This window comes from Cydia pomonella, chromosome 1 (genome assembly GCF_033807575.1).
Source record: "Cydia pomonella isolate Wapato2018A chromosome 1, ilCydPomo1, whole genome shotgun sequence".
NCBI lineage: Eukaryota > Metazoa > Arthropoda > Insecta > Lepidoptera > Tortricidae > Cydia > Cydia pomonella.
Window position 1 is genome coordinate 45,882,390 of NC_084703.1, and position 530,012 is coordinate 46,412,401.

A 530,012-nucleotide genomic window follows, 5' to 3' on the forward strand; every position below is an offset into this window, starting at 1 on the left:
TATTTGTTAGAACGTGACAAGCATGGTGACAAATGATAAACAGCCGACCATCTTAGCCCTACTGGTGTGGTGAAATAAGTTATTTGTTTTACAAGGGGGCAAAGTTGTTGTTTAACTGCTCGTGCTAATATTGATACCCGAGCAAGCGAAACATTCCAGGATTGAACCACGAAGTAGCGAGTAGTTTGAGAAGTGGAATCTTGAGCGTTGGAGGGTTAAACAAACTTTGCCTCCAAGTGAAACACGAAATTTTTCACTACACCAACGCGAGGAAAATACCTACTGACTATGCAATACCATAAAAATCAAACAATATCAAATGAATCCAAATGAACTTAATAAAAAACGTAAGCATCATTCAAAATAATCATTTGGAAGTCAATTCTAAGAGGCTAAGATAAGGAAACAACTCAATATTTGCATCTGATTACTTTGCCCACATGTGGATAAAATGCAACTTTCTCATTAGTTATTGAACAATCAAGAAGGCCTTTACCAGTTGGTGTAGTGAAAAATCATTTAGAAATCACAAATACAAGAATTTGCATTGTGTTTTTTTTTAATATGTGACACTCAACAATGGTAATGCGCTAAAAAAAAGCCATAGATTTCTGCGCGGTCATGCGGAGTTGAATGACATCGTCATTATGTCCGATTTTGGACTTTTCGAACTCGGTGACGTGCAATGACAGCCCCACCCTAACAGTGTACCTGTCAAATGGGAAACAAAATGTTGAATGAGAGTAAGATTATTTGTTACACAATTAAAATTGAAGCTACGAATACCACTCGTCGGATAATCGAGTGAACACGCCATAAAAAAAAAAACAAAAAGGAAAATTCAAAGTGGCCAGATTTTTATTTTGATGTTTTTTTGCTTTTTTCGTTAATTTTAAATACCATTCGGCTGGTTCGATTAAGCAAAGTTTAAAGAGCTCCTATTCTGGCTGGAACAAATATATTCATTTTCTAACTATTATGAAGTTTTTTTAACAGTAAAATTGCGATTATATTGATACAGAGTAGGGAACTCCATCTGTCTATTTATCCTCCAATTTATTTTTCGAACTTTACCAAATAAAAATTTGACAACAGAATAAAAATCGGACGTAAAACTGTATGTTTAGCAGGATTGTGGGTGTACTTATAAATTGTCTTGAAACTATCACAACGCTCAAGATTCCACTAATGTGACCTTCATTGAATTTGCATATTATCGATTTTGAAAATAAAATTTTTTTTAGCATTTGCAAATTGTTTAAATCAGTTCAAATCAAAATCATAACAATAAATTATCGCATAGCTCGCGTGACATGCGTATACGCACGGCTGCCCAACGGCCTTATGCTAATTCGAGTCAATCAATGTTTCAGAGTCGCATAATGCACCGACAAACTTAACACGAAACTAAAAAACAAACTTACTTGCGAACTTTCAAACAAATCGTTCGCTGACGCGCGGCAAAAATGCCCCTTGCAACGGTAAAGATAAGTTTGTATATTCGAATAGCCCACCAAAATTATTCGGGAAGTGGGAAAATTCGGAACTAATGTTTCGTCATACTAGGTGCTTAGAAGCTTGCGACATTAGCGCCTTTAACAACCGCAAGATTAAGTTTGTAAATAACGCCTACGAAACGGTTACATTTGACATAGGTACGTCAGGGGTTTTTAGTATACTTACACTTTTTAAAATGGGAATGATGAAATCTGTTGACCCCAAAATTGGGGTGAAATCAAATTATATTCATTTAGTAACTAATTTTGAGTTGATTTAAATAATAGGGTACATGGAGGTCAAAGGTCGAATGTGAGGAAATGTGCAATATGTGCATTATGATGTGTTAAAACTGTTTTAAAAAACATTTTTTATCAAGCGATACTGCGAGCGAACAAATTTTATATTGTGAAACTAGCTAACTTTGCCCACTTTTTTAGAAAAAAACACGAATTTCTAAAAATAAATTACATCTTATGACTTTTTTTGCGAAGAAACGGTAGTAAAAACACAATTTAAAAATAATATAAACTGATGTCTTTGATGATTTTATAAAATTGTTTTTACCCACTTTTTTGACATTTTAGAGGGCGGGCAAAGATATCAGGAGTTTTCGGCTACATTTTTCACGTCAATTTGGTGCTCAAATACAGCTCGTATGATGATGTTGTCCAAGGAGCTCAAAAAGTTTTTCCATTCACAGTTACAGTCCTACCATTCTTTGTTAATAGCTTAGCGATAAGTGTATAAACTTTTGAATAAAGGGTGGGCAATGTTACCTACGGTAATCAACTTTTTCTTCCAAAATGCTAGGGTTCATATGATCTAATACGTATTGCGGTACAATAATAATGTAAACGACACTAAAATTCAGTGCATAATAGTTACTCAAATATAATTTTGGAGGAAAAGTTACCAATACTTTTGAGGTTATAAAATTACTACACTGGAAAAAAATTAGGTATAAGCTCCTTCCAGCACATTTCGAGGTATTGTCGACTTAAATGACGTGATGGACAAACGTAGATCGTAGTTATTTTTGTATTTTCATAAATGTATCAAAACATTTGGAGTGGAACTGCTGATGTCCAGAACGGAATCCAACGACGCGTATTTCTCGTTTAGCGATTTATTCTCTTCGCATTTGTTAAGAGAGTTTAGTTTTTTTTTAGTCATAGTCCAGGTCAGATAATGAGTTCCATGAGGATTTGAGGGAACATCTCAAATCTTGATGGATTCAGATCCAGACCTTGAAACTTGAAACCTAGCCGAAGCACAAGCCAGTTTGGCCACACAGGAACGAGTCTTGCTCAGTCATTACTTATAACAAAAACTTAAGAGGGAAGTATACCACGTCCACAAAAAAAATCACTTTTAAATATTTTCTATTCTCAATGATTTTTTATTATGTTATTGACACAATGAAACACTACGTTTATAGGTTTTCCTTTTTTTTTTTTCAAAATTTTCATTACAATTATTTTTTATAAAACCGGAACCTATGAACCTAGAATATATTATGCTGAAGCGATCGACATCAAAATCAAAGTGATATGTTAAGATTTAGTTAGAGGAAGACGTTTTCTCCAGAAATGGAATTTCATTAGAAAAAGTACCGTTACTTCGCAAAGCTATAATGTTAAATAAAATATACCTACTGTAAAATAAAAAACTGACTTCGAAAAGGACACACCTCGTTAACTAGAGTTTTTTGACTACAGATAATCGTGAGAAGTAAAAATTAATGAAAAATATATAACCTACTGACATAACATAATTTTTTTTAATTCCTCTTGTTGTCTGGAAGAGATCGCTTTTTAGCGATAAGACCGCCTGTTGTTTACCTCTTCTTTATGTGTTGTATTATTTGTACTGTTTCTGTATTGAGGTGTGCAATAAAGATTATTTGTATTGTATTGTATAACTAAAAATGTTATTTCGAACCATTATATGTATAATTCCAGTCTTTGTCAAAAACAAGTTACACGATTTTCCAAAATTTTAAACGAGAGATCTAAACATAGAGTTAAACAAAAACGAGTTTAAAATTAAAAAAAAAAAATCTTTGAGATTTTCGAAAAGACAATCCTGACGTAAGATTCCACATGAAGCAAGATCAGCTGCTGGCACACAATGTTATGCTCTCGTTCCAACTCTATTGTCATATATACCTTACCTATTGTCATACTCATATTGTTACCAGAACTTGCACTTCCGTATGCGAAACAGACAATGCTCCCCTTTGCTCGCAAACCAGTTTTTTTAAATGTAAATTTTGATTTATTTTCGCCAACAATAACCATGAGAACTTGAACACTTGAGCATCTTAGCGAACAGCGTATGTCTGTCGACTTAAGCATTGCGCCATTTTGAATCTTTTTTTGCCCTCGTACTGATATTACGAGTATACACCATTCCATTACGGTCCTTCGTGGCTTTATATTAAAGATGATTTTAGCTTGATATTTAAGATTTGGAGATTTAAAACCAGGTTCTTATAATACGCTTGGGCTACAATGCTTTCAAATGAACTGAAAATTAGTATTACCGAAGAACGGGAATGGTTTGTTTGGATTTTGAAATACTACTGTTGGTTTTAGAAATACTGTTCAAATTATAATACGGCTAAGTATTTTTACAAGCTTTTATTTACGAGTAACTTGCCCTATTAGTATAGTAGTTTGTTTCTTAGTTAGTTTGGGTCAAATATTGGAAGCTAAATTTTACACACTTCCCCGTTTCCCAGTGAACTGAATTATTGCATACGTAAGTCGGGTGACAATGCAATATTATGGTAACATCGAGATGATTTGGCCATAGGAACTATGTGATAAAACAACGCCACCTAATAGTGTTTGGGGTTTTTAGAATTAAAGAAAATGAATTTAATGGAGAAATTCAAGAAGCCTTTTTAGTCACGTATTGTACCGCAGTTTGTTTTCCGATCTTGGTAGTGGTGTTCCTTAGGCTTCCAGAAATTCAATGTTGCCAACTTGCCAGGCTGAACAGTGGTGCCGTTTCCACTTAGTGTAGATTGATAACAAACAATATTTATTAAAGTAGTGAAATCAGGTACGCTTTGTGTAAAAGGTGTGATTTTTTTATAGTACTTAAATGTAAGAGAATTTTAAAGGGGAAATTCAAGGGGCTGGTGATGGAAATGACACCATATTTTAACCGGCAGCTTCGAGTTTTTTAAAGCCTATGAATTCTTCTGTAAGGATCAAAACACTAACTGTAATCTAATAATTATGCTACGAGACAATTTGATAGATCTTGGTCTACCTATTTCCTGTTTTTATGAGTGTCGCCAAGGGGGGGCAGCTGCCCTCTCCTAGAGAACAATATATGTATGCCCCTCCCCTTGGCCATCGGGCATAATGAACTGGGCTATATAAAATCGAAGTTGGTCAATTGCGGGCATTTTTCTCCCTCCCCCCCACCCTAAGCCCATCAGCTGGCAACGCCCTTGTCTGTTTTTTTGCTCCAGATTCGAAAATTCTCGTTGCGTGTATGATTTTTGCAATACCGTTTAGATGTGTACTGTTTCCAATTCAGTGTGGCTGTCTGTGTCTGACATTACTGCTTATTGAAAAACATTTCGGCCTCGCTTTCCCAGAAATAATATTCCGAATGCAATAGGTAGTTATTTGTGCAACATGAGAGGAAAGTTGGTTTTACTTGCAAGTGTTGATTTTGAGTCCCGAGTGAGCGAAAGATGCTTTAATTGAATCACGAGCAAAGCGAGTGATTCTAAGTTAGAATCTTGAGCGTAGCGAGGGACTCTAAAACACGAGATCGAGGCAACTCTCATCGCGTATGTGTTTTATTGTCCGTTTTCGGGCCAAGTCTTGAAACATGTTGAATATTTCATTTCATTTACTTTACATAAAATATATTTTCCGTATGTCTAATAGTTATATTATATGTAAAGATTCTATGAGTACAGAATGGAGATAAGATATAGGTACAGTCAGCTGTAACTAGATTTTTTATGATATACAAGGCAAATAAATAAAATAATAATAATAAATAATAAATATTATAGGACATTATTACACAAATTGACTAAGTCCCACAGTAAGCACAACAAGGCTTGTGTTGAGGGTACTTAGACAACGATATATATAATACATATATAAATATTTATAAATACTTAAATACATAGAAAACACCCATGACTCAGGAACAAATATCCATGCTCATCACACGAATAAATGCCCTTACCAGGATTTGAACCCGGAACCATCGGCTTCGTAGGCAGGGTCACTACCCACTAGGCCAGACCGGTCGTCAAATATGCATATGTATGTATGTTGCTCATGATATTCTAAATACGATATCTGTTTAGTGTACCTAATAAAGTAAATTCACACATTCTCAAAACGGGTTAGAGGCCCAATCGTACTCTACAAATACCTTACAAAAGTCCTAATAAATTACAAGAAATTATAGAGAAAGTACGTTCCGGGCCCTAAATTATTACCTGTTACAGGCATTGTAAGTCGTAAAACCTGCCCAACTTCATTACACACCACACGGCTAGTTTCAATAAATCATTAACTATAACTAAACACACTTGATAATGCATTTAAAATAGATTTATATGAATTAATAAAACTACCTAGTCATACCCAAGTCGTTACAATAATTCAAACTTAAGTTTGCGGACGGATAAATTAGTAAACTACCACAGCTAAGTGTAACGTGTGTTTGTGTAGTTACATTTATAAGTTTGTATTGAATTCGATGACAAACTTAAATATGTAGACGGTGAAATGACAAACTAAGGACATTTACGAGTTGAAGTTAAATATAGAACTGCAGTGGCGCACCAATCAACTGCAAAGATAACTTTGTAAATGTTAAATATGGGGAAGATACCCCAACCGTAGGAGGTCATAGGTTAAAGTAAGGTTGGTTTTTAGTCCATGAAACCGCTTTTGAAAAAGGAAACTAGTTTATACCGGTAACGGGATCTTGATTTTGTATGCGTGTCAAAATCACGATTTAGTTTGGCGTCACGCATTGTTAGGAATAATAAAAATTATTGCAAGCTGGTCGAAATAAATAAAATAATAATTGGCCAGTGTCCTACCCCTTATAACTGGACACTTGTAAAAAATTGCTATAATTCCAAAAGCAAAATGTTTCACGATATTTTGTCTTGGCATATAAGTTGTAGTATACTATATGTAGTGTCTTTTTATAAGCTTTTATTTATCAAGCTTTGCCTGTTAGTATGTATGTATGTTAATTTGATGGTGTGTAGTAGACTTTTATAATTAATTTATTTTTCAAAACAAATAGAACTCTTAGACAAGACCACGTGGATGGTGGGGTGCTCCGGCACCCCACCTTAACGGCACTATGCCAATTTCCGCCATTTTGAACATTTTCCCAAAATTAAATGACAGAAAATTTATATCTAACTACTGACCTACTCACAAAATTTAACGAGAATCGGTTGAGAATTGGGACCTGAACCAATAGTGTAAATTTGATAGCGTGACGTGACGTATGCGTTTGTAGTCTCATTTTGTACGGGATTTAGAGACAGCGCGCCAAGCGGACGTTTTGGAAACTCAAAATCCCATACTGAATGAGACTTAACGCAAACGCGTCTATCACGTCTCGCTATCGAATAAATTTACACTAGGGGTACTGTAGAGGAAAACATTCGGACATACGAAAGCAGGTAATCACTACTGTCAAACAAATAGAAGGAACACAGCTAGATTTTTCTCAAATGCCGCCATATTGCCCGCCAAAACAATCCTTGTGATTAACATTTTTGGTGTAACAACTACTTATCAAAGATTACATTTATTACCACTTTGAAACGTTTGTAAATTCGTTTATTATTGTTTTATTAATTATGATATTGTTTATCTTACATAAAGTTATTTATTAAGTTAATTAGTATTGTAACAAAATATGGAATATTTCACCGGATGCCTCAATGAAATACCTACTGTGGTAAAAAGGAATCAATGACAGTATTTTTATTTAATATTTAACAACTAGTATTACAATAGAAATCGTTTGATCGCAAAAGGTGTTTTGCCTGTTATAAATTATATTGCATTTCTAACAAGTAAAAACCAACATAAAAAGAAGTCACATTTCACAAAGCAGTTGAAATTAGCTGTTTAATATTTCAACGAAACAAAAAACATATGTGTGCTTGAATCTTTTAGATAAGACATATTGTCGCCTGAGAACCATGTTGTTAATTATTAACTATAGGGACCGTGCGCGTTGGAGGGTATGCCATCTTGTGGCCTGAATCGGAACCATAAACATGCACATGTACACGTCACGTGTTTTCTTGTGCATAGTAGGTTCTGCCATCTTGTGGGCTACATCGGAACAATAAACATCACATTTACGCATCGCGCCAAAAATCTGACGGCTCCTGTGCTGCCTCCTACAGTTCATGCACGCTCCCTATAGTGAATTACTGCGAAAGTTTTTATATCCACAAACAAAACGTTAGAAAAAGGACCTAGGATTAGGTGAAAAATCCGGAAATGTGGCTCTGTGACTCCCGTCCGTACTATATCCATCTTTCTAGTATTGTAGGTATTATACAGCGTGTTTTTATTGAACTCCGTTAACTTCAGGCTATAAATAAAAAAAAATATTTTTATTATTTTTTTATTCTTATTAAAATTAATTAAATGTTGCATATAGCGTTGTTGTAACTTCAACTTCAACATTTATTCAGCAAATAGGCCACAAGGGCACTTTTACACGTCAACATGGAATTTACATACAAACAAAACAAGCACATCAACAATTAAGTATAAAATACAATTACATAAAAATAAAACTAAAATAATAATAATAAAAAAACAAACAGATACAAAAAAATCTAAAATTATTTAGAGGTGTAAATATCTCTAAATGTCAGAACTAAATGACTTTTATCAAGATATCAAGATATTTAACACGGACATTACATTTAACTCAACCAAACAAATGAAAACTGTGACATATCAATGTCATTTTGGACATCAATCCTCCGAGATAGTATTGAAATTTAGTAGTAACTCACACTTAACACTAATAAATATGTAAACAGGCCCTAAGCCAAGTGTACACGCTCGTAACGGCCTTATAAGATAAAAATTAAATATTGATTATTTCCGAAATGGAGTTAATTAGAATACCGGTCTTTGAGAAAGTTACTTAATTTAAGCTTAGGGATGCACCCATGAAATTAACGGAAATAAAAAAAAACACGGTGTAGATCGTGTCATTCACGAAGACGCGTGTCTTGACTCGTATTGTCATGTTATTAAAGGTTAGATTTGACAAATCTGCGCGTCATCGTGGATATACTGTCCATCATAGCTCCGCTGTAAGCATAAGTTTGTCACGCAGTCACGGTTTTATCTTTTATCATTTGTCGTCAGGCATCTGATTCGTCACTCGGACAACTGATTTGGTTGTCCTTGGGACATTTTGGTTGTCCGTTAGACAAAAACGATGTGATAAGATTTTTAATAGGGTAAATACATGTGATAAGATGTGAAATAGGGTAAATACCCAGTCTTTGACCTTTCGCTTTGACATAAGGTTAATTTTAATATATCAACAATTACATTTTTTTTCAATCACGGGGATCTTTACCTTAATTAAATAACTTGCTTACACGTATTTCATGTAAATAAAACTGTTTGTATAAAACGATTTTTATTTTAGGGGTTTAACAACAACTGTTGGTCTCCATTAGTCTAAGATTTTTTAAAGATTAGTCTCTGAATATGACTCGTATTGTGATCTTTAATTATAAGAAAGAGACTGTCAAAGACTGCACTAAGTATAAAAAATGTTAACTAGTTGATTTATGAAGCAAATCTTATATTTTTTATAAAGTTGTTGATTATTAAGAATTGTGATAATATTTCTGTTGTTCGGTGTGCTGAAATATTAAAACTGCTTTCTAATACTTCAATAAATTTGTTTTATTTAGTACCTTCCTTAAGATTATAGGCTGCCAAATGTCCTTTGGACAACCAGATATGTCCTTGGGACGACTACGTTGTCCCTGAATTGAAAACCACTTATTGTTATTTTTTTCGTTTTAACATCAAGAATAATTCATATTGTTTTAAAAATACAATAGCATAATACAAAACCAAGTAGCAGGAGGAATTTTGTTACATTACTATTACTATATAGCGTTTTAATTGAAAAGTTCCGATCCTGTGAAGCCACAGTTGTCCTGGGGACATGATAAGGGGAAATATTGTGAAATTCAGGGCGATATTGCCATATTTATAGATAAAACATGAAACTATATTGTTTAATCAATGTAGGTAAAATAACTGTTTTCACAATAATTGATGTCTGGTTTGTTAAAAAAATAATTTTAAATAGTTGACCAGGAGACAGCAGATTTAGGGTGGTGAACTTTTTTTAAGTAAAATTCACTGAATTCGCAAAAAAAGTGCTCTGCTCTACACATAATCATAAATTATAGAAAATTATCTTTTAAATAAAATAATGAAATATGGAATATTAGAAAAAAAAAATTAAGTCCATAATTTCATCATGTGGATATTTAAAAGTTGATTCACCCTCGTCCTCTTGACCGCGGCGAGCTGTGATTGGCCCATTTCATTATAGTCGACTAAACCGTTTCGAAATGAATATTATAGTTGAGTTGGGAGCCCATACATGAAAAGTACCCAATTACAGTTTGTTATACGAAATCTTAATTCAAACATTACAGTCTACGAGTAGAAAAAAGCTATATAAACTACAGTTATTTCCACCGTTGAACTTTGCCTGTACGTATCACACTTTAATTAATAGCTATTTTTTTACTAAAAGGTCAGACACGGCACGCGTCTCTGTAAATATAGCTCGCATCTGCCAACGGATGCGAGGCACCTTGTCGTTGGCATTTTAGAACTTGTTGCAATTACTAGAAAACACCCCTATAATGGAACAGGCACCAGGAGGCCTACCGCGAAAATCGAAGTTCGTCAATTGCGGGCATTTTTCTTTGTCACTCTAATTACGTCGTAGTGAGAGTAAAAGAGAAAGATCCCCGCAATTTGCGAATTTCGATTTTCCCGGTAGGCCCCCAGTAATGGGATAGTATAGACAATCATCAGTTTTTAAACACTGATAACATTTTACCATAAACAAGAGCCATAGGGCTGTTTAAGTTTGATGTTTCATTGATTTTTCTTTTTCTTAAAATGAATGGCGCCGTACATCCCATGTCTGGAGGAAAAAGATATAGTTTTTATTTGTTAATAATATTGAAATCTTTCATTAAATACATTGAAAATATCACTGTCAGAAGAAAAGGTTATTCTCGATTCCCAACAGTAGAACGTGTTATGCACAAAATATATTCATAAGACGTGCCTGCAAACTATTTAACGAAAATGACAAGCTCTCTAACATAGATATATTTACTTGTTCCATTAATACTTTAAAGCGTGCTTTTCTTTAGGTAATAAATGTAATTATGCATGTTTTCTTTTCTTTACGCTCTCAAATGTTTAGTTTTGGGTAACATTTAAAATTGTAATCATAGAGAAAAAAAAAAACAGACTGTGATTTTATGTAAAAAATGAAACTCTAGGTCTAAAATTAAAAATTAAAAATTAAATTAAATTATCATTTATTTCAGATCTTTACAATCCATCTCCATCCATCTAAACTTAAGCAATTTTGTATAAGTACTGTTTGTAGACGACTGTATGTTTCTAAAATATAATAAATAAAATAAATAAAAAATATAAAGGCCGAATAGGAAATGAAACGTTTAAGGTATAAAGCGGTAGAAAGGGTCTAGCAGGCTAAGCGAACAAGAAGTGCCCCCAACGACGGATTTTGTCGATATTTCTGGTAGTGTACTGTTAGGTCCTAAGGACCCTCCATGCTTAACATCAGACCTCGATTCTCTTTTGTTTGCGAGTTATTCAGGATAACGTAAAATAATTAGGGTATCATTGAAAGTGTCATATTTTATAAACGATTCAAGTTACATGAACCAAACAAAATTATATTTGATAACAATAAAAAAAACTACAAAATGCATATTTTTTACCAGCATCCTGTCCTTAAACTTCATTGCAAAAAATAAAAATATTTTTTTCCTTCCAATTTTTTTTTTACTTTTCGCGGAGGTACACCTCCAAAAAAAATATGCATGAGTAGCCACTAATTCCCACTACATACACATATAAAAATATTTGCACAAATGTTCGTGCTTCATGTAAAAAAACGATTCTCCAATAAGTAGTCACTGGCATTATATGTGCAGATAGAAGTACCAGTGCAGTTTGAAGATTAGTGTGTAGGTATACAAACTCTTCTAATAAACCTATTTGGAGTGCATCAACGATGACGTGTCAGCTTTGATAACATACAGCACTGATATTTTTTTGGAGTTGTACTTCCACGAAAAGTAAAAAAAAAATTGAAAGGAAAAAATATTTTTATTTTTTGTAATGAAGTTTAAGGACAGGATGCTGGTAAAAAATATGCATTTTGTAGTTTTTTTTATTGTTATCAAATATAATTTTGTTTGGTTCACGTAACTTGAATCGTTTATAAAATATGACACTTTCAATGATACCCTAATTATTTTACGTTATCCTGAATAACTCGCAAACAAAAGAGAATCGAGGTCTGATGTTAAGCATGGAGGGTCCTTAGGACCTAACAGTACACTACCAGAAATATCGACAAAATCCGTCGTTGGGGGCACTTCTTGTTCGCTTAGCCTGCTTTTACAGGTGTCGAGAAAATATCAAAATACTCCAAATTTTCTCTTAAATGTCCCATAAATGGTACTAACGGTTAACATATCTAACGGCAAATTTTGATGATAACATTGATAACACATGTCTAATTTTATAACAGAATTTAACTGTATAACTATTTACCAAAAAAAAAAATATTCAACATAATATTTTCAAGATTATTTTTTATAATTATTCGTAATTTTTCTTCTTTCAATGCTGCTACAGTGTACAGATTTCTAATTTAAACACAGTAGCTCCTGTACCCCTAGTGTAACTTTGATCGACATCATAACGTGACGAACGCGTTTGCGTCATTTTGTATAGGATTTTGAGGTTCCAAAACGTCCCGCTTGGCGCGCTCTTCCTAAATCCAATACAAAATGAGACTAAACGCAAACGCGTACGTCAAGTTTCAAAATCGAATTTAGTTACACTAGGGGTACAGATCACCAAAATATTACTCTAACGATCTTCTGCGTCATTAAATCTTGTTATAATATACTGATATACATAAAGAATACCTAATAAGCATGTTTTTCTAAATAATTAAAAACACCTTTGCTTGTTATTAAGCTTAAATTTCATATGACTTTGAAGTTCACTTTTCTTTTTAGATGTTAATCACTTGAACTTTATGTAGACACGGTCACAGATATTTGTTCAAGAGGGAAGAATAGCTTTGCGATAGCGAAGTAACGGTATTTTTTCTATGAAATTCCATTTCGGGAGAAAACGTTTTTCACTAACTAAATATTAACAAATCACTTTGATTTTGATGTCGATCGCTTCAGCATAATATATTCTAAGTTACGTTATATTTCAAATATTTTTTTTTTGTTTTGCAAATTAAAAAGAAAACTTATATATCTAGATTTCATTGTGCCAATAACGTACTAAAAAATAATGGGGAATGGGAAATATTTAGAATTGGAAAAACATTTTCTCCTTTGTTTGGGCGACCACGTGGCACGTGGTATACTTCCCTTTTCACTTTTATATATTTTTCTTTATTTAATTAATACTGAAATACGTGACAGCAAATAAACTTTACATACATGTAAAAATACTTATAATAATATTAAACACTAGTCGAAATTTAAAATACATCTAAATAAAGGCCTCCGCGGCAATAATGGCAATATTTATGCGCTGCAAAAGAAAGCTGCCAGCTCTCTGGTTACCGGCAGTTAACTACCGATCGGCTTTTTGTTTAAACTATTGTCAAAATTGTTTGCATTTATAAAACGACAGATTTTAAACATTTTATAGATTATTAACAAATTGAACAAATTATCTTGCAATTATCTGACCCCGACTTTTACCAAAGTAACTGGGAATTTTGTACTCGTACCGATTTAAATAAATTATCGAAATGACTTCGATTACACAGCGGTTTTTGTACACACAAATAAAATCAGTACAACAAAATTTACGACTAGTAAACCAATTACTACATAATTATGCACATAATATATTATAGTTCAATTTACCATATCAATGAAACTTAGCAGGAAACGTCAAAAAGTTACATTTTAGAGTCTTCAACTTATTACATTGAAAATTAGGGTCAATTTTGTGTGAGAGACTGTTCAAGAACTTTTTTTTAATGTTGTTATAGATTCAAACTTTATCGCCAGGGCGTTCTCCCAGATTTAAAATTAACAAAAGATTTCTGCTCCTAATACATCCAACTGTCATATTAATTCATTTAAAAAACTCACCCCTACTTTATTTTTTTTTATTAAAAAAACGTGGGTAAGACGAAGACGGGCGGATAAAAAAAGAATTCGCTTCGCTGAATTTCTTGTTTATAGTTTCTGAAACGAGTTTATGATTTATTTTTTCCTGTTTAGGTTTCTGTGCCCAAAGGGACGGGGATGGGGTACTAAGACCCACTGTCCGTCTGTCTGTCTGTCTGTTTGTCACCAGGCTGTATCTCATAAACTGCGATAGCTAGACAGTTGAAATTCTCACTGATTATGTATTTCTGTTGACACCAAATACCGAAAAAATAGAATAAAATAAATATTTAAGTGGGGGGTCCTATACGAAAACCTTCTTTTTAGGGTTCCGTACCTCGAAAGGAAAAAATGGAACCCTTATAGGATCACTTTGTTGCCCGTCCGTCCGTCCGTCTGTCTGTCAAGACCCTTTTTCTCAGGAACGCGTGGAGGTATCAAGCTGGAATTTATATCAAATACTCAAGTCTACTGTCCCTTGGAGCTGTTAAAAAATCAAACTTCTAAGCCAACGCAACCAAACGGTACAGCCGTTTATGCCGCAAATTTTCGACACTCGCAAGGGAATCAAATCCTACAGGATACTTCCCGTGAACTCAGAATCTTGAAATTTGGTACGAAGCAACTTCTTATAGCACAGATAAAGGAAAAATTACGAAAACCGTAATTTTTTGTTTACATCATGAATAAGGGGGTACTCTTTCTCTGCTTATTCTTCTACCTGTATTCCTCAGGCATCCTATCCTAAGGCCCATACAAACAAACACATTGGAATCTGAACTCTATTCCAATTGAAAATGATTCAAATTACATTGAAGCATTAGTACAACGGGTAGGACCGTGGGCCTTACAAGGTCTAATGTCGTTTACGCCCTTTTTGATACCAATTGAATGTAACGATTGTGACCTTTTGCGCCAAAGCAGTTTTTTTTTCTATAAATTGATACTCGTAACTAGCTCCTTTTATTATGACGTTAAAGTTCAATTTAGATTTGCCCGGTCATGCAACTTTAATGAGTTCTATGACGATTCATAATTTGAAACGGTTAACAACTGATGAAAGTATTATGTATACATTTTTAACCGACTTTGAAAAAGGATGGTTATTCCTACAATTCGATTATAATCGCTATCAGTACCCCTAGTGTAACTAAATTCGATTTTGAAACGTGACGTACGCGTTTGCGTTTAGTCTCATTTTGTATGGGTTTTTGAACACCGCGCCAAGCGGGACGTTTTGGAAAGTCAAAAATCTCATACAAAATGACACTTTTTAACGCAAACGCGTTCGTCACGTTATGATGTCGATCAAAGTTACACTAGGGGTGCAGATATATTACATAGGTTTAGTATATTAGGCAATAAGTTACTAAAATATGCAAATTTCTTCTTCCTCGCGTTGTCCTAGCATTTTGCCAAGACTTGTGGGAGCCTGGGGTCCGCATTGACAACTAATACCAAGATATGGCGTAGGCACGAGTTTTTACGAAAACGACTGCCATCTGACATTCCAACCCAGAGGGTAAACTAGGCCTTGTTGGGATTAGTCCGGTTTTCTTCGCGATGTTTTCCTTCACCGAAAAGCGACTGGTAAATATCAAATGATATTACGTACGTAACTTCCGAAAAACTCATTGGTACGAGCCAGGGTTTGAACCCGCGACCTCAGGATAGCTAGGCCACCAGCGCTTTTTTAATATGGAAATTTAATTGTGCAATAACGAAAAGGATTTCGTTTCCGTTTGCGGTTACCGGTTAAAGAACTGTTCTTTTAGGATAACGGAACAAAATTAACCAGTTAAATTGAGTAACCGTTGTTACATCGCTCTAGAAAACGCGAACTATAAAATTCCGTTCCCTCTTTATACCAGTTAGGAGAAGTGATGGGCAGCTTGTAAGTTTCCACAGAGAAACTTACACTTAAATTTCATGTAAGTTTCAAATGGAAAATTTCGCTTATATTTATTTAAATTTTTCTTGGTTTTCGAGTTTTTAACGAACAAACATAGACGCTGCGGGGCGCCTTTGATATTATAATATGTTTATATATATAATTAAAGCTCTGCCTCTGTCTCTAAACTGTTCCACAATTTTTTGATATCCGAATTACAGCATGTCAAATAGAATGAAACGCCAAGCGGAGAATATGGGAGATTAAAATGTAAGTTCATAATATGTTTAATATACCTATGCATACGAAGCAAAACCATAGCAGATGTGAAAAAAACAGAAAGGAAATAGGACGCAGCGTAACGTGGTTTTGAACTTCCATCAATCGTATAACAGCCGGGTACGATTACCCCTAAGCCACGCGGCTACTGTCATCTAATATCGAATTTTTCGATGACAATCCGTTCTACTGACGTCTGAAGTAGCAGATAGGTTACATGAAATTTAAGTTAAATTTATTCGGTAACATTTCTATCAGAAACATTTCCTGTCAAATATGTAATTTTCAACAGTTGAAATATGTCACCGTTAAGGAAATATGTGTTTCAGAAATTGCCCATCGCTAGTTAGGAGTTAGAACGCATTTTTTTAGTTCGCGATCCATCAATTAACCGGTTTCTAAGGAATGAAATAATATAACGGTTTTCGAACGATATTAACAGGTATTTCAATACCGGTTCCGAGGTTGAGGCGTTCGCATCGTGCATCGATAATAGAAGCGGACACAGCTCTTCGCACGACCTCCCGCCATCTCTCCCTGTTAGTAAACTGTCTGACACAGTCAGATACGCGGTTCTTAACTGTGAAACAGCAGAATAACTAAATAAGCCTGCGGCGACAAAACAAGAAACCCTACAGATGTAAACACTGTACAAAATGATCTAATGTTTAGTATAGAAAAATAGCCTAAGGCGTCAAACGTGGCGCCCCGCCGCTAGCTGCACGCGAATACGCGTGGTCAACATTGACACTAGCGACCAGTCGAAAGGGTAGATTTATACAAGTATTTATAAAGAGTCTTGCATTTTTGAAACATACGATTTTTTTTAATACAGGAAGCGTTTGTCTCAGGCCATCTGACTACGTGGGAAACATATGCCTTCAACCTAGTCCTTGACGGCCCCCGACCTCACGGCAGACCAAAAAAGCGATGGCTTGATGTCGTGAAAGCAGATATGAGCGTAAACGGGACACGTGAGGAAGAAAAGCGAACCTAAGCGGAGTAAAGGCCGGGATAACGCTAGGTAGAAGATGATATAGGAAGCAAACGAGCCAACCAATCGCCTGATGGTAAGCAATTCCAGTCGCACATGGACACCTGGAACACCAGAGTGTACGTTACCGGAGTACGCTCTTTTCTTGAAGGTTTGAAGGTCGTATCGGTCCAAAAATGCCGCGGGCGATATTTCACTTAACAGCGAAAACACGTTTAAATCTTGTCAGCAAATTTGTCTCATAAACACGTTGTTTTATTTGTTTGATTTGTAGTTCGTACTTTGGAAAACATCATAATAAGTTAAAAAAAACTGAGTAGGTATCAGTATAAATCTACCAAACCCCCATCCTCATTACGTTTCACTTCATGCCCACGCGCACCACTGTGCAAACCCCCGCTGCGCACAGTGGGCATTCCACCCCCGACCGGACAAAAGGGTTAATGCAAATAATTATACAACAAAAAAATCAGTCAATTTTCACCTAGTTCGAAACTACAATAGAGTCGAAACTTGTACACTTCATGTTTTGCAGACAATAACGTTATTTTTTCTGTTTACAACTTTATTACGTTTGATTTAAAGTTGAAATTTGAAGTTTACACAAAAAAAAGGATTGCAAGCATGTTCATTACGGGGTAGTGTTAATCGTTTAATGATTTCTGATTGAATGGAAATGAAACTATTGTGTTGGTAACATATGCTTACTATTGTGAGGATTTTTAATGAAAACTTCATTTTGTTAATTGGCAAGCAGCTTTAATGGTGTAGGATAGTGTGTTGAGAGCTTAAGAGTAGGCTAGACCAAGACGACTCGCATCACAGAGCGAAATGGATCAGATGAAAAAAAAATAGGACGCTATTACACAAATTGGCTAAGTCCCACAATAAGCTCAATAAGGCTTGTGTTGTGGGTACTCAGGCAACGACATATATAATATATAAATTTTTTGAACTTTTACCATAAACGAGAGAGAGCTGCTTAAATTTAATTTTCCATTGATATTACTTTGAAAATTAATGGCGCCATCATCAAAATTCTTTATTATTTGCTTGAAGTTCTATTTCATTCGTTGATCAGCTAGATGATTGTGCATGGTTTTATCTGCCTTTAATCTCTAACTGCCTAGAGGAGAATACCTGGAGAGGTTTCTCCTGTAGCTGAGTCCACTGCTGGTGTAATTTCTGAAGTCTAGCGCCGATCTCATCTCTATTTGTCATCTATATTTAAGAAATGTTTGATTTGAAATGATTACCTATTAGAAATTGACAACATTTCATATTTTTAAGTGCTACTTTTTATTGTCTACATCGAAAGAACGCACTAATTTATGGTACCCGTATTTTTTTTATTTTGCGTAAGTCCTATATTTTGGTCATAAAATCTATTTATATTGTTACTTGAAACAAAAGGGCGTATGTAACTGTTTCATACACTGGAAAAAACGTTGAATTAATTTACGTTTGAGCATAGACAACAGTGCGACTGACATAACCTCAAACGTTAAAAATAAAATCACAAATTAACAAGTGTCACAAACGTCAAAACTCAAGTCAAACGATGGTTTTCATCCCGTTTTCAATGACAATGACAATGTCAACCCAATCGGAAGTCATTTTTTTTGCTTGTAGTGGCAGAACTGAAGGAGCTGGGTGACGTCAATTTCCGTTTTAACTATTTTTAGAGATTTTGAATACAAAAATTCGTAAAAAATATATAAAATTTATTTTTTTGTAATCTACAGGAGCCCCTCTCGAAATGGTTTTCGATTTAGGGATATTGAAAATTTTGAAATGTTGTCAATTGCTATCAATAAAGCTTGTACGGAATGGACAATGTGTAAAATTGATTTAATTAATTTTAAAATATGTTCCAACATTTTCATAAATTCCGAGCCTTTTGTACATCTTTTAACACCTGCAGCCTGTGGATGAACTACACGCAAATACAATACAGTGCCCTGCGTTGCGTTTAGGGTGCTGATGGGGCTCCCTCGCTGCTGCAGCGCGTCAACAATGTTTGCGGAGGCGCGCATGGATAGTTTTGCTGCTTTTATGCGCGAAAAAGCCGCTTTGTTGCAATGCAGGGTGAGGCACAGCACCAACAGCATCCTCGCCATGTTTGCTGACAGGTTCGATGGGGGCCTACCTCAACCACTGCAGTGCACTCCATATTACGTGTAAATAAATAAAATTAAATATGTAGAGAATGTGGCCGCGGGACGCGCACCACAAACGAGCTGAAGTGCACGTGATGCCGCGATCGCAGGTGGAACACTTTTAGCTCGTAAAGGATCTTCTTGCGGATATATTCCACCACATCGTCAGCCGCGGCGGAAACATGCAGGCGCGACGCGGTACATATAGCGCCGTATTCGGTGTGGCAGTCCTCAGACCAGAAGCAACATCTGGCTCCGCCGTGCCACACTGGCTTTTGTGAGGCGCCTTGCGCCTTGCGCTGCTTTCTTTCCTTCGACGCTCGTGGGAATTATTTTTAATTAAAATAGGATTTGATTAGATTAATTCAGATCCTAACGCCGCGCCACAAGGTATAAACTAGGTACTACCAAAACGAATTCGAAATAGAGGTGGATTGAAAAAGAAAACTTTGTAGCCACGTAAATTTACTGCCATCTTTCGACACATTATTAAAACTTTTAGATCTCCATTTGACTCGTTCACTGATATGTGCTAAATTTGTTCAATATCAAAAAGTGGCCATCTTACCGGGCATAAACCTTTGATCTTTTTTTAAATGGCGCCACTTTTAAATATTTAACACATATCAGGGAAAACATACAAATCAAAGTCAAATGGTGTTCTAAAAGTTTGAATCATATGTCGAATGATGACAGTAATTTTACTGTGGCTACATAGTTTTCTTTGACAATCCACCTCTATTTCAATTTTCTTTGGTGATACTAGCCATGTCCCAATCGCACATCTGAATAAAATAAATAAATAAATAAATATTATAGGACATTATTATACAAATTGACTAAGTCCCACAGTAAGCTCAATAAGGCTTGTGTTGTAGGTACCTAGACAACGATATATATAATATTTATAAATATAAATACTTAAATGCACATAAAACACCCATAACTCAGAAACAAATATCCGTGTTCATCACACAAATATATGCTTTTACCAGGATTTGAACCCGGGACCATCAGCGTCATAGGCAGGGTCATTACCCACTAGGCCAGATCGGTCGTCAATCGCCTGAATCGTATAACAGCGCGGCTTACGTGGACGATGACTCGCGAATGCGAGATTGCCCACGTAGGACATTTCCATTGGTATCAAAGGATTGAATTCACCCGCGCCGCGCCGCGCCGCTTCGCGTTCGCGAGTTATTCGCTCAGGTAAGACAATGCCTAAAACGATTTCCGAACTACGGACTAACTATGGCTCGCCTTAAATATGTTCGGCCCTATAACGAACCCAATAGGACAACAGGTGTCGTGGTAAAACTGTAAATTGGACGATTTCTCACGTGGCCGGTAATTAATCGAATTACTCACCTGCGTGCGCGCACGCTGCGTGACGGTGACATTCGGGTTGGGATTTATAGTTATGAAAAAATACTTTGTATCCAAATGGTTCACAACATATTGTAGCCAGTACCTTCTGGTAACGGCCCGATTCGAAGAATGAAGTTCTGGTTTAGATAAGTTCTCATTTAGATATCGTTTGTATGTCGTATAATTGACAGAAGCAGCTCGATTCGGGCAACCAATGTCACATTGACGTTAGAAATATCGTAGATAGATCTTATTGGGATCACAGCGGAATCGAAGTCGTTTAGTTATATATCTTTTAAAGATCTTTCCAAGATCTTAAACGGGGTTTAGTCATTCTCCGAATCGGGCCGTAAGTAAAAAACAGGTCTATACTGACTATCAGTGGATCTGACGTCTTCGCATTAAGCGATACCCGCCGGTGCTTCGCTCGGATAGTAAAAGCTCGACAATGGACCCGGGTACGTCCTTAAACTACGTCCAAAAGAGAGGTATGGTCATTGTGAATTTCATCTCGCTTTGTGTGGTAGGGCACAGCCAGTGGATGTGATTCCAGATCTAGAGCAGAGCCCAACTGGGGAAGTAGGTACCTCCACCTTACAGAAAACCGCAGCCAAATAACACTAGACCCTATACTCATAGTGTTGTGTTCCTGCCGGTGAGTAAGGTTGCCAGAGCTCAACGAGGGGGGGGGGGGGCGGGTTTAGGGTCGGCAACGCGCATTTAACTCCTCTGGAGTTGGAGGCGTACATAGGCTACGGAGACTGCTTACCATCAGGCGGGCCGTATGCTTGTTTGCCACCGACGTAGTATAAAAAAAAAAAGCTCCTGGACAGCGTGATTTTTTGCGACACCATTAGCAAATATCGTCATATTTCAGCCAACTCATACAAAACCTTAACAAGAACACTTAAACCTTCCTCAAGAATCACTCTGTTGATAGATGAAAACTGCGTGAAAATCCGTTTAATTGTTTTTGAGTTTATCACGAATATAAAGAGGAACGCCGTCCTCCACTTTGTTTTATAAAATGTATTGACATCATGGGAGAAAGTAAAGCCCACAGACTCCGTTGGTTGGGCCACCCTGAGAGAATGGACGAAGATCGGAACGTAAAAAGAGCGTACCTGGGTCGCCTAGCAGGAGGACGTCCTATCGGACGCCCTAGGTATCGCTGGAGCGACATGGTGGAGGCGGATCTGCGCGAGCTTCGAGTCGACAATTGGCGACAACAGGACCGAGAAAAGTTGCTCTGTCTTGTGTCGGAGGCCAAGTCTCATTTTGGGTCGCTGAGCCAACGGAGTAAGTAAGTGTATTGACATTTTGCTTCGAGTGCACCCTGGTGGAAAATTTGAATATTTTCGGCACGTTCCCAAATGTACGTAGTATAAACGTAGTAAATATTATTTATTTCGTAGTATATAGATCGTGTCATTCACGAAGACGCCTGCCTTGATTCGTATTGTAATGTAATTAAACGTTAGATCTGACAAATCTGCGCGCCATCGTGGGTGACACGAACTTATACCTACTAAATTTTAAATGATGTTGATGGGCAAGGGAACCCAACCGAAATACCTCTCAATTCTACATCGTAACAGACAAATATATAATGGGCGTAATATTATTTATTTTTATAGGTTTAAAGCCGTTTCCTTAAATTGGATTAGCAACAGATGTTTGAGTTCCACAACTGTTGTTTGATAACAAATGCTTGTTAACTGATCTTTTGTAGACTTTATTACCAAGGCCAAAGGTCTATCTAACGTCAGTTGTATTGCTGTTGGTATTGACGAATCAATCCAATCCGTGCTGACCACCTGTCGCACTGTTGTCTCTAAATGTGTTCTATTTGAGTATAATTTTGGCAAATAAAATGGGCCCGAATGCATAACCTGGCAGCACAGACCACCTCAACTATACAAGGTGCCCACGAGAATCCCGAGAGATTTTATTCACGCTGTTTTAGGTTAAAACGGTTTCAGTTATAAATTGTAGGATTTTATATGTAATAAAAGCTTGTAAAACAGCTAAGTGTGACCTCGCGCTGTTAGTAAGAACCACCCCACACTAGCGTCTCCCGAGCGTCGGCGTCTAGTCAACTATATGGCTGCTGCTCGACGCAACGTTGGCGCAACTGCGCAGCGACGCCATTTTCCATGGCTCTGACTAGACACCGACGCTCAAAAGATAAAATAAATATATAAAATAAATAAATATTATAGGACATTATTACACAAATTGACTAAGTCCCACAGTAAGCTCAATAAGGCTTGTGTTGAGGGTGCTTAGACAACGATATATATAATGTATAAATATTTATAAATACTTAAATACATAGAAAACACCCATGACTCAGGAACAAATATCCATGCTCATCACACGAATAAATGCCCTTACCAGGATTTGAACCCGGGACCATCAGCTTCGTAGGCAGGGTCACTACCCACTAGACCAAACCGGTCGTCAAAAGATGCTAGTGTGGAATGACCTTAAAAGCTTCATATTGAAGTTACTGTTTAGTCGTAGGTCCATCGGACCTCTGACCTTTCCTTGTCAGCCGGGAGCAGAGCTACGACCCCTGCCATTTGCAACTTCAATTTATAGTTAAAATCCTATTTTCTCCAACATACTGACCACATAGCAATTTCAGTTTACTTAGAGTGAATCTAGTCTTAATAAATATTAAAGGAATTTCTAATACAAATTGACTAAGGCTTCATTAAGCTCAATATCTGTATAGTTCGCGTCGTTCACGATGACGTGCAGATTAGTCGAATCTAACCTTTATTAACATGACAATAAGTAGGTAAGGTAAGGCCCGCGTCTTCGTGAATGACACGATTTATTATAAGGCTTGTGGGTAAGTTATTAGACAGTCATGGTTTTCGTTGGCCGCATTATCACCAGAGCCCTAAGCAAGCAAACAGATCAAGTAGTTGTTCAAATATCAAAAACAAATGCCGAATGATTGACCATTAGTATGTACACTGTGTGAGTAAAATCGTTTTATGGAAAAGTGGCATGGCTGGATATAGGTGTGGTGTAGATACAGTTCATCTTATACCTTTAATTAAACGAGCAATTCTTGTATATATATATATATTTCTGTGATCTCGGAAACGGCTCTAACGATTTCGCTGAAATTTGGTATATGGGGGTTTTTGGGGGCATACAATCGATCTAGATTAGTCTTATGTTTGGGAAAACGCGTGTTTTTGAGTTTTCATGCGTTTTTCTTTCGACGCAGAATATGGTCGCTAATTTCGTGTTGCCGGCCACTGTCCGTCTGGTCCAGCGGGTTAAGACGCGAACGGATAGAAACGAGTGTTACGGGTTCGAATCTCGCCCGGTGACTGATTTTTTTTTATATATGTTCAAGTTTATATGTATTTTTAAAATTTTCAGAATAGTTATGTAAGTCGTCGCTTAGTAAAAAGTACAAGCTCGATCTTTGTAAGATTGACTCCAATTTTTTTTTTTCACGAATAAATCACGCAGGTGTAGGATTTGTTTTTTCACTTAGCTGCTCACTAACATTATAGGATATTAAGTAGTAACCATAATATTAATCTAATTAACATATTAATTATATTAACCGCCATATAGTCCAACAGGTGCGTATAATATGTACCAACCTTATCTCGATCTTGATGAAGGGTTGATCTATTCCACCGAAACGATACGGTCAAATTATTTTTCACCACACCAACTGGTAAAGGTCTGCTTGATTATTCATAAACTAATGAGAAGAGATTAGTGGTTTTAAGAAAGTGCCAATTAAAATATATGCAAAATTAAACAGATTTAAAAAACGGCATATTTATATATAATATTAGAACGTAATGATCTGTTTAAATAAGTATCGCAGTATTTTGAGATCTGTTTTTCTGGATCTCACTCTACAGTGCCGCCATACTGGTAAGCACAAAATGGTAGCCCTCATTGCACCTATGTGTATTGACCTCGAGCTCTCAGTAAACGCAGAGGCGTATTTAAAATTTAAATATCTGGCGCCCCGGGCCAATTAGATTCTCCGCCCCATACAGTGAATTTTTTGTGTAAAAAAAATTATATAGTACTAACACAATTTGATAGCCACCTGAGAGCTCACGATGTCGCTCTTAATACGTAGTTTATACACACCCAGTCGCCGTGGCCGAAATGAGCCGTGGCCAGGACAGATGATATTATGTATGACCGCCCCAGGCCATAGCCCACTTGGCCCTAGGGTAAATACGCTCCTGAGTAAACGCGTCTTAATGCGGTATCTGTTTAGACTGCGTTTTAATCAGATTGTCAGAACAAGGATCTAAAAAAAAAGTTTTTTTCTGAGAACAATTAAAAGTGCAAAAAACTTGTATGACAGAACAATTTCACCTGTCGGCCCTGTATAATTAGGATTGAACTGACGTACATTAGTTACCGGCGACAGCGGTTCTCAAATTGTACCTTATACTACATTTGCAGTGGATAACGCAACATTATTTTGACTAAAAACATGCGTCACTGGGCTTTCAATTTTTTTTGCGTCAATTATTAAACATTAAAAATACCAAAAAATCATGTTCTAAATACAAAAAAAGCCTTTAATTTTTAATTCATGTGATAATTTTGTTGGAATGTTTTTTTATAAACATACTACTTAAGAACCAAATTATTTACCTAAAAATTACTTTTTAACGGGCATATAAATACTATAATTTAGTTTAATTTTTAGAGGTTATTTATAAAAGTACATCCGGTACTTATTCTTGTTTATTTATGTTTTAAGATCGACAACCGACTAAACTGGTTGTCCTATATTTTAGTTTATTTTGACTACTCGCAACTGCGTCGCATAGAAACTGTTGATTTTATACATCCGCTTTAAATAAATAAATAAATAAAATCACTTTAATTCAGAAAAAAGTCCATAATAATAGAATAAGGTAAAAATAAGAACTAAAATACAAGAAAATTAAAACTTATACTAATAGTTGCTTCAGTCGATAGGTCTGACTAGTCTCAATTTGCATTTGTGCAATTTTGCATTCCCTTGAGATTGACCGTAACTTCGGACTGCATTTTAACTGCATAAAAGTATTGTTTTTGTAGTGCACGAATGACCAGTTCAGTTCAGTTCAGTGAATTACGTGTCTGGATTTTTACAACAAATATAATATTTTTACGCGATGATGTATATTAACGACAGCTATGCCTTTTCGTTTGACTTTCTTTCGATTTATTGATTATTATGATTTAAATGCTTCTAAGCCTGATAAAAAATTTTTTAATAAATCAATCGAAGGGGTTACTTTTCATTAAATTGTGTAAAAATTCCATAATGTTAACATCCAGAGAGGAAAATGAGGACCACAATTGTATCGAAAGGGGAAGGCGTTTGTAAACATATATACTCCAATTACATCAGTAGAGCACCAGATAAGTTCTTCCATTGTCACTGTGTCTGAGCAACTTACCTACGTATAAAAATATGAGAGTTTTTTGTCTATGACAGTCTTCCCTGCAATCAATAAATCGCAATGATAACGTCCTGCATTAGCAATCTACTGCATCATATTTCTATACGAAAGCACCTACTGTATGTTATTTTATGTAAAAAAAAATTTTAATTCCATATTAATTAAAATTGTATTTTTTATGCATGTTAGTTATAAAATATTATGTTTTGAAAAGATGTGTCCTGCCGAGTTTTTTGCCGATCCCATATTGGGATACTTTCCTACAATTTAGGAGTATTTTAAATCTTCTCGGGTCAGAGGTGTAGTTTATTTGACGTCCATACGCGTAATACGCCTACTTGAAAAATAAACTATCTTTATCTTTATCTTAATAATTTGCGTTCTCGTGCGATCGTCCATTTTCGTCAGAGATATGAGGCGCGACAAGTTTGAGAACCGTAATGTTATTAAAGGCAGGTGCGTAACGTGCGCACACGCCGATATCCGGACCATTTCGAGTGTTTTCCTTTTTCGACTAACATCGGCCCGGGCACGCCTTCCAAGACATGTGGCCGATTAAACACATGTGAAAACAATGTGTTTATATGTAGTTTATCTAACTGAGTTCAGCTATTGTTCGTGTCATTCACGATGACGCGCGAATTTGACAAATCTAACTTTTAAAGGCATGACAAAAGAAGCTTGGCTCTACAAGAGATATGATAATTTTTTGACAGTGCGAGCTTTATAATCTCGTTTTGGCTACATTTTACAAAATGTTTTTGTCGGACCCAGGTACGTCCTTAAACTACGTCCAAAAGAGAGGTATGGGCATTGTGAATTTCATCTCGCTTTGTGTGGTAGGGCACAGCCATTGGATGTCATTCCAGATCTAGAGCAGAGCCCAACTGGGGAAGTGCCTCCACCTTACAGAAAACCGCAGCCAAATAACACTAGACCCTATTCATAGTGTTGTGTTCCTGCCGGTGAGTAAGGTTGCCAGAGCTCAACGAGGGGGGGCGGGTTTAGGGTCGGCAACGCACATGTAATTCCTCTGCTTACGATCAGGCGGGCCGTATGCTTGTTTGCCACCGACGTAGTATTAAAAAAAAAGGGATTAACTGTTCCACGTACCCCGAGAAAATATAAATTATACCCTTACTTTTGTAGAAAAAAATAGGTATAGTTCACCGAAAACTTAACTACGAACTACGACTATAACCAATGTTAAGCTTATTTTAAACAAAAAAATAACATCGCATCGACTCAAAAAATAAATAATCTACCGTATATTTTTAATTTACTGTTCATTCGTTCGTCACGGTTTTTATTGTGAACCATTCGTTCAATTCAATGAAATCCGAATTTACGCGAATGCAATAAAAAAAGTTTTTTTATTTCAAATGGCGTGTAGTCTGTCCAAGCTATGTTGGCACCGATTTTGATAGCCCAGCCTGTGCTAGTGTTAAGTAAACGTCATAATTTCATAGAAGTTTGACGTTTGACGTTTAAAATAACACTTGCACTGTCTGGGCTGTCAAAATCGCCGCATCGCTGACAACTTATCTTGGTTTGACTTTAGAATCTTTCAAAATTACTTTTGGCTACTCATTACATTACTTATCTTGTGAATAAATATGAAATTACATTTAAATATATTTTATAGATACTTATAGCATGTGTCACCAGACTTTTATGATCTACCCTTACTAATTTCAATAGTATCTCATATGAAAAATCGGCACTAGAGACAATAAAAAACATCGTGACCGTTCCACCTTCACAATACCGACTGCATTCTCCCTCACACCTATACAAAATACAAAAGCGTAAGTGGGATAAGAGAACATGTGGCATGTCACATCCCCAGTTATAGTTCCAATTGCATATTGAGTCGAACACGAAACTAACCAGTACAAATACGTGCTATTATCACGAAGACTTGTTTAGGATCTAAAGGCCACTCAAACACTGGTCTTTGAAGCGTTCGACTCGCTTGCGCATAATATGCAATACAACACGCAGCCAGGTAAGTTCTGTTCTGTATTTGAATTATTCGAGCGCGGGCATTGCGCGCGTAAGCACGGTACGCATGCGCGGATAATTTTTTAATTTTTACTTTTAATTTCAACGTGCGGCTAGTTTCGAATATCGAATGTTGCGTGTGTGTTTATATAAGGATTGTTATTGTGGAAAGTGCGAGTTTTTGGTAAGTTTTATTTTAGTGAATAAGCTATATTTTTTGTAATACGAATAGTTGGCTGTTGTCTTGCACTTTGGCGGTTCGAATAATCTTTTAAGTATAAAGTGATTATTTAAAGAGACGGACGTTTTTTTTATTCATTTTGCTTAGAATGTATCGATAGTAAGTAATTAGGTTATTTACTTTCGTAGCTGCACATTAAAAATTAAAAAGTAAAACTTGATTTAAATAACAATTAAAATTTGTGCTTAAAATAGGAAGCCATTGCTTAAATCGTCGCATGAGATTAAATGGAATCTTAAATCATCTCAAAGCATTCTAATGTAAAATTGACGCATAATAATGTCATAAATTATTTTTTTAATGGTACTAGAGGGGGTTCATGTGTGGTTTTATAAGATTATACTAAGTTTACCACGTGTTAAGTTTATATATATAGTATTACAATATTAGGGAAGAATTAAGTACCTAAGTAGTTGTTCAAACTAAGAACTCATGTTCAGGTAGCGTACAGTCAAATAATGTCAGTAACATTTCGCTAGGAATATGTATAATTTTTTTTTGTTTTTCTATTTATTCATAATTTAGTCGTATTTATGTAGAATTGTAGATTGTAGTTTTAATGTTATTGTATTTTTCTTTAATTTTAATGTGTCATGTTATCTCTTAATTAATAAACCTTTGTGGTCAAGGTTGAAAGAATTCACTATTTTAAACGATTTTAATGGACTACCGCAAAGAAATATTTGACATCTATTTTGATAAAGTTTTTTTTTTCAAGTAGGCATATTACAATATGCTTATGAACGTCAAATAAAGCTACACCATCTCTAACCCTACACCTCTGACCCGAGATTTAAATCCCTCCTAAATTGTAGAAGAGTATCCCAATATGGGATCGGCAAGAAACTCGGCGGGACACATCTTTTCAAAACATTACATCTTATAACTAACATGCATTTAATTAAAAATACGATTCATATTAATATAGAATTATAAATATATATAGGTATGTACATAGGTATATATTTATATTTTTCGTTAAAGTATGGTACACTTCATAGTTTCGCCAAACGATAAGTTTAACGGCGTAATGAGGCTCTCATTTTCTCTAGCAGCACACGTAGTGCCGACCTATGTCATAACCATTTTTTTTTACTTTTAATTTAATTCCAATTGGCCTAATATGCCAACAGATAATACCGCTATATACGATCACGCTTAATTCTACGACTTCCGTTATAAGCAGGGATCGGAACTATGGGAGTAAAACTTTAACAAAACTTATCAAGCGGACGTAAAAAGAGTGCTTATAGCCTTAAAAATATTCGAATATCTATGAATGTAAATATTTTTATGGCTGTAAGTACTATACTATTCCTATCCCTATGGACATGAATATTTTTAGGGCTGTATGCACTATTTTATGTCCGCTTAACAAGTTTTGTTAAAGTTTTACTCCCATAGTTCCGATCACTGGTTATAAGACGTCATTAAAATTGTATAACTTGTTTTCATACATTTTTTACGATTAATACGCGTTTTTGTCGTGATAACCTACATCACTAGGTACTTCCTTATAGACATTTGATGCACTAGATTGCTAATGGACGACATCATTGGCAAACGTCTCATTTCCAAACGTCTGATTAATGATGACGTTGCTAGAATTTTCATTGCAAATTCCATGCAGACTTTCATCATGATAGAAATTCTTATATTTTTGACATAAATGCAAATTTATTATGTAATTGTCTTTCATGAAATAAATCATCTAATCACCTAATCTAATCTTTGCTCGGTCCGACACTACCAGTGTAGCAAAAGAACAGAAATATAGCTCGTGTCATCCACGATGGCGCGCAGATTTGTCAAATCTAACCTGTAATAACATGACAATACGAATCAAGGCACACGCCAACATGAACGACACGATCTATACTATAAAAGCCATTTTCTTTGACTTTTGTTTCAAACGATTCTGTTTTACAGGCCGGTTGACATTAGAGACATATTTAGTCAAGTTAAAAAAAAAAAAAACATTTTTCGTACAAGCTTTTATCCCTGACTGTACTTTTCTTCCCGCAGGCATCTAAGGCCCGACCAGATATATATGATCATTGTCAAGAGGGCGCTGTTATTCTCATGTATAGGGTGACAGTTCAGTTTAGTATGAAAAATTTAGTTCCAATGAAATTCCGCAATATGGCGCGTGATCATATATTACTGGTCAGGCTTTAATACTCATCGAGACAATTCTAAGACCCCGAACACAATTAGGTTGCGTTGTTTCATCACAGAGTTATGGCCACCTCCTGTATCCATCATCAGATCAGCTCCATGTCATGATAATATTGCAGCTCAATCAGAAATCGGAATAAAAGAAATACCCACATTAACAAACTAACATACGAACGGGGCAAGTTAAACAAAAGCTTACAAATAGGAGCCTAGTAGATTGTCTTAAAAATCAAATTGGTATATATCTTTGTGCGCGTGCGCTATAAAAAAAATGTTTGTCATAAGCATACGTTTCTTATCTCTGAAACCATCGGAGTCCAGACTTTACCCATAATGTTCATATGTTCACGGAATATTGGTATAAGATAAGACCATAATATATTGTAATATTTTTCGAGCAAATAATCATCGGGCGAACTTGAAGGGCAGTTGCACGAAACTGTTTGCCTCCTCTTTTTTGGTACGCACGGCTAAAGAATGGAATGCGCTGCCGCCATCTGTATTCCATGAAATATATGACCTCGGTCTCTTTAAAGCAAGAGTGAATAGGCTACTACTGAACCGGTGAGCTCCATCTTAGGCCCTTCCTTCACGGCCTAACAGGGCCAATCGCCGAGAAGAAAAAAAAAACACACACACGCGCACGACTTAAATTGACTTGAAATTCTGTGGTTCCTGTTTTTAGTTGGGGACTTGGAGAAGACCGTCTATAAGCTCATCCTCTTAATCCACACAGAAGGTCGGTAGAGCAGGAGTAAAGCTCTTCCTTTCTGTATGAGCAACGTACGAATATAAATACGAGAATTCTTGCCACAAGACCGTCTTCCCAGCAATCAATTGTATACGACGGTCATTTCCACATTGACCGAATCTGTAGACAATTAAGATATTGAAATAAGTACCTACGAAGAAGTCGGTAGAATGTAAAACGGGCTTACAAATTTCTATATATCTGTATAAAGTTTGGGATTTCGGGGTCCCATAGTAAAAGTTGCTCAGTACGAGTATGACCTAAAAATTAATGGGTCTCTTTCTTTGCCTTCCGTTCTGTGAGATACTGTATATTCACCCCATATTATTACAGGCGACTAAAAAACACCTTGTATATTTAATTATCTATGCCTTTATACGATTAATGTTTGATATTTTCCGTATAATATAATTAAATGTAAAATGTCAACATGTCGACGAGCCAAGCGATATTTTTATCTACAGCACAGCGATTTTGCTCAGCGATTATTTTTGCATGACCATGTTTGCTTTGAATTTGATTAACTGCGTAATTATTGATATTTATTTTGTTTGCCATATTATGATGAAAATATTACATTAAATATATAGGTACTTTATTGCTTATGACATATAAATGAATTAACATTAAAATAAATCGCATAAAATTCATCTAGGTACAATGAGACTATGAATTTTACTAGAAAATCTAAAAATGACTAAGTAATATGGCAGGTTGTCTTTATGCAGTGCGTATTTTTGATATAACCACCAAAAAATTAAACTAGACGTAGGTTTTAGTGCTATAAAACCATTCTGAAAGTTTTTTTTTATTTAAACTCAAATATCAAAGTATTAAGTATTAGTATGTTGACGACCGGTTTGGCCTAGTGGGTAGTGACCCTGCCTACGAAGCTGATGGTCCCGGGTTCAAATCCTGGTAAGGGCATGTATTCGTGTGATGAGCTGATGAGCATGGATATTTGTTCCTGAGTCATGGGTGTTTTCTATGTATTTAAGTATTTATAAATATTTATATATTATATATATCGTAGCCTAAGTACCCTCAACACAAGCCTTATTGAGCTTACTGTGGGACTTAGTCAATTTGTGTAATAATGTCCTATAATATTTATTTATTTATACCTATAATAAAAAAACCCTACTCTCAAAACTGTGCAAACAACAAACACGGTTCGTTGTCTGCAAAGGGTGATTTACTAAAATTTATCGCGGTTCTTTTCCTGCTCGAAAATTCTATTTCTAAAATATATTCGATTTTTATTTATAATTTTATAATTTTTTTCGAGCGGCAATGTATTTCGTACATCATGGTCACTTGTGACAGCTGTGACGTCGCGTCATTAATGAGACGTTTTGAGTTATAACAAAGTAGTGATATATTGCTTGCTGAATTATTTTATATGGAAAATAAAAAAAAAAATAGAAGAAAGTGTGTTCATGAAGCCTAAAATAACAAACGTTTGGTAATGTAATCAACAATTCAATAATATGATATGATATATATACATTACTAGGGTTGATTTAATCTTTTCAATTAAATATTACACTGTTATAGATCCCCGCAAAACAAAGGACGCAAAAGGGCCATTGTTAACCCGATCATACAAAACACGTCGCAAAAGTCAAGCTATCAACCGCAACCACCATAAGAGCCCTTTAATGCATTTAACGGGGAATAAAAGTAAAACAAAGGATCATGCCTTCTCACGAGTTCTTACCTTCACGGGTCACCGGGGCCCTTAATTAGTGGGAAAGGGAGAAGACATACGCAAAAAGCGCGAGCGGGAAAAGAACCGCGATGGATTTTAATAAGGCACCCTTTGCAGTCAACGAACCGTGTTGATTTTTTGCACAGTTTTGAAAGTAGGTTTTTTATTGTGAGAATTCTCCTTTACAGTCTAGTGGGTCTGAGACTCATTAGGTTTTTTATAGTCGCGTTTAGTAATTTCGCAATGGATATGTTTTTCTATGGGGATGTTAGCTTTATATGGTCTGCATAAGGTCTATAATAATAATTAAAAATTGATATGAGCGATATAATATAACGCTTGTTAGATAAGCTGTCTAGAAGTCGACATAACATAACTAACTGTAAAATATTTTTCGAACAAGTAAATATATCATTATATTTTTAGGGTCAGAATCAGCAGAAGTGTTAATAAGTTTTTAATTTCAACAGACAAAACAAGCACACACCTCAAATAAAAGTACAAAGTAACTCAGGCACTCCCTTCAAATAAACAATTAGACAACTGTCACTCCATAAAAAAATAAAAATAAATCGTTCTACATTCAAAACAAGAACATCACTTTATGACACTTCCTTGCGTCAAGCAAATCGTAAAATCTCATTGTCATTGAAATTTTATTTCTTTTAATAAGCCTACAAAATTATTTATACGAGTGGCAAAATATGGAATTAACTTTATCCCATAAAAGTTTCAAAGTGGTTGTAAGATAAAGCGCCTTTTTGAAACGCAAACTTTAATTTGTCAAGAATAAAAGTTTAAATAGTCTAGACAAATTAACATATGCTGCTGGAAAAGGCGCTGCATCATTTGAAATTGTTAAGGAATCAAGGTAGTTCCATATTTCGCCACACGCATAAGTAATGTTGTTGTCTTGTAATTTATTTGTTTAATATTCAAAAACAGAACGCGCTTCTGATTAGAAGATTACTTGGGAGTTGGCGCGCAAAAAAATAAATTGTCTTTGGAACAAACGTTTAAAAAAAACATACAGAGCTTCAATTCATACATAGGTGTATGAAGTCACGGATGGAAGCGGCTATTTGAATGCAAATTCTTAATCCTTTTTCGGAACCAACATATTAAAAAAAAAAAAATCTTAACAAATTGTCAAGCCAAATTCACTCAGAAATACGTAAATTATTACCTATTTTAACGTGTAAATGGAAAAAAAGTTTTTCAAATGAGCTAAGGTAGGAACGCTTTGCGACAAACTATTTTTTTAAATGCCAGCTTGAATTTCGACAATAATGTTTAAAGTTGTACACTTTTTTTAACATTGTTTTTTTATGTTATTTCTACTCAGAATTACGAGCTGTTTTTATCTTAATAGGATAAAAAAATTGTCCCAAGATTTTAATACTCATTTTTCATAGACTTTGTATTGAACGGCGTTAACGGAATCGAAAATAAAAAGATGCACGAAAATTTAGAGATTTTGTCTTCTGATAACAATTCCCAAATCTTAAAAAAGTTACGTGTACTTACAATTTTAAATCAAATCATACTTATCTGTCAACTGTCCCTTTTCACCCATACCTCAGCCATACTAGCTAAAGCCCAGGTGTCAATGCCATTGGTCATTGTACCAACATCGCCACACTTACCACAGGTACACCTTACGTCGCTGCAATAAGACTCATGTTTGGTCAGCTAACTGTCTTCTATGGTCACTGTACTATAGTAGACGCCAACCAAACTGACGACCGGGATCATATCTCTATCTCTCTCACCCTATCTACGACCACGCGAGCGCGAATAAGAAGATTTACGATGCCGGTCGTCAGTTCGGTTTGTGGACTTTACCTGCCCATCGCTCGATCTTAAGTCGTCGCAATAAGACTCACCTTTGGTCAGCTGTCTGTACAGGGCCCCCTTAACCTCTGACCGTATCGTGGGACCCTGGTTCCCAGAGTTATTTGTTTTGGATTAAGTCTTCGGGATTACTTTGGAAATGTGACATAATTCCTTACAGTTCAGTGGTTTAGGTAAACTTGAGGCGAAATTCGAAACAATAAGAATGGGCTTGATATTTCTAGAAAAATACAAAAAAAAGAATTTTTAGTTTTTAGAGAAATATTACTTCAAGGTTACTACAGTGTCATTCACGAAGACGCGTACCTTCACTCGTAATGTCATGTTATTAAAGGTTAGAATTGATAAATCTTAGAGTGTTCGTGGACACCAACGATACATTAAAATGACAAAACAGTCGCTATCAGGGGGGCGATTTTTGAATTTCTAGTGCTCGATTTCGTGTAATTCCCTTCAATATACTCGTATCTGCACTACTAGGCATTTAAATTCTACCATAAATTAAAATAAATTTTAATTATATAATTGAAAACGAGTAGTCAAACCACTAGAAGCCCAATTTCTATTACTCGTATTTCTAAAATATCAATTCGCCGTTTTCCACAGATTTTCGAGTGACGAATTCGAGCGCTCGAAATTCAAAAATCAGTCCCAAAGTCGATATCATATATGTTAACGGCACCAATCATGGAACATTTAAGAGAAAATTTGGAGTGTTTTTGATATTTCACCGACACCTGTAAAATTTCTACCGCTTTACGCTTTAAAAGTTGAATGTCCAATTCGGCCTTTATGTTTTCTGTGTATTTAATGAAAGCTACTGCTATTTGTTTTAATGTTATTAACCAATTAAAACTGGTTTTTTGCTCCAGTCATGGAATGTATTTTATCGTGTAAAATTATGATGAATTCACATCAACTTTGTGTATCTGTAAATATATTTTACAGATAAGTACACATAGTAATTTTAATATAGTTAGGAAATAAAGGTAGTGGACCCCATAGTAATTCCTCTGCCAGAAAACTTTACAGTATGATAAAGTATCAATAAATTCAAAGTACTTATTGTATAAATTTCCAAAGAATAATGATAGGATTTAAGTAAATACCTAAAGTCTTAAATCGTTAATAGTTTTTACGGAAAAATGCTCCGTTCAAATTTTCTTCACCAAACATATGCATGTAACGTGTTGCAACAATATATGAAATAAAAAAAATATATCCCAGCAGAAATACCAATATTAATGAAATACAATTTTTTGGGGTGTCTTGGACCGGAAAATTGCTCCGTCTAATTTTTTCACTGGAATACCATTTTATTACCGTTTTATACCTACAAAATGAAAATCTAAAAAAATTACCATACTATTTTCAGAAATTGCATTTTACTCGCTGTGAAAAATTTCTCTATCAATTTTATTTATTGAATTAAGTTCCCAGTTTTTTTTTCCATTCAACTATAAAAACATCCACAAAATAACAAGCGTATTAAAAAAACTATATCGGGAGCAGTATGTAGGGAGCGGGGTCGTACTAACAGCACAAGGATACTAATCTGCACTTAACTGCTAAAGGAAGACGGTACATTATTGCGTAACCGCGGGATGGATTTATCTTCACTTCCGAAAAGTCGGTGTTCTGAGTGACATTTCTTTTGGATATTTTGGGTTTACGTGTATACGTGACTACTTAGTATATATTTAAAAACAAATCAGGCTGAGAAATTTTCCACTCTCAGTTTTTAATAGTTCTAAAATACATCAATTTGGGTACGCATTTTGCTTGGAATTTTTTTTACCACCAAATTATATTCTAAGATCATATAAGAAGAAAAAAATGACAAAGCAATTGATAATGAGCGTTTATGAGCATTATTTAAAAAAATCTTTTAATTTTTTTTCAACTATCATATACTGATACAAATAACTTATTTGATAAAATAATTTTGGACCGAAGAATTACTTGGTTTAATATATAAACAGATTTGTATTTTTACGTATAAATACCTAACTTAGGAGTGTTTTTTTTTTACATTTGTATGTTAGTTTCGACTCATACTATACAATAACTATTTTCATTGACTGAGAAATGAATGAATGGAATCTACATACAACAACTCGCTTCATTTCCTACTCTATTATGGGAGCTACACAAATCATATAACCAATATAAGTAAAAACCAATATCACCCAAATAAGTACATTAATGTTCTCCCACCACTCGAAAAAACAATATTACAAGCTAAAAATTATACAGTTATAAAAAAATGTCTGATTGCTTCTATATGCACAGAAATGGCTGTTATTTTTATCCAAAACATTCGAAATTCAAACAGCCTAAATTAATTTACCTCTGCCTCGCAAATAAAACCTGGAAAAACACTAACAAACCAATCCGGATTGTTTTGAACCAGGTCACGCTCTCCCATTCGCGTAGTCAATATTTTGAAATAACAATTCCTATTTTAAACACAATAACAAATACCGGTCAACCCTTTTTCAGAAAAAAAAGTTGAAAAATCGCACCACGCCGGAACGAGTTCTTATTTCAAAAACGACAATAGACAAACTTTTTCTTTTGCGTAATAAATGACTTAGGAACAGGGGCATACAGCCAACAATAAATCGATCTTAAGGGGAGTTTAGGAAAAAAAACATTGCGTTTCGATCGCGGCTGTGGACTAAAAACGGTTGTAAAATATTTTACTGTTATATTATTGAGTTACTGTACTCAGTTTGCTTTCGGCATGATGAAGTCGTAAAATTTTATGGCGTTATAACAATAATAAAATTATAACATCTTTAAATGTCTTTAACTGCTTTTTATTACATTTTAGAACTTTTATTCTATTACCGACTCGTGGCCTACTGAAGCAATTCCATTATTTTAATTTCCATTTTTTTGTTAAGTATGCGGCAGGTATTGCTTTTTTGGACCATTATTAGACGGATTAAATATAGTATTTAGTAGCTTAGTTACTTTATAACCCTCATCGATAAGTATACCGTTATAGACTCAAAATATAAAAAAAGACAAATATATTTTAGGCGTAGGCGAGTTGCAGGCGTGCATCTACGTAGTATATATTAAAAAAAAAAAAACAGCAAACTGAACTAAGCGTTTCTAAGAAAAATGCCACTTTCATTAATTTCATGTTTTTTCATAAATTTTGTGTTATTTCTACCCAGAAACACAAGTTGAAAAATGTCCGAGAGTTTTTTTCCTATTGTGTTAGGTACCATTTCCTCATATTCTTTGTATGGCGGTAACAAAAAGGAAAGTTTGAAAAATGTATGGAAATATTGGGATACGTTTTTTCTCTGACTAGAAATAACACAAAAGTGGTTAAAAAGTTAGATAAAAATGACAGAAAAGTAACGCTGAACTACAAGTAATATACCTATGTATTCTACAATATCCAGTCTTCAATATACCTGGCCTAAAGGTCAGCGCGCCAACGCCCAGCGGACTGTAAAAAAAGTCGTTTAGCTTTTTAAATTATTGCTAGACTACGATCGGCAATCAAACAGCCAAGACAACCGAGCCCCATCGGGCCGAACTTATAAATATCAATAAGTAATCAGCCACCCCTTAGCCTCAGTTTCCCACGTAAATATAAATCAAGTCATACAAGGCATTAAAAAAAAATAGATCAGGAATATTCGCGCGCGCTCATTCAAAAGCCAACTCTGTGCGTTAGTGACAAGGTGTATTTTAGCTTGTAGTTTTATTAAGGGATAATTTCGCACACTTCCTTATCGTTATAAGGTTAACAATATACCTTCTTCGGCGTGTACAACAATTGTTCGGCCTACTCCAATTCTGATGCCAGCGATCGTCTCAACAATGGCTTAATTTAGAGAGGGTGCTGTATCTTTGACATCTGCCGGTTTTTTCTGGAGAATTTAAAAATAAATCAGCTTCCTTTATTATTAACCGATATTATTATTGGGAAAATAACATTGGGAATGTACATGACCCCCAGTTGCAACATCGCTAAAACTTCGAGAAATCTCGTCATGCCCAGCGCGAATCAGCTATAGGTTCGGTCAGAGGTTTTTAATTTTAATGGGTCGGCAACGCGCATGTAACAACTCTGGAGTTGCAGGCGTCTATAGGTTACGGTGACTGCTTACCATCAGGCGGGCCAAACGCTTGTTTTCCACCGACGTCGTATTAAAAAAAAAATGTTTGATCCGTCCAAGGTTCAAATTAATTTGGTTGTCAAAACTAATTGTCAATTACAGTCCGTGACGGTCTGAAAGTTAGCTTAGACGGGCTGTAGTTTATTTGATAATAAACTACAGCCCGTCTAAGCTAACTTTGCACCAATTTGAATCATGAGGACTAACGATTTTGAAACCAAAAAAATGTATAAAAAAAATTGACAGTTCTATGACGCATTTTCGCATACACTTTATATGGCCGTCACAAAACTGACACCCGAAATATAAATGAAAAACTGGGGACACTTTTTTCTTTGTTTTAATCAATAGACCTCGTCATTTTCAGTCGAAATAATTTCGAAAAAGAAAGTATTTGATACCATATTTTCTAAAAACCCCCTTAAACACATAGTTTATCGTATGTTTTTAGATAAAATACCGAAAACACAACACGGCGGCAAGCTGCCAACGACGATGCATGGTTACCGCGGGCACCGCGGCCATATGTCATAGATTAAACCATAGATAAAGAGAGACGCTCCCCCTATTGGAAACTAGGGAACCATGGCGATAGACTATAAAATACCTTCTAATACATATTTCAACAGGGTTTATCGCGAATTTATTTTGTTTGCGTAACATGGTGCTACTTTGCTCCAATATTTGCCTGACTTTTGAAAATTTTAAATATTCAGACGAATTGATATTAAGGAGGGAAGAATAGCTTTGCGATCCTAGCGAAATAACGGTACTTTTTCTATAAAATTCCATTTCGGGAGAACGTTTTCCACCGACTAATCCTTAACAAATCCCTTTGATTTTCATGTCGATCTCTTCAGCGTAATATATTCTAGGTTTATAAGATTCGCTTTTTTGAAAAAAAAAATTGTTTTTTTTTATATTGCAAATTTTGAAAAAAAAGGAAAAAAAAACTTTAAACCTAGTTTCTCATCCTGTTAATAACATACTAAAAAATCATGGAGAATAGAAAATATTTAAAAATGGATAAACATTTTGGTAGTGGAACTCCTTTAGTACCTATAGATGAATATGTGGTATATACTTCCCTCTTAAGCAGAACATCTTATCTAACATATTTTTATTGGTATATTTTAATCTACGTCATGAAATCTAATTAAATTGTAATTATCTGAATAAAAAAAAATCTCCAATATGCTTGGAAATGTTCACCTTATTGTACCAAAAATAGTACGGGAAATTTTTCATTATGGTTAAACTGAAATTAAAAAAATTCAAACCATTACTGTCGTGTTTCAGCGGACGGGATATTATAACCGTATTATTTTTTACTTTTTAAAAACACGTATCCACCAAGAAAAACGTAAACAGCCAATTAATATAGCCGCGGGCCGCGTCTACACGACCCGGTCAGCATCATTTCAAGCTACAGGATAGTCGTGTAAGATCGTGCGAATACTGCTTATTAAAATTTAAGACTGTATCACTTTTTTAAGAATCTCATGCGTGCACATACAGTCAACCAATTTGATTCCTAGGCCACTATAGAACCATGCCATAATGACTTCTACGACAGCGCTTATTGAGTGATGCGTGTCAAGTATCTAGTAGTTAAAGCGACAAGGTTCTATAGTGGCCTAGGATTCAAATTGGTTGACTGTACAGCTTATATTGCACAATTAAATTGAATGATCGAATATCGAATGGTTCTGAATGGCAGAATAGTTGTGCCTTTAACTTTTAAAAAATAATTACAGAAGGAAATTGGGTCTCTAATAAGTTGATCAGAACTCGACTTTCGTCTTAATTATAAGTCTGAAAAACTGAGTCTAGTTTTAAAGCAGATGACTGAAAGGACTCGAGTCTTAACTTAACCAACATATGCTGCCTGTCCATTTACAGTAGTTGCTTCTGTTGGTTCCACGTATTTAAAACAATAATGTCAAACAACGTTTCCCACGTTCATTAGCACGTATTGCTCATTAATTTTATGCTTCATGTCCTAATTAGCCGAATGCCGCGCGGTCAGCCGCCGTGAGCTTACTGGGTCTAACTTTGTAAGCAAGGGGGTTAAAAAAACCCAGTAGTATTTTTTAGTTCGCTCTCGTTCAAGCTCAAGTCAAACAAGAAAACATTTCAAATCTATAAATTGTTTATTGTGTATGTTAGACAAAAAAAAACGGCGATATTGATTTCACAATATTTTGTTTATGCATAAAATTTAAGGAATCGAATGGTACCATTTATTCTTCATTTTGGAAGTGAAAAAAAAAAACCCAAAATGTTGTTATTTTTTTCACATTTTTTGTGATTAATTTATTGTGATAAATAGCTCATTTTCGATATATTTAACTAGATTTCATTTTAAAATATAACATACTGTGCAATCTATCCCTATTGACTCAGTGTAACCATATATCGCAGTAAGAGTCTTTTCGAGCATCACGCATGGATAGTTTACTGATAAGCTAATTGTCGCAGAAAATGTGATAATTTGTCAAATACAAAACTTCTCAGTAAATAAATTAATAGTTTTAAAACTCTAGAAAAACACGCTTTCGTGTTCAAAGTCCATTACGTAATCTTTCCGGCCTCTTCATCAGACCTTGAAACATAATCGTGGTCAAAGTTTTTTAACAAATCCAAACACAGCTACGATACGATGTTCCATGAAGTTCCAGTTCATATCTTCCGGCTCCATCATCAGATCAGTTCGACAGTACCATATTATTGTATTCTCATCAGAACTACATACAGCTGCCAATTTTCATGACGCTACGATCCTCGGAAGATGGTTAAATTAGTTACCTTAGATTCCATTACATAGTTAGTTACATACAGGTCGACCTAATAAAAGCGTGTTAAATAATTTTTTGCCAAAAATTTCATTTTTGGTACAAGCTTTTATCGCTGACTGTACTTTTCTTTCCACAGGCAACTAATACTCATCGAGAAAATTCTAAAAACCCCAAACACAATTAGGTTGCGTTGTTTTATCACAGAGTTCCTATGTCCACCTCTTGTCTCTATCATCAGATCAGCTCGATGGTACCATAATATTGCATTGTCACCCGACTTACATATGGATGCAAATTTTCAGCTCAATCGGAAACCGGGAAGTGGGTCAAATTTAACTTGCAAGATTTGATTACAAACAGACAACGGTCAGGTGAAAGTAAATAAAAGCTTGTAAAAAAAGCCAAAAAGGGCGTTTGAGTCAAAGTAATACATACAACTATACTAAGGTAAAAGTACAAGTGCTCGACGCTGCACTAGTACTCGACATGGGCACTTTATGTCAAAGTGACAAGGATTAAGTTCGAATACAGAAAAATCTTCGTTGTTCAAATTTAACCTATATTGCCATGAAATAAAGTGCCCATGTCGGTGACTAGTGCAGCGTCGAGCACTAGTACTTCTACCTTACCAAGTTTTTTCTTTATTCCGTTACCATTCTTCATGACCCTGCGGTGGCAGCATGGTTCCATTTTTATCACTTGTCACTATGCCCGTCACTTTCGCGCTTACATACTTGTTAGAACGTGACAGGCATGGCGACAAATGATAAAGAGCCGACCATCTTAGCCCTACTATATAACAGAAACGAATTGAAATTTTGGGACATAATTTGCTCCTATTAGTATTAGAGAGCTCATGATTTTTAGGGTTCCGTACCCAAAGGGTCAAACGGGACCCTATTACTGAGACTTCCGTCCGTCCGTCCGTCCGTTCGTCCGTCCGTCTGTCACCAGCTGTATCTCATGAACCGTGATAGCTAGATAGTTGAAATTTTCACAAATGATGTATTTCTGTTGCCGCTATAACAACAAATACTAAAAACAGAATAAAATAAATATTTAAGGGGGACTCCCATACAACAAACATAATTTTATTGCCGTTTTTATAAATAATGGCACGGAACCCTTCGTGCGCGAGTCCGAATCGTACTTGCCCGGTTTTCAGCAGAAATTACATACCTAATATAATATTTAAAAAGGTGGTTATTATCACAACAAGCGATTATTTAAATGGTTACACGATAACGGCAACAAGGCTATGATTTTAACAGCAAGGACTACCCCATGAATCACTGTGCAATAAAGACTCCGAAATTTTCGTATAAAGTGTCCCGTTTCAATTTACCTCAAGTGTATTTACCCAGGAAATTGCGAAATGCAAACCTGCACCCAGTTTACAGCTTATAAGGACTTCCCACTTAAAAGTTAGACATTGGGGGATTAATTCAAAGTGGGGGGCTAAACGCGGAAAAGCGGATCAAACAAGTTATAACTAGTGTAACAACTGAGGGCCTGCTGCGAACGTTCGACGTTTTGCCCCTGTCACACTTACGTACGAATTTACAAGTGCGACAGAGATGCAACACGTCGAACGTGGATCGCAGGAGGCCTTCTGTGTTGCTGTCGCTAGGCGAACACCTGAGAGCCTACCGCGAACCACGTTCGACGTGTTACCTCCCTATTACGCTTACGTACGAATTTATAAGTGCGACAGAGATGCAACATATCGAACGTGGTTCGCGGTAGACCTTCTGTGTTGCTGTCGCTAGGCGAACACCTGAGGGCCTACCGCGAACCACGTTCGACGTGTTACCTCCCTATCAAGCTTAAGTACGAATTTACAAGTGCGACAGAGATTCAACATGTCGAACGTGGTTCGCGGTAGGCCTCCTGGACAGCGAAGCAGCAACTCGCTCTCAAAAGCCAAGCTATCGAAATGACGAATGATACCGCTGCGGGAGCTATAGAAATATCTAACGGGTTTGCATGATATTTCTATATCATGAGAATGAAATAGTTATTTGTGCAACAAGAGAGGAAAGTTGGTTTTTCTCGCGAGTGTTGATTTTGAGTATATCATATTGAAGGTTTAAAAAATTAAACATCAAGTAAAGTTAACTACATTTATTTACTTACATTCATGAATGAAAGGCATCATCATTATGACGAAGGCTTCTAGTAATATTCCTTCATTAAATTAAAAAGCTACTTTGTCTCACTCCCTGGAGTGACGAAAGTAGGCTTGTTCGAGCTGCTGAGGTGAATTTTTTTTTAATTATCATGCTCGTAAAATTGACACATCTAAGCTTCAATTACTTAATCACTATTTAGTTGTAAGTAGTCCTGTTGTACAGCGCTTATCGATATATACTTAACATGATTAAAATCGACCAGTCCGCATCCCTAAAAACCATTTTTACACACACATACAGAGCAGTGTAAACACCAAAATGGCTACGGCTACAACGTTGATAACTGCAAATCTGCAATGCCAAATAAAATCTGGTCAGGATATAAAAAAATATTCCGATAAAAATTCAAATCATAATTAAACCCGTTTAATTCCAATTAAATTCACAAACACTCCAATTTCCAAACAAAAAAAAATTAACATACTTAACAAATTGCGAACTAATCATCCATACACCAAAATTCATTCTAAAACTCATTATACGCCAATCTCACATTATTATGTTAAACATAATACCCGATTTCACTCTGGTTATTCGCTTTAATACGAGAATTCGCCGAGCCAAATTGACTGTATGATTATACGTACGAGCGCAATGAAAGACGCATGCTGTGCTAAACCAATGTTTAATACAATATGCAGAAATCGCGTATACGTCGCCATTTTCTATTCAATTTGAGATGGGGTGCAGGCTTCTTAATAATACGGTCAAGTGCGAGTCGAACCCGGGAAACGGAGGTACCGTACACATTTTTATAATAGATTTGAAATGTCAAAGAAAATTTTGTAGCCACAATACATTTACTGCCATCTTTAGACACATGATTAACACTTTTAGAACGCCATTTGACTTTGATCCCTATTGTTTCACCGATATATGTTAAATTTGTTAATTATTTAAAAGTGGCGCCATCTTACCGGGCACTACCCAAAACTTGTGATGATCTTTGATCTATTAGATGGCTGTCCCATAGCTGCCGAGGCGGTTGTGGTGTTAAATGTTATATAACATCGTGTGACAGGGACAACATAATAAATTACTATCAATACTATCATGATATCCCTGTCACACGATGTTGTATAACATTTTATAAAACCCAATATGTGAGTACCGTTAAATTAAACTGTCATGTGGGTCAAAATTCTTTTTTTTCCTTGTTTTTTCTTTTCACAAATGTGACAGAGTGGAGCTTATTGTATGAGATGAAACTTTTTTTAAACTGTTCTCATGTAAAATATAGTCTACAGCTAGGAAAACATAGAATAGCACTCGATTTTTTTTATTTGATAGAAGACGAGAAGCGTGACAGAGTGATCAGAAACAAGCCAACGAAAAGCATTTTGACCCATGTTTAAAAACCAATACAAGCTTTTTGAATACCTGACAGCAATATATTTTTGGCGTTAAAAAAAGACACGGAACCCCAAAAACTAACCTCTTCCGAGGGCCCATTAAAAAGCTCCACAATTTCATTGCGAGCAAATCTCAGACATCAACGTTTTTTTATTGTCAGGAACTGGTCTAGGGGACCTGAATTCCAGTTCTTATTGTTAGTGCTCTTTAGAAATTGGTACCTATAAAGATTATACGTACTAAATGGATTCGAATGACTCGTGTAGCACGCGATTCAATAAGGAGCGTCACACCGTGGAGTTAGGGAATTACATTGAATCAAAAGTCAACCTTATTTTTATGCTGGAAGGATACAAATTGCAACGACATTTTTTGGTTTTTGTATACTTAATTTGACGACGATTTTACAGGTAATGATATATCCAAATAGCGACCTCACTGCTTAGTTGACCGAGCGTTAACGATACAATACAATACAAATCCTCTTTATTGCATAACCTAAGAATAAATGTACATAAAAACACATGGGAGCGTGCACGACTGTCACGCAACCTAGTATCCGCAAGTCTAGGGGAAAACGTCAATTCACTACATCTTATAAAACTACTCCAAAACTAAAAACTACTGAACGGATTTTCAAACGACTTTCATCTATCAATAGAGTGATTCTTGAGGAAGGCTTAAGTATATAACTTGTTAAGATTTTGTGTAAATTGTTTGAAATATAACGATGTTGTCGGAAAAAATCACGCTGGCTAGGAGCTTTAATCGAAAACGCTGCCTAATCCGTTTAAGCTATAACACTCAATGTATGGTGGGGTTGTTTCTCATTCATAGGTCCGCGATGTTAAATGTTTATCTTTTAAGGATAACTTACTATACGTATTCGTAACTTCTAGAAAAAGATCACGTAATACGTGGCATTTGCAAAGCTATTTACATGGATACATTATTAACAATTATCAAAATAAATACGTTAGTTATATTAAGCATTTCATACAGATTACAATGGTCCCTTACACCATACAATTTAAATGAATATTTCAGGAGTAATCATAAATCAAAGTTTCATTTCGAGCCATATAATTGTACGAAATGTTAAAGACGCTATCCGCAGCTAGTTCAAATTTTTACCACCTTATGCGCTGGGATCGCTTTACTTACCCCCACCATGCACTTCACACGGTCCCAATAATACATGAAGATAAGCAACAGCTTGGGCAAAAATGGATTCGTATGTCCGGATATTGTCTACATGAGACCAATTTTTGAATTTCGAACGCTCGATTTAGTATTCTCCCTTTAATCAAAGAGAATTGATTGTAATAGAGAAATAAAGTAAGAAACGTGCCCCTTAGTTTGACATCCAAAACAGATGGCGCTGTACTGTGTCATATGTTTTGCGGTCACTGAACTGTCAATCGTCAACTTTTGACAATTAGAGTTACCGCAAAGCAGGGATCGGAACCGGTTTTTTGTAAAAAACATCGAAATAACCATATATTTCGGTTTATTTTATACTCTAAATGTAGGACTCAGTTGTGTTTTCAGATAACGACTTCGTATTATTAGATTGCCTAATAAGAAATGAAGTAATTAACAAACAACGAAAAAATACCGTTTTCGTTCCCATACAAAAAATACCGGTTTCCGATCCCTGCCGCAAAGTGTATGGAGCTGTACAGCGACATCTCGTTTACCAGTCAAATTCGAAGCATGAAATTGTCTTAGATTTTACGCATCCTAATCAATGTATATTTGCTTTAATACTATATCCACTACTAGGTATTTAAATTATTCAAATTGCCATCTATTCGAGCATACATTTTTACTTGACAAAAACGTGACGGAAAAAAAATACGGGACGCGATACTTAAATACGGGACGTATGGCAACCATAGTAACAGGGAAACGTGTATAATCGAATTCCTAATACGGCAGGTGGCTTCATGAATAATTTAGTTTCTTTTAGCTGTTTGTTTGGCCCCTGTTACCACGGTTTGGCCATAATTATAAGCCTTTATTGACATTTACCACACTTTGCCATAGCATGGAGAAATAAGTAATAATAAGTTTTCTTACCAAAACGCTTATTATTTTCGTAGTCGGCATCTAGCGTCAAATAGCGCATTTATCAGTACTGCTATTCTGATGTCGTGATGTCGCGACGAACGAAATGTCTAATGCGCAACAATTTTCGACTAATATTATAACCGGATTAACCGGAACTCTATTTTCAACTTCCGCTTGTAATATTAGTTGGAAATTGTTGAGACATACACTTTTCGTCAGTCGCGATACTTGTTTTTTTTTATACTACGTCGGTGGCAAACAAGCATACGGCCTGCCTGATGGTAAGCAGTATCCGTAGCCTATGTACGCCTGCAACTCCAGAGGAGTTACATGCGCGTTGCCGACCCTAACCCCCTCCCACCCTCGTTGAGCTCTGGCAACCTTACTCACCGGCAGGAACACAACACTATGAGTAGGGTCTAGTGTTATTTGGCTGCGATTTTCTGTAAGGTGGATGTACTTCCCCAGTTGGGCTCTGCTCTAGATCTGGAATGACATCCGCTGTGCTGTGCCCTACCACACAGAGCGAGATGACATTCACAATGCCCATACCTCTCTTGTGGACGTTGTCGGAAAAGTGATTTATTACATCTAGTGTTAAATAGCGGTACTGAAAAAAAACCACTATGAGAATAATAAGCGTTTTGGTAAGAAAACTGATGTATGGAGTGAGCACTCTATGCTTACTTTTTTCTCTATGGCCATAGTTAAAGGAGGACGGTAAAAGCTAATATAGATAGCCATCCTGTGAATTTTCTACGCATAAATTACTTAACTTACAATATCTTCCATAGTTTGTGTCATCCACGATGACGCGCATATTTGTCAAATCCAACCTTTAAGGACATGACGATACGAGTCAAGGCAGGCGTCTTCGTTAATGACACGATAACCTTTCATATGTGTGTGCTGGTCAAAATTCATGTGTTCAGGGCGTCCGCTAGGGGGCGCGGTTGTACGGAGCGGGTGATCGGGTTTACGGATAATAGTATGAGCAACGCTAACAGGCGCGGACGGGGGCGTCGGATTTTACATACAATGGCACCCGCGTGCGTGCGCCCGCTCCGTGCAATAGTTAGTGCCTGCAATAGTTAGTGCCTGCAATAGTTAGTGCCTGCAATAGTTAGTGCCTGCAATAGTTATTGCCTGCAATAGTTATTGCCTGCAATAGTTATTGCCTGCAATAGTTAGTGCCTGCAATAGTTAAAGAGTTCCCTCGATTCCTAAAGATTCCATCATTATATTCCGATCTAATTTTGCCTTCAGAAAGTTTGTGGATATTGTCTATTTCAAGAGACACAAAGAAATAGAAAACTAAACTGAGGAGCTTATATTCCAAGAGTGATTTGTCCCAGAAAAATCAAAATTTATTTAATATTACCAGTCTATAGAAAATTAAAAATAGCCCTATATAAAATGTTTCGTCACTGGATAAATGTTATTTTTCCATAGTATTTTGATTTTGTATAGCGGAAACATATGCAAAATTTGTCCAAAAGAATTTCTCATGCAAAAAGTGATTTATCACTTCAGCCAGCTAGCGGTCTTTTGCCACCATTGTGCGTATGGAAAAAACTCTTTGTTTGGTTTGATATAAACTTTTTCAAAGTACCCGTACGTCAATCTGAAAAATAGATTTAGTGTTATGAACAAAATATGATTTCTCCTTATAACATTTGTGCATAAAAGGTTTGTCCAAAATTTACAAGCGATCCCGATTTTTCAATTTTTAAATCGCAAAATTCAAGTCTTTTTTATGGGTATTTTGAATAATTTAAAAATTGTATTCGGTTGCAATATTCTTTATACCCCTTGGAAGGCCGTCGAGTCCCAACCGATTATGTCGTTTAAATTTCTAATTGGAATAAAATCAAAATTTCAATAACTCAAAAACGACATATGCCACTTTAAGAGTTAATTAACAACGCAAACTTTCAGTACCCCTAGTGTAAATTTTATCGACATCATAACGTGACGAACGCGTTTGCGTTAAGTCTCATTTTGTATAGGATTTTGAGTTTCCAAAACGTCCCGCTTGGCGCGCTCTTTCTAAATCCAATACAAAATTAGACTAAACGCAAACGCGTACGTCACGTTTCAAAATCGAATTTATTTACACTAGGGGTACAGTTGTGTCAATGTAATACTAAATAATACTCGTATTTTTTTTTTCATTTATCTCGTTTTGATATCACGGTGACAAATCAGGTTTCAAAAACAAGCTCCAAAACTATCCTCTTTTAGAATATCTTACTCTTATAATATTATATACAGGGTGGGCAAATAAGAAGTATACATTTTGTTTTTAAATTTTAACTGTATTAAGTTCAAAAATTATTAAGTATTGTTTTAAAAATATATTCTTCAGGGTTGGCAAATTCATGCGAAACATAATGTCTGACATATGTCCACCTCTAACAGCAGGCAAATGTAAGCTCTTATCATCCCAATGTTCAGCATCTATTCGCACATTTTGGGCATTATCTTAGTACATTTGTGTCGAATAGTCGGTTTTAACTGTTTAAATTTCATCAGCTCGTTAGCATAGACACGTAATTTTATATAGCCCCACAAAAATAAGTCAAGAGCTGCAAAATTTGGGGAATTTGGGTGCCAATCTCTGTCACTTTTTTTCAAAATTAATCGAGCAAACAACGTGTTTTAAACAACAGAAACATTTGAGATAAAATTGCTTGCTGCTTTTAATTTGGCAGAAATTATCTTCCGTATACAATTGCCAACCCTGAATAATATATTTATGAAAAAATATTTAGTAAAATTTCCACTTAATGTAATTAAAATTTAAAAACAAAGTGTATCAATCTTATTTGTCCACCCTGTATTATCTCTTTTATAATAGCTGTGGCTGTTGGATAATTTCATCTTCTTCGCGTAACCGCCCCTTTGAGGTTTCTTTACAAAATCTCGCATCAAACTTTTGACAAAATTTCACGAAGTTTTCACCTTTATTAAACTTTAATAATAAATATAAACAACGTGCTTGTGATACACGAAGAGAAACAATGTTTTTTTTTTGTTTATATAAATATTTTTGGACAATTTTATATAAATGAACCTATTCCTACAGTAAGCCTAATAAGTCTAATAACTTTTCGAGCGTTAATCCTTACTAAGGGCGCGAGCACATTGGCACACAAGCGAGTTGAAAGCGAGGGGTTGCGCAACGATATCGCCGCGAGCGCGCAACGAGTCCGCCGCGAGTGCGCAACGAGTCCACCGCGAGTGCGCAACGATATCGCCGCGAGCGCGCAACGAGTCCGCCGCGAGTGCGCAACGATATCGCCACGAGCGCGCAACGAGTCCACCGCGAGTGCGCAACGATATCGCCGCGAGCGCGCAACGAGTCCGCCGCGAGTGCGCAACGATATCGCCGCGAGCGCGCAATGATTTCGCTGCGTACTGACATACTAGGATGGGAGCGTAATCTACTCTGTCTGCCTGTTACCTCTTTTCGCTTAAACTGCTGAAAAAAATATGATGAAACTTGTTATCGAGATAGATTAAGGGTTGGGAAAAGACAGGATATTTTTTATTAATAATATTTACAGACGGAGTCGCGGGAAGCAACTAGTTGACTATATAAAATATAATAGAAAACACTTGAATTCATAGAAGATATGATAAACTTTTGAACAAATATCCGTGCTCCTCACACAAATGCCCTTACCGGGATCCGAACTTTAAGAATTTTCACAATTGGAAGAAATGCTTTGGCACCAAAAAGTAGAATACTTAGTTACGGTTTTAACTCATCGATTTAAGTTAGAGTACGAGTAATGAAAGTTATTCTTGTTTCATGATGTAGAAATCAAGTCCTAAGAGAGTTCCTTTCTTCAGTGCCATCTAGCGTGATATTTGGCTAACATTTTTGTATGAATTTACTATACGGACGGGGAAATTTAAGAGCCTCAAATTTCCCCTAATATGCCTTAAGATTTACTATAAAGGCATATGTACAAAAGTAACAATGTAATTTTTTGTTAATTTCGTTCAATGATGTAGAAATCAAGCCCCATTTTAGCTCCTTGCGGTACTCCAAATTTCACCTACACTCAGCAACTATCGAAACTGATCATTTGTGTATCTTATGTCATTGACATAAGGTTAAATAATCGTCAGTCACCAATGTGAACGGTAACGGCATATATAGCACCGTGTCATAGGCTTTCGACAGGCGTGTCATCATCAAATCGACACGTTTCACGACTCAGCTACCGTTAGGAGTGGATTGCAAGTGGCTATCGACCGTTTAAAGTAGATTTGAGAAAAGAATAGCCTACTTGTTAAGGAATTAGCGGGTCAAATAGGTATATGCTGGTAATTAAGGTATTCAGAAAACAGTGAACCATTTACTTTGTTTTTAAGTACAAACTTTTATGTTATTTCGACTGAAAATCACGAGGAATATTGATTAACCTTTCGAGACCCGGACAAATATAGCGAGATTCAGTCATTGGTTTTTGAAGCTGGCTACCCAGGGAGCCCACGGGTCTCGAAAGGTTAAACAATTAAAAAAAGTGTCCGCAGTTTTTCATACAAATTTTTTGTGTCAGTTTTGTGACGGTCTATACAAAATGGACCTATATGTAAAACAATTTTTTGGACACGTTTTTACTTTTTAAATTGATAGTCCTCGTAATTATAATTAGAAATAATCGAAATAAATAAATGGTACACTTAATATCAACCGAAAATACCCAAATAAGTTCGTCATCCTCCCGAGTCCCAGACACCCTATAAAGGCTTTATTCCAAAACGTAATTTTAACTTTGATTAGATAAGTCAAGGTTCCAAATTCAAAAACGAAACTTATGATTCTGGGACTTAAGCGGATATCATTACTGTGTGATACAGCATTACATAGGTACAGTCAGTGCCAATAATATCGCATAGAATGCCATAGAAGAACGTGCCAAAAATATCTGAAACCGCTGTAACCGTCATATTTTACAATTAGAGATGTAACTTATTAAAAGTTCCCGTTCAAAAGCATTTACCACATTCAAAAGTTGCTAAGGTGGATCCGTTTGCACAATGAACCTACATAGGTACATAAACTACTATCTGAAAATTACCAAAATGGCGAAATTTCCACGTGAAAAAGCGTCGGAAGTTTCTCATATTTTTGTATGCGAATTGAAATATTCCATTTTCAAAATGAAAGTTTCCTCTGTTTTCCATGTCCCTCTCAGTAGTAGCTACATATTTGCGGCGTTTGAAGTTGGGCCTTGGGGGCCTAGCGCGCGTCATCTCTATTTCATATGTTATATAAACTGGAGCTATATAAACTAATTACAGGACTGCAAAGTTTCATAACAATCTAACACGTAGGTGAAATTTGGTCTAGCTTGCCGGACTTTTCAAATCTCGAATTTTTGAAGCCATGTTTCTGTCGCGCTGTTGTGGGCGGGTGTGCGTGCGAGCGATAAGGACAACTGCAGCTCGGACTAAAATTCCCACGCAAAAAACTCAAAAATCGCTTCGCTCTCGACTGTTTCCTCCTCAAAAATGCAATCAATCATTATGAAATTTTGGAAATTGCAAGAGGAAGGAATAATCTATGCCGCTATGTTTCGATTTTTTGGATATTTGCAGTTTTTTTGCAGCCAATTCAATTAAGCCGTTTTTGCGAATTACGAGGCGCTACAAGTTTCTTCAAAATAAAATAATCCAAAAAAGCAAAAGATAGCGGCACAGATATTAATGATGTTGGTCTTATTTGAAAAAATCATTACTCTAGGTTAAAAATCCAGGGAGGAAACAGTCGAGAGCGTTTGTATGGAAAAATCGCAACTAGGAATAGGGTAGTTTCCATCTACAAATCTTAGGGCAGAATTGTAGCCCAATAAATTCTTTTGGATTATAAGAACATGTTAAACTACTTTTAGGGGACCTGTAATGACCATATTTTTGTAAATATTGAATTTAAAATAGCTTTTGGCACACGTCACGTGACCAAACTCGAAACGTCATTGAAGATTCTGATGACGTCACAACTCTCTGATTGACACTGTTGACGGTTAGGCGATAAACAACAAATGACAAATGTCAGTTCACAGTTCGTATCTTCTACGTGTGTATGTAGTTATGTGTCAAACCGTAAACTGTGACGTCACACCATTTTCAAAGAGCGTTTTGAGCGCGAAAGCATCTGTCAAAATATATTTTGTTAATTTAACATATTTAAAGCCGTCTTTAGTATAAAAGTTGAATCTTAGGGCAACTTTTAGTTAATGTAGAACGTACTAAAAGCGTTTCAAAAAATCAATTATAAATTTTAATACTCATAAAGCTCAGTCATCATATTAGAAACGCGTTCCATTTTAACTAGTGTGAAACTTGACCGTTTGGCTACAAGACATCTACCGTTGGTAGCCTACATACCCGATTATCCACATAACATGGCCAGTCATAATGTACACGAGGCATTGGAGGTGGCTTTTGTGTTATGAGTAACACTTGGATACAATTCAAATCGTGACTGTTATACTAGTACTGGAAAGACTATTTAAAATGACCATACTGAGATATTAATCGATTCTTCTTCCCGTGATATTCACAGGCGTTTAATAAATAAAAACGAGTAAAAACGCCCCATGCAGAAAGCTCGCGCCCTGTCACGTCAAGCACACACGACTGTGCGTTAATCAAAATAATCATGAAAAATAAGATATTCGTTATACACCGTAAAAAAAATGCATTTAAGTACAGTTCCCCTACATTTTTTTCATTGAACAATAAATCTAATAAAACTGTTAAATACAATAAAACATATTTTAAAATTTTACGTTTTTAAACTCGAATACGTTTAAAAAGTAAAAAAAAATGGGGATTTCACTTTTTTGGATTGATTTCTTATTGTTGAACGTGTTTATTGAGCAAACATTATAATAGTTTAATATTTTACAGTACATATGGTGTTACTTTACCGCACTAGTGCAACAATTAGCACATTACGTGATTAGAAAATTTAAAGGGTCAAAAACGTTGCACGATACATGTGCGAATAAGTAATTCGCAACTCGTGTTGATTCAAAACACTCCCTCCGGCCGTGTCTTAATTTATGCAGGACCGAAGGGAGTGTTTTAATTTATCGCCACTCGTTGCGAATTTCCTACTTTCCGCACTTGTATCGTAAATAACTATTTGATGCATGTATCCCATTGCAGGCGTGTTTTTCACGAGATTACTGCCTTAAACTAACTTTCGTTTATATTGCCACATTCCGTAATCGGAATTGTACGTAGATATGCCTAAATATTTTTTTATCTTTATTAATATATTTATTATGAGATCTGTACCCCTAGTGTAAATTTAATGGACATCATAACGTGACGAACGCGTTTGCGTTAAGTCTCATTTTGTATAGGATTTTGAGTTTCCAAAACGTCCCGCTTGGCGCGCTCTTTCTAAATCCAATACAAAATGAGACAAAACGCAAACGCGTACGTCACGTTTCGAAATCGAATTTATTTACACTAGGGGTACAGATCACTTACCCATCAAAGCTGCACTCGTTAAATACCAGTCGCATATTCGCAAGAAACGAGAAAATTATGGCGTCTGTAAATTTATATCGCACTAATGACACTTTTCATCACCATCATTATCACCACGAGCCTTTTAACGTCCCAACACACGTCCCACTAGTGGGCACAGGACACCGTATTGAACAACTATTTGGGCTATTATCCCGCGCTAGCTTAATAAGGGTTGGGGTCTTCACACGCACCTTTGAATTACTTTGCAAACGTAAGGACATAGTATGTAATTTTTTTTAATGTACCAAAAAACTGAAAAATAATCGTAATCCGACTGCTAAATAAAATGCTAAATTAAACGAAAACTATATGATACATAAGACATAGTAAGTAGACTTTTAGTTTGTCAGTTCTGATAACATCCTTTTTTTCAATCGAGTAAAGAGGTTAGCAATATTATACAAATTAGCAACATAATTCTACACATAAAGTTACTTTACTCTTTGTTCTACACTCAGTAGAAATAAGCCTGAAAGATTTATTTTTACTTGTAATACGCTTTCCCTCATCAATATTTAAACAATACCTTAAATCATCGATTGCATCATTTCTGGTCAAATACTAACCTGTCTTCTACTATTTGTCAGTGAAAAATTGTCAATGGAAGTAGTTGACGATACTCGTATTAATGAGAATGCCAAATATTGATTTACTGCGATATTTTGTAAAGGCAATTTGATATAATTCTCAACAGGATTGTCTGTTCACAATATTGATTTAATCCTTAACACGGAGCAATTGAAGTAAGTGTTGTTAATAGTTAAATTATTTGTTGCAGATTAAAAATGCTTAAATGGGCGGTTTACAAAAAGAACCAAGACGTGAAAAGCGACGCCGAATCAGAAGAAAAAGAATACGATGAACCTTACAATAATAAAGCCAGACGTTCTCTCGACGCCCAGTCCATCAAGAAAAGCAAAAAACCCAGCCGATACCAGAGGCGATCGCTAGGACCTTCCGCAGTTAGGAAAAACATCAAAACTGTCGACAAAGAAAATCTCAATTATATAGGAAATACCCCTAACTATTTCAAAGAAGGCTTTGTCAAGAAAACAGAAATACTAGCTCTAAAAGACGTCAGCAACATAACCCCGACCAATGGAACACCAGTCAAAAATTTCGAAAGAAGACGTTACTATGTGAACGGCTCTAAAGATGACATCCCACCCAATTTACCTCCCACTCCTCCTACATACAGTAGGAGAGTAAGAGAAGCGAAAAAGAGGAAATTAGAGATGTCCCAAGAAAACTTCAGAAGAGACAGTAGCGTGTACAAATCAGAAAGGAGGATCAGAGCTATTGACAGAAGCCTACTAAGTTCAGGATTATCCCAGAGCTGCTCAGAACCTTCTCTTAACGAACTTTCTGATAGACTTAGTTTGACAAGTAGTAGGTTTTCCTTCGCAGCCAATAAACTGCCGAAAAACAGTGGACCTATCAGTACAACGAAAGCTGCCAGTGAAGGTATAGTTGAAATCGTATACGATGAAGATTTAATCCTCAACTGTGTAGAAAAACCTATCGAAAATAAGGTTATAGAAAAAACAACGCTACCGATTTTCGGTCATCACATATTCACAGATAATCCTCTTTATTTTAACAAAAACGATAATGGCTTTAGTAATATTATACCTTTGAAACGCACGAGAAAGAAATCAAACGAATTCGAAAGCTCCTTCAAATCGCCATGTGTGGATAAAAGAGACACGCATACACTCATAAGAGATGCATGCTCACCTGTCTCAGTTACTCCTTTGTCAATGAAATTAGCCGCTTTAAGGTTTAGCGCGTTAAGCACCCATAGCAAGTCAAAAAGGGTTCCTTTTACAAATGACGATACGGAGTATTTTCCTAAAGTAGAAAATCCGTTCCCTATTGCACTAAAAGACGAAGAGAGCGCAACTGAAATGGAATATAAATTTTTATTAGGCAAAGAATCTATAACAAATAACACAGAGTCGACTGTATCTACAACGCAAATGGGAGACGTGACTCTAGAAAGAATGATCGAAGATATTATAAAGAGTACTAAAATTATTAAATCTAAGAGAAGAGTATTAAATAAAGATATACAAGTATCTATCGAAGAAGAGATTCCACCATTAGAGTGCGTAAAAGACCTATTCGTGAATCCTCAAGCTGAAAACAAGGCTAATTTAATAAAAGAGGCAAGATACGTGAATCTGTCACGGGAAAACTCAGTGTCACCAAAAAGTACACCCACTAAGAAAATAATGCCCATACATAGGGTAAACGAGAAACTACTCAAAAACCTTCCTATTGGGTGCTTCATTCTTGATGATGGTGATGGTTACAATGAAAGAGAAGTATGTACACCAGACAACGCTATAGAATCTAAGTCAAGGATACGGACTAGTGAACATTTTAGCAGAACGCTATGCAGGTCACAATCCATGAACGCAGCATCACTAGATACTGCAAAATTACATCGAACAAATTCTGAATCAACGCCAGATATATCCAGAGAAAGTTCGAAGCTGAGATTAAAGAGGCAAAGGTGCATTCGTAGAAAAAAATCAACAGTCAGTAACGACAGCCAATGGAAACCAAAGGATTCTAGATCAGTGTTAACACATTTAGACATACCTAGTCCAGCGCTAGATCTTCACAGCGTATCTACAGAATCCTTTAGCTTAGACTTTGCACCTAATAAATCAATAAGGTCCAACGTATCGCATAGTAGTCTAAAATCTACAGTTGAGCCTAGAAGATCACAAGAAATGTTCGGACTTACGCTTGAAAATGGAATACCAAGTCCAATCACTCCAGTACCTAATTTAAAACGGCCAAGCAATGTTTTAAGTGAAGAAAGGGCACATAAAACTAGTAAACTAGATGAGCCGCTTGACGCGTTCACTCCAGTCATAGAACACAAGTCTTCTAGGAGATGTTTAACGTATTCTCCTGAAGAGGGCAGTATAAACAGCAGTGAAGAAAAGAGAAGGAGTGTGGCCAGCAATCCCATGGAGAGTAGTAGTCAAAGGTTGAACGCGCCTAAAGGGACAATTGATTTGGAAATTATTACAAAGGATGACGTTATTGACGTCCACGGTGAGTGGTGACTATCGAAACTGCAATTTTTTTTTGCTTTATTAATTTTTCATTGAGTGTGCTTGTATCGCCGTCGGTACGAAGTCACACGAAGTTTTATCTTATTTATCAGACAGCGGCGAAATGAGCTGAATAATGTATATCTTAAACAATTCAGATGAACATTCATTTAACATGATACTTTACTAGATTTTCACAATAAAATTTAGATTTATACCATTAACCCGTTGGCTGCCATAGACTTCAATTTTCTTCCGACGAAGATTATGATGATGCGACACACTTGGTAGGGAAGATGTTCATAGGGTTAAATCTGGTTAAGCATAATTTCATAAATTAGAGCCTCTTTGAATAAAAAGAAAATATTACAAACGAGAACATCGTCCAATAAGTAAAACAGTAAAAATTTATCTCTATTTTAACAAGTTCAAATTCATTGTGCAAAACGCATTGGACGGGAATAAGCACATTTATGTTATAAGAATGAATGAATGAATGAATGAATGAAATACTTTATTGCGATAAACATGGTATACATAAGATGGTAGGTGAATAAGTGAACTTCTTTCTTTTCTTCACTAACAAAGAGAGTGTACAAGGGAAGAGAGATCTGGAAGGGTTAGACCTCAGCGGACATTCTCTGAATCGAGGAAATCTTGAAGAAAGGCCAGGTCAAGAGCATCCTAAACTGGCGAGCGTGTATGAGGAATGTTATGAAAGTGAAGAAAGCAAAAGAGTTACGTCAGGATCGTAGCAAGTGGAAATCTGTGGTCTCTGTCTACCCCTCCGGGAAATAGGCGTGATTATATATGTATAAAAATGAACGACTTTTTAGATTTGATTTTAATATTATGCTATATTTCCAGTTATTCGTTGCCGAGACCTCCGCAGAGCGTGCGGGAGCACTGAACACATAAATGCATATGCAAAGGTAAGTTCAGCATTTCATTTTAATTAAAAGAGAAACGAATGTGTGGTTTTAATATCCAAGCTCAATTAAAACTATGAGTAGGCTCCAAGTTTTGAAAAGAGATAATGCTATTTTAGTCATTTATTTGGCCCAGCATAGTACGAATGGTACAGTCACGTCTGAAAATATAGATACGGAATAAGTGCCAATAATATGTATACACGACCTTATTCTCCATATATATTAAGGTAGTGTATACATATTTATGGCACTTTGTCCGTATCGATATTTTTAGGCGTGACTGTACGATCAGAGTTTCCTAACTTTCAGTGATATTTAGGCTTCGCAATTTATTAAGACAAACGATGAAAAACTTTGTATTTCTAAATTCATATTCGGTGGAATTTACTGTGTAAGTGTATATGCGTCGGCGGCCGATCGTAAAATCAGGCAGATCATGAAATTTCTAGGCATATCGTGAATCGTGAAAATCATTGTCTCGTTCCTTGAGGCTCATATTTCTGGGCAGTGTGCCGTTTGGGCATCTGAAGCAAGATAATGAATCTATCGTACCTACGAGTATCTATTGGTTTAATATGACTATCGTCAAAAAATTACACAGGAACATTACAACACATCGGCTTTCTTATTGCGCACTCGCTTGCAGCTCGCGCGCACACTATTGCCTCGTGTGTAATGACCAACTTAGCACACTTGTATCACAATGTACTATAATATACTTACATAATAAATAATTCACCATCAATATCATCAGGTATTTCATAAAAATAGCAATTTCTAAGGGTAATTTCCGAGATATTTAATGGATCTCACGGATCTAATGAATAATTCAGTGTTGAATTGTGTTTTGCTGCAAAATGTATTCAGTAGTTCCTGTGTAAACTTTCCATTAGTTATTATTAAAGAAATTCTAAGTGTCGCCCCCCTGACTACGTCCCATAATGGGATCATCGCAATCAAAAAGGCGTTTTGCACTAAGTTACAATAAGATGTTTTTAATAGGTATTACTCAGAAACTAGGCGAAATCCAGAAAAGTTTATATAATAATGTAGTCTCTAGATGTGATCAGGAATCGTGTACAGCAAGTCTCGTACCTCTAGTTTATGATTAACAGATGAATTTCATTATTAAACTCAGGAACAAATATCCATGCTCATCAGTCTCATATCTAGTCATCACACAAATATTTAAATGCCCTTGCCGGGATTTGAACCCATGAAATCCGGCTTCATAGGCAGGGTTACTATACCGAACTGACAATCACAAACTACAAGTTATTAACTGCATAAATATGTGTTTTTAGTTTTGGCTCCGCTTGTATACGATTAACTATTTAAATACATTACATTCTCACTTTTGTATAGGTGGTCATCGGGGGAGCTTCAGAGAGCCAATCCGTCCCATCGCAGAGGTCAATTTTCCAACGAACGTCGGTACTATATGGAAAAAGAGAGCCCGAATTCCAGAGGCACTTAAAACTGCCCCTTCCTTCCTCGGTCTACGACAATCAGATGCTTCACGTCTCCGTGTGGCATAGAGACAAGAAATATCGGTAAGTTTTTTTAACACTCAGGCATCCTGATTCTTGTCGGTCTCCGAACGCTTTAAGGTATTTGAAATTGCCTCTCCCTGCCTTTGTCTACGACAACCAGATGCTACACACTCCGTGTGGCATAGAGACAAGAAAAATCGGTAAGCTGCTCATTTTAAAATACTCGAAAAAATAGTCTTTTCAGTCCTCCTCCACTTTGACTCGACTCAATTTTCCATATTCTTATAATTTAGTCAAAATATAAGTACGTTATAACTTGTTAGGGACCCGAGTCTTTTGTAGAGACTTGACTTATTTTCATGTAAAATTACGTGTAAGAAACATAAATCATACAATAACACCTATTTTCGTTACTATCATTTTGTTTTGTCTTTTTTCCGAAACTCAAGTTTTTTCAGTTGCGCTTAAAGAAGACTTGAATGGACTCGATCCGGGACTTTAAAGACTTGGAAATGTTTTAATCCCTTTGTTTCGTACAAAACGAGTCGAATTCTTCAAATTTAGACTCAAAAAAGACTCGCCCTACCAACACTAATAACATTCGTCTACACACGTCTTGATTCTTATCGGTCCCTGTCTGCTTTTAGGTTGGACGGTCATGTTTTGTTATGATTTTCTAAGCATACATATGCAGGTCGCTTGTAAATCAAACTTTCAAGTCTAACAACCTACATAGAGAGTATTGCCGTGTCAATCATTTGCATACGTCTGAGAAGAAAAAGTCAGAAACCAGAAACTTACGTTACATTTTAATTTAATGTGAAATATTTGACAATAAATAGGTATACATGATGAAGTACTTAAGTAGTATAAAAACATAAAATAAAAGCAAAATTATATTTCAGTATATTTAGGTATATTTAGACTTCGGAAAAGGTATAAAGTAACCTTCGGCAGATATCCCAAATGGAATTCTGCAGTTATATAATAATCAAAAGTAGTACCAATCTATGAACTATTGAAAATCTGGGAAATGCGTAAAAATCGTACTAAGGTGTCATTCAGGAACAGAATGGCCAAGTAATTAAACCTATTGTATGTGCTGGAGAGCACAATATCCTAGATGACGAAAAGGCTAACAGTACTGATGCAAGTAAACAATAGACCTCCATTTTTCAACACCCCGTCAAATTCAAAAAGAAAAAGTTAAAAGTCCCGCGAACATTTTAACCTAGCAATCATAACGTCGGCCCGTCAAAAATAGGGTTTATTGTGCAGAATTTTTGGTCCTCTTGGGGATTTTAGGAAAAAGAGAAGCTGGCTAAGCATGCTCATACATAAGATATCGGTACCGACGCGCCGAATTGCACATGCGCAAATGGATCGATTCACCGCAAATCCAGGCAGTGTGGCACCGTTGCTCCCGTGGCAAGCGTCTGTGCGTAAAACATTCAAAAGTAAAAATACGCATTGATTTCGTTTCTGTTGTGCCAGTGTCAGACCAAACCGAACGGTAAGGTTATAATTTAAGGATTGTGTGTTTAATTATTTTCCATCACATTTAAACGTTTCACGATTTTTTTTAACTAATTACGATTTATTGCAGTTTAAAACGTGGTCATAGTTTAAACTGAACGTTGTGACCTATTTAAAGGAAAGTAAAATTTGACCTACAACCGTTCTGTAAATTAATTACACTTTTTAATGTTTTACTGAGAAGTTATGTGAATAAATTAATAACCTCACACGTCTGGTATTACAACGCAAGCGATTCTCGACTATTTAAACTTAGAATGCTAATTTTATTAAATTGATAGAGTATAGAAGGAACTTTCGTTTTTTTCCGTTGTGCTGAAGACGTTTTTTTTTCTAAGTGGCCAGTGATCAATATACGATGTAACCTACTTTTCGGTGTTCATAGACAAATATTCTCTTTTTTTGGAGCTTATTATGTGGTCTACACACATTTATTATTATATCCTTGGCATTAAGTCTTTGTTTCGTGTGTTATCTTAAAAAGATGTAGATATTACTCGTAGAAAATATATTGTAAAAACGATACATTGTATAATCCAAGTAATTAAAATGTGTTAAAGGCTTAGCCAAAGACATCTAGCTTAGAGTAATCTAAAATATGAGTAAATTTAATTAACGTAATAAATGCTTATAATATGTAAATAAAACCTACGTAGTAGCTCGTAGGGTAATATTAAGTTTTTATGACAAAAAATCTATTAGGCTTTACAAACCTAGCCACCAAGACCATAAATATGTATACACTCAAATGTCGTCCCGCATCTGAAAGCTTTATGGGCGTAGAGAATAATACTTACGTACGGTTCACGGAACCCGCAAAGCGGGTTCATTCTCGAAAGGAAAATGAAACTGGAAGTGGGCGCTACTTAACGTGATTTTTACGGTACAGTCAGCGTCAAATACTTTGTAGCAGTCAAAGTGGCCAAATAGTTCGGTACACCATACTAAATATATGGTCTACCGAACTATTTGGCTACTTTGGTTGCTACAAAGTATTTGACGCTGACTGTACGAAACTGAGACGAAAATTTTATTAATTTGACTTCTTTTTTTTGTCTCGATATTAAGCATTCACATCATCTGAATACCTACAACCACCTCCTATAATATCTTTGCTTTGCCTTAGGCCGCAATTAGACTATCATAGATCATAATATAAGGGATAATGTCTGACAGTAATCCTATAATTATGATCATATACGTCGAATTTGTTTAATTACACCATCGTAGGTTCGTCATTTTTAGGGTCCCAAAGGGTCAAACGGGACCCTATTACTGAGACTTCGCTGTCCGTCCGTCCGTCTGTCACCAGGCTGTATCTCATGAACCGTGATAGCTAGACAGTTGAAATTTTCACAGATGATGTATTTCTGCTGCCGCTATAACAACGAATACTAAAAACAAATAAAAGAAATATTGAAGGGGGGCTCCCATACAACAAACATAATTTTTTTCCAGTTTTTATAACCCTTCGTGCGCGAGTCCGACTCACACTTGCCCGGTTTTTCAATGACTCCTATAATGGAGATAACTCCATGGTCACATTTCTACGATAATGTAATTGCAGCCTTAACTTGTATGATATAAAGTCATTTTTTTACTTAAAAAGCTGTCTAGCAAGGTTTATAGCGATTTATCCAAGATACTACAGAATCAATGGGATTTTAGAAAACGAAGTTACGGTTTTAGAGGGGCAATCCGGATATAACACTATATATAAGGTAAGATGGGACAAGACGATCATATAGTAAACACCCCTATAATGGACCAGGCAGCAGTAATGGGATGGTATAGACAAGTTTCGTTAAGTATTTACCATGAGTTTTTCATCGCTGGCAACATTTTACCAGGACAAGAGCCAAAGAGCTGCTTAAGTTTAGTTTTTCGTTGATATTTGTTACATTGAAAATTAATTGCGCCATACATACCATGACTGGAGCAAAAGACCATGCTTTTAATTGGTTAATAAATTTAATAATATTGGAGTAGCTTTCATTAAATACATAGAAAACATAAAGTACGAATTGGACATTCAACTTTTAAAGCATAAAGCAGTAGAAATTTTACAGATGGCGGTGAAATATCAAAAATACTCAATTTTTTTCCTCAATGTCCCATGATTGGTGCCGTTAACATAGTTTATTATTTTATTATCATATTTTATTTTGCTCTGGGCAAGACAAACTGTATGTATGAGGATTCCATACAAGTGTTCGTCTTGCCCCGGTGATCTTATCCCACCTTACCTTAGATACTGAATTTAGTTTATTTGAAACATAGTAATCATATTTTATTTATGACTTTTTTTTTAATTTTGACATGTTTCCTATAAGTGTGTTAATATTTAAATAATGTTTTAATTTTAAGTCACTGAGAAAATTTTAAGTAGAGCGCACACGGAAAATACATGGAAAAATGATACAGCATGACGTTTGTAGCCGACACAATGTTGCGCTACTACGTACGGCTACCTACGTAATTTTACCACTGGCACGTTTTGCTACATACAATAAGTAGGTAGGGTGTTTGCTACTTACAGTAAGTAGCTGTCGATACGCCCAAAGCTGTTTGTCGTTTCAAAGCTTAAGTATATGAGCCATGTTGCTTGAATTAAATAAATACAACAAAATCGGCGCGAAATATGACGTCGAGTTGCGGAAACCTAGCCCGCGACACCTACAATTTACATTTCGACCGACCATAGGCTACGTTAACTGCTAACCGCTTATCATCAGACAACCTTTATATATTACTAAAATTCTAATAAAAAGTATTTGCTTTTCAAAATAATGTTGAGTCCTACAAGTACTGTAAACTCAAACCAAAGTCCAGTACTACAACTATTATTCACAAGTACAACACATTTCCATTTCTCATACTCTGAAAGTGGGTCATTGTTGATCTATGAAGTGTTTAGAAAGTGATACGTTTCTGCACTAGAGCCTTTTACATTCCGAGTATTAACCTTTTTTTTTTTTACGAAAAGCAATTAAAAATTAGTTTTTGAATGGATTTCTTGTACGCGTCAAATCTTGCAAATTAAATTTGACCCACTTTCCGGTTTCCTAGCAAAAATTTGCACACATATGGAAGTCGTGTGACATAGCAATATTATGGTACCATCAAGCTGATCTGATGATGGAGACAGGAGGTGGCCATAGGAACTCTGTGATACATGTGTTTATGTATGGTCTACCACAATATGGCATGCAAAAATCCTAAACTAACTTAAAATAAAAATAATAATTTAAATACAATTAACGTGTCAATTTATTAGAAAAAACAATTCGATGGCTTCTTAGCATTTAGGAGTTCATAATTTTATTTACGGATGTTTTATATATATTTAAGTATTATACATTGTCATTTAATACCACAACAAAAGCCATATTGAGCTTACTATAGGGTTAAGTCAATTTGTGTATAGTTGTCCCATAATATATTATTTTATATAGGTAAATCATAGTTTTATTCTCATTCCCCTGGAATCTCATTCTCCTCGCTATACCTAGTACCAAGTTCCTAGAAGAATTCGCTTAGCTGTTTTTGTTTTAAATGGAACTTGGTACGAGTTGCACAGTCACCAGAAATAAGATGCTAATAAAGCAGATTTTCCTTAAAATTCGCGAATAGTTATAGGCAGCGGAATGAGTTTTTTGTCGGGCCTTGCGTGTTTGCGCAAGGCTATTCTGTGAAAAATGAGATATTCAGTGATTTTAGGTCCCTTTCGGTTTCCTTTTTGTATTTTTATATCGCGTATGAGGTTAATAATACATTACATTGTTGTGAGCTTTGTCGGGACATAAAACATAATAAATCTGTAAAATTATGAAAGCTCTTATCTCCATACAATTAATAACTTTAGTCTTTAGCGGAATCATACAAGAAGAAATGGCATTTAAATTTAAATCAATGTAGAAAATCAAATTGAATTTGTTTCGTTTTTAAATCGAATCAAACAAAACATATGCATAGAGTTGCATATGTTTTGTTTAATTCAACAACTTACACATTACAACTGAAAATTTATTGAACTACAAAACTACCCAACTTCTGCTAATTCAAATTAAATAATTATAAGGTGCATTAAGATTACTTCGAAAGCGGGGTAATTGTGAAAATACCTAACCAATATCTACTAAACTAGAAAATCTTACTAAACGCCTTTTTCTCGATGTCCAAATAATGTCGTTAATAAGCTACTTGCCACTTATCTGACGAATAATGTCATCGTTGGCGCTTCATAATCTATAAATAACCTTAACTGTTAGATAAATACCTTTAAAACGTAAGACAGTTTTATCTGGCAGTTAATTTAATTGTTCATTAGTTATCTAATACCAAAGGAAATTGAGTATGTGAAAGTAAATTTTGTAGTCAACTTTTACTGCCATCTTTCGATACAGGACTAAAACTCTTATAATGACATATAACTATTTGACCCATGTTCTTTTATGTGTCGCCATCTTCTCGAGTATAGGCCAAAGATATATCGCCATCTATTCGAGCATAAAATTTTCATAGTTTTCGAGGCACGTATTTTTCTTAGTATTTATTTATTTTATACGGATATATATCTTTGCTAATACTTTAATTGGACGTTGTGGAACCGACCCTCAGCGTTGTAGTAGCGTAGGTAAGTATTGCGAAAGTATTAATGATGTTCGAAATTATCCGCATTACGAAGTTATCCCAATGCACTGACAAAGATGCAGAACAAATTAATGTTGGAACCATTTTCTTGGAAATGCTGCTAAGAGCTTCGGTCTACTCTTAATGATCTATTAAATAACAAATAAAGTTTCTTAGAATTCGCAATGGATTAAAAAAGAAGATGTAACTGTCCTTCCTCGAACTTTAATTGTTAAAATATGTTTTTATTTATATCAGACATTTTATTGCTTTAGTATTCAGTAACCAACTACCTACACACATATCATAAACCCTCTATGAAGATAATTATTTAAAAAATCCTGGCCAAGTGCGAGGACTCACGCAAAAAACGGCAAAAATCACGTTTGTTGTATGGGAAATATTTATTTTATTCTGTTTTTAGTGTTTGTTGTTATAGCGGCAGCAAAAATACATCATCTGTGAAAATTTCAACTGTCTAACTATCACGGTTCATGAGATACAGCCTGGTGACAGACAGACAGACGGACAGTGAAGTAATAGGGTCCCGTACCCTAAAAGAAAGGAATTTTATTTAACCTCATTTCGTGTATCAGTCGATATGAAGTTTTAACGTGTGATCAAATACCGCAATTAAAATCGTTACATGCGGTTTCTGAAGGTACATATGTATATCATAGAGAGCTTAAAATATCTATGTATATTAATTTAGGGTTCTCAAGGGTCGGCAGGGCCGGATTTAGGGGAGGGCAACCGGGGCTACAGCCCCGGGGCCTCCACAAAAGAGGGGCCCCCACAATAGAGACTTCGAAAATTTTACTATTTTATTTGGAAAATAATTTGGGGCCAGGGGGCCTCCACTCCTTTATTGCCCGAGGCCTCCAGACCTCTAAATCCGGCATTGAGGGTCGGCAATGCTTAAGTGGCTCCTATGGTGTTGCTTATGTCCATGGGCGGCGATGACCGCTTCCCATCAGGCGGCTCGTTTGCTATACTAGGTAACATAAAAAAATGTATATAGAATACATATAAGGCTGTTCAAACCCCGGCTCGTACCAATGAGTTTTTCGGAACTTGTACGAAATATCATTTGATATTTACCAGTCGCTTTTCGGTGAAGGAAAACATCGTGAGGAAACCGGACTAATCCTAACAAGGCCTAGTTTACCCTCTGGGTTGTAAGGTCAGATGGCAGTCGTCGTAAAAACTAGTGCCTACGCCAAATCTTGGGATTAGTTGTCAAGCGGACCCCAGGCTCCCATGAGCCGTGGCAAAATGCCGGGACAACGCGAGGAAGAATATAAAGCTATTTACTAAATAAGTTACGTGGTTCTGAATGCCCTTTACTTCACCTTTTATCTTTTTTGCCTTTCAAATATCCTAAAAATAAATAATCTTTTCATTATGAGTATAATGAATGTCTAGAGAAGCCTTATAACATACTTAGCTTAAATGAGTGGGTGTATTGATTGATTGATATTTTTGGCTCCCGTCTACAATATTATTAACATCTCCACAGTTTTTGATACTATGTAGTTGAACTGCCAATACAATGAAATATCATGTATATCACCTTTATGCTTTTTACAATCTTTTATTTAACTTGCTGTATCGTCGAATTTTTATTACTTGTCACTATGCCTGTCACTTTTGCACTTACTTGTTAGAATGTGACAGGCATAGTGACAAGTGATAAATTGCGACTATGATGCAGCCGCTGTTAGTATGTGTTTTTGTGGGTTTGACGCATTTCCCGGTTTCCGATTGAGATGAAATTTTGCATACATATATAAGTTGGGTGACAATCCGATATTATGGTACCACCGAGCTGATCTGATGATGGAGACAGGATGTGGCCATGGGAACACTGTGATCATTTGATAAAACAACGCAACTTAATTGTGTATGACTTTTTAGAATTGTATCGATGAGTATTAGTTGCCTGTGGAAAGTATCAGTTAGCGATAAAAGCTTGTACCAAAAATTATTTTGCCAAAAACTTCTCTGTATTTAACCTGCAATGATTACGTCCCGGTCAAATTTTGCAAGCTAAATTAGACTCACTTTCCATGATTAAATTAAAATGCAATATTATGGTACCATCGAGCTGATCTGGTGATAGAGACAGGAGGCGAGGCAGGAGGGTTAGGGACGAGTATTAGATGCCTGTTGACAGAAAAGTACAGGTTGTATCTAAAATGTCTTTTTTCCAAAAAAAAATTCAAATATTTTTTTACCTGAAATAGTTTCATATCATGGAACAAAGACGCAGGAACAAATAATGAATTAATGTACCGCTAGAAATAGTTAAAAGGAGGCTAAAGATAGGGAATTAGAAGTAAATTTTGCATGGAATTTGCCCTTGATTAAAAACGTTTGAAAATTCATTATGAAGCCTACTAGTTTGCTTAAAGGCGTCCGCTAGCTTACGCGGTTGCACGGAGCGGGTGAGCAGGTTAACAAACAATAGTATGAGCGTTGCTAGTGTCACACCCAGCTAATATAGCAGCGATTTTGATAACCCAGCCTGTGCAAGTGTTAAGTAAACGTCATAATTTCATAGAAGTTCGTTTAAAATAACACTTGAACTGCCTGGGCTGTCAAAATCGCTGCCAACTTATATTGGTATGACTAACTGGCGCGGATGCGTGCGATGGATTTTACCTACAATGGCACCCGCGTGCGTGTGCCCGCTCCTTGCACCCGCGCGAGCTAGCGAACGCCCTAAGCCCCCTCTTAATTTAATGAATTGCATTTCATTCCCTGGAATCACACCTTGCCATCCGATCAGGTCGGATTACCAACTGCTTTTAGTTCAAACTTTGGGATACATTGTTAACAAGACGAACAAAGTTGGAGAACTAGTTGTTCTCAGCGCTTAGTTCGTCTTTTGTTTCGAGTTTCACATACAAAACTAGAATTGATCGAATAGATACTAATCTGATGCTGTTAAATAATGAAATTTCCATTGACAAAATACATAGGATTTGAATAATTCAGCCCTTAGAACATTTAGACCATGGTTGCCATTCTGCATAAAACACTCTTTTTACGATTTTTGCGTGGAAGGGGCACGTCAAATGTATAGCTATTTGTACGTAACGTAAAAATAGCCATGTCAGATAAACGTGTGCAAGGTTTTCGTCAGAGGGGTAAGCTCTTAAAGGCGACTCCTGTCTAGCTCTAAGATTCAGCCAAATTAAACTTACATAAATGGCGTAACTGTTAATTATAAAGCCTCTATTACAAATAGAAACATACCTCAGGGCGGCCGCTAACTCCCGCGGGTGCACAGTGTGGGCGCAAGCACGCTGGTGCCATTGTAGGTAAAATCCGTCGCAGTTAGCGTTGCTCCAACTAATTTTCGTTAATCCGCTCACCCGCGCCATCTAGCGGATGCCCTAACGTAGACGTCATAGTGTTCGTCTCTGTTCCAGTAAATGTCATCTTTAAGTTTAAGTTATATGTCAATATAGGTGACATAAAGGTGTCATCTATTGGGCATTATCGAGCACTGGGACGTTTATTATGTACTATAGTCTATGGCTGGATTATGTGAATAATACGTATTTAAGATTTTAAGCTACGCGAATGTTTTACTTTAGCTGCCATGCGATATTTTAAGAATTGTATCGTTTAAATTTTCTACGAAACCGCTGTTGCAAACTGCTTCGTATGACTTATACAATTGAAACTCACACAATATTTAATCATATTTCGTGATTTTAATTTTATAATAGCTGTGCTTTTTATTATCACATTACCATCCAAAAACTTAAGGAGTGCCCCTAGTTAATGTAGTGTTTTTTACACTATTTAAATGTTTTCTTTGAAATTCATGTCAGTTTTGGAAGTGCTTTCGAGGACTCCTTAAGTTTTTTTTTTACTGATAACTCTCCATTATATGTTGACTATTTATCAAAAACTGTGGACTTTCTTCGGTATGTTTAATAGATAAGTTGATAAAAGTTGGCATTTGTCCAGTGCCTCATTTTGTGCCAGCTGCCAAAAATTCTTTAACCCAAGGTATCCGTAACAGCCGGCGCCAACACCACATCTCAAACGCGTTGATACGTTTGATCAAATATGCTTTAGTCCATGTCTCACAACCATAGAGAAAGATTGGGAACACCAGAGAACGCCACAAGTTTAACCTTCGTCTGTTTTAATATACCTCGATCTTTCCAGATCTTTTCTAAACGAGCCATGGCTCCCTTTGCCATTTGAATCCTCCGAATAATTTCCCCGTCACAGTTACCGTGCGCCGAGGAGTAGTAGTAAATAATTATGAGAATTACTAAACCCAAATAAACTACGACAATCAAAAAATTTACGCCTTCCCCCTACACACTTACTTTAACTAGTAGTTCATTGTTCGGTCATAAAAGTTACTGCCGAATTTCGTTCAAGCCAATTTGGACTCGTAGTTGTACTGCTAAGGTCGGATATCGCTTAGCACATCTCCCCCTTATTTGCTGGTGACCGCTAGGTAAACCTATCAGAGTGTTGGGATACTAAACTCGTGTTTGTGGGCTTTGGCTTCTACGGGGACCTTTAGCCTTAGAACCGCAAATAAAGTCCTCAAACTGTAATGTACAGAAAGCTGCAGAGTTAAGTACCCCCCCCCCCCCCCCCCACTTCCCGTTTTCCGATGAAGCTGATAATTTGCACACATAATGTAAGTGCACACAATGCAATATGGTACCATCGAGCTGATCAGATGATGGAGATAGGAGGTGGCCATATACTCTGTGGTAAAGTTTTTATCGATGCAAGCCAAGATTATAGGACTTAACACATTGAGTACCGGGAACCCGCTCTTCAAAGCGGGAAAACGCTGGGATCGGCTACGAGCGTAGCGCTACGAAAACGTTGGTAGCGAATGTGTTAATTGTTACTTGAGTAGCACTTGTACTAGTTTCTTTCGAAAAACCTAGCTATGACTATCAATACAATTGATGGACTGCCGCCAGTGCTCTGAAATTGTTGTAAACAGCCAATCACCTCTTTCCCAAGACTAATATGCAATAATAATCGTCGAGAACACTACGTTAAAAACAACGCCATCTACCCCGCACTCAGTTATTGCCCAAGTTCCATGCAGGGCGTTCCCTGCGCCCTCCTAAATTATACAAATAGTGGTCGGAACTCATTTGACCTACTTTATGCGCGTAAACAACGTTGTTCTTTGTCTGTTGTTGTGTTTCTAGTGTTTTTTTTTTATATAAGTTTTTATTGTACTTGGAATGTTAGTAGTAAGAGAGAGGATGATACATGTTGAATATCTGTATATTGGACACAAAAAATATATACGGAAATGAGAAAATAACAACACCGCAATTCAAATTTTAAGTTTCTTTTAAGGGTAAAAACGGGACCCTATTACTAAGACTCCTCTGTCTGTCTGTCTGTCTGTCATCAGGCTGTGTGATTTTTATTGCCGCAATAACAAATACTCAAAACATAATAAAATTAATATTTAAGGGGGCTCCCATACAACAAACGTGACTTTTCGCCGTATTTTGCTTATTGGTACGGAACCCGTCGCGCGCGAGTCTGACTCTTTTTAACTTCCAGAGGTTTGACGACCTGTCTGACCTAGTGGGTAGTGACCTGCCTGTGAAGCCGATGGTCCTGGGTTCGATACCGGTAAGGGCATTTATCAGCGCTGGTGGCCTAGCGGTAAGAGCGTGCGACTTGCTATCCGGAGGTCGCGGGTTCAAACCCCGGCTCGTACCAATGAGTTTTTCCGAACTTATGTACGAAATATCATTTGTTATTTACCAGTCGCTTTTCGGTGAAGGAAAACATCGTGAGGAAACCGGACTAATCCCAACAAGGCCTAGTTTACCCTCTGGGTTGGAAGGTCAGATGGCAGTCGCTTTCGTAAAAACTAGTGCCTACGCCAAATCTTGGGATTACTTGTCAAGCGGACCCCGGGCTCCTATGAGCCGTGGCAAAATGCCGGGACAACGCGAGGAAGAAGAAGGAAGGGCATTTATTAGTCTGATTAGCACAAATAGTTCTTGAGTCATGGGTGTTTTCTGTGTATCTAAGTATGTATTTGTCTTTATAAGTATGTATATCGTCGTCCAGTATCTGTAATCGTCATAAAATGTCACGTGACAGTTGCGAAATGGTTAATGGTCAAAAACACGTAAGTTTAGTTTCTTTCGGTTTTTTTTATTTAGTCTAGTTTTGTATGTAAAACTTATTCCCGATTTCTTGTACCTATTACAATTTCTAGCAATGAAAATTAGAACCTCAATTTTATTTACATAATAGATATATACGGAGGTATTACTATTAATTACTAGCTTAAATCTAGACCCTTGACGCATTGTACCAAGGATGCTGGCGGCATTTCTTCGTTGTATCGCAATGATGATACGTTTTGCGAGGAAGCCGCCAGCTCTTCGGTCACCAAATATGTCCACCAGACGCTTCGTAGAGCGTAACTTCAATTGTATGGGTGAGACTCTATAGCGGCGAGTTTATAAATCATAAATCTTATAAATATATAATTTATTTCGTGATAAACTAACATACAAAATTAATATTATAGAAACATTTAAAACATATTGTTTACCACGAAATGGGTTCGCCTCAGCATAATGCTGACCCGAGAATCTGCGCTGATCTTCCGGCGCGGCGAGTTGCGAGGATCTTTCTCTTTTACTCTCACTAAGACGTAATTAGAGTGACAGAGAAAAATGCCCGCCATTGACGAACTTAGATTTTCGCGGTTATAGCCCTGTACGGTGCCTCGTAAAACTGAACGCATCCACTTGCGGTGTCCGCCAGCGCCATCTGGCCTACTGGTATGACACATAACCCAAAAGGCTATGACGTACAAGGCGCTAAAAATTACAACTGAGAATATCAGAACATTTTAAGCATAAAACATGAAATAACCGTGAAACTTTACCGTTGATGTGGTAAGAAATGTTAATGTTTTTAATTTCATCATAAATCTAACTTTTGAAATGAAAAATGCTCGCGTCAAAGCCCGGATTAAACTAGAAGTTCAGAACTTTTCACGAGGACAAACGGTGTGCACAAAAAAAAAGAGAAAAGCCGTATAAAAGGAAACCTCGCCTCAAAGCTGGGAGTTAAATAACAAGTCTCATAATAAACTGTTCTTTAAATAACCACTGGGGCAATAATAGGTTTTTGGCAAATACCTACATAATAATATGTGAGAATCCAAATTAAAAGGCACCTTATAGTGGTCGGCGCTTACTGCATTTATTATTGGCCGACCGCCATAAGGTACCTTTTGTTTTAGATTGTGTTTATACACCGTGTTTTTTTTTTGCTTTCCGTTAATTTCAAGGATGCATCCCTGAGATTAAATTAAGTTACTTTCTCAAAGACACCGGTATTCTAATTAACTCCATTTCGGAACTCGTAACAAATAACTCATTAATATTTTTTTATCTAATAAGCCCCTTACGAGCGTGACCATTTGAATTAGGGCCTGTTTACATATTGATTAGTGTTTAGTACGAGTTTATACATTTGCTACTAAACGTAAGTACTATCGGACGATCGTTGTTAGAAATGACATTGATATGAATGATATGTCACAGTTTTCAATTGTTTGGTTGGGTTGAATGTAATGCCCGTATTACAAAACGCTATATGCAACATTTAATTACTTTTTATAAAAAAAAAAATAGTAAAAAATTTTTTTTTTTTTTCTGAAAATTAACTATGCTTTTTAGTTTCCTTAAACGTTCTTACCGATACCCCGAAGTTAACAGAATTCAATAAAAACACGGTGTATAGCTATGTAAATACTCCCATGATTTTCCATAATATCTGTCTTCCCAATACTTTTCTTCGGTGTTTGTCGATGATCGATTGTCATCTTGGCTTCAGTACCAGTAAATTTATTCGATAGCGAAACGTTACGTACGCGTTTGCGTTAAGTCTCATTTTATATGGGATTTTGAGTTTCCGAGAGAAACGTCCCGCTTGGCGCGCTGTTTCTAAATCCTATACAAAATGAGACTTAACGCAGACGCGTAAGTCACTTCACGCTATCGAATAAATTTACACTAGGGGTTCTGTGCGTACAAAGTTATGGACCGAAGCTAGTTTAAGAAAAAAGGACGGCCGTTTCTTCATACAAACGTAGTCCCCATTTTCCTTTCTGGATATTGACATTATGGGAAATACTTTTATTTTACTTTATTTGAGCTTAAATAATAGTTTGCGCACCTCACTCGGTATAGTCATTATTAACATTATTTACAATATACCCCTTATAAACCGCGAACAATTTGAATGAATACCATAAATTTACAACAGACTGAGCTTTTTTAAATCATAGACAATTGGTGATACAACATGGAAATATCTGTCAACAATATTTGGCTAGCCAGACTAGTTACAATTTTGGCGAGCCGTTGCATCAGGCCGTTTAATCGAAGCAAATTCCTAATAAGCGATATGCCCGAAAATTCCAGCGTCGAAAACGTCGATACATACTAACAGCAATACTCACTAACCTGAAGTAGACCTTATGTTAATGTAATAAGGTTTCATGTCTGTTATGGAGTCCATGAGCTAGCACTAGCTACACGGACATCCTGCACTTGTCATTCGATCGTAAACCTTGTACTCTTGCAATAAAGCGCATGTTTGAACGCTAATTGAGTGCCCTAAATTAGGTTAAACGTCAGACCACTGAATTCTAGTTGCGTTGAAATGTAGCTGTGTTTTGGTAAAGTTGCAGTTGTATTTTTTGCTTTACGTATGTAAAACCCATATGTAACTGGGGCAAAAAATACTTCATTATGAAATTTAATACCGCGTTTAATGTTTTTTTTTTTATTAAATGATGAGGTAATTTAGGACATGGCGCGGCGCGTCGGTTCCTCTCTCTGCGGCCCTGACCACCGACAGCTTGGGCCCTGCCCCGCTGCTGGCAGCACCCTAGGTTAGGTTTATATGTGTCTATTATTTTACGAGTATTATGTGTTGTTTTTTTACGTGTTTTTATATGAAACTTTTAAATGCATATTGTAAAAATCCTAACCTAAGAAGGAAAGTAAATAAATCAACTTATTAATTAATGGTTATTATAGGACATTATTACATAAATTGACTAAGTCCCACAGTAAGCTCAATAAGATTTGTGTTGTGGCGACAACACTCACAACAACTCGGGAACAAATATTCGTGCTCAAAACACACAATGATAATGAAAAGAAAAAACTAAATTTCCACTCGAAAATATTACGCAAACTTCTCATATTTAAATAATAAATAATTTATTTCGAGGAAGTTACACTAAAAAATATTTATCAAACTAACAACAAGCCAACCTACCTAACCAACCTTACCTAAACAACAAACAATAAAATTAGGCCTTAAAATAAAAATTACAAACTAAACTTAAAAGAGAAAATTCTATTATTTTTGTACAGGAATCAAAATATTCCACTTCAAAAATGTGTTTCCTATGAGATTTTCGAGATGTTTTCCAATTTCTTGAAATTTTTCCGCAACTTGCACATATGACAATCAAACGACAGGATCTTGCTGTGTTCGGTGAAATGGAAAAGAACTGGAAAAATACTGGAAAAGAATACGATTTTGTGAAGTCGGTCCTTTTTGTTAAGAAATATTGGAATATTACATCACAACCACCTTATAAGAAAAGTCGCTCACCGTGTCTGTCTTTGTATATGTTCGCTCAAAAACGAATGAATGGATTTTCATGCAGTTTTCACCTACAGTCAGCGTCAAATACTTCGCAGCAGTCAAAGTGGCCAAATAATTCGGTTCACCATACTAAATATATGGTGTACCGAACTATTTGGCTACTTTGGTTGCTACAAAGTATTTTGACGCTGACTGTACCAATAGAATAGAGGAATTTTGATGTGTATACTGCATAATAAGTTAACCTGTGCGAAGCGGGTCTCTTGTCAAATCTATAATACAGCGTTATTGTTTGTTGTAAATACTGAACAGGCGTTCATCAAAGGTTAATTAACTGCTGATTGGCCACACATTTCGACGTGCATGTACTAATTAGCCCGTGTTCCACGGCGTAGAGTTCATGGAACTGACTCGATTCGGAACTTCACATGATATTATTAAAATCTTGTTCACTATTCTTTTTAAGACACAATTACTTAGTTAACATAATAATGAAAGATATTATTTTCTTTTCGTCGAATAGCATAGTTCCATACTTAATACAGTTTTCCATTTTTTTAATTTATCAATATACATTTGCTCCTATGTCTATCCTAATACTATATCATATATTATATAATTTATAATAATCAATTCGCTATTTTGATCGGTCACTGTGATATTGCTAGTGCTGAGCGACGTCTGTCAAAGGTTAATTAATTGACTGCAAATTGGCTCAAACGTTTCGGTATGCATGTATTAATTAGCCCGTGTCCCAAAGCGTAAAGTTCATGAAACTGACTTGAGTCGGGACTTTCGGCCTTTCACTAACTTATTAATCATAATTGATCTATTCCTTGCAGATTTCTATTTTTTAAATCTTTAAATGCATTTTAACTAATATCCAGAATTGATCTCGTAGATCTTAAGAGCAAAATCATATCATATAGGTATATTATATGGTTTCTGAGTTCGCCTTAAAGTGTTGTCTGCGTTTGATAAGAATCCTCACCGAATTACTAGTCATTTTTTTGCATTTATTTCGATAATGAAGGTTTCTACTATATACAGCACAACCTAAGTTTAATTATTATTTTTGACCACCACACACTTGTATAAAAGCTTGATTTCCTATTGGGATCGGTCGTGACCTTGCTGTAGTGCTGAGCGACGTCTGTCAAAGCTTAATTATGTATTCGCAAATTGGCCCAAACGTTTCGGTATGCATATTAATCTGTGTCCCTTAGCGTAGAGTTGCTTTAATGATATTAAATACTTAGTAAATAATATTTCAGAGACAAAATTACTTAGTTAACATTATACCGAAATATGTTATAAGTTTGTTTGCATCGGCAACACATAGTTCAATAAGTACCTACTGCTTTCCATTTTTTTTTAAATCATCAAAATGTATTTGTTCCTTATAATTGATCTCGTGGATCCTAAGTAATCGAAAGGTAGATATTATATATCGTAAAATTTCTGCCCAAACGCTTCGATATGCATGTTCCCGTGTTACATATGGAAGAGTTCGTTTAATGAAATTAAATATTTATAATTATTATTTCAGCTATAAAAATACTCAGTTAATCATAATAACGAAATATGTTTTTTCTTTTCGTCGAAGACACACAGTTCCATAATACAGTTTTCCATTTTTTTGAAAATCATTGTTCCATTGTTCCTATTTCTAAAATCTTCATCATGGATCGTAAAAGCAATGCCATATCATATATGTATTGTATAATTTTGCCGTAATTCCCTATTTTGGTCGGTCACTGTGTTGCTTGATTGCTGAGTGAGGTTTGTCAACGGTTAATTAATTAAATGCTAATTGGAACGTTTCGGTGTGCATGTATTAATCAGTCGGTGTTCCATTGCATTAAATTCATGGAACTGGTACAGTACCTGCAATATTTTTGCGGCTACAATATAACCAGAGAGGGAAACTTAGAATTAAGTTTGTATGGAGAAGAGGTGGTCAATTTTCCTCTTAAACACTTACTTTTTAAAGTCAGATACAATTATTCTTAGAGCTTTTTTTTTATTTGAATTCAAAGCGGGGGAAGTTCCATCAAAAGCTAGTTAGGAAGTAACTAAGTCCGTTGTTCTAATGAATAACGCATTCATGCCAGCGACCCGCTAGGCGAGCTCTCTGTTCGTAGGAGCTGTTCGCTACAAAGCGGGAAAATGCGTTATCGGCTACAAGAGTAGCGCCAACAAAAGCTGCCCGGAGAAGATTAAAATCTTACTTTTGAACTATAATTATATTTTCACCACACCAACTGGTAAAGGCCCTCGTAATTGTTCAAACACTGATGAGAAAGTTGCATTTTACCCACATGTGGGGCAAAGTCTGATGCAAATTTTGAATTCCTTATGTTAGAAGGCAGATTAAAACTTTAAATGTTTTATTAAAACAAAAAACACATTTAATAAAAATTAATGATGTTTGATTTATGGTGCTTTACGCACACTAACGTTTAGGCAAATGCCGGAATTGCAGAGGACGCTGGTTTGATTGGAATCAATTGGTCACTTTTTCAGTTCAGTTAATAAGAAAATAAAAATCTCATTTTGGAACTATCAATTTCCCTTCGTTGAGAATTCAACTTGAATTGCTTTAAACTTTTAAAGAATGACCTCTGCATGGTGACACTAATCATAACTTTTCAACCGAACTGTCACAGATCACCTCGATAAGATAGGACAGTTTAAATTTTCTTGTCTATATTTTTTGAAGTGAAAACTTCTTTAGCGGCGCTGTGCACTTTTTTGTGATGGGGGAAAAATTTTAAACTCGCGACAGGTCACGTGACCGACAGATTCGTCAGATTGAAAATTCGTGACGGACACGTGACCTGATCGAAAAACTCCATGGTGGTTAGTAATGATGATGGTGTAAGAGTCGATGAAATTATGGATGGAAGTTGATTTTTCTGAGAGATAAACTATTTAATGTTAAATATTTGTAATTGTTCTGAAGTGTTAAATGTTTAATGACAATTTATATGTCATGTTTGTGTATGCGCAATAAATGAATACTGTATTTTACCACATAAATGATAATACTTTTATACTGAAAATTAAAGCAATTCGTGCAGAATTATTCCCTAGCCATTCCAAAATATCAAAAATGCACAACGTTAATATTCAAGTTTTCGCTTCTGCCGGCACTCCCGGAGTGCAACCCGTTGTTTTTTTCGTTTCATTTTTTTCGTTTTTTTCGTTTCAAATTTGGTAGATAGATAGAATTCTCTATTCTGTATATAAGTGCAATTTCACCGTATGTGCTAAAAGATCTTCTACTGAGTTACGAAAACGTATAGACTATTTGTAAAAAGATCGCGATACAAACTGGCGGGTCAATGTACGAAATTCCTTGTCCTAAGCGTCCTTTCCTTAGTACCTACTGTTCATAGCGTACCGTTTTACGGGTTTAAACCTACCTATGTATAGTGACCTCTTCCTAATTAGTTAAAATGCGGTGTCTATATCTGTGTCCAGTAATCTAAAATTGCAGACCGTATTGTCGATTAATTCTTTAATATTATATCAGGCTCGTGAGAAACAAGTGCTGACTTTAAGTAACTATCGATCGTTTTTCATTTGATTCGAAGACGTGTGTGGAAAGCACGCGGCTAAAAAAGAATTGGAAGTAAAATATAAAAAAAATCCGATCCAACGAATCAAGACTTTTTTTCTGTTAAAAATTCGTTTTAACACTAGTAAAACTACTGCAAAAACGTTAATTAGCGACTGAAAGAAAATTAACAAGAAATGAAACAACACCGAATAAAAATAACGAACAAAACTGTTTCAATTAAGCGGAACAAAAAAGAGCGCGCCGAGCTAACGCCTCCAATTTAAATTTCGAACGCCATCTGGCTTCGATTTTTAAAAAGTCGCATGGACGGGCGCCATTGCACATTCGCTTTTTAAAATTGGAACAGAAAATCTTAATCAACATCGACCCGGCTGTGGCACAGCCGTATTTTTATCGCCTGCCACGTTCTAACAAGTAAGTAAGTGCGAAAGTGACAGGCATAGTGACAGGCGATACGAACCATGCTGCTACCGCTGCAGTTTATGTAGCGTTGAGAGTTTTCGTTTGACAAACCAATCTAAAGCTAGGCGTAGACTAGGAAGAAGTTGCATGCAGTTTACGTTACATTGCCGTCTACTTAAGGTAAACATTGAAAAGTTTGATCAGACACCGCAATTTAATGAAAATTGCATGCGAATTCTTGCTAGTGTAAACCTCGCTTAAGAATCTGACCAAACTAGAGTCAGACCAAGCTAATTTGGCAGCGATTTTGATAGCCCAGCCTGTGCAGGTGTTAAGTAAACGTGATAATTTCATAGAATTTTGACATTGAAAATAACACTTGCACTGTCTAGGTTGTCCAAATCGCTGCCAACTTATCTTGGTCTGACTCTAACTCACCTACCACTTTGTAATAACGAAGTATAAGCACGTCAGTGTGTGTCTTTGTCAACATAAGAGTCGACTTTCTAAGAACCTATGTTAATAATGGCACTAATACATTTTGTTTGGTGCAAAATTTGCTTATGGCTTCTCTACACGATGGCCCAGCGTCGGCCAGTCCAAGGGACGCATTTATGCGTTAGAGGGAGCAAGTGACATTGCTATCTCCTTCCACTGCATAGCTGCGTCCCTTAGGCTGGCCTACGTTGGGCCATCATGTAGAGGAGCCCTTAGACGGACTCAACAACTTGTAATCTAGAGTCGGACCACGCTAACTTTTCACGCCAAGTGCTACGTCAAGCATGGCGCTTATAGGGACATGTATGTGTTGTAATCAACTTGTAAGAATCTTCCCTTTACATCACTGACATAAATGTACTAGAAATAACTATTACAAAATGCGGATATTTTACAGTTTGCCTTCGGCAATTTTACAATTTTACTGTGAAATGCATTCTTACTGCAAAGTTTGTGCATAGTTAATCTGGTTAGAGTCTATGTGTGATCTAATATCACACTTGATCACACTAACATTGGTTCATTTAGGGAAAGCGCTCGTCTATTAGGAATCACGTTCGTATTTCAAAACGCTGCGGGGTCGATGTTGCCAAGGATTAAAATTTGAATTGCAAATCGTAATGTTGGCACAATGACAAGTCAGTTGGTTTTTCTCCGATATTTGCCCGCGCTAATGCAGTCCGTTGTGGGTCGTCTAACTGTATTCGTTTATGTAAATTGGAATGAGTTTGGAATTATGGCGAGACTATTTGCGTTTCTCGCGCTAGCTTGTCATGTTGTCCCGTACATTTTGAGAATATTGTCTGAACCAGTGGGGAGACACTCCTTTCGGCTTTTCCCGGCTACATTCGGCTCAGCATTGCTCCGAGTAATTATTAAGGTTGGCACAACTTGACGTCCCTATACGTGCACGACCACAGATAAGATAATGACTTGAATTTTACAACCCTAAATGGCCGAAAGGGATAGTGCCAGATAGAAAGGGACAGCATAATTCGTCCCTGAATCGCTGTCAAACTTCGGTTTTGTAGGAATTGTCATTTCTGTACGATATTACTATTATTTATTCTGTGCCTGAAATTAATGATGCCGGACAATTTTAATAACTTGCTTAAAAAAATTAAAATGTAGATATACTGTAATATTTTTTTAAATACATGTTTGCTCTTGCATATAGCATTTAAAATAAAGCCTGACTAAAGACTGATAGTAATATATGATCACGCGCCATATTGCGGAATTTCATTGGAACTAATTTTTCATACTAAACTGAACTGTCACTCTATACATGAGAATATCATATATTTTTGGTCGAGCTTTACATATATTTTAAATGTCTGAAAAATTACATTATTAATTAAAGTCCAGTAGGTTCAAGTTATTTTCTCGCTCTCGCTGAGCATAAGCGAGAGCGAGATGGCAGATTGTGCCCGGAATAGCGATTTCACAAAGAGAAGCGCTGGTGGCCTAGCGGAAAAAGCGTGGGACTTGTACCAATGAGTTTCTCGGAACTTATGTACGAAATATCATTTGATATTTACCAGTCGCTTTTCGGTGAAGGAATACATCGTGAGGCAATCGGATTAATCCTAATAAGGCCTAGTTAACACTGTATGTCGGAAGGTAAGATGGCAGTCGCTTTCGTAAAAACTAGTGCCTAAGTTCTTGGGATTAGTTGCCAAGCGGACCCCAGGATCCCATGAGCGGTGGCAAAATGTCGGGACAACGCGAGAAAGGTGATGACTATTTAACCTTGGTGGCTAGTCTGAATAGGGAAATAAGGCCAGGTCTGTTTAATTTTTATGTCATTATCTGCGATGGCAGCATGGTTCCATTTTTATCACCTGTCACTATGCCCGTCACTTTCGCACTTACATACTTGTTAGAACGTGACAGGCATGGTGACAAATGATAAAGAGCCGACCATCTTAGCCCTACTGTTGTAGTAAAATCACAAATCGCTTATTTTTATTTTTTAAATTGATTAACTAACTTTTTATATATTAAATTTCATTATAAACTGTAAAAATCTTCTTGCGAGTTACAAAAACAGGTACGGTACTTTTATAATTCTACTGAAAATGACATTACGTTTTTTCAGGACAAGTTTTGGATTGGAATTTATTCTACCCGGAATCAGGAGCTTTTCAAGCTAACTAAAATTATCCAAATTAACAAAAATCGGCATAATTTAAAAATGAGACTAGGTATAAAATGAAAAAAAAACTCAAAAAATCTTTATTTTCATGCAGCTATTGGCATGTACATACATATTTTAAACTAGCATACATCGTAGAAAATATATCTTAAAAACTAATATATTTATGGCAAAAAAAAAATTAGTACACGTTTTTATCCCTGACTGTATTTTTCTTTCCACAGACAACTACTACTCATCGAGACGATTCTAAAAACCCCAAACACATTTAGATTGCGTTTTTTTATCACAGAGTTCCCGTGGCCACCTCCTGTCTCCATCATCGGACCAGCTCGATGGTACCATAATATTGCATAGTCACCCGACTTTCATTCTAATGCAAAATTTCAGCTCAATCGGAAACCGGGTCAAATTTAGCTTCCGAGATTTGACCCACACATACATACAAACTAACAGGGCAAAAAAAAAGCTTTTCAAAACACACATTATAGGTGCGAAGCATTTCGCAACCCCGCTGTGTGCAACCCCGCAAAACAAATTCTCCTAGACTGCAAACAGGTAGAACTACATAGGAGCTAATACCTAGGGACTCCGTGCACACTAAAGAAGGCAGTTAGCAACAACTTGCTAGGCTTCGTAGAGGAGCTGGCGTGACTAGAGTAGCGCTACCTCGTTTCACGCAAAATAGGCACAATGGTTGTCGATTTGCGGAAAATGCCCAGAAGCACTAACCCACCCCGCTGTGTCAGGGAGCCGGCCTCGAGCCATGTACTCAAATAAGCATACATAAAACATGTACGCAAAAATTTCGGTAGGACACAAGTTGTATACTGCGCTAAACCTGTCATGAAGTTGAACGGACAATGAACATTTTCCTTTTTGTTACCGATGTTGATACAAACATGCACTAAAGCGGGAAACCAACATTTCCGTGTAAACGGTTTTGCTATAGAGATAGCAGAGGTTTGTGATAATATTTAGTTTTGCTGTCGTATAAAATAAATAGTACTGTTCACTTTGTAACTACGTGAAGTTCTACATTTAATAGGGAAAAATTAAATTAAATTAAAAACTACTACGCATTGTGCCAAAAAAATCTATTTATTACACGATTCTGGAAAAGAGCTAATACCCTTCATACTAGTGGATTGATTTTTATTAAACATAGCTAAAAACATTGACATATATCTAATCACGGGCCTTACGGGCAATAAGAATGGGGCCAGTACAGCGGTGTCACGCACACGAATTCGAGCCAATCGTACAGTCTAACGCCGCAACGCGATTGGTTGATGAGTTCACATCACGCGCGCGATTGGTCGCAACTAGTTCCGTTAGACTGGACGATTGGCTCGAATTCGTGAGTGACACCACTGAACTAGCACCATTCTTAGTGCCCGTAACGCCTGTTTTTAGATATATGCCAACTAAGAACCACTGCAAGGAAACTCACTTTCACGAAAAATACGCATCGGAAATGGTTCATCCGTTTGAGAGCTACGATGCCACAGACAAACATTGGCATCAAACTTATAACACTCCTCTTTTGCGTCGGGGGTTAAATAATGTTTAGAATAGAATAGAATAGAAGAAATTTATTCAGTAAACGCTTAAGTTTAGGTAAGACATGAGACGACAGAATCAATTTCTTATTACGAGTAAGCGTCACTGAAAAGGTCTCCACTCAGCTTAATGTCAAGATACCACCTAAGGATCTCGACGCTGGTCTTCCGTGGAAACATTTCGGAGTTTCACCTAGCATTCCAAATTTTTCGTGATTAAAAATTAAAGATAGCGTTAATCTCATAAAGTACTGTTAGCTGTATTTGGGTAACTTGTAAGTCAGTTTCTCGATCGATCGGTCGACTCGCATACAAATTTCTTGATCGACCGATCGGTTCGCATACAAGTTTTAAATTTCGCCTTTTCTACTGATTATTTAGTTTGCCATGCATTCACATTCCGGCTTGCTCCTAAAACTCATGAAATGTATGCTTCTCTATAATAATTCCGTGTAAGATAAATAAAGTCTACAAAAAAATGGTGATATACGTTTGGCCTATACTCGAGTAGATGACGACAACGTTTGATATTTAACACATATCAGTCAAAGAACATGGGTCAAATAGCCATAAGTCATTCCAAAAGTTTTAGTTCTCTGACGAAAGATGGCAGTAAATTTAACTGACTACAAAATTAACTTTACGCCTCTATAGTTACTAAATTCTCTTTGTTTATACAAATAGCACTCGTAGGATAAATTATTTACAATTAGTAGAAATAAGAGTGTGTATACTTACTCAAAAAAAACCTATTAGCAAGAATTAGATAATTGTGAAAGCACAAGTTATTAAAAACCGAAGCATCTTTTTCAGCCATCCAAAAGGGATGTCATTCGTGTCCCAAACAGTCGCGGGACTAAGTAAGCCACGGCGGGAAGAGCCCCCCGCACCCCCCCGCCAATACTGTCCCCAGGCCAAGTTACAGCTGTCCAGGAAAAACAGCCTTCCCGAATGGGACCCCCCCACACGCGCCAGAAAGAACAGCCTACCCACTAACATCCTGGAAACGGTGGCTGAAGACCACTGACAGTCGCCGCCGTAAGTGATGTTGGTGTACCCTCTGGCATGGCCCCGCACTTGAAGAGACCTTGATACGGTCTTGCATGTTAGCTTAGGAGACCTGCACGTTTCCTAGTTGTATGTTTTGTATATAATTGTTATTAGGGTGATGCGTGGGAACATATGGAAGAACGTCATATGAAGAAAGCCAAAATTCTGGTATATTTAAATATTTTCAAACACATAAAGGAAGACTACAAAAATAATTATTCGACACAAAATGATGCTTCAGAAATTCAACTGAGAATAATCAAACAATATGAAGTAATGTATGACGAAGGCGAATAAAAAAGATTAAAGATTTTGAAAGAAATCAAAAACCAAGTACAGTTCATCGATTGTTAAGAATGTCAACTATTATTATATTTATTGTTAAATTTATTTATTGAACTTATACATCAAAATCCGTCAAACTGCTATGAAAAAGATTAGGACACATTTATATATTATACAAAAACATTGCCTCTTTTTCCCAGTCGATCAAATCCGAGAAACCAACACGTGCTAAAAGTATATGATCCTAATTATGTCGATTGCGTTAGATATATCTCACTCAGCAACTGGGACACACTTATAAGGAGAACCACAGCAAAGTTGTCCAAAGACATATCGACATTTTCTAAATGCCGCTACAATTATTCTTAATGATCATCGATTTGCTAATAAATAAAAATGCTTGAAATACCAAGAAATAAATGTTAAAGGAAGTTTAATTTCTCAATCGCACAGCAACTGTAAATATATAGACGAAGTTCTTGATGAAGTCATGATTGACTACGAAAAACGGTCAACATGGCTGATACTTATCTGATCATATCACTGAAATGTATCCCTTAAATAAATGCAGTTCTGTAGACCTGTATGACAAACCTCTTGCGCGGAATTCCATGCGCGCTTTACAGTCGCTCGCAATACCTTCCCGTGGGATCATCTCTGAGCTCAGTCAGTCAAATCAGACTTCTATAGAGGTTCCAGTTCGGAGGCTATTGGAAACAAACACATCAAGACCTAAAGAGTAAAAAGTTGTGGAAAAAATTTCTTGTTCTATTTATAAATTACAGAGATTGCGGCCCTGCCTTTGGTAATCGCGTGTGTGCTCGCGTGACTTCGTTTAGCATACAGGTAAAACGGCGAGGGTTGTCTTAGATAAACTGAAAGAACTACAAATACCTTGACCCCATGACTTGGATATCTTGCGATGTAGGTACAACGAGCTACAAGATTGCATGATGGATAGAGAGATTATGAAAGGAATTTGATTAATAAAGTGGGAGCTCTTTTACACGAGACAATGATGGCAACAACTTGCTATTACATACTGGACCAATCGTCTTATGTACCAGTCAAAAGAAGCAGTCGGAACCCAAAAATTAAGTTACTACTGCGGATTTCTTGAGAAATATGGAGGATAGTGGTGTTTAGTGGTCAATTTGAAGATGCATTATGGAAAAAAGCATCAAACGAGGAGGACTAATCATCTCATGGATTGATTTGATAAGGACGTCACAACAGACGACTCACCATTTTAAAGATTTTTGAGGAAGAATTTTGTACATCGGCATTATGATGTTGATGATGAGTCGATGACAAACGCGTTGTTTTATGATTTACCTTTTAAAATATGTATTGCCTTATTTTGGCTTACTATTTGGTCTTTAGAATCAAATGTTATGTAGACGTGAACCTTCATGTCAACTAATACTTAGAACATTGATGTGTCATTCGCGTATATCATCGTGTGCGGCAGACTCGCCTCTTTCGAAAAGTATGGGACGGAGACAGTGGTACACACCGTCCTGATATTATGTCCCACTTGATACTGTACGCTGCATACAACGTCACATATATCCTCTATCCGATCAGATACCTATAAAAAGGTTTCTCATTCCATATTACTTTGGATCTTTATTTAGACAAATCAAAATCTAATTTGTGTGGGTAAGTTTTGATTTGTCAGCGAATAGGATATATGGGGACGGGACGTTTCACGCAGTGTATGGCAAAAGGAAGACCAATGCCTAAGTCAGACTGGCTAACATGAGCGCGAGTCTCCTTGAAGGCGCGCTAAAGATGTATGGAGAACGCAATTCATGCTAGCAGCTCAGAAGTAATTATTTTGGTAAGTTTCGTATCTGTACATATGCTTCTAATGAAGGTTCCAAGTCAATGGACATTGACTGGACATATTGAGTCTTAAGGTCGTAGAGATGAGACCCGTTTAGACTAACGACAATTTTCAAATGACTTACGCCAAGATTGTTGAAGATAACGGGCAATAACAGAATCTTCTTCTTCGAGACGTGCTCAGCAATGTTACTAAATTTAAAGACATTGAAAGGCATCGTGTGCTTTGCGGTGATCGAGTTCTTTAAATTTAGTGTTTACTTTGATTATCAGTTATCTTCTTATAGACCTTATAAGCTAGAAGAAAGAAATAGTTCTGACTATTTTGCTGCAATTTTATTTATGAACTGGGAGATTAAAAGAATACAGAAAACCTTATGCAATTCTTAAAAGTTCAAGCAGATTTGTTTCCTATTTCTCCGATTTTTAGACTCAGGTATATATCATAATTTATATCCAATACCTAAAGCAATGTATCAACCAAGCTTAAACCACAATAAAAATCTCAATGTTTAGTTGTGACACCCAATCACTTATAGATATGAACCTGTATATAAAATAAATTATGCTAGTATAAACGACAAACCTAAGCACCGTTGTAATTTCTTCGTTGCCTTCTTTTATTTGAGCCTCTTATTGTATGTTTTAATAATAAGTTATTAAATAAATATTTATGCTTATGATTGATACGAGATAACGACCGTTTTGAACCAAAACTCACAGAAAAAATAAAAGCCTGACCAGTAATATATGATCACGCGCCATATTGCGGAATTTCATTGGAACAATTTTTTTCATACTAACTGAACTGTCACTCTATACATGAGAACAACCGCGCCCTCTTCACAATGATCATATATGTATCTTAAAATAATGCTTCAGTTTCTAAGATAAATAACAGAATTTCTGGTAAGTTTTGGTTTTCAATTTAATCTACTACTGTTAAAGATGAAGTAATAATCTCCGTTCAATAAAATAACTTATTCTAAAGTAAATAGAGTTTATCCATTGTCACCCTGCAGTGGCAGCATGGTTCCATTTTTATCACTTGTCACTATGCCCGTCACTTTCGCGCTTACATACTTGTTAGAACGTGACAGACATGGTGACAAATGATAAAAGCCGACCATCTTAGCCCTACTGATCACTTCAATTTTGTGAAATTCCAATGTAGCAAATCACTTATATGTGTCAATCGCCGATAATATTTGTCAAATTACAACCGAAACATATTGTTTTACCAATGACCGATCGAACAAAGCAACTCAGTCGCTAATCGGTACTTTGATACTAAGTATCTAAAACTAATGATATTATACTGAGTTTTAGTTGTCGACTGACGTTATAACATTCAATCTACCTTTACTTCTAAAATTAGCTAAAGGTCTTAGAATCAACAATACGAAAGACCAGGTAGAAACCCGGGATATTGAAACAGTACACATTCGGGTACCTTTTTATTATTTGTGCCACCCAATGTTCGCTTCCCTCCCTTATTTCCGAGTTACACCTACTATGAAACTAACAATCAACGTAATTCCGTACCTTATTGCTATAGATATTGCAACCAGATTGCAACTGAAGTAAGAGCTATGAATCTACATCTTGAAAGGTGTTCTTCGTTACAATACTCAATCTTCCCATTCAACAATTGACTTTAAGCTAGTCGGCTTAAAGTTCAAAATCGAATCTGTGTCTAAGGCATTATTCTTTGTCTCATAACCATTAAGATATCGAGATCAATATCAGATTGAATTGAAATTAATTCGGGATTGAATGTGAAAGTACAGACTAGATACCTTCAATGCGCAACCACAAACTGTAGGTATTTGATCGGTTATCGATTCCTGCCTTATTAAATGGCAGGAATAGATCAAATAACGAGTTTATTTCATGGAAATGATAAATATCAAGCAAAAAGTAACTTAACTTACGTGGGTTTCCAAAAAGGCGCCACCATTCTTGGTGTTATCTGAATTTTTCTTCTATGTATGAAAATGATGTGCCTTGAAATACGAGATTCAAATAATAATCACATCTGCACGAAGATATTCAAGTTCATAGCATCTTTTGGATTATAAGTTAGGTGGATTTTCAGACTATGTCGTCCCTGCAAATATGTTTGCCGCTGCCTCACTGGTCCTATTTGAAAACAATATAGGTAACCGTTCATCGGGCTGGCCTGGATATGTCCACACCAGGCAAATGATCCTCAAAATCCGCAATGCAATTCTTGAGGTCTGTTCACGTTTGCCGGATGCGCATGAGTAGATGTTCACGTGCAATACAGTTCCTAATGAAAGACGGCACACTTGCGTGAAGCGTGTTTGCACGGCTTCAACATTTTAGCGCACGTATACGTCTATAGAGGCGCAGCCGATATGCTCTGCCCGTGACACTGGATCTTCTAAGTACATGATACCTGCACACGTTCTAACCTGAATTTTCTGTCTTGTTCCAGCCGGAGCGAGTTCCTAGGATGTGTCTCGTTCCCGCTAAAAGATGCTGCTAAGGCCGACGTGTCCGGGTCCTTCTACCTGCAGCGGCCGGCGCCCGCGCCTCCGTGCGCTAGAGAACTGAGCAAAATGGCGACCGACAACATTGATACCAGCACTGAAGAGAAGGAGAATTGCAATGATAAAGGTGAGGATGATTTATCCGTCAGTATAAGTTATGCAGTCGAAGGTGAAACTAAACAGAAATTATCGCTAACTGCTCACGTGCATATCGTAATTTGATATACAGTGAGCGTGAAGTGCGCGAGTGGTTTGCGAATAGTGCTAGCGGTGTGATTGCCAGATCTGGACGCACCTTATTGTTTTCTAAATTAGAACGTCTTTGGTTAGAATCAAGTGCTCATACCAATATAATTTTCTCGTTTTTGCGCTGTGATTGGTCAAAATATATTAATATACCTACTTTTAAAATTGTGTTGCAAAATTTTCTATTTATTTATCATAATACAAAAGACTAAGTAAAACTTGATGATTCCGTCTATGGCTCATGTTGCGCGAGCCGAATTAATGGTAAATGCACACTAGAAAATGTAAATAATGGCGATTTCCGATAGATCACGATTCGCACCCTCACACTTCTGTATTTTGACCAATTTGGCGAGATAATAGATTATGTCCTACAATGTTTTAAAGATGACTCGTTTTCTATGGAAAGTGTCACGTGATCACCGGTCACCGTCATAGAACATTAAGGACCGGTAGCTCCAGCCCGGCCCCGGCCCGGTCTAACGCGTGTTCTTTATGTGCATTTTTACCAATAATTTGACTGACGGCCCGATTCGAAGAATGATTAAGACACGTTTAAGATCTTGGAAAGATCTTTAAACGATCGATAATAAACGACATGTCTAAATTGACGTTTATTTCGATTTCGCTGTGATCCCAGTAAGATCTATCTACGATATTTCTAACGTCAAAGTGACATTGGTTGCCCGAATCGAGCTGCTTCTGTCAATTAAACGATATCTAAATGAGAACTTATCTAAACCAGAACTTATCATTATCGTATTTCATTCTTCGAATCGGGCCCTATATCTGTGTTTTCAAATGCCTCGCATTTTAGTTATTTTTTTACTGAACACTGCAAGAGCTTGGCTGACTTATGCTACCGCGATTGTATACATATTTTAGATAAGTGCATTGCAGTTATTGTATTTCTTGATTACATCAATTCTACAGATGCGTCCACACAGTTTGCTTTTGTGGAGCAACACTGTACGTAACTGTTGCACAGCGTTCTCCACAAAATTAACTGGGATATGGATGGACTATTAATAGACATCATACGACACAATTATACATGAACCTCCGCATTATATAGGTACTAAGCAAAACATTCAATACAAAAAACTGTTTAATTATCTGACAATTACACTACTAATGGTGACTTTAATAATGCGGTGCGTCCAGATCTGACGAATGCGAATGCGAATAATTCGCGAAAGGGTCGCTAAGTGTTCACATGTCTTTCGTACAATTTTAATAATATTTTAATAACTTGCGTAATAGTATACCCATTTGTATATGGCAAACCTTAATAAATAAATGCAAGCGAGTAAGCAGAACTAGATCTGGATACCTTAATCCGTTAATCTATAATTACAACAGACTGACGACTTCCATGTTTTCAATGATTTAAACAGCTTTATTTTGTACAGGAGCCCTTAACGGCCCGTCCGGGCAGACGGCGGTGGCGGCCGCCCTCCAGCGCGAGGCAGACGAGCACCTGTTCCTCAGATACTTGGAGCTGGACCCTCCGGAGGATGCTGCCGCGCCGAGAAGGGCCCAGAGGAACGGCAGGACTCCCTTCACCACATCTAGGAAGTAAGTACAGGACCAAAAGCAACCAAACAAGCATTTGTCAAGGCAGACGCTTTCAATCGTCCTATTGTACAGATGGCGGAAATAAAAGAGTACCTATCTGAGAATATGAGAAATATGTATTCTTGAACTTGGACTTCGCCGCGCCCAAGTACCAATAGGAATTGGCCTCTCGTCTCAATACCCTGAATAACTTAATAGCAAAGCACTTTAGGGAAGATTAGAAAATTTTGATCCTTCCCGTATACTTGTTTATTTTTCTTTCACAAGTCGCTTTCTCCTTTATTAAATCATGATTACTTATCAAAATCAAAATGGCGGTTGGTCGTAAATGTAAGCTATCACATCTTAACCTTTTTCCAGGCCGCACAAATCTACAAGGTTTTCCCAAAAAATCTTAATAGGTATATTCCAATTAATCCAGCTTTGATGATTCATTTGAAGACAAGTAACATTTCCTGAAAGTGTAATCTAATTTAAACCTTAAATCGGAATGCTAAAGTTGAAATTCTATTGGCACGTATGTGGTTAAATAAACAAACTCCTTCTTCAGACTGACCCGCGGTACAAACGGCGGCTTCGGCTTCACCGTGGTGTGGACGCGACCGCCGCGCGTCGAGCGCGTTGCCGCCGGCGGCTCAGCAGAACGCGCTGGTCTGCGAGCGGGAGATTACATCGTGTTCGTCGGAAATAAGAACGTTGTCACGTCGAGTGAAGACGAGGTTCGGGGGCTGGTCAAGTGAGTACAATCTAACAGTCAGCTCTAGTGTGTACGGTTTTATGGTGGTATGGATGCACCAGGCAGCGAACAACGTTGAGTGAGAATGAGGTGTATGGACTGCTCAAAGTATCTCTTAAGATTAACTATAAGCAGCAAGAGATGTTAGGTAAACCAGAGGTCATATCTACTCCAAACGATGGCGGTTTCCATGTCAAATTAGTGACTAACTATTACCAGTTACTTTGCCATTATAATCCTCGATATAGTTATAGCTGAACCAAAATGTCTATTGGTGTTTTAACAAAATGCTGATACAGATATTTGATCACTCTTTGTCAATCAATCAGTATAAAGAAATGCTGACATAACCAATTGATTCAGCTAGCGCAAAACACACACTTAGATCAAACGCTTAGTGCAAAGACTTCTCTGCGTCGCTTTTTACGATTTTAAACTTTATTTTTTGCCATCCAGATCGGCCGGACAGACTCTCCAACTCGAAACCTTCCGAAGAGTTCCCCAGAACGGCGTAGGGGCGCGACCTCGCTTAGCACAAGTGACGATCCCGTTCCCGGAGTCCACGCCCCCGCCCGCCCCGCGCTCCCCCCGTGTCGCCCCCGCGTCGCCCGCGCCTGTCGCCCGACCACCGACCGCCTGCTCGTCTACCAGTCAGAGTCTAGACCGACGCAAACTACAGCTACCGCAAGTCACGTTCTCGAAAGAGGTTGGTAGTGGGATCATTGTTTGAAAGGTTTGAAGATAGAACTGACACTATATCTGGTATAGAAATAAGTAATAAGAGTCGTTGCAGAACATTCTGGTTGCAAATTTTTGACAGTAGGTGGCGCTGTACTGCGTCATTGTCAAACGTTAGCGCTTGACGATATAGTTAAGGCATAAACAGCATGGCCGTACAGCAAACTTATAATTATATAATTTTATAGTCCAGGCGAATAGTTTCTCATAGAGAATATACGTCGGTATTCATATTATTCGTATTTACTAATAATGAATACAACGCTTTATATAAAAGTAATTTAATTAATAATTTAATGCCCATGTAGATAAGGTACTTACTCGTATTTAAAATGAACTAACGTACTTTCAAATATTTTATACCAAATGCGAAAGTGTGCTTAGTTTTTTAACTATTTTATTAGTTTAGAAACAATTATAACTTCTGCAAATCTGCACTCACAAATTAGACCAATCCATTTCATGATGTTGTTTTATCTCTAAATTTTTCTGTAACGTGATAAATTTAATTTGATTTTGTGGCATACTAGTCAGATGTTAGTAAAATTTCTGAACGAATTTATAGGGGTAATTTTGGAAATGATTTTTTTTTTATAATTATGACAAATACTTTTTTAAATATTCTAATTCTAATGGAAGGTGCTAGTGTAGTTTCGATTTTGTGTGCATTGTGTTTTTTTTTAATTTATTTAATTATTATGTTACTTTTGTACAGTAATTGTAATTATAATTTATTTGTATTTGTATAAATTAGAAGTAATCTTCATACATTCCATTAAACAATAGTAATTTTGTAGATTTTAAGGGTGTGTTTTGTATAGGTGTTTTAGTTAGGTTATTATGACTATGTCTTGTCATTATTTCTTGCAAACAAAACAGTGTATTCTTTTTAGTTGTTTTTTTTTCTGTTTTTGATATCCTAGTATTGCGGATATTTGATGTATATTTTTGTTCGTAGCAAACTTGTGTTTGTATGAAATAATGACAAAAATAAATTAAATTATTATTAGTTTTTAACTTATTAAAATGGGGAATCGTTACGTTTACGCCTTAAGCACCTTTTTTGTTATTTATTTGTTTTATTTTCTGCATTCTATGATTTGTGTGTTAATTTTGTATGGAAACTATAGATAATACTATAGATACTTTTATGTGTGTTACAGTAAATATACACAAGACATTTTAACATGTGTCTTGGTTATGTACAGGCATTACGTTATGCGTTGCACTGACGAGAATTTTTCGAGAATCTTATTATAAATATTATTTCCAAATTAAAGAACTTTATAAACAAATATGCTCCGTTTTTTTAAATAAGCATTTTTTAACCTCAAAATTAGTGGTAATAATACGTAAACGACACTTTAATTGAGTGCATAGCTACTCAAATTAATTTTGGAGAAAGAAAGTTATCATTACTCTGAGGTTATAAAATTTCTAATCTAAAAAAACGAGGTATAACAACATGTTGCTTTTTGCCTGTAAATATTTACAGTCCATAAACTGTCATTTCTACCAGTGATAAGTAATGCTCAGAAATGGTCGATTGGGTACTATTTTAATCGATTTTTTTTAATCAGATGTCCTTAAAATTCGATTGATCGAAAGAGTTCATGCACAATTTCACTTAAAAAATATCTTCTGACTGACGCAAACGTATGGTATAACAAGACGTTTTTTTAATATTTATTTCGCCTATAATGAGCTCTTTGATCAGCCAAATTTTATCCAAATCTAAGGAAACAAAAATTTGCCAAAATATCTAAAAACATGCCTAATATTTTTCTCGAAGATTCTCGAATAGCTTCGCGTAAAAACAGTTTTTTATCATCTTCATTTAGTTGTGTACATTACGTAGTGAACATTTTTTAATTTAATTTATTTTACTTTTGTATTTAAAGAATTTGGTTCCTGTTAATTTTATTTTGTTTCTGATTTATGTTCCTTTGTGTTAGTGCAAATAAATTTATTGCTTTTATTTACTTTCTTATTTTTACACCTCATCAATTTTTTTCACACCTTACCTGAGGTCATTGCGCTAATTTCCGTCCACTTGAATAATAAACTTAAAATTTGAATATAAACCTTTGCTGCACATAGACCTTTTGAAATCTTTAATGTCTAAACATAGATATATCAACAAAAAAATGATATTTCCCAAGTAGCTAATTAAAAATGAAACATATTATTCGCTATCCCGCCGACTATACTTGACACGGCCAATGATAATCCGTATGACAGATCCTCCAATTCGCTTTTGGATTGACTTAATTTAAGAAATAATTGTTGAAATAGGATTCTACGGTATTTTAATTACTTAATTGTTATATTTCTGAATAATAGAATGTGTTATAGTAGAGAAAAAAGTCCAAAAACATTTGATGTTGACAGTTACGCCATACAAAAATGAACTGTCATAAGGATCATCATTGGCCGCGTCAAGTATAGACGATAACTAGAGCCTAGAAGGAAACTAGCGCAATGACCCTTCTACCACGCATATTTATAACAGCCATTGAAAAAGAAGGGGGGCAATTTTCGACTTTCGCTTCGAGCGTTCGATTTCATCATAGAGAAATAAGAAGTAATAGAGTGCTCACTCCATACATCAGTTTTGGTACCAAAATGATTATTATTTTCGCAGTCGACATCTAGCATCGAGCAGCGGAACTCTCAGTACTGCTACTCGACAATAGATATCGCGGCAAACAAAAAGTCTAATGCTCAACGATTTTCTCCTAATATTATAACCAGAGTAACCGGAACTCTATTTTCAACTACGTTTACTCTGGTTATAATTATAATATTAGCTGACAATCGTTAAACATTAGACTTTTTGTTTGCCGCGACATCTATTGTCGAGTAGCAGTACTGAGAGTTCCGCTACTCGATGCTAGATGTCGACTGCGAATATAATAAGCATTTTGGTACCAAAACTGATGCAGGGAGTGAGGACTTCACTTCTTATTTCTCTATGGTTACATGTAATTTCAAATGTCATGCGAATATAGCCAAGCCGTGATAATATCGTATTGTTTTCGATTTTAAGCCCTCAAATCTGAAAAATTGGCCTTAGTTTGAATTTGGGATTTGTTGTGCCAAAATGCGATAAACAACTGAATGGGTTTTCTAATAAGATAAATGAGATAGGCAACAATTTGTATGGCGATACCAATGGCTGTCACGACTGGTTTGCGTGGTGGAAGAGAATGTAAATCGATCATCGAAACTGAAGACGAATAGAATTGTAATAGAGATCTAAGAAAACAAACGTGCTCCTTATTTTGACATCCAAGACAGATGGCGCTGTACTGTACAGTAATTTAAATTACCAAAGGAATCGATTACTAAGGAATCATGATTACTGTAATGAAATATGTATTTAATTTCATAAGTAATTGATTACGCCCAACTCTGGTATACCTACATCAATGCACTATCACAATAATCATCTATCCTCAGTGACAGAAAAATACAGTAGGCGACAAAAACATAAGAGTACGGAGATAAGGAACGCAATCTTCATGTACCAAAAAGTGTCATCAAAAAACTTTAAATAGGTGGCAATACAATACCTAGAGTACTTGAACAAAAAAATCATAGACAGCGCAATTCACTCCGTCAATAACGCCTAGGTTCTTAGCTACTCTAGCGCTACGCTGGAGAGATTTGGAACTATTATTTATAGCTGACAGCTGGACACTTTTGCAACAGTTCTACCATAAGAGATGCCACTCCATACATAAGAGGCTATCGACTGTCCAGTGGCGCCCTCTTTAGTAGAAATTTTCTTAAAACCAATCCATTTCTGTACAACCTAGCATATTAATTTTCTAGTCGTACCTTCCCAACTTTTCGTCTTTGTCACATAGTTTTAAATAAATAAATAAAATAAAATAAAATATTTTTATTTCAGAACTTCTAGAATTCCATAATAAATTGTTAGTACCATCGTTATAGCTAGGGGTTAGTAAGTACATTAAAATCAAATAATAAGAATAATAAATAATTAATAATCTTGACATAATAACAATGAAATCATGATTCATAGTAAAATAAAAATTAGTTGAAATAATAAATACAAAAATAATTAATATATTAACATGTCAAATTCAAAATAAAATAGACTAGAATAATAATTACAACGTCAAAATTTACTACTTTTATTCATATTCCCATAAATAATGATTTCATATCAAAAGAGCAATAGGTACAAGTATAAAAATGTCGTAATATTTTAATTAATAATTTTGACCCATGTATACAGGATGGAACTGTCTGGTCTGTCGGCAATTACCTTCAGTATCCTGTTGTCGCTGCCTCGGATGCGGTTTAGAATAGATGCGACCCGCTTTCGCCTGATCGCATAAAAGTCGTCAGTACGCGCCTCGGCAAACGGTTTTATATTGTTTATTTTTCTTAACTAAAATCATTAACAAAGCGGCAAATGTCGGCAATTTTTTCCGTTTAGGTGATACTGATAGTCAAAAAGTAAGTAATATAAATCATTGTGGATAAGTAGTACAACATTAATATACTGGATTATACAGAAACGGATTGGTTTATTAGAAAACACAATTCCACTATTGAGGTCGCCACTGGACGGACGTTCCAATGTTAATTTGTGAGTTTTATCCAAAGAATCCTTCCCAATCCTTACGCAGCCATAGAGAAATAAGAAGTAGTAGAGTGCTTACTTCATACATTAGTTTTAGTACCAAAATGCATATTATTTTCGCAGTCGACATCTAACATCGAGTATCGGAACTCTCAGTACTGCTACTCGACGATAGATATCGCGGCAAACAAAAAATTCTAATGCTCAACGATTTTCCGCTAATATTATAGGGACCGTGCGCATTGGAGGGTCTGCCATCTTGTGGCCTGAATCGGAACCATAAACATGTACATTTACACGTCACGTGTTTTCTTGTGCATAGTAGGTTCTGCCATCTTTTGGGCTACATCGGAACAATAAACATGACATTTACACCTCGCGCCAAAAATCTGACGGCTCCTGTGCTGCCTCCTACAGTTCATGCACGCTCCCTATAACTAAAGTAACCGGAACTCTATTTTCAACTCCTACACTTACTCCGGTTATAATATTAGCCGAAAATCGTTGAGCATTAGACTTTTTGTTTGCCGCGATATCTATTGTCGAGTAGCAGTACTGAGAGTTCCGCTACTCGATGCTAGATGTCGACTGCGAAAATTATAAGCATTTTGGTACCAAAACGGATGTATGGAGTGAGCACTCTATTAGTTCTTATTTCTCTATGGCAAACCAGCAATATATTAATCTTTAAAAGATGAGTGTTCAGAGAAAATTCAATAATAATACTGTACAAGTCTTTCCAATCTCATGTGGGACGACTTATCGTATTGTGTAAACTAAAGGGCAGCCTATAATGACAACAGGCCCTCTACCCCCAGGCCCCCACGGCAGACAGCAGGAAACGCGCCCTCCTAGCTGTGGTGGCCCGTGAACAGCATTATGCCACATGTCTTCAATTCGGCTTGGTTCGCTTCGTGTCACCTTTGGCTGAGAGAGCGGACCTCATAGCACCAAACGACCATCAGTTGTTATTTCAAAATATAGAAGAGGTAATTTTAGTCTCAGAGGTAATCTCGCTCACTGTTGTATTCCTTTTTTTAGTTATGTTCAATAAGGAATAAAATAACTTTTCCACCTTCCAGATTCTAAGGCTTTCCGAGGACATCCTAGACCAAGTGGTTCAGGATGACGGCGAGATCCAAACGTCGACGGTGGTGGCGGTCTACCTGCAGAAGGCGCCTGTGTTCCTTAGCCTGTACAAAAAGTACTGCCTTGGGTTGAAGCGGGCGGACTGTGTACTTGTAAGTCCTTATCTACGAATTCGTACATTTGATTTCGGTTTCTGCTTTTGCGAATAACAAGCCCATATCGTCCAGCGCACTGGTAATGAGTGGGCCCCTTAAGATAAGTATCCGAAACCATGACGTGCGCTCTGTCTGATCCTGGATTTCCCGGAGCGTTTAAGGCAATTTGCAGCTCCTATATTATTTTTGGGGGTTTACGAAAAGGAACACAATCTATCTATATCATTTATTATCAAATTATTTATTGCTTTTTTCGCCCCTTTATTAATAACAAATAATAAATAAATATTATAGGACATTATAAGTAATTCTTTACCGTATTTTTAATTTAATTTAATTCATATTTTTATTTTATTTTTTGTAATTTATATGTAAATATTTTGATTGTTTTACCTATGGATATTGTCCGAAATAAATGCTTTTTATTTTTTTTATTTTTTTTTAAACGGAATAAACATTTTTTTTTTCATTTTTTTTTTTCATTTTTTTTTTAATTTTTTCATTATTACACAAATTGACTAAGTCCCACAGTAAGCTCAATAGAGAGTGAGAAACATAACTATAAAGAGTAGGTAACTTGACCGTGACGCCATAGTGAAATGTTATATATAACATCCATAGATAGTGACTAATCGTTTTGACATTTCGAAAAAAGAAACTGATTTGACTAGTATTCAAATACCCTATTGTTCGAATTGAGCCGTAAGATATACGTCAGTAAAACCGTTATGAACATAAATTCGATTATGCTCTGTATTTTTTAGGTAAAAAAATCAAAAGACCCCAGCGGCGCCTTCTCGCGCTTCTGCACCAGCCCCCCGATCCCCCGCCGGAGGCCCGACATCACCTCCCTGGTCCACAAGCCACTGGAGCAGTTCCGAGAGCTGCTGAGGTTGATGAGGGCGGCTGCCGCGTCGGCGGGAGCGGGGCCGTACGATCAGCTTGAGAAAAAACAGTTGCAAGTCATTGTGGACCAGCTGCAGGTGTGTTATTTTTGATAGTCCACATATTTGTAATTTTGTGATTGAAATTTGCAAATCAAAGTGCGTCATAAATATGTTTGATGTGTCATCTACGGGTATTTGAAACCCATCGCGGTCACCATACATCGCTTCTCTTATATTTAGCTTCATTCAAGTTTATGATATAATATTCCGACAAGCATTTATAGTGCTACAGGTAATCATGGGTTGTTGTAAATACCCTCCATGTATTAACCTCACGGTCTTTGTAAATGATTCGTAAATCCTTATCTGCACATGGCAATTGGCAATCCTTGCCTCAAACTCATTCTAAATGGATGAATCAATGTATCAAAATAGTATGAAAACTGAGGAACTTGAATGCAGTCTTACAATTGTATTTCCACAGAGTGCCTACCAAGATGTAACAGCGGGCTCAGGGCTCATGGGATTGGCTGGCGATGGCAAGCCATTGCTCTCCGTTGCCGATCTTGAGAGCAGACTCGTCTTCACTAGGTGTAAGGTAAGACAAAGTGACTTATGGCCTCTAAAATGAACAAAGAATACGTAGTAAAATATAGAATATGACGCGGTAAAACAGGTAAACTTATTTAGCTGCCTTGCTGTATAAAATTGTTAGCTGCCAATTTACCTAGTCTTATTGAATTTAATCCTAAAGTCTTATTGATATTTTTGTAATTAGAGTGTTTTAAAATGTTCAGAGTTTAACTTTCATCGTTTTTTTATGATTTCACAATCGTTGCTTCTTTCTTTATTTGCTCCGAGTCCGACATCTACAATTCACCCGTACGATGTTTAATAATCATAACACAAACTTTTTCACGTTACTTATCATTTGCGACAAAAATTAATCAGGGCTTTCTCAAGATTTTTCCACCTGCAACAATATCATCATCAACCTGTGTTAGACCTCTCTAATAGCACGCGTATATACACAGCGAGCTTACACAGAGGTTAAATACTTAGATGAGAGGGCTGCGAGGATCTAGCTCAGAGGGGTGCCATAAGAGAGGCCTATATGCAACAGGAAGCTCAAAAATCGAAAGGAGTTACTTGATTTATCCTTTTACTTCCAGCCCTTCATCTTAAGCACAACCGGCCGGCAATGGATCTTTGGTGGCGAGCTATCCAGGGTGGAAGGGCGCGCCGTCCGTCCGTACTGGGCCTTACTGTTCAGCGACCTTCTACTCTTCGCCACTGTCTCCAGAGACCGGGTTCTTTTCGTCACGGAGGAACCGGTGCTGCTGGCCACTGTGTCTGATGCTCAGTTCAATCTTAGGAAAAAAGGTATACCTGTAGTATCTTTGGAAACTTATCAAACTTTTTTGCTTTGCATAAGGGCACCGCGACAAATTCTCGTGCGCGACGACTACCGGTCTATCTCTAACTGTTTTTATTATACATTCATTAAGGGTTATCTATCTCGCGCACGGAATACTGACGAGGCGTATTTGTGCTTAGCCGTTGGCATACGAAATGTTTCCAAAGTAGCGAAACCTCATAATTCCTTTCAAAATACTGAAGTTCAGTAACTGAACTTTCCAAGAACTTTATCAGCTTTTTAGGAAGTTTCTGCAAGTACAGATATTGCGTATTTAAAGTTGAAGGATAGATTTATACAGAGTGTCTCCCACCATAGGGCTTTAAATGCAGGGTGGATCGGGCATCGATTCTACTCGCTAAATTGAGCTACTTTTACAATTTGTCTTTTCCATAGAAAACATCAACATCTGATCAGCAAAAATGTATGAAAAAGCCAAATATTTATTTGCGATTTCGGGGTTGGTCCCAATAAAAGTAGCTCATTATAGTGAGTAGAATTTAAATCCCCACTGTAAAATTTCCTAATGAAATTAAGCTGATGTGTGATGAGCTTAATGAGTGCTTAACTAAAGAGTCCAACGAAAAATGAGACACTTCAATATTTGCCCCATACTATCACTTTTATTTCTGAACTGTCTCTTTGTTACAGCGACAGAATTCAGGCTGATCCTCGGAAGAACGGGAGGTGAAAGCCCTCTAGTCTCCTGCGCTCCTCGCACGCCCGGCCGAACCAGGACAGTGGTGCTACGGGCTCCTTCGATAGACCTCAAGGCGGTGTGGCAGAGTCTCCTTCAACGTCAGATGTGAGTACTTAACTGGTTGTAATAGAACAACGTAAACAGTTTTTTCAAATGCTACCAGGCCTAGCCAAGACAGAGGAATGAGAAGTAAGCACTCCATACACAAAGAGAATTTGAAATACAGGTGGATTGTCGAAGAAAATTTTGTAGCCACAGTAAATTTAGTGCCATCTTTCGACACATGATTAAAACTTTCTGATATTTAACAAATTTAACACCTATAAGTGAAAGAATAAGGAGCAAAGTTAAATGGCGTTCTAAAAGTGTAAACTGTGACTACAAAGTTTAATTTGACAATGTGCCTCTATTTCAAATTCTCTTTGTCCATACATCAGTTTTGGTACCAAAACGCTTATTATTTTCGTAGTCGAAATCTAGCATCGAGTAGCGGAATTATTAGTACCGCTACTTAACATTAGATGTCGCGATTGACGAAATTTGTATTACTCAACAGTTCCATAGAGGAATGAGAAGTAATAGAGTGCTCACTCCATACGTCAGTTTTGGTACCAAAATGCTTATTATATTCTCAGTCGACATCTAGCATCAAGTAGCGGAACTCTCAGTACTGCTACTCGGCAATAGATATCGCGGCAAACAAAAAGTCTAATGCTCAACGATTTTCAGCTAATATTATAACCAGAGTAAGCGTAGGAGTTGAAAATAGAGTTCCGGTTATTAATTACAGTGATCGGAACTATGGGAGTAAAACTTTAACAAAACTTATCAAGCGGACGTAAAAAGAGTGCTCCTAGCCTTAAACATATTCGAATATCTATGAATGTAAATATTTTTATGGATGTAAGTACTATACTATTCTTATCCCTATGGACATGAATATTTTTAGGGCTGTATGCACTATTTCCTGTCCGCTTAACAAGTTTTGTTAAAGTTTTACTCCCATAGTTCCGATCACTACTAATTATGAAGACCACGGGCGATATGGGGAACTTACCTGTTATAATTGGGTGTATTTTTTGTTGTAATAATAGTGATTTATATAAGTATTTTTTTTTAATAATTTTTGTTATCATTTAAGTTGTATATGATCTTCTTCTTCTTCTTCTTCTTCACTGGCTCAGTGACCCAAACAGGATCTTGGCCTCTGACACAAGAGAGCGCCACTCTGCCCTATCCTGCGCCACTTCACGCCAGTTGGGTATTCCGAGGGCGAACAGGTCTTTTAGGACTTCGTCGCTCCAGCGGTATCTGGGACGCCCAGACGGACGTTTATGAGTTGTATATGATAATATAAATAAATGTAATGGGTGTATCATGATTTTTGATGTAGGAAGTGTTGGAAATAAGAGGTGAGGGACAGGTGTGAGAGGTATGTGAGGTAGACGGTGGTGGTGAAGGTAGACGGGGGTCTGAGGTTGGGGTTTGAGGGGTTTGGACTTGACGAGTCCGGCTTTGAGAGGTTAAAGGGTCGAGGGGGTAGTGAATTGATGGGTCGGAGACTAAGGGGTTGGGAGTTGAGGAATCGGGGGTTAGGATTAGGAGTTAAAGGGTCTAGGGTTGAGGGGTCGGGGAATAGTGGTTGAAGGTTTGGTGTTGGTGATTCAAGGTCAAGGGTTGATATGCTGTGACGTTGAGTGATCGAACGGTTGAGGGATTGGGCCAGTAGCGGGGCGGAGGATAGATTTAGAGTAGTGGCAGGAATGATTTCTCAAACGCACTCCGACACCGACTCCAAACATCACAAACATCACAAACATCAGTTGGTAACACATATACTTAAAAAAATATGATATTTTATTTTATCCTTTTTGAAGTCGGTTTAATTTTTTTAGTAAAAAGTTTTTATATTGTATGCAATACTTTAAAATTTACTTTGTATAGTCAACATTGTATGCTTAAACTAGACCCTGACAGGAAATTTCGGTATACTCTTAATTCATTTTAGTGTCATAATAACATTTAAAAATGAATACCGACCAGAGAATACCCTCTCAGTTACTTGTGTATCCAAATAACATTGTTTTATCTCTTTCAGATACCGAGCAAACACGATGTCCGGCACTCCCCTCGGTTCACCGCTGGATTCGCCGGACCCACAACTCACCTTCTCCCTGGCCACGCTGGACTCGCAGCAGCGCCAGGTATCCGCATCCAGCTTCCAGCGAGTCTCCAGCCTAGCGCTCCTGCCCGCCAGCAGCTACCGATCTCACCTCAACATGCTCGTCGAAGAGCGCCCCGAGAAAGAAGTTAGGGTCAGCTTCGATGTCCGGACCAATTCCATGTCGCCTGTTCCCCAACCCGCTAGAGGACCATTAAGCTCAGTCTGGCGAACGGCACCCACGCCAGAAACCCCGTCAGCCAATCTTTCCCCAGCTGATTCACAAACTTTCTCGTCCCATTTCGTCTCCACTTCTTCCATGGAGAAGAATGGCGAAGCCACTTCTCCTAGTGCTCAATTGACGCCGGATGCCGGTGAAAATTATTCCGACTTGTCACCCTGCAGATGGGAGTCTTTCGAAGCTGATCTAGCAATGGCGGATTTGGACGTAGACCCGTCTTATAAGCACGCGGTTGAAGAGCGTATATTCCTACCCGACGACCCGCTTTTCCCTTGTATGATGTTGCCGGAGCGGCCTACCCCGCCAGCGTACCTAGAGCTTTGATCCCCCAACTCCGATACGGAGGCGAAGGCCTTGGATAGCTGCTTGCCCCGGAAGTGTGATAGCGACTGAGGTAGCTTTGTTTCAGCGTCGTTCCCGATAGATGGTGTTGGTTGGTGTAGAAGGCTTTCGTCGTGTAGACCCGAGCGTTTGTTGGATTGTTATAAAATTTGCTTATAGTTGAGAATAAGGTTGTGGTACATTTTTGAGAGACATATTTTCGATTAGCAGTATTGAAGTGATTTAGTATTTTCATCAATACTATAAGTCTGACCTATTTTAGTTCGGTGTCCGATCTCTATCTTCTAGGGTATGACAATCTGGTAGTAATCGTAAATTTTACAGAACTGATAAACCCTTGTACAATGCTTAAAAGATGTTGAAAGGTGTCTAGATATGCCAATATATTTTACCGGGTAGCCTAAGTGTCAAAGATGTAACAATAGGGTACCAACAGTAGCAAATATTTATATACGAACTCATTCCTAGGGGTTTTCAGGAGTTTAATTTGGCTTCGTAAGTCTTCCGTCCTTTTCTTATGATGTATTTCGACGTTGTTAGACTCGACTGTCCCTCGATTTTGTGACATATGGGATGTTTTAATGAATGTTTACGTAATAGCCCCAAATTTATCGTGTTGTTAATATTAGAAAGATATATTGTGCATAAATTATAGGTCTTTGTAATGTGTAACTTATCTGTACATAGCCTTACAGTCATTGTACAGGTCATGTGGATATTTGGCGATTTGCGTCGCGACACTAACTTCACTAGCCTTATATTTTGTTGGCATTTTTGTTTCGAAAGCTTTTTGTTTTAACTGTTTTATTTGAATTACTAAACGTTTCAACTCCTAGTTCAACTATTCGTTGCTTTCTGATGTCTTATGACTTATAAAATAAGATAAAATCGAGCTTCAAATTTAGACTTTTCCCTTTTGGACTTTTAACTAATGTTATAAAATGTTGTATGTTCAACTGTTGTTTCGAACGACGAGGGCGTAACTCAGTTATTTCTCTTAAAGGAGACGTTTTTTTTGTTATTTGTAAAACTGACAGTTTGTATATAGTAACGATTGAATTTGAACTACGAGTGAAACGAAATTCATATAAAACTGTAGAAGTTAATGTAAAGCACTGTCGCCTTTATACGTAGAATAAATGTGTTTACAACGAAAAATGGTAGTCGATTGTACAAATATAGTTATAGTTTTTTTGTTAGTAGCTAATTGTATTGTAATAAAGTATTTTGAGTTCCTCAATACCCGAAATATCGATGGCATCGCAAAAGCAAAATGTTCACATAACCTCCTTTACCCCGGTCCTGTTACGTATAAGCTAAAAAGAAATTTTTACAAAACGAAACCTAGCTAGAAATCTTTCGGTGTTTTCGGCTGTGTGTAAATTTTTAATAATTATAAAAGAAAATGCAAATAATTTTGAGAAAAAAAGTTTTTGACTGGGTCCCCTGTAGCGCAGATGTATCTTTGTGTTTAGACCGGATGTCATAAATAAAGACGTTTGTCAACGGTGAGAGATAATTTTATTTCTTTGACACCCATTTTGCGAAGCTAACGAATTATTTGTACCGACTTACCATTTTTCTGTGTAACACTGGTCGTTCTGTACCTATGCGGTCTAAGTGTCAGGTAGTTCTGTGTTACACTGGCGGTTCTGTACCTAAGCGGTCTGAGTGATAGGTAGTTCTGTGTAGCACTGGTGGTTCTGAACTTATGCGGTCTAAGTGTCAAGTAGTTCTGTGTAGCACTGGAGGTTCTGTACCTGTATAGGTACAGACACTACAGACCGTATAGTCTAAGTGATAGGTAGTTATGTGCAGCACTTTCGGCTCTAACCCTATGCGGTCTAAGTGTCAGGTAATTCTGTGTAACACTGGCGATTGTGTACCTATGCGGTCTAAGTGTCAGGTTGTTCTGTGTAACAATAGCAGTTCTGTACCTATGCGGTCTAAGTGTCAGGAAGTTCGGTGTAGCACTGGCGGTTCTGTACCTATGCGGTCTAAGTGTCAGGTAATTCTGTGTAGCACTGGCGGTCCTGTACCTATGCGGTCTAAGTGCCAGGTAGTTACGTGTAGAGTGCCATTCAGAAAAGCGCGTACCGGTGCATGTGTAGGTATTTCGTTTTTCTTTTTGGCCCGTCGTCTCCATAGCGTACTCAAGAATACAAAACAATAGGGAATAATACACGAATCTCTGCGTAGGGGGCGCCACTACCACAATCCATCACAATCTGAGGTTCTATCACGAAACAAGTAAATCGAAATTTCGTGATCTAACCTCTCTATCACTCTTGCATATTCGAGCGATGAAGAGGCAGATAACTAAATTTTGATTTTTGCGTTTACCGGTAAGCCCTTTGTAGACAAACCGCCTTGATGCATCAATGTCATATTTTATTATCTGTGGAAACTTATCAAAAACAGTTTAAAGTAATGTATCACTACTTTGTTTTAACTCATAACGTCGCATAGTTCGGGCGGGGACCGTATGATCTACTACGTCATCTGATGGCAACAGATAGGAATTTATATGTAGATTCAGAAAATACTCGTCTGTCAGCTCTCAAATGGCCGAAAGTGCGTCTGCCGAGCATGTAAAGGATAGGAAGGAACTGATTGCTTATACCTATTGCGATTGCCCGGTTACAAAAAAAAGGGAAATTGACGTCATCCGACACGAAGATGAGACTTGTGGCAACAGATAGGAATTTATATGTAGCGTCAGAAACCACTCGTCTAGTCTGCCAGTTCTTATATGGCCGTAAGTGCGTCTGCCGGGCACATTAGAGGTACCAAAAAGAGTGGAATTTACATCATCTGATACAAAGATGACACTGGTGGCAACTTATAGGAATTTATATTGAAGTTCCGAAAAAACTTGTCTGCCAGCTCCCAAATAGCCGAAAGTGCGTCTGCCGGGCACTTAAACGTACGAAAAAAGTATGAAATTTACGTCATGTGATACAAAGATCAGACTTGTGGCAACATATAGCAATTTATATGTAGGTTCAAAAAATACTCGTCTGCCAGCTCCCAAATTGCCGAAGTGCGTCTACCCTAAGTATAGTTTAATTTTCAGCCCCGATGCAATATTAGGGAGATTTGAATACTGCAAGTAGATAAAAGTAATTCACTCTATAAAGGAATTAAGTGAACCAATTTTATAAGATTTGTTTTCGATATTAATAGCAATTATTAAAAAGATATCCATAATAAAGCATTTTGGACCTTTTGACCGCTTTAGAGGCCCGCAATCGACTACTAGGGCCAAATGTGGGAAAACCAGCTTATAAATTTTGTTGGAGGGAAGACCGACATAGGGTAAAGAAACTCGTAGTATTAGTACGTGGTTCGAAATTATTTTCGTTGTTTAGGTTTGGACCACTGTGCCACGCTTGTATGTCTGTATTTTATCAAATAAAAAAGACGAATGCTATTTAGTTGTAAATTACATTTACTATGAGAAAAATTAAAAACTAAATTTCATCTCATATAAAAAGGAACAATCCGTCACATTTTTGGGGATAAAAAATAAGAGAACGAAAGAATTTTGACCCACGTACGTCGCTCAGAAAGGAAAAGCTTCACTCCTTCTGTTCTACCGACCTTCTGGAAGTGGAGTATAAGGTACAAACGCAAGAGTTAAAAGCAACGAAAGATCTAGTTGCTATTAGGAACAGTTCCACTCTCAATGAATGCTGAACCTCTTAAGCCTGGGATCCGTTTGGCGACTTCCCATGGGCCTGAACGTGGGCTGTGGCATTGGGTTGGGCGTCCGCGGGCCGGATTGGAACACCTCGCGGGCCGGGGTTTGGAGACCCCTGTCTTACACGAACTGTTTACAACTGGACTAGGTTCGATTATAATGACATTAATAACTGACCGCTCATCGCATACGGGCGTATGATCGACCATACGCTTGTGAACTAAGTAATGATCATGTATAATATGGAAGGTAGAGGCCAGGAACAGAATCTCCATATATCAAAAAGTGTCCGACGAAAAATCGTACATAGGTGGCGCTACAATACTTAAAATACATAGAAAAAAATCTAATCATAGACAGCGCACTTCACTCCGTCAATAACGCCTAGGTTCTTAGCTACTCTAGCGCTACTCTGGAGAGATTTGGAACTATTATTTATAGCTGACAGCTGGACACTTTTGCAACAGTTCTGCCAAAGGAGATTCTGTTCCTTGCCTCTACCTTCCATAATGTATAAGGAGAATTTGAAATAGAGATGGATTGTCAAAGAAACTGATATGTGTTAAGGTTAAATATCAAAAAGCGGCGCCATCTTACCGGGCATAGGCCAAACTTTGTGGCGCCATCGCTCGAAACGATCCCGCCATACCTTTGGCCTTTGAGAAGATGCCACTTTTTGATATTTAACAAATTTAACACATATCAGTGAAAGAATAAGGACCAAAGTCAAATGGCGTTCTTAAAGTTTTAATCACGTGTCGAAAGATGGCAGTAAATGTATTGAGGCTACAAAGTTTTCTCTTTCTTACTTGACAATTCACGTCTATTTAAAATTTTCTTTGAAAATACATACAAGAATCTGAACTCTATTGTCAAGGTGTAAGCATGTTGAGATATTTTCGAGCGTTACTTCTCTGATATAATATATACTTCATACCTAGTAGGTGCACATAATTATTTAAGACATACAATACTGTGTATATGAACCTCAAGAATAATTAATAATAGTAACAATCTCTTTATACCTGAGAGTGTGTCTAGTCTAGTTCCTAAACACAAGCACTATAGTCGCTATGTATCGGAGCATAAACAAAATATAGACACAACCTTTTTTTTATACTACGTCGGTGGCAAACAAGCATACGGCCCGCCTGATGGTAAGCAGTCTCCGTAGCCTATATACGCCTGCAACTCCAGAGGAGTCACACGCGCGTTGCTGACCCTAACACCCACCCTCGTTGAGCTCTGGCAACCTTATTCACCGGCAGAAACACAACACTATGAGTAGGGTCTAGTGTTTCGTCCACCGTACTTCCGTCACAGCGTAAAAAATATTATTTTATTCAATTTAATTAAATTCATTTATTTAATCAAGTAATATGACTCGCAATTTGTTAGTATACAATACAATATTAATTCTTATATCTAATGTTAGTATATAATTAATAAATTAAACATAATATGGGCTACAAAGACACATGCATCTCACAGCAACGCCTCAAGTATGAACAGTCAACCTGTCCGCAATTGAGCGCAGGATGGGGTTGGGGCTGTCCCGCACCCGGCGCACCAGGGATGAGCATGGCTTGCGTGTGGTCGCATGAAATCAATCCATACGCGCCTCCGCAAACATCCCAGATGCGCTACAGAAGCGGGGCAGCCCCACCAACACCCGAAACTGTGTTGAAACTTTATAGTCTGTGCGGAAAGAGAAGAACCGTGGAATGTACGGAACCTAATACATTCCAAGACTCTTCTCTTTCCGAATAGACTCTAGACTTTTTTGGTCAGAATTTTGATGGCATTTTCATTTCTCAGTCATTTGAAACCAGACTGGAAATGCCATAAAAATCTACTGTCACTGCTGAATGTCCTATAATTTTGAAATACATAATATCTATTGAGAAAGGTGTACTTCTGACTCAAAATACTTGAGCCTTGATCAAGCTGGCTACTTGTATAGACTCGCCGCAGCTCAGCTGAGACGCAAACTGGTGCCGCGAGCGCCACAGAAGGCGCCCGTAGCTCCCGCAGTCGGGGCTCCACGCTGCACCTTCAGAAGTGGATGACGCAGCTGCCAGAGGCGGAAGAGTTAGACCCACCTGAGCCTGACATGGAGGTAATCATACTCATACAAAACTTTGACTAAGCCCGTCTAGACGGACAGCTCCTTTGGGGTTTGACGCTGCACCTTTAAAAGTGGATGACGCAACTGCCAACGGCTGAAGAGTTGGACCCATTTGAGCCTGATATGGAATGAGGTGATATGAAGGTTAGCTGAAAGTATCCGCTTAAGTCGATTAGACAACAGTCTGTACTCTGTAGTGACCCTGCCTATGAAGCCGATGGTCCTGCTTCATAGGTAAGGACATTTACCTATATTTGTATTTCATCACACAGATAGTTTATTCCTAAGTCATGGGTGTTTTCTATGTGTATATCGTGGCCTAGTATCCATAGTACAATCTTTGCTTAGTTTGGGGCTACGTCGATCTGTGTAAGACGCCCCCTAATATTTATTTATTTATTCTCTTAGGTAGGTATGTCTATTCACCTCATAGATAGACCGTCTTTCCACCTACTACTTCATATTTGTAGTGGACTATACGAATAGGTACATTAAAGAATCAAACACAATTGACAGCTAACATTATATAGACGACCTGGCTATGTACCTATCAAATACAGGGCCATACAACGCTATCCACTTCAGCTGTCTGTTTGTGGCTGCAAAAGAATCCAAATACGATAACAAAACGTTCCTGTTCAATAAATAAGACAATTATTTACTATCCAGATGTGGAGCGTAGAAGAACTGAGGAAGCGGTCAAAAGAGCTGAACCTTCTAGAAGTGGCCGAGGTGATCACCATGAACGGAGACAAGAGTTCACCTAGCGAGAAGAAGGATGCAGACCGCAGCCCCTCCAAGAGCAGTAACTCTGGGAGTCAAGTGAGAATTATTTTGTCTAAGTTCGACCACGCCTGCTTGCTTGTTTGTTATTTTCGGCGAAAGAAAACATTGTGAGGAAACCTACATACATCTGCGAAGAAATTCAAAGGTGTATGTGAAGTCACCATCCCGCATTGGGACAGCGCGAGAGGAGGCCTGCAGGCGGGCCCAGGAGTGGGACGTATATAGGCTGAATTATTATTTTTATGTCTTACACATCACGGAGCAATGGAGTTCCGGAGATTTTGAAGTTGTGCGTGGAGCCGAAGCCAACAAGTAGAGACCCCCGTGACACTTTAATGAGATGTAAGGGGTACACATCGAGCGGACGCTGCCCCTGCCCGTGTCATGTGATACGTCACAAAGAGCACTGCGTACGCGTAGAGGCAGCACCCGCCAGGGTGTAAGGACTATTGAGAGTTGATGGGATCTTAAATGAACATGTTGGATGAAAGCGATCGAATATTATAAAAATTGGACGTCCTTAATATTTTCAACTGACTCCTCAAACCCTTCTACTTCAGATCACAGTTCGCACAAGTCCAGTGGTCGTAGACACGATCCCGGTCTGCCGGCAGTGCCACAAGAAGTGCCTCTCGAAGCCCAACAGCCCCCTCATATCCCAGAAGGAGCCTCCGAAGCCCAAGGAGGCACCCTCACCGCAGACCTCGTCGAGTAAAAGCCCAACGTGCAGTGCCAACTGCGGTAACAGGTAAATATTTTTTTTTTTTAAGTCAAAATTGAAAGTTAATCTTTTATACTGACCCTTCTTATATTCTTTTACAGTGAGTCTTAACAACCTACATTTTGATTTCAGAAAGCCGAAAACCTTCTCCATGCATTTAGAGCGTAAAGGTGCTATCAAGATACGTCCAGAAGATGCTCCTAAAGCAGCCATGAGAGTCATAGACTCTATAGAGCAAAGTCAAAGAATGCTCAAATCTACGTCCTATGACCTAAAAACTGAATCCCCCCTACTTAGCAGAAGTATACACTCAACAAATAAGAGTCAACTAGAGTTAAGAAAAGATACTTCTATTAGATCCCCTAGTCCCTCCTCTGGCTCTAGGAATAATAGTCCTTTATCCACTAGCCATACTACTTGTAGCTCGATGGTGTTCAATTCTAGCTCTAATGATTTAAGAATGTCTAACTCTAACATTTCTAACCAAGTCCAATGCGTTATAGCTCAAGAGAGATACCTGAACGAAGTAAAATGCGTTGAAAGCGTAACATTGTCAAAGACAAAAAACAACAACGCAAACTATCCATCCCCAGCAAGCATAAGAAAAGAACAAATAACAAGACAAAAGGCTGAAAATGTGCTTAATAAAGTATTAGGTATGAACATTTTAACTAAGAGAGAAAACGTTGGAACATGTCTAAAAACGTCATCGGTGTTCTTAGATGATGATTCAGTGCATGAAGATGATGATTTTAAAATTGAAAGGGGATTAAGACGGTCTCCTAGGATGGGTATATCAGCGGTTACGAAAATGAACGGTGATATTAATAAAAAGACTGAAGATGTTAACGCTAATACGTGTAATGATGCGTCAGATGATGATTTGGAACTAGGTCCTCTCATGTTGATGGGGCTGTCGGCGATCAATCCAGCGGCGCATCTCATGCGAGTTGAGCCTTTCAAGAAGGCGTCTGTGGCTAGCTTAAACGCTAACTCAAGGCCGGAAAGCCTGGGCTCCATAAAATGTGAATCCCCCGTCAACATTTCGGTGGTGCCGCCGACGCCTGACTACAATTCTGTTGATAAGACTGTAAGTTGATCAAGAAGTCTTCTTGCTCTAGGTTAAGGTCTGTCTTAATAAATGATTTTTGTTCAAATTTACACATTAAAGGGCGGCATGGATTCAGCTTTTAAATTTTCTTCTTTGTTCATAACATAAACCTCTTTAATTCAAGTCACAATCCTCCAACTTTAAATTTTGGTTGGCTTATAAATACGTTTTATGTTATCTTCCGAGCTTAACTACGTTTTGTTTTATCAATTTCGATGCAAAAATTGATTAAATAAAATAGTTAAAAATCATGTTAACCAAAAACTCACAGAAATATGATTGTTGTGAAAAATCAATTGTTGTTTCCAAAATGTTTCGCCTCTACTCGTAGCTCCATTTTATTTCCTATTACCTACTACATTCAAATACTATTCCAGGATACCCTAATAGACGAATCTCCCGAATCGCCGGACGCACCAGAAGACCTGCCGTACGTGTCACTCAAGAGGTCTGTTGTATCCAATATTGAAAGCCATTACGCACTGCTCAATCCTTAGTCACGGAGAACCATGTAGAACCATGCTTTCAACACAAAGCTTTTGAAAAATCGTTTACCGTAAAATGGTCATTCTCCGAGAATATGTCTGCGCTTGCATCTAATTGCCACGACATATTGAGAATGACCCAAAACCACCCAAAAGCTCCCATTTATGGTCCAAAACTAACTCGAATACTTTGAATCTTCGTTTAGGGGCCCATTTCTCGAACGGTATTAGACTAATATTATTAGTCCACGAACTGTCAAGTCGTATGGGTTACCATGGCAACACACTAACAATATTAGACTTCTACGTAGTCTGATACCGTTCGAACAATGGGCCCCAGTTTGTGGACTAATAAAATTAGTCTAATACCGTTCGAGAAATGGGCCTGTGAAGTATTTTCACCGGTAACATTTTCGACTTTTCGACAGGACCTTTCGACTGGAGGCATATGTTAAACTGATTGTTTTTGTTTGTTGTTCCTTCTTATCAATTTTACAACCTATATTGGTTAATTGATAGACATCGGGCATATGGAGCAAAATTAAATGAGGGAGTTCCTAAATCGATAAACTCAACTATCGATGATTTGCCATGTACTAGTGATCGCTTCATTTGCTTGTAAAATATGATTTGATTAAAAGTTTATTATAATTCAATAAAACCTATAGTTAAGATGAAACCCGCTAGTGATCAATATTCCTGAATAAAATTCTGCTATCGTTACCATTTGCAATGCCAATGTCACTTGCTAGTACATATAGCCTACTCCACACCACCCATAACACCAGTAACAGGAAGATGTTACAAACTCAGAGCTTAATGCGGATTCTTAGGACGCTACATTAACCCTTTGAACGCCAAGAACCCCTAAAGTCGTCGTTACTACTCGTGCCCACAGCGCCAAGGACAACTATTGGTGTTATGGCGGCCGCTGTCAAAGTAACCTTCACACTTCACACAAGTAAGGTTTACATTAGCTCTCTAGGAGCTTGGCGTTTGAGTGATGTTTGTGTTTATGACAGAAAGCGTTCAAAAGGTTAAGGATGACTCGTGCCAGTCCTGTCCGGATACGGGCCGAAACGTCCAACACAACGTTTTTTGGTTATATATAGAAAACATCACGTGATCACCTATAATAGAAAGCGAACTGTCGGACATCGCGGCCCGGACTCGAACCGTTCTAACGTGAATATGACTCATCCTTTACCCTGGCCGCATACATTCGGAATTTTCACCCGGTTCCCGTACGGAATGACATGTGTGAACGGGACGTCGCTATACATCGCTATGGCGCTGGCGCTATCTCGCTTGGGAAAAAAATCCGTAAAGTCTGACCAGTAATATATGATCATGCTCCATATTGCGGAAGTTCATTAGAACTACATTTTTCATACTAAACTGAACTGTCACCCTATACATGAGAATAACAGCGCCCTCTTGACAATGACCATATATTTCTGGTCGGGCTTTATGTATGCGGCCCGGGGTTAATGTACAGACAAAAAATCTGCGTATGTTTAAGTGTAAGGTGTGAGGGGACGCTCCAAACGGAGGGTTCGGCGGAGGTGCAGCGTGGCGTCGGGCTCACAAGTGCTGTGAGCAGCGTGCACTGAGGCCGCTCCTATACGTTTGCATTTGTTCAACATGCACGCCGCACGCCCCACCCCGCTGCACGCCCAACTCGAGCGTCCACTCAGGCCTTACACTAAGACCGCAGTCTGGACGCACTCAACCGGCAAATCAAAGCTGTTCATACATTTGATCGAGCACAATGTATTGGTCAAGGAGCGAAGTCGGTGGAAGGAGAAGTGGCGCTGATTGTCACAAACACACGTAAATAAACAAATATTATAGGGACAAAATGATTAAGTTCCTCAGTAAGCTCAAGAAGGCATGTGTTGTGTGTACTCAGACAATGATATATATAATATACAAATACTTAGATACATAGAAAACATCCATGACTCAGGAACAAATCTCTGTGCTTATCACACAAAAATGAGTAAAAGTAACTTTTTATGTTGTATTTGCACAGTAATCAATACGTAATAGCTATAAAACCATGTTAAGAGCGCACCGCCAACAAACTGTTATGCAGTTTGGCGAAATTTTGATTGTTGTTCATGTATGTTTTTTTTATTTTATAAACAATAAATTAAAAAAAAAAACAACAAATAAATGCCCTTACCGGGATTCGAACCCTGGACCATACCAAATATCAGCGCATCGATAACAACATTTGAAATGTAAAAAAAATGGTTCATATATGCAAAAATATCAACCATTGAACATTTTTGGCAATTAGAGACAAAGTATTATTTACATCAAATATTGCTAACGATGTGGTGATATTCCGTGAATGAAAAACGATTATTAGGTCCATATCGGGACTGATTTCGGGCCCGAAATCGTTAAGGGAGGATGTAATTGGCGCTTTACCACTTACTGCGCCACCGGTCGCGTGCGTCCAGGCAGCGGCCGTACAGAAATAGATTTTAACCTCAGTACACCCACTCATCTAGCTACCACTGTGCGTAATGGCGACCTCTGTTTCCCCACATAACTAACCTACGTTTGATTTAGATCCGGCAACATTGATTTCAGATACGGCACGATGTCGAGTCTGGAACGGTTGCCGTCCGACGAGACGGATGACGGAAACGTCAGAACAGAGCCGGAGCCGACAAAGGCGTATAACACGGGTAAAACCAATACGTAAACCTATCTTCATATTTCGTGTAGGTCCCATTAAAGAGTGGATGTCTAGAAAGCAGTGGTGCTGACAGCCCTGATCGTCTCGTCCCTGAGGTCAGGAGGCTTACCGCGAAAACCTGAATACGCAAATCTTTCTCTTTTACTCCAATGAAGGCGTAATTAGAGTAAGAGAGAAAGATGCCCGGAATTCCGAACTTCGATTTTCGCGGTTATGGCCCAGATTCCGAGCAGGAGTACGGGCACGCGGGGCATGCCAACAGGTGCCAAAAGAAGAACCCTTTTATATATTGTATCAGAGAGAATTTGAAATAGAGGTGTATTGTCAAAGAGGCCACATAATTTTTTTTGTCATTTTTCGGCACATGATTAAACCTTTAAGAATCTATTCTCTAATTCAAATTCTCCTTGCTATTATATATAATATTATAAATAAGAATTTAACTCTGTATGTCTGTTCACACTTAAACCCTGGACCGATTTATTTGTATTATCGGTTAGTATAGTACCAGGTACCACTGCCAAAATGTACAGGCAGCTGCAGAGATAGTTGACCGCCCTTTGCAAACAAATGTCTATGCAGGGAGGATCAGTTATCTCTACAAATGCCCAAGATATCCATGAATCCGAGCAAACGCCTTGTTTTAGTGTCAGGAGCGGCAGGAGGCATAATGGGCTGGACGGCCAGAGCGGGCTCCTTCGTGGTGGAGAAGATGAACATCTTCAGCTACACGGAGAGCGTTCCCAGCACAGCGCTTGCTCACAAGCAGCCATCTTTCTTAGAAAGGTATGAAGGATCTTTTAGAAAGTTCAAGACTAAGTCGACCGTCCAGTGGCGCCCTCATTACTGTATAAATGAGTATATTAATATTGTTATCCTACTTATTCCCCAATTTTGTTTGTTATCATAATGTTTATGATCTAAGGGATGATGCCTCCCGGTAAGCAAATTGTTGCCTGTGTTGGGAGACACCACTCTTCCTTGGGTTGGGTTGGGTTTTATTTACAGGCTATTATAACAGGTTATTATTGTTTACTATCTTTGTGATATAGATTTATAATACCTTTGGCTTCACATTTTACCTTTTAGTTAAAGCAAAAAATAAGCAAAATAAAACGTGACAAAACCCTAAGGTTAGGGCATCAGTAGGACAGCAATATAAATGTACTGATTATACAGAAATTAATTGAATTATTAGAAAATACAATTCCCTCATGAGGGCGCCACTGGACGGTCGGTAGCACGTCATTGTGAAGCTTGTCGGGATCCACGAATGATATTGAGCTATTGCCGCGCGGGTCAAGTTCACGTCTTTGGCGGTCAAATGGTTAAAAGGCTTTCTGTTGTTTTTCTGTTCTAAGTTATTTAAAGGGTAAGTACCTATAAGAAGAAGAACTTGTATAAATACTATGGTACTGGGGTCAATAAGGCCTGTAATATAATAAGGCCTAAGTACTTGAAAAATAATGAACTTACAACAGTGTTAGCGTCTTGGTTATTAAAGTAAGATATATATAATGATATAATTAAAAGCTAACAGCAGTCAAGTACATAATCCATATCTTAAGTAATAACTTACTTATGACATAGTTTTATAAAAGTTACGGTTATTAAGGCCTAGGTACATCACGCAATAAAACCTATGACATTTAACGGAACGATTTTGATTATAATACTCGTATTGTTTCTACATTACATAGGTAGGTAATATCGAATAAAAGTAAACAGCGGTAACTTCTAATTAAAGGTAATTATTGAATCATTTCTCATTATTTAACACTTTTTCGACATCTAAAAAATGGGTAAGGCCTTAATAAACTACTAGGCCAGTTTACAGGAAACTTTGGTCGGGGTTTAAGTAAAACATATTATGTTTAATTAATAATTAATAACGATATAAAGCGATTTGAAGGCAAGTAGGCCTTATTACCCTCAGGTACTTTGTTCACAGTATTAACACTAAGCAGCGTGGTTGTTTAAAAACATGTTTAAAATATATTATAAATTAAAATTACTAAAAAATGGGAGCTTACGGTTGTTTTAGAGCAGCCACGCTGTATATCCCCCGTTTTTGCACTTCCTTACTAACCTTATTTTTCCTTTAACTACTAGGTGGAATGATGCAGAAGCAGAAATGATGAGTATGTGTAAAACTAAACGTTTATGAGTGATACCGTTTTCTATTGTAGCTATTTTGTAGAAAAGATATTTATATGACGGCCTGTCACGAATAATTGTAGAGAAATTATTTCATAATATTTTAACTGTTTTTTAGTGATAACGTTTTTTTGATGTAGCTATTTTGTAGCGACGAAGATATTTATATGACGGCCAGCCACCAATAAATGTAGAGAAATCAAATCATAATATTTTTACAACCCTTTTTTGTGATACCGTTTTATAATATAGCTATATAGTAGAGAAGATATTTATGATGGACAGCCAGGAATAATAGTAGAGAAAATATTGTGCTAGTATTTGTCAAATATTAAAATATATATATATTAATTTATAAGTAATTCAAAAATAAATATATTATATTTAAAAAATAAATGTGAAGCCAGGTTAGTTTAATAAATTTTATTAAAAGTTAGTTTAATACACTATTCAAGGATTTAGCTAAAAAAATAGCAGACGCCACCGGTGATCGTAGAGCTGGCAGCTTCCTCGCACAGAGAATAAGTATTGCGATACAACGAGGAAATGCTGCTAGCATCTACGGCACCATGCCGCAGGGGGATAGTTTTTAGTTATTCATTTTAAGATTAGTTTTATTTATTTTTAGATTTAGATTTTAAGTTTTACGTTGTAGGTATTTGTTTCATAGTAGTTATGGGTGTTTTTTATTATTAAATATTAAATTTAATTCAAAATGTTGAGTTATCATTCGTTAAATACTTATCGCTGAATAATTATTAGTCTTAGAATTTAAATATATTTTTAAACATTGTGATTTATGATAATATTTATTTTCTAATGAAACTTAGAATAAAGTTATTATAATCATAGAGAAATAATAAGTAATAGAGTGCTCACTCCATACATCAGTTTTGGTACCAAAATGCTTATTATATTCGCAGTCGACATCTAGCATCGAGAAGCGGAACTCTCAGTACTGCTACTCGACAATAGATGTCGCGGCAAACAAAAAGTCTAATGCTCAACGATTTTCAGCTAATATTATAACCAGAGTAAGCGTTGGAATAGAGTTACGGTTACTCTGGTTATAATATTAGCGGAAAATCGTTGAGCATTAGACTTTTTGTTTGCCGCGATATCTATTGTCGAGTAGCAGTACTGAGTTCCGCTCTCGATGCTAGATGTCGAATGCGATAATAATAAGCGTTTTGGTACCAAAACTGATGTATGGAGTGAGCACTCTATTACTTCTTATTTCTCTATGGTCTAACATAGACAGGTACCACATTATGATATAAAAAAATATCTAGGGCTAGACAGCCTTGAAACTTCTTGTAGATGTATATCTAAAAAATGTTCAATTATGTAGATACTTAGTCCTATTCCAATTTACATATTTTATAATTACTTAATTATACAATAAGTATTTGAAACTGGCAGCGTTCTTACAAAACTATAATTTTAGGTATTTAATATATTTTAGATAATACCTTAGCCAGTTCTTTTGTGTTTGTTTATATCAATAATATCAATATTATTTAGTATGTACCTAATACACTTGTTACATATATTATTACCAGTAGTATAAGAATAATTAGTTATTACAAACAAAAACTAATTGTCTTCGCTGAGTTCGCGTTCCCCTAATCTAAACAGAGGGCCTACCGCGGATATCGTTAATTAAAATTTTATCTGTCCCACCGCCAGACAAATCTGAACGTACACCTGGGCTCCTACCGGGAAAATCGAAGTTCGTCAATTGCGGGTATTTTTCTCTGTCACTCTAATTACGTCTTAGTAAGAGTAAAAGAGAAAGATCCCCGCAATTTGCGAATTTCGGTTTTCGCTGTAAGCCCCCTGGGGCCTATTTCTCGAACGGTATGGTATTAGTCTAATATTATTAGTGTGTTGCCATGGTAACCCATACGACTGGACAGTTCGTGGACTAAATATTAGTCTAATATCGTTCGAGAAATGGGCCCCTGACTTCAAACCGATATTTGAATAATATTGGAATCATATAAGTCATAGCATGAATTTTCTGAAATGATTTCTGCGCCTCAGACTCTAGTCTGTTAAGAAAAGCCTTTGTTTATTTTATGCAGATTCGTCTTAGGCGCGTACCAAAGCAAGCATGTCGTTAAAAAGCAACTATCGTAATAGTATTAAGGTTCAAATTTATGTAACAGCTCATTCTCAGATAAGGAGTTTGGGTAATGTAGGACGATCGGTCGCCTGTGTGTGACAAGGAAGGTAACAATATAAGTTGTTACATGAGTTTGAACCATATAAATAGGACTGTAAAATTGTTTTTTTAACGAGTTTGTTCCCGTTCAGTCAGTAGCGGTAGCATTGGTAATCGCTGCATAAAAGAAACAAAGCCTTTTGTTTTACAGATTAGGGCCCTAACCGAAAAAGTCATTTCATAAAAATCATAATATAGCTGTTATTCGCGCGTTCATTTAGTTCTGACTTGTCCGTACATGTATTAGTGCACACGAGACGCCGGCGCGAATTACAGCTAAATGTTCTGATACTAATATGATTCAAATATCGGTTTGATATTATGTCATCATATCAAAAGTTTCACATTCGGATTGGCCTGCCAGTCTATGGTTTCTATAGCTACGCATCCAGTCGAACGCTGGGCTATAACCGTGAAATTCTAAGTTCGTCGAGCAACTATCTCTGTCACTCTAATTACGCCTTAATTGAAGTAAAAGAGATAGATGCCCGAAAATTGCGAACTTCGGTGTTCGCGGTAGGCCTTCTGATTAGCTTCAATTTTACTTACGTGCTGCTCGTAACATAAATATTATAATTAGTAAAGTTACAAGGAAAACTACAAAGTTTTAAAATGTTTCGTCCCTTATCGTTGTATTTTCTTCAATTGTACCTTTAAACGAATTATTTAGTTGCTCTCAATAGAAGAAATATTGCAAAATTTGCTCCAAAGTTTTATTTGAATATAAAACACGACTTTATCCCATTTACTGTGTCTTGCACCCAGTCTACAAAATTAAACATCTCAGTTTAATCAAGAACTAAAGAGACCTCAAACCGCAGATGCTTGGGCGTCAGCGAGTGGAAGACAGCGGTGGAGGACGGCACGGCGGAGACGGGCGACGGCAGCGGGGCGAGCGGGGAGGAGGCGTGGGGGACGCCCTCGTCTGGTGACCTGTCTGATAATCTACCGGACTCCGAGCACGGCACGCTCTCTGTAAGTGTCAGCAGTGGATGACGATGGTATTTATGAGGCGTGGGGGACACCCTCGTGGGCGAATTTTTGGACTCCGAGCTTTGACCCGCTCTCTGTAAGGAGACGGCAGCGCGGAGTGGGCGACGGCGTCGTCGTGCAACCTGTCTGGTATTCTGCCGGACTCCGAGCACGGCACGCTCTCTGTAAGGGGACGGCAGCGGGAAGGAGACGTGGGGGGCGCCGTCGTCGGGCAAATTTTCGGACTCCGAGCTTGACCCGTCCTAAGGGGACAGCAGCGGGAAGGAGGCGTGGCGGACACTCTCGTCGGGCGAATTTTTAAACTCCGAACTTGGACATGCAGCGGGCAGGCGGCGTGAGGGACGTCGTCGTCGGGCGACCTGTCCGTTACGTTACCTAAATGGTGCATATAGCATGGTACATATTGACTTGTGTAAGAGCTCTTTAGGTCTACTAATATAATATATTTTTGAATCTTGAGGGTATAGAACAACCCACCACTTATGTAACAGTGACACGTAAGCCTTTTGAACAGAAAGCTCTTCACCTTCACAGTCACCCACAAAGTCCTCATCCTCGTACGCTGGTGACGACGACACGGAGCTGATGATGGACGAGCTCCTCATGGCGCCCACCATCACTGGCCCCACAACGCTGAGGCCGCTCTTACCCAGGTAAATATACAAGACTCCTTTGGTTCTTAATGTGCCCCGTGTTTTTGTTTGAACTCTTAATTTTAAGGGTGCATTCCTGACATATATACACAAAATTCCTAAGATCTTAATTTAATACGCTGTGTTATTTTTTTAGTTCCGTTTATTTCAAGGCATTCTTGAGCTTAAATTAAGCTGATTTTTCAAACAAACCGGTATTCACAAATTGATAAGTAGTGTGTACATAATTTTAACACATTTTCCGTGTCTATATTTAATACCTTGACTGTAAGAGTTCATGCATTTGCTACTAAACGCAAGTACTAAATATCTAGGACTATCGATATTCGAAACGAAATTCTAATTCAACCATTATAGATGACGAGTAGAAAAAACTATTAAATATTTCACATAAAGTTTCAGAATTTCAATAAAGACGGAACATAGCTATTAGTCCCTAATATTGTATCGTTGGGACACTAATAACTTAATACAACATTTAACATGTACTAAACACAAAAAAAATACTTTAAAAAAACCAAACCTAAGATTAACTTAAGTCTAGTCAAAAAGACCCCCTCGAGTTGTCCCCGGCGCAAAGGTACCCATAACGCATTGCCACGTTGAATGGCGATGGATAACCTTTGCACCAGGTACGAACCCGCGCGGGCGTCAGACCCCCTTTCCCTCATTCGACTTCCCACTTCCCTAACGAAGGCAATAGCCTCCGACCTCCAGCACCCAGTCGTCTCGAACGCAAGGGGTACAAAATAATCGTTACCGCCCAGGGCCGCATATTTATCCCGTTTCTTGACCGCGGCAAAGTCTGCAGCGGCACCAGCTGTCCGCACAGTTCGGCCGAGGTGTGAGGCCGCGAACGTACTCACGCACGTGTGGCGTCCCACAGAAGGCACTTTCCCCTCTGCCACGGCACCAAAGTCAAGCCGTCCGGCTTTTACCATCGGCGCGGCAGAGACCCGGAGGCTCCAAGACACAGGGGACAGGGGATGTTGGCGGATATTAGAGCCCTCCTCACGATGTCATTGAGAGCGTGGTGACGCGGAAACCTTCCCGAACAACGACAACTCAATGCGTGATGGCCATTCGCCACTACCATCCATGGAACCGCAGATGCATTTATGAGGCACACAAACATCGCAGCCCAAGCGGAGAGCTACTGCCACCCGCAATGAGTCGTTGTCCAGGAGTGTTCCCAGATGAGGAGCAGGCAAAGCCTGCAACCACGCTCCCGCTTCGACTCTTGACACCGACTTCAACCTGGCCAAATTCACCCCCGAGGCTACCCCCATAAGCCGTGCAAGAGAGTCCTTGGCCCCCACATCGTCCCAGAGTCGCTGTATTTGTGGAGCCTCGGGCAGCGACGCCGTTGGGTAACGAGCTGTCCACCTTGCCAGTGCATCATCGACAAACGGAATGGCAACCCTGTCTCCATGACAATGTAACATTTTAAAGACTAGGTCACCAACTCCATGTGCCGACGCTAGGAAGGCTGGCAAGCCCACATCCCCCGCACACCGCAAACCGAGACCACCGTGACGTATCGGCAGAGACGCTTGAGTCCACTGTTCATTTGAAAAAGATACATTCAAGATAGTCTCTGCCGTGACCCTTAACGTGCCGTCAAATGAAGATACGTCACCCGGACACAGCCATGTTGGAGTAGTTCTCAACAGGTACGTAATCTTGGGAACTGCGAAACACATGCGCAATAGAGTCAGGGCTACATGGGCATTAATATATTTTAGGCGTTCTTGGGCGAGTAAAAGTAGACGCTTTCTGGTCTCTATTGCGCTAGAAATGGCTTCCTGGAAAATAGGAGAACCCAGAGAAAGAAGAAGAGGTAGGTACACAGCAGTAACCCTCGCACTTCTCCGCATTTACCTCCAGTCCCATATCCTTAAGACGGGGGATAAGAAAAGCCAAGTCTCGCTCTACGACTCCAGGATGCCAGTCGTCCAAATACCAGATATTAAGAGGAGATTTTAGATACGACACCGCTTCATGAATGGCAAGACTGAAAGCAAACGGTCCAAGTGGATCTCCCTGCTGCGCATCCACCTGCGAAAGAATTATAGAATCATCGTAGACCAGGTTAGATGGAGAATGATACACCTGGTGCAAGAAAGGGTATAAGGTAGGAGTATATTTTTCCACTGCGCCCAACAGAACATCCCTCTCCACAGTATTGAATGCGTTCTTGAGGTCCAATTTCAAAACGACGCAGTTTGCATTCTCAGGATCCATGACAAAAGTGCGTGTGGCATGGATTGCGGCCTCACACCCCCTTTGTGTGCCAAAACCTAACTGATATGGCTGAAGAAACCCAGCCATGCGCTCCTTAACCTCATAACACCCCAGCTTGGCCACCAAACGACGAAACGTGCTACCCACGGCAATTGGCCGTATACCCCCCTCTTTTTTCGTCAAAGCACACAGGGACGCTCCGTATAAATATGGACATACTTCGCGGTTTAATTGTCCACTGAGTAAAAAATTGCAGAGTTTGACCAGGGACTCGAGCAGCCGCTGCCCGCTGTCACCAGCAGAACTCGAGGTCAACTCCTTTAGATGAGCTGGGCGAATTCCATCTAAGCCTGCGGCTGACCCGCTATGGAACGTTCCCAGTGCTCGGACCACGTCCTCTACGCTTACCGTCGTAACTTGAAAAGACCGATCCGGCTCCCGAGGGAAAGTTAACGTTCGGGACGGGGGCGGGTGCTTCGTCCGCAAGGAAGCAAGCGTCTCAAGGCCCAGAGGTGCAATTGAGTCATCTGACATCAACACGCGAACGGCCCCTCTCACATCACCCTCATGAACTTTGGACTCGATTGTCTTCAAGACAGAGGGCGACCTGGGGCAGGCCTCCCCGCCACTATCGAGTTCAACTGTACTAGACCAACAATCGGCCGCGACTATGTTGGATTTCACCTTAGTGGTCAGATTGCCCTGGCCCTGCACCTCTGGTGCTTTTAGAGCCGAATACGCGAAAGTAAGTAAAGCATACCAATCAGCGGTATCGTTGGTCTCAATACACTTACATATAACGGTGCATAATTTGTCTGCCGCCAGGATCCTCGCCCCCCTTGAAATGTGTCTAAGCACCCGTACCGATTTCTTAAGAGCTCCGGGGCTCTCGAGAGCGACTCTGGGTGGTGGCGAGCTGATTGGCGGCGGACTGGCGAAGCATGGCTGGTCGAGGCTGGGAGACACCTGGGCGGCTGCCAGATGCGGGCGTAGAGCCACGTCCTTGTGTTTTTTACCCACGTGAATTTTAAGGTACGGGAAGGGGAACTCATCACGTTAACAGTTATAATAAACTTACTTTGATACAAAAAAAAAAACTTAATACTAATACAAAATCAGTCTAATAAATAAAAGTCATGAAATCATACCAAGGTACATTGAACAAAGGTGAAAGACTCAAAAGATTATCAAATTTTTAAATAAGAAAAAATGTCAGATTAACAAAATTAAAACAGTTACAATTCTTCAATTGAAACATGAAATACACAACAAAAAAAATACTAAAAAATATAAATAATTATAATTCATTCATTAAAAAAAAACAAATTCAGAATAAATAAATAAATAAAAATGTATGTAAAAAAATGTTTATGCGATCTAATAAACAATTAAACAATAAGAGCGCTCCACTACTTAGTTCACCGAAAAATAAAAGGGAACACAAAAAAAAGCTTATAAAGTTATAATTAAATATAAAAACTGTAAATTAAAGCTTCTCGTTCAAGCACCTATGTAGCTATAGTAAACATACCAAGGGTAAGATCTTGTAGTCTCACTAAGGTATAATATTTTACTAAAAGTCACTAAACACTTAAGTCGGACTGCCGAGTCAGCATCAGCGCAACAGGTTCCCGGACCCCCTCGTCCAAGGCCGTGAGCAGCGATGACGGACCGAGATGCAAACGCAAAGATGGGAGCGTGCACGACTGTCACGCAACCTAGTGTCCGCAAGCCAAGGGGAAAACGTCAATTCACTACATCTTATAAAACTACTCTAAAACTAAAAACTACTGAACGGATTTTCATACGACTTTCATCTATCAATAGAGTGATTCTTGAGGAAGGCTTAAGTATATAACTTGTTAAGGTTTTGTGTAAATTGTTTGAAATATAACGATGTTGTCGGAAAAAATCACGCTGGCTAGGAGCTTTAATCGAAAACGCTGCCTAATCCGTTTGAGCTATAACAACACAATGTATGGTGGGGTTGTTTCTCATTCATAGGTCTACAAAAAAGTCCGCGATGTGCAATATGTATCTTTTAAGGATAACTTACTATATTCTTAACTTCTAGAAAAAGATCACGTAATATGTGGCATTTGCAAAGCTATTTACATGGATACATTATTAACAATTATCAAAATAAATACGTTAGTTATATTAAGCATTTCATACAGATTACAATGGTCCCTTACACCATTCAATTTAAATGAATATTTTAGGAGTAATCGTAAATTAAACTTTCATTACGAGCCATATAATTGTACGAAATGTTAAAGACGCTATCCGCAGTTAGTTCAAATTTTTACCACCTTATGCGCTGGGATCGCTTTACTTACCCCCACCATGCACTCCTAACGAACGGTTACGACTTGTAGTGAAACGGAACGCAAACGTCATCGGTAGAGAAGTGATAGCCGACAAGTGTCATTACAAAACAGTTGATGTTGCCGCGCCGAACAGCTGATTACCTTCTTATTTTTAATATATTTTGTCAATTTTCGGCTGTTATCTTGAATATATCCCCTGTGCGTGCAGTTTATAGTCCACCAGTTGTCATTAACATTTTCACAAAGTTATCTTCAAATATGCGGTGGTTGTGTGGTTTTCCAACACTTTTAAGGAGGATATGCAGGTATTTATATTTTTAAAACAATAATATTAAGAGCAGTAGCTATATACACATCTTTATACCACTGGGCCAAGCTACCTTCTTTTATTGATATCTCATAGTTTTCAATTATTTAGTTGAGTTAAATATTATACCTGTATCAAAACAACGCTATGTGGTATTTAATTAACTTGTATGAAAAAAGAAACTAGTTTCTTTTAAATGTACTATACGCCGAAATAAACGGAATTCAATAAAAACACCGTGTAGACAAAAAGTTAAAAAAATTGTCCCCACCCACCAACAGAAACAAAATATGTCTCATTCAATAGGTCTTGGCAATCTGATGACTTGTTACTATGACTAGGATCACCCTATGCATGGGGTTTTCTTGGAAAACTGTATTTGGTTTTTATATATTTTTCGCTAATTTCATTGAAAGTTGCAGGCAGAAGGTTATAGCAATAATGTTCCTACTATACATACATATATTTAGGCCATACATCTTCGATTTTCCATAACATATCGAGAAAAAAAAACCCGCCAAATGAAAAAAAAACCGCCAAATGAAAAAAAAACCCGCCAAATGAAAAAAACAAACCACCAAATGCAAATGAAAGTCAAACCTAACTTTTATTCTAAATAGTGCCCGAACGACATCTATTTCTGAATTTTCCTTATCAGAGTATCATTAGGCATACTGATGTTATTCTGCCAGCAGAACTCTTAAGTAATGTAATATTAGATGAATTTTGAGTTAACAATGTGATACTTAAGTGATAATATGTCTAATATGTAAAGTAGTATTAGGTATTGTAGATATAAAAAAGCGGCCAAGTGCGAGTCGGACTCGCCCATGAAGGGTTCCGTACCATTTATGACGTATTAAAAAAAACTACTTACTAGATCTGGTTCAAACCAATTTTCGGTGGAAGTTTGCATGGTAATGTATATCATATATTTTTTTTAGATTTTTCATTCTGTTATTTTAGAAGTTACAGGGGGGGGGGACACATTTTTTCACTTTGGAAATGTCTCTCGCGCAAACTATTCAGTTTAGAAAAAAATGATATTAGAAACCTAAATATCATTTTTGAAGACCTATCCCTAGATACCCCACACGTATGGGTTTGATGAAAAAAATTTTTTTTAATTTTTATGACGTATTAAAAAAAACTACTTACTAGATCTCGGTCGAATCAATTTTCGGTGGAAGTTTGCATGGCAATGTATATCATATATTTTTTTAGATTTTTTATTCTGTTATTTTAGAAGTTACGGGGGGGGGGGGGGACACACTTTTTACCACTTTGGAAGTGTCTCTCGCGCAAACTATTCAGTTTAGAAAAGAATGATATTAGAAACCTCAATATCATTTTTAAAGACCTAGATCCATAGATACCCCACACGTATGGGTTTGATGAAAAAAGATTTTTTGAGTTTCAGTTCTAAGTATGGGGAACCCCCAAAATGCATTGTTTTTTTTTTTCTATTTTTGTGTAAACATCATAATGCGGTTCCATAGAATACATCTACTTACCAAGTTTGAACAGTATAGCTTTTATAGTTTCGGAAAAAAGTGGCTGTGACAGAATCGGACAGACAGACGGACATGACGAATCTATAAGGGTTCCGTTTTTTGCCATTTGGCTACGGAACCCTAAAAATATACAGCTCTAAGCGAATTTTTGTTTTTCTTTTTTTAAGACACATAGTTTGTTTATTATTGCCAGTAACATAATGTTTCTATAACCTTCTGCGTACAACTTTCAATGAAATGAGCGAAAAATACATAAAAAGAAAATACAGTTTTCCAAGAAAACCCCATGCATAGGGCGATCCTCGTCATAGTAACAAATCATCAGGTTGCCAAGACCTATTGAATGAGACATGTTTCGTTTCTGTTGGTGGGTGGGGACAGTGCCCATACAAATTTGCCCATAGTCCTTTGACAGAGGAAGTAGAATCCACTGTACCATCTTTGGTAGAAATTGGATAGTGAATTGTCAACTTTTGACAACCAGAGTTTCTTACCACTTAATGTACGGAGCTGTACGCTATCTAGGTACGTCAGCTGTCAAATTAAAAGCGCCAGTTTCTTAGACTTTACATGTGTTCCATTTTTTTGGAACAGGCAAAATAATATTAAGTGCAAAGTATTGCAGCCTTATTTACATGAGGCATATTGTAAATTTTATGACTACCGTTAAGAAAACGTACGATGTAGTTCTAGGAGTAAATTGTTACTCATTTTAATCATGAACAAATGCCAGAACACTTCAAATGATTAATGTTTTTAAAGTATCGTTGAAGCTCGATGACCCAGAGCCTACCGCGAAAATAAAAACGAAATTTCGTTATTTACATCTCTATCGATCTTGCGATAGGGCCTCAGGGTGCCTAGCCAACGTGCCGATCGTTTACGTGGTCGCACTAATAAGGAAGAGTGATAGAAAGAGATGACTGCTCTATGCTACGGAGCGTATACGATTGGCACGTTGGCTAGGCACCCAAGTTACTACATAATGCAATTCGCTGCCTTTTCGACTACAATATTTTGCATATTCTTTTGTCTAAGATATTTAGTATTTAAGGGTACCACGGAATTCCCCTTCGGTTCTTAGAATGGTAATTTAGGGGCTGGTATAATTCTCAAAAAAATTACCGGTGGTTCGGTAATTATTGAGAATAGAATGGAATTTTCCACACGTAAAATGTTTGGGATAAAACTGACAATGGTTCACCAAAAAGTTATGGTAAACCAAAAAAAAATTAGATCAATATATAGGTAAGATAATAAGAAATTGGTGTGAAGAAATATGCAAAATTAAAAAAAAATGTCGTTTTTTTTTATTTCAGTAGGTCAATTTTATCCTTGTAAAACTTATTCAACACATTAAAGAATAATTTCAAATGGTCATAGGTACTTGTTTCCTAATCAGTCATTAAGATATCAACAGTACAGTACTGATATTGATATCCATACCGATATATAACTTATGAGAGTTATGAGTATGGTCATAAGCGAAATTTGGGGTTAAGAGGGCCTGAAACCAAGAAATTAGAAAGCACAAAAAGATATGGCGCACCGCGCGAAATTTGCGACGGATGCTTTGGTCGTCGTGCGGGTTTTAACTTTTCGCTCATCAGATCCTACCGAAACCGACACCGATGTATAAAATAACGCTGCCTCTTTACCGGTATTTTCAATTATACCGGTATTATTTCGGTACCGAAAAAATCTATTTTCGCCAAGGCGACGCCGAACGAAATCCACTCATAGGTGACGTTACTGTCAAAAAGCTAAAACAATAACCTTTAAACAGTCCCTGCTCCCAAGTTATTTTTAAGTGAATTGTTTTTGGTAGAAATACCAAGCTAGAACTTCTACCAATTTTGACATTTGTCCGTTCTTGTCCCCACTTTGAATCACGTTTTATGAAACACTTTAGCTGCATGCCCACTTATGTGTTAGATTAGCATATTTACTAAGAGATAATATCTTTCAGTACTACAAGTGTCCTCATGTTTATCAGAAAAGCTTATACCTATATTAAACTTTGCGTTTTTGTTGTTTATACCTATATTAAATTCAATAGTGGGAAGCGATCGATCGACCCCTTCAAAAATCGTTTTAGACCTTGGAGGATAACAACCGGATTCACTTTTAAGTGCTTACCCCTCTTTCGAAAACCTCGGCCAATGGTCATATGTATTGTATGGACTGACGTTTATCTGACATAGCTGTTTGTACGTTACGAAAAATAGCCATACATTTGACGTGCCCTTCCCCCACACAACAGACGGTTTTGCACAGAAATTTACAGACAAGGCGTCACAAATTGTTTAATTCTCCAAGTTTTACACTATTTCTTGAGATCTACTTCTCTTATAAGGTGATTTAAAAAAAGAGAAAATATATAGGGCCCGATAAATATAGCAGTCAAAAACGGGTATAAAACAACTCGTAGTACTGGAAGACCCATTGTTACTTTACTCACTCCCAATTGGCAGATAAACAAAATTTTACACATGATACTAACCTTGAAACGTAACTTAGGGATATTTTTAGGAGAAGACTGGAACCCTTGATGGAGGAAGAGGGCTCGGACAGTGGAAGTGAAGATAACAAGCAGACACCCACCAATTCGGAAGACCAGGTGAATATCTTAGTAGTTAAGACACTTAAAAACGGGGCTATAACCGCGAAAATCGAAGTTCGTTAATTGCGGGCATTTTTCTATGTCACTCTAATTACGTTTTAGTGAGAGTAAAAGAGAAAGATCCTCGCAATTTGCGAACTTTGATTTTCCCGGTAGGCCCCCGGGTCATACACAGTTTTCAAACAAACGTTTCTTGGCTCTAGTGGAAAGGTGCACAAGTCTTGCGCAGCCCGGGGCCCATTTCCCAAACGGTATTAGTCTGATATTATTAGTGTGTTGCCATGGCAACCCATACGACTTGACAGTTCGTGGACTAATATTAGTCTAATACCGTCCGAGAAATAGGCCGCAGGTGATAAAGAGTACAAGTATTATGGAACTTATCCCAATTTTCACCTGCGCTGCGCGAGACTTGTACCTTTAGGCCTCACTAGAACCCACAGAGTTGTCCTGTGGACACAGAGAGTAGCTAATAGTTTGTGTACAGAAAAGAATTAGGTACCCCATTTTAGCTCAATCAGAAAATTTGCCTTTATTGTCCTTAACTTTGCATAGAGACATGAATATTTGCTGTGTATGATCTTGGGAACTATCAACCTTCCTTTAATGCATATTGCATACAATTTTATATAAATATATACACGTTTTTGGTACCTATGGTACATCAGACTAAGAAAATTAAGACTACAATCATTAGTATGGCTAGTTTGTAGATTATTCTTTTGATAGCAAGAATAAGTTATAGACAAAATTAGATACTGACCATTTTCACGATCACGACGTGTTCGGGCCGAGGCGCCCGACACTTCGTTTTCTTTAGAAAACGTCACATGATCACCCGTCATAGAAAACAGAGTGCCGGACGCCTCGGCCCGGACCCAAATCGTTTTAGTAGTCTTTCGCAGGATTAATAAGCCATACTAGTGGAACATGCAAAAGAATAAATAAAAAAAAACTATATTAGTATAGCTCATAATAAGCTAGATAAATTCCCCGTATTATTTATGTACCTCTATTTATTAATATCAATTTATTGATCCTGGACCATGTTTCAGAATGAAAAGAGATCTTTATACGCGCGTAACGTTTAAAGATACACGATGTTGCATTCAAACATATCAATCGGAAATGTTGTTTTATCAATAAAACCAAGAGTTTCTAGTTGTAAAATCTCAGAGAAACAATCATGTAGAGGTGAAAAGGGGGAGGGGGAATTTAGCAAACGAGATGGTCTTATGGACCTTTCAGTAGAAGTAGCATAAAATACGCTATTATTACCGCACTTTTCAATTCTGCCTAATAATAATAATAATTCAGCCTATATACGTCCCACTGCTGGGCACAGGCCTCCTCTCATGTGCGAGAGGGCTCGGGCTATAGTCCCCACGCTAGCCCAATGCGGATTGGGGACTTCACATACACCTTTGAATTTCTTCGCAGATGTATGCAGGTTTCCTCACGATGTTTTCCTTCACCGAAAAGCTAGTGGTAAATATCAAATGACATTTCGTACATAAGTTCCGAAAAACTCATTGGTACGAGCCAGGATTTGAACCCGCGACCTCCGGATTGAAAGTCGGACGTCATATCCACACGCTATAACGCCCAAAAAAAAATCCCAATCCCAATCCCCAATTCCAATCGCCCAATTCTGCCTATTTCTAAAAAAGTCCTGCCACGTCAAAACGGTAGACATCCACCAATGCTTGGTGAGCAACAATTAACGCGGCTAAATTACGTAGGTTGTTTTTGGTATGTTAAAACGTGTTTGTAATTTCGTCGCGTTACATATTTTCTGTTCCTCGCAAGCGCACGCATCTCTACAACTCTATTAATATATACTTGCTTTGAGAGTACATCGTTTTGAAACATGGTCATTTAGTACTTACATGTATTGTTACATGCCCCGTAAATAGCATGACTGGAATGGTGCATGCGTTGTGCATGTCCCATTGCTGTTCAAATTAGAACCTTATACCTGTATAGCTTAGGGTTAGCTAGAAACTGATCAAATTGGGGCGAAATACCGGATTATCAGTGTTTAGTAAGGTCGGATAGGATAAGAGGGACAATTAGTATTTCTCGGGTCTTTGAAGAACTCAACTCGTTTTCACAAGGTTCAGCGCTTAAAAGACTTCCAAGTCCCGAATTGAGTCCTTTATTGAGTCTTTTCATTGTTAAACTAAATTTGGGCTCTTATCTTACCGACCTATTTTATTTCTTTTCGACAACGCCGGCGTTAGATGTTATTAATTACAGAAGTATGCCGAAAATCTGATTAATGCATAATAATTCTGGTTTGGATACGGCCATAAACTTTCAGATAACAAACTTAATTACTGTCTTGACAATGTATATAAAAATTATACTCCGTAACATAACTCATTAGAAGAAAACATTCTCAAAATCCAAAAAGGATCCGCATAATTTCATGGTTCAAGTATGACTTTTAAGATCACAAACTTGGATTTGACAAGAGCATTTAGTTAATATTATTACATTTAAAAAAGTGACGAGTTAAAGGCCTGACCATCTGCAGTCATCAACTGCAATTTTGTCGGAGGGGTGCTGACCTGCGGTGTATGTAAAAATAGGCTATTTCAGCCACCTGAGAGCTCATGATCGTCGCTCTCAATAGCTAGTACAAACCCAGTCACCGTGACCGAAACCGGCCAGGACCGGAGGATTATAAAAAAAAACAGCCGACACTCTTAGTATTAATGCAAGGCACTATTATATTAAAATTCAGCCGACTGTGAAGATACATTGGTGCCAAATTTATTACAACATTAGGCCAAAAATCTCGCATCTAACGCCGGTTCCGTTACATTGAGCAGTCTCTGCGCGCATGGGTTCACTCAGGGGCCTAAAAATCTTGCATCTTAATTGGCTAGAGGGTAGCTAGGCGATGTCTCACATTATGAATGTTCCGCTGACGCGGCCATTGCCGCAGGGCAGCGCGCGTGGGCTCGCTGCTGACGGCTGCTCCGACGCGCGCCGGCCGCCCTCTGCATTAGAGTCAGGTGAGTTTATTGTAATAATTTTTACTATGCTGGTTTTCACATTGGATGAGCTGCACACTGCTCAGGGATCGCTATACAGTATCGGGCAGTGTTGGCCGAACGTTAATTGCAAACTGAACTGTAAACCGTAACGGACGGTTGCAGTTTTTGGTTCAATTTGTAATGGTTAGTTGCATTAACGTTTCGGCCAACACTGGTGTTGGGTTCAGGATGAAATGAAAGCTAATGAACCCCGCTCCGCGGTGGCTCCGCTATCTTTGACGTATGAACTCCTATTGAATAATATTACTGGCGTCGACGCGTTAGACGGATTTTTGACCGCGATGGTATACCCACATTTTATTTCACTTGAGACAGTCATTAGGCGTTAACAATGCAAGTAGTGACAACAAAAGATACCCGGTAAATTTTTATTGCGGCATCGTGTCTTACATGTAACTGTCCAGTTTTAATCCTTTATTTTATTTTATATTTTTATTTATTTATTTGAATCAAAAGAAGATTACAGAAAGCCTTAAACTACTAATCTGCCAAACTGCAGTACAGTTTGTTAGCAGAAAAAACTAAATTTATATTCTAATCTTTTGAGTTATTATTTGACCACACGCTGGCTTTGACGAGTAAAGCTCGTAAAGGAATAGATCAACATTATGGTTCTTTTTGTGCAGTGTCAAGTGGAATTCGGCCGTGGTAAATGAAATGGGGTATACCCGCGACCGTGCACTCGCTCCAAGATTTAAGATACCTCTAGCGTCGAGCCTCGGCGTTTAGCCAACTCTATGGCTGCTGCTCGACGCAACGTTGGCGCAGCGACGCCATTTTCGATAGCTGAGTAGACGCTGACGCTCAAAGGACGCTATTATGGGGTCTCTTTTAGAGCTGCCAGCAAAAATTTCGTAGCATTCAAATCTGTAGCTTTTAAAACCTTTTTTGATCCATACTGAAGCGAATCCCTATATAGCGCTGTTTTTTTCACACGCTGGAGTGGTGTGAGGATTTGTATCAGTGTGATAATCGCGTAGAGTCCGTCTAGGCTAAATCTGCATCGACTGGAACATAACAAAGTGAGGGTGTCATAATAAACGTCATATTTCAAACATCAATGATGACGATGCCACATTTTGTCACAAATAAGCAGAGTTATCTTGGTCGGACTCTGCACAATGTAAGAAGTCTTCTCTGAAAGCATTAGTCTTTTTTAGAAACTCTTCCGGAAAATTTCTGAATTGATTTGTACTTGCATTTATATTAAGAGTCCATAGTAAGCTCGGCCGAATATCGCTTTCCCATACAAACGGAGTTTCGTTCTTATTTTAAAACTACGCGTTGGATTGTAATGAAACTTTGAGCAAACAATGACGTGGGGTATATCTATGCCTGTAATTAGTTTATAGAACCTAAACGAAATAGAGAAAAAACAAATATTGTATGAAAAACTTAAATTCGTTGTATTTTTTACCATGGTGTCTGAAGCTACATAAACTAATTACAGGCATATATGGTAAACCGTCTATTACTGGCCACCCTACAATTACTGGCCACCTTATACGAAAATGGCTGAAATAATAATTCTATTTATTTATTTACACAATTCAAGTTAACTAAATAACTAACGTTCTGATGATTAACTTAGATTGTGTGATTATTACGACGGACGACCGATCTGGCCTAGTGGGTACTTGGGTAGTGACCCTACCTATAAAGCCGATGGTTCCGGGTTCAAATCCTGGTAAGGGCATTTATTTGTGTGATGAGCATGGATATTTGTTCCTGAGTCATGGGTGTTTTCTATGTATTTAAGTATTTATAAATATTTATATATTATATATATCGTTGTCTAAGTACCCTCAACACAAGCCTTATTGAGCTTACTGTGGGACTTAGTCAATTTGTGTAATAATGTCCTATAAATATTTATTTATTTTATTATTTATTTATTAAACAGAATCCCTTTTAGTATAAGGTGGCCAGTAATTGGAGGGTGGCCAGTAATAGACGGTCTATCCTACCCTATCCTATTGTAAGTACAAAGTTTCAGAGCAATCTATGTAGTTAGTCGTTTTAAAATGAGAGCGTAACTACATTTGGAGAGGTGGGAGCTTTAAAACTAGGTATTTTAACCAAACCTTACGTCTGTATTTTCTAGCAACAGTCTTTTGCTTTCGGTCAAATGTGGCTTTCCAGAGAAGGGTCCTTGGGCTTCATGCTCAAATGTGGCATTCTATAAGAAAAGGGTCCTTATGCTTCTCTGATGGAAAGCCACAAATAAATGTATTAATAATATTATATTTATGTTATCTACTATGAACACATATAGTAGATGTTAGTTTATGTTCGTGTCCCTTTAAAATGGTAATGTAGATTCCCAGTACATATACCTAAACAGAAAGTAGACTATTGATGTCAAGCGTATGCTGTATAAGTAGGGTAGGGCAGGTTTTTTGATCTCGTAAGTAAGGACAAAGATAAATTGAAATAGAGATGGATTCACAAAGATAATTTTGTAGCTACATAAATTTACTGTCATCTTTCGACACATGATTATAACTTTTAAAACGCCATTTGACTTTGGACCTTATTTTTTCACTGATATAAAATAAAAAATAAAAATAAAATAAAATAAAATATAATTCGTTTATTTCAGACAGAATCCATAGAGTGAGATTGATAATAATTACATAACACTTAAGCTACGAGTATGTTAGTATTGTACATGCAAAAAAAAAGTAATAAATAACAATAATAATAATTTAGTTTAAGTATCTGCCACCCCCTGGAACACCCGGCACTTGCGCATGCGTTCGAACCCAGTGTCCCAGAATGGGGCAGTCCGTTTTCTCACTTATGACCCTCAGGATGGTGTTGTGGCTCCCGCGCACCCTGCGCATGAGTGATGCGATACGTTTACGAATCACCGCGCCAAACCCCTCCGTGTGCGCGTACGCAAACATTGCTGAGGCGCTGCAGTAGCGCGATATGTGTTAAATTTGTTAAATATCAAAAAATGGCGCCATCTAATAGATGAAAGGCATATATGGAGCATCATTTCGAGCGATAGCGCCACAACCTTTAGCCATTTAACAAATTTAACACATATCAGTGAAAGAATAAATATCAAAGTCAAATGGCGTTCTAAAAGTTTTAATCATGTGTCTAAAGATGGCAGTAAATTTACTGTGGCTACAAAATTATCTTTGACAGTTTGTAAGGGCCTTATCACTTACGGTCCTTTTAACCCCGCCCTACCCTATAAGGATGTATCTCAATGTTAACGTTTTTTAATGGTTCTCGTGTGTATTTTATATGCACAGTGCATACCTAATTGAGTATATTTACTACATATTACATTGCATCATAAGTTCATAATAATACATATTTTTATAAGATTAATTCATGTAGCATAAGTAAACGTACTTAGGTAAAAATGTACATTTGCTTACTCTGTTTAATAAATTACTTATTGTGTTCAATATTAATCAAAATAAAAAGAATAATACTATAAAAGTACTAAATTTAGATAAAAATATATTTTTCCCGGAAACGTGATAGACAATTACAAATTTTGCTTCGAAAATTTGATATTGATTTTCCATGTCCATTAAACTAATTTTACGGTTACACTCACATGTTTTTAGTCACACGCGTGTTTTTAATCACTCACGCGACATGATTCGGAGACAAAAGAGTGGCTAAAAACGTGAGTGTAAACCGTAAAATTAGTTTGATATTAGTATGTCTAACGACAGTTAAAACTCCATGTCCATATTTTGATTACAAATAATGTTAACCTTTTGAACGCCAAGAACACCTGAAGTCGTCGTTACTAGTCGCGCCCACCGCGCCAAGGACAACTATAGGCGTTATGGCGGACGCTGTCACAGCTGTGTTACTCTCGAGTAAGGTTTAGCTCGCTTGCGCCCGGGAGCTTGGCGTTTGAGTGATGTTTGTATTTATGACATAAAGCGTTTAAAGGGTTAAACATAATACACAATTTACATCACCACAGACATGACTATCATATATAAACCTATTTCGTGTTTCATAGCCAAAGAAATATTACGACGCGCGAAATAAGTGCAAAATATTATAGCTGTTGTTGAAACCATCGTGGAGGAAGGATTTGCCGGTCAGCACAAGTGTTGACCGTTGCCCAGGGTGCGCCAGACGCTTAGGTGTATCGTAGAAACACATCAATTGCTCGTATAACACATGTTCCGAACAAGATCTACGGGACGCAACAGACAGGGCGTTAAGCGTCGCTACCTTCTGGTCCCGCTTAATATAAAACCGTATATATATGACGATAAATACGTAACCATCGACACGAGAAGAAAAAGAAGATAGCTGTTCTTGTATTGTATGTCGTGGCATCACCGGACGGGCTCTGGAGAAGACCAGCGCTGGCTTATACCCAAGCATTGTGTTGAGTTGTGTCCATTTCGTGATGCACACTTAATGATCTGTTATTTTCTTGATGTTATTGTCTGTACATTTTCGTACATGTTTGGTGATCGTCACGAATAGTCCATCTCTAATATGCATTGGCACCAGAGTTGAGACAATATCACAGATCTACAGTCAAGATTGCCTCTCAAATATCAAAATATCGTTGAAAGAATCGAATTCAGAAATAATATGTGATTGCGTAATTATTTGTTTATGCAACAGTGTATTTCAAGATATAATCTCCTGCCGTATCTCCTGTTAACCTTACCTTTCGTTTAAGTCGGTCGTTAGAAGCCGGTGCGAAGCTAAAAAGTAGTCACTTTTTTTTTAACGGGCTCCCTGCGGTTTTCATCGATTTCCGACAAGATTTGAGCCATTACTCTTGCATTTGCACTACAGATAGCATTATAAGACAAACGGCTATCGGTTCTAATTTAATATTTTATTTCCATTCCTGTATGCCGGATTTTGAAAAAAAATTATACTAATTTTTTATGATTGTTTAACTTTGTCTAAAATCACACCTTTTTTTTTTTTTTTATTTTTTTTTTTTTTTTTTTTTTTTTTTTTTTTTTCATTGTTGGCCTAATATTGTTCAACTTTGATGCCAAATATCTCAAAGAACAGACAATGAACATTGAAATCAATATGGGATACTATATTGCTTAAAGCTTTCGCTGTTAATATGGTAAACTACAAAAACCATTACAATACTAAGGAATTCAAGTCGGAGGTTGGCGCAAGGGAGCCTTAATTTGTAGTCTGCCTCTATGTATGGCTTCCATATATATGCATTCGCACCAGAGTTGAAGTCATGTACACAACAATAGTGACCGATACTGAAATTAGTATTCTTTTTTCGTCCCGGTAGCCAGTCCAAGAGCCAAACGCGAGATTAAGCAAAAATGTTCATCCAGGTATTAAAATAAATATCGTGCACTTAAATCACATCCACTCATTCGTTAATTCACTTTTCTTGCAATTAGTGCCGTTATTTAATGATTCATCTCAACTCTACTGCGACACATATTGCAATCAATGAGAATTTGAAATACCTACAGGTGGATTGTCAAGAAAACTTTATGGCCAATTTAATTTACTGCCATCTTTCGACACATGATTAAAACTTTTAGAACGCCATTTGACTTTGATTCTTATTATTTCACTGGTATGTGTGAAAATTGTTAAATATCAAAATGTGGCGCCATAAATCGCTCAAAACGATGCCGTCAAGTTTTAATCATGTGTCCAAAGATGGCAGTAAATTTACTGTGGCTACAAAGTTTTCTTTGATAATCCACATCTATTTCAAATACTACCCTCACTTCCCTTTGCCTGGAATGTCATCTATTATTTTTTTATATTACAATATTTTAAGATATGGTAAATTTTTTACGGTAGATGTCGCTATGCGCATTCCTAAGGCGATTAACAAAAAAGATGGAATGGAAAGATTCGCACGCTTCTGGTGATCTTCGGTAGCTAAGTTGGTTACACATTCGCTACCAACGTTTTCATAGCGCTACGCTCGTGGCCGATTCCAGCGTTTTCCCGCTTTGTATACGAACAGAAAACCCACCGAGCGGGTTCCCGGTACTCAATGTGTTAAGAGCGATCGGGACGGTGTATTGACAGGTCGCAAGTTCGAGTCTTGCTAGTAGCGGCGATTTTTTTCAATTTTTTTTAATATATATTTTTGTAGTAAGTATCGTTCGCCGACGTACCTGTTTGATAAAAATGTTCTCCGTATCGACCTTTAACTGTCAAAACTATGGCTATAATATTTGCATTACATTACGCGTCTTAATAATTCTTTGTTCATAAATATGCGAGCAAACACATATACACTTCAAAAGTTTTAGTAAATAATTTAACAACACGCTGGTGGTGTAAACAAATACTAACATTGACAAACATGTTAGCAGCAAAATGGACATCTTGACAGAGAGGTGAGACACTCCCGACAGCACAGTGCATGTCAAATGTTAAACACAAATATTACAGGAGTTTCCAAACTGTAGGGCGTGACCCCGTAACTAAAAAGTAAGGATCAAAGTAAGAAAACTACATTGAAGAACAAGAAAAACAAATTACACCAAAGAGGGACAGGGGTCGTAATAAAGGTTGGGAACCCCTGTACTGTAAAATCAACAATTAAGTTTTATTTTGACTAGTTTGTTTTTACTTAAAATTACGTACCTATTTTTGAACAATAAAAATGTAAAGCAGAAAGGGTTTTATATCATACATACATTTATTCAACGCATAACTTCTTATCAATGTGAATAAATAGCACATAATTCGATAATATAAATTATCGAGACAACTACTCGAAAATGCATAATTACTTCATCGATGATCAATTGGCCTTGACCTTTCAAAAATTTTCACAATTATTGATTCCTACGATTTTTAAAGTAAGAGGTTAATTCCCTTTCCAAAATTCACCACACATTTGCTTTTATTACCAATCGTCATTCTTATTACCTAAGCAATAGAGTTCACAGAATATCAAGGAAGTGATTGGTCAAGACATTGATAAGGGCGTCCGCTAGCTGGCGCGGTTGCAAGGAGCGGGTGAGCGGATTAGTGTAACGGATTTTACCTACAATGGCACCCGCGTGCGTGCGCTCGCTCCGAGCACTTACGCCAGCCAGCGGACAAGCTAAAACACACTGCCTTAGTTATTAAAATAGGCATGAACTATAGTTGCACAACGCTACACGATACACCGAATAGAAACAAAGAGAACGGACTTGATTAATACTTTAGAAAACGATATACATAGAAAACCCACTGGGCGATCACTTTGTACAAACACTTTATCATAACAGAAAAATATGCAATTTTTTTTTAAATAATGGTATAGATAATAGCGATACGTCGAGTCTTCAAACTCTATCAAACACGAATGTTAGTCATAAGTACATGATAACAGCACAAACCCTTCATTAAATCTTTAAGGGGGTCCGCTTGCTTGCGCGGTTGCACGGAGCGGGTGAGTGGGTCTACAAAAAGTAGTAGTAGGCTAACTGGTGCGGACGCGTGCGACGGATTTTACCTACATAGGCACGCGTGCGTGCGCCCGCTCCATGCTTCCGCGCCAGCTTGCGGACGCCCTAATACCCTGACATCTAAGCTATTTTTATGGTACGGTACCGTAAAATTAGCTTAGTGTTAGTATATCTCAAAAAAATTCAAATTTGACCCTGAGATCTAGCACTTAAAGAAAATTTTCCAACAGAAGCAGGGGGCGGGTGTGGCGCGCGGGCTGGCGGGGGCCGAGGTGCCGGCGGGGCCGATCTGAGTCCAGATCGGACGCCCACCAACGAGGCGCCCTTACCGCTCTTACAATCTGGTAAGAAAGATGAACTGGAAACCCTGACAAGGCTGCCAAGATCCCATAACAATCATGTATTGTGTTCTAGCTTCAAGAGAGTATGCGGAGCGTGCCGCTGCTGGACGCCGGGGCTCAGCCAGCTCAGCAAGCACGCCCTCCACTCTCGAGCGCACCGCCATCCACAATATACCACACCAATCTCCAGGTAATTGCATTGTATTGTAGCACGGGCAGATATCCGCAACTCAACGACTGACGCCTATTTTGTACAAAGGGGTGGGTTAGTTCAACCAGCCCAACACCTCAAGGAATCCTATCAAACCTCTGATGTTGAGTAGGACTTCGGGGACTCTCGGAAATGTGAGATGTTTTGCCCTGTATGGCAAATTTAAAACTTAATTTTACGCAATCAAGTCTCATTGTAGTAAATAATAATAAATTTAAAGTCTAATACAATGTGTGTGTGTGTCCGGAGGTCGCGGGTTCAAACCCCGGCTCGTACCAATGAGTTTTTCGGAACTAATGTACGAAATATCAGCTGATATTTACCAGTCGCTTTTCGGTGAAGGAAAACATCTTGAGGAAACCGGACTAATCCCAACAAGGTCTAGTTTACCCTCTGGGTTGGAAGGTCAGATGGCAGTCGCTTTCGTGAAAACTAGTACCTACGCCAAAACCTTGGGATTAGTTGTCAAGCGGACCCCAGGCTCCCATGAGCCGTGGCAAAATGCCGGGACAACGCGAGGAAGAAGAAGACAGTGTCTGTATACATTAGCGTTTCCGGCAAATCCGGTAGCTCTTATCAGATTTGTTTATGATGTTGGCCCAATGAATAATCCAAGTCTGTGACCTCGAGCGCCAAACACAACTTTGTCGGAAACTGCGAAAATGAACCCCATTACAAAAGGCGACAAAGTTACTGAATTAATCGTTTAGGGTTCATTAGTCCGTCGCATTGCATGTTGATCGACGCGTAAATAACTTTTCCACAGTATCGGAGCGTGCGCCGGACCCTCAACCGGAGGAGCGACTCAGCCCCCGCGCAGAGATGCGGCTCGCTTTGGACCAGGGGACGGATGTGCTGGCGCAGCAGGAGGCGAGAAAACAGGTAAGTTATGTTTCATAACATCTTATCTTATATTATTATTCGGGGCCGCTTGCATATTATACACTTCGACCCATCGGGATCTTTTGTGCAATTTCCCCCTCAAGAGCAACCTTTGGTCTTCAAGAGCGTTTTTAAAACATCACTTTGACTTAACCCGCAGTCGTCTTAATTTGTTCAGATATAGTTCTGAGAATAGATCTTTCATCATTAACTATCGAATCACCTGTTTAGTACAGGTGATTCGATAGTTAATGTTTACTTACATTTGCTTATTGTTAACCACACTCGCAGATGGCCAAAAGATACTACAATGTCACATGCCATAATGACGGTCTAACAGGTTATTCGTACGGAGATAACAAGCAAATTTCGTCCTTGTGGTAAGGGACAAAGTGATAGCTTTGGCTTGGGAACGTCACATATTTATTTTTGTATATTTTAACTGAATTTCAATGTAATATATTTAAGAGGTTTTTATTACCAACGCAATACAAATTTATATAGGTACTAAAATTAAAACTAAACTAGCCATAAAATAAAACTACTTAAAAATTAAACTAATATTAAATAAAACTAAAATTAAAAGATATACTAATAAACAAATTAGTTATAAAAAGAATACCACTTCTAAAGCCTCCGCCTGCGGCAAAGATCCCATAACGCTGGCCGCGTTACCTCTCTGTATTGCCAGGGATATACGCTGGGAGAGGTAAGCGCCAGCCCTATGGTCTCCAGTGGCGTCGATCAGCCGTGCCGACAACTTATATTTGTAAATAAACTTGTTTTTTTTTTATATTAAAACTTTCTATCTACATTTTTGTTAAATTATTATTGGATATGTGAAAGTTAACAATGAAAATATTTGTCCCACTCAGGTAAGCTTATTCGTAGAGCCTGCATAGAGCTTATTTTAAATCTTTAACCGCCGACTCAAAAAGAGGGGTGTGTGTAAAAAGTTTGGCCACTATGTGTTTGTTATATCTTTTCTAACAAACAAATGTCAGATATGGACTAACTACTACTTACATTGCACAGTTGATAAGTTACGTCGTTATCCTCTATTCCCCTGTCCACAGGCTGGCGGGTCAGACCCCTGGTCGTTTCGCGCGGCATGTCAGCGGTCGCTGCTCCGTCGGGTGGCGAGCGCGGACGCGGTGACGCTCTGCCGCGCTCAAACCCGCCGCACCGCGCCGCATACTACTTCGCGCAATTCTGTATATGCCTGGAAAGGTGAATGAACTTTGCAGTCTTGCTGACTCTGTTTAACAATTACGGTGTGCAAGCACCGCCGCACCGCGCCGCATACCAGCATGTCAGCGATCGCTGCTCCGTCGGGTGGCGAGACTGGCGAGCGTGGACACGGTGACGCTCTGCCGCGCTCAAACCCGCTGCACCGCACCGTACACTACTTCGCGCAATTCTGTATTTTTTTATAAAAACTGATCGGCGATTGGCTCTAGTCACACCTGATGTAAAGTGAAGACGGGGCCTAAGATGGAGCTCACCGGTTCAGTAGTAGCCTATTCACTCTTGCTTTAAAGAGACCGAGGTCATATTTATCAGGGAGCGCATTCCATTCCTTAGCCGTACCAGAAAAGAGGAAGCAAACCGTTTAGCTTGGAAAGGTGAATAAACCTAGTGATCGTGCTGTGTGTATCTTTCATTAACGGTGTGCGAGCAATTCGCGGAAGCCAATCCTTTTTATTGTCTTGAGAATACATATTGAAAGAAAAGGGCCTCGCAGATGGTACTAGATTAGTTAATGCTATGCCACTGGGTATATTATTCTACCGGGTGGGCCCTATAACACGAGCAAATAATATATCGTTCAGAATATATACATGGCGTCTTAGAATAAACTTTAAAGTGTACTAAGAATAAAAACATCAAGTTGTCGCTGAGAAAATGGCCAGTTTGACGAGTGCACTTGCAGCCTTACAGTTTAATGTGAAACACACCAACTTGTCAGTAGAAAAAGGCGCGAAAATCAAATGTTCTATAGAAAGTCAGCTCTTCGCGCCTACAATGATAAAATTTGCCGCCTTTTTCGAATAGGAAGTATCCCTGTGTATAAGCATCTTGTGTTTCTTTCTGTATAAATGTACGCTGCAAGTAATAATACTTAACGTGACAGTTCCAGAAAGCGAGAAACTTTCGGAGATGGAGCAACTGGCGCGAGTGGAAGCTCAGACGATGCGTTCGCGGACGCGCTCTCTATGCCAGAACGGGAAGATGTAAGTATCGTCGTCAGTGAAATATATAGGTTATAGACAGTGGCGGGGCAAGACCAAAATTTTATGTGGGCAAGTATCATTTAGCGAGGCCCTCTGGTGGCGCAATAAATAACAAACATTTTTACGTTGTGCCCGAGATATACTTATTTGAGGCGCGAGGCCCCTCGGGCCGCGAGGCTGTAGGCAGTGGCCCACGTCGCCCACGCGTAACGCCGCCTCTGGTTATAGACGCAGCTCTTAGGGCGAGTGCTAGCTGGCGTGAAAGCAAAAGCGGGCGAACGCACGCGGGTGCCATTGTAGTTAAAATCCGTCGCTTGCGTCCACGCCAGTTAGCGTTGCTCATACTATTTTTCGTAAACCCACTCACCCGCTCCGTGCAACCGCGCCAGCTAGCGGACGCCCTAAGTACATTTTTGACTTTATACGTGTTCGAATAGACATTTGTTTTGTTCGTGTGTGTCTTTTAAACATGTATTGTCTATTCGAACACGTCACAACTACATACAACAGGTGACTTACTTAAGTTTTTTACCTATATGTCAATTTGGCGGCAAAATATGTATATCAATAAATCTTTGTTAATGACCTTTAACTTGGCACTAGAAATGAGAAACTGCCAAGTCCTAATTTTCTTGGGTACGTGCAGAGGTTCATTTTGAAATCATGTATCATTTTCGTGTATTTTTTATACTTATAGGGTCAATATTTTGCGAGATATGTACGGTTTTTATTGAAAAAATTGAAAAATAAAATATTTCAAATCAAAAGTAGGTTATAATCAGCAAAATCAATTAGTAAACTTTTATTTATTTATTTAACCTTTATTGCATAAAAGAAAATACAAAAGATGGACTTAATAATATAAGGCATTCTCTACCAGTCAACCTTTGGACAAAGGTAGTTTACGGAAAGTTTTTTAGATGTGACTATCAAACCTAGACCAAAGAATCAAACCTAGTTAAGCTGCAACAGGATGTAACGTCTAAATCATATACAATATTAGATGTCTAAGTACAAAAAAAACGTACTTAAATTACACAACTCATTTATTTGTGGCTTGAGCACGAATATTTGTTCCCGATACATGGGTGGTCTATGTATTTATGTATATATATATATATATATATATATATATATATCCTTGCCTAAGTACCCACAATACAAAACCTTATTAAGCTCTTTAAAGATAAAAAACAGTTTCATTTATGTACATATTTTCCTGCCAAAATATGCTATTTTACCTGTAGTTATACTTATATGTCAAACATCTTGCAGTATCATCAAACATTATCAAAAGTGCAATAGGTACGAGTATATATTTTTTCCAATTCTTTGCTTCACTTTTTGAACACCAACGAGTGTGAATTAAAGCCTGAAGCCAAAGACAGTCAGGCTTAATTAACACGAGATTGTTATTAATGCACCGTCCGTGGCACACGATATTTTTCATCACAAAAAAAAATTAAACTTCTGCCTAATTTCGGTCGTTAATTACGGACCGCATCAACTAGCAAATGTAATGAAAAAGATCATTGTTACATACGTTTTTGATCTGATTCCAGATTGGGTTTCCTCCGCCGCCGAGCCTCCTCCGATAGTCCCCGTCGGGAGCCCCTGCTGCTCGGTACTCGCCCGTTCTCCCCCCGACGATCTACAGTGAGCAACCATGATGACTATTATAAGATTTGCTTTGTCAACGGCAATGTGTGAATGGGACAGGACGATACGTCAGTGTCGCACGTCCGGCCACAGTTTATATTGCTTTTTAAATCGGCTTGTTCCTTCTCACTCATGACGGATTCAGTAGCTGATCGCGCTGTATAATATAAACAATGCCTTTGCTCGTAAAGGAATTGTTAAACAATAGACTAAGGTATAAACCAAAAAATATAACCTTAGAAAATTTCAATTATACACACAGTGTAATAACACACAATCAGTATCGTGTTCAGAGTGGAAATTGTCAGTGTCAGATGACAATTGTCAAGTTGATATAAAAAGATAATGTAAAAATATTACTGTCAGATTGGTGAAATAGGAAGCTGGGTTGGTACTATTAGAAAAACTTTACTTAGGTTTTGTCAATTAATTATCTTTATGTGAAAAATGTACTTAATGTTCTATATATATATACGAGCCCAAATGCAAAAGAGTTCGACTATTAACATTTTTATAGTGGATAGATTTTTAGACTAGAAATATCGAGTTCAGTAAATAATTAAAGCAATAAATAAACACTGTTAAATATTATAAAAATAATGTATTTTTATTCGTATATGGACAACAGTACATATTATGGTTATTTGCTGTAAAAAACACATTTATGTACTTAAGCTGTCGAAGCAAAATAATTCGTCTGCTAGTAAATCGGTGCAAAAAAGTTCGTCTACCACTGGGTAGAGTCGCCTTTCCTCTTGTAGACGGCTTCAATTCTTTGTGGCATGGTGTCCACTAACGCGGCACATTCCGCAGAGGATATTGCTGTGGCCCTAGTGAAAAAGGGTACAAGTCTCTGGCAGCGCAGGTGTAAAGGGGTGTAAGTTCCACGTAATACTTATGCCCTTATACACCTAAACTGCCAGAGACTTGTACCTTTTTTCACTAGGGCCACAGATTGAATCCCACACTGCGGTTATCTTGTTCTTTAAATCTTCCTTCGACTGCGGGATCCTTACGCAGTTTCTTTTTCATCTTCCACCACAACGTCTCGATCGGAGACAAATCTGGGCTGCTAGGTGGCCAATTCTCCAGTGTAGGGATATTGTGGTTCTTTAACTAAGCCTTCGTGCTCTTGGCAGTGTGACAAGAAGCACCATCTTGCTGGAAAACATACTTATTCTCATATTGTAAACTGGGAATTGAAGGCAATAAGCTGGTCTTTAAGATTTCTTGGTACTTAGGAGCATTCACAGTGCCCTCAATAAACTGCAGCCTACCCACACCTTGAGCTGACATACACCCCCAGATCATGAGTGAGGCAGGAAACTTGACTTTTCTCTTTAGGCAGTCTTTATTGCGAACAATTTTTTTGCGTTCGTCGCCAAGCCACTTCAAACTTCGATTCATCGCTCCATATTATGGATCGCCACTGATCAACAGTCTAGTTTCGACGAGCTAAAGCGAATATTCGCCTCTTCTTTTTCTGAAGTTCAGTAAGTAAAGGTTTTTCTTTCGCCGTATAGAATCCGTATCCCATTCTTTTCATGACTCGATTGCATGTATCGACAGACACATCTTTATTGATCATTTCTCGCCATCGCACGGTAAGTTCTCCTGCCCGAGCACGTTGATTTTGCTTAATGATCTTTTTTAAAACTCCGTTTTCGGCTGGTGTTGTGATGCGTGGGCGACCAGTTTTCTTCAAGCTTGATATACGTCCAGTTTTCTTATAATGCTGGATAATAGAATGTATAGTAGATCTTGGTAAATGAAGGTCTTGAACTATTTTATGCACAGATTTTCCTGATTTACTGCTTGAAATTATAATTTCTCGAACGTCTTGCGAAATTGGTTTACCGCGACCCATATTGAAAATGAACACTTGATAAATAATACGAAATTGAGAAAAATTGTCTTTTTATAGCCAAAGTGACATTTTCAGAATATCGAACAATTCTATTTTCAAACAGATTTATTTTTAAATTTATTCTAAAAGTGCTAATTGCTTACTTGACGAACAATTTTGCACCGATTAGTGTGAAACGAACTTTTTTGCTTGTGGTTCGTGAAAAAAGGAATGACTAATTCTCTTGCTATGTAAAATATCGGCTCGATATCAATATATAAAGAAAAACTACGTTTGTTAACATTGGCACCAATGCTAAAATATATTTTGAAATATTAACACTGCAGCGGTAATCAAAGATTTAAAAAAAAGTCGTCGCTTTGAAAGTGACTAGACGAACTCTTGCATTTGGGCTCGTGTGTAGACAAATACCAATAGAGCGTTAAATAGCTTTTCGGTGTTGCGTTTGTATCATAAAAAATAAAGATCCAAGACCTCCTTTCTTAATAGTAAACCAATCACAGCTTAAAAAAGATGGCTGACGTAATGGACGTGCGAAACTGACGATATTTTAACAGCTTTGCGATTCCCTGCACGCCTCAAGCTTGTGCCTGTATGGGAGGACATTACGAGCCATATTTGGACTGGAAAACTAAAAATGACCCTTTTTCTGAAGGATATTTAAGCCTTTTTAATATTGAAGCATTTAAATTGGTTCCTTCTAATTTATGGTCATTCTTCGCTCGGTATCTACCGTAACTCTCAGAAAACGGAGAATCGAATTAGAAACAAATCAGTTTACCGTTCATGGTTCTTTTGGAGACTACACACTGGGGCTCGAACACTGATCATTTTGTTTCTTGTCAAATCTAAAATGAAGAAAATTGTTGAAAATAGTGAATATTTCATTTTAATATATTAATTTCCCTATTATTTGACGCATTAGTAGTTGACACCATTTGTGATTTACACGCTATATTAGCTGCACCAACGAAAACCTAATTGACCATTTTAAAACCCATAATAATATTTTTGGGTCAAGATGGTCACTTAAAAGTCAGTGGTTCACGGTGACACGATGTTTTTGCACTACTAAGAAAAATTATGCATACCATTCCATTTACAATGGAAAAGAGATGCAACTCCAAAATAATAGTTTTCATGATGTGTGGTCTCCTGTCCGGGCACTGGCTTAGCTTTGTCCCTTTCTGAGAACTGTCATAAGCTAGTCGTTTTTATTGGCGTTATGCTATCCTTTTGTTAACTGTACCTATTATGAAATAGACAATAACCTCATGTAATTCAAATATCGAGTGCAAAACAAGTATGTACTTGTCGATATTTGGAATTAAATAAAATTTAATGAAATTAAAACTATAAAGTTCGATTGTTTATTTGGGGTCACATTTCCACATTGCCAGAATTGTCACTGCCAGTTTATTGTCAGATTGATCGTTACATTTACTACTAGGTTTTCTTGTCAGAAAGGGAATATTTGTGTAACTGGTTGTTTCTTTATTAGCCTCAAATGCATCAATATTCAAGTAAGGTTATTGTCTATGTTTACTTCACTTACATCGACTTAAATGTGTTATTAGATTCAATAAATGTTCACTATTCAAATATTATATTATAAAATAAAAAACATAATTTTATTTATGACCATTGAATTAAATCTTTAAAATGAATTTAAAAATTTCTTGATTGTGACATGGGTTGTTGAAAAATATGTATACTGTCCGAAAAAATATAGGAGTTTACGTATCGTATTTAACGTTAAAGTTTAAATTTTGGTGCTTGCCACATCACACCAAAAGATTAGATACGATTTTAAATAAAAATAGTTTCTAGGTTAAATTTAGCCTCTAAAGGTTTCCGGATTTGACTAGTCAAGTAAAAATTAAAATTTAATTGTAATTAATATATTAGTCTTCGTTAGCTGTTCTTTAACGCCATACTGCCTTGAAGTGACGGAGGATCGAATGTGAATCATTGGTAACCGTGTCGGCCAACTGAGCAATGTCTTAGATAATTTTTAAATTGTTAAACTATGGGGTTACTTTCATTAAATAAATTTACTGTAAGTAAAAGTTTGGAATAATTGTTGGTTAGATAATGGTATTTGCTATGACGCTTGGCTACGTCGGTTATTGAAGAGGTCAATTATATACTGTATCAAACATGAATCAATAGAGATTCCATCCGAATAAGCCAAAAAAATGTCATCTTAAAACAAATAAGTTGAATTTAGCTCAGTAAATAAATGTCACTAAAACCAATTTGTCATCATAAACCCTAATATTAGTAATTTAATAGAAACGTTATACAAACGACAAATATTGAAACAGCGCCATCAATACTCGACGTAGTCAAACGTTTGTTTAAATCAAGTCAATATTGGCATTAGAAATACGAAGTAGACGTAATTGAAGGCCATTTTTAAAACTTTAGTCTTAACCCGTTATCCTACTGGCGTATAAAGAATAATTAAAAGTTAAAACCTCGAATTTAAGTATTGGTTAATTAGTCAATTGTTAAACTTGACGTTTCGCGACAAACGGATCAAATATTTCATGTAACAACTATTTGCTACTTTTAGTCAAATTAAATGTTTGATATTGCGCTGTGAAATTGATAGTCTATGAATCCGTGAACGCTCATGTCAATTGTTCTTGCTTAGGCTAAATTTTAATCCAGCTTCATTTTGTTGTTAAATAAAATCTGTCCAATTTACTTCAAAGGATTTAAAAATATATTTATATTGAAATCATTAGCTTTTCATTCTTTAAGTACACCTTGCTTCCTTCTTTTCGTTTACAATGGCATTAAATTTAAACTAATGTATAGAATACTGTCTTGCTGAATTTCCGTTGCCATTAATGCGCACAATTTTATTGATGTTCCTGTAAGATGAGAAGCGAATGTTCGTTCAGTTCAGCAAGACAGTACCTACCTATAAACGTTTTCGAATTATTATGTAGTTGTTGACAATTATTTGCCATGGCCATTTGTCGCAACATATTACTTCTACTTATATGCAATAGCTTGCAAAAGCTCTATAACGGCATAACGCAGCACTTTGGCGCTATCACTGCACAACACAAATGAATATTGTTCAAAACAAGCACAATTTATCAATGTGATACTAATGGTAATTGTCATCTTCAAATAATAAGTTGCCGTATTTTTTAGCGCAATGTAAAATTGCTTTGTTATTTATTGACCTAAAAATAAACAACGCTATCTTCATTGTCAGTTGACAATTGTCATGTTGGTATATTAAGCGCCAACATTTTTTATCAAACATGACGAGCGATCATTTCATATTAAATATGTACGTTTCATAAACAAGCAATCAGTGTCTTATTGTCATTGTCACTTATCGCCAGTCATGCTTATAAAAGGCAGTTGGCTAAAGTTTGAGGATATGGTGTGTAAATGACAGATATTGTTGTTACAAAAAACTGAAAATTTGGTGCAGTGCTGGCATCAGTTTTGTTAGTAAGCCTTACATATTTCAGCCGCACATCGCTTTTTGCAAGGAGAAGGATCTCTTTAAACTGGCGAAGCAATATAAATTGTGGAGAACATTCGTCAAGTTTCTTATTAATGTTTTTGACCATTCTTACCAAATCCGCGTATAATTAATAACGCCTTTTTCTTTCATTTTACAGAGCAGATCATTGTCATTTTATTTGTTATTGTCACTTATCAGATTATCACAGGTGATCGTTGTCAATATCTGTGATTCAGAAACATCAGTCATAGACGACATATCAAGTTAATACTACTAATGTTTTTTTTTAAGGTGTATTAGTATTTTTTAATGAGATCCTTGTCCAAACGCAGCCGTTGCCACGCAACCTTCTCACTGAGTCCTTGACAAGACAGATTATAGACTGCAAGATTTCGTCTGTTTCTACGTTGCTTATGATCACTGTATACTGTCGATGGGTAGAAGTTTAAGATTGTTTAAACTTGACGCACTGGATTTTAAAGTATACTGTTAATTGTTTAAAAAAATAGCAATAATTTTACGGATATTTACTAAGTTAACTTATAACTGGCGCAAACTAATAAAATTTTGCTTTGGAATAAAATTAAATATTTCGAAGAAAAATATAGGTATTAATTAAATTATTGCTATTCAGTACTTTTTAATGATACGCCAGGAAAGAACAAATATGAACATCAGTTATTTTAAAAGGTAAGTTAAGTAATATTTTTTTTCTGTTTTAAGAAGTACTATATCCACAAAAGTAAAGTGTGTAATAACTTTAAATCAAAAAGTTAAATACTTGTTTGCCAGCCATCAATGTCACAATAAAATAAGGCGCCAAATAAAAAATATAGTGAGTACCTTTCATTTTTGCGCCATTTTAATAAATGGCCGGACTATATAACGTAAGATAACATCCTTTAAATTGTCAATAAAATACACACTATCGAATTTTCGAAGACATTAATTTATCTACTCTTAACGCTCACAGGTCAGAGGACCGTAAAACGTTAAATAATTTACCAAAAATATTTACCTAAGTATATGCCATGATTTATTATAACTTAAGATAGGTTTTAAGCGTTCCAAAACTGTGACAAATTATACAAGTTACCTTAAGTCGCATCTGCCTGTCTCTATCTCTTTCGGTGAGTAGGAGCTCGTTAGCACGTGCACATCTCTCGCTTGCCCAGGCCGTGTAGCCAACGTGCCTATCGTTCATGCTCCGTGGCGAACGAAACGCAACTGTCACAGTCGCACTAATTCGGAAGAGTGATAGAGTGAGATGACTACGCTACGCTACGGAGCGTTAACGATTGTAACGTTGGCTACGCGGCCTGGGCAAGCGAGAGATGTGCACGTGCTAACGAGCTCCCACTCACCGAAAGAGATAGAGACAAGCTTATGTTTAGCAACGAATATGACAAAGATGAATGGAATGCGAAAATTAATCGATAATAACAGATTTCTTCGTATTTTTTGTGCTCCTTGTGTATGATTACAACCTATCTATAGTTTTATAATACCATTGACTATATGTAAGTGGTAACGACCACATATTACTTTTGGTGGATTATGTACTCGTAAACGAATGTTTTTTTTATAGTTTTTACGTAATATTATTACAGGAGAAGCAATTCGAGAAAAGGTTTTGGAAACAAGTCACTAGAAGACGACAGTCCTTAGGCTCCGTTAGCCAAATATGAACGTAATTGTGCGAAACTACTAAGTACGATTTATAAAAAAGTGTTCAAGTTATAGATTTAGTGTTGACATCGAACATACGTCAAAAGTGACTTTAAATGCGGTAATGCTGTGGCGTGAAATAAAGATGGTGACTTCATAAAATTGTTACAAGCGAGAAACTTCAAAAATAGTTACATTTTTGTTGTGTCAGATTGATATTGTCATGTTCACTAGTTATTATCATGGAAGCCTTTAAAATGAGTCCTGTAGAAATAGGTAATAAAATTTAGGTAATAATATGAATGTAGCACAAATTGTCATTGTCATATAACAATTGTCATATTGGTATAATACAAGCCTGCAGTCAATAAACGTTAGATCCAAGTAATTCATTCCAATTAATACATAAGTTGAGGTCGTGTTTAATTTACTCAATTATGCCTTATTGCCTAGCGTAATAGTGTGGATAAAATTCATACAAAATACAAATTCAGTTACAATGTGAAAGCTGGAATTTTGTCAGAGCTACTTCTCGGTACGTATAGTACAAATTATCTGAAATGATTTTTTAAAAACAAACAATCGAAGGTTTTTGACTGCGAAAATAAGTTATGATACTTTGTATAATTTGTCCAGAGAATACGATCACGTTGTATTAAAGATATACTGGCAAGGAATTGAGTTAAATCTTCGACAGCTACTAAGGGCTGATGCCTACTCTTTTGTATAGAATTGTGAAACCCTTAAGAAATATTTTATTCAGACATACAATATCAGTTCCATGTAACCACTGTAAAGTTTCCATATATATAACAATTCTGTGGCTATACTTACGAGGATGCCGCTCGTCACAGGCTTGTTTAATGTATGGTAAGTAGAATAGTTTTACGCAGAATGTAAAGGCTAAGAGGTAATAAGGATACTGTTGCCAGATGACATGCCAAATAGAGACGCATGGGACCCGTCTACCTAACTCATATCTTAGATAGAATCTAATGTTAGTCAGTGATCCTCTATTTTATCTACATTGAGACTATTTAAATAGGATTACTTAGGTTTAAATGTAAAACATCGATATCGTTGACTGAAACGAATCCCCACCGTGTTAAGGATGACTCATCAGCACTTCAGCATCACGTGATCACCATCAGCTATCATGGAAAAGGAACAATTGGGCGCCCTAGCCTGTTGTAGCGCTTTGGAATTCATCTAAACTGCTGTAGGTATTTACTTCTGCATATATATGTATGCCTAAATTGTATCAAATATGGAACAATTGGCATTACATAAGAACCCTAGGAACCTTATTTTGCTTGTAAATATGTAGAACTCGAACAAGGTTACTTTGTTTATGTAGATATTTGTAAACTATTATAATATAGGTATATGTTCGTTGAAATGCAAGTGAACATGTTACATAAATAAGCTGTTTGTATTATTTTAGAAAGTTGTCCATCTGTAAGTATTTTATTTAAATGTCATGTCATAATATGTATCAACCTACATAAACCGAAAACTAACATATATTGAAAAAATATATATATACATATATATTATAAGGTACGAATTAAAAATCAGTTATGCTTAGGTAACTTCCTTATTGTTGTGGTTAATATAGGATCACTGGCTCATGTAACATACATTATAGATACTTGGGCTATTTGTAGATGTAAATATGACAAAAAGTACGGTTTAATGTTTCTCAACTGTACATAGTTAAATGTATGTATTTAGAATTTAAACGCTATTTTTTATTAATGCTTGGTATATATATTATAGTTGTACCTACTATTATCTAAGTGTTTTATCTATTTTAAAATTTACGCTCTAAGTATTGAGCTTTGCTGTTTCCTAATCACTAAGGAGTTTTTGTGAAATGGTGTTTTAGCTTAAACATGTTTAAATCATTATTAAACTTAAACAATTTGAAGAGGATTGAAACAAATGTTTACTGCGTTTATACGCATCCTGAGTAAAGTTGTGTTGAGTACCTACACCAAGTATGAACATCATCTTTTTTGTCGTAGTTATTTAAGGAGTTCGTATAAAAAAAAGTAAAAATGTCGATGAAACACCAATTTTTAAGCATAATGTTCTATCACTCATTGTTTAATAATAACTTCTTGTTTACTTGTTTTATTGTACCATAATATTACTAGCGGAATTGTTGTCGTCCGTGCAATTCGTGGTACCTATTGTCAAAACACTGAAACACCAACAAAACACCAATTTTACTGAAGGTATATGTTAAATGCATATTTGTCAGTGTTATTTGATACTAGTAAATGTTAAATAAGCCACGAATCACAGACTATGTTGTATTTTAATACGTCCATTTTAATCGTCGTAATTCTGCTTATTCATTATAAATCAAAATCATGTTCGATGTTTAATAGATAAAAGATGATAAAAGAATAATTTCTGTTCACAACCAGCTTTTTAACACAAGTTAAATGCATTTGGAACCACCATAACATGATAACAGAGATTACCTTTCGACACCAGTACAGAGATTTTTCTTCAAAGTGTGACTTAGTTTCTTAGTACCAATGTAGTTGAATTTAAGCAACTAATCACAATATATCAATGTTATTGTCATTTGAATGTTGTATTGAAATCAGTAATAGTTAGATGCCACTGTATTGTTCCCAATGTAAATATCTTAATTCTGCCATGGTACGTGTGATAACTAGAGTCAGTACTTGCTGAATGTGATATGAATGTGATATTTTCCTTACAACCCATCCAACTATAGTTTAATAGCTCCCTTAGTCCAAAATCAACTCCACGTTATGACTCATTTGAATGGGTCACAATTCCAAGGCAACGTATTTTCATAAATGGAGAAAAACTCAAACACCACCAAATAGAAGATTGACATTCAAACTATATAACGATGATGATACTATTAAACTTGAGCACCATAATTGTAGTACTAGACTAAAGTTGGGTGATACGGTACACGAAATAGACGAGTTTTCAGATAATTGTCTGTACAATGGAAGTTAAAGAGCAGCGGTCCTGGTTTAGTGGATTTCTCCACACAGAAAAAAGAAGTGGCATCTAGTATTTTATCATAGTATTACTACAAATCTATTTATTGCTAATCCGAGATAGCAGCTCTAATTAACAATTGGGTTGTGATCTAGCTTTAAAGTGAACAAATTTAATAATTTGGCGTGCTCCGTATTTATCCTCAATTCACTACATATTTAGAGGAAAGGGGACGACCACTTCTCCATTCAAACGTAGTCCCCATTTTCCTCTCTGGATATTGATATTATAGAAAATATTTTACATAACTATAGCTAAGCTCCTACGTTTGAGTTTTTTCGTATTTTGTATTATTATAAAAATTAGGAACGAGAAACAGATTTTCAACTTCTTAAATGCTCTCATAACTCTTATAATAATCAAAAATTCGAAAAAAATCATACGTAGGTATAACCACATACCTAGCTGTGGTTGATATACAACAAACTGTCTCCGAATATTTTCAATAATGTTAATATCCAGAGAGGAAAATGAGGGCTACGTTTGTATAAAAAGGCAATTTCGCGCGAGTCCTCCGCTTTTGTCGTAACAATATCAACATTTGTATCAGAATATGCACCAAAAGATATGTTTCTATTTAGAACAATTCAAGTGTTGCAGATACATTTGAATGCGAAATGTCGAGATATATCTTTATTTAGAAAAGTATTCTGGGTTGGTAGAAACTTTTGGCGCGTTGTGTCATCCGATAATATTGATGCTGACTGTACATTTCATGGTTTATTTAAGGTACCTATCGGCCACCGTTATTTGGTTATAATTGCTATACCAAAATATGACAAATTGTCATCTTCGCATAATATGTAATTGTCATGATGACGAAATGCTCCAATTTCATCAGGCGCGTATTTCACCAACTTGACAATTGACTCCTGACACTGAATTGTAATGTCTGGTGACAATTGTCAGCGTGGTGAAACAGGGGCCTGATTAACACTTTTTCTTTTTTCTTTTGACTTGTGTTATTTATCTTGTGTTTTGTCTTGTCTTGTTCTTGATACTTGATTTATGTCAAGTTCTTGAAACATTTTAGTTATCTTATTAAAATGTAAATTTGGTCTTTTGAACCGAATATTTACTTGTTAATTTTCGGATTAGCTTTAAACCGGTTTCCCAAACGCTATAGAAATATATTTTCATAGAATGTTGTCATAATTCTCAGTGTCAAAGTCTGTGTTTTAGAATAATACTTGCCGTTATGGTTTTGACAAATCTCGCTAGATGGCATTAGTGATCGATTTCTAATTCTTATAATTTGGGAACTTTGTTTTATTAAAAGTTAAAAGGTTTATTAATCATTATATTGGCAGCGTATTAGCAGCACTTTAAGCTCACCTGCACATAAAATATATAGCTGGGATAACTGCCATCCGTCCTAATATAAACCCCATATTGAAAATGGAGAGAGCTCATTTAGCTAAGCTTAATGTATTCTAACCGGTTGCGGGTGACCTTATGTATCTGTGAATCTCTATAGCCTCCTGAGACCCAGACGCAGTTATCGAATTTGGAACCTTTTGTTAATAAATGAAAGTTCAGAATAGATTGAGCAATATGTACAAAAATGTCCGTCTAACCATAGAGAAATAAGTAAGCATAGAGTGCTTACTCCATACATCAGTTTTCTTACCAAAACGCTCATTATTTTTGTATATGAGGATTGGTCAGTACCGCTATTTGACACCAGATGTCACGTGTGTCGTGATGTTAAAAAGTGTATTTCTAAGCAATTTACTTCTAATATTACTATTAATACTGATAAATCCGCTACTTGACGCTAAATGTTGACTACGAAAAAAATAAGCGTGTTGGTATGAAAACTGATGTATGGAGTGAGTACTCTGCTTACTTATTTATCTATGGTACGTCCGACTAGAATTTTTGCAAAATAAAAATACATTGCCACTTCGGGCAAGATGTGAAGCTTATGCAACTGCGGCGATAATTCCATCTTACACTTCATTATTTTACATGAATTATTATTTTATTTCAAAAATGCTTGTTTCGTGGACCGTCCTTGTGAGTACATAAATTAGTAATGTAATATTTTTAATATTTGTGACTATTGTATTGATTTTCACAATACTTAATTCAATATGAAGCTACCTAATTATTTTGTAGTCATACATTTTGTTTCAAAATGATCTCACTACCTTGAATTAATTAATAGTAGTTTACGTGACTGCTACATAACGACTGGTAATGAGGTAGATAAAGCAGTGTACGTATACACTGCTTTATCTACACACATATTAATAAGTTCTCTATTATGTGTTCAGGAACCGCATTTTATCACACTCAATAAAACGTCATCTCGTCTGATGCTAGAAATTAGTGGTGTTTGGCCTAGTGGGTAGTGACCCTGCGTACGAAGCTGATGGTCCTGGGTTCAAACCCTGGTAAGGGCATTTAAATTCGTGCGCTGAGCATGGATATTTGTTCCTGAGTCATGGCTGTTTTCTATGTAGGTATTTAAGTATTTATGCCCAAGTACCCTCAACACAAGCCTTATTGAGCTTACTGTGGGACTTAGTTTGTGTAATAATGTTCTATAATATTTATTTATATATTTATTAATTTTATTTTAAATGAAATTCCTTTGTTTTTGAGAAATAATCGTATTGTCATTATTAAATCGATATCGACTATAGATATCGACTATCACGCAATAATAACATTTTAACTTGTAACAAAACAGTTTATCTTTATGCTGGCTATCATTTACGGTTTTTGGATGCATCACAGAGGGTTTATGATATTATGTGTATGAACAAAATAATTTATATGCAATGCAAGTTTATTTTATACCCGGAACACAATTACTTAATATAACAACCACCACGTGCGCCATCTAGTGCCTCTAAGATACATTAGACGCTTTATGGTGTTCAAACTATTTATACTATATACAAAATAATATAAATCAATTCATAGATCTTTGTTGAAATACATTTACTCGTAAACATGCTCCGAAAATGGAACTCGTAATAAATTGGGAGTACTATATGTACAGAATGATTTATCTCTGGTGCTTGTTTCACAAAATTGACAAGTGGCACTTGACACTGACAATTTCATGTCCCTTTCTGGGTGGGTGGATCCTTGGAGGATTTATCATTAACATTAACTTTATTAATTATATAAAATGAACTAGACTAAAATATTAGTATAGAACCGAAGTTATAAATAATGAAACAAAAGATAAATAGTTTAATACGGAAATTTGCATGTATCAACTTAGGTATAAACCTGAATGTCATATTTAATATATAAAAATATATTTTAGTTTTTCGTTGACTTGCATGACATTTATATGTACTTCTGGTCTCCCGCGATACAGGCCTAGCCTAGTGCGGGGACTCCTGGAAACTCTGTTGTCAATCTAGTTATGCACCAACTCTTAAAAACAACCGCTGTATACTTTTTCTGTGTCCTTTCTTGTGCAATAAACATATTTTTTATCTTTTATCTTTATCTAACAACTGAAGACGCTTTGTCTATAATTTTCTGTACAAAACAGTCTGCCGATTTTTGCGGGGGAGGATCATGTCAAATGTATGTCAGATAAACTTCAGTCCATACAATACGTATGACCATTGACCGAGATTTTCGACAGAGGGGTAATAAGCTCTTAAAGACGACTCCAGTTGTTAAATCCTCCAAGGTAACAACCGTACAATGTTTGCTTGTTGGACCAGCAATGTACGGCGAATTGTCAATGTCAAGCGAAAATTGTCATCGTGGCAAAACAGGAGCTTAGCCATAATCTGACGGGTGAACACGAAGGTTATATGTACACAGTAGTGTATGTGTAGTATAAATCGCTAAAAAACGATTAGCTATCTGCGAACGAAAATAACATAGCTCTTTCATCGCTCCAAGGTAACAACCGTACAATGTTTGCTTGTTGGACCAGGAATGTGACGAATTGTCAATGTCAAGCGACAATTGTCATTGTGGCAAAACAGGGACTTAGCCATAATCTGACGGGTGAACAAGGTTATATGTACACAGTAGTGTATGTGTAGTATAAATCGCTAAAAAACGATTAGCTATCTGCGAACGAAAATAACATAGCTCTTTCATTGCTCGCTGTATTTTTGTTATTTTCGTGTTTTCGGGGTAACTACAATAGTCGTTTACAACATGCACTCGCCGTCGAAACCGGCCAGGACAGTATGATTATGATGACCTGTACATACCTATTATTCACTTCTCAAAGTCTGGTCAGACATTACAAAACCCTGGTAACTGGGCGCATTAAGGTAGTGTATACATATTTATGACACATTTTTCGTACCGATATTTTCAGACGTGACCGTATTAATTTTGTTATTTGACAACTCATGTGCTCCCCGAAGTAGTTTTTGGTAGGTCAAAAAATGTCATATCAATCAAATATGGCATAAAGTGATGTGCGGTCGGAAAGTTTTTATTTAAAAATCCACATTGATAAACTATTCGTTGGGGGATAGAATTATTCGTTTCTAAAATGAAAGTTCCCTTAATTCCCTATGAAATTTTCTGAGAACTTTTCATACATTTTGAAACTTTTCGCGAATTTTAAATCTGTAAACTAGGTACCAATCGAGCTTTGTTCCAATTTCGCAACATTTTTCTGTAAAGTTTTAGTAATAACAGTCCGTTAACCAATCCTGGTTGAAATACTGTAAATAGTAATTTATCAGCATTTTAACCCATCGAGTGATTAGCTTACTTAGTCAAATTTAGCTTAATCATCTCTATCGATACTGAAGTGCCATCGAAAAGTTTTCAAAACAGCGAAATTTCCATATGAGGTTATTTCAGAAACTTCCATATCTTTGTATGGGCAACGAAATACTCCGTTTCTGAGATGGAAGCACGTTTTCTTATCAAAATTTCCTTTTATTTTTTGGAAACATTTCACAACTTGGACATCAGTCGGCAAGCGAACAATTAACTGTTATGTATCTAATGTTATGGAAGACTCGAATTTATTAATTGTTTAATACTTATGTAGACATTTTCATCCTACTTCGTTTGTTTTTGTTTTTGAATTTTGGAAATAAACTTCTTAAATTATGTATCGTTTTATTACCTACACCGGGTGCCTTAACCTTTCGACTCCCGACCGATAATGTCATTTCAATTTCAAAGATTAATTGAAATAAAATCAAAATTTCAATATCTCAAAAACGATGCTGATTGAAGAGATAAAATATACGTACAGTCAGCATCAAAAGTAGCGGATCAAATAACGCTTCATAAGTATCTACCATTCTGTAACAGCTTAACAAAAAGTGATGTCTTGAATATAGAACAACAAAGACTGTAAATAAAAGATATACTTTCGAACGCGAACTCTAGAAATTTATCTATATTTTGGAAAAGTTATCCCGAATATCAGATACTTTTGGCGCGTTGTTTCATCCGCTACTTTTGATGCTGACTGTACACTACATCAACTTAGGTAAAGGTCAATACAGTCATGTAAGGGTGGCTGGCCTTCTATAAATGTTGCGTTTAGTGATAAATGTATGATCTTGGAATAAATTATACTGGCATATGAAACAATGAATAACGGCATACCTATATAGTAAACACCCCTATAATGGAACAGGCACCAGTAATGGGATGGTATAGACAAATCCTGTAAAACTAGTATTTACCATTAGTTTTTAATCACTAGCAACATTTTGCCATAAACAAGAGTCAAAGAGCTGCTTAAGTTTAATTTTTCATTGATATTTGTTAGTTTGAAAATTAATGGCGCCATACATCCCATGACCGGAGCAAAACAAAACATAGTTTTAATTTGTTAATAATACTGAAACCAATTGCAGTAGCTTAAACTTTTAAAGCATAGCATAGCTTCAAGTTTTAAAGCATAAAGTGGTAGAAATTTTACAGATGTCGGTGAAATATCAAAAATACCTCAAATTTTCTCTCAAATGTTCCATGACTGGTGCCGTTATCATACGGCATATGTGGCGGATACTTCAAGATATCAACAGTGTCAACGCGAGCTACGCGCTACAAGCGTACAACGAGAAAACCTGTATGTAGCGAAAAGCGTCTACTAACAGAGAACCTTCCTGGTGGGTCACTGGCAGTGAATATGTTAAACTGCTTTCATTTGACACCCCACCGATATTATGTCCTATGCATAGTTTAAGTGCGATATGCAGTATTCGCAACGAGGCGGGAGCCATTTTGATGACGTCATTACGCTGAAATAGTTGGCCTGCGCCACTGTCTATACCAGTCAATACCAGTGGCGTAGCTAGGCGTGGGCGAAGCGGCTCCTCGCCCATGACCTCGCAAGATAAGGGGCCCTGTGGGAGTCAACCCTTGGGAGTACTCACAGACGCGACTTCGCCCACGGGTTAGGTAGTTCACGCCACTGCACAATATGTAAAAAGTTACTATAAGCTATATGTTACCATAAAAGAGACGACTAAAAAGAAAACTTACTTAAAATTAAGTAGAATGGAGAGAAATAAAACCATGGCCAATAATTGTTAAGGTACGTATATTGAAGATTACCAAAATAATCGATCAGTAGGTTAATATTCTACAATTATACCGTAAAACATATTGTCGTAGCACCACTTGATTATATATCAAAATCCGTATTTAAAACTTAATTACATATAATTTCATACCAAAAAAGTAAATGACAGCTATTGGAATGAAAAGATATCCTCCTGAGGCCCATGGTCCTACCTATAGTACTTATTAAGTTCGATCAAATTTTAATCATCTTCAAATACAGAGATGCATTTGTTTTGTTTCGTTCAATTTTAAAACAAAACAAAATTAACTATATTTCGTACATAATAGGTTCAAATTTCAGTGGCAAATTTTGGACTCTTTTCTGACTGGTTGTGCCTTAGGAGGATAAAGGATGACTCATGAGCATGAGTCATGCTAGACCACGGGCCGGTCTAGCGTGAGTCATCCTGAAAAGGAAGAGTCAGGCTAGATTGGTCCGTGTCCGGACCGAAGCGTCCGATACTTCGATTTCTATAGAATCACGTGATTGTCCACGGACGGTCGCATCTCGGACCGGGACCGTTCTAGCGTGAGTCATCCTATACTCAGCTAAGCTGACTGCAAGAATATTCTTTCGACTATCAATACACGGTAAACGTCCTGGTGCAAGCTAGGGGACGCCCTCGGGGTTTTATTAAAACTCAACATACCATTACAGTTCGTGTCATCCACGATGACGCGCAGATTCGTCAAATCTAACCTTTAATAACATTACAATACTAGTCAAGATACGCGTATTCGTGAATGACATGATCTATAGAAACTAAGGTTGGAGTAGAGGAAAGGGATGGTTATGCTGTAATATTTGTAAACCAGAGAAAGCACTAATATACCACTTGGATCAATTTAGATGCAAAAGTTTACGTAAAATATTTGTAGGAAATGTCAGGATTTTTTCATACGATAACCCTACATATTTACATCTGGGACAGCGACGAGAATTCGAACGTCTACCATGTTTATATATCAAAAATTGTATGAACGATTCGCTTTATTTCTAATCATACAAACTTGTGTTTGTAACACAACCTTACATTTATTAAGAAGCCTTGAACGCATTTACACATAATTACTCAGTTTTTTACAATTATAAATCAACAGCAGGACCAATTATCCTCTATCATTTAACACATATTACTGTGCACACCCAAAAAGTAGAATATTACTAAAATAGTGACACATTTAGGCTGTCAGACAGTGTGCGTAGACGTCACGTGCACGTACGCGTTGTAATACACAGATCTGTATAAGACACAGCACACCGCTTGCGTAACGTGTGCGCGCACGGCTCCAACGTTTCTGCGCGCGCGCACGTGCAAAGTCTACGCACACACAGCTATGATCTTTATGAAAATAGTTAGTTACTTTATTAAACACTTAGCTAAGACCAAAGATATATAACTCCGTATAAGATAAATAAAGTATTAAAAAAAACATACCTCGAAAACACTTAAATCGACCGGGATATAAACCGTGATTACCTTTTATATTGTTTTGATTGAGCTCCCGATATTTCGACGCAGTTACATGCATCTTGTTCACGAGTAGTGTAGTGAAACAAACGGTGAATCATTCAAAACTGTTAGGTATATAACCTTATACCTCGAAAAATCAAGACAAATTTATGCTCGAATAGATGGCGATATACCTTCGGCCTATACACGAGTAGATGGTGACGCCGTTTGATATTTAATACATATCAGTGAAAGAATGGGTCAAATAGCCATGTGTCATGCTAAGAGTTTTAGTCCTGTGTCGAAAGATGGCAGTAAAAGTTGAGTACAAAATTTAGTTTGACAATACGACTCTATACTCAATTCTCTTTTATGGAAGGTAGAGGTAATGAATAGAATCCCCATGTACCAAAAAGTGTCCGTCAAAAAACCTTAAATAGGTGAATAGGAAAAATCGAATCATAGACAGCGCACTTCACTCCGTCAATAACGCCTAGTTGTTCTTAGCTACTCTAGCGCTACTCTGGAGAGATTTGGAATTATTATTTATAGCTGACAGCTTGCAACAGCTCTGCCTATGGAGATTGCATTTCTTACTTCTACCTTCCATATCTCTGTTGCTTAGCCTTAAATAAAATGCGTCCAAAGCTCGGCACGTAAAACACCTACAACCACAATTGAGCACAACTTGCATTACCAGTTCCACAACCCATATGACGTAGCAACAGAGGCAAGAAAATACATGCATGTAAAGGAAATATGCATGCGCAATTCAACTTCAGCAGAATTCTGAGCAAGAATTTTTATAAGAAACGACGAAATCGCCTTTTCTTGTATGAAATTTGTTTAGAGCTCCTAATTTATACAATAATTAAAAAATCTAAAAAAACCAAACGTTATTTGTAATGGCAACGTGTGAAAATGTGATCACTAATGTTAAATTTAGATGAACATATGACACTTCCACACTTCTGTTCGAGTCCGTGCTAACTTAGCTTAGATGGACTCTATACCTCTTTGACAATTAACTTTTTTGACGCCAATCTGTTACTGACCACAGAGCAACATAGACCTACGTGTTCAGTAAAGTTCAGTTTTGACACTTCGGGAACGAGGCGTCCGAGTGACAGCTTTTGTGTTTGACACAGCGTCGAAAAGTTTAATTCAAAGTTATAATTATAAACAATATGAAATACATTATAAGTATTCTACACAATATGTCGCATTAATAAAAAGTATTAAAGCGATAGAACCGTCGACGCGAAATGCATATAACCTTAAATAATTCTATGGCGACTTGCCTCCACTGCTAAGTCTTAAACATCCCTCTAAAATTATATTTACAGCTAACTATTAAAAATAAACACCACATTTCATTAAGTTAATAATGCATTAATAGTAGAACAATTATCAGATTCCTTAAGGGAATGTGGTAAAGACCGTCTATAAGAGAAGTCCGTCTACATCTCCCCATCGCTACGTGTTTACATCACTTTCATCACTTTATACTCTTGCGTTTGTACTCATACAATAGAAAGTCGGCAAAGACTATGACGGTATTAACAGCAATCAATTTTATATTCCCACGTTGACCTTTAATTTGGAATAAACTCCGTCCAAAAATTATTATCAAGAGGGCGCTGTTATTCTCATGTAGGATGACAGTTCAATTTAGTATGAAAAATTTAGTTCCAATGAAATTCCGCGTGATCATTTTACTATCTTTTGCTTAAGAACGCAGCGTCATCATATAATAAATGTTTCACCTTTAAAAACCCACAATTGCTAGAAAACTTGGCAGTGTCTCTAGCATTTTGGTAGTTCAGTAAATAAAGACAATTCACAAGCTCAGTATTTGTCAAGTGTGTGTGCAACAGTTCTAGCAAAAAATACTAGGTATTGAGTTTGAGGTCGTAACAAACAAGCGGGGTATACTTGAAATTTTCAACTCTTTGTGAGCATACCGTAAATTTTCGGAGCGGTTTGTAGTGAGAATCAAAAAATACAGTATACAATTTATTTTGCGATTTTTACACTCTAAAAATAAAATCTACACACACAGCTGAGCTTATGATTTGCATAACTTATCAAAAAATAATTCGCAAAGCGTTGTACACAATACAGGTACAATTTAATTACTAAACCTAAGCCGGTATATTAAAAAGCTTTTTAAACCTTTTATTTTGGCACAATGTTAGTAAATGTATATCAAAATATTAAAAAATCTGAATTTACTATAATAAAAAGCTTATATTTTCTTCGCACTATGGTCTAGTAAAAATGTGTTGATTACTCACGTACGCGAAAATGAGACATTATTATCTATAATAATTGTTATATTTATTATAATAACATTATTTACAGTACATATGGTGCTACTTTACCGCACTAGTGCGAAAATTAGCATATTACGTTACTGTGTCAAACATTTAAAGGGCCATATGTACTGTAAAACGTTGTACGATACATGTGCGAATAGGTAATTCGCAACTCGTGTCGATTTAAAACACTCCCTTCGGTCGTGTTTTAATTTATCGCCACTCGTTTCGAATTTCCGCACTTGTATCGTAATGTACTACTATATTATTGCCAAAAAAACACGTGCATATCGTCATAAAAAAACACTTTATATTATAGTGATTTTGATTCTAACGACGTAACTGTTATTAAATATATGTGTATATTTTTTAATCTATACATTTTGTAAATGTAAAATTAGAGTATGGCCTTGTTTAGCAGGCTACGAAAATATCAATGCGTACTTTGCGAGTATGTGTTTCATACCTTTTTATTCACTGGTATGTCTGGTAATTAATCGAGTCTTAATTAGGTACATTATCTAAATATAAATGTATAATGGACGGAATAATACACATATACACTAAGTCATTTCTCAAAAGGCAGTGAGTTAAAATTGAGATATTATTTTGAGCTTATGCGTTTAAAATTATCTACCATAAGAATAAGAAATACAGTAGATGCAGGTACAACAAACAGGTGTTATACACATTTGTTTTCGCGATGTGACATTATCTATGAAAAGGGACCTTATTGTCGATGGCGATTTACGCCGCACTGCGTAGCGCGGCGATGTTTATAATATGGGAGCATCGTTGATAATGGCGTAAACGCCACCGACAATAAGGTCCCTTTTCATAGATAATGTCACATATGAGCCATACAAATCACATTTATTTACTCAGTTGTCTTCGTCCTTTTGGGACATATTAGACACATAAATCACTTAAAATTCGGGCAAATCCGTATCACTACCAAATGCCAAGTTATTTCGAAAATAGTCTATTATGGTGGAATTAGGAGCGATTTTTGTCGAATTACAGACATAAATCGGTCGGAAACCCCATAATTTTTCACAGTGTTTATATACTACAAATATTTAAATATTCTTATGGCATATTCTGGTGGGCGCCTAACGGACATTTTGGGCCTTTTAAAAAGTTTGCCTTTATTCTCGCCATTCCCGGGAGGCTTGGAACGTGCGCACTTCAGATGAAGTAAATGTTGTCAAGCCTTGAGGACCTGGAAACAAACATAATATATTATGGAACGCTAGATATATTATTTATATACAACTTTTCGGGACATTTTGGACGCAAATCGATCCATTTTCTAACTATACAGAGAGACACTGAACAAGTTTTTCAAAGGTGTTCAAACTTATTCAGCGTTCAGAGATCTGTCAAAAAGGGAATATTTGTGTCTTAGTTTTTTTAAAAATAGGAATATTATTTAACAATAGGAACATATACTATATGGACGGTAAACAAACTAAATTATAAATCTCAGAACGCGAAGTTCCCCTGGCTTGCTGCTAGTAGCGGCCCACTGTTCCACCACCTCGGTCGCCGAGCGAGCTAGCGATAGCTGACTCAGCAAGAGGTACAGAGTCATATGTAGAGCAACTAACATGGAGTGATCTAGAGTCAGATGTAAGTAGAGTTACCTCTAACGCGACGGCCTGGCTTGGGCGTGACATCGCCATCCGGGGCGGTCCACTGTTCCACCACCTCCGTCGCCGAGCGGGCGAGGGAAGGCTGACTCACGGATCGATGAAGAGAGTGACGAGACCAGGGCCTGGGAAAATATGAAATATTTGATCCAAGTAATTATAACTAACAAATAAACACGAGGACTCTGCTTCTGGACAGAGTAAGTCTGGTTAGAACCTTAGCAGACATTTTTAAACGAACTCTCTGTTCTTCTTCTCCGGGTTTTTTTCTGTCAACAAGTCAAACCCGCTTTTTTGTGAAACGTGGTTTTGATAAACGCGAAAATTATAGCCTATAACCTTCCAAAGGCAAGTCTATAAAGGCGAGCCGTTTCTTCGAGAAGATCCTCAAAAATTTGATCGAGATACGTAAACGTTTATTCGACTAAATAATACGTGAGTAACCCTAATTTTTATATATATAGCTGTACACTAAAATACTCACTGGTTCTGATGGAAGGGGTGTTCGGAATCGCTGTCATCGTCATAGTACCGGCCCAGCTGTGTGCCGGCCGACACTTCGGAATGGCTGTCAGCTTCCTCCCGTGCATAGTCTACCATCATCTCCGACATGGATCTGTGGATTAAGTAACTTTCAACAAAGAACTTTGCTGTCTTAATCAGCAGTTACACCACTTCAGTAAATGTCACTGTCCAAGAGAAAATGCAGAAGTGACTATAGGTACTCGCGGGCTTGGTTTCCGCAATTCGACGTCACGCGTCATATATGTAATTGCGCCTATTTTGCTTGGTGATTTGTCGGCACTACTCTTACCAACCCAACTCTACCAAGAAGCCAGAAAATCACTCCAAATTTTTGACTAGCTCCCTCGATTTATCCAGGATCCCATTATCAGATCCTGACTTTATAACAACAGGATCCTATCAATTTAAAAATTGTTTTGCAAATCGCTTAGACGTCTTCGCCGGGGATCATTTGGCCTTTTGCGTCTATTTCTATTACAGACTATTTAGACAATCCTTATTTATGGAGACACCATTTTTGTTGGCTATGAAGGTTAATGCGAGATCGGCACGATCTTCTGCATTTTTCACACACGGCAAAAAAATAAAGACCCCGTTAATATGCGTATTTTCACCTATTTAACCGACTTCAAGATTTCAAAAGGAGAAGGTTATCAATTCGGTGTGTATGTTTTTTTTTTAATACATCCTAACTCCGTCATTTCTGAACCATATATATACAGATTGGTCCCGTTTTTGTCAAAACTCAGTTCTGATGATGGGATCCATGAGGAATCGAGGGAACTCTTCAAATGTGAAGAGCATACATATAGTGATTTTTGTATTTTCATCAACAAATCAAGCATTTACATTTGTAGAAGTGACATTTGATGAAGCGGAACTGCTGATGATGAACAGAATGGAACTCTTCAACGCCGCATAGTTCACGTTTGGTAATTTGTCCTCTTCGCATGTTTGTGAAGCAGTTAGGTTTTCAAGGTACATTTTTGTCAAGCATGAGTTTTGATGATGGATTCCATGAGGGATTGATGCTACTTCTCAACTCTTTTAAGCAAACTTATAGCCATTTTTAATATTATTTCAATGATTCAATCCAAAATCAACAATAATCTTTCTTTCGCCGGTCTCCGTCATTGTAGTCGGTTTTTTTTTTCTTAAAAATTATTATCGATCTTCCTTACCTCATGTCGACGTGATCGCTGCGGTACGAGGAGCGCCGGGAGCGGCCCGGCTCGCGGAGGGAGGTGGCGTCGCTGTCGTACTCGTACAGTGTCGGCAGGGAGCTGCGGCGTGAACGGGAGTCCCATTCGCTCTTCTTACGGTAGCGGTTCTGTGGGAAAACAATTTAGTTACTTTAGCTTGAATGATACAACATTTAATTTTGAGATGAGACCATTTCGTGGCACTTTCACCTTCCTATGTTTTCTGTTTTGTACAATTTTCTCTTCTGTGTTTGTGTTCTATGTCTATTTTATTTATATTTAAAAGATAATAGAGCATGACCACAAAGCTGATGATTGTAAAGCCCGAATGAAGAACGACGATTTCTGCAACGTCTAGTAATGTGGAGTACCTTCTACCTGAGGTTAAAACAGCCTACGAGTATGTCATATTTTCACTCCTTTTCTAATATCACGGCTTTTTTGGTCTTTTTGGGTAGGATTATAACACAGAAGTTCGTTTCTGCAGCAGTCTTTAAGCCTTACAAAATCTTAGAAGCTTGGGTCATATAATCGTCACGCTCCACATATGTTGGGATTTTCTGGTAGTGGTACAAGGATGCGTATGATTAATGATGGTCGTAAACCACTCTGGCGAACTCCTCACGAGTAGAGGCGCGTGCCAGCTCGCGTCTAAGTGTAGATTATGATATGATATTTACATTATTTAATAAGTTATATTCAGAGATGTGAAAAATACTTTATAAAAAGTATTGAAATACAAAATACAAATACTTCCTTGATATACTATTTCAAATGCAAAATACAAAATAGTTTTCAAATTTGTATTTGAAATACTAAATACAAAATAGGTATTTTCAAAATGCTTTTTTAAAATACAAATACTTTGCGATAAAAGATACTCTTAAATAGTGAATACCTAGTCTGAATTAAAAAGTTAGTATTGCTCGGAATTTACAAGTTGGAAAGGCTTTCTTTATTCTTTAAAAATAGTGTGTATATCAGTCCTCTAGAGTACAAATTTTGTGTCTCCTCATGTTTACCGGTTGAATGGACTTTTAAGTGATGGCTTTTAACGGTCAATTATTAAAAGCATTAATTTATATTTGTAATGTTTTACAGCTAGTATATACCTCTCGTTGGTTGGTGAAAACGTCTCGTTTGTGTTTCACCAGGGCAGAAAAGTTTGTTTACCTCTCGTGCCTTGAAACCCTTGCAACGCTTAAGATTCAACATTTTTAATCTCTTGCTACGCTTGTGGTCATTTGCGGCGTTACTAAACAGATTCACCAGTTCCATGTTAAAATAATAAATAAATATTATAGGACATTACTACACAAATTGACTAAGTCCCACAGTAATAAGCTCATTAAGGCTTGTGTTGTGGGTAATAGACAATGATAAATATTTATAAATACTTAAGCACATATACATAAGGTCGATATTTAAACGATAGATACAATAACAGCTTCGACAGGAAAACATAACTAAGTATGTAATAATAGTATTTACCAAACGCGGATCGGTCCGCGCGATCTTGCCAACTATTATATAAACCCTAGAGGTTTTTAATAGTGGCTTATTGTGTTAAACCCTGTTTCAAAAAATTCATAGTGAATAAATACACAAAAAAAAAAAACAGAAAACACCCATGACTCAGGAATAAATATCTGTGTTCATCACACAAATAAATGCCCTTACCAGGATTTGAACCCGGGACCATCGGCTTCATAGGCAGGGTCACTACCCACTAGGCCAGACCGGTCGCCATAAAAGAATGAGAGAGTTGAAAGGATTGTAACAACGTCAGAAGAGATTGTAACTCCTACTTACTTCACCTAATAAAAAGTATTTTGTATTTTGAAAATAGAAAATAGGTCCCAAAAACAATTTGAAATTAAATACAAAATAGTTTTCTTTAAAAGGTATTTAAATACAAAATAGGTATTTTGCATTTTGTATTTGCATTTGAAATACAAGTATTTCACATCTCTGGTTATATTCTACAACTCTAGTTCTTACCTTGGGTTTTTCTGGGGGAGGCGCCAGAATTCGTATGATGACCTCCCATTTGTGCGGGCTGTACAGCGGCGCGAAGCGATGGTCGTGAGCTACTCTGGTGAACTCCTCGCGAGTGGAGGAACGAGCCAGCTCACGTCGAAGTGTCGACTCATGGGTTATTAGCTCGCGCCAGCGGAGGCGCTCCTCACGCGTGAGGCGATGCACGCGCTCCGACTCTTGGAGAACCTTGGAAATAATATAGACAAATATTAGAGGAATATAAATGAATTTAAGAATAATACAGGTTTTTGTTGCTGTCTAATCTTTTTCTTTTTCCCTAAAGTATTTTAAATCTAAATGCAAGTTGAAATTAATTTTTTTTTTGTCTTATTTAAGGGGCACTTCATTTAACTTTTCGAATTAGTTTTTTACTTTATTCCAATTCCGGAAATTATAAAACAGATAAAAGAATAATTATGTCAATCAGACGCAAGGATAAACCTCTCTATCAAGATTGCCATGTGAGCAGGATCCCGCTTGATGGTAAGTAACGATGAAGTCCAAGGTTCGTAGAGTAGCTGATTCATACGTATGTTTATCAAAACATTTTAAAATAATTCGATATGAAGTAGTTCGAATTCCCAATCGAATTAAAAATAAAAAAGGTATTTATGAAGAAAATGCACCCTTTAACTGAGGAACAGGGGGTTCATCGATATCCGAATAAAACAGGTCGACAGCAAGGTTAGAACCAGGAGAGTTGTTTGAATGGTTAGTTAGATTATTACGAAGTAGATACCTCATCTTGCGCCTCAGTACTGAGCACCCTAGTCAGCACGCTCCAGTTCTGAGGAACAGGGGGCGCTGGCACCGGCTCTGGCACATCTTCATCATCATCACGATATAACGGGTTGCGGGCTGGTGGTAGCTCGGGCAGCAGTGGCAGGTTGGACGGCTGGTACTGGGATTGCTTGATCAGTTCGGGAGAGAAGAGGTCGGGCCCGCCTTTGCCTGTGGAAGTTTAAATTTGATTATTGTAAGGTACTTTAAGCCTCTTGTTTTTAACCATGAAAGATACCGGCAGGTTATTAACAGCGGAGTCGAGAGGCAAAAGAGGGAAGTCAGAATGTTGCTGTGGCAAACGGCCGCCACACTGCGTGAAAAGCGTTCCTCAAGTTTATGTTTATAGATTTTTTTACCGGTTGATCCTAATTTGTATTGCCTATAACGGGTATTTTGTGAGTCAAAAAACATAACAGAAACTTGGGACACTACTTTTCTTAGTAGAATCAAAAGAGTTCGTAAGTCTAAGCAAAAATTGTATAAAATGTCCGATCGCTAAAATTGTGACATTATTTCTTCATTTGACTTCATAACTTGAAACTTAAACACATCTTTCCATTAAGGCACCAACTTTACTGCCAGTACAAAGTACCAGGGTAACATAAGTTGTAAGTAGGTACTTACCGATGTATTTCTGCGGCGGTACACGTCCTGCCCAAGGTACTACTGATGGCGGAAAAGTTCTCCCATTGCATTCTCCGGTAGCGTTTGGCTTGGCTTATTATATCACATAACACTATACGTCTAGATCAACATAGGTGAAGCTTACCGATGTACTTCTGTGGTGGTAAGGACAAAGGCACGCGTTCCATCTTCGGAGTCAACGTCATGCCGGACGCGCTACTGATGTCGGAGAAGTTCTCCCATTGCGCCTCCGGAAGCGTGTGGTTACGGATCGTGACGTCGAATTGCGGGGGCGGCGGGGGCACCTGTAACGGCTACATGTTAGTAATTTGACACAAAACGGACACTTAGGCGGTTCGAACTACTGAACATAGTTTGTTCCTAAGCAGCACGTGTCTCTCATAAAATCTTTAAATTATCTTAAAAGTCCGAAAAGCTATTAGATTGCTCTGAAATATTGTACTTACAATAGGATAAGGTATATCTATGCCTGTAAGTTTATGTAGCTTCAGCTATCACAGTTTAAACAATACAGCGAATTTAAGTTTTTCATACATAACTTGTTTTTGCTCCATGAGGAGCTTATATATAATTACAGGTATCGATATACCTCATATCGTCTTATGTGCAATGTTTCATTACAATCCAACACGTAGTTTTAAAATGAGAACGAGTCTCCGTTGGTATGGGAGGGAGAAATTCAGTCGAGCTTCCTGTGGACTTTTAACTAATCCTAGCAACTAAATGACTACAATTTAAGCAAAAATAGCTACATATTTGTTCATATTCGTAACGTTTCGTCAACGGATTTCATATGTTAATATGAAATCAACAAAACAACGAAAGGTTTTTCGGGGAAGGCAGGGTTTTTAAGGTACCTAGAAAATTTTAGAGAACTGTCAACATAGTTTTACAGTGCTGGAATTTGTTAGGTGTCCAAATTCCAAATTCCAAATTATTTATTTGTTAAGCATAGGTCTTAAATTTATAATAAAGTATCACTATGCTTCGCCACATGGCATACAAATAGCTACAGAGGACATTGTAGCATGCATTTACAAACTAAATCTATGGTGAATAATGAAGTATACACTACATCATAGACATACAATATAACACTACATATTAAAGGGTAATAAAATTTCCTGAGTCTCACAAAAAATCTTGTATTGAGTAGTACGCTTTAGTTATTAAGAAATCATACAACATTTTTTTAAATTTCTTTAAATCATTAATTTTTAAACTCTCTTTTGGCAGTTTATTGTAAATTCTTGGTTGTCCCGCGATGTTTTTAACGAAAAGAGACTGATGTCAATATTGAACATTTCTTAGGGAACACGCAGTGAAAGAAAATAAAATGTTATATATCAACTACATTTTTTGAGGCTATAGAAACTTTCAGTATGACCTAAGTAAGTTCCGAAAAAATAATAGGTGCAAGTCAGGGTCTAACCCACGACCTCCGGCTTAGACTACCGACCTGTTTGTATTCAGTAACCAGCCTTTTGTGCCGCTCAATGTCCTCAATCGTCTTCTTCTCCGTGATCGTGCGCAGGAACACGTCGTCGACCACGTGCGACGTGATCTCCGGTTTTCTGTTACGAAATTGTTATCAGTTAATTCACAGATAACTGGAGGAACAGAGTCCAGAAAATCAGTTCAATCCAGAAAAAACTAGGAGCTATGGACGTCTGCTTTTGACAACCGGGCGAGGGCGGTCTAGGGGCCTACCGAAGACGTTAAAGTACATCGACAAACGCTCTGTCGCTTAACAAGTATGCATTGATGCAGAGACGGACGGACGGACTAAATAATAATAATAATTTACCATAACAGTTATTTACAGTAGACGCAGGTAGAACAAACACGTGTCAAACACATTTGTTTTCACAGTCTTTTTGGGTCATTTATGATCCAAACAAAACACATATATTTTATCACTTCTTTGACTCAGTTCTTAGTCACCAGGTCAACCCTATTGTCGAGCACTTTATCTTCATCATTGCGTATCAGCTCATGCATGACACATCGTGGAGACGTTTTGATGACTATGATGGCGAATCAAAAGATCAGTGTTTCTGGCAGAAGTTCACAACAATCTCCAACGGCTGATTTCTGGTCAACCACGTCAATAAAGTAAGGATGCTGTACATTGACCTTTTTTTATCAATTTCCTGTAGCATCCTTACCTACTCAAGCTAGTTTGGTCTTACCTGGCTGGAAGGACCTCGTGCTCCTCCGTCTCCAAACGCTCGCTCATCACTGGTGGCGGTACCATAGGGGTTTTCAAGGTCTACTGCTCAAAGAGCCACCAGTCTAATGACTACTCTAATTGGTCGTACCTGGCTGGAAGGATAGGCGTCTCAGGAATGGGTTCAAGGCTCTCCATAAGGACCTCGTGCTCCTCTGTCTCCAAGCGCTCGCTCATCACTGGCGGTGGAGGCGGCGGCTTCTGCGTAACCGTTATATGACATTAATGATTGAACAGAGCGAGGTCTTAGGGTCAACTACGGATGATATTTAATTCATATTGATTTGACAATTCGCCAAAGAGAAAGGTCTGTGGGCAAAATTATGAAAGTAAACGTCGCGGGTACATTTACAATATTTATATCACGTTTTTCTCAACAAATGAACAAATAACCCGCCTGTAAAAATAGCTTTACAAGACGTGGATGAGTTAACCATACAGTAAAATGTGTATGATCCAATTGTATTTAGCAAAATGCTTCTGCGTGATTTCAACCAAGGGTGTTCGTGTTTCATAGTTGACTGAATGACCCCGCTTATACATAGGTATAATCTGGTTTTTCGTAGGAACGTGTTATTATTGAAATTAGGGAAAGGTAAGTACGAATATGTGTTTTCGAGTTATTAAGTTTATGATATAATTTATTTGAAGTGGCCAAAAATGTGTACTTTGAATGTTTTAATGTTAAAGTATAGAAGCAATTTGGTTGAAACAAATCTTCATACGGTAAAAAAAAGTAGCTAAGCTGGTGTAGGGTGAATAATTTTCTAAGGATAGTTTCTAGGGAGCGTGCCTTAACTGTAGAGGGCAGCACTCGTTTATTATTGATTTATTTATTGTTCGGAGAACCAACAGCTATAAATTGTATGTATTGTGTGTGTTGTTGTATTGTTGTTGTATTATAGGCGATAAGTGTCACATAATAGTACTGTACCTACATAGTGTCACTAGATATAGGGAAATTACATAGTGCAGCGTCTTTTGCATAGAATAGCGAAAATAGATTCCAATATGTAAGCTTTTCCCTTTTTGCAAGCGACAGCTTCAAAAGCAGATTACATTGTTCATATTTTAGCCACTTCTGTAACATTATCATGGTCATACCTTGATATGGAACATCCTCGCGTGCGACCGGTCAGTGACCTCTGTCACCGAGTGTGTATCCGTCATCTCCGTGTTGAGCGACACGATGGAGCGCGGTCGCCGTGCCCACTCCTGGTTAGTGATTGGTTAGAAATGTAGATGGTGTGATTGGTTGGGTGGGGTGGTTGGTTTGTGATTGGTTGATATCGTTGGTTGACATACAGTACACATGCATGTAGAAGGTCTGCTTTGAAAGTAAACGAAAAGGTTGGATGCACTTCTCTGTGGCTTGGATGCACTTACAGGCGAAAGAAAGTGCAACTTGTCGGGTTTTTAAGAAGACGCATTTGCTTAAAAAGGGGACGTGTTTTGATCATATTTTTTCTGTCTTACAGCTTCTGTCAAATCTAGACACGCGGTAGCGTGTCCAGCCAAGTTCAATACTATCTACAACGATCCTTGATTGTCGACCAATGATATAACCACAACAATATATCATTTTAAATATTGTCAGGTGACAAACAAAACTCACAAGTTCATAGTCATACTGAACCGTATTAATACCTAAATAAGGTAGATTTTTGTTTAATTATTTATTAGTAATTAGTGACTTTTGGTTGTGACATGACGATATAGGTATTTAGTGTAGAAATTATTCGTTACACGAAAAACACACACACACAAATTAATACACAAATGTGGTGATAATTATATTTGAATTCAAATTCATGTGAACGATTGTAATGTGCCAATTAAACGTTAGGTTATTGTTAAATTTTAAAAGTGCACATGATTTTGATGAGGTTGTTAACTTTTTAAACTTCTGAGACATCCTACATTTATATGGTGTCCTGGTATCTGGTTTAAAAGCAAAAGTCTAAAGTACAGCTAGCTTGCGAATGTAGTCCCCACACTGGCTTAATGTCGACTTCGATACATTCTCATAGAAACCTCCATCTTACCTATCAAAACCAAAGTTGTATCCAAACAAAAATATTATATGTACGTATGAACCGCCTAAAATTGTCGGAAATCTAAAACTCATCGCTTTAAATGTAAACAATTCTACAATGGTTTCTAAAAGGCTAAATAAACCATACTATTTTGTGAGGCTCCAAATTTTTAGATCCAAGCGTCATACTGCACTATAGATAAATTCGTGCGAACTTGGTTTTTAGGATAAGTTTTCGGCTGTTTCTCTCTTTCATTTGACTGGAAAGGCTCGAAGCCTGAAGCCTGTAGTTTAAAGACTCTTATCGAAACCAGAACTACATATATAAGTACGAGTAAACACTCTAGATCACTCTCCGTTCCCCCCCAACTAGCAAAACAGTTCTATAAGAATTGATTTACTCAGCCTGTAATCGTATAACAGCCGAGTTACAGTTGCTCACAATAAAGTATTTTTCTCACTAAGTTTTACTTTATTACGTGTACTAACAGACGGTAAAAAGTTATGTACACATTGATGGTAAAATCGTCATGGACAACATCAGTAAAAAATAATTAAGTAACTGTTTTTTCCTTAATCTTGTTGTTGAATCGCTTACCTAAGTACCTATTAGTTGAATAAAAACATTTCCTTTACTCTTACACATTTAAAATGCTGAGTAAAAGCAGTTTGGCAGCTTTTACGTAGCATATTTGCCGAGTAAAGGCAGTGTGGCTGCATTTATAGAACAAATAATCGAATTAAGGCGCTATTGTTACTATTAAAACACTAGAAGTGTTTTAATCCACTTTTACTCAAATCTTACAGCATCGATTTGCTTCTTATACAGCGCTTACTCTAGTTTTATAACACTCTAGTCTGTATAAAGTACGCCTTTTCGCGTCGAGTAAACGTTTACCGGACTTTTATTCGCCTGTTGTAAAATTGTATATTACATCAAAAAGCGAAAATAAAAACGTGCTCTCGATTTTTATAGCACATTAATTTTCTAGTTGGGCCCATTCCCCTCAAACACACAGTCCCAAGCACACTCCATGTTACATGATCCCCCAGTACCTGTCGCTCCCTGCTGACCTGCGAGTAGAGCTGCGCGGGGCGCGGCGGGCGCGCGGGCGGCGGCAGGTGCGCTTGACGCGCGGGCAGAGGTAGCGCTACGGGCGATACCGTGCGGACGGACTCTTGGCGTTCATGCTCTTCTAGCATCATGGTTTGCCTGGTGGGATAAGTTGGGTTAGAAAGTCGTTTCACAAAGGTTAGAATTATTCAACTAAGGTCATATATGATGTGATAAGAGTCAGACTTGTAAAGGAACTTTAATGAATTCTGCTTGACGAGCAGGCAATGGTAGGGTGATCATGGATTGCCTGATAGTGAAGAATTAGATTAGATAGCCACCATAACATTCATAATTGAGTAGGTTGTGTATACTTTGCTTTGAATCTATAATGGGCACTCAAAAGACTGGCAGCATTTCTGACTAACGCTGGGTATATAAAACAGTGGTTTGCAAGATTTAAGCAGCAGCTGTATTGAATTCACATATATTTGTGGCGTCAAATTTGAGAAAAAATGAATCAGCTAAATAGAAAAATGACACTTATATAGAGAACAGTTTTAAGATAAATATTTAATATAATAATAAAAAAATAAACTGATAAATATCAATATTACTCACGCCTCGATCACGAAACGTACCAGGCGTGCATGACCGGCATTTGAACGCCGCGCCTATAGTGTACGGAGCGTCATCGTGAGCCTAGTCGGAATGCGCGAAAGTTGATATTGGGTTGTAGCGTGCGTGACGATCAGCGTCAGCGTTGAGCGTAGAGTGCAGAAGAGGTACTAACCTGACGCTGCCACCGTCGGTTTCTGTAGGCGTCAGGGTCGAGGGTGGAGACGGCGGTGCAGGAGGCCGCTGCACGCGCACGCGCACGTCGAACGCCGGCGCTGCGTGCAAGCGCCCGTTAGATGTTGTCGTTTCGTGTGTTTCGCCGTAACCTGGTTAGTTGGTTAGGTTGTTACAATTATTACGAGTTTTGAACAAAATGGTGCTTTATCCCGTATTAAATATAGGAAAATTACTTCCAAAGTGTCAAGCGCGATAGTACAGTCATCCTAGAACGCGTGACAGCTTGGAGGATTTAACAACTGGAGTCGGCTTACCCCTCTGTCTAAAACCTCGGCCAATGTACGGTATTGTATGGACTGACGTTTATCTGACATGGCTATTTGTACGTAACGTACAAATAGTCATACATTTGACGTGCCCCTCCCCCACAAAAATCGGCAGACTGTTTTGTACAGAAAATTACAGACGAGGCGTGTCCAGTTGTTAATTCCTCCAAGCGTGACAATGTCGAAGAAATTGAAAATATCAAGAGTAGGTATTTAATACGCGATTAAATTGCATTTTGAATAATGATAATGTGTAAAAATAGTAAAGTTTAAATAAAGGTAATGTATTAATAAGTAATAATTCACAGATTACCCATGGAGCTATACGTATACGTTACTATGGAGGTAAGTCCACTAGTTTTTGCAAGCATGCGTCACAAGTTACAATTCTAACAATATATTATCTTTTGAGTGTTTGGTTATAGTCGAAATTATCTGAAATCTTAGGGTCTGTTTCACAATGTCCAAGTAAAGTCCTAAATAAGCTATTGCCACTTATTTGACGAATACAGTTATCGTTGGTGTTTCACATTCTTCAAATAAGCTTAACTGGTAGATAAAGTGCTAAGTTTTGTATAATGTTATATCTGGCAATTTATTTGTTAATTAGCTATCCAATACTTTACTCAGACTTTGTGATATAGACCCTTAATATGTCAAACAAAAGGTGTTGTTTCTTTTATGCAGCTTTTATGTTCCTTTTATGCAGCTTTTATGTTTCTTTTTTGCTACTTACCGACTTACGACTGAGCGGGAACAAGCCCTTTTAAAAACAATTTTACCATACTATTTATATGGTTCAAATAATATTTATGTGTAGCATAAAAGATACAATGCCTTTAAGGGATTTAGCCCAAAAACCTAAGACAATTCTTCTACCTATAACTTGGCTGATAGTAGTAATTTATTTTATTTTATTTTATGGTAGTATCATTGTATGTTTAGTTATAAGTGAAATTTCGGTTATAAGAACGGTTTCAATACCTACAACTATCTAATATTGTCCTACAATATTTATTTTGTATGATTAATATACAGGTGGATGATTAATAAATCGTTCTAGTGCCCCGTTAATCTGTAGCCTATTTGCGACATATAGCAATTGGTTTCTCAGAAACTTATCATAGTGAAATTGTTAATTTCACAAGTAGGCTACAAATCAAAAATTTAAAAATGTACAGTCGCCATCTATTGTGAAGGCGTTAGGCGATATATCTGATGGCGACTGTACCTAATGCATTTTACACCACATAAGTAATTAGAAGTTTCTACTTATAAGAAACTAGATGCACTAATAACTAATTAAATTTAATGTTACTAAATACATGATGCGTATAAGAAACATTCAAATAATTTAACATGCATAAAGGATAATTTTATAGGAATCGAACCTATGCACAATGCAGACTCGTGAACTGAAAACAGATGATGATGATGATTTAAAAAAAATGTCTGTATTCATGGCCGAGGCTGATTTTGAACCAGCGTAATCTCTCGGTTCGTGTCAAGTGTCATAAAGCTCAAAGTTTCAATTTTATTTGTGCACGTGATTCTGCCTGTCGTGAATATAATGGGCCAACTAGGTATCACCAAACAATGTTCTAAAACTAAAATCAAATATATATTCTTTTACATGTAGATAACTACTATTTAAATATGTTTTTGTCAAAAAATTCATTTCTGGTACAAGCTTTTATCGCTGACTGTACTTTTCTTTCTATTCGCAAATTAGTTTGCGTTGTTTTATCACAGAGATTCCATAGCCACCTCCTGTCTCCATCATCAGATCAGCTCCATGTCATCATAATATTGCATTGTCATCCGATTTTCACATGTACGCAAAATTTCAGCTCAATGGGAAATCGGAAAGTCGTTCAAATGTAGCTTCTAAGTTTTGACCCACACTAACTAACAGGGCAAATTAAATAAAAGCTTATAAAAACGCAGTTCTAAGATAAACTATTTTCATAAATGGAAGAAATAACTCAGACAAAACCGAAAAGAAAAACGATATTTATTCTGTTGCAGAAAAATATCTGAACACGCCTTTATTGTCACGCTGTTAGAGTGCATGTTCAGATATTTTTGATCGCCCTGATATATCTGATTACGATTTGCGACTGTACAAAACCATAAAACCATATATTTATTATATCATAGTGATAATAACGCTTACCTTCGCTATGGTACTCGTCAATCATGAACGCCTGGTTGGTGTGAGCGTGTTCGGCCTCGCTCGGGGTCTCTGACGGGTAGTCTGAGGGTATCGTGTCCGAGACCACGCTAGCGCTTTCGGCCTCCGCAGCGAGCGGGTAGACGGGGTGGGCGCGGGGGATTTTCACCTCTGCAAAGTAATGATAGTAAGGAATAAATATAGGAATACAAAGGGTAAATTCAGTTTTCCTTCCTTCCAGAGCTCCAACTAACATGCCAAGGAAGAGTACACCTGTTTTAAGATTAGGTTTAAGCTCATTTAATGTCATTAAGAAGAATTAAGGTTTTCAATCACTTTATCCTTTTAGGTATGTTAAAACTTAATTCGATTCTCTTCGGGCGGCGTGCGCCTCCTCAAAGACAGGTAGAAGAAACTCAAACCCAGCACTAGGTTAGGAACAATATGTCACATCATAAGAATGTGTATTACCTTGTATACTTTCTCTGCTAATTATAGATGCGGAGGAATCATCAATCAACCTCCTCGGGGCAGGCAGCGCGCGCCTCCTCAAACACAGGTAAGATACGCCCAAACCCAACAGCAGAAGGGTTAGGAACAGGATGGCGCATATGATCATGAGGATGTGGGTGCCGGCGAGCGGCGCCACGGGTGGCAGCGGGCTTTTCTCGGGGCTGAAAAGATGGAATGGTTGATTAAATGCTCAGAAACAAACTACAAACAAACTAAAAATAAACTACAAACAAACTACAATAAACAGATACAACAACACACCATGAGAAAGTGACGAAGCCCTCCAGTGGCGAAGGGTGGATTCGAACCTGCGTCTTTAGCTAACCGGGCTAACGCCATGAACCCCTAGGCCACCCCACCACTAAACTGCTTTAGTATTACGTCAAAAAAGGAATGAGTGAGGCAGCTTGCTTCGGAACCTCCGAAACACGACACCCTTCGGTCAGAAGTCGGTGCACTCCATGGTCTCCTGCAACGGTCGCGGCTCGCGCACCACAAAAAAGTTGAAGTGCACGTAATGGCGCGACCGAAGCTGGAACACCTTCAGCTTCCAGTTTTTGCCAGGATACATAGATTCGAGGTTGGGAGATCGGCTTGGGGACGATAGGTGGAGGATATCTGCATGATGATTATCCACAATGCTTACTGTCTTTTTTTACCCGACTGCGTCAGAAGGAGGATAATGTTTTTCCAGCGTATGTATGTGTGTCCATTTGTTTGGTAAGCCCTACTGCTCCCTACGGCTGGACGGTTTATGACTATGAGGATATGAGGTGTCGTTGAAATCGTCAGAAATCTGGTAATGACATAGGCTATATACATTTTTAAAAAGGGCGCCCTCAAATGAAAAAATATCTTACCATAGCAAAATAGGTGTCAAATGAAAGCTATTTAAAAGACCATTTCAAAAATATATGTACCTAATACTAAGTTTGTTTTTCCCCCTTCAGCTCATTTTTTAAGCAGTCGGGTTTTTTTGTTTTTATAATAATTTGGGCTTGTTTTAGGACATGATAACCCAAAAGATAACGATAGTTTTTAATTATACAGTTACTAACAAAAGTGATGTGCCATTGTTTTTTTGTGTGCCGGCCCGCCCGATGGCAAGGTTGGTAGGTTGGCTGGGGGACGATCGGCGGTGGGTATCTGCAGACGATAGTTATGACCTCGTCTCCGTCCATCTCCAGACCGAGGTGGAAGCGGACCACAATATCTACTGTCATTTTCTTAGACTAGTATTTTAACGCTAAGGAGCGATGAGTATAGTTCTTAATTCTTCTATTACTGACGTTGTCAGATAGCACTTACTCATTGATACGAGGTTCGGAGATCGGCGGCGGCGGGACGACGGGCGGTGGATATCTGCAGACGATGGTGATGACTTCGTCCCCGTCCATCTCAAGACCGGGGTGGAAGCGGACCACGATATTGTTGGTGAATACGCGGAGAGGATCCTGGAAGTTTAAGAAGTTGTTGAAGCTTTTGGAAATTACTGATTTAAATATACAATTATTGTTAGGTACAGTCAGCGTCAAATACTTTGTAGCAACCAAAGTAGTCAAATAGTTCGGTACACCATATATTTAGTATGGTGTACCGAACTATTTGGCCACTTTGACTGCTACAAAGTATTTGACGCTGACTGTACCAGTAAGAACTATCGCGCATGACGTTTTGTTGATACTTATCTAATGATATAACATTGCATTTCAACAATGATACTATAAAAAATACAGAGCCAAATACTCTTAAGGCCTGAGCATACCGGCTGCGTAGTGTACACGCACACGTCACGTAAGCGCTGTGCCGTCTCTTATACAGGAGTTTACGGTACAACTCGCTGACAGACAGATAAGTGGACAGTAATAGGGTTCCGTTAGTCATCCTTCGAGTACGACATCCTAAAATTCTCTTAATATCTGAGTGTTCAGTAAAACAAGAAAAATATGTAAAAAAGACAAAAAGTTTTCTACCTTAACTAAAATCGCGCGGCATCCAAAAATATCATTTCGCTGTGCTTAAAAGTGGCAATGCCTTTTAACATATGTATGTAAGTATGTAACTTTAATGTAAAAATTTAGTGTACAGTCGCGTTGCATTGAGTACGATGTAACAAAAAATCAGAGCCAATATCTTTTTAGGGTTCCGTAGCCAAATGGCAAAAAACGGAACCCTTATAGATTCGTCATGTCCGTCTGTCTGTCCGATTATTTAACGGTACACATCGCGGGCAGATATGCGGACGGACAGGCTTAGTTAGGGTTTCGTTGTTCACCCTACGGGTATAACCTGTATAATTTAATTTATGTCACGAAACAATTCAATAATAAAAATAAGGATTTTTTTATGATGATCGTTTTCCCTAAAAACAGTTTCGGGGAGAACCATTGCATAATTTTGAAAATTTCGCAACCCAGATTGAAGAACTACAGGTACCTATATATTTTATATAAATAAAATTACATAACCATAATATATTACAGAAAAAAATATTTAGTCCTTTAGTAATTTAAGTGTGTACTTGAATAATTTATACAAACTTATAAAAAAAAACACTTAAAAGGTTCTGAATATTTCTTAAAGTAACATGTTACACAAAAATAGACAAGTACATCAGGATAGAATATGTAAGTAGCTATTGAAGAAATTTTGGCGCTGGAAACTACTAAAGGACTGCTCTAAATACCACAGCGCTGGTCTTCCGTGTAGTCCAGGGTCGGAGGACAGCTTAGAATATTCACAGTTTGTGAGGAATTAATGAAGGAAAGCTGCCAAGATGCCGATCGTTTCCATATCGACTCTTAATATAAGTGCGAGTAATTAGCGTTTCGTTTGCTATGGCGCAACTTCCATCTTAGTTAGGCCCCTGTTCAACTGGTAAATGTTCAACTTGTACTAACCTGTCTGGTTCCACATCCCTTCAGAGGCAGCTCGAGCTTATACGAAGTCGCGCCCTTGCCAACCACCTGGCAAGCCGAGTGACGGTCGAAATCCGCATACGCGATACCGTAAAATTTCTCGTTGAATTTGAGCTCGATCTGGAATAAAACGAACGAATGACAATAGTACTAGTGTTCGCTGTGTGTCATATCTATAGGGCCGTCCTAGCGGATTTGGGACGTATTTACAAGGAGGAGTTTTGGCCGAATGGTGTCAAGTTCCGGCTCCCAGACACTGCGGGGTTACGTAATGCGTCGCAACCATAATGTTACTTGTAGTGTTTAGTTCTCAAATATGTATATTTTTATATGTATACTAGTATTAAGGTATTTATCTATGGGCCACTAGTTGCCTGAAATCTTTATTTTCATTTCATTTCTTTTACCCTTCGTCTACGCAGAACGGACATCTCCGGCCAAAAGCAGCCATATACATTTGTCAAGGTTTTGTGAAAAAGGCACCCCTCTATCTACCCCGGCCGGAGATCTCCGTCGAGTATGTTGTGTCCCGCGTTTGTTACGTACGTACATTTTAACCCCAGTCGAAAAGCAGTTTTATTAAAATCAAAATATAGCTGGTTTTCGACTACGAATTTACTCCGGTCAATGTACGAGATTCCTGGTAAGCGTGTTTTCTTTACCAATTAGTTGTTGTTGTCTATAGTTCTTTTTTTTTAGCATTAGAAAGAAGGTAAGCGATCTTGACGTGTCTTTTTATAAAATAATATAAAAACACTTAAAAAAAAGTCATAATGATAACAAATATGTAACAGTTATAAATCATATACGGTTATTTACATTATTTTCGGTCCAAGTATTTATAACCCTTTATATGGCAATTATCTCAAAAAATACCACCTATAACATCATCTTTAGTATTTTTTTTCTTGTACAGATTTTTTAGTACTATAGTTGGCGATGAGGCTAGAATTGAAGATTTGTTTCAGTCTTGCCCGTTAAAGGGTAAAACTAATTTTTTAAACGCGGTTTTCTATAATTTTCAATAAAGAGACACGTTAAGATTGTTTACCTTTTTTCTAATGCCAATTAAACGAAAGTTGTTCCTTACATTATTTTCTTTCTGTGTCTTGAGAGAAAGAAAAATTACGTTACTTACATTTTGACTAAATTCACTTTGGATACTATTACTATAGATACGGTCATTTTCCATTTATACCTATTACCTACAGTAAATCCCTAAAAATCGCAGTTGCATAGAAATGCCACCTACCTAATTTCAATACAAAAGTTACGAAACGTCAAACCGTTAGATCGCATCTACTAAAACTTACATCTCAGGAAATTAACAACATAGTGTAAATGAAGCTTTGTGTCGACAACGGAAAAAAAGAACCTACTCTACCATTTGTCTCAGGCGATGGTAAAAACGTTGCGCTGTGCTTTTCTAATAGAAAATAAGAGCTTCTTACAAAACGTCTCAGTTAAAAAGTATAGATCGTGCCATTCACGGAGACGCGTGTCTTGACTCGTCAATCCCGACCAGAAATATATGATCATTGTCAAGAGGGCGCTGTCATTCTCATGTATAGAGTGACAGTTCAGTTTAGTATGAAAAATTTAGTTCCAATGAAATTCCGCAATATGGCGCGTGATCATATACTACTGGTCAGGCTTTAATTAAATTCAATTCAAATTATTTATTTCGGACTACATGCCCATAGATAAAACACAAAAATAATAACAATGTCATGTTCTAAAAGATGAGATTCGTCAAATCTGCACGTCATCGTGGACGATAGGAACTATAGACCTAATATAGGTCTGCTTAAGCCAACTATTAGTGGTAACTTGTATTTCTTTGCGGATTGATCGGATACTCCACTGAACACTGTCTAGGATCGTAATATGATAAGATTCATATAAGGAGCGTGCATGAACTGTAGGAGGCAGCACATGAGCCGTCACATATTTGGCGCGAGGCGTAAATGTGACGTTTATTGTTCCGATGTAGCCCACAAGATGGCAGAACCTACTATGCACAAGAAAACACGTGACGTGTAAATGTACATGTTTATTGTTCCGATTCAGGCCACAAGATGGCAGACCCTCCAACGCGCACGGTCCCTATACTAGCCGTGTCTTATCCAACCTATTGGCAGAATCATGAACACCTTGATGGAGTCATAACACGAAATGTTTATTGATTACTATTGAGAATAGAGAAACACAAAATGTAAACTTATTTGTCTTAGTTATAGTCATAAAAATAACAAAGATATAGCTTCCGCACCAGCGAGAAACACGATTTTTATCGCCCGTATTGAATGATGACGTCGTACGGGGTTCAAAAATCCCCGTAACGCAGTAAACGTGTTAATTCAACCGCACTACTTCTTAAAAGGACCCGTAGGTTCAAGAAATGGATGTGCATGCTCGAGGCCGCAGATATCATATGTGTGAATTTTTAGTTGCTGTAAGTTTAAAAAAAAAACCCGAGTCCCTCATAAATAAAATTGCGCATTTTAGAAGCGATTTTCATAGTTTTTGCTTTTGTGCATAAATTAACAATTTTTTTAAGTGCGCTTTAGACCTATACATATGTATTTGTGTTTTTTTTTTCTATCAAGCAAAGGTCATAAAATCAGAATTGGTAGCTATGAAATCACTAAGATTGTAATTAATTTTTTTTTCAAAAACTGCGCTCTTATATTACGGCACCTTAAGATTTCTATACATATGTGGGTCAAAATTTTTTCGTTCTTGTTTCTGACCACTCTGTCACGCTCCTATTTTTGTCTTTTATCAAATCAATAAAAAAGTTGAGTGCTATAGCATTCCTAGCTGTAGATTATACTTCTCATTTTAAACTAAATTTCACCCCATACAAAACCCCGACACATTGATTGCGTACAAAAAACAAAACAACGAAAACCTTCGCTAGTCCCTTTTAGTAAGAACCACATACACAAATAGTCAAGGCCCCTTCATGACGACCAAATGACCACTAATCAGTTATGCAACGCGTTAAACCGAACCACAAACAGACGGGCATCCGCCGACCGTTAGATGGGCCGTTAATCTTTGACGGGCGATTATTACAGCGATAGGGTTTTGTTTTACTTTGGTTTTTTTTTCGGCGATCGAGTTTATTCGGATAGTTAGAGTAAAGCCTGAATGGATGCTTGAGTTGGGCGTGCAGGGCGGGGCGTGCGGGGTGGATATTAAACAAATGCAAACGTATAGGAGCGTCCTTAGTGCACGCTGCTCAAAGAGTTGTGAGCCCGACGCCACGCTGCACGCCCCGCCGAACGCTCCACTTCAAGCGTCCACTCAGGCCTTAGACATAGACTAGCCAAAGTTTGATTGTGACATTCCTCTATCGTCTATTACTGATAGGTAGCCCAACGGTAAGAACGCGCGACTTTCAATCCGGTTGAAGGTTCAAACCCCGGCTCGTATAAATGATTTTTTCGGAACATATGTAAAGTGACTGACCAGTAATATATGATCACGCACCGTATTGCAGTATTTCATTGGAACTAAATTTTGAACAGTACATGAGAATAACAGCGCCCTCTTGACAATAATCATTTATTTCTAGTCATGCTTTACGACACATCATTTGATATTTACCAGTCGCTTTTCAATGAAGGAATACATCGTGAGGAAACCGGACTACCTAATTCCAGTAAGGCCATTCCCCCCTGGATTAGAAGGTCAGCTGGTAGTCGCTGTTATTAAAACTAGTGCCTACGCCAATTCTTGGAGTTAGTTGTCAAGCAGACCTCAGGCTCTCATCAGCCGTGGCAAAAAGTCGGGACAACGCAAGGGAGACGATGACCTATTTATTTTCTACATTATGAGAAATGATAATTTTATTATACCTGCATGGAACCAGCAGCACAGTTCAGAGCCGCTTTCGTCCGGTTCAAGAAGATGACGGGGCTCAGATCATCCAGCTTTGTGACCTGAAACAGATTATCACATTACATTTTAGGTTCTTTACCTAATGATAAGTGACAACATGCAATGGTGTAGCGTACGCCAATCGTGCGCGACGCATCATTGTGAACCTTGTCGTAATGCGCTAAGGTTTATTTATTTGTTTATTAGGATCACCAACAGAAGATACAATTCACATACTATAAGGAGCGGGCTAAGGTTGATATTGCATTCCTAGCTGTAGATATGTAGAGGGTTGGGGGGGGGGGGGGAGTTGGCTAAGGTTGATATTGGGATGTAGCCGCGCGAGTCAGTTGACGTCTTTGGCGCCCAAAGGGCAAAAAGCAGCTGTCTGGCCGCTAGAGATTAGCAAAAATGTTTATATTTATATAAACGACCTCCCAAAAATAAAAAATCAAACTTGTGTACTATTTGCTGACGATATTTTCGTGCTTACATGATTTGTAATTGACCAACACCTTTACGGAAATCTCAAAACATATTGACAAAAATTTGTCACTGGACGAACGACCATAACTTAGAAATATTTTTTTCAAAGACTAAGTTAATGCAATTTAAGCCCTACCAAAAAAAATTATAATGCTCTAAACGATCCTACCTACCTACCTTCATTGCTGCGCCCATCAAGGTTTCATGTGTCATTTGTGTACCTACCTATACTTTCAAGTAATTGTAATACCTGTAATGTGCATGTGAAATGCAATAAATAAATACAATACAAACAGCGAGCGCACGAACTTTTCTCTCGGATAAATGAATATTGTACCTCTTAAAATTTTAAAACCCGACAAAATTCTAAGCACTGTACCCCTAGTGTAACTAAATTCCATTTCCAAACGTGACGTACGCGTTTGCGTTTAGTCTCATTTTGTATTGGATTTCGAAAGAGCGCGCCAAGCGGGACGTTTTGGAAACTCAAAATCCTATACAAAATGAGACTTAACGCAAACGCGTTCGTCACGTTATGATGTCGATCAAAGTTACACTAGGGGTACTGATTTAAACTTTCCCAGTTTTCAAACGTCCCATTTTATCGCTTGCCATAAGGACGAGGTTTGCTTGTAAGTATATTTAGGTATATGAATATCCTAACAAGGCGTCCTTATGGCAAGCGACAAAGAGGGACGTTTTGCCGGCCGCGGTCACAATAATGTGTGTTCTTTCCTGTTTTACGTTTCTCTTTGTACAATAAAGTGTTTTACTACTACTACGTCTAAAATATAATTATTTACTTTTAAAATTCTCCAATTAAGTAACAATAGGGAGTATTACTGCAATGTTCTGCCGCCAGAGTGCAGCACTAGCACCTATCGTGGACCATATAGTAACTTATAGGGAGCGTGCATGAACTGTAGGAGGCAGCACAGGAGCCGTCAGATTTTTGGCGCGAGGCGTAAATTTGATGTTTATTGTTCTGATGCAGCCCACAAGATAGCAGAACCGACTATGCACAAGAAATCACGTGACGTGTAAATGTACATATTTATTGTTCCGATTCAGGCCACAAGATGGCAGACCCTCCAACGCGCACGGTCCCTCTCAGATAATAAGTAAAATACCTATAACATTGATGCATCAAGGAGGTTTGTTCACAAAGGGCCTACCGGGAAACGCGAAAATAGAAATTCAGTTATCTGCCTCTTTATCGCTCGAATATGCAAGAGTGACAGAGTGGTTAGATAACGAAATATCGATTTTCTTGTTTGGCGGTCAACCCTCAGCTTGTGATGGATTGTGGTAGTGGCGCCCCTTACGCAGTGTTTCGCGTAATATTCCCTTTATACAGATTTAACAGCAACATAACTAAGTAATCATTAGTAACCTTTATCATGTTTAAATATTGCGTACATTTAGTTCTTATTGGTACGTAAATATGAAAGTATTTTCACCCTATCATTACACTACTATGTATTCCGTGGAACGCACACGCATAATTTTATATTTAGCTGCGCGAGCGGCGCATAAATCTAAAACACTAATTATTCCTCTGGGCTATGTCGGTCTGTGTCCATGATATAACGATACGTCATTGCCGTGTAAATATTTGAATTGTGTCGGACAATAGGGAATAATACTGCAATGTTCTGCCGCCAGAGGCAGCACTCGCACAAATCGAGAAGAAACAGACAGACAGACAGACAGACGGACATGGCGAAACTATAAGGGTTCCTAGTTGACTACGGAACCCTAAAAAGTAACATATTGTTATTAACTATGCCTCAAATAGTTTTTTTACAAGTTTTCGCAGATTATTTGTTACGTATGGTGCATCAAGGCGATTCGTTTATAGTCTATGCTAGTGGCGCCCCCTACGAGAGTTTCACGTAATATTCCCTGTTTCATTGGTTTAGTTTCAAAGATATCATAAACTACCTACATTTTAACCGAGCCATCACCACCATATTGTAAAGCAAATTCTTATTACCGTAAAATGGGGTGAGTAGGGATTACGAGGGCAGTTGGGTTATGAATGGGGTGAGGAGGGATGACAGAGGGTTGAGTTGGTTTTTACAAGCTACTGCTACGTTAATTATATATTCGAATAACAATCAAGCTATTATAATGTTCATAATCTCAAAGTGTTCATAAACTCACGACCGGAACATTTATATTGTACAAAAATCAGTTTCGCATGTTAAAACAAAGTTTAATTGAGGTTTAAATGTCAATTTTGTCCCTAGTCACCCCATTTTACGGTACACGTGACGTCGGGGTTTCAAAATTTGCGAAATTAGAAAATGGAAAATGTCGCTCATATATACGTAGTTGATCAAAATTTTCCGTTTCTAAAATCAGTTTTCTTTAATTCCTGTTATTTTTTTCTGAAATTTCCGGGAAATGGGAGAAATAGGAGAAAAAAAGTCCTAAACATGCCAATTCATATTTTAGTTATTAAATCACATTCCAACACGATACTGATCTGACAGAAATCAAAAACGACGTTTTTGGATTCAAGTTTTAGTTCGATCTCATTTCAATAAGATACTGATCTGATACTGATCTGTCAGGGTCAAAAGAGACGTTTTTGGGTGAAGGTTGATAAATCAGCAAGTCCTCTAAAGGAAATCGGAACCATCTCATGTAATATTGGAATCCATGGGGTCCCAGCGCGCACAAGTTTTTTGGAGAAATCGCGAAACGTCTGGTTGACGATGGCGATACAACGAGGAAATGCCGCCGGCATTCTTGGTACAATGCCTCAAGGGCCTATTTTAGATTTAAGCTAGTTATAGTAATCATCTGTATATACGCATTATGTATATTGTTATTGTAAATAAAGGGTTTTTATATTGGAATTATGTCAGATCCATATTAGAACAATATATATAAATTATTGGAATTGGCCTGTAAATCTAAAAAAACATCATATCGGCGGAAGCACATATCAGTCAGTTTGGACCCGGGAACGTCCTTAAACTACGTCCAAAAGAGAGGTATGGGCATTGTGAATGTCATCTCGCTTTGTGTGGTAGGGCACAGCACAGCGAATGTCATTCCAGATCTAGAGACCCAACTGGAAAAGTACCTCCACCTTACAGAAAACCGCAGCCAAATAACACTAGACCCTACTCATAGTGTTGTGTTCCTGCCGGTGAGTAAGGTTGCCATAGCTCAACGAGGGTGCGGAGTGTTAGAGTCGGACGCGCATGGAACTCCTCTAGAGTTGCAGGCGTACATAGGCTACAGAGACTGCTTGCCATCAGGCGGGCCGTATGCTTGTTTGCCACCGACGTAGTATACAAAAAGTTCCGAAATTCAATATACTACGTAATAGTGGACACAGACCCCGCCATTGTTAGGGTCTGCAACAATGTACTGGCTAGTTCAGATGAATATTAATTTTAACATCCAAAGGCACGGTCTTCCCTGTAGTACTATTCAATTTGATGAAATACAATCATTTTCAATTGGGGGTATTACTACAATGTTCTGCCGCCAGAGTGCAGCACTAGCATAAATTGTAAACCATAAAGTTACTTATTGTAACGTTCGACGACCGGCCTAGTGGGTAGTGACCCTGCCTATGAAGCCGATGGTCCTGCATTTATTCGTGTGATGAGCAAAGATATCTGTTCCTGAGATCCTAAGTCATGGGTGTTTTCTATGTATTTAAGTATTTGTATATTACACAATATCGTTGTCTGAGTACCCACAACACAAGCCTTCTTGAGCTTACTGTGGGACTTAGTCAATCTGTGTAAGAATATCATATAATATTTATTTACTTATACATATGCCTTCAACAGTTTTATGAGAAGTTTTCACTATGACATTAATGCATCAATGCGGTTTGTTTCCAGAGAGCTTACCGCGAAACACGATTTCGAACTTTTGTTATCTGCGTCTCTATCGCTCGTATATGAAAGAGTGATAGAGAGGCAAATAACGCAATTTCGCTTTTTCAGTTTCGCGGTAGGCTACTACTGCACTAGCACAGTGGCGCTCTCTACGCAGAGTTTTGCGTAATATTTCTGATTGAAAGTAGGTAACCTTAAGAAGTACTTGGTATGTAAGTTTATACTTATTTAAGAAGTATTAGGTATGTAAGTTTATACTTTAGATATATGTGTTATATTAGAGCTCAACGAGTGGGGGGGGTTAGGGTCGGCAACGCGCATGTAACTCCTCTGGAGTTCCAGGCGTACATAGGCTACGGAGACTGCTTACCATCAGGCGGGCCGTATGCTTGTTTGCCACCGACGTAGTATTAAAAAAAACAGATATACTTCCCGTATGCCAGGTATTCGCCCATAGAAAAAGAAAAAATATCGTTCCCCTTTAGTAAGTGGAAATGGAATTTCATAGAAAATTTACCGTTATTTCGTTAGGATCGAAAAGCTATTCTTTCCTCTTAATAATCCTGTTTTTATTTTATTTTACTCTCCTCGCATTCCAAATGAAAAGTATAGTGTTTAACTCGAGTGAAAGGCACCATTTCAGTCTCGGGCTATTGAGTGCCTCTCATACCTAGGTTAACAATCTACTATCGTTTCCTTCTAATTTACAAGCTATACCTACGCCCCTCAAAAATAAATCCATATCTAAAACGTAAATACATTTCACTAATCCAATTTGGACCACAATGGTCATTGTTTACTTTTCTTTATTAAGTAATTTTATCTAACCCAGAAACCGACCGCAAGCCATTCAGACTGTTGACTCGTCATCAACCTTATTTCAAAGAAATAAGGGCTATCTATGATCAGTTAAAACTGTTCCTGTTATCCACAAATAAAAATGACGACCGAGATCAAAGATCATAATACCATCTCTTTCACTCCCGTTACGACTATACAAGTGTGAATGAGAAAAGTTACGACCCCGGTCTTCAGTTTGGTTTGTGGATAGTATTACAGTTAGCTAGCGGTCAAAAGTCGTAAAGGTCTATAAAAAAGTGTGTCGCTTAGGCTTGTTTGGTTCTGGGTCGGTTTGAACTGTTACCTCTTGCGGTACAAATTGTAACGTGATTACGTAGTACCGGTTCGGGTGTACCGATTGAGGCACAAAAGTAGGGTTATGTTTATCTAGTCATCTATTATTAGGGTGGATCAACTTTTTCCTCTCGTAGCCTTGGTGGTGGTTCGATTTCCATACAAAAAACGATTGCGTTTTATGAAGTCCTTATACACTATTACTAGATAAATACGTGCGCATCTATCTACTTCCGACTATTAGTTTGCGCTAAATTGATAGAAAAACTATTTTTCATACAGAAATCACGCAAAAAACGTTATATTTTTCTATCAAAGTAACACCAAAATAACGTTTTTTGCGTGGTTTCTGTATGAAACATAGTTTTTCTAGCAAACGAATAGTCGAAAGTAGATAGATGCGCACATATTTACGTAGTAATAGTATGTAATGACTTCATAAAACGCAATCGTTTTTTGTATGGAAATCGAACCACCTTAAACTCTCTGTGGTCATTTTTAAAACCTTCATTTTATGGTGTTTCAATTTGACAAATTTTACTTTTTATTAGAAGCTTTTAACTTGCAATGTAACCTATTTGTACGTTTACGGGTCAAATTTTGCAAGTTAAAGAGCCACTTTCTGGTTTCCAATGAAGCTGAAAATTTTCATGCATATGTAACAATGCAATATTATGGTACCATCGAGCTGATCTGAATGACCTGATAATGGACACAGGAGGTGTCCATTGGAAATCTGTGATAAAACAAACGCAACATAATTGTATTCGGGGTTAGACACACAGGATAGAATGGCCTGGCGAAGATTGATTAGGAGAGCCGACCCTAACTAAAACGGGACAAGGCGAGGACAAAGAAGAAGTTTCACAGCTAAGAGTTCTAGGCGCAGAAAGAGATACATATACATATGTGTACCTTGCCGTATACAAGTAGTACAGTTTATTCAGACAGCCGCTCGCCCTGGTAGATGATACTGTTGGCCTGCTGGTCGTAGTTGGACTGCGCCAGCGCCGAAGAAGCCACGGCGAGAAAAACGCACAGCAGCGCCATCTTGTAACTATATATGTATTCCGATTTTCTTTAATAATAGAGAGATATAGATATAATGTGTACCTTGCCGTCCAGTACAGTTTGTTCAGGCAGCCCCTCGCCCTGATAGAGGATGCTGTTGGCCTGCTGGTCGTAGTTGGACTGCGCCAGCGCCGAAGAAGCCACGGCGAGAAGTATGTACAGCAGCGCCATCTTGGAATTCTGGAAGGAAATAAAAGTAGTTAAGAATAGAGTTGGTTATGAATCGACTGCTTTAAGACTCAACTCAGACTCTAATAATTAAATATAAACTTGTATTATTTTCAACTTGTTACAGAACCGAGTCTTTTGTGGAGACAAAGGACCTTTTCAGAGAACTATATAAAAAAAATATCATATCACCTCTTCGCATAAAATTTACGAGCCAAGTATACAAATCATACAAAAACGCCTATTTCCTTTACTGTTATTTGAATAAAATCTACACAATTGTTAACGGAGTGTTTATTCTGTCCCTATTCACCCCAGCTGTCCTATTCACCCTAGCTGTCCTATTCACCCCAGCTGTCCCTATTCACCTCAGCTATCCCTATTAACCCCAGCTATCCCCATTCACGTGGGTCGACGGTAACTATTATTCGGTATTTACGAAACGCTTCAGTTAAACTGTAGACCTATTCCGCAGTGCCCTTCCAACGCCATATAAAACTCTAACAGGTTCCACAAACAGTCTTGATGCAACATGCAATTAGTACAGGCTTCATAAGCTTCTCATCAAAACCCAAGCTGAATCAAACTCTAATCGAAACAAGATAAGCATCAATTTGCAGTAAACGTCCGTAATAAGTGGATTTCTAATGAAAGCTCAGTCTCACGGCGGTGTCAGTTTTTGTTTCATTTTCTAACGTGTATTGATAAGAATAATTAAGTGATGAGAATGGTATTAAATACAAATTAAGGAATTATCGTAACTTATAAGCCGATTGCCGATGTAAAGGAGTTCTTATGTGTTATATGGGGCCGTATTCGAGATAATAAATATGGAAGGTAGAGGTAAGGATTAAAATCTCCATGTACCAAAAAGTGTCCTTCAAAATACCTTAAATAGCTGGCGCTACAATACCTAAAATATTTGAAAAATTTAGCTACTCTTTACTATAATAGTCAACTGTTCTGTCGTATTGATTCTGTCATGTATGGATATATCATGTATGGATTGTTATGTTAAGTACTTAAAATCACATTTCAAAGGATTTTGTCGATTTGAGTATTTATTTATTTCGCATGATTTAGAGTTGGGCTTTAGATATTGGCTGATTTTCACCTGTCACCATATCCATCGGCTAAAACCACCCTGCGGCGGTAGCATGGTCGGGTTTTTACCGCCTGCGAATAAAATCATATGAATAAGGAGTGAAAATTCGCGGTACAAGAGCTTGCAACCCCCAATAATTTGACATTTTGAAAGACCTCCGGGTACACACTACACTAGGGGCACCTAGCGGTGAAATTAAACCCGGTAGCCCTCACTAAACGTTTTTAAAGTACAGTTTAACAATGTATTAACGGTTAACCTCCTAAGGCCCAAGGCCCAACCTATAGTGCTTATTCAGTTCAAAGAAATTTAAATCATATTCAATTGGAACAAAGTTGCATTTGCTTCGCTTCATTCAATTTTCAAACAAAACAAAATCAACTTATGTCGTTTCTTATATTTCACTATATGTTCAAATAAAAATAAATAATAAATAAATAAATATTATAGGACATTATTACACAAATTGACTTAGTCCCACAGTAATTAGCTCAATAAGGCTTGTGTTGAGGGTACTTAGACAACGATATATGTAATATATAAATATGTATAAATACTTAAATACATAGAAAACACCCATGACTCAGGAACAAATATCCATGCTCATCACACGAATTAATGCTCTTCCCAGGATTTGAACCCGGGACCATCGGCTTCGTAGGCAGGGTCACTATCCACTAGGCCAAACTTGTCGTCAAATTTCAGTGGCAAATTTTTGATTTTCCTTTGTAAGACTGGACCTTAGAAAGTCCGATACATTTTTAAACTGTAACTTATAAACGTGTTTAATTTCGCCGCTAGGGGCGCTAGTGTAGACGAAGGTCTTGCAAAATGTCAAATGCATAGAACTTTTGATGGTTGCAAGCTTTTTTATCGCAAACTTTCACTCCTTTAACTCCGAGCTAGTTGGCTAAGCCCGCAAGTAGCCCGTATTCCATTGCCTGTGCACGTAAATAATTTTACTATTAATCTACACATCTGTGTACTTATAACCCAAATTTACCAAATAAATCGCGCAGCGCCGATACTGGCTACGATATAAATCTACCAGCAAGGACGGCCAGTGCCTTTCACCAGGCAAGGCTGACTGCTATCCATGTTGGATACGTCGCATGCTGACATAATCGAGACAATAAGACACGATATTGTTTTTTTGTTGACGGGGACAGTAGATAAGACAAACCAGTTGATTAGGTCTTTAAAACAACTTTAAGGTGGCTAAGAACGTTTTTTTCATTTGGTGATTTTATAATAATCGTTCTTAACGTCATATGTCATATGACGTCTTTGGCGGTCAAAAGTTTGGCGGTTAAGTAAGCTCTAGGCAAGAATTGATATAAAGAATTTTATTTGCCAATCAAAAATACTACTGTCACCTTATACTTGTCTCAATTGCAATTTTATTCTATATCCTGTTTACTCAGCGCCTTACCATAATAGGAACCAAAGTGACTCATTTCGATTACCTTTAAACGGATTTACTACTAATTGCTATAAGACTTACGTAATATAATCGCTTGAACATTCACATCAATTTAGTCACTTAAGGGCGTCCGCTCGGTGGCGCAGACCGGGTGAGCGGTTTAATGAAAAATAATATCAGCAACGCTAGCTGGCGTCACATAATAAATAATGGTACTACCGTACAAAAATAACACTTCATACAAAACCAAAGTTTGAAAGCGATTCAGTGACAAATCATGCTCTCTTTCTAATATCTGGCACTATCGCTTTCTGCTATTTAGGGTTGCCAAAATTCAAGTCGTTATCTTATCTGTGGTTGTGCACGCAAAGGGACATCAAGTTGTGCTCCGTAATAATTGCTCGGAGCCGAACGGAGGCGAGAATCCCCGAACGCTCTAGTGTCTCCCCATTGGCAATGGCGCGGACGCCTGCAACGGATTTTACCTATAATGGCATCCGCGTCCGTGCACCCGCGCCAGATAACGAATGCCCTTACTCTATGTTGATTCGGAATATATTATGAAAATAAAAATTTTGCTGACTGTACTTTTATTGCGTTGGTTATGTAGGTAAATCAAAAAAAATATTTTCTCTTTAAGAAAATCATGCTGATGCGGAAGAGGATAAACTCTATGAGATTGATTCGTTATATTTTAGATTAGCTTCAACACGCCACTTTGTCCGCGTGGCATAATGAATGAATGAATGAATGAAATTTAATCCAGAAAAGTATTTCCATATACATTATACATTTACACATATTTTAACATTACATAAAAAATAAAATAATTTAAATCTCTTTAATTTAAGTCTCTTTATTTATAATATTGATGAATAATATAGAGACGCAGGAGACGCTATTCCGTTACGCCTAATAGCGTAAAAGAATAGCGTCTCTGTCAAGTATAAGACGATATCACTTGCCAAATTTCATAGTTCTTAGATTAACGGAAAGTACCCTACAAATTCTGATTCCCTTGAGAGTATCGAAACGGGCATGATTTTAATTTCAACTCGATACTTTTGCATTACCGAGATAAAGGTTCTTGGCAGACAGACAACAACGTATCCTATAAGGGTTCGGATTTTTCGGTTTATGGTACGGCTATGTCACCAACCGCCATTGAAGCGAGTCGAATCGGTTCCCATGTAGTCGGCCGTAAGTCCTTAACGAATGCGTTAGCACGCTCATCCATGCTTTTAGCACGACACGCCAATTCATAAAGTACAGTCAGACACCAATTCTAGTTAGTAGTGTCGTATTCACGAAGTGCGTTTTGGAGTATTTAAAATTTAGTTTTTAGTGTTCCGTACCAAAAAGGTACAAAAGAAATTTCCTATTATTTGGGCCGTAATGCTCTGTACCTCATAGGGTTGCAACGTGCCGCCCTAAGTAGGTACTTCATTTTGACATTAGTCGTCCACAGGAACAGAGAATGTGCATTGCAGTCTCCTCTGACTCCTGGCAGAACCTGCATCGCATCTTGTTTCTTTCCAATTTGAAACGTTTGTTCAACTTACAGTGTCTAGTCAATATTCAGGTCACCGCTCATTCGTTACATTTATTAGTATATAAGGGCGTACGCTAGCTGACGCGGATGCCCGCCGCGTGCGCACGCACGCGGGTGCTATTTGTAGGTGAAATCCGCCGCACGCGTCCGCTTCAGTACCCCTAGTGTAAATATTTTCGGCAGCGAAACGTGACGTACGCGTTTGCGTTAAGTGTCATTTTGTATGAGATTTTTGACTTTCCAAAACGTCCCGCTTGGCGCGCTGTTCAAAAACCCATACAAAATGAGACTTAACGCAAACGCGTACGTCACGTTTCGCTATCGACTAATAGTGTAGGAAATGAAGCAAGTTGTTGTATGGAGACCCATGCATTAATTTCTCAGTCGATGAAATTTTGCTTGGTTATTGTATAGTATGAGTCGAAACTAACATATAAATATCCAAAAAAAAAACACTTCTAAGTTAGGTATTTATACGTAAAAATATAAATCTATTTATATTTTTAACCGAGTAATTCCTCTGTCCAAAATTATTTTACCAAATAAGTTATTTGTATCAGTATGTAATACTAGAAAAAAATCTAAAAATTTTGTCAAACGTGATTTTTTTAAAATGATAATTCCTTTTTTTGACGCTCATTTTCATCGGAAAATTGCTCTGTCATTTTTTTCTTCTTATATGATCTTAGAATATAATTTGGCGTAGTGGGTAAGAATATCCAAAAAAAAATACATACCCAAATTTATGTATTTTACAACTATTAAAAACTGAGAGTGGAAAATTTCTCAGCCTGTATTCTTTTTAAATATATACTAAGTAGTCACGTATACACTTAAATTGAAAATATCCAAAAGAAATATCATCCAGAACACCGTTCAGCTAGGTACAACAAAAGTTCCGTAAATTTTTTCGCTAGGATCAATATTTAATGAGATATTAAAATTCATTATAATCAGTTTCCAGGTCCTTTTTAGGGTTCCGTACCCAAAGGGTAAAACTCCGCTGTCCGTCCGTCCGTCTGTCACCAGGCTGTATCTCATGAACCGTGATATACAGTTCAAATTTTCACAGATGATGTATTTCTGTTGCCGCAATAACAACAAATACTACAAAGTACGGAACCCTCGGTGGGCGAGTCCAACTCGCACTTGTTGGTTTTTTTTAGTCAGAGGGGCAAAGTTACTTACAATGAATCCTCAGGTCTCTTTTTTAGTTTTTAGTAAATAATTTGTAAAGTATTATGACCTATAGCAAAATATATATATATATATATATATAAACAATTATAATAAAAAATTTTACAAAAGACATGCGGAACATTTTTCCCTAAGATCAATATTTATTAAGGTTTTAAAGCGAGAAACACAAATAATGTGCAGAATTGATTAAAATTAACTTTCGCGGTTTAATATCTCAATAATATTGATCCTAAAGAAAAAGAATAGTAATCTTTTTTCTAGAAAATTTTATGTAAAACATAAATAATGTTTGAACGTGTTTTGCTACGGGCTCCCGTTTACGAGTTACTTACGAAAACTAAAAAGGGTTTTTAAAATTGATTATGTTAATAATAATCAATTCCCGCTTTAGTATCTTTTTAAATATTCATCCTAGCGAAAAGTGTGCTACATATTTCTTATAGAAAATTTTATGTTACTTATTTATGTATGAGACATTTTTTTGCTATGGGTCATACTTTAGAAATTATTTACGAAAACTAAAGAAAAGGAACCTTAGAATTGGTTTTATTAACTTTCCCTCTTTAATATCTTTTTAAATATTGATCCTTTCACAAAGGGTACTGAATCTTTTTTGTAGAAAGTTTTGTGTAGATCATTTATATTTTACAGCGTTTTTTGCTAATTGCCACCGTTTACGAAAATATAGAAAAATGGACCATAAAATTGATTTTAATTAACTTTCCCGCTTTAATATATTTTTAAATATTGATCCTAGTAAAAAGTGTACTGAATTTTTCTTGTAGGAAATGTTATATAGATGATTTGCGTGATAGATCATTTTTTTGATATGGGCCACCGTTCACGAGTTATTTAAGATTACTAAAAAAGGGACATTTAAACCCTCCCTCCCCCGTACACAGTAGCGCCACCCCCATCTATCAGTATTTTCAGTATGTTATGTAAGGTACCTTTATCTACAACTATGCCAAAATTCGCTTATACACGAATTATTTCCCCGGTTTTCCTTCGTTTGGTGGCCTAATACGTACGACTCGAATTGAATAAATTGACTTTAAGAATATAAATATTTAAATTAGACACATCGCATAACCTACCTACTTCATTTGTAGGTACGGTAGAGACTATACTTACGGTAGGTACTACACAGACAGGCAGGCATACGGCAGGTCAAAAAAGAAACAAGTAGAAATATTTTTTAAAACAGTAACCTATGCACCTAGGCGATACGCGAATGAATAGAGAAGTAGCAAGCTGCCACCGCCGGGCAGGCGCGGCGCGCGCGCTGGCGGCGGCCGGTACCGCTCCCGCACCCCGCTTGTACACCCCGCTCCCTACACACTGCTCCCGATATGTTAAGTTTTTAATAAGCTCGTTATTTTTTTGGATGTTTTTATAGTTGGATGGAAATAAAACTGTGATCTTAATTCAATAAATAAAATGGATAGAGAAATTTTTCACAGCGAGTAAAAAGGCAATTTCTGAAAATAGTATAGTTACATGGTTTTTTTTTTTAGATTTTCATTTTGTAGCTATAAAACGGCAATAAAATGGCATTCCAGTGGAAAAATTAGACGGAGTAATTTTCCGATCCAAGACACGTCCAAAAATTATATTTTATTAATATTGGTATTTCTGCTGGATATTTTTTTGGATATTTCATATATTGTTGTAATACGTTACATGAATATGTCTGGTGAAGAAAGTTTGAACGGAGCATTTTTCCGTAAAAAGATATTAACGATTTAATACTTTAGGTATTTACTTAAATCCTATTATTATTATTCTTTGGAAATTAAGACAATACTTTTTATTTATTGATACTTTATCATACTGTAAAGTTTTTTCTGGCAGAGGAGTTACTGCGGGGTCCACTACCTTTATTTCCTACACTATAAATTTACACTAGGGGTACTGTTAGCGTCGCTCATACTATTTTTCGTTAACTCGCTCGTCCGCTCCGTGCACCCGCGCCAGCTAGCGTAGGCCCTAAAGATTTCAATAGTTATAGACAATTAAAATTTTGAAATAATATTCATTTCACAAAAAAAATATCACGTTCATTTTTAATTGTATTTAACTATTGCATTTTTTTATATGTTAAGTAAGAACATAAAAAATTGCTTCAAATACATTTTTATAAACATCACACGTATTTTTAGGAACACTTTGAACTTGTCATCTACACTATAATGACGATTTAACTTCTGTTACAGTACATATGGTGCTACTTTACCGCACTCGTGCGAAAATTAGCACATTACGTAACTATGTCAAAACTTTAAAGGGCCATGTACTGTAAAGCGTTGTTCGATACATGTGCGAATAGGTAATTCGCAACTCGTGTCGATTTAAAACACTCCCTTTTGTCGTTTTTTATTTATTTATCGCTACTCGTTTCGAATTTCCTATTTTTCGCACTTGTATCTTATTACAATACATTTCAAGACACGTTGATGTCTTAATAAGTATATTTTACAACACCGAAAGAAATTCCACATATTTCTTGAAATACCTCGACAATCTCGACTGGCTGAAATTATTTAGGGTTTAGGGTCGGCAACGCGCATGTAACTCCTCTGGAGTTGCAGGCGTACATAGGCTACGGAGACTGCTTACCATCAGGCGGGCATACGCCTGTTAGCCACCGACGTAGTATAAAAAAAATTGACAACCCTAAATACACGAATGGAATAGTTCCATACATTAGGAAGCGACATAATTCGGCCCTACATCGCTGTCAAACTTCGGTTTTGTAGGAAGTTCCCTTTCTGTACAGTAGTAAAGCCCGACCAGAAATATATGATAATTATCAAAATTGTGCTGTTCTTCTCATGTTTGTGGTGACAATTCAGTATAGTATGAACAATTTAGATCCAATAAAATTCCGCAATATGGCGCTTTTTTTTTTCTCTTTATTTAAGAGCTTGTCACCGAGGTGAACATGTCGCTCCATAAAAAAACAACAATAAAATATTCTTATACAATTAACTAATTCTATTAACAATAGCCTTTCGTACAAGCAATATGGCGCTTGATCATATATTACTAGTCAGGCTTTACTATTATATATTCTGTGGTAAAGTTTAGTAGACCGAAGCACTAAACAAGCTGCCAACTTAACAACCCAAATCGGCTCATGTCCCACAGCTTTACTTGTAAAACAACGCCTCTGCACTACCCACTGTTGCGTTTGAAACCTATAAGGACATTACGCCTACCCGTCATGTTTCATGGCTAGCATCACTTGAACTAACAACTCCTAACGAGTGGCTTCTTATCTCCTAGTGATTATTATATTCTTTGCTCCTTATAATCATTTCCAAAAACTTAATCTACAACGAACTAAGATTTAGACCCAGGTCTGCAAGGATTTTAATAGCACACGCAGTGCAAGTGTTATTAATACGTCAAAATTTCATGTAATTTTTACGTTTAAAATAACACTTGCACTATGGAAGATGGAATGGAATCTCCATTGTACCAAAAGGTGTCATCAAAAAACCATAAATAGGTGGCGCTACAATACCTAGAGTACTTGAACAAAAAATCAAATCATAGCGCACTACGTTCCGTCAATAACACTGATCCTAGCTACTCTAGCGCTACACTACAGAGATTTGGAACTATTATTTATAGCTGACAGCTGGACACTTATGCAACAGCTGTTCCATAAGATATTTCACTCCTTTTAATTCCACACTCCATAACTTGCACTGCGCGTGCTATCAAAATCATTGCAAATTTGTCTTGGTATGCATAAGAATAAGAATTCGATTATTTGTTTACCGTGTCAAACAAGATGTTAAAATGATACAGAGTCATAACGGCTACCCTTTTCGGGTATACAATATTACACAATTACAATATATATACAGATCCCTTAAATTTATATTAAGTACATCTAAAATTACACGGACTTAAATAAAAAATACTGCTTTAAATCGTAATAATCTTGATCTATTAGCCACTGCTTTAGCTGTCGTTTAAATGACTGTCCGCTTAACACTCTCTCCAGCGGTACCTAGGCCTCCTAAGACATTAGCGAACTCGGCGCCGTCCTCGACTGGACAGAAACGGCTTTGAACAGAGAAGCATGGCGGTTTTTGGTGTCGGAGGCCAAGATCTACTTCGGGTCGCTGTGCCACAGCAGTAAGTAAGTAAGTAAAACTGGGGATAGCCGTATTGGGGAGATAAATAGCCAGACATACGAAAGTCGCAAAATATGTAATAATAGGATAAGTTAAGTATTCAATAAGTTTTCTTTTATTTCTTGTTGTTGTTAATGTATTTTCGTTTTTGTAATAATTGATGTGTTGCCAGAATAAATATTATTCTATTATATTCTATACTCACGCAATTTTGCCCAAGTATATACGCGTTCGCTCGGTCAAAAAACGTAACAGAACTAATAAACGGGGATCAAAGCAAGGCGGTCGAGGAGTAGTGAATGCGAAGTTTGCAAAATATGCTGATATCCTCATTTACGCCTTTTTTGGTGGGCTTAGTCAAAGAGTGTTTGTAACCGATTAGTATTTGTCAACTCTTTGTTATGGGAAGAAATCTCTGAAAAAAAACTGTTTTTCTATTTGGACTAAGTTATTTAAAAAGTCGTGGCGCGATGGTTTATTTAATAGAGAACGGGTTTGTTAATAAATAAATAAATAGATATTAGGCCATAATCTTACACAGATCGACGTAGCCACAAACTACAAAGCCTGTACTATGGGTTATTGGTGATAATATATAAGTACATACATGTATAGATAAATACATACATAGAAAACACCCATGACTCATGATCAAATATCTGTGTTCATCACATAAATAAATGCCCTTACCGGGATTCGAATCCGAGATCATCGGCTTTATAGGCAGGTTCACTACCCACAAGGCCAGACCGATCCTCAAAGATAAGCGAGATTTTCTTATTTACCTATTAGCTTGATTTACTCGTATAGGATAACTTTGGATGCCTTAGTTCACTTCACATGATATTTTAAAAGATTTTCTTCGTATTAGAGTAGGTAATAATTATGGTAAGATTAGTTTTGATTCCCTGTACGGTCACGTCTGAAAATATCGGTAAGGACAAAGTGCTAAAAAATTGTATACACTACCCTAATATGTGAGCCATAAAGTCGTGTATATATATTTCTGGCACTTCAATCGTGTCGATGTTTTCAGACGTGACTGTACACATGCGCAATAACACGTTACTTGTCCTCGACGGGCTCACTGTTTTTACTTTTTTAATACGACGTCGGTGGCAAACAAGCATACGGCCCACCTGATGGTAAGTAATCACGGTAGCCTTCAACTCCAGGGTAATTACATGCGCGTTGCCGACACTTTAAAAACTTATACACTCCTTTTTTGAAGAGCCCTATCCCGTTGCCCCTCGAGAAAACCTCGCATGAGCTCATTCCACAGCCGGAATATTAGAATAGCTATAGATATTAATAATAAGTTTTTTTTTCATACTAGTTTTACTATATGTATGGCTCATTAATTTCATAAAATAGTTAATTACCTGAAATAAATTATTCTCATGTATTACTTCAAGTTTCAATAAAGGTAATCGATTGCATTTTTATGCAATCACTATATTGTTCATAAGTAAGTATAATATTTAATAGTGCCTACCTATTTTATACACCACACTTTGGTTTAGTACAAAATACTGAACAAGGTACCATTCGTGTACAAATAAAGGTATATTGAAACTTTTTAAATAATATTATTACGGCTTAAAATAATATGACTTCACTTTTAAACCTTTACTAATGTGATATGATTAAACTAAAAAAAAAATTAATGAAATCAACTTTTGAGAGTGGAATAACACTTTTGGTTCCAGATAAAAACTGAACTGTACATAACTTCAGCAAAATCACTCACCATCAAAATCCAATTTAGCCAATATAACAGAAAAAGTAAAGCTCACACACACGGCACTGCACTTTCCTAATTCCTAACGCACTTGGCAATTCACGGCGCCATCGTCCCGGGCGACCGTCGCGGGCGCAGGCGCGGCACGTATTAGCTGCGCGAAGCTTGCGTTATTACGAACACTGAATAGGCGCTGGCCATTCATTATTTCTAACCTCTTGATACAAATTTTTGTACATATTTCTAAAACAATTTTAAACTTTTATTGAGTAAGGTAGCAGTACTAGTGCTCGACGCTGCACTAGTCACCGACATGGGCTTTTTATTTCATGGAAATATAAGTAGGTTAAATTTGAACAACGAAGATTTTTCTGTATTCGAACTTAATCCTTGTCACTTTGACATAAAGTGCCCATGTCGAGTACTAGTGCAGCGTCGAGCACTAGTACTTCTACCTTATGTGAGTTCCAAATTTAAAAGCAAAACAACTGCCTCTGGGTCTTACGATAGATGGTTGTATGAACTAGTAAAAATAAATAAAAAAATATATAAAATATATAGGTAAAACAATTAGAAATAGTACATTACTATAGAAGCCGCGAAAGGAAGGATTGCAGGTTGCAGGCCAAGTAGATATAGACGCGCAGATTGGGTTACGCGGCGGGCAACCTCTTTTCCTGCCGAGATTTGTATACTGCTTTTCACAAACTTGCAATGAAATGTTATATTCGTAGGTTAACATGCCTAAAAACAAATTACGAATCTACTACTATTTGGTGGTTGAATGCCCAGATGTTGTGTCACAATTTCACGATTAAAAACAAAAGAAGGTTTACAGGCCTACGAGTAGGTGTGTAAGACTGTATGAAATTCCTTTACATATCTTCACTCACCGGATACGTATGTAGTATTTCCGAACTTGAAGCAAGTCATGTCAACATTGCATTGTGAGTTAAGAGTAAAATCCCTTTTTACAAGCTTTTATTTAGCTTGCAATGTTTTATGCATGTTCAGGTCCAATTTTGCAAGCAAAATGAGACGCACATCCCAATATGAAGTCATTTGAGCGACAAGGCAATATTACCAAAAACAAGTAATACTCATCGAGATAATTCTAACAAACCCTAGGTTGCGTTTTTTTTTATCACAGTTCCTATGGCCACCTCCTACGTCCATCATCAGATCACCTCGACGGTACCATAATATTTTAGTGTCGCCCAACTTACATATGTATGAAATGTGAACAAACATATATCATATACATACAAACATTGCAAGTTAAAAAGAAAGCTTCTAAAAAACTCCATTATATTGACATTTCAATTTATTCTCTTAATTTACCATGCAATACGTAAATGCATTTAATATTTCAGCAATAAAAACATCATCAACACTTGCGTAATGAGTATAATGACTTTCTTTCTCGACACATTCCCGAAGCGGCATTCCTGCTTTCAAATTCTGATCTTGATTTCATTAACTTTGATTTGACGTTATCGAAATATTTAACTCATACCACAGAATAAGTAATAGTACTATCATACAGAAAAGAAACTTCCTACAAGACCGAAGTTTGACAGGGTTTCAGGGACGAATCATGCGGTCTCTTTCTAATGAATGGCACTATCCCTATCGGCTATTTAGGGTTGTCAACGTTCAAGTCACTATCTTATCTGTGGTAGTGCACGCAAAGGGACGACAAGTTGCGCGAAGTCGATTCGACTAATCCCAATAGGGCCTAGTTTAACTGCAATGCAGAGGGTTGGAAGGTCAGATGGCAGTCGCTTTCGTAAAAACTAGCGCCTACGCCAATTCTTGGGATTAGTTGCCAAGCGGACCCACGCTTCCATAAGCCGTGGCAAAAATGCCGGGAAAACGTGAAGTAGACGATCACTAATAGATGCAATCCTGGCAGCTATTTATTAGAGCCCAGTAAAGAATTGTAAAATAAACTTTTTACAATACTAAATCGAGTCGGATTTTTAAAGACTGAATCTCTCCCGCTCATTTTGGCAGTTTATTTTTATTTCGATAATGCAGACGAATTATTTATGGTCCAATAAAACCTTGTCCCGCCTACGGTCGACGAACCCACGGTTTTAGAGGTTATCATCATTGAAGGTATGTGAAACATTATAAAGTTTTAGTATCATTTAGGGACCATTTGGAAAATGTTTCTGTGTAAGATTTTTTTATTGGATTTTTTGTAAATAAGATCAATATCTACCGTAAAAGTATCCAATTTTAGTCCAGTACTGCAACTATGTGAAAAATTATAAGGTTTTAATACCATTTTGAAAAAGATTTTACTAATACCTGCCGTAATTCAACCCAATTTTAATCTGGGGCCCATTTCTCGATCGGTATTAGTCTAATATTGTTAGTGAGTTGCCATGGTAATGGTAACCCATATATACGACTACACAGTTCGTGGACTAATAATATTAGTCTAATACCGTACGAGAAATGGGCCCCTGTACTGCAAGTATGGTTCACAAGTTCATTACGTAATTAAGTATCAATGCCAATCCTGTTTTTGGTGTTGTAAGAGATTTTTCTTCCATTTATGACAAAACATCCAAATAATAATCACATCTGGGGTCCATTTCTCGAATGGCTTTAGACTAATATTATTAGTCCACGAACTGTCAAGTCGTATGGGTTACCATGGCAACACACTAATAATATTAGACTAATACCGTTCGAGAAATGGGCCCCAGGTGTGATTATTATTTGGATGTCTCTTCATAGTTTTGGCCCACAGTTCGAAGCTTGTGGATTACCTATACTTGGGTAGTATTACCTACCTATATATATATATATATATATATATATATATATATATATATATATATATATATATATAGTTTCATTGAATATTATTTGACACTAGAAACGTATTGACGTACAATATCCCGTACGGGCGATAAAGCCAAAATAGTTAATGATAGTCAAATTAGAACTTTACAAATATTACAGCTTTATTTACATAAATATGACCACCGTTGTCCAAAGCACTCCCTAGGGAAAATTCAGCTATATTACTCCTTGCGCGGTATAACAACCTTTACGAGCAAGTGCGATGAAATAAATTACACCTTACGAATTTTATAAAGTAAACAAACACAATAATATGGATAATAAACGCATTTATTAGTAGACCTATATTTCCACTCAGGCGTTCATCAGAAAATGCACCTGAACGAGACTAAGTTATGATCTAATTTAGAATATCATTAACCGCATTCATACGCCCTTCCGAAGGAAATTTTCTAGCCAACGAATCCGTGCAATGTGAAACTTTATCACTTAGACATTAAGGTTGAATTTAGAAGCAGTCAAAGAAAACATAGGCCTTATTAATAGGGATAAAGATGTGTTGTAAGACTGGTCTTTGATTTGATTATGACGGCGTAGGCAAGCGGAACTGTCATAAATGAGTGTGGTTGTAACAAAGAAGTGTTATGCTATGAACCCCAGGCATCAAAGTTTGTATCATTAAAAGATTTCATACATATATCTTAACTATACTGCTCAGAACAGTAGTGGGCCGCCGCGCGAGCACAATTGAGTGAAAAGTTGAAAACTATTGCTTTTGGCCACGAACAGCGAGAGAATATACATATAATGTACAGACGAAGTTCTCAGTACATCTTTGGCTCGAAAAACGGTCCATAAGGTCCTTATTTGTCACATATTATCCCTTATCTATAAATATACCCCACCCGCAGCTTTGAATATTACCGAATAGGTACACAATTTCCCGCTATAAAAAAGTTGAGATTGGTTAATAAAATTTTTGATTGGCTAAAATAAAACTCTATATGTTAAGTCAAACCTCTTGCGCAGCATTACAATTTTTAACTTTATCAAATAGCACGCTGTACAGTTGAGTTTCACGCGGCACAATATACTTGGGGCTTCGAGCAACACCGGGAAGGGAGTTGGCATTCGCAGTATTTCCCCTCTGCCGAAGCACATGCCCAACTGGGCATAGTGCGGTGCGTGTTGTGACTCGTCCGAACGCAAGTAGACATCGAGGTGTGCAAGATTTATCTTTGACGTGTGTCATTTTCTATGTATTTGTATCGTCATTACAGATTGGATTGTGTATGTAGTGAGTGAGAAGTGCAACTGTGTGCATGTTTCCTCCCGCAATAAATGACAGAACGATTAATACGGAAGATATCGCTTGGGCTCCTCCCTTCCGACGTGTCAGAAGCCGGTCTTGCTCGAAGACATGGGGTCATGTTTCAGCTCTAGAAATACTTCTGTGTATAGTTACTAGAAGTTATACTAGTTCGTTGTCTGTATAACTATATTAAGCAGTTAAGTAGGTAGGTACATAGTTGAATAAATCACTTGTTAAGTTATTCAAGAGTGGGTTAAGTTGCGCTATTAACATAGACATACAAACATAATGACATGTAGACCTTCATCTTGTATAATTTAAATACTTGAAGCAGGATCATTTGTTTCTATCTGTATTATCTAGAAATAGGCATTGTAGATACCTATAGGTGGGCGTTTTCAAGTGATTCTTGTAAGAAAGTAATAACATTTCTAGTAAACCTACCTAACCTACTACATTCTAGAAAATATCTGCACAGTTAAAAGCTATAATCAAAGCAAAGGCATAACCAACCCACGCTACATATGCTTTCCTTTCTGGTTCAGATAGCTTTATTTTTATGTGCTTTAATCACCAACGCTTGAAATATATTATGGATGCATACACCTAGTCTACGGTCATGATACGCGTTACTAACAGTGTGCTCCCTGCTTCGCACAGCTTACTTGCTTGCTTACTTCACTGGCTCAGTGACCAAAACAGGATCTTGGCCTCTGACACAAGAGAGCGCCACTCTGCCCTATCCTGCGTCGCTTGGCGCCAGTTGGGTATTCCGAGGGCGGACAGGCCTCGCACAGCTAAACTGTGGAATGAACTGTCGCCCGCGGTGTGTCAGGATCGATAGGACCTTCAAGAAAAGAGCGTACATCTTAAGAGGGAAGGATTGCAATCCTATCGAAATATACGGTACTTTTTCTATGAAAATCTAAATTAAAAACTAAATCTTAACAAATCATTTTTCATTGTGTCAGTAACATAATAAATTCATGGAGAATGGGAAATATTTAGAAGTGGAAAAACATTTTCTCTTTTTAACCGACTTCAAGATTTCAAAAGGCGGACGCTATCAATTCGGTTGTGTTTTTTTTTAATGTTTGTTACTCCATAACACCGTAATTTCTGAACCGATTTTGAAAATTATTTTTGCGTTTGATTTTACATATATACAGATTGGTCCCGTTTTTGTCAACACTCAGTTCTGATTGTATGGACGAGTGCGTTCCATACTTCCCTCTTAAAGGCAAATGCTACAGTTTTTGCAACAGTTGTATATATTCCGTCGCTGACCCCAAGAAATTTCTCTGTCCCGCAAGATTCGCGTTCCAAGTTGCCAATGATATTTGGCGATGACGTAACGACGCCCACGCTGAACGCATAAGGCGTCCGGCCTCGCCAGAGGCTGCAACGGCCTTATGCCTACGCTAAACCTAACATGTGAAAGGTTAACATTTGGACAGATTCGGCAGGATTCATTATCACCTATGGGCTTATTTAGACGGTGCGAGAAGCATGCGGATTTCATTACGTTTCTGTATTTGGTCGGTAGGTTTAAATGTGTTAAATAGTCCGCGTATGAGTTCGCGCGCCGTCTAAACGCGCCCTATAAGAGGCAAGTGCCATTCCAAGTCACCCAAATAATTAACACACAGTTCTTAATAGGCTGATTACCAGTTCGCCGGACGATATCGGCCTGTCAGTTATTTTGCGAAAGCTAACAATCGCGAATAACTGACAGGCCGATATTGTCCGGCGAACTAGTAACCAGTGGGCCCCTTCAGCTTTTACAAATAACTGACAGGCTGATATCGTTCGGCGAACTGGGTCCCTTCAGCGATTACGAATAACTGATAGGCCGATAATGTCCGGCGAACTGGTAATCAAGTGGGCCCCTTTACAATTGCGAATAATTTAGACCACTGGAAACAATACTTCATTCCTAAAACTGCCGACAGATCGAAGTTGTGATTGTGACGATCGGTCTGGCCTAGTCGGTAGTGAGAGCCTATGAAGTCGATGGTCCTTCGAATCCCGGTGAGGACATTTTAATTGTGCGTTCCTCCGGCTATTTACAACAGCTTCTGGGCGCCTAGCCACGATGACTACCGTTGAGCCAATCGGTACTTAAATGTATGGAAATAGCCAGGTGGGTGATATTAATATGTACTAACACTAGTGTCATATGTAGATAGTAACCAAACCAACCTGTGGCACCGATTCTTAAAACTGGTACGTTTTGTACTACAAACCGATCGCCAATTATATATGCAACTTGTTCAACGAAAAAGAACCCTATTAGTTTGTGATACTGGTGATGTGGAATGAACAGATGATGTGGTCGAGTCTCATGAGTTCTTAGGGTTGTTGCTGTATGATGCAGCGTAGTTAGATAATAATGCTTCAATTATTTATTTATTTATGGCGTTATTCATAAACGCGTAACTGGCCTGAGTTTTCTTTGTCTGTCATTGTAAGAAAGGGATAAAACATAATTTAACTAAATCAGGCTCGTAACGTTTTATGAATAAGGGGGTTAATCTTTATTGCACAATACATACAAATGGCGGATATAATGTCTTAAGGCATACTCTACCAGTCAACCGATGGGTTTAATATATTGATCTATTGTAGGACTAGGTAATGCCTGTGATTTTATTTTGTTGGACTCAATCGAGTACCTAACTTAAAAATAAACGTCTTTTTCGAGAACCACGAAAGTAATATCAGGAAACTTTGGAGGTAATTTTCCAGTACCGTTTTAGATTTCGTAAATACAGCGTTACTCTCTTTATAAATATTTATAATTTCCCTTCAACCCGTACTCTTCATCGCTAATGCACCATAAATGCACTGATTTTTATTTTGCTGTAGTTTTTTTTTGTCGTCATATGTAGTTCGGTAAAATTTGGTGGATATATAGAGTTCCCTATTCTGTACAATAAAAGCACAATTTTACTGTATCCTACAAAATATTTCAACGAGTTACGAAAACGTGGTTATGGCATTTACGAACCTCAACGGAAAAAAATTGTCCCGCATTATTTAACTCCAGAATACGGAGCTCTCCATACTTCTTAAATTTTATTAAAATCTGAGATAAACAACCCCAAAAAAAAATCGGTTCAAATAATTGATTGAGCATGTTTGTCAGCCCTACGGCCGGGCGGCCTCCATTCTTCTTTTGGAGCGACCACTTTCGCTTTTTGCCCGATTGCGTCGCGGCAAGCCGCGCGTTCGGCCGTTTTTAAAATTCCCGAATGGAACAGTAATGACTAATCAGAATTGGTGTTCCTATTGCTAGAGTACTGAGTCGAACGCTCAACGGTGAATGAACTGAAACGGGATTCATGACTAGGAAGAAACAATAATGGCATGAGCGTCGAATAATCCCTTATATCTTGTAGGTGTCAGAAACGTTCGGATAATACGGTGTCTTTTCGTCATAACAAAAGTTCACGTTTTTGCAAGACTTGTATCATACGACTTAAAAAAAAAGGTTTTAATATCCCGCCAAGGATAAAGTACGAAAAATTAGCCTTTAAAGTCCGATTATTTTGAGATGTGAACAAGAAAGTCGCATACCTAACCTAAACTCATAAGTACTAAAAAGTTATTTACCCATTTTTACACTCTGTCATGGCCGTTCTTGGATAAAATATTTTTATTGCCCTGGATAAGTCACATAAAATGAAGAATTGAACCAACGAAACTTCACGTTTTGACCATTATAAGTCTCAGTTGAGAGTCATCGTTGTTATCTAGTCCTTCACTTTACATATATGTAAATAGCAAACGCGCACTTTCCATAATTAATGTGTGTAATTTTTCGGTGACGCCACAATACTCATAGATTTTTTTTGTGATTTCAAAGTTGCTGCTATAGTAAAAGTTCATCATAGCAATGAGTACAATCTCGTACATATATCTTGTATCACCTACAAATGTCCAGTATAGACAGAGATTCAAATTGCTTACATGCCTTCCGTGGTTCGCCTCGCTCGCGTTTGGTATGCACCTGAAGTAATTAATATGAGCTAACTCTTAATCATTAGTCAATTAAATTGCCTTAACTTAAAGGGACAAAAACTGAAAAGCTTTGCTTAAGCGGTGGATATTTAAATACCCATGACATGAAACGAACACGAGTGAACGATGAGATGACGGGTGACAGAAAGATATGGAAGGAAAAGACATGCTGCGCCGACCCCAAATGAATGGGATAAGGGCAAGCGAATGATGATTTAAAAACCCAGCCTAATCTAACATATAGTGAGCTGTAGAAGTGCATACCCACTATATGAATGAATTCCATTCATAAAGTAGGTAGGTATTAGAGATGTGCCGACTAGTCGCCGACTAGTCGGGAAAGCCGACTATCCGGCCACATTTATAGTCGGCGACTAGTCGGCGACTAGTCGGCAAAATGAGCCGAATAGTCGGCTGCCTAGATCTTCCAAAAAAATAAGGAAATAAAATAAAAAACCACCATACTCGAAGTGTTTGCCGATTTACCCAGTCCACCTCGCGAAATAAGTACTTGGCATTGATTACACTTCACTTTACTTGAATCATCTTCAACATCGTCAAAAAATGTCCACACGCGTGATTTTCTTTTAGTCATAATGTTTATAAAGATCACTACTTGTTTATTTAAACTTTTAAACAACAATTACGATTCGTTATGTATGTTTTTCTAATAATAACACACCGGAGCAACAAGTGAATCGGAAAGGTAAACAAAACTAGTCAAAACATGAAAACGCAACCACGTGCGGCAGCGAATCAGGCGACCCGAACGTTCCCGATTACGCCCGAACTTAGGCGAAGACCATAGTCGGCTACGCCGACTAGTCGGCCGACTAGTCGGCCACCTGACTGCCGACTAGTCGGCTAGTCGGCTAGTCGGCCAAAACCGTAGTCGGCACATCTCTAGTAGGTATGAACTTGTGCAGTTGTGTGTATATTGACTTGACTATCGTGAGAACGTCATGAATAAGAAAGAAAAGCCATAAAACAACTTTTAAATATCTTAAACGCTTGTATAATATACTAACTTATACCCGCGACTTTGTCCATCTATTTACAATTCATTATACGGTACCACCTCTCCTCTCTCTCTCTTTCCTTTATACCATATTTTGTTCCCTTGAAAGATTCTTGATCCTTGTATAATTTTTCAAGTAATGTACTCATCTTCCTCGCGTTATCCCGGGATTTTTGCCTCAGCTCATGGGACCCTGGGGACCGTTTAGCAACTAATCCCTAGAATAAGCGTAGTGACTAGTTTTTATGAAAGTGACCTGATTGGGATTAGTCTGGTTTCCTCACGATGTTTTCCTTCACCAAAAAGCGACTGGTAAATACGAAATGATATTTCATACATAAGTTCCGAAAAACTCATTGGCACGAGCCTGGGTTTGAGCCCGCGACCTCCAGATTGCAAGTCGCACGCTGTTACCACTAGGCCACCAGCAGTTTCGTTCAAGTGATGTACTGATATAGTAAAAAAACATTCAAGCACCTAAAATCCAAATAAAATAAAAAATTAAGGCCCAAAAATATTGTAAATATTGTACAGTCACGTCTGAAAACATTGACACGATCGAAGTGCCAAAAATATGTATATACGACCTTATGGCCCATATATTAGGGTAGTGTTTACATATTTTTGGCACTTTGTCCGTATCAATATTTCTAGACGTGACCGTACTAATAACAATGGACGTTTCACTAAACACCTAATAACAGTATATGCCTGCAGCGCGTTAATATTACACATTACATGTAACGTTATGTAACACATGCTAATGTGCCATCGATATTAGTGTTACACTTGTACTGTGTCTCGTTTCTGTGTCACAGGTATTATGTGTTTGACGATCGGAGACGCTAGGCTCGTGTTTTGGATGTTCGGAGCATCCCAGTGTAACCTAGCCAAGATCACAGTCATTGATGGAAAACTCCAATCGAAACTTAAATTATGTATGGATATAGTCATAATTTAAGTCATTTACATACAATTTTACTTTTAGACCCGGGTATGTTCTTAAACTACGTCCAAAAGAGAGGTATGGGCAATGTGAATGTCATCTCGCCTTGTGTGGTAGGGCACAGCACAGCAGATGTCATTCCAGATCTAGAGCAGAGCCCAACTGGGGAAGTACCTCCACCTTACAGAAAACCGCAGCCAAATAACACTTGACCCTACTCATAGTGATGTGTTCCTGCCGGTGAGTAAGGTTGCCAGAGCTCAACGAGGGGGGTGGGGTAGGGTTGGCAACGCGCATGTAACTCCTCTGGAGTTGCAGGTGTACATAGGCTACGGAGACTGCTTACCATCAGGCAGGCCGTATGCTTGTTTGCCACCGACGTAGTATAAAAAAAAGAATATAATAGAATACAATAGAAGCTTTTCGTTTGGCTTTTGTCGATGTACGATTGTCATCTTGGCTTGACCTCTAGTGGTTGTAAGGAATCGCAGCATTGCATAAATGTTGTCTTAACTTCTGCATAAATTGAGTTCTGAAAAAATGTATCTCGCCTTTAAGAGTGTAGCGTCCAAATTAGCTTTAGATTTCCTTAACTTTGCTGTCTACAGGAAGACGCGAAAGAGTTAACCATTCTATAAAATGTGTATGACCCAGTAACATTAAGTTATCACGTAGTCATTTCATAAAACACCTTAAACCGGCATGTGCTGGCAGCGCGTTAATATAACACATTACATGTAACGTTATGTAACAGATGCTAATGTGCCATCGATATTAATGTTACACTTGTACTGTGTCTCGTTTCTGTGTCACGGGTATTATGAGTGTATGACGATATTATTATTATTTTTTGAGGGTGTTGAGAGGCTTTGAGTGCTACTTCGACCAATCAGTGATCTATTCATTACTAATGCCCGTGGAATCCGGGAAGTTTCGTATTCTTTGGGCCGTAATGTTCTGTACCTCATAGGGTACCAATACGGCCTAAATAGATATTACTTTTTGACATTAGTGGTCCACAGGAACAGAGGATATGCATTGCAGTATCTCCTGACTCCTGGCAGAACCCGCATGTCGCATCTTGTTTCTTTCCGATTTGAAACATGTATTTGTTCAACTTAGAGTGTCCAATCAAACTTTACTATAAAATATGTACTTTTTTATTTGTATTCCATTCTTTTAAAATCTTTTCTACATAATATTAGGTAGGCTCAGGTTCATTAGACTTAAATTGACCTTTTATATTGGTTTTGAGTTCCCGATATTTCGACGCAGTCCTCCGCAGTTACCCGTGAACAAGACAAGATGTATGTATAGGTAAAAAACTTAAGTAAGTCACCTGTTGTATGTAGTTGTGACGTGTTCAAATAGACAATACATGTTTAAAAGACACACACAAACAAAACAAATGTCTATTCGAACACGTCACAACTACATACAACAGGTGACTTACTTAAGTTTTTTACCTATAACTGCGTCGAAATAACGGGAGCTCAAAAACCATATAATAGGAAATCAAGGTTGTAAACAAAAAGCTATTAAACCTACAAGAAATCAAACAAATAAATTACTTGTAAACCGCCCAAGTAAGCCTAATATTATGTAGGATAAAAGTACCTACACATAAATGACGTATAACTGGCGTCAAGAAACTAGATTCCGCAGGGTTTCCAGTGAAACGAAATATGATAAGACAAGCATTTAAATTTGCAGAGAAGCTAAAGTCAAGAAACTAAAGTCAGCAGGGTTTCCGGTAACACGAAATATGATAATGAGACTAACATTTTAATTTGCAGAGAAGCTAGGTATCGAACACAACTTTGACAGAGAAACTCGCAAAGCTGTACCCCTAGTGTACATTTATTCGATAGCGAGACGCGACGTACGCGTTTGCGTTAAGTCTCATTTGCTATTCTATTCTATTCAAAGCTTATCTTCTGCATAATAATTGAACATTTGAAAAAGTGGGGCAACTAACCCACTTTTACCTTTAGGCTCCGCTCATCGCCACTGCCAGACGTACCAGAACCCGAGTACATTACCGTCCCGATTGGACAGGCCGATAAACACAACCTCCTTGCTCCAAGTCGGCTAAACAAAGGCTATAGCGGATACCGATTCGGTTCGTTGGTCAAGTAACAAACAAAGACTACTGCTAGGCCAAGAGGTGGCCAAGTCTATGTACTAAAAGCAACACTGAAGTGAACATAACGAATAGCTACGAAGTAATAGACGTTTCAGTTGACACAACACACATGATTGTGCCACGGCCGACATATTTAATTTAATTTTAGCCAGCCAAAACTTTTAGTGACCTTTTTAGTACTCTCCGTTTTCCTCGCGTTGTCCCGGCAGTCTGCCACGGCTAATGGGAGCCTGAGTTCCGCTTGGCAACGAAAACGTTGATACGAAAGCAACTGTCATCTGACATTTCAACCCAGAGGTTAAACTAGCCCTTATTGGGATTAGTCCGGTTCCCTCACATTGTCCTTCACCGAAAAACGACTGGTAAATATCAAATGATATATTGTACATAAGTTCCGAAAAATTCATTGGAACGAGCCGTGGTTTGAACCCGCGTCCTTCGTATTGCAAGTTGCACGCTCTTACCGCTAAGCCAGCAGCGCTTTTAGTACTATACATATATAAGTATTTGTACGGCTGCATAAGACAGCGCATACCATGGCGCTGTGTGGTCAACTGTTGCAAGTGGGGCGGTCGCAAGGCCGTCTGCGCAAACGCAGATGTTCACAATACTTCGATTAGACGCTGTATGCGTGTGCGATTGAGAATTTCCGTGTATTAGTAGGTAATGTATATATTTAATGTAACTTATGGTGTTGAAAAAACCAAGAAAATGTTAATTTGTAAATCCGCCATGTATGCGAGCGGTGAAGGAATTACAGAAACAGATATACTCGTAAACATTATGGGCGTAGGCAGGTAGAGGCAGCTGATGCCGCCCCTGGAGCTCAAATTTTACATATATATATGCCCCTCTGAGGCCTCAATTAAAAATAACAAAAAAATACAAAACAACGAGAATGTGCAATACTACACACAAATGCTCGAAACCTTAAAAGTACATACCGGTCGTAAAATATATACTTAATTAATCTACTTAAACGTACTTTTGGTACAAACCATAACATTTGCATTAGTTACAAATCAGACACCAACAAAACAATTGCTTGATAATTTTTTGGTTAATAAATGTCACTTTCGTCACTGGCAAATCAGTATCATATCGGTGTGACATCTTATAAGCATTGTTCGAATCGGGCCGTTAAGCCGGGTTAGCCGGGCAGTTTAACTTAATACGTAAGTAGAGACACAGCTATACTACAGAGTGAGAGATTAATATAATTATCTCATTCTAACAAATAGCTTTGTTCCTGAATCCTAGTTCAGGCACATGTACACACTTACTATTTTTAATTTTGTGTTTTATATGAAAGTAACCATGGAATACGTGTTTTGAAATAAGCTTTGTTACTGTTTATGTTTATGTTATGTGTATCTGTAGCTTAGGCTATAAGATGCATATGTATCTTTTTCATAATATTGTACGACATCTATATAGTGCACCTAATAAAATAAACCGATAAAAATCGCGCGAATACAGGCACAGTCGTTTACAACAAACAGGCCCTTTGTAAGCGAGTGACACCACAATGCGCTGGAAAAATGGCTCAAAATGGACGGCGGCGGTACTAGGAGTACTCGCAACTAGGCTACGGGATGAATACGCGTAACGCGCTGGCCACGACATTGCGCGACTGGCTTGGGCTAAGGCGACAACCATAGGTTGGAGCAAGACAAACCGATCGGACCTTTCGTTCCCACCTATGGTTGTCACCTTAGCCTAAGCCAGTCATACAATGCCGTGGCCAGCGCGTAAGGTTTTTCCAGATCCACTGAGACGGAGAATATGAATGAGGAGAAGAGAACCAAGGCTTGGTTGATTCCCGCGCGTGTCATATATTGCACGATATATGTTTAATGTACAGACCGCTGCAGAGATAGTTGACCTCCCTGCAAACAAATTTATATACAGGGGGGTTAGTTATCCCTACAGCTTACTGTACCTAATATAATTAAAACCGATAATAATCGCGAACACAGGCACAATCGTTTACAACAAACAGACCCTTTGTAATAATAATAAATAAATATGATAGGACATTATTACACAAATTGACTAAGTCCCACAGTAAGCTCAATAAGGCTTGTGTTGAGGGTACTTAGACAACGATATATATAATATATAAATATTTATAAATACATAGAAAACACCCATGACTCAGGAACAAATATCCATGCTCATCACACGAATAAATGCCCTTACCAGGATTTGAACCCGGGACCATCAGCTTCGTAGGCAGGGTCACTACCCACTAGGCCAAACCGGTCGTCAAAGTTAAAATGAAATATCAAAAGTTTTAGGCAAAAAATTCTGTTTTGGTACACGCTTTTATCGCTGACTGTACTCTGCTGCTGTGTGTTCTGCTGTTTTCTGTTCGCAGACAACTAATACTCATCGAGATAATTCTAAAAACCCCAAACACAATTAAGTTGCGTTGTTTTATCACAGAGTTCCTATGGCTACCTCCTGTCTCCATCATCAGATCAGCTCGATGGTACCATTAACCATTAATATTGCATTGTCACCCGACTTATATGTATGCAAATTTTCAGCTTCATCGGAAACCGGAAAGTGGGTCGAATTTAACTTGCAAGATTTGACCCGTACATACATAGGTAAGGTACGATCACGTCTGAAAATATCGATACGAAAAAAGTGCCACAAATATGTATACTAGACTTTATTGCCCATATATTAAGGTAGTGTATACATATTTTTGGCACATTTTTCGTATCGATATTTTCCGACGTGACTGTAAACTCAATAATAAACTCCATACATCGAGTAACACTAGTACCACATTTTCAAACATGTTCTATATAACAGACGTGTACAAACTTATATTTGCGGCCACATTACCGCCTATATCGCAACGATTGTACTATTTTTGTACAAGCATAGTCAATTCCGATTTTTCCCAAGTACACGATATGTTGGTAGTGCTATAAATGTCATTGGATAATGGGCCCTAACGAGGTGGAAATACGAATGTTGGCCGACAGGATAGTTTGCATGCTAGGGTTGCCACTACGTGTATTTTTATATTCCCATTATGTTCTGTTTTAATAATGTTAAAAAAAAATGTTTTTGTTTTGTTTCTTATGTTTTCATATTTTGGGTTTTTTTGTGTCTGTTCTTCTGTGTCGTTGACGTACGTCTCGCCACTAACTCTTAAGTACCAATTACATCCACTCTTACCGATTTCGGGCCCGAAATCAGTCCCGAATTTGAGATTGATAATCGTTTTCGTTTCACGGAATATCAGCACATCGTTAACAATATTTGAAATGTAAATAATACTTTGTCTCTAATTGCCAATAGTGATCAGTGTTTGATATTTTTGCATATGAACCATTTTTTACATTTCAAATATTGTAAACGATGTGCGGACGTTTGGTGAAACGGGAAATATTCTTTTCACTTCCGCACCTCGAACAAGCCTACTTTCGTCACTCAAGGGAGTGAGGCAAAGTAGCTTTTTAATTTAATGAAGGCCGTGAATACAGGGATATTTCTAGAAGCTTTCGTGATAATGATGATGCCTTTCATTCATTAATGTAAATAAACGTGGTTAACTTTATTTGATGTTAATTTTTTTTTACCTTTAATATGCTCTCATTACTGAGGTGAAAAGTTGTATGTGTCACACGAAAGCAAACTTATTTTACATCTCGTGTTTTTGTGTCCCTCGCTACGCTCAAGATTCTTAGAAACTTTCGCTTACTCGGGACTCAAACTCGCAAGAAAACCCAAAACTATTCTCGGGCTCAAAATCGGGTCTGATATCAGGCCTGATAAAGTGTGGATATAATTGGCACTTTAGTTGTGAGTTCCTCACTGAAAACCAGCGCCACGGATTGCCGCGGCACTATGCTGAGTGGGGGTCCTACTTAAGCGTAAACCTTCGTCTAGTTTAAGTTTGCGCTATCAGAAACCATCATCATCATAAGGTCTTTAGTATAGTTGTTAGATTTGTAGCTAGCCCTCAACGGCTTATCTTTTGTCCATTGTCAACTAAAACGGCGCGTGCCACTATCTGCAAAATAAGGGCCCGGTCACTTTAACCGGTTATTTAATTACAACTCCTATGGTAATTGAAATAAGATTAAAAATGAACAAATGGAAAAATAATTTGCGAGTTCTTGTGTGGTCCCTATACGGTTACTGCGTGCCCGCGAGTCGAACGCTACCGAACCAGCCTAAAATGTGTCCTCGATATGCGTAACAAAGGCGCGTTATCGGAGAGCACACCTACAATGGTTTTTTTAGCGTTAGACTAGCCCGCGCTCAGGTGCCAATTACAATTATACGACCCTTTTTTTTTGCAGGTAGTGGCACGCGCCGTTTTAGTTAACAATGGACAAAAGATAAGCCGTTGAGGGCCAGCTACAAATCTAACAACTATATCTTGACAGATGATTTATGCAGCAGCGATTGTATGTGAGGACAACGTCTCTCGTGGCTGTATAAGCCAATGCGGGAGCGGCATTTGCGACCGCATTTGCGGCAGCTAAAGGAGGGAGTCATATCGGCAACAACTTCAGGTGGGTTGTGACTTCGCGCGTTTTCGGGCAAGCTATCAAAAATACACCCAGTATAATAACATAATAAAAATAATTACTGAAATCGGACCACGGGTGGCGGAGTAATCGGTGAACATACATAAAAAAATGAACCTCCTCCTTCTATGAAATTGAAGTCGGTTAAAAACAGCAGTGCCAGCCCTAATTGTTGAGTACGCGCGATATCGAGAATCGAAGCAGTTTCAATAAAACTGGCTCTTACAATGTACATTATACACTGATTGACGGTTAGATACACTAGGTACAGTCGCCAGCAGATATATCAGAGCGGCCAAGGTGCTCGCAAATATCGGAACACGCCTCTATTATCGAGGCGTTAGAGGGAGTGTTCAGATATTTTTGAGCACCTCGGCCGCTCCGATATATCTAATGGCGACTGTACTAGCAAAATACAATATTTTTCTATATATGGTTACCAGCGATGGGATATTATGACGAAGCCCATCGTACATTATTGACTTAAAAAAACAGTCCATATGACCGAAGAGAATTTGAAATAGAGGTAGATTGTCAAAGTAAATGTAGCCACAGTAAATTTACTGCCATCTTTCGACACATGATTAAAACTTTTAGAACGCCATTTGACTGTTATCCTGTCAAACAAAAGTTACGCTTTAATGAATTTTGGCCAACATGTAAACATATCGACGCTGGAAAGGAGAAATGAGATAAGCGATTTTTTTAGAGATGTTGAGTTATGCATATACTGGAATCGCCAGATTTTTCTGCATCGAACGGACTAGATTTCGTATAGGGAGCGTGCATGAACTGTAGGAGGCAGCACAGGAGCCGTCAGATTTTTGGCGCGAGGCGTAAATGTGATGTTTATTGTTCCGATGTAGCCCACGAGATGGCAGAACCTACTATGCACAAGAAAACACGTGACGTGTAAATGTACATGTTTATGGTTCCGATTCAGGCCACAAGATGGCAGACTCTCCAACGCGCACGGTCCCTATCCATATGACGTATTTAGTGGCGCTTATAGAGTCGATTTCGAGAATCACTGGCACATTTAAATTACTAAACGACTTGGTTTTAACAACTTTTTTTTTAATACTACTTCGGTTGCAAACAAGCATACGGCCCGCCTGATGGTAAGCAGTCTCCGTAGCCTATATACGCCTGCTCCAGAAGAGTTACATGCGCGTTGCCGAAACCCTCGTTGAGCTCTGGCAGCCTTACTCACCGGCAGGAACACAACACTATGAGTAGGGTCTAGTGTTATTTGGCTGTTGTTTTCTGTAAGGTAACTTTTTGAAAAGTTGAGGTTAGATGAAAAGTTATTACGTAAATAACTGATTATTCGACTTTTAAACGTCCACTGTTTATTTTTATAAAATACGAGCTTCTGTCCACGTCTTCGTCAGCGTGGAGTGTTAATGATGATGATTATTAAAGAGTCTATGGCCTTCCCTAATTTATCTTTACACCAAATTTAATCTAAATCGGTTTAGCGGTTTAAGCGTGACGACAGACAGACAGAGTCAGTTTCTCATTACCCTGTTAGTATGTACAGTCAGCATCAATAGTAGCGGATGAAACAACGCGCCAAAAGTATCTGATATTCCGGATAACTTTTCCAAATATAGATAAATCTCTAAAATTTACATTCAAAAGTATATCTTTTACCGTCTTAATTGTTCTACATATATAACCACCACATTTTGTTAAGCTGTTACAGAATGGTAGATACTTTTGAAACCTTGTTTGATCCGCTACTTTTGATGCTGACTGTACTTATGTTATTTTGTTGGTGTCAAATCTTAGAAGCTAAAGCCCCACTTCCCAATTTCCGAATGAGCCGAAAAATAAGTCGGGTGGCAATGCAATATTATGGTACCATCGAACTGATCTGATGATGAACACAGGTGGCCATAGGAACTCTGTGATAAAACAACGCAACCTAATTGTGTTTGTGGTTTTTAGAATTCTCACGATGATTATTAGTTGCCCGTGGTAAAAGTACAGTCAGCGAGAAAAGCTTATACGAAAAATGAGAGTTTTGCCAATTTTTTTTAGAAATTATGTACAACTATTTCTTCATTCACGCTCCTTTTATCAAAGTCTACCGACTTATGTATGTAGGCGTAAAAACTTATAAAAACTCTTGCTTTTGAAAAAGAAAGAAATGCCCGCGAATGTTATTTTTGCGAATTATCGATAAAAATGAAACCGTCATAAACAATTGACTCGTCAAACATTTTTTATTTCTGGGCCATGGATTGTCCTAGTCGTCGGTACCATAGAGAAGTCGAAAACGTTTTTGTCGAAGTTGTCAGAGAATGATTTTTTACACTGGACATTTTTCTGTTTACTTAACCGACTTCAAAAATAGAAGTTAAATATTCGACGTTTTTTGACGACGTTGGTCATATTCTTTTTGTGTTTGTAAAGTAGGTATATATTTGCAAGTTGGTCTTATTTTTATCAAAACTGCTGCGGAACTGGCTATTATCTTTAAAAGTATACTTCAGTTTTAAATTTTGCTCGTAAAATCCCTCGGCTATATTGTATCATTAGTTATAGGTACTAAATCAATACTGCTAACAATATACAATTGAAAATTAGACATATTTCTGTTTTTTTTTCTATCAAGCCAACTTTAATCTTTTTTTTTTATTTCTTTTTTTTATACTACGTCGGTGGCAAACAAGCATACGGCCTGCCTGATGGTAAGCAGTATCCGTAGCCTATGTACGCCTGCAACTCCAGAGGAGTTACATGCGCGTTGCCGACCCTAACCCCCTACCACCCACGTTGAGCTCTGGCAACCTTACTCACCGGCAGGAACACAACACTATGAGTAGGGTCTAGTGTTATTTGGCTGCGATTTTCTGTAAGGTGGAGGTACTACTTCCCCAGTTGGGCTCTGCTCTAGATCTGGAATGACATCCGCTGTGCTGTGCCCTACCACACAGAGCGAGATGACATTCACAATGCCCATACCTCTCTTGTGGACGTAGTCTATTAAGGTTTTGCGTAGACCCTCGCAAATATAGTCTAGTTTCAGAATGATTTTTTATCTTGACATATTCCCGTGGTTAGAGTGGATATAAATTCAATTTAAACTTTTGAACGCCACGCCTATCGTACGCGGCGTGTATTCGTGAACCTTGTCGGTATGCATGAAGTTTGATATTGGGCTGTCGCCGCGCGCGTCATATGACGTCTTTGGTGGTCAAAAGGTTTGCCACAAAAATATTAATTTTTGTGGCAAATATTTAATTTTTGGTGCAATATTTTATCGCTGACTGTACTTTTTTTTTCCACAGGCAACTATGTAATACCCAACGAGACAATTCTAAAAACCCCAAACACAATTAGGTTGCGTTGTTTCATCACAGAGTTCCTATGTCCACCTCGTGTCTCCATCATCAGATCCGCTCGATGATATCATAATATTGCATTGTCGCCCGACACATATGTATGTAAATTTTCAGTTTCATCGGAAACCGAGAAGTAGGTCAAAGTTACTTTTGCAAGATTTTACCAGAAACATATATACATAGTTAAGTACATTACATGTTAAATAAAAGCATGTAAAAACTACAAATTAGCGCCAACTCCCTCTTAAAACTAAAAAAAATACCTCTCTAAATTGACCAGTTAATACCTGCAAGGTCTAATTACTCCTCTAATGCAGTAAATACGACTTTACGCTTTCGGTTACCCGCGTCTCAATAATTTGCCTTAATTACCTATCGAGCATCCTTGGTAATAAAAGTGCTTGCACCCTTCTTGCACTAAAAACTACTTAATGACTAGAGCTTTTAGAATGGTAATAAGACTAATAAGTACTTCGTACTCGTTAACATCTACCTAAATGAATACTCAAGAATAAACATAACTGTAAAATTCTTATACCTACTGTAACTATATGAATCGGCGGCTGTACCTTAACTGTCACTGGTCTTGATCCATTTTTAGGGTTCCGTAGTCAACTAGGAACCCTTGTAGTTTCGCCATGTCCGTCTGTCTGTCTGTCTGTCTGTCTGTCCGAGGCTTTGCTCCGTGGTCGTTAGTGCTAGAAAGCTGAAATTCGGCATGGATATATAAATCAATAAAGCCGACAAAGTCGTACAATAAAATCTAAAAATTTAATTTTTTTGAGGGTACCTCCCCTACACGTAAAGTGGGGGTGATTTGTTTTTCTGCTTCAACCCTACAGTGTGGGGTATCGTTGGAAAGGGCTTTCAAAACTAATAGGGGTCTTCAACAAACATTTTTTGATTATGTGAATATATTCGGAGATAATCTCTCCGAAAGAAAAAAAAAATGTGACCCCCGCCCTCTATTTTTTGAACTATAGGTCCAAAAAATATGAAAAAAATCATGGAAGTAGAGCTTAAGAAAGACTTTAAATGAAAACTATAGCGGACATGATCACTTTAGCTGTTTTTGAGTTATCGCAAAAAGTTTCCCCTTCATAGTAAAAAGACTTTAATTAGGTACTGATTATGCAAATTTGCCTATTTGTTTAACTCGCGTTTCATCCCTTGGTTAACAATTTACTATACGTTAAGCTCCAGTTTAGCTTATTGTGACGGAAGAGTAACTACGGAACCCTATACTGAGCGTGGCCCGACATGCTCTTGGCCGGTTTTTATGGGAATTCCGCCACTTTATACAACTTCTCATTAATTGTGTTAAACTTAAAAAAATAACTTCACAACATATTATACATCAGATAGCGAGTACATGCCTAAGCAGCTAATAAATACATCCCCCGACTAGTATTTGACTCGAAGCAATAAATACTTAATGGCGGAGTATTTTGCTCCGATTGACCGTAATACGAGTTAATTAGAGGAAATAAATAGTTAGTGCTTAAAAGAAACCAACTAGAATGACTATAAAAAGTTAACGTTTAAAGACGTGCATATATGTACATAAAATACCTATATACACGGTACTCCTGAACATTTACTTAAAGACTAAAATGTTACATAAACTTTTCTATTCGCCTAGTTCCAGAGTTAATTCCAATTGAAAAAATACATATTTTTATTGTTACTTTGTGATGGCAATGTTGCTACTATGGGACGCAGTCTAAATATCCATATTGGTAGATGTAATAGTATTTTATACAATCGTTATATAATGGAGTGCTTTTCAGTCGAGTAACTACCATGTTCGAGTACCTACCGTGTTAAGGCCACCCGCCAAGAATCAAAGCTGATGGCAAGACCACTTTGTCAGTAGAAAAAGGCGCGAAATTCAGAATTTCTATGGGTGGATAGATAACTTTTCGCGCCACAATTTATTAAATTTCCCGCCTTTTTTTCTACTGACAGAAATGCCTTGCCTAACTATAGTAATAATTTGGTTAAATGAATGAAATACTTACATGGCAACACAGATTGTCTATGCTAAATCAAAATGGCGGCAAGTCGTTTTGGCGGGAGCCGGCGGCAACGTCACATTGTCGGCTTGCAACTGCAACAAAAAGGAAATAGAATTAAAGTACATACTTAAAACACAGACGACTCAACAAATAGTAGAAAATCAAGGTCACAACACATAAGCGCTTACATCGTATGGGAATATCCAGAATCTTGCCACAGAATGAAGTAACAGTACTATCGTACAGAAAATAAACTTCCTTGATAACCTAATTTTGACAGCGGTTAAGGGATCAGCTATGGAAGGTAGAGGCAAGGAACAGAATCTCCTTAGGCAGAACTGTTGCAAGTGTCCAGCTGTCAGCTAGTTCCAAATCTCTCCAGAGTAGCGCTAGAGTAGCTATCAACTTAGGCGTTATTGACGGAGTGAAGTGCGCTGTCTAGATAAGATTATATTTTTTTCTCAAGTATTCTAGGTATTGTAGCGCCACCTATTTATGGTTTTTTTGTCGGACACTTTTTGGTATATGGAGATTCTGTTCCTTCTACCTTCCATAGTATCAACATTGCTACGAGCAATTATTAGGGTTCACACAACTTTACGTCTTTGCGTGCACAACCACAGATAAGATAATGACTTGAATTTCGACAACCCTTAATAGCCGAAAGGGATATTACCATACATAAGAAAGAGACAGCACATTTCGTCCCTGATCCGCTGTCAAACTTAGCCTTCGTAGTAAGTTTCTTTTCCGTTCGGTAGTACTATTACTTAATTTGTCGTATTGCTCCCACCTTTGAACACTTTTTTTTTATTATCACAAATAGTATGGTACATTTTAAACTTGTGTTAGGTTCGCCAAACTTACGTTTAACGGCGAAATGAGGCACTCATTTTCAACGTTAGTACCTTAATCTAAATTATATGATTAACTTATAATACTAAGTTTAATACATATTTATATCATATTAACACAGTATAAGTTGTTGTAGTATATTTACCTATACTATTTATTTATTCAGTCATGCGTTGTACCTATTATCAACTTCTTAATTTTTGATTTAAAGATGTTTTGACTTCAATTACCTTTAAGTGTAAGCATCATTCTAGATCTGTGGTATTAATTGTACTGTCAATCACCCTAATTTCCCTCGTGACAATAACCGTCAGTCAGTAGCTCACGATGACAAAAACTGTCAACGGATCTCCATACAATGACAAGCAATGGCACATTGTTCTGTTGCGGGTGAAAAGACTAACGGGAGCTGTGATACGAACACAGGGTGTATGGAGTGTGGAATTAAGAGGAGTGGCATCTCTTATGGTAGAACTGTTGCAAAAGTGTCCAGCTGTCAGCTATAAATAATAGTTCCAAATCTCTCCAGAGTAGCGCTAGAGTAGCTAAAAACCTAGGCGTTATTGACGGAGTGAGTTGCGCTGTCTATGATTTGATTTTTTTGTTCAAGTACTCTAGGTACTGTAGCGCCACCTGTTTAAAGTTTTTTGATGACACTTTTTGGTACATGGAGATTTCGTTCCTTATCTCCACCTTCCGTAACAGGGTGGCTGTAGCCTTTATACATTATTTAAACTGTAATTCCTTACTTGATAATTCGAGTGTTAAGTGGAGTCCAGACTGGACAATTTTTTGCCGATCAAAAATTGTCCGATCAAATCAGGCCGTGCGGACGCAAACGCCAATTTGGCTCACTAATTTCGATCGCCGATTATGACCAATATTACCGATAAAATGGAGGTGCGGACACAAGAATATCAATTTGTGCTAGTATTAGCGTTTAGGAGCATTTTTTATTTATTTAGAGCGCTCAAATATCAACATTAAACTAAAATTGATTAATTGAATTGGAGATTGACGCCATTTTGCTTTTTGGACAATTCGGTCGATTTGATCATCCCGCCTGGACTCCACTTTATTCGATCTGTTTCCGATATTATGATACTTATCTGTGAGTGTCAAAATTCAAAAGTGACGTTTACGGTTGAAGAAATGTCACTTACGACACTGTATCATATCAGAAACACCACTGAATTATTAGAATGAGAAGGAATATGGGATCGGCAAGAAACTCGGCGGGACACATCTTTACAAAACGTTACATCTTATAACTAACATGCATTAAATTGAAAAAATATTATTTCAATTAATATGGAATTTAAAAAGAAATCATAAAATAACATATAATAGGTACTTTCTTATAGAAATCTGATGCACTAACTAGATTGCTAATGCAGGTCGTTATCATTACCAATCATCCCTATCCATGATATAATCCCTTATTTTATCGTATGCTTGCGAAATGAGTTTGTTTAACAACAGTTTTGAATTTGAATTTAGAATCTATAAGCTCGGTAACTTTTTTTGGTATCTTGTTATAGAATTTTAAATTTCCCAAGAACGACTTTACTACTGCCAGTCCCATCATATAGGGGCGTTTACTATATATATGTATTTATTCCATCGCTAAGTAACGTTAGGTAAGCGACAGTGCAATGCTCGTACGAACTGTACGTGCATCTGGAATCAAAGATGGCGCCGGTGCGTGGCTGTAATCCCGCAGCAGATTACTGTCAAACACGGACCTCACGCACTGTCATTACGGTCGACCATTACAGCTGACATTGCGATTGCTTGACGAGCGAGTTGACCACATGACCACAGACTGAATAAATAAATCGACAAAAGGAATAATTATTGACATTTGTTGCCACACTCACGATAAGCGCCTCAATAGGGAATCACAATCTGAGGGTCTACCGCGAAACAAGAAAACCGAAATTCCGCCGTCTAACCTCTCTATCACTCTTTCATATTCAAGCGATAAAGACGCAGACAACTAAATCTCGATTTTCGCATTTCCCGGTAGGCCATTTGTAAACAAGCCGCCATGATGCATCAATGTCATATTTTATTATCTGTGAAAACTTGTCAAAAAACAGTTTAAGGGAGAGTATGTATAAGTTACTCTATGGTTTACGATGGGCGTAATTCACGACAACGCGTGCCTTGTATCGTATCATATTGTCATTTTATTAAAGATTAGATTTGACAAATCTGCGTGACATAGCGGATGACACGAACTACAAATACAATACAAAATTGAATACAAATGTTTTATTTCCGAAATAACTATATGAGTACATACACACATACTCGTATATACCCTGGGGTCGAATAACCCGACAGATTTTAAAAGTGATGACACTCCCTCACTTTGTTCCTTTCAAATCGGACTCTGCGTTATTCCTACAATCGATCGTTAGATCAGGTAGATTGTGAAATTCCTAGGCATAACGTGAAACCTTAAAATCTTTGTCTCGTTTATTGTGTCTTAAAAAAAGGTATTATCTTTAAAACATTATACCTACTGTAGCTTTTATAGACAAACGCAAATATTAGTTAAAATTATCATTAAAAAGCGACTCGCCCCGGCTTCGCACAGGCTACACAAAACCATAGGTGAAACACCTATAGGTGAAAACCGCTTGAAAATCCGTTCAGTAATTTTTGATTTATCGCGAACATACATACATACAGAATACAGACAGAACGGCGGGGGACTTCGTTTTATAATCTCAAAGTGAATTTGAAATAGAGGTGGATTGTCAAAGAAAACTTTGTAGCCACGTAAATTTACTGCCATCTTTCGACACATGATTATAACTTCTAGAACGCCATTTGATTTTGATCCTTATTCTTTCACTGATATCTGTTAAATATCAAAAAGTGGCGCCATTTTACCAGGCACAACCTAAAGGTTATGGCGCCATCGCTCGAAACGATTGAAAAACGACACCTTTGGCCTTTGATTTACTAGATGGCGCCACTTTCTAGAAAGAATAAGGATCAAAATCAAATTGCGTTCTAAAAGTTTTAATCACGTGTAACTGTCGAAAGATGGCAGTAAATTTACTGTGGACACAAAGTTATATTTTTCTTCTTCAAATTTTCTTTGATAATACGATAGTGACAATATGCCGCAGTAAAACTTTTCTCGAAATATTTTTGACCTACCCATGGTTCTTGAGACCACATTTTGCTGGTTCGCTCGACAACTATAAGCTCGCATGCGCCCACGCAACCAATGATAACATTCACCCGGTAACAGTACATTAAGGGTGGTTACGGCAAATTATCACTACGCTTGCATGGCGTGTTGTGTAAGTGTTTTGACGCCAATTTGGGTGTTAAGGAAAAAGTATCGTGTTACTGATTGTTGTAACACTGAAGAGGGTGTAATTTAAGCAGGGAATTAAATTTTATTGGTAAATATAGCTTTAAGATAGTTTAGCGGAAAGATTTTTCTTCAACGTAAGAAAAACTTAAGTAAAAAGTTGCCTTTGCGGGGATAAATAAAGTATTAGGTGTAGTATCTAATACATGTAAATATAATACTTTAGTTTTTTAACGACTGAAAGGCTCTGTATTATATCACGATTGTTTAATAGTATTTTATATCCGAAGTAAGGTACGAGATTGATTGACGCTTGATTATATCACACTTTTGCCATAGCAATAAAAATATTTAACAAAATCCCACATGAGATTCGAGAACTCAGTAATATAAGTGCATTTAAAACCCAACTCAAAACATTTAATTCAAAAAGTTTTTTACTCTGTACTAGAATTCCTGAATGAAAATGTAACTATATGAAATATAATGTAATAACTAATAATATAATAAAATATTTAAAAAATCATGGAGAATGGAAAATATTTAGAAGTGGAAAATCATTTTCTCTTATTGTATTATCGATCGTGTGGTATACTTTCCTCTTAAGATTGAAGGTGGCAGTTATTTGTCCTAAATCGCTCAAGGTCGGTAAGGCACGACCATATATATGGCCAGCGAGGAGCGTCAAACTTTGCTTTTCGCTGAGGTGTCGTGCGGACGGACATTGTTTGCTCGATTTTATTGAAGTGAAACTTCTTATGCGACTCTCAACAAGGTTGCGTTAAACGTTTAACGCTATAATCGGTAACATAAAGTAGTAAGAGTTTGTGATGAGTAAATTCGTCGATTAGCTCAGCCGGTTCCATGGTGTAATGGTTAGCACTCTGGACTCTGGAATCCGAGTTCATATCTCGGTGGAACCTGACTTTTTGTATTTTTTCTTTTTATATCCACATTACGAATATTCACTTCTTCCGCGCGGAGGGACTCCACGCACAATTTTTTTCCTTCTACGAACGCCTGCCCCCCCCCCCCCCCCTGCTAAAATCCTATCACCACTATTGATCGTGTCATTCAAGAAGACGCGTTCCTTGTTTCGTAATGTCACGTTAATTAAAGGTTAAGGACACATTCCGTCTCCATCACACCAATACAGCAGTGCGAGCTACGAGTAGGTGGACTGCGATGGAGTTTATGCAGTCGCTAACTACTGAGGATTATGAGTACTTATGAGTATTTTTTATTATTTTATGAGACCCATTTTTTTCGATTTTTTGATTTGGAGGGAAGAATACTTTTGCGATCCCAATCGAAAGCACTAACCTTTTTGATGACATTTCCATTTCGTGAGGAAACGGTTTTCACTAAATTTTATCAAATCACTTTGATTTTGATGTCGATCGCCCCAGCATTATATATTCTAGGTTTATAGGTTTCGCTTTGAAACAAAATGCATACGACTTAATTCAACCAAGTTTTTATCACATTTTATACGTTTGTTTTATAAAAACTATGTTTTTAGGGTTCCGTAGCCAAATGGCAAAAAACGGAACCCTTATAGATTTGTCATGTCCGTCTGTCTGTCCGATTAAGTCACTTTTTTCCGAAACTATAAGAGCTATACTGTTCAAACTTGGTAAGTAGATGTATTCTATGAACCGCATTAGGATTTTTACACAAAAATAGAAAATACAATAAATTTTAGGGGTTCCCCATACTTAGAACTGAAACTCAAAAAATCTTTTTTCATCAAACCCATACGTGTGGGGTATCTATGGATAGGTCTTCAAAAATGATATTGAGGTTTCTATTATCATTTTTTTCTAAACTGAATAGCAGCATGAAAAATCTAAAAAAAATATATGATATACATTGCCATGCAAACTTCCACCGAAAATTGGTTTGAACGAGATCTAGAGTAGTTTTTTTAATACGTCATAAATGGTACGGAACCCTTTATGGGTGAGTCTGACTCGCACTTGGTCGCTTTTTTTAAAGAGAAACCGTTTAGTTAGGATCGCAAAAAACGTTGAATAACACCTAAAAATTAGATTTTACACACATTTAATTCAGAAAAAAACTGCAACCAAGCGTCATGTCATTCGTTTGAACATCAGAGGTCGTGCCAAGGTCTGCGCACCCAAGCAAACCAACCAAGAGCTAATTGCTGAAATAATTAATATCAATGTAATATCAAGTAAAATATGTTCATTACAAGCTTGTATTTAACTTGCCCTGTCAGTATGTATGGGACAAATCTTGCAAGTTAAATTTGACCCACTTCCCGGTGTCCGATGAAGCTGAAAATTTGCATACATATGTAAGTAGGGTGACAATGCAATATTATGGTACCATCAAGCTGATCTGATGATAGAGACAGGAGGTAGCCATAGGAACTCTGTGATAAAACAACGCAACCTAATTATGTTTGGGGTTTTTAGAATTTGTCTCAATGAGTATTAGTTGCCTGTGAAAAAAAATTACAGTCAGCGATTAAAGCTTGTACCAAAAATGAAATATTTGCCAAAAACTTATTTTCCTTATTCCACGAAAAAGATGGACTGGTATTTCCATTTCTGTATTTGATACTTCTACCTTAGAATTAAAAAAAACAAATGCTATCGCCCGTTTGTTTCCTTTAGCTATATTCGTAACTTAGTCACACCTTGCCCCGATAAAAAGTCATGGCAAGCGAAAATAAACTTTCTGCCAATACTATAAGGTCTACGGCGCACGTATATTTATATTTGTGTTTTTTTCTAGTGTGACGCTGTTTCCTGCGTTTATTTAAAACTGACCTTCAATGGATTTCCACTTAAGATGTGTCAGAGGTCTTTAAGCAAATGTTTTTAGTTTTACTGAGTACTCGAAAGATAAGTAAAATTTTTGAACGGGTTACGTCCAATAATTGCTTTTTTTTGAGCATTTTTTTTTTAATTTCGCCATATTTTATTTAGTCTAGAAAAGGGTGTTTTTTAGTCACCTGCAATAATTTACGGGGTTAATATATAGGTCATACTGAGCAACTTTTACAATCCGGAAATCGCGAGAAAAACTTTTTTTTGAGCATTTTTTTAAATTTCGCCATATTTTATTTAGTCTAGAAAAGGGTGTTTTTTAGTCACCTGCAATAATTTACGGGGTTAATATATAGGTCATACTGAGCAACTTTTACTATGGGAACAATCCGGAAATCGCGAGAAAAAAATTTAGTCTCCCATAGGGGCTCCACTCACGTTGCAACAAATTGGATACGATTTTATAGAATTGCCGGCTAAGTAGTCGCAACTAATTCAATCGACCTAATAAATGCCGCAATGTAACGCAAATCGTATGCAACTATCAGTGACGTGAGTGGAGACTTTTAGGAAATGTCGTCAGACAGCCAAAATGTATGAAACTGTTTTTTTTTTTCGCGATTTCGGGGTTGGTCCCATAGTAAAAATTGCTCAGTATGACCTGTATATTCAGCCCGTAAATTATTGCAGTTGACTAAATATGTATATCGTCAGCTAGTGTCGATACCAGCTTTCCTTAGTTTGGGGCTAGTTCGACTGTGTAATCGTTCTCAAATATGTATCTATTTAAAGACATATTCCTCCCATACGAGGAATCTATGACTAACTCCATGACATGACTAACAACAACGTGACAAACATGACAATCGTCGAGATCAGTTACGCCTCGATTGAAATGCCGTGTCAACTAAGACAATGAAATGTGCCGCTCAAAATATTTATTTTTAAGTGACGCGATATTTTCGATTTAACTTTTAACCGGCTAGGTAGTCCTCATTTTCCTTGGATTTATTTATTTATTAGAGATAAATTAGAATTAAATAATATTTGATCAAAAAGCATCGTTAAACCAGAATGGTTTGTCTCGATACTTCATTACGCAGTATATAAAATATTTAAATAATTAAATATACTATGCAAAAAAATAGGACAACAATTTTTATGTTAGGAACGGAATGGAAATTATTTTTACACATTTTGATGTATGTATATGTATTTTAAACTTTTATTTGGGTTCCGTTCCCAAAAAGGGACCCTGTTACTAAGACTCCGCTGTCCGTCCGTCTGTCTGTCTGTCTGACCGTCTGTCGCCAGGCTGTATCTCATAAACCGTGACAGCTAGACAGTTGAAATTTTCACAAATGATGTATTTGTGTTGCCGGTATAACAACAAATACTAAAAAGTACGGAACCCTCGGTGAGCAAGTACGACTCGCACTTATCCGGTTTTTTTTTCGATATCTTAATGATTAAACAAATAAATAAATATTATAGGACATTATTACACAAATTGACTAAGTCCCACAGTAACCTCAATAAGGCTTGTGTTGAGGGTACTTAGACAACGATATATATAATATATAAATATTTATAAATACTTAAATATTCTATGAAAACACCCATGACTCAGGAACAAATATTTATTGCTCATCACACGAATAAATGCCCTTACCATGATTTGAACCCGAGAGCATCGGCTTCATAGGCAGGGTCACTACCCACTAGGCCAGACCGGTCGTCAATGATTATAACAGTTAAGAGGGAAAAAAAGAATAACTATCATAATAATTTAAAAAATGGAAAAACCAACGAGCATAGCTGTGATTGTTATACATGAAATTGTGCCAAAACATTTTCCATTCAGCCAAAGAGGCAATTGGGGACAACAACAACTCAAAACTATGTTCACGTCTTTCCTGTAGACATAACCAAAAGTTAAGGGCTATATAAGTTAATCTTCTTATGTAACTCCACACACATGAAAGGGTACTCCTGTTATTTGAATAAGTATGATAGCTATTGTCCACAGGAGAGAAAACTTTTCTCATGTTTGTATGTAGATGCGATCGTCCCCTATCCTCTTAATATTTATCGTCTCCAGTCATCGATTCCAGTATTTGTCCAACGGTATTTTAACTGTGTAAATAAAGTCATAAAACCCATAAACATTACAACATGTATCACCAACCGTGTACACCTCCAAATGATTATGAACCTTATTCGCTTAAGCTTAACATAAGATTCACATTGGCCAGTTAGGAGTACAATCTTGCAGAAAAATAAATGTCCATTCGTAAATCTTATTATAAAGGCGATAAGGTATACATTCGGTCAGTTAATATGTACTATTTAAATAAAGCTTGGACGCCAAATCGGACATGTAAGGAATATCGAATGAGAAACACTTCTTCCATATTTATTGTTTAAAAGAATTCAGCGAACGTCAAAAACATGCAAGTATGTATGTACAGTCACGTCTGAAAACATCGAGACGATCGAAGTGCCAAAAATATGTATACAAACCGGCCCATATATTAGGGTAGTGTATACATGTTTTTGGCACTTTGTCCGTATCGATATTTTCAGACGTGACCGTACCTACACGGTGGCAAACAAGCATACGGCCCGCCTGATGGTAAGCAGTCTCCGTAGCCTATGTACGCCTGCAACTCCAGAGGAGTTACATGCGCGTTGCCGACCCTAAACCCGCCCCCCTCGTTGAGCTCTGGCAACCTTACTCACCGGCAGGAACACAACACTATGAGTAGGGTCTAGTGTTATTTGGCTGCGGTTTTCTGTAAGGTGGAGGTACTTCCCCAGTTTTGCTCATTAATGTTGTTTAAAGTGTAATATTGATAGCTTATTAATCTTATTATGGAGTGAACTATCGTGGGAGTGTGCAGGTAATGAAAAACTAATCTAGAAACGAGTTTAACCATGTTTTAATCAACACCCGGCAATCCATCATGGCTAGTAAAGTCCAGCTATCTTTTTACTAAAAGCAACTACCGAAGAACGTCATGCTCTACGTGCACACTTAAGTTACTACTGAACAATGCCACTTGAAATTGGCAAAAACATCATAGAATTGATGGAGGCCATATTTTAAAAGAAGAATCCAGCCTTATCCACATAGGACAATTGCCTTTACCGGTTGTTTCCGTTATCTTGCGACCAAATGCTGGAATGATATACCCCCGCCTTTGAGAGAGCTGAAATCCAAAAAATCATTTAAACATAGTTTTAAAAAGATTCTCCTCTATAAACAAACCGCTGGTATTCCATACGGCTTTTTGGTCGCAGATTTCAGAATCTAACATGGTGGAGATGGCAGTCACGAGAACTAGGGGGCCTACACACTGTTCACATCCTTGCCGACTTATTTATTATCACATAAGACTTATATATTATAAACATGTAACACACACATACCCTCATTTTATACATCTGCTGTGACCTGGGTTCCGGCAGAAAACCAGTGCTTTACTCGAAAGAGTGAAGAGTATGAGCCGTGACCCTTTTGTCCTGCTGCAACGCACACAGTATGTGGGTAGGTACTTTTATTTTATTTTATTGTTTATTAATTATGCCTATTTTGTTGTCTCAATTTTTTTTTGTGCTATTTTTATTTTGTTCCTGTAATAATTTGTGTTCTATAAGATGATTTAAACTTTATATTGTGTGTTTTTTCAGCTGCTAAATAAATGATTTATCTATCTATCTTATGGGAACCCTTCCGCAGGGATTAGACCTGAGGTAGCATCATGGTTCCATTTTCATCACTTGTCACTATGCCCGTCACTTTCCCGCTTACATTGTAAGAACGTGACAGGCATGATAAAGAGCCGAGGTATTCGTTATAGTTTTGTAGGTAGTTTTACTTTTAGGTTACATTTTCATTCTAAGTTTGCTATTATTTAAGTATGTTTTTGGTTTTAATAAAGAGTTCATGTTCTACGGTACATTCCAGTATGTACAGTCAACCAATTAGAATCCTAGGCCACTATAGAACCTTGTCGCTTTAACTACTAGATACTTGACACGCATCACTCAATAAGCACTGTCGTAGAAGTCATTATGGCATGGTTCTATAGTGGCCTAGGAATCAAATTGGTTGACTGTACGATTAGAAGAAGATAATGTACCTAAGTTAGAGGTGCAGGCCGTTTATCAAAACAATCCGTCGATCTCTTGCCACCATCAATGTGCCTGCTCTTCTTGAGCCGACTGGCATTATCAGGGATGGGAAGAGGCCTCATGGGGTGTCCTAAGTTCCTTGGAGCTTGTGACGGATGTTAATTTTCGCGATTTCCGGGTTTGTCCTATAGTAAAAGTTGCTCGGTATGAACTAAAAGTAAACGTTTTTGAGTAATTGGGTACTTGACACATGTTGAATATTATAACAAAACTTAGCTAAATATAAACTAGATCTGTTCAAACCAATTTTCGGTGGAAGTTTGCATGATAATGTATATCATATATTTTTTTTTAGATTTTTCATTCTGTTATTTTAGAAGTTACAGGGCCCCCCCACATTTTCGGGACACATTTTTCACTTTGGAAGTGTTTCTCGCGCAAACTATTCAGTTTAGAAAAAAATGATATTAGAAACCTAAATATCATTTTTGAAGACCTATCCATAGATACGCCACACGTATGGGTTTGATGAAAAAAGATTTTTTGAGTTTCAGTTCCAAGTATGGAGAACCCCCAAAATTTATTGTTTTTTTTTTACTATTTTTGTGTAAAAATCTTAATGCGGATCATAGAATACATCTACTTACCAAGTTTGAAAAGTATAGCTCTTATAGTTTCGGAAAAAAGTGGCTCCGTTTTTTGCCATTTGGCTACGGAACCCTAAAAAGTAGAATTTAAAAAGACATATTCAGTTTAAAATAAAACAAGGCTCCAAAGTCTACAAAAAAAATATTTTTTTAAATTTCAAAATTAAAAAAGAAAATGGTATTACCAGACTAATGTAATGATGTGACATCATATTACAATATCATTTTGTTACAGACGTTTCTATCGTCGAGTGCGAGCGTCAGACTTTAACTCTCCTTTCAGTACCCTTAGTTAGAATTTATTTACACTAGGGGTACATGTGTTGCTTAAATGCCATGAGTCATATATAGACATTTGATTCTCAGGAAAATCAAAATCGATTGACATTATTCAATAAAAAACTGCCAAGTAGCCAATTGTTTTACGTTCAGATTCAGATACATACTGTATATGTATTCTGTCGTTGGTATACCAAAAATATAAAAGAATCTTTGTCGTCAAAGTCAATAGTTAGGGAGGTGGCGAGCAAAATTTCGATATCATCAGCACACATGGCAGACGTTATTAATAGCAATAATGATACCTTGAGAAACATAAAGGACCTCGTCTGCCACCACGGTGGCGCTGCGTTGTCAATTTACAGCGTTTCAAATATGTAAAAAAAAAAAGGTGGGCGATATTATTTGCACATGTCTGCCTCTGGGGCTGATGATCACAGTCATCCTGTAAACACAAAAAATCGAAGAGGCAGACATCCAGGGCTCTGACTTTTGAAGTTTTCAATTTTTTAAGTTATTTTTATTATTTAAAAAACTGTATATGAAATGCACACTTGGCAGATTTGAATTGTTCGATTAAAAACAATGAAAAGGACCACGGAAAAATAGTCTGCCAGCGTGATGCCGCTGCGTTGTCTATTGACAGCGCTTCAAAAATGTAAAAAAAAAAAGATGTGCTATATTATGCGCACATGTCTGCCTCTTGGACTGATGTTTCAATTTATCATGAAAACGAAAAAAATCGATGAGGCAGACGTTCAGACCCCTGATATTCCAAAGGCAGACCATTTGAATTTTTTTTTTTTTTTTTTTTTTTTTTCAACTCGACACTCGCGCCAAGCTGCAAATACAAAATTTTGCATCTACTGAATATTATTGAAAATAATTAATAGAATCTATACGAACGATTTTCAAAATACCCGCTTCCCCTTGATTACGTCCATTTCAAACCGTTATAAAGTTAAATATCAGTGAGCAAAGTGTCTGCCAAATGTTTTTTCGTATCCACGGAGTCGTAATGAATCGAATGGGGGCAATGAGAACCGTGTGCAAATGACTTAGTAGAGTTTTTTTTTCAAACACTTTTACAACTCCGTCCCATGATAATGCAGAGCCCTGAATGTCTGCCTCCTCGATTTTCTTCGTTTCCAAGATATTTGTGACCATGAACCCCAGAGGCAGACGTGTGCAAATAATTTGATACCCCTTTTTTTTTTTAACAACTTTAATCGGCTGTAACGCGAAAACGCAGCGACGTAGGACCATTATTGACTGGACCAAATCGATTCGTACTGACGTAAACTGCAATCTACCTCGATGTGAAACGTGTGCAAATCATATACCGAAATGCTCGCCACCTCCCTAACTACAACGTTATTCTCACGGTAACGCTAATGAGAGTAATGAGTTACACACGTTACCCAAAGGTTTTCACGTGACAGCTGACTTTGTAACCACTGCATCTTTGGCATTTTGGTAAAGTTGATATTTGGGTGTTTTTAGAACTGGTACCATTTTGCAGGGACGGATTTCGGTTACGGTATAACGATATAGTAGCAGTATAAAATTAGTACCTAAATGGTTCGGATTAAACCGGTATGACGTCATACCGTTATATAAAGGTATCGTTATTTTTCGGTTATGCAGTCCCTGCCATTTAGTTTATTTGAAAAACTAACAATCCTTGTGTTATTTCGACTTAGATTCCCGAGGACTATACATATATTGAAACAAATAAACAAGTTAATCCAGAGTCAATTTATTTGAAAAACGAACAATCTTTGTGTTATTTCGACTCAGAATCCCGAGGACTATATATTGAAACAAATAAAAAAGTTAATCCAGAGTCAAATTGTACTGGTAACCATGGTAACTCCAGATTTATCCGGTTAAGCCAGATTCACAACGGTTTAACCGGTTAACCCAGAAATAACCGATTAAACCATTAACCCAGTGTCACATTGTATATGTAACCATGGTAACTCCAGATGTAACCGGTTAACCCAGTATTAAATTGTACTGATAACCATGGTAATTCCATATTTAACCGGTTAACCCAAGATTCTCAACTGTTTAAGCGGTTAACCCACCGTTAACCGGTTAACCATTAACCCAGTGTCACATTGTACATATAACCATGGTTACTCCAGATTTAACCGGTTAACCCAGTGTCAAATTGTACTGGTAACCATGGTAACTCCAGATTTAACCGGTTAACCCAGTGTCACTTTGTATAGGTAACCATAGTAGCTCCAAATTTAACTGGTTGACCCCGGATTTATGGAATGGTGCAAATGGCGCTTAGTATAGTGTCCCTGTACGGCTACCACCAGTTGAACACTGACATATTCGCTAGCGTGTGCGTGTTCTCTATGCATCTTGCTCGTACTCGCACATTAGTGCGAGTGAGATGTACAAAATATACCATACATACTCCAACGCGTTTTTAATTATCTTCTACTTATGCATCCTTGGATTTAATTATATAAGTAAACTTTATTTTAATTCCTCTTTTTCCATAGCGCCGTAAAAAGGCTACAGTTTTGCTTGTAAACCTGGAAAGTGCAAATTGACGGCTATTAACATTACAGCAGTTAAAACAATGCTTGCAGTACAATATCCCACAATCAACGAACTAGAATAACTACAGAAGTCTGACTGGAGCTACAAAATTACTCCACGTGTATTGTGCCGCGAGCGACTGAACTGTACTGCGCGCAGCTTGGCAACAATTAATGTGACCTCGGCCGGCAAAACGTCCCACTTTTTCGCTAGCCATAAAGACGCCTTGACAGGATATACGTATAAAGATACAAGCCTCTCGTCCTTACGACAAGCGACCATGTGAGACGTTTTGCCAGCCGCGGTCACAAATATTGTAATGACGTGCAAGATGACATAATTATAGTTTTTATTTTATTTCACCCAATCTAAACGTTTAATGACAATAACAACTGTTTTTCATATCAAAGATGCGAAGAGGATAGATTTTATGGAGAAGAAATAACTTTTAGCAAAGATAAGATTATAATAGAGAGGTAGTCTAAAAAAACGTCCCCTTAGTTTGTCTACTCTTTGTAATTTATTACGGTTTTTTTTTGTTTCCTTCCTTTTGTCTATTAGCTTCCGTGATTATTCCTCACTTGAAAATCAGCACTAGAAGTCGCCAGCAACATGCTGAGATGAGGTCATTTCGTGACACTTTATTCTCACTAAGTTTTCTTTTATGTATGTCTATTGACTGTTTGTATTTTTACGAATAAAAATAAGTTTAAGACAAAAATTTCATCTCTGGTACAAGCTTTTATAGCTGACTGTACTTGTCTTTCCACAGGCAACTAATACTCATCGAGTCACTTCTAAAAACCCCAAACACAATTAGGTTGCGTGGTTTTATCACGGAGTTCCTATGGTCACCTCCTGTCTCCATCATCAGATCAGCTCGATGGTACCATAATATTCTATTGTCACCCGACTTACATATGTATGCAAATTTTCAGCTTCATCGGAAACCGGGAAGAGCATCAAATTTAACTTGCAAGATTTGATTACAAACAGACAACGGTCAGGTGAAAGTAAATAAAAGCTTGTAAAAGACTATTCTATTCTATATATGTGACATTATCTATGAAAAGGGACCTTATTGTCGGTGGCGTTTACGCTATTATCAACGATGCTCCTGTATTATAAACAACGCCGCGCTACGCAGTGCGGCGTAAGTTCCATCGACAATAAGGTCCCTTTTCATAGATAATTTCCCGACATTCACTGTACAGAGTTAGCTAGGTTCGACTCTAGAATATTATACACCAACGTTAAAATACTGTTTATCCGTATATTGTGTAAAAGTGCATTAGTTGAGGTTAAAATATGTTTCTTTTAGCACGTAAATTGTTGTAAAAACTCTTTTTTTAACTCCCTAGTGTGTTAAAAATAATTTTCATTACTTTGTCATGCTTAAATAAGCCACAGAACTGGTGGGTGTTTTAATTGCATAATTATGTTTAAGTACGGTGTCCATATTTAGATACACAGTGAATATTATAATACGTTTTACCTAACTAATTATTCTTGTGAAATGATTGTGTGAGATTTAAATATTTTAGACGAATATATCCGTCTCGCTAATGGAAGCGGCTCCTAAAACTAGTGCGATAAGGACAACGCCAGGTTAGGGGAAAAATCCTGCGTAAAAATGACAAAAAACGATGTTTCGTACTCGACTGTTTCCTCCTCCAAAAGTCCAAAAATGTTGAGGTCTAAATGGTAATGAAATAATCTGTGTCGGACTGTTTTGCTTATTAGGCTAATTGATGTCAGTTTGGGGCCCCGCAGCGCAGGGCCTATACCGGCAATTGGCGAAACGGCTGGTGGATGGGACCGGGGATAAGAGAGCTGGCAGCTTCCTCGCCCAACGCTTGAGCATAGCGATCCAGCGAGGAAATGCTGCCAGCATCCTCGGTACCTTGCCACGGGGGCCCATTTTAGATTTCGATTTTTAGTTTTATATAGTAGTTTTAGTTTAGTTAATTGTATTACTTATATAATTTTTTTTATTAACTTGTCAGTTTTGAATATCATGCTTCTCTTTGCGGCCTAGTAAATTAGGCCGTTTTTGCGAATATTTGAAGTGCACTAGCGCCTTAAGAACCAAAAATCTGAAAAAAGCCAAACAGTCCGACACAGATATTACTAATAATAATCTGTGTTGAAAAAATATTGCTCTAGCTTCAAAAACCACGGAGGAAACAGTGGAGTACGTTTGTATGGAGTAATTACCACTCCTGTTGCCTCTTAAAGCGGGTAAAATTCTTTTCACTACACCACACCAGATCGTAAACGCTCGGTGTATTCCCATCGGTGGGGACAGATGATGGGAATAGGCGCTACATACAAATCATTCCCGTCTGCGCCCGCCTCTTGTATGGCGGTGGTCACGTGGGGGCACAGATGGGAATACACCAAACGCTCGCTTCAAAAACTGCTGAGAAAGATAAATTTAATAACGTTCATTTGAATTTGATTTGTAATGTATTACAGTTAGTATTTCGCTCGCGTTGGTATAATAAAAAATGACTGGTTTGCTTCTTTAGCCCTCGGGCCTTGAAACCATCGCAATGTTCAAAATTCCACTTGTCAAACCAATGGCTATGCTCGCGGTTCAATTTTGGAATCTTTTGCTCGGGTATCAACATTACGGGAAGTTAAACAACAACTTAGCCCCCTTGTTAAACCAAATAACTATAACAGGGGCCTATTTCTCGAACGGTATTAGAATAATATTTTTGTCGATGAACTGTCAAGTCGTGTGGGTTACCATGGCAACACACTAATAATATTAGACTAAGCAGTAATATATGATCACGCGCCATATTTCGGAAAGTCATTGGTACTAAATTTTTCATACTAAACTGAACTGCCACCCTGAGAAATACGAGTACAGCGCCCTCTTGACAATGATCATATATCTCTGGTCGGGATTTTATACTGTTCGAGAAATGGGCCCCAAGTTCAGTATGCACATCCCTGATTTTAAGATCTCACTTCGTGCTGGCCATAAAGTCCAACTCAGTTGCAAAAAAAACATTAAAAATAGATAATAACGAACTAACAGTAGTACCAACATTATAAATCAGTCGTAGGATAGGGACATGTCCGTCCTATATTGTATCGTCATCGTTTTGTTCTTAATTTAAAAAGTTTGTAACATTCCTTTTTGAATCCCGACCTTAATCTGTTAGTACTAAGATTCATATTGGATTAAAGCATAAATCGGACAGTTATTGCAATATTTAACCAAGCGGTTTTAACGCTAAGAAAATAAAGCTTATTTTATTAAACGACATCCATGCTTTTGATAACATAGGCCTCCCGTTGATATTTATAGCATTGCGAATTTTGTAAGCGTTTTTTTTTGTTAGTGTGGGCGTTTCTTTGTGGCCAGTGTCCTTACAAAGATGGCGCCCACTGAATAAGGAGGTAAATTAAGTAACGATTATTTCCATATTTAAATACGCTTGATATTAAGGTTCCGTAGCAGTAAATGCAGAATACAGAGGGCTTGCCGCGAAAAACGATAAACGAAATTTGGTTATCTGCCTCTATCGCTCTTGCATATTTCAGGGTCATTCTTTAGCAATCTCATTCCCCTGGCTATACCTGTTCGCAAATTCCCAGGAGATTCTGCTAAGCCGTATTGGCTGTAGATGGAACTACGCACGGGTTACACAGTCACAAAAAATGAGATGCTAGTAAAGTGGAACCTCCTGAGAATTTGCGAATATGTATGGCCAGGGGAATGAGATTTAAAAAAATGATAGAGCAGGATAAGCTATAAAGAGGCACATAAAGGAATATTCGATTTTCGAGTCGAACACATCCTTGGCAGCCTCCGTCGCCTCCTGTGGTATGATTATATAAGCCGCAGACCAGTAGACTACGTCAGAAATAGATGCCTCAACCTCACTGTCCAAGGCCCTTGATCACGCGGCCGCGGTAAGCCTAAGAAGCGCTGGCTGGACGTCGTGATAGCGGACATGGGAAAGAACAATCTCACATCTGAGGATGCCGAAGACCGGGCAAAGTGGAGAAGATTAAGTAGGAAAGCGGACTCTGGCGCTAGGCCGGGAAAACGCTAGGTTTGAGAAGAAGAGGCCTACCGGCTTTAGCCTTGATTTAGAATGTCGTTACCTCTTATTTGGTTCTGCAACTCCTCTTGTGGGTCGGCATCGATAATATCGGTCGTTATCTGCAACAAGTACAATTTATGTATTTAGATTCATGCGCGTGAATAAAATCTCCCTCCTCCCATTGGCCATGTCAACTGCTGTGTTGGCAGCATGGTTCCATTTTTATCACTTGTCACTATGCCCGTCACTTTCGCGCTTACATACTTGTTAGAACGTGACAGGTATGGTGACAAATGATAAAGAGCCGACCATCTTAGCTCTACCTATTGGACGTTTAAAATGACACCTCCACACTTTGTTCCGTCAAAGTCGGTGTGGTGTCAGCTTAGACGGACTCGTCTCATCTGTCTAGTCTAAAATATAGATTGTGTCATTCACGAAGACGCCAGCCTTGACTAGTAATGTCATGTTATTAGAGGTTAGATTTGACAAATCGTGGATGACACGAACTATAGATTCCAAATAATTTAATTGCAATGACAGCTGTCATGTTCTGTTCATTGAAAATATTGTTTACAGTATGTATTTTGGTATGTATGTAAATCCAATACGGGCAATACATTAAACCAGATATAGAATATATCCGTTTAATCATTAGTTAAGAAGTATTTTTAAGTTCCACTTAAATACGACCCCTGTCATTAATTTTTGAAAATTAATCGAGCAGCAATGGACTACAAACTTTAAAAAATTTACGAGACATTACGAGATACGAGCTTTTTATAGTAACTGCCAACAACTTGAAAATTACTTTAAAAAGCGTAACTTGTTTGTTACTTTACATTCCGGGCAGAATTATTTTGTATGGCTTATATTTTCTTTTCTTTGTATTTTTAGGCAAAATTTATCTCAATATACTTCTTGGGTCCTATGCTAATCAACGTTTAAATATTCGCCCTTATGTATGTATGTATCCTTTTCTACGAAAAATGTTAAAAGGCAGTGAAGTTTTGCACCAAAATCACACTCAAATCTTCTCGTAAATTTTAGGTTCTTTATCGATCACACGCCTGGTTTCCATCCTCAAACTCAATAAAAAAGCACCCAAAACAGGCACTATAAACGACCTCTTTGACATTTGGGAGCCGGTTTCTTCGGGCAACACAAAAATTGTATTTAATGCCTTATAAACAAAGTTGATTTCAGCTTGTCTGCATTGTGAAAAACGTTGCACTTATAAAAGCGAGTTTGAACTTTAAAAGTGAAACTGCAAGGTTGTTTTTTTATTGCATTTATCTGCCCTTGAAAATATGGAAGTGTTGTAAGTTCTTTTTGGTATTTCGGGTTTTTTGTAACGACTAAACAGTGATCGATTCTAAAGGGGAAAACAAGGATAATGAACCTATACGCAAGGCAGCGAATTTTTTTTAAGGGAATATATGACATAGTGATGTGCTACAACCGATGATAACCGTTAAATATAACAATAACTGCTTCAATTTACCCTTTTGAATTTTTCATTTAAAAATTTGCCAGTGCATTATAATTGGAGTCAAATGCCATGCACTGTTAATGTCAGACCAAACTAAGTTGGCAGCGATTTTGATAGCACAGACTGTGGTAGTGTTATTTTAAACGTCAAACTTCTATGAAATCGTGAATTTTACTTAACAGTTTGTGTTGTCAAAATCGTATCCCAATAAATTCTTTTGGATTATAAGAACATGTTAAACTACTTTAAACTGTAATTTTTATACATATTGAATTTTAAATATCTTTTGGCACACGTCACGTGCCCAAACTCGAAACGTCATTGAAGATTATGATGACGTAACAACTCTCGGATTGACACTGTTGACAGTTAGGCGATAAACAACAAATGACAAATGTCAGTTGACAGTTCATATTCTACGTGTGTATGTAGTTATGTGTCAAACCGTAAACTGTAAAGTCACACAATTTTCAAAGAGCGTTTTGGGCGCGAAAGCATCTGTCAAAGAATATTTTGTTAATTTAACATATTTAAAGCCGTTTTTAGTATAAAAGTTGATTTTAGGGCAACTTTTAGTTAATATAGAACGTTATACAAGCGTTTCAAAAAATTGGTATCAACCCTATTCCTGCTTCTGAAACTCCAGTCAACCAACTGAAATGGAAAGTGAGGTGGCCTTGGCTCTTTGTTTTTGTCAACGAAACCAGCGTGCAATGCAACTCATACATTATGTATGTATGTCTGTATGGGCGTTAAACCCGTGTCGATAACGTAACTTACAGACGGTGTATTTTAATGTAAATGTGTTAAATAAGTGTAAATAGATTAAGTAGATATTCGATTTATAAAGCAGTACTTTAAAACGAAATTTGGAAGTAAGCTGTTGTGAAATTTAGATGGCTTGGTTTGAAGGCCTAACCATCCATCCCGCCCTTCGAACGGCTAACAACCGGCAGCGACGTCGGTGCCGATGTCGGGCACGATGACTAATGCAAGGATTTTATCCGTTTCACGAAATATAAGCACATCGTTTATAATATTTTTGGATGTAAAAGAGTAGTTCAACTGAAGAAATATCTAACAGTAAACATTTTAGGCAATTTGGGACAGTTGTATTTATAGTTTTTGTTTTTCATATCAAATATTGTTAACGATGTAATTTGTATTTCTTTGCAGATCGGATACTCCACCGAACACTGTCTATGACCGTAATAAGATTCATATACTAGCCGTGTCTTATCCAACCTCGACATTGGCAGAATCATCACCACCTTGATGGAGCCATAACACGAAAAATTGATTGATTGATCCTTATAAGTATTTCGTGAATCGGAAAACGATCTTGCTCGAGCGCGACGTCGGTGTAAACCGAAACCAACATAACTACACTATATACGAAAAACATATAAATACAGTTCGTTATTTAGCATTAGAGTAGTTAAGCGATTTCGACGTGAATTTTTATTGAAAAACACATTTGTAAAATAAGTCACGTCAAATATACATATATACAATCATTTACATTCTATTGCTGTCATAAGTAATAGTTACTGATTTAAAAAAACGGTTTTTAATAAAAAGACATGTCATCATTGTTTATAATTATACAAATGCTAAAAAAAGAACTAAAAATTCAACCTGTAGAGGGGAACATGCGAACGTACGAAAACATTTTTGCTATTTGTCTTAGCTGAAACGGTATCCTTCGTTTCACTCTGTCTAAGAACTTCTGTGTAACTGAATGATTACTTATCACGATATTTAAATGATATAAGAAAACTCATAACCAAATGAAAGCGAGTTAAAAAATAACTCGTAAAGATCTCGCAGTAAAACAATGGGTGCTTTCTCACATTGTATCGGTTTTTATTCCGACATTTCTCTTACTTTCCACTGGAGCTGCATATGCTTCGACATTTAAGACCCATAGATCAGCCACGGAATATAGACTGCTTTTAGAACAATTCTGACTTCGAAACGCTCCTTATGACTGACACTAGACACATACAGGATATTTATTAAGTCACCTGCAATTTACAGGGTGAATATATAGGTCCTACTGAGCAACTTTTACCGTGGGACCAACCCCGAAATCACGAAAAAAAATTGGCTGTTACATACATTTATGCTGTATGACTTTGACATGTTCTATGGGAGAGTAAATTTAAAAGAAAAATATTCCTCAGTATAACCTATATATTCACCCCGTAAATGATTGCAGGTGACTAAATAAATACTCTATATTATCACTTTTATATAAATATACCCTCCCACAGCTATTATTGCCAAATAAACCCGCTATAAAAAAAATATTCGCTAAGATTTAATCCTTCTTGCGCGGCATTATAATATTTAACATTGCAAATGCTATTCTGAGTTAGCTAAGGGCCAATTTCGACACGATGCCTCCCTGTCACACTTACATACGATTTTACAAATTGCGATAGAGAGGCAATACGTCGAACGTGGTTCGCGGTAGGCCCTCTGGGTCCGAGTTGTCCGGTTGGTAAATATTCGTCGCTCGTTCTGTGAAAGAAAGTACAGTAGAGTGATATGATGAATACAAGACGGTGACATGTTCCAGCGTACGGGGACGTATGGCAACTACTTGAGGGTATGAAAAGGCGGTGGATTTTCAGATAGAAGTGAGATTTTATATATGAAAGTATAAAGAAGCATAGTTCTACACGGACGAAGTTACGGGTAGAAGCTTGTACCAAATAATCAATAAAGTGACCCGAATTAAGAATAACGAACTACTTAATTTAATATCGAACAAAATGTGAACAGCTTGCTTTAAAATATACACAATGTAAATTTGCCTTTGTTAAAAAACTAAAAAGGATCTCAAAAGGTTTGTTTCCACGTAATGATGACATTTCCCTGCGAGCGCGCGAACCGGTATTTTGCCCCGCACTAGCTGCACAGATAAAACAGCTTATCGCTAAAGAGATTACCGTCGGTTAGTCTATTCTGTGCCGAGTTCTAATCCAAGATGGCGACGTGGGCGATGGAACGCGGAAACCATTTGCTGGCCAAGGGCTATAACGATACAAGTGAAGAATAAGACAATTGAAATGCGTAATTTTTACTCATCAGACAATGTGTAATGCTTTTTGATACGGGCTTGGATTTTAACATGTAACATAATGCAATTTAGTAATTTACAAATACACATATTTAAAAATAAAAATTGGGACTCCCGTGGATAATACTTGACAGGCTGTATGCAATGATATTATAATATAACACAAGATAAGAGTTCCAAAATTGAAGCGCTTACCTTGTACAAATTGTACAAGTTGCCTTTAATAACGCCTTGGCAAACGGGAAATGTGCACGTGCTAACGAGCTCCCGCACTCCAAAAGAGAAAGAGACAAGCTTATGTCTAAAAACGAGTATGACAAATATTAATAGAATGAGAAAATTAACCAAAATAAAAAAATCTTTGTAGGTATAGAAATAAACAGGAACGGAAGTATTTTTGTGCTCCTAATGTATGAGTATAAGAGTATAACCTATCTATGGTTATATGTATAATATCATTGGCTTTATCAGTAAAGATTTTATCCCTCAGGTTAATGGAAAAATTATAACTTGAATGTAGATTATTTCTGGTAATAAGTTCCGTCTACCAAGGCCCATTGTATAAAGCTATACGTAAGTTACAATTGTTCAAGTCAAAAGCAAGAAATACCGGAGTAAAATCTATTTTAAATTATTACTGTTCCTAAAACAGCGTACAATAGCACTATTAGGCTAAGGTGCACCCTATATGGGCTGGAATTAAGCACCGGAATGGGCTGAATGCCCATAGTCCATGATCTCGGAATATAGAAAAAAAAAAGGTTCCATAGTTCCATAGACTACATTTCGTGACGATGGAGATTTTGGCGCTTAATTTACTTCGTTTTTTAGCATTAGAAAAAGGCTAAACAATCTTGATGTGTCTTTTTATTGAATAATGATATTATGTTTACACATTTGTCTACTTCTACTTAACGCCATCTATGATCATTTCCAGCTAGACAAGTTTAGCAACACTGTATAATACGATGTTTTACATGCATACAAAGTAAGCACTAGAGATGAGCGAAGTATTTGGTACTCAGCATATTTGGCAAGTTTTCCAGAGTTCGTATGCGGCCGAATAATTCGGTTAAAGATGCCAAATATTCGGCAAATATTTTTATTATGTTTTTCTTGGTGCAACACTGTAAAATGTATGTTCCTCCAGTACTTTTTAAGTACTATCTTTCATCAGGTTACATTTTCTCATTGTCAATACTCGTAAAACACAATATGATGAGCCGTATTGAATCCATAGCATGTTTTGATTATTTAGAGACTGATGAATTATTTGCGAGTCCCTAGCCCTTTTACCAGTTTGTTTTGAGGGAATTACCTAATAATTAATTCATCTCAAGCTGCTAATGTAATTGAAGTGTTTTCAAATGGTTATAAGAATTATACAGATGAACCGAATAATTCGGCAGAATATTCGGATCGGCTAGATCTGAACCGAGTATTTGGCCGGATATTCATATTCGGCAAACTACATAGTCGGCCCATCTCTAGTAAGTACTATCGTTCGCTGTTAAGCCTTTATAAGGCAGAGGGCATATATTTCCCACATGATTTTGGACTCTGTATCAAAGCGATAGGGTTCAATTTTGCGTAGTTTTCGACATTATTATGCCTTATCATTTATAAATGGTAAACTGACAATTTATAAGCCTTATTGTAAGGACTTAAAGTCGATTAAGGGTCAATTATGACTATTGCTAGTGCAGTCGAGTTCACAAACATCGTTTTATCACACTTGCTCGTAAGAGGTGTGATTACACGTAGGCTGCGGTCCGCAAATCCAAAATTTTGTACCTAGGGCTGTAATATATTTATCATCACACTTGGGTTGTAATGTACGTCCTAAATTAGGCAGAAGTTTTATTTTTTCCCTATTTTCCTCACAAGTCTGATGAAAAGCGCGTGTGCCACGGGTTTTACAGGAAGTACGAACTCGTGTCAATTAAGCCCTCACCTTCGGCTTCGGATTTCATTTCACACTCGTTCGTAAATTCTTGTTTACAATAATCTTGATCTAGTTTAAATAATATTCACACACGTCTCTAAAACACTGACAATAAGATCATATAAATATATTTTGGGACGTTGGCTTGTACAGTCGCCATCAGATATATTGGAGCGGCCCAGGCGTTCACAAATATCTGACCACGCCTCTTTTGTCAAGGCGTTACAGAAGTGTTTAGATATTTTTGAGTACCTCGGCCGCTCCCATATATCTGATGGCGACTGTATGTTTGTGTACACGACCGTACCTAGCGTGTGACACGCACATCACTGGTCTCAACTAAAACGGTGTATGCGACATTTAAACTGACACGCCGCTACACCGTTCTCGTGCGCACGTATCATCATGTAACACAATGCTATCTTCGATCTGGTGGAATTGAAACTTACGTATTTTATAGTTTAGTATTCTGAGGGACGGGAATTCGCAGGACGAGGTTTTAAACTAGGTAGAGTATTTCCAAGCTATGCTACATAGATTGGAACAGAACAAAATGTGGTAATGCCATTAAATATGTTACATTTAGTTACGTTAGAAAGGACCCCACAGCAAACATGGTAAAAAAGTTGTTTCAGTCAAATCTCACAAAATTTTAGTATGATAGACTTAAGTACTTATTCTGGTATTTTTTTTATAAGGGCACGATTCTCTGGGTAGTATATTTTCAGATTTTCTTTTTTTATTAGGTGTTTCCTAATATCGATACATTGAATTGACAGTATTGACACATACTGGCAGTTTATTATAGACGAAGCAAAGATTTGCTGCCATCATCTGTTATTAGTACCTATTTTGCTTTTTTAAATTAATTTGCCGAATACGAATATCCGGCCGAATACTCGGTTCAGATCTAGCCGAACCGAATTTTCGACCGAATTATTCGGCTCATCTGTATAATTTTAATAACTATTTTAAATAAATAAATGTGCTTATAGTAACGTAATTATCGGAGATAAATTATGATCTTAATAATGTTTCTGTCACGTTGAAATCGCTAACATTTACCCAGTTTTGATAAAATCCCAGGTTTTAAATTTTGTTAATTTATGACTTACTACACTTTATTTCAGCAAATCTATTCCAAGTTAGTTTTCCGACTCTAGACCATATCGCCCTTAATTAAAAGCTAGATCGAAAAAGAGGAGGTTTCCGCCCCCGAAAACCTCCATATAGAAAATTTCATCGAAATTGTTAGAGCCGTTTCCGAGATCCCCGAAATATATATACATAAATACACAAGAAATTAAATGCGCGTTTTCCCTGAGATAAGAGCTAGGTAGATCGATTTTCCCCCGAAAACCTCCATATAGAAAATTTCATCGAAATCGTTAGAGCCGTTTCCGAGATCCCCGAAATATATATATATAAATATACAAGAATTGCTCGTTTAAAGGTATAAGATATAACAATATAATATGATTATGTTCTGTCAGGCAGAGACTGCAGAGTATCTGACCCACCTATATTCCAAATTCCCTTTACTATCTAATTTATCTGCCCTGTAGCTGAGTAGGTATATTATTATCAAAGGAAATTGATTGTAAAGGTGAAGTCTAAGAAAAAAATGTGCTTCTTATTTTGACATCCAAAACAGATGGCGCTGTATTGCGCCATATATTTTGCGTTTTGCGGTCACTGAATGGGGTTGGCAACTGTCAAAGGTTTGCATAGATGGCGCCATCATAGCTTGCCCCTGTCTCTAGTTTTGTTCTATGAGATTTGGCTTAAAGTACTGGAATCCAGGACACAAAATTCCAAAAAAAAACAAGAATTTGACACAATTCTAAGGATTGACAGGGCAAGCTATGATGGCGCCATCTGTTTAATACTTCGACCGGCCAACCCCATTGTCAAACGTCAACTTTTGACAGTCAGAGTTACCGCAAAATATATGGATACAGCGCCATCTCGTTTATCTGTCAAATCGAGGCACTGTGTCTTACATTTTACGCATCCTTACTAAATCAATGTATCTTTGATTATTATGTATATAATGTATGTACGGTGTGTTTGACAAAACAACCATAAAACATTACCAAACATCACAAGACTTCCCTTTCTCACGACACATGATTCGATCAACAAACTCATCAAATCAACCGCAAATATCTCTTGGCGTACCCCACAACCACCATCAAATACCACGCTAACGATACCGGCAGCGATAACTGTGTATTACCTATAATTTACAAGATACACAAACTTAAATCTGCCGGCATTGATAATCTTGTATCACTCGTGAGCTGTATGATGTGCAACGTTATGCTTGCAGTCAGCAACACGTACTGTTACGTTTACAGTGAAAGCAGGAAACGGTTATGCAATGAGTGTTTGTTTTAAGTGCAACGTTATGAATAAGTGGCTTATTGTTGGTTCGATTCCTTTCGTTGTTGGTTGCTCTTCAAATATTGTCGCTTTCATTTCAACATATTTTTTTTTTACAACTTATCTGATAGGAATGAAACAGACAGGAATGTTAAACCTATTTACCAATCTAATTAGTAATTACCATCTATATAATTTCACATATTTTTTTTATTTTATTTTTCTGCCCTATTACATTAAACGTAAGAGTTCATGTGATATTTAGATACCGATTTAGCTCTGAAGACTGGTAAATAGAATTTAAGTGCCAGCTTATTCAGGACTTTACTTGGACACTGAAACAGGCGCTAAGAATAATATATTTATAAATACTGCCGTCTTTTCTTCTGTATTTTATTATTATGCATATACATTCAACGACTATGAAGTTATTTAAAAAAAGAATCAAAAGCCGTCGGTATTAAACGATCTCTAGCCGCCTATAAAGAACCTACGCATTGGATAAACGCATTTAAAAAACCTTTTTTAACAGAGCGACAATGCAAAAAGTATGGTAAAGAATGCCTCCCTGTATGCAATGCTACAGGCAGGTTTTACCATTGTATTAATACGATAAGCCATTTATTTGAAAAAAGAAAACTTGGCTCATTCCCAATGCTTTCGCACGCTAAGAAAACCAATCTAAATCGAACCCTGAGAGCTATATAAGCTAAGCGAAATTGAACAACGCGTATATACTAGTTTTTAAGTGCTCGCCTCTGTATGTGAATAAAATAACACCAAAAGGACCGGGTCCATACAAAGTTAAGTTTGCCGTCAACTTGAGCATCGTCTTTATCTGATCGCAGTTGAATAGTACGCGGTTTATTCTTTTGTTTATTTGGCTAGATGAAAATATAAGTTGGCAGGCCTATTAAGTTTTCCAACTTATCGTAAAAATAGGACGTCAGATACCGATACTGATACCGTATTCAGTACGTAAGTTATAATTGGTTGGGGACAGTTATTTAAGATTGTAGCGACGGAAACTTTTATGCATATAACTTAGCAAACTTCTGTTAAACTTTGTCTCTATGACAGATTTTTTTTAAGAAGAAGTTCACATACTCAGTGTAAATATGACCATAAATAGATACATGATTATTGTCAAGAGGGCGCTGTTATTCTCATGTATAGGGTGACGGTTCAGTTTAGTATGAATAACCGGCCAAGAGCATGTCGGGCCACGCTCAGTGTAGGGTTCCGTAGTTACTCTTCCGTCACAATAAGCTAAACTGGAGCTTAAAGTATAGTAAATTGTTAACCAAGGGATGAAACGGTACCTTTCACCCGAGTTAAACAAATAGGCAAATTTGCATAATCAGTACCTAATTAAAATAAGTCTTTATAGTATGAAGGGAAAACTTTTTGCGATAACTCAAAAACAGCTAAACTGATCATGTCCGCTATAGTTTTCATTTAATGTCTTTCTTAAGCTCTACTTCCACGATTTTTTTCATATTTTTTGGACCTATGGTTCAAAAGTTAGAGGGGGGGGGACACATTTTTTTTTTCTTTCGGAGCGATTATCTCCGAATATATTCACTTTATCAAAAAATGTTTTTTGAAAACCCCTATTAGTTTTGAAAGACCTTTCCAACGATACCCCACACTCTAGGGTTGAAGCGAAAAAAAAATTTCACCCCCACTTTACGTGTAGCGGAGGTACCCTAAAAAAAATTAAATTTTTAGATTTTATTGTACGACTTTGTCGGCTTTATTGATTTATATATCCATGCCAAATTTCAGCTTTCTAGCACTAACGACCACGGAGCAAAGCCTCGGACAGACAGACAGACAGACAGACAGACAGACGGACATGGCGAAACTATAAGGGTTCCGTTTTATGCCATTTGGCTACGGAACCCTAAAAAATTAGTTCCATATAAATTCCGCAACATGGCGCGTGATCATATATTACTGGTCAGGCTTTAATATTGTAATAGGTCCTTCCTGTGGTCCTTCGAATCCTGTGGTCCACTAACCATACATGTTCCTTTACGCACAGAATTAATTCTAAACTTGATAGTAGCCAGTACAAAAAAACATAACTGGCCATTTGATAGCTAAGATTTCCGCTGCTTTATTCTTATCTGTTATAAGATCAACATTGGGTTAGGCTCTCAACAGACGGCCGGAATTCGCAACGGTATTACGCGGCTGACAGGGCCGGATTTAGGGGAGGGCAACCGGGGCTACTGCCCCGGGCCTCCACGAAAGAGGGGCCCCCCACAATAGAGAATTCGGTAAATTTACCATTTTATTTGGAAAAAATTTGGGGCCAGGGGGCCTCCACTCCTTTATTGCCCGAGGCCTCCAGACCTCTAAAGCCGGCATTGGCGGCTGAATTTCCGTTAAATACGAATACGAAAGTGGAGGACCTGCGCGAAATCGCCTTTACATACTAACGTAGTCCTCATTTTCCCCTCTGGATATTAACATTATTGCAAATATTTTGACATAATTTGTTGTATATTAACCACAGCTATGCCCCTACGTTTCTTTTTCGAATTTTTAATTATTATAAAAAAAAACTGTTTTTTGCTCCTAATTTTTTAAATAGTCATAAAATCGATAAAAGTCAAACGTGGTCAAAGGGGCATAAGGTTAATATACGTCAAATTATGTAAAAATATTTTCCGTAATGTCAATATCCAGAGAGGAAAATGGGGACTACATTTGTATGGAGAAGCGACCGTCCCCTTTCCTCTTAAGAATATCTCCTTTTAAGAATAGAAGGTAGTTTAAAATAACGTTGGGTTGCCACGAGATGGTTTTTATTCGAAAAATTTTGTCGTGGTCATACCTTTTATTTCCTTAACTAAATTTCGATTTTCGGGTTTCCCGGTAGGCCCTTCGTAAACAAACCGCCTTGATGCATCAATGTCATATTTTATTATCTGTGAAAATTTGACAAAAAAAAAACAGTTTAAGGCGCAGTATGTATAAGTTACTCTATGGTTTAGGAAAGGTGCTAGTGCTGCATTCTGGCGGCAGAACATTGCACTAATACACCCTATTGGTGTTTTATGTGTTTTCTATAACAAAGTAAATGTGTACAGTCACGTCTGAAAATTTGATTCCAAAAATTATGCCAAACATATATATACACTACCATGGGCATATATGGGCAATAAAGTCGAGTATACATATTTTTAGCACTTTTTTCGTATCGATATTTTCAGACGTGACCGTACACACCTCATTATTAGGAAACAGACGAGTAAAAAGCCATTACAGAAACCAGAAGGCAACTAGGTATACGACGCTGTGATAATTTTTAATGAGATTTTTGATATATGATAGCTGTAAACTAGGCACAGACTGGGTCCCACAGGATGGATCTCGGAGTAAGTGGAAACCAAAACGGAGATGGCGGGACAACCTGAATGCATTTTGTAAAGCGTGATGGGACAACATGAATGCATTTTGTAAAGCGTGGTGGGACAACATGAATGCATTTTGTAAAGCGTGGTGGGACAACATGAAAGCATTTTGTAAAACGTGGTGGGACAACATGAAAGCATTTTGTAAAGCGTGGTGGGACAACATGAAAGCATTTTGTAAAGCGTGGTGGGACAACATGAATGCATTTTGTAAAGGGGAGGCCATTGCCCAGCAATGGGACACTTTTACAGGCAAAAAAAGCAAATAAGCTAAAAAAGTAAACCAATAAAACAAGGAGCCTAAATAGAGTATTTATTTATTTTGGAGCTTTCCCAATACTTGTCAAATGAATTGAACTAACTAACCAGCATTATAATAATTAAATAATTATTAAGGTTAACTGGAAGAGATCCCTGAAAGGGATAAGTTCTCCTTTGTACTAATGATGTGTGTTCTTTCCTGTTTTGTTTCTTTTTGTACAATAAAATGTTTTACTACTACTACTGCAATATTTACAACCCAAGTGAAGCCAAGGAGCTGTTCACCATCCTAGGTGACTATTATTACTACTGTAAGTATAAAACCAGTACAGAGAACCAGTATTTTGCGCCATAAGTTTTGCGCAAACCATAGAAGCGGAGCGTGAATCTCGCGGTCTAAACGCGTAAGCGCCATGAATTTAGAGCACTTAAGACTTTTTGATCGCGTGGTACAGGTTGCGGTTGCAACAATGTCATTAGTTGGTATGGCTTCTCTATATTACTATAGGGACCGTGCGCGTTGCAGGGTCTGCCTTCTTGTGGCCTGAATCAGAACCATAAACATGTACATTTACACGTCACGTGTTTTCTTGTGCATAGTAGGTTCTGCCATCTTGTGGGCTACATCGGAACCATAAACATCACATTTACGTCTCGCGCCAAAAATCTGACGGCTCCTGTGCTGCCTCCTACAGTTCATGCACGCTCCCTATACATTCAATGTGTTTAGAACAAAAAGCGTTACTCGTTAGTCTTTTATTGCCTCACTATCGTTCGAATATGCAAGAGCAATAGAGAGGCAGATAACGAAATAACGATTTTCTGGGTAGGTCGGTTGTCTGAAGATAGCCTTACAGGTTAGCCAACACAACAAAAAGGAATCATCTCGGGCACAGATAATATCAGACGTAATTAAAATCTGATTACAGAGAACACTGCTCAGTTTTTGCTCTCAGAAAATTGTGTTTGTGTAATAAATATGTATTGATCGTAATTACGATAAAGTGTATGATGTTGAATGAGAGTCGAGGTCACGCATACAGCGTTGTGTCATTTAAGGTTATGATTCTTTAATAAAAAAGACTACGGTTTTTTTTTTCATTACCTTGAATTGGATACAAAGTCCTTTAGTCGAAATCTTAGACACAAATTGACACAATATAAAATTCAGAGATACCATTTATGACAATTTTTTTTTTAATGTTTCGATTATTTCTATAGGTAAGTGAAATGCCCTCACGGGCATGAGAGGCCTGTGCTCAGCAGTGGGACGTATATAGGCTGAATTATTAATTATTATATTGAAATTAAGTAACTCTATTTATTTACAAACTTAAAATGGTCTTATGATTTTTTTTTATATTGTATTTATTTTATTTTATACAAGTTAGTTATAAGATGTAATGTTTTGAAAAGATGTGTCCCGCCGAGTTTCTTGCCGATCCCATATTGGGATACCCTCCGACAATTTAGGAAGGATTTAAATCTTCTCGGGTCAGAGGTGTAGGGTTAGAGCCGGTGTAGCTTTATTTGACGTTCATAAGCGCATTGCAATATGCCTACTTGGAAAATAAACTATCTTTAAAAATATTAAACATAATAAAATCAATATTGATTCTTTCATATTGAATTTAAGTTGTGAACATAAACATTTTACCTATTCCAATCGATCACTAAACATTTGTATATTTTACATAATTCTTAGAATGACGGTCGCCAGACCTGTTTGGCGTCGTGCTGGCATTTCAGATGACATCACTATGACTCAAAGGTGATTAGTTTTAAATATGGATTTAATTTTAACGTGATGTCACAAGACATGCTATCTGCCATTTCCAAGTTTTTTTTTAAGCTCGGACCGCAGACTGCAGTCTTAAGAAGAAAATGATATAAGTTCCCGCGCTGCTTCGCTAAAATATAGTTTGGCCAGGGACTCTAATCTCAAATCAAACATAGATAATCATGTTTTCTTTGTCTTGACGGTAGTACTAGTACCTAAAAGAAAGAGACGAGTATAGTTCTTTTGTTTTTAATTACTGACAAATTTGGTTAGCCATACTATATCCTTTGAATTTTCCCTTAATGCCGATTGACGTTTGCAGATTTTGAAAAATTGACTCTAATTTCGAAATCTCCGACCAAATCGCTAGTTTTGTCGAAGTATTTTTTATGCCAATCGATCCTTTCACTTTTCCATTAATGCCGATTGAAGTTCACAGATAATGAAAAATTTACTCGAATTTCGAAAATCTGCGACCAAATCGCTAGTTTTGAGAAAGTATTTCTTATGCCAATTCCACTTTCATCTAGGATTGAGAACAGGATTTAATAGCTCTCCTTTCTACCTCACTAACCCAAAAAATCCCCCTGTTGGTATTTTAGATCATTTATTGTCATTTCGACATATAAAAATATAATAAATACCAATTTAAAACGACGAATTAATACCACAGCGGCTTTTTACCTAATTTTTCGGAATGAAATCCCAACGAAATGGTGAAATCCTTTTTTAAACATAAGGCCATAGCCAATAAGGTTGTCATGACCATGTGGGTGCGCCTACGCAACTGATTCATCGACAATATGGCGTAACAATACAAAGAACCTGCGCTTGCATTATTATTTGCATAACACAATTACATTTGTAACCAGTTCTCTTTCACTGTCAGAAACATATTAATATACAAAGCGTCCAGAAGGCGTATGTGACACCTGTATATAAATAATAAATAAATATTATAGGACATTATTACACAAATTGACTAAGTCCCACAGTAAGGCTCAATAAGGCTTGTGCTGTGGGTACTTAGACAACGATATATATATAATATACAAATACTTAAATACATAGAAAACACCCATGACTCAGGAACAGATATTCATGCTCATCATACAAATAAATTCCCTTACCAGGATTTGAACCCGGGACCATCAGCTTCATAGGCAGGGTCACTGCCCACTAGGCCAAACCGGTCGTCTGAATCCTGCTTTTTTAAGAGCAGATTGCAGTTTAAAACGTCTTGACATTATCTCTATGTGACGGCATTTGAATATTAAAAATCTTATCTTAATTTGATACATATTCATTTAGGAAAGGAGCGCTAAAAACTTTAGCAATAAAGAAAATCTGCTATTTTTTGTCTTCATGTTCAACGCCAAAAACATGTAGAGCCCTATTTGCATTGTCTTTAATAGGTATTAAAAATTTGTATTTTATTGGTAGGATCAATAATGTAATTAATGTATGTTGTACATGATGTATGTATGCTTAATAAATGTATGTTGATCATTCGGTAATAAAAATAATGTCAGGTGTGTACACAAAAAATAGGCAGGTACGTACATATACGAGGGGCACTTTTAATTTTTTTTACCTATTTTTAGATATTATCGTTAAACAAAAACACGTCTAGACAGAAAGGTAATAATTTAAATCACATGTCTAATAAATTTAGCAATACAGAAATGTTATTACGATATCTGCTTTGTACGTTCCATTAACCCGCAGCCAATAGCATCTATAATATATTTTTAAAATAATCCGGCTGTCACCAATCACCATGTTGTACGTTTATAATATAAATAATTATGGAGTGTGGAATTAAAAGGAGTGAAATCTCTTACGGTAGAACTGTTGCAAAAGTGTTCAGCTGTCAGCTATAAATAATAGTTCCAAATCTCTCCAGAGTAGCGCTAGGGTAACTAAGAACCTATTAGGCGTTATTGACGGAGTAAAGTGCGCTGTCTATGATTTGAGTAAAGTGCGCTGTCTATGATTTGATTATTTTTTTCAATATTCTAAGTGTTGTAGCGCCACCTATTTAAGGTTTTTGATGACACATTTTGGTACATGGAGAGTCCATTCCTTACCTCCACCTTCCATAATAAATATAACATACAAAAAAGTTTAGCAAACTTGCATAAACCGCTGCGAAGGTCACACAATCAAAACGACTCACGAAACGCTTTAAAAATATTCCATTACTTTTTTGTCACCGATATCAACTAAAAACCTAAGTCACGTCCAAGCATCCTGGCTCCTTCGTCCATAAAAAAAAACTATCAGCCGGTCATCGCACTCTATGCTTTCTTAAAAAAATATATTTTTAAATATGGCCGGGCCGGTTTGGGGAAAAGCGAGTTCTACATTCAAATTTGGCGTGTGTACACAAGTGTTCTGTTTTGTGATGTTGCCTAATTTGGGTGAAGCCTTTATTTCATAACGTTTTTTGTCTGCAACTGCTAAACTTATAGTATGTCAAGCCATTTCCGTCAGTAGCATAAGCGGTAAATTTTAAAAATGTAGGCGCAAAGGTTTTCCGTCCCATAGAAAATTTGTAATTGGCGCCTTTTCATACCGACAAACTTGTTAGACCGACTATATATATTGACACTAAACTTTAATTCAGCTGAAATATTTGAGTGATAATAGTGTACAATGTGTAAGTACAAGTACATACATATCTCAATTACCTACCTACTATTTTTTTTCGTTATTTTTTTTTAATTTCATATAAAAGGTAAAACACGGATATAAGGTATGAATACCAAAAACCGCATATGCTTTGTATTACCTAGTCTGTTTTGTGTAATAATAACAACGGTATATTGGGGACAAAAAACTGCAGAAACGATAGTAGGTATGAAAAATTACCTGCGTACGATCTACCTTAACGAATTCGGCGTTTCGAGTGACTGCCCACCCCCGTCCCCAAAACAGTCACCCCTAAACGACTACTGACATTGTTTATTTTTATTTAAATTACCTAACCTAACTATCTTTACTTAGTACACATTGTTTAGTTGTCGTTTTTCTCGCTTCGCTCGTTGTCGTAGGCACCTGTAGGTAACCCTGGTTACCTGTAGGTATTACAAATACCTATAATACCTACCGTCTTGTTTACACTCAAAGTTGGAACATTTCTCAGTAAATAAGCTCGTCCAAGCCTTTTTGTTGCTGACTGTACATGTATAGCCACTTATCGAGACCAAACGCAATTCAAATTAATCGTCAGCCCTCGGGTCCTTAAAAATGGGCCCAAATAGCTCCTTCGAGCTATCACGACGAGACCTTCATCACAGAAAATACAACCTTATTCTGTGCGTGGCATGATTCTTTTTTGTAAACCGTGTCTTTATAAGATACGATGCTTTTGAAGTTATATTTAGAATGTTCTCAATTATATCCAGCATTGAAAATACAACCTTATTTCTTACACAGGAAGTTTCTTTTTTTAAGTGCCGTGTTTGTGTTATATGCGATGTTTTGGAAGTTGCCAGACTCGTTGCCACTTAGAGAAATAACAGGGAGAGCTGATAGACGACCAGGCCTTAGCCCTTTGCTTGACTTTGGCGATTTGAAGGTTTAATCGACATGCCAAAGGCGTTTGGACTTGTACTTTTTTCAAACATCATAGCCGACTTCAAGAAGCAGGTTTTCAACAATGATTTATTACGAGTATAAGTCAAGATAGGTTATAGGCGTTCCGTAATTTGAAGCGCTTACCTTGTGAAAAATTGTACAAGTTGCCTTTCGTCGCACCTGGGAAAGCGAGATATTTACACGTGCTAACCAGCTTCCGCTCACCGAAAGAAAAGGATACAAGCTTATGTTTAACAACGAGTATGACACAGATGAATGGAATGCGAAAATTAATCAAATATAACCGATTTCTTCGTAGGTATAGAAATAAATATGGAAGTATATTTTTCCCCTTATGAGTATAAACTATCTATAGTTATGTAATATCATTGGTTTTCAATATGCTTTTTCCTTACGAGTATTTCTCCGATAAAGTCTATAGATCGATTTAGAATAGTTATTTGTTTTACAAGGAGTTGTTGTTTAACCCCTCGTGCTAATATTGATACCCGAGCAAGCGAAAAATTCCAAAATTGAACCACGAGCGTCGCAAGGGTTTCAAGGCACGAGGGTTGAACGCTATTAAATATTTATCATTCAAAATCATCACCTAAAAGTCCATTCCGCCAGCCAAAATGAGGTAACAATTGTAAATTTTACATCTAATTACTTTGCCAGTCTTGTGGATAAAATGCAACTTTGTCACCTGTTTTGATGTATCAAGTCTTTTCCAGCTACAACTTTACAATGTTTCCCTTTGTCATCAGGTCAAGGTCTACTGATGGGATCCGGGGGAAAACGAGGGAACTCTTAAATTCATTTACTTACATAAATTTAAGTAGTTTTATATTAAATCCAAAAACCATTATCGACCAAAAGCACCATCAGATCCACAGCGCAGGTTTCGTCACATTTTTTTTTTGAATTTTGAATTTGAATTTTGAATCAGGTTTCGTCTATCGATTTTATATATACATATATAGCTTGTGCCTTTAGTTGATTTAGTTTCTAAAACACCGTTTTGAAGTTCACTAATTGCATTGAAAGTGTGCAAAACTGTGGCGCCTTTGTGACGGCTATGGGTCAGATTACTATAATACATTCCTCGCTCGGTCCTTAATCAGGGATGAAACATTTTTTTTTTCACCGTCAATAACGCCTAGGTTCTTAGCTACTCTAGCGCTCCTCTGGAGAGATTTGGAACTACTATTTATAGCTGGACACTTTTGCAACAGTTCTGCCTAAGGAGATTCTGTTCCTTGCCTCTACCTTCCATATTTCGCACTTTCGAGTAAGGTTTATTACATTAGCTCGCTCGCGTCCGAAAGCTTGGCGTTTGAGTGGTGTTTGTATTTATGACACAAAGCTATGGAGTGTGGAATTAAGAGGAGTGACATCTCTTATGGTAGAACTGTTGCAAAAGTGTCCAGCTATAAATAATAGTTCCAAATCTCTCCAGAGTAGCGCTAGAGTAGCTAAGAACCTAGGCGCTATTGACGGAGTGAAGTGCGCTGTCTATGATTTGATTTTTTTGCTCAAGTATTCTAGGTATTGCAGCGCCACCTATTTAAGGTTTTTTGATGACACTTTTTGGTACATGGAGATTTATTTCCTTACCTCCACCTTCCGTATTCAAATAGTTAAAGCAGTGCAGTAAGACTCTACTTTTAAATAGAAAGTAGTCCTAAGAATAGAAAAAAGGTTGTATGTTACTTCATGTATACAAGTGCACAAAAAAAGTAAAAGAGAAAATTTACGAGCGCGAGTAAAATAACAATGCATTATATTTTATGACCACTGACTAATAGTAGAGAATATATACAGATGTAAAACTTAACCACACTTTTAAAGTCATGTTTTTGCTTACAAAAATAATCATTAAACTTAATGCACGCTCGCACAGTACGCCGGCGTCGTTTAAAATAAGAATTATAATTTTATCTGAGTTTATAACTTATGAGGTGCAAAAACAATATAATATGACGGCCCTGCGGGAAGCCGCTCAGGGCTGCCATAACATAGTTTTTCTACTCGTCGACTGTAATGGGCTCCCAACTCAACTATAATATTCATATCGATACGCTGTAGTCAACTATAAAGAATTTGACCAATCACCTGCCGCCACGCTCCCATAGAAAAGATATAAACGGGCAACTAAATCATGATACCAATTTTTATTAATTATTCAGGTTTTATGGTAAAAAAGTATAATTTTAGATGACTCGTAGAAAAACTCAGGCGGTTCATGAAATTACTGGGCATACCGTTAACGTGAAAATCATTTTCTAGTTCCCCGAATTCTGCCACGCGGGGCTCCTATTTTTGGACAGTTTGCTATTCAGTCAACCTCAGTACAGTCACGTCTGAAAATATCGACACGATCGAAGTGCCAAAAATATGTATACATGATCTTATGGCCCATATATTAGGGTAGTGTATACATATTTTTGGCACTTTGTCCGTATCGATATTTTCAGATGTGACCGTACATTTTATACGGAGACTGACTGAAATAGCATAACACGTTCGTACGTGATAAAAAAACGATGGGAAAGGATTATTCACTACATCTGTACTTATCTACTGTCAAAACAATACATAGCAAATTTACGATCGGCCATCGACAGAAAGACGACTTTTTAAAAGTAGGAGGATCTACACAAAAAAATCGTAGTCGAAAGATATCAAGACTCTTACACTTGATTTAAAAGTATGAAAAAATATAAGCTATAATTGACAACCCTACATCATACCGACGCATTTTATCCCTATAATAATAAAGACGTTTTTATAAACCTTTAACTTCGTTTTATTTTACGTGTGAATAAAATATGAAAACAACAGCCGAAGACTAAAACTAAAAAACATCTTTGATGAGCCAACTTACAAAATAATATCATCTTTACTTTCATTGGAATTTGAACTTAAGTTCCTTGGAATAAGATATATTTTATATAATGAGACCGAAGAAAACTTTTATTGCATTATATTGACTGATACTTTGAACTTTTAGTGTACTTTGTACGACTTGAAATGTCGCAGTTTCTTATCATTGGATTTATATGTATAATATTGTTTATTTTTGCTGTATTTTAATTTTATTTCGCAGGTCTAGAATTCACAGGATGGGAATTCACCCGTTCGAAATCGCCTTTTCATAGAAATGTAGGCCTCATTTTCCTCTCTGGACATTAAAATATTTTGATTTATTGCGAATGTTCAATTATTATAAGAGTTAAGAGCATTAAATGTTTTTTTATGAAAACTGTTTTTCGCTCCTAATTTTTACAATAATACTCAATACTCAATCATTTATTGCACATAATGGTTACACAGGTAGAATATAAATATAATTATTGAGCACATTATGTACCTTGTTAGGCGCAGCGAATAAGGAGGAAGGTACTTATACATAATAAGTAATCTAAGTTTTACTTAATTCTAGGTATTAGTTACTAGTTACAATTTCTTCTAAGTATTCATCTAGGGAATAGTAACATTTAGAAAATAGAAATTGTGTCAGCTTGCGGGCAAATGCTGTTTCACTTGTTTCTTCAATTAATTCTTCCGGTAATTTATTGTATATTTTTATTGACGACCGGTTTGGCCTAGTGGGTAGTGATCCTGCCTACGAAGCTGATGGTCCCGGGTTCAAATCCTGGTAAGGGCATTTATTCGTGTGATGAGCATGGATATTTGTTCCTGAGTCATGGGTGTTTTCTATGTATTTAAGTATTTTATACATATTTATATATTATATATATCGTTGTCTAAGTACCCTCAATACAAGCCTTATTGAGCTTACTGTGGGTCTTAGTCAATTTGTGTAATAATGTCCTATAATATTTAAATTGACATTACAGAAGGCCCGGTTGAAAGCATTTTAAGTTGTGAGGTTAGTAGCAAGAGCTTTTTTGTAACGCATTTCACGAGCTCCTGTTACATCTTAACGTTTTGTGTATAATTCAGGGTTGCTGTCAAAATTTGCAAAGTTCCAGGATACATGGAAGGGTAAGTATAGTATGTTCTTTAAAAAAGGTGTCAGTTTGTTGATCGTTATTGACTAAAATTCAGATAAGTTTTTTTAAGGATGAATAGACACGGTGCGTCGGTACTATTGCCCCATAGTTATACATATGCCTAATAGATCTGAAGTGCAATTTTAAAGTCAGTAGATATTTTTTATCTCTTTTAGAGCGTAAAATAATCAAACAAACTATTGTTAATATACATCAAATTATGTAAAAAATCCATAATGCCAATATGCAGAGAGGAAAACGGGGTCTTCGTTTGTATAGAGAAGCGGCCGTCCCCTTTAAGAGTTTTAATATCCAGAGTTCCTCGGAAAGCAATTAGTCCGTATACAAATACTAGACTGCTTTGTGAAGTAAGATTTATTAATGGAAGGCCTTTTTGGCATAAAATATATTGTCATATAGCTTAGGGTTTTTTTTTAATTTTTAATTTAATTCTTATTGGGCTCCGTTGTCAATTAGGAACCCATTTAGGTTCGCCATGTTCGTCTGTCCGTCCGCGGCTTTGATCCGTGATTGTTAGTGCTAGAAAGCTGCAATTTGGCTGATCGTAATGTTCCTGTGTAATGTTTTAGATTAGAGGTTTTTGTTTTAATTTTTAATTTAATTCTTATTGAGCTCCGTTGTCAATTAGGAACCCTTTTAATTTCGCCATGTTTATCTGTCCGTCCGCGGCTTTGATCCGTGATCGTTAGTGCTAGAAAGCTGCAATTTGGCTGATCGTAATGTTCCTGTGTAATGTTTTAGCTTAGAGGTATTTGTTTTAATTTTTAATTTAATTCTTATTGAGCTCCGTTGTCAATTAGGAACCCTTTTAATTTCGCCATGTTTATCTGTCCGTCCGCGGCTTTGATCCGTGATCGTTAGTGCTAGAAAGCTGCAATTTGGCTGATCGTAATGTTCCTGTGTAATGTTTTAGCTTAGAGGTTTTTGTTTTAATTTTTAATTTAAGTCTTATTGAGCTCTGTTGTCAATTAGGAACCCTTTTAATTTCGCCATGTTCGTCTGTCCGTCCGCGGCTTTGATCCGTGATCGTTAGTGCTAGAAAGCTGCCATTCGGCTGATCGTACTGTGGCTATCTATGTAATGTTTTGACTGTAGTCACATTGAACCAGTAGATACCTAAGTAGGATAGATTCGTTAGATTGTTTCAAATGTCCGAAGGGCAAACTGTCCAGAAATAGGAGCCCAGTCGACTCAGGGAACGAAAGATTTTCACGTATCACGATATTCATGATATTTATAACATTTCGAAGGTTCTTTCAGAACTTAATGAGTAGGTGTAAAATCTTTTTTAAAAAGCGGCCAAGTGCGAGTCGGACTCGCGCATGAAGGGTTCCGTACCATTTAAGACGTATTAAAAAAAATCTACTTGCTAGATCTTGTTCAACATTTTACCACTTTGGACACACATTTTACCACTTTGGAACTGTCTCTCGCGCAAACTATTCAGTTTAGAAAAAAATGATGTTAGGAACCTAAATATCATTTTTGAAGACCTATCCATAGATACCCCACACGTATGGGTTTGATGAAAAAAATTTTTTTTTTAATTTATTGACGTATTAAAAAAAAACTATTCACTAGATCTCGTTCAAACCAATTTTCGGTGGAAGTTTGCATGATAATGTATATCATATATTTTTTTTAGATTTTTCATTCTGTTATTTTAGAAGTTACAGGGGGGGGGGGACACACATTTTTTCACTTTGGAAGTGTCTCTCGCGCAAACTATTCAGTTTAGAAAAAAATGATATTAGAAACCTAAATATCATTTTTGAAGACCTATCCATAGATACCCCACACGTATGGGTTTGATGAAAAAAAAATTTTTTTTTTAATTTTTATGACGTATTAAAAAAAAACTACTTACTAGATCTCGTTCGAACCAATTTTCGGTGGAAGTTTGCATGGCAATGTATATCATATATTTTTTTTTAGATTTTTCATTCTGTTATTTAGAAGTTACAGGGGGGGGGGACACACATTTTTTCACTTTGGAAGTGTCTCTCGCGCAAACTATTCAGTTTAGAAAAAAATGATATTAGAAACCTAAATATCATTTTTGAAGACCTATCCATAGATACCCCACACGTATGGGTTTGATGAAAAAAAATTTTTTAATTTTTATAACGTATTAAAAAAAAACTACTTACTAGATCTCGTTCGAACCAATTTTCGGTGGAAGTTTGCATGGCAATGTATATCATATATTTTTTTTAGATTTTTCATTCTGTTATTTTAGAAGTTACGGGGGGGGGGGGGGGGGACACACACTTTTTACCACTTTGGAAGTGTCTCTCGCGCAAACTTTTCAGTTTAGAAAAAAATGATATTAGAAACCTCAATATCATTTTTAAAGACCTATCCATAGATACCCCACACGTATGAGTTTGATGAAAAAAGATTTTTTGAGTTTCAGTTCTAAGTATGGGGAACCCCCAAAATTTATTGTTTTTTTTCTATTTTTGTGTGAACATCATAATGCGGTTCATAGAATACATCTACTTACCAAGTTTGAACAGTATATCTTTTATAGTTTCGGAAAAAAGTGGCTGTGACAGAATCGGACAGACAGACGGACATGACGAATCTATAAGGGTTCCGTTTTTTGCCATTTGGCTACGGAACCCTAAAAACGATTACCGAATCTAAACCGAAGCTTGATTTTTATGCCGAAACTTCGGCCGAATAAATTCTACACTTAGTCATTGCAGAGTTAGGTCCGATTTTAGAAGCGAGTTGGATGGTGTAGCTGGCCCAGCGAAGGGCCGGGTGAAGGACCTAGGACGAGTCCCGTTGTCCGCACACACGCGCAGACGATACCGTACTATTTTATTGTGCGTGTGGATTTACATCTATTTCTATCTATTGATTAGCAAGTGACAGGCTGTTAGAGAATTTAAGGGTGGCCGAAGAGACGGACAAATAACTTTTACTAGTGCATATTGATGATAATTTCTACAAACGCGTCGTTAAAGTCAAAGCTAAAGGTTGATATTTTGAAGATAAGTCGTTACTACTAGGCATTTTAATTCTACAAATAGAATTGAAAACGAGTGGTCAATACCACTAGATTCCCAATTTCTATCGCTCGTATTTCAAAAAGTATTTTATACAATCGTTATATAATAGAGAGCTTTTCTGCCGAGTACTGTTTTTAGGCAACGAAGCTTGCTGAGTTGCCTAAGTATGGCACGAGACAGTACGAGATTGAAAAGCTTGATTATATCACTATTGTATACTAATACTTTTTCTACGAGTCATCACTCATCAGTAATACTTTTTTTACTACAAAACCATCAATGAAAATAAACGCGATACCCCGCGCCCCGTGCCCGTATAGTATTTTCTATCTGAGCGCGGCGGCACGTGATTGGTCAATTTTTTTATAGTTGACTAGACGTATCGAAAAGAATCTTAAAGTTAAGCGGGAGCCTATACATGGAAACTACGCAATTATAATTTGGTATACGAAGTCTTAATTCAACCATTACAGTCGACGAGTAGAGAAAATTGGATTTTGCCGTTTCCACAGATTTTCGATTAGCCGGGTCCACACAGAGCGAGCATACGCGCGAGGCAAATTCCTCACGCACAAAACAGCCAGTGTAGACGTGCCTCGGCCGAGGCTGTGCGTGCGTCGGCAAGGCACCTCTACAATGGCCGTTTTGTGCGTGAGGAATTTGCCTCACTCTGTGTGGACCCAGCTATTGACGTTTAGAAGTATATCGGGCTTTTATATATGTAGTGGCTAGGGTGACCTATTTGGTATTGGAATAATAATCACTTTTATATCTGACTCCGTATAGAATAATACTAGTTAACTGTAAAATGCTTCGGGCGTCCCGTTGCTACGTACAGCTAGGTATATAGCTTTTGGCTAGTCAGGGCATATCGCGGTACACGCGCAATTATATATGAGCTCACATAGCTAAACTGTTCCTATAGACGAAATCGAGCGCTCTAAATTCAAAATTCAGCCCCTAACCAAATGTTTACCCCTCATTTTGCATTTTTTTCGAGAACGTTCTATTCTGCTCTACACAGCATAACCGCGAGGTCTAAATCCGCGATATTTTACCAACACACACATATATATGTAAGCTTAAACTTCCATTGCTCCAACTTTTCACACTGTCCTCAGGACGAGTGTTATTTATCTTCTTTTTGGTGTTATCTGAGTTGTTTCTTCCATATATTTAAAAATTTGATTCAGACAACAAGGCCCATATTACAAATGCCTTATAGACATACATTTTATAAAATTAACAGCAATTCCTAGCTGAGCTACTTTTCAAATCGCGAATTTTTGAAGCTATGTTTCTGTCGAGCTGCGGTGAGCGGGAGTGCGTGCGTTCCATAAGGACAACTGCAGGTCGGACTAAAATTCCCACGCAAAAAACTCAAAAATCGAGGTTTCGCTCTCGACTGTTTCCTCCTCCAAAACGCAACCAATCATTATGAAATTTTGGAAACTGCAAGAGGAAGAAAAAATCTATGCCGCTATGTGTTGATTTTTTGGATATTGGTTGTCATATTTGTATACGAGTACTACGCCTTTTTATGCAGCCAATTCAATTCGTTCTGGCGATTTTAGAGGCGCTGTAAATTTCATCAAAATAAAATAATCCAAAAAAAACAAAACATAGCGGCACAGATATTGATGAAATTGATCTTATTTGAAAAAATCATTGCTCTAGGTTAAAAATCCAGGGAGGAAACAGTCGAGAGCGTTTGTGTGGAAAAATTGCAACTTGGAATTCCTCTTAAAACTAAACACTGTTTAGGCGACATAGCGGCGTGGCTCCGTTGAATCGGCTGAATTTATGAAAATTCTCAATATCCGACATTCATATAATAATTACACCCTGAACGAATATATTCCAGTTATTTTTGAACAATATTTGGGGGCTTTTGGATAATCCTAGTTCGGTGGTTTATGGCACCATTTTGTTCGACTCTCTGTATTATCTAATCTGTGATTTCAGAGGCCAATCCAATGCTTGTGACTACGCCGCCGTACCTCAGAAACCGCGAACCATTCAAAAGGGAATTCACACGGAAGACGAACACAACAGTTCCAAAACGACCTAACTAAAACCACAACACGCGCACATACAACCTTTTCAAATCCAGACACTAACGACTCCGTAGAATGCTTCCGTGACCTGTCACTAAAGGTGACAAGTCAAGGTACTCGTCTTCCGTTTTGAATTTTGTGCTGCTGTGTCAAGGTCGATTTTGGCTTGGACATGGGTATTTAGCGTACGATTTAGAACTTTTGTGTACTCGTGACGTATCGGAAATGTGAATGTGTGCGCGCAATAGATTCTTAAATACCACAAACTTGAGTCTGGCACCAACCGGAGTCACTTTTAAGAGCTTACCCATCTGTCTTAAACCTCGGCCATTGGTTATAGTATGGACTGACGTATATCTGACATGGCTATTTGTTTGTGCGTTACAAATAGCTATACATTTGACGTGCCCCTCCCTAGCAAAAATCGGCAGACTGTTTTGTACAGAAAATTAACTCCGTCTGCGGTTGTTTAAATGCTCTAAGGTCTGGTACCTATGGAATCATTAGCGATTCCAAACAGAATTAGAGATAAATGAAATAGCCCTTATAAATCAGTTTTAAGGAGGTCCTTCAATAATCACAACTTTTTAATAGCTGGAAATTGTATTTTCATTTCAAAGCTGCGGGCGGGGTATACATCAAAATCTTTAAAACATATGTTACCTTAGAATGGGATGATACAAAGTGTTGCAAAAAATGCCGTTTACTGGTCAAAATGCATTACTTGAAAACAGTTTGCGCGCACTGCCCAGTGCCCACACGTGAGTCGACGAGACAGGACACGACGTGCGCACATTCGCATTCGCAAAACATTCGCGAATATTCGTTTATACGAATGCGAATGGTGACATCCTTAGTATACATATACCTATTATATGGAAAAGCGATAACTTTCATGATATATGTCAGTCATATGGACCGTATTTCTAAATCAAAAATGTACCAAGAACGTCGTCTATATATCTGTGGCCCTAGTGAAAAAGGGTACAAGTCTCTGGCAGCGCAGGTGTAAAGGGGTGTAAGTTCCACGTAACACTTATGCCCTTATATACCTAAACTGCCAGAGACTTGTACCCTTTTTCACTAGGGCCACAGATATAATCTGTTGAAGCGTCTGTTTGACGTAACTGGCGACCGAAGAGCATCTTCCTCGCATAACGTATCAGTATTGTGATACGAGGAAATACCGCCAGCATCCTTGGTACAGTCAGCGTCAAATACTTTGTAGCAGTCAAAGTGGCCAAATAGTTCGGTACACCATACTAAATATATGGTGTACCGAACTATTTGGCTACTTTGGTTTCTACAAAGTATTTGACGCTGACTGTACAATGCCTCAAGGGTCTATTTTATATTTAAGCTAGTTATAGCAATCCATTATGTATACTGTTATTGTAAATAATATAAAATGTTAAATTGTTTCTATCGATACCATAACGCAATGTCACCAGTCAGTTTTGGACGCGGACAGCCGCTATCCTAGAATCACCTAAAGATGGCGTAAAGCAGTTAAAAGTTAGAACAAACGTAACGCGACTGAACGGGCCTGGTCGTCACGATCTAATAATAAGACGTTACTATTACTACAGCAGTTGTTTATGGATTCTGCGAACGCTTACGCTGGTTCCAGCCTCGGCCACTAGTGGCAAACAAACAAACATTTATTCAGCAAATTTAGATGTCAAATTTTTACAATCATAAAAATAACAAAATATATTACAAATATAGGATCAATTAAATATTAGATACTTTATTAGAGATGTATACAGTCTCTAAATGCCGAATCATACAAAAAAAACTATGATAAAAAAATACAAACAACAAATACATACATATGTACTGTAGAACGTTTTACGATTCACGTGCGAATAGGTAATTCGCAACTCGTGTCGATTTAATTTATCGCCACTCGTTGCGAATTTCCTATTTTTCGCACTTGTATCGTAATATACTATTACAGTACATATTTTAATAAGCACATTATATAACTATGTCGAAAATTTAAAGGGCCATATGCACTGTAAAACGTTGTACGACACATGTGCAAGTTCCTATTTTTCGCACTTATATCGTAATGACTAAAACGTTATTGTTGTATAACAAAACACCTTCAAAATATTCTCCTTTAGCTTTGATACACAAACGCAAACGTCAGTTAAAACTCAACATTCTGCAATATGCCGCAGTAAACATCTTTGTCAACGTATTTTTGGGAGATCCTAACCTAAGGCGTTATATTTTTATAGAAATCTGACGTTGTGGATGGCACTTGCACATTCTGTCATTATCTCTATCAAAGCCTGTGTACAGAATACAGTTTTACCAAATATCCCTTATCCTTTCAAATACAAAAAGTATACCTATTTGACGACCGTTCTGGCCTAGCGGGTAGCTAGACCTTGCCTATGAAGCCGATGCTCCTGGGTTCGAATCTCGCTAAGGGCATTATTTATGTGATGAGCACAGATAAGATAACTATTTGTTCCTGAGTCATGGATATTTTCTATGTATTTAAGTATTTGTATATATGATATATACATATATCGTCGTCTGAGTACCCACAACACAGGCCTTCTTGATCTTAGTCAGTTTGTGTAAGAATGTCCCTATAATATTTACAATACATATGGTGCTAGTTTACCGCACTAGTGCGAAAATTAGCATATTACGTAACTGTGTCGAACATTTAAAGGGCCATATGTACTGTAAAACGTTGTACGATACATGTGCGAATAGGTAATTCGCAATTCGTGTCGATTTAAAACACTCCCTTTGGTCGTGTTTTAATTTATCGCCGCTCGTTTCGAATTTCCTATTTTTCGCACTTGTATCGTAATGTACCATTATTAAATATATATGTAAAAAAACTACTTTTATTTGAAGTCGGTTAAAAATCATTAATTGCTTCTTCGTATAGCGTCATCCGCCATATTACCAAAGGTCTATTAAAATTAAACTTCGCCGTACAAAAACCGCGCGTAGGCAAGTTTTTTGTACAAATTCGCAGTAAATGTCCTATTCTGCACATTTTTTGTTTGTTACGAAACTTATTCAATGTTATAATTAAAGTTAGCGATAAAATCAAATAGTGTTGAAATACAATGACTTTAGCCGGCCATATCAAGTTACTCTAAGGTGAAATCTAAGGCAGAGGCCATTTTATCATTTTTTAATCAAAGTACTAGTACTAAATTTCAATCATCATCGCGGGCAGCTTCTACCCGACGTCGATTGGAAAAATGAAAAACAAACACAATACCTAAGGTTGAAGAATGGAAAGATAACCGTTCGCGCCTACATTTTTAAATGTCGCCCTTTTCTACTGACGGAAATGGCTTACCAAACTATATATATTTTATAGGATAAATAAACATGTAAATTTTTACTGACGAAACGGAACGTATTCAAAGTCTTCTTCCCTCCCTGTTTTGGCAGCAAGAAGCAGGCTAGAGAAGAACTTTAAAATAATTCGAATCTTTATTTCTAGACATTTGTGGCATTATCTATGAAAAGGGACCTTATTGTCGATGGCGCATAGGCCGCACTGCGTCGCGCAGCGTTGTATTTATATCGGAGCACCGTTAGTAACGGCGGAAGCGCCATCGACAATAAGGTCCATTTTCATAGATAACGTCACATTTGAGTCTATAAACAACTAGTCAAATAAGACAAGTACCTAGATTATTTTTCGCAAAGCAAATGCAATAAATATATAGATGTTAATTAAAAGTAGTATATTTCAACTATGACATAGATCAGCCCCCGTAGCCAACATGCAAATCGTGAACGCTTCGTAGCGTAACGAAGTCATCTCTGTCACTCCTCCATATTAGTGCGACCGTGACAGACACAGTTGCGTTTTGTTCGCTACGGAGCGTTAACGATTGGCATGTTGGCTACGCCGCCAAACCCAAAATCGCGAAATAAAATTAACAACAACATGTATGAGGCAATTTTTATTCACAATTATTGGGTTGTTCCAATAGTAAAAGTTTCTTAGTTATGTATATACCCCATAAATTATTGCAGGTGACTTAATTTACACCTTGTATATAAAAATCACATAAGAGTTAAAAGCAGTTTTACATATATTAAGAATATTTAGTAAACAATAAGTACTTACATATTTAATAAGGCTAAGATAGAGCTTATGCATAATACTTTACAAGCCTCAATTAGTTAATTTTATCTCTTTCTTACAAATACATAAGTCAAAGTGCCAGATAAAGACAAACGATTAATAGCTAATTGAGGCTTGGAGCGCGTTTATCGATAACGTCATAAGTACATATTTAGAAAAGGAAAAGATAGAGCTATAAATAATAATATTAATAGAGTCAGACCATGCTTAGTTGGCAGCGATTTTCATACTTATCCCAGTCTGTGCAAGTGTTGACTAATTTCATAGAAGTTTGACAATTAAAATAACACACTGTATGGGCTGCCAAAACCGCTGCCAACTTATCTTGGTCCGACTAATTTCCTATTTAACATAGGTGAAGGTAAAGATATACCAACAATACCGTAATTTCGTCCGGAAGGGCAAATTAAAAACAAGCCTTTCTAAACTGGTCTAACGTTACTAAGCCTTTAAGGCTGTTTTCTGCTATTACCAGCCTTGTAGGCTTGTATCTCGTTAGACAAGTTTACAAAGCAGCGCTCAGCAAAACATAAAAATACAATTGCAATGCCTTAGTTGACGTGGGCGCTTAGCTCTACCCTAACTTAGATCACTTAAACCTACTTCATAGCATAGCGAGGTCATATTGTGTAATACACTGATTGAACACACCTTAATAATAACTACATTGAAATGGATATTAAATAAAAACTAACCTTATTAGTCGTTGGCGCGTAGGTTGAACAAAATTTCAAAATAAACAAGCACAAACTTTTTTTTCACGCGCGACGCAGGCGGCGTGCGTTCGGTTCGGAAGCGGAGCGCTCACTGCCGCCGACGGCCTTACCTTACCTGCGCGGGAGACCTTCTAGGTCTGTTTTTGGAAAAATCGTCGGACAAGTGCATACCTACGGCCCGATTCGAATGAGATACGATAACGATAAGTTTTCATTTAGATATCGTCTGTATGTCGTATAATTGACAGAAGCAGCTCGATTCGGGCAACCAATGTCACTTTGACGTTAGAAATATTGTACGAGTAGATAGATCTTATTAGGATCACAGCGGAATCTAAATAAACGTCAATCTTTTAAAGATCTTTCCAATATCTTAAACGTGTCTTAATCATTCTTCAAATCGGGCCGATAGTCGCACAATTTGTATAATATTAAGAGGAAAGAATAGCTTTTTGAATCTATCGACGTAACGGTAATTTTTCTATGAAATTCCATTTCGGGCGAAAACGGTTTACACTAACTATATATTATAAACAAATCACTTTGATTTTGATGTCGATCGCTTCAGCATAATGTATTCTAGGTTTCTGGGATTCGCTTTTTTGAAAATTATTATTTTTTTGTTTTGCAAATTTTGAAAAAAAGTGAAACCTATAAACCTAATTTTTCAATGTGTCGATAACATACTAAAAAATCATGGAGCATGGAAAATATTCAGAAGTGGAAAAACGTTTTCTCTTTTTCTATGGCCGACCACGTGGTATAGGTACTTCGCTCTTAAAACTTGGATTCTTGAGATTTGTCGTTTCAAAAGTGACTCTATTTTTATTAGACGGTCGAAGAAGTTGATCTTTTTAGGGTTCCGTAGTCAAGTCAACTCGTGTCGATTTAAAACACTCCCTTCGGTTGTGTTTTAATCTATCGCCACTCGTTTCGAATTTCCTATTTTTCGCACTTTTATCGTAATGTACTATTACAATACATATGGTGCTACTTTTCCGCACTCGTGCGTAAATTAGCAGATTATGTAACTATGTCGAAAATTTGAAGGGTCATATGTACTGTAAAACGTTGTACGATACATGTGCGAATAAGTAATTCGTAACTCGTGTCGAATTTCCTATTTTTCGCATTTGTATCTATATAGAAATTATTTATTCGATTAATCTAGTATAGAAACTACTTATACTGCACACTAAAGTATGCCAGTAATTCAATATTCTTGTACCGTATGATCCGATATTTTGGACAAGGAGAAAATATAAACCATATTTAGTTGTAGTATAAAATTTTATTATATAAATGTACTACATTTGTGATTAGTGATTATCAAAATTCTATCAATTTAAATAGGCATTTCTTTAGTACTATTTTATTTATATACAATATCTAAAATAATAACAAACAACATTTTGAGTTAATATCAAACTAAAATATCAATTACTTTATTAGTCTGCTGATCAAATCTTAAGTCCAAATCATATTGCAGTTTTGAATTTGGAACCTTAATTCGATTTTGTCCTACTAAAAGGACATCGGGACTTAGGAGGATACGACCCAAAGAAATTATTTGCCATTTTAGGCGTTACATTGGTAATTTATCACAAAATCATACAGAGCTTTACTAAAAATAATCGTTTGATAATAACTCAAAAGACTGCTGATAAAAATTCAAGCACAAAATACATATGACCAACATTTTTTTTTATACCACGACGGTGGCAAACAAGCATACGGCCCGCCTGATGGTAAGCAGTCACCGCAGCCTATGGACGCCCGCAACTCCAGAGGTGTTACATGCGCGTTGCCGACCCTTTAGAAACCTGTACACTCCTTTTTTGAAGAACCCCAAACTGTAGACCCTAACATTGCCCAGGGTCCACCAAACCGGTTTCACCAAACTGTCAATTTTGCGTACATTTCAGGCCGGTTAAGTTGGGACAAGCAGCTTAACAAAAATATTTACTTAATTTTTTACAATTGGCCTCTATACAATTTTAGTTGCCTTCGCCGATGTCGAAAGTGTGCTCGTAGATCATGACGTTCGGTAGTTGCATCTAGTGGAGTGATAGCTGGACTTTACAAACACACAAACAACCACGATGGATTATCGTATGTTAACTAAATTGGTTAAATATATCTCAAAAATAATAATTAGCTGCATACCCTGTGAATCAACTTTTAGAACATTGATTTCGTGTCCCTAGACTCCCTAGCAAATAAAATCGATTTTTCAAAAAACATTTTTTTTCATTTTTGTTAAACGGCCATTATTAACACATTAAAATTAACACATTGATCGAATAAAACTTACAATTCGTAAGGTAACGCAGCAGAAAAAAGTTTGCTTCCATACAAAAATGATTGTGTCCCTGATTTTATAATCTATCATTACACTTTAAACAACAATGAATGCACAAAAAACCAACAAAAAAATATCCTCGAGACTGGGTTCGGTAGGAAATCCACATTATATGTATATGTGTTTGACCAGCAACGAACGGCGAAGCTGTCAGGCTTGGAGGATTTACCTGGAGACGCCATGTCTGTAATTTTCTGTACGCGTCAAATGTACGCGTGATGTACAAATAGCCATGTCAAATAAACGTCAGTCCATACAATACATATGACCATTGGCCGAGGTTTTCGAGAGGGTAAGCTTCTAAAGGCGACTCCGGTTGTTAAATTCTCCAAGCCGTCAGGTGACAACAAAACTGACACAATGGTATCACAGGGGGCAGAAAGCGATTTAAAAAGATACAATATCACATATGACAAAGTATCAAACGGGAGGCGATGACAATTTTTTTACGTGTTTCGGTGGCTGCCATTCCTCAACCCACCAACGGAGCGGCAGCTGACGTCCACGAGGGTTCATCATAGCCTGTATACGAGTTTTCGCCCGGGAAGCGAGTGGCCATGGAAATCTGTTCCTGGCTCGCGGCCTATACCTCGCACTTCTATAGTGGATGCACAGCCTAAGTCCTAAATCCTATAAATGATTTCTTAAAATAAATAATTCTAAATATCAAAATTAATATACTACAAGATGAAAACAGAGGTTATACTAGATTTTTATTCAGGGGCTAGAATAACAATTAATGTAATCGTCATAGTGTCTTTCTTACCTCGAGTAAAATAAACTATGTTATTCTTACCCTATCTTTCCTTACCTCTTACCTCGAATGACGGCCCCTATAATAATTCCTTCAAGTCTCTTGATAGTAAAAGAAAACTTTGTAGCCACAGTAAATTTACTGCCATCTTTCGACACATGATATGGCGGCATCGTTTCGATCGATGGCGCCATGGCCTATGCTCTATTCGATGGCGCCACTTTATATATTTAACAAATTTAACACATCAGTGAAAGATCAAAGACAAATGGCGTTCTAAAAGTTTTAATCATGTGTCGAAAGATGGCAGTAAATTTACTGTAGCTACAAAGTTTTCTTTGTCAATGCATCTCTATTCCAACTTCATTTTGATTAGACGGATTCTACCGCTTAGATAGTCCGCTCAAAAAACCTCCACCTGCAACGGCGATTCGTAATTACTATCACAAATTTAAATTATTAAAACAACAACCTGAACAAAATAAAAATGAAAGTTTCTTAATATCAATGGTTATTTAAAATGCGTAACATCATCCCCATATAAAGCCTGTTGTGATCAAGAGAAATCAAAATAATATGATCCTAGCTATACTATACGTGAAAAGTAATCCCATATTTTTTCCAGTGTTTGTTGCAACGACTAGCACATCATTTATCCGCACAATAAGGCGTATTTCTTGTGTTAAAGATATAATTTGAATACTTCTTACTATGACTGTGACAACGGGCCGCCATTTGCGAACTAAATAGCTCCGCGGCACAAAGTTGACGCCCCGCCCGCTTCGGCACAATGTGTGTGGGGTCATTTTGCAGAGCTTGTTCGTCATCTATGTTTATTATCAATCGCTGGTAAAACCCGACAGATTTTATTTACGCATTCCTGAGGTCTCAGGACCAAAAAATGTTATATGCGTTTTGATCTTAACTCGACAAAAAATACGCTTTTGCCTCTTGGCGAAAAAGAAACGTTACAACTAATAAGTAGTTTATTTATTTTTTTCAGATAAAAATTGCGAGTTCCCTTTAACTTTTATGTCTGTCTGTAGGCATGTCTAAACCAAGTCACGTAGTGGCGGCGTCGAAACGCAAAAAGGCGTTTTTCACTAAGTTATTATATATTTACACTAGAATTGTCATTATCTCTATAGTCTGTATCTTTAGGTATTTAAAAAAAGGTAAACAAACACTTTGTACATTTTCGGGTAGTTTTAATATTTATTGGTTAACCAACCAAATACAAAACCGCCTGGATCTGTCACTGAACGACCTGACTTTAAACCTACATTATTTGATCATGTAATGTTTTCATCTACCCTCAACTGCCTTAAGGAGCCATTTGAGGGTAGATTTTGTTTACCTTTTTTTAAATACCTAAAGATACAGACTATAAAACAAGACCGATTTCTGAAAAGTTTATACAACATTTTAGTCTCTAAATGCGGTCGAGAATACACCTTTAAAATCTGACAGGTTTTACCAGCCCACGGTAACGCAGCATATCATCACGAGGTAAGCGGTCCAACAGACTAATCAAAACGCTTCACGCCTCATAGATCTTAGCCTTCTGTAGCAACGTGAACTCCTCCGGCGTCACGACATGCCTTAACTTTCCGAGCAACGCCTCTGGTAAGGACCTCGAGTTGCATTGGAGGTGCCTCATTTGTAACAGCTGTATGACGGTGGGACGACTGTGGGCGTCGTAGCGAAGGCAGCTTTTCAGCGCTGTGGTGAGGGACTGGGGTATGCCTGCGAATATAAATAATTAAATATTATAGAGGCATTCTTACACAAATTGAATAACAAGGAAAGGTACCCAACTGTGCGGTTCCGATTTGATTTATATTTATATATGTTATAGAGTAGTCTAAAATAACAGACACTTATTTTTTTTATCTGCCCAAACTCAACCTATTGGGAGAAATTGTCCTCCAAAGTACTAAAAAATTACTAAATCTTCTAACTACTATAGCAAGTGATGCTCAAGCAACTTGCTAGTTACTGGCCGGTTTGAGTATATGTTTGAGAGCAGAAAAAAATAATGAGCACGTGTTTTGTTATATCGGCTAAAACTCATGTTTTCCTAAACATGAGTTTCAACAAATGGTGACCAGTTTCAACATGGTGGTGAAGTGCACGAAGGACGTGTGGCCGTATATCAGGCTGTACTTACAGCCGACGGGCGGGTACGCGATGGCATGATTGGGGTCCCTGACGGTGACCATCAACATGGTGACGAAGTGCGCGAAGGGCGTGTGGCCGTATATAAGGCTGTACTTACAGCCGACGGGCGGGTACGCGATGGTATGATTGGGGTCCCTGACGGTGACCAGTTTCAACATGGTGGTGAAGTGCACGAAGGGCGTGTGGCCGTATATCAGGCTGTACTTACAGTCGACGGGCGGGTACGCGATGGTATGATTGGGGTCCCTGACGGTGACCAGTTTCAACATGGTGGTGAAGTGCACGAAGGGCGTGTGGCCGTATATCAGGCTGTACTTACAGTCGACGGGCGGGTACGCGATGGTATGATTGGGGTCCCTGACGGTGACCAGTTTCAACATGGTGGTGAAGTGCACGAAGGGCGTGTGGCCGTATATCAGGCTGTACTTACAGTCGACGGGCGGGTACGCGATGGTATGATTGGGGTCCCTGACGGTGACCAGTTTCAACATGGTGGTGAAGTGCACGAAGGGCGTGTGGCCGTATATCAGGCTGTACTTACAGTCGACGGGCGGGTACGCGATGGTATGATTGGGGTCCCTGACGGTGACCAGTTTCAACATGGTGGCGAAGTGCGTGAAGGGCGTGTGGCCGTATATAAGGCTGTACTTACAGTCGACGGGCGGGTACGCGATGGTATGATTGGGGTCCCTGATGGTGACCAGTTTCAACATGGTGGCGAAGTGCGCGAAGGGCGTGTGGCCGTATATCAGGCTGTACTTACAGCCGACGGGCGGGTACGCGATGGTATGATTGGGGTCCCTGACGGTGACCAGTTTCAACATGGTGGCGAAGTGCGTGAAGGGCGTGTGGCCGTATATAAGGCTGTACTTACAGCCGACGGGCGGGTACGCGATGGTATGATTGGGGTCCCTGACGGTGACCAGTCTCAATATGGTGGCGAGGTGCGCTGTAAATCAGGATGTAGTGTACTTACATTCGACGGGCGGGTAGGCGATGACATGTTTGGGGTCCCTGATGGTGGCCAGTTTCAATAAGGTGGCAAGGTTCGCGAAGGGCGTTTGGCCGTATATCAGGCTGTATAGGATGCAGCCGAGTGACCACACGTCGGAGTAGAACGAGACCTGGGAAAATAAACATTATTTCTTTAACTGACATTATTTTATGAAGAAGTCAATATTCAGATGTATTTAGGGTTGATATTAGTTATAATGTAGAGTGACTAATAAAAGTAGAGAGCAACGAAACTTGATAGATAAATAAATATTACAGGACATGATTACACAAATTTACTAAGTCCTACAGTAAGCTCAATAAGGCTTGAGTTTAGGGTACTTAGACAACAATATATATAATATATACATATTTATAAAAAATTATATGTATAGAAAACACCCATGACTCAGAAACAAATATCCGTGCTCATCACACGAATAAATGCCCTTACCAGAATTTGAACCCGGGACCATCGGCTATACCAAACTATGATTGCGTACTTTTCATATATGGGCTCCCAACTAAACTATAAAATTTCTTTCAATATGCTGTAGTCAACTATTAATACTATTATTGATGACTCATAGAAAAAGTATTGCATACAATAGTGATATAATCAAGCTTTTCAATCTCGTACCTCACTTCAACGAAGCTTGCTGAGTTGCCTAAACACGGTACTCGACTGAAAAGCTCTCTATTATATCACGCTTGTATAGAATACTATTATTTATAGGTCACTAAAAAGCGCTGGTGGCCTAGCGGTAAGAGCGTGCGACTTGCAATCCGGAGGTCGCGGGTTCGAACCCCGGCTCGTACCAATGAGTTTTTCGGAACTTATGTACGAAATATCATTTGATATTTGCCAGTCGCTTTTCGGTGAAGGAAAACATCGTGAGGAAACCGGACTAATGCCAACAAAGCCTAGTTTACCCTCTGGGTTGGAAGGTCAGATGGCAGTCGCTTTCGTAAAAACTAGTGCCTACGCCAAATCTTGGGATTAGTTGTCAAGCGGACCCCAGGCTCCCATGAGCCGTGGCAAAATGCCGGGACAACGCGAGGAAGAAGAAGATAGAATACTATTATTTATCTGTATTACTGGATCCAACATCATCGGTGGAGGTAGCAGGGAGAAGTCTAAAGGTCTTTAGAGGATTGATGACGCATATTTGACGACGAGAATGTTTGTTTTTTTTTTTTGATGTCGCTTTTTTTAGTTCCTTAACAATACGAAAGATTCACAACACCCACCTTGAAAGGGTGCTCCTCGCCCTCTCCGCCCAGCGCTTCGGGGCTGATGTAGGAGAACGTGCCCTTCCCGCAGGAGCGGACCACGCTGGTGGCGTCCCCGGACACGGCCGACGCTATACCGAAGTCGATCAGCTTCAGCCGCCCGGACACGAGGAGGAAGTTGGCCGGTTTCAGGTCTGCGTGGACTATTCCTGTGGAGAAATGGAACTGTTTAGACTTTGTACACATTAAAAATCAAATCTAAATAACGCTAGGGTGCCTTTCCACCAGAGATGTGCTATGCTTGAAGGAAGCTTGAGGGAAGAATAGAATCGAGTAGCTATTGAGTTAGATTTGTTTCTTGGTTCTTTGAGCGAATTCACAAGGACCACGCTATATGTGATGTGTTACTGCAATTTGTAATAATCTAAGTACATAGATTATTACAAATTACATGTACTATATACTATATACCTACTCTATATACATGTACAGTCAAGTGTAAAAATATGTGTGTACACATCTTACTCAAAAATATGTCCCATAGCATCTTATTTCAGTGTAATAAGAGCGTAGTACCATATTTATGAGACGATTTATTGGATACATATTTTTGCAGTTGACTGTACTATATACCTATGTTTTTATTTTCCTTTGTGTGTCAAATTCCATACTGTCGAATTAGGATAGCCTGTAACGATGGTTGTGTGTATGAAATAAATAAATAAAAAATAGCTTTGCGATCCTAACGAAATGACGTTACTTTTTCTATGAAATTCCATTTCGGTAGAAAACGGTTTCCACTAACTAAATCTTAACAAATCACTTTGATTTTGATGTAGATCGCTTTAGCATAATGTATGCTAGGATTATAGGTTTCGTTTTTTTGAAAAAAAAAAGTATTTTTTTGCTTTGCAAATTTAGAAGAAAAACAAAATTAAAACCTTTATACCTAGTTTTTCATTGTGTCAATAACATGCTAAAAAATCATGGAGTATGAGTATGGATGTTACGGTATACCATATCTATAGTTACATCATCATCATTACCAGTATCATTGGATACAACAAAGAAAAGAATAGTTATTTGTACAACAAGAGAGCAAAGTTTGATATTTCTTCGAGTGCTTGTTTTGAGTCCCGTGCAAGCGAAAGATTCTATAATAAGATTATATAATAATCTAATTTAGAATCTTGAGCGTGGTAAGGGACTCAAAAGCGCACGATATGTAAATAACTTTGATCTCGTGTAGTACACAAAATTTTTCACGTCAGTCAGCCATCAAAAAATACAACCTGAAAAAATGTTATCCAGACGGACGGATCACTATTACACTCATGTTTTCTGAAGGTATTCTAACAATTAACTATAATTACCACAATAAAACAAAACGAAAGAAATTTCAATAAAATAATACGAAAATAATGAATTAACGAACATCAATTGACAGTTCAATCGACAACTTTTTTTTGTAAAAAAAAACTTTGTAAGATCCGGTCCGAATTGCGGATACTACTATTTGTCAACTATAGTAGAGATCGTTAAAAGTAGTTAAGTAGAATTATTTACTGCGTAACAATTGCGTAAATTTGTATAAGTTAATTGTTTTGATTGTATAATAAAATACGTAAAATATGGTGTTTTTATTAAATTTTTAAACTTTTATTTCATTAATTAATTATTACGAATGAAGACTCGTAGGTTGTTTTGGAACGATGCGGTCTGACTTATTTCGAGGGTCTATTATAAACCGTCAATATACCGTTGAATTACGTATGCACTTTTTTGTCTCTTTCTTTTTGCTAATGACGTGAAAGGGATAAAGACAATAGAATCCAAATATTTCGAACTTGTATTAGGCCCCGCACGTTGAAATGACATTCGAATCTAGAGGTCACTTGAATGTTATTTTGTCTCACTCGGTGAGCAAAATGCGATTTTGCTCACTGTTTTTAAGCAGCAAATTACCCTTGTTCGAGCTGCTGACGTGAAAAGATTTTTTTATACTACGTCGGTGGCAAACAAGCATACGGCCCGCCTGATGGTAAGCAGTCTCCGTAACCTATGTACGCCTGCGACTCCAGAGGAGTTACATGCGCGTTGCCGACCCTAAACCCGCCCCCCCTCGTTGAGCTCTGGCAACCTTACTCACCGGCAAACAGGGCTTAGTCGATTTGTAAGATGTCCTATAATATTTATTTATTCAATATTTTCATACCGTGCTGGTGTATCTGCTGCACGGCGCGCAGCATCTCCTCCCAGTAGTGCAGCACGAGCGCGGGCGGCGCGCCGTCGCGGTGCGCGCGCAGGAAGCACGCCAGGTCCGTCTCTCCCACCTCCATCACCAACTGAAGAAAGTTGTTCGCACGATCGTATTCACTGAAACGTACAATCATGAGATGATTTTAGTCCATAAAATATATATCCATTTTTTTTTTGGGACAATCTTATACAGATCGACCTAGCCCCAAACTAAGCAAAGCTTGTACTATGGGTACTAGGCCACGATATACATACGTATTTATATAAATACATACTTATATACATAGACAACACTCATGACTCAGGAACAAATATCTGTGTTCATCACACAAATAAATGCCATTACACGGTTTTGAACCCAGGACCATTGGCTTCATAGGCAGGGTCACCCACTAGGCCAGACCGGTTAAATAATGTTATTTTACAGTACATATGGTGCTGCTTTACCGCACTAGTGCGAAAATTAGCATGTTACGTTACTATGTCGAACATTTAAAGGGCCATACGTACTGTAAAACGTTGTACGATACATGTGCGAATAGGTACTTCGCAACTCGAACTATACTCCCTTCGGTCGTGTTTTAATTTATCGCCAATTTAATTTATTTCCTATTTTTCGCACTTGTATCGTAATGTACTATTATCTACATGATAATGATAAGTTAAATGAAAGCTTCTAAAGAAACAGGTAGAAGCATGCATTAGCTTAAGATAATTATATGTAATACTGTCTTACTAATTATAAATGCTTGTTGCTAGGCCTACATGAATAAAGTATATTTGAACTGAACTGAACATGACTTTCTATGTTTACTTTCTTAAATATCAGTCAGCACTCAGCAGATATAAATAAAATAAAAGCCTTTTATTTCTAGCCAGATTCCAGAACGAGAGAGGAGCTTACAAGCGCCAGCCTGGAAAGGCCCAGACGGAAAAATGAAAGGAAGACGGCCATTGGCACCCTGGGCCGATGACATAATTAAAGTAAGGGGCCAACTGGATATAAGAGGCCTGAGATCGCAAAAAATCTGGAAGCCGCCTATACCTCTTAAGAGGGTTCTGTTGTACTTTTCTTTCCTCAGCAGATATATCTGTCTGATACTGACTACTCATATAACTTGATGGCCTGGTCGCTCATCTGCGGCCTACGCTCTAGATGGCGCCACTTTTTGACATTTAACACATATCAAAGAAAGAATAAGGATCAGAGTCAAATGGCGTTAAATATGGCGAAAGATGGCAGTAAATTTACTGTGGCTACAAAGTTTACTTTGACAATCCAGCTCTATTTCAAATTATCTTTGGTTCAGGTAACCTTGCGCCATCTCGCGGTCGCTAGTTCCACGCATTTCACAGCGAACTCGTTTGATGCACTCACTCCATTACCTACATAACACAATTTTAACTAAATTGCGGTACTCACTACTCATACAACTTGATGACTCGGTCGCTCTTCTGCAGTTCTCGCAGTAGCTTTACCTCGTTCAGGTAGCCTTGCGCCATCTCGCGGTCCGTCGCTAGATCTACGCATTTCACCGCGTACTCGTTTGATGTGCTGATATCCAATACCTGACACAGACACATATGTTTAATAAGTTCTTATTCTGATAACTTGGAAATTCTCATCAAACGCGAAAAGGATAATAAATATAAATAAATAAATATTATAAGACATTATTACACAAATTGGCTAAGTCCCACAGTAAGCTCAATAAGGCTTGTGATGAGGGTACTTAGACAACGATATATATAATATATAAATATTTATAAATACTTAAATACATAGAAAACACCCATGACTCAGGAACAAATATCCATGCTCATCACACGAATAAATGCCCTTACCAGGATTTGAACCCGGGACCATCAGCTTCGTAGGCAGGGTCACTACCCACCAGGCCAAACCGGTCGTCAAAAATATAATAGTTTCATGCCAAAGGGGAATGGAAAGGAGTATGCTTAAAATAAGAAAGATAGCCAAGATCAGGCATTTGATAATCAGAAACAAGACCATGATTAAGATTATAGATTTACTAAGCCAGGCCCAGAAACAAAAATGGAGACGGGCTGGCCACATCGCCAGACTCCAGGATGACAGGTGAACCTTACAAGCGACAACCTGGAAAGGTCCAGTCGGGAAAAGAAAAAGACGGCCATAGGCATGCTGGGCTGATAACATAATTAAAGTAGTGGGTTCCAACTGGATATGGGAGGCCCAAGACCGCACAAGATGGAAAAATCTGGAAGAGGCCTATACCTCTTAAGAGGGTACTGGTGTAATTTTACATTAAATTTAAATCATTATATAATTTTTATATATTTTGTTTTGTTACCCAGAAGTAAAAAGGCTTTTTATTTATTTATTATTCTGCAAACTAGCAACCCGCCACGGCCTCGCATGGGTTAACAAATTATACACTTAAACCTGCCTCAAGAATCACTCTATCGATAATATTTGTACCAAATAAATCTAGGAAGAGAATTTATACTTTTATCTAATCATATGGCGTTATATTGAAGGCAATATTATATTTTATAATTCCTTTTTTAAACACAATACAAAGCATTGCAAGCATTAAATAAGCATTTCAAAGCAACCCTGATTTAAATTTTTATTTAACTAGGCTGAATCTATATTTAGAAGATAGGGTTACAGTCAACTGCAAAGATAACTGACCCACCCTGCATAGAAATTTGTGGGAGTTCAACTATCTCTACAGCTAACATATACAGTACACGAAACATCAAATTAATGTTCCTACTTGAACTCACCTTTAACACCTGACTGGACCCTCCCGTACCAAGTTTCTTAATGACCATATACTTCTTTCCTTTCACATTGATTGTCTTCAACTGTATTTTGGCAGAGTTTCTCGGACCTGCCGGCTGCGATGGTGTCGCTGCCACAGACGATGTCTGTGGTGTCTGATGTGTAACTTGTGTCTGATGTGTAACTTGTGTCTGATGTGTAACTTGTGTCTGATGTGTAACTAGTTTCTGATGTGTAACTGGTGTCTGATGTGTAACTTGTGTCTGATGTGTAACTTGTGTCAGCTGTGTCTGTAAGCTAGGTTGTGTCTGCGTTGGTAACTCAGTGGACTCTGAGGGAGAGTCAGCGAAAGTTTCGGTGAGTGGTTGTACTATTGCGCGGAACGTTGGGACCTCCCTTGGTGTGGGTGGTGCCATTGATGGAGGTGAATCTTTGGCTGGTTCCGGGAAAAGACCTGTTAAAAAAATATGTTATATTAATATTGGTAAAAGATTATTTTCACATTGTTTCATATGAATAATACTTACATAAGAAATAAATAGTAAGCTCAAGAAGACTAGTGTTGTGGGTCAGACAACAATATATATAACATAGAAATCCTTAAATACATAGAAAACACCCAAGACTCAGAAACAAATATCTGTGCTCATCACACAAATAAATGCCCGTACAGGGATTAGAACCACTAATAATACTAACACACAATGTATTTTTAAAAATTGTTTGCAATATTATTTGTACCAAGTTTAATCATAATATAAATAAATATTTTTTTATTTATTTAAGAATTGTATTAGATAAACTATTAGATATCAGTTTTGCTATGCTCTAACAGGGTTCATGTTTGATCCAGAAATGAAATACTTAACACCTTGTAAAAAACAATATGATGCGATAAATATATTACGGACTTAGACAACCGCAATACATGCCGCCCTACATAGGTACTTCTTTTTGACATTAGTGGTCTGCAGGAACAGAGAATGTGCAATGCAGTCTCCTCTGACTCCTGGCAGAACCTGCATGTTGCATCTTGTTTCTTTCCAATTTTAAACATGTGTTTGTTCAATTTACAATATCCTACAGAAACATATACAAAGCTAACTGGATAGAGACAACTACAAGTCCTAGTATTGAAGTAATTTAGGCAGTCTGTTCAATAATTTATTACTGTTGCAAACACCTGCTTGATGTCATAGCCTAATAACATAAAGCAAAAGGTTCTATTTTGTCAATTGCCAATTGGATGGCAGTGTCAGTAAAAGCTTATTAACAGTCAAGAAATTAGTATTACACAAACATTCATCAAGAGTCTTAAATATAGGCAACAACACTTACACCTGGCACTTTCTTTTTTCTCAATAAACGGAGCATGTTTTTGAGCATTCTGAAGGCTCTCTGCAGTCATAGATTGCGATGTGGAAGCCTCGATCGTCGGCAGCATGTCCACCCCAGGGAACCTGTACGCCATGGTAGACCTAGAGACGATCTCCTTGTTACTATCATTCTCCACCTGACTCGGTGTACTTTCTATCTTTGTCTCTACTGGAGCTTTCTCTAAGCTGAGTTTCTCAGACGAAGGTACCTTAACAAAAGGCACCTTAATACTACGCTTAGAGTCCCCTCCCGTGGGTGCCGTCTTTGAATGCGTTTTCTGTAAGTACACATCAAATGGACTACTGCTTTCGTCCGAAAAATCACTCGATTCGCGTTTGTTTAACGTCCCTGGCAGCGTCTTTAAGTTAGCAATCAATGCCGCCATGGGCATCGGTTGGAATTTAATTGATTTAGAATTCGCTTTGCAACTCATGGTTGCAAACTCGAAAATAAATGAAACACTAAACTTTTTATTCGTCCGTTGGGTTTTCGAATCACATTTGATTTGACAGATACGGTGCGTGATGCTAAATTGCTACCACAGACTATAAATGAAAACATAATGCTGACATTTACTAGAGATGCAACAAGTACCAAAACTCGGGAATCGATATCGATACTAAAGTGCTGTGTTACCACAAATGAAATACTGAAAATACTGGTTGTGTAGGAATTACTTCATTTATTTTATGGTTAACTGGATACAAAACGACGGTAGGCCGAGGCCGAGGGTTTCATACGCTTACGCGAGTAACTCCAGCTATATGTGCCGTGTGCAATAATTGTCTTAGTGGAAAGAGGTTTATCAGTTTCTATAAAATGTAACTGGCATTTTAATTTGTCATATAGTTTTTAAAATATTCTGCGCTTCGGTCATATCAAATTTGTAATTTCTGAAAAAAATTGAATAACCTGTCACTTAATGTCCTGACTCGCTTAAAATAACATTTTTCTAAATTCTTATTAATTTTAATAGGCCGTGAAGGATATTCGGGATGCCCGTGTATTATGGAGGTTTCGTGGGAGGACCCCAGGGCGGAGGGTATTGCCTTTACTCTTACGGGTGTTGTCCTACGACCGGCGGCTGCCCCGGATGCGGAGGAGGATGCTGCTGTTGACGACAACCAGGTATTGGAATATGCGTTTTTCTTAAGCTATAGTCAGTATAAAATAGAAGTAGCGAAAGAAGCCATTAGCATTGTAAGTAGATAAAGGCTATGATGTATCATGGTTACTCTGGCGTCTGGACGTAGCCAGCCAGTGAGCTAGAAGGAGGAGTGGGGGGGGGGAGAGTAACATGATATCGCCGGAGGCCTATAAATATTCGGGGATAATCTAATACAGATGGATCTTTATTGCACGTTAAGTTACGTACAAATAGCCATACATTTGACCTACCGCTCCCCTGCAAAGATTGACCGACAGTGTTGTAGGGACTCTTTCTGGTACAATCGAATGGGATGTATCTTTCAGTAGGAGTAGCAGAGGAAGCGTTATTATTGTTGGTCCTTGTCTCAGTCTCATTTCTTTTTATTCTCCACCGTAAATTTTAGTATGGAGTATTCTGGGCAACAAATAACCAGACCATATTACATAGGTTATTTTTGGTACGTTGTCAGGAATGTTGAAACGTGTTTTTAATTTTGTCGCATTGTGTATATTTTGTCCCTAACGGATGCACTACATCCACAGTCTACATCTATGTAAAAAGCCCAAGTTTGACATCATTGAGTCAAAATTCATGTAATTATCTTATCTGTAGTTGTGAACGCAAAGGGACGTCAAGTTGTGCCAACTTAATTATTATTCGGAGCAATGCCGAGCCAAACGGAACCGAGAAAGCCCGAACGCTCTAGTTTCTTCCCCCTGGTTTGATCGGGATTCTGGGGTATAGCCGTAAAAATCGAGGTTTGCAAATTGCGGTCATCTTTCTCTGTCACTCTAATTACGCCTTCATTGGAGTAAAATAAAAGAGAAAGATTTCACGGTAGGCCCTCAGGGACGAATCATGCAGTCCCTTTCTAATGTATATCCCTTTCGGCTATTTAGGGCTGTCAAAGTTCAAGTAATTATCTTATCTGTAGTTGTGCACGCAATGGGACATCAAGATGTGCAAACCCTAATAAATGCTCGTAGACTTCTATACGGTAATACGTCTTAAGCCCCCTTCAGACTATGCGCGTAAATCTCGGCGCGACGTTGACGTAGACTCCACACTCGCACAACTTCACGGCGATTTCGCAGTTTGGTTCGCGGCAAGATGGCGCCGAAGCGTCAGCTGATCGGATTTAGTTTGCGGCAAGGCACTGATTCAAACTGGGAACTGTTAAATTTATTTATGGTTGATCAAGTTCGCACCCAATATAACCAATTAGCCGCCATAGAAGGTTATGACAGTTCAGATTAACCGACTCGTGAGCGAATCGCGGCGCGAAGCGATCGCGAGTGGAGTCTTGCAAGTTCGCGCTTCGCGTCTCCTTTGACGCGGGCCAAATACCGACAAAAAACGGGGAATAAGGCGCGAAGGCGTGAACAATCTGCGAAATCGACGCGAGGGCCCTCCACACTCGCGTTCGCGGCTTCGCGTCTCGATTCGCGCACGAGTGTGGAGGGCCCTTTAGAGAGAGTAAAAGAGAAAGCTCCCCGCAATTTGCGAAATCGGTTTCGCGGTAGGCCCACTGTTTCCATCCACCGAACGAACGAACGAACGATTGCTCACTCAGACTTCTGAACACTTGTTCAGAACACTAAGTGAAAACACGGCTTCAGCCGAACGGAGCCGATCCCGAAAGGATTAGTTACGCCCCCCCCCCCTGCAATTACTAAGTTATGTTTGTATTTGCAGATACCAGACGGCGCTTGCGTGGTGGAAAATGTCCACTTCCTCATGTCTTTCTTCATGTTTTCATTACTCGCTGCCGTGGCCGCTATGGGGTACCTCGGATTTATAGAACATCATGGAGTTTGGGGATTAAGTTTCCTAACGAAGTGTGTTAACGTTGGAGTTTAGTGGTGTTTTATGAAATTTTGGTCATATATTAAATTTTTTATATGAAAAGCGTTTTTTTTTTCGATCTCGAATATCGTTTCACGTTAGTCGGTTTTTAAAGTGTACAACGCGCATGTACAGTAGGGTTTAAAAGTGCATGTACAAGTTATGGATGAAATCATTCATAAATTGTCCATGTAAATTTAACCCAATCGCCGTAGAGTTAATATAGCTTGGTGCTCGACCCGTTATGACTAGGCAATAGATAGTTGCTACCTTCAATCTTTTTTCAAAGCAAAGCAACAAACGGGCTGTCAACCATTGAATTTAAATTTCACACAAGGACATTTACCTTAATAGGCCGAGGCAACGCTCTTAGGTGAGGAGGAGGAGGCCGAGGCACGTCTATACTGGCTCGTTTGTACGTGAGGAAATTGCCTCGCGCGTATGCTCGCTCTCTGTGGACCCGCCTAGTGGCTCAGTTTCATTAGCTGATAACTTCTGTCGATGTAAAGCGTGCGGGGACTCCCCACAGACGGTATAACGACTAGTGAAACTCGTAATGGCATGCGTTTTAGAAATCATCCGCACCTCGCAGGCGGACCCTATCGACCATTGCAAACAGTTTCCCGAATGCGGCATGCTTTATGGAAATCTGCACCCCGCACGCGGGCCCTATCGACCAATGATACTGAGCCATAACATGGTCGCAATTATATTATCATAGAATTATTAGAATTGTGATCATAGATATATTATTATATAGGTGTCACTCAAAACTGAAAAACCTACGATGGTGTAATTTAACAAATCGACGTATATGATCATACCTAATTGTAGGGTTACTGTCAGATAGGATAGAGGATATATGATCATTTCTATGATAACACAAGGTCACTAAGAATACAAGCACGCACTCGAATTAGAACAATAACTTTATGTACGCTGTGGTCTAACTAGCCAATAATATTATTACATAAGAATTACCCCTCTTATATCATGCAGTATGAAGTTATACTAATTTAAGTGCGTACCTGATCGTATCTTCATGACCCATATATTATTATTTATTATTATTTATTTCCAAAATAGTTGTACAGCATAACAGTATATACTAAGTCACCGCAAAACTACAAACAAATTGAAACAATAATATATGGGGCACGGACGTGTGGCGATAGACTTATATTGACCTGGATATGGACCGTTTGGAGATAGTTAAGCGTGACCTATTATGGAGCACTGGCTCGTGTTAACTTTTCGCGGCCATTGACTTGATATACAGTCAGTACATTTCGTGCCCCACCCGCCACGACTTCATATCAAGTGGTGGTTTTGGTCATGATTGGATATGTGCAATTGTTGACGTGGCGGTGATGACACTTTATTACTTCATTAGCCGGGTCCACACAGAGCGAGCATACGCGCGAGGCGATTTCCGTGCGTGAGGAAATTGCCTCGCGCGTATGCTCGCTCTGCTCGCGACCCGGCTATTGACGTGGCGGAAAAAAAGTTAATCATGCAAAAAATAGTCTGCCTTTCTATTCATGCTAGGTTTTAGAGTAGAAATAAAACAATGATGTCATCTCCAACCATGTATTTATTTGGAGTCCCGCCTTACATAACTATAGAACAGTGAGATATGTTTTGTATAATAATGTATTTACAAACATTAACATAAATAATATCAAAATACAATTATACTAAATATATGTTAGGTTCCAACGGCGGTTCGCTTATTCAAAATCACGCTCATTGGCCGAAAAATGGTGCTAAAAACTCAACTGCTTTTATCACGTCAATTGTTTACATTTTCTGCCTTATTACAAAAGAGTAAGGTGCAAGAATGTTAACATATATTTGACGCCGATTTTACATTCTAAATCTGAGGGCCTACTGTGAAAAATCGTAATTGCATTGAATATTCGAGCGATAGAGAGACAAAGGAATTTCGAACATCATTTTTCGCGATAGAACCTCAGCTGACTACAGAGTGCGTTTGGAATAGCCTACAGTAGGTTATTTTTATTTATTTACCTGTAGTCTAGAAATTTGAACTCGGCGCCATCTGTGATAAGCTTTGGGAATTTAACCTCATTTTTTCAGTGTTCAGTGTAGAACGCTTACTGTATTTTTTTATTTTGTGTAGGTAATTAAAACGGCTATCAATGAGTTTGAATCCGCGAACTGTCTATACCATAGCTTGTCTATGGTATAAAATATATACCACCGGAAAACTGTGCAATAAATGAACACAAAGACGTTTCCACTCTTCACTTTTTGCCAACAGTGCTTCGGGGTTAAGGTGCATTGTGATTATTTCATTAAAATGTCAACCGACAGCACATATTTAATTTTAATGTAAACTTCGTGCCATATTTTGCTGGCCAGACTAAAAAAAATAAAACACACAATGGTAGTCTATGATTTTCACATTAGAAACATGTATACAAAACAAGACTTTGGCACATTACTGTGAACAAAACACTTTAGGGCTCTCATAAGGCTCCCTTGATAGTCTATGCACAACTATGGAGGAATAGGGAATATTATGCAATGTTCTGCCGCCAGAGCGCAGTACTGGCTCATATTAACAACCATAGGCTAACTTATACATACTTTGCCTTAAACAGTTTTTGAGAAGTTTTCACTATGAGATTGACTAATGCTAGCAGTATCAACATGCTTTGTTGTCAAGGCGTTGAGAGTGCATGTTCAGATATTTTTGAGCACCTTGTCACCTCCTAGTGCAATGAATGTCAAATATATTACGTGTTTATAACATTGGCGTTGGTTTATAATAATACATATAAACATATTAACGATGTCGTTCTTTATGATGAAATAATTGCAATCTGGAGCACATTCTTTGCCTACTGTCCAACTGAATACAAAAAATATATATCTATACCCATAACAATGTATCTATTTATACTTATTTCTTTTTTTTACATAACAACTTTGGTCCGGTCACAAAACTTAGTGGGACATGTTTAGACATTTCTAACGCACACGTAACATCGCTCAGGAACATATTCGTGATATGATAACACAAATAAATGCCCTTACATGGATTCGAACCTAGGCACAAATAAATCTCCGGCCCTTACCTAGGATCAAATATTCGTGATAATAACACAAATAAATGGCCAGAAGCTGCCGTCCATGTAACATTTCCCGGCATTAGGGCATTTATTCCCAATAAATGCCCTAAGGCCGGGAAATGTTACATGGATGGCAGCTTCTGGCGCTATTTCACCAGCTTGACAATAGGGAGCATTACTGCAATGTTCTGCTGCCAGAGAGCAGCACTATCACATAGTATAAACCATAGAGTAACTAATATATACTATGCCTTAAACAGTTTTTTGAGTATTTTTCACTTTGACATTGAAACGCCTACCGCGAAACGCAAAAATAGAAATTTCGTTAATTGCCTCTTTATCGCTCGATTTTTTTTACACCACGTCGGCGGCAAACAAGCATACGGCCCGACTGATGGTAAGCAGTCTCCGTAGCCTACGTACGCCTGCAACTCCAGAGGAGTTACATGCGCGTTGCCATCCCTAACAACCCTCCCTCCCCTCGTTGAGCTCGAATTTGCAAGAGTGATAGAGGTGTTTCGCGGTACGCCTTCGGTATGTGCTAGAGGCGCCCTCTACGGAGGGTTTTGGTTAATATCCCCTATCGACACTGACAATTACATGTACATTTCGGGATCGATAGGGACCGTGCGCGTTGGAGGGTCTGCCATCTTGTGGCCTGAATCGTAACCATAAACATGTACATTTACACGTCACGTGTTTTCTTGTGCATAGTAAGTGCTGCCATCTTAGCAGAAACTCCTTAGGCAGAATTGTTGTAAAAGTGTCCAGCTGTCAGCTATAAATAATAGTTCCAAATCTCTCCAGAGTAGCGCTAGAGTAGCTAAGAACCTAGGCGTTATTGACGGAGTGAAGTGCGCTGTCTATGATTAGATTTTTTTCGCAAGTATTCTAGGTATTGTAGCGCCACCTATTTATATGGTTTTTTGTCGGACACTTTTTGGTAGGTATATGGAGATTTTGTTCTTTGCCCCTACCTGCCATAATTATAGTGTTGAAAAACGCGATGACACCATAACTAGTTGCGGCCTGACATGATATTTGGCCCATAGATAATGTCATTCACGAAGACGCGTGCCTAGACTCGTATTGCTATGTTATTAAAGGTTAGATTTGACAAATCTGTGCGTCATCGTGGATGACCCGAACTATACAAACCGCTTACATATGCCAATAATGTGTGTACGTCATGTATAGTCTTTGGTAATTGGGTACTTGACACATGTTGAATATTATAACAAAATTTAGATAAATGGATAGAAAAGGAGCCATCTATTATAAAAAAGTGGAATTTAAAAAGACGTATTGTGATAATAAAAAATGCAAGGCTCCAATTAAAAAAAAAAACATTTTTTTTAAGTTTCAAAATGTAAAATTAAAATCGTACCATTCGATTCCTTACATTTTATTGAAAAATTAATTGTACGACAACTATTACATAAACGCAATATTTCAGGGTGAAAATAGCAATTATCTTGATCTTCCATACATTTATATTTATAATGTGACGTAACATTACATTATCATTTTGTTAGAGGCGTTTCAATCGTCAAGTGCGAGCGTCAGACTTTAACTCTCATTTCTGACCTTTGTGTTGCTTAAATGCCATGAGTCCTATATAGACATTTGATGCTCAGGAAAATCAAGATCGATTGAAATTTATACAAAAAAATGTCAAGTAGCCATTTGCATGTCAAATATTGAAAAAGATGTGCTGATATTTGTTGAAACGGAAAAATACTTTTACTCGGCCCTGAGGGCCTACCGCGAATCACGTTCGACGTGTTGCCTATCTGTCGCACTTGTAAATTCGTGCGTAAGCGTGACAGGAAGGCAACACGTCGAACGTGCTTCGCGGTAGGTACTCTGATTTAGTGTAGATGTAGTTGGCCCTTTCATCAGTGACATTCGATGACTTGCAACGTGTTACGGAAGGTGGAGATAAGGAACGAAATCTCCATATACCAAAAAGTGTCATCAAAAAACTTTAAATAGGTGGCGCTACAATACCTAGAGTACTGGAACAAAAAAATCAAATCATAGACAGCGCACTTCACTCCGTCAATAACGCCTAGGTTCTTAGCTACTCTAGCGCCACTCTGGAGAGATTTGGAACTATTATTCATAGCTGACAGCTGGACACTTTTGCAATAGTTCTACCATAAGAGATGCCACTCCTCTTAATTCCACACTTCATAGCAACGTGTATTGTCAAATAGTAATGCCAGTAAAATAAATCCACCACTGAAAATCCGCAACATGGCAATGGCCAAATATGACTATGCCATGTCAAGCTGATACAATGTTGATATTCATGTAACAGTAAGTTTTATGACCGACCTTGCCTATTGACAGTTAATTGAAATACGTAACTATGTCATTGACTTATGTAAAGACTGAGGGCAACCGCGAACCACGTTCGACGTGTTGCGTTTCTCTCGCACTTGTAAATTCGTATGTAAGTGTGACAGGGAGGCAACACGTCGAACGTGGTTCGCGGTAGTCCCTCTGGTCTTACGGGCGAAACGAATAACATGTACCTGTGTGGAGTGTAAATACGTGTTTTTAGGGTTCCGTAGCCAAATGGCAAAAAACGGAACCCTTATAGATTCGTCATGTCCGTCTGTCTGTCCGATTCTGTCACAGCCACTTTTTTTTCTGTTAATTTCAAGGCTCTAGTAACTTTCTCAAAGCCACCGGTACTCTTTCTCCATTTCGGAATTCCAATTCGGAGTTTTAAATTGTTTAAATGCCCGTGTTACAGCAACACTATATTCAACATTAAACTACTTAAAAAAAAAAGTTAAATATGCCATTTAGTTTCTTTAAACGTACTTACCCATACCCTGAAGTTAACGAAATTATAAAAAAAACTACGGTGTATACAAGTTATATTTGCGTTAGACTGCACGACTGGCTCGCATTGGCTGCACACAACGCAATGTGACACCAATGTACTGGCCCACTTCGCTTCGCCCGTAAGACGTCTTTACGAAGTAACATAATGTACAGTCAAGTTTAAAAATATGTGTGTACACATCTTACTCAAAAATATGTCCCATAGCATCTTATTTCAGTGTAATAAGAGCGTAGTACCATATTTATGAGACGATTCTTTCGATACATATTTTTGCACTTGTCTGTATAAGTCAATTAACTATCTTTAGAGTCACAACTCGAATTCAATTAGAGGTCAAACGGAATGGTCATATAAAATACATATAATGATGACATATTTGACCTCTTTTCCGTTGATGACCATAAGGAAAAGTATTTAAATGTTTATTACCTATTAAAATATCAATATTTAACATTTATAGGCGTGTTTTAAATGACGCTATTTATTTTAGTAATTTATAATCTGTTTTAGTAATTATAATTTGTTATAATATTATATTTAAAATTGGAAGTGGCATGCAACGCTGACTTATAGCAATTTACGAAAGGAAATGTTTTATGACTTCTCAAATCAGTACTTTGTGTGACTGCTACATAATGAAAAGCATTAAAACACGTGTGTGGTTTTAACCAGCTAAAAGCGAGTTTCGTAAAAAATCACACGAAAGTTTTAATGCCTAATTATGTACAGTCAGCGTCAAATACTTTGTAGCAATCAAAGTAGCCAAATAGTTCGGTACACCATGTATTTAGTATGGTGTACCGAACTACTTGGCCACTTTGACTGCTACAAAGTATTTGACGCTGACTGTACAGTTACATACACTGCTTTATCTACACACAAGCTTTCTACGATGTGTTCAGGGACCGCATGTTACGACCGCCATATAAAGATAAGAATTGTCAGTTAACTGTGTGGCAGTTGCATGTAAGCTAAGCAATCATTTTTCAAAACTAATCACGCATATTTAACATTGCAAATGCCACTACCATATTTTTCAAAAATATACCATTATTTATAATTCTATTTAGATTACATTTGAGAATCGTATTTAGATTAGAATTGAATATACATATTATAATAATCTATCTATTGAAAGCGACTGTCTATATATATGTATAACGTTAAATTGTATCTACGCTTTTTGTACAAAAAAAATATAGTCCGTCTTATCCAAGTCTGCACCGACTATGCAGGAAACTATATACTTCCCTTTTTCAAGATTTATCCTTTGGGTCCAAAACGTTCGAAAAAATCCGCGTCTTTTCCGTGGACATTACAAAAGTTAACGCGTCGAGTACATCTTTCTAAGACTTACTTTTATCATACCACTTATAAGAAGTGCTTTCAAGGTTTTAACATACGAATATGTGGGGTAAATCATCACATAAAACCGATTGATTTATATTTATGAAATGGTCTTTTCACTAGCTTTCATTTGATACCCATATTGCAATGGAAAGAACAAAAAACAACGCCTCCCCCCTTTCTACGGACGCCATTTAGAAAAATGTCACTACCACAATTTTCGTCGGGTAAAAAAGTTTTAGACCCATTTACCAACTCGGCGCAGACTCGCATAGAGAGACCAGAGGGCCTAACGCGAACATAGATCTTCGCAAATTTCGGGCATCTTTCTCTTTTACTCCACTTAAGGCGTAAGTAACTTGGAATAGAGGTGGATTGTCAAAGAAAATTTTGTAGCCATAGTAAATTTACTGCCATCTTTAGACACATGATTAAAACTTTTAGAACGCCATTTGACTTTGATCCTTATTCTTTCACTAATATGTGTTAATTTTTTTAAATATCAAAAAGTGGCGCCATCTTACCGGGCACAACCCAAAGGTTGTAACGCCATCGCTCGGAACGATATGTACCATACCTTTGGCCTTTAATATATTAGATGGCGCCACTTTTTGATATTTAACAAATTTAATACAGAAATTTTGAAAATAAGTATCAAAGTCAAATGGCATTATAAAAGTTGTAATCATGTCTCGAAAGATGGCAGTAAATTTACTGTGGCTACAAAGTTTTCTGTGGCAATTCACCTCTATTTAAAATTCTCTTTGGTGACAGATAGGGGGCACGTGTTATTATAAACGATCAACTTCTATGAAATTATGACGTTTACGTAACACTTCCACCGTCTGGGCTATCAAAATCGCTGCCAACTCATCTTCGTCTGACTCTAGTAGCTCGTTTGCGATCTTCTATTTACGCGGTTACAGCAGACATTCAAGTGCTTGAGACCATACATATAGGCCGGACAATTTGAACACGTTCACAAACCCGTCGGACATTTTCGAAATAACCTGGACAGTGTATTGTCCTTTTTACGTCAGTAAATATTTACTATCTAAAGCAAACACATTAAGATACGTTCTCAGGACGCATCGGACGCATCGCACGCAACGGATCAGTGGACGCACGTTTGACTTTCTACACAAATAATACTAAAATCCGTTGCATCCGATGCGTGCGATGCGTCCCTGTGGACGTCCACCTTAAACAATAGATATGATGGCAAAAAAATACCGCGTTTACATTTTGAATAATATATTTTGTTTACCAGCAGGCATAAACAAAATTTCGTGTAGATTATATATTTGTTGCTTTCCATCGAAAGGGTCCTTATGCTTCATACCCGTCTCTGATGGAAAGCCGCATTTATGTCGTCCATTTATATCGAAATTGACCAGTTAACAATACAACCACTGAAATAGACCTTAAGCGCTTGAATTAGAGTTGCATATTGATTATCTATGTATTATTTTACTTAGCATTAGTACTATCACTATATGTGGCAGTATGAGTCTACAATAAAGTCTGCAAGAGAGTCCGAAGTATTAATTTTATTATTAAACAGTAATGTACTGTTATTATTATTCTTTCAGTGCCAAAGACAAACCAATTTCAGACTGGCAATCTTCAAACACAGTCGCGTTTCTGATTACACTCAGTAATCCATTATCCCTCGGTCCTAATACAAGTACAAACGTACAAATAAATTTAAATCATTATTAAATGGAACATAGTTGCTTTTGTTTCGTTCGATTTTAAAACGAAACTTTAATTTTATTAAATTTACTAATGGAGTTATACCAAGCTGAGTCGGCAGCGATATTGATGGCCCAGAAGGCGCAAGTGTTATTTTAAACGTGAAACTTAAGTTTGACGTTTAAATAACACTTGCACCTCCTGGCAGGAAAGACAGTGATAACCTGGAAAAGCTGGTGATCACTGGTAAAATCGAAGGCGATAAGCCGAGACGCAGGAGCCCAATGAGGTGGACAGACCAAATTCGCTCAGACCTTGATGTGACGCTCCACGGTGCCCTGCATTCAGCGACAGACAGAAAGAGGTGGCAGCAAATTGTCAAAGAGAAGCTATTCCATAGAAGTGGCCACGACCCTCAGTGATGAGGAAACCGATGCAAGGAGGAGGGCATCTCCTGGGCTATCAACATCGCTACCAACTTAGCTTGATCTAACTCTACCGTTGATTAAAATTTGATTTGCAAATTTTTCTTTTATGGTGGGCAGCCGAAACACGCGACTTTGTATGGAGTTTGAGTCTTTACTTTTCCAGGCATATTACAATTTATCAACCACTTACGCGCTAATTGAATTTCAACTTTAGCCTTACGATTAAAGGGGTTCAAATTAGATCGCACTTTCGAGAAATATATTGTCTTTAGACTTTTAACCGCTTAGAATTTTACATCGAGCGCGCTCGTTTCACCACCGGTACGAAGTTACACGATTTTTTATCTTATTTATAAGACAGCGGCGAAATGAGCCGGATATTGTATGTGTTATATATCAGACTACGGCGGTTAAAAGGTTAAATGCACCATCAAAGCTGGATTAATTGAAATATATTTGAAGATTGGTGTGGCCTGGAAAAGGGTTATTCATATTCACATATCTCTGCGAAAACTTGAGACTACCCATATCCATTAGACTCAAATCGATCGGGATATGGACCGTGATTACCTATTATATTGTTTGTGAGCTCCCGATATTTCGACGCAGTGGTAACGTTGAAAGCGAACGCAGCCGACGCGCACGAATGAGGGTAAACCGAACGCGGTCTACACAACTTTGACACCCACCCGCTATCTCCAGTTACCCGTGAACAAGATGCATTTAACTGCGTCGAAATATCGGAAGCTCAAAAGCAATATAAAAGATAATCACGGTTTATATCCCGGTCGATTTAAGTCTAGTGAAACTAACAGTGAATCAATCAAAACTGTTACCCTATCCATCTCAAGCGACTATTTACTCTTTGCCATATACTTAAACACATATTTTACATGCATTCTTAAACTCGCTTTTATCGCTAACAATAATAAATAGAGGTATTTACAATGTGCGAAGGAGCAGTAACTAGTGAGACAATCTTTTTAAGCTAGCAAAAATATTTTTGTCTGATTGTTATTCTATATTTATACATACATACATACTGGGTGATTTTGTGGTGATCCTGAATGACACAAACGCATTAAGATGATCATACTGGACAAGATTCCCCAAGGAACAGATATAAAATCGTGAAAAAATATACCCTGTGCTCATACGTTTCGTGTACTTCGGGCCCTTAAGGAGTCCAATAGATTTTATTTCGCAATTGGGTACTTAAAAAAAAGCCTTTATTGCTGTTCTACAGTGATAATTATCACTATAGAACAGCAATGGATAATTATCACTACAGAACAGCAATTGATAATTATCACTGTAGAACAGCAATTTGGTACTTGACACATGTTGAATATTACGAGTACAATAAACTTTAGCTAAATGGATAGAAAATAAGCCATCCATTACAAAAAAGTGGAATTTACAAAGACATATTGAGATTATAAAAAATACAAGCCTCCAAAGTCGCAAATTTTTTTTTTACTTTCTAAGAGAAAATGAAAATGGTACCATTCGATTTCTTACATTTTATTGAAAAATAAACGCAATGTTTCAGGGACAAAACAGCTATTTTCTTGATCTTCCTTAAATTATGGACAGACTAATCTAATGTTATAACATACTCGTATTACAATATCATTTTGTTAGAGGCGTTTCAATCGTCGAGTGCGAGCGTCAGACTTTAACTCTCATTTCTGACCTTTGTGTTGCTTAAATGACATGAGTCCTATATAGACATTTGATGCTCAGGAAAATTACGATCGATTGACATTATTTACAAATAAATTCAACCTGTCCCCCCTAAATTCCCCTCTAAAATAAGAAATAAGCAGTTCTGACTTCTTCATAGTGTGGTGGTAATTGCAAATAACTCCAAATTTTAGGTATCTACGTCATACAGTCTCTGAGAAAAACGCATTTAACCGATTTGCGACACATAAGTGATTCCATAAGAATTCCGTCAGCAAAGTTTTGTACGGAGCTCTAAAAACTGTCAAGTAGCCAATTTCGTGGTGGAAATTTGTTCAGTATGACCATCTTAACACAATTTTTACATTTAGGATCACGACCTCGAAATCGCCTAGTAATCACGCCTATTTCCCGGAGGGGTAGGCAGAGACCACGGATTTCCATACCTACGATCCAGACATATTTCGCTTCCAATATTTATGCATGTGATTCGCCCAAATTTTGGAGGAAGGAAATATAACTAGGAAACTCAATAATATGTTACTCTTCGAAGGCCGCAAAAATATGTGACACGCAGCGGCCCTGCAAATAAGAACGTGTCAGATATTTTTGCGGTCTTCGTTGTGTAACATATTATTGTGAGTGTATTTCATTTGTCATAAGCACTAACGTGTATGTCGGATGTATGTATTACGATAACTATCCCAAGCGTAATGTTATATATGTAACAAAATAGACATTTGACATATAATGAAGTGCTATTATTTAATTACACTTAACAATTACACGTTTAAAAATAATTTGACTGTGGTGTCACTAACATATTCAATACACCAACGGGATGTAAATTTATATATCTGTCTGTTTACTTTGAGGATTTCACAAGTAGAGACGTAATTTTCTATACAAAAAATTCTCTCGATTTTTGCGGGGGGAACACGTCAAATGTATGGCTATTTGAATCCATGTCAGATAAACGTCAGTCCATACAATACATATGACCATTGCCCGAGCTTTTCGAGAGGCGATTCCAGTTATTAAATCCTCCAAGATTTATCATGTCAAAGTCACAAGTCAGCATTTTGTAATATTATATTCTATCGTATATTTTTCTATGCATAATTAATTACACAGTAACAGGAGAAAAAAAAATACGAAAATATATTACAGTCGCATTCAAAAACGTACCATTTACTTAATCCAAAAAATCATAATATTTTAGGTAATTTCTGTACCTCAGCATGATTAAAAGTGTTTTTTACTTTATGGTATAGGCAATCGCGCAGGCAAATGGCCTGACGGTAAGGAATAACCGCCACATATAGACGCCGGCAACACCAGAGCGGTTACAAGTGCGTTGCCGGCATCTAAGATTCTCTTCCGTTCTTTTCTTGGAGGTCTCTGTCCCAATTACTTCAATTTTAAAAGCCCTTTGCACATTCATTTTGTATGTACGGTTAAGGACTTTAATTTCACACCTTGTCACAATAACAGTAGTATGAAATCTCTATATTAATGTCACTGTGACAAGGTACTAAATGATACGGAAATTTAAAAAAAGAATCTTTAATTGTACGGTTACAAAGAAGACTCTTAATAATCATAACTTATCAACTCAAAAAAAAAAAACACGAAAAAGTAATTGGTACATTTTTCATGACACCAAAAATAAATAAATATATATTTAGGTTAATGAAGTCATTGTTATTGAATTATCGCGAATGTATTTATATTATTAATTTATTACCTAGCTATACTAGGCTTTACACTAATTTAGAATTATTTATGTACGATTTGCATACAGTAGATCAAAGTGACCAATGAAGAAGCACAAAAAAAATGGCGTCCTATACAAGTAGCCAAATATGTAAAACAGGGACTGCATAAACGAAAAATAACGATACCTTTATATAACGGTATGACGTCATACCGGTTAAATCCGAACCATTTAGGTAGCTAAATAAATTTATTTCGCAACCGAAAAATAACGGTACCCTTTTAGTTTAAGCGCCGTTACCAAGCCGTTCGGGCCTTGCTCCATATTGGTTCCTATTGGATGAAGCTGTCTATGTAAATGTAAGCCATTTTATTTTATTTAATACTATCAGTTTGGCTATAATAACGGTTAAGGTACATACCGGAAAAAATACCGGTAATGTTATTTTAAAACGGTAGCGATACGTGCGGGCTAACCGGTATAATGTATCGGTATCGTAATTTTATACCGCTACCATACCGTTATACCGTAACCAAACTCAGTCCTTGTTGTAAAACTTTAAACAAAAATACACAAGTACGCATAATGTACAAAAAATACGGGAAAAATTGTTTAGGTCAGTGGTGGCAAAGATAATTGAATATAGACGTGTATTGTCAAAGTAAATTTTGTAGTCAACTTTTACCGCCATCTTTCGACACAGGACTAAAACTCTTGGAATGAACATATGGCTATTTGACCCATGGTCTTTCACTGATATGTGTTAAACATTAAAGGTATCTCGCCATCTATTAAACCATTAATTGTTATGCGAGCAACTCTGAAATCGCAAAAAACACTGGTGTTCCAAACTTAAGTTCAGTTGAACAATTGTATGAAGCCCAAGATTTTTTGTTGATTTGAAACTACTATGTCGCCTTCTATACTGAAGGCCAACTTCAAATTATATATATAGAAAGACAACTCTTGCACACCTCGATGCCTTTTTACCAAGTAGGTACTTATAACATTATTTTTCTTTTTGCATACGGCCCGCCTGATGGTAAGCAGTCTCCGTAGCCTATGTACACCTGCAACTCCAGAGGAGCGCGTTGCCGACCCTAAACTCGCCAGCCGTCGTTGAGCTCGTTGTATTTGTAACTTTATTGATAATAATAATATTAATTGTAAAAATGTAATGACATGTATAATGTATTTATTTGACCAATAAAAATCTGTATATCTGTAGTGGAAGCGAGACGGCCTGCGATCGTTTACGTAGTCGTTAACTTAAACGTAAAATGTCAACTCGTGGTACAGCTAAACTTTACCTATCAAGGTGCATTTTACATATTTGGCTACTTCTAATAAACACCATTAACGCGTCATATTTTTCGAAACATAATTATTCCTATTCAATCACAAAGTAGACACACTAAAGCAGATGATAGTGTTAAGTACCCATAAGTAAATCATTTCAGCATAAATCTTATGTCTTTGCAATTATGTTCACATTGTGAGTAACTGTGTACATGTTGGTACAGTCGGCATCAAAACTAGCAGTTCACACTACGCGTCAAAAGTATCTACCAATCTCTATCAGCTAAAGTAACGTGTTACATCGTCGGGAATAGTGCAATAGGGACCGTGCGCGTTGGAGGGTCTGCCATCTTGTGGCCTGAATCGGAACCATAAACATGTACGTTTACACGTCACGTGTTTTCTTGTGCGTAGGTTCTGCCATCTTGTGGGCTACATCGGAACAATAAACATCACATTTACGCCTCGCGCCAAAAATCTGACGGCTCCTGTGCTGCCTCCTACAGTTCATGCACGCTCCCTATACCGCAATGCTAACAAGGTCGAAAGAATTCCAAATTCAAACAACGTACAAGTCAAATATACCTTTCTGGATTTGTTATGGTAGCCATACACAAAGAAATTCACTTGCGCAAGTTTAGACTTGCACAAATACAAGTTATTTCGAAAAAACCACAAACTGCTCGAGTACGCTTGTACAAATACCATTTTTGTCGACGTGAGCGTCTAGTTATGTTGTTTTGTACGATGCATGACGCTTCGGCATTCGTTGGCTTTATTTATACGATAAATAACTTAAGAGTCACAAAATAATCCGAACGATATGGAGTAAATACTTGTAAAAAAAAAGAGAACATTATTCGGACACAGATTTATTCAAGTAATTTAAATTTGCACCTAAAGACTGATAACTATCTGCGTCTGTATATGAACGAAGAAACTTATTTGAAACTTTGTCGATGGGGCCAAGTATAACGTTACCCTACTATACTTATACGGACAATACCACACAAGTTTCAACAAATTACAATGCATGTTTGCACAAGTTAGGAATCGAAAATTGTAACATTTTGAAACTTGTGCAGGTCCAAAATTTGCGTAAGTATCTCCCGACACACGTTACAGTATACTTGTGCAAGTCTAAACTTGCGCAAGTAAATCGCTTCGTGTGTGACTACCATTCGCAAAGACACATTGATTAAGATGCGTGAAATCTAAGACAATTTCGTGTGTCGAATTTGACAGGTAAACGAGATGGCGCTGTTCAGCTAACTCTGATTGTCAAAAGTTGACGTTTGACAATTCAGTAACCGCTAAACATATGGCGCAGTACAGCGCCATTTGTTTTGGATGTCAAACTATAGGGCACGTTTTTTTCTTACAATTTATCTGTCTATTACAATCAATTCTCTATGCCATTAGTTACACGGAAGTGCACTGCCCGACGATATGTAGAACAACTAAATTGTAACAGATACTTTTGAACGAACGAACGAACGAACAAACGTACATGTTTATAGGTAAATGAGAGTGACTGCGAGTATTTGGAAAAGTATTCCGACTGTACAAACAGCGACACCCTAAACTGTCCATAGGTGGACCTTATGCCTTGTAATAAGGTCCACCGATGGACAGTTAACAGTGTGGGCGATGGTACAGAGCAGCCTCAATGTAAAAGAAAATACCATAAAATTTTAATTGTAGTAAACAAAAATATAATTGTATGACGTTTATTTATTTTTATTGTTTATCGAGGTTTCACTGTTTTTTATTAAATTAAGAATGAGAACTGTTTATTTAAAAGAAAAAACCTTATTAACATTTAAAACATATCCTGAATTAATTAGTTTACACGCTGGGCTGTAATGACTTACCTACTGTGCATAGTGGGCCAGTTTGTAATAAAAAAGCTTACTTTTGCACTTGGATAGTATAAACATTTTTTTTTACTATTGTACCTAATGCTATAACTGTCTATAATTATTGCACTGTCGTCGCGCAACACGAACTATACTTTTTTTTAATTAAGACTCAAAAGAGGACGCTGCTATTCATGGCAGATAATTTAAATTTTAGATTATAATTTATACGCATACTTGTGCTCGGGCACGAATTCTAAAGTGATGTAGCAAAATATTATATAGAGAAATAATTATATCGATGCAGTGAACGGAAATAAAACATTCCGTCCCCTGTATCGATGTTACTGTCAATCATTTCCTCATCATTTTAAATTCTTCTTCCTCGCGTTGTCCCGGATTTTTGCCACGGCTCATGGGAGCCTGGGGTCCGCTTGACAACTAAGCCCAAGAAACGATGTAGGTACCAGTTTTCATGAAAGCGACTGCCAGAGGGTAAACTAGGCCTTATTGGGATTAGCCCGGTTTCCTCACGATGTTTTCTTTCATCGTAAAGCGACTGGTAAATATCAAATGATATTTCGTACATAAATTGCCAGGGTTTGAACCCGCGACCTCCGGATTGCAAGTCGCACGCTCTTACCGTTAGGCCACCTGGGCATTTTTATATTTTCCTTATAATTTTAAATTATAATCAATAAATACATTAAAACGTTTTTATTACTTTATTTTGACTGAAATTACATCGGTATGCTTTTATTATCTTATGAGGCTCCTCTTTATAGTAATCGACGATATCTCATGTAAACATATAATATCGAAATCCCTAGAACGTGCCCCGTAGCACACGTATGTATATAAGTTTTAATAATATCTCAGAATGCAGTAAACGGCAAATCTTAGTACATTTCTTCGTGCCGGCAAAAATATGTATCTCTAATTTTAGTTGTTGTTCTTATCTTTCCAACGACTGCTAAGTTTATTTTTCTTTAATATTTATAAGCTTCGCACATAATCACACGCAATCAATATCATCTACACACTCCTTAATGAGGTAATATTGTTGATTTTATTGCCTAAAATACACGTCATTTCATATAACCACATTTAATAATAAAAATATAAATAGTATTACTTGCGAATTTAATTATTATTAAGCTTTTTTGAATATACGAACGAACACGTGCTTTCTTTGATACGAATACAGCTTTAAAGACACAGCACACCATCTACGCGTGCCCAGATATGCACGTGCGCTAAAATGTCAGAGCCGTGCATGCGCATGTTAACACACGCATCCGACGTGCACAGGTCTTTCGAAAATCTTAAAAGTAAGCCTTTTTATACAAACGAATTCGTCACGTAAAGATATGTCTATCTACTCTAAAAATATATTTGTACTAAGTAAAATTTTTAGAACTTGATATTGCTTTAAGTGCATTCATTTTGTTATTTATTATTTCTAACTGTCGTTGAAATATATTTCGAGTGAAGACTGCGTTCAAGAAGACGTAAGGTCAATACGGGTAAGTGTAGCTGCGGTGGAAAGGGGGCCACTGATTATCGGTTCGCTGGACGATATCGGCCTGTCAGTTATTCGCAAAAGCTGACAATCGCGAATAACTGACAGGCCGATATCGTCAGTGTAATCGTCGTCGTAATCAGTGGGCCTCTTGAGTGTAACTGGCCTTCATACCGGAAAAGAGAATTCGAAATAGAAGTGGATTGTAAAAGTAAATTTTGTAGACACAGTAAACAGGCTACAAAGTTTACTTTGACATTTCACCTCTATTTCTTTCTCTTCGATACTGGTTGTTTACACATTAAATAAATAAATATTATAGGACATTATTACACCAATTGACTAAGTCCTTGTGTTTAGGGTACTTAGACAACGATATATATAATATATAAATATTTATAAATACTTAAATACATAGAAAACACCCATGACTCAAGAACAAATATCCATGCTCATCACATGAATAAATGCCTTTACCAGGATTTTAACCCGGGACCATTGGCTTCATGGGCAGGGTCACTACCCACTAGGCCAGACGGGTCACCTATTGATTACCTAACGTTGATTGGGTGTTCATAAAATTGCCACTAAACGCAAGTATTTAATGAATGAACCCGTAATAAACACTAATGAATGTGTAAACAGGCCGCAATGTGAATGCCTGCCATACTTATCTGTATTGACTATACATAAATCATTAGTCGAGACTAACGGACAGACAAGTGATTCCAGGAGTTTCCAGAAATAGTTACGTCCAGTAAACGTTTGGATCCGATATATTTTAGGTAGAGTAATTAGTTTATACATACCATATTATTTCCTTTACGTTACCGCCCATGGAAAAGTAGAATAGGTAAACTAGACCAAAGATATATTGATTGAGTAAGATGCGTGAAATCTAAGACAACTTCGTTCTTCGAATTTGACAGGCAAACGAGATGGCGCTGTACAGCTTCATACATTTTGCGGAAACTGATTGACTGATTGTCAAAAGTTGGCGTTTGACAATTCGGTGACCGGAAAAAATATGGCCCCGTACAGCGCCATCTGTTTTGGATGTCAAACTATGGGGCACGTTTTTTTCTTAGACTTTACCTCTCTATTACAATCAATTCTCTTTGACTAGATTCATGATGCTATTTACCTTACAGTAGAATCAAATTTTACGTTCTACGGGTAAAGGTACTTTTTGGCGGTTGGCGGATTATTAACGACGCTCCAATACTAATGCGCTGCTACACGACGTAAGCGCCGTCCACATTAGGCACCTTTAACCGCGGAACGTCACACATGATCTTAGCAGGATGAATCTGAACTCTCACGAAATCCGAACACCTCTTGAATTTACAACGATTTCTGAAAACGCCAAGTTTGGGACAAAACACAAGTATAATGTTTTTTATAGCAATAATTTGCATTAAAAGAGAGAAAGAGCAAACAGAACAATTTGAGCACAGCGTTGTCATGTAATATGGAATAAAATTGTCAAGACTAACTACATTTATCTCCCTTACGTAAGTGGGGCTAGCGGGGAAGTCTAGTTAATGACACTGCCACACTTTGTTCTATCAAAGTCAGTGTATAGTTTCTATAGGTTATGTTCAAATTAACTTTTGCTATCAACTTTAAAGTACGCAGTATAACAAACCGTTTAAAGGCCAGAGCACACCGTCTGCATGCGTGCACGTGCACGCGCATGTGCGCTAAAATGTTGGCGCCGTGCACGCACACGTCACGCAAACGGTGTGCCGCGTCTCACATGTGCACAGGACAGGACTTTATTATAATGAGTGTTTACTACAAGAGTTTAATATTACTAATGTATTGACCTATTCCCCGCTGACCACACAGCAGTTGGCATGGGAAGGGGAATTTGCTATATTTCATTAAAATTAGCACACGTCTTGGCCATATTAAGTTGAAAAAACTATATTATAAATGCTGTCATTTTGTACATGTGTAAAGTCAAGGAAATCAATACTTTGCATTAAACACTATTCGTTACCAACTGTTACGGCAAAACGTATATTTCCATGCCAACCGCACATAACTACAGAACCACGCGTCTTAAAAACTAATATTTAAAGCATGTATACGCACCATTGAAACACATCCCTAAGTGCAAAAACAACATTAAAACATGAGAGACCAATTACACACTAAATTAAATAGTTCAATAAAACTATTCTATGTGTACACACACTTACACTAGATACACATTAAGAATATAACTTTACACTAACAAGCATTGTATATCTTAAGATTTTTGAGATTGCATTATCTAAACGTATTTAGAATTTGATTTCTTCAGTATTTTAGGCCTGATATTGTTATTAGAGGCGGCTACATAGTAAAGATTGTTGGTCTTCATATAAGCGACGTGCCGCATAAGTCATGACTGTTCTAATATATTCTGGTAAGACCCGCGATCTAACCCATAGTACTAATTACTTCAATGTAATTTAAACCTTTTTCAATTGGAACAGAGTTTTGTATGGTAGGCGTAAGATACTCGTATATTGCGCACGAATTTAAACGAAGCGAAATCAGAGACGTAATTTTAAATGAAGATTAACAGTCTTTGGTAATCATGACAATATTCCAATTTCTAACCTGCGGAAAGGAATACAGTCAAAATTACTTTTTGCACCTATTATCTTTTATATTCACACTATACGTGTGATTAACGTACACGTTACTCTTAATATTTAATTCATTCATGTGCTGTTGCTCCGAAATACATAAATATATGTAAGGTACTATTTTAAAGCTCGACTACGGGAGTCAAGTAAGGAAAACGTCCTTTTACAACCAATTTTTGGTTCATAGTTTACTATTCATCAGTTGTGTGGGATCGACCGACCAAGTCCAGCTTTTAGTACGAAAGTCGAACTCCACGGAAACCATCTTTAGATCTACCGTTTAACAGATACGGGAAAGAAGTTATTATGGACAACTGCGGACTGGTAGAAGGCTTCGCTGCGATAAAGATACATTGATTAAGATGAGTAAAATCGAAGACAATTTCGCGCTTCAAATTTGACAGGTGAACGAGATGGCGCTGTACAGCTCATACATTTTGCGGTCTGATTGTCAAAAGTTGACGTTTGACAATTCAGTGACCGCAAAACATGGCGCAGTACAGCGCCATCTGTTTTAGATGTCAAACTAAGGGACACGTCTTTTCTTAGACTTTATCTCTCTATTACAATCAATTATCTTTGTTTGAAAATTACTAGTTTTAATCCTTAGCTAAAACTTAGCGACCTTCTACAAGAACATTACCGCGCAACTTTTAAGCCTGCCGCCTCAGGTCGATTTACAAGAGCTGGCACGAATGGAATGAATAAATGATAATATCTATGTGTGTATCACATTAACCAATAAAATGGTAGCTCGACTGTATGAAAGTTTCGTTCCATTTGGGCCAGTTTTCGTAAAACAATTTGTAGTGGTTTTTCCTATGCGTATGCGTACGCACCCTTGACTGATTATCTTCCTGGTGAGCTTAATTTTCAGTTACATGACAGTTAAATACTGATTACCAGTTCGCTTGTCAGTTATTAAAAGCTGTCAATCGCGAATAATTGACAGGCCAATATCGTCCGGCGAACTGGTGATAAGTGGGCCCCTTCACAGTGTCACAGATGTTACCGTAAAGTTTGACCACTACCACAGTTTACATGTTCGACGGGGTTCTTATTACTGTTATTCTGGAAAGAGCAACGATCACACTCGCATAACTCACTGTAAATAGTAATATCTTTTGCACGCAAGTACCAGGCTCTCATACTTCAAAGGTTATCATATAAGTAATCTAGACGCAACTTTTCTTTTTGTAAAGCACAACGGCCTTACTCAATTACTAAAGGTCACCTCTGTAAATAGCAATATCTATCGCACGCAAATACCAGGCGCGCATAACTTCGAAGGTAAATCTAGACGCAAGTCTTCTTATACTGGAAAGCGCAACGTCACCATCACTGTAAATAGCAATATCTTTCGCACTCAAGTACCAGGCTCGTATAACTTTGAAGGTAGTGTAAGTAAACTACACGAGGTCGGCAGCGTCGTCGTCAGATACTCGCGCGGGCGCGGCGCGCTCGGCGAGGCACTGCTGACATCAGTCGAGCGCGCCGATACATTCTGGCTCTTCGCGTACACACTCTTTCGGGAAGTAGCCGGAACGGTTGTCGCCCTGGAAAGTGGGAGGTTAAGATTTAACTTGGAATATAATGCGCTTTTGAACGCCATAGAGAGAAACTTTATTTGACGTTCTGAACCGAGAAGAAACACGACAGGTTTTTGTTTCTAGAAACAATCTACATACAATCTACAAACAAACAAAAAACTTTTGTTATAGTTTATACCTAATAACCAGATCCAATACACCGTGTTTTTTTTTAATCGTTAATTTCAAGGGTGTATTCTTGAGCTTAAATTAAGTAACTTTCTCAAAGACACCGGTATTCTAATTAACTCCATTTCGGAGATAATCAATAATTAGTTTTTATCTTTTAAGGCCCCTACGAGTGTGTACATTTTCCTTAGGGCCTGTTTACATGCCTGTTTGCCTTAGGGCCTGTTTAGTACGAGTTAGTACATTTGCTACTAAACGTAAGTACTATCTCGGACAATCGATGTTTGAAATGTAATTGATATGTCATAGTTTTCAATTGTTTGGGGGAGTTCAATGTAATGGCTGTGTTACATCAACACTATAAGCAATATTTAATTACTTTTTATTAAAAAAAATACCCATGCTGTTTAGTTTCCTTAAACGTACTTACTCATGCACCGAAGTTAACGGAATTCAATAAAAACACGGTGTATAATAATATTTTAAATTAACCGTCGCGTAAGATTATAAATAATGTCAATATATCAGCATGTTTTTTTTATATCGGTAATACTCGATATCGATAAAAAAAAAATCTAACACTAGCAAGATGTCGTATAGCCTTTTGTTTTGCCGCAATCATTCCGGGCTCTGCTAATAACTTATCTTATAATTTCAAGCTGAGCCAATTGGAAAGTCTATTGTCTATTGTAATAGACATCGCAAATAGAAAGGTTCAGAGCGCTATTTAATGTCCATGTGTTTGTGAAAATGTTAATAGTGAGGATGGATTTAACTTATCGCCAACTTGGGGGCCAATGATCCAGGAGTTAAAGCCAAGTGATCCATCTTCGGATGTGTCGGGGAATATTGTGAGTGTTGTGTGTCGGATTATTGGCAATAATAAACATATGTGTGTAGTGGGTGTATGGACGGTAAAGAAAGGACGATAATCTCTTATGGCAAAACTGTTGCCATAGCGACCAGCTTTCAGCTTTAAATAATAGTTCCTAATTTCTCCGGTAGCACCACGTAGGCTCATGAACTTACATTAACCATAGAGGTACAATAATATCTTTATATAATGAAATGGGGGAACGGCAACATTTAACCTGGCCCAAAATGCGTAGGTTGTTTTTGGTATGTAATCAGGAATGTTAAAACGTGTTTTTAATTGTGTCGCATTGCGTATGTTCTATCCTTCGCGGGCGCACATCTATATAAAATACTAGGTCTATGACATTTCATTTCGGTGTATTGTGGCGCCACCTAATCAATGTTTTTTGATGGACACTTTTCACAGAGATTTCGCTCCTTTTTTAACACTATAAGACCAGTGAAACCTCTGTCGAAACGTCGGTAAATAAACAATAAAATAAATTCGCTATGGATCGGGTTATACATGTAATTTAATATTCTCTCTGGCGTTGGACAGTAAATATAAAATTTTTATTAAAAATCAAATCAACAAATGCCTCAAATTTCACTTCTGGATCTTTGCAAAATACAATATGCAGAGCAACAACAATACAAATTAAGAAAAATACATAATAATAATATAAATAGGGCAGCTTGTGGCGAGCTGAATGGGAAGTGACGTCCCTTGGGTCCCATACCCCCGAGAGTCGGTCAGGCCCCTCTCTCCGGCTTGCCTTGATTGACCGGCTGGAGTGAACACTGAGCAGGGGCCGCGGGACTCTCACCTCTGGCTTGCCTTTACCGGCCGTCCAGAGTGGGGTGTCAGAGCTATATGCTCGCAGGGTGGAAGTGAAATTTGCATAAGACGCGAGTTGGCACATTGGCTGCTTACAGCCACTGGGTAGAAAGCGGCGTACACCTCTCCACACCCTGAGCCGCTCACGCAATGTTGTACCCTTGTCGCTCCGTTTTCGGGGACCCATATTGTGAGTTGGCAAGTCACCACCTGCCCATTTTGTCGTGTTTTTAAAAACATATGATCAGGGCAGGTGCCATAGTATTCTCCATAGTCCCGGTTACCAGTCCACTTGCAACTCAACCCAATAGCCCGGTTTATTTTGGTACCCTTTTTTTACAATAGTCCTACACTAACCGGGGCTTGTCCTTGGGTGCACTGCTATAGTGTGAACAGGGATAGTCGTCGGTTGGTGTCACGCTACATTTAGAGTAAATTGTCTTATTACAAGGGGCCTCTACGTGTTGGCTTCGGCCCCACGTACGCCTTCCCAATGTCCGGGACCCCATGGTCCCGAGAATTTATAAAAGACAGACATATAAATACTAATAATAGTATTACTTTGGGAATTAAATTATTATTAAGCTTTCTTGAATACACGAACGAACACGTGCTTTCTTTGATACGAATACAGCTTTAAAGACACAACACACCATCCAAGCGTGCCCAGATATGAACGTGCGCTAAAATGTCAGAGTCGTGTATGCGCACGCTACGTACACGCATCCGGCTAAAGCTATAAAGTAACTCTGTGGCACCTCTTCACTATAATTAGCTTAATAAATAAATAAATATGGTCCCATAATCAAGGGGTACTTTCGCAAATTTCACAAATGATAAAATCATAATTTGCTTCAAATTTCGCTTAGCAGAATCTTTGCACTATGCACAGCAAACACAATGCAAAATATGAATAATCCCTACTAATATTATATGTATGTATGTATGCATGTATATACTTTATTGTATCTCTTAAAAATGCGAAAATAACACATTGAATCAGTAAAATGCATAAAATCTAAGACAATTTCGTGTGTCGAATTTGACAGGTAAACGAGATGGCGCTGTTCAGCTAACTCTGATTGTCAGAAATTGACGTCTGACAATTCAGTAACCGCAAAACATATGGACCAGTACAGTGCCATCTGTTTTGGATGTCAAGAATTGATTGTAATGTCAAATTACAATATTTTTAAGATACAGCATGCAGAGTAACAATAATGCAAATAAAAAATAAAACAATAATTTGTCTGTTCTAGATATTTCGCAGAAAGCAGAAATAAGGGTCGGTTCAGCGGCGGGACAAGACCAAAATTTTATGTGGGCAAGGTACATTTAGCGAGGCCCTCTGGTGGCGCAAGGAATAAAGAACATTTTTACGTTGTGTCCGGGATACACTGTTGTCTGGAACAACTGGAAGAGATCGCTTAATAGCGATAAGTCCGCCTGTTGTTACCTACTAATTTAAGTCCTGTCTTTGTTTGTAATATGAGCTTTTCTTTAGTAGTGCACAATAAAGAATTTTATTATTATTATTGTTTGCGGGGCCGTAGGCGGTGGCCCACGTCGCCCACGCCTAACGCCGCCTCTGGGTCGGTTACACGCATGGTTACACGAAACCGTACGTCACTCTTGAGACGTTGATCGTCTTCTAAAAGAGCCACTTGCGCGTTCCAGTGTTAGCCAACTAATTCGAAGTTAACTGTTAATACAGTACAGTTTATCCGTGTATAAACGGTCAAGTTCGAGTTGGTTTGCTAACCCTGGAACGAGCAAGTGCCCCTAAATATGGTGGTGCAACTGATCTTATGTTCTCTAAAAACTGCTATTCGCTTTGCATCTGTAAATTCGCATTAATGATTCTGAACGACACCAATGAACTGTGCTGCCCTTACACTTCACGTACGCTCCCTACATTCAATCAATTGAGACACCCACATTCTCTTTAGTCAATCTGTAGAGATGGTACCTTGTCCAACATACGGTCCTTCCGCTAGCCGCACTTGCTGAGCACCAGCACCCTGGCGCTGGGCCGGTTGTGAAGACTCCAGGTGACGGAAGTCGCGCACAGAACCAACGAGAAGCTTCACTTCACCTACGCATATAGTCAATCAGATGAGATACCTTGTCGAGTGTGCGGCCCTTCCACCAGCCGCGGCTGTCGCCCTCCTTGCTGAGCACCAGCACCTTGGCGCCGGGCCGGAGGGCCAGTTGTGACGACTCCAGCGGACGGAAGTCGTGCACGACCGTGGCGACTACGCGGCGGAATGGCCAGCGAAGATTCGAGTTCAGACTGGAAAAGAATTCAAGTTTGTGATAAAAATGTTCCAATGTTCCTGAATAGTCGGATTGCGTCAATAGGGGATATTACGTAACTAAACTTTGCATAGGGGCGACTCTAGCCCATACTGAGGGCCTACCGTGAAACATGAAACTCGAAGTTTCATTATCTGTCTCTCTATCCCTTGCACATTGGAGCGATAAAGAGGCAGATAACGAAACTTCGATTTTCTTGTTCCGCGGTAGACCCTCAGATTGTGATGGATTGTGGTAGTGGCGCCCCCTACGCAGAGTTTCGCTTGATATGCCCTATTGAGTTGTGAGAAAAATGAAGGAACAGGAAACCCCAAAGTAGTACTCACCCGACGAAGTTCTCCGAGAGGCTGGTCTTCTCATAGTAGGAGATCAGCTCGACCACGCTCCGGAAGAAGCGAGACTCGGAGAGGAAATAATGCGGCACCTGGTCGATGGGCTTGCGGCATACCCGCATGTGTTTCACCGTGTTGTCAGTTCTGGCGAATTAAGTGTTAAATGCTAAGACATATATTATAATCCTTTTTTGAAGTGAAAACTTCTTTAGCGGCGCTGTGCACTTTTGGTGATGGGGAAAAAATGTTAAACTCGCGACAGGTCACGTGACCGACAGATTCGACAGATTGAAAATTCGTAAGACGGACACGTGACCTGATCGAAAAACTGTTACAATGTCATTCAAGCCGCAAGTAGACCGCCGGCGCGGCGTAGGAAAGGAAGTATTGTATTTTACCACATAAATGATAGTACTTTTATACTGATATTTAATGCAATTCGTGCAAAATTATTCTCTGACCATTCTAAAATAACAAAAATGCACAACGTTAATATTCAAGTTTTCACTTGCCGGCACTCCCGGAGTGCACCCGTTGTTTTTTTTTTATTAGAAATTGTAGAACCTCTAAAGTAGTGGTACGTGGTATAGAGACGTATTGACAAAGTAAATTTTGTAGTCAACTAAATGTACTGCCATCTTTCGACACAGGACTAAAACTCTTAGAATGACATATGGCTATTAGACCTATGTTCCTTCACAGATTCATATACTAGCCGTGTCTTATCCAACCTCGACATTGGCAGAATCATCAACACCTTGATGGAGCCATAACACGAAAAATTGATTGATTGATATGTGTTAAATATCAAACGGTGTCGCCATCTACTCGAGTATAAGCCAAAGGTATATCGCCTACTTGAGCATACATTTTTCTTTATTTTTGCAAGCACATTTTTTTCTTAGACTTTGTTTATCTTATACGGAGTCATATATATCTTTGATATTGTTGTACCGCAATATTAGATATCATGGGAACCCTAGTATTTTGCATAGGGCATAGGGTTAATATAGAATAAATTGTGATTTTTTTTTATCCATAACGTCAATATGCAGAGAGGAAAATGGGGACTATGTTTGTATGGAGAAGCGTTCGTCCATTATCGTCTTAAATAGTAGTACATTATTGTAGAAGCAAGGAATGGAGGCATTTGCTGGCTGAGTATTATGAACGAAATAAATGAATGAATGAATTAAAGTTTATTCACGAGAACATATGGTACAGTAGATACCATTACGTGTACAGTCAGCATCAAAAGTAACGTATCTGTAACAGCTTAACAAAAAGTGATGTTTCTATATGTAGAACCATTAAGACTGCCAAATATATACTTAAGAACGTGAATGTGAGAGATTTATCTATATTTGGAAAAGTTATCCGGAATATTAGATACTTTTGACGCGTTGTTTCATCAGCTACTATTGATACCGACCCTACATCATTGACCATTGATATGTTCGGCCTATTAATTTTAAACGAATGACCTTGGGAATCTGTTTAATCTCATCATTTGAGTGAGGGAGCGAGGCGAGTGTCTGTGTCCGCGTGGGATGGGGTCGAACCGAAGAAAGAGCCATCTACACGCCTTTCCTGTCCACGCTGTTTCCCGTCTCTCTCTTGCCTGTGACTATACTTACTTGAGTGAGAGAGCTAGCTGGGTGTCGGTGTCCGCGTGATGCGTGGGGTGAGGCCGGACCCTCAGTAGGAAAGTGCCGTCGACTCGCCGCTCCAGGCGATTGGTTGCGGTCTCACGACCCATCTCTCCGACGTACCTGAATACACAGACAAATAAAATATAGGATAATATTATACAGATAGAGATTACTACAGCCACCTAAATATCTAGTTAAACTGAACTATTTACACTAATCTATTAAAATAATCTGTATTACTATTATCAGAGAGAATTTGAAATCGAGGTGGATTGTCAAAGTAAACTTTGTAGCTATCGCTCGAAAAGATGCCGCCATACCTTTGGCCTATGCTTGATAAGATGGCGTCACTTTTTGATATTTAACAAATTTAGCACACATCAGTGAAAGAACAAGGATCAAAGTTAAATGGCGTTCTAAAAGTTTTAATCATGTGTTGAAAGATCGCAGTAAATTTACTGTGGCCGCAAAGTTTACTTTGACAACCCACCTCTATTTGGAATTCTCTTTACTATTATGATCATTTATTGCTAAGCTTTGTTTCATGATCGACAGTGGTATTAACTTCATGAAGACAAAGATTCAAAAATGTACAGTCTAAGACAAATTTGTGCTTCAAATTTGACAGCTGACGTAGATGGATTTTTTCCATGAACTGTACCTCTCTATTACAAGCAATAACTCTGATAAAGACACTTTTTGTGGGCGCAAACGGAGCTGCAGCTGGCCTATACACTCACCACATGTAGTAGTGCAGCGCCTGGTCCGGCGTGTGGTGCGGGGGGAGGGGCGGGGCCGGCGTGAGCCCGCCCCCGCAGCGGCCAGACAGCGCTATGCACTCCTTGTGAGCGCACGCGTTGCATACGGAACAAAGGTAGCCCTGGCGACGAAGAATAAATTGGTATTAACATTTTAGTAGCGTAATTCGACTCATTATGGGATCGATATACCAAGCTAGCCTGAACTGATCAAATAATAAATGACAGAAATTTAGTCATATGTATACATGAAAATCTATCTGCTAACCCAGTGGGCAAGTTTATATTAAGCCGACCAGTACAAGATATAAATTTAAGTTTGTGAATTCAGGTACCCAGGAATGACGGAATATGCAATACCTAATATTTATTGAGATATTTTAAACCAAAACAAAGTATCCTTGGATATAATTTTTAGTTTAATATTTTTATTTAAATATAATTACACTGTTGCCGACGAGTACCGAGCGCCGCTCGGGGTGAGGGCGCGCTGGCCAGGGTCGACCCCATCAAGAACCGAACGGACGTTAATTTTTGCTCATTTATTCTTCTTTTCGCTTATTCCTAAATAAGTATTGTGCAATATAAACGTCAGTATTTTAAAAGTAAAACTCATTTATTTATGCTACTTGGTTTGTCTGAATAACTGACATAATTAAAAACGGGAGGACTCCCTAAGGAGTTGCAGCTTTTTTTTTTCACAATCCATAACTTCCGCGGGAATATAGGCCTTTGTCCTTCAGTACGCCTGCATGAAATAAGATCTTTTTCGAGCAAGTGTGATGAAAAATCATTAAAATACGCCTCTGCGCTTGCACAGTGGCATTGACCGCCACAATGGGTGGAATAGCAATATTACGCGCGGTAGAGAGGAACAGGCCAGCTACTCGTAATACATATCGTCCCTAGTTTACTGACAATGAACGGTAATCACCTGGAATATCCGTCCCTTGAGGAACTTGGAGCAGTGATGACACGTGGCCGGCTTCTCGAAGGTGTGCAGCACGAACTTGTGGTTGGTGCTGCGGCATCCGACAGGTTCCAGATTGTCGCTGTTAACGATTTATTATATTCATATTTTTATTATAGAAAATGCATTATTTTTTATTGAACTAGGTCTTATAAGAATTTGTATTTAAACAGTGGCCAAAATGGAACTGCTCATGAAGACCAGAATGGAACACCTTCACGGCAGTATAAGTCATGGTGCTAATTGTAATTGTTATGAGATGATGATAAATAATAAATAAATATTATAGCGACATTCTTACACAAATTTTCTAAGTCCTATGGTAAGCTCAAGAAGGCTTGTGTTGTGGGTACTCAGACAACGATATATATATATAATATACAAATACTTCAATACAAAGAAAATATCCATGACTCAGGAACAAATAGCTGTGCTCACCACACAAATATATACCCTGTATATCAGTGTTATATCAGTGTATATATTGGTATACTCACATGGCGTCCTTGATGGCCTTCACCCACTTGCGTTTGCAGTCGTCGCTGCGCGCGTACAGCGTGTAAGTGGCATCCTTAGTACGTCGCACTAGGTAGAAGTGTTGTATCAGTGTATATGTTGGTATACTCACATGGCGTCCTTGATGGCCTTCACCCACTTGCGTTTGCAGTCGTCGCTGCGCGCGTACAGCGTGTAAGTGGCGTCCTTAGTCCGTCGCACTAGGTAGAAGTGCGACGACCAGCGACCGTCGTTTCTTAGCGTGCGGCGACCAGCGCCCTCTTGGACTCTGTACTCGGCCAGTTTGACGCCGACGCGGTAGGAGTATTGGTTCTCCTGTGAACATTGCAAATTCAAATAATTGCATATAAATAAAATCTTGGCCCTGAGATAGTGTCGCTACAAACAACTTATAATATGGAAATAATGTGCGTACGTTATGTCGTAGAGCCGCGAGACCCGCGCCGCGCAGTCTATGCTCTACTGGTGTCAACTCATTGCTGTCCTGATGATGTACTCACCATGACAGGTTTACAGAGCAGCATCAGCTTGTCAAAGACGAACACGTATCTCGAGCGCAGCTTCCAGTCCTCGTGCGCTTTGACCTTTAGCTCCCCGTCAAGTAGCAGACGTCCATAGGCCGCGAGTCCCGCGCCGCGCAGTCTATGCTCTCCTGGTGGCAACTCATTGCTGTCCTGATGATGTACTCACCTTGACAGGCTTGCAGAGCAGCATCAGCTTGTCAAACACGAAAACATATCGCGAGCGCAGCTTCTGGTCCTCGTGCGCTTTGACCTTGAGCTCCCCGTCTAGTAGCAGGCGTCCGTAGGCCGCGAGCCCCGCGCCGCCCGCTCCGAGCGCGCCACCATCCCAGTCTAATATGCTCTCCTGGTACAAGTCAGAAGGCATTTAATCCGACAATATTCCGAAAAAAATCAAAGGTTCGAGTAAACTCGAATCAAGACGCCTAACCTAACAAAAGTTTCTACAGTAGTCAATTTAAGACTCCTAGGCAAACCAAGAGGCATTTAACCTTTTGAGCGCTTTATGTCATAAACAGCTTTTTTTATTTAGCAGGACCCTAAAAGTAATTTTGGAGCATTACATTATAGTTCGTTTTTTAGCAGGAAAGAAGGTTAACAATCTTAACTTGTCTTTGTAATGAAAAACGTCGACTGGACAGAAACGGTTTTGGACAGAGAAGCATAGCGGTCTCGGTGTCGGAGGCCAAGATCTACTTCGGGTCGCTGCGCCACACCAGTTAGTAAGTTTTTCAAAAAAGGCACGTCATAAACCCTGACGTTCTTTCTAATGAAAATCTTCTGCTTTAAGACTCGACTCAGTTTTTCAGACTCTAGTCATTAAATCGAAACTTGAGTCCTTATCGAGACCTAAGTCTTTTGAAAAGACTTGAGCCGTTTAAAAAGAACTCTCAAATTATGTAAAAGTGTTCTAAAAGGCATTGACTCCACCCAATTCATGAATTATGCACAAATCATCAACATGTCAGAGATCCATATCTCATAAGAGTCACGTACACATGAGTCAAGTTCTTCAAATGTAGGCTCAAATGACACAAGTTCCTACCATAATTACTCCTTAAAGCTGACAAAAAATAATAAGTACCTGAACTTTAGCAAGAAGCGCTAAAACCTCGCTGTCTCTCTTCACCTCGTTGATGTACTGCGCCACGTCGACCATCGCCTCTTTCGCTCGCTCCAAGCCTCGAAACTCCTCGTGGTTCTATAAAAGTATCAATATGTAAGTTTACCGATATGGCCGTCGAGTGTTCAAATTATTACCTACGAATAAACCTCACGAGTCTCACGACTACCAATTTTAGAGATCTAAAACAGAAGACTCGAGTGTCTTTTTTTCTTCCTAGCGTTGTCCCGGCATATTGCCACGGCTCAAGGGAGCCTGGGGTCCGCTTTGACAACTAATCCCAAGAATTGACGTAGGCACTAGTTTTTACGAAAGCGACTGCCATCTGAACTTCCAACCCATAGGGTAAAACTAGGCCTTGTTGGGATTAGTTCGGTTTCCTCACGATGTTTTCCTTCACCGAAAAGCGACTGGTGGTATCAAATAACATTTCGTACATAAGTTCCGAAAAACTCATTGGTAGAAGCCGGGGTTTGAACCCGCGACCTCCGGATTGCAAGTCGCACGCTCTTACCGCTAGGCCACCAGAAGACTCGAGTGTGGTTGTCGGTATACTCAGTTTTTCAGATTCTAGTCATTAAACTTGAGTCGTAATCGTACCTCAGTCTTTTGTAAAGACCGTCCGTTTAAAGAGAACTTCACATTAATTATTCATATTATGTTTGGATTTGATTTTAATGTACTGACTAACCCCTAGCTATAACGATGGTACTAACAATGTTTTATGGAATTCTTATGGTTCTGAAATAAAAAATTTTTTTTTTTTTTTTATTTATTAAATTCATTAATTATGCACAAATCATTAAAATACGTGAATTTTAGTTTGTATTACTCGTAGATAAAACCTATAAATTTTTTGACGAAGTCTTTATTTGCAGACTCGAGTCATTTTAAGTTGCATTCAAAAACTCAATAAGACTTAAGACTCTGAACTTTTTAAGTACAGAGTCGCGGAATAATGACTAGAGTTCATCAAATTCAGACCGAAAAGACTCGAGTTCTTACAGATCGTGTCATTCACGATGACGCGTGCCTTGACTCGTATTGTCAAGCTTTAAAGGTTAGATTTGACAAATCTGCGCGTCGTCGTGCATGACACCAAGTATACCAACTCTACTCGAGTGCAGACGCTTGTCCCAGTTACCTTGCATATTGGCATTGGCATTTCACCCATGTCAACAGGTAACCTGGATTGGTTTTAGATATTAAGTGCAGTATTGGTCCGTCATCCTATTTTCATTTGAATGTTTCTGATTATGGACGACCTCGCAGGCATACAAAGGGCACACTAAAGATGGGTTGCATCAGGCACAATGGGCACAATGGGAAGGTATAGTTCACACCAAAATTCAACTACCGTCCAGTAAAAAACACAGCTTCTTTACCAACCGCCTGAGATAAGTAGTACTATACATTCAAAGGTAATATACTCAATTTTGGTGAAGTATTTTTTTTTAATATTCAGCATATCTCAGCGACGCCAAAACTGTTTGTTTAAGCTACTAATGAAAAAATGCTTTCCACATGGAGATCGTTTGCGTGTTTTTTTATAATGCTACTTTTTCTATTCCAGCTACTTAGGCGGACTCTACTCCTTTTCTGAAAGTACTAGGCATACATGATCGACAAAGAGACTCACGCTTAGCGAAATGCTCCTGTTCGAACATGTCGCGTCCGACGGCGACGATACTGTTGACTCTCGGCTTGTTCGCCTACAAATGTCGCTGTTCTTTTTGACATTTCAAATTTAAACGAAATGAATCTTAACGCTAACGGTTCAAGGTCTAAAACTCACCGGTTGCGTTTCGTGGACAAGCTTGTCTAGCAACAGGTGGTATTTGAGCACTCGCTGCATTGGCACGGAGAGTATATCGCGGAGCTGGATTCGGCCGTCGCTGTGTTCTTTTTGACATTTCTGAAAAAAAAAATGGTTGTCTGTAAAGCCGGTTTACGGAAGATAATTTTGCGTGATAACGTCATAAGAAAACATTGATGAAAAATTGCATACTTTTATTTATGAATTGAATTGAATGATTATCACTGAATTATCATTATTTTGTATAATACAAAGAAGGAGTTACCATGGAGATCTGTCCACAACGTGACACTTTTTCGTGCATGCTATCAGTGTTCATCAATTTATAAGACGTTATCACGTCAAAAAACATGTAAAGTTAGGAAAATCTTTCCAACACACCAGCCTGTAAAGGCTGTCTTTATTCTTCAATAACTAATGAGTAGCGTGTGTACCTGCAGTAATGTGTTACTCTTCGAAGGCCGCTAAAATATGTGATGCGCTCTTAATGCTTTAACAATAACATTATGTCAGATATGTTTGCGACCTTCGTTGTCTAACTTATTATTTCTGGTAACTGTACCCTCTTTTTTATGATGAACAATAGTGCAACAAGCGAGGAAAGTTGTTTTTTCTTGCGAGTGTTGGTTTTGAGTTCTGAGTAAGCGAAAGATTCTAAGTTAGAATCTTGAGCGTAGCTAGGTACTAAAAACACGAGATGAAAAATAACTTTGCTCTCGTGTGAGACAAACAACTTTTCACCTCAGTAGTGAGAACATATTAAAGGTTAAAAAAATTCAACATCAAGTAAAGTTAACCACATTTATTTACATTCATGAAAGAAAAGCATCATCATTATGACGAAAGCTTGTCTCACTCCATGGAGGAAAGTCGCACTTTCGTCTCTTCCTGGAGTGAGGAAAGTCGCACTTTCGTCACTCCCCGGAGTATATACACTAACTAGTGAAAACATTGTTATAGCAGGGGGACGTCTTTGCAATAACCCAGTCTCATTGTCCCCCAAACTTCAAGTCATAGACCGTTTACTGTTCAGTTTTTCTACCTGTCCCAATGCCTGCAAACGGTTCATGGGTGTCTATTGTTGCCTCTGTTTACGGGTTCCAGCAGGCGTTATACACGACATTAAGAGGCTGTCAATACCTAAAGCGCGCACACTGTCTATTTGTATCGGAGTAAATGAGATAGCACTGACGCATGTTACTGGGCCCGGGCAAGGGAATAATAAGAAAAATATTTAAATAAAAAAAAGTGGATTATTAGTGTAATATGTTACTCAACCACGGTTTAGATATAAATGTTTTGAAGTTGTGATTTTAATTGCAGACCCATAAGTCAGAACAATAAAGACATAAAACCGTTTAATTGTGATTTTAAGACCAATCTTTGCAATTATTTTCTATCGAGCCGATTTCGTTCAATCATGTATCGAGTACAACCAAGGTCTTTGAAATATAATTAATATGAACATATATTTTTCTTACTTGACTAAAACAAATAGTCTTTCTTAAAAAACTGTTTAAGTAACATCAATTTCAAGGACATTGGGTGTTGACAGCCTCTTAAATCTCGCCAAGCGGCCTCTAAGTATTAAATTTACATCCCCACGCAAGACTATCAAAAGACCGGGATTTATAGGGCTCGTGAAATCCTAGAATATATATTCTTAATACTTATACTCTCACTAGCTGAGCCCGTCTTAGGTTGCAAGAGAATAGTACGTTTTACATCCCATCTTCGACAAGTAAACACAAAGTGGCCTATATGGCCTTTTTTAGGGCTTAATCGTCCAGGGAACAAACAAACATACAGTATGTATAATAATAATTGTTTATAATATAATGTACTTGAATCTTCTTCTCTAATTGGGATTTCAAAATAGTATCTTTTAAACATCAGAACTGGGCATTCTATATTAATTGAGATAAGCCTCTTATTAATCAAAAATCAATTCTCAAGACGTATTTTTTACGCGTAGCAACAAACAGTTAAAAATATATTTATTTAGATTACGAGAATAAACATCTGTTGAAGTTCTAATATTCTCTAACCTATCGTTTTCCCGGCCTAGCGCCAGGGTCCGCTTTCCTACTCAATCTTCTCCACTTTACGCGGTCTTCGGCATCCTCAGGTGTGAGATTCTTTTTTTCCATGGCCGCTATCACGACCTCTAGCCAGCGCTTCTTAGGCCTACCGCGGCCGCGTGATCTACGGCCTAAGCACATATCTCCGACGTAGTCTACCGGTCTGCGGCTTAAGCTGCGAGGTGTAAGGGGTTCAAATAACATCTTGCGAATCCTAGTTAATCTCTCCTGCTCGTGGTGCACCCTGCTGGACTACTAACGAGGCTCTGGCGAACATAGTTCCTTTTGGGGTTTGGAAGTCAGACGGCAGTCGATTCATGTAATAATACAAACCGACGGAAATGACGGACACATTTTTGAAGACTGTGGCTGAAGTTCTTCTAATAAATTAATAAATAAAATAAATAAAGCTTGTAACGATTCTATTTGGTCCTGAGATAGTGTCGCTACAGTTTACACATGACAATTAAATCAAATCGGTACCAGTCACCAGTGTCACCACCGCAAATTTTAAACCAATGTTTATAAAATTCTACGCAATCCTTCGTCCTTTTTTTACAAGCTTTTATTTAACTTGCAATGTACCTATGTACGGGTCAAATCTTACAAGTTAAATTTGACCCAATTCCTGGTTTCCGATGAAGCTCAAAATGTACATACATATGTTAATACGGTGACAATGCAATATTATGGTACCATTGAGCTGATCTGATGATGAAGACAGGAGGTAGCCCTAAGATCTCAGTGATAAAACCACGTAACCTAATTGTGATTGGTTTTAGAATTGTCTCGATGGGTCTTCGTTGCCTGTGGAAAGAAAAGTGCAGTCAGCGATAAAAGCTTGTACCAAAAATGAAATTATTGACAAAAACTTATTGATTTAAATCTTTCACTGTATTAATAATATTTTCTCATCTACGGGATAATTTTTTTGGCATTTATATGTTAAATCGTTTATAATTTCGTTATAATAGCGAAATCCTTCTTGTTTGGATCGGTGAGATTCGATGACTTTCAACGTCTGCTATGAAAGAATCTCTTTGCCATTAAAATAAATTAGTACCACTGAAAATCCGCAACATGGCGAAGGCGAAATAAAATCTTGTTAGGCTTTAAATATCCTAAAGGTCTTTCAATCTATATCTACACACTGATGTAACCAGCTCCGAGATCCGTTACCTACTTAGGATGGATCGGTAATTGTTTTATTTTCTAAAAGAGAAGAAACCAAAAATAATAACTTATATAATTTTATTTATCGCAGAATGGCGATATTCGTGATAAAAACTAACTTTCATAGATTGAATATATGCTATTTGATTCGATACAGTATAACAGACTTTACGGCACGTTAAGAATAAAAATAACTACAATTGAAACGTAACGTAACATAAAATCACGTAACCGCAATCTTTCATTCAAATAACTTTCCCCAGGAAAATCTCCAAAAATAGAAGCGGGAATTAAAAACAGCCCCGATAAAGAAATGTCGACGTCTTCATTTGAATCCGCTGCCGCCATATTGCTACTTAATTACAAAGCCTGTTACCTCGTAACACTAAAACTGCTGAACGGATTTAGATAAAACTTGGCAAGGAGATAGTTTGAAGGAATAAGGTAGGTTTTATAAATCATCATCAAAATCATTCCACGCAGACGTAGCCGCGGGAAGAAGCTTGTTAACAATACATTTAGAGAGTCTACTACATATACATTATTTACATTTAGAGAGCATTTAGTCTTGAACCCGAGTATGTCCTTATACTACGTCCAAAAGAGAGGTATGGACACTGTGAATGTCATCTCGCTTTGTGTGGTAGGGCACAGCATAGCGGATGTCATTCCAGATCTAGAGCAGAGCCCAACTGGGGAAATACCTCCACTTTACAGAAAATAGCAGCCAAATAACACTAGACCCTACTCATTGTATTGTGTTCCTGCCGGTGAGTAAGGTTGCCAGAGCCCAAGGTGCGGGGTGTTAGGGTCGGCAACGCGCATGTAACTCCTCTGGAGTTGGAAGCGTCCATAGGCTACGGTAATTTCTTACCACCAGGCGAACCGTATGCTTGTTTGCCACCGATGAAGTATAAAAGTTTAGCAAGCGATAACCAGGGACCGGTCCAGTATCCCCTTCGAAGGTTTTAGAAGGGGTATTTCAAAAGGCTTTTCTTACCAAAGCCGTTGCTGTCTTAAACCCTTTGGCTTTTAAGCGATTCTTTATACGGGTAAGCAGTTCTCTCTTCGAATGTCGGAACTTATGCACGAAATATCATTTGATTAGGAAAACATCGTGAGGAAACCGGATTAATCCCAACAAGGCCTAGTTTACCCTCTGGGTTGGCAGGTCAGATGGCAGTCGCTTTCGTAAAAACTAGTGCCTACGCCTAATCTTTGGATTAGTTCTCAAGCGGACCACAGGCTCCCATGAGCCGTGGCAAAATGCCGAGACAACGCGAGGAAGAAGAAGAAGGACTATTCTCGAAAACGCCGCTCAAATGTTTCATTTAATAAATTATATAAACCTGTTGTTGCGGTTTTCCCGAGTACTCTATTTTTAGCTGAAGGTTTTAGCATAGTTGAAATGTATACACTCGAATTCCGAGCCCGTATTGCATTTTTTGCAAAGCAAGCGGCCCGCTTGTGTACATTCTACGAAATTATTAAATTTTATTTTTCACCACATACTGGAGTTTATATATATTATATACCGTTCAAATTCGGAACGTCGGCGAAAATAACTTCTACTAACTTCGGCGTGTTTTCATGTTATTGAAGCCTAACATATGCTGGTTGTAAAAAGAAATCCTTTAAGAAGGAGACAAAAGATATGGCACGCTTTGGCACGCACGAGGATTTTTAGAACGAAGTTCCTTATCGCACGGTACGGTTGTGACGGCTAGGCGAAAGAAACTGTAAGAGTTTTCCGTCACGAGTTTCCGTCACGGCCCTTTTTTATTAACATCTAGTATCATTAAATAGTAAAGTATAATGATTTCCTCATATGTGATGTTAAAAGCAGTATGTGTCAACTTCCTCTCTTAACTTCGTTCCAACCGAGTGATCCACGACATTCACGCATTTTTCATTTCATTTTTTTATTTATTTTTCCTATACTCGTTGCTAATATAGGAACATACATAATAGGTTTGAATAAAGGTCTATTGTCTATTCCTCATAACTTGTGCTTTAAGAGCCCAGTAATGATTTATGATTTAGCAAAAATATAAAATTGATAGATTTAGTCGTTGAAATTGTTACGTTCTTTTGTTACGTAATATCTAAATAACAAGTATTGGTTTCTATTTGCACGTCTTCTCATCTTGCCTTTTAATAATGAGGTCACAAGCGTGCGTCTCCGTAATATGTGACGAGAAGGGACAGTTTTTAAAAATTCATCAAAAAATTATGGTAGTAAATTATACAAAATGATGTAGAAGAACAGTTTCAGCAAAGTATCAAAATTACGTTGAAATTGAGTCGATTTTCAGAGAAATTGTCACTTGTTTTGAAGTAATTTCTGGAGAAAATTGATTTCGTCTAACTTTCATTTAAACTACTTCAAGTTTATAATAACAAAAATGTAGTTTATTAAAGATAGAGTACAGGATAAGTGTAATACAGAATTACTATTTTTAGCAGTCCAAACTTTACGAAATTTACAAACTGCGCTGCTGCACTGCTTTACGCGCGTTTACCTAAACGACCATCAGTGCCCCTAGTGTAAATTTTGTCGATAGCGAAACGTGACGTACGCGTTAGCGTTGCCTCATTTTGTATGGGTTTTTGAACAGCGCGCCAAGCGGGACGTTTTGGAAAGTCAAAAATCTCATACAAAATGACACTTAACGCAAACGCGTACGTAACGTTTCGCTGTCGAAAATATTTACACTAGGGGTACAGAAAAAAAATCGTTACTAATTAAGTAAGTCTGTTTAAAAAAAAATGTTTAAATGAAAGATAACAAGACGTGCTAATAGAAACCAATACTTGTTATTTCTAATGGTTAACAAAAGGTGTACAATTTCATTCGCTAAATCTATCAATTTGATATTTTTGCGGCCTCTTAAAATAGCTAAAACGATACTGCGATTAATGGCTACCAACCTAATAAAATCAAAATTCATACAGTTTACACTATTTAAGTGCATTATATTGCTGCCAACTTACGAAAACTAATTCTTTAAACGTCAAATCTAGTGAACGTCAATTAAGAACAAAGTTCACCACAATGTTTTTCATTTTGACGCACATTTACATTATCATAAATAAAGTTTATTTAAATTAATTTTGCATTTTTCTTTGTTTATATATAGCCGTAGAAAAAGTATTGCATACAACGTTGTATAATAAAGTAAAAAAAAGGCTCGAGCGTATTCCTTTACAACGTTCGCCTACGCCTGCGGCTCCTGCTCACATTGTATCGCACGCCACTCGTGTTTTTTGACTCGTGGTACGGCTATTTCTGAGTTCTTATGTGCTACAGTGCGTGTAATTGGCTGCCAAAAGGTTGTGACTTCACGGTCTCAGGAGATTTTAGGACACAAATTGAATAGCGGGCTTAACGATTCTTTCTACCAGCTCAGGAAAATTTGTATCACCACGTAAAATTCCACATGCTGTGACTATACTGTGCGTTTCTCCAGGAACTTTCTGCCTCGCACAGCTGCGGTATGTCCGGACAGATACGACCTTCAAACCTTCAAAAAAAGAGCGTACTCCAATCTTAAATGCCGGCAACGCACTTACAACCCCTCTGGTGTTACAGGTGTCCATGGGCAGCGGTAATCGTTTACCATCAGGTGATCTGTCTGCTCGTTTGCCTCCTCTATCATAAAAAAACTCTCTGAATCTGAATCTTTAGGTATTTAAATAAAAGTAAACAAAATCTACCCTCAAATGGCTCCTTAAGCCAGTTAAGGGTGGATGAAAATATAACGATCAAATAATGTAGGTTATAGTCAGGTCGTTCAGTGACATATCCAGACGGTTTTGTATTTGGTTGGTTATATTGGTTACCAATAAATCTTATAACTACCCGAAAATGTACAAATTGTTTGTTTACTTTAATTTAAATACCTAAAGATAGAGAGTATTGGAGATTGCCGTCGAAGATATAGACATCGGGTGGGTTTTTAGTGTTTTTACCTTTAACTCGTGTAGAATTAAAACACTCCTTTCGACCGTGTTTTAATTTATCGCCACTCGATGCGCATTTCCTATTTTCGCACTTGCATCGTAATGTACTATTTCTCAAACTTGCAATGAAATGTGATCGTAATTTCAAATTAGGTCCGGAAATACTACATATCCGGTGCGACGAGTGAAGATGATATGTAAAGGAATTTCATACAGCCTTACACATAATGCACACCTTCACGATTGGACACGACTAAAACGATTTAACATGATGGTGGAATCGATTAATTCGATAAGTAAAATCAAACTCTATTGCAATTGAGTTCCGTTTTACATAATAACTTATTGAAATTATGACAATAAAAACAAATTGCTCGACCCAATAATAGGCAAGCACTCGTTGCAGACTAGTCTTGGTCTGACTGTATAACTATTTTGTACCAAAATTATAGTGCTATGGTATGCAGAGTATCGTTAATCCTTTTCCAGGTATAGTACGATTTATCGACCACATACGCGCCATCACAATTTCAACTTTAGTATTGCGATTTAAGGTTCAAATTAGATTGCAGTTTCTGGAAATGAGACTTGTCTTCAAATGCATCGTCAAAGCTGGATTAATTGGAATATATTTGGTTTTTTTGGGAAAGCCTTGTAGATTGGTGGGGCCTGGAAAAGGGTTATACAACTGAAAAAAATTTAATATTAGACATCATTATGTGTTTTTTTTTTCTATCCTGCCAACTTCAACCTTTTAAGGTTTTACTTCGAATCTGTAAAACTCACAATAGAAACTAAATTTTTTGCGTTATTCCTTCTTAACTCTATGATAACCTGTTTCATGTGTCTAATGGCGTTATTAATGCTGGCCTGAATTAGCTATGAATCGTTGGTCTTTATCTGTCATTTTGACTTATGTATTTGTAAGAAAGGGATAAAATATAATTGAACTAAATCAGGGACGTACAGTTTTATGAATAAGGGGGTAATAGACTACGGTCGATTACTATCATCAGTCATCAGGCTAACGAAATTCGAAACCACTTATACACGAATGCGGCGATAGTATATATTTTCCCTATGGTAGATGTTGATATACAGAAGGCCAATTTGAACTAGGGCCATTTTATTTAAAGTACACTACACTTTTTGTTTTAAATTAGGGAATTTTTATGTCATTTTTATGTTTATTTAGCCACTTGTATTACAACTGGCTAAAGGACAGCTCACAGTCAGGATACTCAGGATGGCCGAGTTGTTTTACACATTTTTAGGGTTCCGTACCAAAAAGGTACAAAAGGAACCCTTATAGTGCGACTCTGTCCGTCCGTCCGTCTGTCTGTCTGTCTGTCACATCGGTAAATATCTCGAAAACCACTTAAGCTATCGATTTGAAATTTGGAATAGTTATGAAACACTAATAACCCAGACACATTAAAAGTATATTTTTTAAATTTATCTTTTATTAAAAATGGAAAATGTCCAATATAAAGAGGGGCAAAATTTCAAAGTCTAGTAAGTAGGTCAAGTGGGGTATCATTTGAAACAGCTCAAATTGAACATAACCAAACATTTTTTTTAATTTTTTTCATAGCGAAAAAAATTTATTTATGAAGGAAAATGTGAAAAAAACTATATAAATAAAAAAATATCACCGAAGTTTACCGACGAAAAATTATCAAATTTTACATAATATTAACATTACTATAAATTTTACAGGAAAAATATAATCAGACCTCTATCTTGGTAACTTTTTTTAATTAACAAAAAACCTTTCCGATTTCAGTTTGCAATTTAACCACCTTTACGTGCGTTTATTACATCTACAATTTCTATGAGACATAAATACACGTTTGTTCAAATAAAAGATCAATTTTTGATATCGGTCCACATGATAGAGAATTATCCTTGAAAAACCAACATACGTGCATTACATCGCGCAAATTAGTTAGACAATTTGCCGATAGATGGCGCTGTGTACATTAATACTTAGTATAGGTACTTCTGTTGAAAACTCTTTCGCCTTTATAGTTACACGAGATAATTCAAAGTTTGGACGGAACCCTCGGTGCGCGAGTAAAACGAACTCGCTCTTGACCGTTTTTTTAAACCTACCTGTAACTGCTTGCTAAAGGTTGCGTCTCTCGCGTCCAGGGTCTTCAACGTGTCCTGTGCCGCGGTCAAGTTGGAACAGTAGTCCCCGTATAGCAGCAATCGCTCTCGCCATGTGAGGAACACGTCGGCAAGCCGGGGGGCTCCGTTGCCGGGCACGCATGCCTCCGTGGCTAGCTTCAGTTGGCGGAGCAAGCCGGAGTGGATGTCGTGGAGTTCCTAGAGGACATAAGGTAGTTTATTAGACAAGTTCATACAAGTATAGACGTTATGATATGAATGTTAATGTAATTTAGATCCCATCAAAAAGATTTTGATTTATTTCACTTCTTTTTGTAAATCGTAAGTAAGATTGTTTTAAGTAAGATTGATGGGATTTCACTTCTTTTTGTAAGTCACTTATGACTATGAGGGTTGGGGGGTATTTTCTATTAAAAATCCTGAAATACGTATCTGGGGGCATATTTTATACAATCTTGCTTTTTTACTGATTCCCTATACAAACTTAAACCCCCTTTCCCCCCTAACGCCCTTTTTCTCTCCCTTTTTACCCTTACGGGGTGATTTTGGGGTTGAAAACTATTCTATATCCTTCCCCATAACAAAAACTATCTACATACCAAATTTCAACTAAATCGGTTCTGCGGTTATTCATTCCTCCATTCCACTCTCCTTTTCAACCCTTAGGGGCAAAAAATTACTAGTTTTTGCTTCCTAAGACTTCAAGAAGTACCCTAAGTGTTTTGATGATCATCAGTGAGTGAGTGAATCAGTGATTTAGTGTCGAAATCGGGGTTTTGTGGATATTAACAAAATCTAAGGTATAAGAGCTATGCAATTGAAATTTTTCATGCTTAATAAAAAAAATGTTTATCTGGTATAATCCAAACCCAAGTTATGAGGGATCAAAAAAATGACGAAGCGTTTCGAGAAAAGGTAGGTAGTGCCCTTGCGTTTCGCTTTGCTCGTCTTGGCGGGGGCACTACCGTGCCCCCCGATTTTAATTTAGTAAATGTAAGAGCTATTATAGTTTAGGAGTACGAGCTGCCAACGTTTGCCAACAATTCATGGGCAGAGGCCAGTGTAAGATACAATCACAGCTTTCTGATGAATTGAGCTAACACAGGCAATGTGAACAGTTGATTGCACATCGCTTACATAGCTCAGTTACAGAGGCCCGAACTGACCAGAGTAACAGGTAAAGCGTCCTATAGGTAGCGTGCATGAACTGTAGGAGGCAGCACAGGAGCCGTCAGATTTTTGGCGCGAGGCGTAAATGTGATGTTCATTGTTCCGATGTAGTCCACAAGATGGCAGAATCTACTATGCACAAGAAAATACGTGACGTGTAAATGTACATGTTTATGGTTCCGATTCAGGCCACAAGTTGGCAGACCCTCCACCGCGCACAGTCCATATTAAAATCCATGGGCACAAGAATTTATTTTAAGGTAAGGAATGACCCTAACCTATCTTTTTTTGACGGTGTGGGAATGCAGTTACGCATCGCCCCCCGAGCCTAATTGTGGCCCTACACTGGCTGTTATAAAATGTTATATAGCATTGTGTGACAAGTACAACATAATAAAACACTATTATATAACAGTCAGTGTGGGACCACCATGAGGTGGGCCCATTTTGCGGGGTTATGTGTAACTCTCACCTCCATGCTCTTCCTACTAAGAAAGAGGGGGGGGGGATACCCACATTCCAGTCCTGGGATTGTGAACAATCTACCACGACGCCCTAATCTGTCATTTTTATTAGGCAAACAATGGGCCAAACACCCTTTATTATAAAAATTAACATGCTGTTGCATATTGTGTAAGCTTCCAAAGAGGTTTACTGATCACGTTAGATGCACTAAACATGCTGGCTTGGCAGTTTGAAGAAATTAATTTCAGTGCACTCTCACACAAAAGTAATTTAAGTTGTTACTCTGTTCCGATTCCCTTTTGCTACTCAGCCCAGTTGATCTATGACCCTGTGTGGGTCACCCGGTCACATTTTTAAGATAATTGCAATACACGCTTGTTGCAGGGTCAGTCGAAGTTTTATTCTGATCCGATGCCCTACTTCTACAGTCCCCACAAATGGTTAGTAGAACACCGATAACGCTACACATCACTATATACGAAAGTTTGAAGGAAGCTGTGTACTCTTATAGCACGGTCAGTAGAAGTTGTTACTCTGTTCCAATGCCCTACTCCTATCGCCCGATTGACCCATAAACGGCTAGTGGTCGAACACCGATTGCAATAAAGATGTACTCGTACATCACATAGCCTTAGTGGCCTAAGGAAATTTCACATGCGAAGCTTCATGTAGCTAGATTCAGTCTAAGGGCCACTCCACACTAGCGTCATCGTCTAGTCAACTCTATGCCTGCTGCTCGACGCAACGTGGACGCAACTGCGCAGCGACGCCATTTTCCATAGCGCTAACTTGACGCCGGCGCCCAAAAGACGCTAGTGTGGGATGGAGACCAACCAGTAACACTGGTGCATTTAAAGATTGGGCCCATATGATTAGACGAGGTAAATGATGAGTGATGATACATCCTTCTTCTTCGCGTTGTCCCAGCATATTGCCACGGCTCATGGGAGCCTGGGGTCCGCTTGACAACTAATCCCAAGATTTGGCGTAGGCACGTTTTTACGAAAGCGACTACCATCTGACCTTCCAACCCAGAAGGTAAAACTAGGCCTTGTGGGAATTCGTCCGGTTTCCTCACGATGTTTTCCGTCACCGAAAAGCGACTGGTAAATATCAAATGATATTTCGCACATAAGTTCCGAAATTTCATTGGTACCAGCCGGGGTTTGAACCCGCAACCTCCGGATTGCAAGTCGCACGCTCTTACCGCTAGGCCACCAGCGCTTGATGCGAGAGTGATAAAATGTGGGATGCCACAATAAACGGTCACAACTGCAAGATCGACCAAAGTATACCACCGACCAAAGTCGAATAAAATACGAAAACTCACATATTTGTAAAGGAAAATATTATTTTTTTATTACCAAAATGATAACGCTTTTACAATAGGTAACATTAACAGAATTATTATTAGATGTAATTTATTAAAATAACAATAAGTACATAATTAGGTCTCAAAATTTCGTTTGACATTATTATTATATACGTGTTGCAAACGATACTATAATTAGTTCAACACGAGTTGTTATTATGTCTTGCTATCGAGATCATTAACACTAGAGTCGACATGTAATTAATAAACACTGGTAACTTATTGCCCCCGAAAAACCGGGTTATGATTATTTCGTTACGTTCACAATAAACGTTACCAAAAAACAGTATCATTTAACGGTGATTAATGTATCTGTGAAAATCGAGCCGGGGCAATACCAATTTGTTTTCATTTCTCTGAAACTGGGTCATTGTTACATTATAAAGTGCTTTTATGTACAGTCGCCATCAGATATATCGGAGCGGCCAAGGTGCTCATAAATATCTGGACACACTCTCTCGCGCCTTGACAATAGAGGAGTGTTCAGATATTTGTTGGCACCTTCGCCGCTCCGATATATCTGATGGCGGCTGTACAGTCAAGATATTAAATATCGATACGGACAAAGTGCCAAAAATATGTATACACGACCTTATTGCCTATATATTAAAGTAGTGTGTACATATTTTTGTCATTTTGTCCGTATCGATTTTTAATACCTTGACTGTACAACCAGCAATGGTATCACTTTTGTTTCGACCCAAGGGCCGGAAAGAGAACAATAGCGTCAATGCATTAGGTGCAATGTATTACGTAAGCTTAATGAACCGTTTTTTAGGGTTTCGTACCTCAAATGGTAAATGGAATTCACATAGGATCACTTTGTTGTCCGTCTGTCTGTCAAGACCCTTTATCTTAGGAAGGAGGAGGTATCGAGTTGAAATTAAAATTATGTACTAAAGATGAAACTTCTAAGTTAATGTAATTAAAATATATGGCCGTTTATACCGCAAAAAACGGTTTTTTTTTTACACTCTCGAGGGAATCAAAATTCAAATGGCACTTCCCGCTGACCTAGAACTATGAAATTTGGCAAGTAATATCTTCTTAAACTGCAAATACAGGGAAACTCAAAACTATAAATTTGTAAAAAAAGTTAATGTTTGTTTCCAATTATTTTTGAAATGTTTCAATAAAATTTGGTTGCTTTGAAGAGCCCCTCATTTTGGACGTGATAAATACGAAATCACAACATGTCCCGAAAAAAAAATTACGTATGTTTCTGGTGTATTTTAAAATATCATACTTTTTCATGACTTCATGACCCAGTGGGTCAGATTTTCTTGGATATAGGGTGAACATCAGTGCACACTCGATGCATCAGACACCTAGAGTATTAGCACCTTAATCTGCGCGTCCAAAACGAGTATTGTTTAAGTGAAAGTCCACTTCTCTTATCAGAAAAAGCAATTTCAATGCACTTAATTTGCTATCACACGTTAAACTGGCTATAGTGAACCTTAAGTCTTACCAATAAGGCTCGGAAACGGTCAGTTAATTCCACGATATAGGACCAAAACTTCGTTTATTTTTTCACAATCCGACACAAGCTCTATTTGTATCGGGGACAAATAGACAGTGGGAGAAACATGGCCAAACTCGAAATTGGTTCGCGATGAGTTTTGCAACGTTATTCGTGTATTTGTATAGCACATTGTATGGCGGTGCGGCTAAAAAATTGTTAGAGAGTCCATGGAAACCCAATGCCCGACGGTAAAAATGAATCATTTACTTATTTACATACATATAATCACGCCTATTTCCCGAAGGGGTAGGCAGAGACCACGGATTTCCACTTGCTACGATCCTGACATACCTCTTTCGCTTCCTTCACTTTCATGACATTCCTGATACACGCTCGTCGGTTTAGGGTGCTCTTGACCTGGCCTTTCTTCAGGATTTCCCCGATTTGATCAGAGAAAGTCCGCCGAGGTCTACCCCTTCCAGCTCCCTCTTCTACTTCTCCCTTATACACTCTCTTTGTTAACCTTCTTTCACTCATTCTTTCCACGTGTCATACCTTTCTCAATTTTTGTCACTACATCTTCGTTCAGTCCACACTTTTCCCTTATCACACTGTTCCTAATTCTATCTTGTAATTTTACACCACACTTACACCACTTATTTAATGTACGTTAAACTTGTTTTATTTGGATTACACAGAATCACGAGCTTTTTCGATCCTGATAGGAAAAAAAAGGAGTCATAAAATTTCTATACATTTTTCATTACATACCATTACTCGTACTGTCACAAGATGGACGGAGAGCGGATGGTAGACCCAAAAAAACGATGGATGGATTGTGTGAAAGAGGATATGAGAAAGAAAGGAGTGAGTGCTGAGGTGATGAAAGATAGAGGAGAATGGAAGAGAAGAACATGTTGTGCCGACCCCACATAACGTGGGATAAGGGCAGGAGGAAGAAGACTCGTACTGTCACAAAGTATATATTCATATTCATATTCCTTTATTGATAAAATTACAAATTTTACATGTCAAAAGGTAATACAATATATAATTAGGTCAATGCCAATTTAAGTACAATTAAGATAATAAATAATAATAATCAAATTCAATTACAGTAAAATAAAACAGTATAAAAATAATCAAAACAATTCAAATATCCAATAAATTAAATTATTATTATAATATTCTGACATGTCATAATTATCAAATTAAATAATATAAAATATAAAAATATAAAATAGTAATAATCAACACAATTCATACATCCAATAAATTAAATTAAATTAAAATTCAAATCATTATTATAATATTCTGACATGTCATAAAAGGCATTTGTAGTCAGCCATTTTTTTAATCGATTGTATATTCATTTATTTATATATCAAACAAGATTCGAGTCGCTTAAGAGAGAAGAATAGCTTTTCGAATCTAGCGAAATAACGGTATTGTTTTGTTGTTATGCAAATTTTGAAAAAACCTATAAACGTAGTTTTTCATATGTCAATAACATACAAAAAAATCATGGAAAATGGAAAATATTTAGAAGTGGAAAAACGTTTTCTCTTATACAAAATAATACGTTTGGGAAACCAAGTCTTTAAAAATGGAAAGCTGCTCTTTAATGCGTATGACCAGTAGCGCTGCGTGTCTGCGTACCCGCATTCTGAGGTTGGATGAAAAGCAGTTTTATTTATTACTACCAACCCCCCCCCCCCCCCCCCCCCCCCTACATTATCCTATCCTATCGAATAGTTCGTGTCAGACTTGTCAAATCTAACCTTTAACATCATGACAATAATAGCCAAGGCACGCGTCGTCGAGAATGACACGATCTATACGTGTTTACAAACGAGTCGATACATGCACCGTCATTAAGATATATGTCTGGCCCCTGTCACACTTACGTAAGAATTTACAAGTGCGACAGAGAGGCAACACGTCGAACGTGGTTCGCGGTAGGCCCTCTGGGCTTGAAGCGTAACGTGTGACGTGAACGACATAACGCGTGGGCCCAGACTGTTTATAAACATTTGGATAACACGAGTAAGTACGTCTTAAACCACTTTCCACGTGGTATATTTCCCTCTTAATCAGCCAAAAAAAGTGCATAAGAGCAATAAGCAATACACCACCACTTACAACAACGAGCCCAACGAAGTGTGGGGGAGGGGTTTAGGGTCGGCAACGCGCATGTAACTCCCCTGGAATTGCAGGCGTACATAGGCTACGGAGATTGCTTACCATCAGGCGAGCCGTATGCTTGTTTGCCACCGTCGTAGTATTAAAAATAACCTTTTGTACTCACTTTCATGCAATAGAAAAATATAATTTATGAATGAATTAAAATATTAGTAATAAACAATGAAAGAGCTTTATCCAGTGTCTTGGCCCATAGGGTACGTCTAGGGTTTGCACGACGGATCTGAAATGTATGGGAAGATCCGCGGATCCAGATCCGGATAATTTCATACAAACCCAAGTTGGGTCATCACTAGCCGTAAAAGTATAATGACAAAAGACAAAGAAATGAAAAAAATCTTGGGACACCTTTTTATCCCATTAAAATCGAAAGAGCACGTGGTCCATATGCTACGGAGACTGCTTACTATCAGGCGGGCCGTATGCTTGTTTGCCACCGACGTAGTATATAAAAATCTGAGTAAAATCTCATTTTCCAAATTAAAAAAAAGTATAGTGTACAGTCAAGGTATTAAATATCGATACGGCCAATGTCAAAAATATGTACACATTACCTTAATATACAGGCAATAAGGTCGTGTATACATATCTTTGGCACTTTGTCCGTATCGATATTTATTACCTTGACCTGTACAGTGAATAAAACCGCTCTATTATGCCAAGTACGTCATGCGTCATAGCCTGCATACATACAGGCCAAACCATATCACATCCTTTATGCCCCCCACATTACGCTCCCTTTTGCAGGTATCGGTTAAAAATTATATCAAGAAACGACTCCCAACGAGGGATTTACTGTATAAATTAGATTTCCCTGTATTAAGGATTTTCTTTTAAGATCGACTCATTATTTTAAGTGATCCGTTGTTTTCCCGCCTTCTTAGAAGCAATTTATACTAATTGGATCTTTATTTTTTTATTACAATGTTTTATTTTAACTTTGAGGATACATTTGGAATCCTTTTGAATGATAACAAAATAGTAGTGAGTAAATCCAAAAGTTATTGTACAGTCACGTCCGAAAATATCGGTACGAAAAATGTGCCAAAAATATGTATATATGGGCAATAAAGTCGTGTATACATATTTTTGACACTTTTTTCGTATAGATATTTACATACGTGACCGTACATATATAACAGTTTATAAATTTAAATAAATAAATAAAATAATAAATATTGTAGGACATTATTACACACATTGACTAAGTCCCACAGTAAGCTCAATAAGGCTTGTGTTGAGGGTACTTAGACAACTATATATATAATATATAAATATTTATAAATACTTAAATACATAGAAAACACCCTTGACTCAGGAACAAATTTCCATGCTCATCACACGAATAAATGCCCGTAGGATTTGAACCCGGAACCATCGGCTTCATAGGCAGAGTCGTTTATTTATATCAATTACTAGTTAAAATGTATGTTAATGATTAATATTTCAATGAAAGCAACCATAGTTAAATGCTGACAGAATCTGTCATATTTGTTAACATTATTCGCCATTTCTATTAAGTATGTAGAGAGTTCCAGTAGCCTACTAGCCACTACTTAAGACCGAACAATACAAGGAAACATCCGAAATTTTTGACAGTGTAATTTGAAACTACAGCATAAGAAACAGAGTTGATTTTATTTTGTTTGAAAATGGAACGAGACAAAACAAATGAAACACTGTTCCTACTGAAAATGATTTAAATTCGAGCGGTAACGTGTCCAGCCACGTTGAAAGAAAAAGGAACTGGCGACGCAACCTTGTGTAATATTTACACGAACAATGTCGAGCTAATAATAATTTTATGATTATGATGAATACCTGAATGTTCACAAAAAGGATGTCAGGTAATTCTTATTTTTATATTATTAGAAAGAATGTGATATTATATGTATCTTTAATTTTGTTTATTTGTTAACGGCATATTTAAATATGTTCCATTTTTTATAACGTGTAAATCAACTTTATGAATAAATGACTTATGACTAATTTTGACCCCTTCACAACTTGAAACCTATTTAACCAACACACATGTAATTTGGCTTTATAATATCATTAATGTAGCTCAAACAGTAATTGACAAATTAACGTTTAAAAGCCAGATTTTTTATGACTGATTGACTTATACATCAAAAACCTAACCTACTTCCAGATGACCTAGAAACTTGATATTTGGTATCAAGGTAGGTATTAGGTGCAAGAGGAAAAAAAAAATCTGAAAACTGTAAATTTATTGATACTCGCAAATTTGCCTCCTATAATCCGATGTCTGGTTATAACAAACAAAAATGGTACGCAGTGTACGCACCAAGCTTTTCTATTTTTTTACAAGCTTTTATTTAACTTGCCCTTTTAGTACGTATGTTATTTTCTTTTCCTACTCCTCTACTGTTATCTGTCATTTATGCATTCATTAACACGAATATAAGAACATACATAAAAGATTTCAAGAAAAGTCTATATTGTCTATTCCTCATAAAAGCTCTTGTGCTTTTATAAGCTATAATGTTACTGCGATTAATGGCTACCAACCTAACAAAACCAAAACGAATACAGTTTTAAACTAAGTGCATTGATGCCAACTTACAAAATATTCATTTGGTTGCATAGTAAAAATAATTACGTCATAAGTCAGAAACACGCATGTGACACCCGTAATATAGCAACACCCATAGACTACGAAGACCGCTTAGCGTTGCTTGTTAGTCTCCGTAGGCTACGGTGGCCAAAATTGAGAAAAAACTGTCCAAAAAATTAATTTAGCAAGTAGCAAGTACCAGGGCCTCATGAGTTACGAGGAGGTGTCGCCGACCGGCCGGCCGCGGCCCGGGGCGGGCCGGGCGCGTAACAAGGTATGCTCGCGCGTCTTGGCTATATACTTTTGCTGTAATTTGTTTACCTAAATTAAGATTTATTTTTGTTGACTCGTAGGAAAAATATTGTATGCAACGTTGTATAAGTAGGTCAAAAAATTCTCGTGGCGTATTCCTTTACAATGTTCGCCTACGCCTTCGGCTCCGGCTCACATTGTAACTCACGCCACTCGCCTTTTTTGACCCTTCTTATACAACTGATGCATAAAATACTATAGTGTGTGCGGTGTTAGTGTGCGCTGATGGCATAGCGTGCGACTTGCAATCTGGAGGTTGCGGGTTCAAACCCCGGCTCGTACCAATGAGTTTGTCGGAAGGAACTTATGTACGAAATATTATTTAGAGGTAATATTCACCAGTCACTTTTCGGTGAAGGAAAACATCGAGCGGAAACCGGACTAATCCCAATAAGGCCTAGTTTACCCTCTTGGTTGGAAGGTCAGATGGTAGTCGCTTTCGTAAAAACTACTGTCTACGCCAGTTCTAGGAATTAGTTTCCAAGCGGACCCCAGGCTCCAATGAGCCGTGGCAAAATGCCGGGACAACGCGAGGAAGAAGAGTTATTTTATTAGTGTCAAATCTTGGAAGCTAAATTTGACCCACTTCCCGATTTCCGAATGGGCTGAAAATTTGCATACATATGGAAGTCCGGTGCCAAAGCAATATTATGGTATCATCGAACTGATCTGATGAAGGAGACAGGTGGCCATGGGCACTCTGTGATAAAACAACGCAACCTAATTGTGCTTGGAGTTTTTATAAATGTCTCTAGATGAGTATTATTTGCCTGTGGTAAGAAAAGTACATACTTTTTTTTTTAATTATAAACTGATCGGCGATTGGCCCTAGTCACACCTGATGGAAAGTGAACACATGCCTAAGATGGAGCTCGCCGGTTCAGTAGTAGCCTATTCACACTTGCTTTAAAGAGACCGAGGTCATATTTGTCAGGGAATACAGATGGCGGGAGCGCATTCCATTCTTAAGCCGTCCGTACCAAAAAGGAGGATACAAAAAAAGAAAAATTCTGCCAAAAACTTATTTTTTCTATTTTAAAATTGCCTCATCTTCCATGCAGTAGGTCGGTGGGTTGGACGTAATAGCGAATAGATTCCTTAACAAGAACTAAGGTTTTTCTATTCTAAACCAGGTCAGGTTGTTTTGCATAAAGAGTGGATGAGGTCGATCGCAATATAGGGAAACGCCGGGGAAAAAAATAGTTGCGAGGAAGATTTAAAATAAACTAGATATAGTGAAAATTTTTAAGGTTCAAAATGTTTTTAATAAAAGTATCGATGATAAGCAACCTCCACTTCATGTATCACTGTTTCAAATGGTCACCCATTTTTGTGGTCATTAATACATTATTTATCATTTCATTTTTAATTTTCAATAATATAAAAAATATGATAATTAAATCCCGCTTCGACCATCGGATGAGGATGCCATCTTCATATTATATTATTATAAATAAATAAATAATTCAGACAATAAACGTCCCACTGCTGGGCACAGGCCTCCTCTCATGCGCGAGAGTGATTGGGCTATAGTGCCAACGCTAGCCCAATGCGGATTGGGGACTTATTATACACCTTTGAATTTTTTCGCAGATGTATGCAGGTGGAAGCGGTAGTGGCCGAGTGTATATGACGTCTGACTTTCAATCCGGAGGACGCGGGTTCAAACCCTGGCTCGTACCAATGAGTTTTTCGGAACTTATGTACAAAATATCATTTGATATTTACCATTAGCTTTTTGGTGAAGGAAAACATCGTGAGGAATTTATGTTATTGTTTACCAGTATTTTCTTACTGCTGTGCATGATGCATGGCGCATCGGTACTGTAAATTCGTATATCTAAATTTGTCTTTGTAAAAACGTGTAACAATTTAATATAAACATCAGATTTTTGCGTTAGCCCGAAATAGTTTTGATAGTACAGTCGCCATCATATATATCGGAGCGGCCAAGGTGCTCATAAATATCTGAACACGCACCCTGGCGCCTTGACAATAAAGGCGTGTTAATATATTTGATAGCAACTGTACAAGAAGTATCAACTGACCTTAATGCCAAAGAAGATGAGCTGCAGATCGGGCGCCTTCAGATAGGGCGTGAGCGGCCTCAGGAAGTACTTTAAGATCTTGCTCAGTACGTCGATATAGTTGCACTCTGAGTCCACCAGCTCTCTGATCACGTAGTCGCGTTTCTCCAGGCTGTGCAATGACGTAGCGAGGTAAACAGTAGTCAGTCTTAGGTGTGCTATATGGTACATGAAGTATCAACTGACCTTAATGCCAAAGAAGATGAGCTGCAGATCGGGCGCCTTCAGATAGGCCGTGAGTGGCCTCAGGAAGTACTTTATGATCTTGCTCAGTACGTCGACATAGTTGCACTCTGTGTCCACCAGCTCTCTGATCACGTAGTCGCGTTTCTCCAGGCTGTGCGATGATGTAGCCTAGGTAAACAGTTGATAGTACATGAAGTATAAACTGACCTTAATGCCAAAGAATATGAGCTGCAGATCGGGCGCCTTCAGATAGGGCGTGAGTGGCCTCAGGAAGTACTTTATGATCTTGCTCAGTACGTCGACATAGTTGCACTCTGTGTCCACCAGCTCTCTGATCACGTAGTCGCGTTTCTCCAGGCTGTGCGATGATGTAGCCTAGGTAAACAGTTGATAGTACATGAAGTATCAACTGACCTTAATGCCAAAGAATATGAGCTGCAGATCGGGCGCCTTCAGATAGGGCGTGAGCGGCCTCAGGAAGTACTTTATGATCTTGCTCAGTACGTCGACATAGTTGCACTCTGTGTCCACCAGCTCTCTGATCACGTAGTCGCGTTTCTCCAGGCTGTGCGATGACGTAGCGAGCTAAACATTAAGGGTAGGTTATAATTGCAATTCGGTACAGTAAGTTCCACAGAGTCTGTCTAAGTATCAATATAAATGTCATATTTTGATAGAAATATGCCATATTAAATATATCAAATCGGGTCACTCTCACATATGTATATACTTAAATTCCATAATAGCTCGACATGTTTCGCTCCATAACGAGGAGCAACGTCACACCCTGGTTCCCGGTTTTCGGTACTCGGTTGAATATATTTAATATGTCATTGTCTGATGGAAGTTTATTTTATTAGAAATAGAAATATGACGTTCATGATGAGATATAGACAATGCCATGCAGAGCTTGGACCGAATCTAAGTGTTTATTTTTTGACACATCGTTTCGTTTCGTTTACTCCAAAGCTATGTCGCGTATATAATCGTGAACGCAATAGTTAAATGGGTCAATTGATGAGAAATAAGCGCTTCTTACACAGAAAAAAAAGTTACTATTAATAATGCACAAAAATTGAGACTTTTGTGTTACCAGTAACAAATCGGTTTAAGAACATAAAGCAACATTTATTTTGTTTATCCCTTAAATTCCGTATTTTTTTTAATTACTTTTTTTTTTCAGTGTACTTCTGGGGCCCATTTCTCGAACGGTATTGGACCAATACAATTAGTACCCGAACTGTCAAATCGTATGGGTTACCATGGTAACACACTAATAATATTAGTCTAATACCATTCGAGAAATGGGCCCCTGTTGGTAAAGTAGCGCTACCGATCTTAGTCATATAAATGGAGTCAGGACAATATGTACCAGTGGCGGCGCGTCACAAATATTCGTAGGAAACCCGGAGCTAATTTTGCTTTCCTTTTGTCCATGAACCGATCGTGAAAGTACTCAACGGGCTGAAATTAGACAAGCCGATGGGAATCGAGTTCTTTTAACGATCCGCCACTGATATGTACAATCAAAAGATTTAATTTGTAACCCATTTCGTACAAACAACATGAAAGAAGAGACCTGATAGTATTGTCACCGTGGCAAGGTACGAAATGGGTCACAAATTAACCCCCTTATTCATAAATGTCTACTAGAGTTAACAAGCCGCTAATAATCGTTTGTCCCTTTCCATCATACCAATACGTCGGAAAGTGACAAACGATTATTAGCGGCTTGTCAACTTTAGTAGACGTTTATGAATAAGGGGGTAAATCTTTTGACTGTACAATAATATATAGGTCCTATAAAAGAATAAACAAAAATTAAAGTCAACAAATGAAAGTTGAACCAACTCGACAGAATTAAACGGTAATTTTATAGGTATTAAAATATAATTGAATCCAATTGGTTTAACTTTCTAAATGCAGACACTAGACGCGTTTCAGTAAAGACGCGGTGGTTTGGGTTCCTTCATTAATATATTAATTTTCATTAATCTTCTCTTTTTCGGTTCTTAGGTACAATCATACAAAAACAACCATTCTGAAATACGTTTAAAAAAAAAAGTATTTCAAAACGATCGTTAATCATGCAACATATAAAATAGGAAATAACGCATGCACTAATTCGGCATTTTTTTTTTGTCAGCTTATGTCACACAGAAAGATAATATTTCAATATTATGACATCACAAACCGCAATGCAAGCCGGCTACATTTTTAAATTTAACGTTCTATTTTTTTTTTACCGTTCTATATTCTTAGGAACTTTAGTTTATAATTCTATATACATTGATGAGCCTAATACTGTACTAGTTTTACTACATTTCAAAACTCTTTAAATGTCTGAAACTATTTCAACTCTAAAATATTCTGACGAAAAAACACCCGAAGCACTCACCCCTTTATCTTTCTTCATAAAAACACAATTAAAATAACATATCTCAGCGACACGAATATACATAACACAAACACGACAACCTTGCTATACACACACTGAGAGATTATTATCTATTTCTTTCTTTCCCTAACACGTTATTCGCACGAAATCCAAGTATCACTGCCGTCCACGGCGACGTCCGCGTATCGTACAGCCACAGATATATCTGCGCGGCCGACGTGCTTTAAAATATCTGAACACGTTCTCTAACGCCTTGACAATAGAGGCGTGTTCAGATATTTGTGAACACCCCGGCCGCTCCGATATATCTCATGACTGTATTAACAGAAACACTCGACTGTGAGCCTTAAACTCTATACCATAAGGTACACGTACAGCAACCCACAACTGACGATTTTAAACTTTATGTACGTGTAACAAGGTATACTAAATGTCGGTTATAACAGCGTACACGGTACTCTTACTTAATTGCAATATTGCAACTCGGCCGTGAAGTATTTGACAATTTGTTCGGAGGAAGCGACTCGCTCGAGGGTAACGAGTCCAGTCAATGGGGACTATTTGTAGGCCACTCTTCTGAGGATCGTGACCACATGAGATCTGTCTCCATTTTGTGCGGCAATTAGCCATGTGGACTGCACAGTGCAGAATGCCGCCAGCTGACTAGGCCACAATGTGCGTTTTAGATTGTCGCGTTTTAGTATTGATATTTGCATACAAACAGGGAGAAATCATACTAGAAAAAATCGATATCGGTTAGTTTTTCTTAAAAGCATTAAAAAAATAACTACCTTGTACAAAAAGAAAAATAAGTCACTAATAAAAAAAATATCAATTTTAAATCGCACACACATATAGATAGAATAAATGATTTTCACTAGGCACGGCGGCGATTCTTCAGTGTGGATCAAAATATACAACAAAAACTCTCTCAAAACTCTTTGGTCTGGTATAACGGTCATCCCTACTAATCCCTATTAACAGGGGTCGGACAAAAAGTGCGGATGACGTAAAAATGACGTACTTAATCTTGCACACAGGATGATGTTTGAGTTTGTATTTAAACTTCCGTGTGACATGTGACAAGTAACAAAGTAGTATTAATGAAGTAACAAAATAATCGTAAATAAATCAATGGAATTAATAATACAGGTGGTAGGGTGATGTGAATAAAATAAATTTCACGAAACTTGTTACCATAAGGTAATTATTTGAAATTAGTTAGAACAAGTCTGTGGGATCCTCAGATAAATAGGTTTAATAGTCAAAAGTGGGAACAGTAGGTAAGATTAGCAGTATACGTGTTTGTCACGTACCTCCAAAAACGGAAAATTGCCACAATATTCGAGTAAAGATGACATTTTAGAGCGTTTTCTTATATATTAGTAAATATAAATTTTAGCTACATATAATCGTGAGGATACAATAGCTAAACAATAACGAAGTCAATTTATTGTTCAGTCAGCGTCAAATACTTCGTAGCAGTCAAAGTGGCCAAATAGTTCGGTACACCATACTAATTAGTATGGTGTACCGAACTATTTGGCCACTTTGACTGCTATGAAGTATTTATTAAACGATATCGCCACTTGAAATGAGTAAGTACGTTTTTGACTGACACATTGTCAATCAGATGAACAGTCAGTGTCAAATACTTGTTAGTACACCATACTAATTAGTATGGTGTACCGAACTATTTGGCCACTTTGACTGCTACGAAGTATTTGACACTGACTGTTCATCTGATTGACAATGTGTCAGTCAAAAACGTACTTACTCATTTCAAGTGGTGATATCGTTTAATAAAGAGGTCAATAAAGAGATTGATAAATGATACGTGATAATTCTTTATGAAAATCAAAAATACTATTTGAAATCATCCTATAAGTGGTTTGACGTCATTCGCACTTTTTGTCCGACCCCTGCCTATTAATATTATACAATATGAAAGGTCTCTGTCTGTTTGTGTGTCCGTCTGTTACCTCTTCACTAGGTGTAATTTGGTATGAAGATAATTTGAGGTTCGAGGAAGTCCTTTCTCGTAAGAGAGCTAGTATAAGGCTTTTTCTTTCTAGCGTTTGTCCCGGCTTATTGTCTGGGCCTGGGGTCCGCTTGGCAACTAACCCCGAGAATTGGCGTAAGCACTATTTTTACGAAAGCCCTTCCAACCCAGAGGGGAAACTAGGCCTTATTGGAATAGTCCGGTTTCCTCAAGATGTTTTCCTTCACCGAAAAGCGACTGATAGATATCAAAACATATATCGTACATAAGTTCCGAAAAAGAACAAGGTTTGAATCCGCGACCTACGGATTGAAAGTCGCACAGCTAGAACAAGTATAAAAAATAAACTCTTTGATTGGACTGGAATAAATTCGCCCATGTTCCCATAGCTCACCGCGTGAACCGATTCAAGTAGACCAGTATAAATGTAACAGCATGTACAGGTTGCCATGCGTCAGGATTTCCCCAGACATGTCGGGATTCTTGGTCTTTCGTCAGGGTTGCGGTGCAGGGACTATGGTGGCTTATAGCTACAGCGGATTTAAAAAACCTGCGAGATACCGACGCCTAATTAAAAAAAACCAGGAGTAACTATCGTCCAGGAAATGTCAGGATTTTTAGGGTGATGTCTGGAATTTTGTCAGGATATTCCACTTTTCATATGACAGCCCTAATATCAGTTCTGTCCGGGAGATAGTCTCGTATACTCCTAGCTATTATCTGGTTACACATTCAAGTGTTCATAATATTACCGCACATTGCAACTAAAATGTAACTGTTAGCACGTGTTGTTACTGTTACGACACTGCGACAACCTTGCGACCTTGCGACCAAACTAACTCGCATGACATTTGCTAAAGGGGCCCACTAATTACCAGTTCGCCGGACGATATCGGCCTGTCAATTATTCGCAAAAGCTGACAATCAGTATATCGTCCTTATCGTATGGCGAACTGGTAAATAGTGGGCCCCTTAAGTCAAAGTGTGACAATGTCATCAAACGTCCAATTTCTATGATAATAAGACGATTATAATGACACCTCCACACTTTCTTCTGTCAAAGTCGTTGCAGAGTTAGGTTATGGTCACCGCACCGTCTCCAGAGCGTCGGCGTCTAGTCAACTCTATGGCTGCTGCTCGACGCAACGTTGGCGCAATTGCCCAGCGACACAATTTTCCATAGCGCTTACTAGACACCTCCCGAGAAAAAATGGTGTCGGCTCAATAGACTAAGAACGGGACACGGCCGATGTAACTACTTTTTGCACAGGTGGAGGAGGAGGGACCGAGCTCTGTGTGATTGCGGCGAAGAGGACCAGCACATGAGACACATTATTCAGCGCTGCCCACTGTATTTCCTACCAGGGGCCACCAGGGATCTGCTGCAACTCACACCCCACGCAGCTGCTTGGATCAGCACCCTGAATGTTGACGTTTAAAATACTAACTAATGATGTTAGTATAATTAATTGCCTATTTTTGTATTTATGCCATACGATTAAATAAATAAACTAGACGCCAACGTTCGGAAGACGCTTGTGGTGGCAGACAGCCTCTGACCTTTCGCGATTAAAAATAGTTCTCAGAGGAGTTTCTTTTCGAGCATCGGGAATATCAACCCAGAATTCAACAGCATTTACAGCATATTCAATACAAATAAAGTTGCTTTGAAATGTTGCGGCTAATAAGTTTCTAAGATCTCGCTGGGACAGTTTGACTTGGAAAGGCGAAGTAGCTTGTAGAACATTTTAAACTTTGTACTGGAAACTTTAGTTTCGTGAAAATAAAATAGCATCAACGGAAATTTTATAAACACACATTCAGCTTATTTCAACGGTACGATGTTGTAGGGTTTTGATTATAAAAAAAAATATGTCTTGACACAACACGGAACATGTGGTGTTTCACACATTTGGGAAGCGTGCGTGGAGACGAAATCAACGCTTTTGGACACTTCAATGAGACGTAAGGTGTACACCGAGCGGATGCTGCCCTTGCCCTTATCACGGGACGCACGCAGAGGCAGCAAATAATATTATTATTATCAAATGTTTAACCTATTTTTGCTTAGCATTGCGGGTCGTGATTTCATACATATTAAAATTTACATCTGGAATAGGAAGCATGCATCGATATTTACAATATGCAGGCGCCTATTTCAACAACTTAATTGTCAACTGCCAATAGCAATTTCTTGTACAGTTCTGGGTCAGTAACGACGGTGCCTAGCGACAATGATGTTGAAACAGCAATGTACGGACATTTGTCATTGTCAATTGACAAATGCCACGTGTGACCGTAGTAAAGCAGGGGCCGGAACGTTAGTTCATAGTATTGGTAACACAAATACTATTTTGCGTAAATAGTTTTAATAGTAGTAGTGCACTGGAAAGAAAATATTTTGTTAGAACTATCTTTAAATGAAAGCAAGCCAAGTATTTGTATTACAAAAAGATTGTGTGTAAAATTGTACAAGATGCACAAAGTAAAGCAAAGCAAAATAATAATAAAAAACATGCTAAACAACCGGTGGACTTTGATAAATGATAAAACACCCGCATAAAATCCATTATTATTGACTATTGAATTTGTGCACGGAAGAAATTAATAAATTTCAAAAAGTACATAATTATCGATGCAAATTTCGAGTTGTTTCCTTATGTTGTCTGGTAGAATTAAATTTATGCGTTCACTTGGAATTGATTTGTGATATTTTACAGATAGTATTTTCATCGCGTTGGTGTCGTGATTTTTTTATTATGCACTCAGTATCAGTTTCTTACCCTCGTGCATTGAAGCCCTCGCAACTGTCAAGATTCCACTTTTCAAACAATTTTCAATTTTGGAATATTTTGCCTGCTCGGGTTGTAATTTTAAATTTATGTCAATAAATTTAATTTCAAATAGACATTCCCGCTGCGGAAGTTTGCTAAACAAAGCGTTAAGGGGCCCATTGATTACCAGTTCGCCGGACGATATCGGCCTGTTAGTTATTCGCAAAAGCTGACAGGCCGATATCGTCCGGCGAGGTAATCAGTGGGCTCCTTTAGTTCGGCTTTTGACACCATCTACCCCCCTATGCGGAGTAGAAACATCCTTAAAAGTCCATCGGCAGTTCAACAAATCAAACCATACGTTGAAAGCGGGCTGCGGCACGGCGGCGGCCAGCGTGTCCCTGGCGTTCTTCACCGCGCAGAGATCGCGGTAGATCTCTTCGTCGTGTATGCGCGCGCAGTAGCTCGCGTACTCACCGACGTCGCCCGCGGGCGGGGGGGAGGCACTGCGCATGCGGTGGCGTTAGGGCCTATTTACACTTTGAAAGACCCCCACGGTGACGTCTTTGAGCATTTTTAGTCAGCGCTATGGAAAATGGTGTCGCTAGTGTGCAATGACTCACACTAGTGTATAGTCAATTCTACGGTTGTTGCTCGACGCAACGTTGGTGCGACTGCGCAGTGACAGGATTTTCCATAGTATAAGTACGCCGACACTCAAAAGACGCTAGTCTTGGGTCTGTACTAGTGTTAAGTGCGAGTTAATAGTGCTAGGTATTCGCACTAATCACTGATCGGGGCCTTAGCGATTGAAACGGGTACAATTTGGATATAGTTTAGAAAAGTCTAGACAAACCAGTTTCTCTGTAGAAAATGGCTCGACATTCAAAATGTCTGTCAAGCTTAGATTTTTTTTTCGTTTCACCGAAAAAAACACTAGACTAAAATACGTTTTTGAAGGGAGGTTATATAAGACGACCTCTTATCCCTAAAGAAGCATAGCACAGTCGCCATTAGATATATCGGAGCGGCCGAGGGGCTCAAAAATATCTGAACACGCACTCTAATCGAATGCCTTGACAATCACCCGCTTCGATATATCAGAGGGCCTACCGCGTGCACAACCTTGTACGCCGGTTGAGGCGTAATTAGAGTGGCATCTTTCTATGCCCGCAATTTTCGAAGTTCGGTGTTCGCGGTAGGCCCTCTGATAGCGTCTGTATTGGGAAGTTCATTGATTATTATTATCTTTGAATACCTGCATACAACGCCGAGCAACTTGTTTACCAGACCAGCAGCGTAACGTATGCGCATTCCTAACTAGGCGAGTTGTGTTCTATACACCAAACTTTGACGTGGTAAAGTGTGGTAATGCCACAATTAATGTAAGTTTTTCACAAATATATAGGAATTAGACTTTTAATATGACACACCACACTTTTTCATTGTAGAATTAGCTTAGGCCAAAGTGTAACCGTTTAATCGTATATCTACAAGCAAATATAAATCAGTAATTAATCAAAACCAAAAACTACAAGTATCAGTAACATATCAAATTCTACTAAAACAGGTCATATGGTATGGATGAATATTTTTTATAATTTTGTACACTTTATAATTCATTCATACTCTGAATCAAAAGTTTCGCTATAGACAAGGTAAATTCCAATAAATACACAATTGTACAATTATTACATTGTAAATGCAAGCTTCCTCTACAATTTAATTTATTCCATTTTGTCGGCTTACTTATAAATAAAAACATACCGTAAACAGACTGCTTACCATCAGGCAGGCCGTATGCTTGTTTGCCACCGACGTAGTATAAAAAAAAAACCTACTTTTCTCCCGACTGGATAATTATACTCCTACAGTTTTTATACAGGGTGAAATTGTTATGTTTGACCATACTTAACTTTGAGTGCGAGGTCGGCAACGCGCATGTAACAATAATGGAGTTGCAAGCGTCCATAGGCTACGGCCACTGCTTACCATCAGGCGCGCTGTATGCTTGTTTGCCACCAATTTAGTATTTAAAAAAATACGCTGAGGGGTGAATATGTGGATCATACTGGACAACTTTTGGAGTCGTCACGAGTTGTCCCGTACGGACGCATTAAATTCCTGTGTTGCAACTTTTTTTGGAGTTTAAATCAGGCGATTATTTTTATGTGCATATTTTTGACCTTTAGTCACAGAAAAGGAAACTCTCTGCGAGTCTTTAATTCACGTTTGTAGGTACGGGACGACCTTAGACAATTACATGGAATGCTTTTTTTAACTATAGGTCCAACTCCGAAATGGCGAAAAAAAATCAGCTGGTCCATAGAAGACATTAACATGAGATTCACCAAAATGCATGAGACGGTAGATTTTTTTCGTGATTTCGTGTTTGGCCCCATATTAAAAGTTATCCAGTATGACCATAGAGAAATAAGTAACATAGAGTGCTCACTCCATACATCAGTTTGGGTACCAAAACGCATTATTATCTTCGTAGTCGAGTCGAAAAGCCCAATGCTCGACAATTTTCAGCTAATATTATAACCGGATTACTTGGAACTCTATTTTCAACTCCTGTTTGTAATATTAGTTGTAAATTGTTTGGCAATACAATTTTCACCAGTCACAACACTTGAGACATCTAGTGTCAAGTAGCAGTACTGATAATTCCGCTACTCGATGCTAGATGTCGACTACGAAGATAATAATCATTTTAGTACCAAAACTTTTTTTTTATTTTTATTATAACATTAAAATATAAAATATGTGTACCATAAAACAAAACATTCGCCAAACTGCGAGAGAGTTTGTTGGCGATGAAATACTGATGTATGGAGTGAGTACTCTATGTTACTTACTTCTCTATGGTATGACCTACATTACAAATCAACCCCTCAACATATAGTCAAACATAACGATTTCACTCTGTATATGAAACCGCACTATATCACCCTGTTTCACAATGTCCAAGTAAAGTCCGGAATAAGCTACTTGCCACTTATCTGACGAATAGTCTTCTGGCGTTTCACAATCTTCAATAAGCTTAACTGAAAGTGCTAAGTTTTGCTGGAAATTTTATCTGGCAGTTAATTTACTTGTTAATTAGCTATCCAATACTTTACTTTGACATAGTGAAACATGTCAAAGTAAGTGAGTGTTACAACATGATAGTAGTAACATATTTTTTAATTTTGCAAAGGAACAAATTTTGAGGCAAAATAGGCATATTTTACGGCAATGGAGGCATGTTCAGATAACATTTTCTTGTTATCAATATGACCATAACTATAGAGGAATTAGGATTTTATATTTCTTTGTCATATTCATATGATATGAGTGCAATCTGAGACCTAAATAAAATCATTGGCTTAGGTACCCTCAACAAGGAGAGACTTTGCCTCCTTATGTGTGTTCTACCGCTTGTACAATGGGCTGTGCTCTGAAGAATTGTTTGACATGATGCCCACGGCTACTTTCTATCACCGCACCGCCCGCCGTCGGCAGGGTGTTCATCCTCACACCCTAGAACCTAAATGGTCACGCACTGTGCGGTTTAAGAGGAACTTCCTCCCGCGCACGCTCCGGTTGTGGAATGAGCTACCTGCCGAGGTTTTCCCGAGGGTCTACAGTATGAGGTTCTTCAAAAAAGGAGTGTACAGATTTTTAAAGGGTCGGCAACGCGCATGTAACACCTCTGGAGTTGCAGGCGTCCATAGGCTACGGTGACTGCTTACCATCAGGCGGGCCGTATGCTTGCTTGCCACCGTCGTGGTATTTAAAATTAAAAAAAAAAAGTTTTGAGAAACGGGCCTAGCCACAGTGTCGTCAAATCGCCATTCGAAACAATATTGTATGGAAATAGTCACGATACTTTTCATAGAATCTGTCATCCCCAGAAAATCACCGCCTGAGACATACAGAGTGCTCACTCCATAATCAGTTTCCTTACTAAAACGCTTATTATTTTCGTAGTCGAGATCTAGCATCGAGTAGCGGAATTATCAGTACCGCTACTTGACGCTAGATGTCTCAAGTGTCGCGACTGGCGAGAATTGTATTGCTCAACAATATACAACTAATATTACAAGCAGTTGAAATTATAGTTCCGGTTAATCCAGTTATAATATTAGCTGAATATTGTTGAGCATTAGACTTTTCGTTCGTCGCGACATCTATTGTCAAGTAGCGGTACTAATAATTCCGCTAGATTCTAGATGGTACCAAAACTGATGAATGGAGTGAGTACTCTTTGTTACTTATTTCTTGCCTGAGATAAGTGGTATATAAAACTAAAAGTAAAATAGTGACTCTCTATCGCTCTTGCTTATTGGAGCGATAGAGACAGATAGCATTTCGGCTTATCGTCGGGGATAGTGCAATACCGCGTAACTAACAAATGCAGTTACGTCCAACTTCCTTGTACGTTATTTGAATTTAGAACCCCTTCGACTTTGTTAGATATTCAACATCGAAAAATCGAAAACGTTATCTGCCTCTATCGCTCGAATAAGCAAGAGCGATAGAGAGGCACACTTCGATGTTGACACTGTATATTCTGTGAACGTATTAACCCCTAAAACTAGTTTTTTGTGCTTTGATCCCTGAGTGATGTTTCATATGACCGTGTGGAGGGATTAAGGGAGACATATGTGGATATATATTGTTCTGTGTAAAGACGATAAGATAAAATGGCGACCACAGAGTCAGCGGAACAAACTGGGGCATAGATATTATACGATTAGAGACGCATACATAATTAGTTTTTGAGAAATATCATACGATTAAACGATCAGGGTCGACAAAAGTATTTGGCGCAGAGAATCCTAACTTCACCGTCGGTGCCCAACTTCGCCCAAGTAAAATATTAAAATAATAATTTTATCAAGAAATAGATATCCATTAGCGAAAAACAAATTACATAAAAACTCTTATAATCATATTTAGTTAAGAAAACGAAAAAAAGACAAACGAGATTGATAATAGGTATATACCATATTGCGTAAAACATTTTCTACGAGTATATGTTAATGAATTTAATATCCAAATAGGAAATCGGCACTACGATTGTACAGTCGCGTCTGAAAATATCGATACGAAAAATATGCCAAAACTATGTATACACTACATTCACATATGAGCAATAAAGTCGCGTATACATATTTTTGGCACTTTTTCGTATCGATATTTTCAGACGTGACCGTAAGGTGAAGCAGTCACGTGACTTTTCCCTTTCTTCTTAATAATAATTAACAAATAAGTTTTTGGTAAAAATTTCATTTCTTAATACAAGCTTCTGTCGCTGGCTGCACTTTTCTTTCCACGGACAACTAATATTCATCGAGGCAATTCTAAAAACCCCAAACACAATTAGTTCGCGTTGATTTAGCAGTATCATCATTATTCCACGCAGGTATAACTCCCAAGGTAAGAATTTTAAACGGGAAAATAGTTTTATCATAAGTGTCATGAAATATTGCGTGTATATCATGAGTGAATATACATATAGTTTTTGGAGAGAGGTATGGGCACTGTGAACTCTCGCTTTGTGTGATAGGGCACAGCACAGCGGATGTCATTCCAGATCTAGAGCAGAGCCCAAGTGGGGAAGTACCTCCTTACAGAAAACGGCAGCCAAATAACACTAGACCCTAATCATAGAGTTGTGTTGCTGCCAGTGAGTAAGGTTGCCAGAGCTCAACGAGGGTTCGCAGTGTTAGGGTCGGCAACGCGCATGTAGCTCCTCTGGAGTTGCAAGCGTACGGAGACTGCTTACCATCAGGCTGGCCGTAAGCTTGTTTGCCACCGAAGTAGTATATTAAAAAGAATTTTTTTTTTTGGTAGAAATATCGAAACATTGCTGAAAGTTCGGGTAAAAATACATATTAATAGGAACGGTTTACTGTATGCGTAAACAAATCGGCTCTGTTAGTAAATATGGGCGAGATCTATTTTAACACGTTTAAAGGTGTTCGATGGAGAGCACATACTTTGCATCAATACGAGTATTATATGTTGATAAAAAAGATATTTGGAGATTACTAACTTACTGACATATACACGGTGTTACATGAGGAAACCGAAAGATATTGACAGTGTATTACTGATCACATTTAGAGACTAAAATGTCATATCGAAAGATATTGACAGTGTATTACTGATCACATTTAGAGACTAAAATGTCATATAAACTTTTTTGGATTTCGCCTAGTTTCAGAGTTAATACCAATGTAAAAAAAACATCTTCTTATCGTCACTTAGTGCAAAATGCCTTTTTGATCGCGATGATGTCTAAGTATCCTTATTGATAGATGTCAAAAAGTGACAAGTAACCTTTGCTTTGCAAGAACTAGTTTTTACACAAAAAAATCGTAAAAAAATATTTTCAGTGCCAGTTTTACCATAACATTAACTTTTTAAGTACAAATACGTTCAAAATTTTTTTTCGGCGAAATTTACTGGAACTCGTAACATTTTTTCCTTCTTTTGGCCTCAGAAGTACGTGGTTAAAATCTTTCGGGTTATTCGTGAGCACCGTGTATAGTCTGTCAAGCAAAGTACGTCAAAACTCAAAAAGTGAAGTAGGACAACACTCAAAAATCACTATTGCGTTCGTATTGCGCTAAGAAAAGCATCAATCACATCGAACCAAAACATGTTATTATCATAAACTCAAATTTTACAAATATTTACGATCAACGAGCGTGATTGTATATTATAGGCACCTTGACTTTGCTTAAGTTCATGCACAAGCTTATTTAATATATTGGTATTTAATGGTGACAGCAGAAATTTCTCTTGAAATAGCAACGATTCGGAATGTAAACAAATACGGAAGGTGGAGGTAAGGAAATAAATCTCGTTGTACCAAAAAGTGTCATCAAAAAACCTTAAATAGGTGGCGCTACAATACCTAGAGTACTTGAACAAAAAAATCAAATCATAGACAGCGCGCTTCACTCCGTCAATAATGCCTAGGTCCTTAGGTACTCTAGCGCTACTCTGGAGAGATTTGGAACTATTATTTATAGCTGACAGCTGGACACTTTTGCAATAGTTCCACCATAAGAGATGTCACTCCTCTTAATTCCACACTCCATATAAACAAACTTGATGGCTGTCATTCACTATCCACATTCCACAGACAAAACACAGATGACACGCGATTTTTTGGAATTATTCGAAAACAGTGTTGCTAGCCCGCGATTTTTCAACTTTGCCGCCTTTTGCTACTGACAAGATTTGCTTGACCACGTATGTAAGGTAATCACAGTATATATCCCGGTCGATCTAAGTCTAATGAGGATTATTGATTTTCATCACACTTGCTCGAAAAAGTTCTTATTTCATGCAGGTGTACTGAAGGACAAAGGCCTATTTTGTTCCCCCGGGAGTTATGCATTGTAATTTTTTAATTATGTCACTTTTTCATACAAATCAAGTAGCATAAATGAGTTTTACTTTTATGCTGACGTTTTCATTTAACCGCCGTTTAAAATATTTTACATAATTATTAATCGTGGCTGAATGCCGAATAGGTCTGTGCCCTCGATGCTAACCTGTCAAGAAATTACAAAATGGCGGACGAATGTTTGAACTGTCACCGTATTTAAGAATTATTTCGTTTAAGATTTAGTTTTTTCTTCGCAAGTGTGATAACATTGTGTGTAACTCCGGGGGTAAGAACATTGCAAACTCGGGTCTTTAATTCCATCCAGCCAGTGGCTGCCGGGAATAATCACCCTCGTATCCAAAATTACTCTTACACAATCGTTGCACAATGTACTATCATTTATACTTTATTGCACATAAAATATTAAGTACTTAATGGTGGACTTAAAGCCTTAAAGCATTCTCTACCAGTCGACCACTGGGTCAAAAAGAGACTTTTGTTAGGTGCAGGATTATTGTAGGACTTGCGAGAGTCCAGTACTATGATAGACATTTATGAAAAAAATATTAGTGCCCGATCATCGTTTTATTAACAAACAATAGTAATATACTTCAAAAGCACACAAAATCAACCCCACATCGAAAAAGAGAGCTTAACGCGAGACGTGTTCGTAATCCTCAAGCCGAGACCTTTCGAGCTCTAGAATATTCCTTGGTGAAATCTTTTCTATAAGCAGCGGTGAATATTTCTTGGTAAAATCGTTCTTCAGTGTACAAAGGCTATGTATTAGGTTAAACAGAGATTACTTCTGACACCTTTGTTAACGTATACTAAAATCTTTATTTACATAATACATATATACAGCTCAAATCTACAATAGGCCCTTGAGGCATTGTACAGACAAGTGTAAAAATATGGGTCCACGCAACTTACTCAAAAATATGTACCAGAACTCTTAATTCGTCGACATAAGAGCTTGCAACTTGTGTGCACCCATATTTTTACACTTGACTGTACCAAGGATACTGGCGATATGTCCTCGTTGTATCGCAATGCAACGTTGTGCGAGGAAGCCACCAGCTCTTCGGATAAAACTTGTGCGCGCGCCATGGACCTAGAGTTTCAACGCCAAATGGTAGAAAATAGTACTTTCTACCGAGGCTCTTATATTTATTACGTTTCAAAATTTGTTAACATAGAAAAAGGATATGTACCGATATATTTGGCTACTTTGGCTGTCACAAACTATTCGATGCCGCCTATACCAAATAGTCTATACATGTATGTATAGTTTTATACGTTTTTGATTGCACTCATATCCTATGACATATATAAAAAAAAAGTTTGTCATTGATACGTCTATTTTTTTATCGTGTAAAGAAAATTCATATGTATAGATTGTAGTCATAAGAATTATTTCCGTTGCAGAATGGAATAAATTGTAGACGAAGTAATTAAAATCTATCCCGCGCATCATTTCGTTTCATATCAAAACGGGAGGTAAATAATACATATTGTATAAAAAACCTCATGCAGAGCGAAAACATTACAAAATAAACACAAACGGGCATTCGGCACGTTGCAGTTCTAATGATATATTCCAAATTTAAATACATTATCATCCCTTCGCACTTGAGTGTCAATGAAAATGCAACTCTATGCGCTATTGAATATGATTGAATTTAACCATACGCAATAATAACTTGCGACTTTTTGAAATGGGTGAACTCACAACGTACTAAAGTGCACCGCGGAAGCCTTCAGCACGCTTTTATTCAACCTTTTATGAGATGATATAAACTACATAAGTACAATACATTTATCCTATATACAAGTCTGTTTTATATTACAAACTAACAAATATTTACTAAAGTCAGGGCGTAAAAAAAGATTTGGTTATACATTCAGAACCCCAAGTAGCTAAGAAAAGTGACTTGCGAAGGAAGATATGGCCATGCGCGTTTTTTTTTTACCTTTTACCTCAACCACTTTGAAAATAACCTTTATATTTAATCATTTTCCAGGCCGTACAAATCTATAAGGATCTATAAGTACCCAAATAATCTGCATTATATTCCAATAAGTTATGTTTTGGTGATCCATTTAGCGATATGTCACATTTTAGGAAGTTACAGTCGAGTTCATAATTTTTTTTTCACCTTATCGCAAAGGATTAAGGTAATGTATACATATTTATGAACTCGACTATACAATTTACTGCATAATTTTTTGTACTTTTTCTCAAACTTGTAATGAAATGTTGACATGACTTACTTCAAATTAGGTCGGGAAATACTTCAAATAGTACATATCAGGTGCGATGAGTGAAGATGATATGTAAAGGAATTTCTTACAGCCTTACATACCTAGGCCTGTAAGGCAACCTTCTTTTGTTTTCAAACGTTAAATTATGGCACGTCTTGGCATTCAACCATAAAAAACCTAAATATAAGCAAAATTCTACTATTAAGCTTTTTTTTTTGTCTTTTTGTTTTTTATTTTTCTTTTTTGTGTTGTTTCAGAGTTTCAAAGAGGAACAACAATTTCATTATTTTTGCGCTACGACGCACGGTTTAGGAGATACAGCCCCATAAAGTTTTTTTTCAGTCATGGAGATATCTTTATAGGGTTGTATCTCTTAAACCGTGCGTCGTAGCTTAAAAATAATCAAATTTTCGTTCCACTTTAAGTAACCCCAAAGTAAAAATAAAAAGAAAAAAGAAAGAAAAAAAGCGTAATGGCGTGCGTGGTAGAGCCGAAATAGTATCACATTAGGACATGAAACAATCATCATCATCCTATTTTTTTTTTTAATTGTTTCATTGCATGTTTGAGAAAAGCACTATACAAATCTCGGCGAGAAACGGCGTTACCGGCCGCGTATCCCTATCCGACCTCGCTACGCTCGGCCATCTATATCTACTTGGCCTGCAACCCTTCGTTTCCCGTCCTCTATAGTGATGTACTATAGTACAAACCTTAACCTTTTGAACGCTTTATGTCATAAACACAAACATCACTCAAACGCTCCCGGGCGCGAGAGCTAACGTAAACCTTACTCGAAAGTGTGAAGGTTACTTTGACAGCGTCCGCCATAACACCTATAGTAGTCCTTGGCGTTGTGGGCACGACTAGTAACGACGCCTTTAGGTGTTCTTGGCGTTCAAAAGGTTAAATCAGAACTCTATTGATACGTATGTGGTTGGTATATCGTACTATGCCTGGAAAAGGGGATGAGTCGTGTATGCGACTAGCTATTATATAGTAAAATTATACTGCTACGGTATGCAGGGTAACGATGCGATATAAATGAAAATAAATCTAAATTAGTCATTTTTAGTACACGAAATATACCCGAGGGAGCTGACGAGCCTATTTTCAGAGTAATTGATATAAACGGCTACAGACCGCGAGCCAGGAACAGATTCCAATGACCAATCGCCTCGCGGCCGAAAACTCGTGTAGTGGTCAACGGCTAGGTATGATGAAGCCTCGTGGACGTCAACTGCCGCTCCGTTGGTGGGTTGAGGAATGGCAGCCATCGAAACACGTAAAACAAAAACAAAATTGTCATCGCCTCCCGTTTGATACTTTGTCAAATGATAGTTCAGATGCTGTTGTTACTTTAAAAAATCGTCAGCCGGTTATATCGCGGTGGTAAGAACATCAGCTGGTCGCATGAACATGTAAAAAATAAGCCCTCTACCTCTTTATCATAGCAATAACAAACCATAAAACTTTGCATGTAGCATTTCATCAGGCGTTAACGCCATCCACAGATTACGAAATTTACACATTACGCATACATTGCCACACATAAAGTGGTAAGGCGCATATTTTTTACATGTTCATTTTACAGCTGACGGTCTTTCCACCGCGATACAACCGGCTGACGGTGTTTTTTAAATTTAAAACAGCATCTAATCTATCATCTGGCTAAGTATCAGCCGGGATGCGTTGACTGACGAAATATGCTCCTGGCCCGCGGTCTACTACAAGTATCTGCCGTCGTCGCAAGTTCCGCGCAGCTTTCGTTTCCAACCGACCGCTTCTCCACACAAACGTAGCCCTCATTTTCCTCTCTGGATATCGACATTAAGGAAAATATTTTTGCAGAATTTGATGTATATTGACCATAGCTATGGCCCTACGTCTGACTTTTTCGATTTTTTGATTACTGTAAAAATCAGGAGCGAAAAATAGAGTTCATACAAATTTTTAAATGCTCGTAACTCTTATAATAATTAAAAATTAGAAAAAAAAAATTAAACGTGTGTGGTTGTGGTTGATATACAACCAATTGTGTCAAAATATTTTCAATAATGTCAATATACATTACTATTATGTTTGGGAGAGGACACTGACTTCTGTAACACAGGTTTTTACCTAGCTCAGAAGTCAGGGACTCCAACACTAAAATGTACTTACCTTAATGCCAATAAAAAATTATTTTATTTATTTATACAGAGAGGAAAATGAGGACTACGTTTGTATGAGAAGGCGACTTCGCGCGGGTCCTCCACTTTCGTCTCGAGGAAATATTTTGAAGTTTACGTTAAGATACTTTACTTCGAGTGGGCACTTGGGCATAAGTACAGTCGAGTTCATAAATATGTATACATTTTTTCACCTTATTGCAATGAATTAAGGTGAAGAAATGTATACATATTTACGAATTCGACTGTACCTGCTTCATTTTCCTTAATAAATGTTATAATAATACATAATCAATATTGGCTTGTTCACTAGGCTCAGGCATTAAGTTATTATTACTAATAGAGAAGCCATACTAATGAAATAGTCGCAATCGCAACCTGTACCACGCGACCAAAATGTCGTAAGCGCCGATAAATTCATGGCGCTTACGCGTTTAGGTCGCGAGTTTCACGCTCCAGTGGTTTCTTGTCAAAACAACTCATGGCGCAAAATACTGGTGCTCTGTGACAGTTCTATACGTAGTAATAATAGTTCAATTAGGATAGGAGAGCCGCGACATTATCTCTCCCTCGCGTCTTTTTCTAACTGTATTAAATTAGAGGGGGACGGATATTCTATCTCGCCCCGCTCCGCGGGTGACTTAACACTGTTCTTGTATAAACCATTTTAATTGCTGACATGTAAAATTCTTATATTTTATCAATAAAGGAGTATGAGCCTCTGTGCGAAGCCTACGGAATATTTCATCTCACATTTCTTATGAGTACTGGCATCCTAAAAGCGTACCGGTAGCTTTTAAAATATTTGATGGTATAAAACACTTCAGTAAAACCCTTGAGACATGTAAGAGCATTTTTAACTAGAAAACAATTTTTACAACTATTGGAAGCACTAGAAAAACTTATATTATTATGCCACTCTAAAACTAAAAAAAAAATCTTTCAAGTCATTTAGACTACTAAAATTACTAAAAAAACACTACAAAACTACATAATATAATCTACGCTGAAGTACCATTTCGCTTTAATATTAATGCCGTATAATAAAATAACGGGATATACTGCAAATTGTTCTACAATTTTAAGAATTACATGAAACGATAATTTTAGGTAAGATAAACAGTTCGAGCCATCCACGATGACGCGCAGATTTTGCCAAATATAACCTTTAAGAATATGACAACACGAGTCAAGACACACGTCTTCGTGAATGACACGATCTACATACAATTTTTTAATTATAAAATCCAACAGCAAGCAGCTAATTCGAAGCGAATTAAAGCGATAAAGTACTAAATGTAAAATTCTGACCAGTAATATATGATTACGCGCCATATTGCGGAATTTCATGGGAACTAAATTTTTCATACTAAACTGAACTGTCACTCTATACATGAGAATAACAGCGCCCTCTTGACAATAATCATATATTTCTGGTCGGGCTTTACCTACAACATATTGAACTATTCACACTTCAAACGTAAAGCAAGTTACAGGAAACCTTTAAACTACGATGTACCTTAGAACCGAACGGACGTATGTGGAACGCAAATAGTCACCACACCTGTGTTCTGGTTTTAGAGCGCTTTAATCGATTATATTCTCTATTTTAAGTTTGTGTCGATACATATCAAAACCAAAGTCGCAGATCGTTGTGAGCTTTGTACTGTTACGTTTGAAAATATCGATACGGACAAAATGCCAGAAATGTGTATACACTACCCTAATATATGGGCTATAAAGTCGTGTATACATATTTTTGGCACTTCGATCGTGCCGATGTTTTCAGACGTGACTGTACGTTCGAAACCACAAACATCTTTACAACCGAACGTTCCAAAAATATATTTACACTACCAAATACATACACGGTGTTTCGCGAGGAGCTCCAAAGATTATAACAGTGTATTCCTGATCACATTTAAAGATAACAATGTCATTTTTTATCTGGAATTCACCTAGTTTCAGAGTTAATACCAATTTAAAAAAAATCTTCGTATTGTTACTGTGTTCAAAACGCCTTTTGATAGTGATGATGTCATTATGGGTCTAAAATTTATTGATAGATGTCAAATAGTGACAAGTAGAGTCAAACCAAGATAAGTTGGCAACGATTTTGACAGCCCAGACGGCGCACGGGTTGTTTTAAAAGTCAAACTTCTATGAAATTATGACGTTTACTTGACACTTGCACCGTCTGGGCTATTAAAATCACTGCCAACTTATCTTGGTCTCACTCTAACATTTGACAAAAAATAGGTTTTACGAAAAAAAAGTATAAATTAAATTTAAGTGCCAGTACCAATATTAACGCTGTACATTTTTTATATTTTGGAGAAATTGAGTAGCAGTTTTATAAAGAGATAATTCACTATTATACCTACCTAAATAAATTTGAGTGTGGAAGATATTTTGAAATGCGAATTTTAGTGTTAATATATAACCTATACATGTGATTCATGAGACGTGAGCAGGACTACAGTCTACACAATCAGTAAATATTAATGAATCGTTTACCATCATATTAAGTAAAACAATCACGCTTCTTTTCTGTTATTTAACTTGGTGGTAAGGAAAAATTTGAGTATCTACAATCATGGACACCCAACAACACAAAGATACAATACAACACAATTAACAAAGATTAAACCTCTTTAACCGTTATGACAGCACTTTGATTATGAAGAAAATAAAATGTCACACTTGAATGAGATACGATTTTTCAAAGTAACCAGGCTTCGATGACATTCAAATTCCACGTCACCATGATGTCACGTGTCCGTCTTACGAATTTTAAATCTGACGGTCACGTGACCCCTGGCGCGAGTTTAACATTTTTTCCCCATCACAAAAAGTGCACAGCGCCGCTAAAGAAGTTTTCACTTCAAAAACATTTTTTTGGCTTAATATACATAAACTCATAAAACATGCTTTCCTTCTTTTGGCTTCAGAAATTCGTGGTAATATTCTTTAGGGTTCCTCGTGTTACACCGTGTATAGTCAGTGTCTTAGAAGGATGTAAATGTAGGTTTAAATTTGCCGGCTTGGCCCAATGTAGCCTTATAGCTAGTATAAGGCTACCAGTTTAACACTGACATACTCGACGCTAGCGATAGCGTAACTTTTTATGCATTTGAGATATATAGAAAGTAAGTTAATGTCAGTTTGACACTGTTCAGTCGTTTAAGGTGCGCGAAAATGTCCACCAATCTGACATTAATTCGGCACGGAAATAGCTCAAATTAAATACAGTTTCTGCGGTATTAGCTTTTGATATGCATTGCCCACTTCACAATCAAAAGTTTGGTACCCGATCCATTCAAATATAAACCCAATTCCTTTTATAATAGAGTGCATGTATCCTAACACCTTCTTAATAGTAATTATTCATTCTAAAATGTACTCTGAGTTATTGGAATGGAGTTGAGTTTTGAATGAACGGTGCGTAGCCCTACAAATGGCAAACAATGTTCTTTAAGTAAAACAGAAATCGTGATACCGAGAATTTGGGTTAGTTCTCTGTAAATAAGGAAATAAACAGCTATTCATATTGAAGTAAGGGCGATCAAAGAATTATTCTGAATGAGAATACCCAAATTTGTAGTGAGACAACATTGTTTTATCATTCGTTTTCAATTTACTTAAACCATAGTGTAATGTAATATTACGCTGGACGATTAAGTAGGCGTGATAGTAAGTGACAAAAAAAAAACAATTTTATTAAAAGTTCGGTGGTCCACTATCCATTATTTACTGCTTAAGTTTTGGTTTAATTTAATGTATAATTTCATTCCACCAAAAACACTTCATGTAAAATGCTAATATAGCTTTTTATGGTTCCGTACCCAAAGTGTAAAAACGGGACCCTATTACTAAGACTCCACTGTCCTGTCTATATGTCTGTCACCAGGCATCTCGTGAACGGTGAGAGCTAGACAGTTGAAATTTTCACAGATGATGTATTTCTGTTGCCGCTATAACAACAAATACTAAAAACAGAATAAAATAAATATTTAAGTTGGGCTCCCATACAACAAACTGTCATACTAATACTAATAACTAGTGGCTCTGTATGTAGACCTCGCGATAAGCTTATAAAATGTAAAAGTGAAAAGCACTTAGTTCATTGAGACAGTATCACAGTGAACTCACAACTGTCTTCAGCGACAGTAAATAGACGCTATTGGCGCTTAAGTCAATTTCCGCATTTTCAACATTTTCAAAAATCTGGATCGACAAAAAAATATTTAATCATGGAATCTGGTCACAAAACTTCATGAGAACCGGTTAAAAATTGCGACCTGTAGAGAACCTTCGCTAACACTTCGGTCAATGAAATGAAGGTACGATTTTCACCCAACAAACGCTTGTTTTTCTCGAGTTTATTACATTAGGTATCACATTTCTTTTGTAACGAAGAAATCTTACATACATCTAAACTAGAGGTATGGACACTGTGAATCTCATCTCGCTTTGTGTGGTAGGGCACAGCACAGCGGATGTCATTCCAGATCTAGAGCAGAGCCCAACTGGGGAAGTACCTCCACTTTACAGAAAACCGCAGCCAAATAACACTAGACCCTCATAGTGTTGTGTTCCTGCCGGTGAGTAAGGTTGCCAGAGCTCAACTAGGGTGCAGGGTGTTAGGATCGGGTGTCGCCACCGATCCCAGTACGGCTACCGCGAGCTTGACACTGGCGTATTCGCTAACGTCTGCGTAACTTACTTTCTATACATCTCGCCTGCACTAATATGCCAGAACGAGAAAAATGCACAGAAAGTAAGTAACGCACACGCTAGCGAATGTCAGTGACAATCCCGATTACATTCCGAGAATACATGGATGGTATACACAGCGTTTCATTTTTTTTTAAACTACGTTAATTTCGGGAAAGTGAACGGCATAGTTTTTTTTTTATAAAAAGTATTTAATAGCGTTGTTGTAACGGGAACATTATATTTAAATCCACTAAACAATTAAAAAAGATGACATATGAATGACATTTCGAATACTGATCGTCCGAGATAGTACTTGCGTTTAGAAACAAATCTATAAACTCATACTGAACACTAATCAATATGTAAACAGGCCCCAATGCAAGTGAACACGCTCGTAGTGGCCTTATCATATATCACAATCATTATTTCCAAAATTGAGTTAATTAGAATACCGGTTTCCTTGAGAAAGTTACTTAATTTAAGCTCAGAAATGCACCTTTGAAATTAATTTAAAAAAAAAAACACCGTGTATAATAGCGATTTCTAATATTTTACCGACACATTATACGGATGTTAAACTGAAATAGTTTAGTTCCAGTTTATCAGATATCTTATTGATTTGGAACGGTCAATAGCTAGAAATCGTGATAATTTTACTGTTACTTTCTAAGAATCGTAATATTTTTGAAGTGAATAAAATGCGTAACATCTTTAGCGTAACACTTATGAAATAATAATGAAAATCGGCCGAGAGCATGTCTGGCCATGCTCAGTGTAGGATTTCGTAGTTACCATTCTGTCAGAACAGGCCAAAGGGGCCTATTATTTTATTAAGTATCTTGTAATTACAGCCATAAGGGACTAAGAGAGTACCTTCGCAGCGCTTTGTACGCACGTTAAGATTTTTTGCAATAACTGAAAAACGGCTGGACCGATCATATTCGCTATAGTTTTCATTGAAAAACGATTTTTTCTAACTTTTTGAACCCATGGTTTAAAAGTTAGAGTGGAGGGGGGCATATTTTCTTACAGGGTGACTAATTAGTTCCGACAATATTAATTTTATCAAAAAAAAAAAATGTTTTTGGAGGCCTGTATTCGTTTTGAAAAACCTATCCACCCATACTCCATATATTGGGCCAAAGAAAAAATATATATAGAAGGTGGCCAAAAAATATGTGTATTCCCGTTGCCAGGGAGGTTTTGGGCTTATACTGAGCAACTTTTACTATGGGACCAAACCCGAAATAGCGAAAAATTTCTGGCTGTTTCATACATTTCAGGTAGTCCATTTTCTATGGGAGGGTAAAAAAAAAATTCACGATTTCGGGGTTGTTCCCATAGTAGAAGTTGCTCAATATTATCCCATAACCTCCCTGGCAACGGGAATGCACATATTTTTCGGCCACCTTGTATATACTTTGTGTATGGGAGCTATCAAAGAAAAAAAATGTGGTTTTTATTTTACCATCCTGTCACCATGCACGATTAATGTACTCATGCCAAATTGCAGCTTTCTAGTACTAACGATCTCTGAACAAAGCCGCAGACGAACGGACATAGCGAAACTGTAAGGGTTTCTAGGCGACTACGAATCAATTAAGTATTGCATATATTATATATTGCTTGCCTTGCTTGGTAGAACATATCTACAAAAAAAAATCGGGTTGCACTCCGGGAGTCCGGCAGAAGTGAAAACATGAATATTAACGTTGTGCATTTTTGATATTTTGGAGAAATTGAGTAGCAGTTTTATAAAGAGATAATTGTCTATTATACCTACGTAAATAAATTTGAGTGTGGGAGATATTTTGAAATGCGAATTTTAGTGTTAATATATAAAATATACAGAGTAATTCATGAGACGTGAGCAGGACTACAGCCTACACAATCAGTAAATGTCAATGTATTGTTCACCATCATATTAAGTAAAACAATCACACTTCTTTTCTGTTATTTAACTTTTTGGTCAGAAAAAATTTGAGTATCTACAATCATGGACACCCAACAACACAAAGATACAATACAACACAATACAGATTAAACCTCTTTAACCGTTATGACAGCACTTTGAGAAGAAAATAAAATATCACACTTGAATGAGATACGATTTTTCAAAAGCAACTAGGCTTCGATGACATTCAATTTGCACGTCACCATGATGTCACGTATCCGTCTTACGAATTTTCAATCTGACGGTCACATGACCCCTGACGTGAGTTAAATGTTTTTTCCCCATCACGAAAAATACACAGCGCCGCTAAAGAAATTTTCACTTCAAATATAAATAGGGATGTTGACTGTATTTAATAGTATTTTATACAATAGTGTTATAATAGAGCTTTTCAGTCCAGTACCGCGTTTGCCTAAGGTATGAGATTGAAAGGCTTGATTATATTACTATTGTATACAATACTTCTTCTACGAGTATCTACAATAATATTTTTTGATCTATAAAACCTAAATAAGTAATGAAATTTGGTAAGTATCTCAGTAGACAAAAATGTAGTAAAAAAGATATAAACGTGTCAATTTATTGACGACAGCGTATCGAAATGAATATTGTAGTTGAGTTGGGAGCCCATACATGAAAAGTACGCAATTATAGTTTGGTATACGAAATCTTAATTCAACCATTATAGTCGACGAGTCGAAATAATAAATAATTTAACACTATGCATGAAATAAGGCACCAGAAATTAACAGAGAAACGTAGAGGGCAGTTATTTTTAGACACAATTTCTATTTCATAAATCGTATAAAAATTAATATAAGCAAAACTAAATTTATGCAAATTACTTCTTATAATTCAAATAGTTTACCTGTTACAGCTCAGTACAACAATGATAAAGTAGATGAAGTATCCACTGTCAAGTTTCTAGGATTTACCATAGATAAGCATCTGCACTGGAAAGATCATGTCGAACAAATTTGCAACCGGCTAAACAGATTTGTGTTTGCTCTCCGAAGACTCAGGGACACGGTCTCATTAGGGGCTGCTCTGACGGCTTATCATGGATACGTGTCCTCTGTTCTTCACTACGGGCTAATTCTGTGGGGTAGGTCTGTCAATGTAGAGAGAGAGAGTTTTTAAAATACAGAAAAAATGTGTAAGGGCTATTTGTCATGCTAGTCCTGATGATCCTTGTGTTCCCTTATTTGAAAAGCTGCATATTCTTCCCTTACCCTGCTTATACATAAGAGAAATATCTTTATTTGTTAATAACCACCGTGCACTTTTTTCTAAACGTAGTGATGTTATGCATAGGCAGAAAAGGCAGAAATTTGTAAATCTACTTTTTAAACCACGTGGACGTAAAATGATTTATGAAAAAAATGTATATAACATGTGTATATTAATTTATAATAGACTACCTGATGACTTAAAGATACTCAGAGGCAACATATTCAAGCGTAAGTTGACTAGCTGGCTTTTGGACAGATGCTTTTATAGTATTAAGGATTATTTGAATAACTGACTTTGCAATTATTTTTCATTGACATTTTCATATTTTTTACTAATTATTATATTATTCTTTATTCATGTTTGTATTGATTTATGATTTGATGTTAGAATGTGCTCCTCTATAATCTATAATCTTTGCATGTCTGCACGCAGACTGAATACACTGGAACTTTGTTTTTTTTTTTGTACCAATATGATCTGCATGTATATACGTGTATTCTGCGCAAATAAATTCTTTGAATCTTTGAATCTTTGTACTTAATGAAGAGTAGGTCAACTTGACGTCATTTGCTAGTAGTTCATATAAATTCCGACAGTTCGAAATAACTGATTTGACTAGTCGTCAAACACCCTATTGAGAGATATCCACTGTTGGGTGTTTGACTACAAGCTGGAACCAAACCTCGCGCGCTAACAACGCCTACGATTATTAAATAGAAATTGTGTCTAAAAATAAATGCTGTCTAAGTTTTTCTGTTAATATTCTGGTGCTTTGAAATAATTTATTATACATACAGTCAACATCTCTACCCATAGCGTATTTTTTTCTTCCTTGTCACGTCCTAGTTTTAGTTCGTAAGGGCTCTCGATAAAATTGCAAGGCGGCCACAAAGGCCTTTGTATCTACCTTAGAGATTGTTTCTCGGCACTCGACATTCTACGTCCCTATTTGCGGTACGTACTAACAGCGCTCTTACTGATCATCTCTGTACCTTATGTCTTCGTAATAAGGTTTAAATTGAGTCAGTGAACCGGGGGCCTACCGCGAACACCGAAGTTCGCAAATTGCAGGCATCTTTGTCACTCTTATAACGCCTTAATCAGAGTAAAAGAGACATATGCCCGCAATTTGCGAACTTCGGTGTTCGCTCAGGGTTGACAATAGTACTAACAACAACACTTAACTGACCTATGGCAATCCTTACTCCGTTGCAATAAGAGCTAAGAATAGTCATTTAATAGTGTCGACGATAGTGCCGTAGCCGTCCTCATGTCAATTAGTCTCATTAGCCAACGCTTCAACGCTCATGTTTGCCTGGTATTTTTATATCCGGACGATCCAAGTTAAACATGTTTCTAGGTTATTTTTATGTATATATGAATATTCTAGTTCTTTGCAATTTTGCACTATTAGGGAGTACTGAAATAGTTGTTTTGTGTAATTGATACCAGTTAAATTTAGTGAGACGTTTATAAATTATAACAGAAGCGATAGGGAGCGTGCATGAACTATAGGAGGCAGCACAGGAGCCGTCAGATTTTTGACGCGAGTCGTAAATGTGATGTTTTTTGTTCCGATGTAGCCCACAAGATGGCAGAACCTACTATGCACAAGAAAACACTTGACGTGAATATGTGCTTATTTATGGTTCCGATTCAGACCACAAGATGGCAGACCCTCCAACGCGCACGGTCCCTATATCATTCGTGATTATTGTCAGAATTATTTTTTATTGGACAGTGGACCGCTGACCACAGGTCTACTTGTATGGAAATCTCCACACAAAAGATCCCGTTTCATTGCTAATGAGTGTACTTTAAACGACATAGTTAACTGACCAGCTGCAATATGAAATAGAGTTAGCGTCTGTAAGGGTAGTAGATTGGAACCTGCATTAACCTAAAACTCAAATAACCGAACTTGTTTCAAGTGTTTTGTGTAGCGGGCTGCAAAATTGCTTGGACACGTTATGAATGAATTCATTTAACGAGTGTCTTAAGTTCTACTGTTGATACTCTCTACAAGTCCATTATTGGCGGGGCAGCGCCTAAACAAAGTGATGGACATATTGCTACTTCCTTCACTCTTGTTTCAAACATACAAGTGTGAAAGAAAAGTCATATGAGACAGCTCGTCAGTTTGATTTGGAATTTAGTAGACTACCCTTACTTGCGCTAAAGTCAGTCTTATTATTATAGTAAGGCAAATCGCACGCATTAGCTTTATTTGATATTTAGGAAATTGTTTTACTTAAGGATTATTTATACTAAATGAGAAGTGGCTAAGTGAACAAAATGTTTAAACTTATCTAGAGTTAGACCAAGATAACTCTGCAACGATTTTGATAGCAAAATCCTAATTCGAGTTATCTTGATCTAACTCTAAACTTATCTAAATGAAAGCATTTGTAACTCTTTTTACTAATTAACAACATAAAATATCTTTAACATTGCGACTTCAAAGTCTTCAAACTTATCAGTTGCAGGCGCAAATAAAAAGGATAAATATTTATTTATTTTTCTCCTTTTTGAAGTCGGTTTTCTTTTTAAGAATCGCATTCGGAGTCTTATTAGCTATGCCATTACCTTTTAGGCTGCGTTTCGACCAGAGCTGTGCGAGGATACGTTGCGAGGGATGTATTTGTTACGAACCAATAGAATCACTTCATTTGTGTTGCAGTAATCCCATTGGTCCATAAAAACACATCCCTCGCAATGCATCCTCGCACATCTCTGGTCAAAACGCAATCTTAGTGCCAGGTAGCTCGTCGGGGCGTGCAGCGTGGCGTCGGGCTCACAAGTGATGTGAGCAGCGTGCACTAAGGCCGCTCCTATACGTTTGCATTTGTTTAACATGCACGCCGCACGCCCCGCCACGATGCACGTCCACTCAGGTCTTACACTTAGGCGAAATAAAAGAAAAACAAATGCCGCTAGCGCGCGCGTTTCACCCATCAAAACTGCTAACACTCAATCACTCTACTGGCTATCTGTAAATCTTATTTCATTGCAATAAGGTTTACAATATCCTCCTAAGTCCCGGTGTCCTTTTAAAAGAACAATTCCAAAACAAATTGTGGAATAAGGCTGCGGTTTCAACAGAGATTTGCGAGGATGCGTAGCGAGGAATATGTTTGTTAAGAAACGATATAATATTGTCCCGTAGAGCTGCACTGAGCGATAGGTAAATAAAGTGATTCTATTGGATCTTAACAAACACATCCCTGCCTAACGCAACGGCAGCCTAAAAGGATGTTCCAAATACAAAACTGCATAAATGACTTTGGGACTTAGGATAGACCAGCCAAGTCACCTCAGGTAAAGCCGACGTGAACTTGACGTAGCACAGATCCTCGTATATCTCCTCGACGCGGTCCTCGCAGGATGCGCTGGGTATCGTGAACTGGACCCAGGGGACTTCGGGCGTGGTGGTGTGCGGGCACTCGAGTCTTCTCGGCGTCTCGAGCGAGACAGCGCTACACCGTTGTGATGGTAAAGTTGGTGGTCTAACAGTGGCGGATTTGCAGTGATTTGTACCTCAGGCCCTGTAGTAAGTACTGGCTAGGCTTAGTAACCTTTCCCAGCACTCATTATATCAACTGCCTCTAATATCTGGCCGCTCCAGGGCCGGGGCAAATCCGCCACTTGACTGTGGTCTAACCTTTCGTATGTTCGGGTGCGAGTCACACGAACCCGCTACTCAAAAACCGCCCCCATGTATCGAAGTTGCGCTCTCATTCTAAAAAGACATGCTTAAATTACATGACACTTTGCATCAATCTTTACATAACCCCTCCGCTGTGGAAAGCAAGGCTCGGAAACCGATAAAAACATTTCGATTTCGTTCGTTAAAACGTTATTTTTAAACCGGTTTTAGGGAGAACATTTCCATAAAGTTCTTGTCAGATTTACCGGATTAGAACAATAAAAACCGGTTTCTACCGATGTGAGTATCTTTGTTCAGGCCGGATGAACCGGTTTATTTAGGTTACAATAAAGTTCTTGAAACGCTCGCGTTCTTATGAAAGTTCGGAGTAAAACCAAAATAAACCGGTAATTAACGTTATTTTTATAACCGGTTATGTTATTGTTATTTTAGAATGTCGTTTTAAAATGAGAGCGTATCGGTTGTATGGCAGCGTCCAGGTTCGTGCAAATCTTAACCTCATGGTTTTAATTTTAATATAACAGCATTTTTTCTATACGGCATACGAAGGGTTAAAACTAGAACTCGACTCAGTTTTTAAGAATAATCATTTCTAGTTGAAGCTCAAGGTTATTTGTAACTAAAGAAGAGACGCTTTCCATATAGATTTTCGTACATTGACCCGCCTGTTGACATCTAATCCACTCGCATATATTGCTATCAAGCTTTTAAAGTAAATTTCACCAAAGCAAGTGAGTTTTTAAAGTAAAAAAAAAAAAAAAGGAAGTAGTAGTGTAAGTAACAATAAGAATATGTTTTTTTAATTGGTATTAACTTTGAAACTCGGCGAAACCCAGACAAAATTGTGACATTTTAGTCTTTAAATGTGATCAGGAATACACTGTTAAAATGTTTCGGGTTCTTCGTGTTACACTGTGTATAATAATGCGAGTGCAATAGAGGTGTCAACAGGCAGATCAATGTACGAAAATCTATATGGAAAGCGTCTCAGCTTTAGGTAAGTTACCTAATGTTACCATGTAGCTCAGTTTTACTCCAAAAAGTAGTTAACCGCGGTGTGGATGCACCTTAACCCCTTGCTTCCCACCGTGATAGATAACATTGAACTCCAAATTTAAAACATCTAGGTCGTTTTTTCACTGGTAAATTCAGACCCAGAGTTAGCCCCTGAGCGCCAGATTTACGTGAAACTGAGTCGAATTCTTCTTTAGACTTAAATATTCGAGTAAAACACACCAATAGCATAATCTGAAATACCTATTCCTTAAATCTATTACATGACAATGTAAACAAAATTATTTAAACGCTGCCAAAATTGTCATTTCAGTGCCAGGTCGAATTAGAAAAATCCGAATTGTGTTCTTAAACAGTTATTTGAAGATTAAGATGAGGTTGGCCGAAATAAATATATTAAACGTTCAATTATTTCGAGATAATTTTATGTACGGGCTTCGAGCAACACCCGGAGGGGAGTCGGCATTCGCACTATTTCCCCTCTGCCGAAGCACATGCCCAACTGGGCATAACGCGGTGCGTGTTGTCTCGTCCGTACACAAAAAGAGATCGAGGTGTGCAAGATTTATCTTTGACTTGTGTCATTTTTTATTCGTGTCGCATTAGGTTCAGTACCCCTAGTGTATATTTGATCGACATCATAACGTGACGAACGCGTTTGCGTTAAGTCTCATTTTGTATAGGATTTTGAGTTTCCAAAACGTCCCGCTTGGCGCGCTCTTTCTAAATCCAATACAAAATGAGACTAAACGCAAACGCGTACGTCACGTATCGAAATCGAATTTATTTACACTAGGGGTACTGAATACTGATTGGATTTTGTATGTAGTGAGTGAGAAGTGCAACTGTGTGCACCTTTCCCTCGCAAAAAATGACAGAACAATTTGTACGGTAAGATATCGCTTGGGTTCCTCCCTTCCGACGAGTCGGAAGCCGGTGTTGCTCGAAGTGTATATTAGTTCGTGTCATCCACGACGATGCGCAAATTTGTCAAATCTAACTTTTAAAGACATGAGAATACGTGTAAAGGTACAGTCAGCGTCAAATAATTCGTAGCAGTCAAAGTGGCCAAATAGTTCGGTACACCATACTAAATATATGGTGTACCGAACTATTTGGCTACTTTGTCTGCTACGAAGTATTTGACGCTGACTGTACACCTCTTCGCGAATGACACGATCTATATTCGAGTTATCTTAGGTAGGTAACGTTGCTACATAGTTTGAGTGGAGAACCATCGGTCTATCTCACATTAAAAATAAACCATATCTGCTCATATTCATTATTGAGAAAGGACAGAGCAAAGGGTCCCATGGCTCCAATACCTAATGGCCATTCCTACCGACTAAGGGCTGTTTTAGACGGCAGGCGAACTCGCATGCGATTTTAGTTACATTGCGGACTATTGAAGTTACAACCAATCCGGCGGACCAATCAAATACCGTAATGTAATGAAACTCGCATGCGATTTTAGTTACATTGCGGACTATTGAAGTTACAACCAATCCGGCGGACCAATCAAATACCGTAATGTAATGAAACTCGCATGCGATTTTAGTTACATTGCGGACTATTGAAGTTACAACCAATCCGGCGGACCAATCAAATACCGTAATGTAATGAAACTCGCATGCGATTTTAGTTACATTGCGGACTATTGAAGTTACAACCAATCCGGCGGACCAATCAAATACCGTAATGTAATGAAACTCGCATGCGATTTTAGTTACATTGCGGACTATTGAAGTTACAACCAATCCGGCGGACCAATCAAATACCGTAATGTAATGAAACTCGCATGCGATTTTAGTTACATTGCGTTGCGGACTATTGAAGTTACAACCAATCCGGCGGACCAATCAAATACCGTAATGTAATGAAACTCGCATGCGAGTTCTCGCACCGTGTAAATGAGCCCTAAGGGACCCTTTGTTAGGCATTGTGACATTAGTAAATCCTGAAAGAAAGTCGTCGATTAATTATCAATATACTTTAGTGTCCGACAGAAACTGTTTTTTGTTTCTGACACAAAAACCAAAGGTTCGGCTTTGTTCTAGTTTTGTCTTAAACTGAACTCTCGGCCGAAACATGCCTTTTATGCCGAAATCTGCTGAAACCAAAATTTCAGTCTGACACTATTAAATATACAGAAAGAAAGAGAAATGTAAAGAGTACTTACACGGACTGCAGATCTTTGTAGATATCTTCCTCCGACTGGGTCCTGTGAGCCGAGAAGGGCCTGCAAACAATATTGACAGTTACCTACAGATACTTTTTATCTGATACTTAAGATTTTGTCGAAGTAAATCATTATTAAATAGTAATTTTACTTTTAACACATCCTTTTCGTAGCGCTATGCTCCCAGCCTTTTCCCGCTTTATAGAGGAAAACGACTAGGTACGAGCTGTGAACCCGCCGAGCGAGCTCCCGGCACTCAATGTGTTAAAATTAGAAAGTAAATAAAGTATTTAGTTACGGTAAAAACGATCATAACTTCGGTTGTATGACGGGGGCTAGGTTCGTATTACTCTTAAAAGTTTGACAGATCAAAGGTCAATTATCTTGAATCAAAGATAACTTACTTGATGCCCTTAGCGAGTGCCTTGGAACATTGACTCAGCTTCGCCAATGTGCGAAGGGCGCGATGGAAGTTTAACGGATCGAACAGCATGGACGGGTCGAAGAGGTCCGTCTCGCGCCACTCGAACATCTCATCACACATTTTGAGGAACGCCCATGCACTTGGATCAAAGAGGGAACTTACTTGATGCCCTTGGCGAGTGCCTTGGGACATTGACTCAGCTTGGCCAAAGTGTATAGGACGTGATAGAAGTTCGACAGGTCGTACAGCATGGACGGGTCGAAGAGGTCCGTCTGTCGCAGTTCGAACACCACGTCGCACATTTTGAAGTACGCCTCAATGTTTCCCATGCACTTGGATTAAAGATAACTTACTTGATGGCCTTAGCTAGTGCCTTGGGACATTGACTCAGGTTCGCCAAGGTGCACAGGACGCAATGGAAGTTCAACAAATCGAACAGCATGGACGGGCCGATGAGGTCCATCTCGCCCAGCTCGAACACATCGTCGCACATTCTGAGAAACACATCAATTTTCCCCATGCACATGGATCAAGGAGGGAACTTACTTGATGCCCTTAGCGAGTGCCTTGGGACATTGACTCAGCTTCGCCAACGTGCAGAGGACGCGATGGAAGTTCGACAGATCGAACAGCATGGACGGGTCGAAGAGGTCCGTCTCTCGCAGTTCGAACACTTCGTCGCACATTTTGAGGAACACCTTGATGTTCCTCATGCAAAGGAACTGTGGACAAACAAAATGGTCATTAGCTTTTTACCTTTATTAGGTGAAATGAGAGAAGACGTGCAAGAATCAACCAATAGTCCACCGACTCATTAGTGTAATCCGCTGGCGTATAGCACATATCTATAGGATCTTACCATCTATGGGCCGCTCCGATATAGGTATTCTAATATGTGTATATTTCTAACACACACACAGCACAGTCATAGCCATAGACAGGCATAACCTAGTGCAGGTGTCATGGGCAATTTCTATACGTTAAAACAACATTTAGCAGTGTTTAACCAGAATAAGTTTACTTAACCTTGTTTTAATTATTATAAGTTTCACTGTATCAATAAACTATTTTGACTTTGTTTTGTTTCTTTTTTAATGCTTTGATTTTCAGAAAAAAGTGTAACTTTTTGGTTATTTCGACTCGAATCAAAAGGGCTATCGAATATAAGTGTCGCAGTTTTTCATACAAATCTTGGGTGTCATTTTTGTGACGGTCCATGTAGAATGTATGTAAAAATGCGTCAGAAACTGACATTTTTTTCTTTCTAAAATCGATAGTCCTCCTGATTCTGACTCAGTAGAAATAACTCAAAGATGATGGTTTTTCTAAAAAAAGCAAATAATGGTACACTTTTAACTGAAAATGCCCTGATACGTCTCAGTCTCTGATGCGTTTTTTTTATTCTCGTGCAAAATAGGCATTTATCAGAATCCTTAACACAATCGGTGTTTGCGCACGTTTCCTTAACTGATTTCTATCTTACGTACGTAGGACAATAGAGAAATAATAAGAATAGAGTGCTCACTCCATACACCAGTTTTTAAATCGACGTAATCGACATCTAGCATCGAGTATCGGAATTATCAGTACCGCTATTTGACACTAGATGTCTCGGGTGTCGCGACTGACGAAAATTGTATTTTTCGACAATTTACAACTAACATTACAAGCAGAAGGAGTTGAAAATAGAGTTCAGGTTAATCCGGTTATAATATTACCTGAAAATTATTGAGCATTAGACTTTTCGTTCGTCGCGACATCTATTGTCAAGTAGCATTACTGATAATTTCGCTACTCGATGTCAGATGTCGACTTCGAAAATAATATCGTTTTGGTACCAAAACTGATGTATGGAGTGAGCACTCTATGCTTACTTCTTATTTCTCTATGGTCGTACTGTGTTCCAACGGATACTGATATCTGTACGAGATAGCAGTGCCATTGTTAAATGCAGATTATCAACAAATGCAATGCTGTTAAGTCGCCATCGGATATATCGGGGCGGCCAAGGTGCTCAAAAATATCTCAACACGCACTAACGTCTCGCTCGATAATAAAGGCTTTGTTCAGTATTTGTGGCTTTGTATTTGTGAATACCATGGCCGCTCTGATATATCTGATGGCTACTGTTGAAAACGATCTGCAGGTTTATTCTCTCAACAATAAGTTGACTTTATTTTTTTATTTATCGTATGGCGTTTACACACTGGTTACATATATATAAAAAACTTAATTCAAAATTTACATTTCTGCAGATAAATACTCGCATCTTATGTCAGGTGTTTAAAATCCTCAGCTGGTCCGTTGTATTTCGTGACGGGGCACTCGAATACCATTGTGCTGCACCGTCTGCTCTGGGTGTCCACATTCGCACGCCGCAGACTCGCTCCACCCCCACTTGTGCCAGAGGTACGCACAGTTACCGAAGCCAGTTCTGAGGCGGTTAAGTCTGCACCATATTTCTCGGCTTTCCGGGAACCCTTGAGGCCGTTTCCCTGGGTCCAACTCAAAAATGGTGTTGTCTACACTATGCTGAGCCTCCCATTCTCTCATCCACGCTTGGTTGTCCTGGTGTGATGGGATGTGGGTGTGAAAGATTTTGGCCGGTGGGTTTCGAGACTTGAGTCGGGTGTTTTGAAGACTGCTCAGGTCCTTATGTATCGGCAGTGAAGAATTGCCGGATAGAAGTAGTAGAATAAGTTGAGTAAGTGTAGGAGTTGAAAATGGAGTTCCGGTTACTCTGGTTACAATATTAGCGGAAACTCGTTGAGCATTAGACTTTTTGTTTGCCGCGATATCTATTGACGAGTAGCAGTACTGAGAGTTCCGCTACTCGATGCTAGATATCGACTGCGTATATAATAAGCATCTTGGTACCAAAACTGATGTATGGAGTGAGCACTCTGTTACTTCTTATTTCTCTATGATCTAACGAAGTAACAGTATTTTTTCTATGAAATTCCATTTCGGGAGAAAACGGTTTCCACTGACTAATTTTGATGTCGATCGAATATATTCTAGGTTTCTAGGTCTCGCTTTTTGAAAAAAAAAAAGTTTTGCAAATTTTGAAAAAAAGAAACTGTGAACCTAGTTTTTAATTGTGTTAACAACATACTAAAAAATCATGGAAAATGTAAAATACTTAGAAGTGGAAAAACTTTTTTCTTTTTAACACGCTTTTATTAGGTCGACCTGTATGTAACTATGTAATGGAATCTAAGGTAACTAATTTAACCATCTTCCAAGGATTGTAGCGTCATGAAAATTGGCAGCTGTATGTAGATTTGATGACCATACAATATGGTACTGTCGAACTGATCTGATGATGGAGCCGGAAGATATGAACTGGAACTTCATGATGGAACATCGTATCATAGCTGTGTTTGGATTTGTTAGAAAAGTCTTGTAATGAACTTGGACCACGATTAGGTTTCAAGGTCTGATGATGAAGCCGGAAGATAGGCACTGGCATTCCATGATGGAATATCGTATCATAGTCGTGTTTGCACTTGTGAGAAAGGTCACGTAATGGAAATTTTACGTGCATTTATTAATGCGTGTTTTCCTAGTGTTTTAAACTATTAATTTATTATAGGGACGATCACGTTGCTATTCATATAACGGGTAACTGTATTATTATCTATTCCGTATTCTTACCAGCTAAAGAAGTCTTTTGTGAATATTTCTCAGAACAGATACGTTATCTTTGTGAAGGCAGTCTTTACCATGACAGTTGCGATGGCAGATATTGAGCGATTTAATCTAAAGTGGTTCTGAGGTAAACAAATTATTCAATAAAAGTATCTAATAAGAATAACTATTTTAAGTTACTGCCATAATAGTTATTTACGATACTAGTGCGGAAAATAGGAAATTCTAACGAGTGGCGATTAAAACACGCCCAAGACCGGGCTGCGTGGCAAAAACTGGATGATGCCTTTACCCATAAGGGGATCCCAAAATAAAATACTTAAAATTAAGAAAAATATTTATACTATGACAAAACATTTGAATATAATTACATAATTATCTATATTTTAAGTGTTTAGCATGCAACATAGGAAGCAGAGATCGTAAATAAAGGCTATTTTATTTTATTTCTGTGTATCGTACATCATTTTACAGTACATATCACTACATATGCACGGAAAGTGCTTATTCCCGCACTAGTGCGGTGCCTTCGGTCGTGTTTTAATTTATCGCCACTCGTTGCGAATTTCCCACTTTCCACACTTGTATCGTAATAGTGCATTACGATACAAGTGCAAAAAATAGGAAATTCGCAACGAGTGGCGATAAATTAAAACACGACCAAAGGGAGTGTTCTAAATCGACACGAGTTGCGATTTACCTATTCGCACATGTATCGTACAACGTTTTACAGTACATTTTATACTACATATGCCCTTTAAATTTTCGACATAGTTACGTAATGTGCTTATTATCGCACTAGTGCGGTAAAGTAGCTCCATATGTACTGTAAAACACTATTAAAACACTTAATTTTTTCCGACTGTACTTGGTACCAGATTATTCTATTCTTCTTTATTACCTCTTCACACTTGGACCGCTAAACCGATTTAGATGATATTTGGTACAGAGATAGTTGGAGGCCCGGGGAAGGTCATAGGATAGTTTGATCAATCATCATCATCATTCCACGCAGACGAATTCGCGAGCAAGGCTCGGAAACCGGTTAAATTTCCAAACCGTTATCATGTACTTTGCGCAAAACCTTTTATTTAGATTTCGTTTGTAAAACCCTTACTTTTAAACCGCTTTCTAGGAGAACATTTTCATAAAGTACTTGTCAAATAACAGGTTTAAAGCAATAAAAACCGGTTTCTTCCTATGTAGGTGTCTTTTGTTTACGTGGTACACCACCAGGCCGGACGGCCGTCTTGACGCTCATCGAATAAACAGGTTTATTTAGGCTATTAGATTACAACAAAGTTCTTAAAACGTTTGTGCTCTTATGAACGTTCGGAGTATAACCAAAATAAACCGGTATTTACCGCTGTTTTTAAAAACGGTTCCAAGCCATATTCGCGGGCAGAAGAAATATTATAAAATGCGAAATGTAGGCAAATGTGTGGAGATTGAGCCCCGGGAAAGGATACGCGGATGAAGTCGAGGGCAGATGCTAAACTCAGACCAAGATAAGTTAGCAGCGGTTTTGACAGCCCAGACAGTGCAAATGTTATTTTAAATGACAAACTTCTATGAAATTATGACGAATACTTAACACTGACTGACTCTAGCGTGTGTATATTTTTGGCGCGTTCTAATGTATAGCAATGTAGCGTTAAATTTAACATCATATATTCAATGTACTTATATTGTATAATACAATGTACTGTAAGTAAAGTAGGTAAAGAGGAAGGAAGCCGACGTTCTTATCTTGTTTTTTTTTTGCTTTTTACCTTAAAGCGATATTAAGGCGTTCTATAAATAGCCAAGTGGCGAAAACACTTAATTATAGATTATCCTTTTTTTTAAGATACACGAGGCAAACTAGCTACTTGTATTTTACCCCCAACACAAAAAGAGGGGTATTATATGTTAGATGCTAATGTCTGTCTCTCTGTCAGTCTGTGTGTCTGTCTGTGGAATCGTAGCTCTCAAACCTTAGAGCATTTAACCAACCGGAGTCACCTTTAAGAGCTTACCCCATCTGTCGAAAACCTCGGCCATATTCACGTCATACTTATTGTATGGACTGATGTTTATCTGACATTTGCTATTTGTAAGTTACATACGGTCAGCTGCAGAGAAAAAGCACCACCCCCCATACAAAATTTCTATGCAGGGGGTACAAATAGCCATACATTTGACGTGCCCCTCACGGCAAAAATCAGCAGACTGTTTCATACAGAAAGTTACAGGCAGGACGTCTCAAATTGGTTAAATACTCTGTCTCAAACGGATGGACGGATATAAATGCAGTTTTTTAATGTGAAAGTGAGTTTCCAGTCAGCGGCGGCCTTAGGGTGGCGAGCAGGGCAGTCGCCCGGAGCCTTGCGCCAGCGAGGCCCTCGCATCAACCCGATCACATGTTTACAAGGGCCTCGCAGAGCAGATTTTTACAAGGGCCACCAGGGGCCTTGCGAAGGTTAAGTCCGCTACTGAGTTTCCTTGTGTGGTTCTTAGCTATGATTGGTAAAAATTGATCCAGCAGTATGAAGAGTATCAGCTATTTTCGAAAATGATGTAAGGCATTTTTTTGCAAAAATGCGTATGGGGTTTTTAAATTTAATACGCGCGAGGCAATGTACATGTGCCTCAGCCGAGGCGGTGCACTCATTGAGGAAAATGCATGGTAGAGGCACATCTACACTGGCCGGTTTGTGCATGAGGAAATTGCCTCGCACATATGCCCGCTCTGTGGACCTGGCTAATGAATATGAAATATATATATTTTATTTGCACCCCAAAATCAGCTACAACACAATGAATAAAATTACATTTTTGTATTTGGATTCTATGACTAAAAAAAACAGAACTGAATAGTTAACTATGATGTAAGAATAAAACTATTTTCTGTTAGACCAATTTAGTTAATGTGCTTACATTAACAGGATAGCAACTAATGAATTTATGAGAACACACACCTCATTCATGTTACAGTATCTGTCACGAATATATCGAGGGGAATATTGTATCAATGCCCATTCACTGTTGCATACATAATTAATGTATTCACCCATTCATGTTATCACCCAAACGGGCAGGAAGTCACTCTTGATTTATGTTTAACAGATGATAAGTTATTTGGAAATACGCTTACGTTACGCGTAGCGTAAAATTCGCATCGTCAATAAGCGCGTGCCTAATTGCTAAGGTCAAACCTGGGCCATTTGCGGGCGCTGGTTCACGTCCTTCATGTCGACGCAGCCCGGCTGCAGCACGTTCAGTAGGTTGCATAGCAGCACGCCGTCCCGCAGCGTATACGCCAGATCGTGTATCGTGCTCGATTCCCAGTTCGCCTTGTGGTCAGGACGTAACAAGCCACATCTCGTCAGCCAAGACGCGCACTCGCGCCACAGCTCCTCGCCACCCGCCGCCATAATTCACGCAGTGCACATCAAAAGTCACGGCAGCACTGCTTTTTAATAATCAACAAGCCATCATTCAACGAGGGTTAATTGATAATTGACATACAAATTGATACAACAAACACGGGAGCAACAGCACAAGACAAGAGTTCTTTGACAACTGGCCCGGAGTGTTGCTAGATGCGGAATGATTGTTTTTTACTTTTTAAAACAAGAGACTTTGGTTTTTGTGAATGCTTGGTGCTGCCAGGCGTGTGCGTTAGTTGCTGGTTGTAAAAGTAAAGAATTTCATTATCAGGAATCAATATTTTACAAAACTTTCCTGGTTTTCATGAACATTGCAATACTCTACCCCATAACAGTAAAACCTTTAAATAAAACATGATGAAATGTGAACATAAAAACAAATGGAACGAAACGCAGCGAGGTTAATCAATGACTCATTTTACAAATTTACACTAGGGCAACATTAGTTGTAGGCGGAGTGACGCGAGTGCACGTCGAACGAACGATTTTCTATAAATTTCCCGTTAAAAGTGATTTCACACACGAATTTCCACTGATAATCAACTATTACGGTAAGATTTTACTCCTATGTACCATTATTGCTTCATTTTATTCGCCCCCTATTTCTAAAAGTCTATTTTTCTTATCTGACACACCCATGTATCGCCGAATTCCAATTGCCTTTGCCATCCATAATTCATTATGGTGGACGATTGAAAGTATAAAAAACTGTTACTCGTAGCGTGCATTCGTTCTGCGGAAGTCTATATTTGTCGCCAACGGTGATTATCCTTATTAGGTTTATTTTGGTGCATTACGTCATGGCCGTAATAGGGAAGTAGGTATGCGCTTGCCGGTGATTCCAGCGGATAGCAGTCGTTTGTGCGTGACCACAGAGCGAGCGAGCCACATACTTTCTATCGATAATTGCTATTCCCACCGTATCTCAGGCACCCGATAGTGCATTAAAGATAACTAGTAAAGGTAGGTCTAGCTCATAATGTGCAGTGAACATTAGCAGTTTTAAACTTGATTAACGTACACAACGGCCTCATTTAGTGTCTAGAGCCACACCTTGTTTGATTATGTACATGTTGTAAAGTTGTTGCTCTTTTGATTCTCTAAATACAAACTAGGTACATTTAACATTAAATGGTAAGTATTTTTGTGTTGTTGAATCGTAATTTTGGTGATGAATCAGTTTTTTTAATCCTGATTATTATCCTAGTCATTCGTTTTTTGTACTTGTACTGGGATACCGTAAAACCACCCAACTATAGTCCAAAGCTCCCAACTATGGTCCAAAAATAAACTAAATTTTTCTCGTTCAGGTGTGTATTTTACTATATTTTTGTAGTTCTAAGGCAAAGTATGTTTATAAATAGAAGGTAAAACAAGGAGTAAACCGAAAGGAACATTGGTATAGATACTTAATTTCCTTTTGAACTTGTGGACCATAGTTGCAGTATTGGACTATAGTTGGGTGGTTTTACGGTATATTAAGATTTTGTTACTGTCTTGAAATAATTATTATTACAAATAATCATAGATAAAGACAAGTAATCCAGGTAATTTAAAATTCTGTATTAAACATAGGCTATTCATACAAACACTACATATTTTCTTTGAGTTTGTTTAATATCCAATACACATTTTAAGTTTCCTTTATTTTTTTTAAATAATATTTCAAGACCCTTACCAAGATGCCTTGTAGACATTGTTTATATGATGTTAACAATTTCCCAAGTTAAACTAATGTACCTGAACATATGTATGGTTTGCACAATTAATAATGATAAGTATGACTACCAAAGCTAAATATCGCAACTTTGGACCATAATTAACTCAAATATCTTTATTTAGACATGACAATGAATTGAATGACATAGTTCTGAGACAAGATATTTTCATTAATGAATTAATAAAGAAGAAACAATAATTAGGTCTTTATTTTTGATCTCTTTTTCAATTGTATAGTATAGTACATTACAAAATTTTCATTTTTTAGATTATTACAAGTGAAACAAATGTAATGTGATATATTATATCCTATAAATTAGAGTCAAGCCATCCTATGTTTTCATCATTTTAAAGTGCTTAACTGTGTATGTGTATATTTATGTGTATATTTGATGACCAGTCTGGCCTAGTGGGTAGTGACCCTGCCTATGAAGCTGATGGTCCCGGGTTCAAATCCTGGTAAGGGCATTTATTTGTGTGATGAGCATGAATATTTGTTCCTGAGTCATGGGTGTTTTTATGTATTTAAGTATTTATTTATTATATATATCGTTGTCTAAGTACCCACAACACAAGCCTTATTGAGCTTACTGTGGGACTTAGTCAATTTGTGTAATAATGTCCTATAATATTTATTTATTTATTATATTTATGTGTATGTACATTGCAAGTAAAATATAAGCTTGTAATAATGATGTATTCTGATATATTTGGACACTATCTGTTTGATTCCAACTGTATAAGCTTTTAGCAAGAACCACACTTTTCTTGACATAATAAACATCCCCTACACATAAAAAAAAATAAACAATCTAAAGAGACCGACTTTGCAAAGATCCCATTACTTGTTTTGGTTTCCATCATCAAATCAGATCCATTATCCATTATTGCTAAATTTAAACTCAAATCTGGCAACTAGATCAAACTTTAAATCTTACATAAAATCAAGATAGTGAGGCTGGCTTTCACATTGGGGCCCGTTTACACATTGATTAGTGTTTAATGCAAAATGTATGAAACATTTGCTACTTGTGTCTAGTGCTAAATGTAAGAAGTCACACTAAACACTAGTCAATGTGTAAACAGGCCCAGTATGAAGCCCAGTTACACATACCCTGCAATATTAGTAATTTTTATTACTTGTAAAAATTTCACATGTAAAAGTGCCCCTGAGGTAAGTAACTCTTTCTGTTTGTTGCCCCTGCATGAATTTAAATAAAACATCAAAAACATCAAACATTTCAGCAAATAGGCCACAAGGGCACTTTTACGTGACACACTTTTACAAGCAATAATAATTACCAAATATTACAAATATGGAAACAATGAAATATTAGATACTTTATTAGAGATGTATACAGTCTCTAAATGTCGAATTACACAGAAAAAAACTATGATAAAAAATACAAACAAATACTAAAATTCTTTAGAAGTCTCTAAGTGTCAGAGATAGAATATAATTAAAAAACGATTATTAAAATTATCCCAAAGAGGCCTAATGATTACAAGTTCATTGGACGATATTGGCCTGTCAGTTATTCGCGATTGTCAGCTTTTGCGAAGGTCTCCAAGAATGAATACTTATATAATTAAAAGACAAAAAAATTTAATCAGACAGACAAGAACCAAATGAATTGTCTCACGTTTTTGCCACTGAAAAATAAAGTTATATAACAAGTATAATAACATACAATGTAGCCCTTGTAAGCTTAAACAGACCGGCCACAAACAGTACCCGTTCACGAGTATGACGCGTATCCCAGCCATATAAAATTTTGTTTGGTGATATTTTAAGGAAGGGAAGGATATTTTATGTAGGATAGTTTTTATCACGGAACTCATCATTCTATGCAGACAAAGTCGTGGGCAGGAGCTAGTATACAATAATTAGTAACCACTTGTCTGTCTATAGTAAGAACCTTGACCGAATTCTAGTTCTTTAGCAGTTTTTTCGAGAACATTTTATTTCTCTTCTTCATGGTATTTTCATTCATTTCCTTTAACTTCGAGGTAAGTACATTAAAGGAAACTAATTGGCATAGTTAATTTTCGAAAATGTTTATGCATATGGGTAGTTTTGTGGTATTAACACGGGCTATATTTAACTCAACGAAACAATTGAAAACTATGACAATGAACTATGAATGTTATTTCGAATATCGATCGTCCGCGATAGTACTTGCGTTTAGTAGCAACATAGATCGTGTCATTCACGACGACGCCTGATGCCTTGAATCGTAATGTCATATTATTAAAGGTTACATTTGAAAAATCTGCGCATCGTGGATGACACGGACTATAAACTCCTACTAAACACTAAGCAATGTGTAGACAGGCCCTAAGGCAAGTGCACACTCTCGTAGGGCCATTATTAGATAAAAAAATAAATTATTAGTTATCTCCAAAATGGAGTTTAATTAGAATACCGGTGTCTTTGAGAAAGTAACTTAATTTAAGCGCAGGAATGCACCCTTGAATGGTTAAGAAAAGATTATACTTGCCGCAAAACTAACTGGCGACTGAGATCATAATGCTATCTCCTTTACCCTTGTTAAGATCAACCAAGAGTGAAAGAAATGGCATTATAACGTGTCTCGCCGCATAGTTTTGCGGCAAGTATAGTAGTAAGGCCCACCTTTCTGTACGAACATTTGAGATACATGATACACATATGAGCCACGCCTGCATGACTGCATGACATACATACCCAGAGAGATTGTAGACTTGATATCTAATAACTATGCAGCGTATTGCATTACGGACTGCATTTTGCAATTCAGTAAAATACATTTATGGAGAAATACGGTTAGAGGAGTCTAAATCAAAATGAGACTAGACATTTTTACCTAACTATCCAAGATAAATTGATCTTCCTTTTTTTACTTGCAATATTAGTATGGTTGTCTTAAACATGTTGAAACACTGGTTGGTATCTGATTGAGCTGAAATTTTACATACTTTTAATATATTAGAAAACTGTAACCTGTCCTAAGATATTAAATGTGTTCATTTACTAATTATTTTGTTTATAGTAAGTATAAATATAACAAACATTGAAGGCTGAGAGTTCTAATCTTGTATTGTTTTTGCCGGCAGTTAAAACTGTTTTCATAATTCTATTATTAGTTAGAACTAAACCAATAATAAAATAACAATATTAGACTAAATATTAGTCTCAAATTAGTTAAATCCGCCTATTAGGCACCAATTAATAACAAAAGAAACCCAAATTCCTAAGCGATAATGGCACCCACCACAAACTTAACATAATTGCCGACGGTGGCGCTCTCAACGACAAAAGCGTTTAGATTAACTTCAAAAAGGGTGTATGTTTGTATAGTTACAAACAGTCGTTACGCCTTTTTGAAAATTATACATCAGACTCAACTTTACTTCGCTCATTTAGACGTAAGCAAATGTAAGTTTGTCGAGCTCTTCATTACAATTATCAATAGATTAGACCTTGCTGCCGGTCCGGTCTCTACTTAAATATATTTAAATACTATTTTCGCGTATCAGAGCTATAATAGTACTAGTTTTTACAAATTATCTACATAATATAGACTTTATTTCAATAAGTTAAGGTTGGTTCTTGGGTGGCTTGCGTCTTTGTGAATGAGTCACAAGGCCTTGTGATGTCATCTAGTGATGTAAAGTGTGGTATGACCTTATGTCAGTTTGTTTTTTAATGGTAATCGACTAATCGCCTAAACGGTTACACGGGGAGTCTGTGGTCATATTTTTGGCAGTCATGTATGTCATGCTCCCATAATAGTGTATATTCGTGTGATTTTTTGACATTATACACGGTTTTTATAAAATTCCGTTAACTTCGAGGTATCGCTAAGTACATTTAGGAAACGAAATGGCATAGTTGGTTAGAATTTTTATTAATAAATAATTAAATACTGCATATAACGTTGTAATACTGTCATTATATTCAACTCAACCAAACAATAATACTTATTTATTTTATTTTATATCAATCTCATTTCGAACATCGATCGTCCGAGATAGTACTTGCAATATGTAGTCACAAGATTTTTGTGACCCATTTTGTACCTTGTCACAATGACAAACATCATGATAGTCGCTAGAGACCTCATACCATTGTTACTGTAACAATGTACGAAATGGGTCACAAATTAAATCTTTTGACTGTACAACCAAATGTATTTGAATTGCAAATTGCTAAAAAGTCAATTTCCTCGACTGTACAATCAAGCGGCCTCTATGAAGCTCAAAAGAGGTCACGTTTTTAGGGTTCCGTAGCCAAATGGCAAAAAACGGAACCCTTATAGATTCGTCATGTCCGTCTGTCTGTCCGTTTATGTCACAGCCACTTTTTTCCGAAACTATAAGAGCTATGAACCGCATTAAGATTTTCACACAAAAATAGAAGGTCTTCAAAAATGATATTGAGGTTTCTAATATCATTTTTTTCTAAACTGAATAGTTCGCGCGAGAGACACTTCCAAAGTGGTAAAATGTGTCCCCCCCCCCCCTGTAACTTCTAAGATAAGAGAATAATAAACCTAAAAAAAAATATGATCTACATTACCATGCAAACTTCCACCGAAAATTGGTTTGAACGAGATCTAGTAAGTAGTTTTTTTAATACGTCATAAATGGTACGGAACCCTTCATGGGCGAGTCCGACTCGCACTTGGCCGCTTTTTTTAATTTGTATTCTGCTCCTTTCGCACTCATGAAATGTTCAATTGATGGCTTCCCTTTTCCATGTTTCAATCTTGTAGCGAGTCATTCTCGATTGTGGTTTGGACTGAAATTGGTCTAAAACTTGACAATCTCACTTCTAGAGTCGCCATCAGACATATCGGGGTGGCCGAGATGCTGAAAAGTATCTGAACAAGCACTCCAACGCCTTGACAGTAGATGCGTGTTCAGATATTTGTGAGCACCTTGGCCGCTCCGTTATATCTGATGGCGACTGAACAAACAACAACACTCTTACTGTTCATCGGTGGACCTTATGCCTTGTAATAAGGTCCACCGACAGTTAACAGTGTAGGGGATGGTACAGTCAGCTTCAAATACTTTGTAGCAGTCAAAGTGGCCAAATAGTTCGGTACACCATACTAAATATATGGTGTACCGAACTATTTGGCCACTTTGGTTGCTACAAAGTATTTGACGCTGACTGTACAACAGATTACCCAACTAGAATGAGAGGCCTCTTAGTTTTCGGAAAACTGTAACACACAAAAGTGCTATTGTTCACGTCGACCAGTATCCAGTGGTCTCTAGATTGTATCAAATAGTTTGGCTTCAAGTGTAGACATTTTCTGGTCGAATAGTATGGACCACAATTAGAGTGTTGCCTGGCCGAGTTTTATGTTTGTATTTATGATGAAATATTCCGTCTAGAGCCCCATTGAAACGGTTCTTATACTTGCCTGCAATATTTGATACGCTATAGTTCGTATCATCCACGATGACGCGCAGAGTTGTCAAATCTAACCTTTAATAATAATATAATAATAATATAAGCCTTTTATTCAGACAATTTTTACATTTACAAGTTTAAATTGTACATTTCTTATTGAATATTTAGTTTGACATAAATTTACTATTTCAGACAACATCGGTTTGGTCTGTATGCCATTTGGCAAAGGCCTCTTCCATCCCTTTCCATTTTTTCCTATCTCTCGCCAGTCTGGTCCAGTGCCTCCCTGCGAATTTTACGATCTCGTCTTCCCATCTCATTTTTGGTGGTCCATGTTTTCTTTTTCTATCTTTTAGAAACCACCATATAATTCTCTTACTCCATTTCTCTTTGCCCCTGATTGTATGTCCTGTCCACCTCCATTTGAGTGTTTTAACTTTAATTGTTACGTCTTCCACACGTGTTTTGGATCGAATAAACCTGTTTCTTATTCTATCTTTCAGTTTAACTCCAATCATGCTCCTTTCCATGGACCTTTGACATACTTGCAGTTTGTGTAAGTTGCTCTTAGTTAGAGTCCAAGTTTGGCTGCCGTAGGTTAAAACTGGTAAAATGCATGTATTGAACAACTTCCTCTTTGTAGCTACACTAATTTCTTTGTTCTTCAAAACTTCCCTCATTGACCAGTACCTTTTCCATGCGTTAGTTGTTCTTCTAGCAATCTCTTTCTCCATCTGGTTGTCCATGGATATTGTTTGTCCTAAGTATATGTATTCATCCACATCCAATCTAACCTTTAAGAACATGACAATACGAGTCAAGACACGCGTCTTCGTGAATGACACGATCTATAACTACAGAGTATAATAAATTCAGTCAAACAACTTATGGCCTCGACATGGTGTGAGCTATGGAGTCATCGTTAACTTTAAAATTAAACTCATACTCATACTCATTTAGTATGACTTTCATTTTAATGTTAACGACTCCATAGCTCACTTTAGTCCTACCATGCTAAAAATACTCCAAAGTCTGATAATCGCATTACGATTTGCGGCATTTGATCGATCGATTGAATTCCTTGTTCCTCCTTAACCGATAGTTATCTTAAATCGCATGACATTGGTTGCTAGGTCTGTAGAAGCCTTTAGTATCAATGCAATGCAAGGGATGATATATAGGCTTACCACAGTAGCCGGATAGACAACCCGTCGTTTTCTAACTGTATTAATTAAAGAGGGACCGGTAGTCTTTTAAAATAGTAAGTCGATGGCAAAATCTTGTATCGGAATAAATATCAATTTTTGTTTCGATTATGTGTGACCTAATACTTTGCGATACAGGCGGTTTACTAAGTTTAAGACGTGAGTAGACGCTAACGCTAAGACGCTTGGGCGTGCAGCCAAACGTATAGGAGCGGCCGCAGTGCACGCTGCTCACAGCACTCGTGAACCCGACGCCACGCTCCGCGCCCCGCCGAGCGGGCGTCCACTCAGACCTTACAGTATACGTGACATAACGTTGCCAATGTTGCCATGCCACCCACTCCCCTCTACCGGGACATCGTAATTTCCTATAATAGGAATGTGACGAGTCGCGGCGAGACTCTATGTACAGTCGCCATCAGATATATCGGGGCAGACAAGATGTTCACAAATATCTGAAGGAAGCCTCTATTATCACACGTTTAAAGGGCATGTACAAAGGTTTTTGAGCATCGGCCGATGTGATATATCTGATGGCGATTATACATTACTCTTACCAAGTATTCAAGGCACTATTAAATGTATCGTTATATTATAGTTTTATATTCTGCGGAGATGTCGCCCTCTCGCGCATGAGAGGAGGCCTGTGCCCAGCAGTGGGACGTATATAGGCTGAATTATTATATTATATTCTGCGGAGATGTCGCACTGCAGTTTTTAAGCACAAATACTTCGCGCACTCAAAACTGAATCTTATCCTCACGCAGGAAGATACAGTTTGCAACAGAAACTTTCACACTAATTGGTGCACCTTAGACAATGTTAAGTATAGCAGTGCTATTGAGCCTTTACGTTTTTAGGTCCTAATGATGATGGTCTTAAAGCGCGGTGTGACACTAATGTGGAGTTTTTTTTTTAATTAACACGAGGTTTGCGAGAACGAGAGAAAAACATGTGCGCATAGATACGACATGCATTTTTGTTGATCTTATTCTTTACTTTTTATCCTGGATCATATGGCAGTCGAGGGTGTATAATTATATTAATTATAAAAAAAACTATCAGACACTTGCCATAATGCCGTTTCATATATTATTACTTGTTATAATTTAATTACTATTATACGTTTAATTTTGTTATATTATGATTAAATCTAAACCGTTATTGATATAATGCCTATTCTTGTGTATTTATAACTGGTATAAAGGCATATTGTATAATGACTTTTGTTGGGTTCCGTATCCAAATGGCAAAAAACGGAACCCTTATAGATTCGTCATGTCCGTCTGTCTGTCCGATTATGTCACAGCCACTTTTATTTTAATATAATGTAATACTTTATATAATCAAAAACATTATTTTTTAGCATTTCTAACCTAACCTAAACCAATTTTTCTAGATATTCGTTTGTGTGGGATCACCGTTTTAACCTAACCTTACGCAGTTTTCTGGGAGCCTATTATTTTTATTATGACCTACATATTATTATTATTTAATAAGCAGGCAGGCAGTTATGACAACTGATATGACCTGTATCCAGTATTCATAAAGATAGTTATCATGAACGAGTAGTAGATATAATATGCTTGTCTAATTTATTTTTAAACTGGTTCACATTTTGTGCTAAAACCACAAAATAATGTCACTAGTTCGAACAAATATGTTTAAAAATAGTAATAATTATGGCTGTGTATATTAGACGTTGTGTAAATATACCCTATAACCATTATACCAAGAATAACAACATTATGTATGTCGTTGATTAGGTAGTATAGTAGTATGCCTTTTATTACGTTATTCAGAAAGACGATATATCAAACTATAATATATGAAGAGTAATATAATGTTTTTATTTCAACCATCTGGGATGATACAACAAACACAACAACAAAATACATATAAAACTTAAAATCTAAATCTAAAAATTAATAAAAGTAATCTTAAAATAAATAATTAAAAACTATGGTGCCGTAGATGCTGGCAGCATTTCCTCGTTGTATCGCAATACTTATTCTCTGTGCGAGGAAGCTGCCAGCTCTACAATCACCGGTAGCGTCTGCTTTTTTTTGGCTAAATCCTTGAATAGTGTAGACGCATTCGGACCCCACGGACCAAGGGTCTCGACGCCAAAAGGTACGAAATCGTATTCGGGGCCGAGACCCCTATATTTTTTCTTTTTAAATTTTTCGGCCGCCTCTGCCGCCGCGCCGGCTTTTGCAGTTGTGCCGTGGATATGAGACGGGGCTAGGGTGTCTACACATGTGGCGTTCCACACCAGCACCCGTCCCATCTTCCACGGAATTAGTGACATTAAAGAAGAGTAGTCGTATGACTTGTGTACTAATTTGTAAACTTTAAATTGCCATTACATCACGCCATTCAAGTGCTTGCCCCCGCAGTCCTCGCGCGCCCCCTTGTTCGTTTAAAGTTCAGCCAACATGTGACCTAATTCGAATTTTTACTTTCGCTGCGGCAATTTGTTGTAACGCAGCTAAACTGCATCGGGCCGAATCGACCCGTTGCCGCAGTGGACGTTTTAAAGTAGCCATTATTTAAATGAAAAATGAAAAAAAATAAAATTATTTATTTACTTATGAAGTAAAGGTTTACAATTTGGCAATAAGTGGTTGGAACTTCCTTTTAGGTGAATGAACCTGTATCAGGATGCCCGATCCTCCATAACTTACAGTCTTGTTACTTAGTAGTAGGGAAATATTGTATAAGTACATGACAGTTTTATAGCTATTTTATTATATATATATAAACTATTTGATTTGTGTTCTAATCTAATTAATATATGAATATATGAGTGAATATACGAATGTATAAAATATATTATGTGTGTATGTGTGTGTTAAATGTGATTATTCTTGGTTATACATCATGTTTTTAAATTCTGTTGCTTCAGGGTATGGATAATAGTTAGGGAGGCGAATAGGGGAATTTTCGGTAATACTCGAGCGTGGCAGTTTAAGATATGAGAGATACCTTAGACCTAATAGAACAACCTTGTAAAGTATTTAGCTCTATATGTAGTGACGCGCGCCTAGGATAGACGATCAGATTAGTAAAAAAAAATCGATAGTCTGAAATACTCGAGCGCGTCAGATTAAGATATTGGGGGTTGATTTTAGTGTTTTAAGACTAAATTTAACTAATCTGACGATAAGTCCTTGACGCCGCCGAGTTATAGGGTCGCGAACTTGTAAAAAAAAAACGTTAATCCGGCATTCTCAAGCGCGATTTTTATTTTTTTTATTTTGAAGAATATAATCTAAAACTTACTAAAAATACAAAATCTGCCGGTTTCCGCATGACCGGAAGCGTGGAGGAGCCATTTCATCTTCCGAAAAACGCGTTGCGGCATATAAGTCGCGAACGATACATTTTACAAAAAAAAAGTTTAAATAAACAAAAAAGGTAATTTAATTTTACACAAAAAAGGTCTCTTTACATTTTTGTCCAATGTTAAAACTTTTTGACTTGGATCATCATAAAAACTCTAACTCCCGGTTTTTTGAGTATATCTCGAAAACTGAGGGTGTTAAAAAAAATTGATATGAAATAACGATGATTAAATTATGTGACTTTTATTATATGTCAAAAATTTTTTTTTTCTAAAGCTTCTCGACAATTTTCGAATACGAATAAATGAATACGAATACGAATGAATGACGATAAGGACTACCACATCAGCGGTCCTCAGCAAATCCGATTAGTAGACTTTGCGAAGGACTTGAAAAATATCAAGTTCAAAGAAGCTCTAGTCAAGTTTTTCATTGATCATTGGAATAGTCAAGAGATGGCCGTTATTATTCGCAACAAAACAATCTATTTGAACCACAACTTGTGCTACGTCTTCAAAGTCGTCGATGGAATAGTGCAGAGAACAATCGATGATAAGCTCTCATGCTCAAGTCACGAAGAAGCCGACACGAAGACAGTTTTCCTTGCCTGTCAATTGCCACAAGGTTCTACAACAATCATTCGAACATCAGACACAGATATTCTGGTCATTGTGTTGGCCAATGTGGAGCATTTGAACGAATCGGTTAGAGCGTGGATGGATCTCGGAGTCGGTAATGCACGTCGCTATATAGATGTTTCGGCACTGTCAGTTCAGTTAGGCTCAATGCTTTCACGCGCACTGCCTGCTTTCCACGCTTTAACAGGATGCGATTTTAATCCAGCATTGTATAAACGAGGCAAAAAGAGACCTTTTGATATTTTGAGAAAATCTGAGATCTTTCAAAAAGCGCTCGCTGATGTAGGGTCCGATCGTTGTGATATCCAAACAATATTACATCTACATTTACGTTGGTTGCCTATCGCTTTATTGTCATTCTTAAAATCCCCGTTTTATCAAGGAGAAAGAAAGGAAAAAAAGAAACCAAAAAACCTTTTTCGGTCAGATTAAGAGAACCCACCAACATTTTTGTCAGATTAAGAAAATATGCTTTCAGGATACCGAGATAAACCTCTCCTATGAAAATCTGATGCGCTCGAGTATTTCAAAAACACTTTTTTTTTTTGCATTTTCAAAAATTCATCGTAACTTATCGTCACGCCGAAATCGTCAGTTTTTTTAAAGGGAGCTTCCTTGGGGCCTACTTAACACCCCTTCCGAAAATCTGACGCGCTCGAGTATTTTTTTTTTTTTTGCATTTTTGACTACTTTATATTCCTACCCCCACCACGCAAACCGGCAGATTAGTATACCGTTGTTATCAGAGGCACTTGGGGCATACGTAGTATGAATATCTGACGCGCTCGAGAATGCCCAAGTAACTGTTTTTTTTAACATTTTTGAAAAACCGTACACGCCAAACCCACCGCTAAAATGGTTTTTACCATACGAGCTTTTCTTTTCGAAATTATTTTATCTTTCGATTTTGATAGGTCTCGACGGCGCCGTTGAATTACGCCATTTAGCTACCTCGCCTCCCTAACTATAAGTACGTTTAAGGAAACTAAATCGCATAGTTAATTTTCAAAAAAAAAATTGAATTAATATTTTAATGTTGCATTGTTGTAATTCGGTCATTACATTTAACCTTTCGTATGCGCCTGTCAAAAATATGCCATTTATTTAGCAACCATGACATCTTCATGTTTTAAGTTGAATTTGGTTGTATATACACGGTGATCACGAGGAACCCGAAAGATTTTAATCACGTGCTTCTGAGGCCAAAAGAAGGAAAAAATGTTAGGTATATGAGTTTCAGTAAATTTCGCCAAAAAAAATTTTTTTTTTTTTTTCATATTTTGAACGTATTTGTACATAAAAAGTTAATGTTATGTATGGTAAAACTGGCACTGAAAATAATTTTTTACGATTTTTTTTTGTAAAAACTAGTTCTTGCAAAGGTTACTTGTCACTTTTTGACATCTATCAATAAGGATATTTGGTACGGAAGTTGGAGATAAGAATTGGAATCTCCATATACCGAAAAAGTGTCATCAAAAAACCTTAAATAGGTGGCGCTACAATACCTAGAATACTTGAAAAAAAAATCAAATCATAGACAGCGCACTTCACTCCGTCAATAACTACTCTAGCGCTAATCTGGAGAGATTTGAAACTATTATTTATAGCTGACCACTGGACACTTTTGCATAAGTTCTGCCTATGGAAATTGCGTTCCTTAACTCCATAATATTTGGAGTAGGTTCCATATTTTTTTGTAAGTGGCTTTAACTCTGAAATTAGGGGAATTCCAAAAAAGGGCATTTTATAGGACATTAAATATGATATTTTGTTCAAATATGATCAGGAATTGTTAAGGCGCGGTGTATAGTAAAATGCGCTATTTTTAAATCGATATTTACAAGCTTGTACAAAGATTTCATCGATTATTTTCTAGTATGTATAACTTCAGTCCTTGAACTAGCCGTATGCTTGTCAGAAACACGAGGGCTCATCTTTTTCTCGATAGATTATCGCTTTGAAAATATGCTTAGAATTGTGTCTTTTCCGATATTTTAGAAGTACTATGACGAATATCAATATGAAATTTACTTCATTCGATAGCTTTTAAGTAACTCTATGATTTTGCTTGTCATTTTATCGGTGCGTTAAATTTTTCATTCATAATTATGAATTCAACGTTTTGTCTACTAAACGTTACCCTGCGCGGCAATACCGTCAGTACGCCAGTACGCCCGTGACCACTGTCAGCGTCGGACCTGTGCTAGTTTAGCCGACGTTACATAAAATGGATAATCACACTATAAATACACAAATATGTTATACACACAATGTTTTTATCACACTTACGAAGAAAAACTAACGTTTAAGCTACTTGATTCCTAAATACGGTGACATTTCAGACATCCGTCCGTCATATTATGTTTTTTGACAAGTTTTACACACGCATCATCCGGCATTCAGCCACTATTAACCAAAGGGTGAAATGGTGCCTTGCAACCGAGTTAAACACTGTACTTTTCATTTTTAATACGAGGAAAGTAAAAGTAAAAAAACACGGCTAAATATAAACTTCAGTAGTATTTCGTAAGGGGTACTTAAGTACTATTAATTATAAATTTAGGTAAAACATAATTATTTATGGAATGGGCAGCTAATTATCAGAATGGAAATGATACATCAAATCCATTTAAAATCAAAATTTGAAATGCTTATCGTAAAAAAAGAAACAAACGTACTAAGAACGTACAGTGCTCTAGACTCTCTCTAGAGCAGTAACTTTTCTGCACTCTTTTGAAAACAACAAAGACCCACTTTCGGAGCATGAGAAATGATAAAATATTTTAAATGGCTATGCAGTAATAAGCAAATTGAATACCTATTTTTAAACGTAAACAAATAAATTAATTCGCTTGTTTAATTTATATCAGTCATTATATTGGAACAGCTTCAATTTTAACACATACTTACAGGATGCAGGAGATATACTGGATTCAAATATGTGGGAGTGCTTAGTGAAAGATACCATTTCACGACTTTTAGTTTCCGAGTTACATGCGTTTTTGTGGATGCGTAATAGTTTTGTGTTATATAGCCTGTTCCGTTAAGTCTTTATACAAGAACTACTGCTAAATTTGGATTTCTGGTTTATTAACTTTCATATTTTAATGTATCATGGTATACATATAAGACTTTATTTACAACATTTATCAATTATTTGATTTTGTAAGGTGAGCAGGAGCGATATTTACCCTTCAAGTCCCATACAAAATTTTCGCAGTTCGGATATATTTGTACCTTTCGCCAATATTTTTATTTCACTGGTTAATTATTCTGTAAATTCAAGAATGTCACTAAATTCCATTTTTGTTAGTGCTGAACATAAAACCCTTTGTACAAGTTTGGTAAAATTATATGAATAAGTAAGTACTTAAAAAAGTTTATAGCATGCTATTTCTAATTGTATGAATAATGGTGACATTTTACTTCTTTTTTCTAGTATAAATTTCGATATCATTCTGCCGCCAATTTCAGGTCTCAGCAATGATTTTACCTTCTTCTTTGGAAACTTGGACCTTGTTATGTCTTTGTGATATGCTTTTACTATTTTTCCTGCCAATACAAAATATTAGTGGAAAATCGATTGAAAATTTCACAAAAGATATTTTCTTCATTTTTGTATTAGGGTGCGTATGTGTAATATGTATGTATTAAAATGGTTTATTTTGAAATGAATCACTAGTCAAGGCCTATAAAATATCCCTTCAAGTGGCGGCAGCGAATAACGTGAAAAGTAGAAAAGTGGCGGGGCCCCGTTGGGTGTTCTGCGCGGATTTAGAAAATATTACAAATTCAACTATTTAAGCTTATCTATGTATAACAGTATATATTGAAGCATATATCGTTAGAATAAGCATTAAATACGGTGTTCGAATAGAACAATTAAATTATTGTAATGTTTAGGCATTTCGCCACACGCACCTAACTAATCAAACCTAGCAACAGTGACAGGTGGCCGACAGCTTACTGGCTTTCGCATCGACCCGTGAGTGGTGGGCCGCCATTTGAAGGGATAAATAACATAGTTATAGATAAAATAATTTTGTTCATCGGAAAGTTTTGTATATTAATGTGTTCTTGTAAAAAACATTACGGAACAGGTCTTAATTGTACTTCGTTCCACAGGAAAATAATACTCATCGAGACAATTCTAACAAACTCAAACGCAATTAGGTTGAGATGTTTTTACACAGAGTTTCTATGGCCACCTCCTCTCTCAATCATTAGATCAGTTCGATGGTACCATAATATTTCATTGTCACCCTACTTACATTTATGTTTGCAGATTTTCAACTTCATCTGAAACCTCAGTGGGTCAAATATACTTATAATATTTGATTAGAGACAGAGTAGACAGACAATAGACTGCTTCTGTATTAGACATTAATTAAAGTCAGTCAATTATACCCATTACTATATAACTTCGAAGTAGAAGTGTCTTTTTTTAAACTTTAAATAATATATAATAATAGCAATTTTATCGACTTTTGCATTGAAAGTTTATAATCGTCGTCAATTCAAAAAATAATAAAGAAATACATAGTCGTTACAGTTAGAGTCATGGTTCTTTTTTTGAAGATAGCAAGTTTTATCTACTTTTTGGAGCTACATAATATATGCTTATGCATACCTTATGCTTTTGTTTTGTGTTATCTCAATTACCTGCAAAAAAATCTACCTTTCCACGGTCACTCCCACAAATTACTTAACTTTGCTAGTATTCTTCCTTTTTTCAATACTTGCCCGAAATTGACTTCTATTGCATTTTTAAGGTCAACTAAGTTTTGAATAGGTATCTATATATGATTTAAAACAGACGGTTGTAACTTTTGTCTGAATTAGTAAGTAATATTATTTCATCAGAAAATTATTTGGTATCATTTTACTAGGTTATCAGTTTGCCGCGGTATACTTCAGTATTGTATATAATTATCTAATTTTTAATTTCATTGAGTAAAAATCATAATCAATATAAATTTCCGAAAAAGATCCCAGAACTAACAAACCAGAATACGGATGGCGTCAGAATAAGTACGTAGGCATTCTGCGGGCGCGGCGCGCGGGGCGCCCGCCTGCTTGCTCTGCCACTTCGTCTGCTTCACCCCCTCAAAAACCTAAAATCCGACTATAAGAGCGCCTTAAAATCTCTCGCAAAGCTCACGGGCACAGTGTATAAGGGATAATATCTGACAGTAATCCTACAATTATGATCATATACGTTTGTTAATTACACCATCATAGGTTTGTCATTATTCAATCACTCCTATATCTATGATAATGTAAGTGCGGCCTAACGTGACCGAACACATTATCAAAACGATTTGTAAACGAAACCATAGCGGATAGGTGTGAGGTTAATTATTATTCTGAATTCCAAATTTTCAAGTCGAATTATCCAACATAAATTGAATGAAAGTACTTATACATCATAATTCTGGTCATAAGTGCAAAAAATAGGTTTTCCAAAAAGTTTAAATTCTTTTTGAATTACGGTTTTATAATTAGCGTTAACATTGTATGTACAAATACATAAAAATTATATATTTCTTTTTTTTATTATATATGTTCACTGGTAAGTTGTTGTTGCAGTTGACTTGACGCATCCACCATGGAGCAGATCCCACCGCCCAAGGAGGTGAAGATCCTCGAAACAGCTGAGGACATTCAAGAGCGCCGTGAACAGGTTAATATCACACAGACTACCTCAACTATTAGACGGAGCACATAATACACAATCGAGGTCACCACACATGACCGCTCCCGTACGAATTTTGTATGAGAGCGCGATCGCTTATTTCATATGCGCTCACAATTACGACCAGTACTCGTGTAAATTAATAGTACATTTCTATCGAGGCCGGGAAACGAAGGTTTGCAGGCCGCGGCCGGCAACCCTGTTTCTCGCCGAGATTTGCATAGTGCTTTTCTCAAACGTGCAATGAAATAAAAAAATGTAATCAATTCGTAAGTTTACAAAAATACTACACACATTTACAGCTAAAAACAAATTACGAATCTACTACTATTTGACGGTTGAATGCCAAAACGTTGTGTGAAAATTTGACGTTTAAAACCAAAAAGAAGGTTGCTTTACAGGTGTGTAAGGCTGTATGTAATTCCTTTAAATATCATCTTCACTCCTCGTTCCGGAGACGTAGTATTTCCGGACCTAATTTGAAGTAAGTCATGTGAACATTTCATTGCAAGTTTTCGAGAAAAAAATATTAAAAAAAAATCAGCTTTGTGGGTTACACTTTTATAACAATGATTTTATGGTGTAGTAGCCATTTCCATACACTACTAAGCATAGTAGTGTAAAATTCAATTTTAAACATATTACCTTAATTTTCGCCCAGGTGCTGAACCGCTATGAAGACTTCAAGCAGGAGGCGCGCGCCAAGCGCGAGAAACTCGAAGATTCTAGGCGCTTCCAGTACTTCAAGCGCGATGCCGACGAGCTGGAGTCCTGGATCCAGGAGAAACTGCAGGCGGCCAGCGATGAGAGCTACAAAGATCCAACCAACCTGCAGGTACGTACTGCCACAAGCTGGAAGACAAGGTGCTTCCAGTACTTTCGACGACGAGCTCGAGTGTTGAAAGTGGTGAGAGCTATAAAGATCTCACAAACCTGCAAGTACCTACCAGGCCCATGTCAAGAGCTGGAAGACTAGGCGCTTCCAGTAAGTTCGACGACGAGCTCGAGTGCTGAATCCAGGAGCAGCAGGTGGCCAGTGATAGAGCTATAAAGATCCCACCGACCAGCAAGTACCTACCAAGCCCATGACAAGAGCTGGAAGACTAGGCACTTCCCGTACTTCAAGCGTGACGCCGATGATCTCTAATCTTGGATCCAAATGCTACAGGCGGTCAGCGATAAGAGCTACAAAAATCCCACCAGCCCTCAACGTACCATTAGTATTCATCTATTCTAATTACCATTTGGTCTAATCCTCGAAACGATAAGGTCACTAAAATATCTGCGGAGAGTCCAGGAGGATCCTACACACATTCAGCACGGAGAACTCAGGACGTGAGGTGGAGTTAGGCACTCCCAACAAGTATGGAAACTGGAGCCTGTAACCTTCCACCAATAACCTTGTAACCAATGTGTTTTCATACTTAATATTCCCAAGTCTAGATTTTTGATACATGATACTTTTGTGCTGTTTATGTTCTAGGTTAAAGATGTTTATCTTCTACACACCAATCATAACCTCTTCCCTTTTCATCAGGCCAAGATCCAAAAGCACCAAGCCTTCGAAGCCGAAGTTGCCGCGCACTCCAACGCGATCGTGGTGCTCGACAACACCGGCAGCGAGATGATCACCAGCAACCACTTCGCCTCCGAAACCATCAGGAGGCGTCTGGATGAGTTGCACCGTCTATGGGAGCTGCTGTTGTCTCGGCTCGCTGAGAAGGGCATGAAACTTCAGCAGGCTCTGGTGCTGGTTCAGTTCCTGAGGCACTGCGATGAGGTCATGTTCTGGATCCATGACAAGGTGAGGCTTATCTGATTTTTATTAAATTGGTAATAATTTTATTATAAATTTGTAAGTATATATTCAATACTTCTTAAAACTTCTGTAAAAACATTTGACTAAATTATCGTTCTCATTCAGGAAACCTTCGTGAACGCCGAAGAGTTCGGCTCCGACCTGGAGCACGTCGAGGTCCTCCAGCGCAAGTTCGACGAGTTCCAGAAAGACATGGCTGCGCAGGAGTACCGCGTGACTGAGGTCAACCAGCTGGCCGAGCGCCTGGTGCTGGAGGGCCACCCTGAGCGGGAGACCATCGTCAAGCGCAAGGATGTAAGTACTCATTCACCTTTTGCCGAAATAGCACATCAGACTGACCAAAGAAGTGTATTTTCATAATTTTTTGATGGATGACACTTCGATTTGTTATTCAAAAGTTTGTACAGAGCTTATAGATGTGACAAGGGGGAGAGATGGATGGATGGATCTACTTCTAAAATTCTTCATATGTGCAACGCCAAAACGTATTGTTGTATTGCTATTTTTTTTTTGCGTATAAAGCTTAGAATATTTTTTTTTCGGTCCGAGAATACTAAGGACGTAGTTTCGCTAAAACATAACTAGGATTCCATCATCCACCAATTTTCTAGTATTTACGCGTGACACACTCACATTGACAGTCATCTCTATGGACTCATCCACCAATCTGCCGTCAGTCGGATTGAGACGTCAGTGCATTAATTGTTCGAAGAAAAAATTAAATACACCGGCATGCGTGATCGAATGTTGCAAAAATTATACCGATCGAAAGAAAAAAGGAGACAGGATACATTTTCATACATAAGTTAACCAATTATCACGTTATCTTTTGTAAAATACGGTATAAATCCTTGAAGTTGTACCTAAAGTGTAGGGTGCTCTCACTTTTTTGGCATACTAAATTGAACCTTATCCCCGAGCTAGAAAGGTGTTCGTGCCAAACTAGAGAAAATGTACTCAATTCGCCTAGTTATACATTCGTGACACGCACACATTGAATCCGTCCGCCATTTCAGTGTCACAGCTGGCCGTCAGTGGCGCGGCCTCTGTCAAATTGTTCCTCTATGGGTCTATATATATGTCTTAACCCTTTACCAGGCCCCGAAGAACCAGCGTGTCTTAATACGTACTTTATATTATGTTGCAACCGTATTGAACGCCTTGTAAAAAATGTATTTATGAACGTCGGAGATCTTCCTTTAAACCAGAAATAAAAATGTGGGTTAAGGTTATCCCATCGCCTGTCTAAGTAATGAACTGTCATACTAGATTTTGTCTTATTATATTCTTGATCAGGCCAAGGGATATATTCCACCCACATCTTATATCGGTTATAATAGTCAAGGTTTAACTCCAAATCTCCTACGAAACATTATATCAATCACTGAAAAAAAATCACTTACTTACGTGAGTTTTTATGACATGACAAGACAATTTACCGGGCCATGGGAAATATAGCTCCCACACAGTTAAACTCTAATAAGGCCATGGGATAATGTCAACCCACATCCTAATTCTGGTCATACACAATAATGCATGAATATTTAGCAATGTTTCCGATTACATTAGCTTTCAACACTCAAAATCTACAAAATATCAAAAAATTGTTCGACCTATGTACTTCTGTTTCATAGAAATTATGAAAAGTGTTCGAATTTATCCGTAGTTTACTGAAATTAGCGTTCAAGTGCATATTACGCAATTTAAAAGCGTGTTGTGAATGAAGATCATAAAATAATATTTTCAGGGATTGACAAAATATTTTGTAGGTGGTTTGGAGTTAAAACCTGACTACGGTAACCGATATAAGATGTGGGTGAAATATATCCCTTGGCCTGGTAAAGGGTTAAACTGATTATGAACAGAAAGAACTTAAAAACTTTATCAAATAGTACGAAAACATAGCCATAGTATTTTCAAAAGTACGACGAAATCATGACTAACACACCGACTTCACGCAGGAACTCAACGAAGCTTGGCAGCGCCTCCGTCAAATGGCGCTCATGCGCCAAGAACGTCTATTCGGCGCCCACGAGATCCAGCGCTTCAACCGCGACGCCGACGAGACCATCGCCTGGATCTCTGAGAAGGACGTGGTGCTGGGATCTGATGATTATGGCAGGGATCTGGCCACCGTCCAAACTTTGCAGGTGAGAAAGACGAGTCCAACTCGTTAAGACTATCCACAAAAATGGTAAACTAATTTGACGCATTTTTCTGTGGTTATGACTTAGGTTCATTTGGATTTGATTTGTAATGTTATACGGCGAAGAAAATTTCTAAAATATTTGTAAATTTTAGCGCAAGCACGAAGGTGTAGAGCGTGACCTAGCTGCTCTTGAAGACAAGGTGTCGACCCTAGACGGCGAGGCGGCTCGGCTGGCGGCCATCCACACAGACCACGCGCCCGCCATCCACGCCAAGCGGGACGAGATCACCGCCGCCTGGCAGAAGCTGGTCCACAAGGCCAAGGTAAGTTAGACCTTGCAGTGACGAAAGGTCCGCCACCATTTAGATGTAGTGTATGGCCACCAGACCGGAAACAGGCGGGCTGTCAATCGTTGGAGCTGCAGGTCTCGGCGGTATTCCACCAGCTTACACCTAAACTACAGGCCAAATTAGTTCTGGCTTGTCCGACAGGTACATATATTTACGAGACATGAGAAATTACCCCCTTATTCATAAACGTCTACTAAAGTTAACAAGCCACTAATAATCGTTTGTCCCTTTCCGACGTATTGGTATGAAAGGGACAAACGATTATTAACTTGTTAACTTTAGTAGACGTTTATGAATAACGGGGTTAATGTTTAACAAATGTAAACTTTTGCCTTTTACTAAGTAGCGATGTTATAGAGTGGTCCACAACACGTTAGAAAGGCGCAGTGTCAGAATGTGACATTAGGTTATGTCATAATTTAGCAATTTATCATTACTTCGTTATGTCAGGTAATTGCTTCGTGTCAGGCTCAATTTAAGTGTTTAACATCTAACATATATATCTCACCTACCAGGAACGCAGAAGCGAGCTGGAGTCCTCGCACGCCCTACACCGTTTCCTAGCCGACTACAGGGACCTGGTGTCGTGGGTGAGCGACATCCGCGCGCTGATCGCCGCCGACGACCTCGCCAAGGACGTGCCCGGCGCTGAGGCGCTGCTGGAGCGCCATCAGGAGCATAAGGTACCATCACTCTCACCTTCACTTGGTCTTGTGTAAACCAGGGGTCGGTAAACCCTCATTAGACTCTTTCAACTTGCTATTACGTCTTCTAAAAGCCGCATTCCTGACTTTTTGGCAAGAGACAATTAATATAAATTTGGATGTCTAGGTTAGGTTATTATATATGTCGTTGTCTGAGTACCAACAACACAAGCCTAATTTGAGATTACTGTGGGACTTAGTCAATTTGTGTAATAATGTCCTATAGTATTTATTTATAAACTGTACTGCAGCCAAAGGCAACTTACCATTGTAGAGGATATTTTATTGAAGTGACATGCAATTAATTACGGGTCAATCTGTAAACTTGGCAGCTGTTTTAGGACTTTGGAATGGATCTATTCAAGTCTATGTATATCAGACAATATACAGTCAGCTGCAGAGAGAGGTAACCCCCCCTGCATACAATCAGTCTATGCAGGGGGATCACCTCTCTGCATCTGACTGTACATCGTACACGCTGATACACACTCCTTATTAAGCTTACAGCGAAACAATTTTTGTCAGGTTGTCCCGTTTTTTTCGTGTACTCACTCTTACCAGTCTGCACATATTCTGTCTCACTTTCAACCATACTAAACCAGCATAACATTCCAGGGCGAGATGGATGCACGCGAAGACGTAATCCGTGCCTGCGCGACCGCCGGCCAGGCGCTCGTCGACAGCGGCCACCGCGCCTCCTCCGAGGTGTCTTCAGCCCTCGAAGCCCTGGAGCGAGAGAGCAGCGCTCTGCAGCAACTGTGGGAGCAGCGCCGCGTGCTGTACCTGCAGTGCATGGACCTGCAGCTGTTCTACCGTGACACGGAGCAGGCGGACGCCTGGATGCACAAGCAGGAGGTTAGCTACGCCAAATATTAATACTTACTCCGGTAGCTCAATGTCCCAAAATGAGACTTGACCGCTGACACAAGACAGCGACATTTTTCTCGGTCCTGCGCTAAATCTCGCCAATCAAAAATGAATGCTGCTTTATAAATATGGAATTGAAAATAAAAGAACTGGCGGAAAGCTTTTCAGTGATCTGTAGGGCAATCTTATATCACAAGTAATAAGATGTATCGTCCACATTTCTATAAGTTTGCTAACTTTGTTGAGGACCTTCTGGAAAACCTTCGTAGTGAAGAAAAGTGTAGTACTTATATCTGAACATAACTTGACATTCATAATACAAATTCGTATAGATTAGTCTAGAATAAATTAAATTTTAATTTTAAAATTATGAAATAAATATTATAAAGTTATTTTGTACTTTTATAGTATAATACGTTATCCATATAAAAGCATATAATCTACAATTGTATCTACATATTTGAATGTTCTTTCGTCAACTTCAAAACACGCTAAGCATCTCTTTTGTCCAGGCTTTCCTCGCGAACGAGGACGTCGGCGACTCCCTGGACTCCGTCGAGGCCTTGCTAAAGAAACACGAAGACTTTGAGAAGTCCCTCGCGGCACAGGAGGAGAAGATCAAGGCGTTGGACGAGTTCGCGTCCAAGCTGATCGAGGGTCAACACTATGCGGCTGATGACGTTGCTCAAAGGAGGGAGATGGTACGTTTAAAACTAAGCTTGAGGTCAAGCAAAAACCCTTGTCAAATTGACCATGCTCCAAGCCAGGACTATCTAACGCAGAAGATGGTACGTGTGATGATAGAACTAAACTAGACTTGGAGTCGCAGGCAGCTCAAAAGGTAAAAATCAAGGTCCTGGACGAGTTCGCGTTCAAGCTGATGCTCAAATCATTTTAGCTCAGCCTTTTTGTATGGGGCGTTTTTACTCGCCGTACGCGTGCTACATTATTTTCGCAATTTGGTTGTTTCTGGGGCCCATTTGATAACAGGTTCGTTAGAAACATTTGAATCTCACGAAAAGTAAAATCTTCATCTTCCAATATTTCATGTATGTAAAATTATAACGTTTATAGCAGCGCTGCCACAGCAACGCATTATCGGTTCTGACAGCCTCCCAGTGGCTGCCATTTTAACTATCTAGTTATAATACTGATTACGTTTAATTTTTTTATCTGAAGAACCGTATTGTTTTCCATATATCAACCCGTTATGAGTCAGAAACAATATAATCATTATGATATTAACTTCGTCCAGCTGTTGGAGCGCCGCGCTGCCCTGTTTGAGAAGTCCAACCAGCGCCGCGAGCTGCTGGAAGACGCTTACAAATACCAGCAGTTCGAGAGGGACTGCGACGAGACCAAGGGTAAGCCCGACCTACCCCTATTAATAATTGCAATAATATCAAGGTTGGAAGTGTTTGAACGAATACTAATCCACTTCAAAATGTTCCTTTTAATAAAATAGCCCATTTCCTTCCAAAAATTGTATCTGATTTTTATCATAAAATTACTGACCAACTATATCCCACCAGGCTGGATCAACGAGAAGCTCAAGTTCGCCACCGACGACTCCTACCTCGACCCGACCAACCTGAACGGCAAGGTCCAGAAACACCAGAACTTCGAGCAGGAGCTCCAGGCGAACAAGCCGAGAGTCGACGAGATCACCGCCGTGGGACGCGACCTGTTGGAGCAGGAGCATTTCGCTAAGCGTGAGTCTCTTTGTTGATCATGTTTGCCTAGTACTTTTAGGAGAGGAGTCGTTGGTAAATAATTTGCCATCGGCTCCCTAACCTCGACCCAACCTCCCTCAAGGGTAAGGTCCAGAAGCACCAGAACTTCGAGCAGGAGCATTTCGCTAAACGTGAGTCTCTTTGTCGATCATGTTTGCCTAGTACTTTTAGGAAAGGAGTAGAGTCAGTTATTATTTCTAGGCATTGGAGACCGCATCAATGTGACTGTTTTTTTTTCTTAGTGACCGATAACTTGATTTCTTTTCACAGAAAGTTTCTTAAGTCTTATTCTAATTACCTTCAAAGTCCTTTTGAGTCAAGATTTTACGATTGTATTATACTCGGTTTTTTTTTTCGATTGTGGACTCAAAAGACTAGGAAGTATTTTTGGGACTGCATTATAGAACTGAACTGAATTTCTTCCAATTTAGGCAGACGATTCAACTAAATAACGGTAATTTTTTGAAGATACCCAATATAAAATAAGTCTGATTTGCTGTCTTTGCAAATCTGATAATCTATACTCTGGCAAGCAAATTTTGTCAGTAGAAAAAGGGGCAAATTAAAAATATCTATGGGAGATCGATTTTGCGCGTCTACGTTTTTCAAATTTACTGGAAATTTATATTCATATACATTATTGCTTCATTATTCATTATTTCATGTTCATTATTATTATTATATGTGCTATTATTCGTTATCTGCGCACAGCTCAAATCGAGTCCCGGCTCGGCGAGCTAGCCGGTCTCTGGGAGCGCTTGGCTGCCGCGTCCGAGCTCAAGGGCAGCAAGCTGCAAGAGGCATCGCAGCAGCAGCAGTACAACCGCGCCGTTGAGGACATCGAGCTGTGGCTGTCGGAGGTGGAGGGGCAGCTGCTGAGCGAAGACTACGGCAAGGTACTTGGGCCTTACGAAGTTAATTCCGTTAAGATTATTAGATCAGATATATCCTAATTATAGACTTATAATATCATCACCCTGCTCCAGGACTTGACCAGCGTGCAGAACCTGCAAAAGAAGCACGCTCTCCTAGAGGCGGACGTCGGTTCCCACGCTGAACGCATCGATGCCATCCGTACGCAAGCCGAGCAATTCATTGAGAAGGGACACTTCGACGCTGACAATATCAAGGCTAAGAGAGTAAGTTATATTCTTACAAGTCGTAGTTTCTTGATTTGTACTAAGTAAGATAAATAGATGGAATACTCTTTATTGGACACCTCAAAAGAGAAACAGTTTCAGTTATATTAAGGTACTCTCATTTGAGTAAGCATATCGTTGAATCAATTCCTATATGTCCTTGCAACATTGTTTGAAATGTCAAGTTGAAAAATACTAAAGATAAAGTATTTAACAGATGGGTAGTCTATCTCGCGTGCGAGATACTGCCACGACGCACTTGTGCTTAATCTACTGTTCAGATATTTTTATTAATTTTGCTTGGAAGACCCTGAATAAAGGCATTAAACAATGTTAATGATGATTACCTAGGACGGTCTGGTGGCGCGCTACACAGCTTTGGACAAGCCGATGGCGGTCCGCAAGCGCCGCCTCCTCGACTCCCTGCAGGCGCAGCAGCTGTTCAGAGACCTGGACGACGAAGCCGCGTGGATTAGGGAGAAGGAGCCCATTATCGCGTCCACCAACCGAGGTACATACGTGCTCTTAGTGGGAAATTATCTACGATTTTACACGAAAATTCAATCCCCTTTTAGCTGCTTCAGGAAAGGAATCGAAAACAGCTAAGAATATTTTTCTCTCACTTTTACACAACCTCTACGAACTACGTACCCGTTTATAAATTAAATTATATTTCATGTATTTAAGACCATCCAAGGATCAATATTGTTAGTAGCATATTAAATTTTACAACTAATGTTAGTAGGTATACACACACTTATTCACTTACTACATATTTATCTATTTACACATAATATGGCACTGCAGTGGTTGAGGTAGGCCGCCATCGAACCTGTCAACAAACATGGCTAGGATGCTGTTGGTGCTGTGTCTCACCCCGCATAGCAACGAAGCGGCTCTTTTGCGCATAATAGCAGCAAAACTATCTATGCGCTCTTCCGCAAACATTGTTGACGCGCTGCAGCAGCGAGGGAGCCCCATCAGCATCCTAAACGCAACGCAGGGTACTGTATTGTATTTGCGTGTAGTTCACCCACAGGCTGCAGGTGTAAAAAGATGTACAATAGGCTCGGAAATGTATGAAAATGGAATATATTTTAAAATTAATTAAATCAATTTTACACATTGTCCATTCCGTACAAGCTTTAGCAATTTAAAAACCAAAAGTCAAAAATTTATAAAATATATTTATATTCCAATTGTTTGATACATTGTTTACACACGGAATTTACTTTTACTTAATCACACAGACGCTAGTCCTAGAACATCGCATAAAACCGAACACCATTTCATCCAGGCCGCGACCTCATCGGCGTCCAGAACCTGATGAAGAAGCACCAAGCCGTCATGGGCGAGATGGCGCAGCACGAGACCCGAGTAGAAGCCGTGCGGGCCGCGGGCGCCGCGCTGCGGGACGCGGGCCACTTCGCAGCTGATGAGATCGGCGCTAGGCTTCAGCAGTTGCACCAGCAGTGGACACAGCTACAGGAGAAGGCTCTCCAGGTATACCCCTCTAGGGAGTTAGAGATTAAAGGCAGGTAGAACCACGCACAACGAATGAAGAGAACTGTCAAACTTTACATTCAAACAAATTTTAAAGAATTTTGATGACGCTGTCAGTTTGGTGCAACCGGCCTTGTCGCCCAATATACGAGGGTGCTATCTGTACAAATTTACCTGGATTTGGTTTTGATTTTGACCCCATTCGGGTCATACGAGCAGCGATTAAATTCAAACACTTTATACTTAGGTAAACCCTACAACAAACAAAAATTGAGGTTTCCAGTTAGGTGATAGTAGCCGTAAATATACGAGCCATAAGAAGACGCTACGCCAGAAATACTCGAAATACGAGTAACCAAGATCTTATTCCAAACGGCAAGATTATTAAAATCCTAATGATATACCTATTTGTACATGATAAATACTCTATATTAATGATATATTGATTTAGTAGGATGTGTAAAATCTAAGAAATTTCGTGCTTCGAATTTGACAGGTAAACGAGATGGCGCTGAACAGCTCCATACATTTTGCGGTAACTCTGATTGACGTTTGAAAATTCAATGACCGCAAAACTACGCAAAACATATGGTGCAATACAGCGCCATCTGTTTTGGATGTCATACTGAGGGGCACTTTTTTTTCTTAGACTTTACCCCTCTATTACAATCAATCTCCTTGCTCTCTATGCATATGCACTTTTTAAATGAAAACTACATAAAAATGCAAGTTGCAGTAAAGTGCAGCAAAGTACCAGGAGATCAGAAACGTGTAGGTGTACTATTGAAATAAACAGCAATGACCTCAAGTGTCCTCAATACGCGCGATAAGATTTTTTATTTATGTAATAAATTACCAGGCTGCCATAAAAACAGAAGCGGTATTTGCATCTGCATATCAATCAGATTTTTTATTGAAAAGTTTAGTCCTATATAGCCATACATTTTCTATGCAAAAACAAATGAGCGTTACATACTAGTTCCTTATGGGCAGTACTAATTAATATAATAAAACAGACAGAAGCAATATCAGAAACATCCACTATTTTGCCTGTGGATGTTGCTTTCTGACTTGGCTTCCATATGATTCAATTATTAAACTTTTTATGTATTGTAAAATAAATGAACTTGTTTTGTCGATTAAATTAAAAAGGCATTTTTAATTAATTATTTTTCTGTAACTGCCTACTGGCTGTCGTAATAAAACGCAAAAAAATGGGAACTTAATTTGACGAACAAAACTGGATGACGTAACTGGTATCCGAAGAGCTGGCGGCTTCCTTGCACAACGTATATCCAAATCCAGGTTATACACAGTGTAACATGAGGAAACCGAAAGATTTTAACAGTGTATTCCTCATCACATTTAAAGACTAAAATGTCATATAAACTTTTCTGGATTTCACCTAGTTTCAGAGTTAATACCAATAAAAACACTGTTTTAAAAAAAAAATTAGTGTCAGTTTTACCATATTAAAAAAGAAATAAAAAAAACTATTAAAATTCAATGACATTGTAACAGTTTTTCGATCAGGTCACGTGTCCGTCTTACAAATTTTCAATCTGTCGAATCTGTCGGTCACGTAACCTTTCGCGAGTTGTCCATTTTTTCCCCATCACAAAAAGTGCACAGCGCTGCTACAGAAGTTTTCACTTCAAAAACTTTTTTTGGCGACATATACTTAAACTCATATAACATTTTCTCTTTCTTTTGGCCTCAAAAGTGCATGGGTAAAATCTTTAAGGTTCTTCTCGTTACACCGTGTATAATATTAATTATCAGTCACCACTTTTGACCTAATTTTCATAAACTTCCGTTAACCATTCGACCGCCAAAGACGTCAACTGACGCGCGCGTCTACAGCCCAATAACAGCCGTAGTGCGTTCCGACGATATGCGTGGCGACCAAAGGGATCCCTACACGTCTCCTTTATTCTATACTCCCTGCATTACCTCAACAGCGCAAGCAAGACCTGGAGGACTCACTCCAAGCCCAGCAGTACTTCGCCGACGCAAACGAAGCGGAGTCCTGGATGCGCGAGAAGGAACCGATGGCCAACACTCAGGACTACGGGAAAGATGAGGATTCCTCCGAAGCCCTGCTCAAGAAACACGAAGCGCTCCTCTCGGATCTTGAGGCGTTCGGGAACACTATCAAAAGCTTGAGGGAGCAAGCCAACTCATGCAGGGTGAGTTTTTCTATGATTTGTCAACATTAGAATATGTACATTGCCCGAGGAACCGATAGCCAACACTCTACTACGGGAAGACGAGAACTCCTCTGAGGCCCTCAAGAAACATGAGGCGCTCCTCTCGGATCTTGAGGCGTTCGGGAACACTATCAAGAGGTTGAGGGAGCAAGCCAACTCATGCAGGGTGAGTTTTTCTATGATTTGTCAACATTAGAATATGTACATTGCCCGAGGAACCGATAGCCAACACTCTACTACGGGAAGACGAGAACTCCTCTGAGGCCCTCAAGAAACATGAGGCGCTTCTGTCTGACCTTGAAGCGTTCGGGAACACTATAAAGAGCTAGGAGCAAGCCAACTCGTGCAGGGTAAGCTTACTTTTTTTTTAGGTTTTGAATACATTGATGGCGCAAACTTAGATCCTTCGCTGACTCGAACGGGTCACGCCCGCAGGTACGTGCGTAGGTAAAATCCGTCGCACGTCCGCGCCTCCAAGGACCTTAGCATCGTGACGACGAATATAGGACGAGGACTCTTTCAAACTCTGCTCAGAGAACAAGAAGCTGTCTTTTATAAAGTAAATGCCTATTTCAAGTCTCGTTTCTTCTGAAGATAGATTGAACAACGCATAAGTATTAGACATGTCCTAAAATAATCGTAGATTTGTCCTTGGGGGTCCGTACCCAAAGAGTAAAACGTGACCCTATTGCGAAGACTCCGGTGTCCGTTCGTCTGTCTGTCCGTTCGTCTGTCACCAGGTTGTATCTCATGAACCGTGGTAGGTAGACAGTTGAAATTTTCACAGATGATGTATTTCTGTTGCCGCTATAACAACAAATACTAAAAAGTATGGAATCCTCAGTGGGAGAGGCCGACTCGCACTTGTCCAGTTTTTTGAAGTAGTTGACTGAACGAAATGAAGGCCTCTACGTTTCAGCAGGTATTCAGTCAAATGTTTTTTTTTTTTTTAATGGCGGAGTCATGGGGGTTTCTTTAGTTCACACTCCATAACTACACTAGTAGTTTAAAGAAGCCAGAATCCTTTTCAACTTGTTGGAGAAAAAAAGAAATAAAATAATTGTCAATATACATTTTGACTACCGGCTTGGCCTATTCTATAAACTTAATTCGTGACTGAGAATTTAGACCAACACCAATTTATATAAAGTCATTGAGGGTAAAAGAAACAGTACAAGAATTCCCTACAAGTGTTTATCCTGTCTCGATGTTTCTCTAACCCCAATCTAACTGTAATCTAACGCAACGTTCTAATGCAGCAACAAGAGTCCCCCGTGGTGGACGTGTCGGGCAAGGAGTGTGTGGTCGCCCTGTACGACTACGCAGAGAAGAGTCCGCGCGAGGTCTCCATGAAGCGCGGCGATGTGCTCACCCTGCTCAACTCCAACAACAAGGTATGTGTTCAAATATGTTAATAGTATTTTCATCACACTTGCTCGAAAAAGTTCTTATTTCATGTAGGTGTACTGAAGGACAAAGGCCTATTTTGTTCCCGGGGGAGTTATGGATTGTGAAAAAAGCTATAACTCCCTAAGGAGTCATAGCTTTTCTTTTTAATTATGTCACTTATTCATACAAACCAAGTAGCATAAATGTTTGAATTAAATAAGTAATTTGATTAATTTAACAGCCGTTTAAAATATTTTTACATAATTTTCAATTGTGGCTGAATGCCGAAAAAGTCTGTGCCCGTGATGCTAACCTGTCAAGAAATTACAAAATGGCGGACAAATGTTTTAATTTCGTTTTTTCTTCGCAAGTGTGATGAAAAACACTGTGTGTAACTGCGGGGGTAAGAATATTGCAAACTCTGGTCTTTAAATCCCTCCAGCCTGCGGCTATCGGGAATTACCACCCTCGTATCCAAAATTTCACTTACCCCCCTCGTTGCACAATGTACTATTTTGTAAAAGAAGCGAGCAGTACGAATACATAAATACGGGATTATGGCATAGCAGGAGAAATGAGACTTAACGTTTAAGGAAACTAAATGGCATTGTTAATAAAATATATATATATATTTAGAAAAAGTGAATAAATGTTGCATATAGCATTGTTGTAACACGGGCATTACATTTAATTAAACGAAACAATTGAGAATTGGAATCTTGAGCATTGCGAGGGTTTCAAGGCACGAGGGTTAAACCAACTTTGCCTCCGAGTGAGACACAAAATTTTTCACCACCCCATAGACGCGAGAAAATCACTAACTATGAAATACCAAAAAAATCAAACCAAATCAAATCTAAATTAACGTAGTAAAATATTTTTCATTCAAAATCATCATTTAAAAGTCAATTCTACCAGCTAACGTAAGAAAACAAGTCAAAATTTGCATCTGATTACTTTGCCCCACATGTGGATAAAATGCAACTTTCTCATTAGTTTTTGAACAATCAAGAGGGGCTTTACCAGTTGGTGTGGTGAAAAAGTAATTTAAATATGTTACATGATTATTGTAGGTACACAAAAAGAATGAAATAAACTATCGAAAGCATTTTATACACGTAATTCACTGTGAACCGTTAAATTAATAATAGATAACACAATCAGTATCTCTAAGCCCCGCATTTATCAATTAAACGGAATTTGTTATCTAAATTTTTAACCATACTGGTAATGAAAAAGCTATTTTAGTAACATGTGTATGTCTTCATACACTCGCAGGACGTCTAACATATATTGTCAAAAGTACATACATCGATCGTGATTTGACCGATTTGACACATGGAGTCGAGCCGTTCTCTGCCTTTTCGCCGAAAATTATATTGACGAATTTCACTTGCCAACCAAATGTTTCGCCGAAATTTCATTTGGGCGAATTTCATTTCCCAACTTTACATAATCCAACCTAACCTAACCCAACCTAGTACGCAATTTACATTTCCCAACTATGGGGTTGGGAAATGATATGGTTGCGAAATAATTATTTGGTAAAAGTTATTATGCCAACTAAAACGTCTGCGAAAAATTTGGTAGGCAAGTGAAATTCGGCATTACAATTTTCGGCGAAAAGGAAGGATACCAGTCGCGGCACGTTGTGCTAGTTAGTCAGATACAAATTCATGCGAAGCCAAAATTATTTCAATCTGTCAAATTAAACATAGTTTACAGTAACTAAGGTCAAATCAGCTTTCAATGGCTTGTAAATCGGCATAAATTTATTTAAAAGAGGTATTAGGTTTTGACGACCGGTAGCCGTTGGTCCTGGGTTCGAATCCCGATAAGGGCATTTATTTGTGTGATGACCACAGATGTTTGTTCCTGAGTCATGGATGTTTTCTATGTATTTAAGTATTTGTATATTATATATATTGTTGAGTACCTAACAACCGTTCTTGGCTTACTGTGGGACTTAGTCAAATTTGTGTACGAATGTCCCTATAATATTTATTTATTGCAAGAAGTGAGAAGACATACTAGGTGACGTCACGGATTATAGCCACAAATCGCTTTCATGTAGCTGATTATTGGTTAAAAAATCCAATTCCAACCAATTGAGAACTTCCTCCTTTTTTGTAGTCGGTTAAAACCGAATATATATCGAAAAAGCTGACCCCTGAAAAACAGTATGTTTAACATTATTGGAACGCCGGCTACAGAATCAGAATCTGTAGGCATGTATAAAACATGCCGCATGTGAATTATCGTATTTTTTATTGTAAACATCGTCGCCACAGTAAATTGACCAACCGTGAGCCTTATTACATTGGGATAAAGTCCACCAATTACCAGTTAAATGTGTCAGCACGTGTAGACATGCTAATTCATTGTCAATAATATTACTGACCGCCGTGACGCCATGTAAGGGTACATTCATATTGCAATGAAACCTATAGTTGAGATTTCAAGGGCGTCCGCTAGCTGGCGCGGGTGCCATTGTAGATAAAATCCGTCGCACGCGTCCGCGCCGGTTAGTCTTGCTCATACTATTTTTCGTTGACCCGCTCAAACGCTACGTGCAACCGCACCAGCTAGCGGTCGCCCTTATTCCTATTTGAATTTAAAATATTGAGGTACGGATGAAAAAACGCGCCAAATGTAACTGATATTCCGGATAACTTTTTCAAATATAGATAAATCTCTAAAATTCACGTAATAAAGTATATCTTTTAGTCTTAATTGTTCTACATATAGAACCATCATTGTTTGTTAAGCTGTTACAGAATGGTAGATACTTTAGAAGCGTTGTTTAATCCGTTACTTTTGACGGTGACTGTACAAACAACGTGTCCCAAAACTCAACGATAAGCCGGCACCAGAGGATGGAGCTGCTTATGATTAGTCGAGAAAAAATAAGGAAAAAAAAATATCTCAATTATTTTAGAAATTACAGAAAAAAAATGAAATTCATCGAAAATCGACATCCCTAATGGTATTTTTAACGACCATGTCACAAATATTCAAATATTACTGTTTTTTTTTTTGTTTTTGGAAACTTAAGTAGCCCTGCTATCTAACACAGTTCTTAAAAATACCATAATACATGTAGTTTTTACACAAAAAATAATCAAAATTCATTTTGTCCCTACAATTTTGACAGATTTTTTCTTACAGTCCACTTTCAATCATCATGGTGTAAAAAAATAGTATCGACACCACTATGGCAATTATTTTCAAAAGTTGACGCAACTAACCAAGATTCCAAAATGGTATAATACTTTAGGAAACCTAGTCACAAAAAAAAACAACGAATTTTTAAACAAGAATCGACATTATTTAATGTTGGCGGTAATCACTTTTACTGTACCCAAAAAAGGATTTTTGTTGTTGAAAAATGTTGAATAAATGCAAAGAAATGGTACAATTTTTTTTTCCTTTTTTTTTAATTCATTTACTACATTATTAATACTACAGTAAATGTTCAAATTGCCTGCCACCGGCATTAATACAGACATGACATCGCCTTAGAAATGATCGTTTTATCCGTCGTGCATATCTTCTACCATTGATATGATCCGCAGCTTGTGTGATTTTTTGGCGAAGCTCGTCCAATGTTGCTATGGGTTTTGAGTAGATTTTGTCTTTAAGACAGCCCCAGTAGAAGAAGTCCAGGGGGTTCAGGTCGGGCGAACGGGGTGGCCACAAGATAGGACCAAGTCGCCCGATCCAACGCCCTGGATACTCTTGGTTTAAGTATTCTCGCACTGCACGGGCATAGTGAGCTGGGCAACCATCATTTTGAAACCACATGTTTTGTAAATCACGTAAAGGCACGTCTTCTAATAATTCAGGCAAGTCGTTTTGTAAAAAGGTCAAATAGCCATCACCATTAAGGTTTCCTTGTAACTCAAAGGGTCCAATTACATTTCCATTTAAGATGCCCGTCCATAAGTTAACCTTGAATTGATACTGAGATTTGTCTTCTCTCATCAAGTGCGGATTTTCATTGCTCCAACTGTAAGTTGTGTAGATTTGAATAGCCATCTTTCTTGCAGGTTGATTCATCCGACCATAGAACTTTGTCTAAGAATTGGGGATCTTCCCTGTGCTTTTGCAGCATCGCACGGCAAAATGCGACCCGATGTGGATAGTCCCGCGGTAGTAACGTCTGCACACGCCTGTAGTGATATGGGTGAAGTCTGTGACGTTTTAGAATTCGATGTGCAGAACTTTTTGGTATTCCCGTAGCTAGTTCTATGGCACGTACCGAGATAGTTGAATCGTTTTCTATTTCATTGAGAACTTCTTCATCGCGTTCCAATCTAGGTCTTCCAGTGTGTCTCCTGTCAAATGGTAAACGACCTTCCGCAAAGGCTTGATGTACATTAATAAACACTCGATAATCCGGATGTCTTTGAACATTTGGGTACCTTTCTCGATACAATCTGCTAGCAGCGTTAGCATTGCATCGGCATTCTCCATAAATGAGATGCATATTAGCGTATTCCAACGGTGTGTACGGTAGCGGCATGATAAACGCTAAACAATCCAGAATACGGAAAAAGTCCAATACACAAAACACAATCACAGTCCAAAATAATGCCAGGTCAGTACAGTTTGCAGATCACCAGTCCAAAAAGCAAAGCCAAGAGTTGTTAGTATGAGAGCCACATCAATTAATACGGAACGGTGCACAGCGAACAAAGGATCAGAGTGTACTGACTTGAAAATTGTATTAACTACCCACATTTTCCATTGAAATTTTAAAACTTGCAACAACAACCCTTTTCAAAAGTGATTAATATCAACATTTAAAAATGTCGGTTCTTGTTTAAAAATTCGTTGTTTTTTGTTGTGACTAGGTTTCCCAAAGTATTATACCATTTTGGAATCTTGGTTAGTTGCGTCAACTTTTGAAAATAATTGCCATAGTGGTGTCGATACTATTTTTTTACACCATGATGATTGAAAGTGGACTGTAAGAAACAATCTTTCAAAATTGTAGGGACAAAATGAATTTTGATTATTTTTTGTGTAAAAACTAAATGTATTTTGGTATTTTTAAGAACTGTGTTAGATAGCAGGGCTACTGAAGTTTCCAAAAACAAAATAAAAAACAGTAATATTTGAATATTTGTAGACATGGTCGTTAAAAATACCATTAGGGATGTCGATTTTCAATGAATTTCATTTTTTTTCTGTAATTTCTAAAATAATTGAGATATATTTTTTTCCTTATTTTTTCTCGACTAATCATAAGCAGCTCCATCCTCGGGTGCCGGCTTATCGTTGAGTTTTGGGACACGTTGTATATTATGTGATTTCTGTCGCTTTTGCGATCGGCTCGTTAGATTTGGTAAGACGACGTGTCGAACTTTGTATCTCATTGATTTAAAGGCAAACGCCTTCACCTTAGTGCCCGTCTTGAGAACATTGCACATTGACATATGTCGAATTATGACATAATTGTAGTTTTATAGCCTATGACTCTGATTCAATCTTATTAAATAAATATATGCCAAGAGTATGTCAAATTTGATTGTCATAATACTCATCATTATATATTTCCGAAAGTGTAATGAAGCTAGAGTTAGAGAGAATCAAAAATCCTTGTGTTTGATCGAAAATTTCAATAGGTTTTCAGGACGATTTATGTGTTGAGGCATTTACAAAACTGAGTGTCCAACTCTAGCGAAACTTTAAACACACGATTAATGTTACAGTTGATTTAACGTTTCACTATATTTTCAATAAGTTTGTGACTCGCCGTCATTTTGGACCCCCCATTGGATGACCTTAAAGTTAGCTTAGTTAGGTGGGTGGAATCTACACGTTTAAAAATTAAAGTTGAACTGAAATTTAGTCCTTACTAAACCATTGGGGCTATACGTCTCAAAATCTGTCAGTTTATCTGTCTCCAACCACCTTTAAAATTGCTATTATTATAATTATTAACTTCGACTTAAGGTGTTGGTATTTAAAACGTTCACTGCGGGTAGGGTTCGAAACACCCCATGCAAAGTACGTACGTACGTACGTACAACGAAGCTTCGCGAAGATCTAGTAAAATTTAACTTGAGCTGTCAACTAGTTCGCAGGAATCTGCCTCAATCTAGACGCATCCTAACCTAATTGTCAATTTATCTGCGTCCAACCGGCTCCGAACTGACGAAACGCGTCAGTGCTCGCTCGCGCGTCGAGGCGCCCGCTCCCAAGATGTAGCGAGAAATTATCGCGAAACTTATTGTAATTCACTGTGATATTAGTTTAGTTATCTTAGTGATAATGATAGTTGTATCATGGCTGTGTTGTTTGTTAATAGATAATGTTTGTAAGAGGAGCGTAAGTGGTTTTGTTTTATGATTTCCGTATTTTGGACCCGGGTACTTCCTTAAACTACGTCCACAAGAGAGGTATGGGCATTGTGAATGTCATCTCGCTTTGTGTGGTAGGGCACAGCACAGCGGATGTCATTCCAGATCTAGAGCAGAGCCCAACTGGGGAAGTACCTCCACCTTACAGAAAACCGCAGCCAAATAACACTAGACCCTACTCATAGTGTTGTGTTCCTGCCGGTGAGTAAGGTTGCCAGAGCTCAACGAGGGGAGGGAGGGTTGCTAGGGTCGGCAACGCGCATGTAACTCCTTTGGAGTTACAGGCGTACATAGTCTACAGAAACTGCTTACCATCAGGCGGGCCGTATGCTTGTTTGCCACCGACGTAGTATAAAAAAAAATTGCTTTTGTGTAAATTGTTTCTGTTGCCTTATTTGATATAATCTCTTTTTTATATTTTAAATGTAGTACACATCATAATACTCGAGTGTAAGTAATTTTTTATTATACTCATCCGTAAAGCTGTCGTTGAAATGTTTGTATAGTACATTGTGCAACGAGGGGGGTAAGCGAAATTTTGGATACGAGGGTGATTATTCCCGATAGCCGCAGGCTGGATGGAATTAAAGACCCGAGTTTGCAATATTCTTACCCCCGGAGTTACACACAATGTTTTTCATCACACTTGCGAATGCCTTTCAGCCACGTTTGAATATTATGTAAAAATATTTTAAACGGCTGTTAAATTAATCAAATTAAATAATTTTAAACAAAAACAAAAATATAATCCCTAGGGAGTTATAACTTTTTTTTTTTACAATCTAAAACTCCCGCGGGAACAAAATAGGCCTTTGTCCTTCAGCACACATCAGTTTATTATTCCTTGTCTATATCAATGATCTTCCAAAAATATTAGATGTACATTGCACGTTATTCGCAGATGATATTTCAATATTATTTCCCTGCACTCACCCTGAGGAAGCTGCCACAATATTAACCCAAACACTACGTAAAACGGAGGACTGGCTACAAGCCAATAATCTTGAACTTAACCTAAATAAAACAAAAGTCATCCAATTCAAACCTCACCAAAAACAGGACTTGCAAATTAGCCTTACTTATAATAATATTAAATTAGAATGCATAAAATCAACAACTTTATTAGGGATCGATATAGATACTAGTACCAATTGGAAGCAGCATATACAAAATCTGACGAACAGGGTATCGTCATTTATTTACGCCCTAAACCACCTCAAACGCGTAACTGACATAAAGACAGCTCTCGCAGCGTACTATGCATACGCTCACTCCAGAATATCCTACGGAATCGTTTTATGGGGTAATAGTACCGATATAGATAAAATATTTATACTTCAAAAGCGATGCATCAGAATCCTGGCCAACATCGATGAAATGGAATCCTGTAAGCCATTTTTTATTAAATATAAAATACTCACCCTTACCTCAATATATATTCTAGAAACCAGCAAATTTGTAAGAAAACATAGTGAATTATACTCTCCTGAAACACTACCTAAAAGAAATTGCCGCAATTTAAATAAATTAAAACTTCCTTTTTCTAAACTGAAATTGGTCACATCTAGCCCACACTACATGTCAATAAAAATATATAACCAACTCCCAAATAACATAAAAAACGAGGATAAACTAAGCCTGTTTAGCAAGAAACTAAAATCATTCCTGTTAAATAAATGCTACTATAGTATGAGAGAATTTTTTGAAGATACATAATATCTCTTTTGTGTATGTGATTGTAAATCTTTAATTAGTATGTGTATGTCAGATAGATTTTTTAATATGTAAAATAATTAATGAATTAATAGGAATATATGTAAATAATATGTACAATTTTAGAATAGATTAGTATGTAGCCCTATGTGGAACTATGTTGCTGTGCCCTAACAGGGCGTCACATGAACAGCCTTATATTTAAGAACACCTGTACCTGCTATGTGATATGCAATAAATGATTTCAATTTCAATTTCAATTTCACACTTGCATGAAATAAGATCTTTTTCGAGCAAGTGTGATGAAAAAAAATACCTAAATCGTTATAAATATAAACCCTTTTCTGTTTTTTAATATCAATTTACAAAAAAGTCAATCACAAAAACAAAAGAGTGAAAAAAGGAGGTACGTATCACTCCGAATCTGTTCGTTCATTATACGAGTTTTGTCACCTTAAAGTTACCACTTTTTAAATATTTTGTATCTCTGACGATTGTTTGTATAAATTGTATACGAAGCTTAAAAGAAAATGTTACCACTTTTTAAATATTTTGTATCTCTGACGATTGTTTGTATAAATTTGTATTTATAATTTTAATTTGAGAATTTTGTGTTTTTTTTTTTATGATAAGTTTAAATTTATTTATTTTATTGTGCTTCTGTCTGTTGAATTTGTCTTTTATTGTTAGAAGTTATTTTTTTATTGGTTTATAAATTATATTGATTATATTTGTATTACATTTTTGACATTTTTATATTACAATAACTTGACATTAGAATTAAGATTTAACATGTAAACGACTTGGTTATGTTTAACATAATTATGTTTAAAACCGAGTTTTGCAAACGGAAACAAAATATTGAAATACGAAGCTTAAAACAAAAAATAATGGAGATTTACAAAAACAAAAAATAAGGTACAATATGCTAACAGGAATTTCAATTTAACTTTCTATCTCTATGATGATCGGGAGAATCTCTAGAATTTTAGTCAAGATCAGGAGCAAATTAACAAAAATATAAAAAACTTCTTTTATCCAGGATTGGTGGAAGGTGGAGGTGAACGACCGTCAGGGCTTCGTGCCGGCCGCCTACGTAAAGAAGATCGACGCGGGCCTGTCCTCGTCGCAGCAAAACCTGGCTGACTCCAGCTCCATTGCGGCCCGACAGAACCAGGTACAGTATTATAACGTCCTCCCAGGCGTCACCGTCGCCGGAAGCATCTTGGCAAACTATAGTCTATTTTTTTTATCCCGTAGACTAAAATGACATTTCATGTGTTGCTGGTTTTTACGCCTTATAAATAGTGATGTGCTACAACCGAGGTCTAAACACAATATTTCTAATATTTAAAAGCGATTTTATTGTAAGATTAACAGTCACCTCGAAGCTCATAATGCAATTTTTAAATGTTTGAGTGGATTAGTAGCGAGTAGATTTTATTTATTGTTTACTTCCTATCATGTAGTAAGTAGATTTCATTAATTGTTTATTTTGGTTCTAAAATTATTTTAATATTTATCGGTTATTCACAAACCGAAATCAAAGATCAGCACTATTTGTTTTAAGCTGGTCACATTATTTCTACGTTTGACATTTGTGGTTGTCCTTTTAGTCTACGGAATAAAAGAACAGACATTAGTCCACTGAAGAGCTCTTATGTGTCATGGATGCGAGCATCACTTGTTAACATTTGGATTAAACGTGCATAAGCTCTCCTTACGAGTTGAAGATATAGTGCTAGAATGGCTTGGGCAGAGTTTTTCGGAGATGACGTTTGGCGTCAAGGTGTCCTAATCATGCGAGTTCAAAGTTGGTCAGCAAAGTCGATTAGTCGAATACATATTTGTGATCTTATCCCAACTGCATCCTAAGCTGCTGCTTCGGAACCCATTGTCCGCATAGACACAGTAATTCAAGGGTTATAGTCTTGTAAAATAAATATTTTATAAAATTAGTTTAAAATTCGTGAATGTCTTAATTTGTATGGGAAATTGACCCCTTGTTTGATGAATTTTCAAATTTTCCGCTATTTTCTAATGACGAAATTCGCTTACAAATATATATCATCTTTTTCCTCGCGTTGTCCCGGTATTTTTGCCACGGCTCTTGGGAGCCTGGGGTCCGCTTGCAAGTGGGGTAGGCTCTAGTTTTTACGAAAGTGACTGCCATCTGACCAACTCAGAGGATAGGCCTTATTGGGATTAGTCCGGTTTCCTCACGATGTTTTCCTTGACCGAAAAGCGACTGGTAAATATCAAATGATATTTCGCACATAAGTTCCGAAAAACTCATTGGTACGAGCCGGGTTTTGAACCCTCGACCTTCGGATCGCAAGCCGCACATTCTTACCGCTTGGCCACCAGCGCTTCCTTGCTGGCAAAATATATGATTTACAGATATTGAACACCACTGTTTGTTCCCAGATCGAGGGTCAATATGACAACCTGCTGGGGCTGGCGCGCGAGCGTCAGAACAAACTCAACGAGACGGTCAAGGCATACGTCCTTGTCCGCGAGGCTGCTGAGCTCGCCACATGGATCAAGGACAAGGTAACACACATCGTAGTTCATTGTGTATTTTTAATCTGAGGGCTGCTCTGGCCTAGTGGGTAGTGACCCTGCCTATGAAGCCGATGGTCCCGGTTTCGAATCCCAGTAAGGGTATTTGTTTGTGTGACGAGCACGGATGTTTGTTCCTGAGTCATGGGATTTTATATGTATTTAAGTATTTATATTTTATATATATTGTCTGAGTAACCACAACACGAGCCTTCTTGAGCTTACTGTGGGGCTTACAAGGAAGGGTACCCAACTGTCCGACTCCGATTTGATTCATTTTGATATATGTTATAGAGTAGTCTAAAATAACGGACACGTATTTTTTTTTAGCTGCCCAAACTCAACCTATTGGGAGAAATTGTCCTCCAAAGTACTAAAAAGTTACTAAATCTTCTAACTCCTATAGAAAGTGATGCTCAAGCAACTTGCTAGTTAATGGCTTGTTTGAGTATATGTTTGAGAGCAGGAAAAAATAATGTACACGTGTTTTGTTATATCTGCTTAAACTCAAATTTTCCTAAAAAAACATCCGTCTTTATGTGTAACTATAGTGATAAGATATTATAAAACTTCGAATGTCGGCAAGGCCTAAATTACAAATACCTTAACATACAAATAAATTTCATAAACTTAAAACTAAAAGCTACTTATTCGCAGAACGGCGTAGCTCCGTTGAATTCCACTACTGTATCTGTCCCACTCCAACCCATGCCCAGAAATAGTTAAAAGCTTGTTAGTTCGTGTCATCCACGATGACGAGCAGATTTGTCAAATCTAACTTTTAATAACATGGCATTACGACTCAAGGCACGCGTCGACGTCAATGACACGATCTAAAATCACCAAACCGGCAAGGCAAAAAGGAAAATATTACTAGATTTTTTTTCTTTTAACCTTTTGACCGCCAAAGACGTCATATGACGCGCGCGGCTACAGCCCAATTTCAACCTTCATGCGTACCGACAAGGTTCACGATTACGCGCTGCGTACGATACGCGTGGCATTCAAAAGATATACCTTTGAAAATACTAGGATCATACTGTTGGCTTGGCTCAATAAAATATCCCTTGGAGTGGTAGGCGGTCGACTCCCGCCCGATTATGTCATTTAAATTTCAAATTCGATTAACCCTTCACCAGGCTATGAAAGATATATTTCCCACATACGGCACTTCAATTTTGTGTTCTATTTTCGATGAGTAAGACTGACATTCGATTTTCATAAGTTTATTTTAGTATTCTCGCACACCTCGTGGCCTTTTTGTAACTTACATATACATATGTTTTATAAAATAAACAGTCTAAAAGATAATATATATGTCCGTTAACAGGAAATGCACGCGCAAGTCCAAGACGTCGGCGAGGATCTGGAGCAGGTCGAGGTGATGCAGAAGAAGTTCGACGATTTCCAGAACGACCTGCGCGCCAACGAGGTCCGCCTCGCCGAGATGAACGAGATCGCCGTGCAGCTCATGACTGTCGGACAGACGGAGGCCGCGCTCAAGATCAAGACCCAGATGCAGGTGAGATAGCCTATTGGCACAGAATCAGTAATATCGTACAGAAAAGAAACTTCCTACAAAACCAAAATTTGACAGCGATTCAGGGAGGAATCATGCTGTCCCTTTCTAATCTACAGCACTATCCCTGTCGGCTATTGAGATTTTTCAAAATTCAAGTCATTATCTTATCTGTCGTGCACGCAAAGGTATAGTCATTCGATTTGAAGCTGGCCCGAAGCGGCTAATCTTTTGTCTATTGTTAACTAAAACTGCGCGTGCCGTTACCTGCAAAAAAAGGGTCGAATAATTCTAATTGGAAGCTGAGCGCGGGCTAGTCCAACGCTCAAAAAAACCAGTGTAGGTGTGCTTTGTTACGCATATCGAGGGCACATTTTAGACTGGATCGGTAGCGTTCGACTCGCTGGCACTCAGTACCCGTATAGGGACCACACAAGAAATCGCAAATAATTTTTCCATTTCTTCATTTTGAATCTTATTTCAATTACCATAGGAGTTGTAATTAAATAACCGGTTAAAGTTACCGGCCCCTTTTTTTGTAGGTAGTGGCACGCGCCGTTTTAGTTAACAATAGACAAAGGATAAGCCGTTGGGGGCCAGCTACAAATCTAACGACTATACGTCTATTTGTGCCAATCCTAATAATTGCTCGGAGCAATGCTGAGCCGAACGGAGCCGAAAATGACCGAAAGCTACAGTTTCTCCCTCCATTGGATAAAATCGACTTAATTCTACTTAGGGAATCAATAAGGCACCAACAACATTAAGCTGTCTTGACATATCTCCTTTTTTGCGTCACGGATTCCAGAAGGCCTAGACAAATTTTACAAGACCCCCACTCTGTGATATCATTTCGGGACGCTTGCTGAAACAACAGCAATTCTGCACTACGGGCCAGAGTTAAGCTGGCTAGACCGCTAGCATACTCATATCATACCATAACATCTACGTCTCAGTTGTAAGGCGTCCGCTTCGACACAAAACCATTACATAGGTCGCTAGACAAATATGAAACAAAGAGGTGGCCTATAACATATACATTTTAAAACTATATTTCCATAGAAAATGTTTGGCGGGAAAACAATTCCTTTTTAAATATACACCTCTTTGTCTCATAATTGTCTATTGTAAAACTTATCTAGTGACCTATGTAACGGGGTTACTATGTACAAGGGTATTTCTTTAGGTTTTTTTTTTCGCGTCACAGTATGATAGAATATTTATTTACGATACAAGTGCAGAAAATAGGAAATTACCTATTCGCACGTATATCATACACCGTTTTACAGTACATACGGCTCTTTTAACCTTTTGACCGCCAAAGACGTCATATGACGCGCGCGGCTACAGCCCAATATCAACTTTCATGCGTACCGACAAGGTTCACGATTACGCGCCGCGTACGATAGGCGTGGCGTTCAAAAGGTTAAGTTTAGACATATGCACGGAAAGTGCTTATGCACGCGTGCGGAAAAGTAGCACCATATGTACTGTAAATGTTTTAAAAATAATCATTGTCATTAAATAAGACATATGATACAAAGCAGCGTTCATGTACCTATTTACTGATGTGCAATACCTACGTAAGTTTCAGGGGTTTGTTATCACATATTTGACAAGTAAATTTACTAAATAATGTCTTAACAGGAGCTGAATTCCAAATGGACGTCCCTCCAACAACTGACGTCAGAGCGCGCCGCTCAGCTCGGCTCCGCCCACGAAGTCCAGCGCTTCCACCGCGACGTCGACGAGACCAAGGACTGGATCGCCGAGAAGGAGGCTGCCCTCGCCACTGACGACCTCGGCAAGGATCTGCGCTCCGTGCAGACGCTGCAACGTAAGCTTTACTAATGTTCCTAAGCCTTCATATAGAAGCCTGCCTTGTTCTCTGGAAAAACTAAGTAAAGTCTGACCAGTAATATATGACCACGCGCCATATTGCGGAATTTCAATGGAAAATTCCCATACTAAACTGAACTGTCACCCCATACATGAGAGTAACAGCGCCCTCTTCACAATGATCATATATTTCTGGTCGGGCTATAAACACTGTACGAGAATAAATATTGATTACATCAGATAGAAAATAATTGGATAGAACAAAGACGAACTTATCCCTAAGAGGGATCGAAACTGCAGGCACGCGCCAACGCCAGGAACGACGGTGAGGGATTTTACATATTAGGCGACGGAATATGTATAGATAAATAAAACTGTCCGTACTTACAAGTTATCTGTGTCTAATAAATTTCAGAGTCGTGTTAAGGCGGGTTTGTTTGTACAACTTGCCAGTGTGAATCTGAACCCGAGGGCCACGGTACGCATGCTTCGGGCCTGCGTTTTGTTGCCTAATGCAAATGAGCTGTTTTATTCGGCGTGTATTTCCATACGACCGTATAACCAAAGTGTAGTTAGTTTAGGCTGTAATGAACACACTTTCATGGGTTTTATAAAAAATAAACGACTTTTATTTCTCATATACAATAATTTAGCAAGCAATGTATCACTACTTTGATTTAACTGAAAATTATGGAGTGTGGAATTAAGAGGAGTGACATCTCTTATGGTAGAAATGTTGCAAAAGTGTCCAGCTGTTAGCTATAAATAATAGTTCCAAATCTCTCCAGAGTAGCGCTAGAGTAGCTAAGAACCTAGGCGCTATTGACGGAGTGTAGTGCGCTGTCTATGATTTGATTTTTTTGTTCAAGTATTCTAGGTATTGTAGCGCCACCTATTTAAGGTTTTTTGATGACGCTTTTTGGTACATGGAGCTTTTTTTCCTTACCTCCGTACCAATGCCGGATTTAAAGGTCTGGAGGCCTCGGGCAATAAAGGAGTGGAGGCCCCCTGGCCCTAAATTATTTTCCAAATAATATGGTAAATTTTCCGAAGTCTCTATTGTGGGGGCCCCTCTTTTGTGGAGGCCCCGGGGCTGTAGCCCCGGTTGCCCTCCCCTAAATCCGGCTCTGCTCCGTACCCAAAATGTTGCATTTTATGACGCGACGTCACAACTGTTACAAGTGACTATGATCAAAGATTACTCAATAAATGTGAGTAAAATGCGTAAAATCGAAGACAATTTCGTGCTTCGAATTTGACAGGTAATCAAGTTAGCGTACAGCTTCATACATTTTGCGGTAACTCTGATTATCGGAAGTTGACACTTAACATTTCAGTGACCGGAAAACATGGCGCAGTACAGCGCCATCTGTTTTGGATGTCAAACTAAGGGGCACGTTTTTTTCTTAGACCTCTATAATAAGAATAAGAATAATATTTATTTCAAGAATTTGGCATTACAAGACCAGCAGTACATTGATCCCCACACTAGGCTCAGCCTGTCACGTGGGAATCTCAGAGAAGTATCGAAATGGTGCGGTTCTCATTTTAACAGAATACATTATTGTTAAAGCTAAATTAAATTAGATTTTTTTATTATATGACTATCAAACTAAGCACAAAAACAGTTAAAAAGGTCTCAGTAAGTTGTATGTAAGTGAAAGTGTTTATGTGAGGGTATGTGTGTATATATGTGAGTATGTATGTATGAATATGTGCGTGTGTATAACTACGAAATGTGAGAGAAAACAAAATAAAAGAAAAGTAGCTGTAGAAGTTATTCATCTTTCGGGAGCAGACGCAATTGAATATTGTCGTCTACTACAGTCATTTCAAAATATCCTCTGACTCATCATAGTTCCAAGAAAGTAGTAGGGGTTGGATATGCCTTTTTGCTTCAGTTAAGTTACAGTGCCTTATGTCGCAGATTTTTACTAATTTATTGTATAAATGCGGAAAGAGATAAGCCGAGAATCTCATAGCAAAAGCAGTTTTAACAGGGGGCTTGGGAATTTTGTACACTCTTTTTAGTATCATGTCTTGTAGATTAGGCTGACGACTGACCATATTGTGTACGTAAAGGGAAGCACGCAGTAAAAACAATCTACGAACACTTAAGACGTGCGCTTTAATAAAAAGTTCAGAAGTAGAATACCGTCGGGGGAGTCCTAGGCAGACTTTCAGAACTGCTCTTTGTGCTCGCTCTAAAGTGATTAAAGTTGATTTAGTAGAACCACCCCAAGCGAGTATACAATAACTTAAAATAGACTGACACAGAGCCAAATATATAACTCTAAGCAGGTGAGTATCCGCAACCTCCCGTAAAAGTTTCATAGTGTATATAAGTTTGCGAACCCTACCAGACGTCGCTGAAATATGTTTTTTAAAGTTAAGGTTCTCGTCGACTATAACGCCTAAGTATCTGAGTGAACTGGTTCTATTTATACCGTCACAGGAGCACGCAGAGGTAGGCGGTGTTATGCAAATGTGACTGTGGATTTTAAGACAAGAAAAGGCAGGTGGAGGACATGATGCCGCTGTTTTATGAAATCCGATAAATTTTGATTTGTCAGTGTTAAGGGTTAAAAGATTCTGGTTTAGCCAAGTGGATAGTCGTTGTAACCCTGCTGTAGCCACAGCATAGGCGTCCCGCCATGAGTCACCATGAAACACTATGGCTGTGTCATCGGCGTAACATAAAACTTCACTATTTTTAAGGTCTAGCGACATGATGTCGTTAATATATGCAATGAATAATAAAATACAATCAATTCTCTTTGCCGCTGCGGCAGTTCATATTATATTCAAAAATAATCTTTCAGTATCGTCTTATAGCACTAAAATCTACGTCTAGTTTACGTTTGCGGTTATATCAAAAATACACATTGTATACAAGCAGTTTTGTTCAGTGACGAATCGGGCGACTTTTGTGTTAATAACTTTTTTCGTGTCTTGTACTAAAAGTTGTTCATCCACCAGGCAAGCACGAGGGCTTGGAGCGCGACCTAGCCGCGCTCGGCGACAAGATCCGCTCGCTCGACGAGACCGCCAACCGGCTGATGTCGACGCACGGCGACTCGGCCGACGCCACCTACAGCAAGCAGCGCGAGATCAACGAGGCCTGGCAGCAGCTGCAGGCGCGCGCCAACGCCAGGAAGGAGAAGCTGCTCGACTCCTACGATCTGCAACGGTGATTATTTACATACTATACTTTATTTATTTATTTAATCTTTCTTACACAGTAAAAGATATACAGTGACAAAAGGCGGACTTAATGCCACGCGGCATTCTCTAACGAACACTAAGACTTGAAGCTTAAAATTAATAGGCACAAATAAAGAGATAAAATCCTAAAACTACTTTCAGACATTTTTAAATATTATTAGCCTGTATCTGTTTTTTCTCCGATAAAGAAAATAAATAAAATAAAAATAAATACATATAACAATAATAGTAGTATAGTTCTTTTTTTTGCATTAGAAATAAGGTAAACAACCTTGACATGTCTTTTTACTAGAAAACACTTTTTAAAAATCAGTTACTATTAGTTAAGAAGGTTTACAAATTATTGTATATGATTTATAATGGTGACATATTTGCCGTGACTTATTTTTCAAAAGTGTTTTTCAATAAAAAGGCACGTCAAAATCGCTTACCTTCTTTCTAATGCTAACAATACGAACTACAGGGATCGTGCATGAACTGTAGGAGGCAGCACAGGAGCCGTCAGATTTTTGGCGCGAGGCGTAAATGTGATGTTTATTGTTCCGATGTAGCCCACAAGATGGCAGAACCTACTATGCACAAGAAAACACTTGACGTATAAATATACATGTTTTTGGTTCCGATTCAGGCCACAAGATGGCAGACCCTCCAACGCGCACGGTCCCTATAGGCGAAGGAATATGTATAGACCAAAGCTACGTAAAAAAATGATTAAGATGCGTAAAATCGTAACACAATTTCGTGCTTCTAATTAGACAGGTAAACGAGATGGCCCTGTACATTTTGCGGTAACTATGTTTGTCAAAAGTTGACGTTTGACAATTCAGCGATTGCAAAACATATGGCGCAGTACAGCGCCATCTGTTTGGATGTTGAACTAAGGGTCACGATTTTGTCTTGGAGTTTACCTCTCTGTTGCAATCAATTCTCTTTGGTATAGACGAAGCTCTTAGTACATTTTCGACCTCAAAAAACGGAATATCTATATTTTTACTGGTCAAATCTTGCAAGTTAAATTTGAGCCACTTCCCGGTTTCCGTTGAAGCTGAAATTTTGCATACATATGTAAGTTGGGTGACAATGCTATATTATGGTACCATAGATCTGATGATGGAGATAGGAGGTGACCATAGGAACTCTGTGATAATGTACCGCAAACTAATTGTATTTGGGGTTTTTAGAATTGTGTCAATAAGTATTAGTTGGCTGTGGAAATAAAAGTACAGTCAACGATAAAAGCTACATACAAAAAAATATTTTTATGCCAAAAACTTATATATAGTGTGTTATCTCCACTTACAAATATAGTGACCGAAACGTAACACCCGCTGAACCTTTCTAACACACGAATATTGTTTCAGCTTCCTCTCCGACTACCGCGACCTGATGGCGTGGATCAACTCCATGATGGCGCTCGTCAGCTCGGACGAGCTCGCCAACGACGTCACCGGCGCCGAGGCGCTGCTCGAGAGACACCAGGTAAGCGTTCAATGGAACGTAATCAAGCAAGACACAAGTCCTGCTATTATAACCGCTATTTCAAGATAAACTGTGACTATTTAGGCAAATTTTTGTCCAAGACACTGAGAAATAATGCTGTCTTTTCAGTTCACAAAATAAATATCCTCCTAAAGAAATTGGAATTTACAGTGTAAGAAACAGAGTTGATTTTGTTTCGTTTAAAAATTGAACGAAACCGAACAAATGCAACTATGTTCCTATTTAAAATTATTTAAATTTCATTGAATTTAAAAGTCCTACCTTAGGAGAATATAGAAACTTAAGAATAAGTAACCCTAATTTTTGTGCTATGAATTTTTAGCTTTACATCGGTCCCGGTGGAGATTTAGATAAAGTTGTGACTAAATAATTCTATATGACATTAACTTTCCGAGGCATAATACAGAAATCTGAAATCTATGTATGACAAAATTTAGTATTAACATTTTAAAATCCATCATTTTTCTTTTTCAATAAAAGATTATTTTCTTTCTTCGAAATACAACGTAAGCTCTTATTTTGTCTGTTAAGATAGTCTCTTTACAGCCGTAAACGGTTTCCTTCCCCTCTTTCATGTTTTAGTTTAATGAAGGGAGCCTTAACCCTAATCTGGGTCTTAAGTGGACTGCCTAAGTTTATAAATGTTCCAATAGTAAAACAATGACGTGTTGTAGACGCACCGGCTGGAGATAGACGCGCGATACGGCATAATGCCGCAGGTCAGAGGCATGAGTGACGCCTAACACACAAACATTAATACACGAGTGTGCAACACACACAATACCAGTTTTATTATACCCTTTACAGTCCGTGAAAATTTTACCTCTAAGCCTCACGAAATATTGATCGGTGGCGCGCGTAAAACTTGATAATTCCATAGCCACTGAGACTGCCTGTCTTTCCACTGCACAATGAGGCGGAGGTGATGCAAAAATCAATCAATTGCATTAGTTATACTTTGGTGTTTTTTTTAAACTCCGTTAACTTTCGGGGTATGACTAAGTACAATTAGGGAAATTGAATGGCATAGTAATTTTTTTTTTGCAAATAGTTAATGCATAAGAGTTAAATTAACAGGGTTTTTGTAACATGTATATACTCATACTAAGCACTAATCAATATGTAATCAGGCCCCGAAGGCAAGTGTTCACGCTCGTAGAGGCCTCATTAGATAAAAACAAATCATTGATTATCTCCATAATGGACTTAATTAGAACACCGGTTTCTTTGAGAAAGTTACTTAATTTAAGCTCAGAAATGCACCCTCGAAATTAACGAACTGTAAAAAAACGACAATGCTATTGATTGATTCCGGCACGGTTCGACTCAGAGGAAAGGATGCTTTAGAGATTTTTGGCGTTGTCGACGCCTCGGAATCGGGGGGTTAAAATAATCGTGGCGCGATATGGTATCATACCACCATCGTCATCATCGCAAAGGAAATTCGTTTTTGCTCTGACAAATTTCGCCAACCTAACTTTACACACTTCTATACTGGTGTGGACCCAGTTTAACAGAGAGACAGTTTAACAGTTTAAGAGATCGTAAAACTGGTATTGTGATGTGGCGACGTCAACGCGTTGAAACATCACGTTGGCGTTCTGACTTTTCATTAACAGGACGAGAGTGCATTAAAATTTGCTATTAAGAAATATACTTTCAACCTTTTGAACGCCAAGAACACCTTAATTTTGTCGTTAATAGTCTTGCCTACAGCGCCAAGGACAACTATAGGTGTTATGGTGGACGCTGTCAAAGTAACCTTCACTCTTTAAAGCAAGGTATACATTGGCTCCTTGCGCCCGGGAGCTTGGCGTTTGAGTGATGTTTGTGTTTATGACATAACGCGTTCAAAGGTTAAAGGATATTTCTAAATTTTAATGCTCTCAGTGACTATTATTGATTATTTAATTACACTTCACATTATGTTTAATTATATCATTTATAAAGATGATTAGTTTACTAAAACGTAGCGGTCAAATTATTAAAGTCACTATTAATATGAAACCTGGTCCACCCTATAGTTTATTCTTATATTAACCACCCAATATTTACTTATTTTATGAACAGCAAACGTTAGGATTTATTTTATAATTTTGGTGTTGTCCTGTATTCTCAAGTCCAATTTTGATGTTTTATACATTTTATATTAATTGTAATATAATATAATCATTGTTGTGTGTTTGATTTTGCGGTATTGTATATTTGGTTTCTTCCTAATCCTCTATAATGTTTGACACTCACATTTGGTTATTTGGTGTTGTTTCCGCTTTATTCCTTATATTTTTAATGGGTTCAAAATTTTCAAAAATTTATAGGTGCTGTTTTTCAGTAAGGCACTATTGACATCTGGATATTACGCTCCGTCACCTTAACAACTAGAAAATATTATCAAATCTATTGTAAAATTCCTAATAGATGTGGTAATATTTTGAAATAAGCTATCATAAAGGTGCAACCAGTAAACCGAAAGTGTTGTTATCTCGCCGTCTACAAATCGTGCTTAGGTAATGTACGCGGGCAGTGCGTAGCCTTACTCGAGAGCTAAGGTCGCACGTTCTCAGCATACAACTCGATGTTCTCGCCGACCGCCATACATTTGTGTTTACCAATGCATATCAGTCGCCGTCAGCGTCGAGCGTGCCTCTCGCGGCCGATACTTTACACAAACAATAGCGTTCGATACATCTGGATACACCTTAAATAGTATTGTACCTTGCTCCCAAGTCTATACAGTGAATGTTCCAATACTAACTGACTCCACTTGACATATAGGAGCACCGTACCGAGATGGACGCGCGCGCCGGAACGTTCCAGGCCCTCGAGCTGTTCGGGCAGCAGCTGCTGCAGGGCGGCCACTACGCCAGCGTCGACATCCAGGAGAAGCTCAACAACATGGGCGACGCGCGCCAGGACTTAGAGAAGTAAGACCTAAATACATTTTAGAGACAATTTTAACAGGTGGGTCGTTCTTAAAATATGACTGCGATCAGCTTCAACTCTGTCAAACTTTTCATACATTTATTTTGGTTTGATGGAGTTTAGACGCAGAGAAAAATCTGAAGAATGACCCAGGTGACGTTGGACGCTACATGAACACTACTGTGTACGCAAAATAAAATGACGACCGGGATAATAATACCATCTCTTTCACTCCTTCTACGGCTATGCAAGTGTGAATGAAAAGTTGACGACCCCGGTCGTCAGTTTGGTTTGCGGTTAAAACCAGCAGCGGCGCCCTTAGGGGCAACAGGTCCACCGCCCGGGGCACTGAGCAACTACTCGAGCTGATTTTTTTGATGTGCGCAAAACACACGGAACTCGCAACTTAAACTCAAGCTGCATGTCCCTTAATTCATTCTGTTTAAAGGCGTAAACATTACCATTGGCGTGAAAATTACATTGCCATCTCTTTCTGCAGAGTGACTCTTGCAGCTGTAACGTGCGGGAACTAGAAACTACAAAAGAATATACATAAAATAATATTTTGTGATCACAATGAATGCAAGTTTACGTTGAAAATAATTGATTTTATTAGTTGGTTTGTTTTGCATAGCGAATGTTCATAGCTTCTCCTTTGATTTGTTGGTTTTTAGCTGCTTTGCTATTTAATTTGTTATTTATCTAGGTCTATTACAAGCTACGATTTAATTGTCCTTGTCCTAGAGGATCTGTTAGCAACACTAACTTAATCGAGTTAATTATGGATTAATTTCCTAGTGTTCAATGGAACTGAATTGCATACAATGCGAATGATTATATTGTATGCCAGGTCTGATGATGGATTCAGAATGTGGCCATGTGCACATGTACAGTCAAGTGTAAAAATATAGGTGTACACATCTTACTCAAAAATATGTCCCATAGCATCTTATTCCAGTGTAATAAGAGCGTAGTACCATATTTATGAGACGATTTATTCGATACTTATTTTTGCACTTGACTGTACACATAGTTGGTATACATTCATAAAGTGAGTGTGCACTCTTGCAGCTCGCTGTACATCACCTCAGATGACTGATGTGAAGAGTACAGTCGACAAATGCTGTTTTTTATTTATTTTTGCTACGCTAAACTTATTTTGCGCATATGCGAATGTGTTTAAGTTTTTTTATATAATAATATAGCTTTTGCAATTCTTTTATATACTTACGTTTAAGAGAAAAGCACGTTTCTTTCTTCATTGATGTTATTTGCCAATTCTGGCACATCATTACCAGAAGGCATGGAACACATCATACTATCTCGCAAAATTGACCATACGTACAGTGCATATCTTACGCGATTGCTTTGCGAGTTTCAATTTCAATTTTATTTATTTCCTTTTAATACATTTTTAACTTTACAGTATATAATTCGTAAGAGTAGGAAATGATTCCTCCGTACTAGTAAGAACTGTATGACGGCAGGATGCACCACCTCTCCCAGAACACATTTAATCTATTTAAGTCTAGACACAATATAAACAGTCAGTATCTCCGCAGTACTAGTTATATAAATGGTATGGGAAATTCAAATAAGTGTTTATATATGCGCGCGCGGTGTGTGTGTGTGTGTGTGTGTGTGTGTGTGTGTGTGTGTGTGTGTGTGTGTGTGTGTGTGTGTGTGTGTGTGTGTGTGTGTGTGCGTGTGCGTGTGCGTGTGTGTGTGTGTGTGTGTGTGTGCTTGTATGTAGTTGTCATCACATCATGTGAGATTCTAAATACCACGAGAAGCATGTATGGATGGATTTGTATATATGTAAGGCCAACGTATATAAGAAAATTATGCAATATTTTTTTGGGTTAGTTTAACATTTTTAGACGGTAGTTTTTAGAAGTTTTTCGGTCTCATCATAATCATATAATTTCAAAAAAGATGTAACTTCCGCTTTACACCGATTCACTGTAAGCTGGGTTAAATTAATACTTGTGGAGATCTTGTTGTACAGAAATGGACCAAGGAAAAAAGCAAAGTCATGGGCAAAACTAGTTCTACTGGGTGGATTGATAAAAATTCGGTTTCTTCTTCTCTCAGAAACTCTTGAAGATGGCGCTTTCTTGTGTTGTTTTAAGATGGTTGCTTTTATAAATAACTGTCTTACTGATAGAACGTTAAATTCTTTATATAAAGCGGTTGTTGAGTATCTGAAGTTTTTGAATGTAGCTACCTTAATAACTGCTCTTTGAGCTCGTTCTATAGCAATCATGTGAGACTTTTTGGCACCTCCCCAAACTTCAATGCCGTATGATATGATGGACTGGCAGAGTGCAAAATATACATTCTTGACAATACCAGGATCTCTTAAATGTCTAATGTTTTTAAATATATATATTAGTTTCCTAACTCGAGAGCATAAGGAATTAATGTGGTAGTTCCATTTTAAATTTTGATCTATATTTACACCAAGATATTTTACGACATTAGTTGATTCAAGTGTGTAGCAGTTGCAGGGAGCTGTGTAAGTGTCCGGACAAGTGTGTGCTTGAATACAAAAATTAGAAGGTTGCATGGAGTTCTTTATGCTAAACGTAACATATTGTGTTTTGCTTAGATTGAGCGATAAAGAATTATTATTGAGCCAATTCATAACATGACATAGGCCTTTTTCTGCAGTGTATTTAACATCATGCCATGATGGTCCGTCAAACATAAGCACAGTATCATCAGCAAAGGTCACAATAGCAGCATTTTGGAGTTTAAGGCGACATAGACCATCTATATATATTAAAAATAAAGTAGGGCCAAGTACGCTACCCTGCGGTACCCCGAATTTTACTAGCGTCTCATGACTTTTATGTTCACCTATTTTAACAATTTGAGTTCTATCAGTAAGATAGTCAGTGAAAAGTTGGTGAGGAGTTCCTCTTATACCTAGCTTCTGTAGTTTATCAAGAAGGATTGGGATAGAGACAGCGTCAAAGGCCTTGGCTAGATCGAGAAATACTCCTATGCATTTGGATTTGGAATCGAGTTTATTGGCAATATGTCCGACAACGTGATTAATTGCATCTGTAGTTGAGATATTATTTCGAAAGCCATATTGATTACTGGACAGTAGGTTAAAATTTTGCAGGAAATGTTTAAGACGTTTATTTATAACCTTTTCAAGAACTTTAGATACAACAGGAAGTAGTGAGATTGGCCGGTAATTAGTGACACTGTCTTTATCCCCCGCCTTGTAAATAGGTACAACCACAGACTTCTTAAGCGCTTTGGGGAATACGCCAGTAGATATGGCTAAGTTACAAATGTGGGCAATAGGTCTAGCAACTGAGGAAGCTGAAAGCTTAAGAAGAGCAGATGGTATACCATCCCAACCTGTAGAAGAGCTATTTTTTAGTGACATAATTATATTTAGTACTTCAGTTTCATCAGTAGGCAGCAATACTAGTGAATTAACCGGGGTCTGTATACAAGGTTGTTCATTTTCATTTAGTACATTAGAGGGAGTGTGAATGCGACGCGTAGTAATATTCGCGGCCAGGTCTTGTCCTATATTGGTAAAATATTCGTTGATGAAGTTGATCGAGTCTGTAGAATTTGATTTAATTTTAATAAGGTTAAATGGTTCAGTTTGGGGTTTTTTAATATAACATATCTCTTTTATTATATTCCAGGTCTTTTTTAAATCATTTTTGTGTTTATTGATCATGTCGCGTTCATAATTTCGCTTTAGTGTATTAAGTATTTGATTACAAGTATTTCTATACCTCTTATATGAGATCTGTAGAATTTCGTCATCAGGATATTTTCGTGATTTTAAATGAAGTCTGTCTCTGTGTTTCATACAGCGAAGTAAACCAGGCGTTATCCATGGCTTGTAGTTGGTAGTTATTCTCCTTTAATAACATGCAGTACGAGTCAAGGCACGCCTCGTCGTGAATGACACCATCTATATTTGTCGTCTTCGTTAAAATTCGGAAAAGTAAAAAAAAAGTATAAGTCAAGATAGATAGATCTAGAGCAAAGCCCAACCGGGGAAGTACCTCCACCTTACAGAAAACAGCAACCAAATAACTCTAGACCCTCTTGTGTTCCTGCCAGGTGAGTAAGGTAGCCAGAGGTCAACGATGGTGCGGAGTGTTAGGGTCAGCAACGCACATGTATAACTCCTCTGGAGTTGCAGGCGTCCAAAGGCCACGGTGCCTGCTACCACCAGGCGGGCCTTATACTTTTTTTGCCACGGACGTAGTAAACTTTTCTTTATAAAAAAAAAAAGAGTTTATTGCAATGCTAGACAAAAATGTATATAAATTTGGAGTATAAGTATATATGTGAGTTTTAGCGTCACGTCTAGTTTTCTATGTAGTCTTGTCAGTGTTGTTTTCTATAGCGACAAATGTGTAAGCACTAAGCAGTCATATTTTGCAATTTTTTTTATGTGTTTTAACTTATGTTCTTACGGTAAATAGCCAATAATTAGAGTGCCATATTTTGCTAATACTTCTTGCTGGCGAGTAGTGTACAACTGTAAAGCATCTGCTGTAACACGTTTTCATATTTATCAGTAAATTCAAGAATATTTGCGTGAATATATATAATTCTAAGAATATATTTGGGTGTGAGGCTTAGAGCGACTTAACAAGAGACGCCCTTTCTATAATTTTCTCTACAAAACAGTCTACCGATTGTTCACGTCAAATGTATATAGATAAACATCAGTCCATACAATCAGTATGACCATGGGGCGAGGTTTTCGGCAGAGGGGTAAGCTCTTAAAGGCGACTCCGGTTTTTAAATGATCCAAGGTATGAGTTAAATGTAATCTTATACCTAGAAACACGATTTTATACCAGTTTGCATGTAATAATAATTTGCATCATCATATCATTGTGATCACAGAATATTTAAGTTAAAAAGCACTACTTATTTGTGGAAAGAGGTACTTAAATTAGTGTTACCAAGCCCCTTCAATCTTAGGCCAGAGTCCCTGTTTGGTTTCTTACGCTGCCCAGAAAAATGTGAAAAGAAAAGCCATCGCCCCTATGATCTTCAACCTTACCATTAACTCCCCAGGGCGTGGGTAGCTCGCCGCATGAAGCTCGACCAGAACCTGGAACTGCAGCTCTTCTACCGCGACTGCGAGCAGGCCGAGGGCTGGATGGGCGCTCGCGAGGCGTTCCTGGCGCCCGCCGACCAGATGGACCAGGCGGACAGCGCGCAGCCCGACAACGTCGAGCAGCTCATCAAGAAACACGAAGACTTCGACAAGGCCATCAACGCTCATGTGAGTAACTCAAAACCAAACTGAGAATTCAACACGAAGAGTTAAGGGGAAAATGATAGTATCGACGTCGATTGTCGTATTACGACGAAATGGGACTACTATGTACTCAACTTCAAATGTCAATTTAATTATAGTAAACGCCCCTATAATGGAACAAGCACCAGTAATGGGATGGTATAGGGACCGTGCGCGTTGGAGGATCTGCCATCTTGTGGCCTGAATCGGAACCATAAACATGTACATTTACTCGTCACATGTTTGTGCATAGCAGGTTCTGCCATCTTGTGGGCTACATCGGAACAATAAACATCACATTTACGCCTCGCGCCATAAATCTGAGGGCTCCTGTGCTGCCTCCTACAGTTCATGCACGCTCCCTATAGACAAATCCTGAAAAACAAGTATTTACCATCAGTTTTTAATCGCTGGCAACATTTTACCATAAACAAGAGCCAATGAGCTGCTTAAGTTTAATTTTTCATTGATATTTGTTAGTTTGAAAATTAATGGCAATGTATGGTGCCATGTCCATGTCTGGAGCAAAAAAAAACACAGTATTAATTGGTTAATAATATTGAAACCAATTGCAGTAGCTTTCATTAAATATACAGAACACGATAAAGGACGAATTGGACATTCAACTTTTAAAGCGTAAAGCTGTAGAAATTTTACAGGTGTCGGTGAAATATCAAAAATACTCCAAATTTTCTCTTAAATGTCCCATGATTATCATCGTTCAAACAGGTTATCATCGTTCTTTCCTAGACTGCAAATTATTTGAGACTACGGTAGAGTGATAGAAAGCCAATGTTTTCATGATAGCCTTGTCCATATGAAGGTTTAACGAGCAACAAAACTATTATATGTAACATAGTATCAAGCGGGCCGCAGTTGACTCGCTAAAAACCATTATAATATGATCAAGAAGTTTTAAATTTAAACGAGCCTATTTTCTAAAGATTATTTTACTTGAGTATTACGTGTAAATCTCAATTCACTAAATTAATGTTATTGTGCCCCACAGGAGGAGAAGATCGCTCAACTGCAAACGCTGGCCGACCAGCTGATCGCGTCCGACCACTACGCCGCCGACCCGATCGACAAGAAGCGCCGGCAGGTGCTCGACCGCTGGCGGCACCTCAAGGAGGCGCTCATCGAGAAGAGATCCAGGTATTGTTACTTTTAACCCTTTGACCGCCAAAGCCGTCAACAGACGCCTACGGCTACAGTCACCTTGGTCACAAAATAAAAAATAAACAGAAGGTCCGTTCCCGTCGTTCTTGAAAATACATACCTAAACTTGCCCGACTCACTAGGGTTGCTTCTGTATTAATTTCGAATTTTGAAAAGGAGTATGTAATATAAGTTTATAGACATACATACATCGATTCGTTTATACATACATCTTATCATGTTTACATTCCTTAGGGACTGCATTTTGACGTACATGACAGTAGGTACCTACGTAGCGGCGGGGACGTCAAGTGAGCAACGCGCGCACAGCCCGACTAAGTTCTGCCCGAGAGTGCCCGAGAACGCCTGTAAACGTAACGTCTGTGTGCGTGCGGCGAAAACGGCACTTTGTACTGAGCGGACTCCCTGCTCCGGCGCGCGCCGCCGCTATTTACTAAGGTTCACGAAGACGTGCCGAACACGTTAGGCGTGGATTTAGAATAATTAAAGCCTCGGTCTAGGGGCAACATTTTATTCCTCAGTTTGCCTAACGCTCGTTTCGGCACTTTACTAATCCAGTGGTTGTAAACCTTTGGTAGTCCAGACCAATGGTGGTCTTTGAAAGAGTCAGAGGTGGTCCGCTTAAATAAAACAAACCCCTTATTGTAGTTATTGTTTTTATTCTTCATAGGTTCTTACTTCCGAACTTGGTGATCCTTAGAAAAATACAGATTTGTTAAAAGGATGATTCATTCACTTCTAATGAGTATTCTCGCGAACAGGAAAATGTACAGTCAGCATCAAAAGTAACGGATGAAACAACGCGTCAAAAGTATCTGATATTTCCAATAACTTTTCCAAATGTAGATAATTTTCTAAAATTTGCGTTCAAAAATATAACTTTTACAGTCTTAGTTGTTCTATATTAAAGAAATCACTTTTTCATAAGCTGTTACAGAATGGCAGATACTTATGAAGCGTTATTTGATTCGCTACTTTTGATGCTGACTGTACTAGTCGAACAAAAAACTGCGAACACTCGATATTCTGCTGGAAATGAAATGAAATGAAATGAAATTGGTTAGTTAGCGATAGGTATACTAAATAGAAATTGTTAAAGAATGTCGCATGTCCTAGGTTGGGTGACGAGCAGACTTTACAACAGTTCTCGCGCGACGCCGACGAAATGGAGAACTGGATCGCCGAGAAACTGCAGCTCGCTACTGAAGAGAGCTACAAGGTAACATTATTTATATTTTGGAAACTAGCTCGTTGCCTAATACAGGGTGTCCAGCGGCAGATTTCGGCTTTCTAAATTTTATTCAAATACAACAAAGACATAAACCAAACCTATTCATTTTTCTGAAAAGAAGATGAATGCGACCTTCGCTGTATACGTACTTCACTTCTATAAGCCTTTGGTACAATATGGGTCAATAGCATATGCACACTGCTCTGCTGGCCAGCGATCCATTATCACCAAGCAAACGGCAGCACTCTCGAAACGAAAAACTGCGGTCTTGTGGCTAAATCGAAAAACATTTACACTCTGCGACAATAAATAGGGATCCCTGTGCTGATTCCTGTACGCTACCTATACCTATTATTAGCTAGTGGAACAAAAATTGCAATACATGCGCAGAGATTAGTGGAGGTGTCATACCTAAGGGTTTGAATGTAACAATTTCTTTCCCACAGGACCCGGCCAACATCCAATCGAAGCACCAGAAGCACCAGGCGTTCGAGGCGGAGCTGGCCGCCAACGCCGAGAGGATTCAGTCCGTGCTGGCCATGGGAGACAACCTCGTGCAGCGCGGCCAGTGCAGTGGCAGCGAAGACGCCGTGCAGGTGAGCAAGTGACTTAAAAAGGGACGTAAAGCCAAAGAAATAAAAGTTGGGACGGAAGATGCGGCGCGGGTTTATCCAATGAAATTTGGTCGAGCGCAACCTAAAAGCAACAATTACTTCCTGTCTTCATTTTACACCAAGAAAATCCATGGAGGAAATGTGTTTTATACCATATTCCTTTTGTGCGAGATCTTTCATTGAAATTATCGGTCCACGAGTTAGTGCAAAACTTTTATATTGTGTCTATCTTCTTCCTCCTGCCCTTATCCCAAGTTAGGTGGGGTCGGCACAACATGTTCTTCTCTTCCATTCTCCTCTATCTTTCGTCACCTCAGCACTCACTCCTTTCTTTCTCATATCCTCTTTCACACAATCCATCCATCGTTTTTTGGGTCTACCATCCGCTTTCCGTCCATCAACATTAATTCCTAACATTCTTTTGCCTATATGGCATTCATCCCTCCTCGTTAAATGCCCATACCACGCTAACCTACCACTCATTATCTTCTCCGCTACCGGTGCTATTTTTTATAATGTGTTTATACTCATGTGTAACTCCCAACAGGCTCGTCTGGCGTCCATCGCGGACCAATGGATGTTCCTCACGCAGAAGACGACCGAGAAGTCGCTGAAGCTGAAGGAGGCCAACAAACAGAGGACTTACATCGCCGCCGTCAAAGACCTCGACTTCTGGCTCGGAGAGGTTAGCTTTATTTTGTCAAACAACAGTTCAGTAAGGCACCATTGTGAAATGCATACAATGTTGTTTTAATACTAACATTAAATTGTGTTGTATATGACTTGACGAATAACAATAGGGACCGTGCGCGTTGGAGGGTCTGCCATCTTGTGGCCTGAATCGGAACCATAAACATGTACATTTACACGTCACGTGTTTTCTTGTGCATAGTAGGTTCTGCCATCTTGTGGGCTACATCGGAACAATAAACATCACAGTTACGCCTCGCGCCAAAAATCTGACGGCTCCTGTGCTGCCTCCTACAGTTCATGCACGCTGCCTATAATCGCTTTATAACTGAAGACGGGGCGATCATCTATTGACTCACATAAATAAATATAATAGGGGCATTCTTGCACAAATTGACTATGTCCCACTGCAAGCTCAAGAAAGCGTGTGTTGCGGGTACTCAGACAAATATATGTAATATACAAATACTTAAATACACAAAAAACATCCATGACTCAGGAAAAATATCTGTGCTCATCACATAAATTGCTAGAATTCGAACCCGGACCATATACGCTTCATAGGCAGAGTCACTACCCACTAGGCAGACCGGTCGTTAAAACCTCATGTTGACGACCGATTTGGCCTAGTGGGTAGTGACCCTGCCTACGAAGCTGATGGTCCCGGGTTCAAATCTTGGTAAGGGCATTTATTCGTGTGATGAGCATGGATATTTGTTCCTGAGTCACGGGTGTTTTCTATGTATGTAAGTATTTATAAATATTTATATATTATATATATCGTTGTCTAAGTACCCTCAACACAAGCCTTATTGAGCTTACTGTGGGACTTAGTCACTTTGTGTAATAATGTCGTATAATATTTATTTATTTTTATTTATTATACATTCATCACATACTGGTATCATCTTCAACTAGTGGCAGAAACTAGAGGATAGGAATAACTTTTTTAATTACAAATAAAGCCCTTCAAATAGTTTCATCACAGAAATAAAGAACGCAATTTTTATCACACAGGCCCATGGATTACTCCATAAACATTTCGTTTAAATTTCAACATTAGTTCCTAACCTAACCAAACCTCACTCCCTCCAAACAATTATTGAACCGATTTACCAACAGGTCGAGAGCCTCCTAACCTCCGAAGACTCCGGCAAGGACCTGGCATCCGTTCAGAACCTGATGAAGAAGCACCAGCTCGTCGAGGCCGACATCCAGGCCCACGAAGACAGAATTAACGGTCAGTTACACAACTACTTGTAGACTTTATTTCGATGAAGGCTCATAAATAGTCAAGGAATTTGATGTCTGTGCCAATTCGTACCTTCTTTTTAAAATGGCCCTCACCAAATTTATGATAATCGCTAAGTGTTTTGAATCCAAACATTCCCCTACCAATACATGCTGAATGTGTGTTAAACAACTTGACCGTTACAGACATGAACGCGCAAGCCGACGCGCTAGTGTCCAGCGGCCAGTTCGACAGCGCCGGCATAGGCTCGCGTCGCAGCGCCATCAACGAGCGTTTCGAACGGGTGCGGAACTTGGCTGCGCACCGCCGCGCTCGCCTGCACGAGGCGAACACCCTGCATCAGTTCTTCAGGGACATTGCTGACGAGGAGTCGTGGATCAAGTGAGTCCAACACCCTTAGCGATCAAGGAATAGTTCGAACGCCTGCGAAACTTGTCCGCACACTGCTTCGCTCCCATGCATGAGGCAAATACCCTGCATCAGTTCTTTAGAGATATTTCTGACGATGAAGTGAGTCTTTATTTCAACTTTATTGCACAATACATGAAGAGTACAAATGGCGGACTTAATGCCAGAAGGCATTCTCTACCAGTCAACCATGAGCCAAACCGAAAGATCCTATGATGTGTTTATTAATAGTATTTTATACAATCGCGATATAATAGAGAGCTTTTCAATCGAGTACCGTTTTCAGGCGTATTTGCTGAGTTGCCTAAGTAAGGTACGAGATTGAAAAGCTTATTTATATCACTATTGTATATATTACTTTTTCTACGAGTCATCTAAAATAATACTTTATTTACCATAAAACCTAAATAATTTATGAAAATTGATAAGTATTTCCGTAGACAAAAATGTAGACATAAACGCGCGCCCCGTGCCCGTTTAATCTTTTCTATTCCGTTCATTTTTTTTTTTCAATTGACTACAGCGTATCGAAATGAATTTTATAGTTCAGTGGGAGCCCATACATAAAAAGTACCCAATATAGTTTGGTATACGAAATCTTAATTCAACCATTGCAATCGACGAATTCTAACATTATTTATTCTTCGCAGAGAAAAGAAACTCCTCGTGGCCTCTGACGACTACGGGCGCGACCTGACCGGCGTCCAAAACCTGCTGAAGAAGCACAAGCGGTTGGAAGCCGAGCTGGCCAGCCACGAGCCCGCCATCCAGGCCGTGCAGGAGGCCGGCGAGAAGCTGATGGACGTGTCCAACCTCGGCGTACCCGAGATCGAGCAGCGGCTCAAGGCGCTCGGTATGTACACTGCTGTCCGTACAGAAATAATCAAAGACGTGTCCACACCACAAGCGGCTGGAAGCCGAGCTGGCCAGCCACGACCCGTGCAGGAGGCCGGCGATGCTGATGGACGTGTCCAACCTCGGCGTGTCCGAGGCGCAGTATTATCCCAGCACTCCCTTCTGCTACGTGCGAATAATTCGTGTGTATATGCTAACTAAAAAAATGAGTATTCACTCACGCAACTATCAACCGAACTGTCCAGGGACCGGTCCGGTATCCCCTTCGACGGTTTTGGAAGGGTTATTTTGCAAGGCTTTGCTTACCAAAGTCGTTGCTAACTAAAACCTTTTCATTTGGCTGTTTAAGCATTTCTTTATACGGGTAAGCTGATACCCGTCCGTAAGCGCTAACATCTTGAAGGGGTATCGATTATAAATTATAACCCTTATACCAATATCAACTTCTATTCGTAAAAATGTAATCAAATATTGCTAATTTATGTTTAAAGTGAATAACTGGGTGTCTAGCGCCTTGAAGCCCTGGTGTCATATTTTTTTTATTATAAAGGGGATCCCCTTTAAATTTCGCGGTATTCCTCTGAAAGAGAAACCCCTTCCTAGAGCTAAGTCAAATAAACGAGTAAGCAATTCAAAGGGGAAGTTTAACTATCTGCTATGCCCCAACAGGGTAACATGTAACGTGTATATTTTTGTATACCTATGTGACAGCATGAATAAATGAAATTAAAGCCAATCATTGGGGCTATTGGGCTCCGCTCTAGATCTGGAATGATATCCACTGTGCTGTGCCCTACCACACAAAGCGAGATGACATTCACAATGCCCATACCTCTCTTTTGGACGTAGTTTAAGGACGTACCCGGGTCCTAAAGTTACGATGTCTACTAAAGTTACGATGCCGCTAATAATCGTTTGTCCCTTTCCGACGTATTGGTATGATGGAAAGGGACAAACGATTATAAGCGGCATCGTAACTAGTAGACGTTTATGAATAAGGGGGTTAAAGGCTTTATTTCTGGGAATGGTTGGACGGGTCCCTGGAACTGTCTGAGTTGAGTGAGTAATAATACAACACCGCTTCTACATACTCGTGTCAAAATTACTACACTTCTATGTTACGCATACGGATGATATGCGTGATAAATGGGAAAATTAACGGTACATATTTTGGAAATTATACTTAGTTAATTTATAATCCCAAACCCATTCCGAAACCTTGTAAAAAGGGATAGTCTTTTTAACGCCCAAAAATATCCAGTCTGAAAACCTTAGAAATAATACCATTGGCTATATGAAAAATTATAGCAGTAGAATCACCATTCCAAAACATATCTTAAACCTTTTAAATTGACAATAGGCGCAATAAATTTATTACGTAAGATGATTTTTGCAAGATTTTGACGATCTCCCTCTCCTATGTAATAAAAAATAAGAATAGGCCGAACCCCTCCCTTCTTTATAAGATTTATTACATGAGAATCTGATGTTACGTAAGAAAATGAATACACATTGTGTTTCATTTAATTTTGGTTTTCAAAGAAACTTCTTAGGAACGATTTTTTCGTACCTGCAAAGGTATAAAAATATTTTCTGGTAATATTAAATTTTGGTTTCATTTTTAAATTATTCTTTATCAGCACTGGCACGGATGCATTTGATTTGCACATTTTTATCAGCATACATAAGAACTATCAAGAACTTCCCCCCTAAATTGCCTTACGTTATAAATGAATCGCGCCTATTGTATTAAACCCACCGAACTTACGAAAAAAATCAAAGCTATATATGTGAAACCTCAGTGACGAAAATACGTCTCTTAGAGGACTAAAAACACTGATAATATAGGCAGCGACAGAAAAGTATATACAGGTAAAGGAACTCGAATTAGCGGCTAATTCAAAATTAAATTCAATTGTGCAACTGTCCAATTTGTTTTATGTTGCAGCCAAATTATTAAATACACGTACGAAAATGTCAGGTTACTTATAGGGAGCGTGCATGAACTAGAAGGTAGCACAGGAGCCGTCAGATTTTTGACGCGAGGCGTAAATGTGATGTTTATTGTTCCGATGTAGCCCACAAGATGGCAGAACCTACTATGCACAAGAAAACACGTGACGTTTAAATGTACATGTTTATGGTTCCGATTCAGGCCACAAAATGGCAGACCCTCCAACGCGCATGGTCCCTATAGAGTCCGAGCACGTTTAAGTTTCGATTTAGGTCACTAGATGGCAGATCAAATACGCACTATATCCCTGTAAAATGTCCCTAAGGCCGCTAGTATACATCGGTTGTTTTCACCGGACAACTAGGGCCTGACCAACTGAAAGCTTACCGTTTACTCTTGCATATTCGAGCGATAGAGAGGCAGATTACGAAATTACTATTTTCGTTTGTCGCGGTAGGCTCTCTGACCGTATTAGGCGATCACGTCCAGATTAATACGTGACTTGCGACAGCTACACCTAAGAAAAAGAGACATCATCACCTAACACGGACAATTATCCGGTGAAAACAACGTACGTATATAAGCGGCCTAACAAGATTGGTCGATCTGCAGATTGGAACAAGTACACAATAGAGGAGGTGCAGGTCGCGTTTGACAGTTATTCCGAATGGTGGTGGGTCTACCTCATGGAGGAGGAGTGGCCAGTTATCGTGGCCGACATGGTGGAGAAGGGACACTTTGCTACAAGTGAGCTGAGTCACGGTGTACTGTTGTTACGGACGATTTATTTTTTCTCGTCGCCTTCTCAGCTCAGTCAATGTTAGATTTAATTTTAACCGCCTTCCACCAGGCGGTTCTATGTTGTGAAATGGAGAATGGGCTAAACGTATTTAGATTGCGCTGTTTTGTTTCGTTATTTTCGCTATCGGTTTTTATTTCAGACTCGATGTTTTTAAAATTAAATTAAATTCAAACTGGATATTTCTCTTATTGGACGTTAAGGCAGGCTATTTAATTTAGACTTCGGGCAACATCGGAAAGGGAGATGGCATTCGTATTATTTCGTCCTGCCGAAGCGTAGATACAACTGTATCTATGGCGGTGCATGTTGTGACTCGTTCGTACACAAAAAGAGATCGAGGTGTGCAAGATTTGTCTTTGACGTGTGTCATTTTCTATGTATTTGTGTCGTCATTACAGATTGGATTTTGTATGTAGTGAGTGAGAAGTGCTACTGTAGGCACGTTTCCCTCCGTAAAAAATGGCAGAATGATTTGTACGGTAAGATATCGCTTACGCTCCTCCCTTACGACGTGTCGGAAGCCGGTGTTGCTCGAAGAATTTAGACGATAGAGAATGGAAAGCTATATATCAATGTCAAAGACAGATCCTTGAATGCTCTGACTGCCAAAGGCATCAACTGGCGCGTGCGTTCCGACAGGGTTCTCGATGACGCGCCGCACACGATAGGTGTGTCGTTCAAAGGGTTAAAAAACCGACTGATTATGTAAATGACGTTCTACCATATCGGCGAAACAGTGGTATCGCCTGTTATCTTTCTTTTATTAACAACTTTGCACGGGTTACTCGAAACCGTAACAAATTACATCTAAACGTACCTCGAGAATTACTCTATTGATATGTTAAAACTGCATGAAAATGCGTTCAGTAGTTTTCGAGTTTATCACGAACATAGTTACAGACAGACGCGGCGGGGGACTTTGTTTTGTTAAGGTGTAGTGATGGACCCTAGGGTTAGCTCGGTTACCCGATACCAAGAATTGACATAGTACTGTAAGTCAGAGACTTGGTAGGCAAAAAATGGACTCGATGAATAACTGAAGATATCTCGTGTATATTAATTATTATTTTAATTTATTATCTTTATTTCAATCATTGTCGCATGTGGTGTTCGCCTATGCATATGATTGTATCCGTAGACAAAGGGATAATAAGAAGCGTAAAGTATAGCGAAATCTTTAAAATTTGACATAAATATCCAGCCATATATCTATATTACCATCTTCACCTCTGAAATGGTTGGCAGTCCTCAACTGTGTGTTTCTTCAGAAACATCCTGCCTTGCACTGCTATACTGTGGAATGAAATGTCGCCGGTGTATTTCGGGACCGGTACGACTTTCAAACCTTCAAGAAAATAGCGTACTCTTGCGACCCCTCTGGTGTCGCAGCGGACTAAGCACAGTCGCATTTTCGCCTATAAGTGCGAAAGTGACAGGTGATTTAAATGCAACCATGTCCATGGGCGACGGTCATGGCTTTATCATCAAGCAATCTGCTCGTTTGCTTCCTATATTATAAAGAAGTAGATGATGCTGTCCGTCGCCATTGGTTTTGTGGCTTGTCAAATTAAAAAAATATATATTACTTTGCTAATCCGCGAAAAGATAACGCGCTAGTCAATCAGTGCCAACACGTTATACTTGCGTATTTTTACATGCTATGTTCCCAACTTACCACCGCAAAAATAAATATACTCGTAACAAACCACAAACTAAAGCACAAAACTCGACATGTGTTTCGCCTCTCTACGAGGCATCCGCGGGAGATGTTGACGGTCTGACGTCCGACAACTGAAACAGACCAGTTCAGTTGAGATGGCGGAAATATTAATTGCATGTAAAAATACTTAAGGCACTGATTGACTAGCACGTTATCTTGTCGCGGATTAGCAAAGTAATATTTTTGTTTGAATTAGTATGGATTTCCGCAAAGTAACGCCCGATTCTATTCATTATTTGGCTTGTCAAACGTAAGTTGACAACCTCATCCGCATAACATAAATTGTATAAGGTCGTACAGCACTCTTTCTGCTGTCAACTTTGCTACATTAAGATTTTGCATTACGTGTCTTAGAATTTCTTTGTCTATTCTTCTCTGTTTATATTTTGTTTGTATAAAACGTCAGTGACATTGTTATAATATGGTGTACCATTGAGCTGATCTCATTGTATTCGTAAAATTATTTAGAATCTGATGACTTTAGGAACGATAAAATGCAACTTTGAGCTAGTTAAAATATATTAATTCAAATTAATTTTTAATTTATCTTTGTAAGTACTAAAAATAACATAAAAGATTAAATCATTTTTTTTATACTTTCAAGAGATTTTATACACTATCTGTGAATTTTGAGATCCAGCCCTAAATCATCACTAACGCCATTAGACCGCGGATGGGATGCAACCGGGACTATACATTTTCATCGAGTCGCCTAGCGATCTAACAAGCGATCTATCATATTCCTGTCAAGCGCTAAGAAGAAACGCAAGCGTGTTGTCATTATTCCGATTTTAACAATACTTTTATTTAATTAGCTCTGGCGTGGTCGGAGCTGCAGGCGCTGGCTGACGAGCGTGGCGCCAAGCTCCAGCAGTCCCTGGCCTACCAGCAGTTCCTCGCCAAGGTCGACGAGGAGGAAGCCTGGATCAGGTAACTAACTTGAAAAAACCTTTCTCCAGCTGCTCCTGGTTTACACAGACCTATAAGGTATTAAAGCGGGAAGCTTGTGCGTCTGTGCTTACACGTGCACGTTGTAATATACAGATATTTATGAGAGACGGCACACTGCTCGCTTATATCCACTATATTAAAATGACAGTTTATTTGTCTCTTTTTAGTATCTGGGGTCCATTTCTCGAACGATATTCTTATTAGTCTAATATTATTCAACACTATTCGGGAAATGGGCTGCTGGTGTATAAAACGCACTCACGTGTTTAATTAAATAAAATCACCTTATTTCTTAAACTGTACACTAAATATTTTTATTTATAACTGTCGCTCGGTTTTTAGCGAGAAGCAGCAGCTGGTCGTCGTGGGAGACTGCGGCGACAGCATGGCCGCCGTCCAAGGCCTCCTCAAGAAGCACGAGGCCCTCGAGGCCGAACTGGCCTCGCGAGGCGAACGCGTGCGCGACCTCGCCGCTGAAGGCGAGCGCCTGCTCGCTGCCGGCAACCTGCACTCTGACGCTTTACAGCACCGCATCCGCGCGCTACAGGTAAGACAGGACTGTCCTGTGCAAGGCCTCAAGCACGAGGCTTTCGAAACCGAGATTGCCTCGCGAGGCAAACACGTGCGGAATATTGGAGACTTCAAATTCTTGCATCAATCTGCTGAAAGCATAACCAAATGACATCTATGACATCCTACAATATTTTTTTATGGACATAATAATTTTTCACTCCCTCAATTAATTCACTATCTATTAGATGCTGACTGTAGAGCCAGACCAAGATAAGTTGGCAGCGATTTTGACAGCCCAGTCAGTGCAAGTGTTATTTTAAACGTCTAACTTCTATGAACTTAACACGTGCAAATTCTGGGCTATCAACGTTGCTGACAAAATTATCTTGGTCTGACCCTACAGGCTTTTTCAATTTTCCTCCAGTTTATCAGTTAAGATATTCTAAAGGAGGATGGACAGATTTGTATGGACATTAGCCTATGAACCAATAAGAATAAGCGACATACCATCGGAAAGGTTTTTTTTATATATTCCATTTATTTGTACACATTTGTTTAAGAAAATATATGACTGATTTTTTTAAAGAAAACGAATAAATACTAAAATATTTTAACATAAAATTATCGACAATAACAAACCCTGCGACACAGCAACTTAGTATCGATAAAATAACTATATACTCACGTTTCAGCTCTCACTACTTTTTGAGGCGATAACTTTTTTCACAAAACGATTTGGGATTACCTCTTCTTCTTCTTTCGATCCTGTTACCCCTGGTGGAGTGTAGAGCTCGAACCAGTTTCTTCCACTGACTCCGGTCCTAGGCAGCTTGGGTGACCTCCTCCCACCCCATCCTCAATACACCCAACTCTTGCTCCACGGAACGGCGCCAAGTAAATTTAGGACGACCATGTTTCCGTTTTCCGGGTATCTTCCAGATCAGGGCCACTTTGGATAGGCGGGTGTCAGGCTTCCTGAGGATATGCCCAATCCAATGCCATTTGTGCGTCTGGATCTCCTTGTGTACGGAGGATTACCTGCCATAGTAAAAGTTTTACGACTTAGAATAACCTATCCGATGGAAATAAGAAATGCAATAGTGTTGTATATATAACCTTCTACACTTTCACATAGGCCAAGCTGGAGAAGCTGACCAGCTTAGCCGCGCGCCGCAAGGCCGCGCTGGTGGACAACTCGGCCTACCTGCAGCTGCTGTGGAAGGCCGACGTGGTGGAGTCCTGGATCGCCGACAAGGAGACGCACGTGCGCTCCGACGAGTTCGGCCGCGACCTGTCCACCGTGCAGACGCTGCTCACCAAGCAGGACACCTTCGATGCCGGTGAGCTAACGTACACGCTTGTAGCAGTCTACACCGATTTATAACGTGTAGTCCAACTTCGAACAAAAACAAGTGACGACGCGACAGATTTAAGCATGTTCGCTAGGGGCATAGATTTCCGCTAATAATATAACCAGAGTAACCGGAACTCTATTTTCAACTCCTACGCTTACTCCGGTTATAATATTAGCTGGAAATCGTTGAGCATTAGACTTTTTGTTTGCCGCGATATCTATTGTCGAGTAGCAGTACTGAGAGTTCCGCTGCTCGATGCTAGATGTCGACTGCGAAAATAATAAGCATTTTGGTACCAAAACTGATGTATGGAGTGAGCACTCTATTACTTCTTATTTCTCTTTATTTAGAAACGACCTTTACCATACAAAAAATGATGTAAAAATATTTGTTTTAACTTTTTTCTTAATAATATATTGTCAGTATTTTTGTAACACCTTTTATAGTGAGCATGGTGGCCAATATACATCTACATTATATTAAAATAATCAAGAAATGCCTTCAAACAGATTCGATTTATTTATTTCACAACATATGATTACAGTACAAATTACATTAATGTCAATTTATAAGAATCTATATTGTGATCGTCAGAAATAAATTTAAATAATAGCAATATAATACACTACCTGCTTTTCGACAAATAAATGCATTGAATTGAATTGAATTGAATCCAAATAAATTAATTTCATTAATAATAAATATATGAAAAATCTCACCTGAAAGGATCGTCAAATAATATCAATAATAAACAAAGACAATGTCAAATCGGTATGCGATTATAAATTATAGTTATGTAAAAAAAAACACTTATTTATTATATATATATATATATATATATATCTATAATGGGTTGTCCAGTAGAAAGTTTCTCAATAGACGCTTGAATTTTGTATCGGATGTTTCCGTTCTTATTTCTGCAGGTAATCGCTCATAATAAAGCGGACCGATGACACGCGGGTTCTTTGCTGCAAGTGCCATGCGACGTGGAACTGTTCGCAATTGACCTGTAGTTCTAATCTTTATACCTGATACCTCAACGCGTTTAAACAAGGATAGGTTATTTCTAACATACATAATGATTTCGAAGTGAAGTGCGTCATTATTTTGTGCGTCAAAAAAAATTTGTACACGAATCCACAGGCCTCGCCGCATTCGAGCATGAGGGCATCCAGAACATCACCTCCCTGAAAGAGCAACTGGTCGCCGCCAACCACGAGCAGACCCCGGCCATCGTCAAGCGCCACCAGGACGTGATCTCGCGCTGGCAGCAGCTGCTCGCCGACTCCGCCGCCAGGAAGCAGCGCCTGCTGGAGCTGCAGGACCAGTTCCGGCAGATCGAGGAGCTGTACCTCACGTTCGCGAAGAAGGTAACGTTGCCACGGTAGACAACCACCAACAGGCGTAGTGGTGACCGTGCCTGTGAAGCAGGGCGTCTCGGGTTCGAATCCTGGTACGGGCATTTATATCTATTTTCACCACACCAACTGGAAAATTCGCTCTCGATTGTTCAAATACTAATGAGAAAGTGGCATTTTATCCACATGTCGGGCAAAGTAATCTGATGCAAATGTTAGCTGGTAGAATTGACTTTAAAATGATGATTTTAAATGATATTTTTTTTATTACGTTCGTTTAGACGTTTACGATATGGTTTGATATTTTTGGTATTTCATAGTTCGTATTTTCCTCACGTTGGTGTGATAAATATTTTTGTGTTTCATTCGGAGGCAACGTTCGTTTAACGCTTGTGCCTTGTAAAACTCGCAACGCTCAAGATTCCACCTCTCGAACCACTCGCTACGCTCGTGCTTCAATTTTGCAATCTTTCGTTTTCTCGGGTATCGCTATTAGCACCAGCGGTTAAAAAACAACTTTGCCCCCTTGTAAAACAAATTATTATCACAGACATCTGTTCCTGAGTTGTGGATGTTTGCTAAGTATATATGTATCTAAATCTTATATATACATCTTGTTTATATTCGTAAGTTAGAGCTTACTTGTGTAAGATTACCCCATAATATTGTACTACTTTAAAATCGATGAAATGAATAGATTCCATATAAACTTTACTCTAACCACCAGGCGTCGGCGTTCAACTCTTGGTTCGAGAACGCCGAGGAGGACCTGACGGACCCGGTGCGCTGCAACTCCATCGAGGAGATCCGCGCGCTGCGCGACGCCCACGCACAGTTCCAGGCGAGTACTCATGCCATCTATCGGTATCATTAGGGAACATAGACGCATACGAAATACATTACATTGCGGGATTTGATCGGTCGCCTGAGGTTGTAACCTCAATAGGCCGTAATGGAACTAGAATGCGATGCGACGAGCCCTTACGCGAGAACATCCTCGTCACATTTGGAAGTATCCCTATTTTAGTAACTTGGAGGTTTTGACTGTAATGGATGATTGTAAAATCAATGTACTATACATATGATCAATATTCAATAATCTTCTACTTCTTCCTTGCGCTGTCCAGGCATTTTTGCCACGGCTTATGGGAGCCTGGGGTCCGCTTTGCAACGAATCATGAGAATTGGCGTAGGCACTAGTTTTTACGAAAGCGACTGCCATCTGACCTTTCAACCCAGAGGGTAAACTAGGCCTTATTGGGATTAGTCCGGAATCAACATTCAGTAATAATAATATTTTTTTTTTGTATTACCCAGCCCAACTTTAACTAATCTAATTGGGTTATCTCAATTAGTAGTGATCGAATGATTGATTTGCACAGGCGTCCCTATCATCCGCCCAAAGCGACTTCGAAGCCCTGGCCGCCCTCGACGAGCAGATCAAGTCGTTCAACGTCGGCGCCAACCCCTACACCTGGTTCACCATGGAGGCCCTGGAGGAAACTTGGCGTAACTTGCGCAAGATCATAGGTCAGTCCTAGATTTTTTCTAGTCTATACAGTCAGGATTACTTAACCTTATATTATGTTATGTATGTATGTCACTTTAATGCACATAGCAGACGCTGACTGCTAACAGTAGACAGAAGTATATTAATTAAGCTTAGAATAAACTTATATGGTATATGGTGGGAAAATTCGCTGGCTACGGATGAGGTCTTGGTGGCTGAGATGGCAGAACGCTGGAGTATCGATCCAAAGGCCGTGAGTTCAAATCTCAACCAAGGCAGTTATTTTTCCACTTCTAAAGTTTATCGCAGACGTTTCTGCTTGTTGAATATTAATTTGTTATATTAATATTATTAATTGTATCGTTGACTTGCAGCTGAGCGCGACATCGAGCTGACGAAGGAGGCCCAGCGCCAGGAGGAGAACGACAAGCTCCGCAAGGAGTTCGCGAAGCACGCCAACGCGTTCCACCAGTGGCTCACCGAGACCCGGTCAGTGTCTAGAAAGAAAAAATAAAACTCAATAGTCAAAATACGGACGGTAGAGCCAAGGAACAGAAACTCCTAAGGCAGAATTGTTGCAAAAGTATCCAGCTGCCAGCTATAAATAATAGTTCCAAATCTCTCCAGAGTAGCGCTATAGTAGCTAAGAACCTAGGCGTTATTGACGGAGTGAAGTGCGCTGTCTATGATTAGATTTTTTCTCAAGTATTCTAGGTATTTTAGCGCCACCTATTTATGGTTTTTTGTCGGACACTTTTTGGTATATGGAGATTTTGTTCCTGGCCTCTACCTTCCATAAGTAAAAGTGTACATTCTTACACAGATTGACTAAGTCCCACGGTAAGCTCAAGGCGTGTGTTGTGGGTACTCAGACAACAATATATATAATATACAAATGCTTAAACACATAGAAAACATACATGACTCAGGAACAAATATCTGTGTTCAGCACACAAATACATGCCCTTACCGGGATTCAAACCCAGGACCATCGGTCACTACCCCAGACCGGTCGTCATATTCGTTGCTATTTGTAAAACATAGGTGAACCTGTTACAGTGGTGTATAAGATTATCAATTTAGTATCACTATGTTTTGCCTTTTGGCGTACAAAAACATGCCCTTTAAACAAATTATACAGAAACTTAACTAGGTAATGAATAAAACATAAAATAAAATATTGATATTCTTAAATAATAACACTAAAATCATCCACTATATCAATAAAAAACATTTCCAATAATAATATATATATATATATATGTTCAGATCTAATTACATGTCAAGGAAAAATACTTAAAAAAAAAGAAATACATTTATTTAACACTACAACATAGTGCAGTAAGCTGCAGAAATAACGGACCCCTGCATAGAAACTTGTTTGGGGGGGTCAGTTATTTCTGCAGCATACATAAAGAAAATTAGACATGCAGACGTGAAATAGGATCCGATACGTTAAGTTACTGTTGTTTCACACAAACCCTGATCCGCACACCGCGGCGGTGTGCAAACGGGACATCGCTATAAAATGGTTATACCGCTGTCTCGCTTACACAGCGGATCCGCGCCCTTGTCATCACAGCCTTGAGCTTCAATTGCGTTTTCTATCATCCATTGTCATTTTGGCTAGAACCCAGTTTTGCTTCTCGTAAGTTTACATACTGTATCGTGCAAAACCATTTGGGTTTTATTTTCATCACACTTGCTCGTAAACGGTGTTATTGTATGCCAGCATACTTAGATAGAATGAGCTATATTATGCCCACGGGCGGTAATAGATTAGCATATTCGGCATAATATTTTTTCAAGTAGGTATAAATGAGTATTACGTTTTTTTTTGTGTATATTTAATTTGATTACTTTAATAGCCGCTTAAAATATTACATAACTTTCAATCGTGGCTTGGCTTTGATACCTATAATAATAATAATAATAAACCCGCGGGGGCAGCTTGTGGCGAGCTGACGGTGAGTGGCGACACCGCGGACCCCTATTCCAGAGGGCCCTTTTATTAGGCCCTCGCCTCTGCGCTTGCCTTCACCGGCCGGCCAGAGTGGAGTCGCAAGAGCGGGACCTATGCTCCAGGTTGGAAGTGTAAAATGTCATAACGCCGGCGGCCTGCTGAACGGATTACCGGGATCTGGCTTCCGCAGACTCACCTCTCGACAACCTCACAGCCGCTCCAAAGTGTTGCCCTATTGTCGCACTGTGCGTGCGGCCGTTGTGGGGCCCACTCAATGAGTTGGCGAGTCACCGCCTGTCTTACACAATTCCGAGACTGATTGTCACGGCAGGTGTCCGCTAGTCTCCTCCCATAGCCTATTATCCAGTCCATCCAACTTTCAAATCAATAGCCTTATGACCTTAGATCCCATCGCAGCACAAAAGTGCTGCACTGCAATAGTCTTTGCACCTGGCGGGGACCATCTCCGGATGTATCATATTGTGCGCTCGGAGATGGTATCCGCGACGTGTATCCCTTGCTTGTAGATTAATTTGTCTTAAAGGGCCTCTGCGCTGTTGGCTTCGGCCCCACGTATGCCTCCCAAAGGTCCGGGAACCCATGGTCCCGAGATATGGTAAGACAGACAAATAATAATAATAATTGAATATACGTCCCACTGCTGGGCACAGGCCTCCTCTCATGGCTCGGGATATAGTCCCCACGCTAGCCCAATGCGGATTGGGGACTTCACATACACCTTTCAATTTCCTCGCAGATTTATGCAGGTTTCCTCACGATGTTTTCCTTCACCGAAAAGCTTGTGGTAAATATCAAATGATATTTCGTACATAAGTTCCCAAAAAAACTCATTGGTACGAGCCAGGATTTGAACCCGCGACCTCCGGATTGAAAGTCGGACGTCATATCCACTCGGCCACCACCGCTTATTTTGATACCTAACCTGTCAAAAATGACAATACGGCAGTAGAATGTTTAGACTGTCGCCGTATTGAAGAATTATTTCGCTTAGAATTTAGTTTTTTCCTCACAAGTGTGATCAGATACATTGTGCGTGCCACAGGCGGTACAAGAATTACGAACTTGTGTTAATTAAATTTAACACTTGTTCGTAATTTATTGTTTACCGCCCTCTATTGTTGAAATACGGAAATGTTAACAAGGCCTTGATGCGCAGGTACCAACTGCTAGGCTGGGACGGGTAAAGTACACCCCCTAAAGTGCAAAATAACCCGCCTTTTCGCACGTGTCGGCTAAAATTAAAGACCATTGTGAAAAGGAGATGCTTTTTCTGTCGTTCTGTGCGTGAAAACACGGTTTTTTTTTTTCAGAATTTCAATATATTTCTACTTTTGATGTACTAATTATCGATGTGTAACACTTGCGTGTAACCGATTTCAAAATGAGATAAACTTATACTTAGATGGTTAAGGTTTGAAAGTAACAATTTTTTATTTATTTGACATTTATCTTTTAATTCTATTTTTCTCATTACTTTTGAAATCGGTTCGAATATCTGTTTTTCTCATAATTTTTTAATGTAATTTATTCTCTACATAATCATATGGAATAGATAAAACAGCCCATTATCAGGATAACTAACAATAGTTACTTACGATACAAGTGCAGAAAATAGGAAATTCGCAACGAGTGGTGATAAATTAAAACACGACCGAGTTGCGAATTACCTATTCGCACGTGTATCGTACAACGTTTTACTGTACATATGGCTCTTTAAAGTTTCGACATATGCACGGAAAGGGCTCATTCCTGCACATGTGCGGAAAAGTAGTACCATAAGTACTGTAAATAAATTTATTCTACATACATTCTACTATAGATATTCAGAATTAGAAAGAGTCAACTGGTGCCAATGTTCATTTATCTCCGGGTACTGTACGGTCGCTATCAGAAATATTGGAGCGGGCAAGTTGCTCAAAAATATCTGAACACGCACTCTAACGCCTTTACAATAAACGCGTGTTCAAATATTTGTGAGCACCTTGGCTGCTCTGATATATTTGGTGGCGACTGTACACCCATAAATATAGCACAGACTTAAAAAAAGTGATTGTGTACATGTGCCTGAACAAGGATTCCGTGTTTCAGGCGAGATATATGTCAAACATTGTTCATGTAAATTAATTTTCACTTACAAAGCACGTAATACAATTTAGCAACTTACCCCCTTATTCATAAACGTGTACTGAAGTTACGATGCCGCTGATCATCGTTTGTCCCATTCCATCATACCAATACGTCGGAAGGGGACAAACGATGATCAGCGGCATCGTAACTTTAGTACACGTTTATGAATAAGGGGGTTAATAATTAATGATATACTCTTCCTAATTCTGACAGTCTGTCTCAGCTATCTTTGAATAGAGACTCACAATAATAATGGTACCGCAGCACGTCGATGATGGAGGGCACCGGGTCGCTGGAGCAGCAGCTGGCCACGCTGCGCCAGCGCGCCGGCGAGGTGCGCGCGCGCCGCGCCGACCTCCGCCGGCTCGAGGAACTTGGTCTGTACTGCCAGTGCTATTTCTAATTATAACAATACTAAAAGTAACTTTAAAAAAAATCATGACAACGTAATATAAAATAATATAAATATTTAAGGAGAATCTTACACAGATCGAACTAGCCCCTAACTAAGCAAAGCTTGTACTATGGATACCAGGCGACGTTATACAATTGTGTGCAATATAATAGTGCATAAGAAAATGTTAATTAGGCCAAAACAATAACTTTCATCATAATATTGGATCTTTTTGTATATTCTTCTGTATTACTTGACATTGTTTCAAAATTAACCTAAATAATATTGGAAGTAAAAAAAATGGAAAGTAGGAAGTAAATAAAAACTTGGAAGATGGGTGGTGTAGATGAGTTGTTTTTTATGTGTTATTGAACTTTTTAGACTGTTGATTATCGTGTTACATAATTTTCAAAATGAGGTCAATGTACTTTACTTGACATTGTTTCAAAATTAACTTAAATAATATTGGAAGTAAAAAAAAATGGAAAGTAGGAAGTAAATAAAAACTTGGTTTTGTTTGTTTGCTTGAGGCTCTAAATGATAATGGCCATGACAAACCAAGTAGTCGGTCAAAAATCAACAACAAAGTCCGAATAATGGACCACTTGTACAATCTGCGACGAAGATACTCGTAGTCGAATATATGCCCTTATCGGGATTCGAACCCAGGACCATAAGCTTCATAGGCAGTCACTACCCACTAGGCCAGACCAGTTGTCAATATGTCACAAAAGTAGCTGTATTAACTCTTTGTTATATTGAATAGGTAGTATGTAGGTTAAAAATGTAGTTGTTAGATATAGGTACTTGTTTTTTGTTTGTTTGTATATTTAATTTGTTGCTACATTATCGCATTGGGTATAGCCTGTAATGATAATTGTATGTGTGGAAATAAAAATAAATAAAAAAATGTTCATAGTAGACTAGATCACCCAGGTCTGACCCCTGCGGAAAGGTTCCTAAAAATCTGACTGCATTCCCCCTTTGGATCGCTATCTATTTCATTATTCATAGGTATTCGTCCTCAGTGACATGTTTGATAAAAATCCTGAAAGTAGATTTACTTTTCATACCCAAACTCACCTTCAGGACCTTCTCTAACCATCCTCTGCCATAGGCGCCGCGCTCGAGGAGCACCTGATCCTGGACAACCGCTACACGGAGCACAGCACCGTGGGGCTGGCGCAGCAGTGGGACCAGCTCGACCAGCTATCCATGCGCATGCAGCACAACCTGGAGCAGCAGATACAGGCCAGGAACCATTCCGGTGAGTTACACTACACGGAGCATAGCACCTTCATCATGAACCTTGTCGGAATAAAAATTGATATTGAACAGTAGCCGCGCGCGTTGACGTCTTTGGTGGCTTCGTCAAAGAGAATTTGGAACAGAGGTGGATTGTCAAAGAAAACTTTGTAGCCACAGTAAATTTACTGCCATCTTTCGTCACATGATTAAAACTTTTAGAATTCCATTTGACTTTGATCCTCATTCTTTCACTGATATGTTTTAAATATCAAAAAGTGGCGTCATCTTACCGAGCTAGCGCCAAGGCTGTGGCGTAATCTTTAAACTTTGGCCTTTGGTTTATTAAATGGCGCCACTTTTTGATATTTAACAAATTTAACACATCATTGAATGAATAAGGATCAAAGTCAAATGGAGTTCCAAAAGTTTTAATCATGTGGCAAAAGATGGTTGTAAATTTACTGTGGCTATATTAAAAAAAAATCTTTGACAATCTACCTCTATTTCAGTTTCTCTTTGATAATAGTTCCTTACCCTTACCTTGTTAATAAGAGTCCAGTTACCTCTACCCGCAGAACACAAATATTCTTGTAGTGTGCAGTTCCAGAGCAAATTCTTTTAGCGAACGCTCAGGCTGTGATAGTTCCTCTTTGCTGAGGTTTTATTAAAAAAAAGTTTGTACAGCAAGCTGCAAAATTGCATGGATATTTTATGGAATTCATTCGTAAAGTGACCACGTACTTTTGCCCCAGTCGAGTGTAATATGCAATGCTCATAGCTCATCTTTCACATGGATGCAGAGCTTTTGTTTGAAATGAGTTCTGAAATTAAAAAATGAATAGAATAAGAAAGATGCCGTAGGTTTAGAAAGCAATTTTGAAAATCGTACTTACACCAGAGCAGAACGTTATTTTTTTTAATATTATGTGTTTAAAGTTTTGTGTCCAGTCGCCGGTGAAGTTTACGGGCGGGTGGATCCGTAAGGCCTGTGCGATGTTTTATATCTCTAACGAATTCTGTGAGACTGGGATGATGTGTTGTTATGAAAGGTGATGATGATGTGTTTTAATGAAAGGTGATGATGATGTGTTTTAATGAAAGGTGATGATGGTAATGAATGATAAAATGTGAAGATGCTTTGGAAAATGGTGGTGTAGATGAGTTGTTTTTTATGTGTTATTGAACTTTTTAGACTGTTGATTATCGTGTTACATAATTTTCAAAATGAGGTCAATGTACTTTGTTTGAGAGAAGAATGTAGGTTCGTACCCACGGGGCCATTATCAAGATACACATTAGTCACATTACATTGCCTTGTCGAAAATGAATTATATTTTTACAGGCGTAAGCGAGGACGCACTGAAGGAGTTCTCGATGATGTTCAAGCACTTCGACAAGGACCGGTCCGGGCGCCTCAACCACCATGAGTTCAAGTCGTGCTTGCGCGCGCTCGGCTACGACCTGCCCATGGTGGAGGAGGGCCAGCCCGACCCCGAGTTCGAGGCCATCCTCAGTGAGTATTCTCCCTCGCGTTGTCCCAGCATTTTGCCACGGCTCATGGGAGCCTGGGGACAGCTTGGCAACTAATCCCCACAATTAGATTGATTATTAATGAATATCTGTTTTTTATTTTATATATGTTTTGTATTTGTATAGTCTAATTATTCGGTGTATTGGCATATGCTGTAATGCCGTGTAAATATAAAAAAAAAAATTAGCGTAGGCACTAGTTTTTACGAAAGCGACTGCCATCTGGCCTTCCTAGCCCAGAGAGTAAACTTATTAGAATTAGTCCGGTTTCCTCACGATGTTTTCCTTCACCGAAAAGTGACTGGTAAATATAAATTGACATTTCGTACATAAGTTGCGAAAAACTCATTGGTACGCAAAAATCATGTTGGGCAGGACGAGGTTAAAGGAAACGAAACCTCCACTATGAGCTCATAGTTCTAGAAGCCAAATTCTCAATGTATACACAATTTTATAATTGTGTGTTGTGAACAATCCAGTAACAACATCCATTCCAACAGACGTGGTTGACCCGAACCGCGACGGGCAGGTGTCCCTCCAGGAGTACATGGCGTTCATGATCAGCAAGGAGACGGAGAACGTGCACTCCTCGGAGGAGATCGAGAACGCGTTCCGCGCCATCACCGCGCACCAGGACCGCGCCTACGTCACCAAGGACGAGCTCTACGCGGTGAGTCCCGGGACATGTATAACGACCAGAAATATGTGATCATTGTCAAGAGGGCGCTTTTATCATGTATAGGGTGACAGTTCAGTTTAGTATGAAAATTTTAGTTCCAATGAAATTCCGCAATATGGCACGTGTTCTATTACTGGTCAGGCTTTAAATATAATCGACATAGTCAAAAATGACTTACTCTATTTTTCTGTCAATGGTGAAGAGATGTACTAAACTTAACCCTTTCGCCGCCACGTCAATGAAGTAATAAAGTCATTAACGCCACGTCAAAAATTGCACGTATACAAACGTGAACAAAACCACGACTTGATATGAAGTCGTGGCGTGTTGGGCACGCAATGTACTGATTACATATCAAGTCAATGGCGGCGAAAAGGTGTGTTCAAAATTATCGGTATATAATCTTGCTTTGTTAATAAAGGCAAGTGTGGTGCCTTTGGTTTATTGTTAGTTAACCTCTCGCATCCCGTACCGTAGGCAATTAATTCTAATTAATTTAAAGTACAGTTAATATCTACCTAAGTAAATGATAGGTTAAAATATATCATCTTTATTCTTTATAAGGGACGTGTTCGTTTATAAGCCATTCGTGAATAAATCTTACTGCACTCATCACTCAAGATAATAACTTGCAAATAACTAATATTTACGGTTGATGAACAGCTCGACTAATAACATGACATTATCGACTTACCTGTCACTAGTCGGGTCCGCACAGAGCGAGTTGTGTGCTATGGCAGTTTTGTGCGCGAGGAAATTTCCTCACGCGTATTAACCTATATTTCAGAAACTATTGCTAATTCTCGATCCTCCACAGAACCTCACCAAGGAGATGGCGGACTACTGCGTGGCGCGCATGAAGCCCTACGTGGAACAGAAGACGGAGCGCCCCATCCCCAACGCGCTCGACTACATCGACTTCACGCGCACGCTGTTCCAGAACTAAGCTCCGCCCCAGCAGTACTAATCTATTAAACCAATACACTCTATTTCTAATTTTGTACTTGGCAGATACATCTGCTGACCCCCCAGACTTTACCTTGCGAATTATACGACTCTGGTAGGTCTTAGTTGGCTAAGAAAAATATGCTTGAATTGCAAAATATTTATTCCAATTTTTATAACTTTACAGATGTAGTGGAAATGCTTTGATTTGGCCTGGCTTACATCTAACGCCAACGCCTAATTTCAGAGCTTTCTTCACTCTGTTCATAACTGAATGTCATATAAAACGAACACATTTTAAATGTCCTCTGCAATGGACATTTCGAAGGCCGCGCAACCTCTCACACTTTTACATGACTTGTTTCCGATTTCTACCCCTAAATATCCTATAACTAGTGTTAAAGGGATTTCGGAGTTTTATGTCCATTTTCCATATTAAACTTAATCGTATATAAGTTAATATCAATTGGAAATACGTCAGGTAAAGTTTTAAAAGTGTTGCCAGCATAGTATTGAAAAGTGATTTATTTTTAAAAGTTTAGTACTGCACGGAGCGTGCTTAGCACTCATATATTCCAGTATAAGTAACAAATAAAGCATTTAAAATTTTAAATAATAGTTGTGTTGCTCTGAGGCTGAATAGTGCGTTCTGGAACTTGTGTCGCTTCATAGTGCTTACCGCTAGGTACTCGCGTATGGTACGGACTGATGAACTGATCCTATCTAACCTGCTTGAAGTACAAATATAAACCACGTCTATTGACTTTTGATAATTAGCAACAATGATTGTTAATTAAATGATAATGTAAAATGTAACGTAGTTATAATATGAAGTTTTAGAAATTTTACTATTTCAAAATCCCGGTTGATTTTCTCCTTATCAAATTAAAAACCCTGTAAAGTAGTCATTAAATCTTTTGAACAGACATAGGCAGTCAATAGGTTATACCGATTAAACGATGTCAGTCCGTACTCGACTAAGGGATGTTGTTCCTTCTCTCTGGACTAGCAGAGAGATAAGAATTTTCCCCCTTCCCACTTATCAGCTCTGAGGGCCTACCGCGAACCACGTTCAACGTGTGGCCTCATCACACTTACGTACGAATTTACAAGAGGGACAGAGAGGCAACACGTCGAACGTGGTTCGTGGTAGGTCCTCTGTAGCCAGCAACTAGGTGCCTCGATACGATAAAGTATTTAAATTATTACTATTCTTAAGCCTAACAAATGTTGATTGACGCTATGTACTTTTCTGTATTCCATTATTAACAATAAATATTTATTTCGAATTTTTATCTATTTATTACCGTTTTATTTACGTATTACGTAGGCCCACGATCCTACCCGTAGGAATTACTTCAGTGTAATTTAACCATCTTAAAATACGGAATACTACGCGATACTCTGAGTAGGGGGCGCCACTACCACAATCCATCAATCTGAGGGTTTACCGCGAAACAAGAAAATCGAAATTTCTTTATCTAACCTCTTTATCACTCTTGCATCGAGCGATGAAGAGGCGTATACATTTCTATTTTCGTGTTTCCCGATAGGCCCTATGTAAACAAAGCGCCTTGATGCATCAATGTCATTTTATTATCTGTGAAAACTTGTCAAAAAACAGTTTTTAAAGCACAGTAAGTATAAGTTACTCTATGGTTTACGACTGCACTCTGACGGCAGATCATTGCAGTAATACTCTCTATTGAAACAAAGTTGCATTAATTGTACGTTCGATTTTTAAAGAACATAAATATAACCATATTTGTTTCACTATTGATTTCAAATTATGGTTTTATTTTTGTATTACGGGCCTTGAAAAGATAACATTCCACAGACAAGGAAGTTGATGCTGCCTATGGGTACTACAGTTAATGAATGGATTTTGCCTGCTGTTAGCTCCAATGAATGAATAAAATTATTTTAATCCGAAATATATTTCCATATACATTTAAAACTAAGCACACTAACAATGTGACTGCCAAAAGTATGTACAGTAGCAGAAATACCTGAGCCCTCTGCATAACTTGTTTAATGGGTCAGTTATCTCTGCAGCTTACTGTGCCTACCGTTCCGATATCGCTTCGCTCTATAGATGTTCCGAAATGGAGGATTACTGAAGTATGAGATAGTAAAACGTAGTTTTAGATTAAATTATATATTTACAAGCTTAACAGAATGTATACATTATCACTAGCTTCTTACCTTAACATATATTTGATTTTTAGCACGTTCCTAAACTATAATATAGCATAGCAAAGTACACTCAAGAGTATGAAAACGGGACTCGTATTCGTGAGACCTTAGCCGCTCCGATGTATCTGATGGCGACTACGTTGCCGGCTTCATATATAAATCATTCCAATTTGTCCCCGCCTCATGGCGGCGGTCAAGTAGGGCGAGGACAAATGGGAATACATGCATTGATCGTGTCATTCACAACGACGCGTGCCTTAACCCAGGTAGCAATTTTTCGTCGTCACGACGTCCATTCACGGTCATTTCAGACGTTAATGACGTCGCTACTTTCGTCGTACAGACGTTCGAAATGACGAACATATGTCATAGCCTCACGACGTCTCTAACGACGTCGTATTGGACGTCTAATAGTAACGTAATATGGACGTCTACCAACGTCGTTGGTAGGACGTCCAATAGTAACGTAATATGGACGTCTTCCAACGTCGTTGGTAGGACGTTCAATAGTAACGTAATATGGACGTCTTTTAACGTCGTTAGTAGGACGTCTTTTAGTAACGTAATATAGACGTCTTCCAACGTCGTTGGTAGGACGTTCAATAGTAACGTAATATGGACGTCTTTTAACGTCGTTAGTAGGACGTCTTTTAGTAACGTAATATAGACGTCTTCCAACGTCTTTGGTAGGACGTTCAATAGTAACGTAATATGGACGTCTTTTAACGTCGTTAGTAGGACGTCTTTTAGTAACGTAATTTAGACGTCTTCCAACGTCGTTGGTAGGACGTTCAATAGTAACGTAATATGGACGTCTTTTAACGTCGTTAGTAGGACGTCTTTTAGTAACGTAATATAGACGTCTCCTGTAGGGCAATTACGTAAAATTTCGTATGTACGTTGAGGCGATCCAAATGTAATTTTTCTACACAATGAATGACATTTGGATCATCCTAACGTACGTACGCAGTATTACGTTATTACCCTGCTGTGATGTATGCAAGATACTACGACGTCTTCAAAAGAAGTCCTATTAACGACAAAATGACGTTCAATTGGCAAATACAATAGACGTCAATGGGACTTCAATTTAAGCCAGTTATCATTCGTTTATTGAAGATTCAATTGATATATTGCACATACGAAATATTTTGCCAATTCATTAACTAAACTCATTATCATTAAGCAACCGTTACTTCCCAATGACGACTATTTGTCAATTGCATGCGACGCGATGCTGAACGGGGGCAAGAAAAATAAAAAACCCCAAATGTACATCAAGGAACTAGTAGTTTAATAATAACATATAAACTACATATTAACAAGGTACTTTTTAAGTATTTTAAGAGGCCAGTCAAATCGTCTTAATACCTTTATTTGATCCTAAATTTGTGTAATCCGAGTTTGCTCCATTCCAGAAGTTGTGGAACTTTTTTTGCTATTTTTAAGTTTTTTTCTTGTAGTTCAAAAACGGTACATACGACGGAAAATTTGATCTAGTCACGATAACAAATTACATCTGAGGATCCGAAAGATACCCTTATATGAATTCGTAGTCAAAGATTGTAAACACGGCCGCCACTTTGAATTTCTTCTAAAATCCGAATTTGTTTTCACCAGAGTCTGATCCACAACAAGCTTGCTGGTAGTGACATTGTAATTGATGGTGGGTTCCTTCTACATCGAATGGTTTTGCACACGCCCGGAGACGTAGTTCTGCAAATGGCTTCTTGTCTGATCTTTTACCGTAAAAGTTGTACTTGCTTGCCATAGAGTCGGACAATGCAACTTTCATAACTCTAGATACTTTATTATTAACGCCCTGTCCACCAAGGCTCTTGAAGTAGGCTACCTGTAAATATTTCTTATTACAAAAACATTCACAAACTTAACTATACTGCAGATCATAAAATAACGGGTTGGTATTTCTCTGAAATCGTATAAAAACCAATTTGTCTGTGTACAATTCGTTGAGTGTCAATTTTTTGTACTATTTGGTACCTGACATCGAAAAATTTGTACTTAACTTAAAATCTCTAAATATTGAAAATAAAGTGGTCAGCCATTCTGACGTCAGGTTGATAGGACCAAGTCCAGTTCCCCCTAGTTGTAGGGGTTATATCGATAGAATCCAACTTTTGACAAAGATTTAGTACCTAATTTGTACCTTTCATAATTATTCTTCTTATTGGGCATTTTCCACAATTAATAAAAATAAATTTAAAGAATAATACTTTCAAAGTGTTAGGGTTAGCGTTCTTCATGACTATTCCAAATTTCAAATCGATAGCTTAAGTAGTTCTCGAGATATTTATCAATGTGACAGACGGACGGACGGACGGACAGAATGGCACCATAAGGGTTCCTTTAGTACTTTTATGGTAAGGAACCCTAAAAAGGTACTAAAACTTGGAGTAACATTCGTTATAAATATATGGTCCTGTCATCCTGACACTCGCTAAGAAACACATAGGTATTAAAACTTGGTTATTAAATTAAAAAACGTACTAGTTTGTACTTCATAAATAGTAGATTCGGCAGTTATGACTCCTGCTTCCTAAAAACACGGGACTAGCCGGGTCCACACAGCGACCATAAGCACGAGGCAATATCCTCGCGCGTATGCTCGCTCTGTGTGGACCCGGCTACTTACGACGTTACGAGGCTATGCCGGTTATTATACCTATCCGGTACGCTTGTAGTTTCGATGATACTATCGCATTGACAAACTTAAAACTTACCACGTTAGCATGGTTTTCTTGTGACGTTAAATTTTTTTCCACAATTTCCAACTCCTCCGAAGTTTTGATGGGAAATTTGAACTCTGGTTTTAAATCCAATCTTGTATGTTTTTCTCGCAAAATCGAGATGATTATATCATTCTGGGCCTTTATGTGGGTCAGTAGTGACACCACTGTATCTTGCAAACCTGAAAGACAGTTATGTTAATGTAATAATGTATTAGTGATGGGTCGCAGTTAAGATACCGAATGTATGTATGTATGTATGTATAAATAATATAGCGGCAAAGTATTAACGTTCTACCAGCCGTGAACAACAAGCGTGTCTTAACCTTTTTGACGCCAATGATGGATATACATCATTATACGCGTCGCTGAGCTCGACTTCGTGTAGCCGCGTTCGAATGCTATTTCATAGAAATACATAGAAACCAGTCAGTGACGCGGCGACATGAAGTCGAGATCAGCGACGCGTAGTTGTGTTTCAACTTGTACCTTTACCTACCTTTTAATCCTTGACCGCACGATGGCGTTGCTGGCACGTCGCTGCCGAGATTCGGTGGTTGTTCTTTTCGCGACCAAGGACTACGTATGTACCCCAAGTAGACAGACAGGGCAGACTTTTGAACCAGCTAAGAATCAACGATGCCAAGTTTCAGCGCATAGTCACAAAGTGCAAGGTTCCCATACAACGGCGTGCAATATCAAACCAGCTATAGCTGTTTACTCTGTAGAAATGAACATAGGAATGAACACCACACACATATTACACATACATGAACATGAAAATCAAACCACCGCAGATGGTTAAACATTGATATCTTACCTTGCAGGACACTGTTTGTCAAGACAGGAAGCCCGTCAACTACATTCAGCAATGAGAGGGTTTCTGTTGGTTCTGGAGGGTTTCAAACATTAACATAATATGTATTATATTTATTTTCTATGAGTATTAATAATACAATGCACGCTTAGACCGACTTACCCAGTCCAGAATAAAAAAAACCGGTCAAGTGAGAGTTCGTTTAACTCGCGCACCGAGGGTTCCGTACAAACTTTCAATTATCTCATGTAAAAATACAAAAGACTTAATGACCAGAAGTATACTAAGTATAATTGTGTACAGCGTCATCTATCGGCAAATTCGCTAACTAATTTGAGGGACCTGTGTACATATGTTGTTTTTTTTCTTTATCATTCGAACCGATTTCAATTTTTTTTGTTTTATTTGAAAAAAAGGTGTTTTTTGTGTAATCTCATACGAATTTCAAGTATAATTAACACCAGCAAAGGAGGTTAAATTGCAAATTAAATTACGAAAGGTTTTTTGATAGTCACAAAAAAGTTTTCAAGATATAGGCATGATTATATTTTTTCTGCCCTCTGGGCGGAAAGCGTCAACTTTGCTCCCGCTGCGCTAAACGAAGTTGCCGCTTTCCGCCTCCGTCGAGCAGAAAAATAGTATGCGCACCACGGGAGGAAACGTAGGACATTCCATCCCACGTGTTTGCCACCCTCGCCTTCGGCTCAGGTGACAATTTGTTTTACATTTCCCTTCATTAATGATTATTTTTTGAAATGTACATTTAAGATCTTTGAAACGATACCCCACTAGACCTAGTAATTTGAAAATTTTCCTCTCTTCATATGGGGCATTTTTCATATTTAATAAAAATAAAATAGAAAAATAACACTTTCAATGTGTTTGGGTTAGCATTATTGATGACTATAATATTCCAAATTGATAGCGATGTGACAAACAGACAGACAGACTGACGGACGGACGGACAGAGTTGCACCATAAGGGTTCCTTTTGTACCTTTTTGGTACAACACCCTAAAAAATAAATCACCTGTGGTTATGTCGCCGCGAAATAAACTACCCGTCCCTTTGTAATTAATACAGTTAGAAAAAGATGGGTAGTCTATCTAGCGGCGACATACTCTCGCGCCAATCATGTGCTAGGCTTACTGGTAAGAATAATATTCTATTAGGTATGTATTAATTATGATTTACTTACTTTCTGGTGTTGAAGGGGCTTCCCGGGAATCTCGGGTAATGTTTGGCTGAGCCTGACGGTTATCTGTACAAACCATAACATATTATTTTTGAGAGTTCTTTGTAATATTATACTTCTATATAAAAAAAACTACACAAAATATATCTATTTACTCTTGATATTAAAGGGTCCATACCAGAAAAGGAAAAACCTTCCATCTGTCTCTCCATGCCAAAACAGTGTTCTAACAAAAAGATAAATTTGACTAGAAGAAACACTTAATGGATATAACAGAGTAAGCAGTAAGCAGCTAGCTATATATATTGACCAAAATAAGTTTTTGTCAAAAATTTCATTTTTAGGGTTCCGTAGCCAAATGGCAAAAAACGGAACCCTTATAGATTCGTCATGTCCGTCTGTGTGTCCGATTATGTCACAGCCACTTTTTTCCGAAACTATAAGAGCTATACTGTTCAAACTTGATAAGTAGATGTATTCTATGAACCGCATTAAGATGTTTACACAAAAATAGAAAAAAAAACAATAAATTTTGGGGGTTCCCCATACTTAGAACTGTGATAACAGATACATTGAAAATAATATTTAATTTGTATGAAAAAGAGAAAATCTGAAGATTTCATAATTTTTTAAAGTTGCTGAACAAATGTTGATCAGTTTGAGGAGTTACAATAATATGGTTTAATTATTTTCTAATGTTATAGGAAGCACCTGATATATCATATATTATATTTGCATGAGAACCATGGGACAAAAATACATTAAATAAACTGGCTGAAAGTTGTTTGATTATGAGAAAGCAGCAACATAAAATGGCGGTTATGAAGTAAATTCTGACACTTTGCACACCTATGAAGTTGCTAAACTGAATATTGACAATATAAACCTTAGAAAAAAATGCTACTCTTACTATTCTGACACATGCAACAAGTATCTACAGCATCATAATTGTTCAATGTGGCGGGACTTAATTCATAAATAATAATGGCCCGTTGGCTATAACCTCAACTTACCTCTATAGTAAGCAGCAGCAGCTGTTTTGTTCAAGATTTTTTTCTTAATTGGTGGTGGCGTTATGTGACCATCATCTTCATCGCTTGTGGAAATATATCTGTTATTTCTTTTCCGCTTAAAATTTGGTTCTTCTTCTGCTTCAGTCTGTAAGTCTGATGTCTCCTCGACCAGTTTCAGTTTTCTTTTGGCTTTATCTATATCGTCTTTACATGCAAATAAAATAAAAAATACACACAACATGCAAAAATAATAAATGAACACAACATAATGCATCCCTCAGTCAATTAAAACAAGGTTATTGGTAAATATGTAGGATGGAGTAGGAACAGGGTAGTAAGTGGTTAGTAGCACAGTCAATTATCCATTTACCTGGACACTACAGAAGTTATGTTAATACAGACACAATGCAAGGTAAAATTATCCCAAAAATGCTGCTACTTGTCTCAGCAATAGGTTTATGAAAATGACCATAAGCTGTCCATCCATATTAATATTATAAGTGTGAAAGCAACTCTATCTTTCTGTCTCTTTGTCTGTGTATCGCTAAACTAATCGAAAATATTTTTTTTACCTGGTAATAAGTTTTACCCGGAACTTCACTAAATTATTGCTATACTGTTTGTAATTAAGATTACTGCTGAATATGTAAACTTACAAGATACTATAACAAATCCGAATAAATCCATAACACTGCTGTGACAATGACATTACCTACAGTAACGTAACATTTTTACTCAATATACCAACAAGAATACTACCTATATGTAGGTGTGTTGGTTTTTGTCCGGCACTAGTTTTCGTCCACTTGACGAAATTTGAATATAAACGTACTTTGCTGCACAAATTTGTACGTACCTATTGCAATCATTAATGTCAAAACAATATATCAATCTATTTACATAAAATTATATGTCGCAAATAGAAAATTAAAAATCAATTACATTAATTGATAATCTGTACGGAAATTAACGCAATGACTCTACATATTTTATCTTCGAAAAACTGAACTATCACAGAAAACGGAAACTTCCACCAACATTAGTAAGCTCTCGGTAAATCAAGAAATATTGCATCCAGATACCATACCTCTAAGTACGTGACTTACCAATAGCAAAATCCACGTGGTTCTTAAAATAAATATATACGTACCAGTCTCACAAAAAACTCTTTGGATGAAGTATCGTTTCCATTTCTCATCCGGTGTTTTGGTATCCGCCAACACCTTTTCAAAAGCTTTACATCCCTTGACGGGTGGCCAAAATACCTCCCGACGCCTTGGCGTAATCCACTGATTCTTTACAATGGATATTGATCCGCCGTCTTGATCACTGAATTGTATCACTGAGTATGTACTCATCACTGAGTATGTGTTTATCATGTGATAAAACTAAGATATACCTTTAAGAGTCTCGAATTGCACAGCACCCACGGACGCGATACAACACAACAGACCGGGCAAACGGAAAAGGAGGGAAACGATACATGACACATGACACTTCAATCAAAATGTCAGAATTTCGTTCCGTTCCAACTTCTGATGTTTCTAAAAATAACAATTTTAAGCTTGTTTTGGTGTTATTAATTATAAAATCTATAAAAAAATACTGTATAACAACTTTAGAGTTACCGAAACAAACGGAAATGCTTTTTTTACTTTATAAATATTTTACAATACAAGATTGACAAATTGGTATCAAGAAACGAAACGCGTTATTTTGTCGGTTACATACGTCTTGATAGTAACCCCAAATAGACGTCAATAGAACGTCAATTTTGTGACTAAAATGGTACGTCCTACTAACAGAGACCCCAAATAGATGTAAATTTCTATAAGAAGTTACTACGCTAATATTAAGAATCACGTTTAGTGAAACAGGGCAATAGCCGCGAAAATCGACGTTCGTCAATTGCGGGCATTTTTCTCTGTCACTCTAATGACGTCTTAGTGAGAGTAAAAGAGAAAGATCCCCTCAATTTGCGAATTTCGTTTTTCGCGGTAGGCCTGCACGTCTTTGACTCGTTGTTCGAAAATTAATAACGTTGTTGTGACGCCGCTGCGGCGGGGCGTAGCGGCGCTGCAATCGCTGTTTCAACACGGCAGTGTTGCCAAGTCTCTTGTTTTTACAAAAGATTCCCCAATTACCATTATATTACAACCCCAATTAGACGTCAGTGACACGTCAATTTAATGACTTAAGAAGGTATGTCCTGATAGTGACCCCATACAGACGTCAGTAGAACGGCAATTTTGTGACTAAAAAGGTACGTCCTTATAGTGACCCCAAATAGACGTCAGTGAAGCGTCCATTTTGTGACTAAGCTGGTATGTCCTGATAGTGACCCCAAATAAACGTCAATTTTAAAACAAAGAAAGTACGTCGTATTAGTGACCCCAAATAGACGTCAGTAAAACGTCAAATTTGTGACTAAAAAGGTACGTCCTGATAGTGATCCCAAATAGACGTCTGTGAAGCGTAATTTTTGTGACAAAAAAGTACGTCCTGATAGCGACCCCAAATAGACGTCAGTAAAACGTCAATTTTGTGACTAAAAAGGTACGTCCCGATAGTGACCCCAAATAGACGTCAGTGGAACGTCAATTTTGTGTCAAAGAAAGTACGTCCTGGTAGTGACCCCAAATAGACGTACGTGAAACGTCAATTTTGTGATAAAAAAAGGACGTCCTGATAGTGTCCCCAAATAGACGTCAGTAAAACGTCAAATCTGTGACTAAAAAGGTACGTCCTGATAGTGACCCCAAATAGACGTCAGTAAAACGTCAAATTTGTGACTAAAAAGGTACGTCCTTGTAGTGACCCCATATAGACGTCAGTGAAACGTCAATTTTGTGACAAAGAAAGTACGTCCTGATAGTGACCCCAAATAGACGTCAGTGAAACGTCAATTTTGTGACAAAGAAAGTACGTCCTGATAGTGTCCCCAAATAGACGTCAGTAAAACGTCAAATTTGTGACTAAAAAGGTACGTCCTGATAGTGACCCCAAATAGACGTCAGTAAAACGTCAAATTTGTGACTAAAAAGGTACGTCCTGATAGTGACCCCATATAGACGTCACTGAAACGTCAATTTTGTGACAAAGAAAGTACGTCCGGATAGTGACCCCAAATAGACGTCAGTGTAACGTCAATTTTGTGTCCAAAATGGTACGTCCTAATAATGACCTTAAATAGACGTCAGTGAAACGTCTACTCTCGACGAATAGAGTACTGACCTTGTTATGACCTATAAATGACGTCAATTGTGCGTCACTGACGTCAGTTTGCTACCTGGGAACTTGTATTGTCTTGACAAATCCGCGCGTCATCGTGTATAACACGAACTATACGGCAGTAAGTCTACTTCAAGTCGGGCGTGCTGCTGCCCAGATACGTCCGCAGATCGCTCAGCGTGGACCGTATGAGCTTAGCCGGGATGGTCTCTCGTCGCAGCCTGGAGTAGGCCGCGTAGCGGTGGCAGCCCCCGAAGCTGTAGTAATAGTCCCCGCCTTGGGAGCCTTTGATCCAGAGCACATCTATAGGGGGTACGTTGCCGGCTTCTTCTTCTTTCTGAATGTTAAGTTAGAACAGGTTATTTTTTTATTTTGCATATCAAATAAACTTTGCCTCATGTTAAACGATCGAGGTAAAAATAGTAGATTGTGTCACGAGGGAGCCAAATGACCTTTAAGGTGTAGGCGTACTCGTACATCTAAAATAATCCTGAGCGTGTCCAAATGAGAGAAAAAAATTGCCACCATGTGACACCTATCTATTGCTTTTCATGAAACCTTTGAGCAAGTTATTATGTTTAAAAATATTATTCAATATAAAAAATATATAGGGTCCTGAAATAGAAAAGTGCCACTTTGATCCTCCTGGCAGAGAAAAAAAGTGCCACTTTGATGCCTCCGAGCAGGGAACAAAAGGCCCTTTTCTGAGTAGATGATGTGAAAACTAACATACATACAGGGTAGGGGTAATTAACGATGACTCACTTAGGTATATCGTAATTTTGAGATGTATCAAAATTGTAAACATTTTACAAAACTATTGCACAGGACAACAAGTAGGCATACAACAGAAATGTATAGTATAATATGTATATATGTACAAAGACGAATGATATAAATGTTTGACAAATATTCTTAACTTTGAAGTACGGAAAGACGACAATTTCAACTTATTTAACCGCCTATCGTGCGCTTCATCGCGATCCTAGTCGGAATGCACGAAGTTTGCCGCCGTAGCCGCCCGCCTTTTTGGTGGTCAAAGTGTTAATGTATGTTCAAGGGAATAGTTAATCCATAAGCGACAGGACCTTCTTCTCGTCCAGCTCGGGAATGAACGGCCGGATTAGCACCGAGATCAGGATGTACACCTTTCATGCGCTGTGTACGCTAGTCATCCTTGTGCTTATTTGTTTCACATAGTTTCTTAACTTTGAGGTACAAAAACGAAGAACTTATTTAAACATATGTTTGAGGGAATAGGTAATCAACTAATCACCTTAATAGTCTCCATAAGCGATTGGACCTTCTTCTCGTCCAGCTCGGGAATGAACGGCCGGATCAGCACCGAGATCGGGATGTCGTACACCTCTTCCTTCCATGCGCTGTGTACGCTAGTCATCCTTGATGCTGAAATCATAAGAAATAATTACCCCTAATATATATAAATACCTTATAATATAAAACAGGGCTTGTGCACAATTCACGCTAGGTTTGATAGGGGGGAAATTCTTCAAAAAGGCGAGTCTATTTTACAAAATTTTAGAGCGCGTATAATAAATATACATCACATTGATAACGCAAATAGAAAAATAAACAAGATTTATTATATTATATACAAATACTGTTTATCCTAAAATGAGGTCGAATGAAAAAAAAACAATAAAATACACGTGAGGTTATGTGGAGGACGAGGGGGTAGCCAAAAACCTCACCAAATATCACCAAAGGGGTGGGTGGGGGTGATCAAAAAGTAGCCGAAAAAACCTAGCGTGATTTGTGCACAAGCCCACAGTCGAGCGCCGTGTCTGTGTCTGTATGTTCGCGATAAACTCAAAAACTACTAAACGGATTTTCACGCGGTTTTCTACTTTTCACCTAGGTCTTAATAGAGTGATTGTTGAGGGTCTATGTGTATAATATTTTAAGGTTTTGTGTAAATTGGTTGACATATTGTGGGAAAAAAAAAAAACAAGAAAACGGTTGACGCTCCGCGCATGAGACAAGCTTACTTAACAGTAGAGCTTTTACACCCTAACCTACCCTATTGACCCTATTGTGTTAAAAGCGTCTACAAATTATATAATAAATGTCAGGTGTATTATCTTTATTTATCTATTACGATATCAAGTATTTTTTTAGTATTATCAAACAAGATTGCGGCATTATCTATGCAAGCCGAAGCAAACAAAGTCAGCTAGTGGTCAGGCTGACCTTTTCCGAATGCATATTCACGAGGATAGGTATACTCACCTCAGATATTCAAGAATACATACTTATTACAATAGAATACAGTGCTAATTTAAAAAAAAAGTAATGTTTAAAGTCTGTTGTATCATGCGATTATAGCGCGAATTGATACAGCATAGAGTTGATAAACATATTCACGTACACTTGGGTCACTCAGTAGGTACCACAATTTCGTAAACAAGTAGCTGAAAATAAAGTTGTTTTCAATTTATATGCAAAAGCCCACCGATATTGATTACAGTCGCATTTTTGTTCAAGCAGCTTAGTATTTATCTTGTTGTTGTAATTTTTAATTTGATAACATGATTATAACTTATTATCGTTCATTATCTTAGTTTAGTACGCCGAGTGCAAGTTTGTTTTAGATGCTCTCAGGCCATCAGAATTCTTTATAACTTAAATAAGTGCTGCATAAAATACAACTGGAATTATTAAGCTAGCGAAAAATATCGCAAATGTGTATGCTTATAGGTAGGTAATTTAAAAGCAGCAGACGATAGCATGCTGATTAGCTAGTTTAGTACGTGACTGCTTTTAATTCGTTCTATATGGCCTTAAGTAATCTAAGAATTAAATCTTAGAGGAAGCATTGGTAGTGAGTGATACTTGAATATGCAACAATTTAATTTAATTAGCCTAATCCGGTGTTCTATGATATGTATCTGAAGCAAAATACATCAACGTTTAAATGATTTATTTATTTATTATATAGTTTTTTTTTATTTTGTGTTTTTTAACATCTCTAACAATACAAGGTATAACTAGCTGGTGATAAATATGTAGGCCTTGTCCAATCTGCACTAAAAATCGCACAAGTCCGATCGTGTGTGGCATACTGTTCTTTAGTGTGGGATGGTTCAGCAAAATACCAACTTGAGGCGCTCGAGTCAGTCGAGAGGAGGGCCAAGAAAATCATTAATGACGACGATCTGACGAATGCTCGACTTCAAAGTCTGGAGCATCGTCGCAAGGTTGCCAGCCTAACGATTTTTTACAGGATACATTTTGGAGAGTGTGCCGAAGAACTACACAACCTTATTCCTCCGTCCCCATTTCACCATCGGACTACCAGACAATCGGCACTTCGGCATCGCTTCATGGTAGGTATTCCACAAATACGCACGAAGCGTTTTGCTTCAATATTCCTGCGAACTGCCAAGGAGTGGAATGCCCTGCCCGAGTCTGTGTTTCCTCGTGAGTAGATACAATCTGGATCTCTTCAAGGCTAGAATAATAGGTATCTCATAGGTAAGCGTGCTCCACCGTAGACCGCATCCTCACTTACCAACAGGTGAAATCGTGGTCAAACGCCTGCCTATCCTCCATAAAAAAAAATTGATGAAATGTTCAAAATATATGACGACCGGTTTGGCCTAGTGGGTAGTGACCCTGCCTACACAGCTGATGGTCCCGGGTTCAAATCCTAGTAAGGGCATGTATTTGTGTGATGAGCATGGATATTTGTTCCTGAGTCATGGGTGTTTCCTATGTATTTAAGTATTTATTAATATTTATATATTATATATATCGTTGTCTAAGTACCCACAACACAAGCCTTATTGAGCTTAATACTGTGGGACTTACTCAATTTGTGTAATAATATCCCATAATAATAATTATTATTATTTATTTATTAAGATAATATACACACGCTCAAGACGAAAGTGGAGGTTAAAATAAAGCGCTTCTTGCTACGGCCTCCTAGCCTAAATAGTCGGTAGTGACCTTGCCTGAGAAGCAGGATGTCCCGGGTTCGAATCCTGGTAAGGGCATTTATTTGTGTGTTTATGACAATTTTTTTTCCTGAGTTATGGATGTTTTATAATTGATATGTACCTATGTATGCTATGTATTATATTTATTGTCTAGTAGGGATATTGGGAGACTAGGGCGATTTGTGTACCTTCGTAAGATTGTTCTTATAATATTTATTAATTTCTAACAATAAACTCGTGTACAGATCGTTTTAAATACCTCGCATGCTTAATATATGTGGTCTATAACCTTAGTCTGTATAGTTTCCGGTCTTTGACATTACCTCGAGCTGACTTATTTATAACCGGTAATATCTTGGCTTACTCCAGGTTGCCTATAAAGGCCGAGGTAACTTTCGCAAAAAGCTGTTTAGCTGGGGTAAATACCCGTACACCACCCAACCATATTCCAGAACCCCTAGTGTAATTTTATTCGATAGCGTGACGTCACGTACGCGTTTGCGTTAAGTCTCATTTTGTATGGGATTTAGAAACAGAGCGCCAAGCTGAACGTTTTGGTAACTCAAAATGCCATACAAAATTAGACGCAAACGCGTACGTCACGTCTCACTATCGAATTAATTTACACTAGGGGTACTGTACTACAACTATGGTTATGGCCCACAGCTTCTAGACGTAATTATTTAAGACCTCATGGACCTCGTGGTTCTTGTCTCACTCCCACTGCGCGTAAGTGAGCCTTGACTGGCCTTGAGCGAGATCAAAGATACATTGATACATAAATACATTTACAATCAATTCTCTTTGGCGAGATGGACGTGCGTACTCGGGGCTGTGGATAATTGGATATTATGTTTATGAATTTTAATTTGTTGTAAGTTTTAACAAAAAAAGAAGGGTTCCCTCAACAATAAAATTGCGCAATTTTATTTTAAAAGCCATAGTCATATGTTTAAGTTTTGTGCATAAATTGTTACAATTTCAGATGATTCGAATCGACGATGAAGTCAGTAGAGGAAATCCTCAAGATTACTCAACCCGTTAACGCATGTCATAAAAAATATTTTATTTAAATTTGAACTTAAATACTTGTCAATAGGGTTGAATATTATAAGTGCCATATATGGTTGCATATACGGTACAGGGTTAAAAACAACCGTAAGTTATGATCTTAAAAGCGAACTCTGAACAGGGGCGTAGCTACCGCCGTATCTGCCGTATCAATTATACGGGGCCCTCGGGCCACGGGGGCCCCCAACATGCGTTTTTGTGAGAAATCTTTACCCTTCCTAAGGGCCCCCAAACAATTTTTTATACGGGGCCCCGCCAAGGCACGCTACGCCACTGACTCTGAACTATGTTTGCATTATATATATTTGCAATGGGCGCTTGCTGCAACAGAGGTGTAACAATGAATGGTTTCAGGTGATTCTAATAAAATACATACCTACTTTAGGTTATACTTAAAATCCTGATATATGTATTTCATTGTTTATAACAAGGAGTGCATATATCGATGTTCAGACCTCTAGCATCAAAATTTGCGGAAACCTCATACTAATTTTCATCCCCTAGTTTCAGGGCTTGGGGTTACAAGTTCTAGATTTTTTTTTTTGTTGGTACTAATACTAGCTTACATACCTACCAAATTTCTAGGATACTAGGACTTCATGAACTACTCTAAGAGTTTTGATGATCAGTGACGAAATCGGGGTTTTTTTAGATATCAATAAAATCTAAAGTATAAGAGCTGTGCAATTGAAACATTTTATTTTTAATAGGTCCACTATTGACAAGATATCTAGAGAATTTTGTTTATCTGGAATAATCCAAACCCAAGTTATGAGGGTTCAAAAAAACGACGAAGCGCTTCGAGAAAAGGTAGGTAGTGCCCTAGCGCTTCGCTTGGCTCGTCTTGGCGGGGGCACTAGCTTTCCTCAGATTTACTTAAGGTTAGATGGGGTAATAGAAACACCGGATCAAGACAAACACTTGAAGATAATCCTCATAAATAAACTGTTTCACTTAAGACGAAAATAAACGATAATAGTTCCAAAAACTCGTTATTTATAGGTAACTTTACAACTAATTTAAAAAATTATGTTACTCACAAAAAGTACTGACTGAGTGCTGAGTGGGTTTAAGTGACGTCAAAAAGTTTGTGACTCTCCCCACCCCCTTGTCACAACATGTCACATTTTCCCCCTAAACGTGTGATGTAATTAGGTAATTTCTTAATTTAATGTAATGTCATTATTATTGACAATGTCTGGCTCGCATAACATATCGAATCGAATCGATCGTATCGAAAATGTTTGTACTCGTATGCGTACGTTACGTTACGCAGTTTCATCTAAAATATTGTTTTCATCAGATTTCCACAGTTCACACGCAATGTAGTTTGTATTTTTTTGTGGTCGCGTCGCCGACTTCATGACTCGACAATATGATTTAACCTTGCGTAATTATCGCTTATAATAAAATAACGTTATTATAACAAAATTAAGTTATATTATTTTCAAGGTAATTGTTTGTATTGTTTTTGTTTTTCACCATGAAAATACCACAGATAGGAGCATAAAAATAGCGTTCAAAACGCTAGAAATGATGAACCACGTAGGTAAAATAAAAATAAAGCTATAGGTACTTACAAGTTTTAACAGCAGCCACAGAATTACTTAATCTGCAAATAGATCTTAGCATGGGAGTTGAATAAAAACGACGTACGCCCCTTTTGACTGTTGGTGCGGCACTGAGGCGAGGTGAAGTGGCTGAACTGAAGGCTCGTCGTATTCGTCATCGTCAGATCGTCACCTATTTGTGACCGGCTGATAAAGACATTAAATAAACAACTTTACCTGTTAGAGCATTTTCACATTGCCCGATCCGATATCGTATGACGGAAAGACCTAATATTTAAAATATATGTTTCTCTGTATTTATTCATTCATTTAATAAATCATTACCTATTACTAAAATCGAATAAATACGCAGAAAGGCAGGCTTAATGCCAATGGCTATCTCCTGCAGCTGCTCTTCTCATAGACGTCTTCTGACATCCGATATCGGAGGGACGCTTCCGATAATTTTAGCCATGTCGGATCCCCCGCCGAACGTCTGAAACAGTTGAAATTCCAATTCGTGAAATATAAATCTTATAATGTATGTACAGTCAAGGTATTAAATATCGACACGGATAAAGTGCCAAAAATATGTATACACTACTTTAATGTATAGACAATAAGGTCCTGTGTACATATTTTTGGCACTTTGTACGTGTCGATATTTAATACCTTGACTGTACCTACTTGCCACGGTTCAGCATAAATAATTTACAAAATGTTTACTGGTTTCATCATAACAACTACCTATATATAAAAAGTATACTTAGAGTTACTAGCTGTTGCCTACGACTTCGTACGCGTGGATTTGTATGTTAGTGGTTATATACATGACTTACATGAGCATAGAACATTATGCAGCAAAAGGTAGCAGTAGGGACGGTTAATCACGTGTTAATAATTATACAACGCATGAGATTTGTCTGACACAACCTACGAAGTTTCAAGCCCCTAAGTGAAAAAAATTGTTCTCGATATAATCCCTTAAGAAAATTTTCAAGTCCACTATTCCAATCGAATGTAAACTTTAAACCCTTTTTTCACCAATTTAGGGGATTAATGAACTTTCAATGAACGCCATTTTATCTCCCTTGGGGAAATAATTACTAAAAACGCTGAAATCACTTTTCTAGTTTCCTATTATTGTGTCTTTTGACGACATTTCAAGATCACTATTTACAAAAATGTTCGTTTCCATGGTTTCCGATGCAAACTTAAAACCCTTTTTTCACTAACTTAGGGAATGAATTTGCAAAAAAGGTGATATTAAAACTAACACCATAAATATAACTCACTTCACTTGAGTGACATTTGCAGGCATAAGCATACAATTTTATTGTCACCTAAGGGTTTTCATTAGGTGCAGCTTTAGTGCTTTTTTAAATTTAATTTTATTGGGCTCAAGTCTGATATTTTCAGGCAGACTATTTAAAAATACGACAATCTTTTTCTTAATGTTCTATCTCCATAATAGTTGGTAACGCGGGGTATTTCATATTTTTGCGCAGCCACTGATCTTGTATTATGTTTATGTTCTAATCGTGTCGAGATATGCACCTTATTGCTGTGGTTGTTAATAGCTAAGAGGTATTTGTGTTTTAAACTGACTGGGAGTATTTTACAAATTTTAAATAGGGTATTATAATTACCTTTACAGCTGTTTCTAATTTTTTTACTGACAAGTAACTTTAAGAATCTAATTTGTATCGCTTCTACTTTATCCATGTACGATTTGAAAGTGAGACCATAGCAATCAAGGGCATAGTTTAACACGGAATCAACTATGGCAAAGTATAAGGCATTTTAATATTTTAATTGGTACTTTAAAGCTAAGGTGGTAAAATCTTCCTAATAAAATTCTAAATTTGCTACAGATATAATTACAAACACATGTTATTTATTGACAATAACAATATACATAATGGATATATACAGATGATTACTATAACTAGCTTATATCTAAAATAGGCCCTTGAGGCATTGTACCAAGGATGCTCGCGGCATTTCCTCGTTGTATCGCAATACTGATACGTTGTGCGAGGAAGCCGCCAGCTCTTCGGTCACCAGTTACGTCAACCAGACGTTCCGCGATTTCTCCAAAAAACTTGTGCGCGCTGGGACCCCATGGACCTAGAGTTTCAACGCCACAGATATAATTTATATGTTGTTGCCAAGAAAATGCGGAATCTACTTTAACACCTAAATATGTAACACAATCTACTTTTTCTATTATTTAGTATAATCAAGTCTTTTTAACATATTCTTTGGATCATTACACCAGACCACGAACAATCTATCGCGTTTTGAGATCATTCTTTTTAAGTTATCACTTATCCAGTTCTTACTATCTCTAATATTAACACTTTCGCAACCAGGCAAAATTTCGAACAATACCCCAGAAACCGACAGTATTCGCTAGTCGAGCAACGACGCGACGTGCAACTCAATGCCGCACGCCGCGAACCCGCTAGTCGGGCAAGCGGTGGACGCTCAGGGCTGTGCCAAGTAACTTTCGTATACTTACGTGAATAAAATTAAATCTGCTGTCTCATCTGTTTATCCGTTTTATCAATTATAGTAAGTTGCGACTTTATTGTATGTGCACGAACGTACTAATTATCGTAACTTTTCAAAGTTACTTTGTTACGTTTTGCTTCCACGCAGTTGCAGTGCAGTGCGAGAACTGCCGCTTAGAAGTTAGAATGTTGTTAGGTAGGTACTTAGTTGAATTTCTTGGTTTATTTTTCTCCGAATTTTGTTTCACAAAAATCATCCTTTGAGTACTCATGAAATAGGTGTATACCTATAGTTACTAAATATTAAACACAAATTAGGTTGTACGATTTACGAAAATTCTAACTCCTATTGATACATACCCGTGTATGCAATTTAACGTAACCAACTAATAATAATTTTTATTTTGTAATCGCATTAGGTTAAGTAAATAAAAATACAAAGTGAAGTAATAAAATATAATAATCAACTGTACCAATTTTTCGACCACACAAGTACATAATAATCAGAAGACTTTTTCTGTTAGTGGCAGTGGCAGCCCTGAGGTAGCGAAGATGCAATGCTTGCCCGCCTGTCGGGTACTTTGACTACTTTGGCGTCGCGTGTAGGTTTATAGCTCGTGCCCGACTACCGGGTACGCCGGCATCTGAGTAAAGTTTACGAGTGCCAGAGTGTCGGGTACGCGGTGTCGAAAGTGTTAATTACGTCTTTAGTCGGTTGCATTTTATAACATGCATCATAAATATTTTTAAAAATAACAGTAAAGCGTTGATATAATTTAATAGGGCATTTTATATTTAACAAATCTTCAAAATTAGTTTCTAATAACTTTTCTCTTACTAGGTGATTATCGAGAACGCGCCTAGTAACAGCGGGCGCAGGCGCGCGCGGCGCCGCGCTGCCCGGCTCCTGCCGATTCCGCGAAGTCGCAGCGCTCGCGTTCCCGCGTCCGCTGGTCACTTGTCGCTGTTTCCATTGTATCACAACTGAAGTACCTAGTGGTCAGATATCTTGTGTGTAATGACGGCTGAGTCTCTGATAGATGAAGGTGCTCTGACGTATATATATGATCTATGCATGATTCTACAATTTTTCCCATAATAATTTCTCTTCGTGTTACTTCCTTAATACATTTTACAAATCCATATTCCGATAAGATGTTTTCATACGCTATTACTCTATTTTCATGACAATTCAACAAATTAATATTAATATCTCCACAGATTACGACCTTAGAACTCAGAAGTTCTAGGTATACTTTTTAGAAGGTTACGAAACTCATTTAAGAATTCTAATACTCTGTCTTGTTTATTATAACGTCCACCACGTCTGTATATGGATATCACATAAATATGATCGTTATTATTATTGAGGGAAATGGAAACACACTCTGCTGTCCGCATTAGACTCGCAGTGGCCAGCGCACCCGTCTCGCTCGCACGCGCCGCATGTCGCTCTTGCGAGTAAATGAGCACGCCTCCCCCGCTGCGTCCCTCACGAGTATTGGCGTCAACTTTGAAACCTTTGATTGTAAACAAAGGCAATAATGAGAAATTAATAAATTTGGTAAATATACTAAAAACTAAACTACAAAACTTAAAAACCTAGATCTAAAAATAAATAAAACTAGACTTAAAATAAAATAAAACTATCCCCCTGCGGCATGGTGCCGTAGATGCTAGCAGCATTTCCTCGCTGTATCGCAAGACTAATTCTTTGAGCGAAGAAGCTGCCAGCTCTGCGGTCACCAGTGACCTCTCTAATCCTTTTAGAAACTTCCTTAAAAAGGTTAAAGGCGCTCGGACCCCACGGACCAAGGGTCTCGACGCCAAATGGTACGAAATTATATTCGGTGCCGAGACCCCTATACCTATATTTAGTCTTTTTTAATTTTTCGGCCGCCTCTGCCGCCGCGCCAGCCTTAGCAGAAGTGCCGTGGAGATGAGACGGGGCTAGGGTGTCTACACAGGTGGCGTCCCACACCAGCACCCGTCCCAACTTCCACGGAATTAGTGTCATTCCATCCGGTCTCTTACCATCATCTCTTATAATTTAAGTAGGTGCTAGAAGAAAAACTATGATTTAATATTCTGCGTCTTCTCAAAGCGGCTCTAGTGATTTTTCTTGAATAAAACAAGTGTAAACAGTAGGTCTACCGATTTATCATTTTTTTAAATCCGGCCAGTATCCTAAGCTACAAGCTGTTCTGAATCATCAGTACTTAAACCCATAACTCTACTTTCTGGTGAAGTCGCAGTCAAGTAAAATATTGATATTGGGGTATATCATGTACAAATGTATACATACATAAAATGGCAATTCATATCCCTCCGAGTTTAAAAGAATGTCCCCTGGAAGTGGGTAAGCGCTAAATCTAGATTCAGCAAGTATTTTCTATAACAAGGTATATTTTTGTCGCAAAGATATCTCGGACTTTTTTTGAGTAGAAATTAATAAGCTTTAATGTTATCTTACATCATATTTTCCTATATAGATAACGTAGATTTTGAGTAAAACGCGAATTTCTCCAGGATGGTACACATCTTCCAAGATGGCTGCGATCTGCGATTCCTCGAGGTCCCCAAATGTCAAATGGTATGTACATGAATAAGGGGCCTTTAATTTACATACATACCAAATTTCAGGACTGTCCAAGAAATTTCGTGATTTGTTGTATTCCGATTGTCCTATTCAACATAAAGTTTAATTCATCCTCTTCTTAAAATATACAATACTAATACTCTTATTCATGTATAACACTTCAGTCTCATAAGCGATAAACAACACGTACGCTCGTTAAGTGTCAAAAACTCGTGGGAAATACTGGGTTCGGCCATCGCGCAGTGCTCGGGAAACATAGGGTGCTGGGGGCCTGCCGCGAAAACCAAAATTCGCAAATTGTGAGGATCTTTCTCTTTTACTCTTACTAAGACAGATAAGTTTTTGGCATAAATTTCATTTTTGGTACAAGCTTTTATCGCTGACTGTACTTTTCTTTCCACAAGTAACTAATACTCATCGAGACAATTCTAAAAACCCCAAACACAATTAGGTTACGTTGTTTTATCACGGAGTTCCTATGGCCACCTCCTGTCTCCATCATCAGATCATCTCGATGGTACCATAATATTGCATTGTCACCCGATTTACATATGTATGCAAATTTTCAGTTTCATCGGAAACAGGGAAGTGGGTCAAATTTAACTTGCAAGATTTGATTACAAATAGACAACGGTCAGGTGAAAGTAAATAAAAGCTTGTAAAAATGCCCGCAATTGATTAACTTAGATTTTCGCGGTTATAGCCCTGATATTTTGGGCACATGTTGGGCACATATTTGGGCCTTGGGAGACAACGACAAAGTTAATTTTCGGGTCGTTGGATCGGACAGGTTAACCAACACTATACAGAACGGCATATCCTTTACCTCTGCGCAAAGCTTTTTAAAAAAACTTTTTATTGTATAGACAATATGCATATTTTTGCCGGTTCTTAAGTCCGATACAGACGGGAATGACGGGATGATCAAATCGACCAATTCGATCAAAAAACAAATTGGCGTCAATCTCCATCTATTAACGTCCACGCGTACACAATTTTAATCACCAACTTTATATTTATAGCCTGTCAAGCTGGACATGTCATTAGCAATGTAAAGCAAGCTAGAAGAAGAAGAAGAAAAAAATAATTTATTAGCACAATAACATAACCTTTTTAAGGTTAGGTTATAGGTACATACTTTTGATTCTTGCCTTGCCTTTTATGGACGAGTGAAAAACCTGTAACAATCATAACATCTTTATTGCTCATATATTACAATGAATACAGACCCTGTAAGGGCACAGCAATTTATTCTTATACTATAAGTACTTATACTTAAAACTAATCTTATTAATTACATTACACAGCTATGTAGGTAAAAATAAACCTTGAAAATAAAACTAGCATTCTATTTTGTCGGAAAGGTATCTTCAAAAAACTCCTGCAAAGAATAATAACTTTTATCTAATAAATAATTATTTAAGGCGGTTTCAAATGATTTAGGTTTTGCTATTGATTTTATTGACTGTGGAATTTTGTTATATATTATAGTGCACATCATGTGAGGTCCTGAATGATATAATGTTAGGTTGGATGTGGGTAACGCGAGGTTGTTATTCTGTCGGAGGTTTAGCGGTTTAAAGAACTAAGCAGATATTGTGTATAATGTAAATACAAAGCAAGTTATAACTATTTTTTTTAAAGTAAATACCGCTATATTTATTTACAATAACAATATAAGTTATAACTATTAAGTTTATTTTATTATACCTACTTGCTAGATGTTTACTTACCCTTAAAATATTTCAAAATTCTCTTGAATGTTCGTTTGGCGAAACAATATCATGTCTTTAAATATATTAAGGAGCAGGAATGTAAAAGAGAGGTATGTAAACGGTTATCTTTATGTCCATTTCGCATTTAACTAGTAACTATCCCTGCATAACCTAAAATTTACATATATCGCTCAACATAATTATAATTGTTAATGTATTAATTTCTTGTCAAACTTTGCTAAAGAAAACGCAGTCTAATTTGTATATTTTTCAATGATGATGTTAAGTTTTTTTTTGAAAATAGCAATTACAAACTCGTGACCGAAGAGCTGGCGGCTTCCTCGCACAACCTATCAGTATTGCGATACAACGAGGAAATGCCGCCAGCATCCTTGGTACAATGCCTCAAGGGCCTATTTTAGATATAAGCTAGTTATAGTAATCATCTGTATATATCCATTATATATATTGTTATTGTAAATAAATATATATCATATTACAAACTTGATCAAATTTATGCGTTAGAGGGAGCAAGTGATATTGCTATCTCATTCCACCGAATAGTTGCGTCTCAGACTGGCGCACGCTGGGCCATCGTGTATAGGTGCCCTAAACAACACAGTTCCACAGATAAGATATAAAATACACGCGATTTCATAAACAATTCAAACGTAGTGTTTCTAACCCGCGATTTATCAAATTTGCCGCCTTTTTTCTACTGACAAGTTTTGCTTAACAACATAGTTCTTTATGTTACCGCTAGAGGCGTGCAATTCTAGGATATAATTCTTATTCTGTTTTTTACTATACTTAGAATGGGACAGAGAGAACTTCGTTTGAAGTGAAGTTAGGCACATTAGACCGTAAAGAAACAGAGGGCCTACCGCGAACCACGTTCGACGTGTGGCCTCTCTGCCGCACTTGTAAATTTGTACGTAAGCATGACAGGGATGCAACACGTCGAACGTGGTTCGCGGTAAGCCCTCAGAAATACGTGACAAATGGCCCGTTTATTCAGTTTACTACTGCAGCTCATAGTAGAGGTACTAGTGATAAAACTTATAAAATAAGATAAAACTTTTGTTGGACGTGTTGTAAGTACATACAAATTTCAAAAATAAGTATATTAATACTCAACCTAGTGTTTATCTAGAATTAGTCGAAAATAACCGATGTACGAAATATAACTATTTTGAATTGATAAACCGCGACGAAAATACATTTGTATAGAGTTTGAGCGGAAAGAGAAGAGTCGTGTATGTATGGGGCCACATACATTCGACAACTCTTCCCTTTCCGAACAGACTATACTAGATTTCTTTCAAAATCTGTGCGACGCAGAACAAAACAAATCAAATCGTGTGGTTGGTTCGACCAATGGTATTCCGTTTCGCTCACTAGCATTTCGCGCGCAATTTGTACTTTTTTATTATTATTTTTTTAAGCAATTAAATGGTAATTTGTAATGGATTAACCATCCGAATAGAAATTATATGGTCCAAATTTAAACTTCATGCATGAGGCTAATTACTCAGGCTGCCTGCACTCGACTTTGTATTTAGGTTTTGTTTTGAAATGTGCGTAGACACTGGAAGAAGGGGAGTGGCAAGCTATATGCGCTGTAGGAAGAACAAGTTGATCATAGACAAGGAAACTCGGCTCTCCAGTAACTTCCTTCGCGCGAGGATCGGGAACATCAATTTCGACTTGGAGACGCGCTGTAAGGTGGGTAGTCATTCATATAAATTAAATAAACAAATATAATGACAGTGTTTTGTACTACATATATCGTCTTACAGGTGAGCAGAAACTTCATTTTACCCATGTTCCTATGCTAGCAAAGCCGGTTGGGTACTTACAAGTCATTTACACCAAATTTACATACAGGGCTATAACCGCGTTCGTCAATGGCGGCCATTTTTCTCTTTCACTCTGATTACGTCTTACAATACAATACAGATCTTTATTGCACAACCTTAGATTGCGCTGTGATTAGTTTTGGTTGCCGTTAGGAATTTTTCGAAGACATCGCTAACCTGCGCGTCCCGGCCGAGCTGCTGCTGAATCGCCCCGCACACGCCGGCGCTCGCTTCCCGTGCATCGCTGCGCGCGCTCTCCGCCGCCTCTTCTCCCGGAACCTGAGCCTGGCCGCTGCCGCGCACGTCGACCAGAGAACAATGGAGGTACGAACCGTTCGGAATATTTGTGGCTCCCTATGTACTCGTTACAAATGTTACATTTTACAAATATTTTCTGGAATATTACCCAACTAGCAAAAACACGCTTACAACAGTCTCAAGACTACAATTTTTTCGCTCTTATATTGATTTTATATCATCGTATAAGCCCGGATTTGGGCACAAATTATAAGCGTATTTATTTTAATATTGTTCTAATATCAGTCTAATTGAATGCTGTTTGCGTTTACAGTAATCTTCCCAAAACTAATTTAAGCTACCTCAGGCTAATATCGCTTTTACATAAGTATCTTGTAAGCCTAAATAAACTTATTTTGATTTTTTGGAAGATCACACAGAGTTGAAACATTCTATTTGTAAAGTATAAGTGTACGAATAAAATTAACTGCAGCGTGACAAAAAAAAAGTGTAAATATTTATCAAACTGTTTATGAATTATGTTTAAATATAATAACGTGCTCGTTATCATCGTGTGTGTTCATGTTTTACGGTAAGTATTCACGTGGGAAAATATTATTTACTGTAAAGTAAACCCTGTTTTACGCTTCAAAATTCATGCGCCTGATCAAATATGGGTATTTGTATCCTCTTATAATTATTTTATTTATTTATTTGTATTGATAGTGAGCCATTGCTGTAGGTGTATTTTTCAAGCGCACTATTAGAGTATTTTAAGATTATTTACACTAACTTTGGCATTCTGAATACAAATGATATGGCCATGTTGAATTAATTAGGGTTTCTTGCTTTACTTAGTAAAACCCTTAATATATTTGTTTATCCTTACTTGATTACTAGACACATACTAATAAACTAAATGTCTTTTTATTTAAGTGACAAGGTTGTTGATGCGAAATGGTTAAATTTATGGATTCCCAAAATCGATTTAAGATCAAACCATCTTATATTAAACTTGTCTTGTGTGATTTAGTATCCTGATCCTATATCACTCCAATATCTTACTAAAGTGCCGCTGTTGATCTTATTATAGCTTTAAATAAGATCAAAAAAGTACGTACTTACAGTGTCCTTATGCTATGCTGATATTAGCCTTACATTCTTACAATAGCATTTAGAAAGTCTAATATAAAATCAAATGAACTTAGAGAATGGGGATATAAGACCAGGTACTCTCAAGATCAATGAGACTTCGTTAATGTTATTGTAGGAGCAAGAGGCTTATAATAGTATTATGCTATGCTGATATTAGTCTTGCATTCTTACAATGGCATTTAGAAAGTCTAATATAAAATCAAATGAACTTAGAGAATGGGGATATAAGACCAGGTACTCTCAAGATCAATGAGACTTTGTAAATGTTGTTGTAGGAGCAAGAGGCTTATAATAGTATTATAAAATGCTCTTATAAACATATATAAGACTAGGTAATAAGACTGACCTTACTAAAGTCTGTCCTAGCTTGTCTAAGACTCATATAAGAGCGATTGTTATTCCAAAACAATAATAAGAGCGCTATAAGCTCACCACTCTTATAAAGTGCGCAATCTGAGACTTTTTTGCTTGTTGGGTAACCTTCGACTACCTAAGTCTCGCGTTGTTCAAATAACCAGTTATTTACATTAAAGTGGTTACTCGTTTTGGTTATTAGATACCTTTTGTGGAAAAAATAACTGTTTTCGACATGCAGTGTTGTCACATACAATTTTGGCGAAATGGTAGAACAGGGTACAAAAATAGGTAGAAATGGGTGGAGTTTAAAATGAAAAATAGGTAGATCTACCACTTAATAGAAGTACATTTTTATGATTAAAAATGAGTATAAAATGTTTTGAATTATTTATAAGTTTTTAATATTGTGACGTTAGAACACGTGTTTATTAAAGAAATTGAAACAAAAGTTAGGATTTCCATTGTTTGTAGGTAAAAAACCTGCTTGTATAATCTGTTTCTTTGGCAAGCTTTCATTAAATCGAATCGAAATTCGGTAGAAATTAAGTAATGTTCCGTCACATGTATTGAGAATAGCTTACAATTGTACCATTTTGAAAAATAGGTAGATTTCAGGCTGAGGAAGGTAAATAGGTAGATGTGACAACACTGTCGACATGTCTCCTTATGACTAAGAGCCCATAAGCCTCTTGTTTTCATTTAAAATTGTACAATCGGTCCCCTACCTAGGTGGCCTGATCAAAGCAAGGCGTGACGCCATGCACGGCGTGCACCCCCGCGCCAACTTCCTTTATCTTTCTTTCCATTTCTAAAGGGATTATGAGTGAAAGAGTTAACCCTTTTCCAGGCATAGTACGATTTATCGACCACATACGCGTCAATAGAATTTCAACCTTAGGCATCCGATTTAAAGTTCAAATTAGATTGCACTTTTGGAAAATGTGCTTTTCTTCAAATGAATCATCAAAGCAGGATATATTTGATTTTTTTTGGGAAAACCTTGTAGATTGGTGCGGCTTGGAAAAGGGTTAAGGAAATAATGTCGAAAGAGTAGATGGTATTTTTTTCACATTTTCCTCTATATTTTTTTTCACTACGAAAAACGATAAATATGTTTTTTAATGTACAATTTAAGCATGTTCACCCCACCCCTTAATACCTCCCATAGCCCACTTGACCTAGTCACTAAACTTTGAAATTTTGCTCCGTCTTCATATTGCGCATATTCAAAGAATTTTTAAAAGCTTTTATTTAACTTGCAATGTATGTATGTACGTTTGTTCGGGTGGAATCTTGCAACTCAATTTTGAAGCAGATATCTTCAGCCGATTGAGCTGAAATTTTGTATACACGTTTAGTTTGGATGACAATGCATGATAAATTATGTGACGTCATTCTAAATCCAAAATGGCGGACCATTCAAGATGGCGGAATAATTATTTTTAATGCAATTCTACAATATGGGTATCAAATGAAAGGGATTGTTGACAGTAACTCGAAAAAATATGTGACGTTATTCTAAATCCAATATGGCGGAACATCCAAGATGGCGGAATAGTTATTTTTAATGCACTTCTACAATATGTGTATCAAATGAAAGGGATTGTTGAGAGTAACTCAAAATAACTAAAAAGTAAAAAATAAAATAAAAGTATTTTTTTTAACAAAAGCTTATATTTCAATGTTCTAAAAAGAAGAAAATAAAATTTTCCTTTAAAATTTTAATCATCAACGTATAACCTCATTATACACAATTTATATGTTCATAAAAGCTTGTCGCGAGGTTTAAGTACCTATAAGTATTAAATTAAAATTTAAACTTAGCAGATCAAGTTACTTAATTAAAGAGGTACTAGTTTGTTAATACAATTAAATCGCGCGACAAGCTTTTATGAACATATAAATTGTATATAATGAGGTTATGATTAAAATTTTAAAGGAAAATTTTATTTTCTTCCATTTAGAGCATTTAAATAAAAGCTTTTGTTAAAAAAAAAATTACTTTTATTTTTAATTATCATATAAAGATATAAGCTAGTTATAGTAATCATCTGTATATATCCATTATGTATATTGTTATCTCAATAATTATCATATAGTTAATTAAAAAAAAATACTTTCTATGTGTCCGAGTTAGCGTTGTTCATAACTATTCCAAATTTCAAATCGATAGTTTATGTGGTTCTCGAGATATTTAGCGTTATGACAGACAGACAGACGAACGGACGGGAAGGGTCGCACCAGCACCAGGGACAGAGGCCCCCTTACGACATGGATGAGCAGTTTCGAAAGATTTGAGGACTATAGTCGCAAGCCCTGACATGGCGCAAAATATACAAGAGTGGCGCTTAATGATACGGAGAGCAACCCCAAACCTTAGGATATGGAATAGAGCAGGGGTGGCCAACTTGATTAGACCCAAGTTCTCCTGTTTACTAACGAAACCCTGTACGATCTACCAATTACATACTTCTTGAAACCTTAAACGAAACTGGTCTACGTATTTATATTTTTTGCCTTGCCACGATCGACTGGACTAACAGTCGCGATCGACCTGTTGGCCACCCCTGGAATAGAGGCTAAGACGATGATGATATAATAAAACTTAATGAACAAGTCAATTGCGAATGACTTCATTACCATATTATTGGTACCTGCAACAAGGTATTAATTGAAGTGAATAATGTTGACTTCTTTTTTTACTTCACAGCCAAAAAAACTGAGATGCGGAGTTGCACGATTTTCCCGAAGATACCATCCAGCGGAGCCCACAAGTGGTAAGCCAATTTTTGACAATTACTAAACTTAGTTACAAAAGTATCGTTAAACCATGTCTTGATACTCCATCCTCGGTAGATTTTATACAATTATGGTAGATTTTATATAATGCCCATGGTGCCTATTATCAAAGACAATTTGAAATAGACCTGCCTGCCTAATTTGACGACCGGTTTGGCCTAGTGGGTAGTGACCCTGCCTACGAAGCTGATGGTCCCGGGTTCAAATCCTGGTAAGGGCACTTGTTCGTGTGATGAGCATGGATATTTGTTCCTGAGTCCATGGGTGTTTTCTATGTATTTAAGTATTTATACATATTTATGTATTATATATATCGTTGTCTAAGTACCCTCAATACAAGCCTTATTGAGCTTACTGTGGGGCTTAGTCAATTTGTGTAATAATGTCCTATAAATATTTATTTAATTATTTATGCCATTTGAAATAGAGCATAGGCCAAGGTTATGCCTTTGTCCAATGATCTAGTAGATAGCGCCACTTTTTGATATTTATTATTTAACTCATAGTGAAAGAATAAGGATCAAAGTCAAATGGCGTTCTGAAACATTTAATAATAGACCGCGAGCCAGGAACAATTTCCATGACCAATCGCCTCCAGGCTAAAAACCCGTGTAGTGGTTAACGGCTAGGTATGATGAACCCTCGTGGCGTCAGCTGCCGCTCCGTTAGTGGGTTACCTCACGTAAAACAAAAAAAATTGTCATCGCCTCCCGTTTGATACTTAGTCAAATGATAGTTCAGATGCTGTTGTTAATTAAAAAAACCGTCAGCCGGTTATGTCGCGGTGGTAAGAACATCAGCTGGTCGCTTGAACATGTAAAAAATAAGCGCTATATAATATCAATAACAAATCATGAAACTTTGCATGTAGCATTTCATCAGTCGTAAACGCCTGAAAAGCCATCAACGGATTACGCAATTTACACATTACGCATACTTTGCCGCACATAAAGTGGTAAGGCGCATATTTTTTACATGTTCATTTTACAGCTGACGGTCATTCCACCGCGATAGAACCGGCTGACGATGTTTTTAGTTTACTATCATCTGACAAAGTATCAGCCGGGAGGCGATGACTGACGAAATATGCTCCTGGCCCGCGGTCTATAATGCGTCGAAAGATGGCAGTAAATTTACTGTGGCGACAAAATTTTCTTTGACAATCTACCTCTATTTCAAATTCTCTTTGCTATTATACACATATATCATACTTACCATTATATGTTTGTACCGCAATTAAAATAAAAGGAGTTTAAAAACCGGTATGACGACCGGTTTGGCCTAGTGGGTAGTGACCCTGCCTACGAAGCTGATGGTCCCGGGTTCAAATCCTGGTAAGGGCATTTATTCGTGTGATGAGCATGGATATTTGTTCCTGACCTTTAGGCGGGGCAAGACGGGTTCGTATTAAACCAGTTGAGTTTTAGGCCAAAATCTGAGTAAGTATGACTCTAATGTTGCCAGTTTCTAATTAATTCTGATTCTGAGTAAGTCCGATAATGTATAGAGCATTTTATTAGTTATCCAAGTTCCTAAGATGTCAGGTTATTAAGATCTCAAATTCCTAGCTCTTCAAATTCTCATAATGCCGGATTCTGAGTAGGTCAGAAAATCACATAACCATTGTGACATTGTCTTAATATTTTAATCGAATCGTTGCTAATCGGATGAGATAAGAAACTGCATAAATCCGATCCCAACTTATTACCAATCAGACGTATTACTGTCATGTCACGGGACCATATACGAATCTGACCTACTCAGAAATTGTTTTAAAAAGAAAGTGACTTCTATATCATACGTCGTATGTCGATATTGTTTTGTTCAGAAAGATACCTATGGCGAATCTGGCCTCTACAGAGTCGGGCTTACTCAGATTCGGGCCCAAAAACGAAACTGTCTCAATACGAATCTGCCCTGGCCCGCCTAAAGGCTCAATACCCAAGCCTTATTGAGCTTACTGTGGGACTTAGTCAATTTGTGTAGTAATGTCGTATAATATTTATTTAATATTTATTTATTTAAAAAGAAATGCCTTGGTACAGCCCTGAGTCTGAAATTTAGAATTTCGAACGAAAATTATAAAATGTACGAACTTGGACTACTGGGCTAAAAGGACACCTTCCTTAGACTGACTCCATACTACATTAGCATTCCTCTTACAGAAAGAAAAGAGAACGTCGCAGTTATCAGTCAGACAACACCGCCACGTCTGCCACGTCAAGAAGAATCACGCCCGTCGGATCCGGAACTAGACCTGCCCGACTCACCTCCGGCCGCCCCCGCCCCCGCAACCTCCTCCGGTTCCGCTTCCTCCTCAGGCTCCGCCCCCGCAACCACCTCCGGTTCCGCTTCCGCCTCCGGCTCCACCCCCGCAACCGCCTCCGGTTCCGCTTCCGCCTCCGGCTCCGCCCCCGCAACCGCCTCCGGCTCCGCTTCCGCCTCCGGCTCCGCCCCCGCAACCGCCTCCGGCTCCGCCCGCGCAACCGGCTCCGCTTCCGCCTCCGGCTCCGGCTCCGCGGCGCAGCACCAGCCGTCGCTCGACGACCGGTAGCTACCTACAGTAACAACAACTCTCCTGTTATACAGCTGTTCCGCCCGTGACGCCGGCGGTCAGACACAGTCAGAATCAGAATGCTTTATTTGTAAAACATAGGTATAAATAGGTCTTAGGTACGGGTATATTACATTTGAAAACTATGTTTCGCCGGTCGGCATACAAATGTCAGCAGTAACGAAAATCTAATTAAAAATTGCACAATGTTGTAACTTATACAATAAAACAATTATAATGAGTATTACATTACAATTAAATTAAAATACAATTCAAAATTCAAATACAATTAAAATACAGTTCAAAATTCAATAAAATTAAAATATATCATTAGTAATGGTTATAATTACTATTTATGTCATTAGGTTATAATCATCTAGATATTCGTTTATGGAGTAATATGCTTTATTTACTAGGAATTTGAATACTTATTTTTTGAATATATGGATGTCCTGTAGTTTCCGTATGCTTTCGGGTAAATTATTATAAATTAGGGGTTCCATTCCAAATATACTTTTAGAGAGAAGAGCTGTTTTATATAGTTTATTTTTTATGTTGGCAATTTTACGTGCACTGTTAAATTTTGTATAATTACTTATATTGCTTTTCACATACAATGCTGTTTCATATATATAAAGCGATGGAAGAGTTAATATTCTGAATTCAGTAAATAAAGCTTTACATGAGTCAGTTATGTTTAAACCACATACCTACGGATCGTATACATTTTTTTTGGCTTTTAAATACTAAATCTCTGTCTGTTGAGTTTCCCCAGAAAATTAGCCCGTATCTTAAAGTTGACGTGACGTAAGCGTGATAGGAAGTTATGACAGTACAATAAGTATTAGATAGATTAAAATGTACAAGTTTAATTATTTTTCGCAGTGATAGATGGGGCCCGAAGAGTGTAATGGTGACGATTCTTAAATTGATGAAAGCAGGGATCCAACCTCTGACCGTAGAAGTTCTGATGGCATGCGGGTCGGTAATGCCGGGCAAGGGAAAACTGACCGCTGCTCGGTGCTTCTCGTCTTTGCTGAGTAAGTATATTTTTAAATCATACCTGCAGCAACTGTATGCTGAGGGTGTTGGCGGAGCGCCTGGACTGCCCGCTAACGAAGTACTGGGTTGATGTGGTCATTGGTAGGACCAAGTAGTGAATAAATTATTTTCACTGCTTGCTTCTGCCAATGGATTTGTTTCACGAATTTTTGTTCTCATTATACTTAGTACTTATGTAAATTAACTAACCTAGTCTTTTTAAGTTTTTTTATTTTTTAAGTTTTACTAATACTTATATGGACACATGTCTGAAATAAATAATTTTTTTTTTAATATTTTTTTTTGTAATACACTATTTTAATCAGTTTTTTTTACAAACTGTAAGGTTAAAGCGAGATAAAGAATTCCCCAATAAGTTAGCAACTTTTTAGAGTTCCCCTGTTCCGTATTCCATACCTCAAAAGGAAAAACGGAACACTTATAGAGTCACTCGTGTCGTGCGTTTGTCTTAGGGGTCACAAAACCTTGCCTATATTTTAGGAAACCGGTTTTTCGGTTTTTGTGCAACAGCAAAAGCGGGTTTCTGGTTTTTTCGGTGATTTCGATTTTACGCATAATTTGTAAAATAAGTAAGTATTTTTAGGATCAATGTTTTATAATATTCAGTCTTCCGTGACATTTCTATTTCCTCTATCCTTACCCAGACCATAATATTTCATCAATATAGTTTTTTTACTAGCATGTTCAGCAATTCTAAAACGGAATGCCTAAGCAAAATATTACATGACAATGGTGTTGAGTCGACATAGTCCTCCTTCAGAAAAACACACTGTTGATGATGCCAAACTCGCTAAACGAGGTAAAAAATCTACCTGGTTTTGATTTGGTAGTGACCATATATTTACCATAAACAATATGAAACTACGACACACGCCCGCTCTTCTCTTGCTGCCCTGGTCAACGTACTCGGTAGCATTTGTTCAGCAACGGAAATAAAGAGGTTGCAAATCGAGTAACAGAACATAGTAACATTAGTAACCAACTAGGTATATAATAAATATACCATCTACAACAGAGATCATTACTGTATGGTGTATATTTATTAATTTGTCCCTTACAGAATGTGATATATAAACAATTAGTTGCTATTTTTTATGTTTATCTAACTCTAATTCAAAATTTGATTGTTTGGTGAGATGGCCGTCCGCTAATGGGATTTTATATTTGGTTTCAGAGCTCCAACAAAACGGCTTCATTAAAGTTGTCAAGAGTCCAGGATCTTTGGATATCACCGAGATTCAGTTGGGTCGTATCTTTAACGTCCAGTAGTCAATTAATTAATAGTTACTACTACAGTTGATTATATTAAAATTGATCAAATTAAAATAAATTATAAACAATTTGATTAATTAATTATCAGAAATTATTAATTGCTGATGTCGTAACTCTTTCGATTATTTAACTATGGAAAATGCCCAAAATCAAGAGGCAAAATTCAAGCTGAAATGGTAGCCGAGCCCTTGCAGAGAGGCTTGACCGAGGACATCGAGGCGGTCGCCGTGTGCGTCACGTGGGACAGGCGCAAGCTGGGCGAGTTCTTCCAGAACAAGTAAGTAAACGTCTAGTAGCACGGACTCTGAGATCAAGCTGACATGATAGCCGAGCCCTTGGAGAGAGGCCTGGCCGAGGACATCGAGGCGGGCGCCGTGTGCGTCACGTGGGACAGGCGCAAGCTGGGCGAGTTCTTCCAGAACAAGTCTAGTAGCTTAAGTAACAGTTTTATAGTGATCAGTGAGCTGTGGTGTTGGCGGAGTGGATATGATGTCCGACGTGAAATCCGAATGTCGCGGGTTTGAATCCTGGCTTGCACCAATGGCTTTTTCGAAACTTGCGTTCGGAATATCATTTGATATTTACCACTCGGTGAAGGAAAACATTATGTGGGAATCTGCATACATCCGCGAATAAATTTAAATGCATCTAAATCACATTGGGCCAGCTTGGGGGTCCAGCCCTCTCGCGTATGAGAGGAGGCCTGTGCTCAGCAGAGGGACGTATATAGGGATGGTATTTCATATGGCCAATATCTTGGTCCAATGTGTATTCGTCTCTCACATTTTGCTTAATGAGAGAGTGAGACGCAATGCACATTGGACCAAAATATTGTACAGATGATTTTCTTAGCAAAACTCTTATTTTAGAAGTATATAATTTTTCAAGATTCTACATACAGCTGTTTATAAGGCGGTGCATGCTCTCTATATCGGGACCGTATAATGCTCATATTGTTTTGTTTGAACCGTGTCAGGTACGACTGGGACTTGCTCGCCGAGCGGTCCATCTGAATGAGTTCTATGTCTGGTTTAATTTATCGCCCGTATTAGATTTACACACTGTATATTATTTTATGTTACATGTCGCTTGTTTTACAAGTGATTTCCTTTCTGCTAGACTTAAAATTTAAATACTATTAAATTGAAATCGGGATTTCTTGGTAACTCTAAAGACATTTTGGTAACGCTAATTATTGGGATTCTGAAGTAAAGTGCGATGTTCTTGACGTGGCACGTTCCGCAGGTCACGTGACACAAGACGCGCCCGTGCCGGGCTCGCCGCTCTACACGATCATAGCGTTCGTGCCCGCCATCGACTCGTTCGGCTTCGAGACGGACTTGCGGACGCACACGCAGGGCCAGGCCTTCTGTCTGCAGGTGTTCCACCACTGGCAGATCGTGCCGGGAGACCCGCTCGACAAGAGCATAGTCATCAGGTAACGACAACAACCTAGATGCCTTCTGTCTGCAGGTGTTCCACCACTGGCAGGTCGTGCCGGGAGACCCGCTCGACAAAAGCATAGTCATCAGGTAACAACAACGACAACAACAACCTAGAGGCCTTCTGTCTGCAGGTGTTCCACCACTGGCAGGACATGCCGGGAGACCCGCTCGACAAGAGCATAGTCATCAGGTAACGACAACAACCTAGATGCCTTCTGTCTGCAGGTGTTCCACCACTGGCAGGTCGTGCCGGGAGACCCGCTCGACAAGAGCATAGTCATCAGGTAACAACAACGACAACAACAACCTAGAGGCCTTCTGTCTGCAGGTTTTCCACCACTGCACAGTGTTTTATAAACCCCATTTTTGTTGCATCCCTTTTTTATTGTAAAAATCGATTATTTATATTATTCTAAGCCCTAGACTAAAACTCCCGCATCGATACGACTTGTAGTTTTTGAGAAAAAAAATCCAAAGTTGGCCGGATAAAGGGTACCAGAATGACAAAAAAAATCATACCGATTAAACTGGGCTACTCAGTTAAATTTTAATTATATGGTATATTTTCACTCTTGATGACAAATATTCTGCCCATTTTTGAACTCTGTAATAGGATAGTTTACGAGATAATACCAATTTTATCACTTTTCTGTTTTAATTTTTTTCTTGAAAATAACGCTGTATTAGAACAAGACCTTAATACAGAATATTCCTTGTACACACCTCTATCGATAGTAAAAAAAAACACAATCAAATTCCGCGTTATATATTTTCAGTAGTCATTGGTCATTGATACAAATAAAAGATTTGAGGATATAGACTGTTGATAAAATCATAGCTGTCCTGAAAAAGCGCGAGCTTAAGAAGAAATTAAAGTAAATCTATTGATCTCTACTTTAGGTATCTTAAGGCTAGGGATCTTTGCGCACTTAATTATGAAGTTGTCTATAACGGTCAGGCCGCTGGAGCCGCAGCCCGCCACGCACCTGGCGCGCGAGTTCATGGTGAAGACGCGGCGCCGCAAGGGCCTCAGCGAGGACGTCTCCATCAACAAGTTCTTCGACGACCCCATGCTGCTCGAGCTGGCGAGGCAGGACGTGCAGTTCAATTAGTATTCTACTTGTTAATAAATCTCACTAAATATACTCATTGTTTTTTTCTGGGTTTCTTACCATAGCCAACAATTTGAAATAGAGGTGGATTGGAACAATTGGAAATGCTACATGCAAAGTTTCATGATTTGTTATTGCTATCATAAAAACCGGCCAAGAGCATGTCGGGCCACGCTTAGTGTAGGGTTCCGTAGTTACTCTTCCGTCACAATAAGCTAAACTGGAGCTTAAAGTATAGTAAATTGTTAACCAAGGGATGAAACGGTACCTTTCACCCGAGTTAAACAAATAGGCAAATTTGCATAATCGGTACCTAATTAAAGTAAGTCTTTTTACTATGAACGAAAACTTTGCGATAACTCAAAAACAGCTAAACTGATCAGGTCCGCTATAGTTTTCATTTAATGTCTTTCTTAAGCTCTACTTCCAAGATTTTTTTCATATTTTTTGGACCTATGGTTCAAAAGTTAGAGGGGGGGGGGGGACACATTTGTTTTTTTCTTTCAAAGCGATTATCTCCGAATATATTCACTTTATCAAGACAGACAGACTGACATGGCGAAACTATAAGGGTTCCTACTGTTCCTAGTTGACTACGGAACCCTAAAAAGGTAAAGCGCTTATTTTTTACATGTTCATGCGACTAGCTGACGTTCTTACCACCGCGATAATATAGGGTAAAGGCACCTATTACCGTGGTAGTTAAGGAACTTTTCAAAAGAGATCCAAAAATTAAGGGTATCAATGCTGTCTAACAGCCAGGATTTTTTTTTTTTCATCAGAGCATTTAATGAACTTTCCGTTTCACACGTTTTTGGATTCATTTTGGGTTATTATATGTATTAAAATATTTTTTGAAGCCAAAATGACCAAATCTTCTATTACCGTGGCAAGGGACAGACTGTGATTCTATTATCGCGAATTGAGCTTTAATTACCGAGGGTACAATTGGCATGATTTTTCTGCACTCGTTAATAGAAATCAAACTCAAAATTCGAAACCTAATACCGAGGGTTAAAACAATAATAACGACGTGGGTTCTGTATATTATTTTTGTGTCATTAACTTTAATAATGACACAAAAATAAAAAATAAAACTATAGGAGTATGTTTAAAAATAAGAGATATATTCGAAGAGATTATAATTACACTTTGGCATAGTCAAATACTATTAAATAGTTAACTTACCAAGTACCCACGAGTACCTGTATAACAAGTTATAAGTTGAATGTTTTACATGTAAAACAACAAAAATTAATATTAGTAAAGTTTTACTAAGGACGTATATGACAAATAGGCTTGCCTGTTATTAAATAAAGTAATTTTTAAATGCTATAAAGATTGATAAGAATTTGTCTTACTGACATAATTAGCTGCACAAAAAAAACAAGTAAGTAACATTTACTCATAAGGCACAGCGTAAATTATAGTCGAAATTTTATAAGCTGGACGTTTACCACCTGAGTGAAAGTTTACCACAGTGAAATGGTAAACGTCCACCTTATAAAATTTCGACTATATATAAAAACATGAAATTTTTTAATTCTAATATTTTTGATAAGGTAATTAAGTTAAATAAAGTCTCTCACATATTATGTGTTATAATTTACCCATTTATAATTAACAAATCACAGTACTTTTCTTATTGCTGATTCTTATAGCTAAAAAAATCATGTCTGAAATTTTGGACTACTGTATAAATAAAATTATATAAAAAAAAAATCTAATCGGAAATGTCCGGCAGTTGGGTACCCTTCCTTGTCAGAGTAATAACTGAATCAGAAAACAGAAGAATTTAAATCTGATAATGATAACTGAAGTCTAAATTTTATCAACGAAATCTGTACTTGCGGTACCCTAAATGCGATATTTCAATACAATACCAAATAGTCACTCGGTAATAGATAACTCTTTAAGAGCCTATTACCGACCCATTCGATATTTCTCTGGGTCGGTAATAGATTTCTATACATTCTATTACCGAGGGTAATCTGATCATACCATCGGTAATAGGCTTAATTTGGAGTTTAATTAAACCTAATTCCGACCCATAAAAATAATAAAACACAGATGGTTTTTCAAATCAAATCAAACACGTATATTACAAGCTTCTTGTAAAGACAAAATCACATAACTGGCAAGTAAATTTTAGGTTTTAACTCAAAATAAAAAAAAGTTGACAGATTAAGGGTTCCCATAGAAACAAGGAAATCGGTGCTGAAGTTTTTGTTAAAAATTAAGGGTTAGTTAAATACTTTCCATACCACGGAAATAGCTCTTTAATAGCGTGAATAGATCAAGATTGGAATAAATAAAAGAAATTATAAAATTGATAATTTGTACCAAAACTAAAGAGTAAATAACAAAACTACCACTTTTTCTATTACCGTGGCATACCACGGAATTACTTACCACAGAAGTAATTGGCGCCTATCACCGCTGTATTTTATTTTCAATTTTAAACGTATTTCCGGGTCAAAAACTAAGTTAAAAGTAATTCAAAATCGTGTAGAAAACAATACACAACCTCTTAAAAGGCATTGCACTAGTTTATTTGCCATAACTATTACGTAAAACACTAAGTAAGATTGAAGTGCACTTACCTGTGGTGTCACGCGTCTGTATGGAACAACCGGTTCTTGCGCCGCCGTCGCACAAACTGACGAATCGCGAGTTTTTTGTTACACTCACACAAATGCACACTAATGGGCACGATAGACCAATGAATGAGCTTGTTTTGTGTATGCTTTATTTCTTAGGGGATAGATCTGTTTGCTTGCAAAATGCGTATTTGTAAACACCGCGGTGTTAGACGTCGATTTTGATACCCGCGTTAATAGCCGCCGTTACCCTATAACCGTCTGACGATTTTTAGGGTTCCGTACCAAGGAACCCTTATGGTGCGACTCTGTCCGTCCGTCCGTCTGTCACATTGCTAAATATCTCGAGAAGTACTTAAGCTATCGATTTGAAATTTGGAATAGTAATGGAGGTGTATTTTTTACATTTTATTTATATTAATGATGGAAATGGCCAATATAAAGAGGGGGCAAAATTTGAAAGTCTAGAAATGTGAAATAAAAATGACGAAAAATTATGAAATTTTTACATAATATTAACATTACTATAAATTTTACAGGAAATATAATCAGACCCCTATCATGGTAACTTTTTTTAAATAACAAAAAACCTTTCCGATTTCGGTTTGCATGTTTTTTGTTATGAAATAAACAGGTTTTTTTTTTTACAGGAAAAATAAAATATTTTGGCGGCAAAGTATGTACATTCATTAATCTTTGTTTTTTTATCTTTATCTTGGTACTAGAAATGAGTATCTGTTGAGTCCTACCAAAAATAAAATATTTCTAATCAAAAGTAGGTTTTAATTGTCAAAAACAATTGGAAAACTTTTATTTATTTAATCTTCATTACACAAAAGAAAATACAATCATACAAAAGATGGACTTAATGCTATAAGGCATTCTCTACCTTCGAACAAAGCAGATAATTTGTAGGCAGTGCAACACCATGTTGTATTACAACACAAGGAACGTACTTTAATTACTTACACAACTTGTTCCCTTCCAAAAGTTGACTGTGCTCTGACCAACCTAACAAAAATACCTTTGGGGCCCAACTCTTGCCGTTTTAAAAAGGAGGCATAAAATATTCTTACTCAGATTCCGTAGTAGGTTCACTAGGTACAGAGCCCACTCAATATTCGCTCGCGACCCACTAATGGGACCTATAGTTTGGGAAATGCTGATCTAAGCGATCTATATATTAAATATGTCGGAGAATGACTGAATTGTGCTATCTATCTATTCATCACGCTATATTTTGACAAATAGAGCAAGCTAGGGTGTTACGTTACACCTTAGTGGCGTTCGACGCATTTCCACCAAGGCGTCATGGAGTGCGCTGTTAAAACAGTTGAAATCAAGAACAATTGAAGTTATGCTGTCAATCAATCTCAAGACAAGAACGGGATAAGATGACGTCGCTGGCGGTTCCTGGGTTAAACCCACTTGCTTATTAAGAAATGTAACGTGTGCTGTAATTTGTAATCAGTCTTGTCCAGTAAAGACTGTGAGTTGAACGTCGTATTTCATTGAAAGCCCTCGTCATCCACTATTGAAGGTTCTGATGTTCTGTCTCTAGTATATTACGCCCACGATTCCCGAGATATATTATCTTTATCTAAGCAATACAAAACCTTATTAAGCTCATTGTAGGACTTAATCAATTTGTGTAATACTCGTAATGTCCTATAATATGTACTTATTTATACAAGTAGTATAAATAATAAACCAGCGCTGCTTACGGCAAAGGTAGAAAACAACTCCTAGGGAAAAATCCTGCCCTACAAGAGTGTGCTGCAGTCTTATGTAAAATATGCGAGGGGCATTCTTGCTCCATCTCGGACATGACTTGAACAAAAGCATGGCCCATGAACACAACGATGACGATAAACTTAGTAATTTCGGAGAAGATGAGGAATAAATTTAAGATTAATAACTAAACCTGTTTATAGTTGATATAACATAATTATTGTACCTACCCAGTGTTTGTTTATTGCATTCGGTTTATTTTCTGTCTCTCTTTTGGTTTCCTATATAGACCAATAGTGGGACCGGATTTTTGCCCTATAAGTTTCGATAATTCTAAAGGGTGAAAAGTGATGTTTATCTGGTATGGGACATATTTTTAAGCATATTTGTAATATATGAAGAAAAATTAGAACGAGCGTTAGATATAAATAAGGTATTTATGTATTTTTATTGATGAATTTTGAATATTGAATTAAAGTACAAAATTTAAGCATCGTCTTTTATAATATGTATGAGGCTTTATGCTATCAAATTTTTAGAAAAAAAATCAACGTGCTACTTTGTCAAACTCAAATTAACTTATTATTTTGTCAATATTGAATTAAAGTTTGAAAAATCCACAATATCATATCTAAATTCTTAAGTTAATAGGCAAGGCAAAAAATTAGAAGAATAGGATATGTGCTTTACAATTAATATGCGGTTTTTGTCCTGTAAGATCTAATATTGAATTAAAGTCCGTAGAGATAAGTCTATTACTATAAAATAATATATGCAGCCATTTTATGGAAAGGTAGAAATATCTGTGTGTAGCTTGCATTGTAATAGTAAAATCAACTTAAAAAGGCGCGAAATTCATAACCACGCCGCGCTGGTCCGTCAACATGTCGGCTCGGCGCGCGGGAGCCTATCGTAGCCGACCTAGTGAGCGATAGATACCTCGCCCCGCCCGCGCCCCCCGCTCAGCGTCGCAAGCGCTGTTTGTCTTTTCTTTCAAATCATTCATTTGTTTGTTTATCGTGCACATAAATTAGATGCGGACATTACATGAATTTAATTATAGAATAAAAGTTATTATGACTTCAAAATGAGTGAAAAATGTTTGATATGTGTACTGTACTGTACTGACTTAGTAACAGAGAAAAAACGAGGAATTGAGCAGTTAATAACTGCGAGCAAATAATCTTTCTTGGTGATGGGAAAGTTAAATATTTCTACGGGAAGGAGGAACTACGTTTCCATAAAAAGTGTAGATTATACATTGAGTCGAAGGCTATACCGGCGTACAAAAGACTAATGGAGGTGGCATCAGCAGAGGGCTTACCGCGAACCACGTTCGACGTGTTGCCTCCCTGTCATACTTACGTACGAATTTACAAGTGCGACAGAGAGGTAACACGTCGAACGTGGTTCGCGATAGGCCCTCAAATGTACAGCCAAGTGACGATGATGAAAATTACATTTTCAAAACTTTTGTCTTTTGTTACCATTGTGTTAGCCGCCTGTACTTACTTTCAACATATATTAGTAGTTTATGTTACTGCTACATAATAAAAGGCATTAAAATACACGAGTGTGGGTTTAGGAAACGAACGAAGTGAGTTTCTTAAAAAGATCACACGAGTGTTTTAATGCCTAATTATCTTATACCTTTAAACGAGCAATTCTTGTATATATATATTTCCGGGATCTCGGAAATGGCTCTAACGATTTTGCTGAAATTTGGTATATGGGGGTTTTTGGGGGTAAACAATCTATCTAGATTAGTCTTATGTTTGGGAAAACGCGTGTTTTCGAGTTTTCATGCGTTTTTCTTTCGACGCAGAATATGGTCGCTAATTTCGTGTTGCCGGCCACTGTCCGTCTGGTCCAGCGGGTTAAGACGCGGACTGCTAAACGAGTGTTACGGGTTCGAATCTCGCCTGGTGACTAACTTTTGTTTTTTTTTTATATGTTCAATTTTATATATAATTTTTTAATTTTTATTGTTTTAGACAAGTTTAATTTAGTAAAAGAATGTAGTTAAGATTATCACCTATACACCACCATATTACAATAAATAGTTAGTTATAACCGAGCAAAGCTCGGTCGCCCAGGTACTGTATAGTTATTGCAGGTAGTTCGCAATCACATTTTTAGCACAGGCATTATAAGAGAGGTATGGGCATTGTAAATGTCATCTGGCTCTGTTTGGTAGGGCACAGCACAGCGGATGTCATTCCAGATCTAGAGCAGAACCCAACTGGGGAAGTACCTCCACCTTACAGAAAATCGCAGCCAAATAACACTAGACCCTACTCATAGTGTTGTGTTCCTGCCGGTGAGTAAGGTTGCCAGAGCTCAACGAGGGGTGGGAGGTTAGGGTCGGCAACGCGCATGTAACTCCTCTGGAGTTGCAGGCGTAGATAGGCTACGGATACTGCTTACCATCAGGCAGGCCGTATGCTTGTTTGCCACCGACGTAGTATAAAAATAAATAAAAAAAACACAATTAAAATATTTCATACGACATGTGCTAATTATTTGTCTCAGTGTAAACAAAAATATATCATAATTATGATATCAATTTTCAAATTCAAAATGGCGGACATGTTTTATAACTTATTTTAAGAAATTATGAGTAGTTTAAGACTTTGAAAAGCAAGAAATTGTTTCTTGCTTCTGTTTGTATATGTATCATGTAGTATTTGATGTTTTCATTATTTTTGAAAGTCCTCAGGGTGCCGATTACGAAAATGACTTCCATTATGGAACCCAAGATGGCGGACATTCATTTTTCTTAAAAATCGGTATGGGTGTCATCTCCGAGGTTCTTCGAGGTTCCGATTACGAAAATGACGTCCATTTTGGAATCCAAGATGGCGAACATTATTTTTTCTTAAAAATCGATATGGGTGTCATCTCCGAGGTTCCTCGGGGATCCGATTACGAAAATGACGTTCATTTTGAAATCCAAGATGGCGGAAATAATTTTTTCTTAAGTCGATATGGGTGTCATATCCGAGGTTCCTCGGGATTCCGATTACGAAAATGACGTCTATTTTGAAATCCAAGATGGCGGACATTAATTTTTCTTAAAAATCGATATGGGTGTCATCTCCGAGGTTCCTCGGGGTTCCGATTACGAAAATGACGTTCATTTTGAAATCCAAGATGGCGGACATTAATTTTTCTTAAAAATCGATATGGGTGTCATCTCCGAGGTTCCTCGGGGATCCGATTACGAAAATGGCATTCATTTTGAAATCCAAGAAGGCGGAAATTATTTTTTCTTAAAAGTCGATATGGGTGTCATATCCGAGGTTCCTCAGGATTCCGATTACGAAAATGACGTCTATTTTGAAATCCAAGATGGCGGACATAAATTTTTCTTAAAAATCGATATGGGTGTCATCTCCGAGGTTCCTCGGGGTTCCAATTACAAAAATGACGTCAATTTTGGCGGTTCTTGTTGGTGCAGATTTCAAAAATAGAGACCATTTTAGAATTAAAGGTGGTTGATATCACGGCTACACACATCGACACCCATTTCAAAAAGTAGCGTCCGCCATATTTATTTTCAAAATAGATGCCATTTTTGAAATCCACACCCCTAAAAACACAGAAAACAACACCCATGACGACTTTTTCAAAAAAGTGATGTCCGTCATCTTTATTTCCAAAATGGACGTCATTTGTAAAATTAGTACACATACATCATACAACATGAAAACTAAAAACATTTCCATCCTCTTTTGGGCAGTTGTGTAAGTCTGTGATAACCCTAGGTAGGTACGGAGACCTTGAGCGGTGTCGGCATTTACGCAAACATCAAAGGCGTCGGCCCACTGTTACTTTTTACACTGTGCTTTTAGTGTGTAAACGAAAACGTCACATGATATATCAAAAGAAAAGTTATTTTATCTTATACCTTTAAACGAGCAATTCTTGTATATATATATAATTATATTTCTGTGATCTCGGAAACGGCTCTAACGATTTCGCTGAAATTTGGTATATAGGGGTTTTTGGGGGTATACAATCTATCTAGATTAGTCTTATGTTTGGGAAAACGCGTGTTTTCGAGTTTTCATGCGTTTTTCTTTCGACGCAGAATATGGTCACTAATTTCGTGTTGCCGGCCACTGTCCGTCTGGTCCAGCGGGTTAAGACGCGGACTGCTAAACGAGTGTTACGGGTTCGAATCTCGCCCGGTGACGCTTTTGTTTTTTTTATATGTTCAAGTTTATATATAATTTTTTAATTTTTATTGTTTTACACAAGTTTAATTTAGTAAAAAAAATGACCTATGTAATAAGAGAAATCGACAATAGATGGCGTTACTCTGTGACAAGTGCTGTAAGGTTAAAATCGATTGTAAATAATAATAATTGTCAGTTCACATTTTACTTTTTAAGTTTATGTACATTATCACCACCATATTACAATAAATAGTTATAACCGAGCAAAGCTCGGTCGCCCAGGTACTATATTACTAACTGTACTAGGTTGCCTTTTTAACAAGTTGGTCCAGTCCATGGTTGCCTACATTTTATATAAAAATCGGTTAATCTAGGCGACCATTAACTGGACCAACTTTTTTAATACGGCAACTTTCAAATAAGCTTTCATTTGATATATCATACGATGAAATAACAAACAAAAAAACTATCCGTACGCAATCTTACAAGGTAACCTACTTGAAATGTATCACTGTGAATTTTGTCTTACATTTATTTCTTATCAGAAATAAATAACATGAGGGTGCACATACCTTATAACGTATCTCTATATAACTATCGGTTATCAATATTGCATTAGCGGTTAACAACAACATTCCCCTTAAAACAAATAACTATCGCGAGGAAAATACCAAGTCCAAACATCTGAAAAAAATCGGGAAAGAAAAGCTGCAGCTGGCTTTTAAAATGGTACAAGGAAGGGTGGTCATCTGTATGAGAATGTGTTTTTTTTGTCTCTATTTGACCCAATGGTTGACTGGTAGAGAATGCCCTTTGGCATTAAGTCCGCCATTTGTGTTTTTTTTTGTTTGTGCAATAAAGTTTAAATAAATAAATAATATTCATGTAACGCGATAACGAATTCTACGTGAACGAAACCGCGGGCAATACCTATTATAGTAACAACAAAATAACAATTTTCTATTGCTATTAATTTAAAACACGCTTTAGGAATTTTTTTGATGGACCGTAGACGCAGTCAAGGGCACCCCGCTCCCCACTACCGTTGTTCGCTGCCTCCTGCCACAGCGCGCGGCGCGCGCAAACTTGCCGCGCGTTTGAAACGTAACGTATTTAAATAAGCAAGGAATGCATACATATCAGTAATGAGTATCGCCGTGATTTTATATTTCTAAATTTTTGTTTAGTAACTGAGATCATTGTTGATGATCGATTATTATTAACTCTACAAACTTTAATTCAATATTAGCTATACTGCTTAACCTGAAATCAATATCTAGACAAGCACATTGTCTTCATGTCTAACTTTTTACTAGAATACTAAGTTGATCGATAATATCGTAATTTTGCAATATCAGCAACTCTAATTCTATATTTACAAAATAACTCGTGTTTTTACGTTTACCAGAAAGCAGCTGTTCCAGATTTCTAAAAACTGAAAATTGTACATAAATTGAAGTGTTATTCGATATGCTAAAGTTTTCTGTAACTTTAATGCTATATTTACTTAGTTATTAGCAGAAATTAAAATATTTAAATATAACCGAAAGCTCAACCTTAAAATTTCTAACTTTTTACCAAAGTATTATTTAACATACTCCCAATGACATATCAAAAAAGAAAAAACTTTAATATTATCGAAACCCATTTTTGTTCAACCGCTGGTCTAATACGAGTTAGTCGCAACATTTGCATGATTTACACCCTCTTTTCTGACATTAAATAACCTCAATTCCCCGAACATCTAAAAGCTTTCTTTAACTGCTATTGTGTTTCTTTTCTTCGTGTTTGTCAACTTCACTCTAATGGGAACCTTTCCCTGTGTATACCTACCATCTCACCGAACAGGTTTTATGTCTAATTCATTTTTAGGGTTCCGTACCCAAAGGGTCAAACGGGACCCTATTACTGAGACTCCGCTGTCCGGCCGTCCGTCTGTCATCAGGCTGTATCTCATGAAGTGAGATAGTTAGCCAGTTGAAATTTCTACAGATTATGTTATGTATTTCTGTTGCCGCTATAACAACAAATACTAAAAACAGAATAAAATAAATATTTCTTTCCAATCTCGAGGTCCTCTAGTATGGTCAAGTTAAGGAAAAGTATGGAAGTAAGTCGTGTAGTCGTGCTTTTTTTGGATTTGTTAGATGGCGCAACTAGATTGTTTCCCCCGAGTTGCACCGTTTCTATTATGTACGGAAGACTGTTAAATTTTAGGTATAAACTATAAAGTGCCGTAATTTTGGAGTAAATTAAAAGCTATTGGGTTCAAGCTATGTAGTGTATAGAGAACACCTTGGTGCATAGTATATCTTAATTAAAAAGATGTGCAATGTATGATACCCTAAAAAAAATTTTTTTTTCGATTGCGGCTCGAGGATAAGTCAGTCGGTTGGTGCAATCTCAAGTTAAGCTTTTTAAAGCATTATAAACATTCAGTTAACTTTGCACGCCTGGGCAAATTATGGAACATGTATTTTTAATTATTTTGTACATTGTGCTTCGGGGGAAATTAAGAGAGACGTGAAAATTTTAAAAACGGTACTTATCTACAGACACTACATTTGCACTAAATAAAAAATAAATTTTTTTTACCGGAAGTTTGTCAAAAAGTAAATAAAATTAATCGCAACGAACTGCAAGCGAAGGTGGTTGGCAGCACGCGGCGCGGGGCGCGCGGGGCGGGGAGATAGCGTAGCGCGCAGCTAGGGTTTGCAATATCCGACAATTTTTCGGATCCGGATACATAGAAATAGGATATCAAGAACGACTGTCAAACTTCAAAAGTGCGACCAAAAATGAAATGCAAGTTTGTGCGTAAATTGTCTATGTGAGATCAAAAATAGTGATGTCATGTTACAACATATTAATAATCTATCGGTGTTTGACCGCTTTATCGACTACTTATTCAAATGTCAAATGTGTTTGATTGTAGAAAAAAATGTTATACGAGTAGGTATGAAGTCGCTTCCCTTAGGGTCATATAGGGCCCAAAAGCAGGGACCGGAAAACCCGTTCATTTGCCTTACCCGTTCGAATGGGTAACCCCTTCATATGATAAGCTAATCGTTTGGGTAACCCGTTCAACCGGTTACCCAACAATAATGATAACCCGTATTATTCAGATTAACCTAATCGTAACAAGTGGTTACCGCTTACAGGAGCTGATTCGGTTTGTGTTTTGCGTGTACTAACCGGTAACCTTTCGGTTTAGGGTAAGCCTTTCCCCTCTCCCGCGCCTTTCCCCCTCCGCTGCGGCACCGCGGCAGAGATGGGCATTACGTAATTGATTCGATAGGTATATTGTAACTACCGACGTAAAAGTACTTTACAGTACATATGGGGCTACTTTATAGCACTAGTGCGAGAAGTAGCATATTACGTTACTGTGTCGAACATTTAAAGGGCCATATGTACTGTAAAACGTTGTACGATACATGTGCGAATAGGTAATTCGCAACTCGTGTCGATTTAAAACACTCCCTTCGGTCGTGTTTTAATTTATCGCCACTCGTTTCGAATTTCCTATTTTTCGCACTTGTATCGTAATGTACTATTTCGTTAATGTTGACTTACTATATAGATGCTTATTTGTATCCGGTTTATAACAGGTTTTAGTAAGATGGCGGCCACACACTTTGACATAAAAATCATCATTTTTAGGTTTTAGGGAGTTCCGATTTCGTAAATGATGACGATTTTGGAATTCAAGATGGCGGCCATGCAGTAAGTCATAAAAGTCGCCATGTAAATCGGATTTTAGGTTTATGGGAGTGCAGATTTAGAAAAAGATGACCATTTTGGAGTCCAAGATGGTGACCATGTACTATGTCATAAAAATCGTCATGGATGCCGTTATATAGGTTTTAGGGAGTGCAGATTTCGAAAATCATGACTATTTTGGAATCCAAGATGGGGGCCATGCAATTTGTCATAAAAGTCGTCATGGATGGAGTCCAAGATGGTGACCATGTACTATGTCATAAAAATCGTCATGGATGTCGTTTTATAGGTTTTAGGGAATGCGGATTTCGAAAAAGATGACTATTTTGGAATCCAAGATGGCGGCCATGTAATTTTTCATTAAAGTCGTCATGGATGTCGTTTTATACGTTTTAGGGAGTGCGGATTTCGAAAATCATGACTATTTTGGAATCCAAGATGGCGGCCATGCAATTTGTCATAAAAGTCTTCATGGATGTCGTTTTATAGGTTTTAGGGAGTGCGGATTTCGAAAATCATGACTATTTTGGAATCCAAGATGGCGGCCATGCAATTTGTCATAAAAGTCGTCATGGATGTCGGTTTATACGTTTTAGGGAGTGCAGATTTCGAAAAAGATGACTATTTTGGAATCCAAGATGGCGGACATGCAATTTTTCATAAAA

At 37.8% G+C, this 530,012-nt stretch overlaps 9 protein-coding genes and 2 long non-coding RNA genes across 27 annotated transcripts; 6 read left to right on the forward strand and 5 right to left on the reverse strand.

Annotated features, from left to right (window-relative positions):
- Positions 1-28,180: 28,180 nt before the first annotated feature.
- On the forward strand, positions 28,181-156,015 carry LOC133524983 (uncharacterized). 3 transcript variants are annotated; one of them, XM_061861179.1, is made up of 33 exons: positions 28,181-28,355; positions 55,809-58,102; positions 58,969-59,033; positions 60,399-60,586; positions 90,220-90,401; positions 91,933-92,098; positions 92,649-92,834; positions 93,291-93,540; positions 99,009-99,179; positions 99,273-99,431; positions 100,199-100,417; positions 100,806-100,919; positions 101,494-101,704; positions 102,390-102,543; positions 104,537-104,642; positions 110,849-111,004; positions 111,683-111,835; positions 112,360-112,547; positions 112,653-113,610; positions 114,009-114,079; positions 116,721-116,818; positions 117,477-117,615; positions 122,035-122,188; positions 122,741-122,859; positions 131,775-131,874; positions 134,831-134,900; positions 142,591-142,704; positions 142,775-142,891; positions 143,679-143,803; positions 144,871-145,024; positions 145,929-146,028; positions 147,591-147,684; positions 154,661-156,015. In XM_061861179.1, the coding sequence occupies exons 2-33, from the start codon at positions 55,816-55,818 to the stop codon at positions 154,736-154,738; spliced, it is 7,446 nt and encodes a 2,481-aa protein (XP_061717163.1). In that variant the 5' UTR covers positions 28,181-28,355; positions 55,809-55,815; the 3' UTR covers positions 154,739-156,015. The 3 variants fall into 3 exon arrangements, with proteins under 3 accessions (XP_061717163.1, XP_061717147.1, XP_061717155.1); XM_061861163.1 differs by lacking the exon at positions 154,661-156,015 and having other exon boundaries at positions 28,182-28,355; positions 98,994-99,179; positions 143,679-143,794; positions 147,591-152,301; XM_061861171.1 differs by lacking the exon at positions 154,661-156,015 and having other exon boundaries at positions 28,182-28,355; positions 143,679-143,794; positions 147,591-152,301.
- A 1,187-nt stretch (positions 156,016-157,202) lies between these two features.
- LOC133524978 (uncharacterized) lies at positions 157,203-161,240 on the forward strand. The gene is made up of 2 exons (XR_009800501.1): positions 157,203-160,390; positions 160,424-161,240. It is a non-coding gene; the product is annotated as an uncharacterized LOC133524978 (long non-coding RNA).
- Positions 161,241-164,269: 3,029 nt separating this feature from the next.
- On the reverse strand, positions 164,270-281,707 carry LOC133525056 (titin). 8 transcript variants are annotated; one of them, XM_061861288.1, is made up of 21 exons: positions 281,549-281,707; positions 249,699-249,756; positions 230,959-231,047; positions 197,463-197,600; positions 190,839-190,922; positions 186,955-187,092; positions 185,363-185,508; positions 184,013-184,215; positions 183,545-183,712; positions 181,041-181,191; positions 180,250-180,406; positions 178,263-178,373; positions 177,250-177,359; positions 176,388-176,502; positions 175,053-175,212; positions 174,240-174,451; positions 173,462-173,686; positions 171,440-171,588; positions 170,218-170,349; positions 169,728-169,858; positions 164,270-169,303 (listed from the first exon to the last, which is right to left on the reverse strand). In XM_061861288.1, exons 4-21 carry the CDS (start codon positions 197,589-197,591, stop codon positions 169,230-169,232), a joined length of 2,595 nt encoding a protein of 864 aa, XP_061717272.1. In that variant the 5' UTR covers positions 197,592-197,600; positions 230,959-231,047; positions 249,699-249,756; positions 281,549-281,707; the 3' UTR covers positions 164,270-169,229. The 8 variants fall into 8 exon arrangements, with proteins under 8 accessions (XP_061717272.1, XP_061717296.1, XP_061717304.1 ...); XM_061861312.1 differs by lacking the exons at positions 230,959-231,047; positions 249,699-249,756; positions 281,549-281,707 and adding exons at positions 182,760-182,783; positions 208,770-208,904 and having other exon boundaries at positions 181,041-181,140; XM_061861320.1 differs by lacking the exons at positions 230,959-231,047; positions 249,699-249,756; positions 281,549-281,707 and adding an exon at positions 208,770-208,904 and having other exon boundaries at positions 181,041-181,140.
- A 1,133-nt stretch (positions 281,708-282,840) lies between these two features.
- Positions 282,841-296,189, reverse strand: LOC133525180 (dual specificity protein kinase Ttk-like). Its single transcript, XM_061861455.1, has 7 exons — positions 295,460-296,189; positions 294,124-294,575; positions 292,775-292,920; positions 291,308-291,468; positions 289,111-289,301; positions 287,843-287,990; positions 282,841-286,431 (listed from the first exon to the last, which is right to left on the reverse strand). The coding sequence occupies exons 1-7, from the start codon at positions 295,929-295,931 to the stop codon at positions 286,226-286,228; spliced, it is 1,776 nt and encodes a 591-aa protein (XP_061717439.1). The 5' UTR covers positions 295,932-296,189; the 3' UTR covers positions 282,841-286,225.
- A 23,704-nt stretch (positions 296,190-319,893) lies between these two features.
- Positions 319,894-394,940, reverse strand: LOC133525193 (protein vav). The gene is made up of 16 exons (XM_061861477.1): positions 394,290-394,940; positions 387,988-388,163; positions 387,018-387,077; positions 383,471-383,633; positions 353,663-353,833; positions 341,394-341,609; positions 332,041-332,160; positions 330,207-330,323; positions 329,292-329,468; positions 328,714-328,916; positions 328,050-328,167; positions 327,098-327,237; positions 326,343-326,477; positions 324,700-324,849; positions 324,182-324,350; positions 319,894-320,202 (listed from the first exon to the last, which is right to left on the reverse strand). The coding sequence occupies exons 1-16, from the start codon at positions 394,506-394,508 to the stop codon at positions 320,128-320,130; spliced, it is 2,409 nt and encodes an 802-aa protein (XP_061717461.1). The 5' UTR covers positions 394,509-394,940; the 3' UTR covers positions 319,894-320,127.
- Positions 394,941-394,948: 8 nt separating this feature from the next.
- LOC133525201 (spectrin alpha chain) lies at positions 394,949-479,948 on the forward strand. Of its 4 annotated transcripts, none has more exons than XM_061861491.1 (46): positions 394,949-395,074; positions 412,432-412,525; positions 413,199-413,372; positions 414,075-414,341; positions 414,462-414,650; positions 416,318-416,506; positions 416,658-416,828; positions 417,371-417,538; positions 418,175-418,414; positions 418,939-419,127; positions 419,682-419,790; positions 419,959-420,138; positions 420,871-421,055; positions 421,146-421,298; positions 421,650-421,809; positions 422,596-422,801; positions 424,763-424,990; positions 426,271-426,405; positions 435,524-435,658; positions 436,909-437,034; positions 438,374-438,565; positions 440,210-440,399; positions 443,381-443,591; positions 444,988-445,105; positions 445,801-445,845; positions 447,902-448,050; positions 453,125-453,335; positions 454,360-454,505; positions 455,646-455,748; positions 456,207-456,356; positions 456,922-457,059; positions 458,187-458,304; positions 458,502-458,697; positions 459,375-459,577; positions 464,871-464,985; positions 465,349-465,553; positions 466,655-466,859; positions 468,018-468,244; positions 468,960-469,073; positions 469,615-469,762; positions 470,117-470,231; positions 474,118-474,230; positions 475,365-475,514; positions 476,838-477,008; positions 477,526-477,695; positions 478,522-479,948. In XM_061861491.1, exons 2-46 carry the CDS (start codon positions 412,451-412,453, stop codon positions 478,648-478,650), a joined length of 7,311 nt encoding a protein of 2,436 aa, XP_061717475.1. In that variant the 5' UTR covers positions 394,949-395,074; positions 412,432-412,450; the 3' UTR covers positions 478,651-479,948. The 4 variants fall into 4 exon arrangements, with proteins under 4 accessions (XP_061717475.1, XP_061717482.1, XP_061717489.1 ...); XM_061861494.1 differs by lacking the exon at positions 394,949-395,074 and adding an exon at positions 395,294-395,486; XM_061861498.1 differs by lacking the exon at positions 445,801-445,845.
- Positions 479,949-482,118: 2,170 nt separating this feature from the next.
- On the reverse strand, positions 482,119-489,704 carry LOC133525220 (uncharacterized). 5 transcript variants are annotated; one of them, XR_009800536.1, is made up of 4 exons: positions 488,016-489,704; positions 485,607-486,820; positions 484,092-484,475; positions 482,119-483,774 (listed from the first exon to the last, which is right to left on the reverse strand). XR_009800536.1 is itself a non-coding variant. In XM_061861512.1 (3 exons), the coding sequence occupies exons 1-3, from the start codon at positions 487,993-487,995 to the stop codon at positions 485,599-485,601; spliced, it is 504 nt and encodes a 167-aa protein (XP_061717496.1). In that variant the 5' UTR covers positions 487,996-488,009; the 3' UTR covers positions 485,295-485,598. The 5 variants fall into 5 exon arrangements, 1 of the variants encoding a protein (XP_061717496.1); XR_009800537.1 differs by lacking the exon at positions 488,016-489,704 and adding an exon at positions 487,723-487,765; XR_009800534.1 differs by lacking the exon at positions 488,016-489,704 and having other exon boundaries at positions 485,607-485,669; positions 486,617-487,760.
- Positions 489,705-489,916: 212 nt separating this feature from the next.
- Positions 489,917-496,613, reverse strand: LOC133525236 (sulfiredoxin-1). Its single transcript, XM_061861532.1, has 3 exons — positions 496,461-496,613; positions 491,124-491,254; positions 489,917-490,184 (listed from the first exon to the last, which is right to left on the reverse strand). The coding sequence occupies exons 1-3, from the start codon at positions 496,510-496,512 to the stop codon at positions 489,975-489,977; spliced, it is 393 nt and encodes a 130-aa protein (XP_061717516.1). The 5' UTR covers positions 496,513-496,613; the 3' UTR covers positions 489,917-489,974.
- Positions 496,614-504,283: 7,670 nt separating this feature from the next.
- Positions 504,284-512,221, forward strand: LOC133525608 (skin secretory protein xP2-like). Its single transcript, XM_061862273.1, has 5 exons — positions 504,284-504,303; positions 504,846-504,985; positions 505,273-505,443; positions 509,579-509,645; positions 511,833-512,221. Exons 2-5 carry the CDS (start codon positions 504,875-504,877, stop codon positions 512,219-512,221), a joined length of 738 nt encoding a protein of 245 aa, XP_061718257.1. The 5' UTR covers positions 504,284-504,303; positions 504,846-504,874.
- A 10-nt stretch (positions 512,222-512,231) lies between these two features.
- Positions 512,232-515,665, forward strand: LOC133525242 (uncharacterized). The gene is made up of 3 exons (XR_009800539.1): positions 512,232-513,261; positions 514,458-514,979; positions 515,532-515,665. It is a non-coding gene; the product is annotated as an uncharacterized LOC133525242 (long non-coding RNA).
- An 83-nt stretch (positions 515,666-515,748) lies between these two features.
- LOC133526402 (116 kDa U5 small nuclear ribonucleoprotein component-like) lies at positions 515,749-517,145 on the forward strand (the record flags this gene model as incomplete). The annotated part of the gene is made up of 2 exons (XM_061863368.1): positions 515,749-515,993; positions 516,959-517,145. Coding segments are annotated over 2 exons (399 nt in total), but the record flags the coding sequence as incomplete, so codon positions are not given.
- Between the last annotated feature and the right edge of the window lie 12,867 nt (positions 517,146-530,012).

Coding starts and splice junctions, on each gene's coding strand:
- LOC133525193 (XM_061861477.1), bottom strand. CDS start 394,508: ATGGCGGCGGGTGGCGAGGAGCTGTGGCGCGAGTGCGCGTCTTGGCTG. Junction 326,478..327,097: donor GCGCTGCACTACTACATGTG/GTGAGTGTATAG, acceptor CTGTGTATTCAG/GTACGTCGGAGAGATGGGTC. Junction 324,850..326,342: donor CAGCTAGCTCTCTCACTCAA/GTAAGTATAGTC, acceptor TTAATTCGCCAG/AACTGACAACACGGTGAAAC.
- LOC133525201 (XM_061861491.1), top strand. CDS start 412,451: ATGGAGCAGATCCCACCGCCCAAGGAGGTGAAGATCCTCGAAACAGCT. Junction 413,373..414,074: donor AAGATCCAACCAACCTGCAG/GTACGTACTGCC, acceptor CCTTTTCATCAG/GCCAAGATCCAAAAGCACCA. Junction 469,763..470,116: donor TAACTTGCGCAAGATCATAG/GTCAGTCCTAGA, acceptor GTTGACTTGCAG/CTGAGCGCGACATCGAGCTG.
- LOC133525608 (XM_061862273.1), top strand. CDS start 504,875: ATGCGCTGTAGGAAGAACAAGTTGATCATAGACAAGGAAACTCGGCTC. Junction 504,986..505,272: donor ACTTGGAGACGCGCTGTAAG/GTGGGTAGTCAT, acceptor GGTTGCCGTTAG/GAATTTTTCGAAGACATCGC. Junction 505,444..509,578: donor TCGACCAGAGAACAATGGAG/GTACGAACCGTT, acceptor TTTACTTCACAG/CCAAAAAAACTGAGATGCGG.
- LOC133524983 (XM_061861179.1), top strand. CDS start 55,816: ATGCTTAAATGGGCGGTTTACAAAAAGAACCAAGACGTGAAAAGCGAC. Junction 134,901..142,590: donor GCCCTCTGCATTAGAGTCAG/GTGAGTTTATTG, acceptor ATTTTCCAACAG/AAGCAGGGGGCGGGTGTGGC. Junction 143,804..144,870: donor CGAGAAAACAGGTAAGTTAT/GTTTCATAACAT, acceptor CCCTGTCCACAG/GCTGGCGGGTCAGACCCCTG.
- LOC133525180 (XM_061861455.1), bottom strand. CDS start 295,931: ATGAGTTGCAAAGCGAATTCTAAATCAATTAAATTCCAACCGATGCCC. Junction 292,921..294,123: donor GGTCCAGTCAGGTGTTAAAG/GTGAGTTCAAGT, acceptor TGTCTGTGTCAG/GTATTGGATATCAGCACATC. Junction 289,302..291,307: donor GCAGCAGATACACCAGCACG/GTATGAAAATAT, acceptor ATTTCTCCACAG/GAATAGTCCACGCAGACCTG.
- LOC133525220 (XM_061861512.1), bottom strand. CDS start 487,995: ATGATAAACACATACTCAGTGATGAGTACATACTCAGTGATACAATTC. Junction 486,821..487,766: donor AAGAGTTTTTTGTGAGACTG/GTACGTATATAT, acceptor TTGCATGTAAAG/ACGATATAGATAAAGCCAAA. Junction 485,670..486,616: donor TGCTGCTGCTTACTATAGAG/GTAAGTTGAGGT, acceptor TGGTTTGTACAG/ATAACCGTCAGGCTCAGCCA.
- LOC133525056 (XM_061861281.1), bottom strand. Junction 184,216..185,362: donor TCCGAACCTCGTATCAATGA/GTAAGTGCTATC, acceptor CCATCTTTTCAG/CCCCGAGAAAAGCCCGCTGC. Junction 171,589..173,461: donor CTCCCCCAGAAAAACCCAAG/GTAAGAACTAGA, acceptor GTTTTCCCACAG/AACCGCTACCGTAAGAAGAG.
- LOC133525236 (XM_061861532.1), bottom strand. CDS start 496,512: ATGCTAAGATCTATTTGCAGATTAAGTAATTCTGTGGCTGCTGTTAAA. Junction 491,255..496,460: donor TGTGGCTGCTGTTAAAACTT/GTAAGTACCTAT, acceptor TTATGATTTCAG/CATCAAGGATGACTAGCGTA. Junction 490,185..491,123: donor CGCTTATGGAGACTATTAAG/GTGATTAGTTGA, acceptor CTTAACATTCAG/AAAGAAGAAGAAGCCGGCAA.